General features: G+C 37.0%; 2 protein-coding genes, 3 long non-coding RNA genes, 1 other non-coding gene and 2 pseudogenes across 7 annotated transcripts; 5 read left to right on the plus strand and 3 right to left on the minus strand.

Annotated features, from left to right (window-relative positions):
* The first annotated feature begins 8,233 nt into the window (after nt 1–8,233).
* On the plus strand, nt 8,234–358,172 carry COL19A1 (collagen type XIX alpha 1 chain). Of its 2 annotated transcripts, none has more exons than XM_045498677.1 (52): nt 8,234–8,568; nt 22,613–22,739; nt 36,768–36,842; nt 37,919–38,018; nt 60,274–60,397; nt 61,714–61,989; nt 71,964–72,044; nt 77,491–77,616; nt 78,712–78,774; nt 87,394–87,447; nt 105,029–105,073; nt 107,434–107,478; nt 167,433–167,486; nt 176,610–176,663; nt 178,323–178,358; nt 206,087–206,140; nt 246,722–246,775; nt 268,974–269,024; nt 276,659–276,703; nt 281,908–281,970; nt 287,460–287,495; nt 288,420–288,455; nt 288,550–288,603; nt 289,279–289,332; nt 290,797–290,850; nt 291,341–291,430; nt 292,394–292,438; nt 292,543–292,620; nt 294,695–294,730; nt 294,837–294,890; nt 294,987–295,040; nt 296,410–296,451; nt 300,071–300,175; nt 300,259–300,312; nt 300,776–300,829; nt 307,026–307,079; nt 308,538–308,591; nt 310,788–310,832; nt 313,188–313,238; nt 313,324–313,368; nt 313,805–313,831; nt 317,271–317,324; nt 321,621–321,665; nt 324,866–324,910; nt 324,998–325,060; nt 329,238–329,273; nt 329,410–329,454; nt 332,347–332,517; nt 334,493–334,559; nt 343,233–343,361; nt 350,287–350,364; nt 350,542–358,172. In XM_045498677.1, exons 1-52 carry the CDS (start codon nt 8,374–8,376, stop codon nt 350,667–350,669), a joined length of 3,705 nt encoding a protein of 1,234 aa, XP_045354633.1. In that variant the 5' UTR covers nt 8,234–8,373; the 3' UTR covers nt 350,670–358,172. The 2 variants fall into 2 exon arrangements, with proteins under 2 accessions (XP_045354633.1, XP_045354634.1); XM_045498678.1 differs by lacking the exon at nt 8,234–8,568 and adding an exon at nt 9,486–9,591.
* Nucleotides 76,491–77,042, minus strand: LOC123608578 (annotated as a pseudogene).
* Nucleotides 358,173–359,386: 1,214 nt separating the features above from the next.
* COL9A1 (collagen type IX alpha 1 chain) lies at nt 359,387–448,369 on the minus strand. Its single transcript, XM_045498679.1, has 38 exons — nt 448,341–448,369; nt 447,732–447,805; nt 446,448–446,525; nt 446,176–446,308; nt 439,749–440,145; nt 426,876–426,959; nt 426,079–426,099; nt 424,525–424,599; nt 424,152–424,187; nt 423,967–424,029; nt 417,558–417,611; nt 417,261–417,296; nt 414,923–414,946; nt 413,985–414,038; nt 412,645–412,698; nt 411,958–411,990; nt 411,179–411,235; nt 409,702–409,755; nt 405,493–405,546; nt 402,919–402,972; nt 399,068–399,121; nt 397,390–397,443; nt 397,200–397,253; nt 397,011–397,064; nt 396,555–396,608; nt 395,517–395,561; nt 394,462–394,515; nt 394,303–394,356; nt 385,442–385,495; nt 384,743–384,814; nt 384,206–384,241; nt 382,984–383,028; nt 381,617–381,649; nt 377,532–377,678; nt 377,254–377,308; nt 375,448–375,636; nt 368,879–368,956; nt 359,387–360,320 (listed from the first exon to the last, which is right to left on the minus strand). Exons 1-38 carry the CDS (start codon nt 448,352–448,354, stop codon nt 360,136–360,138), a joined length of 2,766 nt encoding a protein of 921 aa, XP_045354635.1. The 5' UTR covers nt 448,355–448,369; the 3' UTR covers nt 359,387–360,135.
* On the plus strand, nt 363,789–381,172 carry LOC123608579. Its single transcript, XR_006717314.1, has 3 exons — nt 363,789–364,218; nt 365,206–365,308; nt 380,587–381,172. It is a non-coding gene; the product is annotated as an uncharacterized LOC123608579 (long non-coding RNA).
* Nucleotides 424,577–432,875, plus strand: LOC123608581. Its single transcript, XR_006717315.1, has 3 exons — nt 424,577–424,689; nt 427,669–427,760; nt 432,399–432,875. It is a non-coding gene; the product is annotated as an uncharacterized LOC123608581 (long non-coding RNA).
* Nucleotides 448,370–508,214: 59,845 nt separating the features above from the next.
* LOC123610099 lies at nt 508,215–508,424 on the plus strand. Its single transcript, XR_006718109.1, has one exon. It is a non-coding gene; the product is annotated as a small nucleolar RNA U3 (small nucleolar RNA).
* LOC123608582 lies at nt 508,292–513,353 on the minus strand. The gene is made up of 3 exons (XR_006717316.1): nt 513,202–513,353; nt 509,431–509,467; nt 508,292–508,426 (listed from the first exon to the last, which is right to left on the minus strand). It is a non-coding gene; the product is annotated as an uncharacterized LOC123608582 (long non-coding RNA).
* Nucleotides 513,354–516,205: 2,852 nt separating this feature from the next.
* LOC123608583 lies at nt 516,206–516,412 on the plus strand (annotated as a pseudogene).
* The last annotated feature ends 19,921 nt before the right edge of the window (nt 516,413–536,333 follow it).

Here is a 536,333-nt window from a genome sequence, read left to right on the forward strand (position 1 = left end):
ACTAAACTGATGAAACAGAATTTTTTTTTTTAGTTTTAATCATTTGTTTTGAGAGAGACAGACAGCATGAGTGGGGGGAGGGGAAGAGACAGAGAGAGACAGACAATCCCAAGCAGAGTCTGCATCCTCAGCATAGACACTAATGCAGGGCTCGAACTCATGAAGCCATGAGATCATGACCTGAGCTGAAATCAAGAGTCAGACACCTAACCAACTGAGCCACTCAGGCACCCATCTGCAAGTAACTTTTCAATCTTATCACCTACCCATTATTATAGAGACAAGCAAACAGGAAAAACAAACAAACAAAAAAGCAAGGTGCAAAAGAAGAAAGATTCTGGTAAGTTAGCTTCCTAGGCCCCTCATGATTCAAAAAGCATTCTACTGGCTTGGTAGTCTTTGTTGCCAGCAAAGTAGTGGGAGCTACAAAAGAAAGAGTTCGTCCAGAAGAGAGAGAATGAAGAGCTGCCAAAGAGTCTCTTATTAGTCAACCTCAATCTATCTCCTCTGAGGTGTGGTGACTTTCTAAAAACTGATGAGAAGATTCATTTCTTCCCTTAAGATTTCTGAATTCAGAAAGTTTGCTGGATTCCCGTGCATCAGCAGGACATGTGGAAACTACTGCCTAGGCTTTCTAAGGAAATGTACACATCTCACTTCTCTATACCCCTGGGGGAGAGAGAAGTGAAGAATCTCTTCAGTTTCCTTGATCCCAAGTGAGAGGGGCTGGAATTAGCTGAGGGATAAGACCTGTCAAGCTGCACTGGCAGTTGCTTACTGGCAGTTCTAGGGGCAACAGGTATCCAGAGAAGGATATAGACTTACCCACTGGTGGGGTTGAATGAAGATGCTCTTTGTGTATTCTCCTAACCATAGGAAATTACCAGTGGCTCCATTTCTTCACTCTCTTATATCTGTGCTCATAACAATGTGATTTTGAGGCTTCTCCCTTCAAGAGATGGAGATTTTGACTCTGACCTGGCCTTGGGACTTGCTTTGGTCAATAGAATGTGATAGAAGTGACCACGTGCCAGTTCTGGGCCCAAGCTCAAGACAACTTGTGGGCTTCCACTTTGTTTTGAATCCTGTGATCTCCTGGATTAGGCTAGTCTTTTTGAGGATGAGAGATCATGTAGAGGCTAGATAACTTGTCCCAAATGAACCACCTTACTACCAGCCAATCTTCTGGCCTGCTAGCTGATGACAGATCCATAAGAGAACCCAACTGAGATCAGCCAAACCCAGCCTAGACCAGAAGAACTTCATTCAGCAGATCTATGAGCAGTAATAAATGGTTATTTTTTTTCAGCCACTGAGTTTTGGGATAGTATATTATGCAGCAATAACCTGAATATAACATGGAGTAAAGAAGCCAAACACTGCCTGAGAATACCACTAGGGTCACTTCCTATGAGAATGTCATTCTAACAGAAACCATTGGCATGAGACTGACCTTGATAGAGAAAACAGACCCTTCCTCTGCTTCAGATGGCACCTTGCTCCTGATGTAGCTAGCATCCTCAAGGTTGGGATCAAAACTGAGTGATGGCCCCACAGCAGAACCAGCTGAGCAGTGACCCTGGTTAGGGATAGGATTAGCAAGAGAGTATCTGTCTGGCAGCCAGTGCGACCAAGTCTTTAGATAAGAGATAGTGGATTTCAATACGGCTATCAAAGCACTAAAGGTTATTATGAGGTTTTTGTTAAAAATGAAGAACTTTTCTACATAAGAAAAGAAAAAATATTCTGTAGTTTTTGGTTAACACCAAAGTACTTAAAAATAAGAATAGATTTATGAACTATCACTATTTCCCTCACTAGCTATGTTTTATGACGTATAGTTACTTGAAAGGGTTTTATAAACCTAGAAGTTTACATTTAAAATGGATAAAAATGGGTTTATGGTAAAATAATTTGACAGCAAGAATGTCCTTGAGTATTAGAAAAATAAGGAAATCTGTCACCTTTGATAGAGAACAGAGTCTGGTCAAATTTATCTTACCTTGCCTTAGTTGAACAGTTAGCTAAGCAAAGTGCTTTGCCTAGTTTTCTATCTTGGAATTCTTTTAAATGTTTATTTATTTTTGAGAGGGAGCACACAAGCAGGGGAGGGGCAGAGAGGGAGACACAGAATCTGAAGCAGGATCCAGGCTCGGAGCTGTCAGCCCAGCGCCTGACAGATGAGGGCCTTGAACCCATGAACCACAAGAGCATGATCGGAGCAGAAGCTTAACCAACTGAGCCACTAGGCGCCCTGGAATTTTTTTTTCTTTTAATTTAACACAGAATAAAGCACGTTGCTGCACATTTTCTGAATAAATAAAATACTTTTAAGTTCAACTAATTTAATTCATGGTTTTCTCTTAATTAAAATACCTTTCTTAAAACAGAGACTTATAGGTTTATATAATTTTGGCTTTTACATATTATCTTGCTTTTTTATTTTTATTTTTTATTATTTTTTATTTGGAAAGAGAGAGAGATCACACAACCTGGGGAGAAGTGCAGAGAGAGAGAGAGAGAGAGAGAGAGGGAGAGACCCTTAAGCAGGCTCCACGCTTGGGGCAGACCCCAATGCAGGCTCCATCCCACAACCCTGGGATCGTGACCCGAGCTGAAATCAAGAGATAGCCGCTCAACCCATTGATCTCCTGGGCGCTGTCTGCATTATCTTGTAAGGGAAATTGTTGCCACATAACTTTGAGGCCTCTGCTTTGCCTTGAGCGCCCATTCAGCCAGTCTGTTGGATGGTGTAGGGTAGCAAAATGTTCGTTGAAAAATAGTTAAAGACAATGTGCCAGAGCATGGTGGATAAGAGCCTGGACATTGGAATGAGACAGACTGGGGTGCAAGTCAAGCTCAGCTTGGTCCTAAGCTGCGAAAATAGGACAATATGGTTGTTGAAGGATTTCAAAAAGATGAAATATGTAAAGCACTTAGCACCAGGCCTAGCAAATGATTTTTTAAGAAGTGATTTCATGAGAATCACCGAATAAGCTAAATAACTTTTTAAGTTGAAAATAAATGCTTCAAAAGAGGTTACAATGAAAAGAATCATAATTGTATAACCTGACATAATGTACTAACTAACCAATCATTTATACTGTGCCAATGTTGATTTTTTTTTTAAATGTTGTATAGAGGGGTCGTTATTTAAAAACATTCAAGAGTTAGAACAAAGTTTAATTAGGGGTTCTTTTTCATGTATTAAGTGTAATAAGAGATTAAACAGAGTTGTGTTCTCTTTTTTAATAATGAAAATTTACCTTTTGTATGGAAAAGGAGTGAAGGGGACATAGGATGAAGACATTTTCAACTAATAATAGTCTTGCTCTCTTGATACATTGCTGCCCTGAAAAAAAGAAAAAAAGAAGTCCCTGTTCTTAGAATCTTTAATAGGTGGGAACAAATTATCCTGTGATCAAGTTAGCAGTCTAGTAATTTAATTCTCTTAGATAGCATACCAAAATGAATCTACCATTTTTCCATATTCACTCTGAGATTCAGTCCATACTTTGTAATTAGAAAATTGTATGTTCTTGGTTACTTAACATCTACAGGCCTCATTTCAACAAATATTTAATGATAATATTAAGAAAAAATAATTTATTATACTAGGTGCTCTGGGCATTACTAAAAAAGGAGCCATCTGGGTGGTTCAGTTGGTTAAGCATCCCATTCTTGATTTCGGCTCAGGTCATGATCTCACGGTTTGGGCCCTGTGTCAGGTTCTGTGCTGGCAGTGCAGAGCCTGCTTCACATTCTCTCTCTCTCTCTCTCTCTCTCTCCCCTTCTTTCTGTTTCGCCTCTGCTTGCTCTGTCTCTCTCAAAATAAATAAACTGGAAAAAAAGGTGGGGCGAGGAGAAGACTCCATTCTAGTCCTCAAGGAGTTAACAATCATGTCAGAGGGCCCAATACAGAATTGTGTGAAACAAGGTGATGGAAAGTAGATTGTCATTTAACAAGAGCAAACCACACCACTGTCTAGAAGTGGGGGGAGAGTTTGGTGAGAGGAGGCCAGGGAAGAAACCATGTTATGGATAACACCTGAAACATGCCTCGAATGACTGGCAGAATTTCAGTGGCCACTTTGAGGTTCAGATGGAAGAAGCGTGAGTAACAGCATGGAGAAAGCACTGGGCCTGTTCGTTCTGTAGCTACGAGCATTTAATCTGGTTGTGGCCTCACAGGCGTTTGAGGTGAGGGGACTGAGATGACACTGTTTAAGGCCTTGAATTCCCGGGAAAGGATTTAGCTCTGTAGGAAAGAAACTTCATTTTCCTCATCTGAATCGGGACATAAGTGGGCTTATTCTTTGCTGATTCTTAATTTTTTTTTCTTTTGTTGATTCTTTCAACAAATATTATAGGAACAGTAAACTTAGTATGTCACAATTAACTATTTAGTTACGGTGCCCTTTCTAGTACTATGATTCTACAATGACTTTTAGTTATATTTATTTAGACTGACAAAACAATGGATATATTTTTGTTCACTGAAATTTTTTGACTCTCATGCTTATACATATCAATATGGTTTTCTTCTCCTTTGAGCTTTCCTAGTATTTTATATCTACTTTATCACACTTTGTATTTTCATTTCATGACATCATTGTGTATGTATACATGTCTTCTCTTTCTTACTAAATGTTAAACTCCAGGAGGTGGGGCCCATGTGCAACCTATCCTTGTATACTCTACAGTGCTCAGCTTAAGAGGCATTCAAAAATGTGTGTGGAATGAACGGTTTAATTAATATCTGATTCCTAGTGAAGTCACTGGAGTAAGTTCAAATGTCTCAAGTTACATACTAATTTTTACCTAGAAGATTCCTGCTGGAAATGATTGAAAAGAGTACTTGAGAGGCAAATTTCTCGGCTCTCTCAACACTGTTGCTTTTTTAATTTGTTGGAGATACAGAAAATACCACATTAGTTTGTTATGTGTTTATTATAACAGTAATACACATTCACTATAGAAACTTTATATTATCATAGATAAGCAAAAGGAAGAAATCAAAATCCCCCATAATCATAAGTCAGAAATAAGCAGTTACGGTTTCAGAGGAGTTTTCAAAGTTTTAATATGCATGGCTAATTTGCCCTTTCAGAAAGACAACTATTTTGTGCTGCTTCTTGAAGTGTGAGAACGCTCCTCGTTTATGACAACACTGAATATAATCATTAATATTAGTCCTGGCAAAATGGGTAGGAGAAAAAAATCATTCGCTTAGAAATGTGTATTTCTTTGAATACTAATTTAATTGAATATTTTTCATGTGTTAATTGACCATTTGCATTTCCTTTGTGAATTGCCTTTTCATATTTTTGCCTATTTTTCTATTGGGATGTTTATCTGTCTCCATTTAAAAAAATATTTTTGAGAGCTGATGTGTATTAATAAACATTTTCCCCAGTCAGGCATTTGCCTTTTACCATATTTCCTTTCAGGGTCACCGATCCGTAGGAAGTAAGTCTAATAAACTAAGTGAATGTCAGATCTATGATCACCTCTTCCTCTCATTTCTAAGCTGAGTCAATGTGAGGAGCTAGAATATCTTCCAGGAATGGAAGCAAGCATAACAACAACCAGTGGAATATTATTTTCTGTGAGGAGAATTATTTTCAGAAACAATGGTAAAAATAGCATCTAAAAAATTTTAAAAGGCCTTACTTTTGATGATTACTACAAATTTAGAACTAGTATGACTACTTTCTGTTTACCTTTAAGAATATCACATGTAGTACTGGTCTAAAAAGGAAAAGAATGGGAAGTGCGTGCAGGCGATGACAAGTCAGACTTGGTAATTACAGTTAACAGTAACGTCTGTTCATCCACTATTGATGCATTGAAGTATTTCCATGGGATATGTATGGGAGTCATGTATGGCTGTGCCCTGTAAATTCAATAAAGAATGAACACTCTTATGGTTTGGTAACTAAGAAGTTAGCTGGGGGCAATGCTGAAATTCTTTCTTCTTGGAAAATGGAAACGCTGAAGGAGGAGAAAAGTGAAAGGAATTACGAAAGGGAAAAGGCAAAGAAACATGGCTGGGAGTACAGAAGTACAGAAAAAGGAAGAAAAGAAAAACAAATAGCCGTGTTTACCCAGGAGATTAAGAAGTGAGGCTTAGACAAAAAATACATTCTTTAAATTTATTATGGGGCAATTATCAAAATATGGTGCAGTGTTCCTTTTATGTCACTTAGATTATGTAAGTGGGGCTTTACACTGTACTTAAAACTGTATGGAACAGTTTTTTAATGTATTAAAGGTATTTATTCCTCATATGGCATAAAAATAGTTAAACATGACTTCCATGGTGCATAAATGTCGAAAGCAGTTTGTGTTTCAAATCTTTTTAATTTTTTAAAGCACGTGCATACAGCTAAGCTGGGCATTAGAAGCCCTGCAAGCTGTTTGCCAGAATTCAAAGTCCTGTCAGATCTCCTATTATTTTCAGATGTTCCTTTACCAGCAGTAGCTTCAGAAGCGAGTAGAAAAACTGATCATTTATAATTGTATTTGGGTTGGATAAATAAAAGGTGCTTGGTTAGGGGCTCTTTCTATTTGAAGTCACTTTAAAATTCAATGAAAAGAACTTGCTAACAGGCCAAAATCCAGGGCTATAATACTTTGTTATTATGAAACCAGCCCCAGTTTGAACCCTTTCCTGGAAGAAAAACCAGGAATATTTATTGACCTGGGATTGTTGGTGTATCTAGGAACAAACTAAACAACAGATAATAATAATTTTATTTTTAATCATTTCTCCAAACTCTTGTTCAGTTCAATGCTGTGAGTAGGAAAAGGAGCAATCTGAGATAGAAAGACAAATATAACAGCGGTTAGGTCAAAAACATATAAAGATTATGAAATTATTAAAGTGTTTGTGAAAGTAATGCTAAAATAAAGATGATTTACTTGTATTAAAACACAAATTAGAGGCAAAATTTCAGGCTTTCTGTTAAGTAGTTTTAAAGCCTTGCTTTAAATAGTACTAATTAAATGTAAATAAAGTGAATATAATTGTCTATCAGAGAAATAAAACACAGATGCTCTTATTTCAATTCACTAGTAATTGAAGGGTAATGTACAATTGCTTAAGGAGAAAAAAAAAGAATTCAAATAGGGACAATGCTTTTAAAAAATTAGAGAAGAATCACCAAAAATCTGATGAAGATTTGTGAATCATGGTTTCCAAATGGCCATTTGAGCAGCGTGACTCATGTGATATCCTCCCTCCTTGGCCTCTTTCCACAGTCAACCAAAAATTAGTGATGAAAATCACACTAGAAGGAAACATACCAAGAGGTTTTAAATTTAGCCTTATAAACATGGTTTGCATCACTATGGATGCAACTAAATGCAGGTATTTGGACTACAATGAAAGACAGGTTTAAAAACCACTATTAAAGTTGACTCTTTAATAGTTTGACTTCAATGAAGTGGAAATGGGCTATTTCCTAAAATTTTTCTTAACATTTTTACTTTTTGCCAGCCAGATTTTATTTGTTACCTGATTTATGAGCCCTGACACATGAAGCATATTTCTATGGTTTAAGGTAACTTTTAAGCTTACTGATTTTCACCATTATGCATCAATAACATATTTTATATTATTTCCCCAATATGGCAATACTGAACTAAAGACGATTAAACCGATTTATCTGTTTTCTAATGCCTGATTATTTTTCTGAATTCTATAATGGTTTTACTTTTCTTTCAAATATATATATATATGTATGTATATGTATTCATACACACAGTATGTATATACATATATGTATATATGCCTTCAAATATACATGTATACCTAGTATATATACCCAAATATATATATACATATATATACACACACATAGATAGATAGATAGATAGATAGATATGGAACTCTCCACACACCCACAAATACCTACACAGAGATCTGCAGAAAAATGTTACCTTCACATGTCCAGAGATCCCAAAGAGTTCAAAACCCAGGATTTATAGCACCAATCCACAGAAAGACATAATATTTAAAATCACAAAATACTTTTATGAACTCTGAGACAAACCATACCACACAAACCTGTACACATGAACATGATTAGAAGGCAGACAGACTCTCTTGATTAACTTTAAATAAACTGACATAAAAGTGAAAAATGATACACAAATGATATCTTTTTTTAGCTCAACTATTAAGAAGCCAATTATTACCTGTGAATGTATGCCACACACAATACTTTGAAGACATTTCATAATCAAAGTGAGAAACTCTAAGCACCTGCCTCCAATAGTCATTCTGTGAAACTGCTAATAAAACAAAAACCTGGAAGTCATTATTCCTAGCTCTAAGGCGACAATGTTGTAATTAAGGAAAACCTGTGCATGAGTTGGCGGAGTCCTGTCTTGCGGAGTCCTCGTCCTCGTCGAGTGGGAGGGTCACACTGGGAGAGACTAATAAGGGCAGAGATGCGTCCCCCTTCCCCACTCGCAGGGAGCTCACTCGGGCCACTCCTCGGCGGTGCGGCAGCCCTGGCCGGACTCCACTGCGCCTCTGAGGGGCTCAAACACACATTCAAGGTAAGCTGCGCAGCTTTGCCACCGGCCGTTTCCCTTGATCTCTCGCACACATGCGGGTTCTATATCATCTGCTCGTGTTTCTGGTCATTTGCGTGCATCTGCTTTTCAAGAAAATGTAAAAACTGTACTACACATGTAAATATGTTTTGGTGGATAAATAATGCACACCTGCAATTACGCATTCCCATAGGTGGCTTAACGACGGGAACAAAAACGTTTGGAACGCTACGGCCACTTTAATATGCTATATATGATGTAGTTTGTGCTCAGATGTTCACATAATGCAGGCTTTATGCGTTATACTTTAGTTCTAGGTGATTTTTCTGGCTATGAGTGTTTGTAAAGGAGAGCTACCAGCACCGCTGATGCGGGTGAGAACAGACATCAAAGACAGAAGAACATATCCATGGGGTTAAATGCACAAAACAAATAAACTCAATAGAAATTCATGCCGTTAGATCGTATTTTTTTGGTCTACGTCTAGAGACGTTACCCACTGGAAACCAGGAGACAGTTAAGGGGTGTAAACTGGCAGACGCGAGGTTCCGGCGCCTAGCTCTCGGGCCCGGGGTTACTTAATCTGACATGCGGGTATTTCTCCCAAGTGCTGCTTCCAGGGGCTGCGCGGGCGGGGACCCCGGGACTAGGGCCTCCCCCAGCCCCGGTCAGCCTCCAGGCGTCCGGCGCTGCTCCTTCATTACCCTGCAGCATGCGCAGCGCGGCCCGACCGAGCGCCGCCGCCGTCCCCGCCGTCCTCGCCGTCCCTGCCGCCGCCGCCACCGCCGCGGGAACGTCCAGGTCCCGGCGCTCGGAGAACGCGGCCCCCACCTCCGCCGCCTTAGCTGCGAGATCCAGCCGCCACCGCCGTCAGCGCGCCGGCGCCGACGCCACCGCGGCCGTGAGGAGGGAGGCGGCGCCGCGCAGCCCGCTAGGGCACTGCAGGGTCCCGAAGAAGTTTGTTGGCCCGGAACCAAGCGCGCCTCGGCCGCCGGGCACGCTAGCTCATTCTGAGCAGGCGGGCGCGTAAGCGAAACCTGTCCCGGGAAGGGGGAGGGAGGGAGGGAGCAGGCGGGTCGGCGGTGGGCTGGCCAGGTTGCAGGAGCCCCAGAGGCAGGGAGAGGTGGGGAAATGGAGAGGACAGGGTACCAGAACTCACTGCCAGCCTCAGGGGACAGTGGGCTGGGGATCAAAAAGAGGAGAACCCAGAACCCGAGAATGCGCAGAGTTTTAATGGAACCATCCAGGAATTGCAGCAGTGAGTGATGGTGAGCCCCAGCTTGAGGTTGGGGAGTGCAAGGGTAAAGGAAATACTTGTGCTGCCTCGTTGCATCCACAGTTGCAAGACTGATTGGTCCCGTTTTCTGCTTGGAGGAGAAATCTGAGGAGAAACAAGGTGGGAGGATGGTTGGGACGCTCAGGAGGAATTTATATGTGCTTGATAATGGAGGGAATGAAATAAAACCACTCCAACATCTCTCCCTACCCCTACCCCAACAAAAAGTGAGAGAGCAATGGCGCTTGCTATTCTCAATCCAAACCAAGCAGCACTGCCGTTTTTTAAAGAGATTAAAACAAACAAACAAACAAACAAACAAACAAACAAACAAACACCACTTTATCAAACGCGTGGTCTCTCAGCATCTCCTTACTGGGGTGTGAGGAGAGAGCTGTAGTGGGACTCAAGTAGAGGTTTTTGGTATGTGCCTGCCAAGGAGAAACTGAGATGTTTAGTTGTTCAGATGGTGCACACGTACCTAAAATCTCTTCCTGAGGAGGCTTGACAGGGTTCTTTGACTGGGAATATGTCTTCAGGATGGAAAAGAAGGAGGCAATCGCCAGGGGTGGAAAAATTCATTCTCTCTCTAGGGGATAGAAAATGGAGAAAGTGACTGGCAGGTGCTTCCATGAGGTTTTGTCCGGCCTGAGCTCTCAAACTGGTAAGGAATCTAAGTTGGGTTTCCTGGGAAAGGAGGGTGGAGGTGTGGTGATAGAGCAGCAGAGCGAGCCTGAACCTGATATGAAAAGGCCAGAGAAAAAGCAAAAAGGTGAAAGAAAAGCAAATGTGATTATTATCACAGTTGGGACATTATCTCTGTATCTGAATCATTGTCATCCAAGGAAACCATCTAAAACAGAAGGAAGCCCATGGTATTCTCCAGAAATGGAAAATTTCCATCTACTTTATATTCTTTCAGTTTAATCTCTCTCGCTGAAATTGTAGTTCATTTTTTTGGAGCAGGTAGAAATGCCCAGTGGGTACAGACAGTGGATGGTTTTAGAGGCAAGAGAAGATATGGAGATAGAAACCACAGTTGTGAGGCTAAGTGGCATCATAATTACAAATTCAAGTGGAAAATGAAAAATTAGTAGGACTAGAGAGAGATGCTAATATATAACTTGGAAAGGATCTTCGAAAAAAGAGAATGAATGGGATTGGAGTTGGATTATTCAGGGCAGGCTGCATTAAAGTCATATATCTTAAAGAGGCAGAGAATAAAGAGGCTTAGCAGAAGAGAGCAAGAGAGAGGGCATTCCAGCCAGAAGGAATGGCATGTGTGAAGGCTTAGAGGTGGGAGTGAGCAGTCATGTGCCTGGTAAGACAGAGAATCCAAGCTGGAATGAAACCGGAGATGAGGAGAGCAGATAACACTTGCCAGGGAGAGACTGGAAAGGAGAGGCTGAGAGGCAAGGGGCTCTTTGGGGTGTTAGTTTGTAGGCCAGTAGTGATATAATCAGATGAGGAAGTTGCGTATTAAATTTGGAAATTGATAGAAAGAGGGTGAATGCTAGTAGAATACTAGGATATTTGTGAGGCCCAAAGGATCTCTGATACCTCTTTGAAAACAATCAAAAGGAATTATGAGATTGTAAGATTATTAGGTCATAGAGCCCTTCAGATGGAAAAATTAGGACAACTGGATAGATAAGGAAATATATATGTTAATTTAAAATTTTAAGTGGCATTGGATCGTTGATATAGATATATCTGTGGAAACAGAGCTAAAGAATTGATATCCAAAAAAATGTAGGTCACTCATAATGGTGGAAGTTGAGAATGGTATCAAAAAAAGTTGATGGAGACAATGATATTTCAGGGAAGTATATCAATTAACCAAACAAGTTGTTGAGGATGATAAGAATCAGTTAAGCATGTTTAAAGGGGACCTGAGTTTGGAGACCCTCTGGAAGTAGGTGCTAGTTTTGAAGTGACAGGAGAAATAACACAGAATTTTGAGAAAATGTGGTAGAGTTGATCAGCTTTAGAGGATTATAAACATTAAGAACCAGGGAATGGGGCGCCTGGGTGGCGCAGTCGGTTAAGCGTCCGACTTCAGCCAGGTCACGATCTCGCGGTCCGTGAGTTCGAGCCCCGTGTCGGGCTCTGGGCTGATGGCTCAGAGCCTGGAGCCTGTTTCCGATTCTGTGTCTCCCTCTCTCTCTGCCCCTCCCCCGTTCATGCTCTGTCTCTCTCTGTCCCAAAAATAAATAAACGTTGAAAAAAAAAAAAAAAAAAAAAAAAAAAGAACCAGGGAATGTATTTTCTGTGAAGGAAGAGAAATTCAGTAATAGTATGTTTTGTGCGTCTCATTAAATAACTGAACTTATGTTCACTGAGCTTTCTTTTAGTAATTTTTTTCTATTGGTCTGTAATTCTTCACCCCCTATCTTTCTGTAAATGTTAAGTCCATATCTGCATATATTACTTAACAGGTTGAACCTTTCATTTGTTTAATTTTGGAAACGTATTGCCTTAGACTGTGTTCCTACAAATTGATCGAGTACCTACTAACTACTAGTGTTAAAACATCATTTAATGTTTGAACAAAACACGAATGATAAGACACTTTTTTTTCTGTAAGATATTCAGTATGGAGGGGGGACGGAATGTACCTAAGTTATTAAAGTGCAGTATAGACTGTGCTGAAGCAGAGGTGGGAACTGAACTCTATTAGATTGCAAGACAGTGAATAAATGAACTCTGTGATGGTTCCTGCAGACTTCATAGAAGATATGGCATTTGAATTGCATGTGGAAGGCAGAATAAATGATCACCAGTTGGAAAGAAAACGGAAAGATAGCCCAACAGCCAAAACTGCATGTGCAGAAGCCTGGCACATGTGGGGTAATTGTGAAGGGTTTTATGGAGTGGAGTTTGTTTGGAAGGAGGTAGCAGGCCATGAGACTGGTCAGATGAGTTGAGGACTCCACTAATGGTGAGAGAGTCTTGAGTGGTTCCCTTAGGAATAGCCAATGAAAAACCACCAGGAGACTTCAAAAAAGCAGAGCCCTAAAGTGATTAGATCTGTTATGGAAATAGAAGTCTTGAGCAGTAGGGATATAGAATCAAGGGGAACGAGACTGAAACAGAGGAATCTAGTTTGGGGTCTCCTGCACTTTTACAGATGAGAAATGGTAAGGACGTGAAGTAAATCAGTTTTTGTGAGGATGAATAAGTTGGTATGGATTCAAAGGAACTTTGTAAAAGTAGATTTGATAGACTTGATAGAGATTTGATATGGGAGGGGTAAAGAATGAATTAAAGTGGATTTTGAAATGTCTAACTCAGATTATTAAGGTAAAAAGGATGCCTGTAATTAAAATACAAAGGTCAAGAGCTTTCTGTAGATTGTAATAAGGGCAGAAACCTTGCCTAAGCTGCATCCGACTTCTGCACACCAACTTCAATTTCATTATTGATGAAATTATGAAATAATGCTAAATCTAGTCCTAAGATGTTGAGATTTTTTGCCCTATTATTGGCTTGGAATTTAACTCTATAGGCATGTCTTTTCAGCTGGTTTTCTCTAATAGTTGATAGACTCTGCTCTAGCTTCACTAAAGATAGATTCTAAAGATTGGTAAAAGAACAGATGTGTTAACACCTGTTTTTTGTTTGTTTTTTTGTTTTGTTTTGTTTTGTTTGTTTTTGTTTTTTTGCTTATTTAAAAGATCTGTGACTTCGCAACACTATAGCCAGATTTTCTTGGAGTTATGTACAGGCATATTGGAGGGTAGTCAAGAAGTTTGATTTAAGAATCAAACCCCTACCCAGTCACACGGCATTTCTCTTTGTAATGAATGCCCTGAGAACATGGGTTTAGTCATGTAACAAATCAAACTTACTTTTTTAAAAGTTGAAATGTGTTGCTCATTTAACAGCCTACATAAAGTGAATCAGTACTCTTTTCTATTTTCTCCTTTTTCTTCTTTCACTTGTCTTTTCCGTGTTATTTTCTATTTATGTCTTAACTCTAACACTCAGACTCTTTACCTAATACCAAATTTCAAAGATGCAGAATGAGCATTATAAAATGATTCATGTTCTGTAGGCAGATTTGGTTTGGTTTACTCAAAAGTTTGTGCTGAGAAGCCCCTGACCGTCTTATCTAGCAAGCCTACTATTTCATCATCCTATTTACTCTGCTTTCCTTTAGTTCCTAGTGTCTGTCTTTCAAAGATGATGTGTATGTTTGTTTATTTTTGGTCTCCCTTACCAGAGTGACACCAGGGACTTCCCCTATTTGGCTCACTGCTGTATCCCCAGTGACTACTATATCCCCTGTGGCACATAGTAGGAATCTCATTGTATGGATGGAATGAAAGATTAAGGTTTTCCACTGCTCTTTTCTGTCTTTTCTATGCTCTGTGTACATTAATCTAGACTGACAAAGAATTTTTAAAAATCCATCTCTTAGAGGACCTGGGTGATTTAGTTGATTGAGCATCCAACTTCAGCTGGGATCATGATGGTGCAGTTCAAGAGTTTGAGCAGCACAGAGCCCACTTAGGATCCTCTGTCCCCTTCTCTGTGCCACTGCCCTGCTTCCATTCTCTCTCTCTCTCTCTCAAAAATATATAAGGAATAAAAAAATTCATGTCCTAATTAAAATATTTTCAGTGCCATAGTTGCCCTACAGGATTTCAAGAGCTGAATAATGGAAATTTAAAGGACAGTGACTCCTTTTTAAATTGCCTTATGCCAACCAGTATCAAAACTATTCCACTTGGGCAAGGATGGTGAGAATAATGGGTTAGAAGTAGAGGTCATAGCCAGACCTTCAGTCGGTCTTTATCTCTTTGTTGTCATAGCGTTGGGAAATAGGTTATAGATAGGGCTATCTGGATGATTTTAGACGGTTCATCGGCTCCTCGGCACTGTTGTCTGCTCAAGACTGGCAGTACTGGAATACTCACACTTAGAACTTTGGTACATTGTAGTGCTGGGAAAGAACTACAGCCTGGATCTGGATAGCTTTTTTTTTTTAAGTTTATTTACTTATTTTGAGAGACAGAGAGAGCGATCAGGGCAGGGGCAGAGAGAGAGGGAGAGAGAAAATCCCAGGCAGGCTCCACACCAACAGTGGGGAGCCTGATGTGGGCCTTGGACTCATGAACCTTGAGATCATGACCTGAGCTAAAACCAAGAGTCAGTTGTTCAGCCAACTGAGCCACCCAGGCACCCCCCAGGATCTGGCTAGCATCTTGATAAAGAATAGCTACAAATTTAAAGGAAGTATATAGGGAAGTTAAAGGTCTATCCCACATCCTTATAGTAAACATCATGGTGTAACAGCACTGGCTTCTTAGTGAAGAAGAGCTGGACTTGTATCTCAGGCTCTGGGATCTTCTCTATGAGCTTTAATGCTTCATATCTGTAGAATGAGGGCCTGGTACTTGTCTTCTGTACTCTCCTTAGGCCCAGGCAACAAGGTCCCTGCTCTGAGCCTTACAATTTGGAAGGCCCTTATGTGGCCTTGCTCTGGATGTGCTTCTGCTCTCAGGGTTAGGAGTCCACAGATATAAGGGGACCCATCCACACAAAGCTCAAGCTGCTAGTTGAGGCTCTGGGAACCCAAGATCCTGAAATTCCTTGACCAAAGAACCCTTAGTCCTCTTATAAGACCTGGCAGACCTCTTCCTTGGATTCGTCTTTCCAGGGGCAAACCAAGTCACTGGTGGGAACACTCTTAGGCCCAAGCAGGTATCAAGGAGTGACTGCTTGCAGGTATTATGGACAGAGCTTAGACGTATTGGTATCTTCCCATACATGTAGGTGAGGCCCCTCATGGTGCAGACCAAGCCAAGAATGGGAAAAAGTGAGGGAAGAGCTTTGGTCCAGGCCAGAGTCTAGTTAATCCCTTGAAGCCTGCTGTATTCAATTCCAAACTTGACTTGGGCTTTCAAGTCTTTGTGAAGGTATACTTGCCAAGATAAAAGGAAAAAACATATTTCTTCTTAGTCGTATTAGCTTTATTTTTAACTTTCATATATTTAGACATATGATATGTGGATCTCTTGTCCTATAATGTGATAGTGTTAGGAAGAGACATGCCTGCCTCTCAAAAAATACACATATAAAAGAAATTGTGCTTCAGAAAATGAGAACATGTGTAATCAATATTCCCCACATCCTTCTTAAAATGTATCATGAGCCATCTTTGTACAAGTTTTGAAAAAAGTGATTTGAGGCCTTTAGTAACATCCATATCCACATATGTTATTCTGAGGCTCTTCATTGGGCAGTCCATTGGGACAGCATTGAAGGTCTGTGTTAACATTTAAATCTTACCTAGGAAGAGCAATAAGTTAAATTGTGACAACATTGGCTTGTATAAATTTATCAAACTATCTTGATGGTCATCTAGCTGAGGGGACAAAATAGAAAATTGGGAAGTTTTGATGATGGAGGAGATTGTGGACAAAGCCCAGAATTGAGAATTCCTGGAGGGCACTGGAGGTGGGTCCAGAGCAGCAAGAAGTAGCCTGAGGGTTCTGGGGACAGTGAGAAGGATCTGGAGGAGAGGTCCAGAAAGACCCTAAGGGAGGTTTTTCCCACCCTGCAACTGCCTGAAGCAGAGGTTAAGGATCTAGAAAAGGTGTTTTGTTTTAACATATACAAGGATTTATTTTGAGACCTTTATTAAGTTTTTTTTTTTTTTTTTCAAATGTTCCTAGTGGGAAAAAAATGTTCCTAGTGGAAGGGAGTATATCTGTACTTAATCAGGATCAAAACAATAGAAACCTCAAATAGTAAACATGTTTTAAATGTACAAAGAGATGTACACCTGAAACTAATATAACCCTGTATGTTAACTATACTGGAATTAAAATAAAAAGCTTAAAAAGAGAAAAATTAAGAATTAAATGTACGTGGGGCGCCTGGGTGGCGCAGTCGGTTAAGCGTCCGACTTCAGCCAGGTCACGATCTCGCGGTTCGTGAGTTCGAGCCCCGCGTCGGGCTCTGGGCTGATGGCTCAGAGCCTGGAGCCTGTTTCCGATTCTGTGTCTCCCTCTCTCTCTGCCCCTCCCCCGTTCTTGCTCTGTCTCTCTCTGTCCCAAAAATAAATAAACGTTGAAAAAAAAAAAAAAGAATTAAATGTACGTATAGATATTATGTTCATGGTAATGATCCTTGAAATATTATAAGATCTTAAAATGCTTGATGAATTATAAAAGATTAAATTATTGTCACTACAGATTTAAAGATAAGTATGTTTTTCTATATCTTAAGATTTGGAAATTGGCATTCTGTTACTTATTTTAATTCAAAGAATGTTTATTGAGCCCCTACTTTCACAGATACTATGCTAGCTGCTGAGGATAAGGTGATGGACAAGACAGACATAGTCTCTGCCTTCAAGGGAGAGTAGAGTTGAGTGGGGGCAATAAACATATGTCCACAGACAGAATTGTCTGAGCTAGAGAATAATGGGGCAAGGACACTTACCTGTCGGGTAAGAGCTCTTCCACCCAGTAACATTTACATTGAGAGGTGTAGGATGAACAGGACCCAGTGTGATCCAGGTTGAGGAAACAGCATGCACAAAAGTCCTGAGGTTGGAAAGAACATGGGAATTTGAGGGATAGGATATCAGTGAAGAGGACAGTACCAAGTGAAGCTGGAGAGGAGAGTAGGAGCTAAAGTACTCAGGGCCTAGAAGGCCATAGAAAGGCTTTTGGATTACATGTAAAGTACAATGGGAAACGATTTAAAGGGTTAAAGTAGGGGAGTGACGTGATTCAATTTTTATTTTAAGAAAAGCTCTCCTGTGCCATGTAGTGAGTGAATATGGCCAGAAGCTGATAGCAGATTTGAGGGGAAATGAGTTAGGAAGTTGTTGAGGAATCTACACCAGGGTAACCTGAATTAGGATTATGGCAGAAGAATGGAGGGCAGTGGATGGATTTGAGATGGGTATGGGGTAATACTGATATGACTTGCTGATTGTTTGGATGTGGGAGATGGTGATAAGGAAGACAGAAGCATCAGTGTGATGCTTGAGTTCCTGGTTTGAGCATTTTGATGGGCACTAATTGAGACTGGGAAGAGCATGAGAAGAGTAAGTTATGGTTGAGAATCAAGCATTTAACTTGGACATATTAAATTACAGGTGTCTTGTGCACCATCTAAGAGGAAATATAGAATAGGCAGCTGGCTACAGTCTAATGTTCAGAGAAGACTGGATTGGGGATACAAATTTTAGATTCATCTGACAGGTACTGTTTAAAGCCAAGAAATGGTGAGATCACCTCAAGAGACATTATAAAGACAAGGTGGGGAAGGCCCACAGATCCCAGGATTAAGATATCAGGTAGCAAAAAGGTTTGAGAAGGGATTTAGAGAGAAATCCCAGAGAGTGTGAGGGCCGGGATGACCAATGAGAATGAAGATTTCAAGGAGGGAGTAGTCAGCTATAGGAAGTACCACCAAGATTTGAATTAAATGGGGAGAACAAAGAATTCTCTCAAGTTCTTGCTGAACTTGGTGAAAGGCATTTCATTAGAGGGCGGAATGGCAATTCATCAATAACTAGGACATTTAGTCAACTAAACATAACATCTTATTCTTCAAGCATTTTGCATAAATGAGATTGAAGCTAAGTGCTATGAACCTCTGAGTGACTCAAGGAAACAGTTGGGAGACCTCAAGATTGAGTTAATATACATATGGCTATATAGCTCTCTGGGTCTTTGTTGCAGTAAGAGGAACCAAAGCTTCAATGAACATAAATTTATGGGTGCTTTGATGTTTTCCCATTGTCCAAATATCACTATCAACCTCAGGCTGAGGAGACAACTTTTACTAATTATTTTATTTATTTATTTATTTATTTATTTATTTATTTATTTATGAGAAAGAGTGCACACATGCATAAGTGGAGGAGGGGCACAGAGAGAGGGAGAGAGAGAGAATCTGGAGTAGATTCCCCCCTCAGTGCAGAGCCTGACACAGGGCTTGATCTCAGGACCCTGAGATCATGGCCTGAGCTGAAATCAAGAGTCAGACACTTAACTAACGGAGCCATCCAGGAACCCCCAATTTTTATTATTATTTATGAATATGTAGAGCAAACACTTATAATAGTAGGTAATTTGTATGAATACTTAATATGTTCAAGGACCTCTACTATACTTTCCCCAGTTGTTAAATAATTTATTGCTAGTGTTATTATCAGTGTTCAGGTAAATAAATGAAGGCTTAGTGAGATTACATAACTTGTTTATAAGTGGCAAAGCCCAGACATAAGCCATGGTTTTAATCTCTATACTACACTGCTAATTTATCAACTAATAGAAGTCACTTAGGAAAAATGTCTATTCAAGTCCCCTGCCCATTTTTAAATTATGGGTTTTTTTTTTTTTTTGGTGTTGACTTGTATAAGTTCTTTATATATTTTGGATATTAACTCCTTATCAGATATATCATTTCAAATATCTTCTCCCTTTCAGTAGGTTGCCTTTTTGTTTTGTTGATGTTTTCCTCTACTGTACTAAAATTTTGTTGACAGTTTCACATCTGTGTTCAAAAGAGATTTGCCAGTAATTTTCTCTTTCTTACAATATCATTGTTGAGTATATTGTAATAATTTTGCTGCCTTAATGATTTACCTGTGTTCTCTTGGTCTATTCTCTGAAAAATTTTTTAAATGAAAGGTCAGTGATAATTTCTGCTTAAATATTTGGTAAAATTTTCTGATTTAATTCATATGTACCTGAAGATTATTTGCATGGTAATTTTTTATTGAATATTTAATGACTATAGTAGTGTAAAACTTCTTTTATTCTTGTCTGTGTGTTAGTAATTGAAACCCCTTTAAGTAACAAAAATGTCTAGAAGATAAAAAAATTCGTGGTTAAAAATAAAAAAATCAAGGATCTCTGATAATTAAATTAGTATTTTTGAGTTCATTTATTTGAAATAGAATTAATTGCTTTAACAGCTACTAACTGAAATAACAGGATAAGTTTGCAAAGTCATATGAGGATTAAGACTATATCTAGATGAAAGAGTTTAAAAGAAATAAGGCATAAAACCAGCTGTTTGATATTTAGAACCACACACGATTTTAGTGTTGCAATTGCTACTTCTAGCTATTCATCCAGAAATATCTAAAATCTTGAATTAATTTTAAAGTGCTGATCTTAGAGTATTTGGCACATGCAGAATACCAAAGATGATAACTTTAGTTTTTTTCTAGAGTGTGTACTGACAACATTTAGACATTGGTGTGATGGATTCTTTTATATTTGACTCTTGAATAAAATTTAAATGATGGCAAATACATGATTCAATATTATTTGCATATTTAGAAGTCTTAGAATAGCTATTCTAATAATACTGCAATTGTTAAATACACTGAAGGAGCCATTATATTTTTACTTACAGTTTATTTTCATGTTATTTCACTATAAAAATTAATTTGCGTAATATTTAAGTTTTCCATTTTAGGGATTCTGCTTACTAAATCTTTTACTGTAATACCTATAAAGTAGTAGTCTATATTTAGAAAAACAAATGGTTATGGATGATAACACATTAATGTTAAATATGATGCCAGTGGTAGGCTCAGGCAGGAATTATATATATCCATTCTTTTCTTTAAACATAAGGAAAGATTGCTTTTCACATGTATGTATAGTAATCACTCCAGTAGCAGTGATTATTCCTCCCAGTAACAACATAGTTATGTTTATAGAAAATGTAACATCAGTTAAGACAAAATGTGTAACACTAATATATAGAAGAGAAAATAGAATTGTGAATAATAAGATTATATTGTAAAAATATAAATCCATTGTACATGACACCAAAAGAACAGGTGACAAGAACAATAGGTAAATTGGATGACATAAAAGTAAATTTCTTTGTAGCAAAGGACACAATCAAGAGAGTGAACACGTAACCCACAACAAGGAGGAAAATATGGGCAAATCATATGTCTGAAAGGGACTAATATCCAGAATATATAAAGAACTCCTACAATTCAACAATAGCCAGATTATAAAATGGGGAAAGGATTTAATAGGCATTTCTCCAGAGAAGATATACAAATGGAAATAAGCATATGAAAAGACCTTCAACATCACTAATCCTTAGGGAAATGAAAATCAAAAACATAATGAGATACCCTCTCATACCCATTAGGATGGTTGCTATTAAAAAGATAATAATAAGGTTGATGAGGATGGAGAGAATTTGGAACTGTTGTGCATTGTTTGTGGGAATATAAAATGGTGCAGCTGGTATGGCAAACAGTATGTTGGTTCTTAAGAAAATTAAAAATAGAATTATCATATGATCCAGCAATCCCGTTTCTGGGTATGTACCTAAAAGAATTGACAACAGGGTTTGGACAGATATTTGTACATTCATGTTCATAGTAACATTATTCACATTAGCCAAAAGGCAGGAGCAACCCAAGTATACATCAGTGGATGACTGGATAAACAAAACATGGTATATATATATACAGTGCAATATTATTCAGCTTTAAAAAAGGAAGGAAATTTTGGGGTCTCCTGGGTGGCTGTCTGTTAGCCACTGGACTCTTGATATCAGCTCAGGTCATGATCTTACTGTTGTGGGATCTAGTCTGCATTGGCTCCATGCTGAGCAGAGCTTGCTTGGGATTCTCTCTCTCTCTCTCTCTCTCTCTCTCTCTCAAAATAAATAAATAAACTTAAAAAATTAAAATAAGAAGGAAGGAAATTCTGACATATGCTTCAACATGAATGAACTTTAAGGATATTATGCTAAATGAAATGAAGTCACAAAAGGATAAATACTGTATGATTCCACTTATATGAGTTACCTAGAGTAATCAAATTCATAGAGTCAGAAAGTAGAGTGGTAGTTGCCAAGGATTGGGGAGGGAGAAATGGGGAGTTAATGTTCAATAGTTATAGAGTCTCAGTTTTGCAAGATGAGAAATTATGGATGATAGTGATGATTACACAATAATATGAAGGTACTTAATTCTACCTAAAAGTGATGAAGATTTTAGATTTTATGTTAGGTGTATTTTACCAGGATTTAGAAATATATATATATATATATATATATATATATATATATATATACATTTATATATATATATATACATATATATATACACACACACATATATATGTGTATGCATATATGTGGGTGTGTGTATATATATATGTGTATATATATATATTTCTTTTTTTTTTTTTTCTTTTTTTTTTTTTTTTAAATATTTTTTTTCAACGTTTATTTATTTTTGGGACAGAGAGAGACAGAGCATGAACGGGGGAGGGGCAGAGAGAGAGGGAGACACAGAATCGGAAACAGGCTCCAGGCTCTGAGCCATCAGCCCAGAGCCTGACGCGGGGCTCGAACTCACGGACCGCGAGATCGTGACCTGGCTGAAGTCGGACGCTTAACCGACTGCGCCACCCAGGCGCCCCTATATGTCTATATTTCTAAATTGCATACATAAAATCATTTTAAAGTGGTATAGCTTTAAAAAACACATGAAAAGAAGAGAAAATTTAAGTTATAAGAGGCTGTGTGGACATTGATAATTAGGAAGTAATCTGAAAATATTTTTGGAACTTTTTCATACACACTAAGGTGTATATTGATAAATTATGTATAACTACATATATAATCATATATCCAATTATATAATTCTATGTAGTGTAAAAATCTATTGTGTTCTCTTTGGTGATGAGGATTTTCTAGAGGTAATGATGAAAGGAATTGTAAGCTCAATTCCAGTATTTTGTTTTGTTGCAGACCTGCAGCCACTTGTTCACATGGTTTCGAGGCACAATGAGGCATGCTGGCTCTTGGAAACTTTGGCTCTGGATGGCAATGCTTCTGCTTCCTGCTTCCACTTCCGTGACGGTCAGGGACAAGTCAGGTATCCAGGCCACCTCTTTTGTCCAGTCACCAAATGTTATTTATAGTCTTCAGGTTATTTTTAAAACTCATCGAAGTAAATTGTTGGGGTTAAGGAGGCCATAGATTAAATCTACAAGTACAAAATAAATTCATTCTTTTTTCTCATTGACCTTTAATTTTGCACATTGAGAATTTCTAAAATTACCTCATTTTCTCATATTATATTAGTCTAAATAGCCTTTCCTTCCTTTCATTGATATTTACAAATATAAATATATGTGTGTGATTCTCTGCATGTACTTTTCTTCTTTTACTCCTTGTCATAAGTTAGAAGTACATATGTCTATCACTAATTAGGATTAACCAGGGACATGTCTAATCTTAATTAGGGAAAAGTGAAAACTAGGAGATATAAAAGGAAATGTAGTTTAAGTAAGTTTTATAGTGTCTCAGATGAAATGTACAAAAGATGAACAGTTGTTAGAGCACTTAGCACTAAATAGATATTTATTTGCAGTTATTAAATTATCAACTTCACAAATATTTCCAAAGGGCTTGAAGGCAGTTTGAAACATTTACTCTCATCTCTGATTTTTAAAAATAATTACATGCCTAATTTGGAAAACTTTTCTTGAACTTTGAGTATGTATAAACTACTGATTTAGATGTACTTTTAAGTCAAACTAGACACACTAGAGAAGCCATTTGCTAAGGAAAGAGACACTTCAACTCTCCTATGCAAAGGATCACATATAATGTATTCTGACGGTGGTCACATATGATGATGCATTCTGAAACTATGAGTCTTACTGTGCCTACTATTTTGACTATATCTTTAAGAAGTATTGCTAAGGGGTATAAACACGCTCTAGTAGAGACTTCTGAGTTTGAAGCACACATAAAAACAGTCTAAGATATAACAAATCTTAATCTCTTAATGTTATGTAAGTCTTTGTGATTTTTTAAAAATTTTTTAAATTTATTTTTGAGAGAGAGAGAGAGAGAGAGAGACTGAGCAGGGGAGGGACAGAGAGAGAGGAAGACACAGAATTGGGAGCAGGCTCCAGGCTCTGAGCTGTCAGCACAGAGCCTGATGCAGGGCTCAAACTCACAGACTGTGAGATCATTACCTGAGCTGAAGTCGGACGCTTAACTGACTGAGCCACCCAGGCGTCCCAGTCTTTGTGATTTTTATATTAATTCATCAGGAGGTGCATTTCCTAATAATCCACATGAAAGTTTGAATATTCTGCCACTGTATCAATGATATCCTGAGGCTGTCATGCTTTTTTGGGGGAAAACACTTTCCTTCCTCAGTGATAAATAAATCAGAAGTGACTCATGGCAAAAGGAAGTCCATAGGGCAAGGGGCGTTCACTCTGATGATGTTTTGACTCTTAATTTCTTTATGCCCTCTCCTTTTTTTTTAAAATTTATATCCAAGTTAGTTAGCATATAATTCAATAATGATTTCAGGAGTAGAATCCAGTGACTCATCACCTACATATAACACCCAGTGCTCATCCCAACAAGTGCCCTGCTCAATTCCCCTTGCCCATTTAGCCCATCCCCTCACTCAAGATCCCTCCAGCAACCCTCAGTTTGTTCTCTGTATTTAAGAGTCTCTTATGTTTTGTCCCTCTGCCTATTTTTATATTATTTTTGCTTCCCTCCCTTATGTTCATTTGTTTTGTATCTTAAATTCCACATATGAGTGAAGTCATATGAAATTTGTCTTTCTGTGACTAATTTTGCTTAACATAGTACACTCTAGTTCTATCCATGTTATTGGTAATGGCAAGATTTCATTCTTTTTGATTGACCAGTAATATTCCATTGTATCTATGTACCACATCTTCTTCTTTTTTTTTTTATTTAACTTTATTTTTTATTTTTTAAAATTTACATCCAAATTAGTTAGTATATAGTGAAGCAATGATTTCAGTAGATTCCTTAATGCCCCTTACCCATTTAGCCCATCCCCCTACCACAACCCCTGCAACAACCCTCAGTTTGTTCTCCATATTTATGAGTCTCTTTTGTTTTGTCCCCCTCCCTGTTTTTATATTATTTTTGTTTCCCTTCCCTTATGTCCATCTGTTTTGTCTCTTAAAGTCCTCATATGAGTGAAGTCATATGATTTTTGTCTTTCTCTGACTCACTAATTTCACTTAGCATAATACCCTCCAGTTCCATCCATGTAGTTGCAAATGGCAAGATTTCATTCTTTTTGATTGCTGAGTAATACTCCATTGTATATGTATATCACATCTTCTTTATCCATTCATCCATCGATGGACATTTGGGCTCTTTCTATACTTTGGCTATTGTTGATAGTGCTGCTATAAACATGGGGGTGCATGTGTCCCTTCGAAACAGCACACCTGTATCCCTTGGATAAATGCCTAGTAGTGCAATTGCTGGGTTGTAGGGTAGTTCTATTTTTAATTTTTTGAGGAAGCTCCATACTGTTTTTCAGAGTGGCTGCACCAGTTTGCATTCCCACCAGCAGTGCAAAAGGATTCCTCTTTCTCTGCACCCTCGCCAACATCTGCTGTTGCCTGAGTTGTTAATTTTAGTTATTTTGTTTGTTCCCTCCTTTTCAGAAGCATTAGTAGGTAATACAATTTGCAACTTAAAAGGAGAGGATAAGACTTCTTTGGTTAGAAAGGAAAATGAATCTTTGGTTGAGATGGACACAGTTTTAGGGATATGCTAGTGCATAATCAATGCTTTTAACAATAATAATGATTTGAAGGATCTACAATAAATCAATTTCCAGTTTTAGTTTGACCAAGAATCATCTGGGGTATTGATTCCTAAATCCCACTCTGAGATTGCCATTATGCAAGACAGGCTGGGGTGGGATTCAGCAATTAATTTCTTTAACAGACTCCCCACATGAATGTAATATGATATGTCTAAGGAAAACACTTGTAGAAATACTCACCTTTGGGAGTATTAACTGATGTTTTTGTCTTTTTTTTTGGTCTTTCTTAGCTGGTTATCTTGCATCTTACCTACCAGGTTTTCTTTTCTTTTCTTTTCTTTTCTTTTCTTTTCTTTTCTTTTCTTTTCTTTTCTTTTCTTTATTTTTTGTTATTTTTGCCTTTAGTAACTTTTTTAAGTTAAAAAACCGTGGTAGGAACACAACATGGCATCTACCCTCTTAAGAAATATCTAAGTGTATATATAATTCAGTATTGTTAACTATAGGCACAATGTTGTGCAGCAACATTAGAACTTAATCATTTTACACTACTGAAACTTCCCCATTTTGGAATTCTCCTGAATGTTTTGCTTTTGCAGCTTTTGTATCGCAATTATTTTCTTTTTAATTTTTTTAACGTTTATTTATTTTTGAGAGACAGGGAGAGACAGAGACAGAGCACGAGCGGGAGTTGGGGTACAGAGAGAGGGAGACACAAACCGAAGCAGGCTCCAGACTCTGAGCCACCAGCACAAAGCCCAATGCAGGGCTCGAACCCACGAACCACAAGATCATGACCTGAGCCGAAGTCGGACACTTAACCGACTGAGCCACCCAAGTGCCCCATGGTATTGCAATTCTTTAACCAGGTTCTATTTATTGTATGTAGGACTACTAAAATGCATATATTCTGGTCCAATTAACTTTACCAAATTTATCTTTCTGAAAGATTTTCCTAAGGAGTGTGAATTCAGAATTAATCTGAACTCTTAACAAGATTCACATAACATGAAGCACTGAGAGAAAGTAATACAGACAAAAATTAAGAGTTGATTTTTATCAGGCTGTTTGGTAGAAGGTGCTCCTGAAGCAACACATACTGAACATGCCATGGCAATTGCTTAACTTCAGGTATCATTTGCATTAACTGAAAATGTTTGCACAGCACTGTCATAAGGATTATTGAAGAATATGACACGCTGGGCATGGCCTGACAGGGGGCTCTTGTGTCTTGTGTCTCTGATTCACAGTGCAAGGTTCCCTTTTTAGTTTCCTCATGTACGGACCTGTGTGTGTGGTCACTAACCATTTACCGGAGGGAAGTGATTACATCTAAAAATAAAATATAACAAATCTGAGGGAGAGGCTAAGGTTTCAACTTTGGAGTCTGTGAAGTTGTCAACAGTCTACTGTTAAACCTAAATATACGAAGGATAAATTGAGTCTTTTAATTGCTTTATTTTAACTCTATATTATATTTAATGATGCTTGGAATATTGTTCCAGTTGGGATGGAATTCAAGAGTAATATGGAAAGATGCAATACAACTTGAATTTTAAAATCTTGAAGCCATTAAGAATTCAGTATTTCTTATTCTTTTATCAGTTTTACTATTACATTGAGATTATGAGTTAAGGCATATTTATATACTTTCATATTGTAGATAAATAATTTGAATGTGGCAGTTTCAGCTCAGTTGTCAAAAGAGGATCATATTAAAGAGAAGAGAATTGTATTAAAAACATACATTGTGTAGATCTTAAAATTTGCATTAAATTTTCTTAAAACTTTCCACTGTGATAGAAGTTTATGTATTATGTTTATGTAATTAAAGGTTCCTCTTTTTCTTCTACTTTTCTAAATCTGGTCTAAGGCCAAGTACTGAGTTATCATCAAAAATAATAAAAACAGAAGAACAGAGTAAGGAAATGCAGCAAAGAAACATCCCCCCCAAAACAAAACAAAACAAAAAATAAACCAGACTTGATAAAAGGAGAGATGATAGAATGCCATTTCTTTTACTTATGGTAAAACATCATGTTAAGTGTCTAGATGGAATTGATTATAAACTTAGGCCCTAGACCATACACATATACCTTTTAAAGCTAGTTTACTATCAATTATAAGGAAAAACTGATATTCTGAAATTTGGCTTTTATTAATTGAAACACACTGCACTCTTAAACTCAAGAGTGGAAAGTGTGCTATCGTATGGAGGGTTTTGTGGTTTTTAAGAATTCCTCATGTTCAATGTGGTGCCATGTAACTGACAAATATACTGTGTACCTCCTAAATTAAAAAAAAATTTTTTTTCAACTTTTATTTATTTTTGGGACAGAGAGAGACAGAGCATGAACGGGGGAGGGGCAGAGAGAGAGGGAGACACAGAATCGGAAACAGGCTCCAGGCTCTGAGCCATCAGCCCAGAGCTCGATGCGGGGCTCGAACTCCCGGACTGCGAGATCGTGACCTGGCTGAAGTCGGACGCTTAACCGACTGAGCCACCCAGGCGCCCCTCCTCCTAAATTTTTAAAGTGGAGGAAAGTTTCACAATTATAAATAAATATTATAGGTCCTAACCAGGTATTCTTTGGAGGAACAGCTTTGTTTTAAAAGCAACAACAACAACGATGACAAACCCACAAGATGCTATAAGGATTTTGTGATCTTTTGTGACTTTTCTGTTAAAATAGCTGTGTTCTCACTTTTTTTGTTTTCATGTTTGGTCACTTTTCCATATTATTTTTGTTATATTCTGGTCCAACGATCTTTACCTATTATTTATTAACCAGTGTTTTTCTCCAAACCTGGGACACTCTGTAATCCTTTTCAAAGATATTGTCAAAGTAGGAAATGTATAGGGGTCTGCAGGCAACCCATAACAATAAAATAAAAAGGACTGCTTCCCCTGCAGTCCAACGGGAAGTCTGTTTTAGTCTTTTTTTAGAAAAAGTGTGAAACACCTAAAGGTTCTTCTTTGCTCCATTTATGAAAAGAAAAGAAACCAATTCTGTCTCTTGGGTAAATTGCTACTTTTCACGTTCCCGACTCTAATCTTGAGGCAAATGCTGTGTTATAGGTTTTGTTACTAAAAGTAAAGAAAACAATTTTCTTTAATGCATGTTAGAAAAGAAGAGTGATAAATAGAATATCTATGCAGCTAGACAGATTTTAATTGTGATTTTACAGGCAATAATAGCTCCATAATGTATTGAATGTGTACTTCTGAAGATATGAAGAAATAGGAAAAATAAAGCAAGAAAAATGGATGAGGGAGAGAAATGTTGAGATTTCTCAGGAGGTAGTCCTTTCCCATCTTTTCTTCTCAACTCATTCTGCGTGTAATCTCTTCCGTCTTCATGGCTTTAAATGTGATTTATATTCTAGTACTCCCAAATTTACTTCACACACTAGACCTCTGTTTTGAGTTCCATGCCTGTATTTCTATCTATCAATAACTTAACCATTTGAATTTCTTAATGGCACTTCCAACTTAACATTTCTTTCTTTTAAGTTCATTTATTTATTTTGAGAGAGAGAGAGAGAGTGTGTGTGTGTGGGGGGGAAGTGGGGGAGGGAGAGAGAGAGAGAGAGAGAGAGAGAGAGAATGAGAATCCCAACCAGGCTCCATGCTGAGAGCACAGAGTTTTATTTATTTATTTATTTATTTATTTATTTAATATATGAAATTTATTGTCAAAATGGTTTCCATACAACACCCAGTGCTCATCCCAAAAGGTGCCCTCCTCAATACCCATCACCCACCTTCCCCTCCCTCCCACCCCCCATCAACCCTCAGTTTGTTCTCAGTTTTTAACAGTCTCTTATGCTTTGGCTCTCTACCACTCTAACCTCTTTTTTTTTTTTTTTTTCCTTCCTTTCCTTCCCCCATGGGTTTCTGTTAAGTTTCTTAGGATCCACATAAGAGTGAAACCATATGGTATCTGTCTTTCTCTGTATGGCTTATTTGACTTAGCATCACACTCTCCAGTTCCATCCACGTTGCTACAAAAGACCATATTTCATTCTTTCTCATTGCCACGTAGTATTCCATTGTGTATATAAACCACAATTTCTTTATCCATTCATCAGTTGATGGACATTTAGGCTCTTTCCATAATTTGGCTATTGTTGAGAGTGCTGCTATGAACATTGGGGTACAAGTGCCCCTATGCATCAGCACTCCTGTATCCCTTGGATAAATTCCTAGCAGTGCTATTGCTGGGTCATAGGGTAGGTCTATTTTTAATTTTCTGAGGAACCTCCACACTGCTTTCCAGAGCGGCTGCACCAATTTGCATTCCCACCAACAGTGCAAGAGGGTTCCCGTTTCTCCACATCCTCTCCAGCATCTATAGTCTCCTGATTTGTTCATTTTGGCCACTCTGACTGGCGTGAGGTGATACCTGAGTGTGGTTTTGATTTGTATTTCCCTGATGAGGAGCGATGTTGAACATCTTTTCATGTGCCTGTTGGCCATCCGGATGTCTTCTTTAGAGAAGTGTCTTTTCATGTTTTCTGCCCATTTCTTCACTGGGTTATTTGTTTTTCGGGTGTGGAGTTTGGTGAGCTCTTTATAGATTTTGGATACTAGCCCTTTGTCTGATATGTCATTTGCAAATATCTTTTCCCATTCCGTTGGTTGCCTTTTAGTTTTGTTGGTTGTTTCCTTTGCTGAGAGCACAGAGTTTGAACTCACGAACCTCAAGATCACGAGCTGAGCCAAAATCAAGAGTTGGATGCTTAACTGACTGAGCCACCCGGGCGCCCCCAACTTAGGCTTTCTAACTCCTTCTCTCTTCCACCACAGATTAATTTATTCATTGACAAATCTTTTCTTCCTCAAGCGGGACTCATTTACAGAAACTAAATTTTTACCCAGACAGCTAGGTAAACCAATTCTCCTTCCTCCCTACATTCAGTCCTTTATCACGTTATGTTGATTCTTGCATCTCAATTACTTCCCCTTTTTTCATCTTCCACTGTCACCTCTTTAATCCATGCTACCATCATACCTGGCCTCACTGAGTATTAGCATGTGAGCAGGGTTGCCGGACAAAATATAGGACACTGTGTTAAATCTGAAGTTTAGATAAATAATGAATTTTTTAAGTGTAAGTATGTCCCAAACATTGCATGGAATATACTTATACTAAAAATATCTTTGTTATTTATCTGACATTCAAATTTAATGAGCATCCTGTTTTGGTTTCCTTCTGTATTTGGCAATCTTACATGATATGAAGGAGGAGAGGTTGTTTATTATGTATAGGGTGGGCAGGGAAGGCTGCCCTCATGAAGGGACATTTAAGCAGAGACATGAAAGTTGTGCGAGACTGAGGGATGTGAACACCTGGAAAGAAGCATATACCAAGGTCCCAAGGAAGGGGCATGCTTGGCAGGTGGCAGAAATAACAAGAAAGACTAGGAGACTATAATCAGGTGAATGAGGAGGAGGAGGTGAAGGCACATTTACTACTGAGAAATGGATCTGTGCTCTGTATGTTACCAAAATCTGATTTCTTTTTTTTTTTTTTTTTAACATTTATTCATTGCAAAGAGAGACAGAGTGTGAGCGGGGGAGGAGCAGAGAGGGAGGGAGTCAAGGAATCCGAAGCAGGCTCCAGGTTCTGAGCTGCCAGCACAGACCCTGACGTGGGGTTAAAATCCTCGAACCATGAGATCATGACCTGGGCCGAAGTCGGACACTTAACCGACTGAGCCACCCAGGTGCCCCCTAAAATCTGATTTCTAACTTTGTGAGATCAAAGGCTAGACCTTGGGATCTAGTAAATTCACCAAAGCAATAAATACTGCCCTGTGAGACTTCTTGGGAGATGGTTGACCCTTGCCCTAGAGGACTCTTCCCAGAAACGTGAACAGGTAGGCTTATGAAAGTATATCTTTGAGTAACATGTCTTCCCTAAAGACTTCTATAATTGACAGGTGAATATTGTGATGTCATATTATACCTTAAATACATTGTTATTTAAATACAAATGTGTGGAAACGTGCACTTTAGCAAAGTTAAAATATAACTTATATTTCCACTAGACAAATTATATATTTTCTTTCTTTGCCATCAGTAAGGCAGTATATAAATAGCTTAATATTAAGAATCTTTAACACATTGTAAGAAGTGTAACAGAATGCATTTATATTTATTTTTCATCATGCCTCCAATGTTGACTGTTCTTTTTGTCTTCGTAGTGCGTAAGTAATAACCTTGCCTCCTGGCTTTTCCCAAAGGCCAGAGGCCTTTGTGGCCATGGAGAGTGACTAGTCTGTTTGCAGTATGAACATCAGCAACACACACAAATCTTTTAGGTATTAAATCAGCCGAAAAAAAAAAGAAAAATTAAAAGAATGGGTTTTAACCAGCTAGGCTTCTTAGTTGTTTGAGAGGATAAAGAAGTAATTCAACATGCCTTCAGTGAATAGTAAAAAAAAAGTGAGAAAGCCGAACTCAACATGTCTTCAGCGAATACTATATTAAACTAAAGATTTTTGTTTGAATAGGTATAGAAAATAAATACCAGAACAATGATAGGAAATATAGGTTTCAAAAAACAGGTGAACTAATCTCAAAGAGAATACTTAGCAATATAATGGAAGGCTCAGCCAGCAGGTAGGAACACAGTATAAGGATTTAGAGATTAAGGGAACAAGGGATTTTTTTTAAAGCACCCTTGAAACTGAGAGCCTGAACAAAATGCATTTCTACTAAAGAATGGAGTGTCATAGATACTCTTACTTTGTTTAGAATGTGGTTTTAAGAAGCAGTGTTCAATACAGAGAAAAAGTTGTCTGATTTCTTAGGAAAGAACCTATTTCTTATAGGAAATGGGTTTTATTTCAACTTCGCCATTGAGTCACTAGGTGATCTGAGGCAAAGTTGTCTAACTTTTCATGAATAATTTGTTCTTAGGTCCTCAGGATTCTAATTTTTAGAGAGATAGGAGAGTAAAATATTTTTTTAAAAGTATGTATTTTTTGGTACATAATCAAGGTACAATCTAGATAATCTACCCATATCAGACCTAGACGCCCTCCTTTGAATATCCTTCCGATCCTGTGAGCTGCCCAGGTCCTTCAAGCCAGTTCAGGAGGAAGGTGGGTCTGATAATCACTAACAATATCTTAGAATGAATTTGTCAAAAACCTTTGCATTTGTTCTTCAAAAGGTCTGTCGATTAAGGGTCCCCAAGTAGTGCATGTTTCATGGTGAAATTTTAGTAGTAATTACTTTTGGAACATTCCAGAGAGCCTTTGCAGTGACACTGCTGCAATGATTCTTCTCTGTCTACCTGTTGGGATGACATTTGTATCTTATCAGTTGTTCTTTAAGGTATATGCACATTCACTCAAAAAGTGTGCTTTACTTAATTTTAAAATATATGTGTCAATATTTATAGAAAATAATACAGCCAACTTGTGAGAGCCACATCTGCTTTGCCATTTGTATGCAATGGATCCCTAAGACTCATGCATTCAGATGATGGCACCTTGAATCTTACCCCCAAATAATTAACATTTGGTTTTCCTTTATTTTGTTCAGGTTTTCACAATAAAGCACATGCTCTAAATATATGAAGCTACATTTGATTTTCATAAACTAAAGATTTTAGTGGAGTCTTACTTTCATGAATATTGCTGGAAATGTTGAATTCCGTTCATTTCAAAGTGACAGGTTTATTACTTTGACATCATCATATGTTAATTAAGTCTTTGGAAGAATTTAAGACAGACATGTATTGTTTCCAAGTTGGTGGTAGGCCAACAGACCCCTTAAGATGAAAGTATCATAGTAGAAACTCCCTTTCTGCTGTCATGAGATTTGTTTTGTCAATCATCTGTTGGGCTTTCCCTACATATGTTGTGGAGAGTTTAAAGTTAATCTCGTTTATTACAGTCATATAGTCATTCAAATTCATTATAAAAATTTGATTAGAATTTCAGTTTTGTTTTGCAGGAATCATTTTTAGCTTAGTTTCTTACAGACATGCTGTTTTCCTCATGTTGATGAGGTACTACACATACAAAGCGTCAATCTTAGATGCATAGTGCAGTGAATTTTTTACATACACATTTAGACATCTGTGTCAATTTTTACATACACATTTAGACAAATGTGTAACTGCCCCTCAGACCAAATTATAGAACGTTTCCAGAACCCCAGAAGGCTTTCCTCTATCTTCTTTCAGGTAATATCCCACCAAGGTAACCAGTACTCTGACGTAGATTAGTTAGTTGTACAGTCTTTTGAACTTCATATAGATGAGATTATACAGTCTGTATTCTTTTGGGAATGGTATTCTTTTTACTTAATAATGTATCTGTGAGATGCATTCAAGTTGTTGCATGTGTCAGAAGTTTATTCTTTTTTATTGTATACAATTTTTCATTGTATATACCCCAATTTATTCATTTATTCCCTTGTCAGTGAACATTTGGGTTTCCATTTTTATCTTATTATGAGTAATGCTACAAATGAATATTCTCTTCTAAAAGGGATATTTACACTCATTTTTTATGCTCATTTTTCTTGGGCCATTGAATTTCCAAGTCATAGAGTTCATGTGTATTTAGCTTTAGTGAACACTGTCAGTTTTCTGAAGTGGTTGCATTGATTTCCACTCTCACAAACCATGTGGGGGAGTTCTTTTTCTCCACATTCTCATCAAAACTTGGTGCTGTCAGTTCTTTAATTTTTAGCCATTTAGTGGGATCTGATCGTGGTCCTACTTTGCATTTCCTAGATTACAAATGATGTTGAGCACATTTTCACATGTAGGTTGGGAACGTGGATCTTCACTTTTGTGAAGTGTTTAGATTTTTTGTGAGTTTTCGAAACAGAGTTTTTAGTCGTTTTTTCTTGATTTATGAGAGTTCTTGTTTATTCTGGTTATGATATGTTATTGGATAGACATATTGCAATAGTCTGTGGCTCCTTTTCACTCTTTTAATGTCCTTTGATAAATATTTTAATTTTAATGAATTCCAATTTATCAATCTTTTGTAATTGGTGCTTTCGGTGTCCCCTTAAGAAATCTTTACTACTCCAAGTTTGTGAAGATCTTATGTCTTTCTGTAGCCCTTTATTGTTTTACATTTCACATTTAGGTCTAATATCATCTGTAATTAATTTCTCTGCATGGTGTGAGGTAAGGATCAAGGTTTAGTGTTTTTCTATATGGAGATCCAGTTGACCCAGAAACATTTATTGGAAAAACAATCCTTTTCCCACTGAATTACAGTGGCACCTTTGTGGTAAATAAGAAGACCACGTGTTCTCAGGTCTGTTTTGGACTCTACTCTGTTCCCTTGATCTCTTTATATGTGTCCCAATACCACATTATAGAAATTTCTGGTATCTGATAGTGTAATTGTCTGGCTTGTTCTTGAATTTTGACTTAACTATTCTAGTTTTCTTGCTGTTCCATATAAATTCGAGAATCAGCTTGTCAGTTTCTTGCACACACACACATACGCTCACCCACACAACCCTTTGGTATTATACTGATTCTAGAGATAAAACTGACAATTGACATCTTAGCAATATTGAGTCTTCCAGTGTAAATAGTTGGTTTAACCTTTCAGTTATTTAGGCCTTAAATCTCCCTCAGCAATGTTTTCTAGTTTTCAGTACAGAGATCTTGAGGAGATGCTTGGTTTTTATAAAAATGACTATGAATTCAGATTAAAAAATTTGGTAAAGTTTACAAAATATCCAATTTTACTATCTATTCAGATCTGCAATCATGTTAATATTTCTGAAATAGGAATTTCCAAAGTAGCTAAGTAATCTCTGAGATTATTCAGTACTACAATTTCACGTGTTTGTATTGCAGCTTTTAAATCTGATTAAGTGACAGCACTATTTAGAATCTGATTCATTCTTTTAGTTAAATATATTTAGATGATGCTCTGTCACCACCCCTGAAGTTCATGATACATTTGTTAAATGAAGGGCTGAGGAGCTGAGCAGTTGAACTGAGATTCAGTACTTTCCACTTTCCAGAGAGCAAGAAAGCAATTTAGTTTTAAGCAGTTTATCTCCCTCACTGGGTGTTGTATGGAAGCCAATTTGACAATAAATTGTATTTAAAAAAAAACACCTTTAGGTCAATAAACTCAACCAGGATTTTAGACTTGGAGAATTAAGAATGTGATTGTGTGATGCCATAATAGTTAATTAATTATTTTTAGAATATCTGTCCAGTTATATAGTTACCTTGGCATATTCTAAAAATTTGCTGCATTTTTCTCACAATTGACGATAACCTTCATAGAATCTAGCCTGAATTCGATTTAAGCATATCCCAGACAACAAAAAGCTAATGCATGCATATATGTTACTTTATTAAGGTGTTGTGGTAGTATTGAATGTATGCATTCACTGTAAGTAGAGACTAATTTTACCTTTTATTTTTTAAGTTTCTTTAGGTGCCTTAGCACATAATTAGTACTTTCTCAATGATTTTATCTAATTTTTAAAAGTATAGGCCACTTTTGTATGGCAGATGTCTTTGCTTTGTAATTTTATTGTGATAATTTCCATCTGTGTTGCTGCTTTAGTCAATTCAAGCTGTTCTAGGAATGTCCTAGGTTGGGTGGCTTAAAGAATAGACATTAATTTCACACAGTTCTGGAGGCTGGGAAACTTCAGGTCAGGGTTCCAACATGGCCAGATGCTGGTGAGGACCCCCTTCCTGGTGTCCTTATATGGTGCAGAGAAAGGAGGAGATATTGTTTCTCCATCCCCTAAGGACGCCAGCTCCATCATGAGAGCTCTACTTGTATGACCTCGTCCGAACCTAATTACCTCCCAAAGGCTTCACCTCTAAATAATACCTCATTGGGGATCAAAGCTTCAACATATGCATTTTGGGGGGACACATTCAGTCCATAGTAGTCCTCTTCTCTAAAGTGTAGTATCACCTGACAAGAAAAGTTGAATCAAATTTGTGTTCAAATATAGCAGCAGTTCATTTGTTTTAATATTAGAATATATTTTGCATATGAAATTTTAATGATGTTAAAGCTGATTTCCTAATGTCAAAAGTGTATAGCAACAATTAGAAAATTAGAGTAATATAGCAGTAGTAGTAATGATAGCTAACACAAGCATTCACTCTGCACCAGGCACATGTAACACTCACAAACTCACAGATACTCTGAGGGGGGTAATATTCTTATCCCCAATCTATAGAAATTTAACAAAATTTCTTATTATTTTCATTTTATCTTAAGTTTCTAGTTGTATTGTCTGATTCAAACTTATTGAAAAAATTGATGACAAATGCAGTGCAAATCTTCAATTTTTTTTTTTAATAGAAAAACAGTGTCCCGTACTGAGAACAGAGGGACATCAGTTTCCACAGGACAACAGAGATAAACTTGAAGTTTCAGGTGAGCTTTATAATCCTTTGCAAAGAAGCATTTTGTATAAAATTATCAGCACATGTGGAGTTTATCACAAGTGATTCTTTGACATTATAATTTAGGCTAGTAACATCAGTATAAGAAAATAAAAAGAAGGAAGATAAATGATGTAGAAAAAAAGAGCAGAGTACTATATTAACTAACAACAACTCAACTTCTTGGAGAAAAAAAGTTATTTAAAATCATAGAAGTTGTATCCATTGTAGAAATTTTGAAAAAAGAAAAGAAAATTTAGTAATAAAAGATCTCACTACCCAAATACAGCCATGATTCCTATTTTGATATAACATTCCTATCTTCCTTGCTCTGTCTTCCTTTCCTCTCTCTCCCTCACTCCCTCTCTCCCTCTCTCTCACACACATACATAATCATGATACATATTTTGAATTTGAAATCAAAGCATTTACCCACATCAGTATATATTCTTCTAAGGCATGATTTTTTTTTTTAAACAGGACTGCTTAAATTTCAACTAAATTGCTGTAATATTTTTTTTTAATGTTTATTTATTTTTGAAACAGAGAGAGACAGAGCATGAGCAGGGAAGGGGCAGAGAGAGAGGGAGACACAGAATGTGAAGCAGGCTCCAGGCTCTGAGCTGTCAGCACAGAGCCCGACGCGGGGCTCGAACTCACGAACTGTGAGATCATGACCTGAGCCGAAGTCGGACGCTTAACCGACTGAGCCACCCAGGTGCCTCTGTAATAGTTAACTAATTTTAGTTAACTGTTTTAGTTAACTAATTTTCTGTCTTAGACATCAGAGCTGCTACAATGGACTACTATGATTATTTTCTTAAGATAATTCCTAAGTCAAAGAAAGTTAACATTTGAGTCTTTTGCAACATATTTTATACTTCTGTAGCCTATAAGGAGAAAAAATGAAATCAAGAAATTTTGCTGAGCCCAAACAACAGGGTGTTATTTGAAATAAATCAGTCTATAGATAAGGACGACAAAAAATCCTATTTAAAAATCAATATCTCTGTGAGTTTCCTAATTTTAACAAAACTGATGGATTAAATCATTTGTTACATTTTATAGGTTTTGACCTAGGAGAGAGCTTTTCTCTGAGACGTGCATTTTGTGAAGGTGATAAAACCTGTTTCAAATTGGGAAGTGCATTTCTTTTTAGAGATACCATGTAAGTAAATTTTTCTTTACATTTTAATAATATTACATGAACTATTTTCTAAGAAAATTTCAAATAATTTGTTTAAAAGATAAAAAAAAATCTTCTCAATAGTGTCATACTCACTTGAATGCTGTGGTAAGTGGGCTGTTTGTATATTTGTTGTTTTTAATAATCTCTGGAATCCGATCCTATCCTATGGTATAAATTCCATTCACCCATACAGATATAGGCATAGTCTTTGCAGAATAGTAATTAAAACCATTTTGAAGAAGTATTATCTATGTTTAAAGTAGATATAACCAAAGTTAAATTTTAAAATGTGAACCTTAAAACAGAAGACACAGTGTAGATTTCAAGACAAGAGGCTGATATTTATTGTAACAATTTTCTCCGTTTACTATGCTTCATGATAAATTAAAACAAAAGAACCTAGCCTTTAGGTATTCCTTTTATATAAGGTGTAGAGTACATAATAACGTAAGACGATAACATCATTATAAGATGGTCTTGATACACATTTCATTTCAGAATTGATTTCCCAAACTTTTTCTTTCTTATCTTTATTATTCTTTTTCTACTGATAAACCTGAGATTAAAAAAAAAAAAAAGGTATTATGTACCATTTAAATACTGACAGTTGGTCAGCAACTATACAGGGCAATAAAAGTTCCCCATATGGTCTGCATATAGTTGGAGGATGGACACATAGTAATTCAAAAAGCTTGAGTTGTCAGGAAGACAGATATAGCATATATGATCATGATATTTAGTCTTTGAGTCCAAGATGAACATTCCAGTTTATGAATGCACTGCAGTGAAATAAGCATTAAAACTCTGGTTTAATATACAACACAGATGTTTTTGTGTGAAAACATATATAGATGTTTTCACTTCTTGATGAGTAGCCTAACATTTAAATTACCAGAAAAGGTTGTTGAGAATCTTAGCATTTGGATTCTCAAAGGGAGATAGCATTGATTATCTTGTTGCCTATCTTCAGATGCTCTGTCTAAACTAGGTCCCTAGCTAACTTTTTCCTTAAGAAAAGTTAAAACCTTCTATTTTGTGATTCTTAAGATGATTTTAGTTTAATGATACTGTTCCTTAAAATTAAACTGCTCATTAATTGGTAAGAAATAAGAGTGCTAAGGAAAAGAGTGATCTGATATTGGGGATATAATGGGTGATCGTCAGGCAGGGCACTTCAGCAGATATGACTGTAGTGTTGTGGGTGACTTTTAGGTGGCTTCACATGCAGGCATTAAACACTCAGAGAACAGCAGTCCCATGTTTGGGTATTCATATCCAGTAAAGAAAAGTCAATATGTAACATATATATGAATGTGTATATGTATATATATACACACACATGTATATGATACATGACTTTATGATACATAAAGTCAATATGTAACATATATATGAATATATATATGTACACACACATATGTATATGATACATAAAGTCAATATGTAACATATATATGAATATATATATATATATATATATATGATTTTAAACTAGTAGTAGATAACCTTGATTAAAGAATTTAAGAAAGGCAATAAATTCTGTTATAAAAATTAAAGTGCATTTTCTCTCCTGCCTTCTTCCTGACAATTTAAATTCCTCTAATTCTGTCCAGGTGGCTAAAAGATTGGAGTGAAAACTTTTTAAAATTCATTGGAACTGTATATAAGATGATGTAGCTGATTTTAAGTAGTTACGTTGGAAAATTTCCTGTCACATTTAGGCAATGCTATTCCCCTTTGATATGTGTGATAATAGATATAGCCACAACTTGACATTTATTTTCCAACCTTTAGCTCTAAATCATTGTGTGATCCCTGGGCTATCAATGTAAGTAAATTCCCTGGCTCTACAGGCAGAACCCTGGGACCTCCACTACAGGAAACTGGAGGGTATCTGCTTAAGCTGACTAGCAAGTGTCAAGTAGCTTGGCTCATCTCCATTTACATTTCACTCATTGAGCCAAGTATGCTAGGATGCTTCTCTTGCATGATGCCATTTTGATTTTTCAATAAGACTGGAGTAAAGTTGCAGCTATTTATGTATTTGTAAATAAGCTGCCCTGCAGAATCAGCATAGGAAAAGGCAGATGCTATTTTATGTGGAAAATGAGGATTCTCTCTGTGCCTGAGATTATTTTTATAGTTCTGTCATCTTCCAGGTGAGATTCATGAGGGGAGAGATTGAAAGAATGTGTTGGTCAGATACTTACTGGGCACCCTCAGTGCCTTGAGCCTGGCTTAATGCGGGAATCCCAAGGGCTACTTTTGCAGGGGCCCTTCGAATAAACATTGTACACTTAATGGTGATACATGCTCAAGGAACTTTGAGGGACTTTATGTATTTGCTTTTATTTTAAATTTGTGTCCATTTCCTCAGTGTTCCTTGGGATAGAAAATGAAAGTATTTGTGGGCTTTAAAAGATTCATTTCCTGGGCTTCTTGTATCTACAACAAGTACCTTTGGTTGTGCAAAAGAAATAATTCATTATTTCTGTACATATTGAGAGTTATATATCCCAGGTGATCATACTCTGATTATCTTTAAATTGTGTTTTGGCAATTATAAGGGCAAAATGGTGAAATTTTGAGAGAAAACATACACAAAACATGCATATACTACAGAGCACCTTATTTTCTTGGTATAATACAGTTCTTTCATTAGTTGTTTCTATAGAAACATGTTTTAAATAAAAATGTCCCAAATAACTAAATAAAAATGCCTTAGCAGTTGAATATTTTAGAAGGGTTGATAAATGTTGAATTCCCACATACTGCTGATTCTGAAGGGGCAACACTCTCTTATTTTGACTGGCCAATGAGGAAATAATCTGATTTCAAATGTACCAGGGAAGTGAATTACCCTGATTTCTTGATTTCAAGGATGGTAAAAAGCCTTATCTCTGAGGTTCCATGATTGATAGCTAGTGGCTCTGTGGAATACTGTGTTGAGAAGGATTCTGAGGCCATTATTAGATTCAGCCAGTTAGAACGCTATGATCCATTAGCGAAAGAGGCGAGACAAGAGTGCTGATGCGTGTTTCCAGTCTGTTGTCTCTCTTATTTGAAATGATTCCTATGAGCTGATATCTTTTGCCACTGAACCAGTTCCTAAGAATGAGGGTACATGAGGCTATGTGTGAAAAAACAATAATCAACACAGATTAATAAGTTTTTATGAGTTTGAATAGTGTGGCTAGACACAGTGGCATAATCGACACGTATGGTCCCCTTTGCTTTCATTACAAAGAAATAAATCTCCAGTGAAGAGGAATCTTCTCTCTCTCTGTTTCATTAAATTGATGATTACTCTCTGGAAACAAGGGCTATTTCTTTTCACAGCTTTACGTGGAAAAAAAAAGAGCTCATGGGAGCTATTCTCATTTTCATTTTATGTTTTTATAAACATAATAATCCTCCACAAGGAGGAAACCCCAAATTATATATTTGGAAGATGGGTAGTTTTTTTTTTTTTTAGGAGTTATTTGAGTTCTCTGAACCTTAACAGTTCCCTTAGAAACAATCCTAAGTATGGGGAAAGCTGTTTTGTATATTAAAGCATGATTTATACCTTGTCTGTGCTAGTGTTGAATGATTCACCCTATGCTCATGTCTTTTCTACATGGACCTTTATGTTACTTCCAGATTTTATCATAAATAACATCACAACAGGGGCGCCTGGGTGGCGCAGTCGGTTAAGCGTCCGACTTCAGCCAGGTCACGATCTCGCGGTCCGTGAGTTCGAGCCCCGCGTCGGGCTCTGGGCTGATGGCTCAGAGCCTGGAGCCTGTTTCTGATTCTGTGTCTCCCTCTCTCTCTGCCCCTCCCCCGTTCATGCTCTGTCTCTCTCTGTCCCAAAAATAAATAAATGTTGAAAAAAAAAATTTTTAAAAAAAAATAACATCACAACATCCAGGAAGGTTATTTTTCTCTGTGTTTAGAATTATTTCCATAAGATTGATTTTTCTCAGTGGAATTACTAGTTCATTTTTAGAGATCTTGGTATATACTTCTAATTATGTTTCATCATTGTTTTATCCTTCTGTATAATACCCAGTATCTTCGGTAGCATTAGACATTATCATTTAAAACTTTTGTCATTAAGTTTTGTTTTTTCAACTAAAAGCTTGTAGCAATTACAAGTAAAAGCATTAGCTTACTACATCAGTATTAAGGGTTCCTGAAATGTTTCTGTTCTGCTAACAGGTGAATAAAAGGTAGCATTCAATAAGTCACTGTAATGAATACGAGGTAGCGTGCAGCTCATTCTTTTATTCAAAAAGCATTTATTGAGTTCACTGTGGACTCTGCTAGGCTCTCAGATTACAATGGTGAAAGAATGTGGGTCCAGTCTTGCCTTCTGGATCCTGCTGGAGAGACACATGGCACAAGGAAAAACTGCACTTTTCTCTTGCCTTGATCAAGGAGCTGATATGTGTTGCCTTCTATCATCAAGCACGGGCCATGGGACTCAGTACCACCCATTTCCTCATAAAGGGTAAACTTCCTTTAGCATCTCACACAAGGCTGTTTTTCAGTCTTTCCCTCATAAGGACAGGTTTTCTAACTCATCTTTCATTTTTATTGCTCTTTGGGACCTCTCCAAGCTCTCAAAACCAGTTAAAATCTGTGGCTCTAAAAACTATGTTTAGAACTCTCGCACTGAAGCTTCTAATCTTTGAATGTTTCAGGAGGATTACTTCACAATTCCATAAAAATATAGGGAATTATTATTTATACGTCCCTTGGGTTTTCATTTGGGCCATCCTATCATTCTGTAGATAAGAACTTTCCCATGTAAGGAAAAGTGACTTAATTAAAAAGTTGTCCAGCTGTTAGTATGAGATTGAATGACTGTTACACATAAGTTTTATGTATTTCCTCAATTGTAGTTTGCCATACCAAAAATGTGAGGTGAGCCTTTAAGTCCGATACTCTTTTTTTTTAATTTTTTTTTTTTTATTTTTGAGAGAGAGAGAGAAAGAGTGTGATTGGAGGAGGTACAGAGAGAGAGGAAGACACAGAATCTGAAGCAGGCTTCAGGCTCTGAGGTGTCAGCACAGAGCCTGACATGGGGCTCAAACTCACAAATTGTGAGATCATGACCTGAGCTGAAGTTGGGCACTCAACCAACTGAGCCACCCAGGTGCCCAAGTCCAATATTCTTAAGATGAAAAGAAAAGCCTTATAGGTTCACAATTACTGAATTCTTTAAATCATACAATATAGCCAAATTATATATATTAGAACAGAATTTTTTTAAAATGTTATTTTATTTATTTTGAGAGAGAGAGAGTGAAAGTGGAGGGGTAAAGGGAGAGGGAGAGAGAATCTTAAGCAGGCCCCATGCTGTCAGTATGGAACACCACATGGGGCTTGATCCCATGAACTGTGAGATCATGACCTAAGCCAAAATCAAGAGTCAGATGCTTAACTGACTGAACCGTCCAGGCATCCCTAGAACAGAATTTTAAGAGTATGATTAGACAGATTTTGAGGATGCCTGGAAATATTTACATCTCCATCACAAGAACCTATCTTAAGAATCAATGTTATTTTTTTCTAGCAAATTTAGGGATGTTAATATATTCCAGTAACAAATTGCTTTGTATAGAAATGGCTACTAAAATGTAATATAATATGAAATATTATCAGTTTAGTATTTCCATTTACCAATTTTGGAAACATTTAATATTATCATCATCAAATTTTAAAAAGTTGTGATTTTTCTCCTTCAGATTTCATATAATTCAATATTGTTTGGGGAAAGGTAAAAAAATGTCAGTAATTGATCATATGTGTATAGATTCTACAACATTCATATCTATTTTATTTTTGTTTTATTTTATTTCATTTCATTTGTTCATATGTTTCATTTGAACATTTAACATGAGATCTACCCTCTTAACACATTTTTAAGTGTCTAGGGTATTGTTACTGACTATAGGTACAGTGTTCAACAGGATATCTTTAGAGCTTATTTCCTATTTTATTATGGCTAATTGCATGAAATTATCGTACCTTAAAATGTCCTTATGGCAGTTACTTTGAGAATAGTAATGTGCCAGTTAAATATACTACTTAGAAGTCATAATAATGCAAATGTCATCATAAAGTAATAAAATCAAGGTGTTTTACTTTGGTAATTACTTGGGCTAATTTGACAGGCATTGATTAATCTACTATTGTTAGATTATATATTTGATTCTTCTTCTTTCTTCACTTATTTTTCTATTCAATAAATCTAATCTCCTAAGAGACAGCAGAGCTTTGGCTTGGATGGGGGCTGTGAGTATGTATCTGTGGAGTGTGCAGTGCAGGTTTTCAGAGTATAGAAAAGAAAGAAGGCACATAAGCATGTCCCTCAAGTCACCATTAATCTTATGTGACCCATTAAAATGCTGTGAGGATTAATTAGTTATTAACCTTAGGTGGTTGCAAATGTATTGCTTTTACAATGGCTGTAAACCTAAATTTAAGCATGATCTTAAGTTTATAAATTAGGCAGAGAATTGACTGTAGTAATGCTGATGTTTTGTTATACTGGTGCTTAAGAAGAACTTTATAAGAACTTGACAGATTTTTTTTGTAGATTGAGCAAACTATCTGTGTTTAATAAAATAACGTTGGATAGTGTAATCTTCATTCTGAGACAGAGAATCAGTGATGTACAATTTTGATTTCAATGATAAACTTTGAAATGTATGTCCATCAAGGAAGAATAATTGTGTTGGCTAATAAACCATTGATTTATTATCATTTCAATTCCTTCAGCTTAACCAGGAAAGGTAATCAGAAAATAAGCCTGGTTAGCCAAAAGCTGCTTATGTTATTTTGTGTGACTCAAATAAGCTTGGTACACCTTGTCTATTGCCTCATTAAAAAAAAATTTTAATGTTTATTTATTTTTGAGAGAGAGGCAGGGAATGGGCAGAAAGAGAGGGAGACACAGAATCCGAAGCAGGCTCCAGGCTCTGAGCTGTTGGCCCTGACATGGGGCTTGAACTCATAAACCATGAGATCATGACCTGAGCCAAAGTCAGATGCTCAGCCATCTGAGCCACCCAGGTGCTCTTATTGCCTCATTTTAGTTAACACTTACATTTCTTAAAGTACACTTGTTCCAGATTAGGTGTAATTTTTATAATTTTAAGCTAAAAAGCAATATATTGAAATAATTGACTTTAATCATTCCTCTCACCATGGCTATATCCATGCAATTTAGAAACAATCACAAGTTCAGTGAAAATTTCAATTAATACGGACATGTGTGGTAGTGCCATGTAGAATTCACATCTGGTTGGCTGAATATGAGATTGAATTGACCAGATCTTTTGCACCCAAGGTATTCCTCTTATTTGAACCATCTCAACCTCTGCTGTCTACTTCAGAATTTTCCTGCTTCAGCTGTCCTTTCTAGAGGCGACCCTTCTGGTTTCAAAGGTTAACCCCTTCACTTGTGCTCTTAATCTTCTCCTTGTCAGCCTCCTTTAATACCTTGATCCACCCATGATCCCCTTTGCTCTTCTGTTTTCAGTGTCCCTCTCCACAGTATCCTGGCCTCTTAGTCTACAAATATATACTTAATCCTTCGCTGTTCTAGAAACTTTTTCCCTTGACAGTCCCTTTCACTCCCAAACTTCCCAAAGGAATAATGTTACTGACCACTTAGCCCCCTCATATTTAACCAGGAGTTTTTTTTTTTAACATTTATTTATATTTAGGATGGCTCAAGCAAGGGGAGAGGCAGAGAGAGGGGGACAGAGCCTCTGAAGCAGGCTCTGCACTGACAGGCTGACAGTAGTGAACCCATTTTGGGGCTCAAACTCAGGAACTGCAAGATCATGACCTGAGCTGAAGTTGGTCGGTTAACTGACTAAGCCACCCAGGCACCCCACTGACCAGGTCTTCTTGAACACTGTGGAGATTTCTTTCAAAATTGCTGGTGTCCTCTGCCCTGTCTCGAATGTCCCTGACCTAAGTATCTCTCTACGCTGCCTTTCTGTACCTGTTTCTCTCTATCTGTCATATTCTCCCCATCATTTTGGCCAATTTGAGTCTTACATATCCTAGAAAGTTCAGTACACACTCAACCTTCTAAATACAGCCCTCACTGATGTCCTCAGACAAAATTTCTTCCTCGTCTCCTTCTCCTCCTCCTCCTCCTCCTCCTCCTCCTCCTCCTCCTCCTTCTTTTTTGTAGTTCAGTATACTTTTCATGTAGTGCTAATCTCATTCTGGCTCAGATAATCCAAATGTTCCCAGGTCCCATTACTATTCGGTTCAAATGATGTCATATTGACATCAGTGCCTGCACTGTGATGATTCCTACTCTACCTGCACAGCTATGGAAACTCAGTCCCCTCTTAAAAACATATCTTGTTATTTTGGGGAGCCCGAAGAGTTTTGCACATGTGCTTATGTTCAAAAGAAAGTATACTCTTATCCTTGTGTTCTAATCTCCTTGTTTCTGCATGTCACCCCTGTGTTTGTCGGGAGACCTCTCCATGAAAATGCCACTCTGTTGGGCCCTAGCCAACCCTTACTCATGGTTGCTAAACCTCAGTCCTCAGGTGCCTGAGTTGCTCTGTGGCTTATAGCTAAGTGGGGTGTGTGTATATGCTCTGGAGAGTGAAGACATGGGTTCAGTGATCCTCTCTCTAACTGTCCCCTGGACCTCAAGGCCATGCCCAAGGCATAAAGCATCACACTATATTGAACAAATTAGTCAAATCAACTCTTGGCATTCTTTTTTTCTATGGGACTCAAAAGCTCATAGATATATGGGTTAGGCATTCCTCCCTATTATCTTTACATTTCTATCTCTCTTCTAATTTACCCATGATAAGAGTATAAAATTCCCTTTGCTTACAAGGTATACAGAAAAAATATTTTATAATATACTCTCCCTATTATTTCTCAATTCAGCTTTAATGGCAGTGAATGAAGAAATTCTAACAAAGTATTTCATTTGATTTCTAAATGACACTAAAGACTCACTATGTGCCAGGCACTGAGGATTTAAGGATAAATAAAGACATGATCCCTGGCGTTATTTCTGTCTGCAAAGATAGATATGCCAACAATTAGCTATTGTGGAATATAGTTGCAATCTTTAGATGTATGTATGTAGATGCAGATGAAGAACAGATGAAGCCATTTCAAGGGAACCAGGGAAAGCTTCACAAAAGATGTGAGAAGTAGAAGCTTGAACCATAAGAAGAATTTGCCAGGTGAGGCGGGGGCCAGTATGTGGTAGTTAGAGGGAGTATCATTTAAAGGTCAAGACAGTTTGAAGAATGGTAAGAAATCCCGTGTTGTGGTAGTGAACACAGGTGAACAGAGTGTCTGCGGGATAGAGGAGGCTGCAAGGGCAGACTGAGGTGCTGTTCTGAGAGGACTTCTGTGCCAGCCTAAGGAGCTTGAACTTTATTGATAAAAATAAAGTGAAAGGTGAATAATTTGGACGATCTGAGGAGAAGCCACAGTACCACAGGTATACCTCAATAAAGCTGTCTAAAATAAAGTGAAGGTGTGAGAGGAATAGCATTACATTCTAGGGGGGAAAACCCCCAAATAGCTGAATATATGCCACTAGGAAAATCACAGCTTTCAGTTAGGTGTAAATGATCCTGAGGCAGAAGCCAAACCCCTAGACTCAGGAAGGACACCAGTTTTCAGAGGACCTCTTGGGCGTGAAGTTTACCCAGGGTTGATTCTTTCTTTCTTTCTTTCTTTCTTTCTTTCTTTCTTTCTTTCTTTCTTTCTTTCTTTCTTTCTTTTTCTTTCCTTATTCCTTCCTTCCTCCCTCCCTCACTCTCTCTCTCTCTCTTTCTCTTTCTTTCTTTCTTTCTTGCTTTTTTTGGATGGAAACACCTGAAAAAGTTACTTTCAAAGCCTTTCTGAAGTGTGGCTTCTCTAGTCCATCCTTCATTTCTGTTATCTGAATGTCATATAGTAGAAGGGCTTGCTTTCAATGGGAAGTCATTTACAATGTCAAGATGAACAAGTGCTAATCATAACAGACATATGATTACTAGAGAGTCATCGAAGCTTTGTTTTCCCATTAACGATCTATCTGTCTGAATCCGCTTAGCAAGCACAAAAAGGGTGAGATTTCAGAGTCTCTGTGGCTGTGAAACTCACACATCACCACCCAGCTTGGGAGGAAGGCATTTCAGATAAACCCTCCAGGCCCTGCTGGCCAAATCGCTTGTAACGTGACAGGTGATGGTGGGTGTCAGCTGGGAAAGAAATGACTTACTATAAACTCCAAGCATCTCTCACTTCACTCTCAGGAAATGTAACTTGTATCATATTTCTCTTCCTGGAAGATATTCAGCAAGTCAAAGGCCCCATTGATACTTGTAAATACGGAAGTTCTTCATAAACTCTGCCTCACGCTTATTTAGAATGGAAGAATTAATTTGGAAGCCAGTTCTTGCTATTTAAAAATAGATTTTTTCCATTTAGCCATTTCATTTTAAAAGCAAAAAAGTAAATAAAGGTTGGTCTTGCTAAATATGACCTGGAAAACTCACTTCATCTCTACCAAAATAGCACTTTTGAAAAAAAAAAAAAAAGGCTTTGCTTCAAGCCTTGTGCTATGAGCTAGTTGAAGAATTACCTCTGGAACCATTGTAATTAGTAACTAAACTTTTTAAACACTTCGCTGTTCAAATGTGTATCATGCTTGATTTTTGAAACACCATATACAAAATTAAATGTCTCCAGCCTAATTATGTCCTCTTGCTTTTCAGTTTATGAGCACTGAAATCATGAAAGTTTATTATTCTTTGTTTTTCCTTTTTTACATTTTACTTCTTGCCTCATAGTGCTTATTATTTAGTTAGGTGAAAGAGCAAAACAGAAACTGGCAGTCTTGTTTTTTTCTTCCTAATCGCCTTTTATCCTGCAGTTTGGTTTTGTCTTTTATTTTTTTCTATTCATGAGACAGAGATGTCACTTGCCATATTACAAACTATGGTCCTTCTAGGAATACTGAACAAATACATCAGCCTGTACTTGCTATACAATGAAATTACCAATTACTTAGTATACAAAGAAGTAAATAAATTTATGGGCTTCATTAAGGTCTTTATTTTTCTTGACGACAAACCACCAGGGCCCAGCCATGGAAAATAAATGAGATCCACTCCCTGATTCCATCTCCCCATAAAACAACTTGATCGATAAATGTTTGTATGCACTTGAAAAGGGCGGATTATGTTTTTAAGTTTTATGATTTTTCCTGGCATGACCATGTTTGCAATGTGCCCCTGCTAGAAGGGAGTATGAAAAAGCAAAGTTTATCCTTTTAAGGTAGTTCTTATTGGTTTCTTATTAATTGGGCAGGTAGGAACATTACTTGTTCAGCTGGCATCTTTCTGCACCTGAGAGCAGACATTTCAACTTTAAGTTGACTTTGTGTATAGCTATGTTTCATTGATTTCATGCCTCAAGGGATGAATGGGATAGAAACTTCCACTGATCCCCATGCCAGGAAAGCATTAATGTAGGATCAGTGCTAAGGGTTCTCCTTCCATAATCATTTGAAATAATCACATTTATCGTCATTATTTTCACATTTTGAGGAATTACTTGTCTTTTTAGTTAGGTTACATTCTGCTGATGTTCTTCCTAACATATTAAAATCCCAATATATTTTCTAACCAGAAGGATAAACAGAGGCACTTTTTATGAGAACACTTCATGCTTTTCTTCACACTGCATAATTATTAGTATATATACTATTCTCATAATTTTTACTACTTCCTGAAAATTCCTCTCATTTTTTAAAGAAATGTTTGGTGAAAAATACCAATTTTTCTAAGAAATGATCTCTAAGGAATATGGAAAAAGTATTTCTGATTGGTTGTCACCTTCTGTCATATGCATATCCTTCTTAAAACCCAACAGATTGTAGCCCCATTTTAAAGATATCATTGTGTGGTTTGTGATACTTCCTGATCTGTGCTCAAAATATGATGAGGGGAAGGAACTGTAATAATCTTCCCCTCATGGCTACTGGTCACTTAGGATGTGCAAATGTCATAATGAATGCTTTGCTCTGAGCCCAAAATATGATTTATTGTTGTTAATATTATCATGATTGTAAACATTTTAACTAATCATTTCTTGATACTAATGTTTGATATTTACTTATATTCTCCCCATTTCACCTAGTACTAAAAAAAAGTAGTTTTTTTCCTCCCTTGTAGTCCCAAAACATTACTTTTAAGTCAGGTCAGTAATTATGAGGGAAATTTTATTCTTAACCCAGAGGATACAGGCAACTTGATATACTAGAAAAAACTGACCTTGGAATTAGAAGTTCCGAGTTCAAGTTCCATCCTGACTTCTGTCTTGCAGAGTAATGATGGGGCAGTTATTTAACTTCTGTGGCTTTAATTTCTTATTTATGAAATGAGATGGCTGATCTAAATCACTCTTAAGGTTCCTTTCATCATTAGGACTCTAGAACTACAGGAAACTATTGTGTGTGGCTTCTTACAATTGAAACATTTCCAAGCACCGGAAGTCTTCTGCTGAAGGACACTTTTGGTGAAGTTTCTCGGGGCAGCTGTTCTGTGTTGCTGTAGCCCGTGGAGATTTAAAGTTTCTTTTTGAAAGTAAGAACACTGTGTTTGTTCCTGGATTCATTTTATGTCAGACTTTTTGATTAACCTGCTTTAAATCACATAGAGCTTGAATTTTTTTCTCTTCTGTTTTTTTTGCTGGATGTGATGTGACATAGTCTTAAAGGCCTTAACTTTAAGGCATTATGCAAATACTGGTGTTTGGCACCTGCTAGGACTGGTCATAGGTATCATTATGGATTGTCCATGAAAGGAACACAGTTTTGTTTGTGCTTCCTATATGCCAGATTAGTATCTGTCTAAAGCTTGATTTAGAGCAACAAGTCTGTCAGTGCCCCTATTTGCATGGAAATCACATTCTAGTGGTTGGAGACAGGCAATACATGTGTAAACCAATACATTTTTAAAAAAAACTTTGGGTAGTTATAAGCCTATGAAGAAAAATAAAAGAAGGTAATATGTTAGGTAGTAATTGAGGTGAGAACAGCTATAGATCTTCCAGAAGAAGTGACATTAGAGCTAAGACCTGCATAGTGGGGAGAAAGTCATCTAGGTGACGACTTCTGGGAAGGACCATCCCAGGAGAGAAAACAGGAAGTACAAAGGTCTAAGACTTCAATAAGCCTGGTGTGCCTAAGGAACAAATTTCAAGTCACTGTGACTGGAGTATGAGTGCCACATAGAGACTGGAATAGGAGATGATGTGTTAGAAGCAGGGGTCAGGACAGATGAAGCCTTGTGAGCCATGTGCAAGGAACCATAGACACTGTAGGAAGGCTGTAAGTAAGGGAGGGATGTGGTATGATTTACATTTTAATAGCTGAACCTAGCTGCTATGTGAGGACTAGACTGTAATGTAGGTGAAAGAGAACAATTAGGACACCATCACAGGAGTCCTAGGGAGAGAAGGTGGCAGCTTGGGGTAGTGAGTGACAGTGGAACTGAAGAGAAGTGGACAGAGTCAGAATCTATTTTGATGGTAGAAAGAGTGAGACTTGCTGATGATTGGATGGGGTGTAGGAAAATCAAGGAAAGGCAAGAGTCAAGAATGACTTTTAGACTGGAAATCTGGGTGAATGGCCGTGCCTTTTACTGAGATGTGAAATTCTTGTACCTTAGAGAAGGTACCTTGTACCTACCTGTTAGTAGGAAACAAAAGCTCAATTTCAGTTATTTAATTAGAGATGCCTTTAATATCTAAGTAGAGATGCCCAGTAGTAATTTAGGCATGTGAGTTGACAGCACAGGCAAGGAAAATAGTCAAGTTTTATCTTGGTTGCCTCTCTCCTTTGGCATCACCTTTCTTTTTGGAACTTTCCTTCCAAACTCCCAGTGCCTTAAGGTGATGCTTGTGTTGCCCAAGGCTCAGGACAATGACATTTCATTTTCTAACCCAGGGTCATTTCCTGTTCTGGATTTATTCCTTCCTCCCTCTCTATATCTTCTCTGTTAACTTCTTTGTTTTATTGTAGTCCCTATAGATCTCTGTTCTACACTTTCCGAGGTGAGAATTAATTATTAGACACTTTATTAGTATTGTGCGATGAGTTTCTAGGAACTATTTTAGTGGTAACAGAGCTTATGTTTTATAAACACATGTACTTTCCAAAGAGGAAGAAATCTCTGATAGTACAGTATTAGGTGTTTTGGCTTGTCAATGAAAGTACTTCATAGTTAGGGAGAATCTCTGTGTTCACACCATGCATGCAAAAGGCAGTCTATGTAGAATCATATTTAGTAACAATTACACATACACAGAATGATTAAATGTTTCCTCCATCTCATGCCAAGATCTTTTCTGTAACATACTTACCTTTTAGACATCATCATTTTATGTATATTTCTTAAAGATTTTAAATAAATTCTGATCATGAAAGGAGTTTTCATTAATCAAGTGAGAAAGAAGATCCAGAGAATGTGGTCAGTAGGCTATTGAGACAAATACAACCCATTCTTAAAGTCCTGTACAGTGAATTCCTTATGTTAAGTAAGATGTTAATATTTATCCAACTTCATGAGTATAGGTACTAGTACTTTGTAATTAGATATTCTGCTTGAAATATATGGAGGAAATATTGGGAAAAGTGTATTTTCATTTGGAATTTCTTTCATCTTAATGCCTTAGTGACTAAACCATTCTGAAGGCTTTAGGTTGGGAGTTATAGACTTCTATGACTTTTTACCTCCCATAATAGAAAAAAATAACATTTGTTATTATTATTTCTCCTTCACCTCTGACCTTGAAGAATATCAGATTAATTTATGGTAACTTTAAAGAATAGTGTTATTTTTTCCTAATCTAAAAGTAGTAATGTTGTTTTACAAATGATCATTAATACAACTTATGCTCATTGTAAAAATTGAGGAAGTAAAGAATATATAAAGAAGAAAATATTTACAATGTCTCTTAACTTTAACAGTAAGAGGGAAGTTTTATAATGTTAAGAGCTTTATGAAATCGATTTTTTAGTGGGGTCAAATCTCACTGGTTCTCAGATCTGGACATTGCCTTCTGCCATAGCTGATCATTATAAGGAACCCCATTTTTTATTCTCTGCCACTTCTCCTAGAGTTTAATAGCATTTCTTTCCATTTTATGATTGAACAGAGGGCTATACATAGAGAACATCAGAGAGAAGGTGAAAACTACATTTTAGATTTTTTTCAGCATTGAAATCAATTACAAGTTCAAAGGAGTCTAAAGTATGTGAATACAAGGCTTCAGAGACACTCCAGATTATATCTAGGAACTAGCTCTCTGAGGAGCTAGAGTAGAAAGGACTCCACAGCAGCCAATTTCCTTTGGCACCTTTGGATAATTTGGAATGACTTTAGTTTGGTTCTCAGTGACTTAGTCACATTAAAAAAAATTGATTTTAGATCGAACATTTTGTTAATTTGGTATACCTCTGTTCTCATCTGTCAATGAATATTCAGGTGTTTTCATTAGTGTAAACAAAAGTAGACAATGGGAAATAAAGGATTTATTACACTTAAATTTCACTAAACTTTGAGCTCTTCATATGTAGGTTAATATTAACTTATGTGGATGAATTTTCCATTTACAGTGTTGAATTGCATGCAATGTGTATGAGGGAAGATAGAAAATATCCCAGTGAGAATTTTAGCATATATATCTATATATATCTATATCTATCTATATCTATATCTATATCTATATGGATGGGTTCGGCAAATAAGGATCAACAATATTTTTCTTAATGGGAATATCACTGAGTAAGCAGTGGATAGGATTTCTTATAGGAAATTACACTCCATTCAAAAATATTCAAGCATGGATATCTTACACATAACAAGCTGTCATTATATCTCTCTGGTAACAGACTAGTAATCCAATATGGCCTCTTTTATAATAGAAACTTTGGCAACACCCAGAGAAATTATTCTGTGTCACATTAAGTGTGCTTGGGTGGTATAAACAAGAAACATAGTCTGTAAGAGCTGATATATTTTGTAATGTGTTATTTTTAAAACAGAGAACTTTTTCTTCAAAATTTACAATTTGGCAAGCAAAAACATTTTTGGCCTTGAAAGTACAACATGAATTTCTGAAAAGAAAATGCAGTAATTATAAGGATTTTTATCCATTATAAACTTAGGCTAAGAAAAAAATCAGTTTTTCCCCAAACAAAACTAAATTCATTTCAATGTATTATTTTAAGACTGTATTTGTTGTATATCAACATTATTATTAATAATATTTTGTTTTTGTTATTTTTTTTCCCACAGAGGAACCTTTCATTGAATATATTTTCAATTTTTAAATTAGATTGTAAATTATTGAAAAATAATTACATTTAGTTTCATGAAATATTAAATAATTATATCAAAATTAAATGTCTTTATCTGCTTCATTTGCTAAATCATGCATTTATTTAACAAACAGTTATAGAGTGCCTTATTGGCACTGCACTTGGGCTTGTGGATGATACAAAGATAGATTAAATGGTGTCCTTGCCTTCAAAAAACTTGCAGTCTCATGAAGAGATATGATAGGTGTCTTCATGTCTAAAATCCTAAATAGTGAGGAGGAAGGTGTTTTCATTCGTTTTTGCTTTGTCACACCATCAAGCATACCGACATAAGTAGTTGTTGCTTTTGCTTTGTTTGCACAGTGTTGGTCTGGACAGTGTTTATGAAAAATCTGAGTTGATTGCCAAAATGAAAACTCTGAACTTTTCAGATAAAATGTCTAGGTATTTGGCTTCTCTTGAAAAATGGGATGCTCTGGTAACGCTGGGCCCACACTCTTGGATAGCAGCAATTGGCTGGAGCTAAAGAGCAGCTGCCCCCTGTAGATGGGTTGGGCTCTTGGTTTCCCTCAGTCCGCATGTGTTTCCTCTGCATAAGGATGAGTGTCAGTTGCTGTTATTAACTCACTTCTCCCTCTTTTTTCTGTTAATAAAAGTTTTTTTAAGTTTTATTTATTTATTTTGAGAGAGAGAGAGACAGCATTAGTGGGGGAGGGGCAGAGGGAGAGGGAGAGAGAATCCCAAGCAGAGCCCAACAGAGGCTCAAACTCATGAAACTGTGAGATCATGACCTGAGCCAAAACCAAGGGTGCAATGCTTAACTGACAGAGCCACCCAGGCTCCTTTAATAAAAGTCTTAAAGGGAAAGTGAAATTTTCTTGTATGCATATTTCTATCTGAGATGGAAAAACCAAAGCTAGACTGAGAGGGGTGTGCGGTTTTGTTTTGTATTCTTTTTTTAGATCACTTATATATGAATCCATTTCATTAACTGATTCATTTATTGAGTACCTACCTTGTGCAGGCACAAGGATGCTGGGAACAAAAGGGTGAATAGGATAGACGAAAAACCTCAGGAAGCTTATATTCCAGTTTCCTGGTTGGGCCCTATGGTCATGTGGTTGTGACCCTTGGTTTATATCAATCAATATGGAAAGGATGTATAGTAAGATCTTCAGAAGGATTGAGGGGGGTGGAGGATTGAGAAGAGGCCAGTGGATTAACTGATTGGGAATTCTGTATTTTTATTTTTTATTTTATTTTTTTAAAGATTTTATTTATTTATTTTTAAGTAATCTCTACACTCAACATGAGGCTTGAATTCCCAACCCCAAGATCAAGAGTCACATGCTCTACTTACTGAGCCAGCCAGGTGCCCCTCATTAGGAATGCTTTTAAATGTTTATTTATTTTTGAAAGAGAAAGGGGAGGGGGAAGAGAGAGAGGGAGACATAGAATCTGAAGCAGGCTCCAGGCTCTGAGCTGTCAGCACAGAGCCCGATGCAGGGCTTGAACTCATGAACTATAAGATTATGACCTGAGCCAAAGTCAGAAGCTTAACAGACTGAGCCACCCAGGTGCCCCAGGAATGCTTTTAGAATATAGGAGGATTAAGGACTAAATGGATAGTAACAATGCAGATATGCAGAGTATTCATGTAAGAAGGTTGGTGGATAGATGAGAGGGTAATATAATGGGGTAGCAAGGTTGGAGGAGGTTTGTTTTGTAGCAGGGAGAAGATATGCATATGTTTGTGAACTAAAATAAAGGGGGCATTGGATAGGGAGAGGTTGAAGATTTGAAATGACTTTTAATCCTCTAAAATGCAAAAATGGTTGTAGAAAGGGAAATGGAGCAAAAGAAAAATTACAATATATTCTTAAAGACAAAAAACAGTTGGAGGATGTTAGAACCTACATATTGTTGGGCCATAGATACTAGTGAGATGTAGGCCATTTTACCTCAGTGGACACCTGAGACTCATCACTAGGGGATATCAGCCTCTGCAGGAGCTGATGAAGGGTGTGTGTGTGTGTGTGTGTGTGTGTGTGTGTGTGTGTGTGCAGTGTACCTTCTCTCTCCTCATCCAACCAGACAGAAGGTGAGATGTTTAGTAGGTTTATTATTGAGAGAAATTGAGCCAAAGAGCCTCCAGAGATGAAAGGTAAGCAGGATAGTGAAGGTAGGAAGGAAGTATGACACCAAAAACAGAGCAATGGAGCACAATTCTGTAATGAACTGTAGACCCCCACATACCCCACTGTTTCTAGAATGCCTGCATCCAGATGAAAACTTTTTATCAAGTGGGAAGTAGATTCTTCTTTGGAGAAACTGAATGTTCTTAAAGAACTAATCTTTCTACATTCACATTTGAGGAACTCTCAGTGAAATCTGCCAGCTGATCATGCTATGCAGTGAAGTTATTCATCGACACACTGTGCCAGCATACATGAAGGTTGCTGTCAAAGTTAAATGCTTCCTCCTAACATATATATGGATTATAAAAAAAAGATCAGAAATTAGGGTATAGCTTCCAACATGGAAGAGAGAGGCCAAACTATCAAACAGGAAAAGCTAACCAGAGTGAAATGAAGATAGTCAAGGATGCAGAGAAAAACATTTAAAAGCCGACCTAATTGATTATGTCAGGGGTTTAAAATATTGCATTCAGGATATTTTTAAAAAGAGAACACAAGAGCATCTTGGAAATAAGAAAATAACAAACTTTGGTGTTGAATAGATGGATTGGAAAACAAATCAGGGAAATATCTCGGAAAGTACAATAAATAAGGAGGTGAAAAAATATAAGAGAAAGGGTAAGGAAACTGCATGGGTGGTATTATAGGTGTTAAACAGTTGTCTAAAAAAGGAGTTCCTAAAAGAGGGAATAAGAGAATATTATATGGAGAAAAGAATAAAAACTTACAATTTTTTTTGGTGATGTATAGCTCATATTGGAAGATGTGTTCAATACAAAGAATAGAAGAAAAATCCCAGGAAATAGTGTTGTCAAATTCCAAAACACTTGAAATAAAGATATGATCCTGAAACCATGAAGGTAGAGAATGGGATAAAGGAGGCAGGAAATTTGAAGACAGGTAGAGACACAAGTTACTGCATGTAGGGGGTGGGTAGGGATCTGCTGTGTGGATTGAGGTTTCCTTTTTTTTTTTTTTTTAATGTTTATTTATTTATTTTGAGAGAGAGAGAGAGAGATAAAGAATGAAGAGGGGAGGAGGGGTGAGAGAGGGAGACAGAGAATCCCAAGCAGGCTCTGTGCTGCTTGACATGGGGCTCAAACTCATGAACCATGAGATTATGACCTGGGCCTAAATCAAGAGTCAGACACTTAACTGATTGAACCACCCAGGTATACCGATGTTTCCTTTTTAGAAGGAATTTTGATGCAACTAACTAGTTCAAAATTTTTATTTGGAAGCTTATGATTTGGCATCACCTCTCACCTCTGTCTGTGCTCTTCTTCAGATTTATAGGTGGTCCCAAAGAGAAATGGCAGATGTTAAAGCCCCATTGTTTTATTTACTTACTTATTTATTTATACATAGGAGTTTTTATTAAACAATTTTATATGGTTCTGAAATTACATAATTTTTTTGAAGTTTTATAGATAATAAAAGAGAATATGCAGATACATTTTAGCACATACAGGGGCTTGAGGCTACTTTGTGTAAAGACTCTTGTCTGGTGTAGAGAAGGTGATCAGTTTAATAATGTAAAACAAAACAGAAAAAACAATCACCCTGAAGCCCCTCTTACTGGTCAAAGTAATGTTCTACCCAGGCTTCTTACCTGATCATCTGGCTCTTTTACATATACACAGTCTTCACTTTTCCAGTGAGTATTTATTCTTAGTTAAGCCATGATTGAGGATCCCAAGGTGGGGATCACCATGTACCCAGGTCCCCCTTCACCACCCTTGGAGAAGAATGCAGGACAAAGGAGAGGTGCGTGGAGTCAGTTCACATCATCCCAGGAAACGTGCCTAATGCTAGGCCATCATCCCAGGGTGATCACCCCCAGGATTCGGGACGGATTGTGTACACACACCCAATACTATTTTGCACATGGAGACATCATCCCCACGAGCAGTCATTGTCTTCTCACAATGGTGGAAGGACAGGCAGTTCTGCCAGAGGTTCCTGGTCTGGTTCTGGTTGGGGAAGTGACTGTCAAAAGGGGCAGTCTGATAATTCTTGATTTGGGTCTTAATATCTTCCGCCGTGGTGCTACCTCCTAAAGACATCCCTGAAGCAGCTCACGGCTCAGTGTGACTCAGAAAAGAAGCCAGAGTCAGACAGGAAGCAGAATTAACCATTTTGTTTGTTTTTAAATGAACAATGTTACTTAAACTGGTACAGTAATGGTCATTGTGAAATTCAGTTTAATAATGGTGACTTTATAGGGGTTCCTGGGTGGTTCAGTCAGTTAGGCAACCAATTCTTGATTTTGGCTCAGGATATGATTTCACAATATTTAAAACATATTAAGTTTTAAATAAACATTAAAAAATAATGGTGACTTTATAGAGAAAATTCCATTTTAGAAATTTTGTTTTATTGTGGTGGAATAAAAAAATCATTCATTAATCACTTGCTCACTTAAGAGAGAATATAATATATAAATGCAATAAAGTCAAGTTGCCTCCCTTTTAAATAGATTGTCAAAAAGATAAAGTTGTATGTATATATACGCATGTAGACCTAAATGGGTGTCTGTGTTTAACCAATAAGCAAATAAGAACTTTAGGCCAGTACAGCTGTTTTCTTATTTTTCCCTGATTTCTCTACCTTATATGGCTTGGTTTCCAACACAGAGGGTAGAACCAAAATTTCAGAATGCTCCATGACAGTTTGCTTGTCATTTTCAGTAGGTGGTCATCAGTTTCAGTAGACCTTAGTGTAAAGTTCAGAGTTAGTAGTTACCATTTCAAGGTATAGTGTTACGTTTATATAAACAACTTTTGGCTATGTTAGTCCTTAAGAGAATTCTTACCTACTATTCCTCATGATTTTTTAAAAGAAAAGCATGATTCCTGTCTTGCAGAGTTTTTACGTACAATGCAGATAAATTTAAAAGTCAGGTGGTAGGAATGTATTTCTTCTTGTTTTCCAATCAAAGTCTAAATTTGAGATCTGTTCATTTTGAATTTTTTCCTCATGGGCCGGTGAGACCAGTATTTTGAAACAAGATTGAGGGAGAAAGATACTTGGATTGTCTTTTGGCTTCTCTCTGCTACCTAGAAAGAATTTGCTAGCTATATTTTTTGTAAGAATGAAAAATAAGCTAAAACCTCTTTAGTTTATTTTTCAGTATGAGTCTTAAATGGATACTAGAAAATCAGTCTTAGGAACTCATTTACAAGAATTTAATATGATAAAACTTCTTTGGAAAATATACATTTAATTGTTAGCGGTGTGCTCTGTAGTTCTGCCTATAGACAAAACAGAGGGGTACTATTTATTTCCATTATAAATCTCTAGTGTTTGCCAGACGGCAGGGAAATCTGATATTCTCCTCTGTTGAAACATCTTGTTGAGTCAGGGAATATCACTGCATAGTGCTTTAGCCCTATTCCCTTGCTCTTACACACCCCAAACTTTAACAATCTTTTACCAGACACTTTCTAAAAAGGGAGAGAACAAGGATGAAAAACTGCATAGGTACTGTAGGATGGATGCTTCCATATGTCCAATAGGTAGATTACTATAAAAATGCATCATAAGTTATAAGTTCATTGAGAAAAATACGACTGAAATATTATGTTACAAAAACCTTCATATCTAGATTTTCTTTCCTCTTCATCTTCAGTCTTCTCACAATAGTTCTTTGTTTTCCTCCCCCCAGTAAGATATTTCCCAAAGGCCTTCCTGACGAGTATGCCATAGCAGCTGTGTTTCGTGTGCGCAGAAGCACCAAAAAGGAACGGTGGTTCCTGTGGCAGGTGTTAAACCTGCAGAATCTGCCACAGGTAAGGAGCCATAGTGTTGTGCCGATTAGTTTTCCCTTATGTGATTATGCCAGGTGAATCTTGGAACAGTGTGAACAAATTTGGAAGCAGATGTGGTGTCCAAATAGTCTTTTAAAGGATTCATCAGCAGGGAAATGCAAATATTCTCATAGGATGATTTTGTTGAGATCTGTAATATGAGAGCATGGTGGGTGAGACAAGATTATTTTTTTGTTCGTTTTCACTTCTAGATTCATATTTTGTCTAAAGATACTCAAATGGCCCTTCTTTCGCAACTGCTTCATTGACACTAAGTCCATCTCACTAATAACTTCTTTATTTCCTATAATTTCTGATATGTATTATTTTTAAAGCTGTTCGTTGTTTCATCTGAAAGTCCTTAGTAAATGAAGAACCAGGATATAAATATTGATGCCATCAATAAAAAGTTACTGAACACATGCTGTATGCTAGTTAGTGACAAAGATAAGATTTTAACAAGCGTAATTCCTTTCTCAGGGAGCATAAGGCCTAAGGGGATGTCAGCTAGGAGAACAATATGCTAGAGCATAATCATAGTGCGACAGGTGCAGTGGTAGAGGTAAGCTCGGAGCTGGGCGTGGACTATGAGAACATAGAAAGGACAGCTTCCCAAAATGGGGCACACGGAGAATAGGAACGTAGGAATACTTATGGAAGAGATGTCATTTGCACAGAAAGATGAGAGTGCAAGGACTCCAGGGCAGGAGATGAACCTCAGTATTACTTACTGGCACCTTACATTTGTGTTTATTTCTGTACATATCCACTGACATGCTTTTTTATTTCACTGGTCTTTTAATCTGTTAATACAGTCACAATTTTATGGTGGAAAAATGAAATGAACTGAAAAAGTATGTCCTTTATGAAAATGCATTCTTTTCTGCACCATGCAAATCATCAAAGTTTCAAGAAGTTGATCTCAGTTTCCATGCTAAGAGAAGTAATCCTATTCTTATGCTTTTTAAATTAAGTAACATTTAATTCTTGAATTACTCATACAGAATTATATATATACTTAGATACATACATACACACATATAAATATATACTCTCAGATGTTCTCTCAAGAAAGGAACATATGACATTCACCAGAATACCCCATATTTGAAACATTTTTGTAGCTGGATATTTGTTGTTCTTTTATATTAACAAGTCTGGTGGACCCAGGTGTCATCTAAAACATTTTACTAAGTCCTCCGGTTATACTAACATGCATTTCTGATTTTTTATTTGTGTGCTTTAGTAATTTTGAACACTGGTTTTAAAACACTTAAAGCTAATTTGCATTTTTGCAGATTTCTATAGTCGTTGATGGTGGAAAGAAAGTGGTGGAATTTATGTTCCGAGCTGCTGAGGGAGATGTGTTGAACTACATTTTTAAAAATCGAGAACTCCGTCCTTTGTTTGATCGTCAGTGGCATAAACTTGGCATTGGTATACAATCCCGGGGCATTTCACTCTATATGGACTGTAATTTAATTGCAAGCCGTTATATAGATGAAAAGAACGCTGTGGACCTTCGTGGAAGGACTGTTATTGCTGCACGAGCTTCCGATGGCAAGCCTGTGGATGTGAGTTGTGATGTTCGTTATGAAAGAGAACTAGTAAAACTTCTAAATTAGATACCTTATTAAAACCTTCTTTCTTTAATTACTTTGTAATACATTCCCTTCTCAACACTTTTTAAATTAGCCATCAGATGTGTGAAGCATTGCCATGTATTTCCAACTGTATTTTCACATATATTATCTTCTCTCTGTTTTCACCCATTTTCTCTAGCCTGTGAATTTAAAAGAACTAGGTCATGCCTTAAAAAATGAGGTTGTTACAATTAAAGCTTAGTAAAAATTGACAATATGATACAAAAAGTAGCTTGAATAAGCTTATATGTTTTGAATAGAAAAGACTGGAAAAAGATGAACTTTAAATTAAATGGTTCCAGATTATCTGATGTTTCCACTCAAGAACAATAGGCTGTTTATTCATCTTCAGAATAGCAATTGTTTTGTATTGCAGACTATTTTTCATAAGCCTATAAGGGTTTTTTAAGTTCTGCTGTGACTGAAATATAACCACTAATTGTATCAGTAGGTCATTTGGATGATAACAATGTCTTGTAAAATCCTTTCATTTGAAAAGGTCCTTTAAAAACTATATTTGATGCTCAAGTGATAATAGATTTATTATTAATTTCCCTAAAGAAGAAGGCCTATAAACCTAAAAAAGTGAGATATATCTAAATTTCATGACTTTACATTTTTTTATGGGTAGAATGATGGGAAAACCCATAAAAATAATCTGAATGCAGGTCACCAATGGGAATTGCTAATAGTGTTAACACAGAACACTTAATAGCTCAATTTTGTTTCAAAAGCACAATTCTGTACAAATACATATTTGGGCAGTGTATTTTTTCTAAATGCCCATGTGGAAGGAATCAATATAGATAGATGATTAATAGATGGATAAAGTTAATATATGTGTATATATAGTCAGTAAAATATATATAGTGTATATAGTCAATAAAATATTTTTAAAGTGTTTTCTGTTAGAGACATTGAATGAATCAGTGAGAATGTCATAACTGGAGCTCAGTAATGATCAGCAAAATAGGCCAGAGTAGGAAAAATGAATCCTGGAGGCAAGGCATCATGGCATTATGGAGAGTAAGATGGTTTGAGGATCAGAAAGATGAGGTTATAAATCCTAGCTCTTAATGATCTGCTGATTTATTTTGTTAGCTGTTAATTTATCTGGGTCTCAGTATTCTCAGTTAAAAAGTATTGTTGGTAGAGTTACTTAGTTATAATTGTATAGAGTATGTGCAATAGTGCCTAATATGTAGTTAGTTCCCTGTATATTCATTTGTTTCTTCAGGACCAGACACTCCACTCAACCCTTCCCTAGGAGAATGGGGAAAAAAACAAACAAAAAAAAAACTTCTCTTGCTCTCAAGAGATCTTGAAGGCTAATGGAAGGATCAAAGACTATGTCTGTAAATTGTGGCTGCCAATAATAATAACAGTATTAATTGTAATACAACAATATAGACAGACCTTTCAGAAAGGTCTCTCCAAAGGCAAGGGAGGAAGTGGAGACTGAGACTGCCAGTTAGAAAGAACATCAGTGATGTAACTTTCAGCAGTAGGTGTAGTGTAGGTAGATAGGAGTCCATTCAGGGAATTCTGCAATAGTAGTAGAGAGTGATACCTGCTGCAAGTACCAAAGTTTAAGACTGGAGTTTGGGATTAGAATCTCTTATAGGATTAGTGAGAGCAAGGCTCTGTTTTCAGAAGAACTGGAAGAACTAAGAACACACTGAGATAAATTCATAACCTTTGTAGGGAGGTAGCAATGAGAGAGGAACAAGCTGTTTCAAGACCAGGGCCCAGGCTCAGAGCTCACCCTCTGAAAGCTGAGTGCTGTGTCATGTGTCTTACTAACTTCTCATGCAAGAGAATAATTAAGCTCAGAACCTGAAGCTGAAAAATATCAGGTGTGTCCTCTAGAAAGACGTAATGTAAAAATTATAGTATTACAATGGTTTTTTAGTTAGTATGACATCTTACTTCATTTGAAGGTAAAATTAAAGCCATACCCAAAATGAGAGGACAGAGGAATATGTCCCAAATGAAAGAACAGGACAAAATGACAGAAAGAGACCTAAGTGAAATGGAGATAAGTAATATGCCTAATAAAAAATTTAAAGTAATGGTGATAAAGATACTCACTGGGTTTGAGAAAAGAGTGGAAGACCTCATTGAGACCCTTAACTAAGAGACATAGAACATTAAAAAAAAACCCAAAAAACCAGAGATGAAGAGCTCAATAACCTAAATTAAAAATTCACTAGATGGAATACATTGTAGACTAGAGGAAGCACAAGAACAGATCAGTGACCTGGAGGACAGATTAATGGAAAGCAATCAAGTTGAACAGGAGAGAGGAAAAAAATAATAATAAAAAAATAAAAATACACTTAGGCAACTTAGTGACATCATCAAGTGTAATAACATTAACATTATAGGAGTCCCAAAAGGAAAAGAAAGAAAAAGGGGATCAGAAAATTTATTTGAAGAAATAATAGCTGAAAACTTACTGAATCTGGGAAGGAAACAGAAATCCAGATCAAGGAGACAGAGACCCCAGCAAAATCAACCCAAGACACATCATAATTAAAATAGCAAAAAGTAGTGATAAAGAGAGAATTCTAAAAGCAGCAAGAGAAGGGGCACCTGGGTGGCTCAGTCAGTTACGTGTCTGCCTTCAGCTCAGGTCATAATCGCACGGTTCATGGGTTCCTGAGTTCAAGCCCCACGTCAGGCTCTGTGCTGACTGCTCAGAGCCTGGAGCCTGCTTTGGATTCTGTGTGTCCCTCTCTCTCTCTCTCTGCCCTTCTCCCATTCATGCTCTGTCTCTCTGTATCTCAAAAATAAATGTTAAATAAATAATAAATAAATAAAAATAAAAGCAGCAAGAGAAAAGAAAAAAGTTACATACCAGGAAAATTTCATAAGGCTATCAGCTGATTTTCAGTAGAAACTTTGCAGGTCAGAAGAGAGTGCCATGTTATATTCAAAGTGATGAAAGAAAAAAACCTGCTGCCAACAATATTCTATCCAGCAAGGCTATCATTCAGAGTAGAAAGAGAGATAAAGAGTTTCCCAAACAAACAAAAGTTAAAGGAATTTATGACCACAAGGCCAGTCCTACAAGAAATGTTAAAGGGGACTCTTTAAGTGGAAAGAAAAGACCAGAAGTAGGAGTAAGAAAAGTAGGAAACACAAGAGCAATCAAGTCAATTATATCTCTGAAAATCAGTCAAAGGATTCATAAATAGAAGGATGTAAAGTATGACACCATATACCTAAAATGTGAGGGGGAGAGGAGTAAAGAATGGGTTCAAATTTAAGTGACCATCAACTTAATATAGACTGCTATAAGCATAATATATACAAACCTGATAGTAATCCCAAATCAAAAACCAATAATATATGCAAAAATTAAAGGAATGGAATCCATGTATATCACTAAAGAAAGCCAGCAAACTGAGAAAGAATAAAGCAAGAGAAGAAAGGAACAGAGAAGAACTATAAAAACAACCACAAAATAAGTGGTTATAAAACAAAATGGCAGTAAGTACATACCTATCCATAATTACTTTGAATGTAAATGGACTAAATGCTCCAATCAAAAGACACAGGATGATGGAATGGATAAAAAACAAGACCCATCTGTATGCTGCCTACAAGACACTCATTTCAAGCCTAAAGACACAGGAACATTGAAAGTGGGAAGGAGCAGAAAGGCATTTATCATGCAAACAGAAGTGAAAAGAAAGATAGCAATATTTCTATCAGACAAAATAGACTTTAAAAGAAAACTAAAAAAGACAAAGAAGGACACTATATAATCATAAAAGGAGCAATCCAACAAGAAGATATAACTGTAAATATTTATGCACCCAATATTGGAGACCCCAAATACAGAAAGCAGCTAATCACAAACATAAAGGAAGTACTCAATAGTAATAAAATAATAATAGGGGGCTTTAAGATCTCACTAACATTAATAGATCATCCAAACAGAAAATTAACAAGGAAACAGGGGCTTTGGATGACACAGTGGACCTGATCAATCTAACAGATATATTCAGAATGTTCCATCCTGAAACAGTATAGTACACATTCTTCTCAAGTATACATGGAACATTCTCCAGAAGAGATAACATATCAGGCCACAAAACAAGTTTCGACAAACTCAAAAAGATCAAAGTCATACCATGCATCTTTTCTGACCACAATGCTATGAAACTAGAAATCATTCACAAGAAAAAAATGTGGAAAAAACACAAATACATGGAAGTTAATAACATGCTACTAAAAAATAAATGGGTCAACAAGAAATCAAGGGGAAATAAAAATACATGGAAACAAATGAAAATGAAAAAACAGTGGTCCAAAATCTTTGGGATGCAGCAAAGTGGTTCCAACAAGGAAGTTAACAGCAATGCAGGTCTACCTCAAGAAGCAAGAAAAGTATCAAATAAGCAAAATAACCTTACATATAAAGCAACTATTTTCTTCCATCTAACCAGATGGAAGAAAATAATAAATATTAGAGCAGAAATACACAAAATAGAAACTAAAACACAATAGATCAATGAAACTAGGACCTGGCTCTTTGAAAAGATCAACAAAATTGATAAACCTCTAGCTAGACTCATTAAAAAAAAAGAGAACGAGAGAGAACACTCAAACAAAATCAGAAATGAAAAAGGAGAAATAAAAACTGATACCACAGAAATACAAATTATTGTAAGAAAATATGAAAATTATATGTCAACAAATTGGACAACTTAGAAGAAATGGATAAATTCCTAGAAAAATATAACCTTCCTAAACTGAAGTATGAATAGAAAATTTTAACAGACCAATGAAATTGAATCAGTAATCCAAAAACTCCTAGACGCTTCACAAGTGAATTTTACTGAGACTTTAAAGAAGAGTTAATACCAACTGTTCTCAAACTATTGCAAGATATAGAAGAAGGAAAATTTCCAAATTCATTCCATGAGGCCAGCATTACCCTAAAACCAAAAGCAGATAAAGACACTATGAAAAAAGAGAACTACAGGCCAATATCTCTGATTAAAATTGGTGGAAAAATCCTCAACAAAATATTAGCAAATTGAATCCAATAATACATTTTAAAAAATCATACACCACCATCAAGTGGGATTTATTCCTGGGATGCAAGAGTGGTTCAGTATTTGCAAATCAATGTGATATATCAACAAGACAAAGGATAAAAAGCATATGAGCATTTTAGTAGATGCAGAAAAAGCATTTGACAAAGTACAACCTCCATTCGTGATAAAAACCCTCAACAAAGTAGGTTTAGAGGGAACATACCTCAATATAATAAAGGCCATGTATGACAGACCCACAGCAAACATCATACTTAATGGTGAAAAGTGGAGAGCTTTTCTTCTAAGCTCAGGAACAAGACAAAGTTACTCACTCCCACCACTTTTATCAACATGGTACTGGAAGTCCTAGCCACAGGAGTCAGATAAAGAAAAAGGAATAAAAAGCATGCAAATTGGTAAGGAAGAAGTAAAACTTTCACTATTTGCAGATGACATGGTAATATATATATAGAAAATTCTAAAGACTCCAAAAATCTACTAGAACTGATAAATGAATTCAGTATGGTTATAGAATACAAAATCAACATATAGAAATCTGTTGCATTTCAATACACTAATAATGAAGAAGCAGACAAAGAAATTAAGAGTACAGTACCATTTACAATTGCACGAAAAATAATAAAATTCCTAGGAGTAAACTTAACCAAGGAGATGGAAGACATGAACTCTGAAAACTATAAAACACTGATGAAAGAGATTGAAGATGACACAAACTAATGGAAAGATATTCCATGTTTGTGGATTGGGAGAATAAATACTGTTAAAATTTCCATACTACCCAAAGCAATCTATAGATTTAATGCAATCCCTATCAAAACACCAAGAGCATTTTTCACAGAACTGGAACAAATAATCCTAAAATTTGTATGGAAGCACAAAAGTGCCTGAATAGCCAAAGTTATCTCGAAAAAGAAGAACAAAACTGGAGGTATCACAATTCCAGATTTCAAGAAGCACTGAAAAACTGTACTAATCAAAACACTATGGTACTGCACAAAAATAGACACATAGATCAATAGAACAGAAAAGAAAGCCCAGAAATAAACTCACAATTATATTGTCAAGTAATCTTTAACAAAGGAGGGAAGAATATGCAATGGGAGAAAGACTCTTCAACAAATGGCATTGGAGAAACTGGACAGCCACGTGCAAAAGAATGAAACTGCACCGCTTTCTTGTATCATACATAAAAATAAACTCAAAATGGGTTAGGGACCTAAATGTGAGACCTGAAACAATAAAAACCCTAGAAGAGAGCACAGGCAGTAAGTTCTTTGACATTGTCCACAGCAACATTTTTCTAGACATGTCTCCTGAGGCAGGAGAAACAAAAGCAAAAATAAACTAATGCACTTTTTCAAAATAAAAACTTCTGCACGGCAAAGGTAACTATCAGCAAAACTAGAAGATAACCTCGTGAATGAGAGAAGATTTTTGCAAATGACATATCTGGTAAAGAGTGAGTTTCCAAAATATGTGAAGAATTTATACAGTTCAACACACAAAAAAACAAATAATCCAATTAAAAAATGGGCAGAAGACATGAACAGACATTTCTCCAAAGAAGACATACAGATGGCCAACAGATACATGAAAAGATGCTCAACATCACTCATTATCAGGGACATGCAAGTCAAAACCACAGAGATATCACTTCACACTTGTCAGAATGGCTAAAATCAAAAACACAAAAAACAACATGTGTTGGTGAGAATGCCAAGAAAAAGGAACCCTTGTTCACTGTTGGTGGAAATGCAAACTCGTGCAACCACTGTGGATAACAGTATGGAGGTTCTTCAAAAAATTAAGAATAGAAATATTATATATATATTTATTATATATAGAAATATATATAGAAATATTATATAATTATATAATTTATATATATGTATATAATATGTGTATATATGTATATAATATGCATATATATATATATATATATATATATATATATATATATAAATCAGCCACAAAAAAAGAATGAAATCTTGGCATTTGGTACACATGGATGGACCTAGAGAGTATAATGCTGAGTGAAATAAGTCAGAGAAAGACGAATACCATATGATTTCACTCATATGTAGAACTTAAGAAGCAAAACAAATAATGAAAAAAAGAGACCAAAAAACAGATTCTTAACTATAAAGAAGAAACTGATGGTTACCAGAGGGGGAAATGAGTGGGGGATGGATGAGTAGGGAGATAGGGGAAGGGAATTGAGTACATTTATTACAATGAGCACTGAATATTGTACAGAATTATTGAATCACTATACTGTACACCTGAAACTAATATAACACTTTATGTTAAATACACTGGAATTAAAATTTTAAAAATAAATAAATGAAAAAAAGACAAAAATAAAAAATGTTAAAGCCATATTACGATGCAGCTTTTTAATGAGATAGTGTTTGAGTTACAAACAAATAAAATACATATTTTATTCTATAAAGATTCTTGGTCCTGGGGTACCTGGGTGGCTCAGTGGGTTAAGTGTCCAACTCTTCATTTAGGCTCAGGTCATGATCTCACAGTTCATGAGATGAGCCCTGCATCCACTTCTGTGCTAACATCGCAGAGCCTACTTGGGATTCTCTCTCTGTCCTACTCTCTCTGCCCCTCCCCGACTCACATTCTCTTTCTCTCTCTGTCTCCCTCTCTCTCTCTTTCTGTCTCTCTCAAAATGAATGAATAAACACTTAAAAAAAGATTCTTGGAAAAATAAATAAATAAATAAATAAATAAATAAATAAATAAATATTCTTGGTCCTACTAAAAGTTTAAGTGGACTAATTTTTCATCATCTCCATACAGGCTCTATGATTCTTAAGGTCTATTGTAATGTAAAAATGTTTTATTTATTCAGGATGTCTGTTATTGAAGAAAATCATAATAATTGAGTTTGTTTATTTTATGTATACTGTCCATTTGCTTCTGTGAGAAAGAGGTAGGTGACAAAACTGATATAAAGGATTTTTTTAACAAATTCTGTGTGACAAGGGCCAGTATAGACTTAGCCCTGAACACTGTCCTTATAAAGTACTGTTGTCAATGAAGGATTCTAAAGTAACTAATGAATAATAAAGCATCATTAAACTAGGAATGTAGTTTCAATGTCATGTTAATTGATTAGTTTCTAATTTGTCAAAAATTGGTCATCTATCTTCAGTTAAGTAAAATAATTCATATAAAGGGCCTAGTAGAGTGGATGGTATATAATTGAGTTTTAATATTTATTGGCTATTTTGGTAACAATGATGATGATTAATTGGTTTTAGAAAGAAAGTTAATTGGAGTCCCCATTCTTTATTCTACTTAGTGGGTATGTTACTATGTGGCTTTAATTAGACTATGTAAGACAGTGTATTTAAACTTTATAAACAAAAGTTAACTTCAATATCTTGCAAAAAGTTACACAAAAGAAATCATTAAGGCTGCTCATGAATTCACAGGATGTCTGGAGTTCTTAACATGTTTCATGAGCTGAATTGATTTTGTTCATCTCAGTGTAGAGTGATAGTTACAACCTTTTTTCTACCTCTGTGCTTTTTTGGTGTTGGGCAGAGTTTCAAAATAACTGAAGATATCTGCTTTTCATTATGGTAGGATTAATTATTGTAATATGACAGTTGGATATCTCTATAACAAGTACATCTTGTTATCAAAGTAGTGCATAATTTAGCTCTGGAATATTGGGAGACAGAGGAAGAGGTGGAGACAGAGAGAGAAAGAGAAGGGCAGGCAGGAGGAAGAAGACAGGGATGAAAGGAGAGGTTGTTTCTGACCTGTGTCAAATATGTCAAATCATTGAAGGATTTATTTTAAACTACTAAATTTGCAACCACAGGCTAATTTAAAATAGCCAATTTACATGTCTGTCATATTGAAATTCTGTCAATACTCTTTATTATTCTTATGTGGTTCCTTGCTTTTGCATTTAAAGGCATGATTGTACCTTTTTTGAACTGTAAAATCTCAGATTGTGAGTAACTTGTTCCACAAGATGAGAAAACATTTTTGATAATAATTTTAACTTGATAAATGAGCAATGTCTTGCAATATAAGTAATATATGACAGCGAATGTCATATGATCACAACTGAACCAATGGTTTTTGAAATTTGCTTTGATATACAAGTGCTTTGGACTACAAGCATGTTTCCGGAATGAATTATGCTCACAAACCAAAGTTTTACTATTTTATATTTCATGTCCAATGCCAAAAAAACATGAATCTGCTAAGCCAAGAGAAGGAATCTATTATTTTTGTAAAAAGATTGTGAGTGTGGCTTAGGATTACCCCATAGATATTAGAATGCATGAAAAAGATGAAAACCAAATCTCTCTCTCTCTCTTTTTTTTTCTTGTTGGGAAGTAAGCATCTGTTTCAGTGCCTCAAATAAGAGATCTGGAGGTACTGAGAAAGCCTTTTCCATCATGTGTTCATTCCTTTGACTTTACTTTTTCTCCAGAGTTTTTTACTTTGGAATATTTCTTATTTTGTGGGCATACTTTATTGTAATGAGTAACAATACCTCTCTTGTAATTAAATACTTCTTTTTTGTATGAAACAACTAGCAAAAATTTGCAATTGCCTTCATTATCTGATTTCTTTCATACAGAGATCTATCTCAATAATTGAATCCATGCCTCTTTCTCTAATGGTCCATAAAATCATGAATCCTAAATTAAATAAAAACATTAAAAATATCTACCAATAACTTATTTGTATTAGCTTCTTTTATCTTTCCAGTTAAATTACCATAGCTTTTAAGTGCCTAAATGTGATTTTCCAGAAAACTAATGGTGTGTCTTATCACTACTTTTTTAATAGATTGAACTTCATCAACTTAAAATCTACTGTAACTCAAACTTCATAGCCCAAGAAACATGCTGTGAAATATCAGATGCTAAGGTAAGTTAGTTTTCGTGGCATGTGAAGAATGCAGTCTGTAGAGTGTAGATGTAGAGCAGCCCTGAGTGTCTTCTGTTGAAGCCAGGTGAGTAATTTGTTCCCAGTAAGACACCCCTTATAGTGCTCTCACATAGTTTCTTTTTACAATGTGAATCCCAGTGTTTTGTCTTGAACTTTGGGAATGGTATGTCCTCACTTTGGACTTGACATAAAGAGAATTTATGACCTTCTCCTTAAAATATGTTCTAATGGTAACATCATCATTTTCCAGTTGCAGGAATTTTAAATCTGTGATCATATGTTACTCTTTCTCACTTTCCTCTTCTAGTTTGTTATCCATCTTGGATAGTTTTCCTTTGTGATAGATTTTTCATCTACCTTTTCCCTGTTATTGACATGGTCTGCCTTTATCTCCTGACTGGATTTTTGCATTATCGTGTCAACTGCCTTTCCAGTCTCTACACCATTTTATTTCAAGATAACCAGAATAAGTCTCTGAATCACTGCTTTGTATATGCATTTATTTTCTCTCAGTAAACATTTGTTATTCAAAAACACTGATCTTCTAGACATTGTGCTAAAGAACAAGGCTATAACAGTCATGAATAAGGCACATTCACTGCCTGCTGTTCATCTCTTTCCCCAAGCCTTTGGTCACTCCCTGTTGGCAACAGAATATAAACTCGGTTACTCAGCCTCTCATTCTTAATATTCCCAACCTAACTGTACAACTGTTAATTTCTTGTACCAATATTCCATTCCAAAAAAAAATACTGAATTCAGCACTTTCTGTAGTTCTCATTATAGTGATCAGGTGCACTATCTTATGTTATTAGATACAGTTGCATTTGTTTTTATTTAATCAACTCCATTTTAAGCTCATTGAGGGGAGTTACACTTTCATGCTCCACTTTTTTAAAAAAATTTTTTAAAATGTTTATTTTTGACACAGAGAGAGAGAGAGACACGGAGTGCAAATAGGTAAAGGGCAGAGAGAAAGAGGGTGACCCAGAATCCGAAACAGGCTCTAGGCTCTGAGCTGTCAGCACAGAGCCTGACATCGGGCTCGAACTCAGGAACCATGAGATCATGAGCTGAGCCAAAGTCGGACTCCTAACTGACTGAACCACCAGGTGCCCCTCATGCTGTGCTTTTCTATTCCTAGAGCTTTGTTTCTAGAAGACAGTCAAAACACTTTCTTAAGTTGTTGACTTATCAACTATTAAAGCAGGTAGATGGGACAAAAAGTGTTTAACAGGGATTAATTTTAAAAAGTCTTACAGAGAGAACATATGAAAAGTAAAAGTAAAAGGTGAAATGTTTTTCTTTGTATCTTAGACTTTTCAGAACTTCTATACTTACATCCAAAATTGTATGAAAATTTTATCAATAACTTAGTAATTCAAAAATATTTTTAACTTCTGTCTCTCACTGTGAATAGTAGGATTATAACATGGCTGATTTAAAGCATTATCTAAGTCTTTCAAAATTACTTGTTTTACTTATGTAACTTGGTTTTATAAAGCATATCTCCAAACCAGTTTATGGCTCTCATTCCAAGTAAAATGAAAGCCAGCCAAATATCATTCTATAAATATCTAAAAAGATAATTTATAATGCCAATCTACAGACCTGAAATACCGAGACTTCCTGGAGCCACATATGTAAATTTTGAAGGTGTTTAATTCTCTGAAAGCTTATTTTTTAAATTAATTATTCCTTTAGGATGTAAGAGCTTTTAAAATAATAATTTTTCCTGATTAAAAAGTAGCATAAAATTTTTTTGATATATCTAAATACTGAATCTTAGGGTACTTGAGTGGTTCAGTCAGTTAAGTGTCCAACTCTTGATTTCAACTCAGGTCATGATCTCATGATGGGTTGTAAGATCAAGCCCCATGTTGGGCTCTGCACTGACAGCATGGAGCCTCTTTGGGATTCTCTCTCTGCCCTTGCCCTGCTCTCTTTCTTTCTCTCACTCTTTCTGAAATAAATAAACATAAGAGAAAGAAAGAAAGAAAGAAAGAAAGAAAGAAAGAAAGAAAGAAAGAAAGAAAGAAAAGAAAGAGAAAGAAAGAGAGAAAGAAAGAAACAGAGAAAAAGAAAGTTGTATTCTTGACTAGTTTTTACTCTATGTCATCACATAATAGATATTTTCAATACAAATTATGAGAAAACTGTTTAAGGAAGTATAGGTGATAGATTTAGTGGAGTGGTTTGATTATTAAAAACAATGATGTAACTTAATAAATTATGGTAAAAAAGTTAATCACATCTTAAAAATGTTACTTTGGAGGTAAATTGTGGAAAAGAAGGTAGGAATTCATCTCCAACCGTAAGAAAAAAATAACAAAAACCTGCCTATTTTCCTGATGATAATTATTTGAAGGGACATCACCATTCTGTTAATGAGTAACAGAAAATAGAAACATGCTACATTTTACAAATGAGAAGATAAATAATGATATAAAAGGCATTTAAGTGCATCTGTTATAATTCTGACACCAACTTTTTTTTTTTGAAAAATGTATTGAATTCAGAAAGTTTTAATGTGCTTGCTTAAAAATTTAATTTTATCTTGGAATTTCAAATCAGACATGTTTTTTGTTATTAATAGTTTATAGCATATTTCAAGGGTAAAATTTATTCAAGATAATTTGTAAATATACTTCTTTGCTTCTATTAATTAGATTTTCTGTTTCTGTCAAGTTTCATGACTACAGACATAGGCAGAAGGAGGAAATTAGCAACATTTGTTGAAAATAAATGTGAAATGTGATTAAAATTTGTAGGGCCAATTAAGTAAATATGTGTCCAATCAAAACCAGAAGTTTTACAAAGAGTCCTTACTTGTACATTTTCATGTTCTCTTTAGGCACTCTTTGGAGAGTGTGAACAGTTTTATAGTGAAGCCTGAGACATACTTTTCAAGTCATTTAAATCCCCAATTTAATGTAGTAAATCAGTTATCCAGAGCAAAATTATGAACTCGAATTGGGTTGTGGTCATCTGAGTGGGAACCAGTAGAGCTGGACCTGACTGGAAAATCATATCAAATCATATGAGAGAAATGAACTATTCTGGTGATAATCATGTTTCATTCTAATGTGACTTGAAACTTGTGGACTTGGAAACTGATCAAGGTACCAAAAGAGCCAGTTATTAAATCTGGAGAGGGTAAAGGTGATGGAATAGTGGTGGACAAGGGAACCTAATCCCAGTGTTTCTGGGTGCTATTTTTCTTACAGTTTTTGTTGTTTTCACAGGCATTGGAATGCTACCCATTTTTTTCAAAATAATTTTGTGTCTTAAAAATTATGTATGTTTGTCATAGAAAACTTGGAAACTACAGCCAAAGTTAAAGAAGGAAGTAGATATCAACCTTGGTCTCCCACAGTAAATAACCACTAACCATCCTTTACTACTTTTTTATCCTGACAATATTTTTCCAAGCATATATAATTTGTAATATGTAAAGTAATGTGTGAGCCCTTTCCCCTAAATTGGAAATTCAGAGTTATGAAATTGCAAGCATAAAATTACAAATTCACAGTTACAGTCCCTGATGAGGAGGCTGAAATTATGAAATAATTATGAAACTATTAATTATTAATTATTAATTTAATAATTATTAATAATAATTAATCACCGGTAAGTGATGGGATAGGAAAGGATACATTTATCCTCCCATCTGGATTTATTTTTTGAGAGAAAAAAAGTTCATTTCTCTGTAACTGAGTTTCACTTCATGTTATCCCACATGTTCTGAACCCACTGATAAAGTATAAATTTTGCCACTCGTCTGTTATAGTGTAGACTTTTTAATAACTTTAAAGGACAATGGAGTAGAATAAGATACACTTTAATTAAATATATACCATCTTGGAGTGTAAAAAGTATTTTTTTTATTTGCTCTTTGTGCCTGTTTTGTTTTTCTTTTCATCATGTGTAATCTGAATCTAGCATTAGTTTCTCACATCTTCCAAAGTGTTTCCAACAGAATTTTTATGTCCCAGTTTATGTTAAATAGAAGTGAAATATTAAGGAGAATAGATTTAAGGGAAACTTGTGCCACTTTTTTTTAAGCATTGTTCTCAACCACGCAATTTATTGAAAGGAGCTGCTGCTGTGGGTCTTGACTTAGCAGCAGGCGTTCTTTTGTTTCATTAGAGTTACAGTTTCATTTGTTGTTTTGCTCTGTCCTGGAACCATAAATACAGTTTTCTACATTATTTTCAGTCAAGGGTTGTGGTGTAGTTTGTGTTCATAGTGATACATACTTGTCTTTCTGGGGTTTGCCTCCTCACCATGGGGAGCAGGGAGCTTTGGGCTCTTCCCAGCTTGAATGATGATGTTAAGAGTTCGTATGCCGAGGGGGAGCCTCTGGGCATAAAGAGGTTGTACATGAGATCCCAGGATGTAGGACCAGGTAGTTCTTTCTCAGGTTCACAGAAGCAGTTCTCCACCACTGAACCCCATCCTCTCTGGGGGCTCAATGAGGGCTAACCAATCTGATGCATGTGTGGGCAATAGTCCCATTGACTGGCACTAATAAACAGTCCATGCCAAACCCATGAGATTTCTGAGAATACACCAAATCGTACAGAAACTTCTGGCTTGAACTTTCTAGCATCTTGAAAGCGGCTGAAATCGCCATAAGTGCCTGAATAGGCCCCCCAAGCCACCATCACACCACTGTAGTAGGGAAGATGGAGACAGTATTGCCTGCCATATACATAATGAAGAGGTTCATGGGAATCTGCTTGAAGGGACCCAAGGCAATGTTCCAGTAGCGCTTCTCCGCTAGAATCCCGTCTGTCTCTTGCATGCTGGTTTCAGGCAGGCACTTGCTTGTCCAAGCAACTGTCAGGGTACAGTGAGTCTCCCTGGCTACTGCCCTGGTCACTTTGGCTCCTGCTGCCTCCTCCAGGCCCGCTCGGCTCAATGGCCCACTTGAAGCACCGACCTCGGTTAGCCACCAGGCCCTCAGGGTCATCATGGCAATGGCTGCCTACCAAAGCTACCAAGCTCCTTATGCCTTTACATTCATCTTATAGGAGTAAATGATGTTCTAAAAGTTCAAGTCACTTGCTTTTATTTTAAATTTTGTTCCACAAAAATGTATACAGATGTAATGTGTATAACTATTCTATGGTAACAATGCAGTTATTGTAAATATTTGATATTTCTGTACTTATCATAAAGTCATTTATAATAGCTTTAGAATTCCTCATCAAAACAAATTTTAGCGCATTTCTAACATGTTGTAGTGTAATAAAACACATTCGAGGCCTAGTGAAAGAGCAAAGACATTATCAATTTTCATATACCTGTATCAACTTTTGGCTAATTAGAAGGTGGTTCTTTCAGGCAACTCCAGTCATCCCTAGTTTGGTGGGATGCTAGAATGTTGGGAATTAACTCTATTCATTTTTCTGGATTTTAGTGTCCAGATTATGATGGCTTTGGAAGCACTGCATCATCACTGTTACCCGCTCATGCCAGTAAACTGTCTGCCTATCTTCCAGCAAAGGAGGAACTTCAAGACCGGTGCCAGTGCATTCCAAACAAGGTTTGCTAGTTTTAATCTATGCCCACTGAGAAGCCACTGCACAAAGTGAGCCATCCCCTTGGATGTGGCCCCAGTGCACAGAATGTATCTTGACCTCTAGTGCTAGTTGAATCAAAAGCATAAGCCATTCAGTCGCTGGGATGGATTATGAGAAGGGAATTGGAGAAAGGATTTCATGCATTGTTTTCTGGCTAGTTCTGAAGCCATAGACTTTCCAGGCTATGAATGAGAATGGATAGAAAGGTAAGGGGAGGACCCACCTGTACAATAGACAAATACTGAGTACTTAGCATGTGCCAGGAGTAAGCTTCAGTTTTGGGAATTCACAGTTGAAACAGTGCCTGCTCTTCCACACATACACAAAAATACCCTATATGGTATTTCTTTGTTGTGTGGAGGCTGTTTGTCCAGTATCTCCAAATATCCAGCCAGCCATCTCCTTTTGCCATAAATTGCGTAGAGAATTTATAGAGAATATCACTCAAAGAAGTTGCTTCTCTGGTACCACTACAGTCCCCTGGTCAGGAAGAGTGGGCCCGTGGACCGACATAAACTTCTTTTGTGAATAGTAATGGCAGTCAAGAGACTATGCTAAAAGTAGGTTGAGTGATTTCTTGATGGTTTTCCTCTATGCCCTTACCTGGGAAAGGAAAGAGGTTCCTAGAGCAGAATGTCCCCTGGCGCTGTCACTTCATACTTCCCCTTAGAGGCTTAATACATCCTGCTACACCTTTGCTCTTGGTTGGAGGAGGGGGTATACGGGTGAGGTAAAGTTTAGAGGAAATTTACATTTCTTGTAGCGACCAACACTGTATCATAGGCTCCATGAGAAAGGCAGGTGCAGGGCCATAGGGGAGCATCATGTGTTCAAGTTCCTGGAAAGTCTCATGGAGGAGATGATGTCAAATGGTATTTGGAAGACGGAGAGTACTGAGCCTCCTGAACAAGGGAAGGGCATTCCAGCAGAGGGACCGCCATCAGCTCAGAGGAGAGTAAAGCTTTATCCTACTGTTGTCATCTTCATATTTACAAATTATTAGTCTTTGGCTCAATGTGACAGAATGTTTGATAACACAGAAATTCACTTTTGCTCAGGGAGAAGCAGGTTTTCCAGGAACTCCAGGCTCACCTGGTCAGAAAGGGGATAAAGGAGAACCGGTAAGATACCACAAAACACTGTCAGAATGAAAGTGGATTGGTTCAAAAGTGATTTAAAAATGTGTCCATGTCATATCTCTATGTCCCATACAAATGCACGTTTCTGTTAAAGGCTATTAAGGACTATATTTAAATGCTGATCACTGAAATGAGAAAGACTATATCAGCATCCAAGTTTGCTTTTGAGTTCCTATTGGAACTAAAATTTTAAAAGATATAGAGACCCAAATCTTTGTTATCTATAAACTATAAGCAAAATTGTGAAGTAAGAACATTTATATTTTGTTATGCCCTAACTTTCTTTAGCATTCTGTTCACCGAATACTTGATGAACTCTCATGTCACTTGTGTGTTGATGGGTCCCCACTGAAGATTCTTTTTTAGCTTCTTATTCATTTGTTTATTTGTGTATTTTACTTTTATATAAAATTATACCCTCTTCACCCATTTCACAGAGCATGAGCAGGGGAAGGGCAGAAAGAGAGAGAGAGAGAGAGAGAGAGAGAGAGAGAGGCAGAATCTGAAGCAGGCTCCAGGCTCTCAGTTGTCAACACCAGAGCCTGGTGTGGGGCTCAAACCATGGACTGCAAGATCATGACCTGAGTCAAAGTTGGATGCTTAACTGACTGAGCCACCCAGGTGCCCTGAAAAATGCCATTTTGATAGGGATTGCACTGTACTGTAGATGGCTTTGCGTAGTATAGATATTTGAACAATATTGATTCTTCTAATCCATGAGCATAGAATATCTTTCCATTTGTATTTTCTTCAATTTCTTTTATTAATGTCTTATAGTTTTCTTTTTTTTTTTTTTTTAATTTTTTTTTTCAACGTTTATTTATTTTTGGGACAGAGAGAGACAGAGCATGAACGGGGGAGGGGCAGAGAGAGAGGGAGACACAGAATCGGAAACAGGCTTCAGGCTCTGAGCCATCAGCCCAGAGCCTGACGCGGGGCTCGAACTCACGGACCGCGAGATCGTGACCTGGCTGAAGTCGGACGCTTAACCGACTGCGCCACCCAGGCGCCCCATGTCTTATAGTTTTCAATATACATGTCTTTCACTTCCTTGGTTAAATTTATTCCTAGGTATTTTATTCTTTTTGATGCAATTATAATTAAGATTTTTTAAGATTTCTCTTTCTCATAGTTCACTATTAGTGTATAGAAACACCACAGATTTTTGTATCTTGATTTTGTACTCTGCAACTTTACTGAATTTGTTAATTAGTTCTAACAGTATTTTGATGGAGTCTTTAGGGTTTTCTATATATGCAATCATGTCATTTGTAAGTTGTGACAGTTCCACTTATTCCTTTCCAATTTGGATGCTTTTTCTTTCTTTTTTCTTGCCTAATTGTTTTGGCTAGGACTTCCAATACTATGTTGAATAGTAGTAGTGGAATTAGGCACCCTTGTCTTGTTTCTGATCCTAAAGGAAAGTTTTCAGCTTTTCACCATTGAATATGATGATAGTTGTGGGCTTGTCATATATGGCCATTATTATGTTGAGGTACTTTCCCTCTATCGTCACTTTCTTAAGAATTTTTATCATATATGGATGTTGAATTTTGTCAAATACTTTTTCTGCGTCTATTGAGATGATCATATGATTTTTATCCTTAAATTTGTTAATACAGTGTATCATATTGACTAATATGGATGTTGAACCATCCTTGCATGTCTGTAATAAATCCCACTTGATCATGGTATGTGATACTTTTAATATATTGTTGAATTCTGTTTGCTTATATTTTGTGAGAATTTTTACACCTATATTCATCAGAGGTATTAGCTTGTAATTTTATTTATTTGTGGCATATTTGTCTAATTTTGATATCATGGTAGTGCTGGCCACATAAAACAGATTTGAAAGAGTTCTCTTATTCTGCATTTTGGAAGAGTTTGAGAAGGATTGGTACTAATTCTTCTTTGAATGTTTGGTAGAATTCACCAGTGAAACTGTCTGGTCCTGCAGATTTGTTTACTAGGAGATTTTTGATTAATGATTCAGTCTCCCTATTAGTAATTAGTCTGCTCATTTTTTGTTTATCATGGTTCAGTCTTGGTAAGATATATGTTTCTAGAAATTTATACATTTCTTCTACGTTGTCCAATTTGTTGACATATCATTGTTTGTAGTAGTCTCATGATCCCTTATGTTTCTGTGGTATCAGTTGTAACTTCTTTTTCAATTCTGATTTTATTTGTGTCCTTTGTGTATTTATTGTGTATTTATCTATTTATTTGATGAATATACTTAAGGGTTGTCAATTTTGTTTCTCTTTCAAAGAACGAGCTCTTAGTTTCATTGGTCTCTATTATCTTTTTAGTCTCTATTTCATTTATTTCTGCTGTACTCTTTGTTATTTACTTCCTTCTACTAACTTTAGGCTTTGATTTTTTTTTCCTAGTTCCTTGAGGTGTAAAGTTAAGTTGCTTATTTGAGACTTTTTGTGTTGCTTGTGGTAGGCATTTATCACAATGAACTTCCCTCCTGGAATTGCCTTTGCCGTATCTCAGAAATTTTGGTATGCTATATTTACACTTTCATTTGTCTCAAGATATTTTTTATCTCTATTTTTATTTTTTCTTTGATCCATTGATTACTCAGTAGCATGTTGTTTAATATCCACATATTTGTGAATTCAGTTTCTTTTTCATTTAATTAATTTCTAGTTGCACACCTCTGTGGTTGCAACAGATGCTTGAAATGATTTCAGTTTCTTAAATTTAAGATTTGTTTTTGTGGCCTAACATTTGATCTGTCTTGAAAAGTGTTCCATGTGCACTTGAAAAGAATGTGTATTTTGTTGCTTTTGCATGGAATGTTCTGATCCTGGTGTATAATGCTTTCACTTTATTGTTGAGTTCATTTTGTTAATATTTTGTTGAGGATACTTGCATCTATGTTTATCAGGAATATTCATTTATAATTTACTTTTCTCGTGACTTGTTTCTCTTGTCTGCTGAGGAGTCCCACTTAAGATTCTTCCTTAGCTTCCTACCCTTTTCTTAAACAGCTCATCTTTGTTGAACTAATTCTAAGCAGTATTCCGTGTTTAGAGATCTGCCTTTCCCTTCTCCCTGCTGTATCAAAACTTAAGTGTTCTCTTTTCCACTTTTTAATATCATGTCTTTTGTTAGATACCTAAATAAATTAATTTGTGCTAGGCTTAGGAGTTGATTATGTTTTTGTTATCTTTCCAAGGTGAAACAGATTTAAATTCCATTCATGCCTTAACTTGGAAGTCCATGGTTCTAAATTAACAAAATAATCTAAGTGGTCTCCTTATTTTAAAGGGTAGGAGACTGATGTCTGAGCAATGACTGATCCTTCAGACTTGCACAGCAAACTTCAACAAAGACAATCATAGGCATTTGATTCCTAAAATAAGTTCTGCCCATTGTGGCTTGCATGGCAACTTTAGGAACCTTAGTAGCTGTTCAAAAGGGAATTTTGAAGTAGGATGGAGCATATAGTTTTGTCCTTTAAATCAAATTACTTGGGATAACTTTGCTGAATGCCACTAAACAATATCTAGTTCTAAGGACTACATCAATCAAACTGAACATATAAATCATTATAGCAATAGCTAGTATTTATTGAATACTTACTATGTGCCAGACACTGAGAAGAGTGATTTACATATCTTATCTTTTTGATCCTTAAAACTCTTCATGTTAAGTGTTGGTATTACTATTTTATAGAAGGCAAAACTGAAGTTTAAGGAGGTTAAATTATTGACCAAGGCCACGTGGTCAAGCTGGGATCTGAACCCCTAGACCTGTCAAATCCAGTGTCCTTCTCTTAATCAGTTTGCATTTTGAAGGTTGCTCTATATTTAAAAGCTCTTCAGTATTATTTGTGTTCTTTGATCATGGTACTTCCACTTGTAATACTCATTTTAATCCTTTTAACTTCATAAAGAAAGGCAACCCAATATTTTTATCCTCATTTTGCAACTGAGAAAACCATGCATGGGTAGAATGGTGTGCTCAAGGTAACATAATTAAGAGGACTCATAGAGTAGAGAGATCTGAATTAATCCCAACTCTTAGGTTAGCAGTGTGAGCTTGGCCAAGCCACCCAGTCTCTTCATGTTTCATTTCCCTCATCTGTAAAGGAGGGTGTATAATCTATCAGTTCTACCTACATTGTAAGGTTGACACAAAGTACTTTGAAAATGCATATATGGCTTACTTGTTGGTTGATTGTGATGTGATGCACATTACCATTTTTTAACTTGACTTTCTTATTCTTTGACTTACCAATTCTATCATTTTAAGATTACTGGCATAGGAAGAAATTTCACATGTCAGTTTTAGAAGGGATAAAATACTTTAAAAATATCCTTGCCCCTGTTAAAAAATATTACATAAATATTAATAAAATCATTAAATCACCTTTAAATGATTTTTTTAAAAGATTAAGTGCTGAGTCTCTCTTGTTAGAGCATATATCTTTTAAAGACTCATTCTTTCTCCTTACTCTTTAGTCATAAATAGATGTCTCCTTTAATATGTAAATACTCATTTTTCTTTTATTCATTAATTTATCAGCAACTATTTATTGAGTTCCTATTATTATAACAAAAAGTATACTAAGTTCTGGGGCTATAGCAGTAGTGAGAAAGCATAGGCTTACTCTCACTGAGTTTATAATCTAGTGTTGATTTGTTTAAGGAGTCTTTGCTCCCTCTGTAGGAAAGAAAACCAGTAGAAAAGAACTAGGAAGGAATTAGTAAAAATGATAATTAGCAAATTTATTTTATTCCAAATATATGCAATATACAAGAAATGTATCTTACGGTTACAATGTGTTATGTAACTTCCCACTTAAGGTATGTTTTTAAAATACTAACATTGGTTTTAGTGTTCAGACTACCTGGAACTCATAATTGCAGGTGATTTTAGTAGCAAGGTAAAAACAGCTGGGATAAAATAAATTGATGATTTACAAAACAAGACAAATAATTGATTGGTATACTTCCTTTATTTTTTCAGTACGAGCACCAGCATTTGATTAAACCAGCATAGTACTTGCTATGTAATTATGACTTCAGATGACTGTGGCCATGAATGTGTTCCACTTTCCTGGCACTCGTAATAAACATAGATGTATTATTTCATTTTAAGGAGTTGATGATGAGTCTGTTCCTGTTCTTATTGTACTGTGTGATCCTGCAACTTTAATGTGAAATAAATAAAGATGACTTTCCTCTGTGTTTAAGTCTGGTATGTAATTTTCATTATTAGACTAGGTGCACAAAATAATGCCTGCAGAGCTTGAAGATTGAAAGTCATTTGCTCTAAGGCATATTGAATAGTTAATTTTGTGAAATGATCAGAAGTGCAGTGTTACTAAGGGAACTAGATGTTCTCAAGGTTTTCCTTTTGGTTTTAAGACTGACAAAGGATATTTAGGACAGTATATTAGAAGGCTTACCTCTTTGGAACCTGAACCACTTGAGAGTGAATCCTGTCCCCCCTTACTTACTTTAAAAATGATACTTAATAATACCTAGTCAATGCTTTATTGTGAAGAAGGAATACAATAAAATGTATATAAAATATTGAGTGCTAGAAACTGTCACATAATAGGTACTGAAAAAAATATGTTTCTTCTGCTTTTCTATCCACAGTATAATCTTTACATGTTGAAGGAGAGATGGAGATAATCCTTTTGAGTTCAGTTTCTTATGTGACTTGACCAAAAACAAAATAATCTTCATTTGTAAAATAATCCCTTAGAATTTGCAATTGAATAAATATTTTAGTATATAAAAATCTCAGATAGTTATTGTGTGGTACTTGTAGTAAATATTAATAATTTATTGATAGTTCATTTCTTAAAAAGATCACTTAATGATATAAGTATTTCATTCAAATCTGTGTCTTCTGTTCCCAATATTATTTCACAATGAATAATCCTGTCAGGAAATCCTTTCCTACCTGGGGCAAAATCCACCCGTGGCTTCCTTTCTCCCTCAAGGTGAACACTGAAGCTCTTGCCTTGGCTACAAGGCTTTGCATAATGTGTAGAGCTCTCCCTATCCCTACCTCTCCACTTCCTATATTGTCTCCTACCATTTCCCCTGTTCACTCCTGCTCCAGGGTCTTTACATCAGGTTACATATACCTGGGGTTTCTTTAGATATCCATCTGGCTCTCTCCTTCAAACCATTTAGGTTCTTGTTCAGAAATCACTTTAAAATAAAAAGCCTCTTCTGATATCTTTATATAAAAAGCATCCCTTCATTCCACCTCTATCTTCTTTCTTAGCATTTTTAGTGTCACTTGACTTGTTAAAATTACATCTCTATTTATTTCCTCCACTAGAATAGAAGTTTTGTGAACAACATACATAGAACAGCACCTAATAGGAGTTGAATGAATAAATGAGCATCACACCTGAAAGTCTAAATCATCAAGTCAGCTGTTCCTAGAACCTATAAATTCAGGTGCCCCAATTGCCTAGGGTACTTTGCCAAGCGCAAAGATTCAGTTTACAGAGAAAGAACTAGATACGCTAAATCATAAAGGACAGTTACATTTTTCACTATTGTTCTACTACACTTTTTCTTTTAAAACACAAGTTAGTGACCTGATTAGTTTTAGCTTCATATTGCCAATTAGTAATGAAGAATCAGAAATATTTGGAAAAAAATGTTTGGGCTTAATTTAATGTTTATCTTTACTTGCCTATATTCTCATCCATTCTTCATGAATATGATTTACTGCCTTGTTTTTTCTTTTTATAAAAATGATGACCCTCTCTCATGGAGTAAGATGGTTTGAAATTCAACTGCTGCTTGTATTTGAACACTTAGATGTGATCAGTATTCTGTATCAGGGCACCTAATCAAATTGTATCATCCGTTCAAGAGTATACTCTGGGTTTCATTATTTGAAATAACAATTACTACTTTTCTTTCATTCAAACTCGATTATTATAATGTTCTGAATTTTTTAATTCCCTTTTTCTTAGCAAATGTAGTTAGCAACCTAATTATGTAGCAACCACATTACTTTCTCAGTTCTTTAAAACTCTGGCTAATACCCTCACCCACTTCAAAGTTGAAATGCCCTCAGAGTTTTATAAAATAGCAGCTCAATTTCAATGTCCCTGAACCTAAGGAGAGTATGATCTGAGTTCTATTTGAGGAATAATTTTCCAGTTTATTTTTGAATTATTATCTTCCACATATTGAGTTAATTTCCCAAAAAGTATAGGCTTTATTAAATGATTACCTTGCTGACATACTTCTAGAGGAAATCAAAACAGTTTAAAATGGTACAAGTTAACTTACTTGACTCTAGTCAGAAACTTTGGTACTGATTCCTTTCTAGTCGGGAAAAAATATGTATTTTTTTCAATCTGACTTTATTCATATGCTCATACTATAGCCACACCACACCAATAAAAAATAATTGTCTCAAAATATGTTCACAACTTTTTGAAAGAAAAAAATTGCTTAGTAGCAACCTCTCAGAGGTGGGATTTAATATTGACCTTTGACTTTCTATGTCAATATAATAAATAAATAATATTTCTTTAACCTTTCTAATCTAATATTGAATATATTTGATTTATTTTATTTTGTATCAATTTTTGTATCTATTTTCATATCAGTTTTATCCAACCTGATATAATTTCATCTAATGTCTAGAAACTGGAAGTTAAAATTTGCCTGTGTGCCTAAAATCTGAAATTAACATACTATATCAGTATAACACAGTGTTATTTGTTCATAAAATTCCGATATATTTCTTAATTTCTACCACACATTGGTGATAGAGAAACTCATCCAAAAAGTTTATATTATTTTTCACCATTTCAAGCATATTTATTAGACTGAATTTGTGGTAGAGCCATTAAGGCAGATATAGGTAACATATCAGCTTCATTGAGATTATTTTTTCCAGTTTAGATGGAAGAGCAGGGAAGCCAACAATTGGATTGGCCCAGCTGTGAGATTTTTCCCAGAGGATATAATGGAAGATCAGGCACATTAATGAAACATATATGGGTACCTTCGAGTCTAATCTTTCACAACTAGGGTGGCTGGGTAGCTCAGTCAGTTAAGCAGCCAGCTCTTGATTTTGGCTCAGGTCATGATCTCATGGTTCATGAGTTTGAGCCCATGTTGGGCTCTGCACTGACAGCACAAGAGCCTGCTTGGGATTCTCTGTCTCCCTCTCTCTCTGCCCCTCCCATGCCCACGCTCTCTCTCCCTCAAAAATAGATAAATAAAACATTTAAAATTTCGTGAATTATTTGAATTGAAAGCATGAAGTATTAGTTAAGATGAAAGCAATAGAATCATTCCTAATCTTTATAAGTATAAAAGAAATGACAAAGTTGAATTATATGTATTTGTGTAGAGAATGTCTAGTTTTAGTTTTTACTAGCCCTTTGATATTTATTACTTTCTAACATTTTGATAATTTATTGTCAAAAGTATAGTTTAATGACTTGTAGACAATATGAGGAATGAACTCAGGGAACAAACTTTGGTGCAAGGAAAAGCAACTTATCTGTGCAATGGTAGATTCTCTTTACATTAGCAATTAATATGCCTTTAAAAAAACCTAATGAGCATTTCTTTATTTTAGGGTTCAGGTGGTATTAAAGGTGAATTTGGTGCTCCTGGAATTCCTGGGGAAAAGGTATGTGGATTTGCAATTTGTTTAAGTTTTGTGCCTGTTTTATTTTTTTAATTGTTATTATATTTTTAAATTTAAATCCAAGTTAATTAACATATAGTGTAATAATGATTTAAAGAATAGGATTTAGTGATTCATCACTTATATATAACACCTAGTGCTCCTCCCAACGAGTGCCCTCCTTAATGCCTATCACCCATTTAGCCCGTCCCCCCCGCCTACACCCACCAGCAACCCTCAGTTAGTTCTCTATATTTAAGAGTCTCTTATGCTTTGTCTCCCTCTCTGTTTTTATCTTATTTTTGCTTCCCTTCCCTTGTGTTCATCTGTTTTGTTTCTTAAATTCCACATATGAGTGAATCATATAGTATTTCTCTTTCTCTGACTGACTTATTTCAGTTAGCATAACACCCTCTAGTTCCATCCATGTTGTTGCAAATGGCAAGATTTAATTCTTTTTGATCACTGAGTAATATTCTATTGTATCTATGTACCACATCTTTATCCATTCATCAGTCAGTGGACATTTGGGCTCTTTCCATACTTTGGCTATTGTTGATAGTGTGGCTGTTTTAAAAGGTTGTACCAGATAGGAAGAGAAAATATACAGAATAAGTCTGAGTGTTAAGAGGTCAGCAAACTATGGCCCTGTAGGGGGCTGCCAAAAACTCCCAGTGTATGATTTTGTAATTAATGTTGTGGTGGAACACAACTATACTCATTTGTTTTCATATTGTCTTAGGCTGCTTTTATGCCACGTGGCAGTGGTAGGTAAGTGTGGCAGAGATCAGATGGCCTACAAAGTCTAAAATATTTACTGTCTGGTCCTTTGGAGAAAAAACTTGCTGACCCCTGCTCTGGAACATTTCCTATTATTACAAGAGCCCCAAAGCTTCTTAGTTTCATTATTTTATGTTATGCTATAGTATCTTTTCATACGTATGTCACTGTAGACATAAATTAAACATTTAAAAATATAGTACCACACGAGATGTTATGAATAAAAATACAAGAGATATGTCGATCCATCAATAAAATGCTATAAATATAGTATTTATCTCCTAAAATGGTTGATTTTTCACATTGTCTTTTTTAGTACTGTAAAGATAATTCTGCATGATGAATTTACTCACAAGAGGTTAGTGTGGCCATTCAGCATCTTATTTAAGTTCAATTTTGTTTTATACATTTTTTATTTGAGTATAATTGGCATGCAGTGTTACATTAGTTTCAGGTGTACAACATAGTGATTGAACAATTCTATAGGTTATGCTGTGCTCACTGCAAGTGTAGCCACCGTCTGTCACTGTACAACGTTATTGCAGTACCACTGACTATTCCCCCATGCTGTGCCTTTTATTCCTGTGACTTATTCATTCTGTATATTTGTTCAGTTTTTATAGAAACTTTGAAATTGTTATGTTTGTAAATTAAACTGCAATTAGTTTGTCTTATTTTTCATGATTTCTGAGTGTGTGTGTAGGCATATGCACACATAACTTAAACTGCTTAATTATTAAAGTGTCACATGTTGATGCTAAGAAAATGTTCTTCTTCAGTACAGTAAGTTTAGGATAGGTTTATGTAGCTGTTTTAGCTGCACTAATTATCAAGTGAGTCCATTGTGCCTCATTATCCAGAAGGCCTTGACCCTGTGGTTATTAACATACAGTTGTCACAGGAGTACCTGAAGCTGAAGTGGTGGGAAGGTTCAGAAATTGTCAGATAGTTTTTGAGTCCTTCTTAAATGTGTCTGAGAGCTGACTGCTTCATTGCTGCTGCTTTTTCATTTTAGAAATTATTCAGCCCCATATGCAATTTTCCTTACTCTTCCTGTAGTAGTATAAATATTAGACTCAGTAAAATCTTTGTGGAATGATACCTTGCCACTATCTAATATTTATTTGGGATGCTATCCTCTTTTTTTTTATTAAATAATTTTGTTTTAATGCTTATTTATTTTTTGAGAGAGAGATAGAGTGACAGGGTGCAAGCAGGGGAGGGGCAGAGAGAATGGGAGACACAGAATCTGAAGCAGGCTCCAGGCTCCAAGCTGTCAGCATAGAGCCCGACACGGGGCTTGAACTCATGGCCTGAAAGATCATGACCTAAGATGAAGTTGAACGCTTAACTGACTGAGCCACCCAGGCACCCCCACTGCGATTCTCTTTTTAACTAAGCTTACTGATGACATTAATTGCAGACTCTTCAGAAGTAAACATTTATTCAAAAGTCTAATTCCTTCAAAATGCTTTTTCCTCTACAGAATACGACTCAGTCACCTATCTCCTAAGGAGATTGCCCCTAGTCAAAATTTGCTTTATACACTTATTCCACCATAATAATAATCAGACTTTTTGGATTTCAGATCATTGAGATTTTTTGAATTACTTTGAATATAAGAACTTTGTTTAAGCCAAGTGCAGAATCACTGGAGTACTTGGACTATAAAATAGATTATAGATCATTGGACATCTTTACAATGGGAAGTAAAGTTGATATAATTTTATACAGTAAATTATGGGAAAGCAGGATAACATTCTCCTGGAATACTTTAGAATATAATTTACTAAGATTTGTTTAAAATACCATTAATTTCATTACTCCAAAGTGACATCTCTTGGATCCTATTGGTGAAAAACAGGTGTAAATTGCTACTGATTGTGGAGGAGGCTCTCAGCTCCTAAAAGGTGCTGTCAACAGACTGAATTCAGTACTAGAACTAGATAAAGTAATGAACAGGCTCAAATCAGTCAAAATAATATCAATCAAGGGCCATGACAGTAAGAAAGTAACAGGCTGGAATGTTAAATATGCAAGCTAAGCAATTCTCTGCAATACATAATTTCTTAGAAAAGAGAGGACATTTTTGGCAGAGTGAAGGAACTGGAGCAAGATGTAGTGTTGCAGAGACAAACACTACTCAGAAAAAGATTTTGCTTATTTTCCTAGAAGCTCAAATTTATAGAAAGAATTTAATGTGATGATCTGTACTACAATTAAAGTAAAACTTCAATGAATATAAAGACATATACCAGCTACTAATTAACTGGTTGAGCCTAGTAATTCTGGGAAATGGAAGCCTCAGCCCTTGGAGTCCATTTGGTTGAAATGGTGATGCAGTCAGTCTCACAAAATCAGTGAGCTTCAGTGTCTATGTGAAGACACTGTCTCCAGGGAACTTAAAAGCTAATGTGAAAAATGGATAAAGAAGTGTCATATGTATATACATATATGTGTGTGTATGTGTATATATATATATATATATTTGTATATATATATGTGTGTATATATATATGTGTGTGTATATATATATATGTATATATGTATATATATATATAACATTAGTCAGCCATAATAAAGAATGGAATCTTGCCATTTGCAACAACATGGATAGATATAGAGAATATAAAGCTAAGCAAAAGAAGTCAGAGAAAGATGAATACCATATGATTTCACTCATATGCACAATTTAAGAAGCAAAATAAATGAACAAAGAAAAAAAGAGACAACACAAAAAATGGACTCTTAACTATAGAGAACAAACAGATGGTTACAAGAGGGGAGGTGGTGGTGGGATTAGAGAAATAGATGAAGGGAGAGTACACATCATGATGAGCAGTGAGTTATATATAGAATTGTTGAATCACTATATTTTATACCTGAAACTAATATAACACTGTATGTTAACCATATTGGAATTAAAATGAAAAACTTAATAAAAAAAGTAATGTGATTAAAGGGAAGCTGTATCAATGGTGTTCTAAAACCAATGCAGATTGTCCTAGCAAATACTCTTTGTTTCTACAAGCAGTTTTCTTTGGGTCTAGTTTATTTGAGTTGCTCTTAGAGCCTCACAGACAGAATTCATGCAGCTTCCAATGGCGTTAAACATGGTATCAGACTACACTTAGCTATTGGATCCTGGTTTCATGAATCTTCAGAGACTCTCCTCAGTGACTAATACTAGTATCCATAGAATCACGACTCTTTGACCATAGCCTGTCCTCAAGATCAGAGTCACTGGTGGTACCAGGTCTGCTTCTATCTTGTCACTTAATTCACCTGTTAAAGGGATGCAACATTCTTAAGTGAAGAAATGTCACCTGAAGAGTGTTTTTCTCGCTTCCATAATCCACAGGTTACCATTTATTTAAGATAACTCTAATGAGGGGCGCCTGGGTGGCTCAGTCAGTTAAGCATACGACCTTGGCTCAGGTCATGATCTCATGGTTCATGAGTTTGAGCCCCGCGTCAGGCTCTGTGCTGACAGCTCAGAGCCTGGAGCCTGCTTCGGATTCTGTGGCTCCCTGTCTCTCTGCCCTTGCCCTGCTTGTGCTCTGTCTCTCCTTCTCTCAAAAAATAAATAAATATTAATTTTTTTAAAATTAAAAATAAAATAACTAATGAATATGTACAGAATAAACATGACAACAAAGCTACTATGTTATCTAATGGCATGGCTACTAAGTTTTAAATATTGACTCCAGTAAGGATATGTCAATTTTTCTTAATTTTTATTTATTTATTTATTTATTTATTTATTTATTTATTTATTTAAAAAACCATACCTTTATTTTTTTTTTAACGTTTATTTATTTTTGAGACAGAGACAGAGCATGAACGGGGGAGGGTCAGAGAGAGAGGGAGACACAGAATCTGAAACAGGCTCCAGGCTCTGAGCGGTCAGCACAGAGCCCGACGCGGGGCTTGAACTCACGGACCGCGAGATCATGACCTGAGCCGAAGTCGGCTGCTTAACCGACTGAGCCACCCAGGCGCCCCAATTTTTCTTAATTTTTAAAATTTAAAAGTTTTAAAGTTATAGTTGTGAAGATGAGCACTTATATTTGAGGTAAAAATACTTCCATTGTTGTAAGATGAAAATAACTTGATTGATTTTTCTGAGTAAATTTCCAAAGAAAATTATTAGTTCTTAAAGTATGATGTATTCTCAGAACTGTATCTCCCACATCTGGCTTAATGTAACTCATACTTATCTCCCAGACTATTCATATAGCATCCCCAGGCTTAACTTTGATTCTTCTTCTCAGCATTTGTACTTCTTTCAGGCTCTTTTTCTTAGAAGTAGAAATGCTTAAGGGTTCTGTTAAAAGATAAAATAAAAAAAAAAGATGAGTTTTCTCACTTGGAACAAGAACATATGCAAATTGCCATAGAACATATATTTCTGGTATAATATTCTCAAAGTAAAACTTTCTTAATTTTTTAAGGTTTACTATTTAAACTAGAAAGCTGATTTATGTTAATGAAGTGAAGCATATTCTGAGCAGTGTAGAATAGAATTTGTATTTTAGCTACACTTTATACTTACATCCAGTGTGATACCATAATAAATTAAGTGATTTGCATATAAATCCTATTATTCTAAAACAGACCTACACTTTGAAGTTTGGCTAGGTGATAGCAGTAAATTTTTTAAGTCAAAGCCTTGAACAAACTATTAGTTTCTTCTGAGGCCCAGGAGAAAAATAGTACACTAAACAACACTATATTATGAAATCAATTTATGGGATATGTCAAGTCATGGAGAATGAAGAACTTTAGCATTTAATTAGGTTATTTTATGATTCCAATACTCATCACCTTATGTAGACTTGCACTAGGCATTCTAAACTTATATGTACAACCGTATAGCCAACACACTGCAAACAAATAGCTGTCCCCTATACATTTATGCCAGCACAGCAAGTATCATTAGTTATTTGTCACTGGTGGCTTCTGGGAAGCGTGGTTGGACAGAAGCCACTGTCAGTCAAAATGAGTAAATTGGATGGTCTAATTTCCATTGACAAGTAAAACACTTAATGCATAAGATCACATATGCATGCACCCATACATATATGCATGCACCCACATATGAACACACGTGCTCACAACTCATCATGGTATGCGGTGGAAAATGAGATGAAGATATGGATACTGGGAGCAAATCCTGCCCACAGTATGACCTTCAAACATACCAGTCAAAGCATTCTTGTATTAACTATTTGAATATTTCAAACAAAAAATTACCTTATTCTCTATTTCACATATATATGTTAAATATGTTTTCTGAGAAGTGGGGATACTTTTTAAAAATAGGAATAATTATTTTCTAGCCATCTTAATCCTAATAATGTGATAGTAAAAGTTGAATAAATACAGAACCTAACTGCTAAAACCAATTTTCTGTTTGCTTAATTACTTATAATTTGTTCCTAAAATGTTTATTTTACTAAGAAAACTTTCATGAAAATAACTTTTTTTTTCCCACAGAGTAGGTATGCAATAAATGATAGCCATCACTGTTGTGCCATTCAGATACTAACTATCCAGAGTTAGATGGCCTATGTTTGAATTGCAGTTCCAATCCTCACTTTTTAAGTTTAGGGAATGTCTCTTGGTTTCTTCTAAGTTTTCTCTTTTTTAAAATAGGCATTATATTGTATCTACTTATAGTTTTGTCTTAAGGATTAAATGAGATTATTCATAAAAGTGGCAGCTCAGTGCCTGATCTATAAATATAGAAGTCTCTGCTTATCAGTGGTCAACTGCAATCTGGAACAGATGGTCCTGGTTAGAAGGTCAGTAGTAGCCTAACAGTACGTCATTCACCTCACTTCATCTCATCACATAGGCATTTTATGGTCTCACATCATGACAACAAGAAGGGTGAGTACAGTACAATAGGATATTTTGAGAGAGAGAGAGAGATCATATCCACATAACTTTTATTAAGAATATTGTTATAATTGTTCTATTTTATTATCAGTTATTTTGTTAATCTCTTACTGTGCCTAATTTATAAATTAAACTTTATTGTAGATGTGTATGTGTAGGGAAAGACAGTATATATAGGGTTTGATACTATCTGTGGTTTTAGGTCTTGGAAGGTATTCCTTGCAGATAATGGGGGCAGGGGGAAAGTGTATCTATTTGGTAAATAGATATAATTTTAAAAGAAAATAGTTTGATGATTCTATTATTCTAAGTTTAGGCTTACTTTGAAACTAAAGTAGAACTCATTTGAGGGAATTTATATTATTTATTCAAAATACATTTAGTGAAAAATGTTGAAAGTCACACATATTTTAGATAATTTTGACCTCTAAAAGCAAATTAAATTTTCATGTTAGCAAACCAATTAATTTTCTATTTAACTGAAATACGTATGAGCATATCCTTTTACAATAATAATAATAATAGCCATTTACTCAATTATTATGTGCTAAACACTGTCAAGGGACTTCTTTGCATTGTTTTATTCATTTCTCACAGAATCTCTGAGGTAAGATTCATTATCATCCGTATTTCACAGATTAAGAAACTAAGAGAGTATAAAAACTTCCCCAGAGTTTCATAGCTAACAGGTAGTGGGCCAGAATTTAAATCTTACCCATATGCGTTCATAGCTCTTAAACCTTCACCGTATCATCTCATCTTGATAGCTCCTCAAGTGTATACATTTCCTTTGCACAGACAGTTCTGAATTAGATCTTAACTTCATTTGCCTACAGCCTGGAGAGGGAACTGTAGAGAGAGTTTCCTAAATTCTGCTGCAGGGAGGGCTGTGTTCTTTCTCTTCACATCCATGGACCTCTTTTAAAGTCTACCCAGCCAGAGAGATTCTGACTCTCCCACCCTAAGAAAATTGTATCCACCAAAATAAAATCTTCATCATATGTTTTTTCACCAAATGAAAGTATTTTGTTTAACTTTACCTTCCAAAATAAGTATTATGAAGACAACATGATTTTATTTTGTTTGGTTTTCAATTTCAAAATTATATTTGAAATAAGCTTTTAAAATTCCCATACCTGGACTATCTGGAGATCCTTATCTGCCCTGCACACCCACCCCTGCAGACCAATCATGGCCACACTCTCCAGATTACCTTACCTCAACAGCTAGCCTAGAAAATTCTCTTTATGTTCTCTATGAAATATGCTTTTGATATGTAATTATATAAATAGGTATATACAATATAAATTACTTTTGGTCATACATTTATTATATATTCTTTTGGTCAGAAACAAAAGTGTTTAATTTAGCATGATGAGTTTTTTAAAAAAAATATTGAACTTCTAGAGATAAAAAGCCATATGCATTAAAACACTTAAGAAGTATATCTGATAGGGGCGCCTGGGTGGCGCAGTCGGTTAAGCGTCCGACTTCAGCCAGGTCACGATCTCGCGGTCCCTGAGTTCGAGCCCCGCGTCGGGCTCTGGGCTGATGGCTCAGAGCCTGGAGCCTGTTTCCAATTCTGTGTCTCCCTCTCTCTCTGCCCCTCCCCCGTTCATGCTCTGTCTCTCTCTGTCCCAAAAATAAATAAACGTTGAAAAAAAAAATTAAAAAAAAAAAAAAAAGAAGTATATCTGATAAAAAAAGAATGAAATCTTGCCATTTGCAACTACGTGGGTAAGAGGCATTAAGGAATCTACTTCTGAAATTATTGTTGCACTATATGCTAACTTGGATGTAAATTAAAAAATTAAATTAAATTTAAAAAAGAAGAAGTATATCTGATAATGTGATGAGAGAGTTGCCAAGTTACATGACTTAAAAACAGCCAGGCTAACTATTCTCATACCGAAGAGCTTTGTGTGAGGCACTTTTTGTCATGAACTCTGGAGCCCCCAGTCTCTGCTGCTGTGGGGTGAGATTGAGCTGGGCACACCCACTGTTCCCTATCTGCCTTTGTATTCCTTTTGGGTTGGAAAATGAAATGACTGCAATCTCTAAATCTTGATCTTTCCCTTAAAAAGACATTTTATGAGAAGACCTCAGCTTCAGGAAATAAAGGCAGATGATGTTACCATTTATGAAAGTGCAGACAAGGCCAGTAGCTATTGTGAATTGTAATGAACCCTGAGACAGCCCTGCTTCAGATGTAGCATTCAGGCCTTAGAGACTCAGAAACTTATAGGTGTTTATTGGAAAAGCTAGAGAATTTTTTAAAGCTATTTGGCTTTCTATCTGTATTACCTAGTTTCACCTCATTTCCCATTGAAATTTAGAATTAATATTAATTTCAGAAGTCTTCCCAAGTTTAAAAAAAATTGTTAAAACACCTATTTGTATGAGACAATTTATTGTAGGAATTGAAACACTAAATGAGAAAAAGAAAGAAGAAAGAAAGAAAGAAAGAGAAAGAAAGGGCAATTCACCTTTATTCTAACAATGGGATATTTCCTTCCTATGAACTTGTAAAATTTACAAAACAAGTGTGAGCCATGTTAGAGAAAATACCTCTTAAACTGAGAATCATTTATATACTTCTGTATTTCAGAAAATTCTTCAGCAAATGAAACAGTCAAATCTGGACATAGGATTAGACTTCTTATCACAACCAGTATTCATAGAAAAAATGGCCACAATGAAAACAGTTTTGTCAACCTACTGTTGTCTCATTTATTAAAGTTACAAGGATGATACTTGAATTATCAGTGAACAATTATCGCCTTTACATGGAGTAATCCTCATTTCATTGTCTTATTTGTAGGCATTATTTTGATTCAATATAGCAGTAAGAAGCAGAAACCTGAGAATGACAGAGGGAATAGAAGGACAGGAAAAAGAAAAAGAAACTTGTTCACTCTGCAGTTGATTTTATTTCTTAATGGTTTCTTATTCCCTTCTAATGCCTTCCACTCACACCCCAAGAAGAGCAGTTGGCAGAGAACACAACAGATGGATGACAAGCTCAACACATGCAGTGGATCTGGCACCCAGGCACTTGACTTTTATTTGCTAAACAGCCAGATTTCAAGAACTTAGTCTGCTGATGTTCCTACTTGGTTTAATCCACTATGAGAATCTAGCACATAAATATTAAAATATTGCCATAGAAAGATCACACGGTCTCTGTTTCTCTGCATAGTTTAGTGGATAATTATTTTATTCTTTATTTAAAGGGGTAGATGGTATTTGATAAAGACATCTATAATTTCAGATTAGAGTTTTCTAAAAGCGTCTCTGTCTAAAGGAAACAGACATAGCCAGTGTAAGGTACCAAATGAACTTGTTAGATACTAAGTAGAGGATTTGAGAGCATGATCACAGATGATTGGTACCTTTCTTCGCTTCGACCATCACTGCATTTTCACACATTACCAGATTCAAAGCTCAAGAAAAATTACATCTTCTTGGTAAAGTCTCGTTGACACAAGACGAATTAACAGCCCCTTCACTCTGCTCACATAGTATTTTATTTACATTATCGGTATAGTTTGTGTCTTTGTCTCTACTGTGAGATCCAGGAGAACAAGCTCTTGTTCCTGTAACTGCAGCACTTGACCCAGCATATGGCACCTGATTGATTCTAGATAAATGTTTGTTGATTTATTCAGAACTCAAGTGGACTTAGCCCCAGGCCAATAAAGAAAAGAAATTGAAGATGATTGTTAGAAAACTGTGCTGAGGGGTAGTTGGAAAAGGCAGTGGTGCTTCAGTACAAGTCTTCTGTACTTTCCGCAAAAGCATGCTTCAGGGAAATAGGAAGGTAGGAAAATCTCTTATCTACCTAGCAAAGCTTGCAGATGTTGCTTCCTAGAGTGAAATCTAATAGAAGTGTGTGCAGCTACAGAATTTGTTTCCCATTTTCTCTTGGAGAAACTATGTTCTTTCTTCTCTTCCAAGCATAAACCTGAAGAAGTTATCATGCTCTCTTTTTTTCCAAATAAAGTTTGAAAAAATTCTCCTGACTTTCTTACAACATTGCTAAGGCATATTCTTTCTCCATATCTTCACAACGATTTACCTCAGGGCTAAAGATAAATAACCAATGACTTCGCTAGTGCGAAGTGCATTTAAGCTCCAGTAGAAGTAATTGATATGGAGTAGAACTATAAATTACTCATCACGAGGAATACTTTGGACAGGAAATAGTTTGCACTTACTAGTATCTCACTGACCTCAATTAGGGGCTTACTGATGACACTTTCCTTCTCTTTATATCTTACATCATCTTTCACTTGTTAGAATGCTTGATTCAGATGTCAGTTACTACACTTTGGATATTTCAGGAGGTGATTCATATTAAATGTCTTCTATTTCCCTAGTACTTTTATGAAGCTTTGAGTTTACTTAAATACTGTTTTATAACTCATTTCACAATATAGTGAAATCCAAAACACTTGTTCTTGACAAATACACTTAAAAAAATCATCACAGGTACATAGGAGCCCAGATTTTTAGTGGGCTCTACAACATTGTCCAACGCCCAGTTCCCTAACTTTGTTAGATATGGAAAGAGTTGTTTACCTGTCCAAATAATTTCAAAGTTACTTGTTTTCTTGTTTTTTTTTTAAATTTTAATAACTCAGTATAATTTTCATTCCATCAATTTATAAAAGGATTGTAAGATATATTCCCTCAAAAGAAAAACTTAATGGTTGTAGTTGACTACAAGCTCAGTGTATACTTAAGCAATTCAACTTTAAAACAACAAGTTGTGTTAATATAAGTACTATATAGTATCCAGAACAAGAAGTGTGTGTGTGTGTGTGTGTGTGTGTGTGTGTGTGTGTGTGTGACCCTCCTGTTTTTATTCTATGTGGTGAGATCATTTCTGGAGTGATGTGCTGAATTCTGAGTTCCATATTTTAACAGATATATTGGCTGACCAATGTGCACCCAGAAAACAGTAACTATTAAGGGACTCCAAACTATCATTTGAAAAATTATTGGTTTACTGAATAGGCTTGATAGTGACACAAAGGGATGTCATACATAAGACCAATAAGATATTTTTCCTTTGTAATATAACACTAATGAGCAAAAGGGCGCCTGGGTGGCTCAGTCCATTAAGAGTCTGACTTGGGCTCAGGTCATGATCACGTGGTTCATGGGTTCAAGCCCTGTGTCAGGCTCTGTGCCCACAGCTCGGAGCCTGGAGCTTGCTTTGAATTGTATGTCTCCTTCTCTTTCTACCACTCTCTTGCTCATGCTCTGTCTTTGTCTCTCTCTCTCTGTCTCTCTCATAAATAAACTTAAAAAAAAAAAAACACTAGTGGGCAGAAATTTGGGGAAGGTTAATTTGACTTCAGAAAGCATTATTGCAGTATTTCCATATAGAGTTGTTTTGTTCTGCTCTCCAAAATACAAATTAAACAGCAAAAGTGTCTGACTACTGAAGTTTTCAGTAGAGTCAGTACCTCGACAAATGTTTTGACGGAGGTGGTGGATAAAAAGGTATGAATTTATTCTTGCCCCTATGTGAAAAACTGCCCATCCTGCTCATTTTCTAAGTGTGTGCACTTGCGTATACTTGTGTCCCCAATACATGTACATTCAGGTTAATAGTTTTTGAGACGGTAGATGTTGGGTTCAGCTACTACTAACTCCCCATATTTACATTACTATGATTAAGACATGTATCAACCATATATTGCCTTTAAGTGGGCTGGTTTTCCCTTCTTTGAAATGACCCATAAGAATAAGTAATAATAGGATCTCACTCATTTTATGGTTAAGAATGATATAAATTTGCCTTATCCTGAACATTAATACGATAATACATCCCCATGTGTTTGCTGCATTAAAGATCAAATACATATGAATAATTCAAAAAGTTTGAAGTTTTAAACCCTATAAGGTATACAGTTTTTTAACTTGATGATTTACTTCTTGGAATGAAGTCCAAGAAAATAGAAGGAAAAAATAATCCTCCCTGAAATAAAAGACTTAGATTGGATGAGATGTCTGAAAAAAAAAAAAAGGTGTATATTCTATTTCCTGAAATGCTTAGTTGAGTGGCAACAATTTAAGAACCATAAAAATTCAATTTTTGAAGATTACGTCCTGAGTAAAGCGGATGTATAGTCGGAAACATAGAGGTCAAGTTAGTGATACACAAAATCAAAATCAGATTTACTTTTAGCTGCCTCTTTTATTGGTTTTCATGCTAGAATTCTGGCATTCCATTTCAGATGTTTCTTCCAGCTATTTCGCTCAACATTCAATTTAAGTAAATTTTCTCTTAATAAAATGAGTTAATTAGTAGGATAATACTGGTATATTTCCAAGTGTATACTATATTTGTAAAGGAGATTAAGTTACTGGAAAATGTACTGTAGAATGAAATGATGGGCCACATTAAATTTTTAAATATAGAAACAGTATTTTAGTAGGATCTCAGACTCTTTTTTTTTTTAATGTTTTTTATTTCTTAGTGTGTGTGTGAGAGAAAGAGAGAGAGTGCATGTGTGTGTGCAAGCAGGGAGAGGGGCAGAGAGAGAGGGAGAGAGGCTCCCAAGCTAGCACAGAGTCATGTGGGGCTCTACACAGGACTTCACACAGGGCTTCACGCGGGGCTCATTACAGGGCTCATTGTGGAACTCAATCCCACAACCTGAGCTGAAACCAAGAGTCAGGCGCTCAACCGACTGAGCCACCCACGCACCCCACATCTCAGACTTTTATTTTTTTTATTTTTTTAAATATATGAAATTTATTGTCAAATTGGTTTCTGTACAACACCCAGTGCTCATCCCATAAGATGCCCTCTTCAATACCCATCACCCACCCTCCCTCCCACCCCCCATCAGCCCTGAGTTTGTTCTCATTTTTTAAAAGTCTCTTATGCTTTGGCTCTCTCCCACTCTAACCTCTCTCTCTTTTTTTTTTTCCTTCCCCTCCCCCATGGGTTCCTGTTAAGTTTCTCAGGATCCACATAAGAGTGAAAACATATGGTATCTGTCTTTCTCTGTATGGCTTATTTCACGTAGTATAACACTCTCCAGTTCCGTCCACATTGCTACAAAGGGCCATATTTCATTCTTTCTCATTGCCACGTAGTAGTCCGTTGTGTATATAAACCACAATTTCTTTATCCATTCATCAGTTGATGGACATTTAAGCTCTTTCCATAATTTGGCTATTGTTGAGAGTGCTGCTATAACATTGGGGTACAAGTGCCCCTATGCATCAGTACTCCTGTATCCCTTGGGCAAATTCCTAGCAGTGCTACTGCTGGGTCATAGGGTAGGTCTATTTTTAAGTTTTTGAGGAACCTCCACACTGTTTTCCAGAGTGGCTGCACCAGTTTGCATTCCCACCAACAGTGCAGACTTTTACATCAGAGTGTGGATACCCAACTTTTTAAACCAAAACAAAAAAAAATCACCACAACATAGTATATAACTTTCAATTTTCTGGGCTTACATGTAGTTACAAGCAAATTTCCATTTACTTGTTTAATCTGCCTTTCTTTGCTTGATCTCTTTGGGACTAGGTTTATAAACTATAGCCCTGGGGAATGTGATTTCTTATCAAGTGTCCTTCAGACAACTTGTATTTCCTGCATAATAAGAAAAGACATAGATTCCAATGTCAAAGGAATCAGGAAAACTAATAATTTATCTTTTATGCCTAGCTGTGCTTACTTCAGGGAAATGTGCAGTGATAAAAAGGAGGTAAAATGAAATCCTTTGATCACTTTCTCAGAAAGCCACCCGCTGGCCCTAAATCACACCTAAGTTTTTTCCAAAAGCTTCCCAAAGAGGTTTTACTTTGAATTCTGGAAAGGGTGCTTTAGATTGCTCTGTGAAGTTGAAGATCGGCTATGCATTACAGTAATAACACGGCAACACTGCTGTCAGCAGCAATGTTAGATTTGGCCCTGCTTTGTATTACACATATTCATTCACTTGTCCTTCTGTACTTTGAATTTGTAACAAGAAAAGGACACAGGTCCTTTGTTGGAAAAACCTATAATAGAAAGTCTATGCCTCAGAAACAAGTTTGGAACATTCTGGTAGCTATGAGAAACATTGATTGTAATTTTCTCTCAATAATGCACTGAAGTATTGATCAGAAGCCAAGGGAGAAACTTCTTATTTCTTTGTTTCTGCTGAGACTGGGAGGAAGGAGGAACAGCAAGAGTCCAGAAAAAGCAGCTAATGTCCACCCATCCAGTAGTTTTAGGTAGGCATTTATTTGCTAGGTAGAATTCCATTTGACCTCAAGCTGCATTAGGTTTTGGATATAGTCTTTAGTTTTTATGCTACTTAAGAAATCTTTTTTTTTTGGGGGGGTGGTTGGATATGAACAAAAACAAATATACTAATTTATCCCTTAAGAACTAGAAAAATAACAAATGATTTAAAATTATTAGAAGTTTCAAAATGGCTTATCTCTGATAACTTCAAGAAAATCAGCGAGAAGAAAATAAAAAGGTTTCTGAATACCAGTCTTGCAAACTTTAAGCTTCAACAGTATCCACTCCCAATCTGAAAATCGTGTACCTGCTGGTGTGTGAAACTGAGTTTTTCCTGGGAGAATAATCAGTTGGTATCCATGAGATTATCTGGGAATTTAGGATTAGGTTTACAAAACAAATTCCTAGTCAGGAAAGAGTGGGGACCAGTGAACACTGACCGTAGGAAAATATAACATTTTAACTGCAATAATCATGAAATCAGTGTCCATTAAAGAGAGAAAAACAGCTTGATATCACAGTTTTAGCGATTTTTGGTATCCCGTTAGCAGTGTTTCTGGGTGGAGCCCTAAACTGACATGTGCCAGAAGTGACTTTAGGTGCTAGTACTTGGAACACATAGTACATAGCAGTGGGCTCTAAACAAAGAAAAAGAGTAGATACTGTCACTACTTTTTTTTCCCCAAAAAAGTATTTTTGGCAGTGTATACTGTATCAGTGTACTTTACTGGATTACATGCCATATCTTGTTATGATGTGTAACTTGTAATATGATATAAAACATTATATTAGACCAACCGATGAAACTAATTCTGCTCCTTATGGACAAGTGGACATACTTCTGCGATGAGTAACTGAAGCTCAATTTCCACAGAATGTTCCCTGGTGTCAAATACTGAATGTGCTTTTACTGTCACTTTATCAAATGAGATGGGAAGTTTCTAAAATATTTGTATAATAGTGCCCGAGGTCTAGAACTATAGAAATGTTTTAAAGATTAGAAATATGCTTATTACATAGATAAGTACATTGTATTTTATTGATGCTTCAACACTTAATTACACTTAGCAGCAAAATTTTGCCTTTACTGTTTAGTATATTTTTTGATGATAGCAGTTCTACTGTGAAAAACTTAGATGACTTAATCTAAGAACAGCCCTAGACTTTAAAATATGTGTGTCTGTATATAGTGGTACAACTCCGTTATAAATGACTAAACCTTTCCAAAATATATTAATTAATGAAATAATAATTTTCTCTTTAGATTTAGAATATATTATTGCTAGTTTAAAGTTTGAAGATGTGATTTTTTTCTTTTATATCATTTTAAGAAATGATATCTAACTTCATTCTAGGTAATGCTGAAAAATTGTCTTATAAATTACTTATAAATGTTTTCTAGAAATAAAGTAGATCAATGGAATTTTTAAATTATTTTGAGCTGCCTCAACCTGCAAACTCAGGAGTCAAGTCAGTTCCTATAAGCAGAAAAATTCCTAAGCCCCCATTGAGAATGTGTACATCCTCCCAGGAATATCTCATTCTAGCTGGTGTGCTGTTTACAAACCACGCTTGTCAAAGAAATGACCCATGAATTCCAGTAATGGAAACTGATAAGCATCTGCTGAGAACCTTTTTACCCAAGAAAGGAACCAGATGAATGTAAAAAACTAAAAATTCTTATAAGCAATTTTTCAAGTAAAATGGGATTGGGTTTGTCTTCAAAATTGATTTAAAGGCAATCAATGGATATGAGTTTTATATATATAAATATACACAGACATACACGTGTTTACATACATAGCTGTATGTCTATTGCTATAATAGATGTGATACATATCTATAATAGATGTATAGATGTATTCAGTTTTTATATGAGGTCATTTACAAGCCAGAATTAAATCTTTTCCATGAGACAGTGTAGGGATGTGGCTATGTTCACAGAGCTGAAGTGTATGTGTTCAAATTCCATTTCTATCTCCTATTTTGTGTAGGATGGTGTGATCATCTGTTGTAAGATGATCATAATCTATCTACCCAATAGATTTGTTGTGAGAACAGTTCCTGGCCCATAGAAATCCTATTCCAGGCTTTAATATTACGTCCAGAGGTTTGAAAAGAGAACATGAAATAAAGGGTACTAAATAGCTGTGGAGTTAGAGAGACCTCATTGAAATCTCAGGTAGTGCCACAAGTTGGGTGACCCTGAGCATGACTCAGAGACTCTGTTTTCTTTATTTTCTTTTTTTAGGTTTATGTATTTATTTTTAAAGAGAGAGAGGCAGAGAGAGAGGCAGAGACAGAGGGAATCCCAAGCAGGCTCCATGCTTGCAGCACAGAGCCTGATGTGGGGCTCAATTTCATGAACCATGCATGAGGTCAAGAACTGAGCCAAAATCAAGAGTCAGACACTTGACTGAGCTCCACAAACCCCCCAAGACTGTTTTCTTATTTTGTAAAATTGAACTACTAACTCTATAGTTGTAAGATAAGGAGGGATAGATAAAAAGCCCCTGAATGTGATAGATGTTCAGTATTAGGCTACCTTTCCCCACCAAGCTAGAACTAATTCTTAAAGACTGCAAAAATTTCTTTATTCATTTGTTTTTTGCTAATAAAATCTATTTTCTATACATCTTGTAGGGTGAAAATGGTTTGCATGGAGTTCCAGGCTTACCTGGTCAAAAGGTAAAGAGTTTTTGATGTTTTATAGAAATTAAGAATTTAACATCTTAAAAATTGAATCTGCATATAGTATAGGGAAGACTCAGAAAGTTTATTTGATGAAACTTAATTCCCTGAAAGGCTCTTAGAAAGCCACTAATCGGTCTTTCAAAGAGAACCCATGGAAGTAATCCCTTTTCAAAGGAATCACTCTAGGAGAGAGCTTTATCAGAGAGCTTTAGCAACATGCTTCTCCAGAGAAGTCAATGATCATGCTTTCTGGGGGCCAGTGGAGTGTACAGAGCTGCTCTGATTGTGTTTTCACTGTTACTAGCATCTAAAATGAAGAGCGGAATAATTTTTACCACCTTTGACTGTATTTGGTTCTTTCTTATTTATCTTCTTTTTGTATTTCCCAGGTTGGCTAAACATAATAGTTACACTGACATAAAATATTAAATGTTACAAAGATGCTACAACTAATCTCTTCAAAAAATATCTTTCAGAATAACAAAGTCATAATAAATAAAGATTTTTGCCTTGACTAGGCTGCTTGTTTCTGTGCCTACTATCTTTCTCTTTACCAAGGTGAACTTCACTTGTACCTGCCCCAGGACTCTCTCCTCCTGGAAAGGAGTGTGACCAGCATTGCTGGAAGCACACAGACTGGTCTATTCCAGTTTCCTGGAGGGATGGGGAGCCACTTCAGGTGGGGCCAGCTGTCATGATACCACTCAGATAATCCCACCACAGGGGAGAGCATTACTAATGCAATATTAGATGCCCACCCCAGCCAACCATATCATTTCTATGCTTTGAAAGTTTTACAGGTCTTAGCAGCAAGATGTCAGAAGTTACTACTGCATCTCGGTTTTTCTCTGTAGCTAAAAATTTCCATTTAAAAAAAAAAGATGTGCATTTATTTATAGTTACAGTGTTTGAAAAATCTTCCCTTACTTGGCTTGATAAAGATAATAAGATTGAACTGGCAGCGATAAAATGGCAAGCTTCTGAATTTCTTCACAGCAACTCTAGACAAAACCCATTGATACAGCATGTGCTGCCTCTGTGAGTTGAGCTGCAAGCCAAGGGATGTGCAGATTTATCTACTGGGAAATAGTTTTGGACTTTCCAGCAGCTGTTTGTGGTGGCTGCATCATGCTGACATTGTGACTGATGTACTGGGGGGTGTAGCAGCTTCGATGTCAGCTTGAATTAACAGATCAAGTTAAAGTCTATATTTTAGGAAAAATGGTCGAGTAAAGATAGACCATATATTCAGTGGCACATATGCCCAAATACTAACCTATTGTCTTTCCTGGTACCCTTTTAAAGGGAAAATGAAGCAGAAACAATAATTTAATCATGTATGTATGTGTGTGTATACATGTACACATATACATATATTTGATTACAGGTATTATTTATAATATATACACAGACACTATACGTATAGTAAAAACCTGGCGGTTCGCTTCTAACATGAATTTTAATTGTGTCAAGCATCACCTTGTTGCAGCATTATAGAAAAACTTGACATAAGAAACCCTTCATCCCTTATCTCTGTGCACTCAGGAAATATTTCATTTATTGAGTGCATCTTGTGAGTGGAGGGGTGAGGATGACCTATCTCCAGCATTCACTTGCTGGCTGTGTTGTCTGGAGTGCCTGACATGTACTTGGCATTCAATGAATATTTGTTTGAATGTATGCATCAAACATCAGTACCATAAGTATCTGTGCAGAATTAAGTGGGAAAATAAGCTTGTTGGGTCAGAGAGCGTTTTAGTTGAGGAATAGGAGACTTACACCTTTTGGAATAATTATGGTGGTTGAAAGCCAGCAGCCCTACAACTGCCAACGCCCTTTCTGTGACTGAGAGGCAGGGGATCTGGGGGGTAAAGAACATGTTCGGCTCTGGTGTCAGAGCTGGAGCCAGGACTCGGGGTTCAAACCTGAACTCTCATTCATCACACAGCTCCCACTGGAATGGTATTCCATAGAAGTCAGCATGAGAAGGCTGTTTCTGCTGGATCTAGTGAAATAAATAGTAATAGTAATAATAACAATAATGGCTAACTTAGTGCCAGGCACCATGTTGATGCATTCAATTCTCAAAACACCTCTGAGAAAGGTACAGTATATAGAGAAATTCAGGTTTATGGAGATGACATTGCATGGAACGTACTATAGTGAAAGTGTGGCTTGTACTCTTTAGTATTTAGGAATATGTAAATTTTGTCTAAGTTAATATTGGTTTAAAAATTTACATATTAGAAATGGTTTTTATTAGTCATTGGAAACATTATCATTATTATTGTAATAATTGTGTATATTAAAAGTAGTGTTCCCATTATTATATATACCATATTCCTCTTCTACAGGGAGAGCAAGGTTTTGAAGGCAGCAAAGGAGAAATTGGTGAAAAGGTAAATATCTCTCATTACATAAGCATCTATAAAAATAAATTGTGTTCATGAAAATATTTTGAAGTGGAATATCTAACTTCTCTTATACTTTCTATATCCAGAATTCAGTAATTTTGTAGAAAAAATCTTAAAATATTTATTTCACTTAAGTTATACTTAATATACTGGTAATTTTCAGACACCTTTCTAAACTTTGGATGGTAGTTTCTAGATATTTCTCTCTAAATGCATTTCATTGATATATAAATGATTAAAACATTTATTAAGCAGTATATTTGTGTGCTATCACATCACTGCTGCACTATGTGTCCAAGTCTTTAAATAAATGTTTTGTTTACATGTATACCTGGTTTATCAGTGGAATTTTTCCTGAGGATATAAATAAGAAGAACTGTAATTGGGTCAAACAGAAAATAGATGTGAAAATAGAATAGTTTGAAAGAGTTAAAATAAAGGGATGGTTTACTTTATTTATTTTTTAAAGTTTATTTTTATTATTTATTTTTAAAGAGCACAAGCGGGGGAGGGGCAGAAAGAAGGAGCTACAGAATCCCAAGCAGGCCTCACACCATCAGTGCAGAGCCCAATGTGAGGCTCACAAACTGTGTGATCATGACCTAAGCCGAGATCAGAAATCGGATGCTTAACCCGAGTCGGAGGCTTAACCAACTGTGCCACCCAGGTGCCCTGGAAGGGATGACTTAAAAGGGACGGTTTAAAAGAAAAAACACAGAGATGGTGTAATATCCCAGATTGGGTTATAGTAAACTCCTTAAACTCTACAAGTTTATCAGACTCAGAAGCAAAGAAAACTATGGATAGAGCTCCAGGTTGGTGCTTAGAGAAGTGGTTAACCCAATATTCAAGCAATCTTTGTTTTACAAATTTACAGCCTTCTACTAAAAATACAGAGAATAGAAGTGCCTTAGTCATCCAAAATTTCCCTTCAGACAATCATTTGAGTCCTTCTGCTTTTCATAAGTCCAGTTTGATTTTTAAATAGAACAAAACAGTACCATTCCTTTGTTTCATAAAATGTCATGTAATTGGACAGCCAGAATAAGGGAAGGGGGAGAGATAATCTCAAATTAGACAGTGTTGCCTGTATTTAGTTTTCTGGGCCGTGATCAGTTGTTTGCTTCTTCCATAAGTATTTTAAACAGAATGAGCATCTATAATAATTGTAAGACAAATTATGCATGATGTAAGCTACTTGCTAATTACTTTTCCTCATAGAACTGTAAGAGAAAAGAACAGCCATATAATAATCATATAATTGAGGAGAATTCCATTAAATTATGACTATTTTTTAAAAAGTGGATCTCTCCTCTTAGGAATCTTTTGAATATTTTTGTTTTAGTAGAATGACAGTCATTGCCTTTAATAAATGCTTTATTTACACATGTTCCTGTTTTATTAATGGGACTTTACCTGTAGGAATAAGTGAGAATAAGCAAGGAAAGAAAAATTCTCTGTCATTTAAAGTCACCATCTCACTAAAATCTTAGTGGTTATTTTGATATTTTATATACATGGTTGGTATTACTCAGTAATAGATTCTCACAGGCTATGAAGTATAGAAAACTGTTCAATATATTTGGCTTTGAAGATTTCCCTTCTAATTCCTCATACCTATTAACAATTGCCTTCAAATAGTTTCACCAAGAGGTAAAAATATTTATGGAGAATGATGGAGATAAGAGGAAGATATAAAGCATCAAATAGAAAAGACTGTACCTTGAATGAGAATTATAATTCAAATGGCGTATAGCCACATATAAAATTTACATAATAACCCATATAATAAAAATATATTCTGGTTTATTATTTACCAAATAGAAAATGTTTGAGTTTTTCAGTGTTGCATGTTACATATTCTGATCTATGACCACATGTATTTTTCCATGAGATACATAATTAATGTCAACTTTTTGTTCCTAGATTAGAAACTGTGTTTCTAGATTAATTAAATAAGTATGTGCAGCACTCATTTCCATGTGATACAAGCATGAAATCCTTTCACTGCTTACGACATAATTTGTTTTCTGAACAAAGACTACTTTATGTATTTACTTTTAATTTTTTTTTTGAAGTGTATATGGGCATCCCGATTGGGTGGGGGCAGGTTGCAGGGGTGGTGAAAGAACTCACCCAAGACAGAACAAAAGGGATTAAAGTTTATTGAATACACTGCAAAGGAGCAGCACACAGAACAGCGAAGGACAAACCGTTTGCCATGAGGAGGTGGTGAGAAGCTATAGTTATAGAGGGGGGTAAGGGAATATGGAGACATATGGAATTTTACCTTTTTTGGTAATCTTAGGAACTGTGTCTGGTTGTAAGTAGCCCATTGGTTGGTTAGGACCTATGGCTTAATGAGCCTGTGCATTCAGCTCGGTAGTCACTGTGGACCCTTTTGACTTGCTCAAGTTTCCGTTACTCAAGCCTGTGACCTAAAAGCGGCCTCGACAGTATAGTTGACATGAAATGTTATATTAGTTTCAGGTGTACAACACAGTGATTCAACAAGTCTATACTTGATGATATGTTCACCTCAAGTGTAGCTACCATCTGTCACCATACAACACTATTACAATACTTTTGACTTTATTCTCCATGCTATACCTTTCATCCTGTGACTTATTTGTTCCATGCAAGCCTCCCACTCCCCTATACCCATTTTGCCCATTCCCCTACCCCCTAAAAGATAATTTAAATTGAATTTAATTCTTTGTGTAAGACTATATAATTACAATAAGACTTACCTTTCCTCTTTAATTGTCTCATTGTGGCCTTTACTGTGTTTACAATTTGACTGTTTTGAATGATACAATTCACTAGTTGTAAAACAAAAGAATTCAGGGAGTTGTTATTGCTCAAAGATGTCCTACCTACCAAAGGCACATGGCTACCAGTTGAACAGGAAAACACATATCAACTGTCAAAGACAAAACGCTATGTGATGATCTTAAAGTATCTTCATAGTGATGATACCACTATATGTTATTTTTTTTAATGTTTATTTTTTGAAAGAGAGAGACACACACAGAGCATGAGTGGGGGAGGGGCTGAAAGAGAGGGTGGCTCAGAATCTGAAGCAGGCTCCAGGCTCTGAGCTGGCAGCACAGAGCCCAATGCAGGGCTTGAATTTACAGACAGCGAGGACCTTCGACTTAGCCGAAATCGGATGCTTAACTGACTAAGCCACCCAGGCTTATGTGGTATTTCTATAATCCAGTATAAACCAAGTAGAGAAATCTGCTGTTTTCCTTTATGACTACAAAACTAGCCTCTAGGCCAGTTTAATTCATGAGCCAGACTGACCAGGTGGTTCCTCAGCATGTCTAACGTGGTATCCTTAGTCCAGAGAAGAATTTATGAAATGTGAACAAGTAGAGAGGACCTGATTTGAGAGTATATTCCTGAGTCTGTAGCAACATATGATAGGGAAGAAATTCGTGTATTAACTGAGCAAGCACAATTCAGCCAAATCAGTCCTGAAGTGAAAATCATTTGAAGAACCAGTTCTTTCTCAAATTACTTACGCTGGCAGGACTCTCCCTGAAGACAGCTATTTTCAGGTTCACTATTCTCTGGTTTAACATGTAGATGTATATGAATGAACCCATCCCACTGCCCCATTGCCTGTTGCCAAAGGCAGGTGAGCATCACTCAAGGATCCTTTGACTCTAACAGCATGCCTCATGAGGTAGGAGGGAGGAAGTCTATATTCTGACTGGGGAGATAGACTCACAGCAGGGGGTCTGTGTTCTGATTTCTCTGTGTCTTTAGGAGTGCTCCTAGGCATCCATTCTTTGGAGGATTTTCCTTAGGTTTCTTCAGAATTCTTGCAGGTTTTGTATGGGCTACTACTAGTGAACAAATGGAGAGTGCACCCTTGAGGTGGCAGTTACCCCTGTACTGTGTCAACCTTCCTTGCAGTGATACAGCCATTAACCATTCTTTTATGTTGCCATTCAAACTCCAACACAGTTTTTTGTTTTGTTTTGTTTTGTTTTTGAGAGAGAGCACAAGCAGGGGAGGAGGGGCAGAGGAAGAGGGAGAGAGAGAGAGAGAGAGAGAGAGAGAGAGAGAATCTTAAGCAGGCTTTACGCCCAGCATGCAGCCTCAATCTCACAGCCATGATCATGACCTGAACTGAAATCAAGAGTCAGATGTGTGGGGTGCCTGGGTGGCCCAGTTGGTTAAGCATCCGACTTCAGCTCAGGTCATGATCTCATGGTTTGTGAGTTTGAGCCCCATGTTTGGCTCTGTGCTGACAGCTCAGAGCCTGGAACCTGTTTCAGATTCTGTGTCTCCCTCTCTGCCCATCCCCTGCTCACACACACACACACACACACACACACACACACACACACAATCTCTCTCTCTCTCTCTCTTTCCCTCTCCCTCTCAAAAATAAATAAACATTAAAAAGAATTAAAAAAAAAAAAGAGTCAAATGCTTAACTGACCGAGCTAGCCAGGCACCCCAGACTTAGTTTAAAAATTGATTTTTTCAGTGTTAAACTCAATTCTGCCAATCTTTATTGTTAAATCTCATTTGAGAGGTTCGGCAAGAAGATGGCGGCATAGGAGCACGCTCGGTTCACCGTGTCCTGCTGATCACTTAGGTTCCACCCATATCTGCCTAAAAAACCCAGGAAACCGCCAGAAGACTGGCAGAACGGACTCTCTGGAGCCAAGCGTAGAGGAGAGGCCCATGGAAGAGGGTAGGAAGGGTGGAGAGGCGGTGCACACTACACGGACTGGTGGGAGGGAGCCGGGGCAGTGGAGGGCAGCCTTCCCGGCAAGGCAGAGCCCCTGAGTCTGACTTGCAAAAGCAGAGGGGCCAGACTCCATGAGTTCTGACAGCCAGCAGGACTTAACATCTGGAATGTTAAAAGTCAACAGCTCTGCTCTCAGAGAGCAGGGAGGGCGAGAAGACACCAAGAGGGAGAGTTGTTAGGCCCCAGAAGACAGAGCTCAGCTTGGCGGGAAAAAAAGGCAATGGCCAGCGCCATCTCCCTCTCTAATCCCCCAGCTGAAATCCCAAAGGGAACCAGTTCCCCAAACTTGTTTGCACCACGCAAACATCCAACGCTGTGCTTCTGTGGATCCATCCCTCCGACAGGTCTGCATGCCTCCCTTCCTGTGCTGCAGGGCCCCTCCCACAGGGGACCACTGATGGCAAAGCAAGCTAAGCCTGTCCCTCCCTCCCCCGTGCACCTTGCGGACCCACCCTGGCTAATATGCCAGATCCCATAAAGCAGCACCACAAGCCTGGCAGCGTGCAAGTAGTCCAGACAGGGGCCACACTACTCCACAGTGAGTACTGCCCCTGGGAGAGGGGAAGATAAGGTACACCAGTCTGACTGTGGCCCCAGAGGTGGGCTGGGAACAGACATCAGGTCTGACTGCGGCCCTGCCCACCAACACAAGTTACTCCAGACAGCACAGGGGAAGTGCCCTGAAGTTCTGTACCACTCCAGGGACTATCCAAATGATGAAACAGAAGAATTCTCTTCAAAAGAAACTATAGGAAGTAGTGACAACTAACAAATTGATCAAAAACGATTTAAGCAATATGACAGAACAAGAATTTAGAATAATAGTCATAAAATTAATCGCTGGTCTTGAAAAAGTATAAAGGATGGCAAGGATCTATTGCTATAGAGATCAGGGGACTAAGAAACCATCATGAGGAGCTAAAAAAATGCTATAAATGAGGTGCAAAATAAACTGGAGGCAACCATTGAAGCTCAGATTGAAGAGGCAGAGGAGAGAATAGGTGAATTAGAAAATAAAATTATGGAAAAAGAGGAAGCTGAGAAAAAGAGAGATAAAAAAATCCAGGAGTATGAGGGGAGAATTAGAGAACTAAGTTAAACATTGAAACGGAACAATATCTGTAATAGGAATTCCAGAAGAGGAAGAGAGAGAGAAAGGGGCCGAAGGTGTACTTGAACAAATCATAACTGAGAACTTCCCTGATCTGGGGAAGGAAAAAGGCATTAAAATCCAAGAGGCACAGATAAATCCCTTCAGATGTAATGTGAATCTATATTCTGCACGACATATCATAGTGAAACTAGCAAAATACATGGATAAAGAGAGAATTCTGAAAGCAGCTAGGGATAAACAGGCTCTAACATATAAAGGGAGACCAATAACACTAGTGGCAGATCTGTCTACTGAAACTTGGCAGGCCACAAAGGAATGGCAGGAAATGTTCAATGTGATGAACAGAAAAAATATGCAGCCGAGAATCCTTTATCCAGCAAGTCTGTCATTCAGAATAGAGGAGAGATAAAGGTTTTCCCAAACAAACAAAAACTGAAGGAATTCATCACCACTAAACCAGCGCTACAAGAGATCCTAAGGGGGATTCTGTGAGTGAAATGTTGCAAGGACCACAAAGTACCAGAGATATCACTACAAGCATGAAACCTACAGACATCACAATGACTCTAAACCCATATCTTTCTATAATAACACTGAATGTAAATGGACTAAATGCTCCAACCGAAAGACATAGGGTACCAAAATGGATAAAAAAAACAAGACCCATCTCTTAACTGTCTACAAGAGACTCACTTTAGGCCTGAGGACACCTTCAGATTGAAAGTGAGGGGAAGGAGAACTGTCTATCATGCTACTGGAAGTCAAAAGAAAGCTGGAGTAGCCATACTTATATCAGACAAACTAGACTTTAAATTAAAGGCTGTAACAAGAGATGAAGAAGGGCATTATATCATAATTACAGCATCTATCCATCAGGAAGAGCTAACAATTATAAATGTCTATGTGCTGAATACGGGAGCCCCCAAATATATAAAACAATCACAAACATAAGCAACGTTATTGATAAAAATGTGGTAATTGCAGGGGACTTTAATACCCCACTTACAACAATGGATAGATCATCTAGACACAGGATCAATAAAGAAACAAGGGCCCTGAATGATACATTAGATCAGATGGACTTGACAGATATATTTAGAACTCTGAATCCCAAAGCAACAGAATATACTTTCTTCTCAAGTGCACATGGAACATTCTCCAAGATAGATCACATACTGGGTCACAAAACAGCCCTTCCTAAGTATACAAGAATTGAGATCATACCATGCATACTTTCAGACCACAATGCTATGAAGCTTGAAATCAACCACAGGAAAAAGTCTGGAAAACCTCCAAAAGCATGGAGGTTAAAGAACATCCTACTTAAGAATGAATGGGTCAACCAGGCAATTAGAGAAGAAATTAAAAAATATATGGAAACAAATGAAAATGAAAATACAACAATCCAAATGCTTTGGGATGCAGCGAAGGCAGTCCTGAGAGGAAAATACATTGCCATCCAGGCCTATCTCAAGAAACAAGAAAAATCCCAAATACAAAATCTAACAGCACACCTAACAGAAATAGAAGAAGAACAGTAAAGACACCACAAACCCAGCAGAAGAAGAGAAATAATAAAGATCAGAGCAGAAATAAACAATACAGAATCTAAAAAAGCTGTAGAGCAGATCAATGAAACCAAGAGTTGGTTTTTTGCAAAAATAAACAAAATTGATAAACTTCTATCAGGCTTCTCAAAAAGAAAAGGGAGATGGCCCAAATAGATAAAATCATGAAAGAAAATGGAATTATTACAACCAGTCCCTCAGAAATACAAGCAATTATCAGGGAATACTATGAAAAATTATATGCCAACAAACTGGACAACCTGAAAGAAATGGACAAATTCCTAAGCACCCACACACTTCCAAAACTGAAATAGGAAGAAATAGAAAATTTGAACAGACCCATAACCAGTGAAGAAATTGAATCAGTAATCAAAAATCTCCCAACAAATAAGAGTCCAGGACCAGATGGCTTTCCTGGGGAATTCTCCCAGACATTTAAAGCAGAGATCATACCTATCCTTCTCAAGTTGTTCCAAAAAATAGAAAGGGAAGGAAAATTTCCAGACTCATTCTATGAAGCCAACATTACTTTGATTCCTAAACCAGACAGAGACCCAGTAAAAAAAGAGAACTACAGGCCAATATCCCTGATGAATATGGATGCAAAAATTCTCAACAAGATACTAGCAAATCGAATTCAACGGCATATAAAAAGAATTACTCACCATGATCAAGTGGGATTCATTCCTGGGCTGCAGGGCTGGTTCAACCTTCGCAAATCAATCAATGTGATACATCACATTAATAAAAGAAAAGATAAGAACCATATGATCCTGTCAATGCAGAAAAAGCATGTGACAAAATTCAGCATCCTTTCCTAATAAAAACCATCAAGAAAGTTGGGATAGAAGGAACATACTTAAATGTCATAAAAGCCATTTATGAAAAGCGCACAGCTAACATCATCCTCAATGGGGAAAAACTGAGAGCTTTCTCCCTGAGATCAGGAACACGACAGGGATGTCCGCTCTTAACCGCTGTGGTTTAACATAGTGTTGAAAGTTCTAGCATCAGCAATCAGGCAACAAAAGGAAATCAAAGGCATAAAAATTGGCAAAGGTGAAGTCAAGCTTTCACTTTTTCCAGATGATATTATACATGGAAAATCCGATAGACTCCACCAAAAGCCTGCTAGAACTGATACATGAATTCAGCAAAGTCGCAGGATACAAAAATCAATGTACAGAAATGAGTTGCATTTTTATACACTACTAATGAAGCAACAGAAAGACAAATGAAGAAACTTATCCCATTCACAATTGCACCAGGAAGCATAAAATACCTAGGGATAAATCTAACCAAAGATGTAGAAGATCTGTGTGCTGAAAACTATAGAAAGCTTATGAAGGAAATTGAAGAAGACATAAAGAAATGGAAAACATTCCGTGCTTATGGATTGGAAGAATAAATAATTGTTAAAATGTCAATGCTACCCAAAGCTATCTACACATTCAATGCAATCCCGATCAAAATTGCACCAACATTCTTCTCAAAGCTAGAACAAGCAATCCTAAAATTTGTATGGAACCACAAAAGGCCCCAAATAGCCAAAGTAATTTTGGAGAATACCAAAGCAGGAGGCATCACAATCCCAGACTTTAGCCTCTCCTACAAAGCTATAATCATCAAGACAGCATGGTATTAGCACCAAAACAGACACATAGACCAATGGAATAGAATAGAAACCCCAGAACTAGACCCACAAAAGTATGACCAACTAATCTTTGACAAAGCAGGAAAGAACATCCAATGGAAAAAAGACAGTCTCTTTAACAAATGGTGCTGGGAGAACTGGACAGCAACGTGCAGAAGATTGAAACTAGACCACTTTCTTACACCATTCACAAAAATAAACTCTAAATGGATAAAGGACCTGAATGTGAGACCGGAAACCATCAAAACACTAGAGGAGAAAGCAGGAAAAAACTTCTCTGACCTCAGCCACAGCAATTTCTTACTTGACACATCCCCAAAGGCAAGGGAATTAAAAGCAAAAATGAACTATTGGGACCTCATGAAGATAAAAAGCTCTGCCCTGGAGAGGAAACAATCAACAAAACTAAAAGGCAACCAACATAATGGGAAAAGATATTTGCAAATGAAATATTGGACAAAGGGCTAGTAACCAAAATCTATAAAGAGCTCACCAAACTGCACACCCAAAAAACAAATAATCCAGTGAAGAAATGGGCAGAAAACATGAATAGACACTTCTCTAAAGACATCCAGATGGCCAACAGGCACATGAAAAGATGCTCAATGTCGCTCCTCATCAGGGAAATACAAATCAAAACCACACTCAGATGTCACCTCACACCAGTCAGAGTGACTAAAATGAACAAGTCAGGAGACTATACATGCTGGTGAGGATGTGGAGAAACGGGAAACCCTCTTGCACTGCTGGTGGGAATGCAAACGGGTGCACCCGCTCTCAAAAACAGTGTGGAGGTTCCTCAAAAAATTAAAAATACATCTACCCTATGAGCCAGCAATAGCACTGCTAGGAATTTACCCAAGGGATACAGGAGTGCTGATGCATAGGGGCACTTGTTTCCCAATGTTTATAGCAGCACTTTCAACAATAGCCAAATTATGGAAAGAGCCTAAATGTCCACCAACTGATGAATGGATAAAGAAGATATGGTTTATATATATATATAGTGGAATACTACTTGGCAATGAGAAAGAATGAAATATGGCCCTTTGTAGCAACATGGATGGAACTGGAGAAGTTATGCTAAGTGAAATAAGTCATACAGAGAAAGACAGATACTGTATGTTTTCACTCTTACGTGGATCCTGAGAAACTTAACAGAAGACCATGGGGGAGGGGAAGGAAAAAAAAAGAGGTTAGAGAGGGAGGGAGCCAAAGCATAAGAGACTCTTAAATACTGAGAACAAACTGAGGGTTGATGGGGGGTGGGAGGGAGAGGAGGGTGGGTGATAGGTATTGAGAAGGGCACCTGTTGGGATGAGCACTGGGTGTTGTATGGAAACCAATTTGACAATAAATTTCATATTTAAAAAAAAATATCATTTGATTATGAGAGAGAAACATCCATGACTGCTACCCATCGTACAATTTTCCTGACATACTCTCTACATTTTACAGCTAAAATGTAGTCAGTTTTGTTGATTCAGAATGACATTTAAGTTAATGTGGGTACATATGTAGCAAATCTTTACAATGACTAATATGTTTCAGCTAGTGTGGAATTTTTCCATTTGATGAATTAAAATGATCTTATACTTGAAGATTTTAAGTTTAGTGAAAAGAAAAATGACAGTCAAATGCTCTTTTCTTCATGAACCATCTGGCTTAGGGAGAGGTGGACAGTATCCAACATTTGACATTCTGTAGCCAAGAGTGCTCATGGGTAAGCAGGTTCTGACTTACTGTTACTTAAACACATGGCTATTACCTACTTTGATCATCTTGATTACTGAGCTTTTCTTCCACTCTAATAATAATAAATGCAACCACAAAATTAACAAATGCATATGGTTCCTGCTTTAATTCATCTCTTAAAACTTTAGGAAACCAGGGGCGCCTGGGTGGCGCAGTCGGTTAAGCACCCGACATCAGCCAGGTCACTATCTCGCGGTCCGTGAGTTCGAGCCCCGCGTCAGGCTCTGGGCTGATGGCTCAGAGCCTGGAGCCTGTTTCCGATTCTGTGTCTCCCTCTCTCTCTGCCCCTCCCTTGTTCATGCTCTGTCTCTCTCTGTCCCAAAAATAAATAAACTTTGAAAAAAAATTAAAAAAAAAAACTTTAGGAAACTGGTTGCTGTAAATTTTCAGTGGCTTGTGATTTTTATTGTCTTGTCGTTACCAGAATGTTATCAGAGTCCTGAAATGCCATATGACATAAAATAGTTGTTTAAATTGGAAACTTATGTTTAAATATTTATTACTTTGGTTTTATAGCTGTTGCAAATATTTTCTGACAGAATCCACTGGAAAAACATCCAACTGATACCTATTCTTAGTTGGTTTATTTAACAACATATTGTTGTAGAATTCTGTATAAAATGTGATATTCAAATTAATAAAGCTATTAAAATGTCTATTATAATGTAAGGTAGAGTACAAGCATACTTTACTACTCCCAAACTGCCTGGAGTTATTTCTAGTTAAACTATGAATCCAGGCATTTATATTTCTTCTATCAGCAATTAACATCAGGTAATTTTCAGATAACATAACTCAAATTTTCATAGGCCAGCCTAAAATAAAATATATATTTAGACTTAGTGTTGATTTAATGTATGACATAAAGTCTTTTGCCTTTGGTGGATGCTTTTGAAGATGTGATAGGAGACATGGAAAATGTTTACTAGAAAATGTCCTTACTTACTTATTTCATAGTTTAATCTGCTTGTTTTGGTTTCTAGTCAAGTAAATGTTAAAGAGCAGAGGCACTGAATTCATTTCCTGTTATTCTCTTGCTTTTTGTTTTCAGTATTAAAAATGTATTAGCACCGGTAACATATAGTATTTAGGCCGGATACATAAATGCTAGGCTAATGAGAATGATGGACATTGTATTCAGTAGCATTGTATTGATTTATTTCTCATAGATTGATTTAAATTTCATGCTCAATTCATAAAAACCAAGGTTAGAAGTTGACTATTTTTATACTAGTGCCACAAAAAATATTTTTCCTACCAATAAAAAACTAAAATATTGACTTCTAGCATTAAATATCATGAAACTATGGTCAATCGGGGATCAGTAGTAATCATTTGCTACTACAAACAACAATTATGGCTTCAATAAGTCACGACATTTTATACTATATTTTCTCTTTACATTGGTTAATTTTTCATTCAATTGTTATGGCAATTGCACATTGAACTTGAGTTGAGAAGTCAAAAAGGTGGCTGTGATATTTTAACCATTTATAATTTGTTAGAGAATGAGAAAAAGTCCAAGTAAGTAAGTCTGTGTAATGTGCATAAACTGTTTTTTCAGAACATTCTGGGGACACCATGTAGGTCATTCAGCAGAAAACACATATTCCTAGTTTTGGGAGTACCACTCCAAAGAGAGGTTAGATTCAACACTTCATTATGGAACTGATTGTGACCCATTATAGAATAAATGGATTCCCATTTCTTATGTTCCATCTTCTGGTCCAGCTCTGCCATTCCAGCGATGTAAATCTGGACATGTCCCTTGCTTTCTTTATAATATTCTTCTTTTCTATAAAATAAAGATAATTTCTGATTCATGAAATTGTTGTAGGAGTGAAATGAGTGCTTACTAAATAAAAGGTGCTCAATAAAAGTTAATATCCTCAACAGCCAAAATATGAAAAAATTAAAATATTGATATTTTGAGAAAAATAGATTTGATATAATTATTAAATATACTTTTTATTTGCCTAATACTGCTTTCTAATTTTCCTTCTAAATGATTAAACAACGACAAGAGGATATATTTGTTAGGTACTGGTGTGTAACAAACCACCCCAAAACTTAGTGGCTTAAAACAACATTCATTTATTTAGTTCATGACTCTGTGGTTTAGCAGTTTAGACCGGGCTTAGGTCAGTGATTCTTTGGTCTCAGCTGATCTTGTCTAAGTTTCTTCACGTATCTCTTTTCAGCTGGCAGGTTGGCTGAGGGTGGCCAGTCTAGGTTGGGCTCTAATACACAACATGTCTACTCCACATAGTCTCTCACCCTCTAACAATCATCCCAATCTTGTTCTCAAAGTTAAGACAGGGGTCCAAAGAGAGCAAGCAGAAGTATATAAGGCTCCCAGCTCACAACTATCAGGCTATCACCTCTGCCACATTATGTTGGCCAAAGCAAGTCCCAAACTCAGCCCAGATTCATGGGCTGGGAAAATTGATGCCACTTCTTAATAATATAAGATGCAAAGTTATATTGCAAGGGGTATGGATACATGGAGGGATAAAACGGGACTATTTTTGTAATAAATTGAACACAAATGAGATATTTTAATATAACAGTTAAACTCTACTTCAGAGTAAAAGGTTGGATATATTTAGCAACTTTATTCTCCTTCTCCAGTGACCTACAGTATAATTCTTAAAGTTATGTTTACACAGTAGGACTTGGAGACTGTGTCAAAAGATAATCTTACATCTGAAATGATAGAGATGCTTTATGTGTGATAGGAAAATATAAACATAAAACTCTTAATTAGAATGGGAATAGAGAAATACAATATATCAAATTATTAAACCAAGGAATAACTAGGTACTTTTACAGAGTCTCAAGTGTTTATTAATTTTAGCTAAAATAAAATTGAAACCAGAACAACTGGAAAAAGCAGGTCAGAGTTGAAATGTATTTTTAGAATTTCACTATTAAAGCTTTCTTGGCAATTATGCCTAGTATTTAAAAGTAAGACAAGAATGTTAAATACTGTTATTATAAATACAGCACTTTCCCATCATCACTAAAACAACTGTTGACATGTCACCTTATTTCCTGTCAGTTGGTTACCTTGTAGAATTCTACTGAACATCAGTGTGTTATGAAATTGTTCTGTTTACTCTGGTAACATGTAAAACTTCTAAAACTTTTAGGAAGGACTTATGTGTTTGATTTGACAGCTGACTCAAAAAATGAAGAGAACAGATGGAGTAGAATAATAGCTATAATTTTAAAAATCACAGCAATTTATCTGTGGCCAATGCCAATTGGTATGGGAGTCACAATGCCAACTTACAATTAGCTATGGTAGCAGGCAATTGGGAAGTGTAAGGGTAATCCCACAGCCAAGCTAGAGGCTTACTGTTAGTCGTTGCTGATTGTGTGTCATTTTCTTGATTTTTCACAGTGCTAGTGAATGACTCTAGATTATGTGGAATATGTTTAACCCTCTGTTGCTGCATCTTTTAATAGTGGTTATAGAGAAAGTGAAATGTCAAAAAAAAGAGGGACATGAAAAGAGGAGAATAACCATCAAAGGGTGCAATATTTCATGAATAGTAGTCTTTTAAAGTATTACTCTTAATGATTGTATAATATTTCACGATATGGAGATACATATTTTTGACTGTTCCCTTGTTATTGGAAATTTAAGACTTTTTAATTTATTTTTGTTTCTGTTTTCTTTTAAACATGTTTTAGCTAGTACATGTAACACAGAATTGGCATGCTTTGGCAAGCATCTTTAAACATATCTCTTATTCTTCCTTTAGATAAGATTTCTGGAATTAAAATTACTGGGTTGATGAGTATGGAAAGTTTTAAGATCCTTAATACATATATCAAATTACTTTTCTGAAAGTTTGTTCTTTTTAATCAATTTAAACATTCCAAAATAGTGGTTGCATCCTTATTCTACCCTCAGTAGCTTTATTTATTTATTTTTTAATTTTTTTTAATTTTTTTTTCAACGTTTATTTATTTTTGGGACAGAGAGAGACAGAGCATGAACGGGGGAGGGGCAGAGAGAGAGGGAGACACAGAATCGGAAACAGGCTTCAGGCTCTGAGCCATCAGCCCAGAGCCTGACGCGGGGCTCGAACTCACGGACCGCGAGATCGTGACCTGGCTGAAGTCGGACGCTTAACCGACTGCACCACCCAGGCGCCCCTACCCTCAGTAGCTTTAAGTATTACATTTTTTTAATGTTAAAAAATTTTAATCAATAAGTATTATTTCACTTTAAATCTCTATTTCTTTATTCCTTGTATTTCTTCAACTGCATCATATTTAACATTCACACACACATGATGGCAAAACTGTGTCATATGTTATAAAATATTTTCATTTTAAGGTTTGCCTTTAGTGCTTATTGTACATTGATATACAGAAATTGCAAATTTTTTGATTGACAGTTGACCTTTCTTTCCTGATTTCCTTAATTACTTCTGTGTTTTGAACTTCTGTGCCTTGAAGAAATCAGTTAAATATATGCTCATATTTTCTTCTCATTTTGCCTTTACACATCGTAATTCTTTCTTCCACCTAATATTTATATTGGTGACTATTACAAGGTGAAGATGAAACTCGACTTTTCCCTCGGTACCATGTCTGATAATAATTTCCTTATGTATTTGTTTATGATACTTTCTTTATCATGTACTAACTCGTATATACTGAGATTATGTTTGGGGTATGCATTCTGTCTGTTAATTATTGTATTACTGCCACATTATGTTAATTATTTTAGTTATATATTTTAACATCTAGCACTGGAAATACAGTTTCATTTAAAAATTTTAAAAATTTAAAATTTAAAAACTTCCTTTTAAAAATTTTCTTGTAGTCCTACCCATTTACGGTGCTAACTTACTAGATATTTAAATTTGGATAGTAACCTCTTCTAACTTCAATTTCCTCATCCTTGAACTGGGAATAATACAATTCCTAGTTTATTGTGTTTGTGTGAAACATAAATGATATCATCATGCAAAGGATCCTGCCTTGTACATAGTAAGATGCTGACAAAGTGTTTGCTTTTTTGTCTTCTTTATGAATTTAGTATCAATTCTCCTAGTTCCAGAATACAAACATCTTTGGTATTTTGATTGGTTTTATGTTAAATATACATGCTGATTCTGGGTATAGCAGAAGGTTTAGAAACAAGAACTAAAAAGCCATCAAGAATCAAGATACTTCTTTCTGCATTCTCTTCATCTCTGGCTGCATGGAGTCTCTTTTCTGTGGAACCACTCTGTTCACTTGCCTGTCTTATAGACTGACTCTGCTTGTTCACTGGTAACTTAATATTAAATAGCAAAGACATACTAAAAATATGAAATAGCAAAAAATAACTTAATATTAAATAGCAAAAAAGTATTAAGTGTGCCCCGGTTTGCATTCTTTCATAAGCCCAATGCTAATAACAAACTGCGATCAATGGATCTTATACCCACACTTTGAGTATAGAGGATCTGGTTGACTCTGGTTCTATCATCTGTGTCTGGAAAGCCATGGAGCCAATTCAGCTGACTTAAAGAGAATGTATGGGATTTTTAAGAAAGGGCATGGGGTGAGAAGAAAATAAGAGTGTGAGTAGTTAGGAAAGCTCTTGATTTTTATATTTTTATTTAGGGTCTGTTCATTTTGCCCAATTCTCATATTGCTTCTAATTGCTAATTTTATTAATTGTATTAGTTTTTCCATTGAAAGCAATGGAGATATATGATAGTGTCATAGGAAATGCACATAGTGATTTCACTTCCTCATTCTGATTGGGTTTTTTTCTCCTCATGTTTCACAACTTGCTGTTTGATTCACATTGGTGAAAGATACAGGATGGAAAGGGTAAATGTAGGGTGCCTACTTAGGAGACCTCTGCAGTAGGTAAGCAAGAGATGATTGTAATTTTCTATTTTGGTGGAGATGGAAAGGAGTGGATAGATCTGAGCTATAACTTGGAGGTAGTATCAACTGATGAGAAGGTGCTGATACAGTTTATTGTCCTATTTCTAGACATTGTACATCATAAGGAACAAATTTGGATGGGGGTTTATACTACAAATTTGAAATGCCTGTACAGCACCTAATTAGATATGAGCCTGGAGTTCAGAAAAAAAGTCTGTATTATGTGACAAATGGGTGGAGTGGGTAGTCAGCACACAGCAATGGGAGTGGATGAAATTGCATAGGCGGGAGATCAGAAGTAGAACGCCTGGGACCACAAGCTGAGAAACATAAACACTAAGTTAAATAGAGGAAGAAGAATATAGAAAAGGTGCATCCAGAGAAATGCATGGAAAATCAGTAGAACGTGTTGCCAAGTAGAGGAAAGTGTTTAAGAAAGTGGGTGTTTAAATCTTCAAAATGTTGTTTAGAAGCCAAATAAGGTATACGATCAGCATCTAATGTTTACTGAACATTGACTACATGCAGGAATTTTTATTCCATGAACTTATATGAATTACCTCATTTAATTTTCCCAACAACCCTATGCTCTTATTATCCCCATTCTACAGATGAAGAAACAAATGAAAACAGTGAAAAGTTAAAAAGAAATACCAGAGCTCTAACTCACTGCCTGCCTAGTTGAGCAGGCAAAATTGTCCCCATAGGTCATGGGTGACTTTGGCAAAGGTAATCATGGTGGAATAATAAGGACAGATATCATGTTGGAGTTTGTTGAAGATTAAATTGCAGGTGACAAAGTAAAGAGCATGCAGAAAATCCTCTCAAGGCCCAGATGTGTAAGGGACAACAGCATTAAGGCAGTAGCTGGAGGGGCTGTGGATAATTGAAGATGAAAACCTTAATTCACCAATATCCAAAGCAAGCATCAGTTCTTGATAGGAAACTATTGTTGATCAAGAGAAGATCCCAAAGAAATGTACAAATCCAGCTCACTTAACACAGAGTTGCAAAGGTCTTGTAATTCCTAAGGAATACCAGACTTATGCCAATAATAGGGAATTATCATTAAAATTAACAAGACAAAGGTATCGCTATTTTTGCTTAACAACCTTCTGAAATTTCTGGCCAATGCCAATTTTAACTTCCAAATTATAGTTTAAATCTATCCATTTCTCTCCATATCCCCCAATACCACCAAATCATAATATTTCATGAGTTAGCTCTTAACTAATCTCCTTTTTTCATCCTTGCTCTTCTCTCACCCCTTCTCTAAATTATAGAGAATCATGTGAGTCTTGTCTTTAAAATATTTAGTTGTTGGCGCACCTGGGTGGCTCAGTCATTTGAGTGTCAGACTGTTGATTTTGGCTCAGGTCATGATCCCAGGGTCATGGGAGCCTGCTTAAGATTCATTCTCTCCTCTCTCTCTCTCTCTCTCTCTCTCTCTCTCTCTCTCTCTCTTTCTCTGTCTTTCTCAGGGCACGCTGGTGGCTCAGTAGGTTAAGTGTCCAACTTTGGCTTAAGTCATGATCTAACGGTTCTTGAGTTCAAGCCCCACATCGGGCTCCAAGCTGATGGTACAGAGACTGTTTGTGATTCTCTGTCTTCCTCTCTCTCTCTCTACCCCTTCAAAAAAAAAAAAAAAAGATTCTCTCTCTGCCTTCTCCCCCACTCACATGCTCTCTCTCACTCTCTAAACAAAACTAGAAAATAAAATATTTAGTTGTTTTTCATTAAGTTAAAATCCAAAGTCCCTAACATATCCTACAAACTCCTGCGTTGTGGCCTCTATTTGCCTCTCTGAACTCATATCTCCCCCACATCCCTGTTCTCTCCTGCTCTAGCCACAGCAGCCTTCATTCAGTTCTTTGAACTTACAAGATCTCCTCTGCCTTAGAGCTGTCCACTGCTGTGCTCGCTGCTTAGACTACTTTTCTCTTCACTTGGCTAACCTCTATCATATCTGGAAAGTCGTTTTGTCAAAGGAGGCTTCTTTGATGTTCCATTCAATATCAGTTCCTTTTGCTATAATTTCTCATTATAGCTTGAACACTACACTTCACCTTGTAGCACTTATCACAATTTAGAATTATAAATTTACTGACATGAGGGTTTTATTTTTTCATTTCCCCCAATAGAGTAGAAGTTTCATGAAAGTGGGAACCATATCCATCTATGTCTTTATCTCCAACACCCAATATAATGCTTAGCACATAGGAGAATTCAATTAGTTAATTTAACACTAGAGGAGATGAGTGAAAAAAAGTTTAAGTTGTGTTTCTTTTCAGCCTCCTGAAGTATTTGATAATTATTATTTTGATTCATTTAGTTTAGTATCAACTCTACTTTTTCAGACTCCTGCTATTGAGTTCATGAGGTAGAGTTAAATATCAAAATTCATTTTACATCAGAGCACCTGGGTGGCTCAGTCAGTTAAGCATCTGTCTTTAGCTCAGGTCTTGATCTCTTGGTTTGTGAATTCTAATGTTGGGTTTTGTGCCAACAGCTCAGAGTCTGGAGCCTGTTTTGGATTCTGTTTTCCTCTCTCTCTGCCCCTCCCCTGCTCTCTTTCTCTCTCTGTCAAAAATAAATAAACATTAAAAATAATTTTTTTCAAAATTCACTTTACATGGATGATCCTTGGAATTGTATTTCAGAAAAGACAATATTTAAACACTGATATATGTAATAGTATACTAAAATGTGTGGGGAAGAAATTGGTCACGTATTTCCACTTTTCAATATTTGTGAAGCACATTGCCTTTGGCAAGTACTATTTATTTGCATATTCTATAAAATAAAATAATACTGTTCTTTTAATACCACATATTACACTGTCTTTTTAATTTAGCAGTAGTGTTAATGGTTGTCCATTGATTCTTGTGCCATAATTTTTACTTGCAATTACAGTGGAACTTTGGAACTATTGACCATAGTGACCTTAGGCTGGTTTTGTTAAAGAAATTTATTCAATAACTATTTTATGTAATTTAAGGACAAAGCAATATGGAAATTCAGGGGCACATAATGAGAGATAAGTAGAAAAGTCATGATCCTCACTTATGTAATGATTAAGACAACTTGACTTCTGATAGTTTCTCACTAATCAATGCTTGAGTATTCCAAAAAGGTGGTTTACAGTTTGTCTAGATTTTGCTTTTATTTTGACTTTATTCCAATTATCCTATTTCTTCACTCCAGGCTCTGGTGTTGTCTTAGATTTCTACTCCTAGGTTTAACCCCTTTCCCCAGGGTCTGTCTGTGCCTTAGACTCAACTTTACTGTCCCCCGTGCTCGCCCTTCCTCAGCTTCTTGTGAAACTTGCCACCTTTTCTTTACCACCTGTTTCCTTTCATCCCATCCGAGCCTGATTCCCTTTTTAGGTTACTCTCTTTCCATTTTTATTTCAGAGGCTCTGAGAAGGGAACAGGATTTTTAATATAAATATAAGAATTCACGAACAGGTGACTTGGGTATTTCTTTGTACTCAAAAACAAGGACATCTATCGTACAGTTCCCCCTCACACCTGAGCATTCCCTAATGAAATTGCATTTTAAATTAAGACTAAAGTAAAGGCCACCTTAAATTTGGTAACATAGTTTTTAGCATATAAAAAGGATGTGGTTTTTAAGAAGTATCTTTCCGTGGAATGGATTTAAAAATTAATCTAGCTGTTGCTTCTGCTTAATATAATCGTCAAATATTCATCATTTCTAACTGTTTTCACTAAATCTCAGTTAATAAATATACATTATTAATTAAATCTCTTTGATGGAGATGATTCCAGATGGTGGGAGGATAATTAATTCAATGTCACCAAATATTAGATGACAGGTGCATTATTTTTATTTAGAAGCCACTGGCATGTGAACTTTCACATTCAATGTAAAAGCAATTCACTGTATGGTAATTGCTGAACAAGTGTGTCCCATCAGACTTAAATAACAGAATTCCACTGCTCAGAAAACAGAGGTGTTAGTGCAGCTGCTGTTCTAAGTGGATGTTGTACATTGACTATATGATAGGTTATTGTCTGGGCTTATGATCATCTATTGCTTCTTAGTTTAATATCTTACAGAAATTATTTTTGCTTCTTATTTTTCCTTGCTAATCTTCACAATCCCTGTTAAGCCATATAAGTAACTCCCTATCAATGATTTGTTCTAATAGCAGTTGAGAATGAATGAGACAAGATGCAGAAAGCAATTAATATTTGCTTTGTTTTTTCTACATTTTTCCTTGTTCTTCATGTACTGCTGATAATCATACCATGAGATCAAAAATAAAGACAAAATACTAACACATTAATGCTTTGGGCAAGCATTTTGGGGAATGTTATTTTAAGTACCTGCACTTGTTCAGCCCTGGGAAGGAGTGTGGCAACACAGATGGCTTCATCAGCTGGCTGTATTCCAGGGGCTCACTGGTAGTTATCCTGCCTGTCACTTAAGGTTTACGTGTATATACAGATGGTTTACAGAGTTGACGTCTTGGTAAAAATCACAGGGCTGAGTCACACAATAGCACCCTGTAGATAGAGGTCAAATCAAGGGTTCTTCCTTTTGGAACTTAGGAGTCATCTACATTGACTCTAATCTGTTATTTGGATTTTCACAGGTGGTTATCCAGGCTCTTCTCATTAATGCTAATAAGATAATTCCAAGTTCTTTATTTTAAGTCCAAATCTTTTCCCTATTATTTTGACCAATTTATTCTAGTTCTAACCCGGAAAAAAAAATGCATTCTCAAATTATTCCTTCTCCCAAGTGACTGACAACTTTTTGGAGAGTTGAAGATAGCCAGTATGTTCTTTTGAAACATGTTGGTATTTAAGGTTTTTCTCATGGTTTTTCTATTGCGCTTTTCGGGTCCTTGTTTCTAGGTCCCTTCTGTTCCTCACGCTTTCATTTCGTGATGCTGTGGCTTGTCAGTGAACTGTTAATGTGATGTTCACAAGCAGACAAGTTCTTCTAGCCTGTTGTGAGCACTGAGTAAAGCAGGCAGTGTAGTAGAGTGAAGGAACTTGGATTCAGTAGAGCTGATCCCTAATCCTGGCTCCACCTTTAGCTGATTGCGTGGCTATTTCAGAGTCTTTGTCTGTAAAAGGAGAGGACTAAACTAGATTACCTCTGGAATCACAAATGTTTAGAGTTAGAATGGATCTCAAAATATAAAAGGCCAGTACTACTGTCAGGCAGTTTTCTCTTGAATCGGAATGTAAGCACTTATATTTATACGTGCCAACTTTTATTTTGTGGTTTTTAGCCTGATTTCCCTACTTGTCAACTTCTAACACTTGATTCTGACATCTATTACAATAGTTACTTTTTTTTCAGTTTTATAGCAGCCATGAATTTTGTATACATAGATTGAGGGTCTTTGAGTAACTCATATAAATATTGAATAAGACAAGGCCTAGAGCACAACTCTGTCTCACACCATTGGAGTACTCTTTCTAGGTGACAACTAAATATAAATGAAGATAAAATTAGTATATTTAACCACTTACTCACTTCATTACAATTTAACCCACATTTATCCAAGACATCCTGAGAACTTTCGTTAAATTTCTTACTGAATTAAATAAGCCAATCTCATAACATTTGTGTGATTTTTGGTTTTTGACATGATATAGCTTCTTGATAATCATCTTATTCTTTACTAATAACTTAAAACAAAAATTTTTAATAATTAATTCTAGAATCTTGCCAGGAATCAATATCCAACTTACTCATGTATACTTTAAAATTATTTTTTAATGTTTATTTATACTTGAGAGAGACAAAGTGCGAGCAGAGGAGGGCAGAGAGAGACAGAGACAGAATCTGAAGCAGGCTCCGGGCTCTGAGCTGTCAGCACAGAGCCCAATGCAGGGCTGGAACTCACAAGTCGTGAGATCATGACATGAGCTGAAGTTGGACGCTTAACCTACTGAGTCACCCAGGTGTCCCACTCATGTATATTTTTTAAATGAGGAAACATTAGATATAGATATATATGAAGTATTTGATGGATTATAAAGGATGCTGTGGGAAGGAAGTTGAGGGAAAGCATAACTCTACCTGGCAGAGGGAAGTGAGTTAGGTAAGGATTCATTAGTGAAGCTTGAAGCATAGGTAGCAGTTTTCTAGAACAAGGAAGAAGCAAATGGAATAGTTCATTTAAAGGCACATAGGGGCTAAAGTACAAGATGTATAGGGAACCAGATGGAGTGTATTGTATAACAATACAAAAAAGCAGTGACCAGGGGCGCCTGGGTGGCGCAGTCGGTTAAGCGTCCGACTTCAGCCAGGTCACGATCTTGCGGTCCGTGAGTTCGAGCCCCGCGTCGGGCTCTGGGCTGATGGCTCAGAGCCTGGAGCCTGTTTCCGATTCTGTGTCTCCCTCTCTCTCTGCCCCTCCCCTGTTCATGCTCTGTCTCTCTCTGTCCCAAAAATAAATAAACGTTGAAAAAAAAAATTAAAAAAAAAAAAAAGCAGTGACCACCAGAAGGATAAAAAAAGAAAAGAAAATAACTTTTTAAATACTGACTGAAGCACAGCTTGGAACCAAGAACTCAACCAGGAGAATTGCCAGGCAACAACATAAAGAGGTTCCCTTTGAACATTCAGTTGACATGTTTAGCTCACTCTCGCCTAGTACGGGCACCATCTGACACCCAAACAAGCAATCAGTATGGTAGGGAACCTTGATATTTCTGGAAAAATCTTCCCACTAGAAGACCCATCTGAAGTCTCCAGACAAAAGATTAGAGGCCAACATCCCTTTGAAAGACTCAGGCTGCTTAAATAAGACTTTGGTTACTTTAGCTTGGCATTTCCCAGGATATTCTGAAACTCTCTATTTTCTTTGTTCTTGCATTTTATAGAAACTGAAAATTTTAGTATAATAGGGAAGATGGATTTGGCTTAGTTTCAGTTTTTTCTTCTACGTAAAGTCCTAAGGCAACTTAATCTAAATATTTTTTTCTTTCTTTGAGTAAAGAATTTTACTGATCTATATTCCAATAATTTACTAGTCAGATGTCCAGTCTTTTCTTGTGATCTCCCTCCTCAAATTGTCACAAGAATCCACATATGTTACCTCTGATCAGCATGGGTGAAAAGTAAGCCTTGATGCCATCATTCCCTCTTTTGGTTCTTGAGAAGAGGAATAAGAAATTTTAGGCATAATTTGAGCTGGCACCTCTATCATTTTCTATATTTCCATTCATTTAGGTTGATTACTGGTTTTATATGTATGTGTGTGTATGTGTATATGTGTATGTGCATGTGTATATATGTGTGTGTGTGTGTGTGTGTGTGTGTGTGTGTGTGTATAAAGAGAGAGACAAAAACAGAGAGACAGAGACAGAAGGACAGAGAGAGAGAGAGAGGAGAGGGACAGAGAGATAGAGAGAGAATCATCTATCCAATAGATAATTATTTTGCTTGTTCATGGAATATTTAGAAAATATTGTGATTCCTTGGCCAAAAAAAAAAAAAAATCAAGTTCAAAAAGCAGACATTTTGCAAGATGTTTTCCTGAATGTAAGCAATAATAAAGAAACCAAGGATATAGAAAAACACTCCTAAATATAACATTTGAACAAAAGAGTAAATGAAAAGAGAAATCCATGGAAATAAATTAAAAAACACTGTACTAAAACATATGAAACATAAAAAATATGTGAACCATAAGAAAGCTATAGTGAGGGTGAAAATATATAGTAGAAAATTTTATTATAAAAGAGGAAATATAAAAGTAAAAGAAATGTTTCATCTTACATAATTATAAAAAGAGCAATAAATACACCAAAATAAAATAGAAGGTAAGTAATATAATCACCAAAATTGATGAAACAGAAAACTTTTAAACAAAAGATAAACAAACTCAAAAGCTGGTTCAATAAAGTGACCAATAAAATAAATAAATAAAATCCAGTTAGGGAAATAGATGATTGAAAATAGAAATGAGACAAGGTAGAAATAAGAAAGAAATTTATAAGCAAATTTGACCACAGACAGCGTAAGGATTAGGATTAGTCTGGAAGATTAATTACTATGTATAATTCTAAAGAAGAAGCAAATTTGATAACCCAGAAATATGGATAATTTCCTCCAAAAGAATGTAAAAAATTAACTAAGAATAACTGCAAAATATGACTACATTAATTACTGTGGAAGAAATTACTATGAAGAGGTGATTCAAGATCTACCATTGAATAAAGGATCAAGACTAACTGGGTTTTTCAGCAGGGTTTTATCTAGTCAATGTTCAAAGATGGGCAGTTTTCATGGGGTCAGCATAATTTAATAACAAACCTAAAAAAATAAAACTATAATCAAATATTATTTATGTATATAGCTACTATATACATTAAAAATATAAAATATTAGCTAATAGAATTCAATAATTCACCAAAAGAGGGATCAAGTAGTATAATACTAGAAAGTCTAGGGTCATTCAAGTTAAGGAATGATATCAATGGAATACAACCAATTGAAATGTAAAGGCTTATGATTATATCAATAGATGTTGAAGCTTTTGATAATATGCAATAATTCTTTTTTATGTCTCTTTTTATTTATTTATTCTTTTATTTTTTAAATTTATTTATAAAAATTCAAGTTAGTTAACATATACTATAGTATTGGTTTCAGGAGTAGAACCTAGTGACTCATTATTTACATATAACACCCAGCAGTCTTCCCAACAAGTGCCTTCCTTAATGCCCATCACCCATTTATCCCATAGCTCATCCCCCACCCACCTCCCTTCCAGCAACTGTCGTTTGTTTTCTGTATTTAAGAGTCTCTTATGATTTGTCTCCCTCTGTGATTTTGCAATGATCATTCTTAATAAAAAATCTTCAAGTAAAATAGGAATTAATGAAACACTTTTACTAAAACCTAACAGTGAATTATGTTTTTAAAAGGCCAAAACTAGATTAGAAATTAAGGAATATTAGGATCTAAGGAGGTAAAATTGCCATCACCTTCGCTTCACAAGAAAAATAAGTTATATGTATTGGAAGACAGGAGATAAATCTATCCTTTTTCACTAAGTCTGGATTGTATAGATAGAACACCTAAGAAACTTTGGTAGGAAAAGATGTATAGCTGATAAAAGAACTTGGGTAATTGGTTAGGTATCAGATATATATTAATAATACAGTAATTTCCTTTATTTTTGTCTTAGACATCCAGAAATATAAATAGGAAATATATCAATATAAGTGGTAAAAGCAATAAGAATTTTGGGGACATTTGGATAAGAAAGGAACATGATATATACAAAGAAAATTATGTAAAGCAAGATCGAAATGAAAATAGATACCATTTTCTTAAAAGTTATAACTTTAAAAAGCTCAGTAATTCGAAGTTTGTATGTAAGTTGAACGCAATACAAATGAGAATGCTGATATATTTTAAAATTTGCTTTCAAGTTGGATAAAATTGGTAAGGTTTAGACAAATAAATAGCTAAAAGTATTAAAATTTTTTTTGAAAAAGAACAGTAGTAAGGGTGGATGTACTGTACCAGAAATCATAACATTCTATAAAGTCACCATAATACCATAAATATTTTATCAAGTAGTATAAAGATAGGTGGGGCAAAACTGAGCATTGGTCCCTGAATTTATAAGAATTTAGCTTAATAAATTTTATATGTCACTTCAGTGGGAAAGGGTGGATTGTTCCATAAATGTGCTGACACAAATTACTCTATTCATGCAAATTATATTTAAGATCCTATACAAAAATAAATTCCTGACAGATGAAGGATTTGTGTACAAATCAAAACAAAGTAGCAAATATTTTGCATTTGCACAGTCTAGGGTCAAGGGTACATCTAACCAAAACTGTAAACCCTTGGGGCTTACAAAGCAAAAGACAGATGTATAAGAGTTAAACATTTCAGTTGTAAAGGACCATAATCAAAATCAGAAAATGATGGTTCTGGTAATATTATAATGTAATTAACAGACAATAAGTAATTGATACTTTGCAGAGAACTTTTAACAATTGATGAGAAAAGATGAACAATTCAATTTTTTAAAGTGAACAAAATGTATGACTAGGTAGTTTCACTAAAGAGAACGCCCAAAATATTAACACACATATAAAAGTCTTAGATGCACTCATAGTCAGTGATATGAAATTTAAAGCAATTATGAGCTATGACTTTACACCCATCACCCTGGCACCTGTTGCTGGATGTTATTCAAGGACAAAGGCATTCCCATACATTGCTGGTGGTATGTGTAGAACAACAGCTCCTTTTGGAAAGCAATTTGACAACACCTATTTAAAAAATTTTTTAAATGCATATTCCCTTTACCTAGCAGCCCCCTTCTTGAGATTCTGATCTGTATAAAGTATATCACATGCATATAATGATGTTTATTGCAGCATTATTTATAGTGGCAGAAAACTGGAAACAGAATGAACAGTCATTAACAGGATAACACTTGAACAAATTATGGTACATCTATCATAGAGTATTAAGGAATGATTGAAGAAAATAAACTAGGACCATACTGGATAATCTAAATGGCTTTATAGAAGGTTATGTTGAGGTAGAAATAAAAATGCATAAAATATATATAATATATCCTATTTTTAAAACAAAAAACAAAGACAAAATCCATACTTTGTGTGTATGTCTGTCTCTAGTTATGATTATATGAGTTTGGAGAAAAAAATTGGAAAGACACCTTCAACTTGATAACAATGGTCTGGCATCTGGACAAGGGGTAAAAACAAAAAAGTAAGGGAAGAATAATATGTTTTATTGTTATACCTCATAATTTACATTATATATAATTATATTAGAAATTTTATATCTAGAACATATATTAATAAATGTTATATTGTATTTATAAATTCATAAAACATGCATAAATATATTAGTACATATTATATTACATAAATTCACAGATACATTCATATATTCTTGAATATGTATCAAATATTTCTTAAGCAAACATTTTAACATCTGTACAAAGTATATATTTTATGTGATTACTTTTAGGATACTATGTAAAATTATGTTTTAGGTAATTTTTTACTTTTAAAGAACAAGCTCACGAGAGATGGATTAGAGATAGGAAAGACAGCTAGATAACTTCTTCAATAATACATAAATAAAACTGAACTGGGGGTCATGGCACCTGGGTGGCTCAGTCATTAAGCATATGACTCTTGATTTCAGCTCAGGTCATGATCTCACAGTTTGTGGAATGGAGCCCCAAGTCAGGCTCTGTGCTCACAGCAAAGAGCCTACTTGGGATTCTCTCATTCCTTCTCTTATGATATTTTATAATAAGTCTTGTTCTGAGAGCACTAGTGGGAAAAGTACTTCAATTTTACACATTAAGACTCTTGGATACCCTAGACCTAGGCATCTCCATATTAATTTTAAATCATGTCAGTTTCCACACTCATACACGTGGCCTTCTAAGATTTTGAATGAGTTTTGTTTCCATTTATAGATGGTTTGGGAGGAAATTTACCTTGTGGTATTATAGTTATCCAGTCCATAGTATATTTATTTAGGTCTACTTTATTGTCTTGTAGAAATATACTTTTCAGTGTAGAGTCCTTAGTTTTTATTAGTTTTTATTAGGTTTATTAATATTTTTATTAGGTTTATTAATATATCTCTGATGTTATTAATAATGTTTTATATAACTTTAGACTTTAACTTCCAATTGTTTGCTGTTAGAATATTGAAGTACACTGAATTTTGTTGATCTTGTATCAAGCAACCTTACTTAATTAACTAATTAATTTTAATAGTTCATAGATTACCATATCATATGTGAATAAATAGTTCTACCTCTTTTTTTTTATTATTTTTCCCTGGCTTTCTTTTTCTTTTGATAATGCACTGGCTAGGACTTTCAGTACAATATTGAATAGAAATGGTTATAATAGACATCCTTATCTTTTTTCCAAATTCAAGGAGAAAGAATTCAATATTTTATCATTTACTATGCTTTTTGTAGAGACCCTTTATCAAAATAAGAATATTAAGAATGCAGAGTTTTCTGAGTTTTCCCTTAAATACCCATTCAGATATTTAATTTTAAAAATGCTGGTGAGATTATAATATGATTTTCCTTTTCTATTAATGTGATAAAATAAATTGATTTTTTTATATATGAATTTTTTTTAATATATGAAGTTTATTGTCAAATTGGTTTCCATACAACACCCACTGCTCATCCCAAAAGGTGCCCTCCTCAATACCCATCACCCACCCTCCCCTCCCTCCCACCCCCCATCAACCCTCAGTTTGTTTTCAGTTTTTAAGAGTCTCTTATGCTTTGGCTCTCTTCCACTCTAACCTCTTTTTTTTTTTTCCTTTATATATGAAATTTATTGTCAAATTGGTTTCCATACAACACCCAGTTCTCATCCCAACAGGTTCCCTTCTCAATGCCCATCACCCACTTTCCCTTCCCTCCCACCCCCCATCAAACCTCAGTTTGTTCTCAGTATTTAAGAGTCTCTTATGGTTTGTTTCCTTCCCTCATTGTGACTTTTTTTCCCCTTCCCCTCCCCCCTGGTCTTCTGTTAAGTTTCTCAGGATCCACGTAAGAGTGAAAACATACAGTATCTGTCTTTCTCTGTATGACTTATTTCACTTAGCATAACTTCTCCAGTTCCATCCACGTTGCTACAAATGGCCAGATTTCATTCTTTCTCATTGCCAAGTAGTATTCCACTATATATATAAACCATATCTTCTTTATCCATTCATCAGTTGGTGGACATTTAGGCTCTCTCCATAATTTGGCTATTGTTGAAAGTGCTGCTATAAACATTGGGAAACAAGTGCCCCTATGCATCAGCACTCCTGTATCCCTTGGGTAAATTCCTAGCAATGCTATTGCTGGCTCATAGGGTAGATGTATTTTTAATTTTTTGAGGAACCTCCACACTGTTTTCCAGAGCGGGTGCACCCGTTTGCGTTCCCACCAACAGTGCAAGAGGGTTTCCTGTTTCTCCACATCCTTGCCAGCATCTATAGTCTCCTGATTTGTTCATTTTAGCCACTCTGACCTGGTGTGAGGTGGTATCTGAGTGTGGTTTTGATTTGTATTGCCCTGATGAGGAGTGATGTTGATCATCTCCTCATGTGCCTATTGGCCATCTGGATGTCTTTAGAGAAGTGTCTATTCATGTTTTCTGCCCATTTCTTCACTGGGTTATTTGTTTTTTTGGGTGTGGAATTTGGTGAGTTCTCTATAGATTTTGGATACTAGCCCTTTGTCTGATAAGTCATTTGCAAATATCTTTTCCCATTCTGTCGGTTGCCTTTTAGTTTTGTTGATTGTTTCCTCTCCAGGGCAGAGCTTTTTATCTTCATGAGGTCCCAATAGTTCATTTTTGCTTTTAATTCCCTTGCCTTTGGGGATGTGTCAAGTAAGAAATTGCTGTGGCTGAGGTCAGAGAAGTTTTTTCCTGCTTTCTCCTCTAGTGTTTTGATGGTTTCCGGTCTCACATTCAGGTCCTTTATCCATTTAGAGTTTATTTTTGTGAATGGTGTAAGAAAGTGGTCTAGTTTCATTCTTCTGCATGTTGCTATCTGGTTCTCCCAGCACCATTTGTTAAAGAGACTGTCTTTTTTCCATTGGATATTCTTTCCTGCTTTGTCAAAGAGTGGTTGGCCATACTTTTGTGGGTCCAATTCTGGAGTCTCTACTCTATTCCATTGGTCTATGTGTCTGTTTTTGTGCCAATACCATGCTGTCTTGATGATGACAGCTTTGTAGGAGAGTCTGGGATTGTGATACCTTCTGCTTTGGTTTTCTTGTTCAATATTACTTTGGCTATTCAGGGTCTTTTGTGGTTCCATACAAATTTTAGGATTGCTTGTTCTAGCTTCGAGAAGAATGTTGGTGCAATTTTGATTGGGATTGCATCGAATGTATAGATTGCTTTGGGTAGTATTGACATTTTAATAATATTTATTCTTCTAATCCATGAGCATGGAATGTTTTTCCATTTCTTTGTATCTTCAATTTCCTTCATAAGCTTTCTGTAGTTTTCAGCATACAGATCTTGTACATCTTTGGTTAGATTTATTCCTAGGAATTCTATGCTTGGTGCAATTGTGAATGGGATCAGTTTCTTTATTTGTCTTTCTGTTGCTTCATTATTAGTGTATAAGAATGCAACTGATTTCTGTACATTAAGTTTGTATCCTGCAACTTTGCTGAATTCATGTATCAGTTCTAGCAGACATTTGGTGGAGTCTATCAGGGTTTCCATGTATAATATCATGTCATCTGCAAAAGGTGAAAGCTTGACTTCATTTTTGCCAATTTTCATGCCTTTGATTTCCTTTTGTTCTCTGATTGCTGATGCTAGAACTTCCAATGGTATAGTAAACAACAGCGGTGAGAGTGGGCATCCCTGTCGTGTTCCTGATCTCATGGGGAAAGGTCTCAGCTGAGGATGATATTAGCTGTGGGCTTTTCATAAACGGCTTTTATGACATTTAAGTATGTTCCTTCTATCCCGACTTTCTCGAGGGTCTTTATTAAGAAAGGATGCTGAATTTTGTCACATGCTTTTTCTGCATCGATTGACAGGATCATATGGTTCTTATCTTTTCTTTTATTAATGTGATGTATCACATTGATTGATTTGTGAATATTGAACCAGCCCTACAGCCCAGGAATGAATCCCACTTGATCATGGTGAGTAATTCTTTTTATATGCTATTGAATTCGATTTGCTAGTATCTTGTTGAGAATTTTTGCATCCATATTCATCAGGGATATTGGCCTGTAGTTCTCTTTTTTTACTGGGTCTCTGTCTGGTTTAGGAATCAAAGTAATGCTGGCTTCATAGAATGAGCCTGGAAGTTCTCCTTCCCTTTCTATGTTTTGAAACAGCTTGAGAAGGATAGGTATGATCTCTGCTTTAAACGTCTGGTAGAACTCCCCTGGGAAGCCATCTGGTCCTGGACTCTTATTTGTTGGGAGATTTTTGATAGCCGATTCCATTTCTTCGCTGGTTATGGGTCTGTTCAAGCTTTCTATTTCCTCCTGATTGAGTTTTGGAAGCGTGTGGGTGTTTAGGAATTTGTCCATTTCTTCCATTTGTCCAATTTGTTGGCATATAATTTTTCATAGTATTCCCTGATAATTGCTTGTATTTCTGAGGGATTGGTTGTAATAATCCCATTTTCATTCATGATTTTATCTATTTGGGTCATCTCCCTTTAGCCTGTTAGAGGTTTATCAATTTTGTTTATTTTTTCAAAAAACCAACTCTTGGTTTCATTGATCTGCTCTACAGTTTTTTTAGATTCTGTATTGTTTATTTCTGCTCTGATCTTTATTATTTCTCTTCTTCTGCTGGGTTTGTGGTGTCTTTACTGTTCTTCTTCTATTTCCGTTAGGTGTGCTGTTAGATTTTGTATTTAGAATTTTTTCTTGTTTCTTGAGATAGGCCTGGATGGCAATGTATTTTCCTCTCAGGACTGCCTTCGCTGCATCCCAAAGCATTTGGATTGTTGTATTTTCATTTTCATTTGTTTCCATATATTTTTTAATTTCTTCTCTAATTGTCTGGTTGACCCATTCATTCTTACATAAGATGTTCTTTAATTTCCATACTTTTGGAGGTTTTTCAGACTTTTTCCTGTGTTTGATTTCAAGTTTCATAGCATTGTGGTCTGAAGGTGTGCATGGTATGATCTCAGTTCTTTTATACTTATGAAGGGCTGTTTTGTGAAACAGTTTGTGATCTATCTTAGAGAATGTTCCATGTGTACTTGAGAAGAAAGTGTATTCTGTTGCTTTGGGATGCAGAGTTCTGAATATATCTGTCAAGTCCATCTGATCCAATATATCATTCAGGGCCCTTGTTTCTTTATTCTCTGTCTAGATAATCTATCCATTGTTGTAAGTGGGGTATTAAAGTCCCCTACAATTGGCACATTCTTATCAATAACGTTGCTTATGTTTGTGATTAATTGTTTTATATATTTGGGGGCTCCTGTGTTTGGTGCATAAACATTTATAATTGTTAGCTCTTCCTGATGGATGGACCCTGTATTTATGATATAATGCCCTTCTTCATCTCTTGTTACAGCCTTTAATTTAAAGTCTAGTTTGTCTGATATAAGTATGGCTACTCCAGCTTTCTTTTGACTTCCAGTAGCATGATGGATAGTTCTCCATCCCCTCACTTTCAATCTAAAGGTGTCCTCAGGTCTAAAATGAGTCTCTTGTAGACAGCCAATTGTTGGGTCTTGTTTTTTTTATCCATTCTGATACCCTGTGTCTTTTGGTTGGAGCATGTAGTCCATTTACATTCAGTGTTATTATAGAAAGATATGGGTTTAGAGTCATTGTGATGTCTGTAGGTTTCATGCTTGTAGTGGCGTCTCTGGTATTTTGTGGTCCTTGCAACATTTCACTCACAGAATCCCCCTGAGGATCTCTTGTAGGGCTGGTTTAGTGGTGATGAATCCCTTCAGTTTTTGTTTGTTTGGGAAAACCTTTATCTCTCCTTCTATTCTGAATGAGACTTGCTGGCTAAAGGATTCTTGGCTGCATACTTTTTCTGTTCATCACATTGAAGATTTCCTGCCACTCCTTTCTGGCCTGCCAAGTTTCAGTAGATAGATCTGCTTCTACCCTTATGTGTCTACCTTTGTATGTTAGGGCCCGTTTGTCCCTAGCTGCTTTCAGAATTCTCTGTTTATCCTTGTATTTTGCCAGTTTCACTATGATATGTCGTGCCCAATATAGATTCAAGTTACATCTGAAGGGAGTTCTCTGTGCCTCTTGGATTTCAATGCCTTTTTCCTTCCCCAGATCAGGGAAGTTCTCAGCTATGATTTGTACAAGTACACCTTCAGCCCCTTTCTCTCTCTCTTCTTCTGGAATTCCTATGATATGGATATTGTTCCGTTTGATTGCATCACTTAGTTCTCTAATTCTCCCCTCATACTCCTGGAGTTTTTTATCTCTCTTTTTCTCAGCTTCCTATTTTTCCATAATTCTATACTCTAATTCACCTATTCTCTCCTCTGCCTCTTCAATCCATGCTATGGCCATCTACATTTTATTTTGCACCTCATTTATAGCATTTTTTAATTCATCATGACTATTGTTTTAGTCCCTTGATCTCTGTAGCAATAGATTCTCTTCTGTCCTCTATGCTTTTTCAAGCTCAGTGATTAATTTTATGACTATCATTTAAATTCTTGTTCCGTTATATTGCTTAAATCAGTTGATTAATTCATTAGCTGTCGCTACTTCCTGGAATTTCTTTTGAGGAGAATTCTTCCATTTCATCATTTTGGCTAGTTTTCTCTACCTTATGCATTTTAAAAGCTTGTTGTTTGCTCTGCACCTGCAAGCACTGCTATATTAAAGGAGGGTCCTACACTGTCCAGGGCCTGGCCCTTCAGGAGGTGTTTTTTCAGGGGTTGTTACTTGCTCTCTGTTGTTGTGACTTTGGTTATTTTATTACCCTACTCATAGTAATATTTTGGACCCTCCATGAGATGTGCTTTAATTTCTTCCTTGGAGTAGCCCTGTAAAGGAAAACAGATAGACAAACAGGAGACAAAAACATTCAAACACACAAAAAACACAAAAAAACAAAAACAAAAACCTAAAGACTAAAAACAAAAAATCCAAAAACACCGACTACAAGTAAACAAGAGGGTGGAGACAGTGCTGATGGAAGAGCACACACAAAGAGAGAAATAACAGGGGCAGGGCAGGGGTGGTAGGGGAGTGGAGGGAGAAAAAATAAACATTGACCAGGCAGAGAGACTAAAAGGCTTAATGCAGAGAGAGAGAAAGGAAAATAAAGAAGGAGGCAGGGAAAACGAAATGAAGATAAAGTTACCCAGAGAGAGAGAAACTATATGGCTTGATTATTCCAGAGAGAGAAAGGAGTGTGAAGAAGGAGGTATAGAACATGTATCAAGACAATGGATTAAATATGTCTGTTTAGACAGACCAATAACCAAAGTAACCATCCTAGGGGAGGGAAGAGATAAAGAGGAGAAATGGGGGGGGGGGGCAGAGAATATATCTATATATCCAGAGTTGACCTGGGGTTAATCCTGGCAATGCTGCATTGCTTGTGGGGAGTAGCTGTCTGCAGGGTCTGTGCCGCTCTGGTGGATAGCAGTTACCCAGTGCAAAGGGGCGTGGTTTGGCGTTATCTGGACCCACCTCCACTATGGACCCCGGAGTGATCCCTTAGGCCCCGCCTTGGTGGAGTGGCGGGGAATGATGATCCTTAGTCTCTTCTCCAAAGAGCTGGACCGGTGAACTCAGTTTGAGTCATCCTCACTGTGCTGCAGACACAGACGGGGCCATCCTTCTTGCTCCGCCAACTCCCCTGACCCTGTGCTTGGCTAGGATTCAGAGTCCTGCTCAGTTCGCTCCGGCAATGGGGTAGTGCCTCTCGGTGCAGTGATATGTGGTCCCGGCTGGCTTTGTCTGTGCTGCCGCACTTCAGGGAGGATCGCCTTCTACCGTGGATTGAGCCGGTGCCCTCCTTGTCAGGAGCCACCGGGGTGGAGAACGCAGGCCGGTTTTATCTTCTCCCACAGCACTCCAGGAAAGGGTGGCGTTTTCCCCCTGCAGACTGCGCCCTCGCCCCAGCCACTGTGCCAGGGGCGTGGTGGATGCAGGCAGGTTCTGTACTATCACGCAGCCCTCCAGGGAGGGGAACCACTTTCTCCAGCTTTGGACTGAGCCCCAGATCTACCGCCGCACCCAAGGCTGGCTCCCCTTCTCCCCAAGTGTGCAAACAGGGAGCCAGCTCCGGTCTGAAGAAAGCCCCACAGTTAGAGATTGGATCCCTCTTAGTCTCAGTCCGAGGTCTTTCTCCTGTCCAGCTAGGCCCTGCACTTCCTTCGAGGCTCTTTCTCTTCCCTTTGTCTGTTGGCAGAAGGGGGTCCCTCCCCTCTGTGCCCACACGGCCTTTTTTATTTCCCCCAGTTCGCAGTTACCTACCTATCTTTTTTCCAGCTTTCCCATTTTCTTCCTACTAGATTCAGTCTCTTTTCCTCCGAGGCTCTGGTGTTCAAAGTCCTTTGGCTTCTATACTTCTTTGTTTGAGAGATGTGGGAAGTATGGATTCCCCCTACTTCTCTGCCATGTTGGGCCCCTCCCTTCCATTTATCAAATTGGTTGATTTTTAAATGTTAAACTAGACTTGGATTCCTAGAATAAAACTCATTTGTTCGCGTGAGGTATGATTTTTTTCTGTATGTCACTGGATTCAATTAGATAATTTCTTTTATTTAGTATTTTTGTAGCCATGCTTATGAAAAGCTTGAGGTATTCCTTTCTTGTGATTTCCTTGTCCAATTTTGTCATTATAGTTATGCTGTCCTCAAAACCAGTTGAAAACTGTGACCTTTTTTCTGTTCTCTGAAGGTGTATGTATAATATTTGTATTAATTCTTCCTAAGTGTTTCTAAGAATTCACAGAAAAGCCAACAGGATCTGGAGGTTTATTTGTGAAAAAAAAATTAAATTATGGGTTTAATTACTTTGTCTTGTTTAATTGCTTTGTTTTTTGTTTTTTCTCAAAATTTGGAAAACGTTTATTCCTGTGCTTATATTTATAAAACACACTACATTCTGTTTTTCCACTCAATATCTTTTGACTTTACTTTATGGAATGGCAAAATTAATAGATTTCCATTTTCATCCCTACCGCTATCTGACTTGAAGTGTGTATATATGTATGTGTGTGTGTGTGTGTGTGTGTGTGTGTGTGTGTGTATGTGTGTAATATTAGTTTTTACCTTGGTATTACTAATATCCTTATCTCTGTTACTTAATCTCTTGGTATTAAAGATAGTGTTTTAAGCCCTCATCACACACAAAAAGGTGTTCTTATACCCAGATTGCCACTCTTTTTTTCTCTCCCTTCTAATTTTCTTGATATACAATTTCAAATATTTTCAGTATTTATATTTACATTTTGTTCTTTAACCATAATCTCTGTTTTTTCTTTTTTATTTTAGTCATATAGCTAAATGGAATCTGTTCATTTCAGACCTTTGCCCACAATTTCTGTATTCTCTTGGTGGCTGATGTTTGTCTTCTGGTAGTTTCTTCTTAAAAGTTCATGAAAAATATATATGCAGAGTATGTGGAGATACCCCCCCCCCATTTTTTTTTACTTGATACTTTAATGACTGGTTGGGTTTATACTTCTTGGGTCATTTCTTGTTTCTTCAGGGACATTTTAGCCATTGGTGTACTATAATTGAATATTGAATGTTGCTGTGGAGTTATCTGAGACCAGCCTAAAAACTTTTACCATAGGAGACTGATAATTCTCTTCACTTTAAAAAAGAAATTAATTTAAATATAATAACCAAATGTGTAATACCAGTTTCATATAAGAACTAGTAGCACTTAGGGGCACCTGGGTGCCACAGTTGGTTAAGTGTCTGATACTTGGTCTCAGTTCAGGTCACGATCTCACAGTTGGTGAGCTCAAGTGCCACATTGGGCTCTGTGTTGATGGTGTGGAGCCTGCTTGAGATTCTGTCTCTCTTTCTGTATGCTCCTCCTTCGCTTGTGTGCTCTCTCTCTCTCTCAAAATAAATAAACATAAAAAGAAGAAAAATGGTAGCATTTGAGGGAAATTTTTGTTTGGATACAATTTGAGTAAGTATAAAAAGTCTCCCTACCTAAGGATTTGGGGTCAAAACAAAAAATATACTTTAAAACATGTCTTTTATATAAATAATTATTTCCTTGGGCATTAAAATACCTGAATTCTTCACTATTAAAATTATGATAGTACAAGGTTAAAGGTTGTTTAGCCTCATTCTTGTTGTATGGGATGGTTTCAGCATCTTTAGCTTAGTGAGTCCATTTGTAGCCAGGTTCTATCAGTGGAAGAGATGCTCAGTAAATAAATGGAGATTGATGCCAAAATGGAGGTATTATAATAATTTCTTTACTCCTTTCTCTGAATAAAAACAGCCTTCCTGACATTCATATTTCCATGGTCCAATGTGAGTTCATCATCATTAAAAAAAGGAGACAGAGGATAAGAGAAGACTCAGATTTTGCATTTAGATCTATTAGAGACATAGCTTAATCAGAAAAATTAGGACCCGTGAAAGTGAGTATAGGGAGTGGAAAGTAAAGACATGGAATCTCAGTTCCCTTCATCATTATCAAACATCTTGGAAAGTTCCTTAAGCATTTAAACACTTCTTTCTCTGCAGAATTGTAAAAATTTCCCTTATTTCAAAAACTTCACTTAAAAAAGTCTCTTCTGGGAGTCTTTGAAAGTTTAGGCCATTTAAAAATGTATATTATTAATTTTCTTGAGTTAATAGCCATTATGGTCTAGCAGTGTGTATAATATACATCAAGGGACATCTTAAAAAGCATATTATCATAAAATGCATATTTAAGGACTTTCTACCTTCATAAATTGAATTTAATAGATTATAACAACTCCAGTGGGCCCATTAGGGTCTTTGGAAAACACGGTTCAGGGCCTTGTTAGAACATATATTCTCTTCATGTCATACATATTCTACTTATAGGGAGTTTGCTCTAGTAGCCTAGAGCTTGAATATGTTTGTCTTGCTTAGTTAAGAAAAATAAAAATTGAAATGTAAATTTTTTCAGCAACATAGGCAGAAAGAAATTTTTACAACTAATTACATTGTTTTTCATTTCAAATATCATACATAAAAAAGTGTCAATTGAAAGTGATAGCTGCCAGAAGTTTTTAATACAAAATTACTATGTATTAAAAAAAACCCTCCTTTTACATGTCAGAAAGGGTGTGTGAGGGTATATGTGTTTCAGTTTAGGATGCAGTTATTAATTGTTACTTATCAATGGATATACTTTAATGAAAAAATCCAGTATAAAATATATCCAGTGTTTTTCATATTTTTGTCTGCAGGCTGCCTACATCAGAATCTCCTGGGTGCTTAAAATGCCTGCTCCTGAGTCCCACCATAGATTGACTGGATCAGAAGTCAAGACGTGTGCCTTGGGAGTTTGTATTTTAATCAACTCCTCAGAGATTCTTGCACAATAAGTAAAATTTGAGAGAAGTAGTTATTTCAATCTATAAATCTATCCACTTAAGGTAGTAACACCTAGAATCCTATCTGGACTGAACTCTGGCTGTAGAGTCTAACTGCAGAGTGTATGCTAGAACTCCTTAAACATTTGTCAGGGAATACTTATTTTGAAACCAGTCCTTATCTGCACTACCCACTTTGGACGTCTGCAAGAAGCCACCAAGTTTTGTGGCTCTAACACTGAGTCACTGAGCTCTCAGTCAGTGGGAGCAGCCAGGAAATTAATATAGAATAGAGATTTGAATGTAGTTGTCCATTAGAAATCCTCTCCACGACTAGGACTTTGGACATTTAAAAAAAAATTTTTTTTTGACAGTTCCAAATCAAAAGGCACCAGCCCAAAGGTGTCCACTCAAGGCCTGTGGATGTTCAGCAGTAATCAATTTGTATCGCCAGGACACCACTGGCTACATCAACACAAAACACAACAAAACAAAAACCCTCAATCATGTTCTTTCATTTTATAGTCTTCCTCTGAAATGGAAGTATAAAAAGAATTATATTATTAAGTAATAACTGTATCTCTAAACTAGTTTTTCCCATTTTCCCTCATTTTAGAAGTGCAAACAGTAGTATCTTGACCCAGGGAAAATTTCACTTCTCTGTGGCCCAGACACAAGGCTTATACTGAAAGAAAATTCATTTACTACTGAGAAACATTAACTCTGATGGTTGAGATAAATTTAAAACAAATGCCATGCTGATGGCTTGCAGTCCTTGAAAGGATTGCCTTGTTACTGGTTTCATGAAGAGAAAAGTGATTGTAATACAGTCATCTAGGGGAGCCTGGGTGGTTCAGTCGGTTAAGCGTCCTAGTCTTGATTTTGGCTCAGGTCATGATCTCACAGTCATGGGATCAAACCCCATGTGGGGCTCTGCCTTGATAGTGTGATAGCATAGAGCCTGCTTGGGATTCTCTCTCCTTTCTCCCTCCCCCCCCCCCTTCTCTCACTCCTCTCTCTCTCAAAAATAAATAATAACATTTAAAAGCTTTTTAGAAAAACCACACAGTCATCTAGAGGTGCTTTTATGTGCTTGTGAGGTTTTCTCAAAATTAGAGAGGTAAGCTGTGCCATTTGCACCGCAGGTCCTGCATTCACTGGCTTCTAAGGCTAGGAGCTAACAAAATGGTTCCGAGCTGTGCTTAACTGCCTTGTGGGGTTGGTTCTTGATCGTTAATAAGGATCCCCAGCTGTGCTGGCTCAGGAGCCCTCTGACTAATAGTCCTCCTTCCTCTGTAGAGAACCCCTACTGGAATAGAGTTGTTAATACCATAAAAGTGGTATAAAAATCTAAGCAAGTAGTGGGCTTCCTCAGCCCAAGCTTGCAGTAAATGGAAAATGTGAAAAGTTTGAAATGAAGTATGAACATCGAGTTCTGACATGGGAGGAATAAACTGAATCAATAAAAAAGGTAATTATTTGGATCTTTAAAGCTTAAACTAAATAATCTGAATCATATAGGTTCTGAGTAATACACGGAAATGGTTTGCTATTAGCCTTGCTGTAAGAAACAGATCTTTATGTTAGCTTTTAGAGAAGTTTTTAAACTTAAATTAAAAATGATTTAAACGTGGGGCACCTGGGTGGATGGCTCAGTTGGTTAGGAGTCCAGCTTCGGCTCAGGTCATGATCTTGTGGTTCATGAGCTTGAGTCCTGTGTCGGGCTCTGTGTTGACAGCTCAGAGCCTGGATTCTGTTTCGGATTCTGTGTCTCCCTCTACCCCTACCCCACTTACACTCTAACTGTGTGTCTCTCTCTCAAAAATAAATAAATAAATAAATAAATAAATAAATATTTTAAAAAAATGAAAGGATTTAAATGTGCAAAAGTGCAGCATTCTTGCACTTTTCTTTCTCCATTCCTGTAGTTTCATTCCCACTTAGCTGCAGCCTTACTTATCAGTGATTTATTAACTTAGAGGCAGGTAAAAACTTACCTGTTACCTCCTGTTTCCCATACTGGCTAGACCTGACTAACCATTCAATAGTGAATCATGACTCTATCACTATCTGAATAATATAGGCCAGAAGATAAGGATAGTACAGTCTAAAGTAGGATTCTATGTCTGAATTGTCTGAGAATGGTCTTCTGTCCTCCATTTCAAGTTTGCTTTAGAGATTTGTCTTTTCCCTATTAGTTGGTTCCCAGATAAGACAGTAAGAAAACAGGGGCGCCTGGGTGGCTCAGTCGGTTAAGTGTCTAACTCTTGATTTCAACTCAGGTGATGATTTCATGATTCATGAGTTCGAGACTCACATAGGGCTCTTCACTGACAGTGTGGAGTCTGCCTGGGATTCTCTCTCTCTCTCTCTCTCTCTCTCTCTCTCTCTCTCCCTCTCTCTCCTGTTCTCTGTCTCTCAAAAAGTAAATACACTATAAAAACAATTTTAAAAGACAAACAAACCATCCTCACTGCTGGTAAATAAATGTACTGGGATCAGTTTGGGAGATCCAAACACTGCTTATGACAAGACTTCTAGTGTTTCTTGTATCTCTTCATAAATCAGACAAGAGTGTTTCCCAAGTTCTGTGCTAGATGCTCTGGAGGAATTTTAAAAAAAACAGAAAACAACATCTGTGTCTTAAGAGAGTCCTAATACTGTTGGAGATTCAAACCAAAGTAATTCCCCTGTTTCTCTTGGCAGTTTGATTTGTCATAATTTGGCTCTCCTCTCTCAGGGGGATGATTCTCAAATCTGTATCCTGCACCTGACTTCTTTTCTGGAGTTTGGTCTACTTTACCCAACTACCTCCTAGACCCGTCATCCCAAATGTCTTTTTTGTTCCTTTGATTCAGTATGTCCAAAGCAAAACCCTTCTTTCCTCTCATGTCTGCTTCTCTTCCTGCATTTGCTCTTTTCTATTTGTGAAGACATCACTGTCCTTCCAAGCTTTACCCAAACCCCAAACTTGTAATTTTTGTTAACTCTTATTTCTCTCTTATCTCTTGCTTCTGTCCCATGTCATTTCTCATACCTCCTTTTCTTTTGCATTCCCACGCTATTAACCTAAGCTCCAGCCTTCCATGCTTTAGCCTAGATGGATGGAGTAGCTCCCAACTGAATCCCTGCCTCTGATCTCTGCTATCCCAGTGCCTGTCCTACATGTCCAGCTCCATTAATCTCCACATTTACGGTGTCAGTCTTCTGCTTGAAAAGAATCAGTGGCTTACTAGTGGCTACAGGAGGATGTCCTGGCCTCCCTAACTTGCCCTTCATGATCTTTCACAACCTAATCACGCGTGACTTTCCAACTTAATTTCATAGCATTTCTCTTGTTGAGAATCCTGTGTTTTACCCAAACCAGCAAGCTTGCTGGTCCTTAAAATTGTGCCTTTACTTTTACCTTTATCTTATTCAGAAATTGCCTCTTCCATTTCTTTTGATCTAGATCTTACCTAAAACATTCCAATAATTATCTTGCCAATAATTAAGTCCAGAATTAAATATACACTAAAGTTTAAGAATCTGAGCTTTAGGGGCGCCTGGGTGGCGCAGTCGGTTAAGCGTCCGACTTCAGCCAGGTCACGATCTCGCAGTCCGGGAGTTCGAGCCCGGCGTCAGGCTCTGGGCTGATGGCTCAGAGCCTGGAGCCTGTTTCTGATTCTGTGTCTCCCTCTCTCTCTGCCCCTCCCCCGTTCATGCTCCGTCTCTCTCTGTCCCAAAAATAAATAAACGTTGAAAAAAAAATTAAAAAAAAAAAAAAAAAAGAATCTGAGCTTTAGAACATGACTGCCTGGGTTCATACCCTAGCTGTGCCACTTATTAGCTGTGTCAGTAGTAAATGATTTTTCTCTTTATATCTTGCTAACTCTAATTAAGAACTCCCAGTAAAGTTTATAGAAGATTTTATGTCAAAGCAAGCAAAGAAGAAACCTCTCTGGTCCATGCATCCTAGTCAGAGAAAGAACAAGTTAGAGACTGCCATGGGACCAGTGAGTCACTGGACCTAGCAGTTGAGATTCGCCTGTGATGACTGTGAAGAGTTTCCTCCTAGAGTGTAATTCTCACCGGATCCCAGGCAGCAGCTGCAACAGACTGAATTGTCTCTCCCAGATGAGAATAAAGTTTCATCTCCTTTCCTCATCAGCAAAATGAAATGAAATGGCGCATTTTGAAAAGGGCCTGAAATATTATTGCAAACATTGCTATAATTTGGAAAATTTTACACTAGGACACAGATGATTTGGTGATTTTGAGAATTCATTCTAGATGGGGCACCAGTTCCAAATCAGCCTGAGAAATTGTCATTTAAATGCCATTATTTTACTCAAAATTCCTCTTGATGATATTTCATTCACAAGACATTTGTGGGAGACCTACTATTTGTTTCTGCCTGTGTGCATCTGAGAATGGGCAGACCAGTCAAATGATTTGGAGAAATGGGCCTATATTAGCATATCTTACATCCTGCTCGTTCTCTTGCCCTGCCCATGCTTTTTCCACCTCCTCAGATATCACCTTAGGCCTGGCTTCCCTGAAGAGACATCCTCTTGGTATATCATATTACCCAGGATTTATTCCTGCTATGTTGCCTCTTTCCTTTTTAAAATCAAATGTTCTCTTTCTCTGACTGACTTATTTTGCTTAGCATTATACTCTCTAGGTCCATTCAATACCATAATGATGTCACTCATATGTGGAATTTAAGAAACGAACAAATGAAAACATAAGAAAGAGAGAGAAAGGAAGAAACAGACTTTTAATTATAGAGAAAAAACTAATGGTTGGGGGGAGGGATGATGGGCTGAATAGGTGATGGGGATTAAGGAAGGTACTTGTGATGAGTACCAGGTGACGCATGGAATTATTAAATCACTATACTGTACACCTGAAACTAATATAACATGTTAACTGTCTGGAATTAAAATAAAAATTTATAAAATAAGAGTGGGGGGAAAATCAAATCAAATGTTCTCCCTCTACCTTTTCCTCTTCTCAGATAATCTGAAAAGAACCTATGTCTTATTGTTTGTCATTGCTAATGTAGTGCCCACAATTTTAAGCAAAGTGTGAAGGGTGAAATATGGCATACCATCTTGCCAACATGGTACATTGGGACCATTGCAGTGGATGCATTAGTTTACTGTTATTTGTTAGTATCTATAGAACTCATGATAACAGTACATTGAATGTGTCCTTTGTCCCTGTACCAAAAAATCAATTTCTCTGAAGCTTGGAAGTTCTGACACTACATTAGCAAACATGAACACTGCCTAATAGATTTCCCAAAGGTCTCACTTGCTACAAGATAGACTTGAATTCTAGACTATACAAATGTTAATTGGGTGGCTTTCCTGCAGCAATTAGCCAAGTTGACTGACGAGGCAAAACTAGGGAAACTTAACAATAGCTGACTTGAATTTATGCAAAAACAGCTGTTAGTTTAACCAGAATTATGCCATTGATTAGTTATCAAATCAAAGATAAGATCACTTCTTGCTATTTTGAGCCCTAAGGATCTTCTAAATTCTTTAATTATATTAACATTTTGTACCTAAGATTATTCTGAGTAATGGACAATAAGAAGATCTTGGAAATGGTTTGTGATACATCAGTGAGAGTGTTTCATGAAAGAGGATTGCTCTTAATGTATGAAATTAAATTCATAATCTATAATTATTAATCTATCTACATTTTTAGTTACTAAAGGAAATTGATATAAGCTGATTTCGTAGAAGTTATTTTGTTAGATTAAGTTTTTTCTCCCCCTTGGAGAGATAACTTAATTAGGTTTATGTCACAAATACAATTAGGTGAGTAATCTTGACTGTAATCCATTTAGATAAAAGAATTTTGAACAACTTGAGACATAAATACATTTATCAAGACAGTCTCTTTGAGACTTTTAAAGCAAGGGCATTGGTCTCAACACAAAGTTGTTTCAGCCTTCCTCTGTTCATACTAATGGCCTTAATGAAGTCTGATTTTAAAAGAATCTGGGTGAATGCACCTTACATATAAATTCTTTTATCTCAGCAGTGCAACAATGCTAATTAGGGTAGCTTTAGAAGTTATTTACTCTACTCATTTAAAAATTCAAAAGGCCAATAATGGCAAAAACTTATGTAGATTCACACAGTTGTAAAGACAGATGTGTGATTAGACTTGAGCCCCCTGTTTCCAAGTACCAGACTCTGTTCACCAGATCACAGTTAGAACCTTAAGCTCTGGCTTGGTAGTTTTTGAAAATCTATCATGTTTCTCAGTCTATATTTAGCTTCCAGAAACATAATCAGTTAGGCACTTCTGTGTCATTATCATCATCAATAACAGCAAAGCAATAAATTAATATCTATTGTAAGATATATTAACATGATAAATCTTAATCACAGATACCCATTAAGTTAGAAAAGGATTTTTTTATTTACAAAAGTTCTGTTTTATAACTTCCTTTCATTAGTTAATATACATATGTGGATTAGTAATATACATATGTGTATATATATATATATGTAATTTTCAAGTTTACAACATTTAGACAAAGGGGCTTTACTTAAAATGATATTCCTTAACTTACTGGTTCTTAATAGTACATAGAAAACAAGACATTTTAATGGTTTAAATTACTGAAATGTTAACTGTATCGTAAATTTATGTAAAACCTTTAAACTTTTATAATTTACGAAGGAAATGTGTTTAAATTGTTTCTGATCTATATCAAGTAGATTACTTTCATAACAATAAACCAGAGAATAACACAAATCAGTCTCCACATTAAATTAATTTTGTTAAGAGTTTTCACTGACATCTATTATATATATAGTCAGTATTATATATATATGTCACATATACAAAATATAAAATACACTTATAGAGTAGGAGGATAATTGATAAACTACATGCATATGTAGGGGAATTCTAAATAATCCTAGCAGAGGAAGATGAGAAAGGCTGAAAGAGTAAATGCATTCTCCATTCTTCCCACCTATTGATCAGAAAAGGGTGGAAGCCTTGCATTTGAGGTGCTGGAACACAACTTCTATCCAAAGCCCAAGATGGTGACTAAACTATTCAGACACGGGATTGATCCTAAGGAAGCCAGTTTATATGCAATTTATGGGAGTCCCAGGAAGAGGGGAGAGAGATAAACAAGACAGAAATAAGAGCCAAAAACTTCCCAAGTTTGATGAAAATTATTAGTATATTGATCCAAGAAGCTCAATAGATCCCAGATAGGATAATAATAAAGAGAACCAATTGTAGACATGTTGTAGTCAAACTGCTGAAAACCGAAGACAATTAGTAAATTATGAAAGCACCAGGAGAAAAAACAATTAATCATGTACATGGAACCACAATGAGAACAATGGCTAATGTCTTCAGAAATCGTGAAGACCAGAAGGCAATAGAATGACATACTCAAAAAGAAATTGTCAATTAAGGACTCTATATCTGGTGAAACTGCCTTTCAAGTATGAAGACAAAAATAAAGACATTTCCAGATAAAAATAAAATAAAAATAAGTTATTTTCTAGCAGATATGACCCACCTGAGTGACTAAAAGGAGTCTTTCAGACCAAAAATCCAGAGGAAATAATGAAAAGCACTGGAAATTGTAAATATATGGGTCAATGTAGTAAATCTTATAGATATTTACATGTGTTTGTATAATATATAGATTATATTCACTATTAATTTTTTTAAAGCCTATTTTTATTTTTTATTTTTTTAAATATTTTTTAATGATTATTTATTTTTGAGAGAGAGAGAGGCAGAGTGTGAGCAGGGTAGGGCAGAAAGAGAGGGAGACACAGAACAGGCTCCAGGCTCTGAGCTGTCAGCACAGAGCCCAGTGTGGGGCTCGAACTCACGAACTGGGAGATCATGATCTGAGCCAAAGTTGGATGCTTAACTGACTGAGCCACCCAGGTGCCCTAAGAGCCTATTTTTAAAAAATTTTTTTAATGTTTGTTTATTTTTGAGAGACACAGTACAAGCAGGGGAGGGGCAGAGAGAGAGAGGGAGACACAGAGTCCAGGCTCTGAGATGTCAGCACAGAGCCTGATGGGGGACTCGAACCCACTAACCGTGAGATCATGGCCTGAGCTGAAGTCAGATGCTTAACTGACTGAGCCACCTAGGCGCCCTGTAAAAGCCTATTTTTAACACAAAACTTTAACAATGTACTATTAGGTTTATAACATACGGTTATAACATATATCATATACAATGTATATGGCAACAATAATATGCAGAAGGGGGAAGAAAATGGAGCTGAATTGGAGCAAAGTTGCCATAGTTTACTGAAATCAAACCAGTGTTCACTAGAATAGATTGTGATAAGTTAAAAGTGCAAATTGTAAGTGCTAGAGCAATTACTTTTTAAAAGGCTAAATACTCATAAGAGAAAACTAAAATAGTATGCTAAAATATTTTGTGAACAAAATGAAGGCAGTAAAGAAAGAACAAAGGAATGAAAAAGATGACACATACAGAAATTATATAACAAAGTGGAAAATATGTCTAACCCAATGTCACAAAGAATTTCTTCTATACTCTACCATTTTTTAGTTTTGAATTTTACATTTGACTCTAAATTCCATCCAAGTTAATTTTCACATAGGGTGTGATTTATGGACCAAAGTTCATTTTTACACAGATATCCACCATACCAAATATTACATTAAAATCTTATCTTAAAGTCATATGGAAATACAAATGACCTGACAGCCAAAGCAACTCTGAAAACAAACAACCAAACAAAATCTGAAGGACTAATGTTACCTGTTTTCAACATTTATCATAAAGATAATCAAGAAAGTTAGTGTTCATTTAAGTATAGACACATAGACCAATGGAAAAGAATAGAATCCAGAAATAATTCCACATATATATGACAACTTATTTTCAAAAGATGTACTAAAATAATTTTCAACAAACTCCCGGAACAGACATTCATGTAAAAAAATAATTTTAATCCATATCTCCCACATTATCCATACATTTACATTTATCCATTTACATTTATCTATAAATAACTAAATTTGTTTATAAACTCAGAAATGATGCTAAAAGGAGAATTCACAAAAGAAAAAGTTGATATATTAGAGTTTATCAAATCCCTCTGAGATCAAAGTAATGGAGCAAATAACTTGAGATGATAGGAAGAGTTTTTTGACCATGTGAAAGTCACATATGTCCTCTGAGTTGGGAATTTATCATCAATAAATGGGGATGACAATATCCACCTCCTAAGGTTATTGCTAGAATTAAAATGGGCCCTTACTATGTATAGCATTTGGCACAGAGTCTGACATATATAAGTTGTATAGATAGAAGCTAATTACTATATTTTATTGAGAGTATCTATTGAAATATTAGTGATGTTAATACCTACATTGGGGATAATGATGGATTAATTCAAACTCTGTAAAAGGGTTTCATTACTTACCTAATGTAGTATTTTGAATACAAAAGCACTACAATTTTGTTTGGAAGAACATTAACTTTTGGTAGTTTTTGAAGATTCACCAAAGAATGGGTATTAAAAAAATCTTAAATGTGATCTAATTTCCATTATCCTCTTTCCTTTGGTTGGGATTGCGTTTAAGTTTGCATCAGACTAGAATGATTTATTGTATTTTCAAAGAAACTTTTAGAGATGTTCTGTTGGCTTTGTTTTTGAATCTTTTTTGCTTTTAAACTTATCCAAACACTAAGAAATGATCTGGATGCATTTACTTTCTAACAACCTCCGATATCAAATGAATTTTCTTTAATTCTAGTTTAAATCTTTAATACTACAGTTTTGTTTTTACTCAATTTCTTCTCAATGGAGAAAAAGAGAACAGCTGGTTACTATTGTCAGATTTCTTTTGTTTGGGATTTATTAAGTATGCAACCCTTGAATATCTTTCCTTTTTTTCCTGTTTGCATATACAACTGACACTGCTTTTTTCTGAAGGATGGTAGAATTTACAATGAAGAAGCTTTTTTAAAATTATAGTTAGTTAACAAATATTGTAATATTAGTTTCAGTAGTAGAATTTCAGCAGAATTCAGTAGTAGAATGAAAAGGAGTGCTCATCACGTGTCCTCCTTAATAACCATCACCCATTTAACCTATCCCCTCACCCACCTCCCCTCCAGCAACCTCAGTTCTCTATAGTTAAGAGTCTGTTTTATGGTTTTCCTATCTCTTTCCCCCCACCATGTTCATTTGTTTTGTTTCTTAAAATCCAGATATGAATGAAATCATATGGTATTTGTCTTTCTCTGACTGACTTATTTTGCTTAGCATAATACAGTCTAGCTCCTTCCACGTTGTTGCAAATGGCAAATTGTCATTCTTTTTTATGGCTCAGTAATATTCCATTGTATATCTACACCATATTTCTTCATTCATGAGTCAAAGGACATTTAGACTTTTTCCATAATTTGGCTAATGTTGATAACGCCCCTATAAATATCAGGGTGCATGTGTCCCTTAAGTTCAGTATTTTTGTATCCTTTGGGTAAATAGCTAGTAGTGCAATTGCTAGATCATGGGGTAGTTCTATTTTTAACTTTTTGAGGAACCTTCATACTATTTTCCAGAGTGGCAGCACCAGTTTGCATTCCCACCAACAGTGTAAAAGCGTTCCAGTTTCTCCATATTCTCCCCAACACTTATTGTTTCCTGTGTTGTTGGGTTCATCCATTATGACAAATGTGAGGTGATATTTCATTGTAGTTTTGATTTGTTTTTGTTTTTATTTTTTATTTTTTTAAATTTACATCCAAATTAGTTAGCATATAGTGCAACAATGATTTCAGGAGTAGATTCCTTACTGCCTCTTACCCATTTAGCCCACTCCCCCTCCCACAACCCCTCCAGTAACCCTCAGTTTGTTCTCCATATTTATGAGTCTCTTCCGTTTTGTCCCCCTCCCTGTTTTTATATTATTTTTGTTTCCCTTCCCTTATGATCATCTGTTTTGTCCCTTAAAGTCCTCATATGAGTGAAGTCATATGATTTTTGTCTTTCTCTGACTAATTTCACTTAGCATAATACCCTCCAGTTCCATCCACATAGTTGCAAATAGCAATATTTCATTCTTTTCGATTGCCGAGTAATACTCCATTGTATATATATATACATCTTCTTTATCCATTCATCCATCAATGGACATTTGGGCTCTTTCCATACTTTGGCTATTGTTGATAGTGCTGCTATAAACATGGGGGTGCATCTGTCCCTTTGAAACAGCACACCTGTATCCCGTGGATAAATGCCTAGTAGTGCAATTGCTGGGTCGTAGGGTAGTTCTGTTTTTAGTTTTTTGAGGAGCCTCCATACTGTTTTCCAGAGTGGCTGCACCAGCTTGCATTCCCACCAACAATGCAAAAAAGATCCTCTTTCTCCGCATCCTGGCCAACATCTGTTGTTGCCTGAGTTGTTAATGTTAGCCATTCTGACAGGTGGAATGTGGTATCTCATTGTGGTTTTGATTTGTATTTCCCTGATGATGAGTGATGTTGAGTATTTTTTTCATGTGTTGGTTAGCCATCTGGATGTCTTCTTTGGAGAAGTGTCTATTCATGTCTTTTGCCCATTTCTTCACTGGATTATTTGTTTTTTGGGTGTTGAGTTTGATAAGTTCTTTGTAAATTTTGGATACTAACCCTTTATCTGATATGTCATTTGCAAATATCTTTTCCCATTCTGTCGGTTGCCTTTTAGTTTTGTTTCCTTCACTGTGCAGAAGATTTTTATTTTGATGAGGTCCCAGTAGTTCATTTTTGCTTTTGTTTCCCTTGCCTCTGGAGACGTGTTGAGTAAGAAGTTGCTGCAGCCAAGATCAAAGAGAGGTTTTTGCCTGCTTTCTCCTCAAGGATTTTGATGACTTCCTTTCTTACATTGAGGTCTTTCATCCATTTTGAGTTTATTTTTGTGTGTGGTATAAGAAAGTGGTCCAGGTTCATTCTTCTGCATGTCGCTGTCCAGTTTTCCCAGCCCCACTTGCTGAAGAGAGTGTCTTTATCCCATTGGATATTCTTTCCTGCTTTGTCAAAGATGAGTTGGCCATACATTTGTGGGTCTACTTCTGGGTTCTCTATTCTGGGTGATCTGGGTGTCTGTTCTTGTGCCAGGACCATACTGTCTTGATGATTACAGCTTTGTAGAATAGCTTGAAGTCTGGGATTGTGATGCCTCCTGCTTTGGTTTTCTTTTTCAGGACTGCTTTGGCTATTCAGGGTCTTTTCTGTTTCCATACAAATTTTAGGATTATTTGTTCTAGCTCTGTGAAGAATCCTGGTGTTGTTTTGATAGGGATTTCATTGAATATGTAGATTGCTTTGGGTAGTATTGACATTTTAACAATATTTGTTCTTCCTATCCAGGAGCATGGAATATTTTTCCATTTTTTTGTGTCTTCTTCAATTTATTTCATAAGCTTTCTATAGTTATCAGTGTGTAGATTTTTCACCTCTTTGGTTGGATTTATTTCTAGGTATTTTATCGTTTTTGGTGCAATTATAAATGGGATCGATTCCTTGATTTCTCTTTCTGTTGCTTCATTGTTGGTATATAGGAATGCAACTGATTTCTGTGTGTTGATTTTATATCCTGCAACTTTGCTGAATTCATGGATCAATTCTAGCAGTTTTTTGGTGGAATCTTTTAGGTTTTCCATATAGAGTATCATGTCATCTGCGAAGAGTGAAAGTTTGACATCCTCCTGGCCAATTTGGATGCCTTTTATTTCTTTGTGTTGTCTGATTGCAGTGGCTAAGACTTCCAATACCATGTTGAGTAACAGTGGTGAGAGTGGACATCCCTGTCTCATTCCTGACCTTAGGGGGAAAGCTCCCAGTTTTTCCCCATTGAGGATGATATTAGCGTTGGGTCATTCATATATGACTTTTATGATCTCGAAGTATGCTCCTTCTATCCCTACTTTCTTGAGGGTTTTGATCAAGAAAGGATGCTGTATTTTGTCAAATGCTTTTTCTGCATCTATTGAGAGGATCATGTGGTTCTTGTCCTTTCTTTATTGATGTGATGAATCACATTAATTGTTTTGCAGATATTGAACCAGCCCTGCATCCCAGGTATAGATCACACTTGGTCGTGGTGAATAATTTTTTTAATGTATTGTTGGATCCGGTTGGCTAATATCTTGTTGAGGATTTTTGCATCCATGTTCATCAGAGAAATTGGTCTATAGTTCTCCTTTTTAGCAGGGTCTCTGTCTGGTTTTAGAATCAAGGTAATGCTGGCTTCATAGAAAGAGTTTGGAAGTTTCCTTCCATTTCTATTTTTTGGAAAGTTTGAAGAGAATAGGGGTTAACTCTTCCCTAAGTGTTTGGTAGAATTCACCTGGAAAGCCATCTGGCCCTGGACTCTTGCTTTTTGGCAGATTTTGATTACTAATTCGATTTCCTTCCTGGTTATGGGTCTGTTCAAATTTTCTATTTCTTCCTGTTTCAGTTTTAGTAGTGTATATGTTTCTAGGAATTTGTCCATTTCTTCTAGATTTCCCATTTTACTGGCATATAATTGCTCATAATATTATCTTATTATTGTTTATATTTCTGCTGTGTTGGTTGTGATTTGTCCTCTTTCATTCTTGATTTTATTTATTTGGGTCGTTTCCTTTTTCTTTTTGATCAAACTGGCTAGTGGTTTATTAATTTTGTTAATTCTTCCAAAGAACCAGCTTCTGGTTTCATTGATCTGTTCTACTGTTTTTTGGTTTCAAAAGCATTAATTTGTGCTCTAATCTTTATTATTTCCTGTCTTCTACTGGTTTTGGGTTTTATTTGCTCTTCTTTTTCCAGCTCCTTAAGGCATAAGGTTAGGTTGTGTATGTGAGATCTTTCTTCCTTCTTTAGGAAGGCCTGGATTGCTATATACTTTCCTCTTATGACCGCCTTTGCTGAGTCCCAGAGGTTTTGGGTTGTGGTGTTATCATTTTCTTTGGCTTCCATATACTTTTTTAATTTCCTCTTTAACTTCTTGGTTAGCCCATTCATTCTTTAGTAGGATGTTCTTCAGTCTCCAAGTATTTGTTACCTTTCCAAATTTTTTCTTGTGGTTGATTTTGAGTTTCAGAGCATTGTGGTCTGAAAATATGCATGATATGATCTCGATCTTTTTGTGCTTACTTAGGGCTAATTTGCGTCCCAGTATATGGTCTATTCTGGAGAACGTTCCTTGTGCACTGGAGAAGAATGTATACTCTGCTGCTTTAGGATGAAATGTTCGGAATATATCTGTTAAGTCCATCTGGTCTAGTGTGCCATTCAAAGCCATTGTTTCCTTGTTGATTTTTCTTTATTAAATGATCTGTCTATTGCTGTGAGTGGGGTGTTGAAGCCTCCTACTATTATGGTATTACTATCGATGAGTTTCTTTATGTTTGTGATGAATTGATTTATATATTTGGGTGCTTTTACATTTGGCACATAAATGTTTACAATTGTTAGGTCTTCTTGGTGGATAGCCCCCTTGATTATGATATAATGCCCTTCTGCATCTCTTGATACAGTCTTTATTTTAAAGTCTAGATTTTCTGATATAAGTATGGCTATTCTGGCTTTCTTTCGTTGACCATTAGCATGATAGATGGTTCTCCCTCCCCTTATTTTCAATCTGAAGGTGTCTTTAGGTCTAAAGTGGGCCTCTTGTAAACAGTATATAGAAGGATTTTGTTTTTTCATCCATTCTGTTATCCTATGTCTTTTGATTAGAGCTTTGAGTCCATTGACATTTAGAGTGAGTACTGAAAGATATGAATATATTGCCATTATGATGCTTGTAGAGTTGGAGTTTCTGGTGGTGTTCTCTGGTACTTTCTAATCTTTGTTGCTTTTGGTATTTATTTATTTATTCATATGTGTATATATATGTATATATACACATATATACATACATATATATGTATATATATGTATGTATATATGGGTTTTTCCCATCTTTTCTCCCCTCAGAGAGTCCCCCTTAAAAGTTCTCTCAAGGCTGGTTTAGTGGTCACAAACTCCTTTAGTTTTTGTTTGTCTGGGAAATTTTTTATCTCTCCTTCTATTTTGAATGACAGCCTTGCTGGATAAAGAATTCTTGGCTGCATATTTTTCTGATTCAGCACACTGAATATATCCTGCCACTCCTTTCTGACCTGCCAAGTTTCTGTGGATAGGTCTGCTGCAAACCTGATCTGTCTTCCCTTGTAGGTTAGGGACTTTTTTTCCCTTGCTGCTTTCATGATTCTTTCCTTGCCTGAGTATTTTGTGAATTTGACTGTGATATGCCTTGTTGATGGTCGGTTTTTGTTGAATCTAATGGGGGTCCTCTGTGCTTCCTGGATTTTGATGTCTGTGTCTTTCCCCAGGTTAGCAAAATTTTCTGCTATGATTTGCTCACATAACCCTTCTACCCCTATTTCTGTCTCTTCCTCTTCTGGGACCCCTATGATTCTGATGTTCCTTTTTAATGAGTCACTGATTTCTCTAATTCTTAAATCATGCTCTTTTGCCTTTCTCTTTTTTTCTGCTTCATTATTCTCTATAAGTTTGTCCTCTATATGGCTGGTTCTCTGTTCTGCCTCATCCATCCTTGCCGCTGCTGCATCCATCCGTGATTGCAACTTAGTTATTGCATTTTTAATTTCACTGTGGCTATTTTTAACTTCTTTTATCTCTGCAGAAAGGGATTCTAATCTATTTTTGACTCCAGATAGTATTCTTATTATCATTATTCTAACTTCTGGTTCAGACATCTTGCTTGTATTTGTGTTGGTTAAATCCCTGGCTGTCATTTCTTCATGCTCTTTCTTTTGGGGTGAATTCCTTCTCATTGTAGTTTTGATTTATAGTTCCCTGATGATGAGTGATGTTGAGCATCTTTTCCTGTATCTGTTGGAGATATGTATGTCTTCTTTGGGAAAATGTCTATTCATGTCTTCTGCCCATTTCTTATTTGGATTATTTTTTGGGGGGTGTTGAGTTTCGTGAGTTCTTTGTAGATTTTGGATATTAACACTTTATCAGATATTTAATTTGCAAATATCCTTTCCTATTCTGAAGGTTGCCCTTTGTTGATTGTTTCCTTTGCTGTACAGAAGCTTTTTATCTTGATAAAGTCCCAACAGTTTTTTTTGCTTGTGTTACCCTGGCCTCTGGAAATGTATCTAGTAAGAAGATGCTATAGCTGATGTCAAAGAGATTGCTGCTTGTGTTCTCCTCTAGGATTTTGATGATTTCCTGTCTCACATTTAGGTCTCTCATCCATTTTAAATTTATCTTTGTGTATGATGTCAGAAAGTTGTCCAGTTTCATTCTTTTGCATAGAGCTGTCCAGTTTTCCCAACATCATTTGTTGAAGCGACTGTCTTTTTTCCATTGGATATTCTTTCCTGCCTTGTTGAAGATTAGTAGACCACATAGTTGTGGGTTCATTTCTGGATTCTCTATTCTGTTACACTGATCTATGTGTCTGTTTTTGTGCCAGGACCATACAGTCTTGATTACTATAGCTTTGTAATATAACTTGAAGTCTGGAATTGTGATGCTTTTGGCTTTGCTTTTCTTTCTCAAGATTGTTTTGGCTATTTGGGGTCTTTTCTGGTTCTGTACAAATTTTAGGATTGTTTGTTCTAGCTCTGTGAAAAATTCTAGTGGAATTTTGATAGGGATTTCATTAAATATGTAGATTGCTTTGGGTAGTGTAGACATTTTAACAGTATTTGTTCTGATCTACAAGGGAGAAGTTTTAGAACTCATCTAGTGCTAACATATAACCTGATGAATTAATACTGGTAAAACATGAATTGTCAAGCAACATTTTTTTTAAGTTTGCTTGTTTGTTTGTTTATTTATTTATATATTTATTTCAATACCCATCACCCGCCCTCTCCTCCCTCCCACCCCCCATCAACCCTCAGTTTGTTCTCAGTTTTTAAGAGTCTCTTATGTTTTGGCTTCCTCCCTCTCTGTAACTTTTTTTCCCCCTTCCCCTCCCCCATGGTCTTCTGTTAAGTTTCTCAGGATCCACATAAGAGTGAAAACATATGGTATCCGTCTTTCTCTGTATGACTTATTTCACTTAGCATAACACTCTTCAGTTCCATCCATGTTGCTACAAAAGGCCATATTTCATTCTTTCTCATTGCCACAAGTAACATTTCTTTTGTATTCCTTATGGTGAATTGTCTGATTTGTTCTATGCTCAGTTACCTGTTGGATATTATTCTTTTTCTTATAAATGATCAAAACTCTTTGCATATTAATAATGTTAACTATTAAGCCACCATATGATACTTTTTCCCATCTTGTCATTTTCCTTTTAGTTTAGTTTATATTTTTTTCTTACAAGTTTATAATTATTATTTTGTCAAATATATTTTTTCTATTATGATTTTCTTCTTTTGGTTCTATACTTAGAGGCACCATACTCATCATAAGCTCTGAGCTATGTTCACTTTATATTTTTTCTGTTCCTTTAATATTTTTATTTTCAAGTCAGCTCTTTAACCCATCCAGAATTAAATGCATGATTGCACATTTATTCCCAATGAAATTTATATTGTTCATTATAGCATATTGTTTCAGTCTGTTGTAACATTTCATGTCTTGAATCTGTTGCATATATATTCATAATATATAATGTATCAGTGGTTCTCAACTGAAGGTAATTTCACCTTCTGTGGAAAATTTGGCAATATTTAGAGACATTTTTATTTGTCAGGACTGAACATAGACAGGCTGGGGGAGAGACTGACTACTGGCCTCTAGTGAGTAGAGGCCAGGGTTGAGGTTAAACATCCTACAATGTACAGGATAGCCCTCACAGCAAAGAATCGTCAAGAATGCCAAGATGAAGAGACCATCATATAGGTGAAGGAGTGGGAGAGATCTATTGGGTACCATTCTTCTCCCAGTTACATACTCACCAATAGTAGTATTACCTGGGCCGTATTTCTGTTTCCTGCTCTGAGGAGCACTTGAAGAGACTTTGCCTCCTGCTTTGCAGAAATCCAGATATACACTGAATTTTTTTTATCATCCCTGGATGATTTCAAAAACAAATGAGCTTAATAGTTTTAGAGCACAGACCCTGGAGCCGTGCTGAGGCAGGTTCTACCTCTTATTAGTTGTGTGACCTTGAGCAAGTTACTTAACCTCTCTGTCTTCAGTTTCTTCATGTGTAAGGTGAGAGTAATAGTCATATCCTTATGCTGGATTATCACAGAATTATAAGATGCTTAAAGTAATGCTTGACATGTAGTAAACATTATAGAAGGATTTGGTAACAATGAAAAAGTAAATGACTTGGTTTTTTTTGTGAACCATCTTATTTGATCACAATGGCCTGTACTTGCTTTTTTTCTTAATTTAATTTAATTTAATTTAATTTAATTTAATTTAATTTTATTTTATTTTATTTTATTTTATTTTATAAGAGAGGGAAAGAATTCACAAGAAGGGTGTTGGGAGTGGGGGAGAGGGAGAGAGAGAGAGAGAAAGAGAGAGAGAGAGAGAGGAGAACCTTCAGCAGGCTCTATCCTCAGTGCAGAGCCCAATACAGGACTTGATCCTACGACCCTGGGATCATGACCTGAGTCAAAATCAAGAGTCAGATGCTCAACTGACTAAGCCACCCAGGCACCCCTGTTATTGCTTTTTATATAATTATACTTTTTAAAATCCATTGTAGATTTTTGCCAGTGATCAAATTGAAGCAGCATGTTTCTTCTTTACCCTTCTGGAACATCTCTTATCCTCTTGCCATGCAGCATAAACCCCATCAGATCATCAACTCTGTTCTCTCTTTGATTATTATTTAACTTTTATTACCTCTATCAAGGTTGCAGATTTCCTTATAGGCACATATCTCTTTAATATGTAGAGTTGTTTATTTTTCCTCCTGTGAAAACCATTAACTTTGAATAAAGACTATATTCATTCTGAGTTACATTCTGAAAGTTAATGATGATATCTTTGGAATTATATTGTCTCCTTGTGCCAAAAATTTCAATTCATTCTATTAACATGTGCTGAACACATTTTATGTCACCATCTAGACACCATGTTGTCTCTTATCCCCTTACTAGGTAGATATTTTCTTCTGTGTATTTCTGAGTCTCTTAATTCCTATTTTGCTTTCTGGCATATATGACATCTTCTAGAACAGCACTGTTCAATGGAATTTTCTGTAATAACAGAAATGTTCTAATCTGCGCAGCCCAATAGTGTAGATACCACTGAGCACTTGAAAGTGGCTAGGGCAACTGAAGAACAGAGTTTTATATTTTATTTAATCTTAATTAATTTAAATGTAAATCACCACCTGGGGCTAGAGGCTAGCATATTGAACAGCACAGCTCTAGAGCATTCCCTCACCCTTCCATTTTCAGTTTAAAATATTCAGCTTGGGGTGCCTGGGTGGCTCAGTCAGTTAAGCACCCGACTTCAGCTCAGGTCATGATCTCACGATTTGTGAGTTCAAGCCCTGTGTTGTGCTCTGTGCTGACAACTCAGAGCCTGGAGCCTGCCTCAGATTCTGTGTCTCCCTCTCTCTCTGCCCCTCCCCCACTTGTGCTCTCTCTCTCTCTTTCAAGAATATATAAATGTAAAATTTTTTTTCATCTTTATTCTAACTTAAACCTATTTCACTCAATGTACTTGTATATAGTTTTGTTTATTCTATATATTATATATATTTCTTATACTCCAGTAATCAAGTTCATTTTACTTCATATCCTGTGTTTTCAATATAGTAACAATACATAGTCTTAGATAATTGGGACTGCGCATGTGTATTTCTGTTAGTAGAGTATATAATGCATTATCTTGTAAAGTCAGGTGCTTTCTTTTCTTTAGTTTTTGTTTCGGATAAAAATAATAGTGTTCATTGTAGGAAAACAATGAAGAACAACAGAATAAATTGAGAATAAAAATCATCCTAGTGGCACAAAGCAGAGGTTACTACTACTACTACTACTACTACACACACACACACACACACACACACACACACACACACACTGTGTTATGTGATAGACTGTGACTTGGATGAGTTCTTTATATGCATAATATATTCTTTTATTTTTAGATATTTTTACTAGTTATACAGATAATACATGTGTTTTGTTTTTAAAAAATTGAAAAACAAGAGTATGCTGAAGGAACAAAATCACCCATAATCACAGAATCCACAAATCAACCACTTTTACTGTTCTGGTTTGAAACAAATATTTGAAATAAAATATTGTTTCTAAGTTCCATAGTAGGTGGATGCATAGGCTGGTAGGCAAGTAGGTAGCTAGAAGGGTAGAGACATAGCCATTTAATTTTTTTAAAAATTATGCTACAGATATGCAGCATTTGCTAATAAATGTATCCATCCTTCAGATGATAATCAAACAAAAATATGTGTCACTATGGATATGTGTTATAAACAATAGTATTAGTGGCCATTTTGAACATTTGTAACTAAAGTAATAAGAATAGGTATTTGTAACATGTATTCACTGAATTTGTCAATCCCTGGTGTCTTACTTTTTACAGCATAAGAATTTTTAAATAGTATAAAATAAAATTCACAAATATGATTTTAATGGCTGCATCATATCCCATTGTATCTATATACCATAATTTATTTAATAGTTCCCTATTACTGGACATTTAGGACGTTTCTCTTTTTTGTACTATTATAAATAACATTGCACTCTTCAATTTAGTGCCTGAAACTTTTCATCTCTGATTATTTCCCTAGGATATATTCTTAGAAGCAAAATTGCTGGACCAAAGTAAATGAACAGATTTAAAATTCTTGATACATATTGCCAAATTGCCCTCCAGAAAGTTCTTTGTTGCTTATAGAAGAAAATAAATAATCCTTGTTCTATTTCTACCGTTTAATCATTTTTATTCAGCCTTTCTTTGAACCTTTAAACTTCTCTTTGGTTTTAGGACTCAGAATTGTTTTTTAATAAATGTTTCTTTCAAGGGATTAGCAAAGTAATCACATTGTTATAAATACCTAAACAATGTAACTCTCTTGTTTTTTCTTAGTAAAGGATCTCAGGATATAACATTTTTCATTATATAAATTATTTCTTTCTAGGGTGAACCAGGAGAAAAAGGAGATCCAGGTCTGGCTGGCATTAACGGACAAAATGTAAGCCGAACTGTTTTTTTTTTCTTCTTCTAATATTCTGTTTACATTTTGCCACTGAAATGTGTTGACTATCTAATGGTATTAAGACTTTACTCTCAGTGAAAGAACCAGCCACAATTAGGGCAAAATCAAGAATCAAGACAATTTTTTACATGACTCAGTAAAAGCTCTGTGTTTTTAGTGTCATTATGGGTGGCCTCTTGCCTTTTTGTATTATGTGTCATCCTTAACAGTGCTTTCTTTTTTGTTGTTTTTGGGTTGCATTTTTCTAGTCTTCCTTTCTCTGTCTTTTCTCTTCCTATATACATTTTCATATGGCCCATGTTATTACCCACAGTCACTCTTCATCTTACACCAAAGCTCCATCCACTGAAGGTTCTGCATGGGTAGGATTGAAATGATGAAAAGAAGGGGAGAAGGAGACGGAGACTTGTGTATGTGTGTTCCAGTTCATCAACCTTGGGGATACTATTGCCTGTAACATCTGGAAGTCCTAGCATCTCCATTTCCTTCCCTTAAGACAACAGACATTCCCCCACCCCCACCCCTATCCCCCGAGCTTCACTTTGATTCTTATGATGAAATTTGAAGGTTATCCCAAATATGGGTTTTCTCTAAAATATAGAATAATCTTCTGGTCTTCAAAATCACCATTTATTATAGATATTCTAACTTTACTGGGGAAAGTGACCACCATGAGAATTATTTTTTCCTAGCTTTCTTTTTCCACTTGCATGAAAATGTTTTAGAAAAGTTCTAGAAAGCTATACTACTTGCTTTGTGGAAAAAGAAAAATGAAGCTAGATTTGGTCCCTAATGTCTTAGATGTGTTATGAAACCATCTTATATGCAGTAGATCACTACGGTGGGAAGGGAAGCTGATCATTACAGTCCCTGGGGCTTGTGGACAAAGTAAGAGGGATACCTGAGTATGGGAAGGAGTTTTCTCCAAAAGAGAAATACCCCAGGAATTAACCCTAGAGTCAACACTGGGTTGAGGTTCTGACCCCCACTGCTTTACTCTCTTGTTTACTTCTTGAGAAACCCCATTCACATATTTCATATGAGGGTCATTCTTAATCCTCTCCCCTTTGAAATGATTTTTCTATATGAGAGAATGGGAACTGGTACTTAGGGCTTGTAGCTGGAGTGTTCTCTGCATCTTCTCTAGTTCCTTACAGTGCATCAAGACACTGGATGTCACAACTGTGGGCCCATACATTTAAACAGAACCTCTGATTCACCTCCCTTCCCTACTAGTGGAGGTACCTGGTATCAGAGTAAGAGTTCTGGAGTGGAAAGCCAGAACCCACTGTGTCCCAGTTGGATCACTGGCTGAGAAAAATCACTTCTCCATCTGTAAAGGATGGGTTTAGTATACATTCTCAAGTCCTAATCACTATGATGTCCTATCATTTTATACAAAGAGATTATTAAGATTATGAACTTGGAAAGCATAATAAACATAGAAGCATTCATTTAGGTTTTGTAATATTCCTGCTGCATGTAAGGAGATGTAGGGATAACAAAACAGAATATAGCTGGAGCCAGAGTATGAAAAGTGCTGTACGTAAGGATGTTTGCCCTTCCTCCTCTGAACACATGGAGGAGAATTCATCTGAGCTGTGTTTAATGAAGATTAGTGTCACAGTGTGTTCTATAAATTGGATCATATTGGGGCCTTTGCCTATGTTTTGTTTTTTTCTGTTATACTCTTCATGAGATCAAAGACCATTTCTTGGAATCCCCAGGACTTAGTAAATATTTGCAGTTAAGTTCTCAGGAATTATTTTCCAAGTTTTAATTTTAAAAACTGAGAAAGTATTATAATAGTCTAAAATATAAGTAATTAGAGCAGAAAGTAGGATAACAGAGGTTGATATTGCAGTTGTAAAAAATATGCAGTTTGGCACTTGACATCATTGAAAACTCAAAAATAGCTCAAGATTTTGACCATTCATTATGAGAACAATGTTATCTTGTGAAAAATGTAGGAGTGTCGAAAGAAATTAATGATAGTGTTACAAAAGAAAACCAAGGTGCATGCATGTGGGCTCTCTGAGAGAGAGGAAAAAAACAAAGATTTTTAGAAGTTCATTAAGATAACATTGGAATTGAAATAGAGAGGGACTTATCCAAACACTTCAATGAAACTTGGAGATTTGAGGTGTTGGAATCTGAAATCTATTTACATTAGCTTAGAAATTTGGAAATTTTTCTTACAGTGTCTGAAAGTAAGGTGATTTGGCTTTGCAGATGTAATCAATTGATAAACACATATATTTTGTTTTTTGTTTTGGGGGTTTAAAAAAATTTTTTAATATTAAATTTTTTGTCAAATTGGTTTCCATACAACACCCAGTGCTCATCCCAACAGGTGCCCTCCTCAATGCCTATCAACCATCAATGCCCATCAATGCCCAATGCCCATCACCCACCCACCTCCCTCCCACCCCCCATCAACCCTCAGTTTATTTTCAGTTTTTAAGACTTTTAAAAACTGAGGATAAACACATATATTTTGAGTGCCTACTACATGCCCAGTGTTCTGGCAGCTGTGGTAGGATTTCCAAACCTGATTAAGACCAACCTGTTAAGAGAGTACATAGTATAGTGGGCAGTGTGACCTTTCCTCTTTGAGAAGGATTTTGGAAGAGTTCTTTGCATGCCCTCAATCACAGGGGTGTCATTTCTTTAGCACCATAATTGTTTAATGTAGCTCATTAGGTACATCATAAAGCAGGACAAAGCACATTAACTTTTCTCACTTGGTTACTTAATTAATATGTAGATGATATTATTTTCCCTTCCTCAGTTTTGCCAAAGATATTCAGGAGTCATGACTAAGGAGAAATAAGAAAAAGTAATGAAAATTCTCCTTTTGTCCCCTCTACTCTCACTAAGAATGAAGAATTCAGTGCTCTGCTATTGCATCATTGATGGTGGTATTGTTAATGTGTTATCGTTCATAAACTGTTTCCACAAGAATCTGAAATTTGATCCTTTCTCTAGGTTTATGGGCTAGCCAGAGCAAGGGGTGATAGCATCCCTATTTTCAGAGGCAAGAAATAAAGGTTTGGGAAATTAAGCGACTTTTTTTTTTTCTTTCAGAAAATGGTGAAATCAGCTTTTAACCCTACATGTTTGACCGAAAAGTCTCTTATTTTCCCACTAAATCATGCCACAATTGTCATTGCCTATTTTTCAATGCTAAGATAAACTGACTCTGCAAATTAAAATCATTCAGCATTTATGACAGTTCACTCCGACTTTCAATAAGCACAGGTACACATTCATAGAGAATGCAGGGCATTATATTAGCGATTTCAATTTGAATTAAAGTCAAGCCATGATGGGGATTCTAACTTGAGAAACATTCTGCTGGAATACAGAGTGAATAAACCCAATGGGCCAGCTCACTCCAGCTACTTTCCAAGTCAAAGAAATTTGGAAGAATTTAGAAACGCTACTAAATTCAAAAGGCCAATGTAATGGTCTTTATTCTTGCATATCACAAATATCTTGATGTAAATGTATCTTTTAATAATTTCTTCTGTGCTAGCTTTGCCAAAAAATGGTCAAGCTCACTTTGGAAAATATGAACCTGATATAGAGGGAAATATTCAGCAGTTCAGTCTTTCTCGGTAGGACACTATTGGCATTCTGGGTAAGACAGTTCTTTGTTATGTGGGACTGTCTTGGGAGAGGAGAATGTTTAGCATCCCTAAGGCTCACCAACTAATGTAGCAGCTCTTAATCATTAGGACAAGGAAATTCTCTGATATCTTTCTAAATGCATCCTTGGTAGTATAAGTGCATGTAAACTTTGGATTGATCTCCAAGGTATTGGAGCATTGGACTAAAGTTATTGAATTAAATACCTGCTCATGTTTCCCTTATAGTTTAAATAATGCGTACCAAACATAATAAAATTCTCAAAAATTTGAGTTGCGTGAATTTAGTCTGTAAAAAACAAGACCTCAGCTTTACACACATTCTTAAATGATTTTGATTGTGACTTACTATGAGATATATTCAACAATTGCATTTTAGAGCAGACTTGAGAGGGAGTCTCATAAAGTTGTTAATGTAACCTTTAAAGCCAGACTTCCTGGGCTCCGGTCCCAGCTCTGCCACTGCCTAACTGGCATACTACTTGGAACATTACTTATCCCCTCTGTGCCTCACCTTTTTCATTTGCACAATGGGATGATAATATTAATAGCACTTGCTTCAAGGCTACTTTTGTTTGTTTTTGAGGGTGAACAGGGTTATCATGCATTTAGGACAGTGTCTCGTGTACAGTAAGAGCTATATAAACACATAGACCTTTGCTATTATTTGAAACTGGGTTAAATAAAACATTTATCTTTAATAGAAATATCATTTCAGTTATGTGCTTTTGTGGGGTTACATAACCTTAGAAAAGTCAATTTCAATCATTGAGTTTAGACTCTTCCTCTGCGTCTTTCTTACTGTCTTTCAAACATGTTTTATGAAAATTACAGCATGTGATGTTTCTAAAATAATCATGTTAATCTCCTTATCCCAATGCAATCTGTACTATTAAATACAAAAATATTGAAATCACAAAGCTGAGATATCAGCTGGCAACAGCTGGTGCCATTGCTAGGGAACAAGATACAGTCAGTGGGAAGACAAGGCAAAGAATTGATAGGTTAAAATTTTTAACAACTATTATTTTGTATCATCTTCTGATTTTTAAAGATGCTATATACCATGAGTAGTAGATCTTCCAGTAAATTTAATTTCATTGTCTACCTGCTTTTATAATTCTAGATATAATACTGTCCTTCTGCTTCCACCTTGCCTTTAGGTAAGAGTTCCTGTCTGCACATAACATCCAGAGTCAACTACTGTGCTTTTGAGAATCTTTATATATGTGAATATTATTGAGAACCTTGATAATATATTCCCATCTTACTCAATGTTGAACTCATAGACTGTTGCATTTGATTCTTTATGCTTTGTGGTGAGTGCTGCATCTTTTTCTCTCCAGTACTCCATAACCATTGATAGCAGCACCAGTGTGACATGAGGAGAAAAATTGCACTTAAGCAAAGCATTACTGATCTGTTTCTCAGAGCTTATTATGATGCCATGGCCTTAAAAACATTTCACTTTGTCACAAGAGGACATGAGTTACATGGGCCCAATTTCGATGGCTGCAAAAGTAGAAGATTGATGAAGCAGTACTTCTCGATTGCATTTTATCCGATGTGAGTTAAAGGATGCTTGTTCCATATCCATCAAACTGAGTACAAAACTGAACAGAATGAACTATTAATTATCCCTTAAACTTGGAGTTGAAGAGTAAAAGCAACATTTATTAAGTACCTACAATGTACTGTTTTTTATAACCTATGATTCTCAGAACAACCCTTAAAGATAGCTATTATTTATACCTATATTATAGGGAAGCTTAAACAATTTAGAATTTTACATAAAATGCGATTCTTTTCCTTACCCTCCTGAACTCCACATCTCTAAATCTTGAGTACCTCCAGTAGAATTAGGCCTCTCTGTGAACTGTTCCCTTCACACTTGCTGTATACTTCCATAATAGTATTCAACATTCGCATTAGCTTGTAGTAGGTTGCATTACTTCTCCAACCGCTTCCTGACTATAGTTGATTGAAATGGGATGGTTAGCTGATTCATTTGCCAATAAATCCTTCCCAGAAGTTGCAGTCAGTGTTAGTTTTTTAGGCAGGAATATTGAAAGAATTGTAATGTATTATTTTATGCCTAACATAATTTTTTAACACGTAATGTGTGTTGATTATGAATAATAGTAATAACTGGAACACTGCTACACACAGAATTCACTGTAACCCTGTGCCCCAGAGTTAACCATTTCCTGAGTGTTTTATTTAATGTTCCCTTTTTAAAAACAACATTTTCATATTCATGTGGTCATAGAATATAGAGTTTAGTCTTCTATGTTTGTGCATGGTCAACAATATTTGACCATGCACAATATCCATTTATAAATAAATGGATACCTGGTGGCTCTCTCAGCCATTTCTTCTTCATGTTTGTCTTTTCTCTGGATAGAGTTACACCAAGAAGCCCAAAGAAAACTCTTAGTAATTTTCTCAGCCCAGTAAATGGTACAACCTCCTATCACTTACTTAAGCCTTGACACCTCCTTTTCTCTGCCCCCTCTTCCAACATATCTGCCTCTTCTACTTCCCAGTATGTGTGGTCTCTGACCTCTCCTCTCCATCTCCAGTATCACCACCCTATCCCAGCCACCCTCGTCTCTTGCCTCAAAAGCTGTGACAGCCCCTTTTCTGCTTCCACTCTTGCTGCCTACAATCTATTTTTACATTGTAGTCAAAGTGATTTTTTTGAAGCAAAGTCACATCATGTCGTTTTTCTGCTTAAAACACTTAGGTTCAAAAACCCATCCTCCTTACCATGACCTGCAGTTCACTACATGCTTTGACCCCTTAACTTGATCTCCTGCTCCCTGTCTGCATGCTCATGACACTGTCTTCACCTTGGGGGCTTTGGTGCTTGCTGTGCCTTCTAACCTCAATACTTTCCCCCTGGATCACTGCATGGCTGGATCCTCTGAAACAACAAATGTCACCTCCACACAGAAACTGTTTCTGATGACCCCAACTGCCATACCAGCTCTCTCCCTTTCAGGCAGAGCACATTTAGCCTATCGACCTGTTTATCATCAGTCACTCTCCTCTTATAACCTGAGTTCCGTGAAGGCAGGAATCTTGACCCTGTTAAGGAAAAAATTATTCTCACATTTATTAAGATGGTAAGGAGGACTTTTTGTTCAAGACTGTTAGAATAGGGGCATTGCAATAGAGGAGTGAAATTGAGCTCAACTCCAAATACAATAAGGACGGGTGGGGATTTATAGCCAACGGAGTGACAGGCTCAATGAATGGAAAATTACTAAGAGCAAACACTGAGGGTGGGAGGATTCTTGATAACTGAACTATAGGATTCTTGCTAAAGGCAGGCCAAAGACTTACACATTAGAGATGGGGGATGAGGAACTTGATCTGCTGTTAAGGGTGGGGGATGCTATGTAAACTGATTGAGTAAGATTTTTGCTAAAACTGGTCTCAGCAAGCTGAAGACAGAAAAAGACAGAGGTCAAGGTTGAGGCCTAGTCAAGAAGAGGACTCAGAAGAGTCTGACTGAAGTTTGGTTGAAGAGAGGTTCTTTGTCAATTTCTAAGGAGCACTATCCAATAGAAAAATGTTTAATATATAATACTTACACGGTATATTTCTAAATATGATATTATAATCAAGACAAATATAAATATATTTTCCAGTAGCCATGTTAAGAAAAATAAAAGGAAACAGATGCAACTAATTTAAAAATATATTTAATTTAAAATATCCAAAATACTATTTTAATATATAATCAATATAAAAATCATTAATGAGCCATTTTGTATTTTTTAAAATAAATATTAAAAACCCATTATGTTTTGTACTCTCAGAACTTTTCAATGCAGACTAGTCTCATTTTGCTTATTTGGGAAGGAATGGATATTTCAAATAATAGAATATTACATCTCAAATAGGATTTACTTTTTCACTCATCCCTTTTCTAAATAAATAAATAAAGTACTCCAAGGTAACAATGGAAGACCATAGCTATGAGTTTTATCCTGAAAGGTATTTCTACAATTGTGAAGTGTTTTTTGTTTGTTCGTTTGTTTGCCTTTTGGATGCTATTTTTATCCATTAGATTTTTTTTTTCTTAAAGTGTAAGATTACAGTTTTCACATAATCTCTGCAACAAGATTATTTTAAGTATCCAGTTTTCTTTCATTTCTTTAAATTCATCATTGACTTCTATATTGAATAGCTACAGGTGATAGCATTTGGCATTGTTTACTGACTACAAAATGTCAGAGCAGTGATAGATGGATCCCTGAGCCAGGAAAAGTAAGATATCTAGATATACTGTGCATTCTGTGACTTCAGAATTATTTCTTTTTTCCATCACTGTTCTCCATTCATCCAGTGTATTAAATCAAGAATGAAGAAAGATATTTTTTTCTATTTACCACACAGGATGTCGATCTAACTCTCTTTCTGTTTACACTGTGGGTATCTTCAGCTATAGAACTGATTCCCTCCGGTGAAATCTATTGTGATATTCCTGGGAGCTGTCATTTCTGAGTCTGGTCAACTAAATACCCACTAAAACACCCAAGAGTCCAGAAGATTCATGAATATATTCATCTGATACTCTATGTCTCGTATAGTTTCATTTAATATCTTTATAAATCCAAGTAAAAAAAAAATATCAATTAGAGAACTAAAACATACTTTGAAACAGGAAAGAGACTACATTGTAGCTTCAGCCTGTGAGTGACAGGAAAAGAATATGTCCTTCATTTGTTTTCTCCCACAATTAGATTACTTGATAGAGACATAAAAATGTTTTTTTTTTTGGGGGGGGGGGCGCCTGGGTGGCGCAGTCGGTTAAGCGTCCGACTTCAGCCAGGTCACGATCTCGCGGTCCGTGAGTTCGAGCCCCGCGTCAGGCTCTGGGCTGATGGCTCAGAGCCTGGAGCCTGTTTCCGATTCTGTGTCTCCCTCTCTCTCTGCCCCTCCCCCCGTTCATGCTCTGTCTCTCTCTGTCCCAAAAATAAATAAACGTTGAAAAAAAAATTAAAATTAAAAAAAAAATGTTTTTTTTAATTTAATTCTTGATTTTTTTGGCAACCTTTATAAAGGCCAAATCAATGCTAAATCAAAGGTATTTACAATATCCACAAATTTAATCCAAAGTGGATACTTAAAAGCTCATATAGATTTAAATGATGTTCTCCCAGATGGTGAATTAATGTAATTTTAGCAGGAAGCAAAGTTGCACAAATATGCAGTATTCAGGACTCATGCTGATTTAATGTATCTGTACTCACCACAACACAGATGTTGCTTATCATTTTAGTACCAGTTGTCTCTCTTTCTTTCTATACTACAAACTGAAGAATGAGATTTGGGAGTTCAGTAAATTATGATTTATCTTGTGACTAATGACTTGTTAGAAATGTCAGCTTTCTGTGAATTGCATACAGAAATCACATTGGTTGTATTCTTCCTACAGGGTTTGAAAGGTGACTTGGGTCCTCGGGGCCCCCCTGGCCCAAAAGGAGAAAAGGTATCGTATCCACCCAGAAGAATGTCAGTTTTTCTTAAGAAAATTCTGAGAACACATGCAGTGACTTTTCATTGAAAAAGTTAATTTTGCTAAAATTAACCAAAGGCTGTATGTTAAAAGCATCTGAAGAAAAGCCTTTTGGTTCATTTAATTAGTTTGAAGAAACTAAAAGCACAACTGCTAGTTGACATTAATTTGTGTTTATAAGATTTCACTTTCTCTCCCTCACTTAACAGTATTAGCTATTCCATTGCCAAATTAGCAACTGTGTCTTGTATCGGGGAATTTTGCCAGTAGCACTGAACTGCTACCATAATGCTGAAGCAGGTGGCCTTTAGCAGGAAGGAGGTTAACTTCCTAATTCATTCTTAGTCTGAATGCTTCATTTCCTGCCACTTTTTCTCACATGCCATTTTATCATGATATATTGGCAGTGACCTTGAAAAGAGATTTAGAAATACTAAAACCAAGAGTCATAGAATAAGGTCATTGCATGACCCCATTTTGATAAGAATTGTATGTGTGGGGCGTTCATACTGTATTTTGTTCTCCATTCTTAGCACATTTGGAAATCCTCGTCTGTCTTCAATATTTACCTCTATGTTAAAGTTGATCTTGCAAATCAGTCTTCAGTGAGTGATTTAAGCTATGTCGATGTTCCTTAACAAGTATTGGCTACTTTTATTCAATTGTTCCAAAAAGTAATGATTACTCAACGCTAAGTCTTTACTTTTGAGGTGACTATGTCAGATGAGAAAAGAAAAATTTATAGAGATACTTTCAACATGAGAACACATCTCAGAGCTTTATACCACACAGTATAAATTCTCTATAATGACCACATAAAGAGCATTATAGCAATGATGCTTGCTCTTAATGGTTAAGAGTTCTTACGAAATAAACCAGGGTCCTGATACAATAAAGCATATAGGTGACATATAAATCAGAAAATAGTAAACTTTTATATGAGCCATTTTTTAAAGATTTCGAAAGGGTTCTCAATATATCCATTTGTTAATTTGTATTCACATAGGTCAGCAAAGCAATTTTTGTATTTAAAAATACATAAATATAGGCAAGGCCTCTTAAAATTGATAGCAAGTGCAATGTCAATTTAGCAGAGCTTTGTAAGAGGCAATGGGACTGCTTCTTGCAGCTGGGAGGCATGAAGTGGGGAGATCCATTTATTATTTCTGCTGATCCTCATACTAACTTTGTCAGAAAAATTATCTGTCGTTGTGACACTTCCCAGCTGCTCCACTGGCAAGTAACCATATTTGAAGAGATATTCTTTCTAATTTTGGATTCGTAGACAAAAGAATAGAAAATTAGATTATTTTAGCTTTTCAAAACAAGTTCTGCTGTTATAGAAACTATGGGGGTGCACAAGGTGATATTTATATCATGAGAGCTAAAAGCACATCATGCATTTTTCACTGTGTGGAGAATTTATCAAGATGAAATTCTATTTTTTCTTTCAAAGTGTGTGTGTGTGTGTGTGTGTGTGTGTGTGTATACATATATACATATATACATATATACATATATATATATACATATATATATATATATATTGCTTCTCTCCATTCAGAAAACTTAAAAATAAAATGTGCAGAAAAGGATCACTGGTAACTGCAACTATTCTTTAACCTATTTTAGGGAGATACAGGACCTCCAGGACCACCAGCCTTAACTGTAAGTATTCTCCAAATCAGAATTCAAAATTGAAATGCCCTGTTCATTTTTCACACTACATCATGACTAAACCAGAATTTAAACCATAGGATATTTTGAGAACTGAAAGTTACCCTAGAATAGATCTAGTTAAACCTCCAGATTTTAAAGATGAGGCATCTGCCCACATCAGTGAAGTATATAACCTGAGGTCATACTGGGAGTTACTAGAAAAGTCTGGAGGCAGTACCAATTCTGAGCAATTTTCTCTACCCTTCATATGGTTCATAATCATGCCCCTTGAACATCTGATTATACGTTCTTAACACGATATTTAACGTTAATGGAAGCAGTGACTGTTCTACCTACTCTAAAAACCATAAAAGAACAAAATAAACTATAATCGCCCAGTGGGTAAAAACAGCTACCTATTTAAAATGATTGTTACATTCCCCAAAACCTGTCCAAGATCAGTTTTTTTCCTATATGATTTGCTTCTAAGATTCACAAATGATAAAATGGCAGTATTTCAGTAGCAGATTTATGAGAAAAGTTCCTAATGTGCACATAATGAGATTGTTCTCAGTTAAATGGTTCATCATTTATTAAGCATTTAATCATAAATATATAATGACTTTATATTTAGGTATAATTTACCGTTATGGATTTTCTTCATAGGCCATTAAGGACTCTCATTTAACTTAAAGATTTGGTCTAACAGTGACTCTAAGCCTAATAGAAAAGAGGAAACTTTCTTAAATAAGATCATTTGTAGCCTGAGGTCTCTTGGATTTTATGTTGATACTACCTAATGACATAAATTAAGAATTTAAATCATCAGTTTTCAGACATGTTCTGATTGTAGAAGGTCAGGCTTAAAAGAAATCTTCTAGTATCTGTGTTGAGCTCTTCCTAACAAGGCAGAACAGTAATCTCAAAGACTGTGTGGCTTTGATAACATTTACATTTATCTTTGTACTTGAAAATGTCATACATATTCTGAACAATATGTTAATAATATCTTACACAAATAATTTTTGCAATGCTAACTTAAAAGACAGATATTTATTCATAAATGAGAAATCTAAGGAATCAAACAGATAACTTCGGAATAACCAAATTCAATTTGCCATGAAATTCTGTGCTTGAAGATTTCATTTTCAGATGGAAATAAAAACTATATATTTGAGGGGTGGTTTTAACTGAATATTATTCAGCTTTTTTATACTTTGTGGAATTTATTTTTAAAATTATTTGGCAGTGATTTACAGTTAAGACTGCTCATGTTACTTAAGTCACATGCTTTCTTTTGTTCAACTAAGTTATATGCTCACCCACTCTATTTAGTTATCTCATTTCCTAGTCATTCCCAACTTGTGTTTGAAGAGCAAAGTGTAATCTATGTTTATCATTTCACCTGAAAATGCAGTTTTGGCCCCTGGCCCAGAAAATTGTATTGGAATATATCTATTTCATGGATTTTTAATGACAGCTAATGTCTTCCCACCAAGTAGTACCCTATAGATCCCAGCAGTATTTAGCTGGCAGGCACTAAGGGAGTACAAGCTAATTTTTACAGTTACATAAAGACATGACAAGGCAAAACCACTGTGAAATGAAATGTTTATTTCATAAAGTTAAATATTGGTATTACTAGTTATATGCTTGTCATTACTTTATTAACATAATCTACTGTTAAAAAACAGGCAGCAGACATGAATAAACATTTTTCCAAAGAAGATATACAGTTGACCAACAGACATATCATTCATCTTCTGGGAAATACAAATCAAAACTATGATGAGATATCATCTGACAGTAGTCAGAATGGCTAAAATCAACAACACAGAAAACAAGAAGTGTTGACAAGGATGCAGAGAAAGGGGAACCTGCTTACACTGTTGGTGGGAATGCAAACTGGTGCTGCCACTCTGGAAAACAGCGTGGAAGTTACTCAAAAAGTTAAAAATAGAACTTGCCTATGATCCAACAATTGCACTACTAGGTATTTACCCAAAGGATACAAAATACTGATTTGAAGGGATACATGCACCCTGATGTTTATAGCAGCATTATCAACAATAGGCAAATTATGAGAAGAGACTAAATGTCCATCAACTGATGAATGAAAAAATAAGTTGTTGTATGTATATATATATATATATATATATATATATATATATATATACACGCACACATATACATATACATATACATATATGTATATGTATATACATACATATATACATATATATATAATTATATACAATGGAATATTACTCAGCCCCCCAAAAATATGGAATGTTGCCATTTGAGCAGCATATATGGAGCTAAAGAGTATTATGCTAAGCGAAATAAGTCAATGAAAGATAAATACCATATGATTTAATTCATATGTGAAATTTAAGAAACTAAATAGAGGAACATAGGAGAAAAAAGTTGAGGCAAACCAAGAAACAGACTCTTAACTATGGAGAACAAACTGAGGGTTACCAGAAGGGAGGTGGATGGGGAGATTGGGCTAAAGGGGTGATGGGGTTAAGGAGGGCACTTGTATGAGCAGCAGATGTTGTATATAAGTGATGAATCACTAAATTCTACACCTTAAACTAATATTACACTGTTAACCAACTGGAATTTAAATAAAAACTGGAAAGAAAATGAATACATACATACATACATACATACATACATATCTTAAAAATTAAAAAAAACACATAATCAAATGTTAACTATGAAATAGGAATGAACTGAAATGTATACCACCTTACCATGTACTAAATATTTAATTGATCTTATAATGCAGATTAATACATTTTAATGAAATGATTTGTAACAGTTTTCAAGAAAGCTAAACTTGGAAGCTATACTGCCTCCATTGTATTTACATTAAACAAAACATTGTTATATAGGAGTTAATAAACTGAGAATTCATCCATAGTGATTCTCAAAGCTAGTTGTACACTAAATCCACTATAGAGCTTTAAAACATACCAATCTGTGGCTCCACCCCCAGAAATTACAATTCAGTAGATCTGGTGTGGACCAGTATACTTAAACCTCCCTGAGTAGTTCTAAATATAGAGCTGGAATCCAAAGCTGTTGTATATGAGCACTATAATGGAACAAGCTTTCTTCTGTTCAAAAGCTTTAGACTTTTGAGAAGTCTGGTTTTCACCTGAAACCCAACTTAATGCGTAGTAATAAAAAAATGTCTCTTTCCATTAGGGAGGCATACTAGTAAAACTAAATTAAGATTGAAGCCTTCTTGGTTAAGTGGAGGAGATTAAGGCCAGGAAGGCACCTTTAATTATAGCCTTAACCCAGCCATTCAAGGACTCCAGAGAGCTCAGGTGCCTTAATGCTTCTCAGAATTTAATGCGCACAGAAACATTCAGGGGTCTTGTTCAAATGCATAGTTTATTTCATAAGTCTGAGGTGGGGGTGGAATTCTACATTTCTTTTTTTGTTTTGTCTTGTTTCTAAATGTTTATTTTGTTGCAAGAGAGAGATCAAGAAAGAGCAAGAGAGAACAAGCAGGGGAGGGGCAGTGAGAGACAGAAAGAAAGAAGAAAGACAGGCTGTCAGTGCAGAGCCCAATTGGGGCCCAATCTCACAAACCATGAGATCATGACCTGAGCCAAAATCAAGAGTCGGACGCTTAACTGACTGAAGCACCAGGCACCCCAAGATTCTCCATCTCTAACTGGAGGATGCAGATGCTACTTGTTCTCAGACCACACTTTGAGTCACAGGGCTTAGCACTTGAGCCCCAGCTCTACTGCAGACTTGCTGCCTCATTCTGTAGATTAGTGACTCCCTAGCCATACTGCATGTTAGATGTACCTATATCACCTGATATAGAGGCGTTTACCTTCAAATTTTTCCTGCTTTTCCTGAGCTTCTTTGATCTGTAAATTTATGTATTTCACCTAATTTGGGAAATTGTCCATTGTTTCATCAAATTTGTTTTCTGCCTCATTATCTCTCTCTTCTCCTTCTGAGACTCCAGTTACATACAATTACATAAAATATTTTCCCACACATTCCTTTGTTTTCCATATAATTTTCTCCTCTTTTGAATGGATCATTTCTAGTGAACTCTTTTCAAACTTACTCATTATTGGTCATCTCCATTCTGTTGTTAAGACCATCCTTTGAATGTTTCATTTCAGATACTATATTTTTAAGTTAGTGAATTTCCGTTTGCTTTTTAAAAAAATAATATCTACAAAAGGCCACATTTCATTCTTTCTCATTGCCAAGTAGTATTCCATTGTATATATAAACCACAATTTCTTTATCCATTCATCAGTTGATGGACATTTAGGCTCTTTCCATGATTTGGCTATTGTTGAAAGTCCTGCTATAAACATTGGGGTACAAGTGCTCCTATGCATCAGCACTCTGTATCCTTGTATCCCTTGGGTAAATTCCTAGAACTGGAGAGTGTTATGCTAAGTGAAATAAATCATACAGAGAAAGACAGATACCATATGTTTTCACTGTTATGTGGATCCTGAGAAACTTAACAGAAGACCATGGGGGAGGGGAAGGGAAAAAAAAGTTAGAGAGGGAGGGAGCCATACCATAAGAGACTCTTAAAAACTGAGGATAAACAGGATTGATGGGGAGTGGGAGGGAGGGGAAAGTGGGTGATGGGCATTGAGGAGGGCACCTGTTGGGATGAGCACTGGGTGTTGTATGGAAAGCAATTTGACAATTAATTTCATATTAAAAAATAAATAAATAAAAAATAATATCTATTTCTTTTCTGACATTTTCTATCTTTTCATTCCCTGGGAGCCATATTTTCTTTCATGTCCTTGAGAATAGTTTTGATAGATGTTTTAAACATCTTTTTCTTAAAATTCCATCATCTGAGTAATGTCAAGTTGGTCTCTGTTTACTATCTATTCTCTTTAGAATAGGTAATGTTTTGTTTTTTTTTTCAATGTTTATTCATTTTTCTTTTGAGAGACAGAGAGAGCAGGGGAGGGGCAGAGAGAGAGAGAGGGAGAAGCACCAGAGACAGAGACACACAGTATCTGAAGCAGGCTCCAGGCTCCAAGCCATCAGCACAGAGCTTTATGCGTGGTTCTAACTCACAGACCATGAGATAATGACCTGAGCTGAAGTTGGCTCCTTAACCAACTGAGCCACACACGTGCCCCTAGAATGGGTAATGTTTTAATGCTAACTTCTATGTCAAAAAATTTTGGACTGCATTTTAAGCACGTGAATGATATTGGAACTCTGAACTCCTACTTCTCTGAAGAGCATTAATACGGGTTTTTTTTTGGGGGGGGGTTGTTTGTTTTTTGTTTATTTATTTTGAGAGAGAGAGAGGAGCACAAGCAAGGGAGGGGCAGAGAGAGAGGGCGAGAGAGAATATCCCAAGCAGGCTCTGCACTGTCAGTGTGCAGCCTGATAAGGGACTCAAACCAACGAACTGTGAGATCATGACCTGAGCTGAAATCAAGGGTTGGATGCTTAACTGACTGAGCCACCAAGGTACCCCAAACATTAATGAGTTTTCAAAGCAAGGAGTTAAATTAGCTGGACAGACGTTGTAAACTCTCTTCCCTGTAGTTGACAACAGCAGAAATCCTGGTTTTATTCTTTTAACCTAACCTGAGCTGCTTGGCGTGTGTACTGCGTGTGTATGGTTAGGGGTCAGCTAGAGGTTTGGGCAGACTTTATACACAGAATTTGGGACTGCCTTTCTCTACAGAATTTTGGAAACCACACATTTCTTTACTTTCCAGTATGTACATCTGCTCAAAATTCTGCCCTCTATCTTTCAATCCATCAAGAATGCAGGCTCTCCATTTAGCTACCCTGTGACCCAGACTGTGGCTTGCTTCCAAATGAAACATTTTGGAAACAGGAAACTGATCACATGCTGTTTTGTTTTTCCACATGTTGACTCCTCTCCAGTACCTACCTGCTTTGGGTTTTTTTTGTTGTTATTGTTTTGTTTTTTAAGTTTATTTATTTATTTTGAGAGAGAGAGAGAGAGAAAGCACATACACAACACACACACACACACACACACACACACACACGCACACTCACACGTGCACATTCGGGGGAGGGCAGAGAGAGAGAGAAAGAATCCCAAACGGGGTCTGTGCTGCCAGCATGGAGCCTGATGCTGGGCTCAATCTCACAAACTGTGAGATCATGACCTGAGCCAAAACCAAGAGTCAGATACTTAACTGACTGAGCCACGCGGGCGCACCCCTACCTGCTTCTGTTGATTTTCCAGTGTCTTCAGGTAGTTGTGGGGTTTTTTGTAATGTTTATTTATTTTTGAGGGAGGGAGAGAGGGGGGTGAGGGGCAGAGAGAGAGGGAGACACAGAATCTGAAGCAGGCTCCAGGCTCTGAGCTGTCAGCACAGAGCCCGATGCAGGCGGGAACTCACAAATGGATGCTTAACCGACTGAGCCACCCAGGCACCCCTTCAGGTAGTTGCTTTTATATTGGAGTTTACAGTTGTTATCTGTAAGTATGCTAATTCAGTAGGAACTACTAGGCCTTCCTGAAAGTCAATGATATATTTTTTTTATCAAAGTTGAATTACTTCTAATTTACTTAGAAATTTTATAACTGCAAATATAAGTGAATTAGCCTTACAAATTATTTACTCTATTGGCCTCACCTTCAATATATATCTGAATCTGACTGATTCTCACATTTCTACTATTACTACCTGGTTCTAGATACCATCATCCCTGGATTATTTCAGGATCCAGTTAATGGTCTCCCCACTTCTTCCCTTGATCTCCTTGAGTTTTACAAAAAAACAGAGACCAAAAAGTTTCCTTGTCATGCTTCTGTTCAAAATCTCCAATGTTTCTCCATCTGATTCAGAGTAAAAGCCAAATTCTATACAATGGCCTACAAAGTCTTACAAAATTCAACTCTCCTTGCATTTCTGACTTCATTTTCTTATTCTTCTCATCTTGCTAACTTGGTTCCACAACAATGGCCTTCTTGCAGTTCTTCAGGCATGTCTGGTACACTCCCACATGAGAAGGTTTGTTGCTGTTTACTCTGCCTGCTCCAACCATGTGCATAGCTACTTCAAGTTTTATCAATGAGAGCTACTCTATTTAAAATTGCACATACCCACATGGAATTGCTAATCCGCATTCGCACTTCATTTTTATCATTTTCTCCATGGCACTTATCACTCTCTAACATATCATTTAAAATGCCTACTTACTAGATTATTTGTTGTCAACATTCCTGTATCTTTGACTTTGAATCCCATGAGAGGCAAAGGTTCTTTGTGAGTTTTGTTCATTGTTGAATTCTAAGCATACAGAATAGAGTTTGGCACATAGTATGCCCTGAGGAAAAAATGATGTTTAATGAATATTGTCTTTGTAAGTATTTTAATCTTTGCTTTTTAGCCTCATTAATTCCACTTATTAACCTTATTTCTCTTAGATAGTTTGTATAAAATAAGGATCAGCTCTTATGATTTTGATGAAAATCATTTGGATGGATGTTTTCTTTCTCACAAAATTTTTGCTCTGTTTATTCCGTTTTTATTATTTTAAGGTCATTTGTTTATTGAAGTTTTCTTAAGTCAGTTTTCTATAAAATTGCTTAATATTTATTTTTTTTAAGAAGCAGAGTGCTAGCCAAATATAATAAATCTGTGGTTCCTATTACTTGATTATACACAAAAGTATAAATTGAAATAAAAGTCTTTAATTCACAGTTTTAGGTTTTACCTTATCCTGCCTGATTTATTATTCATTTCTCAGCACTTTAACTCCTGGAATATAAAATTTGGCATCTAATCCATAAAAATATTAAATATATTGCTATAATTTTGGACTTGTGCTTTCAGTAGCACAAATGAAGCCAAATAAAACCAAATTGTGCCATGATTCCAGCTGAAATTCTCTAAGCAACTACTTATTAACAAAAAAAGAATAATTCCTTTATAAATATATTTTACATATATATATATTCATATTCTAGTTTTTAAAATGTTATCAAATCACATTTTCGAAACTTATTTAGTTGCACCCATACCTGGAATGAATGTCACAATGACACTTAACAAGTGACTTACTGGACATCACCATCATAGTATAATAGGACTTTTCCACCATATTCCTCCTAAAGAACATCAATTTAGACAATCACCCATGGATAGGATAGCCATGTGGAAGTCCAGGAAGGAGTCTAGTGGAGAAGTTCCAGCATACCCCTAAAGCAAAGAAATTGAAAAGGATAAAAGGAACAGTTTGAATTTACAGTAGTCACTCCTCCCAAGGCTTTTTTAGCTCATGCCAAGAGAGACTTTCTCAGCTCATGATTTCTCCTGCTGGGGAAGATGAGAACATGTGAGTGAGAATTCACCTGCCCTAGCTATGCAGGATGCTACCCAAAAAACCTACTTCCTTCCTGCCTCAGCCAGAATACTGAGGTGTCTTGTGTGTTGCAGTGGGTGTTGGGAGAACAGCAGAAAGGGCTCTCAGAGGGCACCAAATGCATGTGAATCCTACAGAGTGCGTGCCCCCAGACTCTACTAGGAAATTCACCCACAAGCTGTAGGGCATTCTTCACTTTTGATTTTCTCTCCAATGGCCCAAGGCTTCCTGTGCCTCACCTCCACACACATCTACTTCATGGCCAGCTCTATGTGTATGCTCCCTGTGGCAGCAAGAATGAGCCTTTGCAGAGGACTAGTCAGCACCTGAAGAAGCTGGTTCCACTCTGTGGGATTGAGAGAAACACACAAAATTGGGCATTCATCACTGCCCTAAAAAAAGCACCATAGTCAGCATAATCCTGACTGTGTAGTATTGAGAGAAGGCATAAAACCTTAAGAATTTCTCCAGAAGAAGAAAGAAGAAGCACGGAGTGAGCATATCTGAGTAAAAGGTCTGACAAAGCCTTAGAATCCCTAACAGGGTTGATGGAAGGTATTTCTTCAGTCATGAACTGAAAGAGTAAAGACTAAAAGAGGTAACTGCTTTTTCAGATATGAAGACAGCAACACAAGACTTCAAGGAACACTAAAAATCAAGGAAACATGACACCAACAAAGAACACAATAATTTTGCAATAACAGACCCTAAAGAAATAGAAATCTGCGATTTGCCTGATGAAGAATTCAAAATAGTTATTTTAAGGAAGCTCAGTGAGCTATAAGAAAGTTCAATGAAATCAGGAGAATAATACATCAATGAAATGAGAAGTTTCACAGAGAGAAATCATAAAAAAGAATCGGACAAATTCTGGAGCTGAAAAATGCAATAAATGCAGTAGAGAGCATAAACAGACTGGATCAAGTAGAAGAAAGAATCTGTCAAGTAGAAGGCAGGTTCAGTCAGAGCAGAACAGAAGAATGAGAGAGTAAAGAAAGCCTACATGAGCTATGGGATATCATTAATAGAAACAACCTGTACATTATTGGGTTACCAAAAAGAGAAGAGAGGAGAGACAGTTAGAAAACTTATTTAAAGAGGGGCGCCTGGGTGGCGCAGTCAGTTAAGCGGCCGACTTTCTCGCGGTCCGTGAGTTTGAGCCCCGCGTCGGGCTCTGGGCTGATGGCTCAGAGCCTGGAGCCTGTTTCCGATTCTGTGTCTCCCTCTCTCTCTGCCCCTCCCCCGTTCATGCTCTGTCTCTCTCTGTCCCAAAAATAAATAAACGTTGAAAAAAAAAATTTTTTTTTAAAAAAAGAAAACTTATTTAAAGAAATAATGCCTGAGAAATTCCCAAAGCTGGGAAGATACCTGGATGCCTGAGTTCATGAAGCTCGTGGGATGAAGCACATAGATTCACAATTGCCAGGACATGGAAACAACCTAAGTGTCCTTCAACAGATGAATGGATAAAGAGTATGCAGTGTGTGTGTGTGTGTGTGTGTGTAATTAGCCGTAAAAGGAAGGAAATCCTGCCCTTAGCAACAACATAGATGGACCTTCAAATTTCTTTGATCAAAATACAGTTTATCTAAGGTCATAGTGCAAATTTGTGTTAAGGTAAGTTCTCATAAATTATTCTGAAACCATGAATCTGAAACCATGAAACATCAGAGTCTGTTTTATGGGTTGCCTCTGTCTTTTTCCCCCTATGTTCATCTATTTTGTTTCTTAAATTCCATGTATGAGTGACATATGATATTTGTCTTTTTTTGGACTGATATATTTCATTTAGCATAATACACTCTAGCTTCATCCTAGTCATTGCAAATGGCAAAATCTCATTCTTTTTGATGGTTGAGTAATGTGTGTGTATGTTTATGTATATGTATATGTAAATGTATATGTGTATGTATATACATGCCACATCTTCTTCATCCATTCATCAGTTGGTGGACATTTGGGCTTTCTCCAGAATTTGGCTATTTTTTGATAATGCTGCTATAAACATCAGGGTGCATGTATCCCTTCATCTCAGTATTTTTGTATCCTTTGGGTAAATACCTAGTAGTGTAATTGCTGGATCGTAGAGAGGATCTATTTTTAACTTTTTGAGGACGCTCCATACTGTTTTACAGAGAAGCTGCACCAGTTTGCATTCCAACCAACAGTGTAAGAGGGTTCTTTTTCTGGATCCTTGCCAGCACCACTTTACATTTAAATATTAAATATAAATCCTTACATTTAAATGTGCAAGTATAAGTGCAAATTATTAAGTTCTTTGTCATTTGTTATCAACAACTTTATATGTAACTTCTTTATATATAACTTTGTGTCTTTATATATAACTTCTTAAAATTGTTACATATGTTCTGTAGTCTTACTGTTACTCACTATTAACAGATATTCCTCAACTAAAAAAATATACTGCTGTTTTTACACTAAAGTTTTGCCAAAATCTGTAACTGAAGCTTCAGAAGCAAGGCAGAGACTAATATGGAAATAAGGCAGTTGGCTAACACCTCTGCCTGCTTCCCTCTTTTGGCCTTTGCGTGTCATTTCAGAAGAGACAGGTGAAGGAGGGTAGAACAGTGCTATTTCATGGAATATATCCACTAATTTTAGTTCCCAGGAAAATGACTATGTTACTCTGGCCCTGGCCCTTTGGGGAGTTATTAAATACTCATCCAGATGGCACCAAATGTTTACACAAAAGCCAAAGGTTAAGTCAATCAATAGCAGAAGTGTCTTCGATATGCTTACTAAATGATATTTTAAATGTCAATCCCTTGGTACCTGAATAAATCTACCATAAGTGAAAATTAGGCACAGAGAAGGAGCACAGATTTCACCCTTCCCAAACTACCTTAAATATGAAACTACCTTAAATATCAGGCACCCAAGAGAAAATCTCAGCTGGTCATTTATAAATCAAATGACATACAAATTAACAGATGACCTCAATAAACAAGAGATCATATAGTATTCACATAAGGGAAGCCTTGAAATAGTTTCTTTCCCCAAAATTAATGTGTTGAAGATCTAAGAATGATCAGTTCAGTAGATGATGAGGTCCATTCTCACCCTTTCTTCCTCCTTTGATCTACCCACTTACTTGAATGCTAACCATGTGTCAGATACTATGCTGGCTACTGGGAACACAGAAACAACACCTGTCGTTGCCTTCTCAGAACCTATTTGGTTTATGAAAAAGCAAGCAGTTGTTTAAAACTGATCATTTTCAAACTCATCATTTGCAGTTAGCATATAAACAGTCTACAAGTATTTGTACAACTGTAGTTATGTTGGTATTACATAAAACATTTAGTTATTCAAGAGAAAATAATTTTTTCTAGAATTCTTATGCTATAATTTAAGCAGTTATTTAATTTAAATACATTTAAATCACAGACTCAACTACTAAATAATGTTTTCTTACTAAAGATTCCTGAGGAACTATAACCATCTCTTTTTAGGTGAATGAAATAGAAAAGTTCTTATTAAATATCCATAGAATATAGTTTCTTTCAGTTCTGGATTGAATAAATACATGCTGTATCGTGTATATGTATTATACACTTTTATATATACATATAAATATATGTACTATAGCATAGTAATTAATAGGCAATTCAATTTAAGATTATTTAAAATTCCTTACATATCAAAATCTGAATTATTTATATGGTCTTTCTATGAATTGCCTGAATTTAAATTTTGTCTTAAAAAGTTGCATAATTCATATTTAATTCACTGTTAACTTTCTGAAACTGATGATCCAGCTCAATCTTGAGATTCTTAGGGAGCTAGTGAGCCAGAAGAAAGAAGGCAATCCAAATATTTTAAAAAATCAATCTTTTTTTTAAATTGTGAACAAAAGACTGGTATGAATGAATCATTGGATTAAAATAGAAGGTGTGTCTATACTACAAAACTATGATTATTGACTGTGCAGAAATATAGGGGAGTTGATGCTTAAGGCCTTAGAAAGATTTATGTTCAGCCTCAGAGAAGATTTATGTTTTTGAAAAATGTATCGTCAGCTCATTTGACAGAAGGTGAATTATATATCTTTCATTAGATAAATGATTTGAGAATAGCTCCTTCTACCCTTCTGTTTATAGTTTGCTTCTGTTTCAAAAGACATTTCAAATTGTTTTCATCACAATTCTAAATTTTGTATTTTAAAGGTCAATAATAAAACTTTCTTCCTAAAAGTGCTATACATTGGCAGTTTAGGAATTTTATGAAGGAGCTATTTTTTCATGTTGAGATAGTCAGCAGTCTAGAAAAATAAATTTAAATGTATCTCAAATGCTATTAGAATATTATAAAATGGATAAGCCCTTTGAAACATTACATGGAGAAGAATGTGTATTTAAGTCAAATATATGCGTGAATTGGTTAAATTCAGTTCCACTCTAAGTATATAAAAATTTTTTTGGTAAGAATTTATATTCATCTATAAAATGGAATTTAAAAGTGATTGCTCTCTAAAAGAATTAGAATTCTTTTTATTCCACTTAACTATTCTACTGGTTTTAACAAACCAAAAATTCACACATTATGGCTTAGGAGTTATACAGTCCCTTCATCCAGGGTTTGAACCTGACCGTTTTACTTGACTTTTCTGTGCCCTAGTTTCAGCATCTATAAAATGGAATGATAATACTTCTTACTGCATAGCACTGAAGTGATGATTAAATTAACTAGCATATGTAAAATTTTTTGAATAATGACTGACTTCTAGTAAGTACTATTTAACTTTTAGCTAGTGTTCTCATTGTTATTATGCTAATAATCAGTGGCAAAATATCAATACATATACATATAAATATGAATTAATGTCAATAGGAATGAGGCCTTTATAAAGTAATTTCTTGGAAGTGTTCAAAGAGAATTTTTGTATAACTATGGTGTCTTTAAGGGCAGTTTTTTCTTCTTAAGAGAATTATTAACAATAAGCAGAATTGAAATATTTTCTTTTTTACTTCTAGTATAATCTCTATGATGATAGCAACATTTTCTATCTTATGCATGCCCAGAGACTGAAAGTGCAGAGTAGGTACTCAATAAAAATTTCTTCTTAGGAAGAAGAAATAGATATTTTTCACTGACAAACATATTGTCAAAATAAAATATCACCAAATCCTACAGTTAAAATGCCTATAGGAAAATATAAATTCACTCACTTGAACATTATAGTAAAGGGCAGATGACCTCCTTCCAACTAAAAGTAATTAATTTAGGGCAGATAGTCCCCTTATCTTGTATTATTTTTCAACAATGGCAATCCTGATGTCACTTACTGTCCCTGATTTATTTTTGTCAGTTTGAGAGACATGTTTATGGGCAATTTGAATTATCTCCCTAATTGAAGAATCTTACCTTCGGTTTAATATACTGCAGACATGAATAGAAGCTTTATATGTTTTAATTCATTATTAAAGTTTCTTTTGATAAATAAGTAAACACTGGGTGAAAGGCCAAGTGACTCAAGTCTCTCCTGAAATGTGCAACTTTTGATTTATTTTATTTTGGGCATGTCACTGACTAATATAGTAGTCAGTATAGACTAATAGTCAAAACAGAAGGTTTTAACGATTATTTCAAATTCTGAAATTCTATTATTTCACCTTTTAAATTTCCTAAGGAATTCTACTTCATTTAACTGCATATAATCTAATATCTATCTCTTTAATAACATTTTTAAAAATCCTGTCTTTTATCATATTATTTTAGGGGCGCCTGGGTGGCTCAGTCGGTTAAGCGTCCGACTTCGGCTCAGGTCATGATCTCACGGTCTGTGAGTTCGAGCCCCGCGTCGGGCTCTGTGCTGACAGCTCAGAGCCTGGAGCCTGCTTCAGATTCTGTGTCTCCCTCTCTCTCTCTGACCCTCCCCCATTCATGCTCTGTCTCTGTCTCAAAAGTAAATAAACATTAAAAAAATTATTTTAAAAGGATAGAGATTAAATGTAAAAAGTAGTTAAGTTAGACATATCTGCAATATAAAGAAAGGGTTTGACTTAACAGTGTCAAGAACTGTGGAAGGTATGAAATTATACCCTACTTGTAATAGTTTAGCCTGCCACAGTTTAATGGATCCTAGCAGAAAACTTGGGATACTGAGTCAAAGACAAAGGTATTGTTATTCATGGCAGCAGGCAGCACGAGCTTCATGATGCCCTTGCCACCAAACCTCAGGAATAATCCAGGTGCTGCACATACAATGGATTTGTGTCACAACTGAGAAACTCCAAGTTTAGGGAACCCAAATCTTTTTTAATAGACTACAAAAAAACAAACAAACAAACAAACAAGTGCTTTGTCCAAGAGGAAGACATTATCCTTAAAATTCTGAACAGTAAGCAAATATCCTTTGCTTTTCTGTATAAGCATCTTTAAAAAGATAATACAGAAGTACAAAAGAGCAATTAGTACCTCCCTCACAAGACATGCAGAAACATGAAAGACCCATGGAAAGACCCATTGTCTCCCAACAATATCCATTCCTCTTTTCTATACTGTCTTGGCTCCTGGCAAATTTTCCTTTGAATATGCCACTGCATCCACCACTCTTAATAACCTTACCAAAAGAGGCTGACACCAGAACTGTTCAATTTGTCTCATGTACCATTCAATGAGGGCTATTATTAATAGGTAGGACTCTAAGCATGTAGATGAGGCCAACCTAGAGCATTGATTTCAACCATGTACCCCTAGATCCTAGGCCCAACCAGCTGAACAATCCCATAAATCATCCAAATCTGCCTTAGAAAACCAGATGATTTGCTTCTTAAGTTTCTAAACTGATCTTTCCCCTTGACCTGAAGCATTAATCCAGTATATCAATAAGGAAATACACATTTTTAACAAAACTTACAGAAACCCATTTTTTATTTTATTTTATTTTTTTTTCAATATATGAAGTTTATTGTCAAATTGGTTTCCATACAACACCCAGTGCTCATCCCAAAAGGTGCCCTCCTCGATACCCATCAACCACCCTCCTCTCCCTCCCACCCCCCCATCAACCCTCAGTTTGTTCTCAGTTTTTAAGAGTCTCTTATGCTTTGGCTCTCTTCTACTCTAACCTCTTTTTTTTTTTCTTCCCCTCCCCCATGGGTTTCTGTTAACAAAAGTTACAGAAACCCCCTGCTCTATGTTAGTGTGCTACCATAAGGGTGCTGAGTGAGCAGTGTATTCAGTCAATTAGCTAAGAATCTAGCACCATAGCAAGATAACAAGAGCATATTAGGTGGCTGAGTCATGATTAAGTTTGAATTTTCTAGATTCCCTTTTAGCTAGGCTCGTGAGTGAAAAGATGGCTTAGAGCATAGAGCAGTTAGTACCTCACTCATAAGACAAGCAGAAATGCCAAATATTCATGGAGAATCATCTCCAACAATGTGCATTGCATCCCTTTTTAAACAAATCCAGCAAATCATTGCTCTTTTATTTACCACACTGCTAACAGTACTACTGCTTCATTCAGCCTCTGACCAATTCTAATCCTCAGATGCCTTCGGAGGCATTGCCATTCTTACTTCCCTTCAGCCTATGCCGTTGAGTTTTCATTCCATTTCTTATAGAATGCTATTCTGTTTTACAACCACTTCTTGGTTTCCCAACAAAATATATTCTAAAGTTTAATATCCTCATATATCAAAAATGTCAAGGGTGATCCTGTCATATCTTATAATTTGATAAGATGACCTGAAATCCCACTCATGGGCTAACATGATGCATATTTAAATAAATCTTATCCTCCAAATATTTCTTTGGAAGTGCAAGTAGAACATATTAAAAGCGGAATTGAATTTTGAGGTCAGATATATTTGAGTCCAAATCTCAGGTCCCCTACTTATTTGCAATGTTACCTTTAGGAAGTTTGTTTTCTCATCTATAAGAAGGAAAAATTCTTTTTGTAGAGTTGTTAGAATTAAATTCAATTACTTATGTGAAGACTCTAGTGGAATTCCTGACACAAGAGCAAGTACTCAATAAATGTCAGTTCTCCATTCTTTTCCTAATTTGTTGTTGTGAGTGTGTGGAGATCATCAAAAGATTTGTTGAAATGTTGATGAAGTGTTGCCCTAGGGCTTCTACCACCTGGTTCTGTGCAAATGTGAGAGTCTTTTTTATGTTGTTTGCTTTGTCCTTTTGTTCACCATTATTTCCTTGTTTGTTATAGCTTTATATTTGTACATTGGCTCTCAAATTATATTGATTTGTTCACATGATACACTACTCTTTTTTTAGTAACTCAGAGGTAACTTTCTGATTGCTCCATTTCACTGAAATATTAAGAAAACATTAATTGTAATTTACCTTCATGACAACTTTCTGGTGTTTGATTAGTAGTTTGAAAATTAAGGCATTTGTTCCTGGCTTTGAGAACATCACAGTTTTGTCATATGAAGAAAAAACATCATATTACAAACCCAGCAGATTGAAAAGTGACGTGGGAATAATATCCCGGGGGTGGGGGTCTATGTAATACATCATGACTAATCTTATTAATGAGACTTGCACTGAAATGAAGTTACACTGACACAGCCTTAACTTATTCAGTATATAAAATAGATATGATTATATAGGGTAAATGTTTGACCCCCGTTTCTAAAAGGTTGTGTTTAAAGAAATATTTGTATATAGATTGACTTGTTCATTGACCTGCAATATAATTTCCACAAAAATTGAGTTAACTTTTAGATATACTTAAGTCTCAGAATTTTAATATTTTCGAGGATGCCTTTTTTGTCAATATAAAAACTGTCAGCACACTTTGTCTCACTTAACATCCACAAAAAGCTAGTAAATAGACAATGCAGTTACTTTACCCATATAAAAAAAATTAGTAAATGTGGCCACACAAACAATTCCCATATTGAAATTCACATACATATATATGAATCCAGTTTTTAAAACTTGGGTAAGGATGTAAACAGAGTTTATATAAAAGAAAGAATAAAATGGCTCTTAAACATATAAAAATTTGGGGCGCCTGGGTGGCGCAGTCGGTTAAGCATCCGACTTCAGCCAGGTCACGATCTCGCGGTCCGTGAGTTCGAGCCCCGCGTCAGGCTCTGGGCTGATGGCTCAGAGCCTGGAGCCTGTTTCTGATTCTGTGTCTCCCTCTCTCTCTGCCCCTCCCCCGTTCATGCTCTGTCTCTCTCTGTCCCAAAAATAAATAAACGTTGAAATTAAAAAAAAAAAAAAACATATAAAAATTTATCTAAATTCACTCACAATAAGAGAAATATAAATCAAAATGCCCCTGAGATATTAGTTTTCCCTTACAATATTGGCAGTGGTCTCAATTTCTTTGTATGTATATCCAGAAGTGGGATATCTGGATCATATGTAGTTACATTTTCAATTTTTCTAGTAACCTCTATACTGTTTTTCATAGCCACTGCACCATTTTACATTCCCACTAACAGGGTACATGTGTTCCAGTTTTTCCACATCCTTGCCAACATTTATGTTTTTTTTAAAGTAACCATCCTAACAAGTGTGAAGTGATATTTCATTGTGATTTTAACTTTTATTTCCCTGATGATTACTGATGTTGAATATCTTTTCATACGCCTATAACAAATAGCCAAGATACAGAAACAAGCTAAATGTCAATTGATGGGTAAATGGACAAATATACGGTGTATATATATAATGAAATATTATTGAGCCTTTAAAAAAATGATATCCTGCCCTTTGCAACAACATGAAAGAACCTGAAGGATATTAGCTAAGTGAAACAAGCCAGTCACAGAAGGGCAAATAATGTATGATTCCACTCATTTGAGGTATCTAACATAGTGAGACTCAAACAAAGAGTAGAGTGATAGTTGCCAGGAGCTGGGGGGAGAAATTACAGAGCTGTTGTTCAGTGCATGTAAAGTTTCAGATACACAAAATTAATAAGTTCTAGAGATCCACTGTACAATATTGTGCCTATAGTTAATACTGTATTATGCACTTAAAAATTGTTAAGAGAATAGACCTCAAGTTAAATATTCTTACCAGCTCAGAGCCTGGAGCCTGCTTCAGATTCTGTGTCTCCTCTCCCTCTGCCCCTCCCCTGCTTGTGCTCTTTCTCTCTCTCTAAAATAAATCTCTCTATAAATAAACATTTATAAATAAATAAATAAATAAATAAATAAATAAATAATAAATAAATATTCTCGCCACAATAAAAAGATTGGCAAAGGTCAAAAAGTTTGATAGTACAGTATGTGGGCAAAAATGTGGAAAAACACGTATACATTGTGAGGGAAATGTATGTGGATACAGTTTCTTGGAGGACAATTTGATGTTGTTTATCAACTATTCAAATTTTAACTACAGATAGTCTCATTAATTTATGAAATTAATGTGTGTACAAGGCTATTTTTTCAGCATTGCTTGAAATAGTAAAATAATGAAACAATCTAGATGCCTAACCACAAGTGATTTGTTAATCAAGTTATAGTATCACTTTTATTTAAAAAATATAAAATTTTCACAATTTTATGACTATGTACACATCAGTATTTGTAGAGCCACATAGTGTACTTTTCTTTTATTGAATAGTTTTGTTGTGGTTTGTTTTGTTTTGTTTTCTGGTGTTTCTAATTATCTCTCTGTTTGCCCTGTAACTATCCTCCATGTTTTTATTTTTTTCTTTAATGTTTATCTTTTTATATTAGAGAGAGAAAGAGAGACAGTGCATGAGTGGGGAAGGGGCAGAAATAGATGGAGACAGAATCTGAAACAGGTTCTAGGCTCCGAGCTGTCAACACAGAGCCCGATACAGGGCTTGAACTCACAATCCCTGAGATCATAACCTGAACCCAAGTTGGATGCTTAACCAACTGAGTCACCCTGGCACCCTTATCCTCCATAGTTTTCAAATTCTGTCACTGAGTCTTTTATTTGGAAGAGTCCCATTAAGACCTTTTACTCCATTCTTGGCCACTAGCTTTCCATGAAAACTACAAAATTCTCATTCTGTGATTCCTTTTGTTTTTTTGTTTTTTTTTTCTGGATTGATTCCAAATTTTCTTTACCATCATCTCCTTTCTTGGTTTTACTCTTTAATTTATGTGAATGCATCTTCAAGTGAATTATTAAGAAAATATAAAAAGGGAGGTAAGTTTTCTGAGATTTCACATGTCTAAAATTTTTTTATTCTACTTGCACACTTGATTGCTAGTTTATCTTGGTATTGAATTCTAGGTTGGAAATTATTTCCATCAGAATTATAAAGGTTTCACTTATTGTCTGATTAAAAATACAATGCATTATGAATTCTTCTTCTTCCTGGTTTCCTAAGAAGAGGTAAAGCAGGAGTACTGATATCTGATTAATACACCATTCTTCTCCTGAAACTCTTCATGCAAGGAAACAGAAGGGAAGGACATGTTTTCAATTCTCTTTCTGGTTGGGCAGAAACAACCTCTATCTGCTCCTTCCTCTGTGCCATGTGATACATGGTTAAACTTTGTGATCTATGAGGATATCTCTTGATGTATGATGATGAGGTACTTGACACTTTTCCATTAATGGAGCCTAGCTTCCAGACTATTGTCTTATATGAGCTCTTAGTTATCAAAAGTTGAACATCGACTCTTCCATTGTCTTTACACTTACACTATTATGATCTTAATCATCCTGAGGGAAATGGATGCTCTTGGCAGAAAGGAGGAAGGCCAGTGGAAAGAAGTTAAACAGAGAAGTCGTCAATGTATGTTAGTAATATGTTTCTAAAATTTCTTTCTACACTATAGAGCATTTTCCCCCTCTTAAAAGTTTGGTGTCTACCACCTTAATCGGTTGTCACTTACATAGTCTGATACTGTATTAACCATCTTCACAGTTATCTGCATTAAATTCCTAGGTCTTTCATGTGGTGTGTAAATATCTCTATATTGATTTATGTTTTAATCCCAAAATTACTAGATTAAATTTCCTTCAGTCTTGTCACTTATGTTGCATCGCCCAAATGCAAAAGCTATTCATGATATTAAATTTGGTACTATGTTTGTATGATGTTGTCCATTCCCAGAAGTTACTGGAAGACACTTAAAAACAACCTATGTATAGATTTTTCCTTTTTCTGCAGGGAAACCATGTCTCCCATGTGGCCAGTGAACTATGACAAAGCCAGTCCAAAAATACAGATTGTTATTATGATCAGATTCATCATTAACACTGAATCAATCATATTCTCGCTCACATAAATCATTAAGACAGATGATACAAATGGATTTGACAGACCATCAGCCTACTTGTCAACATAACCTTGAGATAACTGAAATCAAACCATTTCATTATTGGGTTAGGTCTGAAATAAAGCAAATTTACATAAAGTTTTTCATAGTCAAGTAATCTAAAAATATGAAATTAACAAAATATGAAAATATTTGTGACAAGTCAATTAAGGCAAGAATAATTACCAAATATGAAACTATTATTTTATTTTTTTTAAGTTTATTTACTTATTTTGAGAGAGAGCAAGTGAGCGAGCAAGGGAGGGGCAGAGAGAGAGGGAGAGGAGAATTCCAAGCAGGCTCCTTGCTGTCAGTGTGAAGCCTGAGGTGGGCCTCAATCCCACAAACCGCAAGGTCATAACCTGAGCCAAAATCAAATGCTTAACTGACTGAGCCACCCAGATGCCCTGAAACTACATTGTTTTAAATGACATAAGCATTTTAAATAATTTGATTGGTTCTATTTCTTATTAATTAATGGTTTGTATAGATACTTTAATCTCTTCAGTTCATGTTGGTTTTTTTTCAAAAAGTACTTAATCCTCATCAATATGAGATAAATTAATAGAATTTATATTTCTTTCTCTAATGAAGGGCAACTCCTCCAAATAGAAGTAGAACATCTATTTTGCAAGTTTACCACATAAGAATTAAAAATAACTTGGATTATTTTGGTATCAAGTGGCATTTGTGTATGAAGAATATAAATTTTTAATTTGAATTTCGGTAGCTATGGTAATTAATATTCTCACCTCAGCAGAAGTACCAAGAGAAGTGTAAACAATCAGAATCTTTTCAGTCATTCAGCCATTCAGTGCCTACTAAATGCTGTGCGAGATAATATTCAAAGTGGAAAGGAACTGAGGATATATACAACTTACAAAGTAGAATATCTCATAATAGGGGCAAAAATCATTGTTAGAGGAAAGTTTATGGGTAGTACAGATGTCCCACAGCATTCCAGATTCACAGACTATAAATTCTGTTATTTGATTTATATTTCTAGTGTTCATGGCTGAATCAAGTTACTAAAAACCTGCTATTTCAGAATCTACATATAAAAAGAGAGTGAGGGGCACCTGGGTGGCTCAGTCGGTTGAGCGTCCGACTTTGGCTCAGGTCATAATGTCACAGTCCATGAGTTCAAGCCCTGCTTCAGGCTCTGTGCTGACAGCTGAGAGCCTGGAGCCTCCTTCGGATTCTGTATCTCTCCCTCTCTTTGCCCCTCCCCTGTCTCTGTCTTTCTTTCAAAAATAAACATTAAAAAAAAATAGATGTGATTTTTGGGGCACCTAGATGGCCCAGTTGGTTGAGTGTCAAACTCAATTTTTGGCTCAGATCTTGATTTTGGTTCACACTTCATGAGATCAAGCCCTGTGTCAGGCTCTGCACTGACAGCATGGAGCTTGCTTGGAATTCTCTCTCTCTGCCCCTTCCCTGCTCTCTCTCTCTCTCTCTCTGTCAAAATAAATATTTAAAAAAAAATAAAAAGAGATGTGATTTCTCAGTTCAGAAAACATAGAAAAAGATTACTATTAAAATTTATCTCTGTAACCACATGGAGCAATCATAATTAATTGGCCTCATGTCCAAAATGCTGGCAAGGCTTTCCAATGAAATTGTTAAATTTTGAAAGCACTACAAATAACCTCTTTTTTAAATTGTTTAAGATAAGATAAAACTGTCCATCCAAGTATGGAACCTGTTTACTATAACTGATAATGATGGAAACATTCCTGTCCATACAAATATTTTATAGTTTTTTTTTCTAGTGACAGCTCTTCTTATTCTTCTCTTGTCAGTATTATTGGAAAGGTTTGTCAGTGCATTTTTTTTTAGTGTATGAAAGAAATTCTATTTTTTTTTTATTTCAAAGACATTTGTTTCCTAGTGTGTACTGACAACTGCTTATGATAAAATGTTAGGGTTTTTATATATAACATAAAATACCTTTTCTGAATACCTACATGCCCTAAGGGAAATTCTTTCTTGTGTCATGACAATTTATGAAATGATGTAAAACTGGTCACTCCTTTAATTTATTAACATAAACATTCTTGAATTCCACTTCTCAGAACTAATATGAGAAAACCATTTCCCATGACTGGACTATATGTCTGTTACATTTACACTAATTTGCTTTTTGTTTTTTTGTTCTTATGTCTCCAGCTTATAAAATTTGTTCCCATTGTTCTCATATTAAAGGCATGAAATTTTCTATAAAGACGGATAAACTCTGTTTTCCATTTTAATTTTGTACACTCTATTTGAAAGACAGAAAATGCTCTCATGGTATTTTAAGAATCTATGAAGATTCTGCTTAATCTTATGTTTCAAGTCTATGAAGCATATCCTAAAGCAATAATCATAACAGTTAAAATACACTTACTTGCATAACATTTTTGTTGAAATACATTTTAGGTATCATATATTCTGCAACATCCCTGGCAAGGGAGTGCAAATAATACTTCAAAATGAAACTTCCTTTTTTTACTTCAGCTTCTTTCTTTGATTAAGAAGTTATGAATATATCTTGCCTCCTACACAAATGAAAATGTGTTTAAATGCAATTAATCTACCCTATTAACTCTACTAAACATTTACTGTATTTGTTAAACACTTCAAAATTCTGTTCTGAACCAGTTAATTCTAAGTAATTTCTCAGTTAAATATTTACATGGGCTTCCATAATGATAAGCTCTAGACTGTCTTAAATAGCAGATTGTCCAGAGAGAGCTATGTGAAATGTAACACACTATAATAGCTGTCCACTGGAACTTAAAATGATTTAGCTAGTTTGGACTATTTTTTACATAGTTTTAGTCTAGCTAAAAGAGGCAACAGCCTTATGAATTCCTTTCCCTGTCAACATTTTTAATGTCCAGGAATCCACTTAAAAAAAAAACAAAGGAATTGGGCGCCTGGATGGCTTAGTCGGTTAAGTGTCCAACATCGGCTCAGGTCCTGATCTCAGGGTCAGGTTTGTGTGTTCGAGCCCCACATTGGGCTCTGTGCTGACACCTCGGAACCTGGAGCCTGCTTCAGATCCTGTGTCTCATTCTCTCTCTGCCCCTTCCCTGCTTGTGCTCTCTCTCTGCCTCTCAAAAATAAATAAATTAAAAAAAAATAAAAGGAATGAATGCCTATGTAGACATATGCAGATATTTACATCATGAATATCCTAAATACATTCTTATACTTCTCTTTCAGAGAAGAAGCAAATCTTTATGTTCGTGAAAAATTAGGAATAATCCAGTTTACGGTTATTTTCAGAGCAGACTAAGATGAAAAAAGCATAAAAAATAAATAGGCATTACTCTTCAGCAAATAAAATCAAAGAAGAAAACAATGCACAGATTATACAAATATGCCATGTACACAAAGATACATAAAATAATGATTCTCTAATTTAAAAGTGGTTTAAATTACAAAATATCAAATAGTGGTTGAAGATTTAAATAAGTTCCATAATGGAGATGATACAAGAAGAGGTAAATAATTAATTCTTACATGAATTGTAAGGCCATTTTACTCTTAGACATCAGATCATTGAATTACTTTAGATGAGAAATACAGACAAGATAGAAAGTTATCCAATGTATTTAAGTTCAAGTTTTGAAAATAATTGTGATTAGATATCAACCAGAAATCTGATTCCTATCACCACCACCCAGTATTCCATCCTGGTGTTTTCTTCCTGATGGTGCAATTTACAAAGTATATATTGAGTCTCTTCTATAAGTGTGGTAGAGGATAGAAAACAAATGATGCTCTGTCCTCTAGGACTCATAGTCAAATAAGAGTAAGTAAAGTACACACATAATGGCATTTACAAGGCCAGAGAAAGAAAGAATTGGGCAAAAGGTCTGAGACAAATGGTGAGCTCCACCCAAGTTTAAGTAGGCTGGAGCTTAGATATATCTATAATTTTCAATAGTAAGTGATCAGCAAATTCACTGTTTGAATTTACTAAACGAACGAAGTAGTAAACTGGATAATTGCAAATAGTGAATCATCCCCAAATTTTAATTTCTTATTTGGGGAAGAAATATAATTTTTTTATACTTGATTGACCTATGTTTTACTAATGACAATACTGATATTATTTTTCTTCATTAATGTCAACTACTTTCAATAAAGACAGCCCCCACATATTCTGAACATTAATGTAATGTGGCTAGGATTAAAAATTGGTCATGGATAATCCAAATAGTGAATAATCCATTGGAGATTAAAAATAATTCCCTAACTTTTCATCAAAAATCTATCTGGGTTCTAGACTTAGCAAATATAGGGTGGGGGTGGGGCATGGGATTCAGAATCATGAACATTCAGGAGGCATACTAGTGAGCTTATGTGTGTGAGTGTACCATTTGGACTTTGCACAGAAAAGGGTCTCATAAATATTTTTGAATCCATTCCAAATCAAGTTTAATATTTTTGCATTTTTGTAGGCTTTTGTTATACAATTTCTCCAACTAGTAAAGGGAATGCAATTTTGATTATATGTAGTTCAGACTTAATTGTACTCCCTTGATGAATATTTGGTGTGAGTATGTTTTAGTATCTCATGTTGAAAAACACTGAAAGAGCTGTCAACATTTGTATAGATATCAAAAATGTTGTATATAAGTTTGACTATTCATGAAATTATAATAGTTTCCTAAGGGTAAAAGCAAGGAGTATAATCTAAAGCCAAGATTGTGTCGTTCTTATAAAAAAATGACACAACTCCCTGTAATTACATTGTAATTAATACTTGGTATATTTGGATTTCAGAAGTTGTTTTGCTTATGCACATTATAATTTGCCATCCTTAAGTTGGCCTAATTAGCCAGCTTTCCTCTGTTATATATCTTTTGGCAGGTATTTTTTGTAAAAAATCGAACAGAACTGATCACTTTTTTCATTCCTTGTTTTTTATTCCTCCCTAAATCAATAAAACATAGGCTTTATATGTCCCTATGATATTAAATTGTTCCAAGAATAAATAAAAGAAATGAAAGTAATAAATACATACTTTTTACTAGTGTTTTGTTTGGAAGGAATCAGAAAGATTTGAGGAAACACTGAGGATTTGTGATACATGCAGAATTTTTTGTATTAATGCTTTTTGAAAATGAGTTACAGTAATTTATATTAAATACTGACAACTTTAATCAAATGAAAGCTATCTGAATGAAAAATTACAATATGTTTATAACTTTTTTATTTCAAATAAAATTAGATGGTGAAATTATGCACACTATGACATTCATTAAAACTTAATTTTCTTCTGTAAAAAAATGAATATACATATAATAAGTAATTATAGGTCATCACAAGCACATCTGATATTTTAGTTTAAAATTAACCACAGCTTTTAAAGAAAAAAGGTCATAATGTACAAATGTATCATGATTTTTTTTTAAATTAGGTAACAAATCGGTTTCTTCTGGAATGGTGGTAAATTCAGATTTGTTTGAATATGAATTATTAGATTTCCCATTTATTCCAAACCATTTAAGCATTAAATGTATGATAGGTTAATCATTAATATTTATAAAACCCTTTGAAAATTGTTGGATTTACCCCAAAACTTATTAAAGTAAATTGATTTCCCACTATAAATTTTTTCATTCAGACATTAATAGGCACATAGTATTGAATAAGACACAGATTCTACTTGTTATCTTTAAAGCTTGGTGAATTCATTACCTGAGCAATCATTTAAATGAACTTATGATAAGGAGTTTAAAGGACAAGTATAAGGCACTTTAGGACTGATGAACCAAGACATTCATCCCTTCCTGTGGAAAGTCAGGGAAGGTCAGGTGTTCTCTTAAGATCAGTTTGGCTGTGATGTGGAGGTTGGGGAGGTTGGTGTCTGGTTCAACTGAGAAGTTCTTACAGATGAGCAAGCAAGAAGTAATCATTGGAGCTGTTGTGATGTAAAGAAATAGATGGTTCCAAATATACTTTGGAGATGCACCAACCAGACTTGGTAATTGGATATGAAAGAGAGATTTGAGAGAGGAAAGTGTGGAGGTTGAGCTCTAGATTTTTGGCATGAGCACTAGCAGAGTGTTGTGTGGATTTACTGAGTTGGGGAATGCTGGAAGAGAATCCAGTTTGGGAGAGAGGGTCCTAAGTTCAGCGTCTGATGTGCTGTTTCAGATGCCTGTGAGATATTAGAGTGAGTATCAAAAACAGGCAGTTGGATATGTGAATATGCAGCTCAGAAAATAACCTAGATTATAAACCTTGGAGTCACTGGCCTAGAATATTCAAAGCCCTCAGTACATGAGATCATGGGGAGGTAATGAGCACTGAGAAGAAAATAAGCCTAAACTCTCATGTTTAAAAGATGGAATAGGGAAGAAGGAAGCATCAGGAGAGCTAAGAAGAAACTTTAAAAGAGGCAATAATTACTGACAATTTTAAAAAATAGCCATATGATCATTTTGAGTTTCATGTTGAGTAAGAATTCTCGTATAAAAGTAACTGACAATCAGGAGACTTAATCTGCAGATTAACAGCACCTGGGATTTCCTGGGCCTTTTTTTATAACCTGAAAAAAAGATTACTTTTCTGCCTCTTGATAAGCTGTGAGAAAGTGTTAAATAATGTCTGTGATACTAAAAATTAAATGCTATGAAGAGACATATGTTGAAGCCAACATCATAACCATGTGTTTTCTCAGAGGATACTTACAGAGCTACTCTCAACGAAAAGTGTGGCTGTATTTATAGAGTTCAAATATAGAAAGAGACTTTTTTTCCCTGCTTGAAAATATTGTTACTACTTATTTATGGTAGTTCGGTGAAACATAGTTCTGACCATATGGGAGTCTTTATTTATTGAAGTGAACACTGGTCTCACACCTGATTTGGAATCGCCTTTTTTTTTTTCTTTTCTGAAGTTAACTCCAAAGATAAGCCAGTCACCGAAGAACTTACCATTTTTAATATATTACAGAGTCTAACTTTGGAAAAACTCAAATCATTTAAAAAGATTTGCTTAATCAATAAAGTAGGTATTAATTTTCACAGCATGCTTTGTGAGGCAACTGTACTTGAAACCGTCTATTAACATGTGTTCTTCACCCCCACCCCACACCAGGGTTCCCTGGGGATACAAGGCCCACAAGGTCCACCTGGAAAAGAAGGTCAGAGGGTAAGTAAACTTGGAACAACTGGCAGCCATTACTGTCTCAGGGCTCACTTATTTCCGAACATTAATAAAAATAAACCCAAAATATAGCAAGCAGGTGGGCCTAAGAAGAGTATTAACTATCCAAAGGCTGAAATTTGAGATTTTGACAGAGCCTTTACAATCCAGAAAGTTCTATATATTTTTAAGATTGGCAGCACAAATGTAGAGACATAGTTTAGGTGAAATGAATTAACCGTAATTTGATCTAGGACACGTTGGTCATACTTTGGAGTTTTGAGTTAAGCTGATGTTTGCAGAGTTAAGTTGATGAGTATCTTTGTGGAGTTCCAGCCTGTTCATGAATTCTGTGAGGATTGTGGACATTAACTACAGTCTTTAGCCGAATTAAATTATTGACATTAGTGATGCATTGTAATTCTTCTTTCATTACTGTTTACTGCCTTTGAGATAAAATGTGTAGTAAGTGAAAAAATTGTACTTGAAATAGTTAGTCTTATCTTCCTCCAGTAAAGGGACCCCCTGCAGTGATAATGGGTCAGGCTCAGTTGAATATTTTCAGCAGTGGGATACCCCATTCTTATGGCTTATTGTTATTACCATTTTCAAATCATTTTAAAGTCTCAAAACATTTTATGTGTGCTTGCTCATACAATTATTATTATTAACTTTGTTACCTTATTTATGAGGACTGTATGACTCAGAGAGTTTAGGTGACTTGCCTAAAGTCAAAGAGCTAATAAAAAGTAAAACCAGGACTGGATTTGGGGGCTTTTGATTCTAAATCCCATGTTCTCTTTTACTGTCCCAGCATATTAACCCCAAATCTCTTTTAGTCATTTTTTATTTGTTATTTCCAGTCTGCCCTCTGGCAAATAAGTCATTTGCCTCAAGTATTAGAGTCCTTCAAATATTTGGGAACCAGTGGTATATTTTACCAAGGTTTAGCTTTTATCAGGTCAATAAAATCCCATTTCTCTTAACTCTTTCTTTTATGTGGATTCCTAACTCCTAACACACTGATAATAATTCCCAGAAAATACTCATGGACTTTCTGGATATATCAGGAATGGGACTGAACTTGTGTGGTCTTATTTAGGGCAGAGCAAAATGTGGCAAGTATGCCCGGTACTATTGACCATATACTTCTAAGATTGAGACGATGCTTCTGTGTATTTTTTAAAACTAACTCCTTCTACTAGAGTGGCTTTGTTCCTTTGTTTTTGTTTTTTATATTTTTTGGTGGGACAATTAAGATTTGATTTGGGAAAAAATCAAAATTAAAAAATTCTGTGTCTAGATTTTATGCCCAATGGCTAGTTTAGTAAACACAAAAAGGCTTATTAGTAAATTTTGATGGCTAAGAAAATAAAAGGAAAACTTTTGTGAGTAATGGCTAAGATTTATGGGTTACCTATAATGTGCTAAATGCTTCATCGTATTATTTCATTATTTATTTCTCACAATAGCTCTAGGAAGTATAAAATACTATCATCCTTATAGAGAAACTAAGGTTTTAAACAACTCAGATAGGATACATGGCTAATAAGTGGAATTATGCTGATATTTAAAAATTATTTATAAAGTAGCATACTTGAGTTCTACTCCCAACACCTGTATATACAATTATAGTTTCCCCTTTGGATCTCCAGCCCCTCTCTATTCAGGAGTTCATTAATCCACCTGATGAAAGTTTTAAGTAGTCCTAGGGAGAAAAATAAAAAATTATTTCTCTAGATCTGGGCTTTTGAGTCTGCCTTAAGTGTTTAAAACCACTGGGAGCAGAGGGCTAAATGAAATGACCTTGTGAAGTTAATTTTTAAGCTTCTTTTTCTGTTTTCTCACATAATGGCCAAGATGTCTAATTGCATCTAGGACCATGTTTCTGAGTTATTTTCTATGTTCAGTATCCAGGGGACATTTTCCTTCTAACCTCTCTCCTTTCTTGGAAACTGAGTGATAAATTATACCCCCCTAGTTAATATCCAGAATATATAGGAACTCAAGCACCTCAACAGCAAACCCCTAGTAACACAATCTAAAAATGGGCAAAGAACCTGACTTAGACATTTCTCAAAATAAGACATACAAATGGCCAACATGTACATTAAAAGTTGCCAAATATCACTAATAATCAGGGAATGCAAATCAAAACCATAATGAGCTATCACCTCACACCTGTTAGAATGGCTATTATCAGAAACACAAGAGATAAGGAGTGTTGGTAAGGATGCAGAGAAAAGGGAACCCTAGTGCACTGTTGGTAGGAATGTAAATTGGGACAGCCACCGTAAAAAAGAGCATGGAGGTTTCTTAAAATTAAAAATAGAACTACCTTATGACCCAGCAATTACACTTCTGGGTATCTATCCAAAGGAAATGAAACCAGCAATTCAAGGAAATATTTGCACTCCCATGATATGCAAACAACTTAAACATGTGTTGACAGGTGAATGGATAAAGAAAATGTGATCACACACACACACACACACACACACACACACACACACACACACGTGTGCACATAATGGAATATTATTCAGTCTTTAAAAAGGAGGAAATCCTGTCATTTGTAATAACATGGGTGAATATGGAGGACATTATGCTAAGTGAGTTAAGCCAGATATACAGAAAGACAAATACTGCATGTTCTCACTTATATGTCTAAATCCAAAAATGTCAGATTCATATAAACAGAGGTAGAATGGTGGTTACCAGAGGCTAGGATGAGGGAGCTAGAGGAGATGTTGGTCAAAGTGTATAGCTTTAGTTATGCAAGATAAATAACTTCTAGAGATCTAATGTACAGCAAAGAGACTATAATTAATATCGTATACTTGAAATTTGCTAAAAGGGTAGATCTTACCTGTTTTCACCACAAGAAAAAAAAAGGGTGATTATCTGTGAGGTGATGCATATGTTAATTAGCTTAATTGTGGCGAATAGTTCACAATGTAGATTAGATCATCAAGTTGTATGCCTTAACTATATATAATTTTTCCAACTGTAGGTCAATAAAGTAGAAAAATAATAGGCAGATTTAGTTTCAATACCCAAAAATGTATACTCTGTAGATTGTTTGAGATGGAAATTATGGAGCTATGTGGGTGAGGTGAGGTCTAAGGCATTATGTTTGAATTATTCTTCCCATGGCAGAGTTGTCTATGTGTATGGTAAGTACATTTGACATGAGATCCATCTTCTTAACAAATTTTTAATTGGACAGTGATATCACACTTTTGATTTATACAAACATGTGGTCAGTTTGATGTTCCCTCTCTTTTATTTTAATGAAAACTTCTGCCAAGTCAGATTTTCATCCATCCTGTTGTTGTTCAGTTGCCTTTTTGAATTGCAGAGTAGGAATTGATCTTTGTCCTTATTACATTTTATCTTCTGAATTTTGGTCTCGAATGTCATTCTATTAGTTTTCTTTCCAGTGAAATAGCTCCCAGCTTTATATCACCTTAAAATTTGATAAACCTATCCTCTAAGTCTTCATGCAAATCTTTAATAAATCCTGAACAGAATAGAAGCTGACAAGTTCACATAACACCAGCAATGGCTGCCATCTTGATTATCATTGATGTTCTTGTGGCATGATAATTAAATCATGTACAAATACATTCAACTCTACCTCTTTCCCACCCACAATTCTTAATTTGGCTTGTAAGATAATTATGAGAGCCTTTGTCAGATACTTGCTGAAATGAAAAAAAAATATTCAAATGAGGCTTTTAAAAAATAATAATGCTTCAAATTAAAATTGTACCCTATCAAAGCTTGCATTTCAGAGGAAGGTGTGTTAAAGAATAGATTAAACTTATGTATTCTTTGGGATAATTATGGAGGAACATATTCAAATTATAAAGTTTAATCACTACCTTATGCAAATTTACTCCATTTATAAATATGTATAGTCCCAATAACTTAATATTACTTTTCTTTTATCTTCTATCAAGAGTAACGTGTCAGAAACTGAAGAATGTAATAGAATTTTATGGATACCGTTAGGCATGGCTTGTCATTATTATTGCTGCCTTTCACAAGTGCCGTATTTATTGAGGAAAATAGCTGGAACAGATATTGGCATTATCCACATTTACAAATTATTATTTCCAAATACACTCCACAACTTACGCTGCTTTGAAGCTACTTAAAATGGAAGCAAATTAAAGAAATGACCATTCTTACATATTTGCAGTTAGGTCCATCTTAGTGCTACCATTTCTTCTCTGCTCAAGAGTTAGGTAGCCCTCAGCTCTTTTAGAGATACTAATGTACTTGTATGTGTATGTGTGTGTATGCATACACACATACTTACATACACATGTTCTACAAACAGAGACCATTTTCCCACTTCACTGATGCTTGCAATAGAAAACAACAGAAAAATCTATGAATTTAAATTTATTTTTTGATGATGCATTGTCAACAAAACTCTTATATTTTGCTTATAGGTGTTTGACCAGGAAGGAATTGGCTGTCACTAAGTTAATTGCAATGGCATATAAAATATGTGGCCAGTCTTATACACTTTACTTTTGGGCATAAATGTCTTTAATGAAAATAGAACATTTAATTTTAAACAAATAATTGACTTGTTGGTTTTCCTCAATGGTTAAATAGCTAATAGCTTCTACTTTACCAATATCTCACAGTTATGGTTAGTTTCAAATATAGATGTCACATACTTTGAAAAATATCAAACATCATTGAAACATGTTAATATTACTATTATTATTTTTATTAAACCATACAGATTCTGATTGATAAATTCCTTTTCTTTTTCTCTTTAACCCTTTGTGTACAGTTTTCTGTAAGCACAATAAGAACACTAGTTTCTCTCCAAGTACCACACCAAAATTCTGTTTCAAATGTTTATTAATTCATTTTAATCTTTTCACTGTCCTTTAAGCTGCTAAATCTTAGATTATGAAGTGTTCATTTAATAAAATATAGTCACAGGATGCTTCTTGTACTTAAAAGCTTCTCTTAACCTCAGCAATGTTTGGTGGCAATATATATCTGAGATTTATAGTTTTTTTTTTCTTAACCTCCTGAGTTTCTTCTTTGAATCTGTCATATGCCATTATATATCTATTTTTTACTTTGTAATCTTTATGAAGTCTTAGAAGTAAAAAATTTGGCTGCCACATTTTTAAGTCTCACATCCTTTATAGATTAACACAATTTTAAAAATTCAACTAATGCTTAGCATTGACCCTAAACCTAAGGTGACAGTATGTCAGAGAGAAGTAAGGGAGAACAGCGTGGAGGCCAAGAGGATGTTCAGCCCTGGTGAGGTCAGAGAAGGGCCAGGTTAGGGTACCAGGATACTGCAGGGCCAAAAAGTCAACAGAAGAGCATTTCAGAATGCATGGAAGGTTGAATAGGATTAAAATTTGGAACAAAGTCAGAGGAAAGATGTTGGATAAAAGAAGAGGTGGCTGGAATTGGTGCCAGCTGAGAGAGAAGTTTCAGTTGAATAATTGAGAGAGCATTAGAAGTAAAAATTGCAGGGCGCCTGGGTGGCGCAGTCGGTTAAGCGTCCGACTTCAGCCAGGTCACGATCTCGTGGTCGGTGAGTTTGAGCCCCGCGTCGGGCTCTGGGCTGATGGCTCAGAGCCTGGAGCCTGTTTCCGATTCTGTGTCTCCCCCTCTTTCTCTGCCCCTCCCCCGTTCATGCTCTGTCTCTCTCTGTCCCAAAAATAAATAAACGTTGAAAAAAAAATTAAAAAAAAAAAAGAAATAAAAATTGCAAGAAAGGTGTAAAAGGGGATGAATTTTGAGGAAGGAGAGGCACCAATAGGGAATCCGATAGAGAGATAAAGACAAGAACTGAATGGAAGCCCAGAAAAGTATCTCAGTGAAAAGAGTATTTCAGACAACTAAGCATGTTTATAGAAGTTCACATGATATATCTCAAAAGAACTCACATTTATAAAAATTCCCTCTAAGATGTAGATTCCTACAGAATTTCCTAATATTCTTAATAGCACCTCCCAAAACATAAAAAAATTACTGTTTTAATGTAACCTTGGATTTTTCCATTTTAATCACATTAAGTGCATGTCTGAATAGTCATCTCACGGTTGGCATGAAACTACCATGGACTTTTTTAAAGAAATCACTCTAGGTCTCTGAAAAAAACATTTTGTTGGTGAGTCAGCTAGTTGCTGCCCCAAATAGAGGTTGTTTGGTTGGACCAAGATGACACCTCACTCTTTCATTTTTTATTGCTGGGTTCTAATTTTGAGCCTGAACAGAAATTTTATGGTAAAAAAAATTTTTTTTTAGGGTAGCTTATTCCACAGTGCTAATTTCAGAGCCATAGAATTACCTCATAGTTCCGATGACGTGAGTTCAGGACCTGGTAGAAACCACTAACAATAGTCTGTAGTTGAGATTAAATTATTTTACATGGGCTTGAATTTTAGGGAGGAGACTTATAGAGAAAAGAATGAATAATGATGAATTTTCAGCTTCAGAAAGTAATTTAGTTGCACATGAAGATGAGAGAGAAATATAAGATTGTCTTCTTATTGTCTTCAGTATTGAAACTGACACTGACCTTTAAAATGTACAATGAGTGTATCCATAATTCTGCTCACTCACTAATGCTATTGCTGGTTTCCTTGTACCAAGAATTTGAATTGCTATAAGGAAAAAGTCAACTTTTTTTTAAATAATTGTTTTAATTCTGGTCCTAGGTAGAACATAAATATAGGGGGAGAAAAATCACCTTTTTTGGCTTGGATCCATTTATAAATATGTAAATATACATATTGTAAATAACATCTTAGAGGTTCTGCATTCTACAACTAATGTTTCATGTTTGTTGCACATGTTTTAAACTTCCTGACTATACAAATGACATCTTTTTCCATTTACTTCCTGTGAAATTTCTTAAGGATATCTTCTTAAGGATTACCTTGAGAGTTTCCAAGAAATACCATTTTAGATCCTATATGACATTTTTAGATGCGTAACTGGGAAATTGTATACCTAGGGGTTCCATGGGCTATGCAACTTTTCCCCAACATCTTACTCGGTTGTACAAAACCAAATATGAAACTTAGAGGATAAAAATGATCAAATTTACATTTATCCTTGCATTTCTTATATTTTAAATTTATTTATTTATTTATTTTTGAGAGAGAAAGAGATAGAGAATGCTAGCAGGGGAGGTGGGGAGAGAGAGAGAGTGAATCCCAACAAGGCTGTCAACACAGAGCCCGACTCACGGCTTGAACTCATGACATGCTCACAAACCATGTTCATTGACCAGGAGATCGTGACCTGAGCCAAAATCAAGAGTCAGACACTTAACCAACTGAGCCACTCAAGCAACCCTATCCCTGTGTTTCTATTTGCAGAGCTCCATAGCAGACTTTGGGGAACCATCACCATTGTTTCAGTACCTGATACTACTCTCTGTGTCGTTATTTGTTGTCTTTCTAGAAACTCACTTACCATTTAGAATTATCTAGTTATCCCCTATTTACCTATAAGGCTATTAAAATTAATATTTATAGGAGGTCAATATTATATAATTGAGAAAACTCTTAACTGAGTTAAAATAGCCACCTAGAGAGAAAAAAATATACTGTAATACAAATTCTACCATATAAAAATCGTATGATGGTTTGCTTTCATTTATATTCTTTTGGTCTGAAGTACTATTTCTACTAGGAATATAAAGCATTCAAACATTATAAATATCTGTATCTTTATATATCTTATGTACAGATTTTTTACATTTATAATCTGACTTTATTCAGTTCTTTTTTATGTGCTTTGAGTGTTATATGTTATATGTGTGTATAAATAAGTAAATATAAGTCATCTATATGCTTTCATCATTTTATACCCTATTTCAGAGATTAAGTGGGAAATCAGTATAGAATATACCAGCATAGTAGTCTTCTTACCTTTATTATATGATACATTTCTAGTAGCAAAAGTGTATCATTTATTACTTTGCATATTAATTTCCTCTGCTTGTCCTGACTGATGAAGTCCCAATAGCATGTAACTTCATCAACTGATCATATAATAAGGTATGATTTAGTGCTTGTGAGATTTTCTAATATTGTCCGTTAGAAGCTCCTCAAGATACAGAATCAGAATTTCAGAGAACTTTGATAAAGAAGTTCAAGGAATGACATTGGTCTCTTTTATCTGAAAATTTGTACTTCACAATTTTCTCCCAGTGTTGTGCCACTCAGATATTCCTGCTTACTCCAGTTTGGTTTGGTGTCCACCAAAACTGCATCAAATGTAGTTGCTGAAGCAATGGAGTAAGGCAGGAAGAAGAGAAAGAGGCTAACATATGTTAATGTCAAACAAATGCTTACAAAGAGGTAGTTGTGTAGCACGGACAGGACTCCTCTACTTTTGCCTCACACTCTGACTAGTGGGAAAGATAAAGAAACAAGACTTTGGGAGACTTCTAGCTCAGTCTTATTAGAAACAGGTGAAAAAAGACATAGCATGAGATGTAGCCCAGACATTATGAGAACAGGCCACCCCTTAGATCGGTATCACAGCTAGTTAATGACAGTAATGGACAATGGTCCATTGTGGTAAACTTCACTCTAATTAATGAGTCTCTACAGTGCACTTGAAGCAGAAGATTTCACAAAGTGCTCTGGGACAGCTATAACAAGAAAAAGAGATTGTAACCAACGGTTTAATTCCAGTAATACTCATATAGGTCGTTAAACCACAGCAAGCTGAGGTCCTTATTCATTTAAATAAAGGGCCAAATGACACCATTTGTATTGTAACAGAATAGCTTTATCAGCTGTTATTTGGATTAATAAAGAGAAATGTTTCATATTTTGTAAACAGAGTGCTGATTCTGAATGGCTTATTTATTTATGTGAATACACCCAAGAACTGGTCTCTGCTGCGTAAGTAGCCTGACAACTTATGGGGCCTCCTTTAAACTGGAGACACATCTCCCTGAGGCCCATAGAGACAGGGAGCTGCTTCAGTGTATGGGCCTGGGGCCCATTTCAGGGACATCCAGTTGTCAGATTTTAGAGCTGAAAGGGAACAATGGTGTTATTCCAGTCCACCAGATAATGAAACTGATGTCCAGAAACATTCAATAATTCTTCAAGACTTCAGGCCATTAATCTCTTTATTCCGTATAATAAGAAGCCCTTACTGTCTGTTTTGTTGTTCCAATCCAAAACCTGGATTTCCATGTCTTTAAAATGGAGAATATTGAGAATTTGACCAAAGCCATGTATTTTTCTCATTAAGGCCACACATTACAAGGGACAACTGTAGAGAGGTAAGTTGGTCCTTTTCTGGTCTCCACACATTGTAAAGAATACACATTTTGTGCCCATGCCCTGTTTATCCTGCACCAACAGCTGGGAACAAGCACTGGCTGCTCAGTGGGGATCTGGGGAACAGAGCTGTTCTGTTTCCAGCTGTGGGACTGCATTAACTTGTGACTTCCGGCAAATCGTTCAAGATTCTAATCTAAATTTATCTGTTTCATCACAATTTAGCCCTCAGGTATGTTCCGAGATTAAGTCAGGAGCACTTTGAATGCAGTCTAGTGACAGGTGTTCTATGAAAGAATCTTATAAATATTAACTACTTAGTCATAGAAACACTTAAAGAGAATGGAAAAGGAGAAGGCACTTTCCTCCAAAGTGACAGTATGCTAATATTCCTGCATCAGTATTGTTCAGAACATCACACTGAATGTGTTAGTAGCTATTTGGTACATTTACCACTGGGAATGTCAAGTACAGAGTTATTTATCCATTTGACATGCAGTGAATATATATGAAGGCAACTGCCAAAACCAAGAATTAATCACAAGTTATTAATCAATTTGGGAAATATAAACATATAAGTTTCAGAAAGGCAAAACACTTGGAACATGAAACATTTTTATGGCCTAATGACTTTGAAAGCCAGCATTATGTTTATAATAAACAGTACAAGACCTCAACTTTGTAAAACTCAAAATACTATTTTGAGTTACCTTAGGTGATAGCACAGATTCTGAAACCAAGCTTAATTTTATAGCACTTTAGTTTTCTCAGTATGTTATGTTTCACTTTTCAGGGGAGCAGTAGAGACATTGCAAAATAAATGTGACGCAGCAATTCTAAGAAAGTTGGAAATTTCTCTTTTATGGAATATAAGCAAATGGTACAGTACTCTTATTTCTAAATATCTGGCATAACAGTATTCAGAGTAGTTCTTGAATTTTCTAGAAATAACTTAGAACTGACTTTTCCTAATTTTCCTTAAAAACCAGTAAACTTGTACTTGGATATTTTTTTTCACGAATAGTTATAGATACATTTGACATCTATTTGACATTTTTAACTTGTTCAGCGAATCACATACATGCATGTACATGTATATATCTGTGTTTTTATTGTACTTTTAAAATTCGTAACAGTACACAACATATGCTGTGACCACTATGTTGTTATTTGTCATTTGTAATTCAAAAATAACTAAACTATGCACACCTGAACACTAGCAAGGAGCATTTTTAGTATTTTCAATGTCAGAGATATTAAGGGACCATGAAAAAGAATATCTAAAAGTACATTTAATGCCTCATATGCACATAAAATTCAGCAATATAAACACACACCATTTATATGCATTCAATAATAATAATATTTTATTCATTAATAATGCCACTTAAGAACATTAACTCCAGGGCGCCTGGGTGGCTCGGTCAGTTAAGTGTCTGACTCTTGATTTCAGCTCAGGTCATGATCTCACAATTTGTGGGATTGAACCCTGCGTCAGGCTCTGCGTTGACAGTGTAGAGCCTGCTTAGGATTCTCTCTGTCTGTCTCTCTGCCCCTCCCCTGCACGTACTCACTCCCTCTCTCTCATTCTCAAAATAAATAAATTTTTAAAAACTTAAAAAAAAAAGAGCATTAACCCCAGAAAATATCATGAAAAGAGCAAAATACCATCGAAGAAAACAGTGCCATACTTTCTGCCATACTGAAGCCTGTCACTGCACACTCTCCATTGGCCATGTGTTTTATACAATGTTCCACACCTTTTCAAAAAACACTTTAATAGCATGCATTTAAATCATGTTTAAATTTAAATTAAACACTTCAATTGTGTACTTATTCGATCATGTTTATAGTTTATCTTTAAGAGAATTTGAAGGTCTTATAAATACAGCCTAAGCAAAATCTGTACACTGAGAGGACAAGACAAGAGCTAATTAATAAAAAGTTAGAAAAGGAAGAAAATAGTGAGAATGCCTATTTTGAGAGAAGCAACTGCATTTTGAACAAAAACCTTTCTGAGAAATCTGAAAGCCTATTTTATTTATTCAAGAAACATTTGAGTGCCTGTTTTATGTAAGGTACCATGGAAGTTGACTTCAGTCAGGTTTCCTTAAAAGGAGAATCTAAGATGGAGTTCTTGTGTAACTGATTTTCAGAAGAGACCTGTAAGAGTGAGGGAAGCGGAAAAAGGAAGAAGAAGACCACAGGCAAAAATGTGATTTCAGAAGTCTACTCTTAGCCAGACCCCGCCAGGTATCCTGGAGCCCAGAGAATTTATCCCTACATTGGAGTACGGGGTGAGGCTTGGATACCCACCGACCACACTAGGTGGGGAGAGGGGCAGGAACTTCTGAGGTACCTCCAGGCAAGGCAGTTCCTGTAGACTAAGGCAAACCTCTGGAGAAGAGCACAGACTGAAGCCATTAGCAGCCAGCATCCGTGGTAGCTGGGCACCAAGTCTGCCACCACCTACATCTGTACCAGAGGTGGAATAAACATCATCCTTAACATTACCAGTGCAGGGCCCTTCATGGTTTTTGAGGAGAAAGGAAGACATGATGAAAATGCTGATTAATAATAACCTCACCATGAGAGAGAGACAGATAGTGTGAATGTGTGTGTTTTATATTGGAGCAAGTGATAGAACTATTTTTTTAGTCTGATCAATAAGTAATAAAAGGCCAAGTAATAAGTAATAAGTGATTAATAAGTAATAAAAGGCTCAGGTGATGCTTATAAAAATAATGTGAAATGACCAGATGGGACAGATATCAAAGAAACAGAATGAGCAGAGACAAGGCAATAGAATTAAGTATCAAAAGTGGTGACTAAAGTATCAAATCTGAAATGGTGATAGTGCCATTAACCAAAGTAGAAAATACTAGAGGAAAACATTCTTTTGGAGATGAGTCAGTGTCAAGCCTACAGCATTAGAGTAGCCAAAAGGATCTGCAAATGGAAATGTACCAGCTCCTTAAAACCTGGATTGAGATCATAAGGAAGAAGACGGAGTTTTCTGTTAAGATGTCGTCGGTTTATAGGTGATAACTGAAGCCACCAGACTAGATAGGATGGCCAAGGGAGAGACTGTAGGAAGAAAAGAACTGAGGACAGAACCTTGAAATTAAGGTAAATTTATATATAGGGGTGAGTGGAGGTGAATGAGAAAGTTAAAAGTACATTTGACCCTTGAACAACATGGGTTTGAACTGTGCAGGTTCACTTAATTACATTGATTTTTGATAAATACGGTCCTGTGAATGTATTTTTTCTTCCTTATGATTTTCTTAATTATATTTTCTTTTCTCTGGTTTTATTATAAGAATATAGTATATAAAACATATAAAATATGTGTTAATCAACTATTGTTATAAGTAAGCCTTTTGGTCAATAGTAGGCTATTAGTAGTTAAGTTTTGGGGGGAGTCAAAAGATACACAGATTTCAACTGTGCAGGGGTCAGCATCCCTAGCCCCTGAGTTGTTCAAGGTCAACTGTATAGAGAAATGGAATAAGAGAACAGTTTTGAAAGGAAGGGGATAGCCAACTGATTAGAAATGCTTCAGAGACGTTAGGGAGGATGGGGTCTGAGGAAAAGCCTTTGGTGATCTGGAACAAGGCTGGTTTTGAGAGTAGCCGTGCTGTGCAGAAGCAGATATGAAATTTTATGGGTCTTGAAAGTATAGTAGTTATTGAGAAAGGGAATTATCGACTATTCTTTTCAGAAGCTGAGGTATAAAGAAGGATGGCTTAAGATCACATCTGGAGAGGTCAAGGAAAAGCTTTTTGTTGTCATTTTGTTTCATTTTATTTTCTAATTGAGTACATTTACAAACTGAGGCAAGGAAATCAACAAATAGGGAGAAACTGAAGTTGCAAGCGACATGAAACAATAATAAATAAAAGACAAGACCCAAGTGTGAATATGAGTAAGCACCTCTACGTTGAGGACACATTGGAAGACAGGAGGGGCATGGGTGCTCTCTTCGGGGACAGAGTAGGAGTCAAGGCACTATGCATGTTTATCTCATACAGAAAGAATTTTTCAGCATAGATATGACTTAATAAAACATAAGTAGCATTGGTCTCAAGATTGTTCATCGTTTTCAGGCAAGTAAAATTATAACTACTTTTTTCCTTCATGGACAGCAGGCCCAACTCACTCAAGTAAAAGCAGCTAGAAATATAGAAATAGAGGAAGCCAAACTGAAAAGGTGGAAGGGAGGTGGGGCTTTGGGAGAAGAAAAGATCTATTATTGTAATTTCAGAATTTTGCTAGATTCTTAAGCATCTGGTGAAGTATAGGCATTTCATTTAGCCTTTCTATCTGTGTTTTCTTTCCTTTGTAAATTACCCATGGTATCTTACAAGAGCTTCTGTTATCAGCCATTTGTCTGAATTCATTTACTTTGTTTTAGAAATCCATTTTGCTAGAATACAATTCTAACTTCTTAGAAGATTTTGCTTTATTGGTATAATGGAAATGATGTCAGAGTAAAATGTTGCCAAAATTAAATTGTTCTTATTTTTATTTCTTTTGGCAATTTTTCACTTTTTATATCTCTGTACACATTCTATAAAGTGTCATTTATTTTTTTCTCAAATGATATAAAATTTCTGAAACATGCTAATTAAGTATAATTCCCAAGCTAGGAAATGTCAAGGGACTGATTTACTATATAAGTAGTCCTGCCTCTGTCTTTTTATCAATAAATCCTTGGGTCTATGGTTATAAATTTTTGTGTACTATACTGCTAACTTACTATGGGCTTAAAATAATTTTCAATGGGAGCTGATGGAAATGAATATGATGTATTTCTTTGCAGTTGTTGCCATAGAGATAAAACCCTTCCAAAGTAAAACGGAGATGGCATAAAAATTACTAATTCAAAAGGAGTTATGCTTCTAATTTAATGTTGAGAATGGTGCACTAGTCCCTTTTTTGTTTTGTCCAAATTGCATGGCTTGAGAGTGTCTAATATACTTTCATTAGATAATTTCTCATATGAGAAAAACTAAAGCAATGAATGAAATAGGTAAATTCCCCACACCCCACATGGTATGACACTTTCATTTTTAATCTTTTATATGTAAGACTTAACAACAATCCTAATGATCTCCCTCATGCTCCACCTCTATACTCCTATATATCTTGCTTTTTAACTTCAAGACTAATTACTTATAATGGGTTTTCTTAAAAACAAACTATTTACTTTCTTTTTCTGTCACATTATCTCTAACAATTAGACATATTTTCTAACAATAACAGGATTACAAAGATAAACAAATCTATGAAACTTCCTCAAATCTTAACTACTCTTCCTGTTCAGATTTTGAAAGTCTTATAGACTTACCTTGAAATATCAAATTAGGGCACTCTTAGAAAATATTCTATGACTTAGAATTAATTGTTTTATTTAACCCCATTTTGATTCTGTTACAAAAATGTCAGCATTGTCACTTTCTGGAAACATTGGAATGCGCTAAACCAACACTAAGACAGATGATTAATTAGGTGGGGAAATGTCAGCCAATGAAACAAGACTGCCATCAGACAATGTGCCTACATCCCTGCATGGGAGAACTACGTGATGGAGAAAGAGGAGAAAGGGACAAGATCAGAGAAAATAGACAGCCCTATCTGCATTTTCCTAAAAACTAACCCCACATTTGCTTTTTATTTTCTTTTTCTTTCCTTTTTTTTTTTTTTTTTTTTTGAGAGAGAGAGATAGAGAGAGCAGGCGGGGGGTGGGGGCAGAGAGAGGAAGGGAGAGAATCCCTGATGCAGGACTCGATCTCACAAACCGTGAGATCATGACCTGAGCTGAAACCAAGAGTTGGACGTCCAACCAACTGAGCCACCCAGGTGCCCCTATATTTGCTTTCTTTCTTTTTTTTTTTTTTAATTTTTTTATTCATTTTTTGAGAGAGATAGAGAGAGAATGAGCAGAGGAGGGGCAGGAAGAGGAAGGGAGAGAATCCCTAGCAGGCTCCACACTGCCAGCATGGAGCCCAATGCGAGACTCGAACTCACAAACCGTGAGATCATGATCTGAGCTGAAACCAAGAGTTGGATGCTTAACCAACTGAGCCACCCAGGCGGCCCTGCATTTCCTTTCTTTTAAAGCCTAGACCACTTTTCACCTAGTCAAAAGAATTTAAAAGGAAATAGAAGAATTGAGAGGATTGTCCCATAAAAGAGATAGGAGTTAATAAACCACAGGTGCTGTGTAATACAGTGCTATTCAAGTCTGGTACTCAGACAAGGTGATCCTGGACCATGATAAGTACAGAAATTGAAAATACATGTTCAGAAACTTTTATAGCAATTTAATATTGCTGTGTATTCCAGTGATTATTGGACTCATCCAGTAGGCTAGGTGTGAGTTGTTGAACCACATGGAGTCACAAGGGTGCTAACTGCCTATAAGTCATAAACAATAGGGCCTCAGCAAAACATGTGACATTTTGAGGTTAGTTTGTAAACTGTAATCCACAAAAAAATCTGAGAAAATGTAATCATTTATTTTTATAGATTATTATTTTTAATTATTTTAAGTTTTAGTCAAGTTAGGGAAGTAAAATTTGTATTGTTTATTTTTAACCCCAACTAACTAATGTCAAAACAAGCTTTACAGGAGTTTTTGACACATCTTTTCATCAGAAATAAACTAACTGGTGACCATGAAAGTGATTGCAAAGAAATAAAGATCAAAAGAATTGATATTAGTCTTACTAGGAAATATGATGATTCATATATTGAGTTCAGTTCATTGATGGTGAAGTTTTAAGCATAGCATGTTATTTGCAGAGATGAACTGTCTAATGAAGCAACGAAATCATCAAAATGTAGCAACATTTACACATAAAACATTAATAAGTTCAAAAGCAAAAGAATTTGGAAAGAATGAACTTTGATATAAAAAGCCAAGTGAAGCAAATGCTCAGTACTTGATACTCAAACATTAGTGCCTTGAAGATGTCTTCTAAAGTAGTACTTTAGATTGCTGAGACAAAAACAAACATACAATTGCTGAGGCATCAGTGAAAGATGACATCAAAGACATTTGCTTGGAAATATTGAGTGAATATGTCAAGGATTACATGGCTTGACATGTTGTTGTTTTTTTAACTAGCTAATATCAATTCAAACACAAATAAAACCAGCAAAATATTTTTATTACATCTTGACAAATGCATACGTAATACGTGGCAGTTCTTTTGGTATATGTATAATTGTAGATGATGGTGATACAAGGAACAATCTTTTTCTTCAGCTTATTTGTCAACAAGTATGACTACTTCTGAGCTGTAGAAAAATAATGAAGGATGGCATTGTCAACAAATATGGTCTAGAGTTCAATTTTTGTACAGGAGTGTGTTTTGACAACACAGATGCAGTGATGGAGAATATTCCAGAGTGGTTATCCTGATTAGGGAGCTTGCAGTAGAATGTAAACCGACACATTGCTTCGTTCATCAGGAAAATCTTGCCAACAAATAAATATCAGCTAAACAAAACAATAGGCCTAACGACATGCTAAAAACTATTAACTTATAAAGATTAATATGTTAAATTTGAGATTGTTTTAAATTTTGAGATAGTGTGGAAAATGGTCAAAACAACTATTCTTGCATAGTGAGTTATGGTTATTGAGGAGAAAAAGGTTGTCAAGTAGGTTAGACTTGTAGAATCAACTCATTGTTACTGCAAGTTAAGAAACCAATGGCTCAATATCACTTATGAGGGAAATGCAAATCAAAATCACAATGAGACATCACCTCATACCTGTTAAAAGTGACTCTCATCAAAAAAGAGAGAGGGGGGCACCTGGGTGGCTCAGTTGGTTAAGCATCCGACTTTGGCTCAGATCATGATCTCGAAGTTTGTGAGCGTGAGCCCCACATTGGGCTCTGTGCTGACAGCTCGGAGCCTGAGGCTTGCTTCAGATTCTGTGTCTCCCTCTCTCTCTCTCCCACTACCCTGCTCATGCTGTGTCTCTCTCTGTTTCGCAAAAATAAATAAATGTTTAAAAACATTTTTTTAAAGAGAGAGAGAGAGAGAGATAACAAGTGTTGGTGAGGATACTGAGGAAGGTGAACCCGTATGCATTATTTGTGGGAATGTATATTGATACAACCATCACAGGTTCCTCAAAAAATTAAAAATAGAACTACCATTTGAGCCAGCAACCCCACTTCTGGGCATATATATCCACAGGAAATGAAGACAGTATATTGAAAAGGTACCTACTACACTGCCATGTTCATTGTTGCATTATTCACAACAGCCAAGATACAGAAACAACTTAAGTGTCCATCAACAAATGAATGGATAAAGAAGATGTGGTGTATATATACAAGGAGATACTAGTCAGCCACAAGAAAGGAGGAAATCTTTATTTAGGACAACATGGATGGACCTTGAGGGCATTTTGCTAGGTGAAATAAGTTGCCACAGAGAAAAGATAAATACTGTATGATATGACTTATACGTGGAATCTGAAAAAGCTAAATTCGTAGAAACAGACTAGAATAGTGGTTACCATGGACTGTGGGGTAGGGTCAGTAAGAGAAAAAAGAAGAAACCAGTTACTTCTCACCTTTAAAAAATGTAATTTGGACCATTTGAGAAACTTGCTTATTTGCCTATATACAGTATTTTTTTAAGTTTATGTATGTATTTTGAGATGGGGGAGCGGGGAGGAGTGCAGAAAGAGAGAGAATCCCAAGCAGGCTCCACACTGTTAGCTCAGAGCCTGAATGGGGCTCTAACCCACAAACCATGAGATCATGACCTGGGCCAAAATCAGGAGTCTGACGCTCAACCAACTGAGCTACCCAGGCGTCCCTTCAGTATTTTTAATATCAATACTTCCATGCAAAGGAAGAATGTAGTGTATTTTCCAATGGCAGAAGAAAACTGAAGAGGAACAAGTGAAGTTTCTACAGATTGTTACAATATGTTCCCATAGTTTTACAACCATTATTAAAGAAATGTGATGCTGTTCTACATCAGTGAAACTTACCATCAAATATTTTTAACATTTGGTAGAAGGTTTTGAATTTTATTTTCCATCAGAAGATTCATGTGTAAGAAATGAATATTCATATATAAGAATTCCATGATGCCAAATTCACTTCTTTCATTGAAAAATAATTTAAACTAAGCCAAAATTTATAGGGTAGATTGCTGGACCTGGCTATTGATGAAAGATTAAAAATGAATTTTGAAAAAGCAGCATCACTTCATTTTTTTTAATAAAAGTTGTAAAGAATATTCTTCTTAGTTTGCTGAAGCCAGTTTGGAATCTCTTATTTCATTCTTATCAACATACCTCCATTAAACTGATTTCTATACTGGATATCAGTAAAACAAAACAATGAAGCACTTTAGATAAGTTATGCCCTATGAGTAGCATTGCCATTTTCAACTTAGGTTAAATATAACAAACAAGAATCAAGCTTTAGTATAAAGTTGTTATACTAAAACTTTAAATACTGATATAATAGTTTCCTTTGTCTAAAAGAGTTTATAGGCACTGAGTATGGGGAATTACTATTTCACTCGTAACTTTTGTTTCATTATAATGGCAAAGGACTAAAAGTTCCAAGCATAATAGTGAATCATTATTATCAGCATATATACACACTTTCAACAATGTGTACAGTTTTATAATTTTTTCTTTTTTTCTCTGTTAAGTTTTTTGATTATATTTATTAAAGTATTTTTTATGTCTATTGAATCCAATAGTAAACATGTCCTTATTTCACTTTTTTCCAGTAATTTGGTTTTATTACATTTTATAAAAGTACCAGTCTGTAACAAATTGGAATTTTCCACCATAGAGTTAGAGAAGTACTGATTCAGTGAGTTACCTTGACTTTAGGCTAAAACTGTAACAAAAACTTTATCACCAGCAGAAAAATTCCTTTTATTCAGGTATTGCTAATTAAGCACTTAAAATAGTTTACCCTTGTAATAATTAAGAGAAATGTGCACTTAGCCAGTTTAACGTGTTTTACTGTGTGCTCTGCTTTATTCCTGGCTACCTATGTTAGTTCTTCTGGAATCTATATGCAGGTCAAGACAAGCAGGGGAGCTAAATGGAAGTTAATTTTTTTGAATGGAATATCTGAAAAAATATTCTAAGAGGAAGGAGGACTCTCCTTTCTCATTCTTGGTTTTCTCCTTGGGAAGGAAAAGATAAAATGGAATGAATGGGTAAAGTGTGAACAATAGTCTGACTTACCTTTGTAAGATTATGAGGATCCATTTTACACAAAAAGTTTAAACACCCTAGAGCTCAGCAAAAAAGCAATTATGTATTGGATTTAGGTGCTTGGAAAGGCAAGAAAGATACAGTTAAAGGTATCCAGGTAAGGATCTATAAGGATAACTAACTTTGTAGCTGAGCTTTGGTTCACGCTAGCCAGTTTTCTTTAGGTAAGGTGAATATGCCTAATTCTGGCATGGCTATACCTGACTCGTTCACAAAACTGCAAAATTTGGGGGCATCTCATCACTTGTTGGTGCTATGTTACACTAATAATATATATATGCAATAGTATAGGAATAAAAATAATATACATAGTAATCCTATATTATCCTGGTTACAACATCCTTTTCTGTTAATGGTTATCATCTACATTTTTCATAAAAGGACACTGAGGCTTAAAGAAGTTAAAGAGCAAGCTAAAGAGTCACTGAGCAAGAAATTGGTAGAGCTGGGTTCTAACCGAAGTCCATTGCCAAATTCTGTTCCATAATCACCATGTTTTTCAAACTGTGTGTTATGATCCATTAGCAGGTCAGAAATCAACTTAATAGAACATAATAAAACTTCCTTTAATTTTTTTTAACGTTTATTTATTATTGAGAGACAGAGAGAGGCAGAGCATGAGCAGGGGAGGGGCAGAGAGAGGAGGAGACACAGAATCCGAAGCAGGCTCCAGGCTCTGAGTGGTCAGCACAGAGCCCGATGCGGGGCTTGAACTCACGAACCATGAGATCATGACCTGAGCCCCGTTCATGAGTTCGAGCCCCGCATCGGGCTCTGTGCTAATAGCTTGGAGCCTGGAGCCTGCTTCAGATTCTGTGTCTCCCTCTCTATCTGCCCCTACTCCGCTCTCTCTCTCTCAAAAATAAATAAACATTAAAAAATTTTAAGAAATAAAAAACAAACTGTTTTAACCAATGTAATGGAAAATGAATGACATCAGATGATACTCATTTTGTACCTGATACTGGTACCAAAGCTTCTCTGCCTCTTTGTCTCTGCCCGGGCCTCTGTCCGGGGCTGTCTTGAATTATTTCCCTACTAACACCTTCAACTTTCCTTCTCGCCCCTGACCTACAACTTGTGCACATGAATGCTAGTTGGTGGGGGGAAGTGTTCCTCTGGCCACAGAATGGCCACGGTGGTGGTAGCCAAAGCAACCCAAAGACTGCCAGCGGAAGGAGGGCCATTCATCGTTTGATGGGAATCTGGTTGCTTGAACTTTTTATTAATAAAACGTCAACCTCTGCATCACTTCAGCAACACAAACCCTCAAAGGTCATGGGTTCTGGAGTCATGCAGACTTCCGGGTAAGTCCCGGTTCTGTGACCCAGGGAATGTTATCCATCCTCTCTGAGACTCAGTTTCTTCAGCTATACAGTGGAAATGACACTGCCTAACCTGAAGTGATGATTAGAAAAACGTGTGAGGAACATAGCCGATACAGGGCCTGTCACATGGCAGCTTTTCCATAACTGCTAATTGTGATATCATACTTATAACATTAATTTCCAAGTATTTGAGCACAATGAAATCTGTTCATATTAAAACCATGGAAAAGATTTAATAGTTCTTTTAGCATCCCAGAGGCTTTCGTGGATTTGTCCTTACCACAGTTGCCCTGAAGAAGTTCAGCGAATCAACAGGTGTTTGGGGGCTGAAATCCAGCCTGTGGCCCACTAACCAACTGTGTGCCCCCTTGTTTGGCTGCAGCCACCAGGAAGAAGGGGGTCTTGCTCTTGTGAGCACAAAAGTACCATAACAGCTAACTGGTGGCCCCATCTCCTGGGTTATCAAAGTCAGTCAGCACTATCCTATGGGAGCTTGGAAGTGCTATCTCTGGTAGATTTTTCCATTTAATGAAGTGCTAGATGAATAAACTTTTACTGTAATTGGCTCCCCCCAAAACATTTGTACTTCTAATAGTATTATAGAACCATTTCGGGAGGTTCTTCTCTTTGTTCTCATACAGACACATGTAAAATTAAGGACATCAGGACTAAACTATTTATAGCATAGGTTGACAAAGTATTTTCTGAAATGTTTTATGGACAGCAGATGTTTCATAAGGATTCTTCATTATTTCTCTTTCCATTCCTTGATGTTATAAAATATGACAGAAGGCTTTTTTAAGGTCACCATATATCTAGGTTATTGAACACAGATACTCTGTTTCAAAGCTCTAAGAGACTGATACTTTGGGTCAGTAGACCCAGATTGAATTTCAGCTTGCTCAGTTTTCATTTTAAACTCCATTTCAAAATATTTGCCATTGTTATGTTATTAGAAAGACTACTAATGTTTTGTGTAACTGCAAGTCCTTTATGATCTCCAGTTAGGTGTTTTAAAATTTAGCTGCATGTATTGAAATATCGGAAGTGGGTTATGCTGTTACAACACTTACCATATGTTAATAACTGAATTGACATTTTACATGATAATGTTTTTCTAGTAGATAAAAATAAAATGGTGCTAAATTCCTGAATTCCTTGGGCCATTAGTTCTTTTCCTGGGTGAAAGACTTGAGCAACATTAGACTCCAATATACAAAACCTGAAGAAAACAGTGAAGATTTTATCTTATAATATAATAAATAGTTTTTTTGTTTTTTTTTTTTTTTTTACTTTTTGTACTTCTGTATTTTACTACTTTGGAAATATTTTCCTTTGGAAATATTATCTACACACACACACCTATAACACACACACACTCCCAACAAAAATAGATCTTAAAAACAACACTGAGTACAAAAATATTGTGAAAGGATACATACAGAAATAGTTTTTTAAAATTTCAAAATATGACACTCTGTATATATATATGCATATGTATGCAAATTTTAAAGAATACGTGGACCAGAAATATAACATCAGACTCATGAGAGTAGTTACACCTTGGGAGTAGTGAGGGAAACAGGACTAGAGGTAGCCTAAAAGCACTTCCATTTAATGTTAATCTGTAACATTTTGTTTATTTTTAAAAAGATTTAAATAAATTATTATAAAATATTACCAGATGTTAATTCTATATTATGGGGGAAGTAATCATTTGTTATGTTACTCTTTTTATATATCTACTTTTTAAAAATTCTCAGTAAAATAATGTCAGAGTACTTATGAAGGTTTTACCTTGTGTTCCCTACAACAACAATATTAAAAGAAATAAAATTAAAACATCACCAGATCCTAAAGAACTTTCAAGATATAGTCAATCCCACAGTTTAGGTCTTGATCTCTAAAAGTATAGTAATGAATGAAATCACACTCTTTTTCTCATTAGTGCAAGCTCCTTATTTGTCTAGTATCTTTTCAAAAACTTAATTCCATTTTAATTGTTAGCTCAGTCCAAAAATAAGAACAAATATTTATTAAGCACTTAGTGTTCAATTGTAGACATTGAAAATAGAACAATGAAAACTATAAACTGGGAGTCAGCAAACCATGGCCCTTGGTCCAAATCTGACCCACCATATGTTTTTGTAAACATATACTCATTTCCTTACATACTTTCTATGGCTGCTCTACAACAACAGAGTTGAGTATTGTGACAGACTAAAATATTTACTATCTTACCCTTTACAGGAAAAATTGCCAACTGCTGCAATAGAAAAAAAAGTTCTGCCCTCATGGAGCTTAAAGTCTATTACAGACATAGACAGCAACAAAATAAGTAAGTTTTGGTCAACGGTGATAGATGCAACCAAAAGTAAGAAAACAGGAGAAGGGATAGGGAATATTGTTAGGAAGTCAGAGAAAGCTGTGTTGCAAAGATGACCTGTGACCAGAGATCTAAAAGAGGTGAAGGAGCAGGCTCTGTGGAAGTCTGGATGAAGCAGCAAGTACAAGAGCCTGAGGTGGAAATTTCAAGGAACTACAGGAAACGAGTGAGGCTAGAATGGTATGAGAGGGGAGAGGAGGTAGAATCTATTGGGCCTTGTTGAGCAGAACCCTGCAGGCCGTAGTTTGGTCTTTGTGAAGTTTAAATTTGAGTAGGGGCCCTAGTTTGTCCTTTGTGAAATCTGAATATTCATGGAATGAATAAGCCATAGGAATAAAAGGTACAGCACAGGAATATAGTCGGTGGTTGTAATAGTGTTGCATGGTGACTGATGGTAGCTACAATTGTAGTGAGCATAGCCTAATGTATGGAGATGTTGCATCAGGATACTCTACACCTCAAAACCAATGTAACGTGTCAACTCTATTCAAATAAAAAAAGTCAAGATACAATATTCATTTCATTTAGAGGTTAGGGTCAAAACTAGAAATCCTTAGGCAAAATGTTGTTTACATTTGAAAACTTCAGTTCCAACCTTGCCGGGAATCCTACCAATCCTCACCAATGCTCAGGGGAGAAGAGAACTAGGTATCTGATAACTGCTTATTACCACTATTTCTGTGGACATATCTTACCCATAAGTCAACCATGTTCACATGCTAGTGTTAACACATTCTGTATGAGGTTTTATTTTAGACCACTAGGTTGACCCCAATACTTATTTTTAAAAGGAGTCTTTGGGATATATTTTTCCTTCATATTTTCTAAGAATGTGATTGATTTACAACCTCTCCATCTGAATATGTTAGACTACCTTCTCCATGCCCCCTATGGGGTTTAACCTCTCGGGGAAAGCTTGGAACTTTCTGTACAGAAGAATAGGTAGGCATTTATGGAGAACTTACTCCATGCCAGGTACTGTCACAGCCTTCAGGGAATTACAGTCTGATAATGATGAAAAATTATAGACAGTTTTTTTCCAACTTAGATATTTCTCTTGAAGTAACTACTTCTCAGCTGTTCATATTTTCCAGGCCACTGTTTTTAGGTAGCTATCTCTTTACTCTTTTTTTTTTTTTTTTTAAGGTGGGTGCAGCTAAGGCTGAGAGATTAGCTCATAAATAAAAGGGAGGGTACTAGCGACCAGGTCCCTGGCTTCTCAAACAGTGCCTACTGTTTTCCATCCTATTATTGTTGTTAAGGCAATGATCAATTATTCTTGTCATAAATATATAAGATTTAGAATCTATATTTACCTTGATATATGCCTTTCTATATAATATAAAATATGACCATGGACAAAAAATACACTACATATTTAAAGTATGCCAAAATAGAAATACTGCTACTCTTATAATCCGAAGCCATTTATGTCCAAATTTTATGCAACTTCCAAATCTTGAAAATAATGGCTAATTATTCTCTTTTCTTGGATCTCTTTAAGCAACCTTATTTTTTTGTGTGAAAAAAAAAACTTATACAGTAGGAAGAAGAGAAATGTTCTAATACTAGATTATAAGCCCCTCAAGGGCAGAATCTGTGTCTAATTTTCTCTTTATTTTTTTGTGTTCTACATTTTATTTTTTTATGAATATAATTTATTGTCAAATTGGCTTACATACAACACCCAGTGCTCATCCCAACAAGTGCCTTCCTCAATGCCCATCACCCATTTTCCCTCTCCCCCATCCACCCTTAGTTTGTTCTCTGTATTTAAGAGTCTCTTGTGGTTTGCCTCCCTCACTATCTATAATATAGGAAGCACTGTAAGTAATAAGTAATGAATATATAAATGCTTACTATTGATATAAGATTATCTGTTTATTCTCTCACTCCTTTGTGTTTTTCATTAGCAGTTCATTTCTCATTAAGGTAGTAAATAAATCAGTAGTTTTCATCACTTACAACATTAATTCTTTTGCAGTTTTAGTTATTGATGTTTCTGAAGGATTTAAAGTAAGGTTCTATCTTCAGGAGCCCAAACATCCAACTGGACCTATGAACATTACCACATAATTTTATGTTTAGAATCACAAATACAAAGTGATCGGATTTTTCTCTTTGCCTCTGGAGATCTTGATATCAAATAGTCACCATCTACATGTGTTCTGTCCTTTGAATGGACTTAACTCCTATTTCTTCTTGATGATTTTATCTAAATAATCAGATAAAAATACTTTATTATATATAAGTAAAAGATAATGACATAACTACTTGAATTTCTACTTTGTTTCCCCAGCTGTTGATTTCTCAACCATAATCCCACATTAAGGGATTTTTATCTCTTGTTAGCCTCTCAGGATTCATTTGTAAAGTCGTTGGAACCTCTGGTCATCTGTTACTATAGGGCATCTTTGTAGCTTTGATTCTATATTTTAAAAGCTGTGCAAACTAAGACATTATTTCCCAGTAAAGACTCTAAGTTATTGGTTGATCGTAATATAAAAGAGATTATAAACTACATTTGCATATTTCTAGGTATTAGTTTAAATATCCTCTTTATTTTTTTCCTGTAAGGTCTTTCACTTGAGTTAGGCCAGCTAACTGACATATTGCTCATTAATCATACATATTAACTGGAGTAGTTAAAGCTTTAAAATCCAACGTACCATTCTGTCCACAGGGACTAGTTCTTGTTTTCTAAATGTGATGACATATGCTTCAGACACTGCTAATTAGGTCTTTCCCTTGAAAATTCATCCTGACATGTTTCGAGAACATTTTTCCCCTTGAGTATGAGTTCATTAAATTATTAATATCCTTGTATAAGTCTTCCAGGATTACTTACACAATGCAGCTTTCTCTATTTTAAAGCCATAGTTCACAGTGAAAGATAAAATAGGTCTCACTTCCTCATATATCTTCTTTTCTAGTCAAAAACAATGGATTGGGTAAATATCAGAGAGTAATAGGTATTATATTCAGTAACATAAAATGTTAATGGAAGGTAATAAATAGTTTGTACATGTAAATGGAAATGTGTATTAGTCAGGTTCTCCAGAGAAACAAAATCAACAGGATGTGTATACATAGAGTTATTTTAAGTAATTGGCTCAGACAGTTATGGAGGCTTACTAAATCCAAAGTCTGTGGAGTAGGCAGGTGGACTGGACACCCAAATCTTTGCAAATCCAAAGGCAGTCTGCTGACGGAACTCTTTCTGGCTTGGAAGAGATCAGTCTTTGTTCTATCCAGACCTTCAACTGATTGGATAAGTCTCACTCAAATTATGGAAGACATTCTACTTTATTCAAAGTCCACTGATTCAAATGTTAATCTCACCAAAAAAAAAAAAAAAAAAAAAAAACACCTTTACAAAAACAGAATAATGTTTGACCAAATACATGGACACCATGGTCCAGTCAATTTGACACATAAAATTAACCATCACAAGATGCTATATAGATAATCAACTCCTGGTTATCTGCACAAATGGAAGGAGATATTTCCATAAGCAATCTAAGTCAGATAACCTAAAATCAGCTCTGTTCGGCCCCTGTATTAAATGATGACTTTATAGTAGTATTACCTTCCTGCCTATTATATAGATAGGCAGGTACTTAGATCAACCTCTATTATGTGACTTTTTTAAAACAAAACTTCCAGTAGCTTCCCATTATAATCAAAACAATAAAACTTGGAGCCTCGCATCATAATCTGTGAGTTCCATCGTAATCTGGCCTGCCTACCACCTTCCCACTGACTTGCTCCTCTCTAGCCGCCTGTGTTTCTTGCCGTTCCTTGAACAAGCCATACTCTGGGCTCACTTCTTGCTGCTCTCGCTGCTGGATTTTCTTTCTCAGACCTTGCATGGCCCAGGGATTCACTTGGCTCAGCTGTCTGATTTTTCTATCTGAAACTGCACACCTTCCTGTATAACTTTATACAGTTTACCCTGCTTTATTTTTTCATAATGCTTATTGCTATCCAAAATTCATGTCTTTATTTGTTTAGTTACCAAATATGCAATAAGTATAACGTGGTAATGATCAGAGATGAGACAGCCAATCTGCCTGGGTTCCCAACTTTGCTACTTAGTAGCCATGTGATCCTAGGCAAGTTGCTTGTCACTCAGTCGCCTCATCTGTAAAGCAGAGATACTGCAAAGATATTTTGAAGATGTAATGAATAAATAGTTGTAAATTGCTTAGGATGGTGTGTGGCAGAGAATAAGGACTATATGATATCCATTATGATTATTGTTCCCAATGAAAGGACAAGATTGAAGATATTTCCAAAGCATAGAAAGGGATCTGGCTATATTAGGGCTCAGTAAATGTTTTTTAAGTGAATGAATGGATGAATGAATAAATGAATGAATCTAGACATGTGCTGGCCGAAAGTGGGAAAAATGTCCTACAAAGACACAGTGAAGAGGTGGCAGATGAACAAAAAAAGTTTAAAAGTTGCAATGGAAGTTTTATGTAGTTGAGAAGCTGAATTAGGTAGGTTTTATGAATGAATCCATATGTATGTAGGCATGTATATATGTATGTACTACATGTAAGCAGGATGCTGGGAACAAGATGTAACTAGGACTTCTGCCTGTATGGTAGTTCCCTAGAGGGGGTGGAAAAAAATCAAAGGAGAACATGAAAAGAATCCAGCAAATGACCCACCATGAAAACTGCAAGGACCAAGTGGGACACTGGCTTTCCCAGGAAATTCTAATCTTATGTTTTGAAAAGGTTGGAGCTGAGAGAAAAAGAGACTCTCTGGAGAGACATATTGATGAAGCTAGACTCCAAATTAATTTTACCCATAGTTTCAAGTGATCCTGGATGTGAAGTTTAAAGAAATGTTAGTATTCAAGTCAAGAAAAAAAATTACCCAGTATTTGTATAAAATGGCATGTCCTCAAGTGTTCAGTATTTGAAGGTCGTCAGTACATTTCCCAATACTTGGATCAATCAAGGATCAAAAAAAAAAAAAAAAAAAAGAGTGATGGGCTGGGAAATGCCTTCTGAACACACTTGATCAAAAAGTTGGTGTTAAGTATCAGAGCAGAAAAGGACCAAAGAGGATACACACATCTATTTCAGTGCAGAAGCATCCAGGAAATGCTGTCCCTGTTTTAAAAGACATTTTATGGTTTGGTGCCCCATCTTGTTGCTGAGGGTGTACAGATGACTTTCTCCCTACATTTCACTCCCATGCTGATGACCCTACCTCCTTCTCTTCCCTCTCAAAGAGAAGGCTGAAGAGAGTTATTGAAGACTAGCACATAATCACTATGGGCAAGAACTTATTCTTCCTTTCCCTCCCCAGAACTCCTAAGCTTACCCATAACCAAATGAACAAGTCAATCCAAATAGTTGTTATGAATAACTGTCCTTTGTCTTCTACTTTGAAGGCAAGACCCAGGTCTTAGTCATATTAATGTGTTTCCTCCCTGCACCATATATAAAACACAGACAGTACATTTTTCTTAAATAAATTTACCCATCTTTTGGTTAGGGCTTGGTTCTGAAGTCAGCATTTAAATATCCAAAATGCAATTTGACCTATTAAATTCAAATTGATGAATTGAAAATTATGCACTAAAAGTTCTCTTTCAAATCAGGTGACCTTTATAGATCATCTTATGGATCCTCTGGAATTCTCTTCATTTACCAGGCAGTTATTGGATAGCTGCAAAATGTATTCCTGTGAATTTATTTGGTGCTGGTTAATCAATCCTTCACATTCAAAATGCAGTTCTAAAATTCTACCCTTGAGGATACATTTCATCTTTTAAAGTAGGCAACTCAAAAATGCTGAAATTTTACCCACTATAACTTTATGTTAATTGAAATCAAGATATAAAATATCATTGATGATTTCTTTGTCCCAGAGCCGGCTGTTGAGGCCAAGTGTGTTCTTGTTTTACTGGCTCAGACTCTGACCTCTCTGAAGCTTCTTGGGGAACCTCAGTACATTGTTTTCATTTTAATGTTTCTATGAAAGTAGACATGACAGTTTATGTGCATTATTTTTTCCTCTACATGTTGATTCTATCTGCTCTAAATTAAAAATATAACAGGTTCCCTTAACAAAAGTGAAAGAGAAAATTCTGCCCTCATGAGGCATTATGAAAGTGCTTAGAGATGTGGAAGACCAGAGGCATCATCCTCAGACCAAGAAGACTGTGTACAAGGCCTGATTCCCCATTTCCCTTCTGTGAGCATGCCTGCTGTGAATTTCCAGTTATGGAGGAAAAGAACATTTTACAGTGTGCTTCCAGCATCCACCCTCTTAATGTGGCACAGAGATGTCAAAATATATTCCCAGCATGTTCCGGAAGTTGTTTAGCCACACTCTACTGTTGCCTCACACATGATACCAAGATGAATCAAGTGCCTTGGCAGAGAATGACAATGGCAGGCATAGAAAACAGAGCCAGAAATTGGGACTGAGAGAGTTGGTGGTTGGCAAGACAATCAGAAGTCCAGACAAATCCCAATGGCAGGATGGAGGGTCTGCAGAAGTCAGGGTAGATTCTGAGGCAAGAGCAAGCAGAAGTCAGGGGAGCAGGTGAGAGCCCAAGAGACCCAAATTCCAAAGGACAAAGTGATAAGCAACTGGGACGTTAAAAAAATCTGCCTTGGTTGTGAGAAAATAAGAGAAACTCAACAATTACAGTAGCAAAGTAACCTAAATTGTGAATGATTTGGGCAGGGGGGGCACCTGGGTGGCTCAGTTGGTTAAGCCTCTAACTTCAGCTCAGATCATGACCTCACAGTTCATGAGTTCGAGACCCACATTGGGTTCTGTGCTGACAGCTCAGAACCCGGAGCCTGCCTCAGATTCTGTGTCTCCCTCTCTCTCTGCCCATCCTTCTCCTCTCTCCCTCTCAAAAATAAACATTAAAAAAATGATCAGGATACCGACCAAGGAAACCTCAATTCTGAGGATTATGGATTTTAAGATCAGATACACTTGGCTTTAAATTTTTGCCCCACCAATTAAGAGAAGAGTGATTTGGAGTGAGATGTTTAACCTTTCTCTCTCTGTAAAATTGGAACGGAACGGTACCACCCTCCCAAGGTAGTTTTGAAAAGGTTAAGCAAACTAATGTTAAGTCATTGCTCAGCAGTCTCTGCCTGGACCATGGCAAGTACTTGATAAATGGTAACCATTTTTATAATTGTTAGTCATAGACTTTTCTTAAGTTTTTTTTTTTTTTTTTTTGTACAACATGGATAGCTCAGGGCACAGGAGGGAAAGTTGATTGTTAGTATATTCAAACAGAAGGGGGTTAAGAGGTCAGACCTCGACTATACTTAATCTTCATGACCAAATTAGTAACAACATAATAACTTAATAGGAATACTAAACAGTGACTATAGACACTACTGACAGACCAGACCCTTTGGCTCAGCCCAATGCATTTAGATTATCACTTATTCAATTGTAGCTGAGGGGGATTACATAATATTGTCATATTTCTAACTTGTTTTGAAAAGCCACTGGAGTTACTCATAACATGTACAGGGGACAGAAAGATGGGGAAATTGTGGAATGATTTAGAAATTTTGAGATCCCACCCTAAAGAAGAAAGGCAATATTGGGAATGGCAACACAGTGTGGACTCATCTTTCCTGGGCTCTAAACCTATTTCAAATCATTTGTCCATGCTGAATTATATCCTCTTTCCATGTCCTTCAAAGAGCCACTTGTCTGATCCCTGAAATAATCAGACCTTTATGAGTAGGATTGTTGCTATTATAGATGTATTTTTAAATATCTGTTAAGAAATAAAATGCATTTAGGATATTATGCATTCTCACATAAGTATTCCAATCCCCCTTTTTTTCACATATCATTGATTCCAAAATGTGGTAAGTTTTTACATCAGTCATAAATCTTATTTCCGCTCACCATGTAAAAAAAGAAAACTGAACTTCCCAAATAGTCTGTAATGTTTTCCTGTGTAATTAACACCTCATTCACAGTTGGGAGTGCCAGTCAAGGCCCTGTGTCTTCTTCCTTGACATTTCCTTGATACCTTGTTCAGGCTGAGCTGATGCCTAAGAGTGTGCTAAATACACACATGGGACAGGGAAATATTTGAGCAGAGCCAGCTGTATTAGCAAGATCTGGCAATTTAGAGAGACTGCTTTCACATATGTCTCCTCTGTGGGCTTGAGGTCTGCATACCATCCTTTATTTAAGTCCAAATACTGCTGCAAACTTGTCTTCATCATCCTCATCCTCATCAACAGCAAAAACCATCTGTCGGATAAGTACCAGTAGCCCATTATATGCATTCTTTCTCCTCGTAGTGCTCCTGCAGGGCCGAGTGTTTATAAATCAAGTGACTAATTTAAGATGCGCTCATACTGTAAGTCACCCTGGGAGCACCAGGCTATTTTGAACCGTTGAGACTCGTAGATGTCATTTATTTAAGTAGCCTTGTTTTGTTTGCTTTTTTCTTCCTGATGATAGTGACCCTCTGTGGCTTTGCACACAGCAAATGCAGATGGCTGAAGTCATTAGATAATTCAAATAAAATCATTCTATTGTTGAAATCTCCTGGTTTCATTTTTTAAAAAAGTTTATTGTAACATACATTCAGAAAAATATATGTATCACACGGATATACAGCTTGGTGATATTTCAAAAATTGAGCACATCCAGGGCTCCTGGGTGGCTTGTTTGACTAAGCATCCAACTTTGGCTCAGGTCATGATCTCACAGCTGGTGGATTCGAGCCCCACTCCTGTCAGCGCAGAGCTCTCTTTGGTTCCTGTCTCCCTCTCTCTCTCTGTCCCTCCCCACCTGGTACTTTCTCTCTGTCTCAAAAATAAATAAAAACGTAAAAAAAATTGTAAAAAAAATTGAGCACACCCATGTAACCAGCACACAGGTTCAGGAAATAGAACATGAGTATCACCAGCACCTTAAAATCCCTCTAATGCTCTCTTTCCGTCACTTCCAGCTCCCACAGCAGTAACCCATAATAACTTCTAACAGCATGGTTTAATTTTGACTGCGTTTATTCCTTTTATGTTTGCAAGAGTCACTTGTATTGTTGCATGTAGTTGTATTCCATTCATTTTTGTTGCTATATAGTATTTCATTCTATGAATACCTCACAATTTAATTTTTATATGTCTATGTTTAATGGGTGCAACTTGATTGTTATCTTGGATGAAAAAAATACCACATGCATAGTTAAGAATTGGTTATACTTTTTTATGAAATTTATTGTCAAATTGGTTTCCATACAACACCCAGTACTCATCCCAAAAAATGCAGTCTTAAATGCCTATCACCCACCCTCCCCTCCCTCTCACCCCCCATCAACCCTCAGTTTATTCTCAGTTTTTAAGAGTCTTTTATGCTTTGGCTCTCTCCCACTCTAACCTCTTTTTTTTTTTCCTTCCCCTCCCCCATGGGTTTCTGTTAAGTTTCTCAGGATCCACATAAGAGTGAAACCATATGGTATCTGTCTTTCTCTGTATGGCTTATTTCACTTAGCATCACACTCTCCAGTTCCATCCATGTTGCTACAAAAGCCCATATTTCATTCTTTCTCATTGCCATGTAGTACTCCATTGTGTATATAAACCACAATTTCTTTATCCATTCATCAGTTGATGGACATTTAGGCTCTTTCCATAATTTGGCTATTGTTGAGAGTGCTGCTATAAACATTGGGGTATAAGTGCCCCTATGCATCAGCACTCCTGTATCCTTTGGGTAAATTCCTAGCAGTGCTACTGCTGGGTCATAGGGTAGATGTATTTTTAATTTTTTGAGGAAGCTCCACACTGTTTTCCAGAGCGGCTGCACCAGTTTGCATTCCCACCAACAGTGCAAGAGGGTTCCCGTTTCTCCATTGGTTATACTTTTCAATTAATGCACAATACATATTTTAGAAGGTTTGCTTGATACTGTATATTATCAAACATTTTTAAATGAAAAAAGTAGAGAATTTGGCAGAGGATGGTAGAAGGGCAGGAAGAAAAGGAACTAATGTTCTTATTACCACCATGTATTGGATGTCGTGTCAAGAGTATTCTTGTTTTTAACTGTGGAGAATACATATCACATAAAATTCTCCGTCTTAACCATTTTCAAGTGTATAGTTCTGTAATGTTAAACGTATTCACATTGTTGGGAAACAGATCTCCAGAACTTTTTCATCTTGCAAAAGTAAAACTGTGAACTCATTAAACAACAACTCCCCTCTTTTCTCTTCACCCAGCCCCTGGTAACCACCACTGTCTGGTTCTATAAACTTGACTACTCTAGGTACCTCATGTAAGTGGTGCATACAGTAATCATACAGTATTTTCATTTAGTGACTTATTTGACTATGCTTGTTTCAACTAGCATAATGTCATCAAGGTTCATTCATGTTGTAGCCTGTGTCAGAATTTCCTTCCTTTTTAAAGCTAAATAATATTCCATTGTATGTTTATAACCACATTTTGTTTATCCATTTATCTGTTAGTGGACATTTAAACTGGTTCCACCTCATGGCTATGCTGCTATGAACATGGGTGTGCAAATATCTCTTCAACACCCTGTTTTCAATTCTCTTGGATATATGCCTAGAAGTGGGATTTCTATATCATATGTTAGTTCTACTAATAATTTTTTTAAGAATCTGCATAGTGTTTTCCATAGCAGTTGCAATATTTTACCAAGAGTGAATAAGTGTTCCAATTTTTCCACATTCCTGCCAACACTTTTGGAAAGAAAGCCATCCTAATGGGTGTATATATGGTAAGAATTTACATGTGATCTTTTTTTTTTAATGCTTAGCAAACCTGTTGCAAAATATAAGTATCAATTTTACAGCAATGAAATCTTGACACACACACATACACACACACACACACACACGCACACACACACGCACACACACACGCACACACACACACACACCCAAATTCCTTAAGAGACAAAGCCAGGATTCTAGTCCAGGTGCTCTTGAATTTGACAATGGACTTTTTATCCTCAAAGCTTCACACAATCACAAAACCAATTAAGGTTTTTGGTCTAAGCTACAAGATTTACAAGACATTAGGGGCTCTATATGATTGCCTAACTTTATTTTATTTTGTTTTTTAGTTGTTGTTTTTATGTTTATTTATCTTTGAGAGAGAGACAGAGTGTGAGCAGGGGAGGGGCAGAAAGAGAGGGAGACACAGGATCTGAATCAGGCTCCAGGCTCTGAGCTGTCAGCACAGAGCCTGACGCAGCGGGGCTCCAACCCATGAACTGTAAGATCATGACCTGAGCCGAAGTCAGACGCTTAACCAACTGAGCCACCCAGCCACCCCTATTTTATTTTATTTTTTAATGTTTATTTATTTTTGAGAGAGAGATACAGAGCGTGAGTGAGGGAAGGGCAGAGGGAGAGGGAGACACAGAATTGGAAGCATTTTCCAGGCTCTGAGCTGTCAGTACAGAGCCTGATGTGGGACTTGAACTCACAAACTGAGTGATCATGACCTGAGCCAAAGTCAGATGCTTAACTGACAGAGCCGCCCAGGCACCCCAATGACTAGCTAACTTTAAATATGAATAAGACTTGTTCATTTTAGCCACTCTGACTGGCGTGAGGTGGTATCTCAGTGTGGTTTTGATTTGTATTTCCCTGATGAGGAGTGACGTTGAGCATCTTTTCATGTGCCTGTTGGCCATCCAGATGTCTTCTTTAGAGAAGTGTCTATTCATGTTTTCTGCCCATTTCTTCACTGGGTTATTTGTTTTTCGTGTGTGGAGTTTCGTGAGTTCTTTATAGATTCTGGATATTAGCCCTTTGTCCGATATGTCATTTGCAAATCTCTTTTTCCATTCTGTCGGTTGCCTTTTAGTTTTGTTGATTGTTTCCTTTGCAGTGCAGAAGCTTTTTATCTTGATGAGGTCCCAATAGTTCGTTTTTGCTTTTAATTCTCTTGCCTTTGGAGATGGGTCAAGTAAGAAATTGCTGCGGCTGAGGTCAGAGAGGTTTTCTCCTGCTTGCTCCTCTAGGGTTTTGATGGTTTACTGTGTCACATTCAGGTCCTTATCCATTTTGAGTTTATTTTTGTGAATGGTGTAAGAAAGTGGTCTAGTTTCATTCTTCTGCATGTTGCTGTCCAGTCTCCCAGCACCATTTGCCCAAGGGATACAGGAGTGCTGATGCATAGGGGCACTTGTACCCCCATGTTTATAGCAGCACTCTCAACAATAGCCAAATTATGGAAAGAGCCTAAATGTCCATCAACTGATGAATGGATAAAGAAATTGTGGTTTATATACACAATGGAATACTACTTGGCAATGAGAAAGAATGAAATATGGCCTTTTGTAGCAACGTGGATGGAACTGGAAAGTGTTATGCTAAGTGAAATAAGCCATACAGAGAAAGACAAATACCATATGCTTTCACTTTTATGTGGCTCCTGAGAAACTTAACAGAAGACCATGAGGGAGGGGAAGGAAAAACAGAAGTTAGAGAGGGAGGGAGCCAAACCATAAGAGACTCTTAAAAACTGAGAATAAACTGAGGGTTGATGGGGGGTGGGAGGGAGAGAGGAGTGGGTGATGGGCACTGAGGAGGGCACCTGTTGGGATGAGCACTGGGTGTTGTATGGAAACCAATTTGACAATAAATTTCATATTAAAAATAAATAAATAAATAAGTATGAATAAGAGCTCGAGGCTTACAGTAGGGGTTCTCAAAGTATGGTCTTTAAGCCAGCAACATCAACATTACTGGGAACTTATTAAAAATAAGTGTGAATTCTCAGGCCCTGCCCCCGACCTAGTCAATCAGAAACTCTGGAGGTGGGGACAGAAATCTTTTGGGTTTTTTTAAAAGTATAATTCACATACAATCTTACAGTAGTTTCAGGTATGCAACATAGTGATTCAATATTTATACACATTACAAAATAATCACCACAATAAGTCTAGCCACCATCTGTTACCATACAAAACTACTATAATTCTATTAACTTTCTTCTCTTTGATGTACTTTTACATCCCCATGACTTCTTTACTGTATACCTGGAAGTTTGTACCTCTTAATCTCCTTCATCTATTTCATCCATTCTCCCACCACCCACCTGTCTGGCAACCACCAGTTTATTCTCTGTACTTCGGAGTATGTGTTCTGTTTGCTCATTTGTTTTGGTTTCTAGATTCCACATATCAGGGAAATCATACAGTATTTGTCTTTCTCTGTCTGACTTATTTCACTTAGCATAATACCCTCTAGGTCCATCCATGTTGTTGCAAATGGCAAGATTTCATTCTTTTGTATGGCTGAGTAATATTTCAGTGTGTGTGTGTGTGTGTGTGTGTGTGTGTGTGTATTATCTTCTTTATCCTTCATCTAATGATGGACACTTAGGTTTCTTCCATAGCTTGGCTATTGTAAATAATGCTGCAATAAATATACTGGTGCATGTATCTCTTCAGATTAGTGTTTATTCCTTAAATAAATACCCAGTAGTGGAATCAGTATGGTATTTCTATTTTTACTTTTTTGAGGGACTCCATACTGTTTTCCATAGTGGCTGTACCACTGTACACGTCCACCAACAGTGCACGAGAGTTCCCTTTTCCTCACATATTGATCTGTTGTAACTAGCCCTCCTGATGATACTGATGCACAATTGGGTTGGAGCACCGCTGGGCTTAAATCATTAGACAAATATCTAAACTGCTGTCTAATAACCTTTCCACTTTTACAAACAGGAAACTTACATGTTGAGCACTTTGAGGTTTCCAGGGCAACCTGATACAATGAATCTTTGTTTTGTGCTTTATGCTCCACTTTTCAGAAAAGTGTTGGATTAGCCCAATTGTGATTATGCTGGAACAGTAGGTCCCCATCCAATTGGAGATTCAGCCAGACTCCAATTTATCAGAATTGCTTCTGAACAAATGGCCACCTGGGAGCACACATACTAACCAGGAAGGTTACCCCAGGTCAGCATTTGTCTGTTATCTGCCAGGATTTGCATCCCCACCCCCATCCAAGTCCCCACTTTTTGTCTTACTTTTCAGTGGGGTCTAGAGTAAGCCCTGCAGTGAAGGCACTGAAATAGAAGGAGGCAGAAGTGGGAACAAACATGAGCCCGCCATTCCTCCCATCACATCACCCCCACCAGCAGCAGCCCTCGCCCCTGGCCCCAGGCATCCCCACACAATCCCCTGGAGCCCTGTAAGGAAAAAACAGAGATTCATAGATTACACTCCCCTCAGAAAAACTGGAGGAATCTGATTTTAGTTCTAGGATGAGAGTTGTGGTTTATGCCTGCTATCTTGGCATATATTATAAATAAAATATTCCCCAAGTTATCCATGCTTAAACAATAAAATGCACCCTACCAAAAATCTACTGTGATGTCTTAGGTAGGCTTTTGCCCTTCCCTAATGTTTTTAAGTGAAAAAACAAAAGACGTTTTGGAGGAATGGGAGAATGTGAGACTGTTCAGTGCAGCTGGAGGCCTTGAATGGGAGTAAAGAAGACAAAGGAGTTAATTCGTGGGGCTCCTTTGAGAGAAGAAAGATGATGTCTGGGAGTAGGACCACAGTCTGTCAGTCCAATAGTTCAAGACCACTCTGAGACCTCACCTTCTGGAGCTTCCACCAGGTTTTCATCTATTCACCCCCCCCCCCCCCCACACACACACACCACTCTGTCCTGTAAGATCCCCCTGACAGGTCAATCAATGAAACTTAAGACTTAAGCTAAAGTCCTAGGTCCCAATATATTTAAGGCGCATTTAGCTCTATGGCTAAGAAAATGGGGCCTATGCTGCTTTGTAAAGAAATCTTTAAAAAGTATTCAAATCCGTATTAAGGTGTTCTAGAAACTCAAACCTACAAATCACATTTAAACTGAAAATACTTGTCATCTGAAGTTATCTCCTACACACAATATGTTCCAGTAATTTAACATCCCTGAAAAATATTTTACCTGCACATCCACTCTTAGCAAGGATGCGAGAACAAAAGCAGGCTTCCCCTGCACTCTTCCAGCATGCACATCAGTGCACTCTGACGATTGCAAGGCTGACTTGAATGATCACATAAACCCGCAGTGATATGCAAGAATTTGGATGCTTGCCCGTGCCATACTGAATCATGACCGTTTTCACTCCTCATCCTAAGACATGCCAATGTTATCTTACAATATCTGACATTTGGTTTGCCTTAACCATTAACTCTGTGATAAAAGTTGATCGATAGTCAGCCTCATTTTCCCTACTTCCTGCCCCGATCAATATACATGTCTCCTTTAACGAAAGGAGAATGCACACAGAAGTTGATCCTATGGTTTTAACTTACCTCAACCTGAAAGAAAGAACCAATCACCCACTTCGATGCCATTGATTTTGTTTCTTTGTGCCCCTGTGAATAAATAAATTACAGTGCTTCCACTTTCTAAGTAAACTTTTTATCATTGATTAGTCCTCAGGGTCTAATTGACTTACATTTACTAAAAGACCCAATATATTGATTTTCAGAATGTGTAAACTACAAGACCAGAAAATGGTGTACATGTGTAAACTTTTATTAAGTATACAGACCATTAAATTATATATTCATTCCAATGTTACAAGTCCCTAAAGGAGCTCCCAGGTTCAGATCTCTGAAACAGAAACGTGAAACAGAAACATGAAAACACCACTAATTATATTTCTGTTTTTAATACAATTTTTAAAAATATGTTCCATAGACTTTAGCTGGGATTGTTTATAAAAACAGCTATTTTTATAGGAACTTCTGATGCTGTGACTTTAACTCACCTTCAACAGCAGTGCAAGCATTTCCTGTCCAGTCACAGTGTGGTTTATGCTTACCTCCCAAAACTTACTCTGCTGGTCTGGCATTGGACTTCCTACCCCACTCCAATCCTAAATGAAAACCAGAGAGAGAAAGCTACTTTGCCTGGCACTTTCAAGGCAAGAAAATTAGTGAATGAAATGGGCCTTTAGTGTTTATGTTTACAATTCTTTCCCCTCCCTTCCAAAATTGAAAGACTAACCCAAAACTTTTACTTTTTCAGTAGCAACAAGTCTTAATGTTTATTAATATGCTACCAATATGATAATAAAATAATCAGGAAAAATGAAATAGAGTGGACAAATTTATCAAACATGCTCAGAAATGCTTCTTGTTCAAAATGTATGCTTGAATACCTAAGCTTACTTCCTTCTATTAGAAAGGGGAAAAATTTTTTAATTTATAAAAAGTAACTAACTGCCCTTTAAGTGATATTAGGTACACAGTTACCTATAGATGTTAGCCCAATCTTATTTTTCTAACTCTTGAAACTGGAATTTAGCTAGTTGTGAACTTGGAAAAGTTAACATTCCATTATGATAATGACTAGTAAGCAAGGGGTCTTTATTTCAGTTTACTTAAAAAAAATAGCTTAACCATCCAAAGGGAGGAAAAGAGCATGTTAATGTGCTTTATACACTACATAGGATTATGGTATGGCTTAGGGTAGTGCTTTTCATACTTTAGCAAACATAAGAATGACCTGAAATGGTTTTAAAATGCAAGTTCGTGGCTTCTTTCCCCAGAGATTCTAAGCCAGTAAATCAAGATGGAGCTCCAGAATACGCAGCTGTAACACCCGATCTCACCCTCAGGTCACTGCTGTAAAATTACAATTCAGAGGGGCACCTGGGTGGTTCAGTCTGACTTTGGCTCAGGTCATGATCTCACAGTTCGTGGGTTCAAGCCCCGCGTCAGGCTCTGTACTGACAGCCCAGAGTCTGGAGCATGCTTCCGATTCCGATTCTCCCTCTCTCTTTGTCTCTCTCCCGCTCTCTCACTCTCTCTATCTCAAAAATAAACATTAAAAAAATTTTTTTAATTACACTTCAGACCATTCTTTGAGGAACACCAATTTAAAATGACAAATGCAGGTTTTATTGCATCTGAAACCATAGAAGCGTCAGATAAAATGCCAATCTTAGACCATCCTTCAGATAGTTTATATTACTTGACAAGAGTAATAATAAGGTAGGCAAGCCTTTAAAGGACTGCTAATAAGTTAAAGTTTATTCATTCCAAGCACTACTTTTCTCATCTTGGTCATTAAGATTTGGCCCGTTGCTTTTAGATTTTGTTGATGTTTAAAGGTGATGTGGACTTGAAATTATTTTTAACTTTCAGTTGATTTTTACTATCTTTAAAGTTGCCATTTAATATTGTCTTATCTTAAAATACAAAGGAATCACAGGTATTTATTAACTGTTTCTCTTTGATTTCCAGGGAAGACGAGGAAAAACAGGTCCTCCAGGAAAACCAGGCCCCCCAGGACCGCCCGTGAGTAAACAGTAGGATGACTGTTCCTTAGGAGAGCCCTTATTTATCTGCGGGTTATTTTACTGCCCTGTAGCCAATTTCTATCTTTCTACTGTTTAAAATGGTTATCTTCCTTACACCTCCCACCACCACACAAAGCATGAGGTAAGGAAGGCTAGTAACTATACACCTCACCTACTTCTTTATTACATGGACAGGAACAATTGTACTGCGTGCATGAGCACCCTAAGGCAAGTCTTCAAGTAGATGAATCCTGATTGGAATCTACCTACCTCCATCCCCTCAGTTTCTTAACATCCAGGCTGGTAGTAACTTAGATATCTGGGGAAGCATGTCCTCTTTTCTTGATACAGCTGTTTTATTAGTAGAATTTTGTGGAACGCTGTTGCAGAAGAAAGCTATAAAGATCTTCAAGCCAATTAGCGGATATTTTTCTTTATCACAAACCTCTAGAAATAGTATTCCATTCCTTGTGGTTCTGCCAACTCTTCAACCCATTACAGTCTGATTTGTGTCCAAGCTACTCCACGGACACTCTCTATAGTCACCACTAATCTCTGAGGCGTGAGATTCCCTGGGCGCTTACTAGGCTTCATCTTATTTCACTGCTATACAGGAATTTACACTTGTGACTGCTGTCTTCTTGAAACTCCCGTTCTCTTGGTTTAGTGATGTTGATTTTTTTTTTTCTCCTACCTCTCGGGCCATCCTCTTTTGTCTCCTTCATCAACTGTGTACCCTCCTCTCCTATCTGTATGTTGCATGTGTTAAAGATTTCCAGTTTTTTATTTCAACCCAGACATTCCTCTTGAGTTCCAGGCTCATACATTCCAACCTGCTCGGTATCTCCACTTGGAGGTCTCCTATGTATTACAAAAGTAGCGTGTCCCAAACTAAACCCTAGAAATAATTTTTTTTCTCCATATCCAAATCATGTCAATTCTATATACCAGTAGCTCATGAATCCTTTCCTCTTCTCTTTCCTCATTGCCACTGCCTTAGTTTAGGGCCCCGTCAGTTTGTATGTGTATTTTTGTAACCATCTCAGAGTGGGGGCTCTTTGCCTCTACCTTCTACAAGTGGAGTAATATTGGTAAATGAGGATTCAGACTATGTAACTCTTTGGTTTGAAATTCTAACAGCTTCTTTCTCCTTCTAGATAGATTCTGCATCTTCTGCGTATCATTCTGGGTCCTTCTTAGTTTGCCCTTTACCTCTCTTTGCCTGTCCCCCTATGCCTTTCCTTCATTTTAACCACTGTGTAATCTTTCCTTACTATCTCACAAATGCCGTCCTTTGTGCAGGTTCTCCTGGAGGCTTAAGTAAGCTTCCCTCTGTCTTCATGACTCATGTCAACATCAGCTTTCCTGCATGGCCTTTGTCAGTGCTCTCATTATGTGAAGCGTCCTTTCCACAATCCTTGTAATCTTATACCTCCTGCCCTCATGTAGAACATGGCACATTGCTTCCTACTGTTGTTTTCTTTGTCTGTCTGCCTGCTGCACTGCAGGTTTTTCGAACTTCTATTTTATCACCACTGCCTAGCACAGTTTCTGTCATGTAGCATGTGATTATTAATTATTTAATGAATGAGTAAACAAATAGGTATATTTTGTAGGTAAGAAAAAAACCCAGGACGGAAGTGGCTTTTTAAGGACCAGAACCACCCTTCACCACCACTAAAGGGCTCCAGACCTAGCACCTTAGGAATTTCCTAGGATGTGGTCATGTGCCAAAAAATGAACATGATTGCTGTCTTGTCATGGATTTCATTTTGTTCACTTTAGCCATTCAAGTGAATTGTTCTATAAGCAATATACTGGTGTTGCTGATTATAAAAGCAAGTTGGGAGGGTGGGGAATGGGAAGAGGCATAAATTGGGAGCCTGCAATCCATCCTTTAAAGGAATTAGCTTTGTTGATTTATATTCCAAATTTTCTGGCAAAACAGAGAACGCATTGTGAGATTTGCAATAATTGTTTTGTGCTATGAAGAAGAAAAGCTGGTGAATGCTAACAGGCAAGATTAGACCTTCATGTAGCTTTGTCAACATATGATACTGCTTTTAAAACAGGATAATTGTTGTCTCAAAGAAGGAATTTGAATGATGAAGGCTTTTGTGACAAGCCTGCCAACTGTCTAGGAAGGAAGATTACCCCAAGTCATGGAATGAGTTCTCAACTACAGATCAACCAAGTTTACTAAAGAATTTAGAAGATTAAGAAATATGTGACTTTATGAAAGAATTTTTAATATTCAATTTCACCAGTTTTAGTTTATTGCCAGAGTGGGGAAGAGAGGTACTTCTTTTATTTCAAGTTTTGGATTTAGAATTTAAACTCAGCTATGAGTCCGATACGGTGTTTGTTAAATCCTGAGTACACAGCTATTTAAAAGAAAAGGAGCTTATTATCTTTTGTAATATAACAAAATACTGATTATTATAAAATACTGCAATATACCAAATACAAAAATAAAGAGAAAATCTATGTAAAAAAGAAAAGGTTTTTATTTATAGATCAGCTTTTGTTTTAAAAGAAAAAGTATAACATGGCTCATTTTCTGTTTAAGAAAGGTGGTTTATGGAAATTCTCTGTCTTTTTGATTCTGGGATAACTCCTCCAGTTGACTAGAATATCTTTTCTCTAATGCAAGTGTTATCAAAACCTTACTTTGGGGTACAGTTTGTTTCACCTTTTGGATTTTTTGGAGTTGTTCAGATGGTAGGTTGAATGCGTAACCTGCACACCAGCACACTGCGGAAACTCTCACACTTCCAGGACTTAGCCAAGGGCAGCATTGAATAGGAAGGTAAAATAATAGGATCCCGACATCTTTCAATGCTCCCTTCATAGCATAGAGCAGATTTCGGCAAGAGGGCTGTTGTTTCCCAAGTGGTTAGAAATGAACAGAGTTCTTCAAAAGCAGTCCTTTCAAGATTATATTAATTCATATCTTAAGAAAATGAGCTTACAAAAAAAGCAACCTGCCCCTAATTTTCATTGTTTCACAAACTCACAAACATTTATTTAAGGCCTCCCATGTACCCAGTACTCTGTTCAGAGCTGGGCTTGCAAATAGCAATACTATATTGTCCTTGCCTTCTGGGGATTCAAGTTTAGTTTACAGAAATGTGAACGAAGGAAAAGAATTAGAAAAGATAATGGTCGAGATGGTTTCCTTCAGGAATTGACAACTGGAGCATAAAAATCGGGCCTTAAAAAAAGAAGGAATTCCTGCCAGTTACGACATGAATGAACTTGAAGGACATTATGCTAAGTGAAATAAGCCAGTCACAGAAGGACAAAGACTGCATGATTCCACTTATATAACAGACTTAAAATGGCCAAACTCAGAGAAGCAGAGAACACAACAGTGGTTGCCGGGGGCTGGGGGAAATGAGAGTTGTTATTCAATGGGTATAAAGTTTCAGTTTTGCAAAATGAATAAGTTCTAGAGATCTGCTGTACAGCATCGTGCCTGTAGAGTATTGCGCACAGTATTGTACATTGAGAAGTTTGTCAAGAGCGTAGATCTCATGGTCGGTGTTCTTAACCACAAAACAACAACAACAACAACAACAACAACAACAACAACAAAAACTACCTAAGGGACACCAGGAAACTCTGGGAAGTGTTGATATATTGATTACCTCAATTGTGGTGATAGTATCACAGGTGTTTTCATTTGTCCAAACTCATTAAATTGTACACATTAACTATGTTCAGTTCTTGTATATCCATTATACCTCAATAAAACTGTTGAAAAAAGAAATGAAAAGGAATTGTCCAGTAAAACAAATAGAGGGGAAGGAGAGAGCAAACTGAGTATTGCTGAAAGAGGAAATCAGCCTGAGCAAAAGCACAGAGCACTGCAGCTCTGGGCAGCAAGGCAAGGCAGGCAGCCCACACACTTCTGAGACCCAGTGCACTAGGCCAGCACTGGCAAGTCAGGCCCTGGCAGGGTCCTGGTGAACCTCACATGAAGCTATGAAAATTCGTGAAGACTTCTAAGTGGGGAATCCCGTGGCCAGATTTCACTGATAAGGTCCCTTCCGAGGCGGCATGGTGGGCTTGGGTTGTTGAGAGGACACAGGATTCACTGTGGCTATCATAGTATTTACTGTTTTTAAATTATCAGCAGAATATTTTTTTAAATCTCTGTTAGAATGCCCATGGAGCTATTTGTTTTTTATTACAAGTTATATATAGCTTGAGAGATGCCCCATTTATTTATGGACATATTTAGATCAAGATGTTGTTGTTTTTCATTTATTTGTCTTTAACAGCATTGTACCCTATGTGAAATGAGCCCTACTTCACAGCAGGAAGGAAGGTAATAAGAGAAAGAAGGAAAGGTTGGTCAAGACTAAAATCTTTCTAATTGAGATTGGGAGATGGTGTATGACTCACCCTAGTGGCTTGTACGTGAGGTTCCTAAAGCACATGTTAGAATTTCTCATGACAATATGAAATATTTTTAAAATATTAATTTTATCTCTCTTATCAACGATAATCAAACACTATGTAATATCCCTCAAGTGAGTGCATAGTATGTAATTTTAGCATATATGTTGGAGCAATTAGTCTTTAGAAAAGTTAGGCAGGAAAAACTATTCTGCTCAGTGTGATTGTCTAAAAAGAACCATGGAGGCATGGATCCTTTGATAACAAGCATACTTTGCTCAGTTTCTTCAAGAAAATGTTTTTCCCTTCGGGGTTTTAAAGATGTTCCCGAAATCAAAGATAATGTTGGTATTTAAAGGAATGTCAATGAAGATTTAAAAAAATAGAACTGAGAGAAATCTCTAATGGCTCGAAGCAACTCAAATAATTAAAACATTTAACCAATCCTTCTACTTGCAATTTTTTGTTCTGAAGCCAAATTTGTATTTTCTCACTTTCTTAAGAAGCATTTGTACCAAAAAGATAAGTTGTTTGCAAAGAATAATTTCCCACAACTTTCCATTTAGCATATAAAGGACAACCATTTTCCCCCTCGGAGAGTGTATTTCCTAGGGAGAAAAAATGTAATAATGGAATATTTACTAAAAGTAGATCTATTGAACTACTGTTATTAAATTGTGTTTATGAATTGGTGTTTCATCGAAGTCATATATATTGCTCCAATTTAGTTCCCCATATTTAATTTTTACTCTCTTTGGGGAAGATTTAGTTGAAATTTACACACATGTAATCTGTGTATAATAAGATTATTCTTAATAAAAATGCTTGTCATTGAGGAGCAACTAATCTGGATAACAGAGCTAGCCACAAGATGAACATATTTTTTGTAAAATATTAGTCCAATTTCCTGTTAACGGGCAGAGCCAGTCTTACCTATGCAAAGGAAAAAGTTCTCAAATTCCCACAAGTAACTTCCACCATCTTGTTTTCAATGACTACTCTTCATTGGAGGCAAACCATTAAGTAAAGATGTCTTGGATTGATAATACCTGCAAATACACTATGCTTGAGAGCAGTTTTTCAGAGAAGAAGCATGAGAGCATTAAGTATCTCCCGGAGAAGGAAATAACACTAACTCCTGAGGAAACAGGTTCCAAAGAGAGGGATGGATCAGGAGAGTTTATTATAGCACTTGCTCTGCAATAGGTACCCCATTGCCAATGCCTTATGTAATCCTCGCAACTACGGTGAGATGCAGAAACTATCCCATTTTATAATAGGATAAAGGATGCTTAGAAATATCCAGTAATGTGCCCAAGATCACACAAGCCTAAGTTGGGGAGCCAGAAGTGAAACCCAGGAGCTGTTCTCTAAACCCACCTTTATTTTACTAGATCACAGGTGTGAAAGACAAGCTTCTAGTTTACAATTTGACTAGGATCAGCCTTACTTAAACATTATACACAGAACATGGTTTGATTTTCTTATGGTAATTCACAGCACTGCAGTGCCTCAGGACAGCAGGATAGTGTAAGAAGATAGTGAGGAACCCAGCCCTTCACACTAGTGTCCTCAGGCAATTCACTTAACATTTCCTTGTCTCAGTTTCCTTTTCTGTAAATTTGAAATGATTGCACCTGCCTCATCAACTTCTCGCAGCTGCTGGGAGAAAGAAAAGCAGTGCCATGTATGTGAAGATCTTTCTTGTAAATGAAAAGCTCTAGCTATGTAACTGAGATACATTCCTATTATTCTGACCATCCATTCACACATATAGTATTGTAGACAGCAGAGATTATCTTGGATCTGTAATTGAACCAACACATTTTTCCTTTTTACAAATTTCCCAAAATCCAGTTAACAAAAATGTGAATTTCTTTCATTGACTTGCTAAAGTAAAATATCCGTGCTCTACATACATATGGAATGCTTATTCTGTATATGTAAATCTACTCATGAAGAGATAGATATGAAAGTTACTCAGAGTCAGGTAATAATAACAACAGGGTCTAAGTATTCAGTGGTGTTTTTTCCCCTCTGATTTACAGCCTCTTCCTTGCTTGTGGGACTAGTTCATCCATGATCTGAGCTGTTGCATTTTATGAGTCGTGATGTTCTCTAAGTCTCAATTACTATCCTTCACACTCTAATAAAAATTTCTCTTATTCTTTAAAGCAAGTTATCTGCGTAGCATAAGCAATGGAAAATAGTGGCCTGTGTTATGATAATGGGACTTGGAAAGTCGCAAGACTTGAAATGCCTTCATTTATTCAAAGTATTCTGGTTTTTAGTTCCTTTAGAAAAGAGAGGAAAGCAGCTGGAAATGAGGCGGAGCAGGAGGGAAAGCAGGAGAATTTAACTAATGAGCCATTAAAGGAAGTATGTATTAGCCCACCCATTTGACATTAACTTTGCTTCTCATTCATCATCACTGTAAAAGTGTTTATTAAAAACCACATTAATTTTAAAATGTGTTATTATTTCTTTCTGTTACAGGCAGAGCTCTTCATTCCCTTTTTTTTTTTTTTTGGCATTGTTTTTGTGCATTGTTTCATTATTGCAGTATGAGAATTGAGCAGTGGGCTCAAATGTGTCACATTTCAGTGCATAGCAATTTATGTTGAAAACAGAAATTCAAGGAATTTGTAACGTGGGGCAGCAGCTCCCTCTACTGTTTCCGCTGGAAAAACTATAAGCAAAGAAAGGCACTTCATAGCTCTTAAAGGATGTCCAAGCTATGGAATTTTTTGTTTGAGGCTTTAATGTAAAGCTACATAATTTTCAAAATTATTTTAAGATATTTTTTTTGCAATTTATGCTTATCCTATACTTTAAATACAAATGCTATTTTATCCACCGTCACTTTCAATATGAACTTGACACTCCTGAGGTGAAAACCCTTAGCTCATGGATACCTAAAATGTCCATCTGTTGTAAAATGCTGATAAAACTCTACAGTGATCATTTTGTGGGAGCTGACTCCAATGAAATTCATGCTTCTTTTCTAAAACAACAATATGATTTAAAACAAATACAACCCATGTTGTTTCTGTTTTTTTTTTTTTTTTAAACTATTTCTTTCTTTTTTTTTTTTTCAACGTTTATTTATTTTTGGGACAGAGAGAGACAGAGCATGAACGGGGGAGGGGCAGAGAGAGAGGGAGACACAGAATCAGAAACAGGCTCCAGGCTCTGAGCCATCAGCCCAGAGCCTGACGCGGGGCTCGAACTCACGGACCGCGAGATCGTGACCTGGCTGAAGTCGGACGCTTAACCGACTGCGCCACCCAGGCGCCCCATTTCTGTTTTAGTTTTAACTTCAGTGTAGAAGAACTTCTTTTACCTTGAAAACATGGGTCATTGCACGGTTTGAAGGTTATGATTATACTGCCTTATACAGAGTTAGAAGGGTAAATTAGGGTGTAATATTGAATTCATTTACTCAACAAATACTTACTGATCATCTATCACATGTGAGTCACTATTATATATATATATATATTTTTTAATATATGAAATTTATTGTCAAATTGGTTTCCATACAACACCCAGTGCTCATCCCAAAAGGTGCCCTCCTCAATACCCATCACCCACCCACCCCTCCCTCCTGCCCCCCATCAACCCTCAGTTTGTTCTCAGTTTTTAACATTCTCTTATGCTTTGGCTTTCTCCCACTCTAACCTCTTTTTTTTTTTTTCCTTCCCCTCCCCCATGGGTTTCTGTTAAGTTTCTCAGGATCCACATAAGAGTGAAACCATATGGTATCTGTCTTTCTCTGTATGACTTATTTCACTTAGCATCACACTCTCCAGTTCCATCCACATTGCTACAAAAGACCATATTTCATTTTTTCTCATTGCCACGTAGTATTCCATTGTGTATATACACCACAATTTCTTTATCCATTCATCAGTTGACGGACATTTAGGCTCTTTCCATAATTTGGCTATTGTTGAGAATGCTGCTATAAACATTGGGGCAGAAAACATGAATAGACACTTCTCTAAAGTGAGTCACTATTATAAACATTGAGCATACAGTAGTTTAAAAAAATACATAGTGGGGTGCCTGGGTGGCTCAGTTGGTTAAGCGTCTGACTTCAGCTCAGGTCATGATCTTGTAGTTCATGAGTTTGAGTCCCACGTCCGGCTCTGTGCTGACAGCTCAGAGCCTGGACACAGAGCCTGGAGCCTCCTTCGGATTCTGTCCCCACTCTCCACCCCTCTCCCGCTCGCGCCTTGTCTGTCTCTCTCTCAAAAATAAATAAACATTTAAAAAAATTTTTTTAAATAAAAAATACATAGCAACAAACTAACAAGCTGCAGACAAGCTCTCCCTTCAGTAACTTACACTCTATTTTGTGTTGGGGGTAGTTATGGTTAATAAGCAAGTCAACAGATAGACAAAAACATTTCAGTTTAGCATGAGGTGATACAGGGGAACAAACTGGGCAATATGAGAGTGATTGGGGAGAAAGTTGTTACTCTAGTTAAAATGGTCAAGATGGCATCTCTGAGCATTTAGATGATGTTACTTGAGAAGAAGCATCCCATTTGAGGGTCAGAGCAAGAGCTATCCAACTAGAAAGATCAGGAATTCAAACGTGGGAAAGAGGTTGATGTATTTAATAAACATAAAGGAGAGAAAAATAGTGCCAGAAAAGGTTTTGGAGCTGAATGGCTTTTAACATGTAGGGCCTTATGAGGGTGGAAGCAGGTGTGTGGGATGGGGGTGGTAATGAGTGGCAAGGAAAATAGCCAGTCACATCTCACTTTTGTAAGTCTTGGGATGGCATTTTTATCTGAGGTGATTAGATTTTTTTTTTTTTTTTGGATCTGATCAAATTACTTTTTCTACTGATAATTCTAGAGGTAACATCATTTTTAGCACATCATTTTTAGTCTTTGCATAGCCTGGGAATAGAGTTGTTTGCTGAGAGAAAACAAGAAAACTGACCAACTTCACATTAGCCCATTTAATTTCAGTCTTGCCTGAATCCAGTAGATACCATGTCTTTCATTAAAGATGGAGACTCTCTTCACATTTAAGTCAGTCTTTCTTTTTCTCCACAACTAGACCTGATGCTTCTTTTCTGCTAGCTTTTGGGTTGGGTCAGATGAGTAATCACAGCAATGAAAATATATGCCCTCAAAGCACCATGGTCCTAATGGCTTTCTGCACCTGTACCCCATTATCCATCACTACCCCCAATTTTTAAATCTTCCATCTCCAACTTTATCAACTGTGTCCCAAGAACTCAAGGTACAAAGTTATTGTTTCCAGCATATAGCAAGGCGCACCTCTAAAACATATTAGTACCCCAAATTCTGGACTACCGAATAAAGTGGGTGACAAGAACTGTCTGATTTAAAACATTTAATTTCTGGTTAAAACACCCTATATGTGACTATGTACATTTTGAGGCTCATCATGTCTAAATGGGAATCCAGTTCATATTCTTAACATCCCTTTAAAAAACCTTGAACTGATCAGGGTTTTATCATATGTCTCAGTTTTCCTTTCAGCAAAGAACCTAAGTCTCTTTGGTCTATTAAATGGCTAAAGGCCATGTACTGTAATGATAATCTCTTCAGAGAAAATGAACCTAACCATTTATTTGAGTCAATGGGAATAGTAATTTCACTTCTTAATAAAAATAAGATGACTTCCTCAGATTTAAAAATAAAGACACATAAGACTTATAAAATAGAGACAGACATGGCCAGTTAATCATTTTCATTACCACTTGTCCCCCACTGGGGTCATGGTCCCAGACAAAACAGCTGTTGCCACATTGCTAAAATTCCAGTATCACCTTGTGTGGCCACAGATTACATAGACTTGCGTGTGAGGCAGCTGGGGGTTTCAGGTTGAGAATTTGAAAACTAGCACTTGGGCTCAATTGCACAATTACTTCTCTTTTTCTGTCCATATGAACAGCAGCAATAGGACAGTATTAGCCACTTTCTGACTTCCTAAGTTTTTTACTAATGACACCTACACTCTGGAGGAAAAGGATTTTACCTTCTTGTAGCCACTGACTTTTCTCGTCTTGGATCATGTTATTGAACCAACTATTAAGACTTCTGAATTGACAGGCATTATGTATTGCAATGATGGGACAAAATATGTGATATCCTTGATATATGGTCACTAAACTGGTTATTAGGTGGGCCAGTACATAGATTAAGCACCATTTCTTTGTGGTAGATAAACGCTAAGGTTTTAATAAATCTGATTGTCCGTTGAGAGAGATTCAGAATGGGAGACTTGTTTCCTGAATCATCTTACAGTTTGTATTTGATGATATCATTTCCAAAATCATCTCTGTAAAGTATTTAATTTTACCACTGTATGACTCTGTGAGGTAGGCAAGAAAAGATTATCTCCATTTTAACCATAAGAAAACTCTAGGCCTTGAGAAATAGGGGCTTACCTAACTCCATGCAGTCAGTTTTCTCTGCACAGCTACTACTAGTAGACAATTGTTTGGATCAAAAGTGATTAGAGAAGCAACAAATTTTCATTATTTATCTGGGGGATCTGAAACATGGAAGGAAATATTATAGAAAATTAGACTTGAAGGGCCTTCAGCTATATCTGTAATTTCATTAAAAAGTAAAAAGATCTGAAGCAAATACAGCAAATGGTTAGAATCTAACAACATTGGATTGTGGATTCATGTTATTTTCTATAATTTTCAGCATGCTCGAAATATCCCAAATTTATTGTAGGAAACAGGAAAAACATCCTACGGGCTAGGTTAATGTCAGGGTAATATCACGAATAACTTCCCTGGCGTAAAGTGTCAGCATCTTCTCTTTTGCCTGAAATCCTTTGGAGGGGCTGTTTTAAAAATAAAATTATTAAGTATTTTTTTCTAGAATTTAACTGAATGTACCCTTTGTAACCATGGTATTCAGTTAAGCCAAAAATCATCATTTGCAGATTTATCATTACTACAACCTATAGATCAGAGAGAATCCTTGATGTCACACATTCGAGTTGAAATTGGAGACTATAATCACACCAAAATGGAACCTACAGATTGTTCATTTTGCTTTTTGCCAGACTGTCCAGAATGTCCCCAACTATTCGGATTTTGCACGAGCTCTCGGCCGCTGTGTAACTTGGCAGTGTATAAGCCAGTGCCATCAGCCTGGTTATCTTAAGTCCCAAGCAGTTTGCCTGGAAATCACATTTTCTCTGCACAGGAAGTGTTGTCATTCTACCAGCATTTTTAAAGAGAGTAAATGTTATCACTTTATTACAGTAAACGAAAGCTCAAAGCATTGATAGGTGCAGGCTGTGTAAGCCAGATTCCCTTCTGGTTTAGGGGCTTATGGGGAGATTCCCGAGGTCACACAAGGGGGTGGAGGCACAACTTGTTCTCCAAGTATGGTTTTTGTTGGTGGTGAGCTTTGGGGGACACCACTGGATATAAGTAATTTGTTTCACACACCTCCATTCTTACTAGTTTTCATACCCCTGTGGTTTTTATCACCTTGTGCTGGGTCAGTGATGTTGTTCCTGTGGGTGGCAAGCCACTCTCAAGATTCCTGCTGCTCCTGATATTGCAGGGAGCTGACAAATGATATTTTTCCTTTTGCAGGACATACTGCAGAGAGATGAGTATGAAACATTTTATGGATGGATAAGCAGAATAGCAGTGTTAGGGGAGGAATCATTATTTTTCTAACCATTATGCTACAGAAATCAGTCAAAAATGTCCCAGATTATCAACAATGCAGCGGGTTTTATACCAATTAGATTGATTTGTTTCACTGTATCAGGAAAAATAAGCTCCTTGGAAAACGATTTTTGTCTCCCTTGGAAAATAAAGTGTTAAAAACTTATGAGCTTCATAGCATAATTTAGAAAATCTGCTTTTATGAAATGGGTTAATTATACCCATTGAGCGCATTCACTGTCACAGTCTCACCCTCCCACTCTTGTTCCAAAATGACAAGTAAAACCAGGGACTGTGCAGTTTTGGAAAACAATCAGGTCACATATTGAGTATTTTGCTTATTCATACAACCATAAACTGCCTATGCTTGAGTTCCCTCAATTACACAGCTCAGTATGCAGGCCAGAAGAGACAAGCCCAGCTCAAGTGAGCACTTCCTGGAATACACAGAGGAATGAGTTTGAAAAATGTCCAAAGTGGCAGATGTGAAAAATTCCCATTCAAGATCCAGAAGCTGCTTTTGCTGCAATTCCTCACCTGTTATTCGCACTGTTTCTGAACTTCTGAACCAGGGATGCTGGCAATATCTTGGATTGAGACACTTAAAAGCTATTGATCTTTCAAAGTATGGTGCAGGTATATGCCACTGTGGTGGGGAAAACTGGCTGAGGCAATAGAAGATCATGGATCACAGCGTTGCTCAGAATTTCCAGAGATTCACCAAGAATGAATGTGTGGCTGCTGGCTTCTAACAGAAGTGTTACTTTTGTTAGAGGAGGTCCCCAAAAGATGTCCTTGATGAAGTGAATTGTTGTGTCACTTAAATCCTTTAGATTTCAAGAATGCTAATACACAGATTTCTCTTCCAAACAAATACAATAGCGCTATTGTAGTTTTATTTGAAGGGTATTTCATTTTCTCTACTAAGTGTGACAACTTTCCATGACTGTTCTTCAGTGCAATTTCACGCTCATAAGAATTTCAGCCTCCCAAGCAGTATTACTCTCCTGGTTGGTCTTTTTCCACTAATTACAATCATTTTTTTATTGTTTCCTTTTCTTCTATCATCTCATAAATACTAGGACTCTTTACCCCTCATTTGGTGTCATTTGAATTTCAAAACTTATTTAAGGGGTGCCTGGATGACTCAGTCCCTTAAGTTTCCGACTTGATTTCAGCTCAGGTCATGATCTTATCATTCTTGAGATCGACCCCAAGTCCCTGTCAGGCTTTGGGCTGACAGCACAGAGCCTGCTTGGGACTCTCTCTCTCCCTCTGTCTCTGCCCCTCCTCTGCTCGTACTTCCACTCTCCTAAAATAAATAAATAAACGTTTTTAAAAAGTTATTTAAGATGCTGATCACCATTGCCAACTCTCCCCCCCCCCCCCCCCCAGAAATCATCCTCTCTTTCTCTCTCTCTAATCTAAGCCCTCCATGATTTTAACATTTCTTGTGTCTACATGTGGTTCCTCTCTCTTCTCCTTATGCTTCTTCCAGTCTGGTCACTTTCCTCTTGATCTCTTCTTGGCATCCAAATCTTAGAAAATATGTGTCTGCACCATGTCTCATAGCTCTGTTTGTCTGTTTGCTTGGCCCTTATTGATTCTGTATCTCATTAAGAGATTTTGTGATGTTTTATCATTGAATTCCCTACTTGATTCTTTTAACCAGCTTTAAGATAATTGATATTTTATTTTCCTATCTGGCATCTCTCTCACTGTGAAGCAGATAAAGGAAAGAGTTAAAATTTCAAAGCTATGAGGTCAGGCTGACTTGGAGTCTAGCTCTCATCAACTAGGTGTGTGACCTTGGGTAAAAAAGTTAACGTTTTGTATATGTAAAATAAAGATAATGCCTACCTCATTGGATTGTTGTAAGAACAAAATGCAATTATATATGCCCCAGGTACACAGTTACTATCAAAGCATAACCATATTTACTTATTAATATTATTATCATTAGTTCATTTTATCTTTCTCTGCTTATTATTTTCATCTTTCTTTCCCTGGATTTTGCCTAGCTGCTACCATTTCTGAAGTGAAAGTGTTGATACCTTCCCCAATTCATGCATTATCATTCTCATATAACGTTTTTTTCTATCTGCTTTGCTCCTCTCCTGTTTTTCTCTGTTCAGGTCTTTACAGAGTAAACTTCATTTAAGAATGTTAATCTAAGTATATTCATTGACGTATTCATCATCCAAAAAAAAAAAAAAAAACCTCAGTATATTCAATATTCAGTGTGGATGAAAACATCTATTTCAGCATGAGGGCACTTTCAATTTCATGATTGTGTCTTTGTGTATTGGCCAAACAAATGAAATATGTCCTGCTTAGCTTGAAACCAGAGTTTTACCTGAGCTTATTCTCACTGAGTCCTCGCCTCTTACAGTCAAAGTTAATACTAAGACTTAATTCAAAAGAAGTAACTCCATTTCTCAGAACCATGTGCCAGAAACCAAGAGGCCTGGGCTGATGGTGGTATAAACAAAGAATTGGCCTTCGAGATTCTCATCCTCTCTCTTCTGTCTCCCTTTGTCTTTTGGCGCTATCTTCTCCTGTCCCTACTCCCCACGTACCATCCCTTTACTCCTCCCCTTCTCTGCCCCATTCAACTTGCTCTCAAGAAATATTTAATAAAAGATTCATAAGAATATATTAGAATGGAACAACTCTTAGACTTGGTTCTACCATTTGCTTATTGTGTGATATAGGGGAAAATCTCTGTTTTTTTCATCTTACGAAGAATTTAATAATACCCACTTCAGTTATTATAAAAATCAAATAAGTTAGTGTGTTTTGCAATCACATTACCCTGCCATCCAAGAAAATACATGAAAACAAACTTAAAATTATACAGAGTTGGGAGTGCCTGGATGGCTCAATCCGTTAAGCATCTGGCTGTGGGTTTCAGCTCAGGTCATGATCTCAAAAGTTTGTGAGTTTGAACCCTGTGTCAGACTCTGTGTTGACAGTGCAGAGCCTGCTTGGGATCCTCTGTCTCTCTCTGCTCCTGCCCTGCTCATGATCTCTCTTTTTTTTCTTTTTTCTTTTCTTTATTTATTTTTAATTTCTTTCTTTATTTCCCTGGATTTCTTTATTTATTTTTCTTTCTTTATTTATTTTTAATTTATATCCAAATTAGTTAGCATAGAGTGCAACAATGATTTCAGGGTTAGAGTCCTTAATGCCCCTTACCCATTTAGCCCATCCGCCCCTCCCACAACCCCTCCAGTAACCCTCTGTTTGTTCTCCATATTTAAGAGTCGTGCCCTGCTCAGAATCTCTTAATCTCTCTCTCTCTCAAAACAAATAAATACACTTTAAAAAAAGGAATTATACAAAGTTATATATATGAAGCATTAGTATTACATCTCCCAGGAACATTTGCATTTGAGCTGGTGATAAAACCAAACAAATAAATTAAACTTTCAGGGGCACCTGGGTGGCTCAGTCAGTTAAGCATCTGACTTCGGCTCAGGTCATGATCTCATAGCATGTGAGTTCAAACCCTGTGTCAGGCTCTGCACTGACAGCTCAAAGCCTGGAGCCTGCTTCCTATTCAGTGTCTCCCTCTCTCTCTGTCCCTCCTCCACTCACACTCTGTCTCTGTCTCGCAAAAATAAATAAACATTAAAAAATTTTAATAAAATAAAATAAATAAAACTTTCTCTATGCAGTTTTAGGCATAAACCAGGAAGAAGGTGACATGTTTTCACCAATAGGGGCTCCTCCCCAGGTCCTTGAATTTTACCTACTACATACTGTCTGGCTACATTCCCATTGTAATCCTAAAAAGGAGAGCTTGAGATATCTATGTTGAAATGTAAATCTTCTCCTGGCTTCAGAAATCATTATTTTGTAGTTTGAGAGTTTTCAGCAATTTTGAGCCGTGGGGGCTGGGAGTGTTGATATCTACTTAGTCACTAAAAATTTGTAGCAGAAGCATAGCATTTTCAGAAAACTAATCCATTATAAAATTATAACCATTTAACTTACATAATTAAATCCTGAGGGACAATGAAAAAAATTTCATTTAGAGCAAATATTTAAGATAAAAAAAAGGTTCTGTGTTTAAAAGAAAGAATTGATTTCCCAAATATTTTCTATCTAAAGAGTATTATTGATTTTTCTCTCAGAGTTAGGACACAACTTTCTATGTTGTAATTTTGCTCAAAAATCCATCCATAAGCTTTTTTCTACTTAACTAGAGCTCACTGCAGCTTTGTTTTCAATTATTTAGCCATATTCTTAGATTAATCTAGATCTGTTGGCCCTGTATTCTAGGAGTTTGGAAGCAGCAAGACTTCTGCTAGTTTTGCTACCATTTCTGGCTGAAACCAAAACCAACAAGCAAGAAGTTAGCTTTCCCCTCAAATTTTTTTCTTGTAGAAATAACAATTCTGTTTTTTGTATCTTTCTAAAATTTTATTTGAGAGAGAAAGTGCATGCATGCCAGAGAAGGGGCAGAGGGAAGGGGAGAGAGAGAATCCTAAGCAGTCTCCACACTCAGCATGGAGCCCAACATGGGGCTTAATTCCATGACCCTGGGATCAGGGTCCTGAGCCAAAATCAAGTCAAGCACTCAACCGACTGAGCCACCCAGGCACCCCTCTTGTAGAAATAATAATTCTATTGAGTTTGGCAAACCTTTGTGGGGAGGGGAAAGGTACTATGTACCACATCTCAAGTTATAATCAGATTAAAAAAAGGTTAAAACTCCTTGTTTCATTCCAACTGGAAAGACAGTGTACCAAAGCCCACATAATCAGTGTAAATATGCTTTATATATACTAGGTTATATATAATATTATACATGGAACTATATAAGAGAAAACCTTAGCTTTTCCAGCGACTACTATATATTGAAATATGCTTCATCTTACCATTCCTATGAATAACTTTAGGCTTCCTAATTATATTTTTTTTAACCAAAGGAAAAATAATTACTGTTCTCTTCTTTTTCTACCAGCCATTAGAAACTGAAAATATTTCTTGAAAATTAGCCCAAATGACTTTCAATAACAAACCTTCAATCTGTTCTTAGTGCAAAGCTATTTTTTAGCATGTTTTGAAGAGAGTTGACTAGTACATCTTTCTTCACAGAGGTTTTGGTATTTCAAAGGTTGCAACTGAAATTAATTGGAAACCCACAGGGCCAGAAGGCAGTTTTGTATAACCTGAAAATATGTATTCGTGAATCCTGAAAGGAGTCCTTAATAAGAGATTGAACAGCAATGGTGCATGGAGATAAGTGGCACCCAGATGGCTCAAGGAGGCTTAGTCAGCAGTTAGGAAAAACTAAGGGATGCTTTTAGAGAAAAGGAAAACAGGAAAATGGTTCAGAGAGGAAGATCGGAGAGGAGGTAGAGTAACTGTGGAATCATAGAGATTTTGATTCAGAATACTAGGGTGTGATAAAGCTGAATCAAAAAGTCTTAGCCCTGACTTGCATAGAGATCTTACACCAAAGACCAGGGAAGGGGACTGGGAGAGGGGCGGGGGAGGCGGCGGGGAGGCAAAAGTAGAGTTCTTTGACCTCTGTGTACTACATGAACTGAAAAGTGAAAGTACAGCCAAGACCAAGTCTGAAGAGTGTGGTTTTTAACACACTACTCTTCCTATCTTTTAAACTTTGGGAATCTGCAGCCAAAACTGAAATCTACAAAGAGGATGATAATACAAATAGCTCATCATTTTCACACCATGCGTTTGATGACACTGGTTTCAGACATCATGATGCTTCATGATGCTTCTCTGTTTTCCACCTCTAGCAAGATTTTAGGAAACAAAACAAAACTCAATGGTATAAACGATTGCTGAGAGTATATACTCCCAAATTAACTGCAGCATCAATTCACTTCACACCAGGTATGGTTCTTTGCAGTAGGAAACAACATCAGGATCTCTACCCATACCAGGTTTATGGACCTCTCAGATAATTACACATGGGCCCAGGTGGGTTCTGAACAAGTGTGTCTCCCTGGAATTCATGAGCATTTTAAAGCTGCTCTGTAATTGTATACTCATCACATTAACCAAGATGTCCTATGTCTCCCAACCCAATACAGGCAGAGTGAAGCAGAGCTGCCTAAAAGACAGACAGACATCGTAAAGGCATGATTTCTGTATGTCTACATGTAGGCTACTATCACGAGCAAGATATTGGGACATTTTTTTTCTTTCCATAATCCTTCAACTGTTTTTCCTAGTGGAGTTGCTTGTTAGCCAAGGCTTATGTGCCCTCCATAGCTAGCTTCCATTCTCCACTGGGCCTGGGTCATCTAAGCAACTCCTTGATGAGTCCTCATAAATGCAGACCTCAGAGAAAGTGACCTCTCAAGTGGAGCATCTACTAACACCATGTGGTGCCGGGAGACCTGTCACTTACCACAAGTCTTTAACGTCTCCTTCCTCAGAGTTGATTGATAGTCTGTAAGACTGACAGCTCTTACTAAACTTGGAAACAAATGTCTTGTTGGATCTTCGCCAGCCATGCATTGTACCAGAATAGAAAATAGGAAAATAGCACATCTCTTGGGGATGTGGCTCCAGAACAGCCAGTTCCAAGACCCCATGGTCTACGTTGGTCTTCCGACAATAAACAGAGAGTTGCTCTCCACGTTTATATGCATAGTGTTTCTCTGTAGTCACTGTCCCCACACTGAGGTGGTTTCTTTTTTGCCAGTTTCAGAACAACCCAGTGAGCCATTGCCATGCTGACTGCAGTCAGGTCAGAGGTAGACTGCCTGAGGACTCTATACTGGAGTCTTCTTTCAGTCACCTCACAGTTTCTTTAGCCCTCAGGGAGAATTTGTGTAAAGTATTGCCTTCAGGGTAGACTGTTAACTGTAAATCTCTGTTACGTTAAACCTGGAATCTGTGATACCCAGTGTATCCTCCTGACTAAAAGAACAAGAAAGAAAATGTCACCATAAATGCTCATCAGCAGATAAGGTAGTAGAGCCTAAAACTTTAGACTGACCCCATTTGGAGCACTACTTTGTGGATATGACATTTTATGGCAAGAATAGAACATATAAAATTGTGGAAGTAATTTTTATAGGTTTATTAATGCTGTGTATATCTGAATAATATTGTTCAAACTTTTCTATTGGCCAGAGTCTCTGTTCAGTGAGTTGTGCTCTTGATTTTGTTTTAAGAGGGAGGAGCAGTGCAGAGCCCTCCTGCCCTGCCCCTAGTGGTGTGCTCAACAGCAAGATCAGGATCCTGGATAAAGAATATTTTCTGGGTTTATGTAACACAGCTGTACACTGTGAGGACATAACCAGTCTGTAAAAGATCAGACCTAATTCTCACCCATTTTTTTCTTTTCTTTTTTTTAAATTTTTTTAATGTTTATTTATCTTTGAGAGATAGAAAGAGAGTGAGTGGGAGAGGGACAGAGAGAGAGGGAGACAGAATCCAAAGCAGGCTCCAGGCTCTGAGCTGTCAGCACAGAGCCCAATGAAAGGCTCAGACTTGTGAACCGCGAGATGATGACCTGAGCAGAAGCCAGACGCTTAACCCACTGGGCCACCCAGGTGCCCCTCACCGAATTTTTTCCATCCTGTTATTTTTACTATTCTCATCCATGCTTCTACCTGTTCTGTGCCATGTAACCCCTACCATGCTGTTCACTCTCCTGTTTATTTTTCCTTCCTTATTTTTGTCTTCCAGAGCCCCCTTTATGAAGTCCCCCACTTCTTATATCCTTTGACCACCCCCTCTCCCAGCCTCTACAAACAAAGATCAGATGCATTTTGAGTATAGCTGTGGGTTGAGAGGAATTGGGGGGAATATTTAGGCATAATATCCCTATCATGGGTTGCAAGAATGTATCAAGATAGATGGGAGATGCAAAGAATAGTTAGAGGGGCCTCCTTCATCTACCTGGTAGGACTACATCTAAAGACAAAGTGCTTCTGTCTTCCCCTCCTGCCCTGATCACAGCGTGGGCTCACAAGAAGTGCTAAATACAAGTTCTGTTGATTTTTTTTTCAATTTCTGTATGTTAAGTAGAACGTAGAAGAGTGATCACCCATGTACTCTGGGGCACAGTTAACATGATTGAAAAAAATTACTACCAAAATTATTTTAGGCTGAGAGTCTGCTTTCAAGTTAAGATAGGAGAGTAGATGAGAACTGAGTTTGGGTCCAGCTGCCTATGTTAAATATTAGCCCTGCCACTTAGCAGTGGTGTGACCTTGGGCCAGTTAGCAATTTCTAACCCTCCATTTCTGTATCTGTGAATTGGAAATAATGATGGTAGTTACCTCTCAGTGTCACTGTAGGGATTAAATGAGTTAATGCACATAAAATGGCTGGTATAATGCCTGGCCCAGAGTAAATTCTGTATCAGTGTTTGCTTCCTTATTTGATTGATTCTTCTGCTCTATTTGAGAGACTGTATTATTCTGCTATATTTGGGATCGTTAATTATTAATACATTCAATGAGGATGAATGTGTATGAAGCTAAATTTACCCACCACATAACTGATTGGTGGGTATCTAATGGGCCATATTATCAACACACAATCAACATTCATCAAATGCCTACTATGCATATACCCATATGCTACCTGTTGATGCTACTACATATGGTGTCTAACATTTCTCCTTGCCTCATTATGTAGCTGCAGAAGGATCAATGTGTAAAGAATCTCATGTTCCCTGATTTTCAGAATGAGTGTTTAGTTTGCATCTTCTAGGCTAGAAACTTTCTTACAACTCCCAACCCAATTTTCCCTTCCCTCATTACTTCATCTAACTGACCTAGAATACACAAAGCTGGCTGATAGAAAAAGAACGTGAAAAAAATATAGTGCCATGAGAATTCTTTTCTGACATTAGCTCTGTTTTTATTTCAGCAAGGTAACAGCATCGTTTGTCTTTCCAATCATACTCAGCTCTGTTACTCGTGAGGCCTATTATTTTCTCAAGAGTTATATCAACCTGCTTGCAGACATCCATCATTATATCTTTGTGTCTTCTGTATTTAGTGACACAATACAAAGGTTCCACATTAGGAGAGATCTTCAGACACAAGCTGTTCATAAGGAATACCAGTCATAAATGTTAACTGATGTTAATTTTTTTAATACACTTAAGGTGTTACCTATATCAGTGAGTACAGCTAGTAATTGTTCCTTAAGATTTTCTTCAGTTTTCAAAGTTTTTAATTCCTTTTTAAAGAAAATAATTTTTGTGTAACAGTGATGTTTGATTTGCTCACCCTTAATTTTTCTTTGTATTATCTTCTGAGGTAAAATGTAAAGAACTTTGCCTCTGAAATATTTTCTCTCCTCTGAGGAGTTTTCGAGGTCTAGATGAAATATGCAGACTCTTTTCTGACATTGCTGACCCTCTCTTGGCTTGAACCACTTGATTTAAAATAATGCTAAGCTTTGTATTTTCTTATGGCTCTCTCTCCCCAAAATGTAATCCCTGAAAACTCAGAGACTCTTCTCTTTATCCCTATCTGGAATTTTTAGGGACAGACAGATGTCTTCTTCCCTGTCTACCCAAAGCTCAGCATAGTGCTTGGTGAACATTCCATGTCAGCTGAAAACCACAAGCATTTCAATATCTTAAGTCTGAGGTTTTTGAACAGACATCTTTTTCTGCCCTGAATGTCCACGTGCAGCCATTTTCACTCAACTAATTGAGACGAATAAAGTAATAGAAAAAATATTTTCCCCTATTTTCTAAGTTAACACATGGGCACACATTTCTATAATATATTGATCAAAGCCCTGTGAAAAGTGTCAAAAATAAACTGAAGCTACTACCTCTTCCCTGGAGGAGTTTTATGGGTGCGATATTTTTTAATAAAGAATGTGCTGATGGCTGACCTTCTGGTAAAATGTTACACGTTCCCACTTCGGACCCCTCTTTGGATTCATGCAGGATTTAACCTAGAGATACCTTTAGAAACCTGAAAAGCTAATGCCCTTGTAATTCTCTATTAATTAGAATATTTGACTAAACACGCTCTTCCTTTTTGCTGAACTGGAAGATTCCGAGAATTCTTAGATACATTCCTTAAATTCACATTGTTCTGGTGTTTACATATTTATCTTTGATTTATTTCTAATACAGGGACCTCCTGGAATACAAGGAGTACAACAGACTCTTGGATATCATAACAATGTATGTATGGCTTCTTTTTTTTTCACATCTTATACACACAGATTTTATGTGATCATGTATTTGGAAAAAGAAAACATTAATTCCTAAGTGTTCAGACTTTGAAACATAATCGCATGTAGTTAATATCTTTCTGCACTGAAAGTATGTTTCAAAAAAATGTATTTTACTCAGCATCTTTTTACAAAACCAGGATATTATTTTTATAAATTAAAAAAAAATTACTTCAAAGTTTGCAAAACGTCATGCAAAAAACTAATGCAAAAACCATGTTTCACCATCTATAGTGCCATATGTCCAGTTTCTCTCAGGGTAGAAATAGATTGTTTGCTGCCTTGAAGCTTGAGGAGCACAGTAGGTGATGGATTTCTCATCAAAACCAATCACTGCTATGCTAAAACCTCAAGCAAACTTTACATACCTTGTAGGCCAAGACTAGGAGTCTCCCACCTTTCAGGGAGGGGCCACTTTTAATGGGAGCCACTTTCCCAAGGTTTTTAAATTGCAATCAAGATAGATGGAATATTGACCTGGTGGTACCTGAGTAGCAGAAGGTAAGACAGTTTTACTTTCTGTTTTCCAAGGAACCACAACGGAGGGGAAAAAAGTGGGTGCTGGCAATGACATAAGACCCAGAGACCTAAGTGAAACCATTGATTGACTCATTTATTTATTTATTATTTATTTTTTTTTAAAGCTAATCTTTTTTTTTTTTCAACGTTTATTTATTTTTGGGACAGAGAGAGACAGAGCATGAACGGGGGAGGGGCAGAGAGAGAGGGAGACACAGAATCGGAAACAGGCTCCAGGCTCTGAGCCATCAGCCCAGAGCCTGACGCGGGGCTCGAACTCCCGAACTCACGGACCGCGAGATCGTGACCTGGCTGAAGTCGGACGCTTAACCGACTGCGCCACCCAGGCGCCCCGACTCCTCATTTAATAATAAGTATTTGAGGTCTGATCACTCAGAGTGAGGCATTCTATTCACTGACTAGGATCCCTTCTAAACCTGATAGCTTATTGTTGATACTTCGTGGTGAATAATTGTGCCCCTATACAAAAACAAATTCAGGGATACCCCCCTTTCTGTCTCTCCTCTATGTTCTTGCTTTCCCTTTTTATAAATTCCTCTGACTGCTGTCATTCTTCTCTGTTTAGAAATCTCAGAGAGATGCTATGTGCCAGCAAAGGCCCTGAAGATAGCAGGTGCTCAGAAAAATGTTTATTAAATGATGAGCTAATGAGTTTTAAAAATCCCAATTCTTCTTTGATCAGATTGCACTCAACATAAAGACTGTGGAAAGTGTGGAAGGCTTGTTACACTTCCTAAGTGATCCTGTCTTATATTTGCTCATTTACTTAGGTTTTCTAGGGAGTATTCTACTAGGAAGGATGTTTGGGGTATATTTTATGATTCTTTATTAAACATTTTTCTGAATCGATCTATACCGGCTTTTTTAAAACATTAGGGCTTGGAACAAGTGGGAAAAAAAGTGAAGCGTATCTAAAATTAATCAGTTAAAGTACAATGCTTTTGTGTAATGACATCTAGTGTCACAAAACAGGATTTATCATAAATGTTTCAAAATAATGAGAATGAGTTGGCTCTGATGTCACAGTGTCAGCTAGAAAAACTTAAAGAGCACACTCTATTACTATCACCTTTGGTATAAAATTTACCAAGTTGCTACTCAGCTACTTAAATATTTGCTATCCCTTGCAAAACTTTTAAAGCTCATATCTTCACAGGTCTCCCAACACTACTTCTATATATAGTTTATCTTGCCGATGAGTCAGTTTTTCCCCTTAAATGAAGACATATGAAGCATTTATATTTTAGTCTAAAGTTGAGAATGTAAATTTTTAACTTGAAGGTTATATTTCAAAAAAAAAAAAAAAAAGGGGGGGGGTTGGGGGCTGACCAAAGCAGGCAAGTGGAGAATCTTGCTAGTAGCAAACTTTGTAGTACTTTGAAGTTAGCTATTGTCTGGCCCAAAATAACTCCAGCTATGTATCCTTATTGCCTTTACAGGACTGAGGCTCACAAGTATTTAGTCCACAAGTGCTCAAAATGTGGCTTTGAAGCTGGAGCCTTCCTGGTTAGAGAGGAGAGACCATAGCTTTTCTTCCCCCAAATGATGCACTATAGCCACTTAGCATCAAGAGACTTTAGACCCATCTGAGATTTAATGGAAGGTAGCTTCCCAAAAACTTTACTTTGTTTCACTGTGAGAGTAGTTAGTTAGGGCTGTTAGATGAGCCCCACCAGAATGGTTGGAGGAGGTAGGGCCCACGTTCTCAGTACCTACACTGACCAGTATTTCTGGATGGTAACCACTTCATCCCCACCCACAGCTTCACAAAGGAAAGGGCCAAGTGTGCCATGAGCAGCGAGATGCGTGTTTTCATTTAGCAGTGACTTCACCCACCTGCCCCATCTGTTTTGGATACTGAGGTGGTTTCATTTTGCATTTCAATGCATGCCTGGTGGTCTGGCTGTAGCTTAGGAGAGCGAAAGAGAGAGAGGAACATAAATGAAACTTTCTTAGATATTAAATAATGGACCATGTATTGAGACATATAAAGTAACATTCCAAGGTTAAAATAATCATCCCTTTTAAATTGGCATTGATTTATGTAATGTCTGCACTTGAGCTCTGGACCTCAGCAACTCAGCTCCCAGTTGTGCAGCCTGGATTCTGCTGAAGCAGCCACCTGTGGGAGGACAAGCAGCAGGTGACTTAGACACACCTCCTCCCCATTCTAACTTGAAGAGCCCACAGTCCCAGGAATCCTCAAAGGCAAGGGAATTGTCCTGTGGCCCCTGTACAGGAGTTGGTCTTTTCGCCTATAATTTTCCTTCTGTCTTCTGGAGGGAGAAGCTCAGGTATGAGAGACCTTGTCCCCACAAATCAAAAAGGGAATGGGGAAAAAAGGAAGTAAGGAATAGAGAAACGAAAGAGTAAGGTTGGGAACAATATGTAAATGTGTTTATGTGTATTTTTGCACGCCCACTTGAGGCTGCAAAGAATAAAAGGTAGATTTCCCTCTCCATCACAAAAATAATTTACAAACAGCTGCTCCCACTCTGTGAGATTGTTTGCACGGAGCAACAATGCTGAGAATATTCCCCTTAAGGAAAATCTACTCACAATCCAGCAAACTGCTCTTCATTGTCTCTAACTCTGGGAATTTTAATAAAAATTTGATAGGCTCTGTCAACTGCTAAAGCCATCGGATCCAGAGCTTCTCACAAGAGTCTAGATGGGGAAAAAAGTTATCATGTGTGGAGGCCAAGAACGGGCGGATTTTACATCTGATAATTGTTTTTAAAGATCCACATTGAAAATGCACAGTTGTGTGATCTTCCATCGTCACACTCGGTGCAATTTGCAGAGAACCAGTCTCAGCTTTTGGAGATTGACGCTGCGCCTCCCAGCAGCCAATCTTCTGGGTCCAGAAGATTCAGAAATGAAAGTTAAATCCTAACGTTCTATGTCTTCCTCCCTATGAACTGTCTCTTGTGGTCCAATCTATACATGCCCAGGTACATCCCCTTCTTTCCAGAGAATACCTTCTCCAAGTCACATGCAATAGCTTGAGTCTTCCCAATTGCCTGACGTAGGTTTCAAAACTCTCACTCATCACTTCCCATAAGAGAACAGAGGAGGACAAGTTCCGACATCACCAAATTCTCTTTTTTTAAGTTTATTTTGAGAGAGAGAGAGAGAGAGAGGGAGCATGAGCCAAGGAAGGGGAGGGGCAGAGAGAGAGAGAGGGAAAAAGAGAATCCCAAACCCTCTCTGTCAACACAGAGCCCAATGCAGAGCTCGTTCCCATGAACTGCAAGATTATGACCTGAGCTGAAATCAAGAGTTAGATTCTTAACCAACTGAGCCATATAGGCAGCCCTGACTACTCAAATTCTTGAAATGGCCAGGCAGATTAGCACCCCCACACCACAACCCTCATCACATCACCACAGGAATTTTTAAATAAATACATTTAAAATGATGCAACTATTACATTTATTCAAAAGATGTATGAGAACCCGTTCAAATGACATGGCTCCAGTGTACAAATGACCTAGTAAAATTAGAACAGTATCTGTGGCAGAATGCTAGATTGCAGAAACATAAGGACTATGTTTCTTATTATTTCTGTAGAGCCAAGTAATTGTCTGGTGAAGTTAGTTTGGAGAAAGTAGAGAGCAAGATCTCACATGTCAATGCTGCTGAAGTTCAAGTTCACATCTGCCTTGCTTATTGTTATCCCAAGATTGGAGGACAGCTCCAGAGGCCGCTGAATATCCTTGATTAGATGGATTTCCTGGTCTAGCTATTGAATGAAGCAAACATACGGTGCTCTGATGGGCAGTAAATAGCCCTGTTTTTCCTCTGGGTGTAAAAGCCACCAGAAAAAAAAAAAATCAAGATTTTAGAACAGTACAGCATATGGATAGAATAATATGAGCTGGTGCTATAGATGCGGTTTTTCATCCCAGTCACAGCGTCTCTGATATCCTGTAGGGTGCTGAGAGGTGTGATGGGAGAGGGATCTGAACCAAGATGCTGTATTGTAATATGATCTCACCTAGATGCACTTTGGGTGGTCTTCTGTGCTGCAATTCAAGAGCATGGGGCCTCCCAATCCAAAAACCATCTCTGGATAACTCATGTCTTACACCAAAGCATGTTCCAGCTTTCCCAAAAATGTCCTACCTTAAACACAGCCAGGAAGAGGTGCTGATGGGTTGTATACACTGATTGGCATCATGTCCAAATGGCTAGTATTATCAGAAAATGCCTCAAATTTGTTTTATGCAGGTTGCATCCAAGCGACCTATCATTTTGAAACTGCTGATTCTTTATGTATGTGTGTACATGTCTTAGGGTTTCATATCTCATTTTCAAGTATGTCCCTGTAATAATTTACAGCTCAGGATTTTGAGAATACAGTTTTTATTTTCAATTTAGACATTTCAGATGAAAGTTAAATGGGAAAAAATGAGAAAATGTCTGTCACAAGACCAACAGTAACAGCAGTTATAAACTGCTTATTTTTGATTGAAGTAGTATGAATAGCATGGAAGGCATATTTGAAATGTCAAATTATAGTAACAGTGATCTGAATGAGTGCCTCTGGATATTTTTGTTGTTTAAATGTTCCCCTAATTTTGGTGTGCCTGAGTGGCTCAGTCAGTTAAGCGTCCAACTCTTGATTTCAGCTCAGGTCATGATCTCACACCTTGTGAGTTCAAGCCCTGCATCAGGATCTGCACTGACAGCAGGGAGCCTGCCTGGGATTCTCTGTCTCCTTCTCTCTCTGCCCCTCCCCTGCTCGAATTCTCTCTCAAAAATAAATAAACATTTTTTTTTTAAAGTTCCTCTAGGGGCACCTGGGTGGCTCAGTCGGTTAAGCGGCCGACTTCAGCTCAGGTCATGATCTCACGGTCCGTGGGTTCAAGCCCCACATCGGGCTCTGTGCTGACAGCTCAGAGCCTGGAGCCTGTTTCAGATTCTGTGTCTCCCTCTCTCTGACACTCCCCGTTCATGCTTTGTCTCTCTCTGTCTCAAAAATAAATAAACATTAAAAAAATTTTTTTTAAGTTCCTCTACTTTTAATTTTTTCTATCAACACAGATATTTTATTTTATTTTTAGGCTTATTTATTTTGAAAGAGAGGCAGAGAGAGAGCACAAGCAGGCTCCATGCTAACAGCATGTGGAGCTCTATTTAATGAATGATGAGACCTGAACCAAAACCAAGAGTCAGATGCTTAACTGACTGAGCCACCTAGGCACCCCAACACATGTATTTTAATAAAAAGATTTTAATGAGAAAACACATAAATTCGAATTATAGGCTTATTTATTCAACAAATATTTGTTGAATGTTTCCTGTATGTTAAGTACTGTGCTAGGAATGGGGCATTCAATTCCAGGTCATCATGGAGCTTATATTCTAGTGTAAAAGATGCAAAATTCTTTACACAAACACAAAATTAAAAATATTGGTAAGTATTATGAAAGAAAACTACAATATCCAATGAGAAGATGAGAGGGGAACCTGTCTGGGAGACCCGCAGGAGGCTTCTGTGAATGGCATCTTCTAATACTTGAGACCTTAGGGATGATGAATAGTTGATAACTGGACAAAGGGTGAGGACAGAGTGATGACTTAAAGGGTGAAATGGGAAGTACCTTTCTCCATTTGAGAAGCTAAAACAAAGCTGTTCCAGACGGAAATTCTGAGGGAGAGCAGTGGCTACCATGATCCTGTAGAGGAAAATGAGTTCAGGTCAGGTGGGATTTTGATGGCTTTATAAAGGATTAGAAGGAAGGGGCTCAAAATATCTCTCTGACTTTATATAGAAAATGTAGGTGTATGGGGAGCAAGACTGGATTATAGAATGCCAGTTAGGGAGCTACTGCAATAGTCCTGGCAAGACATGATGATAGCTTACCTGGAGTGAAGACAGGTAGTGTGAAGAGAAGAGACTTGGGGAACAGAGAAACCAGGCTGGATGACCGATGGGACTTGAGGAATAAGGAGGAGGGCAGTGTTAACAATAATAGCCAGAGTGAAGAAGGAAGACTTCTTTTTTTTTTTTTTTTTCAAAGTTTATTTATTTTTGGGACAGAGAGAGACAGAGCATGAACGGGGGAGGGGCAGAGGAAGAAGGAAGACTTCTATGGAAGGGAAATTTTTCAGATTTTCTTTTTTTCCTTGATTTTCTTTCTTTCCTTGAATTTTTTCAATTGTAAAATGAAATTATCATGCATTTTAACAAGTAACTATAGAGATACATTCGGAAGAAGGCAATTGTTATTACCCCACTTCTGGGCTAATGAATGTTAACAGTGTGATGTAATACTCTCATCTCTCTCTCCCATATATGTGTGTATTATTATATTTTTTAATTTCCGTTTGAACCTCTTGAATATGAATTTTTTTCTAGAATTTACAAGTATATACAGCAAGTAGAAAATTTGATACATGGGTCAAAACTCAGGAGATGTGTGCTGGGTTTATAAAACTGTCCATCTTTGTATAGATGATACCGAAGCCATGGGAGCAAAGAAGGATGCCCAGGAGAAAATGTTGAGTCACAAGAGAAAAGAATCTGGACATAAGTCCTGAGGAAATCTAACCTTTACCCGTTAGGTGAGGAGAAAGAGGACAGGTCAGAAAAATAGGAAGATACTAGGAAAGTGAGGTATTATACAAGTTAAGAGAGTGGTAAGTGCAACCAAGAGGTTAATTAATGGAAAGTCCGTTACAGTGAGAAATAAAGATATCATTAACAATGTTACAAAGTCATATCAGTGGAGTTGTTGGTGACCAAGTAATGTTGCCAGGCATTAATTTGGAGTAACGACAGTTTGCCCTTGGAGGTGTGGTATTTCTCCCGAATCATCTCCTGTGGGGGGAAGTCACAGAAGATAGATAGTATCTCCAAAATTGGAGTTTTTCAAGAATATTTCACAGAAGGTGAGAGAGGCAAAAATGATTGAGATGGTATTCATAAAAAGCTGTTACGGCACTATTATCTTACTATATTTTTAATGCAGGGGCTGAGTGTATTAAACATAAATGGACTGTTTTTGTATTTATATTTGTCTTATGTTTACCTAGGGAAACCTTGGTGAATATGGAGCTGGTGGCCCAAAAGGAGAGAAGGTAATCAGATTTGCCAAAGTGAACAAAGCAACCGGGGTTTTACATCTACCTATGCATTCACATGTCAGGGGCAGTCCTGCTGCCACACGGAGTTCTGTCCATGGGGAGCCCAGCCTGCAGGGGGCGCAAGCCTCTCTGCCTCCTAACCAGACAGTGGGATTAGGCACTGAGGATTTGCTCCTCAGTGAAGATTGCTGAATAGCAGTTGGCTACAAGGAAGAGGAAGGGGAAATAGCTGGAACGAGGGAAATGAAATTGGAACACAAGCTTTGATTCATAAAGCGATGTTTCATGAATCTGTGCAGGTGGCAAAAAAAAAAATGAGACCCCCTTTAGCAAAATGCCTCAGGCTCAGGCTCCCTATTTTTGTGTCATCTTAAGTACCCATACATAAACCATCATGGGGGCATTTTTTGGTGGAGTTTTATAATGTATAATCATTATTATTTCAAAACAGTTTTAAAATTAAAATGCTAATAAATTTCCATTGCATTTCTCCTCGTCATCAGCCACTGGTTTAATTATGTGAGCTGTGAAGATGACAGATTCACTTGCCCATTCAGAAAGATGTTTCACTCTGATTTGATTCCGAAATTGTGATGACCTTGAATTCAGTGTGAATGTACCATTGTCAGGAAAAAAACAATGCACATTAAACCTACAGACAGAGATGAGTAGGTCTGAAAATACTCCGAGGGAATGTGTCCTGTGAGTGCTACTTTCATTCATTCACCCAGTAAAAATTCTCTTGATTGAGAGCAGGGTATTTCGACATGAATTTGAGAAAATATGACTTCTGCGCCTTATAAATCAGTGCAACCAATCTATTCAAAAGACCATACATCTATCACCAGAAAATATTGCTAAAAGATGGTCTCAACAGAAAGTAGAAACTTCTTTTAAATTGACCATTGAAAATGAAATTTTCTGCAAAAAAAATAAGTAAAACCTTGACATTCTTAAAAAGATATCCAGAAAGTATTGATTATACAGCAATAATAAGGCATTTATGTGTCTAGGATTGTACGGGTAGTACATTAGCATTATTTTCTGTAATCAAATAGCTTACAGAATTCCTACACCACCGTGACAAACACATTACATTTTAAGCAATTACTACTGCGCACATGTGGGCTAATGGGGGAAAGAAAGAAAGCCACAAAGCTTGTCACATAGGACAGCTGAGCAAAGAAGAGTGCTGTGGCACTTTTAAAGTATTTAAATGATGATTCATTTATTGAAACAAAACAGCTGGCTTCTGTTTTGCTATGTTCATTAGGAAACATATGTTACTTAGGAATTCTTAAGACCTCAATGATGAGAAATATGATTCTGTAAAACAGGTGTATTTCAAACTCTAAGGACCTTTTCTATTGCTCAAAATCTTTTCTAGTTGCTTCAGAATCTTAAGTGGAATTAGAAAAAGCCAGTGGTATAACTGTTCCCTCCTCCCACCCAGAGGAATAACCTAGAAGAGTCTACAGGGAGCTTGATGCAGTACCTGATATAAATGTACATATGAAATGATTTGTAAGAATTCTAATTAACAGGAGAAAGACTCTGCCAATAAATAATGCATAAAATAAACTGAAAGACAAGCATAGCACTTGCTGGAAGAGTAAGGTCACCTCTACCTCTACCTAAGGTACTAAATGGTTAGTATCTGTTATGAATCAATACATTCATTTTTTAAATTATAATGCTGTTCATGGGTCACCATAATGAGAATTTAAACCTCCTTCAAGCTGCCCTCACAGATCTTTGCTTGCACCTATAGTGGACCTTGGTAGTTCTCAACCCTGGCTGCACATTGAGATCACATGGGGAGCTCTTAGAAAATACTACTGCTCAGGCTTCACGCCTAGAGACTCTGATTTGCTGTGGAGCCCATACCTGTGGTTGACTTGGTGTCGAGTCTATATATTTGAACCCATGTAAATAAGTCTGAGGGAATATGTTTAAAAGTGCTTCAAATGATTGTAACAGGCAGTCAGGAGTGAGAACCACTGAGTGGCGGAAAGAACATGGGCTCTGGGGTCAAAATTCATTGTGCCATTAACTAACTACTTGTGAAAATCACTTCATTTCTCTGAGCATCAGTTTCCTCATCCATTAAATGGGCATAATTGTGTCTACACAAAGAGTTAGTGGCCGGATTGAAATCAAATGAGATGAGATGAGCTTACCCCAAAACACAATACCTGACACATATTAAGCTTCCACTAAAGATTTGTTCCTTTCCATTCATCCACTCCAGACTTTCTTCTCACGAAGTGTCATTTCTCTGTCTTTGGTATTCATAGCTGTTGCCATCCTTAACACCTGGTCTTGTTCATCTTTGCACCTCCCACCATAATTTTGACAGAGAAAGGACCCAATTTGTATCATTGAACAAAAGATTTAGTCAGAAGTACAACTTCAACACATAAGTGATTTGTTATTGCTGTAGAATAAATCACTTCTCAACGCAAAATAGAATCATGAAAGCAGCCTACCCAAAACCCAAGCAGCAGAATCTACACACAGATCACCCCAGGCTTAGCAGCCACATCCTGTATCAAGAACACCAAAGTACAGGGAGAAACACCAACGGACACTAGTGGCTACTAGTAACCGGAAGTAGAGACCATGGCAGCCGTGTGACCAGGCGACCAGTGTTAAAATGATGATACCTGCTCTACAGCTTTCCTGAGACTGGCAGAATGTGGTGAAGGAATAACATGTTTACAGATTGGTTGAGGAGAACTACTCCTTTATATAGACAGTGAAATAAGGTAGCAGCACATCTAAGGACTACTATGAAATTAGGAGGTATCTTTTGGGGCCAACTGACAGGAGGAAAAAACTAAGCCTCAATAGCACCAGGCCTTTCAAATAGCTTTGAAAGTGTCAAATTAGAGGACAGCTTTTCCTGAAGCTCAGTAAATTCATCTGCCTTTCAACTGCTAGCCACAGTGATAAATCACTGAACATTCATTTTAAATATGAAAACCAACTCCTCATGTGTCTAAGATTCAGATATGAAATGCTTTTGTTTACAGAATTTTATATGAGGGAATAGGTCCCTAAGATTTCCTCTAAGTCCAGCCTGACCAAGTACCACTCAGAGAGATGGACCCATGCCCCTACTGGGTCCTTCCTCTACATATCAATGGAGACTTATTTACATGGGTTCAAATATATAGCAGCTCTGAATATAATTACTCTTCTTCCTTATATAATCCCCTCTACTTCCCCTTTGGTAGCAGGTAGATGTGACTTTAATAGTAATTTCTAGACCCCTTCTCTGATTTCTACTTTTATATTTTGCAGATTAGTCTAACTACTAGGCATGTTTTTCCTTTGCCCCTATGCACTGGGGATTTTAACACCTACCAGATGAGTAACAGGATGGTCACTCTGTACACCCTAATGCTCAGACAAAGCCAGTTGTTTATTTTCTCTTTACAACCAACAGCAATTGGTTTTTTAAATGTATCTACCAATTTCTCCCTCTCTTATTTTGCTTAGAATTTATTATATCTAAAAAAAAGAATAGTTTCTGCTACAGTGTGGTTAGTATAAGACTGGTGATGGTACATTAAATGTTTAGGTTCAAGAAGGAAAAATACATTAATAAAATCAAGATTAATTTTAAAAAATATTCCACAAATCTAGAAGAACCTTTTGAAAAATGTGATCTTCTCTATCAGTTGCACATGACAAACGCCATCTTCCTCTAGTGTAAAGTCATAAGATATTGATTTAGATAGAAATGTGGAAATAAGCCAACATTTTTGGGACTGTAATAAATTTTTATTTGAAGTATTTTGGGTGGACTGTTGTTTGAGGCTTCAAAATAAACAGATAAACACATCCATAAAAGGGGGAAGATATAGAGATGTGCACTACAGCATTTGTTTATAATAAAGAAAAGCTGGAGACAACCCAAATGCCCATCAATGGGGCTTGGGTAAACCCTGGTATATAGTAACATTATAGAATGCTGTCCTGTGGTTACAATGAGTGAACTAGATCTATATGTATCAATAGGAATGGATATTAAAAACAACCTTGAGTGGTAAAATGCAAGTTATAGAATATCATATACAAAAAAAAGCTATTTATGGAATTTGTTTTAAATATCAAATAATATATTGTTTATGATTACATATATGCAGTAAAAGTGAAAAAACATGAACTGAAAAATATAAACACTACATTCAAGAGAGTGGCTTCCTCTGGGACAGAAATAGAAGGGGAAATGTAGGAAATTTCTTCTTAGATTGCAAATTTTTGTATTACTTTCATTTGGGGTACCTGGTACACAGAGGTTTGACACGTTTGACTTTATGTTTTCTATATTTTTTTCAAAATAAAAAATGTGTAAGAAAGGTGAAAAAGGTATATGCCCAGAAATACCATGGTGAACATCATTTTGCAAAAATGCTTTTGAGGTTGGAAAAAAAAATCCAACATACTTCCAGTGGCTGTATTTACTTTAACCATAATGTGATATTCAAGGATCTTGGTAGATGCTGAAAGGAAGCACAATGCTGGGATCCTCCGAAGTCTGACTAGTGATCTGTTTTCCTCCCACAGTATTATTTCTAAATTGTATTTTCTCAAAGTACTTTTTTATATGTCACATACAAACCCCTTTTCAAGATCTCTGACCAGAACATCTTACACATTCCTAAGCTGCTGTTACCACATGGACAAGAATGTCTTCTTTGTCCACAGCCAGTCATTTAAGTGATTATATCAATGCTGGAAACAGCTGAGAGACTCCCTTTTCTTCCCATGGCTCCCCACTCCTCCACCTAAAAAAAGAAAGAAGTGTCTGAGATAAAATGAGTCTTGGATTATTGTCAGTTAAACAATCTGATGTCTTTAAGATCACACACACACAAATTTTTTTTTGGCAAAACAGGACAAAATTATATATTTTTCTTCTCTGAACATCTTTCCTCGAAAAATAATTTGTTTCACATTAATTTTGAATATCATTATGAATATTATGGATTTCTGAAAGAGCTAAAGGCATTGTGAAGTGCTGACAAATACATGATTATGCAAATAGTATAACTAGATTCAGAACTCCTCCTTGGACGACAATAGGTAAATTCCATGGCCAGAAGGAGCACAATCACTCTTGAATCTGAGAGTCAAAACAGTACTCATCTGACCTCATACAAAATCACTCTTCTGCTTTTTCTCAAAAGGGTGAAGCTGGACAACCGGGATTTCCAGGGTCCATTGGCCCTAAAGGTCAAAAAGGAGAATCTGTAAGTATTAACACTTTTAGGACAAAGGAAGAATATTCACAAAAATAGAATTAAAAGTATTTTTCCTAATCAGCACTAATTCCATGAACCTTGTTTGTCCCTGCCTTGGCAAACAATAGTCAGTAAGATATTTGAGCAAATGCTCTATGTAAGGCATTAAGTAACTTAATCTTTTTTTTTTTTTTTTTTGATGAGATAGGTAGGCTATTATCACCCTTGTTCTTCATATGAAGAAACAGAGGCCAGACAGGTTAAGCAACTTGCCCTAGGTCATATAGCTAGTGTGTTAGAGCTATGAATCACACTTAGGTAGACTAATTATAGAACACGGGGTTTAAAAATTACTAAGCTGCTCTGCCATAACTAAACATTATAACTATAATAAATAATAAAGTCAATATATCAAAAAACTGGAGCTAATACATCCAAAAAAATTAAAAACTTGTATCTATTGCTGGCAGTATACTTTCTGAAGTTATTTTCCTTCCTTGGTTTTTATAAGATCAAAGTGGCTTTGATCAGTAATACTGATTACTGAGACCACTTTCTTTCAAAACTTAATTCTTTTGTAAGGGGACAAAACCTAAATTATCATTTATACTCAAATAGGGCTACCTAAAGAGATTACGTGAATACTAGTCCAAAAATAACTTTTTAAAAATCCTGCTAAAAAGGCAAAGACAAAAACCCACTGCAGTCTGTAAAAATCAGGAAGACTCAGACTTAAATGCTTTATCTTTATATATATATATATATATATATATATATATATATATATATATGATATATATATATCTTGATATATATATCTTGATATATATCATATATATATCTTGATATATATATCTTTATATATATATCATAAAGACATATATATATAAATATGTATATATATAAATTTTTTTTTGAGCACTGGGTGTTATACATAAGGGATAAATCACTGGAATCTACTCCTGAAATCATTGTTGCACTATATGCTAACTAACTTGGATGTAAATTTTAAAAATTAATTAATTAAAAATAAATAAAACAATTTAAAAATAACAAGAAAAAAAGTGTAATACTTTTTTAAAATCACTTTTCCCTGCTTCCTTACCATTGTGACTAAAGGATATAAGTTTACCAGGGATAGTGATTGCAGACGTCCCTAAAATGCCTGCATGCCAAACAGAAACAGTATTTAATATTACAAAGCCAAAATTTCCCTGTGCTTCCACTTGAAAATGTAGGCATCTTTGTCTATGACAGTAATTTTTCAGGCAGCTTTAGAGTCAATGCTGTTACCCAAGTAACTCAAGTTGTCCTCCCTGTAGGGGTCATGCTTGCCTTTGGTGTCCAGTCCAAGCTTCCATATTCAACTGCAGCAAGTGACAGTCTTTCATGGGATTTCCCAGCTTCATTTTTCCAAGAATGTCTGAGAAACTCACATTCCACAAATCCAGCCTGGTGATTGGTCCCCTCCATCTGCTTAACTCTTCCTGATGCTCCACATCTGTTGACAACTCTTAACCATTCGTAACTGCTTCTCTAGGTCTACACTGTCTCCCCTGCACGCTTGGACACTCAAACTCACCTTTTAAACTACTGGGTGACACATGGCAGACCTGGATTTCAGATTTGAAAAAATTCTATTGGAAAAACAGGAAGGGCAGAAAAAAGGAACTTGGAATGGTTTAAGAGCAGTGTTTCTCAAATGGAAAGTGCATTTGAATCACCTAGGGATCTTTTGAAATGCTGGGTCTAATTCAGTAAGTCTGGGGTGGGGCCTGAGAGGCTGCAGTTCTCACTAGCTCCCAGGTGATGCTCATGCTGTTGGCCCTTGGATCATGCTCTTAGTAGCAATGGTTGGGGGACTTCACAGCTTCTAGGAGATTCGCTCTGGCTTTCTCTCCCACCACGGACGTTTGGGGGCAGCCCACCTACCCCACTGAGATTATCATTGGCCCTATCTGCCTTACATAGGAGAAACAGACTTCTTTTCCTTTTAACTTTTCTCTTTGCCAGTTCCCTCTTAATCCCTTAATTACTCCACGTCCCTATACAGTAGTCCCACCTGTTCAAGGAGGATAGGTGCCAAGACCTCCAGTGGATGCCTAAAACCGCCAATAGTACCGAACCCTATACAGTTGACCCTGAACAACATGGGGGTTAGGGGCACTAAGCCCCAGCATAGTTGAAAATCCACATACTGCTTTTGACTCCCCAGAACTTAATTACTAATTGCCTACTGTTGACCAATGAACAACTGATTAACACATATTTTGTATGTTATGTGTATTGTACTGTATTCTTACAATAAGGAAGCTAGAGAAAAGAAAATACTAAGAGAATAATAAGAGAAAATGCATTTTACAGTACTGTACTATAAAAAAATCTGCATATAAGTAAACCTATGCAATTCAAACCTGTGTTGTTCAGGGTCAACTGTATACACTGTTTTTTCATATATGTACATACATACATACCTATGGTAAAGTTTAATTTATAAATTAGGCACAGCAAGAGATTCTCAACAATAACTGATAGTAAAATAGGACAATTATAACAATATACTGTGATAAGTTATGTGAATGTGCTCTCTCTCAGAATATCTTGTACTGCACTCGCCCTTCTTGTGATGAAGTGAAATCATCAATGCCTACGTGAAGAGATGAAGTGAGGTGAATGATGTAGGTGTTGTGACATAGTGTTAGGCTATTATTGACATGATGATTCCTCAGAAGGAGGATCATCTGGTTCCAAACTGCAGTTGGCTGTGAGTGACAAATCGTGGAAAGTGAAATCACAGATGAGGGGGAACTACTTTAAGATCTTGCCTGCCTTCCTCTCTGCCCCCCAACATAAAAGAAACACATTTTTACAATGTTATGCAGAGTTTAGCCCTTTGTGGTCTCACATTTTCTTTCTTTCCTTTTTTTTTAATGTTTGTTTATTTTTGAGAGAGAGAGACAGAGACAGAGACAGAGCACAAGTTGGGGAGTGGCAGAGAGAGACACACACACACACAGAATCTGATGCAGGCTCCAGGCTCTGAGCTGTCAGCATAGAGCCCAACATGGGCCTCAAACCCACAGCCCATGAGATCATGACCTGAGCTGAAAGTCGGACACTTAACCGACTGAGCCACCCAGGCATCCCTCTCACACTCTATTCCAGAACAGAATCTGGACCTGACTTAGCAAAATCACCAAAAGTCCCAAAAAGAGGAATGATTTTCATACAGATTTGAGTTCTGAACCATTTATCCTGAATGGCAGTTCCCCCCACCCCGCCCCGCTACTAAACATTTAGAATATAACTTTATGTGTAACATATCAGAGCTAAAATATACTTAAAAGAGATCATCTGGTTAAACCTCAGATAAAGAAAGAGAGGTTCTAAAAGGCAAGGTACTTGACCCAGATAGTGACCATTGGAGCTAGGACTAAATATCAAGTCTTGAGATAACCAGGCTCCTGGTTTTATTTTTTTATTATTGTTTTTTTAACCTGTTACTTTAATCAATATGGATTCACAGTGGCTCTAAATAAGCATGATATAAGCAATGTGATATAAGCAAATAAGCAGTTATAGAAGCAATGTGGCCCATGCTTATATCTAAATAACATCATCTCTTAAAAATCAAATAGAATTTTTTGAATTAAGGCTGAAAGACAAGATTATAAATAATGCTCTGATTTAATGTATAGCAATTAACCAATAATAAAAGATTTAAAAAATTAAGCTCTATTTATTTATTTTGAGAGAGAGAGTGTGAGCAGGGGAGGGACAGAGAGAGGGACAGAGAGAATACCAAGCAGGCCGTGCAGAGCCCGATGTGGGGCTTGAATTCATGAACTGTGAGATCCTGACCTGAGCTGAAATCAAGAATTGGATGTTTAACCAGCTGAGCGACCCGGCACACCAACCAAAAATAAGAGATTTAATCGTGTTGGCTAGATATGGGGCATAACAGGGTAGGCTAAGTTATGCTAGGTAACACATTAACCCTGACATCTCTGTGGCTTAATGCAAGAAAGATCATCTCTTGCTCATGCTGCATGCCCAGCAATGTTGGGTTGGGAGGAGTGGGTGTTGACCCTCACTGCATTCAGGTACCAGGCTGATTACCCCATGTAACTCAGCCATCTGATATACACAACCTTCTCAGTCACCACTGTGGGGAAAGTGGGACTGGAACATCAGGACTGGGCTCCTCCTTACCTCAGCCTGCAGTAACACGTTACATCTGCTCACATTGCATTGCCAATACTAGCTGCCTGCCCCCGGGTAACTGCAAGGTTGCTGGGAAATATGGAAGAGAATAAGGTGAGCCCTCTAGTCCTGAGCACATAGGACATGAGGCGCAAACCACAGAGGTTTATTTACTAACCACTTATCTCCCATTAGTGATTTGTTTAAAAGACCAGAAGTCCCTAAGAGGACCTTTAAGCATAGTATTATTTACCTATGGTTCTCATGTTTTCTCCTGACTTTCATATGCAAGAGAAAAAAAAATTTTGATGTATGGTTTCCATCTTATTGTCAATTCACTCATTTCAAATAGTAAGTAAATCAAATTACAAATCAAATAAGAATGAGTAACCAAAGCCTGGGTTTGAATTCAGGTTGTCTAGGTTTAAATCCTGAATGACCTCTCACTGGCTATGTGACTTGGGGAAATTACTTAACTTCTCTGTGCCTCATTTTCCTTATCCGTAAATGGGTGTTCTAATGGTACCTACCCCAGTGACACATAAGAAGGAACTAGAACAGTGATTAGATCAGTGTTTGATACATTATGAGGATTTAATGAACATCAGCTATTACTGTTATGTCTGCATAACTTTAAATTCTCTAATTTAATAAACTTTTACTGGGCACCAACAGTACACCAGAGATACTATGATAGTTGAGATCAATTAAATCCCTACATTCACAGAGTTTATAGGAAAGATAAACAAGGAGACATAAAATGGGTGAGTGCTATTTTAGGGGAAATAACTCAGTTACGCAGAACCTTTCTGAGTCTCTTTCCTCATACTTGAAATGGGACCATATCTTCCTCACAGCACTGTTGTGCAAAGTAAATGAAATCGCATACATGTTGTGACTTGAGGAACAGAAAAGCTAATGAGAGAAAGCCTCAATATGTGTGTTTGGTGGGGGGAGGAGGTGCAGGGAGAGAGAGAATGTGATCAGCTTCTATGTGAACCATGAAAAAGGAAGCTTCAGCCTTGGGCAGCATTCCAATTTGTTCCACTCAGGATTCTCAAAATAGTATTAGAATGATTAACTTACTGTTCACTTGGGAATATGAGTTTTTTAATTAATTCTCATATGCTCCCTTTAAACTGTGCAAGCAGACTGTGTGACATTCTGAGTCATCTCAGGGACTTTTTTGCGACAGAGGCCTGAGTTTGGCCTGCAGGATTCATCCATATCCAGTTTTGGAGAGTTTATTTCCAAAAGTGTTTATAATTGCTTCTGTTTTCTACCCATTTTCCTAGGGGGAAGCTTTTACAAAAGGTGAAAAGGGAGATAGAGTAAGTAGATGTTTTATCACTATCTTGTGTTTTCTACTTCATCGATTTCTATCTCTCTGATTTCTGGTATGTTTACTGTGGAGTCTAATAGATTTGATAAAATAACCTCTCTGAGCATTTTACTTTTTCCTCTGTGATTTTTTACTCTTATTTTGATAAATGAGAAATTTTAAACCTTGTTAAGTTTTATCATTTGATGGCACCATTTGGCTTAGGTAGTGTATATTTTCTTTAACCATTACTATTTGTAATAGGACATGAATGTCTTGAAAGGTACACACTTAATATATCTAAAATATAAAATTAAAATATAAGATACAGTTTTTTTCAAAAATTCTGTTAATGGTACAAATTAAATTTATCAAATGGGGTGACTATATCAAAAGGATCAATAATAAGTCATGAAAATAAGAAAAGCAAACTCATTACAGCCAATATTGTACTCTTTTATGTAACCTTAATTTTTTTGTTTTTTTTTTTCATTAAGTACATACACCCAATAGTAGAATCACCATGACATATAAATTTAAATTCCACTCTTTCTTTTCCTTCTTCATCTGAGGTTTTAATTCTCTGAGATATAGGATGAGCTGGTGGCAAATCATAACAAAGTCAGCTAAGTAGAGAATGCAATGATTGCTAATGAGATATGATTGTAGAGTCAAAAGGGATACTGGGGAGAAAACTATTATAAAGAAGAAAGAAAATAGGAGTTATTATTTACTTGATATCAATAAGTATTTTAAATCATGTTTTAGAGTGACCCCCTCCTTGACTTCATCATGCTGTCCATAATCTCCCCCTTTATTCTATGTTAATTAGTAGAAATGCAGATGAATTCAAGTATTAGAGATGCTCATCCCCATCTGAGTTTAAGCATTACATAAATGGTTGTTTTTTTTGTTTTTGTTTTTGTTTTTACAGGGAGAACCTGGGATAATGGGATCACAGGGAATAAAGGTAATCTCATAACCTTCTTTGTGGCATCTCCAACCTAATGAGATTGTGAAGATTACATTAACCATTTCACTGTCCTTCCCACCCACATGTTTAGGGCGAACCTGGAGATCCTGGTACCCCCGGTTTAATAGGAAGTCCAGGACTAAAGGTATATAAGAAATAACTGAGTTAAAGAGGAAATAATTTTGGAGTTATAGCCATTTCTGTACAAAACAAAGTGCTTTGGTGTGCCACTCATTTTCTTCACAAACGGTCTCAGAGATTTTATCATGTTGCCATGGTGATTTCCCCCCTATTGGCTGCATTTATTACACACATAGTAATTGTGCTTTCTGGTTCACAGTAAGATTTTTAAACTCTTTTTCAAAGCATATTCACAATAGCATCCCTAAACCCTTTATGAGTAAATAATGTGAGCGAAACCTATGACCCTGAACTATATCCTTAAAATGAACAGGACTCAAGATTCAATTTCTAAGCCCAAATTATGCAGCTCTGAGATGCTTGAGTTCCCCATGTGGGATTCCACAGGGGTGTCCCAAGAAAGACCAGCTGTTGGGAGGTGCAGGAGAGATGTGATGCGCTCCCACCAATGGGTGAGGGAGGTTATCATGGCCTCACTTGCTGGTGGGAAAAGACCCATTTAAATGAGAACATCTTCAAACTATCTTTGTCAGCCCAAAGCACATTTCAGAATTATTCAGAGAAGGTAGGATGGTAGAAAGCCCATCTTTCTACAGATGAAGTTCATACCATGTTTTATATATATTCAAGGACAATCTGTTTTTTAACAAAGTTGAACTACATATCACCTTTCTTTTAGGGTCAGCAAGGACCTGAAGGCTCTATGGGACCCAGAGGACCACCAGGAGATATTGTATGTATAGTAAATACAGGTCTCTTTGATATGTGGAAATTAAATCGATGTCTTAAAGAATGTCAGTATGTTTTCATGTGACTGAGTTGTACCACCTTTTCCAAAGACATGGGTCACATCTACTGCCAAGACTGATCAAACCTAGTGTCAGGGGTTATCAGGAAGGCTGCTAGCACCTTCATATATTCATATGAGATCCTTTTGAATATCATTAGCCTAATAAATCAGTCTTTGGAAGTCAGGTTAACTAAGTCATCATTTTGGACATGCTTGTCAGAGGTGTACCAACAGTAGCGAAGACTGGAAACGTCAAAAGAAATAAGGAAAACCAAGAAAGAAAGAAAGCATTTTCATTATGCATGACTTTGGCTCAATTCTCTATCCAAAAAAAGGCACTTCCAAAGCTTCTGTTACTGTTTTATTGCAAGAGCCTCCAAAAAGAGCAAATCTTTTAGCAGATAATGTTTCTATAATGCCATTGGAAGATGGTCCTCAGGTTGCATTAGAACCCAATTCTAGTGGTCTCACTATCCTCTGTTTGTCTGTCTCTCTGTCTGTCTGTCTCTCTCTCTCTCTCTGTTGTCCTTTAAATGCATTTTTCTATCCATTCCCCCACTAAGCCTTTTGTTCCTTGGACAACCTCCCTAGCCTGGCCTTCTAACCACTTGGGAGCTAAGATTCACCATCAGTCCTCACTTGAGCATAACAACAAAAATGCTTGGCCAAAATTTCTTGGAAACTAATCTCTATGTAGCCACAATTCCAGCACTTTCTATGCAACTATTGGAATCTCTCCTTTTCCTATCATCTTGGGAACAGTCCCATGACCTCTTGCTCTATTCTCTATGCTTCTTGACTGCGCCTCCAGAGGTCTTTCAGTGCCTTTGTTCTGCTTGTACTTTGAACATTCAGTTTGTGGGCAAAGCTTTTTCTTGCGCTCCCCCCCTCCCCAAGCCATTTAATGAACCAATATAGGTGTACCTCACGGAGAGATCTCATGAAAAGAATAAAATGATGGTGGCACAGGTGGAGCCATAAGTGGCCAAGAGTGAGATGAAGTGATAGTAATTGGAACTAAGAAAGAGAATAAAATCAAAAGGGAAAGAGCCACTGTTGCCAAACATAATAAGGGTATATCTTCCTGTTTACTCCATTGTCGTTCTAAATAGTGCTGTGATGCTACCAACCACCATCCCTTCACCCTTTCTTGGCGATAATATGAATGGGGCATTTGGTTCAATTCTCCCTTAGTTTCTTTTCCATTACCTCCAGGTTACTTCACTTGAAACAACAAACCACATATTTTCACCAATGTGTTTTCCTTTTTAACAGGCCAAAACCAACCCATCCTCTTATAGTTTACATGTTAAAATTCTGTTCTCATGACAAAGACTCACAGATAGATATGTTCTCATAATAAGAGATATTCTAATTGTTCTTTCCCATTAATTCTGAATTTTCTAGGGATTGCCAGGAGAACATGGTATCCCAGGAAAGCAAGGCATTAAAGGAGAAAAGGTATACATTTTATGCATTGAGTAGCTAAGTGGGAAGGAGAGACAGAGGATCAGAAGGGCACTGCGATTTGGGAGGTGGGAGTGGGTAGGTGCAGCAAAAGGATAAGACAAGGCTGCCAGGATTGTGCAGGGGACGTACAGACACATATTAATTGTTGAACCATTACTGGAAAGGAACTTAAAGAAAACATGAAGATCATCTAAAGAACTTTCTGAGTAGATGCTCTTTTTGTGCATACGTTTATACACACATATATTTATACATATGGCATGATACTGCTAAACTTGTAACATACCTCACCACAAAATCTAAGTGCACCTAAGATAATTAGAACAGTGCCTGACATGAATGAGGCCCTCCATAAATAGGGCTGAATGAGTGAATGAGTGAGAAAATGAAGTTTGGCTACAACTTGAAGCAATGAAAACTGCTGTCTCCATAGCTCCCACCGTGAACCTGAACAATGACATAAGAATCTTCTTTTCCTCAGGGAGATCCAGGTGGGATTATAGGCCCTCCTGGGCTTCCAGGTCCCAAAGGTGAGGCTGGTCCTCCAGGGAAAAGCCTGCCAGGGGAACCAGTAAGTACCAGCCCTTTTACTAATATTTCCCTTGAAAGTTCATTAATTACCCTTCATGTATTCCCAGGTTCAGATCACAAGTATAGGAATAAGTTGAGGTCTGCAGAAAACAAAATATTCATCTTGTTCTTTAGATAAGAGATCTAACTTCTTTGGAAATTTGATGCAAGCAAAGGGCTCTCTTCTGAGAAAATGCACATACCCATTTTACATACATTTTTGAAAGATTCAAATCTTTCAAAAATCTTCTGCATGAACTCTTTAGGGATCTATGGAGCCTAGTAAGATACACTAGTTTTAAATCATAAACCTTCCTAGGATGCTATGTTAAAACAGAAGAGCTGCCTGAAATTTTCTTTCCAGAGGCTCTGCAGGCATGGCCAATGATGGTCATATGCAGAAAATGTCCTTGTGGCCCAGGCTATTTCCAGGACATAACAAAACTGAATAGCTGAAAAGTCTAAATAACCAATAAGCCTATTTCACATGCCTTTTTTTTCCTCCTCTTTGACTTTTTATATTAATTATTGATAATAGTTCTCAGTATTAGATGCCTTATTTTAAAGATAAAAACATCTTTTTTATTAAGTGTTAAATATTAATTCCAGTGTAGTTAACATACAGTGTTATATTAGTTTCAGGTGTATAATACAGTGATTCAGCAATTCCCTGTATTATTCAGTGCTCATCACGATTAAATGTACTCTTAATCTCCATCACCTATTTCACCCATCCCCCACCCACCTCCCCTAAAAATGAAAACATCTTATATGTTAAAGTAACTATACAAAAATCTATAACCTGGTGGAAATCTGTATTTCCTGTTCCTTATTCTTTTATAGAAAAGGGTTTATTCAAGAAAGATGAAGAACAACAAAACATTTTTGAGTTATAACTTCTAAGATGCTTTTAATGTTTTTAGAAAAAGAAATGTATTTATCTCCTTTTTTTTTTTTATTGTAGGGATTAGATGGAAATCCTGGAGCACCTGGTCCACGTGGGCCAAAGGTATAAAAATATCATAGATTATTTCTAAAGAATTAAAAATAAAATACAGCCTGAAATTTTTTGTCCCCTGACCCTCGCACTCACAGAAGCCTCTCATTGCACAGGGTGAACGAGGACTCCCAGGTGTCCATGGTTCCCCAGGTGACAGAGGTCCCCCAGGGCTGGGAGTTCCTGGCCCAACAGTAAGTGAAACTCTATCAAGCTTTTGAAACCCTGTCCATTCCAACAGTAAAATAAAACCCAGTGACAAATTTGAATAAGAAGAGAAACATGAGGGGCGCCTGGGTGGCTTAGTCAGTTGGACGTCCAACTTTGGTTTGGATCATGATCTCACGGTCTGTGGGTTCGAGCCCTGCATCAGGCTCTGTGCTGTCAGTACAGAACTGGAGCCTGCTTCGGATTCCATGTCTCCCTCTCTTTCTGCCCCTCCCCCATCATTCTCTGTCTCTCTCAAAAAGAAAAATGAATAAACTTAAAAAAAAGAAGAAGAAGAAAAGAGTGAAATGGTCAGAAGAGGAAATAGAAGTAAGCACTAATCAGAGAGAGAGGATTAATGAGCACTGGGGTTAAGTCACTGAGCACAGAGAAGGTGCTTACTGTTTGCTGACCCACAGATGCTGATCTCACAGACACTGATTTTGGATTAGGAGCAGTTATTTAACCCTTTGTTCCTCTCTTCTCTATTTTAAAAAGTACAAATGAATGTGTGTAAGATTTTACACATGCCTAAGATTGGGTTTTGTATATTACTGTTTGTTTTTAATGAAAAAATAAAAAGTGAATATTTAAAGTGAATGGAGTGTGTATCAATGAGATGATGTCAAAAATCTCTTCAGTAATATCTTCAGGAAGAGATAATAGAAGTTGTTTATAATAGTGAACACAAAGAATGGGCAGCTTTTAATGCCCATTTTTTTAATGCCCAGTTTTCTTAGCTACAAGGACAGTGCCTGATAATAATGACCCCCATGTGTGTACTTGTTGACTAAATAGTAATAAGAGATAAAACTTTTTATTTACTATGAAAAAACGTAAAAGATTTTGGAATGAGAAAAGTAGAAATAAACACTTATTCTAGTGACATTAATTTGGGAAATTGGCCTCGTAATGAAGTTATCACAAAAGCTAAAAGAAGGCATAAATAGTGAATGGTTATATTGTATGTGATCGATTTTGCAGGGCAAGAATATAAAAGACCACTGAGATGGAAGATTAAACAAAGTAAAAACACAGATCAGGAAATTATTAAGGGAGTGAAAGAGATTGACGCAAAAAATAAAAAATATATTAATAACTAAGGTCACAATATAAATAGAAAGGGAACAAAAAGTAGCTTTGACTAATAGTCATATGAACATTTATTTTATAAAATAAGAAGAGAGGAGCACCTGGGTGGCTCAGTGGGTTAGCTGTGCAAGTCTTGATTTCAGCTCAGGTCATGACCTCATGGTTCATTCAATCTAGCCCCATGTCAGGCTCTGCACTGTCAGCATGGAGCCTGCTTGGGATTCTCTCTCCCCCTCTCTTTCTGCATCTCCCCTGCTCACATGTGCGCTCTCTTTTCTCTGTCTCTCAAATAAATAAACATTTTATAAATAAATAAATAAATAAGAAAGGAAATGTTGGTAGGCAGTTACTGAAGTCAACAGCTGAGAACCCAGCCCTTTACTTGCTTAGGTCATCAGTTCCTCCTTCCTCAGTCTGTGGTTATGTAACAGGGATAGAGCTATCATCATTAGGTTCACTGATAATTTCCCAGCCTCCTCTTTATTACCCCAAATTCCAATTTTCTGAAGTAGAAAAGAATAGCTGATTGATGCTTTACTTTCTACTGCTGTCACTGAACACTGATTCTGGCAATTTCTTCAAATAGGGAAATGACTCAAAGTAGAAAGGAGAAAGCAGAAAGGAAAGGAAGTCCTGAGCCCATTACTTTATCAGGAGTTTCTGAACAGCTAGAATTTGGGTGCATTGTGTGTTTGTGAAGGTGGAGGAACACATGATGGTACTGAGAGAGACAGATATCCCAGGCATCTGAGCAAAGCCGTGCTCAGGTTCCAAGCAACAGACATCTGGTTAAGTGTTTACCTGCCATCCAAAAGTCTTAGCCATCATCACAGAGAGTTTTCAGTGTGCGCAAGTTGGCAAGCCCTGTTGTTCGACTAAGTAAGTTACAATACATAGCTCTTGATCCCACTTGCATAATTTATGGATATTTCTGGAGGAATTCTGATAATTGGATCTGATTCTACTCAGGGCTCGCAAGGACCAGCTGGAGAGCCAGGTATTCAGGTAAGCTACTTAACCAAGTTATTTGGCACAGCAAATCCAGCTTGCTTACTTGGGGAAAATTACTGAAAAACTGTCCCCATAAGTAACTATTTTCCCCCATTTCCAGGGTCCTCGAGGTCTCCCTGGATTGCCAGGAACTCCAGGGACCCCAGGGAATGATGTAAGGACCATCTATACCTCCTCCTACCCACCACCCATTTTACTCTGCACCCGTGCCACTGTGCAAGGATTTGAACACAACGATTCTGTTTTTCAGGGAGCTCCAGGGAAGGATGGAAAGCCAGGTCTGCCAGGCCCCCCAGGTGACCCGGTATGTCAACAGACGGTGCCTGATTTATGTATCTTTAATGCACCCAGAAGCCAAATAGCCTACCGAGCAACTTTTGCTGTCCAAACTAATTAGAATGCTCAGTAACTGCTTGGTGATTTTGTTTATCCCCATTATTTTGTAGAGGGGTGAAAATTCAAGCTGCATCAGCATTTTTGTGTGTGTGATGAATACTTATTTCCTAAGGGTATAATTCAGCTCTACAATTTTGCCCCAGGCTGTGCCTTGGCACATAATGTCTCCATCCCATGGAAAATTGAGTTAAAATATATAGCCACAATTTCTATTCTTTCTAATGCCATTGACTAAATGAATTTCATTTTTCTAAATGAAAGTTGTCAGGTAAGTTACCTACAACAGGGTGAATATCCATTGATTCTGTGGCCTTAAAACACTGAAGTGATTAAATTACAAAAACTGGCTTGAGTAGGCTCTTGAAAAATGGGTTTAAGCACTAAATGTGTGTTCCAAAGTTTTATTTCAGGATGAACCTTGCTTTGAGCAACAGTGAAATCCCTTTAAATAGCCTCAGAATCGGCAGTTATAATTTGAGAGGCCATATGCTACATGACATTGTATTAAGAGTTTTATATGATAAAATCCAAATCTGGCCTCTCGGTTCTAAGTCTCCCAAATCCTTCTCCCTCCTACACTGGCTGTGCCATGAATGCCTTTATAAGCTACGTGCAGAGGCATATTTTGGCCTTACTTTCACTTCACTGCTGAGTGAATCATGTGTGCATCATCTAGAATTCTTATAAAGTGTTACTTGGGTTTACAGTGCCTCTCTGAAAGGACATTTTAAGACACAAGGCCAGAACACTGCCCAAGTTCCTTCAATGTCTCTCTTGCATATCACGTAAGCCACCTATTGGCTCTTTTGAACTTCAGTGAGAAAGAACTTTAAGGCAAATTCATTGTGTACTTTTCATATTTGTCAACAGCCTGATAATTTGCTTGGCAGAGTGGTGACTTCCGTTTAATAAATGATTTACCTTTATGTATTATTTAAAACCAAGACTATATTAGTGTTGGCATAAAAGTTGCCGTGTCATGAAAATATAAAATAGAGATGCAGAATCAGAACGACAACCTGGGTGTGTTTACATGTTCATAGCAGAGGAGTAGTGAATATTTCTCAGATACAGTTATGAGGTCTGCCGGTGTCATATGAAATATAACGTGAAAGCCAACCATTCTGACAGTGAGCCTCTTAGAAACTCCATGACAAATCTCAACTGACATGACACTTGGAGAAAAAAACATCTGCATTGTATTATATGTTTGTTATTGTATCACGTGCACGTATATGTATGAACACATACTGGGTTTTTTTTCTCCTTAACTGCAGATCGCACTTCCTCTCTTGGGAGACATCGGTGTCTTGCTCAAGGTATTCTGTTGCTATGTAAGAAATTATGTATTAACTTTTAGGAAAAATTAGGAAGGAAATCTTTGTCAGAACTGAGTTAATTGCTTAGCCTGAACTAAAATTCAATTTTTAAAAGGCAGAACATAGATAGATAGAAAAAGGAACACATATTTTTATGTATCTTGTGCCACTTTTACTAACCCCTCCATTCTCTTCTTCTTTACATCCCTGTCTGTTTGGGTATAAGGGGTGGGGGGGTGAAAGTGGTAGTTCTGAGTTGAGCTACATGGGAGGAACAGTGTCATCAACACCCTTGAGTAGACCATTCTCTCCTCTGGAGGGACAGCTTTCTCTTCATGGGTGTTTACCACCCCTGGCTCACTGCTGTGAAACCTGATCCTTCTCACTGGAGATACCCTCACCCGTCCCAGGTTGAAAACCAGTGCTGCTCAATAAACAGCCAGCTCGCAAGGCTGTGCTTTGATGTCATGGGATTTTACAAAGTGAGCTGCAAAATTCCAAAGCCAACAATTGCCCTAACACCTGTTACTCTGTTAAGTAAAAACTATCTCTACCCATTATTCATCTCATAAGGGATAAATCTTGCTACCATTTTTTTCTCTAATACTACCCTGTATTTTATGTGTAACACAGATGAGAAAGAATGATAATGGGACACTTGTAAGGTTATGTATTTGCATATTTCTTCATGGTATGCTAAGATTGAGTGAACCCATATGAAAATCTGTTCCCCTTCACATTATACTCAAGCCTTATGTGTCCTACCTGTCTATATATGAATGGACAATGTATATGTATACACACACACACTTACGCTATATGTGTATAAATGTGATTTATTTTATATTCCTACCATTTAGCCCAATGGTTTGTACAATGACTTACATAAATTTTATCAAATTACTAAATTTGTTAATTTATTAAATTAAATTAAATATTTATTGAATTAAATTCAAAGACTCAAGAATTCTAGTATAAGTGTTTCCTGGATGTTAGTTTTGAGAATATATATATGAACATAAATATAAATATAAAAATATATTAGAGGAGATTTTTAAGACTTTCAGAAGTCAACAGTTTCTTTTAAGTCAAAAGAGAATATTTGGGGGGATTTTAGGAAAATCTTATATAAGTTGAGCTAGTTACATGGCAGGCAATACACTGCTTTACTTAAATCGTCTCACTTAATCTTCACAATAATCCTGTAAATTTAGGTTGTGCTAGTATCCCCGTTTTATATATTAGAAACTGAAGTTCTAAGTAGCTAAGTAGTTTCCTCAGAGTCACACAGCTAGAAAGTGCAACATGGGGGCACCTGGGTGGCGCAGTCGGTTAAGCGTCCGACTTCAGCCAGGTCACGATCTCGCGGTCCGTGAGTTCGAGCCCCGCGTCAGGCTCTGGGCTGATGGCTCAGAGCCTGGAGCCTGTTTCCGATTCTGTGTCTCCCTCTCTCTCTGCCCCTCCCCCGTTCATGCTCTGTCTCTCTCTGTCCCAAAAATAAATAAACGTTGAAAAAAAAAAAAAAAAAGAAAGTGCAACATGAACCCAGGAACACAGGTCCCCAGACATTATCTTAGGTTCTTCGCAAGGGCAGTAATGTTGAAAGTGGCAGGATTGTAAGAGTTATACCTAACCATCCCAGGATAGTTAGGATCAAGATGTACATACTTCAGCAGAAATGCATATCCCGACAGAATATGGGGTGGCTCACAGAATAGACAAAAAGACCGTGAGTAGACTCTGACAAGGAGAGCCAGGACTACACAAACACCTCAGAAGTGGACATAATTGATAGTTTCACCAGGGCAGCATCCCTTTAATGAGTGTGCTCTACCACTTTTCGAGCCCTAACATCATCTCCCTGAGTTTCTGAGTCCCAGGAAAGCTGATTGGTGAGAGGCAGGCAGGATACCTCCACTGACAGTCCCAACACACTGCATCCCATAGAAGAGGAAAGCGTGTTGTTCCCCAAATACAGGGATTTAGATTGGAGATTGGATCTATTAGGTCAACTTAATGTAATTTTAAAATCCAATCCTATTTCCCAACACATGAAGTCTCCCTCTCTGTTCAGAGTCTTTATGTAGCGAATGTGATCATCTGCTTTCTGTTTTCAAAATTACCCTTGATTAAAGTGTAGTAAAAAACTGACATAATTCCAGGCCCAAATGACATCCCTTCAAAGACCTTCCTCTGGGTTAATCTGTGTGTCAGTCCCTCTTTGAGTGAGATTGTACACTGGCTGATAATTGATGCATCTTTATTCTCTCTATACAAAAATCTAAAGACTTTTTTCAAGTTGAGCCACTTACATGGCAGGCAAATCATTTCCCTTGATTTACCATTCTGGCAGTCCAAACCTAAAGAAAATGAGGTCAGGCCTGAGATATTATAAGTGGTGGATCTACAAATATATATGTATTTTTTTAATTCCTCTACCAATATAGCAGCTGTGTGAAAAGATCCTAATGGCAAAATTAGTTTTGGGAGATATCACACACTCTGGCTCCTTGTTATATATACCAGCTCTGAGAAGGACCACCATGAAGAGAACTCTCTAATCCATCTGTTTTTAGGGAAATTGCCTCAGAACCTTTTCAATAGCATACAGAATTAGCCTTCCAAGGAGCATATTTTTGGAAATCAGACTTGTTCTGATATTCACTGAGTCAAAAATATTGAACTCGAATATCCATGAGCTTTCTTGCCAATGGCAAGCTTCAGTTCCCTTTTCACATTTCAAGATTCTTCTCTTTGGTGAAAGGGATAGAAGAAAAGAGGCCTATATTGTCCTACCGTCTGTCAACTGTTAAAATTAAACTATGTCCTCCACTCACTGGTCCCCATTCTGTGCCTTTCCTGTTCATATTCTTATTCTAACAATTTAAAAATAAGCCTTTATAGGGCTTTTCACAAACACTTTTTCTTTACAATGTGATAAGGAGTTTATCTTGTAGGCTCAGACACTTATATTCAAGTCTTTCCACATCAACTAAAGGTTACAGAGGAGGCAATGGAAAGGTAATTCCACTTAGATTTCCTATCTGCACTTGGATTTGACATAGAAGTCAAGTCCAAGTCACTCAAGTAATTATTTCTCACATGAGTGCTTCCACTGACAAAATGTTGGTAAACTGTGTGTACGGTTCTCCAACTAATTTTGCTCTCAGAAAGAGAAATCCTTTCTTCACAGCTTTTTCTTTCTTTCTCTCTTTTTTAATGATTTATGAAATTGGCTGTATGAAGTCTGTAATCTTGTTAGTTATTCTAAACTTTATTACTGCCTCTCGTTTTAGACATACAGTTACACAGTTGAAACAGTCTGTGTTTTTGACTTGTGTGTCTTTTCCTTATATATTTGGAATCTTCCATTTCAGTATCATCATAGACATTCTTTACAAAGGTCACCAATGTCATCAACAGATATAATTGACTAGCTTCATAAGTAGTTTTTACCTCACGAAAAAATAGTCTTTCCAAATTGGATCAATTCTCTGAAAGTAGTGATATATCAGTTGCTCTATCATTCATCTCTGACAGAGGTTCATATCTGATCAGATCTCTCTTTTATAGATTACTTTGCTGAATCTCTCAGTAACCTTATCTCTATACTCATTAGAACTTCTGTGGCAACTGCCAAGCCAGTGTCCCTGGGCTGAAAAGCCACAAAGGAGAAGAAATAGGCGCTGGTGAGCCTGGAAAGTATGATTCTATCACCCAGAAGGTAAGATGGCAGGCTGAACGTTGATGGGCCCTGTAGGTTACACATAGTACCTTCTCTCATTTCTCTACTGCTCTGTCCTCTAGGGTGATACAGGACCACGGGGTCCCCCAGGAATCCCAGGCAGAGAGGGACCAAAGGTAAGGCAGTTTCTCCTCTGTTTTCTGTGGTACCTCCAATTCAGTGTGAAAAATAAAACCGATTTAAAAATTTTTTTAATGTTTATTTTATTTATTTTTGGGAAAGAGAGCATGAGTGAGGAAGAGGCAGAGAGAGGGAGAGAGAATCCCAAGCAGCGTCCGCATAGAGCCAATGCGAGGCTCGAACTCACAAACCATGAGATCATGACCTGAGCCAAAACCAAGAGGTGGACGCTTAACCAACTGAGCCACCCAGGTGCCCCAACAAAACTCATTCTAAACACACTAATTTTTATGAAAGCTGTCTTGGAAAAGTGGTGTAAAAGCCACGTGCAAAGTCATTTATTTGTTTCCTGACTCTGCCCAAATTACATGTCCCAAATGTACTAAGAAGAGATATTTTCATTGTTTTAAAAGATGACAGAATGATTCAGTATACTAGCTGAAGTTCTTGTCTTTTTAGGGAAGCAAAGGAGAGCGGGGCTACCCTGGGATACCTGGAGACAAAGGTGACGAGGTGAGACTCTTCTCTGATAATATAGTCCTGCTATCGATTCTCTTTATGTGACTCGGAGGAAGGACAGCAACTCTTCTATAGCTCATGTTTAATATTAAATCAAATAAAAACAAAGATTAAGGTAGGTTATTTCAAATGTCAACACATTTTAAATAATAATACGTTGATGTATTGTCCAGTTGTATGTATTGTCCATTGATGTATGGTCTAGTTTTTGAGATAAGGAAATTAGAGCACAGAATTGACAGGTCAGTTACTATGTTTTTGTTTTCATGTAGCAGGTAGCAATTCCAGCACTCTCAAGATAAAAGCAAGGAGAAGGAGGAAGGAGATTTACTGCATAGAATCCCAAGGTAGCTAGTAGAATTGAAGAAATAGTTGAAAAACCAGCCTAGGAAAAAGGGCAGCTCCAGAACTCAGCAGAACTTCCCTGGGACACTGCTGTAACATGATTCAACTTTAGTGACCTTGGTTTGTCTGTGTCTCTGCTCAACTTTTATACTCTTGGGAGGAAAAAATAAAACTATCAAAAGGATCTGATTCAACTAGTTTAGACCAGCTGCCTACCCCCAGACGAAGGTTCAAAGTCAAATTAGTTTTGAGACGATGGTATAATTTTCTGACTCTAAGCCATGGTGATGCTCAGGATATCATTCTTTTCCTGCATAATTTACCTTAACTCTTAGAAAAACCAATTAGGATGATGAATTGTTGTTAGTTTAAACAGTTTTGATGCTAATAATTCTTAATGAAAGTAAGTAAGCCATCTGGCATATATTAACCTTGATGTTAGTACTGAAAATCATAACGGTATAAAGTAGATCTATTTTTTGAGTCAGAGTTATATTTCGCATTACAAATTATCACCATGTGTTATTGTTTTTAATATTGATTCTATTTTAGAAAACTGAGAATTGGCTTGCTTTTCTTCAAGTTAAAAATTAAAAAACAAAGAAATACAACATTTATTTTCATCCATAAATAAAGCAGTAAAGGCATTTTATTTTCAAAATAAGAGTTATTGACTTTTGTTTCTTCATGCTTCACAGAAAGTTTCACTAATGTACAAGCCCTATCTCTGATTTTAATAGTCTAACAGCTTAATTTAACTGCCTAGCTCCAAGGAGTAGGCTTTAGAGGAATTGAGAAAGTAATAATAAAAAGATCAGGAAATAATTGGAATTCAGGTTTTTTATAAGTGATTCTAAGTTAAATTTATTAGCAGTTAGTTTTGATTAATTCTACACGATACCTTGCTCTTTTGGTAAACTGAAATCCATCGTTATTATCATTCCATTATTTTAGTATATATATATATATAGTTTTATGCATTTTAATAGCAAACTTACAGGAAGAGCACAGAAGATAGACAACATTAAAAACATGTACTTGCATGTAGGACAACTCAGAAAAGCACAGGGAATGGATGGAATCTACTCTATGATAAAAATACTACAAATACCTCCTAGTTGCCATCAATAAGAAATGTACTTGTTTTTAAAAAATCCAAATGCTGGCATTGTCCAGAAAAATTTAACAGATTTATTTATAATTGTTATAAAGTTGAACTGCTAAAACGTGTTTACTGAAACATACTGACTTGCATTAATGCTTTATGTCCTTGCGTTTATATTAAAAATTCACACACAAATGAAAATGGAAAAACTGCCAATACCTGACTTCTGTCCCCTATTTTTTTCACTTGCAAGCATATACTTAGGTACCTTTTGACCCCAGAACTACCAGTGACAAGAAGAAGACAACTTCTTTTTTGTAAAGAATGAAATGTTTTCCATCATAGTGGATACTTAAGCATGTTCTCCATGTACTAGCGGATGTCTTGTGGCATAACTGTTACACATTTGGCATGGATGGCACACAGGTTGGTGTCTTCAAAGAGACCCAGCAGATAGGCCTCACTTGCTTCCTGCAAAGGACCAGTAGCTGCACTCTGGAAGCACAGAAAGGAAGTTTGTGGATCAGAAGTTCAGTGAACTTCTGATAGCATCTGCTTCTGGGAAGTGCCACAGTACCAGGCCTGTAATGATGAGGTTTCTTCACCCCTTCAGTAGAGGGCGCACTCTTACCAGCAGCTTTTGTAGCCAGTTGCTTCCTGGGTACTTTCCCGCCTGCTGTGGATTTGCAGGCAGTCTGCTTTATAGGAGCCCTGGTCCAGAGACCTCCTTACTTACCTCCCTTCTTTGGCTGGAGCTCGGCAAGCTGGAGGCAGCACTGGCCTTAGTGAGCAACTGCAGCTCAGTGGTAACCGCCTACTGTGTTCTTTCTTAAATATAGTAGACCCCTGATACCTATGGGAATGTGTTTTAAGACCCCACCCCCCGTGGATGCCCAAAACTGCAGATAGTGCCAAACCCTATATATACTATGTTTTTTCCTATATACACATACACATGATAAAGTTTAACTTATAAATTAGCCACAGGAGACTGATGATAATAACAAATATTAGAGTAATTATCACATACTCTAATCAAAGTTATGTGAATGTAGTCTCTCCCTGTCTCTAAATATCTTTTTGTACTCTAATCCTTCTTGTGATGATGTGAAATGACAAAATGCCTATGTGAGGAGATGAAGCAAGGTGAATGACGTAGGCATTCATTGTGACATAGTGTTAGGCTGCTGTTGATCTGACAATAAGTCAGAAGGAGGATCACGTGCATCCAGACAGTGGTTGACCGTGGGTAACTGAAACCATGGAAAGGCAAAGTACTGTGGATCTTATGGATTCTTTAACAGAGAGCACACAAAATTTTGCACAAGGCTCTTGTCATATGGAGAATTCCAGCAAGTTCAGAAGGAGATTCTTTTCAGTTGTGTCTTCACTTCCCAGGAATAGTAGGAATAAGCCTGAAATATCACACTAGCTCAGTTGAGCCTTTTGGAGGGGCTTTTCCTCCCAGACAGATGGGAAATAAAGAATATTGTCTTGTCTTCTACTTGAATTCAGATACTACCTGAAATTATAATTTATTGATTTATTTAGGTGAATGAAACTTTGACCAAGAATGTGTGCATCCCCAACTGGCCGGCAAACTATGCTATTTTAATATGTACATAACACCTAGTCTTACCAAATCTCAAATGTCTGTTCTGTTAGTGGAAAGATACAGAGGGGTACCTCATCTCTTTGAGGACTTCAGTGTAATCTGTTTGGGAACTTAGAGAGAGGAGTTGCCTGTTTGCTCATTGCTCTGAGGAAAGTGACAGTATCCTCTACATTTTTTGCAGATGTTTCACAACTAAAGTGGCAACTTATAAGACACTAATAGAACATGCTCACCTCTCATAGAGTGAATTCTTGCTTGGAATGCAGATTTTCCTACAATATTTCAGGATAATAATTGATAAATAGGCCATGAAAAATATTGTCCGCCATAAATTACAGCAATGGAAAAATAAATATTCTTGGTCACAACTAAACTAGGACTTGCAAAATCAAAATCTCCGTTCAGAGAAGGAACTTAGCTCTAATGACCCTTGAATATCTATGCAATAAATTTTATTTTGGATTTTAGTTTGGCATTATATGCTAAATTGACTCTGCTACTCTTTAATATGTATTTGTCTTCTTTAATGACCATCTTGTCTTCTAAAATTATCTTATTGCCCTTTATGCATCCATAGTAACTTTTACCCTTACTACAAAGTTTCAGCTTGTTCAGAGAAAGCTGCTGAGAATGATTTTTTTTTATTTATGGATTAAGGTTTATTTTAAAGTTTAATGTGGTCATCAAAGGTTAATGAGTCCCAAGCTTATAAATTAAACTACCTAAAGACTCACTCAGCATCTCTAGACTGATTCAGTAATGAGACTAAAAGTAGCAAAAAAAAAAAAAAAGAATACATATGTACACCCATATCTTATACATGTACATATAGAGAGAATTTTATGGAAATGTGGGTATTTTGAGATAAAGCAATTTGTGGTATGGCATTTATAATCTCCAGACATTTAGAGGTGCCATTTCCAAAGGAAATTTGTTTCTGTTCAAATTTTATAAGCCCATAAATAAGTTAAGGGTGGGGAGTGAAAAGAACCAATACAACATGCCAGTGTGTTCCCTCCACACATGTCTAAGCATGCATGTGTGCATGTGGGTGTGTGCACGTGCGCACACACACACACACACACACACACACACACGCAGCATTGCCAGTGAGGATGATATCATCCTGAAGAAAGAATATATCCACATTCTTAACATAAGCATACATAAGATTTTCCTCAAAGTCTTATTTCATGAGGAATTTCAGCATGTTCAAGGAGATTCTTTTCAATGTTTCTTCATGTCATATCACACGAAAAAACCTGAAGTAACAAATGACCCCATTTAGCATTAGATGGACAATCTGGCAGAACTTGGTCATTGATCGCACTGACGCAAAAACCTTGACTCTATAGAACTTTGGTCCTGTAGAATCTCATAAATAAATATGCATTAGTTTTTCCATGGTCAATCTAATATTTATAATGTGTATAAAAATGCATGTTTCATCACAGTTAAAGGTAAAAGAGCTTTGTTATAACAGTGAATGACTTGGCAATGTAAAAAGATAACTCAGCAAAGAAAATTAAATCCTGAAAGTGTTATCATTCAATCTAGACCTTGATACATCATATGTTTATCTGAAATAACAAAAGGGTATTTAAAAGTACATATTTCTGGGGCGCCTGGGTGGCGCAGTCGGTTAAGCGTCCGACTTCAGCCTGGTCACGATCTCGCGGTCCGGGAGTTCGAGCCCCGCGTCAGGCTCTGGGCTGATGGCTCAGAGCCTGGAGCCTGTTTCCGATTCTGTGTCTCCCTCTCTCTCTGCCCCTCCCCCGTTCATGCTCTGTCTCTCTCTGTCCCAAAAATAAATAAACGTTGAAAAAAAATTTTTTTTTAAAAAATAAAAGTACATATTTCTAATTATAGAAGTCACCTGAGTTTTATTATAGAAAATTTGTGAAATACACAAAAGCACTAAAAAAATAAAAGTTATCCCTATGTGTACTGCTCAGGGAGGGCTGTTGGTAATAGTAATATTATGATCTATAATCCCAAAGCTCAGAAGCCTCTGAAAACCTTGGAAATGTTTCTGTAATTTTCAGGAAATTCTTTTGGCAGTCAAATATGACCTGAAATCATATGGAGCTGATCTATTTATCCTACTTGATAAAAATTTCATGTTTTGCTACAGAAATATTTGTATGTTTATTAGAGGGTGCTGCCGCAGGTGCACTGGGAGTGTTTCATAATATCTAATGTTAGCACTGTGTTATTTTTACTAAAAAATCAGAAAATTCAGAATTCTGAAACAAATATGACACCAAAGTTTCCAGATTAGGTATTTTGAACCTTCTAGCATTCTCATCTTCTGTGAAGTGCCTGGATAACTTTTTAATAATTTAAACGTTACTCTATGTAACATTTTGTAACTTTTATTTTCCTATGTTAGCCAGTAGTTTGATGAAACATGATTTTAATAGTTGCAAAATATTTTATATTATTTTACATAGCTTACTTAACTAATATTTTGTTGTTGACACACTTGGTAAAAGAAAAAAATTAATTACAGAAGCTAACAGTTAACATTACCAGCTCTTCTTCGAATACATAAATATATCAGTATCTGAAACCCTACCCAGTATCATTAGCATTATTCTACAACTCCGAGAAGGAGAAGGAGGGGATATTCATTCACTTTTATGCTTAAGCCATTAAAGGGTTCTAAATTTAAATTCACTGATGAGCCAAATTTCTTCTTATAATGAACCGTTCAGCTAAACTAAATATTATATCATAAAACATATTCCATTTTTCCACTAGCTGAATGAAGCATTAGTGTAATTGTGTATTTCTTTGATGGCATTCTGCCAATCTGAAATGTGTATGGCCATGCTTAGCAGTGCCAGATTCTCAGTGATGCTATTGTTGATGGGGTGGTTCTGTGAGATCAGAAATGCTCTATGAATCACCAAACACATTAAATTAAGTTTGCTGCAGATTCCATGTCATGGCATTTTAGCTGGCCATCCTTACCCTTTGAAAGCAGGTATTTGTATCTATCATCTATATCATGTTTTCAGCCAACATAGATGTTTAATTTCAATAGTCAAAATATTTGATCAACTGAAATGCCTTGCTTCTAACTATGTAACAGATTTTATGATAGGAACTATTTCTTCTAGGGTCTTCAAGGAATTCCAGGCCTTCCAGGTGCTCCAGGCCCCACTGGACCCCCTGTAAGTATTCACTAAAGCTATTCCATTCACAGTTCCCATCCACTGGGATGATGCAAGGTGAACTAGATTCCACATTGCCTTTTGTTCTCTGTGTGTCTATGTAGATTATCCAGCTGTTGCCTAGAAAAATAGCATCACATGTCTCAAGTTTTCATTTAGTATTACTTAAGGCTGCTCAGGTTCATAGAGATTTGTCATCAGAATTCTATGAGAGTAGAAGCAGTCTGTAATTAAGCTAGTCTATTTGAATAGAAGTTATATGTAAAGGAGCATTCTATTTTTTATTTATAATTTTTCATCATTAACCTTTGTAAGAGATATTCAGATGTTTACACCCTTACATTCTTAAGCACCATAAACTAAGAATATACATTTTTAAAGGGAAAAAGATGGGCCAAAGATTATCAGATTCAATTTATTTTGTGCCTATTTATCCATTAAAATACCATCTACTTTAGATAACACCTTTTTTTCACTGCCCTTCAAACACAACATCGTGGTCTTTGGTTATACTGTTTTCCTAAAAACTGTTCACCTAAACTAAATATTATATAATAAAGCATATTCCATTTTTCCACTAGGTGAATATCTCTTTTCCTTTCTTACTTGCTAAGCCCAACCTGTCACTAATGTGCTGTCGAGTGTAGAGTGGCCAGTTAAAATACAGGACATGCAGTCATATTTGAATTTCATATAAGTAAATAACGTTTTTAGCATAAGTTGGTCCCAAATGTTGTATTTTTATTTGCTAAATCTAGCAACCCTACTCAAGTCTCAACTTCTCCAGCAATTCCTTTGAGTTCCCATGCAAATTGTATTTCCCACATGAGTAGGCATGTGATCATGTTCCTTTGTGTTGTAAAGCATGGGTTCGCCATAATTAAAATCTTATCATTTATGCCTTCACCACAGTTGTATAGAACAAACCTGGTTTTAAATTTTACATTAAAATTAAAAGTTAAGAGAAGAGCTGTGAAAAGAACCATGGTTATTTTCACTATCCATTCTCAAAGAAGAATTAAATTTAAATTATATTTTCCATTGGTAGGATGCAGATCGCATAACTTAATATGCACGTTGTTAATTCTACCGCGTCTTCAAGTATTTAAAATGTTGATCGCTACCAAAATTATAGCTCATTTAGGAAGGCATAATGTTATGTAAATTGCCATTTAAACAGCAAGGCTAAATTCTTAAATGTATCAAAAGGTTCCAATTAAGGTCATTAAATGTGGTTGGCCAAGGTGAAAAAGCGACCACAAATACAAATTTTACCCTTGCAAGGGCTTATCAGCAGGATACAGCTGCTGTATCAGCCTGAAGACATATAAGCTTATAGGACTGATTTAATTAGGATCAAATGACCTTCAAAACATATCAGTTTTAGCAACCAACTTCCAATGCCTTTTGGCCATTTAGTTGTTTTTTGTGTAACAAACTTGGTTTTGTGTTTTACAGGGCTTGTTAGGAAGAACTGGACATCCTGGCCCCATGGGAATAAAGGGTGACAAGGTACAGAGGAAATGCCTCACTTACTCTCTCAACTGGGGCTTGGGGGATGGCAAGGTGAGACCATTCACAGAGAGATCTGTAAAATCAAGCAAAGCCTGAAAGTAGGAATAATGTCAGGGAATAGTTACTCTGGTAGGGGGCTTGAAAGGACATACACACAAAAATTGGTCTGAATACAGGTTCCTAGGGAAAAAGAATGAAGAGAACACTGGTGCCATATAGTAAAAGTCCAAGCTGGATTCAGGGTCCTGGCATCTAGCTATGTACGAGGATGGAGTGGGGGAAGCCTTCTGAAGAGGTGCAGGTAAGATGGTTTGTATCAGGAACTCCAGCCACAGGTACCAAGGCTTCAGACAGCTCGCTGAGAAAATCTGGAAGTTCTGTCCTTTGAGAGTCATAGGGGAAATTCACTAAGGAATTAGGACACTTGTTTTCTGGGGAGTCCAGTTGATTGGACAGATGGGTTGCTATGGTCAGAGGAGTCTCAGGCAGAAAGACCACAGGGCTTCATATGTTTACCTGCTTTAGGTCTAAATCGGCTCCACACTGTAAGTCCAGACACAGCCAGCCAACAAGTGAAATAAGATTAGGTACTCGAATGAGGGGAGTAAGAATCAAGAATCCACGTAAGCTACTCAGGTGGCTTCTACCCTGAAATGACCAAAATGGGGCATACTGGCATCAAGAAGCAAAGGAATTAAAAAAAAAATTTGAAAGGAGCCATGTGTTTATTTTAGATAGTCTCTGCACATTTTTTTCTGATAGTCTTCCCAAGAAGCTTGCCCAACCCCACCAGCCTTTTTTCTCTGTTCTCTATGGAAATTATTCAGAGATTTGCCTTTTGAAGTTAATGGGAATTCCACACTGAGATGAGCTTTGGGGCACAATCAAGGATGAAAATACGACTTTTAATTGTGCCAGGAAAAAAGAGTCTTTTCAACAGGCACATATTTTTCCTTGTTTGTTGTGCTTTCATAGTTCATGAGAACTATGACATAATTCCCTGGAGGACACTGCTAGCAGTCACCAGCAGATGACATGTCTTAGAGAGCTAGCCACCATCAAAGCAGTTTGGGGAAAGATACAATATACTCGTTGTCACTCATTCTCAGGCAGATACATTGCAATAAAAACTTTACAGTTTATTTTCATTGATAAAGATACAAATAGTTTTTATGACACTTTTTTTTGTTACTGGAAGAAAGTGGGGAGATTGGAATGAAATCCTTCATCAAATTCATGGATATGAACTGAAATCCCTCAAAATTTGGGGGCATTATAGGCAGGAATTTTACTGTCTCTGGATTCTTTTTTAATTAACTGTTTCTTGCCATTCCCATGACATTAAGGGACTTAAGATTTTATGAGGCTATTATTCTAAAAGAAAAGCACAGTTACAGGAAGAACTGGTTAAAGGCATCAAAGGGACCATAATATCTTTGCTTAATATGGATCCGTAAGCATTGTATGTTTTATAAAAATAAAAGTGAAATCCATTTTTCAGGTTTCAGCTTGAATTCATTTTTCACCATTCCATTTTTAGTCTTATTCTCCTGTAAGCAGAATGTCTGAGGCTGTTTAAACTTTAAAGAACATTTTCCTTAAACAATGTTGTACCACAGTCACTTCTGTTCAACGGGATGTGCCTGACTTGGTTGTAAAGTCTAATATTACCTTAGGGAGTGAAAGAAGTTTCTCCTCCCGCAAGACACAACACAGGGTGTGATTTTCTACTTTAGTCAGATTATATGGATGGTCCTCTGGTTCCCCAAAGATGAAGGTGGTAAAGATGAGGCTGAAACTGAGGGGCTGACCGTGGAAGGCATATCCCCAAGCCTGTCCCTGCTTGGAAGTATGCTACTCTGCACCCCGACAAGGACAGAATTTCCCCAGCTACACTTAAAGTCTAGGGCAGGATCACCCAGGCAGCCTAGCTCCATCTAAAAATAAGCTTGATCCCTGGGGCTCACACACTGGCAATCCGAACGGGTATGGGAAAAGGCATTCACCTTTCCTGTGGTCTGGGAATGTATTTTCCCAGGTGAAAGAAAAGGCCAAGCTGAATAAGACTTTGCAAGGCTGAAACAAAATCATATTGATTTTAGAATACAGCTCTCTGAGCAAGCACAATCTGGTTCATAAACTTGGTGTAGAAATGTGTAAACCATTGATTTTTGGTCTCTATATCCCTTGCAGGGCAGTGAGGGACCCCCTGGGAGACCCGGACCACCTGGACCGCCTGTGAGTTACTTCAGGTTTAAAACTTAAATTCATATATGTTAATAACTCAGAGGTCAGACTACATTTAGATATTCTCAAGGACAAAAGTTGTCTGATACATATGTGTGTGTGTGTATATACATATATACATATATATCAACTTTTATATATGTATGTGTGTATATATATATTGTATATATATACATATAAGTATATGTGTGTGTGTATATATATGTGTGTATATATATGTATATATATATGTGTGTGTATATATATGTGTGTATACACACACACACACACACAGATATATAAATGATAGCCAATGAAGCTTTGGGGAGACCTGATTTTTCCCCTTTAGTGCAGCCCTAATATGCAGTGCTCAGATTTGCATACTACGGGCATCCCTACTCTGGACTCTGGAGACCTGAGTGTGTGCCCTGACTCTCCACTTCCTACCTGAGAGACCCTGGGAGAGTCATTTAACCTCAATGAGCCTCATACAGAAAAAAGGGGCTTTAAAAAGAGCTCCCTTCTGGCTATGTGAGTTGGTACAGAATTTGGTGTTATGCTATATGTGTTCATTATCATCCACGATGTCTGAGATGCAGAGAAATTCTATTTATATAGCACATAGCAAATAAAATGTACAAGAGCCATCAATGTTTTCATGCCTGCGATTGAGACAGATGTGCACTTTGTCAGGGAGACTGTGGAGAGGAGAGGTACCACTCTCCGTAGCAAGTCTGCCCTCATGTGGGGCCATGCTTAAATCACAGCAGAGCTTTGGTCCAGGCCAAATGTTCTTTTCCACCCTACCTCACAGGAATATTTTAAGAAACCAAACTCACCTAAGAAGGGACAGAATTCATCTTTCTGAAGGCAAGAAAGATATGTTATTAGGCTGCATGCAGTCACACACTTTATGCACATAAATAAGATTTGCACTCTGTTTTCTTAACTCTGTTCATTTTGTTCACTTGCCTTTTCCCTTGACAAAGAAGCAATGTACAAAGCATTTGGGGCTCAAATCCTAAAATTCACTCCCTCTCCTGTGGACATAACAATCAAAATTAGCATGAGTTCACAAAAGAGACCTATATTTTACATGGGGTTAGGAAATCTTCTTCCCCCTGAATTCTTCAAAACTATTCACTGTTCAAGATAAGTTACATATTGTCTCTTATGAGAAACCTTCTCTGGAAATCTCAGACAAAAATATCTTCCATCTTACAAGGACTCAGCACACTAAAATACAGTAGACATTCAACAATTGTCAAATGAGTGAGTGAAATAATAAAGGAATAAATGAATGGAACATTTTTCCTTCCATCACTAGTGTGTTGAAGATGTATGCAAATCCCATTCACTGAACACCATTGGCCACCATCACCCAAAAACAATGAAATGATGGCTTCTTCAGTTTTGTAACTGAAATGTGGAAATCACAAAAGGGAAAAATGCAGGTTGTTGATTCTTTGGGAAATTTTTAAAAGAAGGATAAAAGGCCCCAGTTAAAATTTTGTATGCAAATTTTGCCTGAATGCCAAAATGTATGAATTTTTAAAATTTATTTATCATTTGAAAGAGGGAGAGAGAGAATCCCAAGCAGGCTCCGAGCTGTGAGTGTGGAGCCCAACTCCGGGCTCGATCTCATGACTGTGAGATCGTGACCTGAGCCAAAACCAAGAGTCGGATGTTCAACCGACTAAGCCACCTAGGCGCCCCCAAACTGTATGATTTTTTAGATTCTCAATTTAGTTATCTTTCTGTTAGTTACCAGGGGGCTTTCTATTCACAGGTCAGATTTATTAGGAAGTTCTTATTCCCTTTTGTTCTACAGAATATATTTTTGTAGAAACATCCACAAAGGGTTGTGAGTAACATCATTTCCCCCATTTACTTTAATTTTCTGCTTACTATGAAGAGACCGTAGAAAAAAATTACTTTTTAGTAGCCAAATTGCTTCCTGTTCACATCTTCATCAGCACTACTGTGTTATAGCCTGCAGGTCACCGGGCTGTAAACAGTGAGCATAAATTGGCAATTCAGAAACTGAATTTTAATGAGCAAATAGTATTTTCCTCTGAATGCATTAGGCTCTTATCTGCCAGACCCGAACATTAATCACACCCTCACTGAAAGTCTCTCTGTGCTCCAGGTACAGCTCACATTCCTTTCCATTCCCCACACACTGTCCCCCACCACACACACACATTTTCTTTTGAAAAGCCAACAATAGAAACTTGGTTTTATTATACTTGTAGCATTAAACTCCCTTTCTAAAGTAAAATCAGAGAAATATCATTTGGTAAAAAGATGAAAGATAGACTATTAAGTTAAAAAAAGAATAATTCTTTATCTCATCGCTTTCCTAAGGGTGTACCATTCAATGAAGGAAATGGAATGAGCAGTTTATATAAAATCCAGGTATTTACTTTTGTAATTATGTAAAATTATTTTCCAGTGATGAGTTGCTATAAATTGTTCTCACCGTGTTCTTTCTTTTTTGAAGGGAGGTGTGAATGTTCCCAGTTTTCCGGGCCCCCCTGGCCCCCCTGTGAGTACAGCTGTTCATTACCAAGTATACTTTAGCTGAACAGCCACAATAAGTAAACGAACAACTCCTAAGTTCACTGAAAAAAATACATGTTACAAATATAACCAAAATCTTATGCAGTAGGAAATAAATGATAACCAATTATAATAAATAGAGCAAACATACACAGCCTAAGTCACGAAAAACAGCATTCTGCATGGAGGTGTCACTTTCTGGATTGTACATCTAAGAACAAAATCAGTGTCCAAGCAGTCATGCTCATGGGGGTTCCATCAAGTTATGTTTCTTCATCTTATTCTTCAAATCCAAACCGTAGCAAAATAAAACCTGCAGATATTTCCTGTGTATAAAACAAATTGTATTAAAATGCTCTACATTCTATAATTTTGCTTTTCCATCATTATTTTCAAAGTGACTTCCCATGTTTTTCTTGTAGGGCCCAAAAGGAGACCCTGGTCCAGTGGTATGTATGTTCCCATGCTTTGTGTCATTTAGAAAATAAGTATTGGGGCGCCTGGGTGGCTCAGTCGGTTAAGCGTCCGACTTCAGCTCAGGTCACGATCTCGCGGTCTGTAAGTTCAAGCCCCGCGTCAGGCTCTGTGCTGACCGCTCAGAGCCTGGAGCCTGTTTCAGATTCCGCGTCTCCCTCTCTCTCTGCCCCTCCCCCGTTCATGCTCTGTCTCTCTCTGTCTCAAAAATAAATAAACGTTAAAAAAAAAAATTTTTTTTTTTAAATAGAAAATAAGTATTAAAGTTTGAACAAAGAGCATCCGGAAAAGATGGCCTGTCTTCTCAGATGTTCATCAGTTAACATGTTGGAAGCAGGAGGCAGGAAACCAAGGAAATACCAGCAATGTGTTCATTTTTAAGATGCTTTGGTCTTGATGCCACTGCCTTTGGCATTTGTCTCTTTTATTAAGATACTTTCAGAATCACCCTGTGATGGAGGAAGGCACGAATGCAGTTCCTAATAAATGGAGCACTTTTTTCTGCTAGCATTATTTTGATGGTTAACTCAGTGTTAGGTAGATTGTGGAAGAGAAATACTTACTGGAAAGGAATTCCTTAATATGTACCCAGCCTCTCCCTACGCCTCCCCCCAAAAAGAAAGGGACTGTGTGTTTGCTTTGAATGTCTTAGGCAGTTATTCTGTAGGAAATGCAGTATGCTGTCATAAACCTGCTTATTAGGTGTATCAGGAGGTTAACACTCAGCACGGGAAGAAGAGATCATGTCCCCAGCTACCCAGAGGGTAACAGTTGTTCTCAAGCATCCTTCTCAGCCATGGAACATCATTCTGAAGGTTCTGCCAAATTTATTAGATTCCCTTTATTCCTTGGTAGTTTTTCCTGTCATGTTCTTCTCAAGCATATGTCCTTGAATATGTTCTGTCATATTGCACTTGTGTTAACATTTTAACCTTGATTTATACAGTATGCCTGAAAGTCAGATACGCCTGAAACTGAAATAAAGTTTTCAAATTATTTTCCATTGTCATGTGAAAAAAATTAAGTCCCTTTCATTACAATACAGTTTAGTAAAACTAGATGAGTAAATTTTAAAGACCACAAGAAGCATACAAGGTAATCTTTGCATATCTAAATATATTTTCAAAGGACATGCATTAAAGCACATATATTTTGTTATTGGCCAATATATATTAAGAGCCAGTTTCACCTCTGAAAGCATAATTTCAATTTAGATAGTACCAGTTTCTGAACCCCAATAATGTAATTTAGAAGTTTCCTTTGTTTTCTTATTCATGTAGCCCCCCTTTTATCTGTTAACAATTTTTATGCTTTCACCAATCATATCCTCCACTCTAACTTCAAATTTCTTTTATCTTGTTGATAAAAGTTTCTTCCTGGTCTTTCCCTCTCATACTGACTCACAGCCCCTCTGAATCATGTAGAGGCACCTAGACTTCACACTGACTTTTCTGGAATATTCTTTCAAGTTTTTCATTAATAATTGCATATCAAGGTCATAACATATTTTTAAAAGTATTATAATAAAGAATAAGTTATAATTCACTTGGATTGGAAAACAGGTAGCAACAAAAATATACACAGATTTGAGTAGACTTTGAAGGAATTAAGCTTCAAATTTCTTAGCTACAACAAAAGATAAAGGATAAAAACTGACTGAAGGATGTTCCTTGCTTTTAGAGATGTGATTTAAGTGGGTGAAGCAAAAAACAGAAATCTGGAATATAATGAAATAAACACTGTGTAAACCCTCAGGTTTATCTTACATATACCCTTGAAATGATTCTTTGGGCCCTCTGTCACCACCACCATGCACCTCCCTTCATTTCACACCAGTTGTCCCCTACAGAGAAATAATACTTTCTTTCCATAAAAATAAGCCAGGAATGGTAGAATTATAGGTCAGAGTAGAAAATGAAAAAGTCACTTGGCAGTGGGGGGCGGGGGGAGAGATTTACTCTTCGGCATCCTTCGTTTGCCATGACGGTAAACGTACACCACTGTTTCTAATCTTCTCAGTAAACCTTTATAGAAAAAAATTACCCTTAATTGAATTTATCTTCTGAGGTTCCCCGTTTAATTCCTTTGGTATTTAACTTATAAGCAGCTTCAATTAAATATTTAACTATTAACTACTTTCAAATAAATATTGATTGATTGGGTGACCACCTTCCTCTGTCCTAAGGACTGTTGAGAATGTAAACAAAGAGAATCAAAGAGCTCACTTGCTTTGTCAATAACCCAGGACCTCTTTTACAGAGCTTTATGCAGAATAGAATCTGAACATCTTTTTTTTTTTTTTTTTCGTCTGATTGACAGGTTACATATTAGTGGACCTTTAAAAAGATTTCTAAGGCATGAGAAGTATCAAGTCATCTGCCTGTTCATTAAGTATTCTGTAATAAGGACAGTATCATAAATAATAATGGAAGTTGGAGCCTTTGTCATATTTTGAAGCAGAGTAGAATTATGCATGCAAAAATATACTTACAGAGAATGAAAGCTCCTTTTCTATGTGATTATGTTGAAAGCATCCAGTGTCCTAAGAAAATATTTGCAGTTAACATTAATTCATTAACAAGGATGTATCAAACAACTACCTACTTTATCTCTCTTAATTTAAGAGCCTTAATGTTTATTTGCTCAAAGTTAGCAGTGTCCTTCACCTAACTTTTCTTTTTTTTTTTCAATACATGAAATTTATTGTCAAATTGGTTTCCATACAACACCCAGTGCTCATCCCAAAAGTAACTTTTCTAAATACATTCCTTGAGAACCTGCAGTCTCCAGTTGGCCTGGGACCATCCACTAGAATATGTAAAAGATTTGTTTTAATGGAAACGCTTACCTATCTTCTCCCAGTGACCCATGAGCTTGAGCTATAACTTTTAGAATCACCGGAGATGCTGCTTCTGGGCCACTCTCTGAAGCATTCACAATTCATGTCCTGCTGTGGAGAATACTGAAGGATGGTCAACTTTACTATCAGACCTTCATCTTCCTCTGCTCTTAAGGAGTTTAGCCATATTCTCTGGTCATCTAGCATCCCTGGGTACCTCACAAATAGGCAAACTTCATTAAAGCCCAGCCTTTCCTTTAATTCTTATTGAAATTGGCATTATCACTGACTAGAGGGATTCGTTCTAATTAGATTCTTAATCAGAATAAAAATAATTAATCAGAAATTATATTCATACTTCTCCAGGGACTAGCTTAATCCTCAAACTGTTGACAAACACCAAATGCAAGAATGCAGATGTTTGAAAATAGAGCATACAGATTACTTGCTAAATCGCTAATCCGTGTTTGAGGGGATACTTTTTTGGCAAACAAAAAAATCTTTGTGTTCGAAACCAATGCTTAAAAAACGTTCTTGGTCATTGTTTCTGAATTTCCTATGTTCATATTTAACAGGGAGAACCTGGTGCAATGGGGTTGCCAGGACTAGAAGGATTTCCAGGTATAAAGGTAAGTACAGGGGTTAAAAATGGCACAGATTCAGCATTCAAAAATGTTTATTGAGCACCTCCTGTTGGACCAGGAACTGTTTTACGTTTAGATACCTAAGAATACAAAACAGACAAAAATCTCTGCCTTCGAGGAACTTACTTTTTAGGAAGGGGATACAGAAACTAAAATAAACATAAATAAATAATAAATGTTGGTAAGTACTACGGAAAGAAGGAGAAAGAAGAACCGGTTAAGGGGGCTCAGGTGTGCTAAAGGAGAGGGGTCTGTAAATAGGAGTCTGAGAAAGCAAGATCTGAGCAAAGACTTGAAAGCATGAGGGAGAGATAGCCAAGTCCCCTCAACCCTGAAAGAAGAATCCAGTGTATAGCATGGTGATGATAGGTAGTAATACTTTACCATCTACTTGAAATTTGCTAAGTGTTCTTACCACTACGTGAGGTGATAGAGATGTTAACTAGCTTAATTTTGGTGAATATTTTACAGTGTATGAATATATCAAATCCTTAAGCTGCATACCATAAATGTATACAGTTTTGTGAAACAGTAAATAGCAGGTCTACATGCCCTGAGAGACGTGAGCATTGCTGCTACACCAAAGGAGACCAGGGGAATGAGGGAAAGAGAGAGTGGTAGATGAGGTCAGAGAGGTAGGAGTAGAAGTAAGGTGTAGCCCAGCCATGTGGTCACACAAGGCAATACTACTCAAAATGTAGCCAGAGAGGACCAGTGCCAGTCTGCAAATTCTGTTATAGATCCTGTGGCAAGGTAAGTATAGATTGAGAATAAGTATTTAAAAACTTGTCTAGCAATTTAACTTTGCTGTGATATTCAAACATGTTATCAGTAAACTCACCTTGGTTCAAGATGTATTAGAACATAGAGGCACCTGGGTGGCTCAGTCGGTTCAGGGTGATAGGCCTGCAGGTGGAAAGCGAGAGTGGAAGCAGGCAAGCCTATTAGAAGACTATTCCCATAGTACAGGTTGGTTCAGATCAAAGAAATGGTGGAGATAGTGAGGAGTGGCTAGAATCTGGATATACTGGGAAGGTAGAACCAAATAAGAGGAGTCAAGGATGACTCCCAAGTTTTTTGACCTGAGAAACTGGCATGATGGGGAAGTCATCACCTGAAATGAGGAATAGGCAGAGGCTGTGTAGACAGGGTGAGGATGATCAGTATAATTTTGGACATGAGGTCAAATTTGGCAGTATCTATTAGAAAAATAGAAGTAGTGAGTAGGCAACACAATATGAAGGCATGGAGTTTGAAAAAGGAGTCAGGGGAGCATGCTGGGATATCTATATGCTTGGAACAACCAAGTTTAAAACCAGAAGACTTGATAAGATCACCAGGGGAATGACAGTAGATTTCATAAAAGAGGAAAGGACCAAGGATGAGCCCTAAGGCCTCCAACATAAAGGGATCAGGAAGAAAAGGAAGAATGACCAAGGGAAACTGAGATGAAATGACCAGGAGGTAGGAGGAAAACTAGGTGTCCTGAAAGCCAAGCGAAGATAATGTATCAAGGTAAAGGGAGTGATCACTTGTCTCAAACACTGCAAATAGGTCAAGTATGATGGGGATGGGGTCAAGTAGGATGGCCAAGTATTAACCATTGGATTTATCAATGTAGAGGTTTAGCAATAATAATTATTACTTCATTATTTTGGTAGGAGCAACTGTTGGATTTGAATAGATTTAAGAGAGAATAAGAAAAAAAGAATTAGAGAAAGCAAATACAGTATAAACAATGATCAAGGAGTTTTGCTGTAAAGGAAAGCAAAGAAATGGGCTGGGGGCTGCTGGGGGAAGTAGGGTGAGGTTTTATAAAATGGATTTTAGGAATGGACCATAGAAATATCATAATAGTCATATGCTAAAGGAATAATCCAGTAGAAAGGGTCAGGGGAGTGATGATATAGGAGGAGAGGGGAGAATTTCTGGAATGACATTCTCAAATAGCTGAAATAAAATGGGAACTAATATATAAATAGAAGGTTTGGCTTCAAAGAGGAAATGAATAGTTGATCTATGGTAACAGGTGGAAAAAAGAGTATAGGGATACAGATGCTGATACATTGGAAGAAGAATTGGTTGGGGTCTGTAGAGTTCTTTTCTGATTGATTAAATTTTCTAAGAGATGGAGGAAAAAGTTCATCATCTGAGAGTGAAGTTGAGTGAGAAGAGGTTGGAGATTTAAGGAGAGGGTCTTCTAAGAGAAAAGGAGAGTCCAGGGACCACAGAGTATGATGAGTCGGCAGCCCTAGGCCCTCCACCCTCCCCACTGAGGTTCATGGTCATAAACTGAAGCGAGACTAGTCAGGGAGATCTCGTCCAGCATGAGTTTCCGGTTTTGACAGGTGAGTACTAGAAGCAAGAATGGGGCAAGAGAGTCAGTCATGTACAAAGGGAGTGATTATAGCAAGTGACCATAGAATTTAAACTAAATAAATAAGAGAGAGAGGCCATCTAGTGAGTTGATGAATAATGAAAAATCTGTTCAATGGATTCGCAGTCTTGGTGGCATCAAAAGTTTGGGAGTCCAAGGTACTCAAGAGAGTAGTTAAAACTATGGTGGTCCAATATCATAATTTATGAAATTGACATTATGGAGGGGTTACAGTTATTCTTACTGACAAAGTCTCAAATACAACAATGGAAATAAGAGGCAAGATGGTTAGAGGAGTGGTTCAAAGAACTGCTAGACCTCACTGTTGGGAGAACCATATTATCCAAGAGAAGGCCCCTTAATGTTAACCTTTTTCAGATATACAAAAGTTTCCATTGAATGAAAAGTTCCAATTTATTCATTTCATGGGTAAAAATCCCATTGCTTAAAAGGAGCAGAGTGAATCTGACAAGAATTTCCTGTTCATACTGTTTACCTACTATTCTATTAGTTCTTTTTCTATTTGACTATAGCTATGCTTTATATATTAAAGATATTACTTCTATCTCATATGTTAGGGTTTATATCCTAGTCAATCTGGCCTTTCATTTTCATGTTTAATCTCATTGTATATGTAAATATAACTTTTATGTAGTCAAATAGCAAATGATTTTCCTTTGTGGTTTCTTGTTTTGCTTTTATGCATTGAGTTCCTTTTATTTTTATTCTCAACCAAAATCAGGTAGTCACTTAGCATTTTCTTCTAGTTTTCTTGTACTTCATATTATTTTATTATTTACTCAATCTATATGGGATTTATATGGAGTATAACATAAGGAGAGGACTTAAACTTTTTTCAAGGAAACTATTCAATTATTAGCACTATTTGTTGGATAATACATCTCCTTTACTAAAATCCTGTTATGGATGTGGGTCTATTTCTGAGGTTATGTAACATTTTTATATCGCATTGATATACTGCTTAATCTTATGCCAATATTCCATTATTTTAATTGTTAAAGCTTTATTATATGTTTAAATATTGGTATTGCTAATCTCCTTATTGTTCTTCTTTTAATTTTTTTCTTTTATCTTTTCATTTATTCATTATCCCAAGTGAACTTTAATATCATCTGATCTAGCTGCAATTTCATAAGAATTGCATTAAATTTATAAATTAGTTTGGGCAGCAATGACACCTTTACAACATTGTCTTGCCCTCCAAGAACAAAACATATCTCTCCATTTAATCAAGTCTTCTTTTATGTCCCCGAGTGAAGTTATGAAGTTTTTTAATGTAGGTTCTGCTCAACAAAAATTGCCATTTTATTATCCCATATATAATCATTAGTACTTTTAGCATCGTCAGCTTTATCTGAAATACCACATTGCCTTTGGAAAAAGAGCTGAGTCACTCCACTGTTCAGGGCAATTCAGGAGATCTTCTAATGGCCTAATGAGAGAACTACAAAATTTCTTGTTCTAAATATTTTTATTCTAACCCTACATCCAATAAGGCAGGTGTGGGGAAAACTTTTTAGAAGACATTCAATGTGCTCTCTGTTTTAAATATTGATAATGGATTACTTTTGAATATGTGGAATAAAAATACTGTCTTGACTAATTTTAGCTGTATGTGTGGAGTCCTATTAAAAATAGGTAATAGAAATAACCTAAATGCTTATTTTCATTAAGATTCTTATTTGCTTTAGTTTTATGGAGGGAACAAGTTTTAACAAATTCAGTTAGCTGCTCATTTTATTTTCCCGTCTGATGATATTGATAATGCTTATCAATACCAAAGAAAAGGTTTACCAAATCCAAATGATTATTTGAGCACTAATTTTATAGGTAAAGATTCTATCGATATCATTATAAGTAGCAATTTTTTTTTATCCCAACAGGGAGATCGGGGCCCAGCAGGTCCCCCAGGAATAGCCGGAATATCGGTGAGTCCAGAGTATCTCATGTCATTTTCACAGGGAAGAAGTTCCATCTCCACAGCAAATCTATGGCTAGGGAGCAAAATGGCTGAGGAGCACATGGTACATCCTACCTAATCTCCTACTGATCTCCTACCTAATCATGATATCTCCTGCCTAATCTCCATTAGGTTCTGGAAACATCCAGTTAAAAAAATAAAACCCCATCCATCCCTGTCCATCCTCAAGAATGCTCCTTTCTTTTTCACATTTTTCTTATTTTTTGTCTTTTTCTTTTTCCTTCCCAACTCATGTAAATGGTGGGGAAGGCAATGCCCAGTTACTGGTGCCAATATGTTAGTACACAAAACCAAATTTGGGGAGCTTGTTTTGTTTCTGTGTTCTTGTCTCATTTAAGGTTTCTTGGCCCTGAAAAGGCAAAGTTCTTGTGCTCAGGCATGTACTTCAAGTTCTTGGTATTAAGCTACAATCTGCTTGAGTTTTCCCTAGGCCTGATGTTATTAACAGATCTTTACTGCTGCTAATGTTTCCTCGTAAACTAGCCCTTCCAGCCTCTCAATCATTTTTGTTGCTCTCTGGTGTCAAATGTTTTAATCTCATCAAGGTCTTTTCAAATGAATAGGAAGTACTCCAGGAAAGGTTGAAAGCATTTCTCTGAGCCCTAGGGATCGCTCTGATCTTCATTCATGATGCTCTAATTAAAATTTTGTGGCCATGCTTTATGAATAAGAGCCCACTTACCGTTGCTCAGTGCCCCTGCAGGGTAGGCCCAGGGAAGGAAAGTCAATGGAAACTATGTACTTGAGTCATAAGAACACAGATAAGAAAGGGCCTTACCATCCCCACTTACAACCACTCATTGACACCTACTAAGAACAAACACCACCCAGAACATCCATCACTACCCACTGGTGCTCACCACCGCCCACCACCTCTATCCTTTAAAAGGCCAGTGGCCACTCTGCTTTACTCTATTTAGTGGTTAAGTCTAATAACAAAAACTTAAAACCCATTCATACTCTGCAGAAAATCATCCTTTATAGAGGAGGAATCCCCTTATTTAGCTATTCTAGATCAAAGTAAATATTTGTTAGTATGATTGAAAAGTAACATGAAAATATTTTCTTTAGCAAGCATGTCAGGATTTTTTATACAAGAAAGTATTGTTCCTAAAAGTAGATTCACACTTAATCCCATTCCTTCTCCTGTCCCCTGATCATGACTATTCCTAGCAACATATTTGGAATTCTGTTTCCAGAATTGCCCTACAACCTGCCCCGCTTATATTCATACCCTGTTTTTGTTTACACGTGGTATCATGAAGCTTAGTTCCCACTATATTCAGCCAGGTATGACTAAAAGTTACTTCTCACTATGACCCTAAATTACATATGTATATAAGGGAAAAAATATTGGCAACCAATGAAAGTATTGAAAAAGTGAGTGACAGGCTCAAAAGGCAATCCAAATGAAGACCTCCAAAGATATTTTTGAAGGATACAGCATGATTGAAATAAGGGGCTTGGCTGTCTAAAGATCCTATACATTTACTTAGAATGCAGTTTTCTTATCTCATAATTAAGAGGATTAACTGACAATTACAGAAATAAAGAAGGCATAGAGATTTACTCATTGCATGTATACAACTGTATAATTAAAAATGCAACTTAATTTTTTTTTATAGTGGATCTTACTATGATTCAAGAAATAAAATAGTCAAAAGATTCTGGAGATAGTGGTGATGGTTACACAACAGTATGGATATACTGAATTGTACACTTAAAAGTGATTAAGCTGGTAAATTTTATGTTATGTACATTTTACTACAACAAAACAGATTTAAGGGGATTATTCATGTTGCAGCAGAGATGAAACCTGCCTACTCAGACTCATTATGATCACTCTGCTGAGTACCAAGGAAACCCAATCCTGCTCTTCTTAAGAAGAGATCAGTCTATCCCTTTCTAGTATATTCAAGTTCATCCAGAGATTTCTCCTGGGCTTCTTTCTCCCGCTTCTTCCCAGGATGACATGTGGGTGTAGAGGAGGAAGTATCTGTCAGTGCCGGCAGTGGGGGAAAGCCTCCACACAGCATGCTCTCCCCCAGGTCCTCTGAGCTCCACCTGACCTTTGGGGTTGCTGCTGCCTGCTATCAAGTTCCTAATCCCTTTGTGTCAGATCTCAAGGCCCAAGCACTCTACCCCTTGTGTTCTATGCCAAGACCATGCTGGACATTAGCCTTCTCAGCTGTAGCACATCCCCAATTCTGGCCCATGGGAGCTTCAGGAGTTCCACAGAGCCTATGGAACCAGGGATGCTCTGTCAGGCCTTGTGTCTGCCTAGCTTCTACCACTCAGCCATATCTGTGCCTGTGACCGGGGCTCCTCCCAGAGTTCTAAACAGCAAGAGGGGAAAAAGGCCCTCCCTCTTTCAGATTCTCTACTGGGGAACCTACTAGTGTTTCTGCAGCCTCAGCCATATACCTACATCCCTTCGTTATTTATTTTTCTATCCATGTTAGGTCTAAGGGATAGGAGGTGGTTCCCTCTCAAAGCCAACATCTTTAAGTTTGGTCTGGGCACTTGGGTACTTCTCACTTCTAGTCTCTGCTGGACCATCTTCCTCCCTTTTTCCTCCCAGTGGTCTCCCTACCTAATGTTTCTCAATCGTTAGTCCTCAAAGCCATGTGTGTTGGAACAAATCAGTCTTGTCCTTTCCCTTTCAACCAAACATGGCTTTTCAAGCTGAACATGTGGTTTTTTTCAGGCTAGCCTACTATGAACTTAAAAATACTCTTATAAAATGCAAAATCTAGGAAAGATTTCTTTGACTCTCTGTGCCCTCCCAAACACCAAAGTAAAGAAGAGCTGCTAGTCAATTAGGCACAAGATGCATTTTCACTAATGACGATACACTGGTTTAGTATTTTCAAAGATATTATCCTCCCCTCCTACCCCTCTGCCATCCACACATAGGTATATTAGAGAACTGCATTCTAGTCTGTACCTTGGAGCCTCCAGAGTCAAGTATATGTCCCCACAGACTCTGTCCCATTAGGAATGCCATTGTAGTATAAAGAGCCACAGCCCTGGCTGCACATTAAATTCACAGGTGGTGGGGGAGGGGGGTGGGTGGCGAGCAGGGGGAGTACATGGCATCATGCAATAATTTGGCTCCTAATGTTTCTCCTTGATTTGATTTCCCAGGGAAAACCTGGAGCCCCAGGGCCTCCCGGAGTTCCAGGGGAACCGGTGAGTTGCGAGCCACTTACTTAACTTACTTCATGTGGTTTTACAGTTTTTCTGAGCAATTAACATTTGTCTGTGACATGTCTATAGGGTGACAGAGGACCTGTTGGAGATATAGGTTTCCCTGGACCAGAAGGACCCTCAGGAAGGCCAGTAAGTACTTTTTACTATTTAAATTTTACCATTTTGAGAACTATTCTAAGCACTGCCTCTTCGCCTATCTCCTCAGAAAATCTGACATTTGTTGTGTCTAAGGGAGTGTGACTCTCCCTTTTGGGGGTGTCCTAGCTCTCTCTGAAGTATCTTTATGTATTTAACGATGATGGGAAAAGTGAGATTTTGTTTTGTTTTGTCTTAAGTGTCAGGAAATTAGATTTATTAAGTCTGATGTTCTCAGAGTTAAAAAATAAAATGGCCTGTCACGTCCTAAAATATAAAGAAACTGAAGGCTTGCAGATATAACTCCTGGGTGCTAAGCTAAAAATCAATGTAGAAGCTGTTTTCTCAGATACCTTTCTTTATCTGTGGACCTTGTTCTTATACTTTCATAAATCATGCTTCTAAATATAGCATCCTTTAGTGTCCTAAAAGAGCTCTTGGTTACTGATATATATTGATGTAACGTTGTAATGATCATTCTTACTAATTCAGCTCAATTAAACATACTTTCATCCAGTCTCTGCTGTTTGCTAAGGATGTACTGGGCCATGAGGGAAGGGGCATAAAGATGAATGACATCCATCCCACTCTCAAGTTTACTCTTTAGAGGTCACTGCTCCTTTTGCTTGTTTATTTGCCATGGTGTGTGTGGGGAGGGAGTGCTATTAGGAGAAGGTGGGTACTGAAGGTGAACAAGCAGCGCAGAGTTCGTGAGGCTGGTTCAGACCTTCTGGGTCTGAGCGTTCCCTGGCCACTATCTCCACAGAGAAGGCAATATGAAAATACAGGAAGCATATGCAATTTAGAGTCAGGAAGATATGGGTTTGAATTGTGACTCAAAGGGTTTTGTGAATCACTTAAGTAACGTGACATGTGGTAAGCATTTCCAGTGCCTGGCCACAGGAGGCACTCAATAAATAGTTTCAAACCCTGCCTCCCCCTTCACCTCTTATTACCAACTCCCTATCCCAGCCCCTGACCATTCCCTAAATGCTTGCCCAGGGGATTATGCAAACAGCAATTTGTTTATTCAACAACTATTTCTTGAGCACCTACTAAAGGCTAGCAACTCATGGGTTTACATTCTAGTATAGGAACACAGACAACACACAAATAAATACACATGCACACACAGTTTCAGGTAGAAAAAGCCCTAAGCAGGGTGAAGCACTGGAGTAGCATTTAAATAGAGCAGTTGAAAAAGGTATGCCATTTAAGCAAAGACCTGCATTAAGTGAGAGATCAAACCTTGGAGTGGTTGTGGGAGACATTGTTTCAAGGAAGAGAAATGGCCATCGAGGAGTGAGGCTGGTGTGTTGAAAGAACAGCAAAAGGCATGAAGTCATGCACTAAGCTAAACAAGAGTGGAAAAGATACCAAGAGAGAAGCAGGTGGTGTCCAGGCCATGAGGAACTTCTAACCCATGAATGGAGTTTGGATTTCATTTGGAGTATGATGGAAGCCCATTGAAGCATTTGTAGTGGGGAAGGAAAATGACTGGAGTACATTTTAAAGTTATCACTCTGACTACTGTGTGAAGAGCGGACTGTAGGGAGCAGGATGGAAGAAAACAAGAGTCAGGAAGCATTGCCATAATCCCCATGGGAAATTATGATGGTGAGAACAGGGAGATGATGAGGAGTAAGGGAGTTTAGGAGGTATATTGAGGGGAGAGTCTGCAAACTCAGTGATGGACCAGATGTGGAGTGTGAGGGAGAGACAAGTCAAAGCTGTGGTGTGGGGTCTGAGCAGCCATGTCACAGTGGCACTTTTGATGAAGTGGAAAAGACTGGAAATGGGTGGGTTTGGGAGGGAAAACCAAGAATTCTCTGTTGTGGACACATTCAATTTAGAGCACTTGTAGACACCCAAGTGGAAATGTCGAGTAAAGGTAGATATATGCATCTTGAATTAATGGAGAGGTTAGACTGGAGAGATTCATCTGGGTATTTAAACCTGAGACTGGATGAAATGGAGTGACTACAGATCAGAAGGGAAGAGAGTACTTCAAGTGTTAGGAAAAGAACCCAGCAAAAAGACTGAGAAGGCACAGCCAGTGAGATAGGAAGAAAACCAGGTGAATGAGGTTTCCTAGATGTCAAGGTAACTAAGTATTTTAAGACAGAGAAATGATAAACATATAGATCAGTAATGTGAGAGCTGGAAGTTCTCCCCTGGATTTAGAAATGTGGAGGTCCTCAGTAGGAGAGGTGACAGCATGCTAATATCTTGATAAGAGTGATCCAGTTGAGAGGGGAAGTTTTGATGATACCATATGGGTGGAAATAACTTTGAGTAGAGGGAGAAGACTGGTATTCCACTCAGAAGTGAAAATTGGTCTTTACAAGGAACAGAGACAGTTATTTCTTAACAGGAGGAGGGAGGCAGGCAGAAGTTGGTATATAAGTACATGTAGGTTAGTGGATCTTGTGGAGGGAAGGAAGGTGAGGTGGTTCTCTCCTATTTATTTTCTCAGTGGAAGAAGAGTCACGGTCATCAGTTGAGTGTGAGGGTGGTGATGCTAGAGATTTGAAGACACAGGACAATCTGTGAGGGAGTACTTTGGGAGAGAAGGAAAGGGAGTCACATCAGGAAATACAGGATAGCCTGGTAATACAGAGGGCCTACCTGCAATCTGCCATCATACATTTCGATTGGAGCAAGTGGGCAAGGTTATGTGTTTTCTTCAACCAGTCAGCTGCTCCAGTGTGGACATGTGTAGACACAAAGCTGGTTATACCCAGGGATGGAGTTCTTCCAGATAAGTGAGGTGAGGGAGGGAAAAGCAAATATGTACGGGTTATTCAAAAAAATCTCTGAAAGCAGTACTCACCTAGGGAAAGTTAATAACACCTTTATATACAAAGGAGAACACACATGATAGTCTTTGATGAATTACAAGAGACAAAACAAAAACAAAAAAAGACCATAGGGTTATTTCTTTTCTTACACGGTTACCAAAAGCATGAATTACAGTTTTACACTAGATTTATCTTCTTTTATTCAAGTGACACAGTTGTTGTCTTTTTCACATCCTCTCCTTAATCCACTTTATTTTTGTTGTTTATGTTTCTGGATGTAATAAATTCTGTGAACCATACACTTCAGGTAACATGTTCTTGGTTAAAGTACTCTAGATAATTCCCAGAATGCCTCAGAAAGGTTGGAGACTTTGGTTGGGTTATCAGCTGCGACAGACTTTAGTGTAATTTACAACAGTGAAAACATATGGTTGTCTGCAGTTCCGTCCTCACAGAATTTATTCCAGCACAATAAAACTCCCCCAGGCTTTTCAGAGAAGCATGTCCATGCAATTGCCCGCTGGCTAAGAAATCATTTTCCTCACCTTGATCTCTCTCTTCAAACCAAATCTCAAAACACATCTGCTGTTGGACTCTAGGTATTTGATTTGACCCCAAGTGCTTTTCCTTCTTACATCTCCCAGCCAGTAGTTCTCTCAGTCTCATACATCTCTGAGCAGGGGGCTTTATTTTCACCTGCAGAACTGCCTTGTAAAGTTCGGGAAACTTCCAGTTTACTAAGAAAAAGCCAATATTTAACACTCTGAGAAAACATGGTTACAGATTTCTTACTTTTCTTTCATATTCTCCAACTGAAAAATAACAAATCATTCTCTGGCTGACAGTTTATTTCATAGTAGGATCATGCTCTGGCCATGTTATGAAATTTCCCCAGCAGCAACTGAGACCATTTACGGAGAATGACTCTCTGTGCTGGAAAATTGTTAGAGGGTAACAATAAATGCTGCACACGAGCCACTCAACGCCATGGGACACCTTAGTGTTCAGAATGTACCTAATAGAATAAGTAAGGAAAATAACCCTGTGGACTATTTACAGTGAACTAGGCATTTTCTGTTATCTCACCAAGTCCTTAGTTTTAAGGCCATTATTTTATCCTCACTTTATAAGTAAAAAAGATTATGCTTTTAAGGTTAAGTAAATTGCCTGAAGTAAATAGAACTTAGCAGTAACAGAGTCAGAATTTGAACTCATGGCTGTCTATCAACATTGTCTTCTGTTTCACCATACCGCCTCACCAAAATATCAGAAATATGGTGATTAAGTCCTTGAAGCTTTACCCTTTAATTGTGTTTAACTATGTATATTAATGTAGAATTAGAAATATTGATCATCTTTTGTCTTTATAGGGAATAAATGGAAAAGATGGATTACCAGGTGCTCAGGTATGGAAAATACCACTTAAAAGAAATGTTCTAATGTAAAACTTCATCCACAGTACCTGCCAGAATACTTGACTGAGCAGGCTGAGGAAAAATCTTGACAAGCAGTGATTTTTTAGTGTTGACATTTGTTTTTCAGGGTATCATGGGTAAACCTGGAGATAGAGGCCCCAAAGGAGAACGTGTATGTATATTACTATTCTCATCATTATTTAAGCCTGTCTGCTGCAACTGTCTCATCATTTGAGTTACACAATATGTGTTCAGATTCCTACAAGTGCCCCAATATGAAAAGGCTAGGGTGTATGTGATCCAAGATCTCTTCGAGCCCTAATATAGGCCAATTAAAGGACGCAGAAGCAGGCCACATGGCAGGTACACTCACAAGGATGACCTTTATTCAGAACTAAGTCTAATCTGCTATTCCAGTTTGGAAAGCTTTTATCTTCCTGTGTCAGACACATATTCCTGCTATAACCATCACTCATTTTCTTTTTAACTAGACTAAGATTTCTCAGCCTTAGCACTGTTGATGTTTGGAGGCAAATAACTCTTTCCTGTAAGTGTCCATCCTGGGCATTGTAGGATGGTAAGCGGTCTCCCTGGCTTCTATCCACTAGACATAGTACTGCCACCTTCCCACCAATTGCTACAACCAAAATGTCTCCAGACATCACCAAATGCCTTCTGGGGACCAGAGTTGCCCTAGTTGAGAATGCCTGACCTCGTCGAACACTAAGTCAAATAAGGGGGGTGGTGTGAGGAGGTAGAGAGATGGGAAGCAGAACTAGTAGAGTTGGAGTCATCCCATTGCCAAGATTACTCAAGAATTTATTCACTGGAATTCCAGTATTTGTACATGTGTGTTTGTGTACTGGTGTCTAAATTACCCATTTTTACTTATTATTACACACAATCCATGATAACTGAAGGACATATGAAAACAGAGATAATATAAAGGAAAAAATTCAATCATATCCCACCACATGGAGATAAGCATTCTTGATCTTGGACAAGCACTATTTTGAACATATTTTTATCTCTTATATGTAATATACACATATACCTAATGTATCAATACAAGTAATGTATGTTTTCCCAAAAGTGTGTTCATACTGTTTTGTAAATGACTTTTTTTACCTAACACCTGATAGATAATATATAACGGCCATCTTTCCATGCCAGTAAATATACATGTAACTTTTAGTGAATGTGTGTTATTCCACTGTTTGTACATACGTTATTTCACTTTCCCAGTCTCCTTTTCCTGAATATATAGGTTCTTGCCACTTTCCATAATAATAAACATCACTGCAATGAACATCTTTGTGCCTAAATTATAAAACAGTTTTAATATGTTGAAGACTGACTATTTTGCACATGATCAGAGTATTAATCAAAGTGTGCTAATGTTTCTCTTATTTATTTTTTAATTTTACTCATCTCAGGTATTTCCCCAAAATGTGAGTGAGTTGATATACTTGTATGCAGATAAGTTTTTGTAACTAAGACAGTAGCATTGAAATTAGGTCTATCCACTTTTTCTTCTTTCTACATCTCTTCATTCCATGATCAGATAGTTTACTGTAAGTGTTCATTTGTTTACATTATTTTTTAAATCAAGAGAAATGGAGTGTGGCCTTTGCACAGTAGTCACAAATAAAAGAATAACACAGTGAAATACAGGGCAGCCTCAGTGTACCACTCCATCATATTTGGTGTGATCATCACCTCCTGGCATTGTGGAACTGAATATTGGAAATACCTATAACTGAAACACGTGCTATGATACATATATACACCTCTCTCCCTCTTCTCCCCCCTTATCCTCTCATGCACAAACCCATACAGTAGCAGACACCTTAGTGGATTAAAGTCGGCATTAAATAAACTTCTTACCACAGTCGGGCACACCTAGTATTATCTTGTACCTAATTTACTATGGCACTTTACTCAGTGAATTCTCTTATAGTTCATTTATGTTATTAAGTATATGATCTTAATCACCACCCCGAGCACCTGCTTTGAACCCTTTCAAAGGCTCTCCTTTTTCATCTTACGAGTTTTAGGACACAGCATGCATGCATGTGTGCATGCACATGCACGCAGACACACATTGTAAAACACGAATAAAGAAACTAACCCACAGAATCTAATAAAGATTCTAATATTAAAGGTAAAGAAGAAACACAGGAGAAAGCAAAGAAGAAGAAGAAGAAGAAGAAGAAGAAGAAGAAGAAGAAGAAGAAGAAGGAGAAAAGAAGAAGAAGAAAGAAGAAGAAGAAGGAGAAGAAGAAGAAGAAGAAGAAGAAGAAGAAGAAGAAGAAGAAGAAGAAGAAGAAGAAGAAAGAAGAAGAAGAAGAAGAAGAAGAAGAAGAAGAAGAAGAAGAAGAAGAAAGAAGGAGGAGAAAGGAAGAGGAGGAGGAGGAGGAGGAGAAGGAGAAGGAGAAAAGCACATGGGAGAGATTCTGAGTGTCCTGAAGTTTCACTTGTTGTAAAATCCCGATGATGAAATCCTCTTGGCCATCTTTTTTTATTATTGCCAAGGAGACCCAGGCCTGAAGTGACAGCTGCTGTTGACTTTCTTTTTTTTTTTTAATTTCTTTTAATCTTTATTTATTTTTGAGAGAGAGACAGAGTGCAAGTGGGTCAGGAACAAAGAGAGAGGGAGACAAAGAATCTGAAGCAGGCTCCAGGCTCTGAGCCGTCAGCACAGCTGACATGGGGCTCGAACTCATGAACCATGAATTCATGACCTGAGCTGAAGTCGGATGCTCAAGCGACTGAACCACCCAGGCAACCCACTGCTGTTGACTTTCAAAAGTGTCATCATTCTAGACTGGCAACCAAGTGCAACTAACATTGTCACTAACTTTTTATTGAGTGCTTTCAATGTACAAGCATTGTTCTAAGTACTTGACTTGACTCCATCACCCTGCACTTTATGGGAGAAGAAACTAGGGTACAGAGGGCTTAATTCACTTGTCCAAGGTCCCCCAGCTAGTAAGTGCCAGGATGAATCCAGGATCCTTGCTCTTAACCACAGTTAATGTGTTATTAACTTTTTCCTCAACAGGGTGATCAGGGAATTCCGGGAGACAGAGGCCCACAAGGTGAACAGGGAAAACCAGGCCTTCCAGGCATGAAGGGAGCCATAGGTCCTGTGGGGCCACCAGGAAACAAGGGCTCCACGGGATCCCCCGGGCACCAAGGCCCTCCCGGCAATCCAGGCGTCCCAGGTACTCCGGTGAGTAGTGCCAAGAGCTCCAGGAGCTCCTAGCTACTATTGACCACGTATCCCTTTTACAATGAAAACATGCATAATCCGTTTGTTTGTTTGTTTGTTTAGCTATTTTTTTTAAATTTTTTTTTTTTTTAATTCAAGTTAGTTAACATATAGTGTAGAATTGGTTTCAGGAGTAGAACCCAGTGATTCAACTCTTACATATAACACCCAGTGCTCGTCCCAGCAAGTGCCCTCCTTAATGCCCATCACCCATATAGCCCATCCACCCATTCTCCTCCCCTCCAGCAACCCTCAGTTTGTTCTCTGTATTTAAGGGTCTCTTATGGTTTGCCTCCCTCTCTGTTTTTATCTTATTTTCCTTGTAAAAGAAATAAAATTAATATAAAATTGTCTCCACAAGGGTAGCAATAGCTGTCATTTATTTCAGGTTATGTTCCAGATCCTCCACTAAGTACTTACTATACATTAACTTAGTAGATCCTCACAGCTAGGAAGATTGGTGCCCTGTCTGTCCCACTTTTACAAATGCAAAAACTGAGTTGACTTGTTCAGGGTCACAGTTATTTCATGGGTTAGACCCAGGTCTGACTGACTCCAAAGCCATGCTCTTAAATACGATGACAATGTCTCCTTATACTACACAGATAACATAGGTCTGTTTTACATTAAAACTCTATTCGTTGCCTATGAGAACAACAAACCTACCCTGAATGATACTTTAAAGTGGAAGACAGGCCAAGAAGGAGTGTTTGGTTAAGAAAGCCCATGTTATTATTAATATCCTCAGGAGGTGTGGTGGATGGCCATTCACAGAGGAACTTAATCAGAAGACATCCTTGTCAGGGAGAAAGGAAAGTCCTGAAGTGAGGGCAGGGAGTTAAGGACATGCTGTCGTCAAATGATTAGCCAATACCAGGTGGAGGGCCAAATTAGGCATTTCCACAATATTCAGACTATTTTTTTATCCATTCTCCCTAAGCTCTACTTGAATAAAGCCTGTATAATGAGCTCTCTGTGCTGTGTCAGTAATTGGTAGTAGATGCATTAATTCAGGTTCATATGTCCCATATACAATGAAAATAAAATATTGAAATAGAGCATTTTTGGACCTATTATGTCCTACAGAAATCATCACTTTATGAGCCCATCACATTGTCTTTAATGTCACACATATACCTCTGGATAATAACCACTGAAAAAAAAAAAAAGAGTAATAAAATACTTTGAAATCCTAACCATCATGAAAAATAATAGCTCTCTTTTAAAAATATCAGGATACCACCGTAAAACATTACTATTATAAATGTTAGATTCTTTGACAAATTCCTGGAGCTTCATTTGTTGAGGGGATCAAACTCAACTGACATCATTTACCTACTTCCCTTTCTCATGTCCCATATTTTCTATTAAAAAAAAGAAAATTGCTTAACACAAATATGCCTACAAAGTGTGAATGACAGAAGAAACTGTACCATAAAATGAGTAAAACTTAGTTTTATTCCATGAATAAAACACTTTAAACAATAATCCAGCATACTTGGGAGTTCTCTTCCTGTGGAGACACATAGTATCAGTCAGATAGTGACTTTACCAGTTTCCAGGGATTGGTTAGAAGTTAAATTGTGCCTGGGATATTAATGTCATGATAACATTGTTCAAATTCTGTAACTTCAGAAGATGAAGTAATAGGAAATGTCTTTCCTTATCATATGAAACCATGCTTCTCCATTTAATAAGAAATATGTTCAAATCACTGGTTATGATTCCAGGCCACAGCTTTTAAAGCAATTAAGCACTTCACTTCTTTCGAGCATTTGATCAAAACAAAGATATTTATTGCCTATAGTCAGTTGCCAAAAGCATTTTGCTTGATGAACATATCTCCATAGAAGTTTCAAGTATGCACACCAACCCGGTATTTCTATTCTTTACTCACTTGTGCTATGCTCTAACAGACCTTTCCCCCCTTTTTTAGGCTGATGCGGTTTCATTTGAAGAAATAAAGAAATACATTAATCAAGAGGTTCTAAGGATTTTTGAAGGTTAGATTTGCTTAATAAACATTTCTGAATTTTTTAACCAATTACTACTTCCCATCCACTGTGGGGGATCCCTTCAGCACGCTCTCAAAGATGGCCATGCAACACCAATGTGAAGAGGCAACCTATTAAATGATGGATCACCTCTGTCTGATAGAAAATTCTGCCTTACACTAAGTTAAATTTGCCTCTCTGTAACTTCCTCTCATCATTCCTGGTCTTTTAAACAGCACAGGTAAAGTATCTTCCTCTATTCATATGACAGCCCCTACAGTATTTTTCCATATCCATGGTACCTCTCCTTACTTTTGTATGGTGTAAGTGTAGTTAGCTCCTCCACCATCATCACCCTGGAGAAACACTTAATTTTTAAATGACCGTCATTCACCCAGGAGTATTTTGACCAAGGCAGAGTACAGTGTGTTTTGATCTAGACCCCGGATCGGCAAACTATGGCCCACCAGCCAAATTCACCTGCCACCTGTTTTTGTGTGGCCCACAAGCTGACAATGGTGTTTACTTTTTGGGTGGGGAGGTGGGTAGGGAGTACATTTTTAAACGTTTTTTTTTTTAATCCAAAGAATATTTCATGACATGTGATAATGATCTGAAATTCAAATTTGTTTCTATAAATAAAGTTTTATTGGAACACAGTCAGGCTCGTTCTTTCATGAATTTTTTCTGGCTGTTTTCATGCTACAAAAGCAGAATTGACTAGGTGTGATAGGGATTGGAGAGCTTGAAATGCCTTAGATATTTGACCCTTTGCAGAGAAAGTTTTCTAACCCTTGATATAGACACTTCAATAATGCTGCCTAAGATAGCATTCCTTTAAAAAAAAAAGCCTTAATCAATTTTGAATTTTCAATTAATTAATAACTCTGGATCTTCTTTATACAAACTTTTAAAGTTTAGGTGTTTCTCATTGTATACTGTGTCCATTTTTAAAATCTAAGTTTGTGATTTTGTGTTTCTTCCTATTACATTTCAAATGGTTTGTGATTACACATTGTCACAAACGGAAGATATCTTTTGGGATGTTGTCTTACTGTAGCGCAGGTTGGCTGAGCCTCATACCTTTGTGTTATCTCCAAATTTTATAAGCATGTCATCATTCATCTGTAGATAGAAATGTGGAAAGAGTCAAGAGTCAAGGGTCAGGGCTTTCTTAATGCCATTGCATTCCTCCTGTTCACTTGTAAATTCTGTTTTATTGTTTTACTGAGCTCTGGATCCATGTTTTTCTAAAATCCACTCTACATTTTCTTTATCTGTTCACAGGATTTCACATGACTTTGTCAAATGACTTGCTAAACTCATGATCACTCTCCTCAACTGTGAGCTTAATAAAGTGAGGAATTCTTGTTTTTAAAAAATGAATCCACATTGGCTCTCATGGTTCCTGCTCCTTTTGCAAAGCATCCTTTCTTTGCTAAGCTAAATATATATTACTGAATTTTGCAAAGAATAAGATCACCAAATGCCTCGAGTTCACTATAAGTCTTTCTACTGCAACCATGGAATTAGCTATTCTACAAGAAGCTTTGATTATTTCCAGCAGTAATTAGTATTAGAGACCAAAATCTTGGTACTTGAGTGAACATTATCTTATTTCTGATGAGCACTAGAGATAGAGCAGAGTAACACAGGGACTTTAGCTGCTTCAATGACAAAATAGGGAAAAAATGGATTTTTAAAGGTAATTCATGCTGTTGATTTCAATTTACATTGATCTCTACTAAGCATCTTTACCATGCTCTGACGTGATAGGTCACTAATACTATTGTATGCTGGGGGTTTTTTATTATTTTGAGCTACCAGTTTTCTCTTTATAATTTTAATGTTGCCCTTAAATTTAGAAATCCTTTTTTATTGCTTTTCTTTTTTTGATCCTTGAACCTAGCATCATGAAAAAGTCTCCAAAATTTGCAGTACAAACATTCCCTCTCAACAAGCATTCCTCAAGCATCAAATGTCTGAAAAAGAAAAAGGCATCTTAAGGTTTCCAGGGAAACATTGAAAAATATAGAGGCATAGACAGGACCAGCTAATTTGTAGGACTCAATGCAGAATAAAAATGTAGGTGCCCTTATTCAAAAATGGTTATGAATTATAAGAGAGCCACAGCTGGACACTATTCCAAGTGTAGGTGAGCAAGGGGACCCTGTGTGACTGCACAGATGGCATGTCTTTGTACCCAGCCCTGGACACAGGACCTCTAGGATCTCAGATAGCATCCACACATTTAGTAGACATGATCACGGAAAGAAAATGCAAACAAATACATATTTGAATTGTGATCTAAAAGTCTCCTTTAACTCTTAATTTCCATGGGCTCTAATGTCAATTATGTTTTATCTCAGGCAGCTTTAATATGGAACTTCAGTTTCCTAAAAGACTTTAGATTTAGTTTAAGATGTGGAAGGTGTTCATTTTGCATGCCCAGTGGACACTGGATAAAGGCATGGCCCCTGGTAGCCTGCCCCATGCATTCAGCAGACCAGACATGCTCCTTCCACCCACAGAAAGTTTCATGCTGCCCACTTTCAGGCCATTGTGGGGTTACTCCTGTGAAGGACTGGCCTTCTGAGGAGAGAGATCAGGAGAATTGGGACACTCTCTCTCTACCTTGGGGCAGGTTGATGTGGCTTGCACTTTCTTCTAAGTCTGTGATCTCCCGCTTTGCTGTCCTGCCCCAACTTCCTGTCAGCATCACTCCCTGCCTTCCAGTAAGCTAAGTAAGAGTGCTGAGCGTCCTCCAAGTCTCCTCTAACTTCTGCCCCATCTCTCCTACCACCTCCCTCAGTCTCTCTCAGCCTGGCTAGGTCCCTCTGAAGTCATACATCTTGGCCTCTAAACCATATTCTTAGGTGGCCCACAAGGAGACTTTTTCCCAAGACTCGTAGACTTTGAGACTCCAAATATCACTCTTCTTCCTTTATCTCTGTTGGTACCAGTCCAGCACGACTTTCTTCCAAACAAAATTGTGTCTAAAACCCAGGATTTGGTTATTTAGCACTTTAGTTCATTTGTCCCAAGATTATTCCAGTTCAGTCCATTTAACTTTCCACTTGGAAGTCACTTTTCCATGGCTTCTGAATACCATTTACAAAAAGAAGAAAAAAATACAACTCCATTTTCACAAATCATAGAGCTCCAGGGTCACATTTCTCTCCCTTTCAGAAAGCTTTCTCTATAAAAGCAAAGACTAATTTTCACATGTTACAACAGTTACTGTTAAGCAGCATGCATCTGCCTCCCTCTTAGTCCTTTCACAAGACAGTGGGCTCAGTGGCAGCTAGCATTTGTCTCTTCCCCATTCACCCCTGCACATCTACAGCCTCAGGGGCAATTCCCTCTCTGCCCAGAAAGTCATAGACTGTCTCTGGGGGCTCAAGGGAGTCCTCCAGAGATCCTGCTCTCCCACTTTATAATCCTGTCAGTAGAGGACCACACTGGAGCCTCTAGTGAAGCCTAGACCAAAACCCAAAACTTGGGCTCTCCTCATGGAGCTTTCTAGCTCCCTTCAGAGATTCCCAGGTGGCCCCCTCCCACAGACCTCACACTTTGGGCTATTCCCCAGGCCACCAAGCCCTCCTGCAGCCTCCTGATGCCCCAACTTAAACCTACCCATGGTGTTTTCCTACTAACCCCAAGCCCAGGTTTCTGGTGGATCATAACACACAAATATATGCCCAATCTAAAATCAGATTCAATTCCCTATGGCAAATCCTTTTGCAAATAAGATGACAGCACAGAGTGGAGGAAGATGCTGTGTGTCTCAACTTAGCTTTTTTTTTTTTTTTGGCTTTATGAGGGCTTTGCAGCTACCCACACAAATTAGGATCTTGTCAGATATGAGAAACTTTATTCCTACTATGACACCACCCTGTTATACTTGGGCATTTACATCAACACACAGGAAGAATTGTGCACAGGAATGTGCACACACATCTGGCTCTCTTGGTTTGTATTTCTACGTCCAAATCCAATATCCAGGAAAGCCCCTTTACCTATGTTTTCTCCATTTTCCAAATATTTATTTCCTATATATGTGTGTGCATAGGTATGAATATGTATTAATCCTGTTCTGTTTCAAGTGTAACATCTTCTCGTGCATCTCAACAAGTAAGATCCTAATTTATATATGTGTATGTATATACATCCTATAGATATACACATCATCTGATAGATACACATCTTGAAAATATAAATATATCTTTTTAAATATTTTCCACAGCATAGTCTCTATATCTTTCAATTTGCTTCTTTCCACTTCCTTGTTTGGGTCTGTTGTTCAGCTTATAAGACTTCCTTAGTGCCAGTAATCCTTGGTTGTCTGCTTATACAAAAGAGTACATTCTGAAACCCTAATTGAAAGTTATAAGTGAACGGTGGGGCTTGCCAACCATGAGCCTCACTGTAGGATAGCCTAACTGAGCTTTTTAATTGAGAGACCTTCTATTTCATTGTCTTTAAGTCTTTCCTCTTAGCCCAGCTGGATTCCCCAGAGGAAATTTTTCCATTTCCTGCCTAGCTGTCAGCATTTGGAGAGCAAAGTAGAAGAATAAGGGTAGGACCTAAGCACTGAGCATATAAATGCTCATTTATTCTTCTTGTTTTCAGTTACCTTCAGCTTTTTCCTAAGTTTGAGAAGGAACAACTACCTAGCTGTATAGAGAAAGGAATTTCTAAGACTACTTCTTAAACAGGCTTTCAGCTAATTCTTATTTTAGTTCTCCCTCCTTTACCACACCTTCAGATGTAACTTGTGTTGCCAATTCTTGAGCCTCTTAAGGATTTTGTGATTTAAAACAGGTTGTTTCTCAGTTTCTAGCATAAAGATTTGGTTTTCTTGAGTCCGCTAAGGCATCTGTCACTCAGCTATCTAGTTCTCGGCCTCCAAAATTTTGTTGTGTTGTCTTCTTTCATATTCTCCCCATTCTTGTGCTTTTACCTCTTTAAAAAATGCCTTCCTATTGCTTTACAGGGATTCACGTGCATGTGTTTGTGTTTCATCCACTGTTTTTACCCACAATAACATTTCAATGCAACATGCTTCCAAAAGTAGCAAAGGATTAGGCCAGAAATAAATGTAGCAGTAACAACCTTTGGGTTATGATGAACCACAAAATGAATATGAATCCACCAAATGATACTGTGGAACTAACAGTTAAAATGAAACTAGAAAGTAATTATTTAAGATATGAAAGGAAATTACTCTCCTGATATTTTTTGCCCCTTAGGAGAAAACTGTATCTAATTTTGGTTTCCACATTTAAGAGAAGTATGGAAAAGCCCTGAAATAGTAAAGCCAAAAAGTGATTTACAAAACAGATTACCAAGTCTATGAGTAAAAGTTATTTAACCTGAAGGCTAAGAGGTAACAATATGATCAAGTAGATGACTGATTTCCCAAGGGAAATACTCATTAACTACTTTCTGTTTTTATAATAGAATTACAAAAGAAAGTAAGTTGAAGCTGTACAATAAAATGGCCAATTAAACATTTGAGTGGGCATCAGAAAAAAAACGATGAATTTCTGTTTCAAAATATTTACAGATTCTGTCTGTGAAATAGAAGGTAGACATGGGCCAGATGACATCTGAATGACCCTTCACTCTCCCCATAATATAGTTTACCAACACATTAATATTAATGTCTGCATTATGTTGATGAGCCCATTCTTTGAGGAAGGCAAGTCACCGGTCTTTGTTAGAGTGACTGCTCTAGGTTTGCATTGGCAGATAGAATATGTGTTTGGTTTACGTAAGCTCCTATCTGAATTCTTCAATTTCCTGCCTCGTTAGAAAGCATACCCAAAAACAGTTTAATTGACCAAAGATCACTGAAAACAGAAGAAAGGCAATTAAGAATACAGGTCTTAACAATTTATTTAGAGGCTCAAAAACATATTATTTTAAATTATAGGGCATTAGGATAAGGTTCAGAAGAAGTAATTATCATTTTGCTAAATGACTATTTCTTAGTGTATCTTAAAGCTAGATAATTCACAGCTAGAAGTAACTATTTAAAAGAATTCTGTTTTACTAAAAATATTAAAAACCACCTAAAGCAAATTACTTGTAAATTCAATTCAGACATTAAAGAGGAAAAAAACTAGTACTGTGAATATTTGTGTTTAGACATTGAAGGTATTCAAGGAGATATGTCTCAAATTAAGAAAAATTGTACTGATGGGGCACCTGGGTAGCTCAGTTGGTTAAGTGTCCAACTTCGGCTCAGGTCATGATCTCATAGTTTTTAATCTAGTTATGTTTTTAATCTAGTTATGCTTATATTCTATATGTTAAATGTGAGATATATAAAACATAAACAAACCAAGCAAATTTAAATAAAGAATCCAATGATAGGTTGTATTTATAATGGGCTTTGGATTAATTTGCATTAATGATTTCACTAAAATTAATTTCTAAGGTAGTAAAATATTGACTATGGTTTTGAGGAAAAACTGAACTGGACAATGGCCTATGTGGGATTTATAACTAAGAAGTCAATAATAAGAAGTGCAATCTCGGAATGATCATTCAAAAACGCAATTCTGAGAAGGAATGTCTTATATTACAGAACAAGTTTTAGTCATAAAATAAAGTTTATCAGCAAATAATCTTTATAGCATATGGGGCTTATAAAACATGAATAGTAGTTGGTATAGGATGAGACTCTCTTTCAGGCTTTCTTTGGGATTCCTGAACAAGAGCACTTAATGCAGAAAGTGTAAAATACCCAATACAGGGCTCTGTTTACAGAGGATGTTTAATTAATGTAATTAATGATTTGTCTTGTTTAGGAATTTATTTTAGAGTGAAAATTCTTATTTATATTTTTGCATTTCCATTTTCTTTGAACTTCCTCAGTTTCCAGATCCTTTCAATTTCATGAGTTATTGGTACACTGATGTTCTGTAACAACTCACTTTTGTGCAAAGCAGTATTGACTTATTAATAAGTGTCTAAGTATAGTATTAATAATTGCATGACACCTGTGCCACCCATAATGATACTTCCATTATAGGAAGTACTCACCTACTTCCTAAGGTGACTGAACTCACCTTGTAGAAGCCCCTTTAATCAGTCCTCACTTCCCTCTCTGGATTCTTCCTTTAGGACCTAGATCAGCAGTGTTCACTCACCAAACAGTTCCAGGAAGTTTGGTGAATGAACAAAAGGGCAAATGACAATATGTCCCTTGGGAAGGCACCATTGCTTTTTGGGGAAGTATTCAATTCATAAAGGTCACATCACTCAACACCTACAAAAGATTTTGTTATTTTTATTGACATTTCTAAATGTTCTGGAAAATTTGTCAACCTCTCATAACTTGTGTGTCTTAGTTTCAGTGTTTTCTTCAGGTTCACAGAAATGTATAGAAACTTTTTATTGTTTTTACTCTGTCTACAAATGGAATTTAGTGAGACCATGCTCATCTGTACCTTTTTTTCCCTTGGCCCAATTAGCATACTCCCTACTAAAATCATGACTGAATAACGGGACTAACTGGAAATCAAACCAGAAAAAAAAGGATAATATTGAGGGTATATAATAGACATTTTTTTTAAAAGAGGCAAATTTTAGTTGTTGACAAAGTACAATATTTTCCCAGTATAGAAATTAAACAGTGAAATCATAGTGAACATGGAGCCAATGACCATTTTTTTCTGTGCAAATCTATTAATAATGCAGTTTTATTCAAGGATAAAAAGTGTCACATATCCTATGAATTATCTCTTACTGCATAAGAAAATACCTCAAAACTTCAGTAGCTTAAGACAACTAACATTTATAATCTCACATTTTCTGTGGGTCAGGGACTTGAAGGTTGTTTAATTTTGTGGTTCTGGCTCAGAGTCTATAATGAAGCTCCAGTTAGGATGTCAGCCAGGGCTGCAGTCATCTGAAGACTTGACTGGGGCCAGCATATCCACTTCCAAGTTCACTCATGTGGATGTTGGCAGGTGGCCTCAGTTCTTCCCAAGTGGGACTCTCTATGGGACTTTTTAAATGCCCTCACGACAGAGCACCTGGCTTTCCCCAGAGTGAGCAGTCTCACTCTGAGCAATCCAAGAGAGAGAGCAGCCAGGAAACCATGGTGCCTTTTATGACTTAATTTCCCTACTTGCATACTGTCAATTCTGCTTTCCTCTACTCATTTGAAATGGAAAGTAACTCCAGCGCAGACTCAAGAATAGGCAGAGCCTAATTCCATTTGGAAAAGAAGGTCAGGAATTCATAAACATATTTTAAATGACCACATACATTTACAACATTGCTGGAAAGTGAGTTAAACTTATTATTAAAACCATCTTTTAATATAAACCTAAAATTCTAGCCACAAGTCATTACCAAAGGTTAATTAGATTCCAAGCTAGTGTTTTGTCCAGTAGACTTGCTACATCTCTGAAGCACTGAAAATTCTCAGACCATCTGATCGGCACAGGTGGTCTTCATTTATATTCAGACAACTTTGTACAATCCAGTTTGTTTGACCAATCAACAAAACAACTCTCAGCAGTCAGGCCAGTTAGTAAATTAGATGCACTTAAATTGAAAACCAAATAAGATTGTTTTTTGTTGAATTTCATGTAAAAAAATGAAAAATTTTGATGTAAAAACATTTCTATTACATGCTGTATTTTTTTTCTTTCATAAATGAAGAGAGGATGGCTGTGTTCCTATCTCAGCTCAAGCTGCCAGCAGCAATGTTGGCTGCTCAAGCTCACGGGAGGCCTGGTCCACCAGGAAAGGATGGATTACCTGGGCCACCAGGAGACCCTGGACCTCAAGGTAAGTTTTCAGGTATAATATTTATTTACCAGCTTTTTAAAGCTCAGTAGTTAGAACATGTTAATCACACTTACAGCAAAAATATATGTGTATCTATGTATCTATATAATATATATTATATAGATACATTACACAAACATAGGTAATGATTAAATATAGACTATTTTGTTAATATTTGACATTCTAGAAGTCAATTTTTAACTATTACTATGTCAAGCTTAAAACTGACTAATAATTACCTGCTAATCTAAATGTATTTTGATAATAATATTTGTTATAAGAATAACACCAACAATGTGGGCTTATATATCATTATTTTGTGGGAATCAGCATTGTTTATGCCTCCCTATTGAGGTAAGTTGGACGACAACAAGAATCATCGTAGTATCTTGAAGAAACTGAGGAAAGGGTCTTACGAGATGCTACTGTAAGTAATGATTTAGGTCCAAGTAGAATTTTGAGAAACATTAGAATCCTTCTTAATATTAAAAATTTTTAAAGCAAAACTTCACTAAATTGGCAAAAAATTATTGTTCCGCTGATGACAGCTTGACCGAAGGCATGATTTTGAACATAGCTTGACTAAAGCTCGCAAGGCCATTTTCTATAAATATGGTTAGCAATTGGCAGAGAGGCCAAATCAGCCCTGTTTAGGGGATCCGCAATTCTGATAAGGAAATTTTAAATCCAGTGAGTACATACCATGAAAGATAAAACCAGGGAAACTCTTCTTCCTGTGTTACTATGGAGGAGCTCAATGATCCTTGAAATAATCAGAAGTTTGTGTAAAGGAGAAAACAGAGGTGAACATCAAAACTACATAGGAATACATTCCAAAATACTATATATGCAGAGAATTCTTTTTCTTTCAGTAGTTCACTGTCCTTCCTACTGCTTCTCTGTAACATGAGCCTGGTTTTCCTTAGGAAGTGCCCAAGTGATTGACAGGCCCCTCTGCCCCTAAAAGAACAATAACTATATCTCTAATCACAGGGTCTGTTAGAGTCTTACCCTTCAGTCACAGCTGACAAGACTTTTGGTTTACTTAGCACAGTGTAAAACAACAGTAGCATCATTCTAGTTCTCCTAAACTAAACAGAATATTCTACCTTTCCCTTAGATCATAGAGAGTTTTGGCCAATAGTTGGAAGAATATGTATAGAATCAGGTGTGGCCTTCTGTGTGTACATGGTTGTGTGGTGGGTATTTTCTTACCTTTCACTAGTTGGATCTGTTCTGAAGTCATAGTCTATGAACCTGGAACAAAGAGCTTGAAAGCCCATCTAAAGATGGGTGATGTTTCAAGCCACGTGATGGATAAGAACTGTTAACTCCAATAGCAGAAAAAATACGGACTGCTGTTTCAAACAGTTGTAGTTTGAGAGGACAAGAACATAGAAAAATCTGAATTATCGAGGAAAATAGTTCAGGAACTGGAGTCACCTATCCACGCAAATACCTGTGTCCAGGCTCCCTCCCCACGGGAAGGCCCATCTGGAAGGCTCAGTCAGAAGCAATGCAAAGTCAGCCATGTCAGTGAAGCTTTTGGAAAAAGACTTCTATTCACCAGTCTACTTACCTTCCCTTTGGCAGAAGATTTCTGTGGGATCTATTTTGCTTAAGAAATCTTCTAGACTACTTCTACTCCTGATAAGGCTTTTGGATGCAATGCTTGAATTGAAAGGACTTCCCCACATGATTTCCAACTTTTTTAAAACCAGCATTTAGTCAAATTGACAAAACTTGTGCTCGTCCCTGAGCACATATACCTAAAATTGACAAAACTTGGTGTCCCACTGTGGAGTTTCTGGTAACAGACAATATCTTTGTAACTCAGGTGCCTCCTCAACTTTCATATGATAGCTCCTTTTTAGTATTTGTTAAATTTGCTAGAAAAGCAGCAGAAAAATACAACTTACATAAAATGGGTTCATTTTTAAGGAATATTTGCCTATAGTCATGCTATGCTGATAAAGCCACCAAGAAATCTTGCTGCAAAAAAGAAAACAAGAGGTGCCATTTGATTTTTGGTGTCTCTCCAAGGGTTCATAAGTAATTGAAGGGTTTTTCTCTGGGAGAGAAATAGACATGAAGTGTTGAGAAGATGAAGTTCAAAGTTTTGCTGTGCCTGATTTAAAAGTTTTCTCCAAAAGAAAAGAAACAAAATACATATAAAACTGTTACCCTAGTATCCATTGCAGGCATCAGATGCTGTTGGCTGAATTAGTCCTCTTCGTGACACACCATGATTGAGTCTGAGAAAAGAAGGAAGTGAGAAATGCAGCACAGAAAGGGAAAGAAAGTGTGGGCACCAAGCACAGCACAGCGTGTTCTGCCCACTCGTGGATTCCGGTTGATGGTGGCTCTTCTGAAATTTCCAAGGAACTTTTTTTTCAGTATTTTTTTTAGGAAAGAAATCCATTTTCACTTAAAATGAAGTGGTCTGGGGGCACCTGTGGTTCAGTTGGTTAAGCATCTGACTCTTGATTTCAGCCCAGGTCATGGTCTCAAGTTTCATGAGATCAAGCTCCGCACAGGGCTCTGCACTGACAGTAAGGATCCCATGTAGGATTCTTTCTCTCCTTCTCTCTCTGCCTCTCCCCAGCTCATGTTGTCTTTCTCTCTCTTTCAAAAGTAAATAAACTTTTTTAAAAAAATAAATCAACTGGTTTGTATTGGAATGTGTATGTAGAATGAGTGCTTTGCCATCTTACTATTTTAAGAGCAAGACAGAAATTTAAAGGGGTCTGCCAAGTTTCCCATGTCTGTCCTGAGAAGTAGGAGACATGCAGAGAGCAATAAGAAGGTTGATGCATATGTTCAACTAGTATGTTAAGTACTCCATCCTAGTTAAAAAAAAAAAAAAGGGAGGTAATTCTCCTACCGTGATTCAGATAATGAAAACTTGTGGATCCTCTTTTGGTGCCCTGGTCTTCTTGCAGTGAAAATAGAAACCACCATGATTCTGAGTTGAGACATTTCATTTGCATTTTCCCTGAATCCCCAAAGAGGGTGATTGTTGACGTCTTTTTAATTCAAAAGCGTTTCCAGACAGATTTATATCTTAACCATCCCGTGGGATTCAGATGATTGCCTCCCCTCTGCGCACTGAGAGAACTTTTCTTGGTGTTCATTCCCACCTCAGATCTGTGGTGTAGGGCCTGATTGCTTGTGCACCAGGGGTGAGCAAGGATGTGCCACACTAGGATCAGAGAAGCCTGAGTGGCATGATCCAGCTGGGTTTCCATATACAAACAAGAGAGGCGAATATTCCTAACAGATCTTATCCTCCTGGGCAAGTTTTATGAGAAAGAAATTTATTTAAACTTTTTCCAAATCCAACTGATTCTCCACCTCTGTGAAAATTCTGAAGGGCAGATGCTACACTTTAAAGCCCTATTCATTTCAGAAAGAACCCCACCCGGTGAGTAGATGTGGAGTTAGCAGGAGGAAACAGATCCAGCCACTCCATGTGTCCCCCATCCATTTTGAAAAGACGCTATTGGGAATGGTTGTTCTCACGTTTGAACTTTTAAAGCTTTGCTGTTATTGGTTTATAATGAAGAAAGCCTTCTGTTACTTGTCAGCCAGTGACCCACAGCATAGTTCATTTGACTGATACAGATTTGACCTTTCAGATTTTGTAGCGGTAAGGGCCTTAGGAAATGGGAGGCGTGTGTGGCAAAATCACTGAGGGGCACTGTAGTCAGTGAGTAGGCTGGGACCGAGGAGGCTGAACAGCTTGTAAGGTGTGCTGCAGGGCCCCACATGAAGAATTGTTCCCCCCGCCAAAATGTTGGAAACACTTCATGGCTCCATTTGTCCAGTACGCATACAGATGCACAGCTGGCGTTGACACAGAAATCTCTACTGAAAATACATGAAGTCTATCATCCAAACTACAACAAGCACCAGGTTTCTTGAATGACTAGATGCTGTAGATTAGGACACTTCTTTGTTTTCTTTTCCTACATAAGTTACAATGATATCACACTGTCACCTGCAGTTTTATAGGCCATGAAAATACATATCCATTGACAGAGCTGCCTTTTATTTTTTTCCAAATTTCAAGAGAGGCCTAAAGGGGTAAAAAGCTTAATTCTAGAAAACAGGAAAGCTCTTATGGACTTTATTAGCATTCCTATCTGAAGTTTTGTTGTGAAATAATTATAAAGTAAGACCCTATGGCTTTAAGGCAGCCTTCATAAGAAACTAGCTTGAGACCTTATTAGGAAATATGAGAATAAAAGCTCTCATGTGCTTGTACAATTCAACAGCAGTAGTAGATAGTTACTAACCTAATGAACTGAGAGCTTTGTACAAATAAATCATTGCATTTGACAGGAGAAATGTAAATGTTACCCTATTAGATAAATACGTGAGTTACTGTTTCTTGTTTTGTGATACTATATGCCCTGAAATCCACATGGAAAAATAAATTTTTGCATTATATTAAAATATGATAGCTGAATTTGAATGTGTAGGTTTTAGCAGATATGGTCTCCATTTGGAATTGTGTTACAGTCTTGTTAATACACTTCATAATTAAAAGTCATAATGTTTTTTTCTTTCTTCCTCATTTCTTTAGCCTGTGGTCTTAAGCACTTACTGAAATAACTTAAGGGTCAACTTTTCAATCTTTCATAATAGGCCAGGATGAATATACCTCATGTAACAAATGTTATTTTACTGTAGAAATGTCTAAATAATGGAATTGGAAGAGTGCTTTCAAATGACCCTAACTATAAGCATTCTTCCTTGTTGTTCACACAAATTAAATGAAAGTCACTTATATAAAAGAAATTCTGGTAATATTTAAAATTTGAATATGTATCAACTTAAAATATCATGCCACACGTTCCAACCACTATTATTTCTCAAATCTAGGATTGTATTGAATATCTATAACAGTTTTCACGTATAAACGTGTGAAAATTTCCCACTGGATGTATTTCCAATATGCATCTCAAAATATGTTCAAATTACTTACTGTTCAATTACTTACTTACTTACTTCTTTTCCACTGTTTTCACATTTATGATCTTGTGATACCTCCAAAGTCAAAAAATAATGGTGTGGGGATTACATTGCTAATATTATTTCATTTATAATGTATACACTGTATGGTCAATGAAAAATGAAGATGGTAACCCCAAAACTGATGTCTAATTCTCAAATTATTGGAAATAATTTCTTTTACATACTGCTCATAGAAAACATTAAAATTTCTCCTCTTACTATATTTTGCTGTAATAATACACCTTTACAAAAAGGCACAACTAGGTCAGGACCTACTTTTCCTACTGAGATACTCTCCTTATTATCTTTGTTGTATGTTTGCATGTTTCTGCATGACAGCTTTGTTCATTTGGGACTAAGAGTTGTCTTTAAGCTGTTGTTTAAGTATGGAAAGTTGGAAATGAAACTATTTACCATCATCATGAAACTCTTATAGCCACAAAACCTTTTCATCAAAGTCTTACATGGATGCCAATATACAAAACACAGATAAAAAGTGTTTTATGCCATTTATTTATTTATTTATTTATTTATTTATTTATTTATTTATTTATTTTACAATTTGATCTCTCTTGTTTTAAGTACAGCTGACACAACAATGTTATGTTAGCTTCAGGTGTACAACATAGTGATTCAGCAAGTCTCTGCATTATGCTGTTCTCAGAACAAGTGTAGCTACCATCTGTCACCATATAACACTGTTACGATACCATTGACTATACTCACTATGCTGTACCTTTTATTCCTGTGACTTACTCTTTCCATAACTGGAAGCCTGTATCTCCCATTCCCGTCTACCCATGGTGCCCGTTCTCCCACCCCTCCTACCACTAGCAACCATCTAGAACCTACCTCTAGAACCAGTTTGTTCTCTGCATTTATAGGTCAGATTCCACTTTTGTTTGTTTAGTTATTTATTTGTTTTGTTTCTAATATTCTACATATAAGTGAAATCATGTGGTATTTGTCTTTCTGCTTTATTAAAGCAGAGATAAGGGCTCCCGGAGGCATAAATTCCTCTGCATTCGTCTAGCTCAGGTGACAACAAGTACAATCAAGAATAAGAATGATTTTATCTTAATATGTATACAGATCTTAGACCTAGTTCATTTTGGTTAAAGAATCTTAAATTGATGAAGTGAGCTTAGATGAATCCCTTAATGTCCTTGCTTTCTAAAGAACTACTGGGACACCTATGTTAAAACACGAGGTTGCTGTTTTAACTTTCCTTAGAAAGCATGTAATGTTGTTACAGTAAGTAATTTGAACAAAGACCTGATTTGTCCTCTCCCGACTTCTGAGATTGATGGATTTACATATACTCGCACTCTTACTGTCATTTATTAAAATCATGAATTTTGTTCCTTTCATTCCCTTTAATTCTTGGACTAAGGTCCACATTCTTGTTGTCATATCATCTTGTCCTCATATTAAGCAAACTCTTTCAGTACACTTCTTATATTTAGCCTGTACCTACCCCCCAGTCAGAATTCTTATTGGAAAGGTTCACACACCTTGTCATAGCTATTTGAAAGATGATATGAATGATTGATTTGAGTTACTTAGGTATCATTTTCAGTGCCAAAAATCTCACCATCCATAGTCTGACTAGCTGGAACTTGTACAGTAGCTGCATATTTCTAAGATCCTCGTTGCCTATTGCACCTAAAACGATTTGTAAGCCTAAGATGATTATAATGCAAAACAGATAGCCAATATGCTATTATGGCTAAAATGATTTAGCCTAAAATGATTATAATGCAAAACAGATAGCCAATATGCTATTTATGTTAAGTGAAGGAACAACATAAATATTATAGACTAAGAACATGATTCTTGCACGCGCTCTGTTGCCATAGAACACTCTTACTTCTTGTGTCTCTCTTTTTATGTATCTCTCATTTAGGCTACCGAGGACAGAAAGGAGAAAGAGGGGAGCCTGGAATTGGGCTTCCAGGGAGCCCGGGTCTTCCTGGGACTTCAGGTAATAGTGATATTATCTTCACAACACAAGCAAGCCTCTAAAAACAGGAACCACACCTGCTCGCCTGTGGCCCATATATGTTGCTACAGGTGAAGTTGAATGACCCGTGTTGGTTGGAGTGAGGGAGGAAGAGCCATAAGTGATCTGCATTCTGATGGGGGTCTTTTATTTCATTAGCTCCGGGTTTGCCAGGCTCACCAGGTGCCCCAGGTCCCCAGGGCCCCCCAGGACCTAGTGGAAGATGTAATCCAGAAGATTGCTTCTATCCTGTGTCTCATGCCCGTCAGCGGACAGGTGGGAAATAAACACACCTGAGGAAGACTTGGCATTGGAGCTATCATAATACTATCAAACCCTCATGATATATGGGTGGCTTTTTTTATTTGTTTTTGGTAGGCCAGACATTAAAAACAATCGGAATCCTATTCTTATAGTAATTGGGATATCAGCATTTTTAGCTTTTCCCAAATTCATTCCATATGTTTTGCTTCACCACTGCTATGATTTTCATTCAGGATCTTCTATGAAAAACACAAGCAAATCTTGTCATTAGTTCTTCTTCTAGATGAAATTACATCTTATGATTTAGTAGGCTGATGGTGATGTACATTTTCTAGTCTCATCAACTTGTATTTGGCCATTGATTTCTGAATTTTAAAGTTTCAGACTTAAAGTTTTCTTGGGGCTTACATTTACCATCATTGCTAAAGATTTCAACTTTTTTGACATACTGCATTGCTTCTGCTCAATGTTTTTTGACTACGTTTTGTAGCCAAAGAATACTTGTACCACCTTATATCCATCCTGCTTATGTGGAGAAATAGGTAGGCGATAAGAGCTTCACTTCATAACTCATTTTGGAAGAAACCCAGGAGGCTATTTTATCAGGGAGCTCAAAACCTACCATAGCCAACTACTGAAATGATTTTGTTAATTCTGTATAATGAGCTCAGTTCAAAGCAATCACCACTGGCATGAATACGTACTGCATGAAAAGAGGGGAACAAAGTCCAATTGTACAAGAGTTCCACAAGAAAAGCCCAACACTGCAGTCTCTTCACTGAGTTTCTCATTTGGGAAACAAAAGGCTGTTTTCCCTAAGAGGTGTTTGATGGTGAAGGCATCAAGCTGTCTTTGGTACCTTTGAAGCTAAATGGCCTAGCAAGGTCTTTGGGCCCTTGTATCCATTATCGGTTCCAACCGGATCATTCTCAGATTTTAAGACAAGAACTGGCCATCAGAACAAAGGATGGGATTTGTGGCACTTGGGAAAGAGACCCCTTGGCCTAGAGGATGATTGTGTGGTGTCTGCAGATGTGTATTGAGGAGGTGACGCCCAGAAGCTCTTATGGAGAAGCTGTTCTCCAGAGGCTGCGGAAAGAGGTACAGGGCGGCAAAGGAAAGCCATGGGACCGGATATGCAAGTAGCACTCAGACCAAAGAGTTAGCAGTAACTTCAGGGGAAACAACAGGCACTGTAAAGACCATGTCCTCTGACAGGGAATGACGGTACAGTGATCACCAACCCAGATACTTACTGAATGCTATTTTTATTGCCTAGCCGTCCATTATTTTGAGAGGCTGAAGACAACTGATTTTCTAAAACATTGGACATGAGGATGTTGCCGAAATCTAAGTAGTGGGTCCCACAGATGCTGTGAGCAGGATACCCAGAGTCCTCCTGCCACAGAAATGAGGCCCCATCTCTTCAAACAGCAGTGCAGATTCCAGTTTGGCTAAAACAGGCTAGAATGGTTGCTTTTACGTATTAATTGAAAAATGAATTTAGAAAGGTGAGCGCACTGAAATTGGAAAAACCTGTGAACGGGGTTGTGTAGGGAGGCTTTTGTTCAAATGCACCCATGATTTGAACTGGTTTTCGTTATAGATGAACGAACCGCTGGTCAGGCCCTGTCTACATGGCTGTGCGTACATACAGCCTTCTAGCTATTTCGTATCGAATTATGTTGTATATTTAAATCCCAAGTTTGTTTCTTTTATTCTCTGAGGTTATTTTATTTATTTCAAATGCTTTTAACTTTAAATTGATTTTCTTCTTCATTTTCTTTCCTGTGCAATACCTACAATGGTGCTGTGTTTTAGACTTACACAATTGGAATATACATTTGCATTTTCTTAGTTAAATGATACTTTATCCCTCCAAAAAATGTATACAGACCCAAAATCTGGTGCTATGTGTATATCTTGAGCTTTTAATTTGTTGAACTTTAATTTTTTGAATTTTCTAAAAGCTTACAACTCCTCTGCCGCTCCTTAATGTACTTGAATTTGTCATGAAGCTACACATTTTATATGTTTTCAAGGATTATTTTTTCACATTGATTAATAGGTTGTTTATCCTTTTGCCTCTTTGCTAATCCAGAAGTACTTATTTTAGTGTTTTCATGTCTTCATGAACTTTTTTTTGCTGATGGTGATCAATGTATTTTTCTTTGTTTTCTTTGAGTCTAACATATGCTTAAAAAGACTCAGTTCATTTTCTTGTTTTATAAATTCTGTTCATTTTTATTCCACAGAATATGTCATGCATCCTTTCTTACAAATTGTATATTTAGGAACCTTTCTTTTTTTAAGTTCCGTTAATGCTGAGCTGATTTATTCCTGTTTCAAGAATTTGGATTTATTCAGGTGATTTAAGGGGTATGGGGAATGTCATGTCATATGATGCATATTACAAAGTAGAGTTCATTGATTCAAGCCCATTTTTTTTTATAACTGCTGCATGACTTAATCTACCTTTGGCATAAGTAGAGAAATGGGACTGTGTCCACATGGAACGAGCCCCTCTCACCCTACCATATCATTTACCTGCCAACGCTTGTTCTTGTCTCACATGATCTGCAACCAAGAGTGACGAGAATGTCTGGGCCCAGCTAATACACCAAATGAAGTGGACATATGGCAATTGCCTAATTCCCTTAATATTAATAAAGTGGATAATTAAGGCCTCAAAGTAGGGTGGGAAATTTTCCCCTAAATAACTTGGTGGTTGCAAACTCTCTTACATCATTATATTCCATTCCAAAGCATTTGTTATTTGTTTACTTTCAGAAGATGTCAGTAGTGTCCACAGCAGGGAAGAAGAATTACCAGATGTCCTGAATTAGCTCTTGTTTAGACTCCAGAGTAATTATAGGTCATGATGACAGTTAGTAATTAAAACTGGGTTTGCTCTATATAAGTATGTTTGGATTCCAGTGTAACATTTTATACCAAGATCAGTTAACACTTTCAGATAGAAATCTTTCCATGCAAAGAATAAGATATGATTTCAATTAATATTCATAGCCTTTGGAATCTAAAGAAAAAGGAAGAATGATTCATGAGTGTGTTCATTGTTCCTTCCTATTGAGGACATTAACTATTTTTTACTAACCATAAGAGAAACACAGCCAGTCTTAACCTTTGAAATCTTTTACCATGTGATCACAGTAATTTAATGACTTTAACCCCATATGCTTATTTCTCTATTTCATGATGTTGTTGAAATACAATTTTTGTCACTTATTGTAGAGATTAAGTAATTATCTTAAGATATGTTGTAAAAAATGTCATTTGATGTTTGGATTATAAAATTTTTTTTATGAATATGTTTTAGGAGTTAAATAAGATTTAGCTTTTCTGCAGTCTTTCTCATCTGTTGAAAACCTGTGATATACCTCCTTTTGTCCACAAGATGGTGTTTAAAGCAATTTGAATCAGAAGAACTGAACAGACTTGCAGAAATACAAGGCTAGAAACAGTTTAGTGGACAACTAAATCAGACCCTTGCCTTTGCACTTGATTTTTTTTTACTTTTGTAAATAATTTCTTATTAATTTGTGTTTTGTTCATTTGTTTTGTTAATTTATATTCTTCCTCATTTTAAGTATCTTTATGAAGAAGGCACAATAACTTTTGACTCCTTGGCTATTTAGATTTTGTTTCTTAAGTGGATTTATATACCTGGTTAACTTGCAACTTTACTATTTGTAACTTTAGTTTGTATTCTACCCTCATATTTTAGTGATTAACATGAAAACACCTAAATACCCATCCTACTTTTTAGATAGAATACTCTCTTTTGACAGAAGTAAAAAGCATTTAGCTTATCACGAGAAGTAGACCATTTATAAAATTACACAACGTCTGAATCTCCTTATCATTCAAGGTACTTAACATTTTTTAATTTAACAATTAGAGTTGTATAATGTTTATATTTTTCTAGAAATATATCCCTATTTACAAAAGATAAGGAATGCTATTTTTCAAATTACCATTTTAATTTTCCTAAACACTAGTAATAATACCCTGAGACTGAGAATTTCTAGGTTAAATTATGTGCTCAAGTTTTTTCAGTGAATTCTCAGAATATTTTGTAGGTTAGTTCATTGCTTTTTTCTTAATTTTTTTTTTTCACATTGCCTGTGCTCACCTTCTTAAGACACACAAGTGTTTATTGTTCTCGCTTCCCAATGTTCTTTTTTAGTACTTTAGTGTTAAGGGATATACTCCCTCCCCTTACCTCTATTATACCTTTTCCTCTCACAGAGACTACCCAGGCTTCTAAGAGGAGGAAATGAGGAAAAGAATTGAATTTGTATCTTTTATGCCTTGGTACTTCTAAGTGACTTAGCCCATTGAATTCATTTACTAGTTGGCTGGCAGTGGGAGCATTAATTTTTTTTTTTTTTAATTACTAACAGACTCAGGAAACAAGACACATGGATGTCTTCAGTTTTACTGTGTGCTGTAGCTGGAGCTATAATCAAACATTTTACTCGACAAAATCATGCCAGACTAACTGGTCAGTTTAAACTGAGTGAAGAACCAGTTGAGCACCGAAAAAACTCACTCAGACAAGCAGACCCAGAACAGCAAAAATTTACCTCATAGATAGGTCAGGTTTATAAAACCAAAGCTAAGTCTAAGAAAATTAAATGGAAAAACTTTCATGTTCAGATAATAGAAGATTGAGTGATACATGGTACAACTCAAGGAGTTAGCTACTTGCTTCATGAATTTGTCAAAAGTGAATTCTAATAAAGTAGGAGATTTCATTACACTTATGGGGTAGTTCAATGAGAATTAAGTTTATCAGACGGGTGTGTGCCATTTGACCATAATAAGCTTATGGTTGTAAAGATGCTAATTAACTTACAATTTTTTTTTTATTTTTCATTTTGCTGTATAATTTAAAGTATATTTTAGAGATAAATATTTTTCAATGTATTAATTGTATTTAAATTCAGATTGTCTTATGGCATATTTTATAACTATTTATTTTTAAAATACTATTTAGGGATATTTGTTCCCCATTTTGTTCTCTAGCTTACCTCATCCAACTATTTAAGATTTCATTTGACATATTCAAGTTAAGTGGAATGGCACCAGTTTCATTCCAAATCCCACTTGGATATAATGCTTTGAGGCCTTGATTCCTGTATGTTCATGATACCTAATGAGCTTTTCGCTTATCTTAGCAATAAACGATTTGACCCTAAATCAGGGAATTCTAAGGTGCAGTTATTAACATCATTTCTACTCTTCCCCACTTCTTGTGGCTGAAACTCCATACCTCAGCTCCATTCTGCTAGGTCTCAACCACATGGATGCCCCCAAAAAGCACTTACATACCAAGTGTGAGCCACACAGATGTCCAGGGAACCTGTAATTGAACTATTGCAGGGCTCGTGTTTATACCATGCTAGAAATTATGCTTTTGTTTGTCAAAAGAATCAGTGCTTAGCTCACAATAATTAAGTTTATTACCCATCTCCCTGGCAGCTCATAAAAAGCCTGGTCTAATGATTGCGAATAAGAATAATAAGCAGAAACAAGTCAGAGAGCAATCCGTCCTTTGCAGCTTTTGTCCCACAAAGTGATCTTCTCACTAAAATCACTTAAGACTCATTGATATAGAGGGGTCTGAGCAAGATAAGAAATATCACAGTTAACTTTTATGACAAATATAAGCTCTTACATCATTAGTGATAAGGCAATAGGCAATAAGTTAAATACATAGCATGTTTCCTTAACAGAGATTAATCACATCAAAATATGCCAGTGGATTTTTATGTTTGCTTAGACTGGAAAATGATTTACATAGTTCTTAACTATTCTCGCCTTCAGGTCCCCTTATGACGTAATAAATTAACCAGGTGCTCTCTAAGGAATATTCTTAAGTCTTTTGACATACACATTTTCAACCTGGAGGACAAAGGCAAATTCAAATAAATGTTGAAAAGAAAGGTAGTTTCTTGAACCCAACTGCCCTCATTTGTTCTCTCTCTCTCTAGTTATTTTTAGAAAACTTGAGAGTAAGATGTAAAAGCATGTTAAGGAGAAAGTTAGCATGGGTTGCCATTTATTAAGACTAAAAATATGATCAGTGTCCTCTTTCTGATGTCTGGATCTAACAAATATGTTACACTTCCCCTAGTTAATCATTTAAAGAGCATTTGAGCATGTGTATTTATAGTCATACATTACAATGGATAACCAATTTTGATTTAATATTTACTGAATTATATGCATTTAATACTGTCATGTCTCAGATCATAAGCTCACTAAAAAAGATGAAGTATACAATTGAAAAGCATTTGTTTTACTCAGTGAAACAAAAGGACTCGACCTATATTACTGAGCACAAATATTCTTTATTAAAGATATTTAAAACCATTTATGTCCATTGCAAAATTTGTAAATGGCAAAATCACTAGTTTGCTAATTTTTTCTTATTAGTACATTTTCACTCTTTTTGTCAGTACTAAGAGAAAAAAAAGCAATTCTCTTGGTATGTGGTATAATTTTATGTATTTTTAGTGATCTTCTCCCTATTTTGGTTTATTTTAAAATTCAGGGATATTATATGTCAGAAACTGTCATAGCCAAAAAATCAAATAATAGTCAGAGGTGATCTTCAAAACTAGGGATCTATATTAGCTTATTTCAGGTGGCAAATAAATCAGATCTTACTAATGATGTTTAAGCATAGCAATATTCGTTTAGACAGATTGACATATAAAGTGCCTATAATCGAATCAATCACATAACTCATATGACTACTCATTCATATTCTTCTGCTACTCAGAAGTCACTTATCCCAAACCATGCCAGTGAATTTATGTGCTCAGTCAACCTGGAAAGTGATTTCCATAGTTCTTAACCAACCTGTCAGGTATTGGGGATGAAAATCATATCATAATGCCATAGAAGCACTGACTAGAATTAAATCAGAAATCATTTGCCCTTGAGTAACATGCCAGTTTGCAACCAACCTTAATTATTCACAGACTCTTCTCTCAGTGAGTGCTCTAGGTGACACTTCACCCAACTTTTAAAAATATCTCAAAGAGGCTTGGAAATTTATATTTTGCTAGAGAGAGCTATTTGGCTTAATTAAATATTTATCAACTCTAACTTTCATAGAAAGAATTTGCTGGATGCTTTTCTTTGCAATTTCTCAGACAAGTATTTACTGCTTCTGTAAACTATTTCACTTAACTGAATTTACAATGGATTGTTCCCACCATTTGGAATGTGCTAGTTTTGCATAATCTATTTGTTAAGTGGTTGTTTCCAGTATCGCTTGTGGTATCTGTGGAGCTTGTTGTACAGCCTTTTATATATCAAGTTTGTAAAACAGTTGAATGATCTGCTCTTTGAAATTTTATTTTTTAAAAATTTTCTTATGAATACAATATTATAGAACTGAGAAACATATTTATTTGGTTATCTAATTTTTCTTTTGTTGTATTTAATTACATCACTCTGGTTAAAATAAAAGAATCTTTGTGAAAAGACAAGGCAACTTCTTTGCATTTATTTGATTAGATGTTGCAGTACCTCAAAAGGTTTGCCATTTATATGAAGATGATTTTAAGTAATTATAACAGATATCTCTATTTCCAAAAATTATTTATTCCACAGGAAGGAAAAACATCCTTCTCAGTGTGTAAATGGCACTGATTTATGTAGCCAAGTTGGAATCATTCTCCTTAAGCAATGCATGCTCAAGGCACGGAACTAGGTGCTGTAAGCAGATTTAAAGAAATCCAAATACAGGAGGGGAACGCCTGGCTGGTTCAGATGGAGGAGCATGCAATTCTTGATCTCGGGGTTGTAAGTTCAAGCCTGATGATGGGTGTGGAAATTACTTAAATAAATACATAAATCTTAAATAAAACATAAATCCAAATACAGATTACATAATGATTGATTTGGCCAAACAAATAGGGCTAATATTTTTGAATGTATAACAAGTACACGTGAGAAAAATTGATATCAAAGATCCTGTTAGGGCTTATGCCCCCATGACTTGAGAAAATTGAATTCCATAAACTGAAGATTTTGACTGTTTTGAGCACCGCGCTATGCCCCGGGGAGAAGTTACTCACATGCACTGTGACATAAAATTAATATAGTAAGTCTGATCGATAGTTTATAGAAATGTCTATAAAACAGCTAGTCAATGTGACCATGCAAATATAGTAATAAAGTGCTTGAGTGGTCAGGCAATACCTATCTTATTGATAAGAATTCGGTGCTTTAGCTGAGCTGTGATTATAAAATGTCTAAGAAAAGTGGTGGAACAGAAGTCATTTTTGCAGCAGTGAAGTTATGAATAGGAGGGAGCTAACAAACCATTGAAATGAAAGCAGTGGTTCCTAACCTAGAAACCAAGTGCTTAAGTGATCTATGAAGTCTCTGAAATAGTTTACAAACATATTTGCACATATGCACTCGTGTGTTTTTCTGGGATGATGGCCCCATAGCTTTCATTAGAATTTCAAAAAAGGTCCTTGAAGCTCTCCCCCATGCTACACACATACATACAAAGAACTGTGGCAGGGTAATGACCGCTAAGGAACAGGAAGGGCTTAATTTCTCTACAGAAACAAAGCACTAATATTATAAACATACCTATAGAAATACCAGGAATTTAATATTTTTCATTGTACCTAAATAAGTTCAGTGACTTCTTTTCATTGAACATGATTATAAGAAAACATGCAAGAGCTTAAGAAAGCATATTTATTTTTTTGGTACAACCAGAGATGTTACCTGAAACCTTGAAAATAAATAATCTTATCAATAAAACTTACGAATGGCAGGATATTAAAATTCCTTCTTTGCTTTCACATAGAAGAGCTCAAAAATTAATGGGTTTGAGATACAGTACAGTTTAACAAAAATCCAGGCTGCCTACGAAAACCAGCAAGTGATGTACGGAAATTGTTGCATGGGGCAGAGCACATTCTTGCTGCTCCCAAGAGGACACATTGATGGGAATTTTAAGCACCAGTTCTATTGACTGCAGTGAGGTTTCTTCAGAACTAGTCTGCTAATCCTCCGTATAGCTGAAATGATAATCTGAGAACAACATCTAAATGAAAAATGAAAATAACTACTACAACTGAGGTAAACCAAACAGTTGTTTTTGTTTATTGGCACAGTGGCCCATGATAGATCACATACGTATAGCACACTAAAGTTCAAGATCCTGGGAATGGGATTATAAATTTATTTAAAGGGAGGGTTTTAGGTTTTCTGATTTTTTTTGTATCCGATGACTCTGCTGTCTCCTCTCCAAGAAAAAAGAAAGGATTTATTGAATAGCACCATTGTTTTAAATCTGTCAAATAAGACTTATGTAATAACTTTGAAGGTAATGCGTTGTTGTCTTTTGCCTCAGCTTCGGTGGTGTTTCCCCTCCAAGCCCCTTTGCCAGGCATTGTTTATGCAGACAGCCACGCAGCACTAAGCTTTTCACTGATCAGGCCCTTTGCTAAATGCTCGTTGACCAGCCTGCATGGTGCAGGAAGCTGGCTCACAAAAACCAGGAGGCCCAGGAGGTCCCGGGGGGCCGGGTACACCAGGAATTCCTGCCACCCCAGGGGGGCCTCGCTCGCCATCTCGGCCATTCCTCCCATAGCTGGCAGGACCTGGTTCACCTGAAACACACAAATGATTGCACATGTAAACAGGAGAGCCCCAATGGCTGCAAACTAACAGATGGCACTGGACCCCCTCCCCTAGCCAGCAGTGTGCACCTAGGAGCTTAATAAGTGATTTTGGAAATGATGAAGACATGATGTCATGTTAAAATTCTTTCACTGAACTTGGGTTTCTTAGAAATTAAAAGAGGGGGGCGCCTGGGTGGCGCAGTTTGTTAAGCGTCCGACTTCAGCCAGGTCACGATCTCGCGGTCCGTGAGTTCGAGCCCCGCGTCGGGCTCTGGGCTGATGGCTCAGAGCCTGGAGCCTGTTTCCGATTCTGTGTCTCCCTCTCTCTCTGCCCCTCCACCGTTCATGCTCTGTCTCTCTCTGTCCCAAAAATAAAAATAAACGTTGAAAAAAAAAAAAAAGAAATTAAAAGAGGAAGGAGACCTCAGCATCTCTAACCCACATTTCCAAAGTTCAGTAGAGCTGAACTACCCAGTATGGTAGCGTCTAGCACATAGGTCTATTGAGTGCTGAAATGTGACTAAGTCAAATTGGGATGAACTGTAAGTGTAAAACACACCTGGACGCTTTGAAAACTCAGTGTAAAACTTTAATGTGTTTAATTAATAATGTTGACTGTTATTACATGACATGATATATTTTGCAATGATAATATTTTGGACACAATTGGCTAAATAAACTGTATTATTAAAATGAATCTCACCTGATTCTTATGACTTTGCTAATGTGGCTACTAGCAGATTTAAAATTATGTAGACAACTCTCATTGTGGCTCACATTATATTTTTCTAGTGGCATCATCCCTAATAAGTGATCAATCTCCAGACAGTGAGTAGAAGTATATAGGTCAGGGGTTAGAACAGGATTTAGAGGCAGAAAGATAGCCTTAAGTTCTTGCTCTGCCATTTGTGAATGGGGTGACATTAGCAAGTCACTAACCTCTTAGTTTCTTCATCTACAAGACAGGATGATGCTTCCTTAAAACTAAATTCCATTGCCTGAAAGCATCTGATACATAGGGGCTATTATTATGTTCATGAGGATATCACTGATTGATGTCTTTTAGAAGCATGTGCAGGGCACCTACAAAGTTCCCAGATGTTTTCCCATCAGGGGCTAACCCCTACATGAACTTTATCGTGGCCTAAGTTCCTCAGGAGCATTTTTTCCCTTTGTCACATTCAAAGGTTGTTTGATCACCCCGTGTGGCATGTTCTCTGAGGCATGGCACCCAATACAGAGGGGAGTTTCTGCTGAATGTTTACCCACCCCATCACATCAGCAGTGCTCTCATACTCTTAGCACAAAGGTGGTGGTAAGAAATCTGTGTAAGACAAATTGTATACACCATGATGATATAGTTCTATAGAGCTCCTCTTACCTCAGCCATTCAGCCAAGATGGTGAGCATGTTCAATTACACATTTGCTTAGGTTAAGGCAGTTTCCTTCTTTCTCAGTGGTTTTAGTTCTCTTTTTCTATTTTAGTGGTCTTATTAATATATGTCTTGTATTGGTCTTATTATAGTGGTCTGGTCTTATTAAGTGTTCTTATTACATATATCTCACATGCTTTTAGAAAGAAGGTAGATATCTTATTTTACATATAAGATCTCATTCTTCCTGTGATATTTACAATTAGATCTACACAAAGCAAAATTATAGGACAACACTTTTTATTTGTATTTTTTTAGATTTTTTTAAGTAATCTTTACAATGTAGGGCCCGAACTTACAACCCTGAAATCAACAGTCATACACTCAACCAACTGAGCCATCCAGGTGCCCCAGGACAAAACATTATTAAGAGAATGAGATGTAAGTAATTTCCCTTAATTTATCCCATAAGCTTCCATTTGATTATATTCAGTTGTAATGAAGCAGATGATTACGTTTCCCTCTAAAGACAAGGCCCCTGAGAACATTTTTCTCTAATCAACAGCACCTATAAATACGGCTTTAGCAGGACCTGTTCAGGTCTCATGACACAGGTGGCTGCTCAACATTGTTCTTTTAAGCTTTAAAAGGCCAGATAGACGTGCATAAAAAGGGTAATTCTCATACGCCTTATCATGGAGACATACCAGGTCGGCCTTAACAAAATCAAATCAAGATTAAGAGGAGAAAATGCCCAGAGGAGAGGTCACAAACCAAAGACCACAGGAGGAGCAAAACAGGTAATACAGATCAGGTGGGCAAACATGGGATCGCCCCAAATGAGCCAACCCCTGTTTTTGTAAACAGTCCTGTTAGAACAGAGCCATAGTCATCTGTTTTGTATTGCCTCTGGCTGCTTTTACACTACCAAGGGCAGAGCTGTAGGGCTGCCACAGAGACCACATGGCCCACAAATCCCAAAAATCTGGCCCTTTACAAAAAAAGTTTGCTGACCTTTAAGGTAGTAAAGAAATGGTCCTAGATTAAGAAACACCCTGCTGGGGTGCCTTGGTGGCTCAGTCCTTGGTTTCTGCTCAGTTCATGATCTCACGGTTCGTGGGTTCAAGCCCGGCATGGGCTCTGAGCTGTCAGTGTGGAGCCTGCTTGAGATTCTCTCTCTCTGCCCCTCCCACACACACTCTCTCTCTCTCTCAAAATAAATAAACTAAAAAAACAAAAACAAAAAAACAACACCCTGCTGTCTTTAGGAGAAGACATAACACAAATGTAATGAAAACTGGTGACCGCTATTCCACATCAGTTTTAGGGAGGCAACAGGGAGGACTGAGGCCTGTTGTGAATGGCAGAACGGTGCCCCCCGCAGTTCACTCCAGCCAACAGCTGCCCTAAGGGAAGGTGGGCCAGCAGAACCTCTGATCATTGTCAAGGGAAGCTAGAGGCTGAGTTTTTTAATAAACACCTCTCAATTTCTAAATATTAGCAACTAATCCAAATTTTTAACATTTGTAGAGCCAGACTCCTGCCTAAAATCTTAAATTTAAGGGGATTTATTCTCTACTATTCAACCATATTAGAAAGCAGAAGGAAAGCTTTTTTTAGATTTTCATATTATACTTCCCCATTTCTACCCATTGCAGGAGAGGCTTTTTCACTTGCTGCATTTATTCCAGATTCCTGATAATCCTTTGAAAAAGAGTTGATAAGGCCATCCTGTGTACCCTTGATTTATTTTATGTAAAGCACATCCAGTCCAATTCTCCCTTGGGCAAATACAGCAATTTTACCCGTTGAGGCTTTGGATGTCATCATCGTCATTCTGACCATCATCACCATCAACACTTACACAACGCTCCCGCTTTACCATGGCCCTGAACTGGCTCGTTATTGATCCCATTTTCCTCTGTGTGAAGTGAGAGTTAAGAAGGCATGGGGCGCCTGGGTGGCTCAGTCGGACTTCGACTCAGGTCCGGTCACGATCTCACAATTGGTGAGTTCAAGCCCCACTTAGGGCTTTGTGCTGACAGCTCAGAGCCTGGAGCCTATATTCTGTGTCTCCCTCTCTCTCTGCCCCTCCCTCACGCTCTGTCTCTCTGTCTCTCTCTCTCTTAAAAATAAACATTAAAAAAAAAATTTTTTAAGGCTAAATAACTGTCCATCATCACACAGCTAGAGGGCGTCAGAACTAGAAGCAAGGGCCCTTAACCACTACTCAATCTAAGAGTATTTCCATACCTATTGAGCCGCTAATGCTGCGTGTGTGTGCATGCATAATAGTGCGCGTGCGCGCGCGCGTGCCTGCGTGTGTGGTTTGGTGTTTAATGAGCCTGAATTAACCGGGAAGTAAAAGCGGCACCACAACCAAGAGTTAGTATTGATTCTTCTGGAGCTCTAACTATCAAAAGAAACTAAAGATTTTTTTTCTGAGGTTTTGTCCTGTAAAACTGGCCAGAGGAAAAAAATCAGGCTTCACATAACAAATCATCAGTTTCTGGTGAGTCCTGACGCTGGGTACTCTCCAAGGTTCTTGGTGTTGTTTAGGAGCGTAATTTTGGGGTGATACAAGTCACAGTCCAAATCATTCAAGAAGTCTAGCAGCTACATTAGCGAATATCTATAAACTACCCTTCAGCTCCTCAGAAAACAGATCTGAAGTGTTCTCATTCTGCTTTGTCTGCCTCATGGGTGTGTTAGCTGCACTAACCGGCTAATGATTACACAGTTTTCTGAAATTTCAAGGACCTATAAAAATGTTACTGCCAAACATTTCGTTATTTTTAAAAATGAATGTCATTCTCTGTGCGAACACTAGAGGGTAGTCATGTTACACTGATGGAGGCCAGTCCCTGCTGGAACATTCTGAAGGATCTACTGCAGGCTGCAAAGTGAAAGGGACTGTGTATAAAGGCCTTTAGGAAGGGGGGGGGGGAACCCTGCAAGTAATTTTCAGCATTAATTTGGTGACTTATCCACGGGTTATGTAAAATGTGTGTTCCAGGGACTTTCTTACATATCCACCTTACGCTGAGCTTGCATTTGTGGTGTTTGACAAAGCATATATGTTTAAGGAATTGGCATAAAACGGTTTGTTTATAGAAGATCCCCATAGCCAGATAAAACAGCTGCAGTAATGGAAATAGGATAAATGGCTACTGCTAAACAAGCCTAAACCGAGTGTGCCCTTGGTTTGGAGTTTTGGGGTTTTTTTTCCACTCAGTGTTCACAAGCAAAGCTCACCTATGTGCAGCTTTACATAAGAAACCTGAATAGCCCAGTTGCCTAGTGTGACCTAGTGTGCCTAGGTAGAAGCCAGCTCTACCCTCCTCTCCTCATCCAAAAAGGGAAAGCATCGCAGCTCACAAGCCCCATTCCTGGTGGTCACATACATATGATTCCTTATTTAACTTGTTTTCCCTCATGAGTTTGAATGCACAGATGAGATCAGGACCTAATATTAACTATTTTCCCTTAAAACCCCCAGAGCGTCGAGGAATTGGTCCCAAGTGGGCAAGTTTGGTGGCAGCAGGCATAAAGAGTTACTCTTAATGAGACAACCCAATCAAGCAATACCACAAAGGCCTCTGGTAAGAAACTGAAGGTGGGCATGGGGGTTGGGGGCATCTAAAGTCCCAGGGATCTCTAATCACCGCTCTGTGAGAGAGGCAGAAAAGAAATCAAGACAGTATGTGGTTATGAAACATGGCGAAGTTATATGGCTAGCGTGGCAAAGGCAAGCTAATCCCATTACTAGGCAGCCAGTGCATCATTTTGTCCAGTACATGAACCTGGACATAGAAGGTATGAATATTTGCCTCTGTGACTTATTAGCTGACAGACCTTTGTCAGAGCAGGTGACCTCTGTAAGTCTGCATTTCCTCAAATAGAAACAGAAGAATAACAAAATAATGACAGCTAAATTTGCAAAATCCTTGCCATATGCCAGGTGCTGCTGTGTTTCACGTGTAGTAACATGTACACAGATCCTCCTGAGTAACTCTATAGGGTAGATGTGGTTCTCAGCCTTGGGATGCAGCAGAGAACTGAAGCGCTAAGAGGCAGAGTCGCTAAAAATAAGTGAAAGAGCAGTGCATACACCTGGGCAGTTTGGCTCCAGAGCCCACACTTCTTAAATACCTGTTCTGCCTACCTCTGGCTGGGAGAAACAAACTAGATGATTTATAGGTACTTTTTAAAGAACCGAGCACCACAGCCAACATGATAGCATGACGGTTACAATAATGACCTATGGTCCATATCAGGCAGTGTACCATTACAACCCCAAAGGGCCGTGTAATAATCAGTGCCAAACAGATACGGAGAGGAGAAAAGAACTAAAACTGTCCATAAAGCATAAAGGAATTCTGATTACTGATAGATAATTAATGCGTTAGTTATATTTTTTCAAATATATCACATATGTTTGCACCAGGAAGAATGCTCAAGTGAACGTTTTCCACTCAGGAGGATTTAAGTCCCCAATCCAACAATAGGGATAACCAAGAAGGTTGCAGGATATCCTGTTCTACAGGCTCTTTCTTTTAGGCTCCAGACAAGTCCCTGCACAGAGTCCTACTGGAAGTTCCTCCAGACCTCCACATACTAGTAATCGTCCTGTTACTATTATGTTTGTGAGAGACCAGAAACCACGTCCCTAATCACATTCCAGGCTCTGCCAGGGAAGTTAAAGGTCCCAGCCTCTCAGCGGACAGTGAACAAGTGCAATAATTTACTGTGAACCAGCACTTTCACTTATGATTTGGAGTCAAACTCACCCAAGGTCAGAAAACTAGTAAGTGACAGAGTCAAGATTTGAACCCAGGATGTCTAAATCATGGAGCTCCAAACAGGAGCTCCTACTCAGAAGCTCCAAGTACTAGCCTTAGGGGGAAAATGACCCTAAAAGCTCTTGTTCAGGGACTAATGGATTCAAGAAATTGTTAGCGAAGTATATCCATAGTGTAGACAAGAGAGTGTGAGCTGACCTAAAAACCAAAGCAGCCAGCTGGTGCCTCAGTGACTGGGGCAAACATAAACCCTTCGTGCCTGTGTGCTAGAGCACTTGGAAAACTGCATGCTTTTGAAAGGTAGCCTCAGCTTTTAAAAAATAATCTGAAACCCTGATTTTTCACTAAATAATGTCATATATCCTCTTAACAGAAATGTAACAAAGGCATATACAAAGAAAGATCAGATTTCAGGATGGTACCAGGAAGGAAGGGGCAAGGACTGGCAAAAGGCAGAGGAAAAGGAAAAGGACAGGTTTAGGAGTCTTAAAATAGTGAGCCCACAGAATTTTTTAACAAATTATATTTAAGTTTTAAACCCAAGAACAGCTATAACAAATTAATTTTTTTCACAAGGAGGACAAGATGAGGACCAGTCAGCGGTCAGTGCTGCCAGTGGTGGGCCTGTCCTGCCTTAACCATCCTGCCCACACACCAATGTCTGATGTACTAAAAAGCAAATCACGGAAGGCCCTTTCTGGTAGAGCAGTGGCCCCGGAGCTCGCAGTCAGATTCAGCGGCTCTGGGTGGGGTGCTGCATGTGGGCAGAAACGTGTCCCCTCATGACAGCCTGGGACACTATACATACAGAGCTGGTTTTCCCTCAATCTTCCCATTTTAAACTTAAAACATGGCTTATCAACAGATTTTTTGAAAGTAAGAGTCACCAGAAATGATAATATATTTCTGATAAAGGAAAATCTTGCCAAGGGTGCAAGTTGCTGGTCCAAGAACTGTTATGTGGTTTGTCAACAAAATGGGAGAAGGAGAAACTGAGGCAATCCTGTAATATATAGATAATTAAGTACATTGTAATGATATTTTTATCAGCTCTAAACTACCTATTGCTGCCACTGATAAAGGAAGAAAGCACTCAGAAAATTCCATTTCCCTTTCCTCTTGTAAACATCCATCAATGAATACAGACTTTATCATACACTAAAATCTTCTTCTCTTGGTCTCCTGTAGCTTCAACCAGGTTTTCTTTCCTTTTCCAATCACGAAAATTTATCAATTTGTGAAAGCATCTTGACAGACTCATGAATCGCAGGGTTAGTAAAGCAGTGAGCTATCTCCAAATGTATTCATATTTAAAAAAAATTTTTTTTTAATGAGAAAGCAATTCCCAGGAGCAACGAAATGGGTAATGAGAAAGCAGTGATGTTTTTGGCTGCAATTAGAGCCATGATTGAATATGGAAGCCTCTGTCAGAATTAGAAAATCAGCATTTCTTTTTCTAAATTTCTCTAAACCAAGTTTTCCAAATCCACCGAAGGAGTGTGGACCACCCTTTTCTGCACAGCCTCTCACCCTGCCTCTCCTCAGCTCCAGGGTCCAGCGCTGGGGGCCTTCCTTAGCCACTGCCTCAGCAGCTATGAGTTTGCTGGGAGGCTCCAGGTCACTCATGCTCTCAAACCCAACTGACTTCCCCTGCTATGCTGCTTCTGTGGTTGGGCTTCTAAGTCATTTCCCAGTGGGTGAGTGTGTGGCAGCCTGGACTGTGGGGACAGAGTAGCCAGTGTGAAAAGAGAGAACAGACACCCAGTGAGAGAATCCAGGCTCTTCACACAGAGGTGACTTTGTTACCTCAGCCAGCACAGCTGTGATATGTGGCTTGTGCATGGCTCTTTGTGACTATAGGAGTTGGAATGTTCAGATTTATTTTTTTTGGATATGGATTTCTGGAGGGTCTGGATGTTTGAAACAGGAGCTTTTAAAAGAAAATTTCAGTTACTCCCTGTGCAACATGAATAGTTTGAAAACTTAAAAACGTTTTTGTTGCTCTTTTTGGTTAAAAAATAAACAAAACTATCAACTAGGCTAAAAATGGATAGGACCTCATTCATTCAGAATTTTCTGATAAGTGCACTGTGGCTGGACCTTGACACAATTTTTTTAAAAAACATCTGTTCAAGAAATTAATATTTTAAGCCCTGACATATGTTTTCTCATGAGGAACACAGACAGGCATGATTTATAGATCATTTAACTCTTCATTAAAGTTGGTCTTGAAAAATCTGTGCTGGCCATTATTGAGAATTACATGATATGCTTAAGTAATCAAAGAGCAATTCTTTAAAATATTTTCCAATTCAGACTGCCCACTTGCTCCCAATTCCTCAACCTCATGCTGCCATATAACACACTTACCTGGGAGACCCGTAGCTCCGGGCAAGCCCTTAGGACCTCTTCCTGGAGGGCCACGTTCCCCTCTTTCTCCCAAGTCACCTGCATTTCATTAGAGAAATGTTATGTTTCTGTATGTTTATAAAAAGAAAGTTCCATATTTTTAAACTTTAAGCAAACCCAAAATTGAGAGTTTTGTTGCCACAAAACTAGGTTGTAGTAAGTATGTAGCAAGGCAAAAATTGAGTCAATTAATTATATTAAGAGATCCAAGTGGGGGGAAAGCAAATGACCATATTCATAGATGCTGAAAAGACATAGGACAAAATAAAATATGCATTCCTGATACAACATTCAGTAAAATAAGAATCGATGGTTACTTCCCTGACCTGATAAAATATATCTGCCTCAACCCAAAAGCTAGCATCATGCTTACAGGGAAACACGAGAAGCAGTCCCACTACAGACAAAACATTATAGAGATGCGTACTTTATCACTATTAATTGTCATTTGCTTTGAGAGTCAAAAATATCCCTATTTTCAGGTGATATAAGTGTACATCTTAAATCCTTGAAAATCAACTCGAAATCTACTACAAACAATGAGAGAATTCAGTAAAATAGCAAAGCACAAAATTAATATATGAAAATTAGTAGTTTTTACATTTACAAACAACCAGAAATAAGAGGTAATGAAAAAAGATCCCATTTAAAATAGCAATTAAATTAATAACTAGGAATACATTTAATCAGAAATATGCAAATCCAACAAAAAATTAACATCTCTAAAGGATACAAAAGGACTGACAACTGTTCTTAGGTGGAATGACATCATCACAAAAAGGTATGAGTTCTCCGTAAGCTGAAGTTTCATCATGATCTCAATAAAAAGATATTTTTAACCAGAAAAGAGGATTCTGAAGTTTGTACAGAAAAACACATAAGCCAGAGTAGCCACAAAACTCCAAAAAGAAAAGCAACATGAAGGGAATTAATCCTACCACATATTATACCAATTAAAATGGTGTGGTACTGGTACTTGAATAGATAGACCAGTGAAACAGCCCCAAAACAGGCTCCAATACGTATAAGAATTTGTTTTGTAATAAATGTGCCATCTTAAGGTGGGAAATAGTCAAACAAGTCAATAAGTGGTCTTGGAAAAAGTGGGTAGCCAACTGGAAGAAAAAATAAAGTCGAATCTGTTCCTCACAACATGATCTAGGATAAGTTACAAATGGATCAAATATTTAAATGTAATTTGAGAACCAGAAGAAAATAAGGAGAATTATTTTATAACCTCAGATTTGAGTTGGCTTTACTGTCATGATTCAGAATATGAAGGGTTCCTAAAAACAATAAAAAAGGTCAACAACAATAAAAAATGATAATATATAAGCAAGGAAGTCATTAAGAGGAAAAAAAATAGCTCTGAAATATATGGAAAATTATCTGACATCACTCTCACAACAAAATAAATGGAAATTAAAAAGAACAAGAAAGCTACTTTGAACTATAAAATCAGCACAAATTCCAAAGTTTAATTAAACATATACTAGCAAGTCTGTGGAAAAATACATTATTACTTGTTGCTAATAAGACTGTGAATTGAGGCAGTTTCTTGGAATATCTATCAATATTACAAATGGTAGTACCATTTTACCTAGCAATTCCACTTCTAGGAATTTATCTTAGAAGTACAGAGGTTATGTTGTATTTGTACAGAAACGAAATACACAGTGATAGTCACTGCAGCCTTGCTATCATGGTAGAAGATTAGAAACTAACTGTCCATGAAATGGTTAAATACACTATGGTACTTCCATAGAATGGCATACTATGCAGCTATGAAGAAGAATCAGGAAGCTCTTTGAAATGATCTCAAGACATAATTGTTCAATGAAAAAAATCAAGGTTCAGATCACTACCAAAGGATAATATGACTTGCCTCTAAAAAGATGTAGGGAAGTATATAATCATATATTGCACCTTATCACTGATAAGGATATGTAGGAAACTAATAAAAGGGATTACCCAATGGGAAGAATAAAGGAAACTAAGCAGATGGGAGACAGGGGTAGGAGAAAAACTCTTCACTAAATATCTTTTAATATATTTTTAAATTCTCAAACAATATAAATTTAGTGTCACCAAAAATAAATTAATGAATTTTCAAAATTTAAAGTGTGCTGTCACAAGTGCCTGCATTTCATTTGTGATTATTATTTATAGGGAAAATGCTTTGGACTGCAACCAACCATGTGTATTTGCAAGACAGTTGATTGAATTTGGGGATTCAGCAGCCAGAAAACCAAGTTTCATTAATTATCCTGGCCCCTGCAGAGAAACCTAGAAACTTGGCCTCATTAACAAAGTGCCCTAATACCTTAGTCAACCGGTCCTAACTGACTTTTCCTGCTCCCCATAGAAGGCATTATTCTACTATATCACTGGTACAGTATTACATTATTATTCTACTACTCGCTCAGAAGAGGCAGTGGCATTTTGTAGTAAATTCTATATATAATCATTTTTCCAAACATTTGTGTCAGCTCAGCTTCATTCAATATTGTGTCCCATTTATAATAATTTAAAAAACAAAAGCATGCATGCCAAAATAGTAAAAAAAAAAATCTAATTATGAAGTGAATATTTAGTCACCATACTTTGATTTTAGCTGTGAATGTCCTTGTATGAGTATTTTTATCATGAATCAACTGTATTTCAAAAACAATTTAAATTTATATAAATACCGTATAGGGATCTAGAGCCCAAGTTTAACTCACATTCACGTAAGCTCTTTTTTTATACTCATCATCAACATGGCCTCACTATATTAGGAAGATATGATCATTAGCATTTTAAAAACTAAGAACTTAAGCACTCTTGTTAACTTAGCAATTTAAATGTCATATCACTCTAATTCTGGTGGCTTGCAGTGAGAAAAGAGCCAATAAATGTGCCACATTTTCTGAAGATGTGAGATGAAGATTATAAATTAAAATGTAACTTCCACACAGATAGTGAAAGTTAAACACATTCTAGAGCGAAGCCACATCAACTTTAAAATGTCGCTTGCAAGGACTAAGACTGCTGTCTTCATCCTGATGCTGCCTTGCGGTTATTGGTCATAGAAAAACAATTTTTAGAGATGCGCTCTGAGACAGAGCCACACTGTGAGCTGCTGCTACTCCACGTCAAACCGTGTTGCAGCCTGGCTCTGTTATCCCTGGGGTTAATCCACTTCTTCAAACCCCGATCATGTCTCCTTTCGAGATGTATGAAAACCGGCTCAGGGAACTAACGGTCCACCTTTAATAGCTAGCCTACTCTGTGGAAAAATATATATAAAGAGCTTGTAAAATAAGCTTTACATAAGGTAAGAAGGGAAACATGCACGGTGACAAGAAAAACAGCTCACTGTGAATAGAGCGGCTAACGGGGAAGAAATTCTCATTGCCCCAGAGCTGCTATTTATTTCATTTATTTGAAAGCCATAACTGATGCTCCAACTCCATGTGAGCAGATTAATACTGAAAAAAGTGCTAGTCACAGTTACGACGTGTACTTTCTCAAGCCTTCATTTACATATTGACACATCTGTTTGACTCACACTAAAATATCTAAAAACATGTATATGGCCTTACTCCACAGGACTTAAAATTAATCCAAACCGGGAACATTTAAAAGTAGTATTGACAACATGGAAGATTAATTAATACTAAGCAAAGTGAACATAACGCCAATTAGAAGTCTCCATGTTTCTGCTTGAGTATGTGTAAAACGTACATGCAGAAGGGGCCTTGGTCTTAACATGTTAGTGTAGTATCGCATAAAACATGCCAATGAAAACCCAAAAAATATGAACATGATTTAAGATTTGAGTATGATTTCAGGCATATTTCTACTAGCTCCCACTGAAAATGTTTCACTGTGTTTTGCAGAGTACTTTTTTAGGGAAAAATGCTTTTATTAAAGGCTTAGCCTGAACTGCTAAAAGCTTTAGTAAAATTTATTTGTTCATTATTTATGTAGTAATATCCTTGGAAAAAGACCCACAAAGTAATATGGCAGAGCAAGACTCACTGTCCCTTCTTTATTAGTCATGGAAAGAAGGCAGCAGGTGACACTGAAATACATCTCTTCTCTAATTAGCTGAACATTTAAATTTCAAATGGCGAAGTATTTGTTCTCAGGGAAAAACTGATCTGTAACCTTTGGCCAGTGGAACACTATATGTTTTTAATTAAGTATTAGTGTTATACTGGATGTGATAGGACAAGAAAGGTCAAGTCCGGTTACCTGGAATCATACATTTCCAAATTCATGATAGCACTGCTGGATAAAATCTGAGGATAGTACTCCTTTCTTCCCATACCCCAAATTTCAAGAAAACTGACAGAAGATGCTGCTTTAAAGGAACCCAGTGACAATAGAGGGATGGAAGGAGGGTGGGGAGAGAAAGTCCTTTAGAAAAAAAAAAGACTGTATCACTTCTAGAGTATAAACTATGTTGTAAATACTGAAGAAAAATTAGGGGGAAGTCCTTTATATGATCAAACTACGCTTAATGAATAAACTTAGTGCTAGAGACATTTTCCAGGTTCCAAATATAGAAATATATTTTTCTTCCCTTCAAAATAAAGTTTATCTGCTAGAGCCAACTCAGCCCAACCCAGCCATAATTCAGTGCTGCTAAGACCTTCCCAGAGAGCTTCCTGAACATTTCACCTTTGTTTCCTGCGGCTCCCAGCCCTCGCTGTACATTAAAATCACATGGGGAATATTTTTAAATCCTGCGGCTCAAACCTATTAAATCAGAATCTCTGAGAATGGGACCCAGCTGTGGGCAGTTTTTAAAGCTCCCCAGGTAATTCCGCTGTGCACCCCGGGCTGAGAAACACAACTTCAGGCAGACTCTACTGGCATAGTAAGTAAACAGACATTCTTATTTCTTAGAAAATAAGATGGAACTTGAGGGGAGTTCTCTTACTAATTCAAAATTAAGTTCTACACCACATACACAGACTTCCTTTTGGCCAAAGAGAATAGGACTGTGATTTCTACAGCCCCTACAAGGTGTTTCCAGTAGGAAAATGGGTGACTGCACTACACCAGTGCATGTAGCAGCACAGGAATGAATCATCTGGAGGCTTGTTAGAACGCAGACTGCTGGACCCCACCTCCAGAGTCTCTGATTGGATCAGTGGGGTTGGGGTGGGCTAGAGAGCTTGTATTGCAAAGGGGGTCCCTGGTGGTGCCGATGCTTCAGGGACCACTCTTGCAGAACCACTGCTCTAAAGGAAACTTACAGGAAAGGCTGAGGAGTCATCTGTGGGCTCTGGTGCAGCTGAACCAACTAAGTCAACAATCCACCGGAGGCAGCAGAGTTCCTTGGAAATTATTAACAGAGTGAATGTGGCCTACCCACAGAGTGCCCACTCATGAGTTCCTCAACCAATAGCTAAAAGCAGGACAAAGATGAATGACTATGTGATTCTTTCAAAGAAAATATTCAGTTCTCTTTAAGAAGAGCTCCGAGCTCTCTCCATATTTCATTTTATCCAGCCCCTTGAAAGCTTGGAAATTGTGCCAGCCTTACAAGAGGTTCCAATTAGGGCTTATTTTTTCACATACAGCAGTGCACATGCCAAAAAAAAAAAAAATCAAATATAATTAACAAAATTGTTCCAGCTGAAAGTGTAGTTAGCCAAATGCATCAGCAATTCATTTATAGATCCAAAAAGGCAGCTTGCTTGCCCTCTGACCATTCACACCATAATATTTATCCCTAATTGGAACACCACCGTTGAAAGAAAAACAAGTCTGTCTCTGATTTCTGATGCCATGCCTTTCTGAAGCTTCCGAGAGAACCGTCAGTCACTCACCATAAGACAGAAATTCCTGATTTTATTCAGCTCTCTCTGTAAATTATCCAGGGCACACACCCACGCAAGCTGACATACTTACTCACCTCAACCAGCAAACACCATCTGAGGCAACCAGTCCTTCTGCAGGTCCTGCTGAATACCTAACACACTCTCACAATCCTATATTTCTGCAAAATACTGATTTTAAAGGCTTAACTTGCTTTTAAATAAAAGGGGGAAGAAACAAACTTGTTCACCTTCCCTTAAATGTTAAAGAAGGGGAAAAAGTTAGATTATACCTCAGAGCTGGAAAAAATCCATCACAACTAAATATCCAGTGTCACTTTTTAAAAGAAGAGGGAGGCAGCTTCAGTTCATGATGTAATTTGTCTTATGTCCAAACAAATTTCGTTAGTTTAAGTAACGGATACAAACATTCTAAGGCTGGTTGCCATCTCAGAAGAACTCTACAAGGATTTTAGAGTCTCAAAACAAAAATTAAAAAAGCTGGTTGATCCTTTACAAGATCCTGTAAAATTTATTTTGGACTATGACTGAAGTACTAAAAGTCAAGGGACCTTAATTCTAGTTTTTGGTCTACCGTTGTCATACAGCAAGGTCAAGAGGATGTCATATAATAGTTTATGATCTTGGAAAGATGTGTGAATACATCTGAAAAAGGACAGTGTATGTTCTTTTGTTCCACCTGGGCAAATGACTTACCTTTAGGCCCCCTCAAACCAAGAGCACCAGGGGGGCCTTTAATGCCTGGGAGGCCACGAAGTCCCATCTGGCCTGGGAAACCATTCTCTCCAGGAGGTCCTGGGGGACCAGGGGGTCCAGGCCTCCCAGGGAGGCCAGAGGCTCCTGAGTCCGGTCGCTTGAGACTAGCAGCCATCTCAGCAAGATGCTCTAAAAGATAATAAACAAAACAGCCCATAGAAGTCAGAAGCATGAAAGTGACTCAAATGATAAAAGGGGTATTTCAAGTGTCTTTTTTTCTAAATGTGTCCCCAGAGCTTCAAAATTGGTGGCGAGAAGTGAATAAAGTTGGATCATTTTTGCATGGACTTTCTGCCAAGAGGCTTCACTGGTGCTGTTTTATTCAGCTCTCCCTGGATATATTTGGTCCTGCTGTTTTGAGACAGGGGAGGAGGGAGGTGAGAAAAAAAAAAAAAAAAAACACAGCAAGTCTTTCTGATGGGTATTGTGCTAGAAGGAAGAGTATGTCACCTGAGTCCTGGCTGGTTATCTGAAAAGCCAGGATGGGAAGAAAATGAGTTTCTTAACATAAGTAGAAGTGGATATCCAGAAGCTTTTGAAAAGCCAAGGACATTGTCCAGAATTAGCATTGAGACAGTAGTTGAGACCTAGCCCCACAGTTTTAGTTTGAAGAGATTGAGTAACCTAAAATATCCTGAGCATTCACAATTTCTTATAGATTCCCCTCTCAAAAGTTTTTTCATGCTTGGAATAGACAACAGACATTAAAAATAGCTTGCTTCCTGGGAATGTTCATAGTCTGCCTTAAAAATTAATAACTGTGTGGGCTTTTTCAGGAACCATTAAATAGATTAAGAATCATCCACTAAAATGATGAAGAATAAGAAATCTTTCCTATGAAAATACTCTATGGGAAATATGCCGGTATAATTTTTTTTTTAAGGTGTGAAGGAGATTATGATTTGGAAACAAATTCCTAACCAACATTTTAAAATTGTTTAAATGTGAACATTCTAGTTTGCCTTATGTAAGACTTAACATAAAATTATAATTTTCTTGAGATATAACATTTAAAATTGAAATATTCTTTTAAGATTAAGTGTCTGCAATGAAGAGACTTATATTGGTTTTCAAATATAGAGTGACAATTTCATTCTGGGAAAACTCTACAAGTCTACCAGACAAATTAGGCTATCTCATGAGCATACAAAAGAAGAGTATCACGACAGAATTGGTTCCAACCAGAATAAGTTAATTATTTGTTAGAAGGCCTCCATGTTATAGGATCTCCCAAGTTTCTTTGTCCCCAGTTTCCTTTGTTATGTGACTTTAGAACTAGACCATTTCTGAAAGAGCTATGACAGACAACTGCTGTAGCCATAGATGAATTTAGACAAAGGTTAGCAAAGTAAAAATATATCACCATTTTAGTAAAATACTAGTTATTAATTTTCTACCTATGTTATACATAAGTAGAGATAATGTCCTTATGCTTCTTATGGGCATAAAGACTGTCAATTATTTCACATATAAGCTACACAAAGAGCCAAGGTCAGTGCCGTATACACTAAGTAGTAGGATGTTAAGGAGGGGGAAGGATACCTGAGAATTTGTGTTCCAAAGGGGTTAAAAAGTGTGTGTGTGTGTGTGTGTGTGTGTGTGTGTGTGTGTGTGTGGGTAACCTTTTTTTTTTTTTTCAGACTATAAGGTTTTGTGTGGCAACAAACTGGATAAAACAATATTAACATTATTCAAGATCTCCCACCTTTAAAGCAAACAAAAGTCAAGACATTATGATTTATTTACCTTGCATGACTCTCATGCAAACCTGCTTTATGTGCTGATCTGTTGGTGCTCTACCCTGGGACAGAAAAAAAAGACGGTTTGTAAACAGAACCATAAAGAAGACATTGTTAAATGGTAACCTGACAGACTCGGCAAGTAACCAGGTGGCTGGATTTACAAGAGAACCCACCCACACTGCTGAGGAGCTCGAGTCTGGGCCAGCCTGGCTCCCCACCCCCCTTCTGGTGCTGTGAGACTAAGTCTCCAACAGGAAACCCTGGGGACTGTCCGCCACTCACTGGAGGGCCCTGGATGCCAGGCAGGCCGGTGGCACCCTGCTCTCCCTGCACGCCTCGCGGTCCAGGCGGTCCTCGCGGTCCTTCCACTCCCGGAAGCCCCCGACTGCCTTCAGGCCCCCTCAAGCCAGGCTCCCCAGGGTTACCCACCTAGAACACAATGGCACGTTATAAAACCAGGGCTATCCACAAGTAATGTTCTGCTTCGAGTTAATACAAGACTTACATTAAATTTGGGGTTTGCTTACATTTTATCTCCCAAGAGGTATTTGCTCAGAGGTTACAAATATGCTGCTCTGAGAATTCCAGTCTCTAAGAATTCCAGTCAAGTAAAGCTTTTCAAAATCTTTCTTTTTGGTAGAGTTACTATTTCAAAATACTCATTGAAATAATATATTTAAAACCACATTTTTTTATACTTTAAGCCACTTCCTAAGAACAAGTTAGTTTTTAACAAGACTTATTCATTTTTTGGTCACAAAAAGGCCACTGACTTCCTACAAGACAGGTTACTTTGTATGTCACCAACACAGAAAGCATAAAATAAAGATATTTCCAAGAATATAAGTTATTTAGCTTTATAACATTCTGGAGAATTTAAAGAAGCCAAATGTATCCAGGAATTCTAAAATACTAACATTAACTAAATACATTAAAAATGCTGCACCTAACATGAATACATTTAAAATGCTGGAACAAAAAAAAAAATGAGTCCATAATTTATTGAAGTATTGAGGAAGTTAAAAATCTAAACACTAAAGAAGTTGAAAAATAAACTATTTCCTTAACACAAAAGCATATAACAGTTTTTTTTTCTGAAAGCAGACCACTGAAAGCATTTTTTAAAGTTCCCATCTACAATAACTGCTTTAAAAGAGACTAAATTCATTCACTTTCTGTTAAGTTCCCTGTGGTAGAGTTTATGGCATAGTAGTTAGTTACAATGTGCCATTGTTTACAGAATAAGAATGAGAAGATAAAAGGACAGGAGGCATTAAGGAATGCTAGTGCTTACATAAAGTTCATAAAACAACTTAACCCTGCTTCCTTTTCATATGCAACATTCACCTAGAAAGAGCCAACTTTTTTAAACCTTCAAATGTTGTAAGGAAGGGAGAAGGTGGTGAGGCAGGACTTTCACTAGACACATCTGAATACAGCTCAGCAAGTGTGCCTTTTCCAATCTTTCTTTATGAAAAAATGATACTCATCTAAGTCAACCTGTCAGAATTGCTTCTATGATGAAATTATGGCTTAAAGACTTCCTGAAAGACAGTGTCAGCAGAGAGAACTAAGGATGTGCTGTGGAGGGTTGGGAATTGTCAAATGACTACAGTGCAAAACTTTAACAGCTTCTAAAACTACCCAGAGGAGAAGCCAAAGTGAGTTTGGAAGTGCACTAAAGAACTAGCAGGGAACAAAGGAAACCAACTCAAATCCATCATCTTGTTGACCATGTCCGAAATACTTCTGGAACAAGAGACAGGACATTTTGATGAAGAGATCAAGGGCCAACATGGCTAAGGCATCACAAGGGTCCTGGGTCTTTGGAAAGAATCCTTCAATTGAATAGTGGTATGCCAAAGTAGAAACTGGTGTACAGACTTCACCTACTTATCAGGTTGTCTATGCTGACATCACTGAGGAAGGTGAAGTGTGTCTGCTCATAATTATTTCCCCATTCTGGGACAACACACTTCAGCTGCATCAGTATTACATGGGTGGTGTCAGACAAGAGGGGTAGGAAGGGAGGTGATAAATCAAGAGTTAACTCCCAAATTTAAATGAGACTTATTTTGATCACTGCATTGTTCACTCACTTTTTCCTTTTATAACCAGAATTCTTACCATTGAACATTACTGATTATTTCTAGAGAGGGAAGTAGGATTTGTTTTTTTTTTTTTATTAACTTGTTTTATTTTTTATTTTTTAAAATTTACATCCAAATTTGTTAGCATATAGTGAAACAATGATTTCAGGAGTAGATTCCTTAGTGCCCCTTACCCATTTAGCCCATCCCCCCTCCCACAACCCCTTCAGTAACCCTCAGTTTGTTCTCCATATTTATGAGTCTCTTCTGTTTTGTCCCCCTCCATGTTTTTGTTATTTTTGTTTCCCTTCCCTTATGTTCATCTGTTTTGTCTCTTAAAGTCCTCATATGAGTGAAGTCATGATTTTTGTCTTTCTCTGACTAATTTCACTTAGCATAATACCCTCCAGTTCCATCCACATAGTTGCAAATGGCAAGATTTCATTCTTTTTGATTGCTGAGTAATATTCCATTGTATATATATACATCTTCTTTATCCATTCATCCATCAATGGACATTTGGGCTCTTCCATACTTTGGCTGTTGTTGATGGTGCTGCTATAAACACGGGGGTGCATCTGTCCCTTCGAAACAGCACACCTGTATCCCGTGGATAAATGCCTAGTAGTGCAATTGCTGGGTCGTAGGGTAGTTCTATTTTTAGTTTTTTGAGAAACCTCCATACTGTTTTCCAGAGTGGCTGCACCAGCTTGCATTCCCATGAAGTAAGATTTCTATTACGAAGTCCTACCAAGGTTTACTCTATGTTTTTGTCAAGCGTAAGATATTTCTGTCAAAGATTCTTAGGCATAAAGATGTTACTTGAAGCTTGAGACTATCAATGGTGTTTAGACGCAGTATGTAAACAGGTGAGCTAATACTTTTTAATTCACGGGTATGTAAAGAGCCCAGAGCTGGCACTGTAACCGAGTCTGGGAGGGAGGGTCCTCTGGGGGAAAGTCTGGCTCAGGATGGGGCTAACTGCTTAGGCAGGAGGTAGGTGTTCTAAGGAAAGAGGAAGAGTGTTTCAGGCTAGGAGAACAGCACAAGGCATTACACAGTATGCCAAGCAAAAAGCACTGCAAACAGATGAACTTCCAGAGAGGTAGAGGTAAGGTTGGCAAGGCAGAGTCCACTTCATCCAAGACTTGTATATTTTGCTCAATGTCTGATTTTATTCTACAATGTCATTCCTGAAGGGTTTATGCAGAGGAGGGATTAATAGTGGGCTTTATATTTTTATCTAGATGACACTGGCTGCTATGAGGATAATGTGTTGTACGGGACAGAGAACAGTGGAGATTCCAGAAACAGGAGGGACAAAAAGATAAACCAGAAGCTGGTGGTGGCGGCATTTGAGGTTAGAGTCTGAGCTTCATCTTTTCTCCTTATACTCTTTTAAATTTCTTTGTATTAGATGTGCATTCCTTTCAAACTAGCAAATCACCCCAGGTTTGCTGGTTTCTGTAACTGGTTCTACTAGTCTTGTTGTAATAATTGGTTCTATTATTGGTTCTATAATTCTAAATACATATAATCTCTAAGGACATCAGTTTAGTTTCTGTAAAATGATGAATGAGATGATCATTTTCTAGCTTTAATAATTGTCTGTTATATTTTCTTATGCATTATGACTTTGTTACTTCCCCAACTAGAACACACAGGAGATTGATAAAATTACTGAAATATTTGCAATGGTAAGACTGCCAATGAAATTTATTTATACTCTTGTCACCACAAAGGACAAGTCAGTCCTTTTAAAATGACCCATTTGGGGCGCCTGGGTGGCTCAGTCGGTTGAACGTCCGACTTCGGCTCAGGTCATGATCTCGTGGTTCATGGGTTGGAGACCCACACCGGGCTCTGTGCTGACAGCTCAGAGCCTGGAGCCTGCTTCAGATTCTGTGTCTCCCTCTCTCTCTGCCCCTCCACTGCTCATGCTCTGTCTCTCCTCTCTCTCTCTTTCAAAAGTAAGTAAACATGAAAAAAATGACCCATTTGTGAAAGAAATTACCATGTATTCTCATTGAGCCACTTGTGAAAAAAACTTCCTTCAGAGTAGTTAGTTCAAAAGGTAGATCCATTTACATTGTTGTGAGGTATTTTTTTTTCCTTTGGATGAATCCATTACTCAATAAATTTAGACATTAATTTCCTTGAAGGTAAGTCCTTTAAGAATTGAATTTTATAGAGTGATTTCATAAAGCAGAGTATTGCATTTTCTGTAGTTTTATTGATATGTTTATTTTTTATACCATTATTGTTCATTGTACTTACAGATCCCTTTGGCCCAGGTAATCCTATATCTCCCTAAATCAATAAAAAAAATTATATTAGAACAATGCATTCACATTTGGTAGTCTACTAAAAACATTTCAAAGGTTATTGTGCTGCTGAAATCTACAGAAAACTATGAACAGATGGACCCTGGCACTGCAGAAAAACATTAGATTCAAAATTTGGATTCTAGTCCCAGTTCCACTACTTAACTTTGTGACCGTCTGTGAGCTTTATAACCTCCTAGCCTTTGGCTAACCTGTTAAATAACAGGGTTGAATCAGAGCTTTACAAGGCTCCAACTAGATCTAAAATGCTAGGTGTGAGAATTAAAACGTGTAAGTCAAAAGATATCAAACTAGCATGCTATTTCAAAACACAGTAGACATTTAAACCTGGTGACTTCATTTTTGAAATTCTAACAGTGTTTTAAAACTTATCCCCAAAAGTCTATCAAACCAAATATGAATGGTTTTATGCTTAAAAAATAAAACTTGGAAATCTCCCACCCCTAATTCTAGATGTGAATTCAGCTCAAGTTTTAGCACATCAGTTCATCTCCACTACAAAACAGAATGACTTAAAACATCCTCTTAGCCCATAAAATGAAAAATTTTAACAGAAAATAAAATTAAAATAATCCTTTTTCAAATTTACTTAATAGAGAGCTTTGCTTAATTTAGATGCTACATTTATATTAGCTCTAAATCCTGATAATCTGAATAAAACATTACTAGAATTTTTTCCTGCACTAAGTGCTCTCTGGAACTATTTTATGAGAAATCTGTTACCACTCCAAAGGACCAAATGTAAGTTTTCACATTAGGTCATGTTAGATTGTGTCAAAACCGTAGAGATGAGCCAGCAGATCTAGCAGTTCTTGCAATAAAGATAATTTTTTCTCATTCTTAGTGCCTTCCTGGAGATTTAGCAGGAGCATCCTCTGGAGATGGAGGTCACTTCTTTGGAAGGTTTTAGACTACAGAGAATACCTACAGTCACACTTGTAAGCCACAGCTTTGTAACCCTAATAAAATTAATTTTGTTTCCATGATAGGCACTATTCACAGACTTTCTATAGTCCCATAAGAATCACTTGGAATGTCTAGGTGTAAAGCCACAAGAAAATTCATCACCTATAAGAGAATACTTTATTCTCCAAAGGCTTAAGGCCAGGTCTTTCAGTTTTGGGGTGTTTCCCTGTGCTTTACTTGATCTTGGCTGCAGTCTTGGGAAGTCATTAGTTTATGTAAGAAACATTGTAGCCACTATAGAAGTCAGCAAGTGACAGTAGCAAAGAAAAAATATGTTTCTAATACAATTAGAAATCAGTACAGTTCATCATTAACCAGAACAAAATGTCTTACAAGTTCACCCCTTTCTCCTGCTTCTCCTTCTTCACCAGAGGAACCCTAAAAATTAAGATTAAAAGTCACATTTTTGAATTCTCAATCCCTTGCCTCAGTTTTAACCAGTCAACATGGGTAAGCATTCCTAAGTGCCCACAGTGCCCCCTGGATCATGCAGAAATACAAAATGCTCCCAATGGCTTCTCAATCTGTCAGTGGCTAGTCTAAATCAGAAGAGAGCCTAGAGAAAAGATAGAAGGTGAGGTTGAGTTTCTTCTAAACTTAAGGATTAATGATTGTATCCAGCAATTTTAAAATTAGGTATTCCTTGGGGCACCTGGGTGGCTCAGTCGGTAAGTGTCTGACTCCTGGTTTCAGCTCAGGTCTTGTCTTGATCTCATGATTTCATGAGTTCAAGCCCCACATCGGGCTCTGTGCTGACAGCACGGAGCCTGCCTGGGATTCTCCCTCACTATCTCTCTACCCCTCCCCCACAAACTGTCTCTATCTCTCTCAATATAAATAAACTTCAAAAAATAAATAAGTAGGGGCGCCTGGGTGGCGCAGTCGGTTAAGCGTCCGACTTCAGCCAGGTCATGATCTCGCGGTCCGTGAGTTCGAGCCCCGCGTCGGGCTCTGGGCTGATGGCTCAGAACCTGGAGCCTGTTTCCGATTCTGTGTCTCCCTCTCTCTCTGCCCCTCCCCCGTTCATGCTCTGTCTCTCTCTGTCCCAAAAATAAATAAAGGTTGAAAAAAAAAATTAAAAAAAAAATAAATAAATAACTAAATAAATAAGTAAATAAAATTAGGTATTCCTTGAAAAAAAAGGCTTTCACTGTAGAAAAAGAACCCAGAAAAAGGATTAATTATAATTCATGTTCATAATTTATTTGTTAAAGTCTTGATACAGAAGAACTCAAAATATGATGATGTGGCTATAGAAGGCTCTATCAGTTACAAGTAAACCAATCCTGTGAATCAGAGCCAGGGACACTTTTTTCATAGGAAGGACAATGTGTGGTCTTGGAGGCAGAGCCATCATCAGCTCCAGCTTATTGAAGTAGTAGATAAGGCTACAGACAAAACTAAATTCTAGCTTTCACACACTATGAAGCACATTGAGCAAAACTGCTAGCCTCCATCTTTTTATTCACACCATAAACCAGCCAGTGCCCCCTGCTGGTGAGGTACATTAATATGCATTACTCACTGCATCTCATATTCTTCTGATTGGACCCACCTGTTCACCCTTTGGACCAGGTTCACCAACTGCTCCCTGTATTGAATAAAATATAATACTTTTTCAGTATTTTCAGATAATTCAACTACATAATTTCAAATGAACCAACTTCCCATATCAGGCTGGCAGGCAAGGACACATATGAATGATGTGACAGACGAGGTCTTGCTCCTCTCCTCACAACCTAACAACAGTCAGGTGAGACCTGGAGAAACTGACAGTTGTCCAAAAGCTGAAAACTTGGGGTGTTCTCTGTTCATGCCCACATAAACCTGACTGGTAGGAATGTAAATTTAAAACTAAACAGGAAGTATGATTACAACTGAAATTTTTACTCTTCTCAACTTTCATTTTTTCCTTCTGAGAAATTATTATGTTAGATTTCTTTTGCTTCTTGATCCCAACTCTCAGTAATTTAGGATGCCTTTCTTGATCACTATGATCATTGCTATAAAAATCTCCACTGCGCCAAACACACAGCTTGGTTTCTCATAGTAAAAATCAAAACATAAGGAACTTTTTGGAGGGCTAGCTTACCCTGTCACCTTTCATTCCAGGAAGTCCAGGGGGGCCAGGCAAGCCAGGGAGGCCAGGACTACCCAGAGAACCCTGAAAAACAAACACAGAATCTCCCAAATCAGTGTTACTGCAACACCTCAAGCATGCAAGGCAGACATAACCTCGGGTGTGTTGACTCCTGTCTAAAATAAATGTGCTGTGGTTGGTATAGCTCTGCTCCTCAAATCTGCCTCTCTCCCACAGTCTAAGGAAGAAATAGGCGAGTCCCTCCACCCGCTCTGTCCCACCTCTGAGGTCCTCAGTTCCCGGGTTTGCAACCCCCCCCCCCTCAACAGTGGGCTCTTTCAGTGGAGCCCGTGCAATGGTAGTGCTTCTCTGGCTGTGTAAACAAGCCTACTCGGAGAAGTCAAAGGCAGCATTCACACACTTCTCCTCAATTTCAAGAACAACCAGAGGCCAAATGTAGCACTTCGTGTCTCTCCTCGTTTCAAAATGTATGCCACAATCCACACTGATTCAAACACCTTCTGGGGGTATCCTAGATATAATGTGAAATTCCGCATTTACATTTTCACACATTCACAGCACAGTAGAAATCAAGCAAGGATGATTAAATCACTCTTCGCACATTGTTTTTCTCTCCTTGCTTATTTTTACAAGTTGACCATGTTTTGTATGAAGCGTATAAACTGTTGGAGACTGGAAATTACTACTCACCAGTTTACCTGGTGGTCCTGGGGGTCCCACTGGTCCTATTTCACCTCTGCTGCCCTGGAAAAACACAAACATGACTGTCAACTGGACAGTTTGCCAGAACTCAAATGCTTAATTACTATGTCAATAAAATAACATTCTGCTTAGGTTTTTGTTTAAATATAAAAGTCATCAAAGTATTCTCCCCAAGTTCAACGTTGTTACATAAAATGCCCACAGCCTCCCCACTATTCATCCTTCAGTGAATGTGTTAACTGTTCATTGTGATTACAAACCATTAGATAAAAATGATGTCTGATACATCCATGAGAAATGACAATTAGTAATTTTCAGCATCTAAGTCACACTACAACTTATATTATGGCTATTTGTGTATGTTTTATCCTCTCATTTAGATTATGTGCCCTTGAGGTATAGGTATATTAATTTTGAATTCCGCAGAATGCCTAAACACAGAGTAAATTTCAGGTCTACGGTACATTTTAATGCAGCGTCTGGTAAAAGATCTTGAACCGCAAAAGAGTGAAAAAAGAGAAACAGGACAGGGATATTTATCTTTAAGTTACTAATGCAACTTCAAAAAGAGATAATAGAAATTTACAAAGTTTCTGACATACAAAATTCTTTGTTCTACACATTCTTGTTCTAAACATATCTTAAAAGATTAAATAAACTTTGGAAAGTACAATTTATAATGAAAATGCACCAAAAGCAACATTTCATTTTCTGAGCCAACTTCAATTTTTTATTTGAAACTCTAAGCCTTTTGAGAAAAGGAGACATGAATTCCTCAATTTCTTTCCCCAAGAACCTCATACAGTTTTATGCAGTCTGATAAACGTTTATTTTGAACACATATTCAACTAAACTGAACACAAGGCTATTGGATAAATAATCACATTTCCTGGGCGGTATAAATAAAAATGAAAGTAGTCTTTTGACTTCATTTTACTTTAAAATGACACAAAAACTTCATATTAATTTTTGATATTTATATATTTTTTAATGTTTATTTATTTTTGAGATAGAGAGAGTGCAAGCAGGGGAGGGGTTGGGGGGGCGCAGAGGATGACAGCAGAAAGCCACATTCAGGGCTCAAACTCACCAACCGGGAGATCATGACCTGAGCCAAAGTTGGATGCTTAACCAACTGAACCACCCAGATGTGCCTTTGATATATATAAATGCTTCTGCTAAGATTATCCTGATCTGGCCCATATACTATTCATTTATCTGTAATTTGAATTAAGTGTCAAGATCTATCATCATTCTGAATTTCCAGGTTTTTTTAAAGGATTAAGAAATGTTTGCTAAATTACAGGTCTCTAGCTTGGAGCTGTAATTAAGTGGCAGTTGTTTCAAATGAATTACAGGTGATTTAAATGAAAAGCTCTTAAATACTTTATAAAAAATGTTTATATAAGCAGCTTGTCTAGTATATAAGTTTGTATGGTACATTAGCCCTTAACCCTTGTGAGCAGCTTAGAAGCCTGAGGCAGCGTCCTTTGAGGATGGGCACTGGAAAGATGTAAGAAACCAGCCACTGTGATAGATTCTATCCATCTATAAATATAAATATAAGTATAAATATAAGTATAAGTATAAATATAAATATAAATATAAATATAAATATAAATATAAATATAAATATAAATATAAAAAGACTGGATTCCATCCCGTTAATTTAGCCCAGCACTTGAGAGTTCAAGACAGATTTTCTTCAGTATGTCTGTTCTGCTGGCATTTTCAATAATTTCTGAACTGCATCATGATTAAGATCCTAAATGTCATTGGGCTAACATGACTTTAATTCACAGAATAATTAATAGTCATCAGTGGGAAAACTAATTAATGATATCAGAAGAGGAAAGCAGTTCTTGATACAAACTCAAGTATTCACTTCTAAATAAGTGAACCATTATGCCAAAATAAAGATGATTGATGTACTTTTTTTCTCTTTCACAAACCAAAGGGCTAAGTTAAAATAGAGGATTGTATAACTTTTCATTTCTTTCTTGTAGGGATTATTTTTCCAGTCAAAGACAAAGATTTTTCTCTGCTGGTATCTTATTTTTTCTGTCTTTCAGGACCTCTTATTAGTCAATTCATAAGTGTTTTCCAGCTGCTGGCAGGACCTTGGCAACACATATGAATGGCTCAGAACCCCAGTGTAGACAGTCTGTTCTGCTGAACTTCTACACCCACGAGCCCAGCACACCCAGAGGACTAGAGTAGGACTAGAGGATCAGTAAAATTACAAGCATTTTTCAGCATGTGTTACTCATTTTTATTTCTCTTCCACCCTTTAAATTCTTGGCCATATTATTTTATTTTTTTCAGAGATTAATTTTATTTATTTTATTTTGAGAGAAAGAGAGCATGAACACTTAACTGACTGAGACACGCAGGTTCTTGGCCATTTGAAACATAGGTATTTCTATAGAAATCATCTCAAGTTTGACAAAGGTGATGTTTATTTTCACAACAATGACCAAGCAGTTACAAATAGAGTGTTAGGACAAGATTTTCTGATGGCCATTCTTAGGATTTCTATGTATTCTAAAAACGTTTTCTAAGTTCTAGAATTTCACCTGTGAGTAAGATGAACATGAGTATTCAAGATATAAATAGTAATCTTTAAAAACATAGATTAAACACATGTTGTAGGGAGCAATTAACCATGACCTTGGAACCACAGGTGTGCTAAATAAATGTAAACCTCCTGTTTTTCAAAAGCTGTGGTGATTACCATATTCTCAGATGAGGTCAAGGGAGACTGGTAGGAATATGGCTTTTCTACTCAGTGGCTAATATTTACAAACCCTGTGACAACAAGAGTTCTGATTTGTAACAAAAAAAAAATTGTAAGGGACCAGAAAAAAAGGCAGAACCCTACCAATAAAAAAAAAAATGAGGAACATTAAAAGGCTTTATTTTTCTCTTGGATGCTCAGTGCCACCATATATATCTCCAATATGTTCAGACACATCTGCCAACTCCTCCCTATTTAAGAAGCCAATCAATGCTTTAAAAAAGATGCAGACCCTCTACCAGTGATTCCCAACTATGGCTGTGCATTAGAATCCCCCAAAGAGTGTTTTAGAAATATAGTTCCCTTGGGGTGCCTGGGTGGCTTAGTTGGTCGAGTGTCTGACTCTTGATTTCGGCTCAGTTCGTGATCTAACAATTCATGGGATTGAGCCCTGCATCAGGCTCTGCACTGATAGCATAGAGCCTGCTTGGGATTCTCTCTCTCTCTCTCTCTCTCTCTCTCTCTCCCTCTCTCTGCCCCTCCCCCATGCTCACATATACACATGCTCTCTCTTTCTCTCTTAAACTAAATAAACACTAAAAGAACTATATTTCACCAGACATCTTCCACCACTCCATCTCCCTGCTCCTCCTTCTGCTTCCCTCCTCCTTGCTCCCATATATTCTTATTTTGTAGTTCTGAGGTAAGACCCAGGAATCTGTGTGGATTCATGTCATATTTGTCTTCACCAGCTTTACATAAACTTTTGTTAAATGCTCATTATGAAAATTCCATAAACACCAAAATTTTAAATTTGCTAAATACGCCTTGTACCATTAGAATCTGGCAAGCTAACTTCAAATGAAAACCATCCTGCAGAGCCTTGACTAGAGCTAGCAAGGTACTGGAGATGAGGCCACAGGCACTGAGCCCCACTGCCAGGTCCTGACCCTGCTGTGCATCAGCCAACTCCAGGCCCGTAACTTCACCTCTCTGTGCCTCGGTTTCCTTACCTATGAAGTGGGGATAAAAGCGGTACCTATCTCATAGGGTTTTTGAGAGGATTGAATAGATACATAAAGCACTTAGAACAGTGTCTGGCTCATAGTAAGCACTGTAAACATTGGTTACTGTTTTTATCCAAGATTTTACCCAAGGCCTAAAGAAATCAGTCAAAATTATGTTTTTTAATCAAATGTTTAATTAAATTGTTCTTTGCGTTTCAAATCTCCCATTTCTTTGAGTGTAAAAATTGCTCTTGGAAAAAAAAAAAAGTCTGCAATGTTCGTTTCTCTAGTTTCTATCAAGACCATTAACCACCGAGAAGGCGCCTTCTTTATAAATAAATACTGGGAGCTGTTTTGTAAAACTAATTTCAATAAATACAGACAAATTATTCCACTTGGAAGTCTCCCTTTTAAAATAGAGCTACGACATGCAGAGAAAGACAGATACCATATGGTTTCACTCTTATGTGGATCCTGAGAAACTTAACAGAAACCCATGGGGGAGGGGAAGAAAAAAAAAAAAAAAGAGGTTAGAGTGGGAGAGAGCCAAAGCATAAGAGACTGTTAAAAACTGAGAACAAACTGAGGGTTGATGGGGGGTGGGAGGGAGGGGAGGGGGGGGGATGGGTATTGAGGAGGGCACCTTTTGGGATGAGCACTGGGTGTTGTATGGAAACCAATTTGGCAATAAATTTCATATATTAAAAATAAATAAATAAATAAAATAAAATAAAATAAAATAAAATAAAATAGAGCTACGAGACTTTGAAAATATCCTGGAAATATATATTTCATTATACTGATGTTATCATACTTATTTTGCAAAAAAAAAATTCTGGATTTTATTCCATTGTCCTCTAGATTGTGATGGTGGTTGCATTTGCCTGATTACCGAAAATGCTAACTAGATGAAGAATGAACATTATTCTTAGTACTATGCTAATTTTGGAAGTGAGAAATTATAAATCATTATACTTAGTCTGGAGTATATACTTAAGTGCCTCTCTCTGGGAAAAAGGATGCTGATTAACCCAGAAGATCAATTATGATTTCTACAGATTGTTGCTTTTACAAAACCATTTTCATATTAATATTGGAAGATGTTATTAGTCCTAGTGCAATGGTAATTTTTAGGTTTGCCACAAAGATATTTTAAAAATCTATTCAACTTTACAGCATTGTATAGTTTTATTTCTCTCTGGTGTAGGTTTAAATATTCTTGCACACATGGAGGCAGATCAAAATCTATAACCACCACAGCTGCTTCACAAATTATTGACAGGGATAATATTCCATGGCCTGGGTGGCACAGGAAGGCAGTTTCGACCATTCGACAACACACCATATGGGGACCTCTGTGCCCAGAGCTGTTGACGACAGGTGGGGGTAGAACTTCAAGAGAAATGAGAGAGGCTTCTGTACTCCAGGAGTATATAATCTTCAGAAAACTGGAAGCAGATCAGCATGGCGCTCGCTCATCCCAGTCAGAATCATGAGAGCAGAGCAAACACAACTTTCTCAACAAAAGCCCTGGCAAGTTCTGGGAAGCCTGAAAGACGGAAATGGACCAGGAGCCACTGGATCCGAGGCCCCAGCCATAAGCCTGCTGTAAACCAGGAGTCACCCAGATCCAAGTGAAAAGCAGTAGAGTGTGACTGAGAAAGCCAGAAGCACGATCCAAGTGGTAAAGATATGTGCTCATATGTCATCACTGGTGGTGACAAAAAAAAAACCTCCCATATATCTTGCTGTGGCATTGGCTAAAGCTGTTAGAACAATGGTTTGGAAAGGGGAACACCACTTAATTTCAAAGACATGCTCCAATTAGCCTGGTCCATTAGTAGGACACATTAGAAATAGGTTTTCATTCCTTCTACTCAGCTTTTCAATTTGACATTTTCAGGAAAAACTGCTAAAACTTGTGAGGAATAGTTGAAAATGTGTGAACCTTTATCTATGAAACTAAATTTAATGATGTAAAATGAAAGAATAAACGTATCCTTCACTAAGTAGATTTGATGTTAAAACTCTGCTCCAGAACTCTAATACTTAGAACCTCTTGTGACACTTTTCTATAAAATTTATAGTAGGTGAGAAGTCAGTTATTACCAACATAAGCAGCATAGCAAGATTTATTATACCTCCAATTCAGTTCATTTTAAGAAATATTTATTAAGCACCACCTTGCGACAGGCCCTGAGTAAAGAGATGTAGGGACCACAAAGGTGGATCACAGGTGTCCCTGCATCCCCGCTGTTTCCACAGCAAGGGGCAAAAAGGGAGGCACACCATAAGAGACTCTTAAATACAGAGAACAAACTGAGGGTTGCTGGAAGGCAGGTGGGTGGGGGAGGGCAAAATAGGTGATGGGTATTAGGGAGGACACTTGTTGGGATGAGCACTGGGTTCATATGTCAGTGATGAATCACTAAATTCTATTCCTGAAACCGTTATTACACTATATGTTAACTAACTTGGATTTAAATAAAATCTAAAAAAATAAATAAAATTAATTAATTTAAAAAAGTTTTAAGGGGCCCAGGGTTGTAGAGTTCAGAATAAGAGAGAGCACTTCTATCTGGAGGATGGGACATAATCAGAGATGGTTTCATTGTAGAATTAACATTTTAATCACATCTAAGAAGACACATGGGACATTGAGAAGAAAGCCATCTAAGTGCAGAGCATAAGAAAAGAAAGGCAGGCTGAGAAGTACAGAGACTATTTGGAAATTGGCATGGAGTCCAGCTTGACTTGAACACAGGCTGGCTCTGAGCAAGGCAGAAGTGGAACATAAAACTAGAGGGTAAACCAACAGTTTAAGATTTGGTACTTTCTTTAATTGCCAGTGGAGATCCATGGAAGATTTGTAAATAAAGAAGAGAAGTGATGACAGAAGGCATACTTCAAAAAGACCAGGATGGCAGTCTGCACAGCTGGGGTCACAGCCAGTCCCCAGGCCTCTGAAATGGTGCCTGATACTTTTGTGTGTCACCATGGCCATGGGAACACTACTGGAGTTCTAGGGTAAGGTCCTGGGGAACACAGAATTATCCCAACCAAGATGCCAGGAGTACCTTGTTGGGAAACACTGGTAGAGGAAGGATAGACAAGCTGGGGAGGCAAATCAGGAGACAACGGATAATCCAAGCAGCAGCTAATGATCTGAGCCAGGACAGTGGAAGTCGGCTTAGAAAAGAAGAGTCAAATGTAAGAGACCTTCAAAAGGAGGTGGTAGAATCAGCGGGTCCTACTAGAGATAGGAATCATGACCGAAGAAAAACACCAAAGCTTTGAGCTGCAATGAGAACCTAGACATTTACAAAAACGCAAAAATCAAAACCTGAATCAGGTTGAAACATACGCAGAACAGATACAGGCATAACAGATCTGCCTGCCCTCACATAAAAGAAGTAAACACTCCCACCCCATCTCCTTCCGCAGTTCTGCCTCTGGTTCTCGATATATCCCATGGCACTTAACTGATGATGGGCCAAGCCCTCTCTACTGTGTCACATTTTGTGCTTCAGTGTGTGGTCCTCACACACAGCAGGTGCTCCTTCACCTTTACTGTTTTCTGCTCTACAAAGTGAACACTAGACTTAATAGCCAACATTCTCAAAGTTTCAGTGCCCCTTTCCCACACTGTTAAATCTTTCTGGACCAGTCACGGAGAATCTTCATTGTTTTAGGAATGTGATCTAGCTACAAACTCATTGCTTTGGCAGTCAATTTAAGGAAAGTATTTTAATTAGAAATTTGCAGGCTTCAAGCAAGAGAGAAGAAAAGGATAAGTGAGCAGCGAGGGAGCAAGGAGCATAATGAGGGGCAATAGCTAGTTTCTTTGGCTGCAGAGAAACTTTTGGAAACCACCTGGTAGAGGTCAGTTGACAAACATCCATGAGAAATGGAAAAATTCCCCTCTTGTGTCACAGGACACCTGGAATATTTCACTTCCCTCAAACATGAAAATCCTCATTCAGCATGCTCATGAAATGCTTTAAAAGAAGTAACAACAATATTTAGAAATAATTCTGTGTTCTCACTTGGAATTCTTTTTGATACTCAGCAGATTTTGAAAACAAGAACTTTATACTGAAGGCCAGAGAGAATTTTTTAAAGTTCACATTAACGTTTAATTTCCTAATCAGTTTCTCTCTAAGGGTTAAAGGGAAAATCTACGTTTCTAGATTTGATGCAAAATAGGCACATTTACAAACTCACACTAAAAAAAGTCTGGCAGTTTCTCAAAAACCTAAACATAGTTCTCACATAACCTAGAAATTCTACTTCTAGGTATTGTACTCAAGAGAAAAACATGTGACCACACAAAAACTCATAGAAAAATTTTCATAGTAGCATCATTCATAATGGCCAAAAAGCAGAAATAACCCAAATGTCCATCAGTGGATGAAAGAATGAATGAAATTTGGTATATACATGCAACTGAAATTATTCACCAATAAAAAGGAACAAAGTACGGATACATGCTACAGCATAGCTAGGACTTGAAACATGTTGAAAGAAGCCAATCACTGAAAAACCCACATAATTGTATGATACCATTTATATGATATTTTCGGAACAGGTAAATCTACAGAGACAGAAAGTGGATTTGTGGTTGAGTAGGGCTGAGAAGATTGGGAGGAAGTGTTGAGTGACTGCAAGTGGACACAGAGTTTCTTTTTTGGATGACGAAAATGTTGAAAATGGACTGTGGTAATGGTTGCATAATTCCACAGATATGCTAAAAATCAATAAATTGTATACTTTAAATGGGTGGATTATATAGTACCTGAATTATGTCTCAGTACTATTGTTCTTTAACCACACTAAAATATTTCCCTCAACATGATATGAGAGCAAAAAGGGTCATCATGCTTTTTAAACATATTTTAAACATTTTTTAAGTTTTATTTCCACTTTCTGAATTTAAAAAAAGCATGTGTATACATGAATAGCATTCCCATTCCATTGTCTCTCTCAGCTAGGACATTCTCAAACACCAGAAGGCATTCATGGATAAATGAACAAATGATTGGAAGAACACCCAGCAAAACCCTGAGAAGGCACCTTGGAAGGTTCTACAGAAAAGGAGTACTCACAGGAAGCCCTCGGGGTCCTCGGGGTCCCACTTCTCCTGGAGGCCCCTGTTGGCCCTATTATGAGGAAGGCAAGGAAAGAAAAAGTTAACACTCCCTAATTCTTTGCTCACTGATTGTAACAGGTTATAATATAAGGAAAGGTAACTCATGGCATCTTACCGGTTTGCCTGAATTCCCCAATTGACCAGGCTTCCCTGGAGCACCTGTGTTACCCTAAAGGTAAAGAGCAACATTCAGGGTAATTCAGACAGCAAGTAAGCATATCATCAACCTGTCTAGGCCAGACCAGGCATTTCTGACACCTAAATAGCATTAATTTCCCAATTTCACATTGAGAATTTGGGAAGATGTAGAATCTCTTTCTTAGTGGATACATTAAAAAGTTTTTCAGATTCAGGATAATGTTCTGTTATTCCCACAAGTATAGTAAAGGTGTCAAAAAGTCCAAAAGTGAAGGTCAAATGTCAAAAAAATGAAGGTCATTAGCCAGACAAGAATATGAGAAAAGTTTTCTTTCTTCACAATATTAATTATATGTGTCTTTCCTTTACCACTTCTGTCTCCAATACCTTTCTTTGAGCCCTTTTACCTGACACTGACACTATTAAAATTAAAAAGAATCCTGTGAACATGAGGAGTAAGAGGATGTGCTGTTGAGAAAAACCCTGCCAGCCAGCTCCAGGGAAAGCACATGTCTGGGATGTCATCTACACCATCAGTCTCTCACAGTCTACTTATTAGGGAACATCTCTGCTCTTTAAAGATGCTGTGGACCCCTATAATTAGAGAGCTGTAGCCCTATAACCTGGTAGTGACCAAATTCTACATTATTCACATTTTATCTATTTTATTCAAAGCTATGTCTTCTCCCTTTAATTTTTCTTTCAACTGTTGTTTTTAATTGTGACATAATTTCTATGGCTTAGTAACAATTTCCTTATTTTAAGTGGTAAAGAACAGTAACACTTTCTCTGTTTTCTACTGGCAAAGGATGACACTTTCAGGAAGGAAGTCTAATCAGCAACACTTTGTCAAAGTATTCTGTTTGCAGCTAGGAAAGAGAATAGCATTTGAAGCCATAAAGCCTTTTTCATTTCTCCTTAGAGTCAAAAATAAAAGTCAGGCTGGAAATACTAAAAATGATAAATAAAACACACTAATGAAAGAATAAAGAAATAGAGAAAAGTACTAATTAAAAAGGTTTAATCTTTTACCTTTTCACCAGCAACACCCTTTGCTCCAGGGATCCCAGGTACACCCTGAAAGAGCACATACAGAACACGGGTTGAATCACTTTACCTGAGAATCTGCAGGTGCCGTGCTCACTTCATGCCGAGGGGCCAAGAGGATCGTGACAGCAGCAAAGCCTTAATGTGAGGGAGCTTCTCCCTAGTTCCCAAATTCTGAACAGTTTAGAAGGAATTGCTTCACTGTATCTGGCTTGTTAAGTCTGAACACCCTTAGGCAAATCCTGCCTCTAAACTAAAGTTATTTTTCAAGCATGAATTTCCAAATTATAATTCAGTACTATTTTCAGGTCAATGGGAGCTTCTACTACCAGCATGATTTGAGGTACAGAATAACAAAACAAGGACCTACCTACTGAATCGCTAACGCTTAAGTAGGAAAAAAAATGGCAGGAGAATGCTGGCTCTAACTAAAATTTGGTACTATTGGGAGTCCTAATGTTCTCTCACTGGTTATTTTGAAATGTCAGACAGATATCATAATAAATTGTGGCCAGTCCTCAAATCACCAAGTATCCCTTTGTAACCTTGAAACATGTGTCTCCAAGAATACATCTGTATAATCCACATTAGCCTCCAGCCACATTAATGCAGGGAAACACCAATTTGAATAATTCAAAATACCACACATCAAAAAAAATGGTATCTTATATCTCACATTGTCCTATGAACATACTCTCAACCCTCTTATGGCTCAACTCTGCTAACAAGAACTTCAGAACTGGTTAAAAGTAGGAGGAAGTATATGACCCTGGCCCATAGCTCAGGGTTAGTGAAATAAGACAAATTGAGTGAACTAAAGATAGAAGATAAAAGTAAAGCTTAGTATAGTTATTGGAGAAATAGCTAGTTATCCAGAAAAAAGTAGAAAATGTAAAACTGTAAAAATATAAAATTAAAATATCATATATGTTCCCCAAAACTTATCAAATTATTTCTCCCTAAAATTCATATTTTCAAAATATGTACCCAAACCAATAAACATTTAAAGACTCAAATACTTACAGGTAACCCTTGCAATCCTGCATCACCAGGAGGCCCAGGTTTCCCTGGTTCACCCTGAAAAAAGAAGTTTGTATGCATCATTGGACTTGTACGAACTGCTTAATTTCTTTCAAGAAAGGAAAGGACACAGACCTTCTAAGTAGAAGGATAATCTCTACATCTGACCTTACATGCACTTTTATAATATGATCCAGTTCAGGGAGGGGGGAGGAGGACAATGGACTTAGGACATAAATTTAATCAAAATACACAGTTTCTTTCAGCGACTTTCATTAACAGGGCAATTTTACTGAGTTCCTAAAACCAAGTAAAGAAACATACTATTCTAATAGTATTTTCAGTTGACACTTGATTTAAAAATTAAAAGGAGGAGAAAAGCCAAAGCCAGCTAAATACATTTCCCAGTAATGTAGTAATGGAAATGCTGTGCTTGGTTGGCCAGGGCCACACAGCTACCTTTGTTCCAGGCATTCCAGGTATCCCATCACGGCCATCCACACCTGGCAAGCCCTACAGACACACAAAGAAACAGACTGTCTCTCAGAAATAGTCACAGCTTTCTTCCCTTCATTATTTTCTAAAGTTTTATTACAAGTTAATAATCACTTTGAAAAATGTGCTTGATAACTGTGGCTCAGGACATACCGTGTCTCCTTTGGACCCAGGGACACCAGGAATTCCTCTAGAACCTTGAGGTCCCTGCAGGGCAGAAAGGCAAGGATAGACAAGACATGCTCATTTATCACAATACTTAGGACACATCAAAGAGGTAAGCAGAATCAGAGGACACCAAAAAGCACCATGTTTAGAGTGATTAACACTAATTTGAACTCACTCTATCTCCCTTGGGACCTGTTTCTCCTGGAGGTCCTCGCTGTCCTTGATCACCCTGTATGAAAATAAAATGTTGTTAATACAAGCAGAAGTCACTTATTGATAGACTTTTGAAATTATAAAACTCCATCCATATTACCTTACTACTGCTCTTTCAACCTTTGCTCTGACTTGGGTGCCTAGCTCAAGAAATCTTTTTATTTTTTATAATTTTTTTAATGTTTATTTGAGAAAGAGACAGTGTGAGCCAGGGAGGGATGGGGGTGGAGGGGGGGAGACAGAGTCTAAAACAGGCTCCAGGCTCTGAGCTGTCAGCACACAGCCTGATGCGAGGTTCAAACTCACGTACCATGAGATCATGACCTGAGCCGAAGTCGGACACTTAACCAACTGAGCCACTCAGGCGCCCCTCGAGAAATCTTTTTATAAAATTACATTGTCTTAAAAATTTATATTGCCATGGGGATAACTGAGACTTACGTGTCTTTTGATTTCATTTTAAATGCATAAAGCTTCTGTGTTCTTTGGATGTATAGGTATAATAAAATTAAGATCCATGCTGCAGATAACCTTCACATCAGTAACTATGTCTACATATCAGCTAAATGCATTGACTATCTTGCTGAGTTGAGGTTTGGATCAGTTGCCAATCTTGTCTCCATATTATTTCATTCTCCAGGCAATGATAGGGGTTCCTGTCAAAATTATCTGGCTAATGTTGATTTATGGTATAGGCGGTAATAGAGGATGTGTCTTCCTAAAATACAGCTTTTGTTGAATTGCATAACCACTCTACAATCTCAAATGGCTTCCTATTGCTACTATATCAGTTCAAACTGCTAAGATTGGCATTAAAAGCACTCCATAATATGATCCTACTTCATCTATTCACTTTCATCTTCTCAGTAGAAACTTCCAATGCCAGACAGTAACAGCCCCTATGACAACACATACCCCCATCACCACCAACAGTGTTCTTTCTCACCTGTACTCTGCTGCCCATCCCCCCCAGAATGGCTTTCCAGGTCAACCTGCCTCTAAGATCCTCTTGCATGCATTACCTCCACCACATATTCTAGTGCTTGATCTTATAATGTACAACATAGTTACATTCTGTCTTTCCCACTGGGCCGTAGGAGTTTGATAGTTGGAGATTCTATTTTAATTATACCTTCTCTACTTTTTCTGTGATAAAAGTGGTTATTAATAGACGGCTTTGTATTTATTTCTAGAAAAGGTGTGAGGCAGCCCGTAATAATGACACATGTGCATGTGACAGTCAAAATATAGAATAATGAGGTCAGAAATCATAGAAAAGGAAAAGAATTATCCAAGCAACTGAAATATAGTAACAGATGGTTACTGTGACTCTAAGCATCCTGGCAACCAAAACAAAAGGAAAACACAACAAATGTAAAAACTCAACATTTTGCTTTCACCTATAAGAAAAACAAAAATCCATACCAAGTCAAAAGAACATTCTCTTTGTCCAAGAAAGTGATGCTCATCATGATTAAAATTTGTTTAAATAAATATAAAAACTATTGCCCATTTTACTACTTTAATTATTCACATGTGGAAGACATGCGTGCACATGCACACACACACAGAGCAAATAATCTTGCCTGATCATTGCTAAAGAATCTGTCATTGGGTCTTGTAAAAGGAAAACTACTTACAGGTGCACCAGGGAGACCTTGAGGCCCAGGTTCTCCATCTAAGCCCCGAGCACCCTACAAAAAAAAAAAGACAAAGAAATGAAATTAAGATCAGCATTTAAATGTTTATTTATTTATTTTGAGATAGAGAGAGAGAGAGAGCAGGGGGAGAGAGAGAATCCCAAGTAGGCTCCACACTGTCAACGCAGGGCTCAATCCCACTATGAGATCATGACCTGAGCTGAAAATCAAGTCAGACACTTAGCGGACTGAGCCACCCAGGCACCTCAAGATTACTCATTTATGTTAAAGGGCACATCAGTCTTTCTACAGAACTTTAATAGCCAGATAAAAAAGGAGGTTTTGTGTTTGCAACATATACTGTATTCATCAGTGAACTCCAGGGATTTTTTTTAATGTTTATTTATTTTTGAGAGACAGAAACAGAGTGCCAGCGGGGAGGGGCAGAGAGAGAGGGTGACAGAGAATCCAAAGCAGGCTCCAGGCTCTGAGTTGTCAGCACAGAGCCCAATGCAGGGCTTGAAGCCACAGACTGTGAGATCATGACCTTGCGTGACTGCTTAATCAACTGAGCCACCCAGGCACCCGTGGTGAGTGTTTAATCAGACACCTCAGATATGAAAACACTTAGTTTGCATCTTCTCATCCCACCCAGAGTACTTATGGCCAGTCTTTGATACCACTTTGGATATTTTAAGTTAACACTGTATCCATTCTTGATTGATGACATGAACTGAAAACACTGGTACCTGTTTAGAGAACTTGACAAACCTATTGAAGAGGTTTGGTACTCACCCTGCAGGCCTCTCAGGATTCTGATGGGAATTTGTTAGCGGTGAAGACCAAGGAGCCACCCAAAGAATAGTTGGCATGGACCCTGCTGCTGCTGCAGCTGTGGGTGGGATTCTGTGACACTGGATTTCCACCAAGATCCAGAATCAGAAGTCCAGCCATGCGGTTTAGAAGAACGAATTGTAATAAGGATTTGAGTATGCCCTCTTCCATCCTGGATGGACATTAGGTTCAGTTTATATGAAATAATTCATTTACTTCCTTCACAACAAACACCCTACCAAGTGATGGTGGCATAAAAACTACACAGCTTTAGAAATGTAATTGTCTTGAAATCAATTCCGACTTGGTTATATTGTACGTGTCGCCTTCTTATTTAATTATAAGAATCAAACTGTGATTTTAAAACAAAAATGGGGGGGGTGGTTAGTGCTTTCTGCATAGGCTACATGATAAAATACAACCCTCTTTAAATCTTTTTCTCATCTGCTAAGTGAATGAGAAGGCAGAAGGGCCACTGGAGTCCACAGGCCATCTCCTAATGAACAGGGTTGAGGTAAGGAGATGATAAAATAAATAGAAAACAGTCCAAAGAGTATTGGATGGATGTCAGCCCAAGAAAACCAGGTGGACAGCATCTGTAGTATTAAGAGTCAGAAAACCTTTGATAGAAGGTTCAGAAAAGAGAGAATCAAATAAAGGACACAACCGAAGCAGAGGCACCACAGAGCCTTGAAATTCTTTGATCCCTAAAAACTAGAACAGAGCAGAAAGCAGTCTACGTTCACCAGGGAAGGAGAGATTTGGAAGACCCGAAAAAGACCTTGAATTCATCATTCACCCTGCGTGGTGAGAGCGGAGCCCGGCCTTTGCATTATAGAAATGGCTGTGATGCACTCACTCTCTCTCTTATTGCTGTTCAGCACAAGCTGAGACCCAAAATGCTGTTACTAGGCAACCACACCAGGGGTCTGAGTTCATGAGAAGAGCTTGCTTTTTTTTTTTTTTTTTATGGAAAGCAATTTGACAGAACTCAGAGGAAATGAGAAATTTTGAAAAATGCCAAGTAAAAAACATGCCTCAAATAAAGAGCATATCAAGAACAGTAATTGGTTTCAAAGTGTGGGGTCACATATTTTAGATGATTTAAACCCAGAAAAAGCGAAGGCCTAGGTATCAGCAACTTCAAAACAAATGGGATGTATTACTTAATAACAGAAGAGATACACACAGAATGTTACTTAAGGTAACATGAATATAGAAATATGAAATATGTTTTTTTAAAATACAGTGTTTTTAGAAAAGAAATATTCTAGAGGAAATGGAAGAGTAAAACAGAATGAGAATACCCAAAAGGGACAGCAAGGCTGAAAAAAAAAGAGTCACAAAATAATTCCTTCAATTTCCAAAAATATGCATTTCTTTTAAAAAATTTAGTTTTATTTTTTTGAGCACCTACAATGTGCAAGTTAGTCCCACTTAGCGGTTAATAAAAGTCCTGTGCTTCTGTGTGAAATGACACAAATTAGCTCTAGAGGTTCTGAAGAGAAAGAGGTGAGGGTCAGAAGTGGTGGTAGGCAAAGTGCTTTTCTTTTTCCAAGCCCACAAAGTGGCTTTTCTAACATACTCTATAAGTAGTAACCATTTTCTGAAAATCTGATAGAGAAGGTAGACACACCCCTACACACACTCACATACACACACAGTGAGAAAGACATTTCTGAACACAGCATGAATGTTCAAGTTTCCATTGTTTTCATTCATGATACTCAGCCAAGCCCTCCCTAGCCCCATCCTCCACCAGTAGGAGCATGTCTTCCAGGTAGGTCTGGCATCCCTCTGATGTCACCATCTCCTCCCTGAGCCCTCCCAGTTCCCTGATCAAGAGTAACCACTCCTTGGGGCGCCTGGGTGGCGCAGTCGGTTAAGCGTCCGACTTCAGCCAGGTCATGATCTCGCGGTCCGTGAGTTCGAGCCCCGCGTCGGGCTCTGGGCTGATGGCTCAGAGCCTGGAGCCTGTTTCCGATTCTGTGTCTCCCTCTCTCTCTGCCCCTCCCCCGTTCATGCTCTGTCTCTCTCTGTCCCAAAAATAAATAAACGTTGAAAAAAAAATTTAAAAAAAAAAAAAAAAAAAAAAAAAAAAAAAAGAGTAACCACTCCTTCATCTTCACTCCCTCAAACCACTTGCCCTCAAATTTATGGGTCTCTTGTATACATTGTAGTTAGCTATCTACTCACTCGTTTCTCCCAATAAATAACAAATTTGAAGTCCTTATTACTTGTTGAATCTCCCCAGCATCTCGCAGTGCCTTGCTATGGAAATGGTAGGAGAATCTGGTCTTTGCAACTGGGCTAAGGACAGATTCGAAAACTCCAGCCACAAGTATAGGATTCCTGTTGAAGGCAGAGCTCAGCAATCCACCTAGCAGAGAGCCACAGATGGCCCCAGTGTCCTTAGGGATATCCTGCCTTCTCTTACCTCTCCCTTCCTTCCATTCCTTCCTTGTCTTTGCTTTGATTTCCAGGTATTGTGTCAGTGCTGTCAGTATTAACTATTGATAATGATAAAGAGATAAAATGTAACAGCCCTGCTTACTTCTATTTACTCGAGATAATTTAAAATATATAATACATAAGTATCATATGTACTCTTTTCTATCATCTATGTTTATAACAGAAATGTGAAAACCTAACTAAACATCCACAAAGCAAATAAAAAATAAAAAATGATGTCGCTTGGGTGCCTGGGTGGCTCAGTCGGTCAAGCGTCAGACTTCAGCTCAGGTCATGACCTTGTGGTTTGAGGGTTCGAGCCCTGCATCAGGCTTTGTGCTGACAGCTCAGAGCCTGGAGCCTGCTTCAGACTCTGTGTCTCCCTCTTTCTCTGCCCTTCCCCCGGTTTCTCTCTCTCTCTCTCTCTCTCTCAAAAATAAACCTTAAAATTTTTTTTTAATGTTGCTAAAAATAAGATATTTTTAAGTGGCAAAAAATTCAAATATTTACACATTTGATTATCATATCATCATCATCATCATCATCATCATCATCATCAATCTTACTTTTTCCCCTTTGGCCCCAACTATGCCAGTGATGCCTCTTAATCCTTGAGCTCCCTGGAAATATAAAAACAACAGTGAATTGCTTTAGTTGAAGCACACACTTGTTTGTTTCTCTCATCACAAAAGCTGATCCAAAAGGATGTTAACATAACCAAAGGTAACAAGAAACAGTGACATTATATAAACAAATGTTTCTAGTTTAGAGAGAAAATCCAAGGAGAATTATTCTGATGGCAAAAGAATTTTAAAATTCTGAAGACATATGCATACCTGGAGTGGGAGCAATTACTGATGACAAAAAAGAAACATCACTGCATAAGAGAACTACAATCATGTATTAGATTTATCTTTTAACTCAGGTAGAGAATACACTGCCATTTCTACCTCCTTAATGGTTTGTAAGTTGGTTACATGTAAGATGGTTGTGATTTTAAACTTTGGAATAATTTTTCCCCACCAGTGTATGCTATCAAAGGCAATTAGGTTTCTAGACTAGCCCACAAAAGCTTATGACCTGTAAATGGAGCTAAAGTCTTTACTAACCACTAGGGGTCACTATTTGTTATACCATCTCCATGATAGAGGCACTCTATCTTGGGGCAGTAAGAATCCATCTCATCTCATCCCAGGCAAAGGAGTGGGTAATTCTAAAAGTAAGGATATGAGTGTGATTTCCAGAATCTTTTCTAATACTAAAATGCCACCATTCTCAATTCTCTGGTCACAGCAGCAGGGCCCCAGGAGTGGATCCTGTAAAGAGTGGGCCTGGGTGTTCTCTTGGGAGAAGCAGGAGATAGATGCTCCTTCAGGAAAGTGGAAAAGCCACTTCTGAGCAATTTGCTAACTGTCCACTATAACTGGCCTACAATAAGGTAGCTCCAGGCCAGTCATTCTCTTGTGTTCTCACTTAGAGAAAACGGGGCACTTCAGTGGCCAACCCTTCATCCAGACAAGTGACAAATTCTATGCAGACTAGTTAGGAATGACCTGCTAGAACATGTAAGATGTAATATGTAACATGATCCAGCTTAGAATAACCACTTGGGATGTAAACCACTTGAGATGTGGCCATTTCAGATTAAAACTGCTCTTTCTGAAGGTAATTCCACAAAATGAATTCCAAAAATATTTGAGCCAATGGCAGTGACATCAGAATGCCATGTATTGTCTCCCAAGGTGATGACTTTGAAGGGCAGAGCTCATGTATACATGTTCCAAAGAGCATATTTTTAAAAAATCTGTTCATTACTTTATAGGTGTACATTTATAAAGTGAAAATCTGTGAGTTTTACAGAAACATTTTGGCAAACCCACTCCCAAACACCAGAAGGTCAGCAAGTGCTAACAATATCACCCATGCTGGAGCCATGCAGCACCCAACAGATATCCTTTATCCATGAAAACACTTTTAAATGCTGCTTGCAAAATCCTGTTCTGAGGATTTGGGGGAATGGCTTTAAAAATAACTCCAATTCCCCACCAAATTTTCATCAGATCAAAAACAAAAAACAAAAAACATATGTCTCTTACACTACTTATTTCCATCTTCCTCCTGTAGAATAAAGTCCATCTCCTTCTTGTCTCCTATCAAAGGCTCAGGGAAGACACGCTTCTGGAGTAAGCCCCTTGTACTCCTCCAGGTTTCCTTAAAGTTCTTATGTGGCTTAAAAGCAGAGGCCATTTCTTACAAATATGCAGACTTATCTCCTTTAGCTGGAATTTCCTTAAGTTCTGGGTAAGCACTAATCTGCACAACTCCCTGAACTCTTTCATAAATGGCCGGTTGTTTGGGGAATAGCAGAGCAGGGCAAGGAAGGGTGGTGGCCCCATGTTTGTCCTCCCTAACTCTTTAGTTTCTGAGAATAGGACCTGAGTCTGTGCTTTACATAGTAAAGACCGTGGCTAGCTGCAATTCAATCAATATTGAAATTATTATTTCCATAATTGTTACTACTCATCCTGACAAGAAAAAAAGTGTAACAATTCTACTTTCATATACAAAAGTAGTGTAAGTTTTGATGTTCCAAACACTTTAAATTGACGTATGTCAATGTCCCAAATTACTTCACTGTGCATTTAATTGCAGCAATCTGCCAAAGCACAAGGGACCAACTTTTTATTAAAAAAAAACATGATTACAAGGAATTAAGAATGTTCTAATTATAATGATTGCATGCTGGCATAAGGTACATCAAATCCAGTCGATGATCTACCTGCTACAGATTCAGCGTACCTGAATTTTTCCGTATCATATGATAGCACCATAGAACATGAAAGACATATATCATCCTCTTGTGTTCAGTATTTGCTTTCAGATAGCCTAGCCCTGAAATCTAGTAAATAAATGTATGTAATTATAGGTACATTTTGTTTTGTTAAAATGGTGCTTGAATGTATAATGGGGATCCTTTCCTATTTCAAAAAAATGGTAAATTCCCAGTGCTGGCTTGGTGGAAAAATACAGAATACCATGTTCATATAATACTATTAATTCAAATGCTAAACATGAAATATTCCAAAAGTCATGAAAAAAGAATATTTGCATATCCTAAATATTTTTAAACAATACTTTACTGGAGGTCCTTGAGCTCCGACTTCTCCCTGTTCCCCCTGGTCACCTTCTTCACCCTAAGAAACAACAGAAAGCACTCCAAATGTTATTGCAGCAAATGAGCATAGATAGATATAGGCTCGTTGTAACTCAGCACATTTTAAATTCATTTGGCATCCCCTGAGTTATGCTACTGTACTTTCTTAAATTAGCTTATATGAATAATCCATATTAATTGTGTAACATTCAGAAAATACAGAGAACTATACAAATAAAGTCACCCAAATCCCACTTTTCAACTATAAATACCTGTAACATCTTAGATGCTTCTCTAAAAAAGGGTGGGGGTGGGAGAGGAAATGATGGAGAGAGAATATGCATACATTCATGTTCCAAGTGTGTATTGTGTGTGTGTGGGGGGTGTATTTTTAGGAAAATATGATCATGCTATGCAAACTTTTCCATAAACTACAACATTATTTAATTGTGATTTTCTTTTTTTTTTTTTAATTTATTTATTTTGAGAGAGAGAGCAGTGGAGGGGCAGAGAGAAAGGGAGAGAGAGAAAATCTGAAACAGGCTCCATGCTGTCAGCACAAAGCCCAACGTGGGGCTCGAACTCACGAACTGTGAGATCATGACCTGAGCCGAAATCAAGAGTCAGACACTTAACTGACTAAGCCATCCAGGCACCCCAAATTGTGATTTTCATTTTAAACTTTTCTTATTATAATTTTTCTGCCATATACAATTTTTTTAAGTATTTAAATCACTCTTTATTTTCATGGCTTCTCCTTTGATGTCACCCATTGAAAAGCTTTCTCCACCCCAAAAATACATAAATGTTCATCTGTATTTTTCCTCTAGTTGTTTCATAGTTTAATTTCTTACATAGAAATCTTTAATTGGTTTAATGTAAAATATAAGATAGAAATCTGTCATTTTCTTTTTTCCTGGTAATTGGCCACTTTCTCTAATATCATTTATTGAGGGATATCTCCGCACAGATATCTCTCCCCACAGGCTGGAAAATTCTTCCTTAACATACTAAATTGTTAAATATACTTGTTTTTTCTGATCTGTTTTTTCTGCTTTTTTTATCTGTTGTATGATGTTGCCAATACCACAACATTTTAATTATTGCAATTTCATAATACATTTTAATCTCAGACAGAATTCCTTTACCTTTATTTTTCATCGATAGTTACTCTTTTTCAGTTTTTCCTACATGCTTACTCTTTCAGATGAACTTTAGAATTATTCAGAAGATCTTCACAAAAATACTACCTGCTTTGTATTAGGGCTGCATTAAATTAAGAAATTAATATGGAAAGAATTAGAATCGTTACAATATTGAGGCTTTCTATCTTAGAACTGAGTGTATCTATTTAATCAAAACTTTTTCTTTCAATCAATAAAGTTTTGTTCTTTTCTTCATGTTAGTCTTGAATATTTAAATTTGTTCTAAGGTATCTTGACTATTTGGTAGCAATTGCCAATGGAATCTTCTTCCATTTTGTTTTCTAACTAATTATTGTTTTGACTTTTTGATACTAACCTTATAACCTCTGATATACTTTAAAATGTTAGTATATTCTGAAGAGAAATTCAACTGCTGTTTCTTATGGAAAGATTACTTTATTGACTCTGAGAAAAAATTTACTTTTCCCTCTGACAAAGGTTTTATTTTTTACAATAAGTATACTGCCCTACATTTCCTGTGGTAATGGATATCTCAAATTGTAAAATTAATCATGAGAAAAATTTTCCATTTTTAATATTATGTACATAACATTAGATAAAAATCAATTTCCGTTGTTTCTTTATTACATGTTTCAGTTCACCCATGTTCTTGCTCTACAGACCATACCTTAAAGAGATTTTCACACACACATATACACACAGAAATATAGCAAATTGAATAGCAATATTAATATAGAAACTTTGGACATATAATACAAAGAATTAAGTTATGCCTAGATCATTTATACTTGATTTTTGAAAGAATTATGAGGGTATTACATAATGGTTTTAGTCTCATAGTTATATTCAGATTATATTCCATAAGAATATATAATTGATGGCGAGGAGAGGCTGTCCCAATGGGAAAGCCAGTGAATTAGCTATTGGAGTGGGTAATCAACACATGCATACAATTAAATGCTACTTACATTTCTCTACCTATCAAAACAACAGTGACTCATATGTGCCCAGTAAGTTTCCATTAGCAAGGTTTGGGATATTTTCCCACAGATTCCTGATAAACCTTGGACTAATACAGTTGATTTAAATATTTCACCAGCAGATGAATAGCACACAACTAATCAATAACCCTGACATTAAATGACAAATTTAGGAACAGCAATTTATTATCATTTTACAGAAATATTTTTGACTATTCATTTCTATATTTATCAACAAATTTTAAAATCTTTATTAACTAATTTGTAAATTCAAGGCAGAGTTGTGAATCCACTTTAAGTTTACAGTTCAGTGCACCTATTACCCTTTCAAGGTTCATTCTTTAATGAGCTATTGTCATCCTATCTTTATGTGTAAGTTTTTAAAGACACCCACTGAGAGATGTAAGTGACAAAACAAGTGAAATAAATTAAAGGAGTTTTCAACACCTACCAATAAAATTTTGGCCAGTTATCTCACACACCAAAACAGTTTTCAGGTTCCCCATTGAAAACCAAGCCATATTTGAGAGTCTGGATAACTGACTTGTATAGGTATCAAAACTATTGGTTTCTGGGGAAGAGGAGGAAAATACTCTGACTGACAGCTCCATCCTCAAAGCCCATGGGACAGGGTTGTAAAAATTCCACAAAGAAAAGGGGCCACCAAAAGAAGGAAGAAGGTATGGATGGCATCAAAAATAACAGAAGTCTACTATATCTGCTTTACTACATGTATTGTTACCTCATGAAAACCTTTTGGTGCACTGTAATATTCTTACACGCCTTTTCTTTGGTGGTTAGATAATATTCTATTATATGGACATTCCATACTTAATTTAGCCAGTCTCCGTGGTTGGACATATTTTCTTTTTTCATTTCTATGCCCCTGGCACTTAGAATAAACCCTGGCACACAGCAGGAACTTAATAAATAATTGTTGGATTTTTTTAGTTGTGAATTTTAAGATTTAATGGAGGAATGAGCATGCAGAAAAATTTCTGAAGTACTGTTGTTTTCTTGCTCCAATTTGACATTAACCCAGCTGTTACATTCCAGATAAATAAAATGCCTTAATTACTCAGTGCCTAAGCAATAAAAGACTTTAAAAATAAATGACCAAACTGTAATAAGGAATAGAAAATGGGCTTACTTATCCTGATTATCTGAGGTTGCTCAACAGACTGATTTTAGCTAAAGAGTTTAAGGATATTAATGCCTGATGATATTAATAAATTGCCTCTCCAGCTCCTCCAAAGAAAAAGACTAATTTTCTGCCTCCACCCCATTAAGGTGTAGAAGGACATAGTCTACAAAGTCTAGAAAACCCGCATGAATAAGAACAGTTTGACTTTGTAAAACATTACACAGTTAACAGGGACAAAACTTTTATTAAGCAGAAAGTCAAATTCTTAGACACTTAAGGGCAATTGACATTAGTGGATTAAAAAAAAGCAAGTAAGTCACCTTACTTTAAATTTCTATGTTGGTTTTTCTGCAGGGCATGCCAGCCCCAATGTAGGCTGTGCTGTGGATGCCATGTTTCTATCCAGACAATAACAGAAGTCCTATCACTAACTCCCATATTACTCAACATCTAAATTCTATTGAAATGAAGTCAGAAACAAATTATTTCAGAACTTAAGATGAGAAGCCATGAGCTATCAACTTCCTGTTTGCTCGTGTCAGCAACACTCATCATAAAATTTTACACATGTCATAAAATTTTGTTTACTGGAGTGGGAAAACTAGCTGAATAATGTTTGACTATCAAAAGCATCAAGGAAAAAAGCTGAGTGTGATTGATTTCAAAAGAAAAGCAAGGGGTAGCAACACAGGAAAGAATGAAATGTATGGTGAGTTACTGTTTTTTACAATTGAACAACATTAGAATATTATACTTAGAATATTAATGCATCTACTGAAAACTTGTCAATCATCATTTGAAAAGGAAGGATAAAATATGCTTTATTATTCCCTATAATTTCTTGTAATAAAAGTAATCACTTCCTCCTAATCACAATTTACCCACTATATATTCATTTTCCTTACCTTGTGACCTTGTCTTCCAGGTTCACCAATTTCTCCTTTAGCCCCTTTATGACCCTAAAAATGCATAATTAACTAATTAATTAATTAATTTAAAAATAACTGTATTGGGTTTGTTACGGAAACTGGTCAGAAGGCTCATAAAGTGATCTTGCTTCCCTAAATCTGTGTCAGTTTCTGCTACACAGAAAAAGGTTACGTCACAAGGAAAATGACTACCTTAAATGACCTTAATACTGCCATGTGTGTTACATGACTGTTGTAGATGATAAATATAAGTTTTAGTTAATAGAAAAACACTGTTCTAGAATAGCAAAAGCTTTATTCTCTGGTTCAGCAACATGATGTATTGCTGGCCATTCCCTAGATCCCTCTATCCTAAACATCCTTTCATAGTTGGGGTAAGAGCATTAAGTCTTCTCCAACATCAGTAACTTTTTTCCCAAAGATGACCCAGCTCAGCTGGCTATCTCCTGCTCTCTCGATGCTGCTCTGAAAACCCTTCTGCCTCCTCTGTACCTTCATGGAGGTGGAAGGGATCTCCCCAGATGCACAACTTCCACCTCTTCTTGTACACAATTTTAGATGCAAAGGGAAAGCTATGAAGGGCAGTCAGTGAAAGCTGCAGAGCATGAGAAGAAAATCTCCTATCTCTTCCTGTCTGGCCACCTGTTCTAAGCATATGTGTGCTTTTGGTGGTAACATGAGGCAAATGGGAAATGAACATTCCAAAATTAAGTACATCAGAGCTTTCACTCTCAAAGCCACTCTCATTCCAAGAGTGTAGGTCTTCGTGAAAAATAAGACACCAATCCAAGACCAAATCTTTTGCAGTTGTGGCAACCCATTAAAACTAACCTTAGAGAAAAGGATGACTGGAAAAGCAGTGCCCTGGGGCCTTTCAGGTCATAGCACAACTCCATTGGTCTGGAATTTTCAAAATAATTTCAGACTCATAGACTAGAGAAAATCCCACCTAACCCCAACATTTAATATTTTTTTATTTTTATGGTAAATTTTGAAGTAACTATGATATAGAGTGAGAGAAAACATTTTTGGGAAGTCTTTTTTCTTGCCTATTATGCACAGTATTCCCTATATTTTCTTAACCAAAATAGTTTCGAATACATTGTGTGCAATTACCCCCAATCTTCCTCAATAGGAAGCAAACTTCTCTACATTCATTTGGTGTTATAGAGTCTCTCAAGCCAATACATTGTATGGGTATTTCCTCCCCGAACAACAAAAGCACTGTGTGATCAAACATCCATGTCTCCATAGGAGTACCTGCCAGGGGCACCAGCCGCAGTTCCTAGGACTGAAGAAAGACCATAGACTAAGCCGCAGAACAAGCGAACACAGACTTGCCTAATCCATCAGAATGTGGTCTTTCACCAGGAAGGCCAGTGCTTACAGGAAAGGCTCTATTTTTTCTATGGATAATACTCTTGAATATAAAATACGGAAATTGTTCTCTTACCCTCATGCCTGGTAAGCCTGGATATCCTGAGCGACCTGGTGGACAGGAATTGGGACACTGCCAAAGGGAGAGAGAGATAGATAAGGAGAGCATAAATTAGAGCCTCCCTTTATGACAAAATGGTATTTTTTAGGGATTCTAGCTACAGAATCCCAATATAATTATATTCATTAAATAACTCTGACTACCCCTTTTTTCAATATTTCATTTTTAAAATCAGAAATATTCCTAGCTCACAGAAAAGTACAGAGTATTCACCATCCAGATTTAATAAATGTTAATAGTTTGCCATATTTATTTCAGATTTAATTTATTAAAGAAATAAAATGTTTCCAGACAATCTAGTGTACCACAACCTGATCCTTTTCCCCTTCCCCTCTATTAGAATAGCTGTAACTTGAGGTCCACATACCCTTGTCAAATTGGCTAACATTGCACTTAGTACAGTTTACCAACATCATCTGAATATCACTCTGTAAGTAAAACAAGTCTCAAAGGAACTGTTTGGCTTCTATCTTCTAAGATTGAGGGGTACTCTGTTGAAAGCCATAAAGTAAAGAGATTATAGAAAAACAAAATCATTTCTATAATGAAATGTGAGTGTACAATGTGAGTGTATACAAACTACCACTCCACTAGTTCTATGGATTGTTCCACCATCCAAGTAAAGTAAAACAGAAATACAACATATTCCAGCAAGGTAATTTTAAGGAGAGTTGACCTGAAGATTACATGATCTTTGACTTAATCTGTATTTCATTCAAAGGTAAACATCTTACCAATGGATCTCCATCATGAAAACCAATTGTTCCCTAAAGTAAAGAAAATACTAAAGTTAAGAATATAGTTAAATATGTAATTCAAACCTACTAATAATTGAAAGTTCATTGAACAAAAATACAATAAATATATTTGTTCAATAAAATATAAGGAACAAAGAGATGCATATAATATGCTAATATTCTAAAAATTTTGACTTGTAGGGCATGTTCATTTTGGAGACCCCTAAATTTCAGTATATTATTTCTTTCAGGGGACTGAAGGGATGTAAAATGAAAGAATAGAAAATATGGGGTACTCCAAATATAAATTTAAAATATGAATTATCTCCTACTTAAACTCCTATTTTTTAAATTGCTTACTGTATAAATCCTTTGTAAAAACTAGTTCATTTGAAAATGTTCCTTTTATACATCCAAGCTTTGAGCATTTGAGAAATCACAAAAGTCAAAGGACTTCAAATATATGAGTAAGCCATTCCCTGAGAAAACCTCCTTTTAAATTATTGTTATTCCTCTACTTTTCTGTCCTAAGAAGACCCATGTTCTGAATGGGGGAGAAAAACTGGTAGCCATTTTGGAATTTTAGGATGATGACTCAATTAACAAGTACTTCCATTTTTGGTTCTTGGGTTTATTTAATTCCAACTCTCAGACACAAGAAAATTCAAGCTGCAAATAACTTACACTGGGTCCTGGGGGGCCAGGGGGGCCAGGTGGTCCTCTTTTCCCAGGGTCACCCTAAGTTATTGAAAATTGTGACACAGTGGTTATACACATGTCAAAACGCAGTGCATAAAACTGGTAAGGCATGAGAGAATATTACTAGAAACCCCTACAGAGCTCAGTCTTGCATAGACCTGCCACTAAAATCGATGGGTGGCCCATAATCCAATTAGCTCCACAAAACTAGAAGAATAAAGGAGCTACAGTCTCACCAAAGTAATAAAACAAGGCAGAAGGAAGTTTGGGGGGAAAAGCAAAGCCAATTCTTTTCTATAGCATGATTACTTTATTCTGGAAACAAACTGGAAACACCACCTATTTTTTTAGTTGATTTATAGAGGAACTGAAACAGCCAGTACTTCTAGTACCATCCAGATAATGGTGGCAAAAGAAGGTTTGCAGCCAGCCTGAAGCTATGGAATGGCAGGTTAATCTCTGCAATGCCAGATTCTCCCAGGGTACTGTTTACCCACAAGCTGTTACTTGGCCTATCACCATACTGTCTTGCAAATGGCACAGGAGATCCAAGATGGCTAAATACAAATAAGCCATTCAAATGAAAATGGTTTCAATTCACCCTAACGTCCACAGTTTACTCCTTGTGTATGTTTTCCTTCTGAATATTCTACCATAAGAAGTCAAAAGCATCTTACAATTATTTTAACTTTATAACCATTTCATATTCATTTGTTCAGTAAATAATTTTATCAAATAGTAAGACATATGGAGAAGCAAGAAAAAATATATAATACATGGCTCCTCCTCTCAATGCATTTACAATTATCTATCCTCCACATAATGTCACTACTTCAACATTTTTGAAATATTGGATAGTAACATCAAGAATTTATTACCAACAATTTCTTCTATAAAGTTCAGCTCTTTATTGCCTAATGTTAAGTTCTGTTGGTTCAATTATAATTTAATGATCCTAACAGAAATACACTTGGCAATAATTTTCAGCTATTCATTTTATGCAGAGAGCCTAATACAAAAGACACTGGACCTTAATTCTGGCTGAGAGTCTATAAAATGGAGGTGACATCTCCTGATTTGATCACTAATTCTGGAAGTTGGGAAGAAAAGTTTAGCTGACAGCCTTGGAAAAAAAATTAAAATCACTCTACAAAAATGAGGTAGCATTATTATCCATGGTTCCCATCAATATTAGGAACTGGAATGAAATTCATCTGCCATTTTTTGGATTTGCAGGGGAAAATATACAGTTAGGGTAATTTGCCTTCTGAGTAACGTCTTCTATTAAATCAGTAAATGTCTATCAAAATGCAGTGTGTACTCACAACTGGTCCAACACGGCCAAGCTCTCCAGGGAGTCCTGCTGCCCCAGGAGGACCCTGTATGTATATACACAATGGAATATTTTTCAGCCATAAAAAAGAGTAAGATCTTGTCACTTGCAACAATACAGATGGACCTGGTAAGTAGTATTATGCTAAGTAAAATAACTCAGACATAGAAAAACAAATACCATATGATTTCACTTATATGTAGAATCTAAAAAACAAAACAAAGAAACAAACAACAACAACAAAACAAACTCTTAAATACAGAGAACAACTAGTGGTTGCCAAAGGGAAGGTGGATGTGGGGCAGGAGGGAGGTGATGAAATAGATCAAGGGGATTAAGAAGTATAAACTTCCAGTTATAAATAAATAAGTCACAGATGAAAAGTACGGCATAGAGAACATAGTCAATAAGTCAATAAGATGGTAATAACATTGTTTGGTGACAGATGATGAGCACACTTACTGTGGTGAGCTCTGAGTTGTCTACAGAATTGTTGAATCATTACATTGTACAACTGAAACTAATATAACACTGTATGTTAATTATACTTCAGTTTTTTTTAAAAAAGGTAATTCTAAATAAGTAAAGGGATGTGGTGACTTATGGATGTTTTTTACAATCTATCATAAATGATATCAAATATGATAAACAACTGATTGAGAATTATATATCTGTGCTAGCTTTGGTTTCCAATAACATAATAACTCATTTGACTAAATTTTAATTACTTAAAAAGGAACAGAAATTTCTAAAATCAATAAAATTTTTTGTTTAGCAGGATAGAAGTGCTGTCACAGTAGCCACCGAAGATCATGTATGTAGGACACTATAAATACCACTGGATACTGTCAGTTGGAGAGTAAGCTTGGGAGCTGAGAAATTGGCCATTGTTATAGACTATGTAGAAACACACCCAGAGATGATACTTACAGGAGGTCCAGGAATACCACGGCCCTAAAAGATTAAAATAAAAATTGTTATGGTATGTGATTTAAACTTGGTATAAATACAGACAGACATAATTCAGTTCAAAAACAAAGTATAAACTTTGTCACTAAACAACATGATGCTCATTCTAAAGAAATGACTGGATAAAGAAAAGCAAACATGGCTCTACTCCTAAGGAAGAAGTTTGCTTCAGCACCTCAAATATTCCTTTGATGTCTAAGCTAACCAATAATATTTTTTCCAAACGTTCCTATAAGAAATCAAAGTAAAGTAGTCATCCACACTTGCCCTCAGGAGAACTTAGCATCACTCACAAAGAAGCACATCAGTTTAAATCTAAGTTTAAAGATTTTTTTTCATCATGTTTTATAAGAAATCTACCTTAAAAGCAATACAGTGTAGTGCTTTATAATTTATAATGTGATGTTTGGAAATTCCCAAACATTCAGCACAGAAAGAGGGGGTGGGGGCAGGTGGAGGCGGGAGGAAAGGACCAGAAACCACGTTCTTTTGACAGGTGGACTATGTTTCTAGACAAATCCAGTAGATAGAATAAAATGGTGTCACTCTTGAAATGACTTATGACAGGATCCTAATTTGATATCCTAAATCTGATCTTAGAGCTAGTTATTTCATCTCCCTCTCCTTTGTACTTTATTTCTCTTTAGCAACACTGAACTGCATATAATCAAGGACTGACCCCACATCTTATTCATCCTCCTAGCCTCATTTCCTACCACAGGAACTAGTATATGCTAAACCCTAACTATATGCTTGTTGAACTTCATAAAACTGAACATCAGCTGTCTAGAATCCCTTTTTCTCTATCTTTGCTTTCCAGGTTCAACATTCCCCAATTGGGAATCCTTATTACTCCTTTCTCTCCTACATTGGCTGGAATAACTTCTATCCACAGCTATCTCTAATACCATATTCATGTTCGCTTTTCATTCTAGACTTCCTTTTCTAAAACATCCCTATATGAACCATTTAGTAGAATCAATGTACACCCTATGATAATGATATTATTATTTCTAATTATTTAGGCAGCCAAAACAAACAAGAATTTCACATGAGCAGTATGTTTTAATAATAAGCGGGGCTTTTCCAAGGCATTTCAAGGCATTTGAAGAATTACTCCTATTTGAACATTTTAATATGTAAATCAATTTGGGAAATAAGTGTCATGCTTGAAAATACCAAAGTAATCAATAAATTATTTCATTATCATAGATCTAGATGTTTGACAAATTTCAAATGTCACTAATTTTTTTTTAAAGGCATCTCTATAAGATGATGTAAAAAAATACGGGAGAAAGGCCAGCAAAGCTATTCACTTCTGAAAGTAGGTTTATAATGGAAAAGTTGACAGACAGTGAAATATGGCCATGAAAACAGTGCAAATAGAAAACAAAGATGAGAGATACAGATTAATGATAAGAACAAAAGAGGAATAAAGAGTAAAATGGAAAGGAAAAGCAGCCTAAGAACCAAACCCTCTAACAGATAAAGAAATAACACAAATTGTGAGATTGGGCAATGCAGGAAAAGACTAGCCAGAGGATTAGGCTGGTAATTATATCTGATGGTTGACATTTCATTAGGGATACAACCAGTTGTGAAGAAAGTGGTGTGATATTATGGTCTAAATACTGCATATTTAGATTTGCTGTTATTATGCAAGAAATGTTTTCTATCAAGGGAAGTAAAGGGGGAGTTGTCTATTGGGAAAAACTACCTGCAAATAGACACATGTATTTATAGTGTGCGTTCAAATTTCTCTAAAATTTTTCTACTCATAGAATGCTTACCATAGCAGAAAAGTCATGAATTCCTTTGTGATGCATATTATATCAAAAACTGCATTTAAAAATTTCACAATGACATACTACATGGCAATGAGAAAGAATGAAATACGGCCCTTTGTAGCAACATGGATGGAACTGGAGAGTGTGATGCTAAGTGAAATAAGCCATACAGAGAAAGACAGATACCATATGTTTTCACTCTTATGTGGATCCTGAGAAACTTAACAGAAATCCATGGGGGAGGGGAAGGAAAAAAAAGAAAAAAAAGAGGTTAGAGTGGGAGAGAGAGCCAAAGCATAAGAGACTCTTAAAAACTGAGAACAAACTGAGGGTTCATGGGGGGTGGGAGGGAGGGGAGGGCAGGTGATGGGCATTGAAGAGGGCATCTTTTGGGATGAGCACTGGGTGTTGTATGGAAAGTAATTTGACAATAAATTGCATATAATAAAAAAAATTTCACAATGACAGAAAAGGTAGGAGATTTTCAATTCTGTCACTTTATAATTACTTACAGGAAATCCACGAGATCCCGGAACACCAGGTTCTCCCTAAAAATAAAAATAACTTCATTGTACTTAGCCCCTTGTATCATGGATATGTAAATATGTAAATTACATGAATTTTGAAATCATTAAAATACCCCATCTTGGTGTTTTTTCATTTAACTTAATTCAACTAAAACATGATTTTAGTTGAACAAGTGTATTTCCACTGTTTCATAACTAATCTTTCAGTTGATTTGCAAACACTACAATAAAATTATACTTCAGCATCTAATACCAGCAATTAATAACAGGTGGCTAACTTACTTTTTGTCCTCTTGGTCCCACAGAGCCAGGGGATCCATCAGGTCCTGTTAACCCCTAACAAAGCAAGATGATGTTAGAACTATTATAGCATCCTTAGGCAAATCCCTAAGTGCATAATTGCATTTTGTTTATTAATTATGTACAGAATGGTAACTTTTGTATGATGCAAATATTTACAAAGAAATACCTTCTCGTACTCTCATTCAAAGGTAATGTTTAACATTAAATCTGACTGTTAATTTCTGTTGATAAATTTTATCATGCTCCTAGCTTCCTTCTAATTGCATTGTTTATCACTGGGTCCAGTAATTTAGTATTTTTTGTCTCCACTTTGGAAAAATGCAATATAACAATTATAGCGTTCTAATAGCTAAAGTCTAATGGGACCACAGATCTTGGCTCTGTCAGTTACCCTGCTTATGCACCTCCTTCACTTCATTTATAAAATAAAAATATTATATGTCTCTATAACTCTCTAATGGTGTCTTGAGAGTTAATAAAATGTTTCTTCAATAGGAATTAAACATAAACTCATTATTGCCTTATAGCTATCTAAAGTCCTCCAGCCATCTTCCAGCAATGACAGTTGCTTATTGAAGAACATTAACCTTTAAAATAAAATGTTTGAGAGTATGCTTGTTTCTACATTATTTTCCTTAGTAATAATAGTATAATTAAGTATATATTTTCATGTGTGTCACTCGGTATATAGAATTTAAGCCAATTACAGTAAAACACGTTTTATATCTGTCATATTTAATATTAAAGCAGTTACTAAAGCATATCCTCTAAACATTCTCATTTTCCCTACCAGTACTTTTCTTACCATCACCCTCAATATAAAATACATTATAAAGTATAATAATACTACATGTATACCTGAATTTCCATATTTAGTGAGGATGCATCTTTTAAATTTTTTCTTTACTCTTTGACACTTTTAGATGTCATTTATAATGTAATCTTGAGGGGCGCCTGGGTGGCGCAGTCGGTTAAGCGTCCGACTTCAGCCAGGTCACGATCTCGCGGTCCGTGAGTTCGAGCCCCGCGTCAGGGTCTGGGCTGATGGCTCAGAGCCTGGAGCCTGTTTCCGATTCTGTGTCTCCCTCTCTCTCTGCCCCTCCCCCGTTCATGCTCTGTCTCTCTCTGTCCCAAAAATAAATAAAAAAACGTTGAAAAAAAATATAATGTAATCTTGAAATATACCTTGCCAAAGATAAATATGTGTATGTGTGTGTGTGTGTGTGTATATATATATATATATATATATATATATATGGATGGAGATATGGAGATATACATATATACACATATGTGCATGCATACATAAACATCTTACAAAACTATTACCAAGATTTTGAAAAAGGTTCAAATGGTATTAATCAAGGAAGGAGTTCCTTGCAAATATGAAAGCCCAACTTAAAAACGGATCACCAAAATCCATATTTAATCGCTCATAGTTTATATAAATATCACTAAAATGTTTTCATTTCATAAATATCACTAAAATGCTTGAAAACTAGTTCATTGGCCACCATTTTTACATTTCTGTACATTAATCCATTTTCCTCATAACTCCAAAGAGTGAATCAAAGGAAGTAAAAAAAAAAAAAGTTGAAAATGCTAATTACAGGAAGTTTACCAAAGAACATTATTAAACACACATAAAACAATTTTTCACCAACTTTGACTTTCAATCACCTTAGTCTAAATACAACACTGTAATCTGGGAACAAGCCCCAGCATCTTAGTTGCTGAGCACCTGTAGTAATGGAATGTTGGCTATTGTATTTCAGCAAACCAACCATACAGACAGGGGTGCTCTCTGGAGGCACATATGACACACAGACCTTACATACCTCAGAGCATATCTGACTAACAGAACCTCTAACTACCACTTCCTGTGAATGCGCTCCAAAATCAATCCTCGTCAATTCCCACACATGCAACCAACTAACAATCTTCAATCTGTGACTGGAATAACTGACAAGATTGGTGGACAATAGCTATTATATATGGTAGAATTTCAACTGCATAAAAATAAAGCAGAACCAAGTAAATTATTGGACGACATGAAGGCTGCTTCCAGGCTACCACTTATTTAAAGTATCTTCTATATGACATGATAAAATATGTCTATCACTAGGAAGGTCTCTGAATTAAATTGAAAATACGTTTTGGTGTCAGATGCTACAGTGAACTCTGTTATGAAACAGCTATGTAGAAAAGCATAAGCTCCATAAGGACAAGGACTATATGTCCATTATAATAATCCTGGAACATTTCCCCTGGCATCTAACACATACTCGATACATGAGTACTTAATGTTTAATTTAGATTAGCATCTTAGGTGGAAGGATATTACACTTATCCCTCTATATCATCTTTATTTTGGGTTCAAACCCCAACTTTGCCACTTATTAACTGTACAACCATGACAAGTTGCTCAACTGTATAGTGCCTCAGTTTCCTGATCTGCAAAATAGGCATAATATTAATATCTATCTGATATGATAATTTTGAAAATAAAATGATATAAGCAAAATGCTTCAAATAGTACCTGGCAGGGTGTGCCCTGAATAAATGTTAGCTATTTATTATCATCATTATTATATGCTCAGCACTGCTTATAGATGTTGTAAAGAGTTTACATGAAGTATAAGACACGTTCCCTGCCCTCTGGGAGCTTAAAACCTGATTCACAAAGGGTTCTGCAAACAAATGAACACACAAAATTCTAGATATTATCCTAGAATAACCTGGGCTCTGTATTTCACGACTTCCTCACATTTCTGTGATCAAACTGATCTTTGATGTCAGACTATTTCCACTTACACTGACCTTTCAGAATAATTCCTTAATAACTCACTATTCTAATCATATAACATCTGCCAGGGATAGTAGTTGAATACATCCAGAGGATGTTCTAACCTCTTTCCTATAAAAAGTGACATAGGGGCGCCTGGGTGGCTCAGTCGGTTAAGCATCCGACTTCGGCTCAGGTCATGATCTCGCAGTTCGTGGGTTCGAGCCCTGCATCAGGCTCTGTGCTGACAGCTCAGAGCCTGGAGCCTGTTTCATATTCTGTGTCTCCCTCTCTCTCTCTGACCCACCCCTGTTCATGCTCTGTCTCTCTCTGTCTCAAAAATCAATAAACGTTAAAAAAATTTTTTTAAGTGACATAGTTTAACCATAATTCCTATATTTAATTCTAACTATTCTTCTGCCTATCTTAGACGGATGCTATAAGAATGAATAAAACACTATTTTACAAAGCTCACTGAGCATGTCACAGCAAATAGAGCCTGTAAGAATATCTCTATTGATTATTGATAATAACACAGTTGTCCTTTAGGTGCAAGGTTATAACCAAGGTTATATATATATATATATATATATATATATATATATATATATATATTTCTACCAGTGGCCAAGGTTATATATATATATATATGTATATATATATATATATATATATATATATATATATATATATATATTTCTACCAGTGGCAGAAAGAATTGCTTTCGTTGCTTTCATATGAATGTTTATGAAGATAAAGTTCTATATGGGATGATACTGAAGCTGACTGTGTTCGGAACTTTTATGCTACTGCTTGGCAGAGAACACCAGCCTTCAACAGTCATTTCCTTCCAGCATTCCAACTACTCAGCTTGTGAGACTCGAGGCATAATTCTACAAGCATATTTGCCATGAGTCTTTTACATTTTCTGTCAAAAAATCCACTTCACTTAGGATAATTACCCTTTAAATCACATTCCTTCTATATTCTTCCAAACATCATCTCATTAACCATTTGTTAACGTTACCAAAAAGAACAGCTTTGCAATGAGCCAAAGAGCAGAAGACAAGGAGGTTGGAGGTTTAAGGTCCCACCACTACACTCAGGTTCACCTGACAAGAAAAGATCACTGAAGCTCTCCTAATTACTTAGCTCCCCTATGTTCAGGGATAAACAAACATCAATCTGATCCAGCTACTGATATTTCATTATTCTCAATGTGTAGTCTCAAGGTAAAAGACTTGTTTAACATGTCAAAGGAGCCAAAGAATAGCATAAGCCAGAATCTTATAACTCCCTTATGGCTCCATTTCAAAATCTGTTAGAACCGTACCAATGTTTACAAATAATTATAAAATATTAATTATAAATCATTTTTCTTGGCTGGTAATTCAGATACTAAAAATTCACTATCACTCTTTTTCTCTCAGTTTTCTCTGATTATTCATCCATTTAAGATCTTCATTTTGTATCCGCATGAGGCAAAACTATCTGGAGAGAGAGTAAGGTTGAAAATGAAGAAATCTAGTTTCTTTCACATCTTAACCACTGTATAAATCTGGGTCCCTGAGGAAACCAGTTGTCCTCAAAATTATTCAGTTTTCTTATCTGTGAAAAATAATATTAGCCGAACTTGCCTTCTAGGTTATCGTAAGGTTAAAGGGAATAATGTCTGTGACTGTACTTGAGGAAAAAAGTTCTACACAGATACAATTAGTGTAGTTAACTTTTTGCTTAGTATAGTTAACTTTTGTTCTAGGAAAGGCCTACAATGCTGGCACACACATGAGTTTCTTACTATGATACTGCCGCTATAGACGAAGATAAAACTCCTTGTCATTGTTAACTACATGGTACTTCCAGAGATTTTGAAGCACTTTCACTTGTTTACCCCAAAATTTCTGTTGAAGAGAAGGAATTACTTTACAAAGCAAAAGCAGGCATTGTCTTTATGACCTCATGGTAAAAGGTAAGGGAGAATTTGTAGCAGGCTGAGCATGCTACAAAAGCACCGTTAACTGAAGCACAGAAAACTCTAGCCCTCTATCTGAAATTCTTTCAACTCATTACCAAGAGAAGACCAGGTGATTAGTTTATGCTTCAACCACCACAAAACTAATAATAATAATAATGTAATCATAAATTTTCTTTTTACACAAAAGACTGGTCCAAGTTTCATAGGGATGCAGAAATAAATCCAACCCATATTGGGCTACTGGTTTATTGAGTGGCCTTGTATGTATCAGACTTTTCTATTATGATGTGACAGTTTCAAGTAATTCGGTGTGTCGGAAAGAGCTTGAAAGCCAACAAATTATATAATTTCATTTGTATTATACAAATATTAGTTTGATATTCAATTCGTATTATCCAAATATTCATTCCTGGAGGATTCTTGCACTGCCTCGTGCATCACACAGGAAAGTTCAAACTCAGGGTTTTGAAATGTAAAACAAAGTCTTTCCTAAAGTACTAAATAACATAGACAAATACCCTCATAATGGTAATCTTTTATAAAGAAAGCATATCTTAATAACCACTAAAATCGAGCTTTTTTTCTTCAAAATGTCTTACTCTGTAGTCAAAAATTCTTGGGAATTATCATAGGTTTTCAGGTGCTTTCTTTGATTTAGAAAAAGTCTTCGGGTTTCGGAAACAACATAAAGCGGTCACTTGAAGGATAACTTGAGGAATGCACCACTGTATGTTCTCTGAGAACAGAAAACCTTATTTTACCTCACTTTGTATCCCAGTTTTAAAGTCAGGGGCTGGCCTGTAGTAGGACCTCAATAAGTATTAATCCAGCGCATAGAGACAGGGGAAGCCGAGAGTCCTGAAATCATGAGAGTCTGAGAAAGTATTATTTACTGGTTTGGTTTATCCTACAAGCCAGTATGAGCTTTCCTCAGTTGAGGGGAGGCAGAGGTGTGGAGGTGGGTAAATTGGAGAAAGGTTGCTGGTTCCCAGTTTTCAAGCAACCCTATACTATTTGTTTCTGTCAGTGATGCCAGTCAAGAAAACAAGGAAAGAGGGAAAACGAGTTTTGAATTGCCTATTCTATGTGTGCTGGCCATTTCCCTGCCTCTGCCCCTCTCCCACATTCCCACTCCAGGACTTCCCCTCAAAGGTATCTTTTTTCTCCTCTTCCTTAGCACTTAGGAGTACTCTACCCCTTCCCGGCCTGCAGGTCCTTTTCTAAATTAATCTAGTTAGTGCCTGGGAAAGAAGCCCCCGCAGAGCCGGGTAAGACTCTACCCCCTCCAGCACCCCCTGTGCCGGAAGTGGGGCTAAGCGAGCAGGCGGGTGAGCAGGGAAGCGGACCCTCGGGCGTCTTCTGAGAGCAGGTACTGCCAGCGCTGCAGGCTCAACCCAGGGTGCCGCGAGGTAGCTCCACCCTCTCAGGACCCTTTGCTGAGGCTGCATGGAGTACAAGGTCCAGTTCGGGGCCGCAGCCCTGTTCCCGCGTGGACTCCCGCAGTCTGCACCCCTCCGGCGTATCTCTACGTTGCTCCCTCCCCTGCACCACCTCCACCCCCACCCCGCGCGCGCGCGCGCGCGCGCGTCCCGGACTGCGCGCGCTCCCGTGCACCCACGCCTACTCACATCCGCGCCCGGAGTGCCTGGCTTGCCCGGAGCTCCTGGCTTGCCCGGTTCTCCAGCAGGACCCTGAGCGGAGAGCGGGCGAGGCAGTGAGTGAGAAAGATACCAAGTTGGGACTCTTGGGGCTCACGTGGTGCAAACCACGTCTAAAGGAAGGAAAGGAAGCGCGAATGCGCTGATTAACTTACCGGGGGGCCCGGGGGACCCTTTGGACCTCGGTCACCCTAGAGGGGTAGGAGAAAAGATAAGAGTAGTCCATGAGTGGGAGGCGCTAGGGAGCCCGCGGGGAGACTCCCACGCGTGTTCACCGCACAAATCGGGGAGGGGGACAGGGTAAAGCTAAATGGTGGAGATTCTTGACCAACGGGGACAACTGAGCATGTCTACCTCATCCCTCTGAAAATCTCCAGGCTTCTAGGATCCAACCCCAGCTCTCACTCTAGTCCTATCCCGCCTTTAGGTGGCGGGCATCTAGCCCTGTCAAAAATAAACCCATCCCGCTGGAGAAAGGGTAGGAAAAGGCAGGACTGGAGGAACAGAGAACTGGAAATAGAAACTTACGTCGATGCCATCGATGCCCGGAACTCCAGGGGGGCCCGGAGGCCCGGGGGGACCCTGCTGGCCTGGGGGACCTCTCTGACAAAAACAGCATATACTGGTTAATGGAGCACGTTGGGCAACAAGGAGAAACTGAATGCAATGTTCTGAGGCCCCCACTTCCACGCGGTAAGGACACTTCCCATTGGAGCAGGGAGTTTTGAAACCTGGTAAACATATATGAAATTCCCAAGCGACCGCAGGTTTCTCTGGTTCCACCACGTTCTGAATGAGACTTCATTCAGAGCAAGATGCAAGCCCTAAGGTGGGCATTGGGGTCACAGGGCCTCACCCCAACAGAGCGCATTAAAATTAAACCAAAAGGCGGTCTTGAAGAAGGGAAGACCTGACGCCTTTTTTTTTTTTTTTTAAGGGATGCAGTAATGAAAATGGTGGTCATTCAATACCTCGATTTGATTAGTAATTGAGGGTCAGTATTTTGGCCAAAATGAACTGCCCAAAATGGAGGCGCTCCACCTCAGATAGATTTCTTTGATCCTTGTTTACACAACCGGATCGTTTTGTAAATCTTTCTACTTCCAGTGAAAATTGGGGGGAGGGGGAATACTGGAGGAAAACTGGGGAGGAGTGGGGCAAAAGAGCATTGAAACCCAGGGAGGGCCTGGCCTCATTTCAGATTTACCTGCAGTGACACTGTTCTTGCATAAGGTCATTGCACCTTGCTTTAAAACTACACCAACTTTGAGACTGACGCTAAACAGCTTACAAACAGCTAAGCTTTGATAGTGCTAGAGGGAATACTGGCTTCTGAAAATAGTATGAGCATGTAGCTTAGGGAATGTGGGAATTTTTTTTTCTCTTCTAATTTAAAAGAAAAAGAAAGTGGGGGGGGGGGGAGCTTCTTTCATCAAGGAAAACTTTGTTTTTCTAAACTCCAATGACCAGACAGGTTACAATGGGGTCTTTGTAAGTGAAACCTCAAACCTCGGCTGGGCTCACCCGCCCCCGCCTGGTCCTCTCCCGGCGGGAGGGAGGAGATGCCAGAGCCTTCGGGAAATTGCTGAAATTTTGACTGATGCCAGCCATGGCCGCTCGGTTCCAATCCCAGAGCGGCGGGCACCGCTAGCAGGACTCGCGGTTTAGTGCTGCCACCACCGGCTGGTGGAGCGGGAGAGGGAGCTTTAACGCAGCTAGCCTGAATTCCCGCCTTCTCCAGCAAGGCCTGCCCTTGACTGCGTCCTAGAGGGGCGGGGTGGGGGAATTAAGAAGCAGCCAGGCTAACAATTAAACCCCGGTCCCAAGTCATGGCCTTCAGAGCTTCTGTTTGCAGTGTTGGGGCCCGGTCGAGGAGGAGACGCCTTTCCTAGATGACCGGAGGGTCATTAGGGTCCCCGACTCCGAGGGTGCTCGCTGCAGGTGCTCAAGGCTGCGGGAAGAACGCGGCTGCAGAGCCCAGGGAAAGCTCTGCGCCTTCCCCACAACCTCCCGCGACGGCTGCTCCTCCACTTTTCCCTGCGTGCACTTGAAAATTGCAAACACATCTCGCCCTCCGCTTACCTGGTCGGTGGTCTCGATGACCTGGAAAGGAAAAGACCGGGAGAAAGTGAGAAGGCTCTCCCCACCCCACAAACTCGCACACAACTTACTTGAGCCAAGCACAAGCAGAGCCCAGACAGCAGCAGTGGCAATCCTAGGACCCCTCGATCCCTTGCTGTCCAGGCCATGCCCGCCACCCTCTGCTAATCCCCTGCACGGACTGTGTCTCCTGCCGCCCCGCTAGGCTTCCGGACCCGTCACACGCATTAAGTGGCACTTCTCCCCCACACACAAAAAAAGCGCCCCCAGGAGTAGTCTTTGCTAAGGTGCCTGGCCCGGGTGGCGTACTTTACTCCTGTTTATGAATGGCTCTGGAGAGGGTCCTGGGGATTGGAGGAGAGCTTGCGGCTGGAGGACGGATAGAATGACAACAGTCCCCCTTAACCCTTTCCCCGCCGCCTCACTGGCAAGGCCTGAACGCGTGCCTCTGCCTCTGCCTCTGCCTCTGCCTCTGCGGGTCTGCCCAAGTGTAGTCTCTCCTGGTCCACTGTGGGCAGCGAACGGACCTCAAGGGTTCTTGGAAAGGTGTTTGGGGAGGAGGAGTGAGGGTCGTAAGCCACCAAAAGTAGAACCAGACACCCCCGAGGTAGTTTGTACTTGCCAGGCTGTGGGTGGGACCTGTGCTTCCTTGAAATTTATCTGGTCCGTATAGTAAAGCCTGAACTCTTTAGAAAAAGAATGAGGAGGTGGGGTGTTTGAGGAGGTGGTGAGAGGTAGGCTGGGTGGCAGTGACCTTTGCAGGTGGTCAAATGACTCACAGTTATCCTAGCTGGCAGTTCATGGCAGGTTTCTCTCCTCGGGCGTAGTGGGTCGCAGTGGATCAGCATCCACTGAAGTTCAAACTGGAGAAAGACAGCATACAGTTCACATTCTCTTGGAGGACACAAGCAGGTCATTTAAGAGAGAGAGAAGTTTGTAAGTGTGGTCCGACTGTTAAATGGGTGGAGACCAGCTTGGACTGGTTCACCTCAGTGGACCAGTAGTCTTGTTCCCTGAATACAGATTTTCTGATGGAAATGGGTTGGAAGCTCTTCCCAAGTTTCTCAGATTATTGAATGTAGATGTCAGTAGCTCTGCAATACTCCAGCATTACTCCAGCATAGCCTTAGGCAGGAAAGAGCCCTCTGGCATTGAATTTCCATTTCTGTCCTTACCACATCCTCAAGATGTAGATTTTCTATTCACATGAGGCTTTGAGAGAACAAAGAACTGTCCAAGTCAGAAGCCTGTGCGAGGGTCTGGACTGGAACCCAGGCCTACTGAGTGACACTGCACACATGCGCTAAGCGTTTACACGGGAGAAGATTAGAGACAGAGACAGCCAAAGAGGTGGCACCCAGGATGAAAGAAGAGGAAAGAAAATCCAGTCCTAGAAAAAATTTGCATGCTACAGAATAAATTCTCCAGGGAGTACTCACAGCTTGAAATGGAAATTGGAAGGATTGGAAATGGAGGAATTGAGAGGGAAATCTAGAACTCAGGGGAAAAACAAGATAATAGAAGACATTTGGTGTTATGTCAAATGTGCCCTGACAAGTTCTTACATTTTAGCAGGTGTTAAGGGAGAAATAAGAAGGGAGCAGGAGAGAAACAGAACAATGGAAGAGTGACCAGGTCTGAAGCTGAAGGCCTCGGGTGACAAGGTAAAAAAAAAAAAAAGATGTACACCACCATGCATTATGGCATCATGCTGGCCCGTCTTCTTAGATTGAGGAAGCTCTTTGCTAGTCATCTCAGATCCATATTTCTTGGTCAGTTGATTCTCCTGGCTTTATGCAAATGCCTAGTTAAGTATCAGGGTCCCAAATCTAAAACATTATCTCTTTTCTTTCATCCAGTAGTGATTTACACTCCATCCCACCTGCCAAATGGACTCTAGATCTACTGGATCTAGCATTAAATTAGATACATTTTTTTCCACCGTTACAGAAGCATCCAGAGTTGAAGTACTGAATGGAAGATCAGAATTGGAAAGGATGAAGGATGAAGTCCATCCTTCCTACCCATAAGGAAGGGAAAGTTAAACAAAAGGAAGTTTTCCATTTTATAGAGTGGTAAAAGTAAGACATTAAGCTTTCAGATTCCTGCACCTCTTGTTAGATGATTCTAACTGTCCTCATTGCTCTCAACCCTACCATAGCTTTTCTCCAGAAAACATGGATATCTGGAAAAATGAGGTAAGTGGGATGAAAAGAAAGTGAGAGCTAAACCAAGGCATATTTTAAGACAGAAAGTTCTCTACAAATAGTATGAAAAATATCTGTGTATTCATAGTATGAATTATTTAACAATAGTTTACTGACATCCTTCAAAGGAACTGCTTTCCAAGCCACATAATTATCTTACAGTTAAGAAAATCACTTTAATCAAATACTTTATTTTTATTAGATTAGTCTTATCTGTTTGGGATCATTTTATTTTGATTTTGTTCTAAACTGCAGTAGAAATTTTAATAGATAAAAGAAAGAATGGAACAACATTTGCCTTAATGACTACTAAAATACCTAGCTGTGCCTCAAACAACTCTTTGAAGCCGTTCACACATGAGTAAAGTGAGGCAGAGAGGTTAAATCATTTGCCACGGGTCACACAGCTAGCAAAAGACAGAGCTAGCATTCCAAATGTGCCTGACTGTAAAATAAGGGCCTTCTCCAACCCCCTCCTTGTCCTCCCCCAAGAATATATCCCAACTCCAGAAAAAGCCATAATTTTCTAAGCCAATAACCAAGGAATTTGGTGATTGAACATTCATATTAAAGATGAATAGGGGCATCTGGGTGGCTCGGTCGGTTGAGCGTCCAACTTCAGCTCAGGTCATGATCTCACAGCTCGTGAGTTCAAGCCCCACATCAGGCTCTGTGCTGACAGCTCAGAGCCTGGAGCCTGCTTCTGCTTTTGTGTCTCCCTGTCTCTCTGCCCCTAACCACTCACATTCTGTCTCTGTCTCAAAAATAAATAAAAACATTAAAAAAAAATTAAAGATGAATAGAAAAGAAGAGTGATCTACAAATCAAAACTTTGTAAGCTTATTTCCAATATCTGGTAGAAAACTTCAGAACAAGACTAAGAAACTTCCATAAGAAGTCAGACCTCAGGGCTCCTGGGTGGCGCAGTCGGTTAAGCGTCCGACTTCAGCCAGGTCACGATCTCGCAGTCCATGAGTTTGAGCCCCGCGTCGGGCTCTGGGCTGATGGCTCAGAGCCTGGAGCCTGTTTCCGATTCTGTGTCTCCCTCTCTCTCTGCCCCTCCCTCGTTCATGCTCTGTCTCTCTCTGTCCCAAAAATAAATTTTAAAAAACGTGGGGAAAAAAAAATTAAAAAAAAAAGTCAGACCTCTCCCTATTTGCTTGTTATGGAAATACATCCAGAAGCAAATTTCTAATGGTTCTCCAAAAACTGACAATTATTGCTATATGCAGTTACATATTCATGTGTATAATAACATATCAAATAGGAAAGAAGATTATAATTCTTTTTGTTCAATGATTAGATAAAAATATTACCAGAATAAGAAAAGGTGTCTCTCCCCTCCATAAATCTCAAAATAAGAAAGACCATTCAAATACTTTTATTCACATAGTCCTTTGTGAATTGGTAACTCGCATAAGGCATGCATTGTATATGTGTGATATTTTGATTCTCAAAATAATCCATAACTTAATCACCCTGAGAAACTTTAATTATATGGCTAACCAGGAAACATATATCCTTTGTTTAGATAGTTCATTAAAGTTACTTATTGTAAATGCAAAGTAATTCATTAAGCTGGTTTCTCAAAAATGTAATTCTCTGGATAAATTGGTACACCTGTTTAAATATGCAAGATGCAATTGTGGCACAGGATAATAGGGGAGTGAACGATAATTCAACTGTGAATACAGGCTGCGTTGTTCAGAGTGCCACATAGATCAGAGGTTTCTGAACACATCTGTGCAGCCACATAAACACCACCCACACACTAATAATCATCTTTACAACAACCATTTTTTGGCATGAAATATGAATTCCAATTTGCATGTTAATTATTTTGAAGGAAGATTGGCAGAGTTCCTTACTAAAAGTCACTTACATTACACATCTAAAATGCTGATTTCCACACGTTTCTCATTTTCGTACCTGGAATCATTCTTGTCTTTGAATACCCACTGACAAAGTATATGTGACGAATATTTTAATTTAGTCTTTCAGTCAAGATTTTTGAAGTCCAAATATAAAGCATGCACTAGGGAAACATTCTAGGGAAAACCAAAGATATTCTCCTCTCCCTAATGAGTTTACAGTTTTTAAGACTTGAGAAAAATACAAGTTGAGAAATAAGAAGGGTAGTTTTTTTAATCCGTTAAACAGAACATAAATGCCCTACCATAATTCATCCTTCTCAACATAAAATGCTTATGAGTAGTGCCCAGCAGACAACATGTTAAAACAAGGAATTTTGGAGGCGCCTGGGTGCCTCAGTCAGTTATGCATCCAACTTTGGCTCAGGTCGTGATCTCACGTTTCATGAGTTTGAGCCCCTCATTGGGCTCTGTGCTGACAGCTTGGAGCCTGGAGCCTGCCTCTGATTCTGTGTCTGCCCCTCCTCTGCTCATGTCCTCTCTATCTCTCTCTCTCTCTTTTTCTCTCTCTCTCTCTCTCTTTTTCTCTCTCTCTCAAAAATAAATAAGCATAAAAAACTTAAAAACAAACAAACAAAAAAAAAAAAACACAAGGAATTTTGGCCCCAACTCTCTGTTCTTTTAATAGTGCTAGTGATTTCTACTTATTTTCCTAGGTTGTTGAGAAAGATTACTAACGTATTTAAGCTCTTCATAAAAATTAAGCAAAAACTAATAGCAGACAACTACCTTTTCCTCCTAAGAGAATTCTAGTGACAAACTATAGAACTTGATTTGAAATTAATGAGAATGGCACAAGGCTTGATTTTTTACATACTGAATTATGATTAAACTTTACAAGTACAAAATACCCTAAAAACTAGCTCTTCAAAGATAAAGTTTTTTTAACAGGAGAAATATTTCTTTAAGCTTTCGTCTACTCAATGGCAACAAAGATTTAAAGCAATACTTGACTTCTGAGATCTCATTTTTCTTTTCAGTTTACGACCAAAATTTGGTTTCTACCATCATAAGGGACCTCCTCCAAGCGAAGCTTCCTAGTTGCTAAGCAGGAGGTTCTGAGTTGCTTCGAAATCAGAAATTTCCCCAACTGTCTGTAGACTAGGCCATGCAGTTCCAGACACAGTGCTAGGAATTGTCATTAAATATGAGTAGGTGACAGTCATTTGAATCACACCAAGGGCAAAGGCAGAGCAGTGAAAGGAAAGAGCAGTAAACATAGAGTTAGCAGACCTGGCATGTAGTAATTTATTCATCTTTTTATCCAACATATCTTTATATAACACATTCATGTGCTTTGCGAGAGATACTGTGAAAGACACAAAAATGTTGAGTACATAGGGCAGCATCTAGGCCAGAACTGCTTTTGACAATACATACTATTGCAGTTGATGTGCAACATGGCTAAGGTCATCAACAAGGGGATCATATAACATGTAACATGTGAGTGAGGCCCTGAAGAGCAGTTGCAATTTTCATAAGCAGAGATGGGAGGGTAAAGGTCAGGTCAGGGTTCTGAAGAGGTGACAGTAAGAGGAGGAAGTGATGTATAGAGTAGGGACCAGACTCACTGTGGCAAACAATAGACATTAGATTTTTTTTTTTCCTCTGTTGAATTCTAAGCTAAGGAATTTGAGTAGGATTGGATAGCTAATTAGGACTGTCATCAATGATTTTTCTGCACCAGGGAAATGGATGGAGAAAGGTGGCCTAATTTAAAAGGGCACTTCAAGGGGATTCATGTGGTCATAAATGCCCAGTCCTTGGAGCCAAAAAGAGGCTACTTTAGTAGAACATAAAGAAGTATTAAACTCTGAACTATGGTGAGGCATCCTGAGCTGTCTGTCCATTTAAGAAAAACAAATCTTCCCCTCATACCATATCCCCCTTCAGCTGCCATCTGGTTTTCTGCTTCCCTCCAGTTAAAACGCTGGCTGTCTAAATTTGTTGCCTCCAATTCCTCTCCCTTCCATTCTCTCTTGGACCCTTTGCAACTGGGCTTTCACCCCCAACAATCCAATGGGTCTTTTCACAAAGTCACTGTCGTGGGTCTCTGGATGCAGTGGTCAAATCTCAGTTCTCATCCTATTTGATCTATCTACAAGCACTTGAGTGAGTTGACTATTCTATCCTCCTTAAAATTCTGTTCTCCCTTGACTTTCAGAGTCCCTGAATTTCCACCATCTCCTGGTCCTCTCCTACATCACTACTCTTCCTGGTCTCTCTGGCTGAACCTCCCTCATCTCAGCAACCTCTAAGTGTTAGTTGTTTCACCGTCCAGCTCTATGACTTCTCTGCAGCATTCGTCTCTCAGTGATTCCTCTTGTTTCATGGCTTTAAATAAATACCACATATATGCTGACAACTCCTAGAGTTCTATTCTCAGCTGGGCCTGCCTGTTGAACTCCAGAAGAACATACCTAACTGCCTGCTTGCATCTTCTCTTAGGTGTCTAATAGTGATCAAAATCCTGATTGAACTTAGATGTTCCCAACCAACTGTCGATATTCTCACTGATAACTGTGCTTCCCATAGTCTTTCCCATCTCAATAAATGGCAACTGTATACTTCTGATTAATCACTCCAAAAATATTGGTGTCACTCTTGATTTTCCTTTCTCTTACACTTCAGCTCTGTTTACTTTACCCTCAAAATGGGTCAGGATCTGGGGCACCTGGGTGACTCGATTGGTTAAGCATCTGCCTTCAGCTCAGGTCATGATCTCACCATTTGGTCCTTGAGTTTGAGCCCCACATCAGGCTCTCTGCTGTCTACACAAAGCCTGCTTCAGATCCTCTGTCCTCCTCTCTTTCTGCTCCTGCGTCCCTGTGTGTGTGTGTGTGTGTGTGTGTGTGTGTGTGTGTGTGTATATAATATTTAGAAAAATAAAAGCGTCAGGATCTGACCACCCTGCACCACCTTCACTGCTACCCTATTCCAAACCAAGACCAGCCCTGCCTGAGCTATTGCAGTAGTCTCTAAAGGTCTCCTTTTGTTGTACCCCTAAGCATTGTCCTTCTTTCCCCCTACATTATATTGCCAAAATAGCAGCCAACGAGACACTTTGAAAAGATGACAACATGTTACTTATCTATCCAAAACCATCTGATACCCTCCCATCTCATACAGCATGTAAGCCAAGTGCTAAGGCAATTTCCCCACCTTCACTCCATCATGTTACCTCTCCAGGCTTACTGCCTTCTTGTCTCAGTCTCATTCCAGCCACATTGGTCTCCATGCCCTCCTCAAACATAACACACAACACCAACATCAGTTCCTTTTCACTCCATACTCTCTTTCCAGAACCTTCCTCTCTCAGAGAGTCATATGCTAATAGCCCCAACCCCTTCAGGTATCTGTTAAGATGTTTTTTTGTCAATGAGGACTTCTCCCCAGGCATCCAATTTCCTGCTTCATTTTTGTCCATAATATTTATGAACACTGAGCATTCTATACATTTACTCATTTATACCCTTGTGTCCATCTCCCCTCCCCCAAATGAATGTAAACTCCATTGGAGCTTTAATTTCTGTCTATAACTTAAGAGATGTTTAACAAATAGTTACCAGATGTTAATTAGTGAATATATAAAGATGAATAAGAAACAGTGAATTAAGAATTGATAGTATTTATCTTCTCATTTGATTATGGCTTGGGGGCAAACCCTTTCCCCTGTCTGGCTTTCAGTTTCTGTCTGGGTTTCAATTTCTTCATGTGTAAATTTAGAGATTTGCAATGGATACAATCAAAGTTTCCTCCAGCTTGGAAAGTCCATGATTCTATTGACACTACATTATAACCAAAGAAACCAAACACAGAGATTAACACAAAGAGAAGGAAAAATGCCATTGAATTAGCTTCTTGCCTTACAACCACCCAGGCTACGTAACAAAGATTTCTTCATGATCTTAGCCCACACACATTTTAATAGAAACAGACAAACTAACAGCACTGACTTTTTAAAAACTGCAACAGTATGGGCATAGCTGAGGCCAATAAAAAATTTTAGTGTTTTCAATTTTCCATTAAAAGCAACTTTGACCGTTATTTAGTTTTTATTCTAGTTATCGATAGTCCCTTCCTCCAATTATGGCTCCTTCTATGTTAGCAGATTTTTTTTTTCTGTGTACTCCTCATTTCATCGCCACCTAGTGGAAAATCCAGCTGATACTGTTAATACAGTTTATAATACAGCAGTTTTTGTCTCCAAAAATTGTCTTCACAGTCAGTATTCAAAAGTATTCCAGTCAAATCACCCCAAAGTGTTATAAAAAGTATTTCCTATGGATATATATTGTTAACATAACCATTTCTTTTGTATTTATTTCGTACTTACAAGTGAAAGAGTATTTGTAGAAGATGTACTTGTCGAAAACAACTTAGTAAGCAAACTTAATAGTCTAGATATTATGCAATAGTATGCATCTCTTAAATCACTGAAAACATAACTTTCCTACAATATTTCTTAAATACCAAAATAATATTATCCACAACCTCATAGTTGATTTTCCCATGTTATCATTTATGAAACTTGCATTGTTTCTGCATGTGGGGGCTATTATAATTTAATTGTATAGAGCAGAATAAAGGACAGTTTCTCTGTCACTAGTTCTGCCAGTTCTTTCTATCTGCTCTCACATTCTCTCTGATTTTAACAAAAATAACATAGAGCAGCACTTTTGAAATATACTTTGAAAGGCATCATATCTTCTGATTATTTTCCACTTTGGTTTATTTTGAATATGCATAGGTAAGATAAAAAGGTTTTGAATCATGTATTTGTGAAACCACATAAACTTGTATCCTTCCTTAAGCCCAAACCCCTAGTGCACATCCCTGAAAAGGGAGAAAGGCTAACTTTGTTTTCTAATAGAGCTGTACCAAATAACTCTCCTAGGCAATCATACTGACAACAAACAATAAAGAACCTGTCATAAAATAACATGTTTTTATGGTATGCTGCCAGGAAACTGAGCTTTGCAGTGGGATAAATGGCACCATCCTAAAATATGGGCACAAAGGAGAATAGAAAATACGGGATTTATTGCTTTAAAATCAAACTAACAATGTATTACAGCAGTGCGCTGGGAAAAAATATAAAATGCTCTGAGCCCACTAAATAACCATGAATGATGAGAAGGTGTTTGAGTTGTAGATCACGTGAGCAGCTATACTGCAAGCTTTATGAACACCTCTTGAAATTGGTTTCCTTTTCCAATTTAGAAAAGGGAAAGAGACACAAGATAGGATAGATAGGGGAAAATCACAAGCAAGTACAATATAAAAGAGTCTTTTAGCATTTGTGCTCCATCAAATGTTGTTTCCAATTGCATTTTTTGTTATGCAGTTCTTAAGGCTACCTTTTGACATCTGTAAATAACTTTAGAAGGGATGTTTGCTTTTGATGTATTTACTAGAGAAAAGCCCGTGTTGATCCTGAAAAAGGTATTCAATTAATCCAGAGTGTCAAAGATTAGAATGAATCTAATTTCATGAAGAAACATTGAAAAATACAGTGTTCCTAATTGTTTTCTTATGTTTTGGGCACACTTCACTTTAATTTAAAATTTCTCAGACATCAATATTGAATATTTGCTCTCTCCAAATGGAGACAAGGGTCCTCTATAAGTATACTTTAACCACCCAGAATATATGGATACTACTATTCATCACTCTTTAAGTCTTCTGAGGGACCTGTGGTCACTGTTGATCTTCAGTAATGGCCAGCAACTTCAGATTTCAGTCAATTGGTGAGAAATCAAAACATAAAACAAGAATAAAACCAAGGCTTAAGGACAAGTTGTGGGCACTTGGGCTTTGTCTGAGGATTTATATGAGTATTTGACTATTCTTAGTCTTAAAATGTAAGGAGCAGTGTGAGAAGACTAATAATATTTGAAAAGGGAAGAATTGATCAGTGTGAGAATTCCCAAATGAGAGCCTCTTTGCCTACAACACTGGACTCCGTCTTCTCCTGGATAATACTTATTCATCCCCAGGGTTCCTCTAGATATCACTTTCTACAGTAAATATGCTTGACGTCTACTCTCATGCCTCCTGGCCTAATCTGAGTGAGGAGCTTTTTCCCAGTGCCTCTCCATTCACTATCATGGCCCTTATCATATGTTGTACTGTCATTGTTTACTTATCTCAACCCATCACCCTCAAGAGACTGAACTGAAGAAGACAAGATCCATGATCTATTTAAGTTTGTATAGCCAGTATATAGGCACATGATAAAAGTTTACTAAATTAATAAACAAGTACATGTCTGAGAACATATTTTATACTGTACAATCCTCCTTCTTTAAGAAACATTTATTTGTTCATCCCACAAAGTAAATTCTGAAAAATCTATGCAAATCACAAATGCTTTCTAAAATGAAAGTGAGGAAATGCTTTATAAGGAATAATATGTGGTTATACATTTTTCCTTTTCTCAAAGGAAAGTTAGTTGGCACAGCAGAAAATAGGTAGATTATATTTTGTGCCTAACATGGTTTTTTACAAGTCAAGAAGCCCACTTGAGGTCACATCTTCAACTGAGAAATGGAGATAATCCTATCTGTGCTTGCTATCTTATAAAATTGTTGCAAGGATAAAATAGGTTAGTGGCAATGAAAGCATTTTGGAAACTTTAAATTGGCATATTAAGGGTATCAGGATGCTTAAAAAGCGTAAATGGGCTTTTCTTACATAGAATTTTCTATTTGTCTAATATAGAGTAAAAATTGAGGAATACATTTTGGTGACAAGTTTGAGTTTGACATTGTCACTGTCAGTCCTTGGATGTAAGTAGGATTTTTTTTTTTTTTTTGGCCTGTAACTCTGACCTGTTTTAGCTATTATTACCACCACCACTACTCGATCACCAAATATGAAACTTTAATGAAGCTTTAGGTTCAAGTCTCTTTTGTCTTTCCTTGTGGGAAAGTCAGAATTCAGTGTAAAGGAAAAAAAATTTTCATGCCTGTTTCAATTACTTTTAACATTGGTTACAGTGTACTGACTTTGAAAATCTCCTTGGTGAACCAGAAGCAAAATGTAATACCAGCCGCCAGTTCTTTGTTGTGTGCCTGCACATGGCAGAATAAAATAGAGGATAACTGGTCCTAACTGGTCTCCACTGTGATATGAGACTAGACTTGGCAGAAAAACTACAATCAGCTATAACATTATTGGCTAGACTATAATGTACTGGAGTAAGATTGAGACTTTGCCACTTTGGCAATCAAAGAGTTTAATAATACCCTAGCATCCAGAATTATAATGGTTTGAAATGTTTTTCAAGGGATGGACTAAATGGGTGATAGGCATTAAGGAGGGCACTGGTTGTGATGAGCACTGGGTGTTATATGTAGGTGATGAATCACTAAATTCTACACCTGAAACGGTTATTACACTGTATGTTAACTAAAATTTAAATGAAGACTTGAGACTACAAAAACAAATGAAATGTTATTCAAGGCCAATGAATCAATCAATTTTGCAAGCACTTGATTGATGTTCATTGTAGTAAAGAATCACCTTAAGGTCTCCCCACCCTTACCCATGGTCCAGAAATGACACAGGTGTTGCAGACATTTGGAGTTGCCTGCAAACTAATCCCAATCTCATACCACTGCAACAGTGTTGCTTCACAAAATTTCAAGATGGCACGATAGTGGTCCCATTGGCTTTTTAACCCAGTCACTTGAGGTGTGATAACTCATTAGTTGAAAAAATACTTTCTCAAGTGTCTACAAGTCAGAGCGGTAATATGGCAGTTACAAATTGCTTCCTGTCCATCACAGAATATAGAAATTTCACACTACCCTTCACACTAATCACAATTCTTCTCTTGAAAATAAGCTATGTGAACAATTCCATTACTGAGTGCCTGATAACCTTTTTTTCTTTGGAGAAGTACACAGGAACAATTCAGAATCACTGTATCACCCCTGCTACATGCCATGATATGAGTTTTGTGACTAGAATTTAACAGCTCCAATTGAGAGAGAATGTTGGCCTCAACAGTTTATTTATTAAGCTCTAAATTCTTTAGTTCCTCCCCCCCCCCAGAGAACACTTTTCATCTAAGATGTATTTTTAAATCCCTCTAATAATATTATAAAATATCCTTTTAAAGGATTGTTCAATAAAAGTTTAACAATTCAAAATGATAGAACTGTATGGTATTAGTTGGCATAATTACTCTGTGATTATATAATTCCTTACCTTTATATCCATGGAACCCTACAGTAAAATCATGAATAGAGCTCTAAAATCCTTTACTTTTATGTCATACAAGACTTACTAAGTAAATATTGTACCATCTATACGCTTTTTATTCTTGTTGATCAGACACCATACGGCTTCCTATCCTTATCTCTCATACCCTGCAGTTAGTATCTTCCACCCCCCTTCCCCTCATCACACACATACACACACACACACACACACATTTTCACATAGAAATTTCATCCAAACCAGCTGCTCTCCAGACCTCTGAATGGGCCCACTTACTCTCCACTTCCCTTTCATTTGATGCTCTTTCCCTCAGCTGAATACATTTTTGCCAGTTCAAATCCTTCCATCTCAAGGTTCATTGTGTTCAAGAAGCACAAAATTCTTGGGGTACCTTGGTGGCTCAGTTGGTTAAGTGTCTGACTCTTAGTTTCAGCTCACGTCATGATCTCATGGTTTCATGAGTTCAAACCCCATGTCGGGCTTCGTGCTGACGGTCCCGAACTGGCTTGGGATTCTCTGTCTCCCTTTCTCTCTGCCCCTCCCCCACTTCTGCTGTCTCTGTCTCTCTCAAAACAAATAAATAAACTTGAAAAAAATTTTAAAAAGAAGCACAGAATTCTTGACTAACTAAATCCACCATTCATCTTAACCTGACTTTGATATTCTCATTAGTTGTTTATACACAGGGTGTACCACACCAGTATTTGCTTCTCTTACATTGCTTCTGAAGGATTCTGGGAGCTCCAGGGGGGCATGTCACATCATCCAAATAAACTTGAAACCCCTTAAGACCAGGAACCAATTCCTTGAGAGTTTCTCTGATTTCCCATTCCATTTGGGATGTGCTCTGCTCAAAACAGGCACTTAAGGCTTTTTGAGTAAGTGCTTGAGTGAATTTTAAAAATGAATAACTCGGGGAGCCTGGGTGGCTCAGTCGGTTAAGTGTCAGACTCTTGATTTTGGCTCAGGTCAGGATCTGACAGTTTGTGATATTGAGCCCTGAGTCAGATACCACATTGACAGTGCTGAGCCCTACTTGGGATTCTCTCTCTCTCTCTCTCTCTCTCTCTCTCTCTGTCTCTCTCTCTCTCTCTCTTTCTCTGCCCCTCCCCTGGCTCACACACTCTCTCTCTCTGTCTCTTTCTTTCAAAAGTAAACGTTTTAAAAAAGCGAATAACTGTTCATTGCTTAAGACATTCAAATGATTGTCAAAGATATCTGAAGTGTTAGTTTTTAGCTATCTAGTTTTGTTTTAATCTACCATAGTGTATGATTTCATACTTACCGGAACAGAAACTTGAGGATTATCCACAAGTTTTCCTAGCACAGCAAAGCCATCGACGCTGATTGGGCCTCTTGGCTTTATAGGTAAGGATTCAATCCTGTTGCAATCAACAAAAAGAGTAGCACTACTCCTTTCCACACCGATCATGATCTTATGCCACTGGGAATCAAACAAGGAAGGCAAATTTGAAAAGGTTGCAGTTTGGAGACTTCCATCCAGTCCCTTGTATGAAAACGCAACAGATTTGGTTTGGCCATTAATCTTCACACCAACTTGCTCCTTCCCTGAGGAATCCTGAATCTGCCAAATGCTCCAGTTCTTTTCAAGTGTGCTTCCAGTCATCCGGAAAGTAGTTAAAAAGGAGTATTCTTCAGGCAGGCCACTGGGATATAAATGCCTGAGCAAAATTTTAAAACAGTAAATAAAACTCTTGTTTTCTGTACCCATGCATGTTATCATATTCTCTTATTATGCTATTTTAGATTCTAGACCTACAGAAAGGCTACAGTGTGAAAAACTATGTACCGTTTCTTCTTTCATGAACTTCACAGAAGCTCCATCATTCATGTACACTAATGCGCCATCCTAAAATACACATTAGAAAAAACAAACCCTTCCTCATAGCTAAGGAGGGTTCCCAATGCCACATACCCCCAACAGTATTACTATTTATGCTACCTAAAGAGCTCCTGTTCAGCACTTCCATCTCAGCCAAAAAACATATTCTTGCAAGGTTCCTGGCAGCATTTCTTCCACAAATTAAAGAAGAGATCATTTGGAATCTAAACAGCTCTACTAGTTAATAAAACCATTTCATTAAAGCAGCTTTTAATTTTTTTATTTTAATGTAGCATGTTGTTAGGATTATTTGTTATGTCCATAATTGCTCCCATAAGTCCCCTCCACAATTATATCCTAGACCCACATATGCGTTTTGAGAATCAGTAACTGTGCAGACTTGAGAAGCTCCTTCACACTGAGCACATTAGTCTTTTTTCCAGGGAATTCAAATCATAACGTTAAAGTAGCAGCAGGTTGCTTGTCGCTGTATGTATGATGAGGGGAAAGGTGGCCAGTTCTTAATTCTCTACTCCAGCCCAGTTGTTCCACAGTCTGACAACTAAGTCTGTATTGTTTCTCCTTTTATTGCTTTTTTAAAATGTTTATTTATTGCTGATAGAGAGACAGAGTGCACAGAGAGAGAGGGAGACATAGTATCCGAAGCAGGCTCCAGGCTCTGAGCTGTCAGCACAGAGCCCCACGCAGGGCTCTAACTCATGGACCATGAGATCATGACCCGAGCTGAAGTCGGATGCTTAACTGACCGAGCCACGCAGGGCACCTCTGACCCTACTTTTATTGCTTTAAATGGCAACATAAGACTGTCAGTGTCCCTAAGGCAGCTCCAGTCCATGTGGAAACTGTGATCTGGAGCAGCAATAACTACCTGGATCTTCTTTTGTTGAAGCCAAGCTGCTAAAAGCAGAAGACTGCAATTTTAAAAAATTAGAACCTATTAAATGTAAGCATCATCTCTCACAGGCTAGAAGGTTATAGTTTTCTTTTTTTTAAGTTTATTTATTTATTTTGAGAGAGACAGAGATAGCGTGAGCAAGGGTGAGGTAGATAGAGAGGGAGAGAGAGAGAATCCCTAGCAGGTTCCCCACTCTCAGCACAGAGCCTAATGTTGGGCTTGAACTCATGAAACTGAGATCATGGCCTGAGCTGAAACCAAGAGTCAGACACTTAACCGACTGAGCCACCTGGGCTCCCCTAAGGTTGTATTTTTCTACCTTTCTCCTCAGTATAGAAAAATTCCTAAGTAAGGAAGGAATGCTAGGAAAACTAGATGCTGTTCATTTTGGTTGCTAAATAATATGATTTGACATTTCTGAGAAGAGTTATGGACAGGACTCAAAGTCCCAACTCACCTTCCTTCAGGTCAGACTCCTGTTAAATAGCCCTCTCTTGTGAAAAGTAAAAAAGAGAAAGGCAAGAAGAAATAGCTAAGTGGATGTTAATTTAATTTGCCAGTTGCATTAAAATAGGTTGTTAGGGGTCAAGAATTTCTAAACCAAAAATTTCTTCAGTTGCAAGAATGTTTAACAATAGGTGAAATACTCAACTTGCTAAGATTTTCTCTTTACTTTGACTTTATAAAATTTTATCATCCCTTACAATAGAATGAACAAACACATAACCCTTTACTACACATATTTTTGCACACCTTCAATAAAATGGGTCAACTATATCAACAAATTTCATCGCTTTTTTTAAAGATGGTTTTATAAAAATAACAAAAATATGAAGTTTTTCATCTGAATACCCTTTTAGCATCAAAATACTTCTTTTAATCATTGTGTTCTAAAATGACTTTAATTTTTATTTATAATACTGGGTGAATTCCTTTATTAGTATACATTCTTAAGTGATCGCTAGTGATATGTATTATACTTATTGCAAAGTTTTCAATTTATTAAATGTTTGTCAAGTATACAGGAGGTTTTAACATGTACATTTAAAAAAGATTCAGTTTGGAGCTAAGGAAATAAAACGTGTGTGCAAGGTCAATTTCCCCAGAATGAACATGTCTATCCTATCTATTTTGATATTTACTTTTAATATAGATTCTATTTGACGTATTTCCCTTTCACTATAAATTTTTCAGGATATACATACTGCAGACTAACTTCTAGAGAAGAGGCTAAGGTTTACTGATGACAGTATAATATATTGCCTACTGTATAATTATAAAACTGCATAGAAGTTTATACAGTTCATTTAACTGATCTCAATTAATTTGGAGTTGGGAGATAAGTTTTAAAAGTTTCACAGAATGGTGAAATTTGATAAGTATCCATTTAAATTATGAATATGTTATTTTCATATTCTTTTTACTTAATGATCTGGATTTAACCAGATGCTTAAAGAATTTATTTTTCTTTTTTGTCCTATATAGTTATTGTTGAGGTATAAGGCTTTCACAGAAGGAAAATAAATCTTAATATTTTGTCCTCTTCTCTCCATAAAGCATTCTTTTCCTAGATTTTTGTAAATGTATTTTACCAATGTATTAGTTTACAGATGTACCAAACAAGGCTATAGAATTTTATCAGTCCCTAGATAAAATAAGTCTATTTTGCTTTGGTTCCACAAGTTGCAGTAACTTGTTTAAATGACTTTTTTGCAAAGATATCATGAGGTTGACTGAGGGATCTCTCCCAATTTATGCTTTATCTCATCTTTCCTGCTTAATGAGGAAAGAGATTATGTTGAAGGTAGACTAGAACAGAATGTCCCCATTTACCTCTGACTTGGTGAGGTAATGCCAAAAACTTTTTTTTAAAAAATGAGTTTGTGACTAAGGTTGCTAGAACAATTCTTTTATAGACACATTGTTAAATCAAGTGTATCCATCAGCTCTCTTTCTTCATATACACAAAGATTATGTATATGTGTGTGTTCATGTAAGTATACAAGTATAATCAAGATTATCATGTTATTAATCTTTTAAACAGGCTAATACAAAATGTCAATATGATAAGAGGATAAAATTCCTTTCGGTGTTCAAATTAATAAAATATATATGTATATGTATACTTAAGACCTTTTCGAAGTCCTCACATGTCTAATTTATATAGCAGCCCATACTGTTGTCTTTTTTGAACACCTGAGATTCTGTTCTTGCAAATATGCTATGCACATCGATAAATAAACTTGACAGCATACATAATGTAGAAGAAGCTGGATCTATAAGTGATTTATTTCATTATGTTACAATCTGCACAGAGTACCTTAAAAAGAAGAACTTCATGGGTTTAAATAAAAGATAAGAAGGCTTTAGACCTTGAAGCGTTTGTTTATGACCTTAACCCATGTAAGAATTGTATTTGTTAAGGTAAACAAACAAAATGTTTGTAAGTTTGAGTTGAGACTGTGATACTATTATGTGTAAAATAAAGAATAAAAAGCAGCAAAAAAAAACTATTCTCATAATCTTCCAAAAATATTGAAAAGATAAAGGCAAATTGTGACTCTATCACATAAGTTTTTTATGTCATACTCTTATTCCCCTCCCACACAAATTCTGTTAAGGTTTTCTTTTCATTCCCTCAGAACCTATATTCTTCAGCGTAGACATTTCCTTTAAACCAAGACAGTCTACTCCCTGCCTGGTCTGAGAGCAATTCCAGTTCCTGCCTTTCTTGCCATCTGGTTTTTGAATGAATAGGACTAGGAGGGCAGCTTGAAAAGGAAGAATCCACTAAGGAGAAAAGGTTCCCATATACACACTTTCTCCTGGTGCTCTCCACTAGTTAGAATAAATACTCAACTAATACCACTGTGTGCCAGCCTCTATCCAACCCTCTCCATTTATTAACAATTTGCTCCTCATGGCAAATCTATGACACTGTTATTTTTATTCCTAATTTATGCTGAAGGGACTGAAACAAAGACCGTGTAAGCAATTTGCCCCCAAATACACTTTATTACCTATTTGAGACTCAGCCCTCTGGCTCTCCCTCCTTCTCTTTTTTATTTCTTTCTACTTCCTGCCTAATTCTTTTTTCAACTTTTAATAAGCTTTACCAGTAAAACAGAGTTTTTAGACTTTGTGGAGGCAGGGGTCAAGGAGATAGAGAATATGAGACATTGGTTATATCCTGTAAAAAATATTTAGTGACAGGGGCGCCTGGGTGGCTCAGTCAGTTGGGGGACCGACTTCGACTCAGGTCATGTTCTCACGGTTCGTGGTTAGAGCCCCGGGTCAGGCTTTGTGTTGACAGCTCAGAGCCTGGAGCCTCCTTCTGAATCTGTGTCTCCCTCTCTCTGGCCCTCCCCCGCTCACGCTCTGTGTCACTCTCTCTCTCAAAAATAAAATTAAAAAACATTAAAAAAATTAAAAAAAATATTTAGTGACAGCTCTAAGCACTTAGAGAAGAGCAACAGCAAAGATGAGTAGGAGGTGGGAGTTTATGTGGCTTCAAGTTGGTCAGTCTCTGAACTTTGAGTTACTTAATGGCAATCCAGATTGTACTTCAAATTACAGAGGAGAGAATTAGGTCAGCATTGGCAGGGGGGGATGTCTTCCATCACGTTTATTTTATTAAAGAAAGAAAAAAATGTTTTTAAAGATATTTAAGGACACTAGCACTTGTGTACATGCAAAGAAAATACAAGCAAAAATAAAAAAGTCAGTATCTGTTATCATGCCCTGTGAGTAATTTTCCAGCATCAGTATGGAGTAGGGGTTGAAGAACCATTCTGACTGAATTTCAGTGGTTCCAGCATCTCCCACCCCTGGAACCTCATGTAAGTACCTTAAGCTTTCTGGGCTCACTCCCCTCCCTCATAAAATGTGGATAATAATGTCTTTACCACAGGGTTGTGATCAGGATGAGATTTAATGTTAATTAGTAAATTTATAGAAAGAGCTGATACAATGCACTATTGTCATTTTATAAAACATAGCTCATATTTAGAAAAAAATAAAATGCAGTTCGTATGTTGAAAACATGAATTTCTATCTACAGTCTGGCACTGTATCAGAATATTCTAATTTAAACAAAATTTTCATTATTATAAACATTTAGAGCTTTTATAATATTCTTTTACTGTTCTAATTAATCATTGTTTACTTTTACAGCTTAATTTTTTTATCAAAGCCTTAGTTTTCTTGTTCATCTATCAAAGGAATCTTAATTCCAATTTTTTGCAGTACACTGAAACATACAATGATTATGATAACTACATATAAGGTATTTAGGTGATATAAAACTGAAATCCTAAAGCTCCTTCATAAAAATGGCATGACTCAACACATATACAAACTGAAGCACCACGCTTATCAATAATTTAAAGGATAAAAAATATAGTTCTAGAGACGGAGGTAAATGAAGTGGAGGATTTTTAAATTATTATCACTACCATTGCTTCAGTTGTCATTATTCTAGTTTTGCTTTTGTTTGATTCCTGCCAAGAGCCAGGCAGTAGATGTGTGGTCAATTTCAGCACCAGGATGCTTGAACAGCACCATTGTGAGTCTTCTAACCACTCCGTGGTTCCTAGTTAAATTTATGCTTAACCCCTGGCACTTTTCACAGAGGGTCCTTTCAGCCAAAACCAGACAAATTATACAAAAACAGAGAGCAAAGTAATAAGAACATGTCCTGAATCAATGTATAATGGTCCCAGTGATTTTTTTTTCTCCTTGCAATGAAAAGCAAATCACATACTGAAAACATGAAGCACATTCATATATTTAGACACTAAAGATAGGTAAATAAATTCCTTCATCTTAAAAAAAAAAATCATGATCTAAGAAGCATTGAACCTAAGAAGCATTGAAGATTCTCTAACATTGGGCAGCTTTTCATTTTTTAAAATGCATTTTAGGCAGATAATTAGATAAAATATTTTTATATACCTTGTTGGAATCCTGAAGTCTACATTATTTCCCAATTTGTAAGCCACTTGTAATTCCGTTGATCCCACTACCCTCTGAATAGCTCTTCTAGATGCTGCTTTATCTACCTGGAACTGAGAAATCAAGTCAAACCCTACAGAAAGGGGACACAAAATAAAAAGTCTAAAATGAGATCGGTTATATTTTCCTTTCCACAACCTTCCCAAATAAAAGAATATATCAGGTAGGTTTGTAGAAAGCATGCGTTTTCAATATGATACATGGCTACTTGCCTGGTAAATCATCTTGGCCAATCCTAACCTTTGGACAGAGTTCATTTCCACCATTAGAGTTTGAATTAACAGGGAACCCTGCAAAAGAGACAGCATGTTATCTTACCCCAACCCCTACAGAGATCATGAAAATAGATCAATAATAATAAGAGCTGAAAAACTATTTAAAGGAGAATAGTATACCAAACACCTTGCCTATAGTGTATTTGGCTTTAATTACTTTGTCTCTAGGATTATAGTTCATTCCTCTTCAACTCATCCTGGAAGGGAAGCAAGGTGCAAAGTTGTTTTAGTAGTCTGTACTGGGAAAGTATTCCTTTGGGGGAAATTAGGAATTTGTTCCTTTTGGAATCAGAGCAGCACAATGTTCTGAATGGCACAGTGTCAGATGCCTGTTTGGAAAACCTCTGGTGGGTTGGGCTAGAAAATATTCCTTAAACATCACAAATTTTAGAATTCCTAGGAGAATCCAGAGCCAGCCTTGAGCCCGTTCAGTGGGACTTCTGGAGAGTGGAGTTCTTAAGAATCTTTGTTAAATAGAGGAGGAGTTTGGGGGGGAGACTTGGGATTCACTAATCCAAAATAAAATATATAGGATGCTTTTAATTTTACAGATTCATTCCAAGAGATAAAAAAAAGCATTCCAACTAGGCTATTGTTAGCATCTGAGAATGGGGAAGTGTAATGAGAAAAAAAGAACCATGAAAATGATTAAACGCTTAATTCGATGAGAAATCCTAGAATTAAATTGGATACTTCTTACACAGGTAGAAGGTTGCAGGGAGAAAGCTTGTTTAAGAAGGCTTTTTGTGACTGTCTAACTCCAGCACCCTGATGAGCACCCTGTTGTCACCCTGACAACAGTGACTTCTTAAACTTCAGAAAAAGCATTTTCCAGCTACAAGTTTGGGCCCAGCCATCCCAGTACGTCAAACACACTCTTTACACCTCCTGTGACCCCGGGTCATTCATCCACCCATTCATCCATCTGTCCGCCCATCCAACATCACCAATCACCATATGAACCAAGTAGGCACTGTGGAAAGCACTGGAGTACACAGATTGGCTTTCCTGCTGACTGTGATTGCAGCCAGGACTTCTCTTCCATACCCATCACTGACCACATAAAACCAGCCATGGAGTAAACCATGGCTAAAGCAGGATTGAAGAGTGAGGCTGTAGAGGACCATGGATACTTCATTCCATCCTCTCTCAGCCACAGCCCTGCCTGATCATTTCTGCAAACAAGTGATTTTTTCAAAATCCAGAAACTGTGACCCTTACTTGGGCGACGTTTGACAACTGCAGATGCCCAAGATCCCAGGAAACTGCAGACAAAGAAGAAAACTGGAATTTTCCTGAAGAGAAAAGAAAAATGACTCAAGCAGGAGTCCCTCCAGACTTAAATATTTTGAAATATGGTAAACGTAATGCAGGTGATCAAATCTCATTATAGTTTAGTTTTTCCATTTGACATTGAAATCTTCAGAGACTTAATGAATTCTCATGTTTCCAGCTCCTACACTAAAACAATCATGAGACTGTTGTTTTTTCTCTCTCACTTTCTCCATAGCTACCCGTCTCACTGTTTCTATATCTATTTCCTTGTCTATGTTTTCTTTCATCTTAGTTTTCCTCCCTCTTCACTTTAGTAGCTCTTTCTTTTTCTGTCTCTCCTGTCTCTTATGCTTGTTCTTTTCTGCCTCATTCTCATCTGTCTTTCCCTGGCTCTCTCTGTCTGTATCTGTCTGCATCTCTCTTGCTTTCCTTTCTCCCCTCTCCCACCTCCCCTCACTTCCTCTCATCTTACCACCACTGCAGAAACACAGACCCTTGGTTTCAAGGGCCCCCAACCCAATCTCCCCACCATTCTTTCCAGTGTCACGGTCTTACCAGAAGTTCTTCATTTCCCCTACTGGTTTTCTTTTGTGCCAACAGTCCCAGTGATGAGGGGGTTGCAGGGGGGTCAGTGCTCCCCCAAGACCCCTTCACTATCACCCCAGTACTAATGGGTTATGGGCCCAGCCTTGGTTCCTCCTGCCCTTGTAAGGGCTTAAAGCAAAGGGAGTGAACCAGAGGCATCTGGTGACACTTTAAACCACAGCAGAGGGAAGGGGTGGGGAGAGGCAGCCCTGTAAGCCCAGGCCTAGCCAGGGGTGTGTCCCCAAAACTAACAAGGTTATACTGAAGGAGGGATTAGCAAGGGAAAGTTTGCTAAAAAGAAAAAAAAGTCAGGATGTGGAGAAACCACCAGAAAAACTCAGGCAAGCTGCTATAGGAATACAGTGGAAGCTTTTAGAACTGCTATAGGAATACAGTGAATGCTTTTAGAGGACCGAGGTAAAGAGGGACTCACTGGAAAGCAGAGATGTGGGAACTCATGGGGGCCTTGGTTCACAGCCAACCTAGATTTGAATCTCCGTTTGTTCTGAAGCTTACTACTTGTATGTCTGGAGGCAAGTTAGTTAATCTGTCTGTAACTCTGTTGCCTTAGGTGAAAATGGGTTGAAAATAGTTACCTAAAAAAATTTTTTTGAGAATTAAACAAGATAACAAAGCAGAGAGTCTAATGCCTAGCTAAGGGGAACAATCATTATTCCCCATCAACATTATCATTATAGCTAACACTTCATTCACTGTTTGCCCCCCTATGTTGAAAATGCTTGAAGCATAACAACATTTAATTCTCCTAACACTATAAAGTAAAATGAAAATTATTCCTGTTCTACAGGTAAGACAACTGAAGCACAGAAAATCAAGTAACTTGTAACTTGATCAAAGTTGCACAGCTAATTAGTTACCCAGTACATGCTAGCTCTCTGTACATCATGGCTGGAAATCTTGGTAAAATGTAACATCAAGCCCCCTAGTTTTTATTGCTTCTTAAACTCTATAATTACCAGAGGTGAGCAGAAGGTACTTGGAAATACACAACATATTATCCTCTATAAACAAGTTGAGAGCATGTTACAAGGAGCCTAGACCTAAAGAGAAAGGTTTTTATCAGCACCATGTCCCACATACCCACCCTCTCTCTAGAACCTGAGTGCAAGAGAGAACCCCCACCCCACCCACTTAGGATGGTCTGCTTCTGGGTGGCATCAGTGTCCAATCCAAAAACAGACTTTCAGGCTCCGATGATCCAATGAGCTTAATAAGTTAGTGTCTAGCATAAAGTAGTTTTATTTTCTTGAAGTTTCTTTAATTTTCAAATCAATTTAATTGTTTAATTGCAAAATAAATGGTGTTATTTTTAGTTTTTGTTGCTTCTTAAAAAAAATCCTTTCTTCTTCTTCCTTCCTCAGTTTGATAGAAATTTTGTTTGCCATGATGAGCTGAGAACCAAGTGTACTTGAACATCCACACCATTTGTCCCCCGTTCCCTTTCCACTCGTGACCTGTTTCTCCGTTGGCATTGGGACATCCATCTCCTCACAATGTTTGGGGCTCTCCATAGGCCCCTGTCATTCTCCTTCCATCTATCACAATAGTGATTCCAAAGGGTAGCCACTTTGGCTGAGTCATAGGATTATAAATGGCCCTAGCCTAGCTTCTTCTTGAAAGTTGATCAGGGCTTATTTAAATAGATCGGTTTATTAACCCCCCAAAACCTCTAAACTTCTAATGGTAGGACTTCAGAAGAGAAAATGTGCAGCTGGGGACCTCCCTCAAATCACATGAAGTAAGGCAGCCCTAGATCCACAAGGAAAGGGGCATTTGCCAAAGGGACACTCTCCATCCACTTAGGTTCTTTATTTGTACTCTACAGATCCTCTAACATTATTTACTGTGGGAAACAAAAGAGGTAGATTTTCCTATGTAATTAAGTGTTTGAGAAATCCTTTTGTTAAGTGTTTTTAAGATCTCACCACAGCTTTTGTCTCCTCCTCCTCCCACTTTGAAGAACCCTCTACAGCTAGAATAACAAGGCAAATGAAGGGGGGCTTGTAATAAAATATTTCTTAAATAAGAAGAAAATAGGCTTTCTTATAAGTGGTTTGGCTTTATTCCAGCTTGGCAGTTTTATTTAAGATGATGAAGAGCAAACAACTACTCTATTAAGAAAGAACATAAATCCAGAAAAAAAGATATCTCTCTCTCTCTCTCTCTCTCTCTCTCTCTTTCTGCACACACACACACACACACACACACATTTAAGGATGCTTTTTTTTCCACCCGTATTTTCTATTTTAATCATATTTCATAACTTGACGTGAGAGTCTCACAGAGAGAAGTACAAAGCCCACACTCTTCTGGCCTGGGTCAGGTTGCACCCTAAAATCACAGACACATAAACTTTTTCATCATTAACACTGTTCCCTCACTTTACCAAACAGTTATGTTCCTGAGAAACTATGTGGAAATTAAATCTGATCAACTATGTAAATTTGTAACTGCACTAAGACAGCTTGATATTTTTAAATGATCCATTTGTAAATAGAAGTATTTTGTACAGAATAATTATGCTTTCATCCATTTTTACTCTCTCCCTCCCTCCCCTTTACTGCTCTGTACAACAAACACACACACACTAATCTTTCCCTTTCTATAAATCCAGGATTTTATTTACTTACAGTTTAAATCAGGGAACATCACAAATAATCATCTTCCTTGATCATCTATTCTCTTTCATTTGTGTACCCAACTATTCAGCAAACACTTATTGAATGACTATACGTACTCAATATGCACCAACTCTTACTAAGTGCTAGGAGTTGGGGAGACAAAAAGCCTTGCCCTGAGGAAGCTCACAGTCTAATTGGGAAGTCCAATATGAAGATATCTGCAAAATAGTGAGGGAACAAGGCTGCGGTGTCACTGAGAACAAGTCAACTCAGTCCAGGAGCATCAGGGAATTTTTCATAAAGGAAGTGAAATTTTAAAGGAAGACTAGAAGCCTACCAAGAAAACAAGTGGGTACAGTGCATTCTGGGCAGAAGAAATAGCAGGTACCATGACAAAAAAAGTAGAAGAGAGTTTAGGAACCCCGAGTTTAGTTCAGGAACTCTTTCACTTGGTAAATATTTATTGGTGACTTTTCTACCATGAGCTCTGAACTGATCTCAACAAAGAGGCACAGCAAAGAAAGACCAAGTTCCTGCTCCATGAACCTTACAGCTGGTAGGGAGACAGATACTAAATACATTCACAAGAACAGACAAGATAATTTGAGTTGGAACTGTTATGAAAAATACACAAAAGTGGGCAATGTGTATTAGAGAATGGTAGGAGTAGGTGTAGAGACTGATCAAGATTGAGGGCTAAGGAAAGACTGACTCCTCTGAGAGGGCAAATTTTGACTCAGACTAAATGAGAATCAAGAGGTAAGACTGATAGGGTAGACTGGAGAAGGAGAGGATGGTGGGTAGAACTACTTGGTTTTCAAGCTTGAGCAATTGAGTAGATGGTGATGTCATTTTCTGAAATGGTAAGTAAGTAGAAGGACCATGGGGGATGTATTGAGTAGGGAGATCTTGAAAACCTCTGAAACAGTTGGGACTTTATTCTGGCTGTTAAGGGAGCTGGATGAAGAGTATAAAGCTAACAATGACTTTTTAGAAGGTATGTCTTCAGAAAAATGGTTCTGGCATTGCTGAAGGATGGATTGAATGGATTTGACAAATCTGCATGCATATACACAACTGAAACAAGTTTCAGAAGACACTGTCCATAGTGGGTGCACTCTATTTTCTGTTTTATTCTGTTTCATTTTTTAGTGATGGTGACCAACTCAATAAATTGACTTCAGGACAAGCTAATGGGTTGCAGCCTATGGTTTTAAAAACATTATATTAGACTACAGTAGGCACCAGATATGTCAAAAGGTATCTTTCCTCTCATTTCCTGGTATGGGGCCAATAGTTGGAACACCCCTAAAAATTCATAGGGTAGTAGGAAGGGTTCCTTAGTTTTAACACAACAATATTTTTTGCAAGTATTCTTTTGAAGTGAAATTACCATAAACTTAGATTTTTTAAAGATGCCATGTGTCCCACACTCACTTTATAGATTAAAATAAAGAAGAGTCACTTTTAAAACTAGCTTCCTAATAGTATACAGTTGTAAGCTTTCTTCTATATATCTTTTCTTTAAAAATAAAAAACTCAAGGGGCACCTGGGTGGCTCAGTTGGTAAAGCGTCCGACTCTTTGTTTCAGCTCAGGTCATGACCTCAGGGTTTGTGAGTTCGAGCCCCACATCAGGCTCCATGCTGACAGTGTGGAGCCTGCTTGAGATTCTCTTTCCCTCTCTCTCTGCCCCTCCCCCCTCACTCTCTCTTTCTCTCTCTCAAAAATAAATAAACTTAAAAAAATTTTAAAGTAATAATAAAAGAATAAAAGACTCAAATGCCTAGTGACACATAGCAGTTGTGTGAGGAGACTGCAAATTAGCCACAGCTAGAGCCTTGAAATTTATCAAAGAAATCTGGCTGAGAGGCTGATTAATAATCAGAGTTGCTAAAATGAGGACTCCCACAGTTTTGCATGGGGTGAAGTTTTACTGTAAAGAAATCTCACCACAATCAAAGCTCTATTTTTAATCTGCTTATTTTGGTTCTGTATTTGTAATTGTAGTCTAATAATATATAGCAAGCGAATGGAGCCCCATGATGATAGCCATTTCTCTCTGAAATCACTCACAAATAAATGTGTTTTTGCCATGGACCATTAATACAAGAATGTGTTATTTAACATAAACTCCACCCTCACCTCTAATCTTCTTGGCGTATTACTTTTGCTTTCTCTAAAATATGAACATTTCCACTTCCCCAAGGAAGAGAGAAATCAGTGCCCCTCCACCACACATGTGCCTCCAGCACAAGTTGATATATTTGCTGCCTTGTGGATCTTCAATTTGTAGCAGCTGATTCAAGTCCAAAGCTTCTTTCGCTTCTTCCAATAAACCTCACATACTGATCACTCAGCATGTTTTTCTACATACCGTAAACCCTCCTTTTCTAACAGGGGTTCCCAAAGTGACATCAGAATCACTTGAAGGGCCCCTTAAAAACATATCTCTGGGCTTCACCCCCCAGAACTTCTGAATCAGGAGATTTAACATGGATCTGAGAATTTATATTTCTTTTTTTTCTTAAAGTTTCTTTAATTACTTTGAGAGAGTGAGCACAAGTGGGGGAGGGGGAGAGAGAGAGAGAGAGAGAGAGAGAGAGAGAGAATCCCAAGCAGGCTCCACACTGTCAGCGCAGAGCCCGATGTGGGGCTCCAACTCACGAACCCTAAGATCATGACCTGAGCTGAAGTCGGACCTTAACTGACAGAGTCACCCAGGCGGCCCCGAGAATTTATATTCCTAACAAGCTCCTGAGTTGATGCTGGAGCTACTGGTCCAGTGAGAAAAGCTTCTCATGAAGGTAATGTTTTCAACTCCATTGAGCTACCCCTCCTTTTCATAACCGATAATGACTTGCAGACTGTAATTTTTTGTAGTTACTTGCAGAATAAATTTTTTAAAATAAATATCAGTTGCATCCATAAGACAGAGCTAGTGGGAACTTTCATACTTACGAAAACATATTATACTCCTTACAGCGTACATATTAAGGAAATTTACTTGGCAGAACGTAGTACAGAAACCCAAGACTTTCCTTCTGCACTATTATCATTTATCAACCAAAAAATATATATTCCTGAATCCATGTTACCCTTTATCAATAAAATATAGAAAGATCCTTCATTCTTAAAATCCTCTTTCTCTTTTACCAAAGAACACTTAAGTAAACATTGTTTCCATGTTGCATCCTATGAAATTGTATATATATTCACTAGCTTTCACACCCTGGTAAGATATTTGTTTACACTAGGTGGCAGTGTAATCCTGCAATTTGAAACCTGAGCTAAGGCGTCAGACTAGAATTTGATTTCCAATCTTTAGGTAGATAACTTTGATTTTATGTAAATATTCCATTCTTGATTAGTTTTCCTACATATATACTGAAGTATTGTAATTGATTCCACTTTAAGGCTGCTCTCAGAATAAATGTGCAAATACAATGCAATCTGTTCAAAAAGTCTATTGAAGGAGAAAGACACTAAATGAACAATTAATTTTTTATTTTAATTCTAGCATAGTTAGCATACAGTGTTATATTAGTTTCAGGTGTACAATTTAGTGATTCAAGAGTTCCATATATTACTGAGGGGTCATAATGATAAGTGCACTCTTACTCCTCATCACCTATCTCACCCATCCCCCTGCCCACCTCTTCTCTCTAACCATCTGTTCTCCGAGAACAAACCATCAGTAACCATCTATTTGTTAAAGAGTCTGTTTTTTTTGTTTGTCTCTTTTTTTCCCTTTGTTCATTTGTGTTGTTTCTTAAATTCCACACATGAGAGAAACCATGTTTTGTTTTTGTTTTTTCTTTTTCTGGCTTATTTCACTTAGCATTATATGCTCTAGATCCATCCTTTTTGTTGCAAATAGCAAGATTCCATTCTTTTTATGGCTGAATAATATTGTGTGTGTGTGTGTGTGTGTGTGTGTGTGTGTGTGTGTGTGTATACAACCTCCTCTTTATCTATTCATCAATCCATGGACACTTGGGCTGCTTCTATAGTTTGACTATTGTAAATAATGCTGCAGTTAACAGCAGAGTCCTTTTTACCACTTTTAAATTAGTGTTTTTGTATTCTTTGGGTAAATACCCAGTAGTGTTAAATCCTGGATCGTAGGGTTGTACTATTTTTAATGTTTTGAGGAACCTCCATACTATCTTCCACTGTGGCTGCACCAGTTTGTACTCCCACCAACAGTGCAAGAGGGTTCCTTTTTCCCCACATCCTCGCCAAAATTTGTTGTTTTTTGAGTTTTTATTTTAGCCATTCTGACAGGTATGAAGTGATATCTTGTTGCGGTTTTGCATTTCCCTGATGATGAGTGATGTTGAGCATCTTTTCATGTGTCTGTCAGCCATCTATATGTCTTCTTTGGAAAATATCTGTGCATGTCTTGTATACATTTGTTTTCATTGGATTACTTGTGTTTTGGGTGTTGAGTTTTATGAGCTCTTTATACATTTTGGATACTAACCCTTTAACAGATATGTCACTTGTTGGGGCACGGAGCTGGTTCAGTCAGTGGAGCATGTGACTCTTGGTCTCAGAATCATGAGTTTGAGCCCCACATTACATGTAGAAATTACTAAAAAATAAATAAACTAAAAAAAAAGATATGTTATTTGCAAATATCATCTCCCATTCAGTAGGCTGTCTTTGAGTTTTTTGTTTCTTTGCTGTGCAGCAGCTTTTCATTTTGATGTCACCCCAATAGCTTACTTTTCCTTTTATTTCCCTTGCCCCAGGAGACCTGTCTAGAAAGATGTTGCTACAACCAATGCCAGAGAAATTAATTACTGTCTGCACTCTCCTCTAGGATTTTTATGGTTTGAAGTCTCACATTTAGGTCCTTAATCCATTTTGAGTTTATTTTTGTACATGGTGTAAGAAAGTGGTCCAATTTCATTCTTTTACATATAGCTGTCCAGGTTTCCCAACACAATTTGTTGAAGAGACTGTCTTTTTCCCATTTCATAGTCTTACCTCCTTTGTTGAAGATTAATTGACTATATAATCGTGGGTTGATTTCTGGGCTCTCTATTCCATTCTATTGATCTATCTGTCTAGTTTTGTGTCAGTACCATACTGTTTTGATTACCACAGCTTTGCAGTATATCTTGAAATCTAGGATTTTGATAACCTCAAGTTTTGTTCTTTTTCAAGATTGCTTTGGCTATTCGGGGTCTTTGTGCTTCCATACAAATTTTAAGATTGTTTCTTCCAGCTCGGTATCTTGGTAGGGATTGCATTAAATCTGTAAATTGCTTTGTGTAGTATAAACATTTGAATAGTGTTCATTCTTCCAATCCATTAGTGTGGAATGTCTTTGTGTCATCTTCAATTTTTTTCATTGCTTTCAACATCTTTCATCATTTATATAGTTTTCAGTGTACAGGTCTCTCACCTCATGGATTAGGTTTATTCCTACATGTCTTATTGTTTTGGGTAAATTTAATGAGAGTGATTTTTTCATTTCTCTTTCTGCTAATTCATTATTGGTGTATAGAAACACAACAGATTTCTGTACATTGCTTTTGTATCCTGCAACCTTACTGAAGTTGTGTATCCATTCTTGCAGTTTTCAGTGGAATCTTTCTGGTTTTCTATATATAGTTTTATGTTATCTGCAAATAGTGAAAGTTTGACTTCTTCCTTGCTGATTTGGGTGTCTTTTATTTCTTTGTATTCTCTGATTGCTGTGGTTAGGAATTCCGGTACTATGTGGAATAAAAATGGTGAGGGTGGACATGATGTTAGCTGTGAGGTTTTTATATATGGCCTTTATTACATTGAGGTATGTTCCCTCTAAACGTACTTTGTTGAGGGTTTTAATCATGAATGGATGTTGTACTTTGTTAAATGCTTTTTCTGCATATATTGAAATGATCATATGGTTCTTATCCTTTCTTTTATTAACGTGATATATCATGCTGATTGATTTGCAAATATCAAACCACCCTTGCATCCCGCGAATAATTCCTGCTTGATCGTGGTGAATGATTCTTTTAATGTATTGTTGGATTCAGTTTGCTAGCATTTTATTGAGAATTTTTGCAACCATGTTCATCAGGGATATTGGCCTGTAGTTCTCTTTTTTGTGGTGTCTATCTGGTTTTGGTATCAGGTTAATGCTGGACTCCACTAATTAATTAGGAAGTTTTTCTTCCTCTTCTATTTTTTGGAAAAGTTTGAGAAGATTAGGTATTAATTCTTCTTTAAATGTGTGGTAAAATTCACCTGTGAAGCTGTCTGGTCCTGGACTTCTGTTTGTTCGGGAGTTTTTTTATTACTGATTCAATTTCATTGTTGGTAATTGGTCTGTTTAAGTTTTCTATTTCTTCCCTGTTCGGTTTTGGGAGGTTATATGTTTCTAAGAATTTATCTGTTTCTTCCAGGTTGTCTAGCTGGTTGGCATATAACTTTACATAATATTCTCTTACAATCATTTGTATTTCTGTAGTGTCGGTTGTTATTTCTCCTCTTTCATTTGTGATTTTGAGCCCCTTTTTTAACTGAGTCTGACTAGAGGTTTATCAATTTTATTGATCTTTTCAGAGAAACAGCTCCTGGGTTCATTGTTCTATTCTCTGGTTTCTATATCATTGACTTCTGTTCTAATCTTTACTATTTCCTCCCTTCTTCTGGTTTTGGGTTTTGATTTTTCTTCTTTTTCACTCCTTTAGGTGTATGGTTAGTTTGTTTATTTGAGATTTTTCTTGCTTCATGAGGTAGGCCTGTATTGTTATAAACTTTTCTCTTAGAACAGCTTTTGCTGCATCAAAAGATTTTGGACCATTGTGTTTTCATTTTCATTTCTCTCCCTGTAATGTTTTATTTCTTCTTTGGCTTCTGGTTGACCCATTCATTGTTAGTAGCATGTTATTTAACATGCATGTATTTGTGCTCCTTCCAGGTTTTTTCTTGTAGTTGATTTCTAATTTCATAATGTTGTGGTCAGAAAAGATGCATGGTATGACTTTGATCTTTTTGAATTTGTTGAGACCTGTCTTATAGCTTAATATGTGATCTATTCTGGAGAATGTTCCATGTGCACTTGAAAAGAATGTATATTATGCTATTTTAGGATGGAATGTTCTGAATATATCTGTTAAATCTATTTGGTCCAGTGTGTCATTCAAAGCCACTGTTTGCTTCTGGATTTTCTGTTTGGATGATCTTTCCATTGATATAAGTAAGGTGTTAAAGTCCCCTACTATTATTGTATTGTATTATTGATTAGTTCCTTTATATTTGTTATTAATTGTTTCCTGTATTTGGGTCATTTCATGTTGGGAGCATAAATATTTACAATTGTATCTTCTTGTTGGACTCCTTTATTATTATATAGTATCTTTTTTGTCTCTTGTTACAGTCTTTGTTTTAAAGTCTATCTGGTCACAGGGCACCTGCATGGCTCAGTCGGTTGAGCATCCGACTTTGACTCAGGTCATGATCTCACAGTTGACAAGTTCGAGCCCCACATCTGGCTCTGTGCTGCCAGCTCAGAGCCTGGAGCCTGCTTCAGATTCTGTGTCTCCCTCTCTCCTGCCTCTCCCCACTAATGCTCTGTCTCTCTGTCTCAAAAATAAACATCAAAAAAAAAATTAAAGTCTGTTTTGTCTGATGTAAGTTTTGCTACCTCAGCTTACATTTGACATCCATTTCCATGGTAAATGTTTCTCCATCCCCTTACTTTTAATCTGCATGTGTCTTTATGTCTGAAATGAGAATCTTGTCAGCAGCATATGGATGGGTCTTGTTTTTTATCCATTTCATCATCTTGTGTCTTTTGATTGGAGCATTTAGTCCATTTACACTCAAAATAATTATTAATAGATATGTATTTATTGCTATATTTTTACTAGTTTTGTGGTTGTTTTTCTAGTTTTTCTTTGATCCTTTCTTTCCTGCTCTCTTTCGTGGTTTACTGGCTTTCTTTAGTGATATACTTGGGTTCCTTTCTCTTTATTTTCTGTGTATCTATTAGTAGTTTTTGATTTATGGTTACTATTAGGTTTGTATACATCATCTACATTAATCAACCTATATTTAGTCTATATATATGCGTAAGTTTGAGCCCATTCTTTACTACGCCCCCCACCACATGTATAGGTACTTTACATCCTTTTATTTTGTGAATCCCTTAACTGATTTTTACAGATATACTTATTTTTACTGCTTTTGTGTTTCCTACTTTCCTTACCCTTACTTATGGTCTTTCTTTTCCCAAAGAGTCCTTTTTACCATTTCTTGTAGGGCTTGTTTAGTGGTCATGAACTCCTTTAGCTTTTCTTTGTCTGAGAAACTCTTTATCACTCCTTCTATTCTGAATGATAGCCTTGCTAGATAAGGTATTCTTGGCTGAAGATTCTTTTTCTTTCAGCACCCTGAATATAGCATGTCACTCTCTGGCCTACAGAGTTTCTGCTTAAAAATCCACTGATAGCTCTCTTTGTTGCTGTGGGCATTGTTTGGTCCCCAGCCAGGGTGGGGTGTGCAGTTTTAATAAGATGTGCACTAGTCTATTTATGAAATGAGACCCGCCACCACCACCTCCAGGACCAGGGCGGCCTGGGCAGATCCACAAAGTGTGCATGTGTGGGGCCTGTGATTTCAACAAAGTGTGTGTCAGGCTTCTGCAGGACCCACCACTGCCACTGCCACTGCCACCACCACCACAGGACCGAGCTCCCATAAAACAGGTTGGGAGACACAGTGTTGGCGAGGTTTGTTCCAGTCTTCTGGGGGAGGGGACCTGTAGAGCTGGGACTGACGGAAACATAACTGGGAAGGGCGGATCTGCCAAAGCCCAGGAGGCGGGGCCTGGTGTAAGCAAGTTAGGTAGTGAATGTTGGCACCTCATTAGTTCCCTCAGGTGGCTATGTGTTTATACTGGGGAACTGGGAGGAAGATGGCCTGCTAGCTACTTTGTTCCTGGAGAAGTCTCTCAGTGAACTCTGCCCCTCTAGGACACACTCTGAAATTAGTAAATAACTCTTCCTCCTGTATGTCACAGGCATTTTTCAAACTGCTGCTTCTATGTTGTATCTCTGCAGCCTGTTTGTTATTATAACTGTTCTAACAAAACTGGACCATCTCCAAGGTTAGGAGTATGACTACTTAGGTCCGAATCAGTACCACCACTTTCTAGCTGGGAGACCCCGGAGAGGTAATTAATCTCCCTGTGACTTGGTTTAGCTCATCTGCAAATATGAATAATAAAAGTGCCCACCTTTTGGTATATTTTATAAGGATTAAACTAGAGCTTAGAATGATGTCTGTAACTCATAAAATTTAGCTACAAATTTTTTTGTTACTATAACTTGCTCTCATCTACTTAATTTTCCCATTTAACTCCACACTGCTGCAGTAAATCGTGGCTTATTTCTATCCCCTTAGGAAAGAAGGATGTGGCTTATGCTAGAGGCTAAAAACTCCTAGACAGTATTCAACTACTGGAAAAAACCATCCATATATATATATATATATATATATATATATATATATATATATACATATATACATATATACATATATATATGTAAATCAGCCAAAAGCCCTCTCCTCCCTTCCATATTCACATCTTTTGTTTTTTTACTATACTTTTATGATTCTTTCTCCAAAAATACCCTTAATGAGCCCTTTAAGCTCACCTCAGCATCAAGAATGCCTTCTCTCATTAAATATAACAGAGCATTATATATATGACTTCTAAAATTAAAAAAAGCAATTATATATAACATAATATAATATATAATTGGTCTTTTGTTTTAGAGGTAAAATGTAAACACTATAGAGAAGCAGAAAATATAGATATAGAAAAAAGAAGAAAAAAACTCTCAGTGAGATGACCCACTATTAACATTTTAGGATGTTTCTTTTCTATACACAGTTGTGGTCATACTCAATACAGCCTTACAACTTTCAAAAATGCACATCACTTGAGGCACTTACACATTTTCTTTCACAAAATTTAAATGCAATCATATAGCATATACAAAATAAATAGCAAAGCCCAGGTGTAAGAACTTTGCCTTGAAGCCAATATTACAGCTTTTAATTTTAACTGCTGTAACCTTAAAAGAGAAAACAACTATAGAGAAAGAAACATTTGAGTAACTGGAGGAGATTCTTGCAGCAACTTATGGCTTTTGAAAGGTGTTCTTTTTCTCACTCAAAGCCACTTGGGGCTGTAAACTCATAACCAACTGACTAACCACAAAGCAGCACAGGCATGCACAGACATTCCAGAGGCACCAAAGGGCAACCACAGAGGAGCCCTGCCTCCTGCCATTCCTGCATTTCAAATATCCCTGAAACCATTATTAACGCCAGGAATAGCAATAGCAATTGACACGCGGACAGGTGATAAAGAGCCTTTGTTCTTGAAGACTGAACTTAGAGCCCTTACAAGCTGAAAGGGCTCTAGCATGAGCACAGTCAGTGATTCCAGGCAGTTAGTCAGTCTAGGGTGGACCAGCAGGGATGAAGAAGCAGACAGGGAGTACCAGCTGGTGACAGAGGCTCAGAATTAGGGCTGCTGGCATTATCCCAGTCCGTCTTGGCCAAGGGTTTCCCCAGGACTTTTTCTAGAAGTGCAATATAGGAGAAAATGGAAGGAGGAATACCTTAATGCCAGGAACTGTGCCTCATACCTAAAAGTTATCCCATTTAATCTACCCAGCTCATGATAATTGCTATGTTACAGGTGAGGTAAATGAGGCTCCAAAATGCTTTGTCTTCATTCCCGCTCTTCCTAGAAGCAACCTCTGTGACCAGTTTCTTATATGTATCCATGCAAAGATAATGTGTGCATACTTGAGCATGTGGTATGGCCAATAAGTGTACATTTACAGATAATACAAATGGTAACTCTGTACATACAATTTTGTAACAGGCTTTAGGCAATCTTTTCATATCTGTGCATATAGAATTCACATGACTTAATAAAACATTCTAATTTACCTTGAAGAAAAAAGCTAGGTAACTTTGTTAAGGGAAACTCCAGATCACAGGCCAAAGCTAACACTGGGTTTATGTGCCACCAAAGCCAATGTTCTTCCTATAGTTTGTTATTTCTGAGTACACACACACACACACACAGAGCACAACGTGCTTGAGTACATTTTCCATTTCACTGTGCATCTAATCCTTCGCAGTTATTTTCTTTTCTTCATAAACTTCCAAACTGAAGAACTTCTTCAAAAGTTGACAAAATGTGTCCATTGTGCCAGTCGCTAACTTGGTGCCCTAATTGAGGGTGCTGCATCCAAATGTTTGCCTTACTGTCGCTTTGCTAAAAGCTACAAAAAAGCAGTAGTAAAGATCTTTTCTATATTTTCCTATGGTTCTACACATATCACAAATTGTCTCATATTTTGAATTCTCCCAGGTTAGGGACCTTGATTATTTATAATCTTGCCCATATGTCCTTTATTACCACTAGTCATCATTTTGTATATTCAGCATCAAAATTTCAACCAACACCATATGAAAATCACAATGCGGGGTGCTAAGAAAACTTACAGGACCATGTAATGCCCATCTGCCTTCAAGGAAGAAGGATACACACACACACACACACACACACACACACACACACACTGTGAAGCACACTTTAGCCAAAATAGACCCCCAAAAGAAAATAAGTAGAATCTTAAAGTGGTTTGGAGAAAGAAAGGCAAAAGTAACTGATGCTATTCAGAAGGATTCAAAAGCATCTCACAGAGGAAGTGACATTTTACCTTGACCTTGAGAAATGAATCATATTTTATAGGTAGAGTAAGGCAGAACGGGTTACAAGGCAACTGGAATAATGAGAGCAAAACCTCAGAGGCATGATAATGCATGGAGTGTATTTAATTATGTTAAAGGCATGACCTAGCTTTTTGAAAATACTATTTGTGTGTCATTGTTAACCCAGAGGTCGAAAAAATTAGTATCATTTAACTGTAAAGAAGTAAATAATGAGTTGAATGATGTTTATGACTATCTTGTATTTAGCTGCCGGTCACAGTAATATTTTATCACTGAAACACAGTGATAAATCACACACAAATCAGCAATCCATTTCTATAAGAAACATAGAAATAAGAGTTTCAATTGCAGAGTGGCACCATTCTAGGAGAACCTTTTTGTTGTCTGCAAAGGATTCTCACTTTGGGGGTACTGTGAAGACATAAGGAATGCCAGGTACTCTGATGCCAGCAGCAAGAGTAACAGAGGCTAGATGTCTGTACTAGGACACAAGTTATTTTCTACCACACAAATTACAATTCTGTTTTTTTTTTTTTCATTAATGCTACTAATAGGCTACTAAAATTGCTTAAAGTCAGGTGCGGGGAAGCGTCAATGTCATAAGCAGCAATGCTTTCCTTTCCTCAGAGGAAATCTGATCAGTAAATAAAATGTATATTACTTCTAAAAAACAAAGGTCCAAGAGAATCCTGGGTACATACTAGGTGATAACTTTAGGCTGCAAGAATGAAGGCACAGAGCCAAGAATGGGAGATGTGTTGTGTGCAGGGAAAAGATTTGAAATTGAAGTTGCTCTGAACGGTGAAATGAGCTCTCAACTGGAGCTCAGAAGGGAGAAAGGGGGAAATGTGAAGTGTAGCTGGAGCAAGTCAAATGGAAATCAGCATGCCCATGGTGTATTTCCTAAAACCTATTCAGTCAAGCAGAACAAAATAGTAAAGAAGCAATAAAAGAATAAATGACCTAGAATTATTGGCCTCACCAAGCATAACTTGCTACATAGGGTTGGTTTCGGAAGCAGATGTAGAGAAATTGCAGCCCCACAAGGCTTTCATCACCGTAGATGTTCTTTTAAGCTTTGTTATCTGACAGGACACTGTTGAAAGCCAAAAGAACGTGTAAAATGTTATTACCAGAATCACAGGAGTAACCAGTAGAAATCTGTCTCTTGGTGCAATATTGGGAAATGTCATTTGGCTACAGATTTGTACCATAATAAAGTTGTCCATAAATACACACTATAAACACAGAAGGCAAGAAATAAATAACTTCAATGTTATATCCAAAGGCTAAATGATAGACCCTTGGTGTGTTATTGTAAGCAGTTATTTAAGAGGGGGAAAAAATGCCAAGTTAGTTGACCTGCGTTGGACTATAAATAACCATAAAAAGACTTTTTAAAGAAAGCGAAAGATTATGAAAAGCCTCAGGGTTTTGCTGTGTTGCCTCCAGAGCCCCCCACATTCATTCCTGTTGCTGTGTCCAGAGTTACAAATTCAACTATAATTTTAGCTGCAATTCACGCGTATCCTTCAAAAATAAATGCTTTCTGCAACCTAAGTTTTTTTAAGTATGAAATAGTGAAACTAGCTTTAATACAAAACTTTTCATGTACTATGTTTTCCAAAACATCATTCACCTTCTCTTTGCCTATCATCCTGCATGTTCTTCCAAGGCACGCTTCCAAGCCCTTCTCAAGTAAGCCCCACCTCTTCCACAAAGCTTCCCTATTCCTCCAGCCAGACATCCTCCATTCTGATCACTCCTGGGAAAAGCTATTTGCATGAAATGATGTTACATTCAGTTTCATAGGCAGGAGAGTAGAGTAGAGAAAGCAGAGACCTCTAAATTCAGACAACTATAACTTGAGCCCTTGCTTGTTCCACCAGTATGTCTCCTTTTATTCATCTTCTGCCAAATGGGGACTTCCCTTAGAGGCTCACCAGGAGACTCAATGAGCTAATCCACGTGGAAAAAACTTTGTAAAGTACAAAGTATTCTGCAAAGGTAATTATTTTTCAGAAATATTTAGGCAGCACCTCTTATTTGCAGAACACAGTTTTGAACACTCCATAGTAATCACCACTGAAGAAGACAGATTCCTACCTCACAAGGACCTTAAAATAAGAGACTGATGGCAAGTTAGCATTTCTGTAAGTCCACAGCAGAAACCTAATCACAGTGGGGAGAGAAGAGAGTAACATTAACAGAGGTCAGAGAGTCAAGGGATGGGAAAAGCAAAGACAGTGGTGAGAGGAGAATAGGATCTAGCAAAAAGTTTTCTCATTTACTTGTTTTAAAATAATTAAGGGGTGCCTGGGTGGGTCAGTCAGTTGAACATCTGACTCTTGATCTCAGCTCAGGTCTTGATCTCAAGGTCGTGGGTTTGAGCTCCACATTAGGCTCGCTAGGGGTGGAGCCTACTAAAAAAAAAAAAAAAACAACAAAAACAAATGAAGTAACTTAAAAATAACAATTGTATGGTGTTTGCTACATGCTGGGTACCATTCCAAGCATTTACCTAGATTACCTCATTTAATCACACAGCAATCATCAGTGGTAGGTGTAATTATCCCCATAGTAGTGATGAGGACACTGAAATGGAAGAAAGCTGACCACATTTGTGGGCTGAGAAAAAGGAGCCAATGCAGAGGGAGGGAGAGAGAGAGAGAGAGAGAGCGAGAGAGAGAGAAGAGGAAAGAAAAGACACTATCAGAACTCAGAATAGGAAAAGCTCAAGAATTAGGGGTGATCATTATTTTCCTATCTACATTTTTCGTGAACTCCTAACTTCTCTACAATAGGCATTATCACCTTTATAATAAAAAAGTAAACATTATAAAAATACGCTTCACTTTAATGATTTATATTGTCTAAATTATTCTTTATTTCTTCTATGTGAAAATAAGCCTTCCAGTAAGAGACTTAGCTCCCCAAGAGTGGGAATGGTGCCTTATTTTTCTTTTTTCCCCATCATCTAGCACCTGTTGTGTGTGTGTGTGTGTGTGTGTGTGTGTGTGTGTCTACATGTTACTTTTATTTTTTTATTGTTTTTTTAATATATGAAATTTATTGTCAAATTAGTTTCCATACAACACCCAGTGCTTATCCCAAAAGATGCCCTCTTCAATGCCCATCACCTACCCTCCCTTCCCTCCCACCCCCCATCAACCCTCAGTTTGTTCTCAGTTTTTAAGAGTCTCTTATGCTTTGGCTCTCTCTCCCACTCTAACCTCTTTTTTCCTTCCCCTCCCCCATGGGTTTCTGTTAAGTTTCTCAGGATCCACATAAGAGTGAAAACATATGGTATCTGTCTTTCTCTGTATGGCTTATTTCACTTAGCATCACACTCTCCAGTTCCATCCACGTTGCTACAAAGGGCCATATTTCATTCTTTCTCATTTCTGCATGTTACTTTTAGAGGAAACAAACCCAACCAAATGCGGATCCTTGTTAATATGGCCCCCAAATTTAGCTTTTTTAAATACTAACTACCTATATTACTGTCCTTAAGTACTTTTAGGATCTGCTTTTAATTATTTTTCCTCCCCTCTGCCTCTCTCCCGTTATTTCCTACCACCACTGCTTACAGACCTTAGAAACTAGGGAAACTTCTGGGGCCAGCCAGGTGGCAGATTTGTTCTGTTGTTGGCTGTCAAGCCTTTCTCCTGTAATAAGACCTGGAGGCCCAAGTAGTAATTTGAGCATACTCTCATTTTTGTTTCCTTGTCATTTTCATTAGATGAGTTATAAATTAAATTGCAGTCTTTTATACTTAATCTTAAAGTAATGCAGCTTTCCTCAAATTATTGATTTTTTTAGTGGTTTAAAGTTTATTTACTTAATGAGAGAGAGAGAGAGAAAGCACATATATGCGAGTAGGGGAAGAGGAAAAGAGAGGAGAGAAGAGAAAGAGAAAGAGAGCAGGCTCCACGCTGTCAACACAGACCCCGACACGGGGCTCAAACCCACAAACCATGAGACCATGACCTGAGCCAAAATCAAGATTGAACATTTAACTGACTGAGCCACCCAGCCACCCCTAATTTGTTGATTTTTAAAATTTTGTCACTGTTGTTGTTTATTGAGGGGAGGAGAAAGCAAAAATGGCTGTTTTCTCTATATTTTGATATGTATTTCTCCCCCTTCTCTCTTAGCAAACCCATCTCTGAAGTTCATGTTTCTCTTTATTCCTCTGAGAACTGTTTTCCTTACTTTCCTCACTACCTTACATTAAAAATTCAAGGATAGAAGCCTGGATTCCCAGTTTCCATTCATGAGAATCACTTCCTCCCAAGTTTCAGTGCAAGTCCAATATGGCTTTGTCCAGGGGGAGGAAGACAGTTGTGAGAGGACAAAAGATCAGCATCTTGTTTGTACACAGGCCCTTGTGTGGACCTATGTTTAGCACACTCGCAAGAGGTAGGATGTTGTAAGTGCACACCTACTGTACACACGTGTGGGTGAGAGGGGTCCCAAGAGAGGAGTGAAAAGAGAACTCCTTAAAATAAAATGTAGGTTTTACTCTCAATATGATGATATTAAAGCTGTCACACAATGCCTGATATTCTGAAATGATTTGTCCTCTGAATTTTTTGATCCATAAGAGACAGTATAGTTGTTAAAGAATGTAGAATTGCTTGGATCTACCCACAGAGATTTAGATTTAATTGGTCTGGGATGGGTGCCCACCTGGGCATCAGTATTTATTTTTTTTAAGTTATTTATTTATTTTGAGAGAGTGCGTGCACGTGCACGTGAGCAGGGGAGGGGCAGAGAGAGAGAGAGAGAGAGGGAGGGAGAGAGAATCCCAAGCCCAATGCAGGGCTCGAACCCATGAACTGTGAGATCATGACCTGAATCGATATCAAGAGTCAGACACTTAACCAACTGCGCCACCCAGGCACCCCCGGGCATCGGTATTTCTTAAATAGCTTCCTACATTTCCACCCATCCTGTACCCCCATCCCTAGTGATTCTAAACTGTAGCCAGGTTGAAAATCACTGGTATAGAGCCAGTCCAAAATTTAAGGTTGGTGGAACGTATATGTATCCTCATTGGATCTTGGAATACATTCTAGATCTTGTTTCTTTTTAATTAAAATTAAGAATGTATCTGAGGTTAAAAAAGAGTCAAAGATTTTCAAATTATCTCTTCTTTTCCTACAAATATGCACACAAATATTAAGCTAAAATAGCACTCAATGGCTGCTCAAGGGACTAACCAAGAAACCTGACCTAGTTATCTTTCTACCAGCTGCATGGGACATCACTAAACTTGTTAATGAGACAGCAAAGTTGTTTAGGAAGAAAAATTTTCTTTACATGTTAATAAGACTCTGAGCCAAGAAAGCAAAAGAAGCATATTTTGTCAAAAGTCTCTAGGATAAGATATTGTACTTAAAAATCATAGTCAAAGAGATTATATAACTCTGGCCTTGAACACCAAGATATGGGGAGCTTTGGGATACAGAAAGCCATTATTTGCTTCAATTCCTAGTTTCCAATTATGTAACAGATATATGCTCAGGTGGTTCAAGTACAGTGAGTTAATATTTAAAATAACAAAATGGGTTTTTTTGCTATGAAAAGCTTTATTGTTTCCCTTTGGTCAGGCTTGGGAGAGGGCTCCAAGGTAATTAAAAAGCAGGCAAAAGCCCTGACACCAAGGGGATGCCAGAGAGGTCTCTCAAATGCTGATGGGCTCCAGAGGTTCCTAATCATGTTTGAGGGTGAGCCTTTTAGAGAGATACTGGACCAGCCCAGGCTGGGGGCCAGGCAACCTGTGGAAATGAGTCAGGTGGTCGCTATTTCCTGGATGAGTTCCACCGCCTCATCCGGCAAATGGTTCTCCAGGAATTCACAAAGATGGACGTCTGTGGGGGCAGAACCAAGGGCATGCAGATCCAAAAGGTCCTGGTTCAGGTTCTTCTCCAGAACCATGGCAGTTCCATGGCATCCAAGAATTTACCCCACCCATTTTGGGATGGCTCCTGCCCTTGCTGGAAGAGGGAGTGGCTGGTTTTGCATCCTCAAGAGACACTCAGCACCCTCCTGCTTCTCTGCCCACTCCAGGAAGAAGTGGCCCATGCCCTCCAAACCACAGGGTTGGTGTGGAAATAGAAGCCCAGAGAGAGGTAGGTGTGGGAGGCATGTTGGCATGCTGATGAGGTGGTTGATGGCAGCCTCCACCTTGGTGGAATAATTCTGACGAATACAGCCAATAATATTGTAATAATGGATGGTGGTTACACTTATCATGGTTGAGCACTGAATAATGTATAAAATTGTTATATCAATATGTTATACAACTTAAACTAATATGACATTGTGTGTTAATTATACTTCAATAAAAAAGTTTGTCAAAATGTATGCCAAAAAATGAAATAACAAAACATTTCACTCTTCAATTACTAGTGAAAACTAAAACATTGCACCCCATCTTAGAGGGCATTAACTAAGAAAAATCATGCTTCAAAGTTTTAATTATGAGCCACTGCACCAGTGGTTGCCACTCAATTCCTTGGCTTTGTTAGCAGCTACATTTCGTTCCTGGTTGGTTACGTCCTAAGGTTAGGCAACTAGATCAAGAGCCTTTCCTGAAGGTACAAGGACTTCTTTCCTGCAACAGACAGAGGGCAATGAAGCACAATTGTCATGACACTCAGTTTGAGTGGCTCTTTGCTTATAAAGCCTCTAGGCTTAGGGTGATGTCGTAGACACACACACACACACACACACACACACACACACACACACACACACGTTGTCTTTACAAAGAATGCACATTACATCCTCACTAATACATAAACAAATATCTAGGGTGACCAACTGGTCCCAATTTGCCCAGGACTTTCCCAATTTGAGCACTAAAAGTCTGGTGTCCTGGAAATCACCCACCCACCTTAGTCCCAAGCAAATTGGGATGGATGGTTACCCCAAAGACAACCAGAATCAGAATCCAGTCTGGGGCAGACTTTAAACTATCAGACCCATCCTTCAAACCAGGTGTTCTTTCCTGATACTGCTAACCAGTGCATGCCAAAGAGGGTCAGATTGATACCATAAGCCACCATGTACAAGCTACCACCATGCTTTATATATGTTATCTGGAATCCCCCCAACTATTGTGGAAGGTAATTGTCATTGTCCTAATATTATAATATAAAGAAATTGAGGCTCTGGTGAATTAAGTGCTCTGCCCAAAACCTCACTGGCAGTAAGTGGTAGAGCTGAGATTCAGGCCTAGTTCTGTCCAACTTCAAAGTCACAGCTCAGTCTATATCATTCTCTGCCTCTTGCATTCGGAAATCTAACACCCACAAATTTTTTTTTTAATTTTTTTTTCAACGTTTATTTATTTTTGGGACAGAGAGAGACAGAGCATGAATGGGGGAGGGGCAGAGAGAGAGGGAGACACAGAATCGGAAACAGGCTCCAGGCTCTGAGCCATCAGCCCAGAGCCCGACGCGGGGCTCGAACTCACGGACCGCGAGATCGTGACCTGGCTGAAGTCGGACGCTTAACTGACTGTGCCACCCAGGCGCCCCAACACCCACAAATTTTAAGAAGACCTACATAGAGGAGATTTTATAAGAAATAAAACAAAACAAAGTAATAAAATATCAAGAAAGAATGGAAATAATAAGCAAAATATCAGAATCCATATGAATTCAAATAAATAGAGGGCATAAATAAGACAACCAGAAGCTAATTGATGGATTACAAATTGCCCAAAGTCAAATTCATAAGATTCTTTATAACAACCTCCCAAGTATTCAAATAAAATACTTGTTGCCTTAGGCAAAAAGAATTTTCTATTCATATGTATGAAATACTGTGTTCCTAATTATTTGTCCTCAGAGTAATAATGCCTAGTGTAAATATGATTTGTTGCCTAAATTTTTATATTTTGATTTATCCTATATGCTTACAAAGAAAAATAAGATTATGAAGCTGCTATTTAAGAACTGTCTAAAAGAGGCAAGAAATTTTGATTTATAATTTAAATCTTAACTATGCAGATTTGTTCTCAGCATATATTTAAGTTTGAGTTAAATCAGCACATATTCTTGGACGAACATAATTGCAAGGATATTCTTCAAGAAATTCATGTCTGCTACTTTTTGTTTGGCAAAAAGTATACTTGTATATTCCTAATTTCTCCCTATATATCAGTCCTATTATCTGCCCTCTTACACTGGATCTTAGGAAAAGTGCATACCAAAGGAGATTTCCTTCTAGTAGCCACATAGAAAAAAGGGAGTAGATGTCCATCACTGTTAATGAGAGTGAGTCTTGACAATGTATGACAGTAATGGCAAGGCCTTCATGTGAATTTCTCTACAGAGAAGCAGAGAGGCAGCTTTTTGATGCTGACCCTTAATTGACTTTTTAAAATGTGTGCTCTTCACATCATCTTAAAGTTGTGCGATAACTTTAATAAAATGCTTAATACTCTTAGATGGAGTCATACAACCAGATTTACAAGCGGCAGAATCAACTACCAACCCTAAAATTGTGAGGGTCTCTAATATTGTGGTTTACCAAACACCACTGAAACCTGGAAGTTTACTGAAAGGTCTTTAGGATATCATTTCCTTCCATCTTTAGAATATCTTTTCTCAGAGAAGATCTGGTCATGGCACATTTCAGAACTTTTTATAAAAGTCTTTTTCTTTAAAAAAATTTTTTTAAACACTTATTTACTTTGAGAGAGAGAGCAAGCAGGGGAGGAGCAGAGAGAAAGGGAGAGAAAGAATCCCAAGCAGGATCCACGCTGTCAACACAGAGCCCAGTGCAAGGCTTAATTTCACAAACCGTGAGATCATGACCTGAGCCGAGGTCAAGAGTCAGGCGCTCCACTGACTGAGCCACCCAGGTGCCCCATAAAGGTCTTTTTCTGAGGAAAACCTATATAATCTTTATGTTGCATGGCAATGGGAGACCACCAAAATGTTATATTTTATCAAAAATATTCATTTTTGGCAGCTGTTACCAACTGGCCATGATAAAGCAAAATGGATGTAATTTAGTCTCTATGGATTAGATATTCTCTAAGAAATGTGCATGACTCCCTGGTAGCAAAAATGACTTCCTTTGAACTTTATGTGTAAAATAAATGAACTCTGCCATGGACTGAATGTTTTTCAGCCACAAAATTTATATTTTAAAATCTTAATCTGCAATGTGAGGGTATTTGGAGGTTGGGCCTTAGTGGTGATTAAATCCTGAAGCCACATGGGGCCCCATGGCTAGTATTAGCATCCTCATAAAAGAGGACCTTGGGAGCTCTCTTGTCTCTTCCACCATGCGAGGACACAGTGAAAAAACATTCTGTGAACTAGGAATCCAGCCCTCACCAGACACTGAATCTGCTAACTGCTTGATCTTGGACTTCCCAGAGAAATAGATTTCTGTTGTTTATAAGCCACCCAGTCTATTATTATAGCAGCCCAAACTGACTAAGACAGACTCTTGCAACACCTTAAACTCATACTGGAGGGCGTGAAGAATCAGGGCTAGGAACTCTTCAACAAGCTGATGAAAAATACAGAAGAATCAAGAGTGAGTGAGAGCAAAAGTTCTTTTTATTTTAAATTATATACTGTATGACCTTAGTATAATCTAATGCTATTGCCAGATTTTTAAAAATTATTGTAACTGCTTCATCTACACTATCAGAAGAAAAAAATGGAAAAGAATAACTGGAAATAGAAGCAAATCAAATTTTATGATTCTAATATCTGTAAGCTGAAAATATTATATTGTACTTTTTATTTGGCTATTAAATATGTAGGTGTCTTCCTTCTTTGGCTAGATTTTGCTTCATTACTAATGGGGAAAAGATAACATGTAAATTTCACTGTATTCCCAGAACTCCTGAAGAACAGATGAACACTCTGAATAGTGGTAAATACAAACTGATCCATAAAAACAGAAATACCTCTAAAATAATTAAATACTTCTTTGTACAAAAACTCAACTCAAAGGGTTAAAAGCTAAGCACTGTTTCTAAATACAAATTCAATGAAATCCAATACATATGTGTAATTATAAATTATGGGTCATGTTTCCTATTTACCTATGCTTTTTTCTTTTCTACAGATCGCTATACGTTAGCAAGACAAAATTGGGCACAAATGGACAAGTTAATTGCCAATGCCATTAGAATTCTCATATTTCTGTAATGTGAATGAAATTGCAAATTAAAAGTATTAATTTGTAAATTTTTTAAAAGGTCACATTGTTACACAGGAGCCTGAATATGAAGAGAACAGAAATAAATTTCAAGGTAGCTGTTGAGTGAGAAAGTTGGCTTTTATAGTTCCCATTTTGTTGAAACTTTTACATCTACCTTTTTTTTTTCTCCAGAAACTTAGACATTGTGTGAAGCTGTAACAGTGTGAGATGCGGAAGGTAATGGTCTGGAAAAATTCTGGATCAAGTGTTTTGGAATTCGTACCAATGGCAAAATGAGTCAAAACCAGGTTGAAAGATTCTCAAAAGCATCTTGTACCTGCTAGTAGCAAACTGTGAGTCATGTTATTTTTTTTGATCCTCTGCAAGAGTACAAAACAGGAAATAATTTTAGAATCTAATAATATTTCTTTCCTCTTACTTAGACAGTTTTGACTTTATAATTAAAATTCTAATCTTTCTCAGTTGTCACACAAATATCTTCTCCATATCCTGAATATTAGTTGTGTCATGACAATCTCGTGGAAGGAGCTCATCGAACACAGGGTCACAGCAAGGCAAGCCATATAATATGAATTGAATAGCAGTTCACAAAAGCCAAATCTAATGAAAAGGGAAAAACCCAAACCCAATTCAATGTAGGTGTTGGTATCCATGTGAGAATAGAGGCCACTGATGATCAAAATTAATCCATCTTTTAAAAATGACAAAATGATTATATAGTGCTCCTGCATAAATGTATAAACACAATAAAAAATTTTAATATAGACACTATTACTAAATTCAAAAGCCAACACAAGAATAATTAAGTTATCTCTCTCCACTCTTTACAACAAAGATATTGGAAAACAGGCAGCAAGAGATACCAGAAATCTAGTCAAAAGTTTCAATGGCTCTACTCACCCCAGTACTTCCCCTAAGTAAGAACAGCATGGGGAAGCTGAAGCCCATGTTTGTTGGTACCTAGGTGACAATATTTTCTTTTATACTACTTCAGGGTTCAACTAAGAGAGATGAAAATCATTTCTAAACCATACTAACTGTTGAGAACACTGAAGGTCTAAAATTTTACCCTAAGGCAAACTACTAAGATAGGCTACCATAGATTCATAGATGCTGACAAAAGGCATAAGATTCCCGGGTCGGAGACAAAGGATAGTTTACTATTCATAACTATACCCAGAGTATCAGCATTTGCGCTGGTTTGGCATTTGTGCTGAGCCCCAGTAACCACAGGGTGATGTGAAGAAGGCCAGGTGATACTGCATATGTAGTGTGGCATGATGCCAGAGAGCTTAGGAAATCCAAATCATTTATAATGGGAAGTAAGACTGTCAGACCTTACCCTGGAGGGAAACCTATTTATTATACTGAAGAATAAACAAACTTGACCTTGCTCCAGATAGAGACACTATCTCAGTGGTCCAAGGCTGTTTACTATACCAACACCCTTGAAAAGGTAATCTGGAATAAAGACAGTCAGAGCCCTCTGCTCATAACATGTACAGAAACTTAAGAACCTGTGGAGAATTATCTCTCAATGCTGACCGGCAGTGAAAATCTATACTAAGATAGAGCTTGTGGTTCTTTCTTTAAAATCTCCAGTTATGGGGCGCCTGGGTGGCGCAGTCGGTTAAGCGTCCGACTTCAGCCAGGTCACGATCTCGCGGTCCGTGAGTTCGAGCCCCGCGTCGGGCTCTGGGCTGATGGCTCAGAGCCTGGAGCCTGTTTCCGATTCTGTGTCTCCCTCTCTCTCTGCCCCTCCCCCGTTCATGCTCTGTCTCTCTCTGTCCCAAAAATAAATAAACGTTGAAAAAAAAAAAATTTAAAATCTCCAGTTGCAGCTTAGTACACACAGCACCATCTTCCTCAGAAGCTCTATATGTACCACCCTAGTCCCCAATTTTCCCATGTTTTTTCCTTTTGCTCCCCAGGGGTTTTTCCATATTGAGTCTACTCCTCTTCAGTAGAGTCTACTCCTTTTACTCAGGTACCTAGGCTTGCCTCTGACACACGTGTTTAGTTCATGCCCTCTGCCAAGATGCCCTCACTGATAACCTACCAGTAGACCTCCTCACCTAGCTTGTACTGGGACTCTGGTACTGGCCTGATAAGGAACCCTCACCCCTCAGAGAACACATCTGAGCTATGAAATTGATTATTTCTAAGGCTGGTGACTGGTGGTGACTAGATAGTCATTACAGGCAACTGGGATTAGGTTTGGCCTGCTCTAGCCTTTTTTTTCCTTTAATGAGTTTTCTAGGGAAGGAGGGGATTCATCCTGTGCATATGCAATTTTAGTTAATGCGGTTTACAATAGTCTTTCAGTCTGTAAACCCAATATGTTGCCATAGAAACAGATCTCCATCTGAAATGCATCCAATCAATTCTGAAATTGCCATTCAGAACACCTTCATAAATTGGAATGAATCCAACACGTACCCAAAATGTCAGTGTGTAGGCAGTAAGTTACAGTTCTCCTTTTATTTAATTATTTTAAAAATAAGAAATGCAGAGAAGAACTCGTCTTAGAAATACATAAAAACATAAAGATATTCATTCTAAGTAAGAACATCTCTTCTTGATTATTTTATTCTTGAAGCAGCACTAAACTAGAGCAACATATGCCATTCAGAAAAGGCAAGATATGTTTCAAGTGACTAAACAGAATGTGATGGTTCATTTAAACAGCATTATTCTTAGCAAAAACCCAACAAAACCCAAAAATCTGTACATTTATTTATTGAAAGAATTCAATTTTTAGAGTGTATCTTTTAATACTCTCTTGTCTCCTTGAAAATATTTTTGCCAATTTAATATGCCCAAATGGAATGTTATTGGGAGTTATGTAACCCGAGAAAAGGGAATCAAAATTTCCAAGTTTCAGGGACAAGTTCAGAAACTTTTCTCCTGGGGCGCCTGGGTGCCTCAGTCAGTTAAGCATCCAACTTCTGCTCAGATCATGATCTCATGGCTCTCAAGAGTTCAAGCCCTGCGTTGGGCTCTGTGCTGACAGCTCAGAGCCTGGAGCCTGCTTCAGATTCTGTGTGTCTCCCTCTCTCTCTCTGCCTCTCTCTCTCTCTCTCTCTCTCTCTCTCTCTCTCTCTCAAAAATAAATAGAAACATTTAAGAAATTTAAAAAAGAAACTTGTCGCCCATGGAATTTATGACAAGAAAAATAAAAATTAAATTAATTAGATGACCCATCAGCGAAATTAGTCTACCCCAAATGATGATTCGTTTATGCATTGGCAATAAAATTTAAGTGTTTCCCAAATCTCTTCCTGGGGTCCACATTATTTTACTAAAATTTCACCAGGGAAATATTAGTACAGAGTCTATCAGCACTGTTCAATAGAACTTTCTGCAATGATGAAAGTACTGTAATCTTCCTATCCAATATGGTAGTCACTAGCTAGTGAGGACTTGAATATAGCTAATGTGACTAAAAAGCTGAACTTTTCTTTTTCAAGGTTTATTTATTTATTTTGAGAAGGGCGGGGAGGTCAGAGAGAGAGAGAGAGAGAGAGAATCAGCACAGAGCCCAACATGGGGTTTGATCTCACAAATCATGAGATCATGACCTAAGCTGAAATAAAGTGTCAGATGCTTAACCAACTGAGCCACCCAGAAGCTCCTAAAAAGTTGAACTTTTAAAAAATTGTTAACCAATTTAAATTTGAATTAGGACATGTGGCTAGTGGCCACCATATTGGACAACATACCTTTGTAACTTAATACTCATAGTTAATACTCAGAGTTGGAGTCAAACCAACAAGGTTCAAACTCTGGCTTCCCTACTTTTTCTCTATTACTCTTCTCTCCCCAATCGTTGATAAGAAGATTCAATATGTTATATTACTTGTTATATAAATTTTAGCAATTATTATTATATCTCAGTTTCATAATTTACTAGCCATAAGGTCAAGTTATCTAATCTCACAGAACCTGAATAATTGCAAAATAGGGTTAATACTAGTGCTACATGGGATTGTTTGAGGATGAAATGAAATGATGCATTAAAGGGTTTAGCACATGCCTATCACATGGGAGTACTCAATACATATTAAATGCTCTGTTAAATTACTATTAAAGTAATATTTTAACATGGGAAAGTTTTATAACTCGTGGGAAGTACTGGAGAAAACAGGGAGAGGTTATAACAAGCCAATTAATTAATAATTGGGTAAGCCAGTAATATTGAGCCAGCAAAATTTGTTCACCAGCAAAATTTAAGACTATAAACCCAGGGATTCCACAAAGATTCAAAAACCACATGAGATTCATCTTAACACCGTCTGTCAACTTTTCCTTTTTTTTAGTTACAGCCTCATTAGTAAATACATATATATATATATATATATATATATATATATATATATTTTCTTTTTAATATGTATTCACCTTGTCTTTCTTAGTATGTATTACTCTTTCCTTGTTTGCAGCAGCTGGTCACACAGGAAAGTTAGGTAGAATAATTATATCACTGCAGGAAATCCTGTTTCAAATTATTCCAAGATGTGCAGTGCCCATCAATGACATACCCAGCTCTAAAAACAACATATTAATAGCCACAACTTTACACATCCCAAAAGATTTTTTAACATGGTATTCAAATAAACCAATGACTCCCACATTACATATTAACTCCCTCTCTATTTATATCTTAAATGATAAAACATCTAAAACTTAAGAGTTTGAAGGAATTTTTAACACATTATTAAAATGTTTCTTCAAATGTTACAGCAAGACACGAAGTCTGGAAAAATCTGAATTGGAATGCTGCTAGCTGTGGCTTAAAACAGTTTTATTTTATAAATGGACCTGGTGTGCTCGTCTCATCATTTTTCTGGCATCTCAACAGCAGCCAAGGAAAGTTCTTGTCTGTCCAGCAGTGTCTCTTTGGTAGAGTTTAAGTAGGTCAGGGCAAGAAGCAAAAAGCTTTCCTTTCAGTGAGAAATTAGACTCAGAACTTCCTTTATATTTTAAACTACTTTCACTGTACAGTTGCCCAAAAACAAACATATAGCAGACCCCTTGTTCCCAGACGTGTGCTCACAGATCCTGAAGAGACAACACACCTTCAGTGTTGGAACTGCAGATTTCCTGGCATATTTTGGACTACGTTGACCACAGTTTGGGAAACTGCCCATGTGATATCAAAGACATGGTAATGTGTCCTTGTATGTTACTAGTACTCCACCATGGCTGTCCAACCAGCAGCCTCCACTGAATGAGCAGTTAGTTGTCATGACTAGTCCAGCCCTGTCAGAGAAGGTAGTTTGGCTTCGTGTAATTTTGAAGTACAGATTGGAGTAAGAGTAGGAAAGAAAGAAGTGGTATGAGGGTCAGAATTAGATTTAAAGATAGCAGGAAGATGACCCAAAGGTAATTTTTCTAAGACTCCCAGATTAGATTATAGCATCTAGTACTGTCTGTCAGGCGGGTAAAGATCACATTTAGAAAAATGCTTGTATTGATCTGAACTTTCAAATAGCACTGACATCCATGATAAACGTTTTAATAGTAATATTTAAACACTTGATAGTGTTAACCCTCATACTGCAGATGGTAATTGGGGTCACCCCACCCCTTGAGTTTTAGATGAGATTGCCGTGGTCTGTGTAAGTCGAAAGCCCTTCCTAGGATTTTGCTGATTTGGGAGTGATTATATTCTTGAAGCCTCCTCTACTCTTGGATTCTTGCATCCGTAAATGTGCCTCTATTTCACTAGGCATCAATTTAGACAGAAAATACATACCTTTCATCAATTTCCACCATTCATGTTGTTAGTAAAACTGACTGGAGGGGCACCTGGATAGCTCAGTCAGTTGAGCATCCAACTCTTCATTTTAGCTCAGGTCAGGATCCCAAGGTTGTGGGATTGAGCCCTGTATCAGGCTCTACTCTGAGCGTGGCATGGGATCCTGCTTGGGATTCTCTCTCTACCTCTGCCCCTCTTCTCCATTCACACACTCTCTCTCTCTCTCTCTAAAATAAAACTTAGGGGCACTTGGGTGGCTCGGTCGGTTAAGTGTCTGACTTCGGCTCAGGTCATGATCTCATGGCTCATGGGTTCAAGCCCTGCGTCAGGCTCTGTGCTGACAGCTCAGAGCCTGGAGCCTGCTTCAGATTCTGTGTCTCCTTCTCTATCTGCCCCTCCCCCATTCCCTCTCTCTCTCTCTCTCAAAAATAAATAAACATTAAAAAATGTTTTTAATAAAATAAAGTTTTAAAAATTGTTTAAAAAACTAGAGATTTTGGTGTCAGGGTTGGGGGGTAGGGGCACATATGAGAAAAGTTCTTTTCTCACATAATTTCACAAATAACTTTAAAAATCTATCATCACCCCTCTTGTTTTCTCAAATTGTCTCTAGCTCCTGCCATTAGGCAATGCGAGCTGTGAGCCTGAGGTAACTCAGGGACAGCTGGAGAGGTGCCTGCTCCAGCCCAGTGGCACCAGGTGAGACTGTTTGACACCAACAAAATTCTAAGCAGTGGTCATGACTCTTAAATCTCTGTAAAACATGAGCCTTAATTTCCTTCACCCTGGAGTAAAAGCAGATGTGGGGCCCAGACTATTTGTGACACAGAATAGAAAATGTAAGTATACCACTGTACGGGAATGATAAGAAGGAATAAAATTAAATAGCTATAAATCTAGGTAAGCCAAAAGACAAATTCTTCATCCCATACTGCCCCAGTTAATCATGGCATAATTAAGAGAAGTCACTTCCACATAGATCTAAACAGTGTTCTAGGGTGGAGTTCAAATGAAATACTCCAAGAAATAAGTACCAGCATACCAAGTATTAAGTACTACATGTTTAAGAAAGACATAAATGAGAAAAATGGCCAATACACAGAGTGGGGATGGGTACTTCATTACCAGACCACAGTCTTTACTTCACCACCAAAAAATAAAGAGGATAGAAAAAAAAAAAGAAAAAAATGGAAGCCTTTCAGCTATAACTCTCACTTAAATCTAAATCCTTGATAATCAGAATAAAATTTTACCTTAAGATTTAGCTTCCCAATTAATCTTGTTGTGTGAACTATTTGATACTGGCTTGTCTCAAATTCTAAATTGCTTTTATTTCCCCCTGTTGAAGGGATTTGGAAAGAATCCCATTTAGAAAAGAAGCCATCAGGACAGGGAAAGTAGTATTAACACACTAAAGTCACTACATATACTTAAAAGAGTCTTGTAACCTTGATTTAAGTGCTAAGCTAAATATGGTTTCTCATCATATTTCTGTATTTGTGAGCTAATGCCACAGAAAAGCAAACTGAAATGAATGAGGTTCTTTGATTAATTTTCTGGTACAAGACAGTTTAAACATCACATTGGTGATGTAATTTAAATTACAGCAGATGGAAATGGCAGAGTCCTTAAATAGATTCCTGCACACTCTTCCAGGACTCAGAAGTCTCTTATTTAAGTACCAGAGCCTATATTAATACGATTTACTTGTTGATATCTGCTACTCCTAATGAGCTGCCAGGTTAGAGGGAGTGTGACTCATATGATCCAGATGAATGTTGCCACAAGAAACAACAAGTATACAATTCCCATTCTGTTATTCTAGTAAGTGAAAATAGCTATCATGGCTCTGTGTTGTAACCAGGTGAAGGTCTATCTGACACCCTAACAAGAGTTCACCAAGTAAATAGTTTTAGGGATTTGATGTTATTGGTTTATTACCCATCCTGACTCTGATACTCATAATAATATCTGCTTTAGAGGCAAGCATGCTAGGACTCTTACCACTTCAGAACTAAATTAAAACACTTAACATAAACTATAGTTAGGTGTTGGTCTATAAATCCATCATATCTCTCTACTCTCACTCTGTCAAACTTGTTCGTGATGACTAAAGATTGAGCCAATTCTTTTCCTACTTGAACTTCCTTGCTGCGTGAGTTTATCTCTCTGGTTCAAGCCAGAGAGGCCCTTCTGGGTCAGTCAGGCTGCTATGCAATTGCTCAGTACTCCCAGCCACCAGCCTATGTACTTACTCTGAAACCGGAAAGCCATAAACAATGGAATGCTTTCCAATTTCCTTTCCCAGGAACTATTTTCTCTTTAGTTTACACCCCCTCTTTTGTTCTTAGCCATGCATCGATAGAGTTATATTCTATGATAGGCAGAATAATGGTTCCCCAAGGATTTCCACATACTAATCCCCAGAACCTGTGAATGTGTTATGTTACATGGCAAAAGAGACTGAAAATGTGATTCAGGTTATGGATCCTAAAATGGGGAGATTATCCTGGATTATGAAGGTACACCCAGTCCAGTCAGTGGAGCACCTAAAAGTAGAGAAATTTGTCCAGCTAGAGTTGGTCAGAGAGATGCAGCAGAAGACAAAAGAGGCAGAGAGATGAGGCAGAAAGGAAGATCAGAGAGATTCAACATCTAAGAAGGGTTTGACCCACGATTGTTGGTTTTGAAGAGATCCACTTGACCAGAAGACATATTATAAAGAAAAGGTCAGGTGTGTCTGTAAAACCTTTTGCTAATATCTTAGGAAGTTCAAAAGGTCAGAATATTCAGTTGCAGAAAGTGCTATTTGAAGAGACTAAAGGTGTGATACATAGATCCCTTCAGCCATATCAGCAGAAGCCCTAGAGACGAAATTATCTAAGAAAAACCTGTGTAGTGAATTCCCATGACATACATAGGAGACTCATGAAGTTCTTGAGAATATTATAACAATGGAAACACATTCAGGACTGAATGTGGCAGAGAGAGTACAAAATGATAAGAGGCTGTCAGGACCCTACAGTTCCACCAACAGAAAACAGGCTGATAAAACTACTCATTGTAAACATATGCTACCTTTCATGAAAGGGGAAGCATAACTCAGACGAAGGAACCAAGAGCCCAGAGGGTTTAGCTGAGAACCACAGGGGATTCTTTTCCTTGGACCTCAATATTTAATGGAGTTTGTATGTTTGGATTTCAAAATTACTTGGGACCAGTTGCTCCATTTATCTTTCCATTTTCCCTTTTTTGAACTAGCATGTCTATAATATAATGCCTGTCACATCATCATATGTTTGGAATAGATAATTTGTTTCTTTAGTTTCATAAGGCCAAAAATGGAGAGGAATTGTGCTCCAAGAATAATTATACCCACAATTTTACTCATACTTGATTTAGATGAATTGGGTCATTAGATCTGGGATTTTAGAGCTGATGAAATTTAGAATTTAAAATGATGCTGTAATGGATGAGATCTTTGGGGATCTTGGAATGAGATAAACATATTTTGTTTTATGAAAAGGACATGAATCTTTGAGAGCCAAAAGGTGGACTGTGGTAAGCAGAATAACGAGCTCCCAAAGATTTTGATGCCCTAATTCCCAGAACAGTGTTACTTTATATGGCAGAAGGGAAGGCACAATCACTGTGCTAATATGATTATGGTTATGGACATTAAAATAGTGATAGTATCCTGGATTATTCAGAGGGCCCAATGTAATCACTTGAGTGTTAAAAGTGGAAGAGGAAAGCAAAAGACTTAATCCAAGAGATATTAGCAGGAAAGATGAGGCAAGTAGAGAGGTCAGAGAGACAAGTATGAGAAGGACTGGACCCACTGTTACTAGCTTTAAAGATGGAGAAAGAGGCCACAGGCCAGGGAGTGCAGCCAATGTCTAAAAACAGAGAACAATCAGGGCGTCTGGGTGGTTCAGTTGGTTAAGCATCCGACTTCAACTCAGGTCATGATCTCATGGTTCCTGACTTCAAGCACAGAATCCACTTGGGATACTCCGTCCGCAACCTCTCCCCACCCCACCCCCACCTCTGTTTCTCTGCCCCTTTCCCTCCTCTGCTCATGTGCACATGCTCGTTCTCTCAAAAATAAAATAAACATTTAAAAAAAAGTGGAAATAGAGAACAGCCCCTAGCCAACAATCAACAAGGAAATAAGGACCTCAGTGCTATAACCACACAGAATTGAATTTTGCCAACAACCTGAATGATCCTGAAATTGGATTCTCCCTCAGAGCCTCCAAGTAAAATCCTAGATTGGCCAACACTTGATTTCAGCCTTGTGGCACCCATAGCAGAGAAACCAACTGAGCCTATCAGACATCTGACTTACTTAAATGAGAAATATTTATGCTGTTTTAAGCTGCTGAGTTAGTGGTGGTTTGTCAGTAACAATAGGCAACTAATACATATTCCCTTACATGGTTAGATTAAGATTATTATAAGAATTTGATTCTCTCTGCATTTCTAGTAGTGTAGTAATAATGCCTCCATGCCCTCATTTTATTTATAATCAAAAGAATATTTTAAATAACCTTGTCTCTCACAGAAGGAATTTGAAAATTTTATTTTGTGCCTTGTGCTTAAAGTTAGAATGTTCTCTTTTATTTTGCTGCTGCTTTTTAGAAGAATCAGTTTATAGATTTAACATCTAAAATGTCCCTCTCCAAAATTAGCCACATCACAAGATTGTAGTACTCTTATGAGTTTCTCCCTTGAGTTTTAAATGGTGAGTTTGAGTTCCAGAACTTGCTCAAAGTGGTGTGCTTAAAGAGAGTGATCAGCTAAATTGGAAAGTAGGAATTCTAGCCCTAGCTCTGATACCAAGTAGGTAGGCGGCTTCTCACAAATCAGTTTACCGCTCTGGATCTCATTTTCTTCCGCATAAGATTAAAAGGTGTGAGAAACCAGGGAGGCTTCCATGATGAGGTGCCACTTCATTGAAATCTGAAACACTGGTAGGCATTAAGACGGCAGGTTGAGTGCAGGAAGGAGAATAGTCCAGAAGATTTAGCATATCCTGTTCTATGCTACAACATCATTCTCCTGATGAATTCAGTGGCCAAAAAACCAGAGCCCAAAATGGCCTATAAACTGGTTTAGAAGAATTCACACCACTTATTGGCAGCATCTCTGAGGAGGGTTCTATGAAAAAAAGTGAGGGTTTAGAGAAACTTTTATAGTGTAGTATTTATGGGCAGGGACTTTGTTCTCAAAATGCCTGATTCAGGTCCTGGTTCTGCCATTTATTTGCTGTGTGTTTTCTCTAGATGCCTCAGTTGCCTTATCTGTAAAATGTTAATATGTGTGCAGCACTGCTTAGGAGAGATCTTGGCACATAATGTGCATTATTTAAATTACCAGGCACTACACAGGTATTCATCAGTATTATTGCTGTGGAATGAATTGTGTCCTCCCAAAATTTAGATGCCAAAGCCCTGACTCCCAGTGTGGTAGTATTTGGATATGGGGCCTTTGGGGGTAATGAGGTTTAGAAGAGTTCATGATGGTGGTGCCATCATGATGGGATTAGTGCTTTTATAAGAAGACACACCAGGGAACTTGCTCTCTCTGTCTACCAGGTGAACACACAGTGAGAAGGCTGCTATCTGCAAGCCAGGAAGAAAGCTTTCATCAGAAACTGGCCATGCAGGCACCCTGATCTCAGACTTCTAGCTTCTAGAACTGTGAGAAAATAAATTATCTTATTAAAGCCACCAAACTCAGGCTGTAATGGCAGCGTGAGCAGACTAACACAATTATTAAAGAAGAATTTTAGGCTTTGTTCTGAAACTGCTATTTTATTGAACTTTTAAATGATAATACATTAATGTATCATTTATAATTTAAAATGAATAAAACCAAATCAAGGACAAAAGCCTATAATTCCTTTGTAGTGATACCTTCAGTTATCTCAGACTCCAGAATTGAACAAACTGTAGGTTGAATGAGCCATAAGTGAAAAACATCAATGGACAGTTTAATCAATATTCACTCTCAATTTGTAAGGTGTCTCATTGATCCACTTGTCAACTTTAAAGTGATGCAATTAACAAGCACCGCGGTAAAAAGATCCTTTAGGATGATATCAAAAACTCAAGAGAGTACTAAAACGTGGCTTTTCTGATGACATTTAGAAACATATATAAAGTTCTGCAATTACTTCAAAGGAGTACTTTATGAAAAAGAAGTGTTGAAACATTTTTTTTTAATTTAGAGCTTAGATATCATCTGTGAAACTGGTAATATACTATTAGATAAAACACTTAAAGAGAAATTATAAGTTGCTAAATTAAATATCGCTTTTAAAAAAGACAACCATATGCCTGTTATCAGAATATAACTTAAAATATAATTACTACTACCTTGGAACTTATAATTTAGTAGGTCAGACAGATATTAAGCAATCAAATAAATTAGTGTATAATTACAAATAATAATTTGGGTTTGTTTTAATTTTAATTCCAGTTAGTTAACATACGGTGATATATTAGTTTCATAGTCAACATAGTGACTCAACAATCCATACAACACCTACTGTTCATCACAGCACGTGTGTTTCTTAATACCTATCACCTATTTAACCTATCCCCCACCATCTCCCCTCTAGAGAATGCTTCTATAAACATTGGAGTGCATGTATCCCTTTGAATTAGTATTTTTGTATTCCTTGGATAAATGCCTACTAGTGCAATTGCTAGATTATAGGGTAGTTTTATTTTTACCTTTTTGAGGGAACTCCACATTCCACATTGTTTTCCAGAGTGGCTGTACCAGTTTGCATCCCCACCAACAGTGCAAGAGGGTTCCCCTTTCTCCACATCCTCACCAACACATGTTGTTTCTTGTATTGTTGATTTTAACCGTTCTGACAAGTATGAAGTGATATCTCATTGTCATTTTCATTTATATTTCCTTGATGATGAGTAATGTTGAACATCTTTTCATGTGTCTGTTTGCCATTTGTATGTCTTCTTTGGAAAAAAGAATATTTTTTCCTATTCCTGTCTTCTGCCCATTTATTAATTGGATTATTCATTTTGGGGATGTTGAGTTTTATAAGTTCTTTATATATTTTGGGTACTAACCCTTTATGAGATATGTCATTTGCAAATATCTTGTCCCATTCCATTGGTTGCTTTTTAGTTTAGTTGTTTCCTTTACTGTGCAGAAGCTTTTTATTTTGATAAAGTCCTAATATTAGTTTACTTTTGCTCTTGTTTCCCTTGCCTCAGGAGACATATCTAGAAACAAGTTTCTATGGCCAATGTCAATGTCAATGCCTATGTTCTTTTGTAGGATTTTGATAGTTTTCTGTCTCACATTTCTGTCTTTAATTCATTTTAAATTTATTTTTGTGGTTGGTGTAAGAAAGTGGTCCAGTTTCATTCTCCTATATGCCGCCATCCAGTTTTCCCAACACCATTCATTGAAGAGACCATCTTTTTTCCCATTGGATATTCTTTCCTGTTCTGTCAAAGATCAATTGACCAGATAGTTGTGGGTTCATTTCCGGTTTTTTTATTCTGTTCCATTGATCTATGTGTCTGTTTTTGTGCCAGAACCATACTGTTTTGATCACCACAGCTTTGTAATGCAATCTGAAGTCTAGAATTGTGATGCCTCCAGCTTTGCTTTTCTTTTTCAAGGTTGCCTTTGTTTGTGTTGTGGTTCCATACAAATTTTAGAGTTGTTTGTTCTAGTTCTGTGAAAAATGCTGTTGATATTTTGATAGATATTGCATTAAATCTGTAGATTTCTTTGGGTAGTATAAACGATTTAATAATATTGGTTCTTCCAATCCATGCACATGGAATGTCTTACCATTTCCTTGTGTCATCTTCAATTTCTTTCATCACTATTTTATAGTTTTCAGATTACAGGTCTTTCACCTCTTGGGTTAGATTTATTCCTAGGTATTTTGTTGTTTTTGGTGCAACTGTAATAAGATTGATTCCTTATGTCTCTTTTTCCCCATGAAGGGTGATATTCGCTGTGGGTTTTTTGTATATGTCCTTTATTATGTTGAGGTATGTCCCTCTAAACCTATTTTGTTGAGGGTTTTTATCATGAATAGATGTTATACTTTGTTGAATGCCTTTTCTGCATCTACTGAAATGATCATATGGTTCTTATCCTTTCTTTTGTTAATGCAGTGTATCATGTTGATTGATTTGTGAATATTGAACCACTCTTGCAACAAAGGAATAAATCCTACTTGATAGTGGTGAATGATTCTTCTAAAGTATTGTTGGATTTGGTTGCCTAGTATTTTATTGAGAATTTTTGCATCCATCTTCATCAGGGATATTGGCCTGTAGTTCTCGTTTTTAATGGTGTCTTTATCTAGTTTTGGTATCAAGGTAATTCTGGCCTCATAGAATGACTTCTCCTTCCTTTTCTATTTTTTTGAATAGTTTAAGTATAATAGGTATTAACTCTTCTCTAAATGTTTGATAGAATTTGCCTGTGAAGCCATCTGGCCCTGTAGTTTGTTGTGACTGATTTGATTACCAATTCAATTTCTTTGCTAATTATCAATCTGTTCAAGTTTTCTATTCTTTTCCTGTTTCATTGTTGATAGTTTATCCTTTTCTAGGAATTTATCCATCTCATACAGGTTGTCCAATTTGTTGACATGTAGTTTTTCATAATATTCTCTTATAATTGCATTTCTGTGGTGTTGGCTTTTTATTTTTCCTCTTTTATTTATTTATTTATTTATTTATTTATTTATTTATTTAGGTCATTTCTCTTTTCTTTTTGATAAGTATGGCTTGATATTTATCAATTTTATTCATTTTTTCAAAGAATCAGCTCTTGGTTTCACTGATCTACTATATTGGGATTTTTGTTTGTTTGTTTTAGTTTCTATATCATTTATTTCTAGTCTAATCTTTATTATTCCCTTCCTTCTGCTGGCTTTAGGCTTCATTTGTTGTTCTTTTTCTAGCTCCTTGCATGTAAGGTTAGGTTGTTTATTTGAGATATTCCTTGCCTTTTAAAAAAAAAATTGATTCGTTATTTTTTGAGGGTGGAGGGGCAGAGAGAGAGAGGGAGAGAGAGAATTCCAAGCAGGCTCCGTGCTGTCAGCACAGAGCCCAACACAGAGCTTGGTCTCACAAACTATGAGATCATGACTTGAACTGAAGTCAAGAATCAGACGCTTAACTGACTGAGCCACCCAGGTGCCCCGAGATTTTTCTTGCTTCTTGAGGTACACTTGTATTGCTATATACTTCCATCTTCAAACTGCTTTTGCTACATCCCAAAGATTTTTGGACCATTGTGTTTTCATTTTCATTTGTTTCCATGTATTTTTCAATTTCTTCTATATCCTGGCTGACCCATTTAATGTTAGTGGCATGTTATTTAACATCCATGTGTTTGTGGTCTTTCCAAATTTTCTCTAATGGTTGACTTCTAGTTTCATAGCGTTTTGGTCAGAAAAGGTGCATGGTATTATCTCAATCCTTTTGTATTTGTTAAGACCTGTTTTATGACCTAATATGTGGTCTATTCTGGAGAATGTTCTGTGTGTATGTGAAAGAATACGTATTCTGTTGTTTTAGGATGAAATGTTCTGAATATATCTGTTAAGTCCATCTGGTCCAGTGTGTCATTCAGAGCCATTGTTTCCTTGTTTATTTTCTCTTTAGATGATCTGTCCATTGACGTAAATAGGTTGTTAAAATCCCCTACTAATACTGTATTATTTTCAATGAGTTCATTTATGTTTATTATACATTTTTTATATATTTGGGTGCTCTAATTTGGATTTTGTTTTGTCTATCCCCTCTAAATTTGTCCATAGTACTTTTTACTTATTGCTATTAATCTTGCTTGCTGAGACCCTAAATCAGCCCTTCCATCTAGTCTACGTAAAGAGGTGTACACAATGAAGAAATTATTATATAAAGCACAGAGCACTGGCCTGAAAATCAGTTGAGTTCCAGCTCTGCCCCCAGTCAGTGAAATTGCAGAGTTCTTTGGGCTCTGTAAAATTAAGTGGTGCCATACATGTCCTGGTAGGGTCCTTGCAATTTTAAAATCATGGGATAAATATCTTTTCAATCCCAACATTATTTGGGATCCCAGCAATTTGCTATTTCATAACAAATAAAGGTTGTGTCTCCCAGCAGGGAAAATGGATTTAAAATTATTGATGTATAAACAATTCATACAAATAAGTAATAAGTAAGAAAACTTGTAAGATACAATAGTCTTGGCTTTAAGAAATATACAATAAAGAATGTTCAGTATAATCAATAATGCACAGGTTTGGTTGTGACTGGAAGGATGGTTAAGCTGTGCAATGTTGAAATCTTTTTCCCTACAGATCTTTAAAAACAAAGAAGATTTCAAATTGCAGTGGGATGGTTTAAGAAATAGTAAAGTTGAGATGACATATATAAAGCACATTCCAAACCTCTGAACATTTCTGAGACATTTTCTTCATACCTAATGTATTTTTTTCCATAAAAGAAGAGTTCTTTTTAATTATCCATGGACATACATTATTAATTAAACTCTATCTTTGAATCATAATTTACACTAAAGTCTCCAGAAGTTAAAAATATGTATGAAAATTTGAAAACTCCACTCAAGAGGTCACTGCAAGGACATTAAAGGCATTTACTTTGTTTAGGTGTGATGTGCCTTATGATTAGGGCTGAGTCACACTGCAATACTCTAGGGGAATTAAACACAATAATCTAATTATGAGAGCTTCACAGCACTCTTAGCAGAAAGACATTCACCAAATTTCAATTATTTTTAGAAGATCTATCTTTGATTTTAATTTAAAATGTGATTAAGTTCCCTTTTCTGTTACCTAAACTGAAGTAAAAGCAGTCTTTAAGTTTATTCAAAGACAAAAGAATAGCATTATTAGTGTTTGGCTCTTTCACATAGCTTACATTTAACAATAAAATGTCAGTTTTCTTTATATCTAAAGATATTATTTTCTCAAGTAAGTTTAATATTTTCTCAACTAGGTTTAATATTGGACAGTCTTGAACCCAATAAGGTGCAAACATTACACATTTTATTTTTTCCCAATCGCTGTCTTCAAATATATTTTGTCAAATCTCTTTTCCTGACCTTAACAGCATCTCAGGCAGACCCTCTAGCTTTTAGGTCACTACGAATATTTTAAAAATCTAGTCCAGTCTAGGCTAGTTTAAATTTCCAAATCTTATATTCAATTTAGTGTTTATAACCTTGCCTTCCAAAGCACTAGCCAATGCAGCCTGAAGGACATGGATGATGTCAAGTTCATGATATGCTCTTTCACTCCTTCAGAGAGGTGGGAACAGAAACATGATATGAAGAGATGGGAATGGGGTCAAGATCATTGGTGCTCATTGAATATCTATGTGTTCCTAGATATTTTGTATCCCTTGTGCATCAAATTGGGGCAATACGACCAGTTCTTAAAGTAGAACATAAAGGCAAATGAGAGATGTCTCTTCTGGTCTAGGCAGTTAAAATCAAGGATATGTTCTATATGTATACTCTTTCCCTTGGCTGTGTGGCTGAAAACAAAGGACTCAAGTCTAACACGGCAGTGTTGAACTAGATGTTGCCTGGGTCTCTGAGTTGCAACTAGGAGAAAAGTGGGCTGCCCAGCCTGCATCAGATTATGATGTAAAGGTATATACATTTCTGTTTCACTAAGCCATTGAGAATCTTTTACCACAATATAATCCACCATGCATCCTATTTAATGCAAAGATAGACTGGGAGGTGAGGCAAAATGAGTAGGCCACACTGGATCTGATCAAAGAAACAAAGGAGAAGGAGAGGATGGGTACATGAAATGACAGCAAACCCACTTGAGGTTGTTTGTACACTGGTGAGAAAGAGCCAATAAAGTAAGAAACTGGCAATGTTATGAAGACAGGAGACCATAAGTGGGTCAGTTTTCATGAAGAGAATTGAAAGACTAAGGTTAAGGGCACAAGTGAAGAGACAAGTCTGGGAAGGAGTGTTTGCCCAAAGACAAGAGAAAAGGAGAAAACAAATCAGCTGGAAAAATGATTAAAAGTTGCAGAAAATCTTATAAGAACAAAATGGACCACTTTTGCCTATCTTCTGATAGAGATGTAGTCAAAGGAATTTCTAAATGACTTGAGCTTGTATTAAGTTTCTCTCACATACTTAAATTTATTAAGTTTTATCCCCACAGAGTTCACTTAATACCTATTCTTAAGGTATACTAAGCCTGATATCTTCTAAATCTTATGTGCTTTTAATGCATTTCTGGGCAGAGTTACTCATGCTCCTTGCGCACTAGCAATATCATAAGTTAGAATTGGGAATTACTGAGGTATGAGTTTACCAACCTGCACGTGATAAAAGTCCAACAGAATTAAGCACAGGTTTTACAGGAAGATATTTTGTTTAAATTGAGCACCAAACAGAAGAAAAAGGTTATTTCATTTTTTTAAAAGTTGGAAAAACATAATTTATAGAAAAGTATGATATGCTTTGTATTAAAAATACCAGAAGGGAGGAATAGAGGGAGAAAGGGAAAGGTGCCAGTGGTCAGTAGATAATTGGGCATGCAAATTTACTGTTCCCGATGAATGAGTCGATAGATTTGGAAATATTAACTTATTTTACATGTGCCAGTATCACTCTTTAAAATCAGGTGATGATTATCACGTTTTGTCTCTTTAAGAGATCAATCTTTAACTTGTTCAAGGATTCTATTTCAAGAGCACAGAATAATTATTAGTTGGTTCTTCCATACAACTGGTAATCAAGCCTTTTATTCTTCCTTTCCGATATCTCTTATGTCTGCCCACACTGTATCATATTTCAGCCCTTTGTCACCTTATACCAAGATCCTCTAGATCTTCAGAGTTCCCAACCTTCCAGTCTATCCTGAATGCCTCCTAAAAGTGCTATTTTTATCATGTCATTCTCAGACTTGAAACTTCCAGTGCTTCCCCACTGTGTATAATAGAGAGGTTATTTGCCTGATATTCAGGAATGGCCTTCAAAGGAATTTTTTGAGGGTACTGAAATTCTGTGCAAACTTTTTTATGCTGTATGTTATTTTGCTGGTAAAAATATCCAGTTTTCTCATATCCTGTGGGAAGCCCTAAAAAGGTTTGAAAATCACCAATCCATAGGTAAAAACCCAAACTCAATGACCAGCATACAAGAAGTGAGATCAAGCATGCATTTCACTAGTGGTCCCTAAGCAGATTTTGTGCTGGGTTAGTTCTTCTCATCCTATTCATTCATTTGTTCATTCACTCAACAAGAATTCCTTGAGCACTTTTATGGTCTATACATGAACTGTGGACACATAAATGAACAGAGAACACATAAATGAAAGAACAGTTTCATCCTTACAGTACTTCCGAGCTCTTATCAGAACACACCTCTCAGGCAGGTGGGGAATTAGGTCTGTGAGTAGGCCTGGTGTTTCAGGAATTGAAACAAGGTATGAGAGTTAGAGTAAAGGAAGTGGCCCTTAGGGGTCAAGAACAAAAGGAGAATGAAAGTAATATCCAAAGAGCTCCTCTAACACATCAAGTCCAAAGGGGAGTGGTAGGTGAAGAAGTGAAAGTCAAGCAGTAGCAGATGGAACAAATGAATTCAAGAAGATAAACAGAAGGTTGAGCCAGCAGAGAGACTCTGGAGTGCCCATGCATACAGTCAGATTCCTTGCCATGTAGCCTCCACATGTGCCAGTGGGAGAGGAGGACACTAAAGGGTGCCGAGAGAGTCCTAGAAGCTTTACAGTGCTGGTCACACATAGGCTGATCCTTCAAAGAGGAGCAGGATTTTGGCAGATGGACAGAGGGGAAAGTAGGACAATCCATAAAAGGGAATATTAAATGCAAAGGCCCAGAGACTTGACACTTCACGTTTTGGGGGACAAAAAGTGGTTTAAAATAGAGATGTGGGGTAAATTATTTAGAGATGATGCCTAATAACCCTCCCTAAGTATATAGATACTTGGCAATCCAAAAGAAAATTAGACTTGTAATCCAGAATGTTAGAATAACCAGAGGTCTCTAGACCAAGCCCCTTTATTTTACAGACCAAGAAACTCAGGTTTCGGGAGGACATTTGTCTCACCCAAGTTAACTAACAGCAAAGTCAACACTGCGTTTCTCATATGCTAGTGTAGGTTTTATTTGATGTATGCACATAACCTGATCCAAACCATTTGGCATCCTACCAGAACTAGACATTCAGAAGAAAAACCATTTATGACTATAAAATCAGAAGGTAGGTGGGGAAATGGTAATTTTCCACTTTCGTAGTTTATAGTACTTTGCATCATTGGAGAGTCTAATAATTAAAAAGAAAAAGGTGAAAAGCATGAAAACGGTGAGGTAATCCTATCGTCTCTGTCCATTCCAGAATTAAGGCCTAGCATTGTGCCTGGTACCTAGTCAGTGGTGTGCTGGAAAATGGTTAACAAGCAGCATTCAGGAAAGGAAGGGTGGAGACTCATTTGTAGGGTTTTCCCATTTCTGTGGTGTAAATATGTCCTTCATGGCCACTTTTAAGCTACCAATGTGATATAAATGAGATGCTAACAATTGGCACTTAGGAGTCAGTACAAGCTGGTTCAAATGTGTTACTACTAGTAGATGAGAATAAACACCTAATGAATCCATCAACAACTAACCACCACCTGTAGAACGTCCAGCCTCCTTCTGGTTTCAGTTAAAGTTGAGCCAAGCCTGCTCATTTGTGACAGACAAAATGAAATAGTTAATCTATCTAGTGGTGCATTTACTAAATGAATATAGACACTAAACCCTACCTTCCTAGTACAATAGCACTAGCCTGATCCTCCCTACCTTGGTTCACTACCTTGAACTTGACCTTGCTCTTGGTGGTAGTGTTACCCATCACAGTTTCAGGAACAAGTGTGACGCAAAAGCACTGTCCAGAACCATTGGAGAGATTCTTTTAGAGTACTTAAATCATCTGGATTTGATTCTGAAATTATGTTGAGATCAAGAAGATGGAAGTCATGTATAAATCAACTTTAAGTGTGACACCCAGAGATAATACCAAGTGATGAGAAAAGGCTATATGGAAACTTAGTGACATTCACAAGCACCTGATAGAGGCAGAGGGTCACTCATCACTATTAATATCTCTACTGGTATTGCATCCTTAACATGGCTAAATGTGAATATTAGGCTCTGGATAAAGTACTACAGTTTGGTGTCTCTCCTAGGAGTTGAGCTATTCATTGCCCAGCCATGCTAAAGTGAGTATTTGAATGGTCCTTTAAGGAAAGGCATTCTAGGGCTAGAAAATCATGCTGGGGCATCCTCTGCAGGATTTCACCACTTAATCAGCCTAGCTGGCACTTCTGTAACATTCATTGAGAGGGTTTCTTGTTCTCTTTCCAGCTTTTCCCTTGTACCCTCATCTCCCAAATGGACTTTGTGGGAACCAGTCCACACTGGCAGCTCTCTGCTGCCCTCTTCTGTCACCAAGTGGTAATGACTCTAGTGGCCCCATCCTTTGGACAAGAAACCAAGGTCGTGAGGAATTTTCTTCAAAACCAGTTATTCTCTGTTCTTTACCTTCCAGCTTCTATATATTTCTGTGAACTGTTGACACCTATTCATGCTTTGTACGCTGGCATCAGAGACAACTACCTCTCCTGGATTCTTTCATAATTTCTCTGTTGACACGTGTGGGTCCTTTCCTGAATTTCTACTTCTTTCTTATTAACAATAGATATCTTCAAAGAGATAATTCAAGGACATCTGCTTCTTTTCCCCCACATTCACTCCTAAAAGAAAATCAGCCCCTTAAAAATCTTCGAACAGCTACAACTGAAGTTATAGTTTTCTATTACAAGACCTAACATTTCTACACTTCTATTACAAATGTAACACTGCTACATTGTTCACTTTTTCTTTTCACAATCCTTATGTATACAGATTTCTAGGATAGAGTTAATAGTTTAGCTAGATGTCTCACCCTGGCCTTCAAATGACAAGGGTATAAGATCCAGGTCTCTCAGGAACAAATTGTGTACATCTTTCTTAAAAAATTAAAATATTACTTACCATGTGGATTTCCAGCGAACTTATGAAAATTCATCAACCCTAGAAAAATAATGGGTAATCACACCCTAAAATCAGGCAAATATGTACATAAACCAAGAGGATACAGGAAGTAAGATTATTGTCTCAGTGTGGGCATTAGCAAAGGGTTTGCTGTAACAGCTCCTGCCCAGTTCATGTAGCCATGAGTTGAGGTTTGCCAACAAGAAAAGATGGTTCTTACTTCCCAGAGGAAATTTATTTTCACTACCCTCTGCAACCCCTCTCCTGTGCAACCCTATTAAGAATGTACGACTCTATAATTTACAGACACAGACACATGCTAATTATTCTATTTTCTAAGGAGATAGAAAAATTCAGTCTGCCAGTATCAGTTCCAAAACGGATGATCTATTGAGGATTAAGTTCTAAGCTTATATTCTCTACATTCATCCATAATAATAAGATTTTGGTTCATTTGAACATAAATGCTGCAGCTGGAGTATCTGAAAGCAGGATTTATTAAAATCTCCACCCAAGTTATTACTGAATATGTTGTCCACATGTCTGACACGAGTTTTCCAAAAGTAAATTAATATTTACTGAGAAGGGAGGTAAAATGAGTCCACAATGTAAACGAATCACCTCATTTCTATTTTAAATAATTGTACTTTATATTACCTTTTAAACTAACATCAGGTATTTTCCATTTTTAATAAAGAAGTATCTTTCTGTCGTTGAGTAAAATCAGCTGATCCAAATCAAATATTATACTATCAAATTTTATAAAAGTAAATCACTCTGAAGTAAGCATAGCTTATTATGAGTAATGTAGTGTACTTACTATAAAACAGCTTTTTAAATTGCTTTATTGTAATGTTGTCAGTAGGTAAAGGCAGCACCAACAATGGATTTTACATATTCGAAGGAATGAGACATCCATATTCTTGATTTTTAACATGACAAACCTAATTTCATCCATCATATAAATAGCCCATGGCATAGAGAGTCGTCACTCTGCACATGTGAGAAAATATATTCAATCAATTAAATCATAATGTAAAAGAATGAACATACCAACATTTAACATGTATATGTGTCAGAACTTAAGATTAAATATAGGTAATATTACTGACAAAAAAATTCTTCATTTACCTTTTGTATATACTGCAAACAGATATGCTTTTGTACAATCTAGTCTGCCTCAATTATAAGTGGTTAGAATCTACTAATGAATTTGTATGTCTTGAATTTTCAGCCTTTATATCTCAGGCCGTCAACACCAAGAATATAAAAGAATGATATAGTCATAAAGATTTTATGTAAACACATAGTTCAGTGCTTTGAATTAGAGTAAACATAAAGATTCGTCATTAATTTGCTGATGGTTCTTAACGTTTCTGGTCTATCTACCAACTTTTTTGTGCATCTAAAGCTGTAGAAAACCAGTATTTCTTCAGTATGGCCACTAGATGGCAGAGACTTGGAACGGGGTCTTGGCCTAAAAGTCGTTTAAACAAAACAAAACACAAAACAAAATTGTTATGAATGGTAGGCGTAGAGAAATAGAATTTATAATACTTTGGCTCAAGAAGAAAAGAATTAATAATGAGTTTTTCCTTATACCAAATTTAGGTGTCCCATATAAAGATTTTAGGGCACAAGGAGTTTGCAGTTTGGCATACATGGCGGTAGGGAAGAAAATTGGTAATGAGAGACAAAAATATTTTCCCTGAAATTTATCTGTTTTTCACCATAATAAATATTACAACAGAATAGCAATAAAGGCAATCTATAGGGGTTAAAACCCGTGGTTCTCTCTCCTCACTTTGGAATGAACACAGATAAACATATGTATGCAACTACCAGGAACGTACTCTTACAGGTTAACAAATAAGTTGAAGTTTAAATTGAAGCCATCTAGTGGCATACTGAGCAATTTATTTGTTTTTCAGAGATTTTTCAATGTTTGTTTATTTTTCAGAGAGCACAAGCAGGGGAGAGGCAGAGGGAGGCAAAGGATCCAAAGTGGGTTCTGCGCTGTCAGCACAGAGTCCCATGCAGGGTCTCAAACTCAGGAACCGTGAGATCATGACCTGAACTGAAGTCGGAGACTTAACTGAGCCATCCAGGCACCCCCACCCTGAGCAATTTAGATGCCTTTGCATACAACTTCTTATTTATAAATCCCAATAGTAATTTTTACTCCAGATAACATTTTTAACACCTTTATTGAAATAAAATTCACATTCCATACAATTCAGTCACTCAAAGTGTACAATTCAGTATTTTTCAGTATATTCACAAAGTTATACAACCATCACCACAATCTAATTTTGTAACATTCTGTCCTCTTTCAAAGAAACCCTGTACCAGTTGGCTGTCAGTACTCATCGCCTTTACTATCTACCTCACTAATCACTAATCTACTTTGTGTCTCTATGGATTTGCTTATTCTGGGTATTTCATATAGATAGAGTCACACAATATATGGTCCATTGTGACTGGCTTCATGCTCTTAGTGTAATGTTTTCAAGATTTATTCGTGTTGTAGCATGTATCAGAACTTCATTCCTTTCTAAGTCTGAAAATACTCCATCATGTGGCTATAACACATTTTCTTTATCCATTTTCTTCATCAGTTGATGGACATTGAGATTGTTTCCATCTTTTAGGTATTATGAATAATGTTACTATGAACACTGGCATACAGGTATCTATTTGAATCTCTGTTTTCAAGTTCTAGGTTATATACCTAGGAGTGGAATTACTTGGTCATATAATTCTATGTTTAACTTTTTGAGCAACTGTCAAACTATTTTCCACAGTGTCCGCATCATTCTGCATTCCCACTAGCAATGCACAAGTGTTCCACTGCCATTTTCTGGAGGTTGTTTATTTGTTTGTTTTTTATAGCCATCCTACAGTGTATGAAGTGGTATTTCTTTTTTTTTTTTAAGTTTATTTATTTATTTTGAGAGAGAGAGAGAGAGAGAGAGAGAGAGAAATCATGTGTGAGCAGGAGAGGGGCAGAGAGAGGGAGAGAGAGACAGAATCCCAAGCAGACTTCACCATCAGTGCAGAGCAGGATGCAAGGCTCAAACTCACAACCGTGAGATCATGACCTGAACCAAAATCAAGAGTCGGACACTTAACCAATGGAGCCACCCACGCAACCCATGAAGTGGTATTCCATTGCGGCTTTCATTCGTTTTGTTTTTTTGTTTTCAAAAACCAATCTATCTATCTCCAACTTCATTTTGATTTTCTACTTTCTACCTACGAATTATAAAATTCTCAAATTTTATAAGACATTACACTGTTAAATTCACTAAATTCTCATTTATATCTATTCATTTTGGCTCTTGATAAAAGCTACTATAAAGAAACTTGTTTAAAAGACTACCCATATTGAAATAGCATCTGACTAACTGGTCAAATTATCTGGAAAAAATTTTTTTTTCTCACAACTGCTGTTTTTCAATCTTGACCCCAATCTGCTAGTAACAATGGCAGATGACACACAAAAATGTTTCATGAATTCATTTATAAAAGTGATATACAGGGGTGCCTGGGTGGCTCAGTTGGTTAAGCGGCCAACTTCAGCTCGGGTCATGATCTCACGGTTCGTGAGTTTGAGCCTTGCATCAGGCACTGCGCTGACAGCTCGGACCCTGGAGCCTGTTTCAGATTCTGTCTCTCCCTTTCTCTCTGTTCCTCCCCCACTCACACTCTGTCTCTCTCCCAAAAATAAATAAAGATTTTTTAAAAAGTGATATACATTGTGGTGAGGACAACAACTACAACCATTATTGTACATTGTATCAGGCATTTACATCTGATAAGCCACAGGCCTAAGGTGGCAAAGTTACTAAACTACTGAACTTGGATTCAAACCAAGATGTCTGGCTTCAAGGACAATTTTGCTGGCCTCTTTGTTGTGTCCTCTGGAGATGGGAGGATTATATTAAATTTCCCAGTGAAGATTTAATATATGTGTCTGTAGACATATAGACAGGATTTAGATTTGTGATGATAACACTGAGGAGGTCCAGGGACAATAAGACCTTGTATTTCAAAATTTGTGCCCACCTGATATCTTAATACAACTATGCATAAAACTGCAAGAAACATAACAGAATGTGAAGCATGACAGCATTCATTCATTTGTTCTTTCCTTTATTCATTCATTCATTCAGAAATATTTAGAATGATGATCATATGTTAGATAATACCCTAGGCACTGACAATACATCAATGAACAATAAAAATTCCTGCACTTGGAGACCTTCCTTGCAGTAGATAGACACAGATAAGAAATACAGGAACCTAAAAATAAAATAAGCTCATTTTTGATGGTGAAAAAAAGCTAGAAGAGAATTCAAAAGGGTGATGAAATAAAGAGTTGTGGTGACAAGAGGCTACTTTGGCTCAGAGAGTCCAACAAAATCTCTCCGCAAGGGTGACATTTGCACTTATGCCAAAAAAGATGAGAAGGAGCCAACTATGTCACGATCTGAGGAAAGAGTGCCAGGCAGAGGGAACAAACAAAGCAAGTGAGAACACATGGAGATGAGAACAAGCGTAGCTATTGCAGGAAGAGGCAGATGGCTACAGAGGTTGGGACATAGTAGATGGCAGTGAGACAGGTGGTGATAAAATCTGGGGAACAGGTAATGTCAGATCATGAAGGCTTCCTGGCCATGATAAGGAGTTTGGCATTAGTCTAATTGGGGGACTAGATGTTAGAGGATTTTAAGAAAACAAACAAACAAACAAAAAACCGTGGTCAACAAATATGGTAAAAGTGGTTAGATTCAGGATGTATTTTAGAAGTAGAACCAGGATATCTTGCTGCAGTATCAGATATGGGCAACAGAAAGCAAAGAGTTACATTTATGAAATGGTCTTACATTGTAAAATATAATTTGTACTTGTATTTTTGGAAAACAGAAGAGCAAATGTAAATTTCCTAACAGGATTGAAATTAAAATAAGAGAAAAACTCTGTTTCTCATTTTTCTCCTCTGGAGAAAAATTAAAATTTTCCATCACTACATCAGACTGCATTCCAATAATTTTAATCACACCATGCCTCTACTGGAAATGACATGTACTTTGTGTATTTGTTGTGCTATATGCAGAGCATTTTTCTAAGAAAAAAATGAATAAACTACTTGGCCATAATCACCAAAAGGCTTTTCATTTAAATAGTTGCATGTGCTCCTAGTGGCAGACATATCTAGGGGTATCTGCCTCACAATCACAGCCTCTGTCTCTTCAAACTACCTTCACCTATAATCCCACCCAAGGAACCAACCAGACATCCATGTTTGTACCATGTAATTTCATTCCCTAACCCCAAGACACATGAGATCGCACCAAGATTGCCCAGGACTGGCTAATTTATTGGCAGACGATTGATAGAACCAAGACAAAAGAGAACCCACTTGTGGTGTAAGTTCTGGAACTGAAAGAAAGCATGCAGACTCAGAATTCAGGAATCCTATAGTTTGGGTGGCTATCTTCCAACTAGAATTCCTGGCTGAGACACTCCCTTCCTCCACTTAAAATATGATGTTATTGACACATAGTTGGCTTTCACTTAACTTTTTTCAAGAATAAATCTAATGCAAGCCCTGGCTACAGGGTGGCCACTGGTGAGATATTGCTCACCAACTGATCTATCTTCTCCATTTCAGAGAAAGGATAATTCTGTCTCAGAGTATGAGTCTTCCAAGATCACTTCACTACCACGGTAACCCTCTATGTTTCTAGGAAAGTGAAGGTTAAAAATTACAGCTCCTTTTTCCAAAAACCCTTAACTGGTATTCTGTGCCACTTAAAACTTTCCTGATGGCCACCAAACCAAGAGTGAAAACTTTAAGAAAAGGCATTTTTTTCTGGCCAATTTTATTTGATGCAGCCCTAGTTTGCTAGCTGAGATTAGAATATGTTTGGTGATAAGATGCAGTGTATGAGAGTTACAAGTGTGTTATCACATTCTGCTATACCATGGGGCCAAAATAAAAAGAAAATATGTAGGGATATCACTAGAAATATGCAGGAAGCTGATAAGGAAAAGGAAGTCTGCAATGTGACAAAGTCCACAGATAAATTTAATCAAGTGGAGCAAAATTCAAATAATAAATATTCTGGGCACCAAAAGACCTGAAATAGAAACAAGGACAATGTGATACATTTTTAACTGTATATTTCCCACCCATACTATATTCCTGTGTATACCCTATACATATATGTATATAAATTCATAAAGAAATGGCTGCAAGAAGGCACACCAACTGGTAATACCAGTGATTGCCTTTGGAGAGGCCATCAGGGACCAGGAGTGGTCAGAGGGAACTTGGGCTTAATCTAGAATGTCTGCTTTTTTTTTTTTTTTTTTTTACAGCAAGAGTATATGCATAAATTGCTTCTATAATTAAATGTGTTTTCTAAGTATATAAGGAAAATATGAAGAAAGGCTTTAAAATGAAAAAAAGAAAAAAAATGACATCATAAGAATTATGCTAATGTGAAAATAGTTGCCAAGGACAAGGTGTAATGTTGGCCAGTTTGCCACTGTGTGAATCTACAGAAATCGTGGCTAAAGGCTTACAAATTCATACTACCAAATTCTACATAAAGCTTTTTTATAAGTCCCTCTAATCAGTTTTTTCATTGAAGTGGGAAGGAATAAGATCTACTACCACTAAATGGGCACGCTGCATCAGTTCTCAACAAAAGATGAACTGCTCTAAGTTCATTCTCACCCAACCTTGATAAAATCTGAAAAGATGTCCCCATGAAAAAGCTGGAAAGAGATCCACTAAAGCAGCAGGACTAATTAAGGACCCTCACTTCAAACCCTTAATGCTTTATGCTTCTATTGAAATGAGTTAGTAGTGGACAAGCAGAAAGCAATGGATGACAGGTAAGCTGTTCTAAGAACTGTTAAGAGCACAACCTAAAGTTGAAGTATCAAATAATTATCCATCTTGTCATTTTTTAATCACCCTGTTCAAACCACCTTGTTATTCAACACGTAACTGAGATTTCTTACCACCAAACCAAAAATTTCCCCAATCCCTTGTCAGAATACTAATCACACTTTCAAAACATGATTTAAAAAAAGAAAAAAAGAGAGAGAAGATAAGGAAAGAAAATAGTGAGAAATTTACTTGCTTGGGTGCCAGATATCTCAAAGTATTCCAAAAGCATGACCTAATCTAAAGTGTTCTAGAAGCAAAAGATAAAGTCATATTTATTTTCATTAGCTTCACAAACATCTTACCTACCTCACTAAAGGTGTTTAAAAGGAAAATCTGAGGGGCGCCTGGGTGGCGCAGTCGGTTAAGCGTCCGACTTCAGCCAGGTCACGATCTCGCGGTCCGTGAGTTCGAGCCCCGCGTCGGGCTCTGGGCTGATGGCTCAGAGCCTGGAGCCTGTTTCCGATTCTGTGTCTCCCTCTCTCTCTGCCCCTCCCCCGTTCATGCTCTGTCTCTCTCTGTCCCAAAAATAAATAAACGTTGAAAAAAAAAAATTTAAAGGAAAATCTGAGAGATGAGACCATGATTTTCTGGCTAACATAAAACACCATCTGAAAAAGTACATGAATTGTTAGGGAAGTTTTTCAGAATGTCTAGGAGGAGCATTAAAAAAATTTTCCCTTGGTAGTCTTTCCTTCTGTTTTTGAGGATGGAAAATGCAAATAAATAAAGGCAATTTTTTTTAAACACTCTCTCTCTCTCTCTCTCTCTCTCTCTTTTGGTGTGTTTTTGTGTACACCACTGAATCACAGTGAATAGGGTGATGGACTTTCAATGGACTTCCCATTAATAACTACAGCTTTGCGCACATCCGTCCATTCTCTTAGTGCCCGTAGGCCCAAACCACACATCTGCACAACAGCTGGGGATGGCCCCAAAAGCTGTGCTGCAGGCCCCAAAAGCTGTGCTGCAGGCCCCAAAGCAAGTAGACATCACTAGATTCTGGGAGAATTGAACTCGTGATCCTGGCATCCACGAGGCTGTAATCAAAGGAGTTTACAACCAATAACTGCTTGGGTAAAAGTAGTTTTCAAGAATAATGATGGCATGAACAGTATTTCAGAAAATAAAAGTATATTATTGAAGACTAGAAAATAATATAGAATAAATTTCTGATTTCAAATCATGTCCAAAATACCTTTTTGTTGTTTTTTTTAAACCTCAGGTAACTTTTGGTGAAATAACTTTGAGTGTATTTTTCAAACCTAAAAATTTGTTTTTGTGTATTTTAACAGTCTATCTTTTCAAAAAGTAATCTGTATCAAAATCAATTTAGAAGATTCTTTGAGTTATAAATTCATTACTAGGGGAACTATAATAAGCTATTGATCAGAAAAGACTGGATAAGCTAAGGTAGGAGCAAATTAGTAATAAACTAGTAAACCAGTAAACTAACAAATTTTACGCTGATGTGGAAAAAGAAAAGCAACCATGAGATTCAACACAAATTACCAGCAATATTTAGCTGCATCAACATGGCTCTCAGTAGATCCCAAGTGAATGCAGTAGCCAGAAAAACCAGAAGTGAGGAACTGTGATGGTTCATTTTATGTGCTTTTGTATGCTGTGGCATCCATATATTTGGTCAAGTCCCAGTCTGGATATTGCTATAAAGTTATTTTTTAGATATTAACATTTATAGCAGAAGACTTAGAGTAAAGCAAATTATCCTCTATAATGTGGGTGGGCCTCATCCAATCATTTGAAGCCTTTAAGAGAAAACAGACTGAGGTTCATCAGAGGAAGAGGTAATTCTGCAGTCTACCTTTGAACTCAGGCTGCAGCATGAACTCTTACTTGGGTTTCTAGCCTGCTGGTCTATCCTGCAGATTTGGACTCCCCAGCCCCTACAATCATGTGATCCAATTCCTTCAAATCTTTCTCTGTCTCTTTCTCCGTTTCTGTCTCTCTGTCTCTCTCTCCATATATATATGTACATATACATATACATATACATACACATATACATATATTTACACATCATATTTGTTCTGTCTCTCTAGAGAACTCTGATTAATACAGAAACCAAAAACAAATACTTTCTCTATTGCCTTAACAAGTTTTTCCTCCTGGAAAAAATAAGGGGGGAGGAACATAAAGACACATACCTATGATTACTTTTAAATACCTGCATCTCCATGAAAAAAGTGAAGGGAAAGACTTTGGATTCATTTATTCCACAAATGCTCATGGGGCACCTACTCCATGGCAGGCCCTGTACTGCCCAGTTCTCCTGGGAAACACAGCAGAGAATGAAAGGGACAAAGCCTCAACCCTTGTGGAGTTTACCATCCAGTAGCAAGATGGAGATGACAGACAAACAAATACACAGTGGATTAAATGGTGTAAGAACAATGAAGGAAAGGGAAATAGAGAAGAGGGTTTCTATTTTAAATGTAGTGAGCAGGGACGGCCAAGAAGCTATCAGCAGAAGAGAGCGCCAGGCTGAGGAAAGAGCAAATACAAGGTGCAAGGAGGGCAGGTACCTGGTCTATTCACAGAAAAGTGGGAAGGCCAGTGGGGCTGGAGGTGAGTCATCCAGGGAGAGAATAATGGAAGACAAAATCCTTCTCTGGGTGATGTGTAAAGCTATTGGAAGGATTTGGACAAAGGAGTGACATGATCTGACATGATTTTGAACAATACTCTGCTATATGGAGGATAGATTATAGGAGGGCAAGCGTGGACTAAGGGAGACCTTTAAGATGCTATACTACAGGCAAGAAAGGATGATGACTGTAGTTATTAGGTGGTAGATATATAATCCCATCCGTACATGGAAAACAGAACTCCAAATTGGAGATGGCCCTTTTGGAAATACCAAGATTTAAAGGTTATACAGTTGGTTATGGCATAGAAGGATGATCAAGGCTTATGCATAAACCCAAGCAAGCATTCTTGGAAGTTCCTTGGCAGGGCACAGGCAGGAGAATCCATCAGAGACATCACAATTACAAGGACTGCATTTATAATCACAGATAAAAATGCTTGAGATGTTCAAGTTCCACAGCTATAGAGAAAGGCTGTGGGACCAAAAGGAACATAGTGTGCTCTGCAGTCTAAAAAAGGGAGCAATAGCTTTCCTAGTCTGTCTCTAGAATTATCCCAGATAGGCAAAACGTTGGCCATGTTTCCACATTCAGTCTGGCTTCTTGGCACATATATCCTTATAACACAGACAGATGCATCAGTCTGTCTTGGCAACAGCCATTATGATCACCCACCTTAATCTTCTTGCACCAATTCAATGCTCAATAACAACCTGATTATAATGTAGCTTCCCATGGAGATTTTCCTATGAGAAGCAAGTTCTCATACTAGTGATTATGAAATTTAAGTTCTGATAGTTATGCTTTCAGTGTAAGTTAATAAACAGGCTCAGTGTTATATTTATGTGAATGTCATGAGTCTAACTGATATGAATCAATCTACTTGGATCTGAATGCTCAGAAAATTTAAGATTTCTGTCCTGCTAAACTGAGGAGCAGACTCCAAATCTATGACAATGATGCCCTCAGGTCTAGCATTAATAAGCCAGTCTCTGAGGTGATTTGAGTTGTCCTTTGACAAGAGAATAAGTTTCTTAGGTGAAGAATTCAGGAGGAATGTGAAAGGAATGAAATGTGCAAAACTACAGAGACAGGAAATGGAGGATTGTGTTCCCATCATCATTTAGCCTAAATGAAGCAGAGACTAAGTGTTTGAGCAATGTTGAGAAAGAAGCTTGGAAAAATTGTTTAGGGCCAAAATATCCCTTGAATGCCATAATGGGAATTTTGGTTTCTTTCCTAACACCAAGGAGAGTGGGAGCTATTTTTAATTAGAAGAGAACTATAGAGGTGTATAGATATGTTTTAGAAAAATATGGCTGATGACAGTGTGGAGGATTAGACTAAAGTAGAGAGAGACTGAATGGAATGGGATGAGTTAGAAAGAGTCTCAGTGGAAAACTACATGGACCTGAATAAAGGCAGGGGCAATGGGGTACAGAGAAGATGAAGAACCAGCAAGACAAGACAAAATAAGCCACATGTGAATATTAATGGAGAAGCATGGATAGATTTAGCCTAGCCAAATAATTGGAAAGCAAACTCATTAACTGAGATAGGCAATGGAGATGGAAAGGCAGGCTTTGGAAGGGGTATATTGAGCTTAGTTTTAAACATGTTGATTTTGAAATGTTTATGGGTCATTCAAGTGGAGATGTCCAAAAGGCAATGGAACATAAGTCTGTAGTTTGGGAGAACCATGTGAACATAAGCTGTGACTCTGGGATTTGCCACAGACAATAAGCAAAGTTATAGAAGCCCATGAGTTAGAAGTTGGCAGTGGTGTGGATGGTTCACAGGTGAGATGTAAGAAGATTAAGAATGAAATTCCAGATGCTCACAATATATAAGGTGTTGACAGAGCAAAAGGAATCATTAAAAGATACTTAAAAGTAATCAAAAGTATGAGGAGAGAGAAAAATGAACAATGTTATAAAAATCCAACAGAAAAATATTTAAGGATGAAGAGAGAAGTCAGCATTTCTAAACACTACAGAGTAGGTAAAAGAAAATAATGATGGAAAAGAGACCTTTCCATTTAGCAGTCAAGTCATTGGTAATCTTCGTCAGAACCATTTCAGTGAGGTAATGAGTCAGAAATAAAATTGCAAAGACAGTAGGTGAACACAGCTCTTTCAAGAAGTTTCAAGGTTAAGAAAAACAAAATGGCAACTTGTGAAGGAGACACGCTCATCTAGGATCTGCTTTCAATCCCCCTAACTACTCTCCCTGCTTCCACTTGCTCTTCTCTCCAAGCCATACACTATCCTGCTGCCAGATGAATCTTCTAGAATGGCAGTTACTGAATGTGATTCTTTCCTTAAAATCCTCAATGGTTCCTCATTCTTTCTTATTCACACTTCAGCCTGACATTTGACATTTCACCAGGATTGGTCCTCCCTATACATCCCATACCCACCCTCCTACTGTGCCTCAGCCAAGAAGGACTTCTCAGCTGCTCTTATGTACTAATCATTGAGCATACCCTTCCTTCTAATTGATATATTATCTGCCTTTTCTCAAGTAATCAATCTACCTGTTCTTCAGGGGTCAAGTTAATTTCCAAGTCTTTCATGAAAAACAAGGAAGAAAAGGAAGTGAGAATAATTACTAAGAAGTTTTATCTATTTTACCTTACTAGTGGGCTAGAAAGAAGGCAACAGTAAAAAGAGAAAGGGAAACAGCTTGAGAAAATAAAAATGTCTATACCAATGTAGCGATCAATAACCATACTATTTTGAAAATAGTATCATTCTTGGCCAAGCGTTTATATACTTTTGGTAGTTAAGTTCCCTGTTTACTCCCAGTTGTAATGTCTTGTTTTTACAGGACCATAACAAGTACCGTATTTAAAGCTTTTTAGCCTCTTATGAATACATATATGAATAATTGCTATTTGACAGGTTTGGGACCCAGATTTGGAACTCAAACACTAGAGAAAAATACCCTGGGAACTTTTCAAAATTACACATATTCCTGGAGATTCTGTTCTCATCTCACTTGGTTTACACCCCCTACCTACTGGTTTTTGAGTCTTCTCACTGATAAGTGAGGTGCTTGCCTCAGGTATAGGTTTGAGAACCACCGAAGGGTTTGTTGAGTGAGAAAAGTCAAAACTGCTACAGAATTTCAGTTTGGTTATTCCTCGTGAAACAGAAAACACAAAAAATGGAAGCAATTAGCTGGGTGACTTCAATTCCTCAGAATATAAAGAATATCCCCCAGGAAAGTATTAAATGGTATCAGGAGATTTTTCCTCCTGAATAGTCACTTAAGAATTTGAAAAATATGCAAGGAGTGCCATATCAAAGTAAAAATAAATCAGCCAACAGACTGTCTCCAATCTGTTGGGTGATATATTTGGCATATTTTATAATTAAATAAGCTGACTTTCAAGAGTCTAAACAACTACTTTGTTTTCTTAATAAGACTGCATGGAACTCTGTATTCCTTGTCAATCATATTGATCCTGCTGTGTCTTGTAGACAGGCGATGCTGCTTTTTCCTGCAACACTATATTAATACCTCTTAATGATATGGATGCAATTCTATGGAGGCACTAATATTTTTATTCAGTGTATGAACACCAAATAGTCCCAAGCTGTTTTGATAACTAGTACCTTAGACTGTTATTGTTGTTTACTCCATGCAATGATAGTCAGTATTTACTTAGCATCTTAAATTTTAATGGCTTTATGTTTATTTTTATTAACAAAAGAAAACAGAACTCTTTGAAATAAGTATCTGATGAAAGATACTAAGGTACCAAAAGTTCAAATTCTATCCCAGGATTTTAAAATCAGACACTTGTCAAGACTATACCTTCAGGGATCATTTCTATCGTTTGTTACTAGAGAAGTTTCTCTGAATGTGTAGAGTACCTGAAACTGTGAGGAGAGGGTGCAGTGTTCCTTCCTGTGAAGCTCACTCTGGGTGTTGTCTTTGCAGCTGCGCTTGGTCATTGATAATCGTTCTTCTCCTCCTTTGGGGGAGTAAGAGGGAAGAGACACTGTCTGAGTAGTTTCTGCAAAAATAAAATAAAATAAAGCAAAGTAAAATTAAAAAAATAAAATAAGAAAATTGTCTCACTTGGCCCTCACTCATGGTGAGCATCAGAATCACTCAGGGAGCTTGTTAAACATACAGACTCTCACACTGGGAAATTTCCATGAGGCCTGAAAATCTGCATTTAAAATGAGAACTCAGGATGGTTCTTGAATTACAGTTTGAAAATTACCGACCCACTCCCTCACTTATACATGATGAAACTGAGCCTGAGAGGCTAAATAACTTACCCAAGGCCACATAGCTAGAAAATGACAAGTGTAGAACTGAGATGGCTAACTCCCAGCTCTGTGCTCTTACCACCCTGTGACCCTACCTATTTGGACTGCCCTCTCCCTGGATTCCTATAAAAGGAGCTGTCATCTTTCTAGTCCTCCTATGAAGAGAAGTTCACAGACAGCAGTACCTACAGGTGCCATAGACCAGAAGGAAGTTGTCAATGTATAGTAATGAATTTTTGTAATGAATAGTAGAAGAAAGGCTGTTACCATAAGGGGAGTACAAACTATACAAGCACCAATGGAACATTAAGGCAAAATGTCAAGAGCTTGGTGAGATAGACAAAGACTACTATGAAATGGCAAGTTTACTTATTTTACTCAATGTGACTAAAATCATCAATACATTTTCTTTATTCAGCATTATATTTTTTATATTTGCCATCTCAATAAATGTATAATAAAAATATTTGATAACTGATAATTAAGTGTAACTAAATCTGATAAGTGAATATCAGAGAGTCTATACCTTGAATTTAGCTTATCTTTCTAAATTTCAGTTTATTCTGTGAAAATATGTACTATGCTAAACCTACCCACTATCCAGAATTATCCTGAGTACAGCAACACTACATGAATAGGGTCTCATGCTGTCCTAGCACATGGTAGATACTCAGTAAATGTTACAAAATTTTAAAAATATTATATGGTGGAAGAATCAGAGAGATTACCATTACATACATACCAAAGTAGAATTGTTGATACTTCCCATCGCTAGAGTGCTGTAGAAATTACAAAACATGACAGATCAAAGATCTAAGAAAGATTTAGGAGATTTAAGAGAACACTTATGTATAATAACAGGGATCGAACCAATGGAATACAATGTCAAACAAAAGAAGCCAGAGGCAGTAACATAAACGCTATGATTGTAAACATTAAAAACAAACAGGCATTGACTAAACTATATTTCAGGGAATGCATAGTTAGGAGGCAAAACTACAAAGCAAAGCAAGGAATTAATGAAAACACCAGGATAGTGCTTCCCTCTAAAAGGTGCAGGGGCGCCTGGGTGGTGCAGTCGGTTAAGCGCCCGACTTCAGCCAGGTCACGATCTCGCGGTCCGTGAGTTCGAGCCCCGCATCGGGCTCTGGGCTGATGGCTCGGAGCCTGGAGCCTGTTTCCGATTCTGTGTCTCCCTCTCTCTCTGCCCCTCCCCCGTTCATGCTCTGTCTCTCTCTGTCCCAAAAATAAAAATAAACGTTGAAAAAAAAAATTAAAAAAAAAAAAAAAAGGTGCAGAGGGAGTTGCCATGAGGAAAGATGCACAAGGGATTTCTAGAGTGATGGCCATGTTCTATTTTTTTGACCTAGGTGGCGTTTACATTAGTATCCCCTTAAACATAATTATTTACTTTTGTGTTTTATGTATTTCTATGTATGTATGTTATATGTCACAATAAAAATTTTTTAAGGTTTTTAAAGAGGCAAATTTAGCAGGTAAAGCTAAAAGGAGACACTAGACATTCTTATTAGACATTTGAGTTGTCTCTCCACATGAACTACTAAAATAATAGAGTACAGCTGTGCAGCAGGTTCATGTAAATATTTATCTGTGTCCTGACCCAGAGGACTCACCCTGGAGGTGTTGTGATGTTTAACTGGAAGGCATTTGAACACAGGTTGCCAGGATCCATTCAACACTAAACATATAGCCAATCTAATTCCATATGACTTACTCATGAGTGCTGACTGTATTCAAAATCTTCATAGTCTTAAAAATAGTCACGTTTGCTTAGTCAAACAATGCTTTCAGCTATAGTTTCTATGGTTCCCAACTCCACATGGAGAAATAATATATGTCCTAAAGGGTAAGATGACTAATTTTCTGAGATTCACAAGGACAAAAGTTGTCATTTTGCGACTTTGGCTAAACACATCTACAGCAAAATAAATGCAGGATGTTTTCAGAAACTAAACTAAGACTTTAACCAGAACATTAGAAGATGAAAATATAGTCAATGGCCATGGTTTATCATTTCATTATTTAAATTGACTAATACTATCTGACATCTAGATAAAACTGTTTGGGATGAGATACCCATGTTTGTTTTATCATTTGTTTTAAGTTACATAATAGCTAGAAACTTAAAACAAAACCAACTTGGTCTCAGAGTTAGTGACAACTGCTTGCACGCAACTGAATTTAAATGTTTCTAATTTCCTGTGGTTTATTATTTGGAGCCAGAAAATGGACCTAACTTAATAATATGCTACTTCAAAATCAATTAACTGGATTTGCTTTAATGAAATTTATCATACAAACAAAACAGTACAATTTATATGCACAACTTAAAGAATGATAATAAATACCCCTGTGCCCACCACAAAACTTAAGAAATAGAATACAACAAAATCTTTGTTTCCCTTTCTCCCCCATAAAAGATAAAAACTATTCTGAATTTTACGAATATCACTCCATGCTTCTCTCTGCAGTTTTTTTTTTTTGCCACATGTATGCTGTATAGCTATACATGTTTTAAGCATTATATAAATATAATCATGTGGTAGGATGAAAACTCAATAAATTTTATTTATTCGGCATTATATTTTTTAGATTTACCATGTCAATAAATATATATGTACTTTATTTTCAATGTTTTATATTCAATTGTATGAATATATACCATAAAGTACCCATTCTTATATTCATACAGAAGGCATTTGGTTTGTTTCCAGTTTGAGTTTTTCTTTTTTTTCCTATTACAAAACAACAACAACAACAACAATGCTATAAACATTCTTAGACGTGTTCTTGGTGCCCAGGTGCAAAAGTTTCTTATGAGTGACTGTCTAGGAGTGGAATTCCTAGATCATAGGTATGCGTATGTTTAAGTTCAGCAGATATACCAAAATGTTTTTCCAAAGTGGTTGTACAAGTTTACATTCTTGAGGGTTTGAGTTTACATTTCATTAAATCTATTCATTTACAAACAAAGCAACAATATTAACTTTCCCTTGTAGATTCTTGTGGTTACAAGTATTAGAAGCAAACCCTAAAAGGAGAAATTAATTGGCTCACATAACCAAACTGTAAGAAGGGTAAAGGTAGAGTTAGCTTTGCATGTGATTGGAAGCAGAAATTTGGATTTCAACAGAACTCCTCTAACTCTCATTTCCACTTCTCAGTGAATATGTTATTCTCATTTCTCTCAGAACATTTCTCCACCAAGGAAGGGACATTGTTACTGATGCATGGGGACACTTGTACCCCAATGTTTATAGCAGCACTCTCAACAATAGCCAAATTATGGAAAGACCCTAAATGTCCATCAACTGATGAATGGGTAAAGAAATTGTGGTTTATATACACAATGGAGTACTACATGGCAATGAGAAAGAATGAAATATGGCCCTTTGTAGCAACATGGATGGAACTGGAGAGTGTTATGCTAAGTGAAATAAGCCGTACAGAGAAAGACAGATACCATATGGTTTCACTCTTATGTGGATCCTGAGAAACTTAACAGAAACCCATGGGGGAGGGGAAGGAAAGGAAGGGACGTTGTTTCTGTAGATCCAGATTCACTTCCTTCCAATTTCTTCTCAGCTCCAGGTTGAAAATCCTGACAAAAATCTCTGAGGATCAGCCTGAGTTACAAGCCCATACCTTAAATTAATAATCACTGTGACCAGTAGGTGATGCACTCTGATTAGGTCACATGACCATTTCTGTGTCCAGAGGATTAGGGACTTTGTTGCCAGATAAGAGGGAAGAGAAAAATGAGCAGATAACAAATATATGCACTAGTGTGGGCAAAACCAGTAAAGAATTATTATAACTGGGATTGTGGCTAAATGAAATAAACCTTCTACCTAAATCTCACATGAATAAAAATTATCCTTTTTACACCCTAGAAACCAGAAGACAGAGAATATCACACCTGAGAACTTCGACTCTTCCACCATTAGAAGGTCAGGTAAGACACACTTCTCTTTCCGCTCCCCTGTGGAGGAGCCACAGGTAGGAGATGTGAGAACAGAAGATACCTCAGAACTTGAGCATATCCTCCTTGAGACTGAACTTGACCCAAAAGGACTCTTGAGGCTATAGAGCTAGAGAAAGTTTTAAATGTCATAACATTTTTTTCTTAACAATTTTTTCTTAACAATTTTTTTCTACTAATCAGAAGTTAGAGAGGTGCTAGCGTGGCTCAGTCCATTAAGTGTCCGACTCTTGGTTTTGGCTTGGGCCATAATGTCAGAGGTCGTGGGTTCAAGCCCCCACACTGGGCTCTGTGCTGAGATTGTGAAGCCTGCTTGGGATTCTTTCTCTCCATCTCTCCCTGCCCCTCCCCAGCATGTGTGCTCTCTCTCTCTCTCTCAAAATAAATGAACTTTTTTAAAAAAGAGGCTGGAAGCTTTGAAAAGGGTCAGAATTGTTATAGACAGAAACAAATAACATATGTCCAACAATTGACCTGTGAAATAACACTGTATGCCTTCTAAATTCCTACTTTGTTCTTCCGGCTTAGGCAGTGCCGACATAACCTCCCCTCAGCCCCTCCTGGCTGCAGGCTCCCATGTCTCCACTTGGTCCCCTCCCTGCCTCAGCTTTGGGGTCATAGAGCCTTGCCACCAGGATGCCATGCAGAGTCAGCATCCATGCCACCTGGAATGAAAAAACAGGTATATCTGATGCGGTCAGGCCCAGCCAATATTCCCTCACACTTATCATTTCTGTGTACACCAGCCTGACTTTCATATCCCAATGCCTTCATTTCCCTGACTAAAGGTTTTCTGTGGCCAGCAGTGTGAACTCACACTATAGTTTACACATGCCGAGGAATTAATGCCCTTTGGAAGCAGCCCTCAACTAATGACTGTCTGGTAGACAGTAGATAGATACTTTAGCTTCTTAACCTTAGGTGTGGGATAACCTGAGGTATGAGCTCTAAATTATTCCCCAGTGTCCCCCAGCAGGATTAGACTCTGTCCACAGCGGGAACTTGTTTGATAGCACAACTGTGAGATAATAGAACAAAATGTGTACTGGCCTCTGCTCCCCAATTCCTGTCACAACACTCCCAAAACTTGTGTAATTTCCTAAGTGCTGAGAGCACTAGCAACATTTTTGTTCTAATATTTGGGCTTTGACTCCACTTCCTGAACAGAGCTCCTAAAAACCTTTGTAATTTCCTGGGTGATAGGGGTGCCTTTGTTCTAATGAGGTGACTCTGGGCTCCTGGATAGCTCCTAAATGAAGGCTGGTCACCGGAAAGAATAAGCCATGATTAGAAGCTTGGAATTTTCAGTCCTACCTCCTATTCTCTTGAGGAGAGAGAGGGACTAGAAATGGAGTTAATGATTGATCATGCCTATGTAGGGAATACCTATGTAGGGAAGCCTCCACAAAATCCCAATAGTGAGAGGTTCAGGGAGCTTCCCAGTGAGTGAACACATCTACACTGGGAGGGTAAAACACCACAACTCCCTGAAACAGAACCTCCTGTGCTCAGGACCCTCCCAGATCTCATCCTGTGCACCTCTCCCTCTTGCTGTTCATCTGTATTCTTTATCATATCCTTTAATAAACTGGCATATGTAAGCAAGTGTTTCCCTGAGCTCTGTGAGCCACTCTAGCAAATTAATTGAACCTGAGGAGGGGGTCATGGGAATCCCCAATTTGTATCCAAATCAGACAGAAGTTGTGGGTAATCTGGGGATCTATGACTTGTAACTGGCATCTAAAGTAAAGTTACAGTAGTACTGTGGGACTGAGCCCTTAACCTGTGGGCTCTGACGCTGTCTCCAGGTAGAGAGTGTCAGAAATTAGCTAAATTGTAGGATACCCAGTTGATGTCATGGGGAATTGTTTGGTGCCTGGAAAACCTCCCACACATTTGGAGACCAGAAGTATCATAAGTGAAGTGTTTTGCATGAGTAGTAAAGAGATACACAGGAGAGGGGAGAACTGGGGCTTTCCCTATAAAGGAAGAAGACTACTGAGTACTGCTCACACAACACTTTTATTGGCTTTCTTCTCTTTCATTTAATTTCTCCAGTAACCTATTGGTGTTTCCTAGAAATACATCTCAGGTAAAGTCTCCTGTACCCAAATCCTTTCCTTGGGTCAGCCTTTGGAGGGCCACAAATTAAGTCAACAGGGAAACTAAACTTAAGAGCCTCTAAATACATGATCCCATTGTGTTTAAGTTGATGGCATAGATTGCCACAGGGGAGTCTGGAAGGTAAGCTTCTCTCATAATTCTAAGTAGGAGACAAAAGCAAGAGCCCATACCCCCTCACCCTTATTATTACCCTCATGTAATTAATGCATGCAAAATTAGGACACATGTTTCACTAATCTCTTCCCTCCCGCCTCCCCTCTCTCCCCTTCTTTCCATGATGGAAAACAGACAATCTTTTTGATGTTCCCTATACCATATATTCCTTCTACTATCAGAAAGCAAGCTTCCTGCTTATGGATCATAAAAATTTTCACTATCATTGGCTAAGAGGTATCCTTTCTATACTACATGAGAAACCTATGTGCCAAATTATCCAGATTCAGCTCTTGGTATGTTAAAGGGGAAGATTAAGGAATTTACAAAATTCTCTCTCAACGCTTGTTATATACAATTATTTTTTTTAATTTTAGGAGCTATCACCTGTTTTTATCTTTCATTCTTTCTGGAACATCCATTTCCCTGGTAGAAACATACATACTGAAGAAAAAATACAGAGAAAAGAAACAAAAGTCAAATAAAGAACACAGAATTTCAGGACCTTGCCTAGGAAAAAAGGTCAATGTCAAACGAATAGTTCTCCCAAGATTCAAAGAATCTTGGAATATATATTTAGCTTATATTGTTCAAAGTTCTTAGATTTTCCCATCCGCAGTTCTTCAGTTTCCAGTGTGTTACTTCCTGTTATGATATTATTCAAAGTAGTTTATTTTTTATTGTTGTTTTTCAAAGAGAGGCAGGCTGACCAGTGGTGACTTCCTAAAATTTGCCCTTCTTAAAAAAAAAAAAAAGAGAGCCTGAAAGACTAACAAGAGATCAAAAAAAAGATGAAGAGAGAACAGAGCTGAGAAGTGTATTTATGGAGTTCAGGTCAGGGATGAATAAAAGAATAAAATGAAACTATTACAGAGGTGAACTTGTCGTTAGAATCAACAAAAGGTAAAATAGATATGGATAAAAATATAGTCAGGGACAAAGAAGACATGCTCGAGGAAATATCAAAATGAAATAGAAAAGAACAAAGACATAAAATTATAAGAAAGAAGATGACAAATATGGACAACATACAAATAGTCACTGTTCTGAAAGAGAACACATGGAATGCTAAAAAATTCAAATACATATGGGTATGCCTTGTTTTATTGAGCTTCACCTTAATATGTGCTTTGCAGATATTGCATTTTTTACAAATTAAAGGCCTCTGGCAACCCAGAGGCTGGGTCACCTTTAAAGGGCTAGGATAGAAGAGTTAGGCCTTGGCCACCATAATGCAATGTGGTTCCACATTCTGCCCAGATTGGCATCATGGCTGTGTGCTTGATCATCCCCAGCATAGCCACTGCGCATATCCAAGGCTCACTAAAGGGGACAAGGGAAAAAGCGTTGCCCATTATTCATATGAGTAGAGTTTAATGGAAAGAGGCTCATGTGTGGAGTTTATCATTACTATGTATCAAAGGGTTTGGAGAACGTTGATTAAGGAAGCATTTTCCTGATTGATGAAAAATAACTCAGTTATGTTCATCTACCCCTTCTAGAAGGTTATGCACTGAATTAATGTAGTGCATAGTAAAAACAACAAAAAAGTAAAAAAAAAAAAAAAAAAAAAAAAAGTGTTCTGGCAACCCTGAGTTGAGCAAGTCTGTCAGTGCCATTTTCCCAACAGTATCTGCTCTCCTCCCTGCATCACATTTTGGTGATTCTCTAAATATATCAAACTTTTTCATTCTTATATTTGTTACAGTGACCCGTGATCACTAATTGCAACTTGCTGAAACAGCTCAGAAGATGGTTGTAATTTTTCAGCAATAAAGTATTTTTTAAGTTTATTTACTTATTTTTAGAGAGACATAAACAGCACAAGTTGGGAGGAACAGAGAGAGGGAACTCAGTGCACAGAGCCCGTCAAGGAGCTTGAACTCATGAAACCATGAGACCATGACCTAAGCCGAAACCAAGAGTTGGATGCCTAACTGACTGAGCCACCCAGGTGCCCTAACAATAAAGTATTTTTAATTAAGGTATGTGCACTGTTTGTTTAGTGCAATAATGCTATTGCACACCTAGTGGACTACAGTACAGTGTAAACACAACTTTTATGGCTTTATGTGATGGTCTGGAACTGAACGTGTAATTTCTCCGAGGTATGCCTGTAATTGAATAAATATCCCTGAAGTAAAGATTTGAATTTCTGTTTTACAAAGACTTGGCTTAGCCAATACCCCAGAAAATTTGATTAGGGTTTATTAATCAGACATATCCTAGAAAAGGGATCTGGGGTAGGGAGTTGTAGAAAGTTACACAGGCAAGAAATAAGAAGTGCATGAACCACATCAGCTAAAATAAGAAAGAAGAGAAGTAAATGAATTCAGGAGGTATTTAGGATCTTGACATGCTAGAGATCAGCATAGTATGGTTCTTAAAAGGCCAGCTCTATAATAAAACTTCCTGAGTTTAGATCCCAGCTTTATTTCTTGTATTATCCTGTGACCTCAGCAAGTTATTTTGCCTCTCTGTGCCTCAGTTTTCTGACCTTTAAAATGGAGATAATAGTAGCCACCTATAATAGGGTAACTCTGAAGATTAAATGAGAGGACACATTAGAAAAATGTGAATTCGAAATTTTAAAAAAATAGAAAAAAAGAGGACACTCTTAGCAAAATGACTGGCCCATATTAAGTACTATTAATTATTATTAAATTCAATAGAGATTGGTAATTTTCTGAAGGTGGGAGAGTCAGAGAGAGAGAAGATAAAGATATGCCTAGGTTTCAAGATTAGACAATCATAGTACCATCCCAATCATCCACAAGGAGAACACAGAAAAGATTATACAAATTTTCTTAGTTAGAAAGGATCCATTCTGAACATTTTAATATTGAGGTGTCTTTTGGCATTTAGGTCAAGGTGTTCTGTGGATATCAAGAGCTCAGGAGAGCAGTCAGGGCTAAAGGCAGATGTTGATATCTTTAATGTGAGCTTGAAGACATGGATGTGGGTAAGATCTCCTTTCTGATGCACAAAATGAGAGAAGAAAAGGAGGAGAGCTGAACCTGTAGAATATCCTCATTATGGCGGAGCAGAGAACTGAGGTCCATGACAAGCGACCAGTGGAAAATAAAGAGGAGGGGAAGGATAAACGATTGAGCAAAAGGCATGAGGACTTTGGAGAGCCTGTGGGCAGGAGCACAGATGAGCAGCCTAGCTTTCGTCAATAGGAGGATACTCTTTCTACTGTAAGAGAAAGAAAACTGTAATGATGTATGTGGAAGCAGATAAGTTTGTAGGTGGCAGTTAGTAAAGCTGAAGGGTTCCTCACCAGTGCTTTGGTTTTGTCTGTAAAGTAAGAGCAAGTCCATCTGTAGCCAAATACAGGAAGGTGGTGCAGAGCAAGGTTAAGAATAAGTGATGATAGGAGAGTGTCCAGAGATGCCCCTCCCCCTCCCCTAAGAGAAGACCACAGTGAGGACACAGCAGACACTGAATGAAAAGCATGAATTAGCATATCGAAAAAAAAATTCACAGGATTTTTCCCCCCCGAAGCTTTTCCAGTGTTCTGAACACAGAAACAAGATGGTTAGATAGATCCAGGATGGAGAATTTGAGGTAAGATGTGGCCTGCAAGGTTTACAACATGGCTGCTTTTGCCATAAAACAAAGTAGGAAATAATTAAATTTGTTCCATTTCAAGATTCACCTGGCAGGATAGTGTTGGCTTATGGTATAGAATAACTGTACCCTGCTTCAAGAGCCTATTATCTATGGAAAGGACTTTAATCCTATAATAAAATCTCTCATAGCATACAATGAACAGTATTTCCTAGAATTTTTAAAAACTAATAAGAAGGAAGTTTGAATATGCTGATTAACGTGCAAGCCGGTTATTGGAAAAGGAAAGCATAGTTGAAAGATTATTGTTTTAATACCCTTTCAGCTATCTGAAAGATTCCATTTTATATAACAAGTTCTATAAAGCACAAGGCTTAGTCAGAGAAACATCAGTCTCATACCTGACTTTTCATACTTAGTATAAAAGTCTGGGGAATTTTTTTATCCTCCATCCGATTATGGTTTGAAATTGTACCTCCAGAAAAACAGGCATTTTAGAATCAATTACTTCAAGCAGTTCATGTAGATAAATGCATTTTTAGTTCAATTTTAGCATTCAGTAGTTTGTAGCAAATTGTTTTGAGTGTAAATAGGCAATCCCTTCTTTGATCATTTCAAGATATAATTTATTAACTACCTCAAACTTTATTCACAAAACAGCATCATGGTGTAAGATTGTTAGGGAAGCTTGGCAACAAGTAGAATCTGTTCTTGCCTTTTTTCCAAAGGGTCAGTTGTCAATATAAAAAATATGTCGAAGAAAAGGTCAATCAATGAGGGACAAGGCAACGTATTGAAGGGTAATTAATCAAACTGAGGCAAACATAAAAAAGAGAATGCAGAATAGTGACAAGGAAAAAATTAATATAAAAATAGTAAGGTGCGGGGCGCCTGGGTGGTGCAGTCGGTTGGGCGTTCGACTTCAGCCAGGTCACGATCTCGCGGTCCGTGAGTTCGAGCCCCGCGTCAGGCTCTGGGCTGATGGCTCGGAGCCTGGAGCCTGTTTCCGATTCTGTGTCTCCCTCTCTCTCTGCCCCTCCCCCGTTCATGCTCTGTCTCTCTCTGTCCCAAAAATAAAATAAACGTTGAAAAAAAAATTAAAAAAAAAATAGTAAGGTGCATGTTATGAACCAAAATTACAAGGCAAATTCTTCAGAATAAACAAACTCTAAACAATGAGTCTATGAGGAGCTGCCATAGGGCTTTAGTTTCTCATGCACTTGCACTAACTCTGAAAAGGTAATGATAATTAGTAACCCACTTTCCCCCTTCTTTGACTTTCTATCTCAAAACAAAGCAGGTCAATGAACAAACGTTAAAAAGTTAAAGGCCATGTGAGAAAGAGCTCATGATAAGACAACAGAGGTGCTCTGTGTCTAAAGGAAGAAAAAGGAAATACAGTTCTTAAAATCAGATAGACTGTGAAGATAATAAAACAATTAGAACTGATAAAGAACTTTATTCCTTAACACTTTTCATTATGGTATTGTTTGTGTGGTATATATGTGTATTATTACTTCCACTATCCTCTTTCCATAATCATCTAGGTCAGATGTGGGTATAAATGATTTTCAGAAGTGTATTCTTGGTATATACCATATCACACACACAAAAAAAACCAATGGCTCTCTAATAACTAGCCACATACATGGCATTTCTACCCATAATAGTAGAGTAAATAATAATAACTTTCTTTTTTTTTTTTATTTATTTATTTTGAGAGAGACAGAGTCAGTGGGAGAGGAGCAGAAAGGGAGGGAGAGAGAGCATCCCAAGCAGGCTCCATGATGTCAGCACAGAGCCAGATGTGGGCTTCGAACCCACAAAACTGTGAGATCATGACCTGAGCCAAGACCAAGAGTCAGACCCTTTAACCGACGGAGCCACCCAGGCACCCCAATAATAGTAACAACTTTCTAACTGAACTAATGTAAAATATGATATAGATGCATTTTATATTCTACAATAACCCATTCATCTTTACTACTTAGATATTTTTTCTAATTACCAATACTTTTGTTTTTCTGAAACCTATGCAATCAGTTCTTTGTCAATTCTTTACTAGTATCATTTGAATTTAAGAAAGTTGCATTGCAAAAAAGAATATAGTTTACAATTATATTTGAGGATGAGAGCACTAAAAATCTAATGATGCTTATGAAAACCTGGCAAATAGTTGACTCATATTTGCTTTCATGACCTTATTAGATGCCTAGTAAACTAAGCTGATTCCTAAAGCTCCCTTCCTACTTATTCTCAACTTCCATTATACATGCTATTTTAATAAAATATTTAGTTTCTATTGTTCTGAGTTCTTAGAGTTTTCCACATCACAATTCTCTGGTTTCCAGTGTGTTATTTCCTGTCATGAGATTTTTTTAAAGTAGTTTGTTTTTATTGTTGTTTTTCAAAAAGAGGCAGGCTGACCAAGGGTGCCTAAGGATATTTCACAATGCTAGTTCTTTCCTGCATACACACACACACACACACACACACACATACACACGCCCACAAGTAAGTACACACACATACACTTCTATATACGTACACTTTTCTTACAAAGAGCTGGACATCAGTCACAACTCCTCACACTGTTGAGTTACAGTGGCTTACTCTGTAGATACTGGGTAAAGAAGCAAAGAAAACAGGTAGACTTGCCCCTCAGCTTGATAGCCTCACTCCTCCTGGCACACCAGTCATCCTTCCTACAAGTTACATCCTGTCTATAGACAGACTGGCCCAACAACAAAGTTGTATCTGTTAAAGTGAAACATGCCCAAAAAGGTGTGTGTTGGAGCAAAGGGGCATGGGGAAGGGGAGTGAGTTGAAACAGGAAAGCGGATTCTAGAAAGAGATAATATCCAACCCATCAAAATTTTATATATACTAAGTCAGGCAAATCCTTGTGATTATTTTTACTTACATTTTGCTCTAGAAGATAGCAATATTAGCATATTCTAGAAAAGATCAACTTTAGTAAAACATCATTAAGTGAGAGATGTATAATTAAATGTTATTGAGGAAAAAATTTTTTGAGTCTATTTCATACATTTAAGTTCAATGAAGTCCCAAAAATATAGAACCGCTACCTGCACACATTAAGTAAACACCAGCTGGGTAACTGGGTGGGGTTGAAAAAGAGGCACTCAATTATTTTAGATTGTTCATTCCTTATATACATTTGGTTTTATGTGTGAGAGTGTTTGTCACCCTGATTCAGAATGCAATGATTTTTAATAGTACTTGTGTCATCATTTTTTCTAAGCCTGCCGAATAATTTATTGTGGAAGAGCTAAAAAGGTGCTCTAATTTGCTAGTATTTCAAAGAATTTATTTCCTCAGGGAAAGAACTGGAAAGATTGGTTCCAAATTTAAAATATCAAATCTGGTAGTTTAGCACTCAAAAATGAGTAGTTACATGGAGTTACCAGTGATACTTTAAAATTCATATTCTGGCTATATGTACAGGGTTTTTCTGGGCAAAATCATAGTAAGTATACCAAAGTGAGATAACAGTCTTCATTCCAAAATGTTCCCCCAAATAACTTCTGAACCATATGGTAGAAATTTAAAACAGATCACTAAATTTGCTGTCATCTTTGATTATTGTCAATAATAAAACCAACAGAGAGAGCTAGACTTTAAACACTAATAACTTATAAATATGAACTTACATGAAACTATAGAATTACTCTCTCAAAATACTCTTTTTCAAAAAAAAAAAAAGGCAAAACCAGAGATGAAGGGAAGAAACAAATATTGAGTAACACTAATTGCCAGCCAGACACTGGGATAGATCTTTTACATACCTTAGATCATTTAACAGTATAGTTAGATAGGAAATGTTCTACAGCAGAGGTGTTTAGTTTTTTTCTAAGCTAGCGTAACTCTTGACTCACATGTTAATAATGCAAAGATTATTCATCCTGCCCTATGTTTCTCTTGCACAAGATTTTCTTTCTTTTAAAAGTTCTATTTTTTGACTCATCATCTGCCCCAGGCTGTCTCCAAAAGATTGGTTTAATACCCTAATGAGTCATGTTCCTCTTCCCAGTCAACTGAGCAGGATATCAAAGCTTCTTTATCTTTCTGGGTGGATACAAAGTCATTAAGCATAAATATGTCCTTTGCCAATAAACTTGTGGGTTGGGTTCAGTTATTAACTTGGTGAGCCTCCACCCAGCAAACTATTCTAGGAAATAATTTGATGAGTGAAGTGTTTTATATTCATATTTCAGCAAACCAGTAATCTCCCTAAGTACTGCTGCTGAAGGCTGAATGCCCTGGAAAGTTTGCCATCCCGTCTCCATTAGTGCACAACCACCGAGTTTGACAGATGAAAAGATGCGTTGTCAACAGAATCATTTTTTGTTTTCTTTTAAATGGCGTTGCCTTGCTTGTTATAAAGATCAGTAAATCTTTGTTTGTTTCAACTTTGATGAGGCTATGAGCTGTTGTAAAGCACAGAGCTGCATCCTAACTTAGGGAGTATGGAAGTGGGAAATTGGAAGTGAGAGTCAATGATGATCAAATATGGCCCCAAACTGAGAAGTTCCTCCTCCACCTGGAAGAAAAACAGCACTGGGAGCATATACCCTTCTTTCCACTAGATTCACTGGTATGAGATTAGATTCACTGGTATGTTTTCGGTATAGCAGCCTGTGGTGTGACAACGGCAAATGATACAACTTCTGTGCCACTCCTCCCTCCAACCAGACATACACTTGATACAAAGGAGAGCCTGAAGGGGTGGAGGGTAGGTAGGTGAGGCCTTGAGGGGACATAGCAAGTTGGGCACCTCCATTTTCATGGGATCAAATACAATCAGTTCTAATCTACTTGGGAGCTGAGTACACTCTTAGTTCATAAAACACCATAAGCAATATTTCATTTCCTAAATGCAAGGACATAAAGGAAATTTAATTTTTTTAGGGAAAAACTCTCCTGAAATCAAATAAGTTAATTTTGTATTGAATTCTTACCATGTAGTTGGTGCTGAGCCAACCAAGCTCCTTACATGCTTTTTTTTTTTTTGCTCACAAAAAGCTTACCATAAGTCCATAAAATAGCCATTATTTCATCATTTCAAAAATGAAAAACTTAAGACAGTAACTTGCCCAGAAGTCCACAGCTGAGCCAAAAATTAAGCCAAAGTTTTGTTTGTTTCTTTTTAAGAGCCAGAATTACTTTTTTTAATTTTTAAAATATTTTTATTTATTTTTGAGAGAGAGACAGAGCGAGTGGGAGAGAGGCAGAGAGAGACACACACAAAATATCTGAAGCAGGCTCCAGGCTCTGAGCTGTCAGCACAGAGCCTGATGAGAGGCTCAAACTCACAAGCTGTGAGATCATGACCTGAGCAGAAGTTGGACATTCAACCGACTGAGCCTTCCAGGCACCCCAAGAGCCAGAATTATTGACAAGTATATTATATTGCCCATATAGTAACCAAATAAAACTAATGTAACTAGCATGCAGTTATATTATAATTAGTTTATATTATGTTATAATTAGTCTTATAATTAGTTTGTATTATGTTTATATTATAACTTGTTTTGATATAAAAATTTTACAATTTTTATTTTTTTAAATATCACAAGATGATGAAGTTTTCAAAGTAAACATTGTACGACAATGAAAAATAACTCTATAAAAAATGGCTAAAATTCCTACTATAAACAGCATCAAGATTCACTTTCAAAAGCAGTGATCCCACTGAAAACCACAAAGGGGGAAAAAAAAAGACAAAATAAACAGAGATTTGACACAGGTGGGTTGTAAGGGCTCAGGTATTCTTCTTTATACTTCTCTCTATATTTTTATGTATGTTTAAAATATTTTACATAGAAATATGTTCATAAAAACCAGATCATTACTTATGCAGAACTTCCTCATTCTGTATTCTGGCCATAATCCTTTCCTTGACTATTCCCCAGGTAACCTGTGCTCTGACTTTGTGTCTACATCACAGGCATAACCAAAAATAATTTAAAAAAAGAATATATATGAGGCAAAAACCTATCTTAAGTAATAAGAAAATATAAAAAGACGCTAGGGACAGATGATTTAATAAATTCTTTTAAAATCCCATGCAATATAACAACAAAAACAACAACAAAGCTTCCAAATTAATTTTACAAATTTAGTACAAACCTAATACCAACAGATGAAAAATACAAAGAGAAGGCAGGAAAGGGCATAGGGGAAGAAGGGAGACACTAAGAGAAACTTAAAAGAAAATAAATTAAGAACAATATATTTATGAATATAGATGGAGACAAATGTTAAATAAAATTATGGCAAATTTAATTAAAAAGTACATTGAGGGGCGCCTGGGTGGCGCAGTCGGTTAAGCGTCCGACTTCAGCCAGGTCACGATCTCGCGGTCCGGGAGTTCAAGCCCCGCGTCAGGCTCTGGGCTGATGGCTCAGAGCCTGGAGCCTGTTTCTGATTCTGTGTCTCCCTCTCTCTCTGCCCCTCCCCCGTTCATGCTCTGTCTCTCTCTGTCCCAAAAATAAATAAACGTTGAAAAAAAAATAATAAAATAAAATAAAAACTACATTGAAAAAAATCAACCCCCACCAAAGAAATTTTACTCTCATGAAATGGAAGGAAAAGAGTACCTAATATATATAAATATACACATGCACACACACACATATACACACATGAATCTTTCTCAACCATAGAAAAGAATGAAATCTTGTCATTTGCAATGACATGGATGGAGCTAGAAAGTATTATGCTAAGCAAAATAAGTCATTCAGAGAAAGACGAATACCATATGATTTCGCTCATAGGTGGAATTTTTCTTTTTTAATGTTTATTTATTTATTTTGAGAGAGAGAGAGAGAGAGAGAGAGAGGAGTTGAGGCAGAGAGAGAGAGAGAGAGAATCCCAAGCAGGCTCCATGCTTAGCATGAAGCCCGATGTGGGGCTCAATCCCACAACCATGAGACCTTGACCTGAACTGAAATTGAGTTGAATGCTTAACTCAGGCACCCCTCATATGTGGAATTTAAGAAACAAAACAGATGAACATAGGGGAAAAAAAAGAGAGACAAACCAGGAAACAAATTCTTAACTATAGAGAACAAACTGAGGGGTACTGGAGGGGAGGTGGGCAGGGGAATAGGGTAAATGGTTGATGGGTATTAAAGAGGGCACTTATTGTGATGATCACTGGGTGTTATATGTAAGTGTTGAATCACTAAATTCTACACCTAAACTAATATCACACCGTATGTTAATAAACTTGAAAAAGAAAAAAAAGAGGTACCTAATAAATCTAAATAAAAACTTGAAAAAGAAAAAGAGGGGGGTAGCTAATAAATTTAACACTAATTCTTGATTTTTTTAAACATCCACAGTAAACTAGAAGTAGATGGATATTTCCTGAACATGATTTTAAAAATATTATCTGTTGTATTAGTTAAGGGAACACTAGTTGCTGCAAGAGATAAACCCTAAAATCTCTGTGGTTCAATAAAATGTTTATTTCTTATTCCTAAGATGTCCAAACACTGGCAATGTCAAAGCAGGTGAAGAAAGGTGGTTTTAGGAGGGTAGTGTGTAGATGTACTGTCCACGTGATCATTCAGAGATTTAGGCTAATGGAGCCCCTGCCAACTTCATTACATGACCTCAAAGGCTACCTTGAGAACTGACATCTAATCAGCAAACAGGGAGCAAGAGAAGATCATACATGAGATATTTGTGACATGCATTATGTCAAGAAGTGGCACCCATCACTTCCACTAGCATCCTGCTAATTAAGGCTGACTCACATGGTTGCTTCTAACTGCAAAGAAGTCTGTAATGTGATCTATTTGTGTGCCAGGAGAAGGGAGAAACAGGTTTGCATAGCTAGCCAGCTTCTGCCAAGTTTATCCTCCTGGTCATCATATAGCCTTTCACTCTTCTTCCAACACGGAGTTATATATCTTCTTCCCAAGAGAAACAGTTCAAAAGCCCATACAGTCACTGAATCTGACCTAGAATCAATGATCTCCAAGAGATGTTCTTTCTCTATCTGGTAATGGTGTGGTCTGAGAGTCCAGCAACCTATAAACTAAAATGATAAATTACCTGCCCATTTCCCTCACACACATATGTCACTCCATAAAAAGGGAGTCCTACTTTCCATATTCAACTCCTTTTTGTCTTTTATCCTCATCCTATTCTTGGTATTTGGAAATACTCTTGTCTAAGTAACAACCTCAATCTCTACTCGATAACAAGTTGTAGTTTTCATCTCTCAAAAGCTGCCTCGAGCCACCCTATTTAAATGCTGTTTCTGATTCCATTTGCTCCACCTGCCCTTTTGCTCCTTCTGCTGCTATTATTCCCATCCCCGATGCAGAGTTTATAAGCCTTTATAAGCCTTGCTAAGAAATCTGCACTTGACCCTAGATAGCTACCAAAGAATTTTAATCATAAGCATGATAACATAATAAAATTTGCATTTTAGGAAAATCACTCAGCAGTAGGGAGAGTGGTTTGAATGGACATAAACTGAAGCAGAAGACATTCAGAGTAAGCTAGAAGAACAAAGAAGAAGAAGGAGGAGGAGGAGGGGGAAAAAGGGGAGGAGGAGGGGAAAGGGGAGAGGAAGAAGGAGGGAGAGGGGAAAGAAGAAGAAAAGAAGGAGGGCTAATTTGGGGCCTTGTTATTATCAGTGAAATAAACTACAATTTTAGAAAAATTACTGTATCTAAGAGACCTTGAACATATCAGCTCAGGAATATTAAAGCTCCTTCATTTGTCTTGTAGAAATAGAGAAAAAGATGAGCTAAATAATATCTTCATTTAAAATTAAAAATCATTGGGGCGCCTGGGTGGCTCAGTTGGTTGGGTGACTGACTTCGCTCAGGTCATGATCTCACAGTTTGTGAGTTCGAGCCCTGCGTCGGGCTCTGTGCTGACAGCTCAGAGCCTGGAGCCTGTTTCGGATTCTGTGTCTCCTCCTCTCTCTACCCCTCCCCTGCTAACGCTCTGTGTCTCTCTGTCTCTCAATAATAAATAAACGTTAAAAAAATTAAAAAAAATAAAATTAAAAATCATCTAACATTGAATTTTATACTCACCCTGAATGTAAGAAAGATAGACTATTAGTTTGTTTACAAAGGATTCATTAACTAATTTCAAGCAGGATTAATTTTATTACTCTATTATTTTACTGTGTCTAGCAAGTCTAAAAATAATGGATTAACTCTTTAAGGATTAACAAAAGGTAAGTGAGTTCTATTTGAATTTTTTTCTTAGAGGCCCAGAATTCTAAATTAAATATTATCTTACCATGCATTGTTAATAAATTGTTTCATTGAATAAGATAAGGCATGTGAAAGCATAAACATAAAGTACAACATTTATTGTAGTCTTCTTTGTACAAGGCACGATACCAAGATAGAAAGAAGAGAAAAATATGTATTCTATCTTAAAGGAACGTTTATACTAACATATATACCAAAAAAGAACTCAATGTAAGATGAATATCTTCCTATGCCAGAAAAGTACATAGGAAGCATTTGTGATTGCCCTGTAAATACAATCACTTTGGCCAGAAAAAATAAATCAGATTCGAAACCGAGGATTTATAAGTAACTGAGCAGATCAAAATAGGCCCCAAATCTACTCTATTCCCTTTCTACTTAAAGAAATATCCTAAGAAAACATCAAAGCCTAATGAAAGGAATGAAAGCAGTAAGTGGAGTACAACTGACAATGTTATTGACACAGGAGAATCACGGATTTTGAAGCGTAGGACATTAGCATCTTGCTCACAGTACAGAAGTAGAAACTGAGGGCTAGGGTGGTTACATGGCTAGCCCAGATTCACACAGTTTTTCAAATCTGAAGATGTAATGTAGCAATAGTCTTTTTGTTTTACCAAATTGACAGGTAGAAGAATAGTCCTCCTGGACAAAACTCAATATTTATGCAGTAGGTATTTTCTGCATTTAGATGTAATCCAGTTCAAACCTTTTCCAGTTTATGAAAGTATCTTAAGAGAAAGGAGAGTTTCAGAAAGAATATCTTCAATCTTTAATCTCTTCTACTTTCCTATCCCAATGCTGTGGTAAGGACAATCTAAAGCAAAAATTATCTAGGAAACTGAAGACCCCCTTTATGCTAAGACACTAGAAAACCCTGTGGCATCAACATTCTTGTCTTAGTCTATTTGGGCTGTTACAAAATATACTATAGACTAGATGGTTTATAAACAACATAAATTTATTTCTCATAGTTCTAAAGGCTAGAAGTCCAAGATCAAGGTGCCAGCACATTCATTGCCTGGTGAGGACCTACATCTTCGTTCACAGATGGCACTTTTTCACTACATCCTCCCATTGCAGAAAGAGAAAAGGAGGTTTTGGGGACTACTTTTATAAGGGCACCAATCCTATTCATGAGGGCAGAGCCCTCTATGATAAAACATCATAGAGTACTCATAAGGGCTGTGCCTCATATTGGGGAAAAATTAGTCATAAACTAAATTCTGCTCTTATATCCCCCGACAAAGCATAAAAGCAAAACTTGAAAGGATCAAACTGGTTTCAAATAACTTAGTTACACTCCAAGATAAGCTCAAGAATATTTACAGGAACACAAAACTATTTGAAGCCCAACAAAGTAAAATTTACAATGTTGGCAATCAAATAAAAAATTATCAGGAATTAAAACAATCAGAAAAACACAATCCATCAGAAGGAGAAAAATCAATCCATTGAAATTGACCCAGAGATGATACAGATAACAAGACACAGATTATTAGGACATTAAGCCATAACTGAATTCATATACTCAAGATACTAGAGGAAATATTGAACATGTTAAATAAAAATATGAACAATATAAAAATTATGCCAAATAGTTTTCCCTATCCTACATTAGAAAACCACAATATGTGAAATGAAAAATACACTGGAAATGATTAACAGCAGAGTAGACATATAGAAGGAAATATTGCTGAACTTGAAGACATAGCAATAGGAACTATCCAAAATGAAACAAAGAGGGGGAAAAAACTGAAGAAAAATTTAAAAAGAACACAAATAAGCTGTGGGACTACTGTAAGACATCTAAAATATGTGTAATGATGGTTCCCCTCAGAAAGGAAAGAATGGTAGAGAAGACTATTTGAATAATGGTCAAAAGTACTCAAAAATTTGATGAAAAATGTAAATTCATAGATCCATGAACGCAACAAACCTGAAGCACAAAAAAAAAAAAAAAAAGAAGAAAATTACACCAAAACACGTCATGATCAAATTGCTTAAAATCAGGAATGAAGAAAGGATGGGAGCAGGGGAAGGCATATGATACAATCAGGAACACCAATAAGGATAACTGCAGATTCCTTGTTGGAAATAATGCAAGTGAGAAGACAGTATAGCAGCAACTTAAAACACTAAGAGGAAAAAAATATCAGTGTACGATTCCATACGTATGAATAAACAAAATGAAGTGAAGACGTTTTGAGACATACAAAGCAGAAAGTATGCATTACCAGCATACCTGGTAAAAGAAATGTTAGAAGAAGAACTAGGAATGATAACAGATGAAAATTTAGATCAACACAAAAACTTGAAGAGCACTAGAAATGACAACTATGTGGGTAAATACAAAAGATCTCTCTAATTATTTAAATTAAAAAATAATTGACTGTCTAAAACAAAATAATAATTCATTATAAGGTTTATAACACATGTAGAAATACATGTAAAAGGTAAAATGTATGACAATAACCCAAAGCCTGAGAGGCTTTGCAAAGTTTTTACACTACATGCAAAGTGGTATAATATCTCTTAAAAGTAAATGGTAATAACCTAAAAATGTATATGATAACCCTTAAACTCTGAAATATTATAATAAAGAGCAGTAGCTAATAAGCCAAAAAAAAGATAAAATGTAATCTTTTAAAAAAATTAATACAAAATAACACAAAAAATAAGAAAAAAAGGACAAAGAACAGAAGGCACAAATAAAACACCAACAGCAAGATAGTAGATTTAAACCCAACCATGTCAGTAACTACAATAAATGCAAATGATCTAAACATTCCAATTAAAAGGCAGATTGTCAGTTTGGATTAAAAAAGCAAGGCATATCTATATGATGCATGCCTTCAAGAAGCCCACGTTAAATATAAAGACACATATAGGTTAAAAGTAAAATGATGAAAAACGATTTACCATGATAACATGAGTTAAAAGAAAGAAAATTGGAATGTTGGTATTAATATGAGACAAAGTAGATTTCACAGCAAAAAAAAAAACAAAAAAACAAAAAACACCAGGATAAATGAGGGCCTTTTCATAATGATAAAGGGATAAATTTCCTTAAAAAGACATAATGATCCTAAACATATATACACTTAATAAAAGGACTCAAAATACATGATAGTTTTTGAGTCCTTTTATTAAGTGTATATATGTTTATATATCAATACAGGATGAAATATCAAATCCATAATTATAATCAGAAATTTCAACACCCAACTCTCAATAATTGATAGAACACATAGAAATCAGTAAGGGTATAGAATACTTCAACAATACTACCAATCAACCTGACATAAGTGACATTTCTAGAATATTGCACTTAACAGCAGAATACCTTTTGTTTTCAAATGTGCACAGAATATTTATGAAAATCACCCATATTCTGAACCATTTAAAAAATGCCAACAAATTTTAAAGGACTCAAGTAATACAAAATATATTCTCTGAGCACAAATACAATTATAAATCAATAAGAGAAATATCTCTAAAATATCCTCAAATATTTTAAAACTAAATATCATACTTTTAAATATGTCATGGGGCTCATGAAATTAGAAATTAGACAGTATTTTGAACAGAATGAAAATGAAAACAAACATGACAAGGTTTGTAGGATTTGGCTAAGGCAGTACTTAAAAAAAAATTTCAAGTATACTACCAACACTTATATAGAAAAGAATAAATGTGTCAATCAACAGCCTGAGTTAAGAAATTAAAACAAGAACAACAAAACCCAAAGCAAGAAGAAGAAAGGAAATAATAAAGACCAGAGTGGAAATTAATGATGTAGAAAACAGAAGAACAATAGATAATATCAGTGAAAACAAAGCTGATTCTTGGTAAAGATTGATAAAATTGACAAACTTCAAGTCAAACTGATCAGGGAAAAAGAGAAGACAATTATAGCAGTATCAAGAACGAGAGGGGTAACATCACTAAAGGCTCTACATTTATCTAAAAAGATGATAAGGGAGTATTATAAAAAACATTATGCCAAAAAATGTGATAACTTAATGAAATGGACAAATTTTTCCTGAAAGACACAAACTATCAGAGCTCATTCAAGAAAAATAGTAACCACAATGCATTATGTCTACAAAATAAATTAAATTTGTAATTAAAATTTCTTTCACAAAGAAAACCTCAAACCCAGACTGAGAGTAAAGTAAACCCGTGAGCATATATTTTCTTCAAGAAGTTTCTATAAATAGAATCACCCATAAGCTAACCATTTACTCAGCTCCCAGATCACTTTAGGTTGCATTTGTTTCTAAATACTTTGGGGGTGGTGGGGTGTGGGGAATGGTTTAGGTAGCTTTTAAAGACATAATGGAAATAATGAATGAGATTCATATTTCCAAATACAAAGCTTTCCTTTTTCTGTACCCAAGATAAATTTGGCAACTGCTACATATTTAAATAAATCTAAGGATAAATAAATTTGGTAGTTGACCATGAAAGAAATAAAGCATAATGATAACTTTAATATAGAAAAATGATTTATTATAGTCCCCCCTCCCCATCTGCTTCATTCCCATCAATATTCCCAATGTAAAATCTAAGAAGTGGAGAGTTTTTCTGCTGAAGAGATTTTAAACATATGAGTTAATTTTGCATTCCCTGTGGAGGTCTGCAAATTGACATAGGAGATTAGAGTTGTATATTTTGTTTATTAAGAGGGTTTAAGCACTGATTTTGGATGCTTCTTGTTATAAATTGATCTATCAATCTATCATTACTTCTCGTTACTCCTGCCAGTGACAGGGACAATCAGAAATGGGTACCTTTTTTGTGTGTGTGTAAAAGATCTTTGTAATAATCAATTTCACAACATCCTCATGAAGCAGCTTTTTATTATGATACCTTACAGATCAGGAAGCTAGAAAAGGAAGTTATGCAAATGTATAAGGTAATTGATATTAGAAAGACATTTTGAAGTTTTGACTATGTGCTTAATCTGTGAAGTTACTAATATGGCTGTGAGGCCCTGGGCTTAAGTAAATGCAGTGAGGAGGAGGGTAATAGAAACTAGAAGGTTGGGAGAGCAATGGAGCTATGTGTGACTGGGGAAAGTGGAGCAGGATGAGTCTAGTTTGAGATATGTTGAGTAAGAGAAGTCAGCAATATATGTGATGATGTCTGATACGTGACAAGGTCTGATATGAAGCAGAAGTTATCTGACTAGAGTTGGCTTAAAGATCAGTATTCAAGATAAGAATGCCTGAGTCATTAGAAGATTGAGATTCTTGCCCTAATATGTTTGCTATCACAGATCAAATAGTAACCTAATATAAATATTATTTTTAAAGAAAACAAGGTAAGCTTCAAGCATATAAGGAGGAGAATAATTCAGAAATCATTTCATTACTGTTACTTGATACTAGATAATTATGCTTCACAGGAATGATTCCGTGGGATGGTAGTGGGAGGAATGTCTTCTGTCTGACAGATTCTCTCTGAATGATCCAAGCAGACACTCTGTCTGGAAATCCAGATAATCTGAGTTGCAACTCCAAAGTCACTGCTTGACCGCTCCTTTCACACTGTATAACAAAAGCTTTTCTGCAGTATAATAAGTTATGTGGCTATCAGTTTTTTTCTGTAATATCCTTGTTAAAAACTACTGTATAAGCATTTTAAAAACTATTTATAGACCCAAATATTTTTTCCTTGAATATATTCACTTGATTATATTCACTTGAATATATTCACTTCTAACTCAGTAGAATATACAATAAAAAGTCTTCTTTCCTCCATTCACCAAGCACTCCAGGCTCCAAGTTTCCCTCTCAGGAGCAACCAACATTATAAGTTAAAAAAAAAAAGGGGTGGGCACCTGGGTGGCTCACTCAGTTAAGCATCCAACTCTTGGTTTCCGCTCAGGTCATGATCTTGTGGTTTCATGGGTTTGAGCCCCGCATGGGGTTCTGCGCCGGCTGTGCACCCGGCAGAGCCTGCTTGAGGTTCCCTCTCCCCCTCTCTCTCTTCCCCTCCCCCACTCACACTGTCTCTGTCTCTCTCAAAAAAACTTTAAAAATAAAAAAATATATATTTAAAAAGAGAAGAAGAAATTTTTTTTTTTTTGATGGTTTGCTATTACGTTACAGGAAGAAAAAATTGGTAATTGAGTTTTATATGGTGGTTCTTCCAGAAAGATCATGGCTATTAAGTCATGAAATAATGTTACAACATTAAGTTATGAACTAATACATTTGTCTTTCTAGTTTGTAGCTGTCCATAACCATGAAGGAAGCTCTGTAGTAAAACTTTGTTTTGCCCCATTTCATATTGTTAAAATTCTATAACTTTAAAAAAAATTACCCTTGAGTACTGTTGCCACTCCCTCAAGTTGCACACGATTAAATCTATATACAGAGAAAAGACTGCCCCAAAAGGGGAGTTAGTATCTTATATTAGTTATTGTATATTGTATATTATATATATAATATATAATTATATATTAATATCTTATATTATAAATACAATAATAAATATTCTATTTATTAGAGAATACTCAAATTCTTACCAAACATAAAAATATATATATATAAAGGAAGTTAGAATTCCCTGTATAAAATCCCCAAAAGAACCATATTCCCGGAAAAAGATGGAATAATTTTGACTATATTTTTTGAATTAAAATTTTTTAAGTTGATAGTGACCTACTGAAAGCAACAAGAATATTTTAAAGACCATAAATCCCAGGAAGGAAAAAGCAAGCTTACCTGCTTAATGAATTAATGTCTAGCAATAGACAAATACAGACATAGTTCCATGAGGCTATTTTCAAGTTTACAATATTCATTTCTTCTAATGTCTCAATCTTTACCTGAGCCGATATTGTACAATTTTATAGGGGAGAGATAACCTGATCTTTGGTTAAAGAGAATACTCCAGTTAGAAAGGTTTACTGAAGATTCAAAGATGTTCTGTGCCAGGGGCGCCTGGGTGGCTCAGTGCTGACAACTCGGAGCCTGGAGCCTGCTTCAGATTCTGTGTCTCCTTCTCTCTCTGTCCCTTCCCTACTTGTGCTCTGTCTCTCTCTGTCTCTCAAAAAGACATAAATGTAAAAAAAAAAATGTTCTGTGCCAAAGTTAAATTATATAAATCAACTATAGGATGGAAAGTATTCCAAACCTTCCATTCTTTCAGTATTCATGACTTGTAAGACTCAGCTTAATGTACATTAAATGTGACACAAAAAATGTTAATTAGCATAAATTCTGACTCAAAACCTGGGGAGATAAATGGGAAGTAAATTTAGAATCATAAGGTTTCTAAAGGACCTTAGACACTATAATCTGATTCTCTTATTATATGAGAAAACTGGGACCAAGGTTACACAGTATGCTAAAGAATCTAGAACTTTAACCCAGGTAATCTGACAATTAGATCAATGCATTCTCTAATAGAGATAACATAATTTTTCTAATTGTCTTTAATAGATTATTTTATATTCTTCTATTGGTGAATAATTTCCATGAAGTCTTGTCTAAATTTCTAGATTAGTTAAGTGCTCTTCCTCTCTTGGGTTCCCAAACAACCTCTTTAGTACAGTTTATTGGCATCTGAGGAGCATGTCTGCCCATACCAGATTGTAAATTCCCTGAGCATTGGGACTGACTTGATCCTCATTGTACCCTATTAGCTAGTACAGTGCTTGACACACTCTGAATAGATAATAAACAATACCAGTTGAATAGATCTTTCCTTGAAATCCTTCAATGGCTCACCATGATCTGATCTTTGCCTGCTTCTCTAACCTCACATCCCCAAGTTGTGGCCATCAGATTATGCTTAGATTTAGTTCTGTGCAAAGATCAGTTTCTTATTACATAGTTCTGTCTAAGCAATTTCTTTCTCTTTCTATCTCTCCACCTCCACACACATACACATGTATCCCACTTTATTAACTCTCTGGAATCATTTTCTCTTGGAAGTCTTTCCTGACTCATGACCTCTTCCAGTCTAAATTGGATTCATGCCCTTCCTCTGAGCTCCAGAGGAGCTCCTCCTTGTGCACCTATTTCTGCACTATACACATTATGTTGTAAAGTAATTATGCAAATACTCCAACCAAGTTCTCTTTTATTCACGTTGGTACCCTCCAAAATTAGTACACTGTCTGGCACATAGATGATTTAAAAATGTGATTTGAATAAAAAGAACACATAATAGAGAAGGGATCTTAGCACAGGGTGTATTTTAGGGAGGGCATAGATGTGTAAATGCAAATAATGGAATATTTAATATATTTTTTCTAAGAGAGGAAGAACTAAAGGAATAAAAAGCCTTTCAGTTTTGAGCCTATAAATTCAAATCACAAAATAAACAATAAAGGCCCTTATGAGAAAGGATATTAAAATGGTATTTGGCTATTTAAAAAAAGAGATTAGGAACCAGGAAAGCAGACCATTCATGCAAATGCTAATAGACTGGTAATAATAGGATAACAGGGCACACAGAATCATGTTAGAAATACATACTAAGATGAAGAAAAACCAGAAG

This window comes from Leopardus geoffroyi, chromosome B2 (assembly GCF_018350155.1).
Source record: "Leopardus geoffroyi isolate Oge1 chromosome B2, O.geoffroyi_Oge1_pat1.0, whole genome shotgun sequence".
Lineage (NCBI taxonomy): Eukaryota > Metazoa > Chordata > Mammalia > Carnivora > Felidae > Leopardus > Leopardus geoffroyi.

Bases quoted from the DNA above. Each gene is read 5' to 3' on its own strand.
- COL19A1 (XM_045498677.1), top strand. From the start codon at position 8,374: ATGAGTTGGCGGAGTCCTGTCTTGCGGAGTCCTCGTCCTCGTCGAGTG. The intron at 308,592-310,787 runs GTACAGAGGAAA...TATCCCTTGCAG, and splicing joins TGGGAATAAAGGGTGACAAG to GGCAGTGAGGGACCCCCTGG. The intron at 343,362-350,286 runs GTAAGTTTTCAG...TCTCTCATTTAG, and splicing joins AGGAGACCCTGGACCTCAAG to GCTACCGAGGACAGAAAGGA.
- COL9A1 (XM_045498679.1), bottom strand. The intron at 446,526-447,731 runs GTAAGGGTCACA...TCTCTTTTGCAG, and splicing joins AGTTGTCAAACGTCGCCCAA to GGTTCCCTGTTAATTCAAAC. The intron at 384,242-384,742 runs GTAAGCTAGCCC...TATTCAATACAG, and splicing joins CTGGAATGAAAGGTGACAGG to GGAGCAGTTGGTGAACCTGG.